The 576716-nt window shown below is 44.9% G+C and overlaps 1 protein-coding gene across 5 annotated transcripts; it reads right to left on the reverse strand.

Annotated features, from left to right (window-relative positions):
* Positions 1–20779: 20779 nt before the first annotated feature.
* Positions 20780–434324, reverse strand: DIAPH2 (diaphanous related formin 2). Of its 5 annotated transcripts, XM_048514789.1 has the most exons (28): positions 434055–434324; positions 415801–415833; positions 413662–413838; positions 411047–411151; positions 405536–405556; positions 384275–384414; positions 378561–378635; positions 378405–378474; positions 375241–375377; positions 373778–373886; positions 371633–371743; positions 365574–365692; positions 363713–363829; positions 362804–362922; positions 361432–361496; positions 356817–356921; positions 354872–355177; positions 353287–353401; positions 319542–319643; positions 316186–316280; positions 296456–296557; positions 283123–283362; positions 270604–270733; positions 238087–238211; positions 187016–187180; positions 159473–159608; positions 143452–143547; positions 20780–27157 (listed from the first exon to the last, which is right to left on the reverse strand). In XM_048514789.1, exons 1-28 carry the CDS (start codon positions 434163–434165, stop codon positions 27093–27095), a joined length of 3291 nt encoding a protein of 1096 aa, XP_048370746.1. In that variant the 5' UTR covers positions 434166–434324; the 3' UTR covers positions 20780–27092. The 5 variants fall into 5 exon arrangements, with proteins under 5 accessions (XP_048370746.1, XP_048370748.1, XP_048370747.1 ...); XM_048514791.1 differs by lacking the exon at positions 415801–415833; XM_048514790.1 differs by lacking the exon at positions 405536–405556.
* Between the last annotated feature and the right edge of the window lie 142392 nt (positions 434325–576716).

The following is a 576716-nucleotide window of genomic DNA, read 5'->3' on the forward strand; positions in this document are numbered from 1 at the left end:
CCAAAACGGTTTACAACTGCCTTCCATTCCCTCTCCATATCAGACACCTTGGTTCCTTCCGCACACGCAGAATAATGCGTTTTCAAACCACTTTCACAACTGTTTGCAAGTGGATTTTGCCATTCTGCACAGCTTCAAAGAGCACTGAAAGCAGTTTGAAAGTGCATTATTCTGCATGTGTGGAATGAGCCCTTGTGAGGTGAGGCTGAGAGAGTTCTGAGAAAACTGTGACTAGCCCAAGGCCATCCAGCAGGCTTCTTGTGGAGAAGCAGGAAAACAAGCCCAGTTAACCAGATAAGAGTCTAAAAACAAGCCTAGTTAACCAGATAAGAGTCTGTTGCTCATGTGGAGGAGTGGTGAGTGGGAGTTGCTCATGTGGAAGAGTGGGGAATAAAAGTTCTCCAGATTAGTGTCCACTGCTCTTAACCACTATACCATGCTGGCTCAGGTCTGGGATGGTTTAATAAAGGATGGGTAAATCAACAATTAGACAGACAAGACCCAAACAGTCTGCCTGCCCATGTAGTTATGTCGTTCCTGCTCTAAAGTGATGTGGAGCCAAATAGCAGATAACAGAACAGGGGGTTAGGACCTTTCTGCTTGTTCATTAATAATCATTTGCTTATTAAAAACAATGATTCTGCCTCTCAGCCAAATGCTTCTGAGGCAGTGACAGAACCAGTTATCATTAAAAACCATGGAACAATAGTATATTAAAATCCAAGTAAATAAACCTTCACATTCAAAGTCTATATAAACACAAATGTGGTAGTACATGAAGGCAAACCATATGTTCAGGCACTGTTACATGGATAAAATAGCTCCATGTGTAATGTCAGTGATGTACGCGAACTTGCGCCTACCGCAGGGAATACTCAGCCCATTCAGTACAGAGCTGATAGACTTTAAGCCATGTAGTGAATCAGCTCCTTTTGCGTAAATTATTGGGTCCCTTGTATATAAACTTTCATTCCCCCTTCTTATGCAATGGAAAAATTGAAAAGATAAGAGTGAAGCATGTGGAGTCATTAGTCATTTGTACCTGCCATATATATATATATTTATTTCATTTTTAAACCGCCCTCCCCCGAAGACTGACAACCATACTATTAAGAAGAAGAAGAAGAAGAAGAAGAAGAAGAAGAAGAAGAAGAAGAAGAAGAAGAAGAAGAAGAAGAAGAAGAAGAAGAAGAAGAAGAAGAAGAGTTGGATTTATATCCCCTCTTTCTCTCCTGTAAGAAGACTCAAAGGGGCTGACAATTTCCTTTCCCTTCCCCCCTCACAACAAACACCCTGTGAGGTAGGTGGGACTGAAAGAGCTCAGAAGAACTGTGACTAGCCCAAGGTCACCCAGCTGGTCTGTGTTGGAGTGTACAGCAGAGGCGTAGTTCCGAGGGATAAGGGTGGGGCAATGCACCGGGCACATGACCTGAAGGGATGTGGCGAGGCCGTTCTGGGGCAATCTGAGGCAGGACGGGGCATTCTGGGGGCAGAGGACGCACCAGTGCACCAGGCGCTTTCCCCCCTTGCTAAGCCTCTGGTGTATAGGCTAATCTGAATTTCCCAGATAAGCCTCCACAGCTCAAGCGGCAGAGCGGGGAATCAAACCAGGTTCCTCCAGATTAGAGTATACCTGCTCTTAACCACTACACCACTGCTGCTCCAGGCAAGACATTCTTGGCAAACATTTCCCATATCCAGGATAACTTGTTATGTCAGCTTTATCCATTGGGTCTGAATAGAAGGATCCTGCCGGAGTGTGGTCCACAGCATAGCTTGACTATTTGACCTACTTTTGCAGAACATACTGCAGACAACACTACATAAATGGGGGGGGGGGTGTCTTTTCAAAAGAAGCTGTTGATAACCCTTTATTTGTTTGGCTGCTCTCACTAATATTTCCTTGCATCTTTGTTTGTGGTAAAAGCATTTATGCAACGCTGTTACTAGCTGTATAGAAACTGTCTTATTAAGAGTTTTGGTGGCTCCTTGACTGTGATATGATGTGTTACACAGACTGTCACTCTTCAGCAAAATGCCTAGCACCTATATTAGGCTCTAAAATGCTGGTGTTTTTGAAGAAAACCCTGTTTTCAAATACTGTGCACAGATGACATGTTGGAAATTAGATTTGCTCCCTACTGTGTAGACTTCTGAGGCAGGGAATTTAGCCCAAACTGGTAGGACTCTGTTTAAAGAGCAATGAAAGCTTCCATGAATAGGGCCTTGTTTGGAAGACAAAATGGAATAGAACACAATAGGATAAGAACTGGAAGTCAGCCAATGAATCCTATAAAATCAAACTTTAGTCGTGAGACAGGTACAAAGAAGTCAGCTAGTCACCAATTTAAGTAGAAGAGAAGTAGCAGTCACCTTAGATGCAGAGAGATCACCAACCATTCTTTCCCTTCAGCATCTTTAAAAGGAAATGCTGTCTTCTGAATGGAAGCAACATTGTCAGCGAGTTAGTTCTGATCTTAAAGGACTGCAGCACTTTTTGAGGTTGTGAACTCTAATGAAAACACGTCTTCTTTTCGGTAGAAAGAAACCTGGTTATTTTTTCTGTGATCCCAGTTGCCCAGTTGCATTCATGTTCCATAATTCCAGTACATCATCAGACTGATAAAATAGATCATGTAGCGAGCTAACATTTGCCTTTCTGAGGAGCAAGCAAGGGAAGAGGAGGACTCTTGCTGGATAAGTCCATGTCAAGCCAACATGGCTCAGAATCTGTAAACCAGTAAACTAGGGAAACCGTTCATCAGATTATGTTAGCTTTCTGTGCTGTCTTATCTATTTTGCATTCTCCGCAGTATATGCAGAAGTAAATAGGACTCTGTCTCAAATCTCAAAGTGACAGGATGTGGCAGCTATTCAGGTGTAAGTATGGGCTATTTTTTCAAAGGCAAGCAATAGCCAAATGGCCCCAGGAAGGCTGGAGAAGTAGGAATCTCCATCTCTGGTTCCCCCTGCCTTCTCTGAGGAGCCTGTGGCACTGGGAATGGCTCCAAGTCTGGTTGATAGAAGTGAACTGAGTGTTCTATTCTTGAAACTTCCAAGTATGTAAGGGTTTTATTTGCATTGCTACTACAGCATCTGGGGAAAAGGGCCTTCAATCTTTCCCTCTCATTATTTTCCTAACCTGAAAGAGCCGTGGGGAGTTGTTGTTCACTCCACCAGGGAAACCTAACATGCAGTTTAACGTAAGTTTCCACAATGGGGGCAAGCAGTGGCCGCCCTGTGGCTATTTTAGGTCTGGAAAACCTTCACTCCCTGAGAACAGTGACCAGGGTGGAACTTTTACACCCTATCTGTTAACAAGAGTTAGGGTTGCACCCAGTGGTGGGATTCAGCAGGTTCGCACCACTTCAGCAGAACTGGTTGTTAAAGTGATGCTTGTAAACAACCAGTTGTTACATTATTTGAATTCCACCACCAGAAATGGTTGCTGAATGATTTGAATCCCACCACTGGTTGCACCCATGAAAAGTTCATGTGCCGCTAGGCCCTGAGCCATAAATCTCACTGGCTGACTTTAGATCCATCACTTTCACTCAGATTAACCTTACTCACATGGCTGTTGTAAAAACAGAAGAAGAAGAAGAAGAAGAAGAAGAAGAAGAAGAAGAAGAAGAAGAAGAAGAAGAAGAAGAAGAAGAAGAAGAAGAAGAAGAAGAAGAAGAAGAAGAAGAAGAAGAAGAAGAAGAAGAAGAAGAAGAAGAGTTTGGATTTATATCCCCCCTTTCTCTCTTGCAGGAGACTCAAAGGGGTTTACAATCTCCTTGCCCTTCCCCCCTCACAACAAACACCCTGTGAGGTAGGTGGGGCTGAGAGAGCTCCGAGAAGCTGCGACTAGCCCAAGGTCACCCAGCTGGCGTGTGTGGGAGTGTACAGGCTAATCTAAATTCCCCAGATAAACCTCCACAGCTCAGGCGGCAGAGCTGGGAATCAAACCCGGTTCCTCCAGATTAGATACACGAGCTCTTAACCTCCTATGCCACTGCTGCTCCTTCTGCGGACAAGAAGTGGGAAAGGCATGCTTCCTCCTTGGAAGAAGGACCAGATAAATATTTATTAGATAGTCTAATAGCTTAAGTGAGTTCCAGAACTAGTTCCAGTGTCTCACAATAATGATTTTTGCTGTGTTCACTACAGAAAAGAAGCAGCACCAGCAGTGGAAAGCAGACCACCACCCAGACCACCTGGAATGGATGAACAATCTAACAGAACATTCAACAATGGGAAAAATTGACATTTTTGATACATCGTAGACCCTCCACAGTGGATGAAAGAAAATGGAAAGCTTTTTTGGATTATTTAAAACAGTGACTCGGATAATGAGAGGCAATAAAGGAACGTAATCCCTAAGGAGAAGGATAAACTATTGAACCTGAATTTTAAAATTTGTGGAGCCTTAACAATTATGATTGGAATGATAATAGATGGAAGCAAACTTCATGTGTTATATCAGTTGCAATGATGGGTTTTAATTCTATGCAAAATAAAAAAAATGAAAAAGGATAAACGAAGAAAAGAAGCAGCAGGAGGTTTAGCCATGCTGGCAGCGCATCTGCTTACGCTGCATCAGCACCTTAAACCTTGCAGAGCTCTGCTTTCAGTCCACGCTCCTCTTACAATCAACACGTATTACATGTTGACAGGTAAGCTTGTCTTTTTTTTTAAATCCATTTATTTCATAATATTCAATACAGGAGACTATGTAATACAAAACATATAATGCAATATCTATCAGCTAAGATTTGATAATCTACACAAGGTAGATTCTTTAGCATTATTTCTATTCCAACAAGTAATGAAGACCAGACTTCTATAAACATATCTTGTTTCTCTTTTTAACCAGTGAAATAAAGGGTCAAAATAGCCAATTATGAGGACTCATGCTCATGGAGATGACTCTAATCCTCTAGAAATGATTTTGGGGAATTTGTGGAAAGGCAGTTTTACATTGCTAGACTCAGGCAGTGGCATAGTGCCAAGGGGACAGGGGGGGTGCACGATGCACCAGGCACGTGCCGGTATGGAGGTGTGGCAGGGCATTCCGGGGGCATTCCGGGGTGGGGCAGAGGTGGGCAGAGCAGGGGCGCAGGGCACATGCATGCTCCGGGCGCAGTTCCCCCTCACTCCAACCCTGGACTCAGGCCCCACGTTCTGCCCAGGTCAATGCGCATAATTCTTTTGTTGCCCTTTCTCAGTTCCTAACAGACAGAGAATTTCTATAGAAGTGGGCCAGCCACCATGTTTCATCACATGGAAAATTCTTAGCAAATTGGGACAACCTTGCTCTAATGAAGCTGTAGAAGGAAGCTTAGAGTTTCTAGAATTCTCACGTCCCCATATGTTCCAGTACTGAGGGGTATCCTCAGCAAGATTCACTACCTTTGCAAGATTCATTACCTTTGAGAATCACTACCTCTCTCCATATTGCCCTGTTAGGCCCCTCCGCTCCTCGGAGGAGGACCTATTAGTGATCCCTGGCCCCAAAATTATCAGGCTAGCCTCTACAAGGGCCAGGGCCTTCTCAGCCCTGGCCCCTACCAGGTGGAACAGGCTCCCAAGGAGATCAGGGCCCTGCGAGACGTGCAGTTTTCGCAGGGCCTGCAAGATGGACCTGTTCTGCCAGGCATTTGGCCAGCCTGGATAGGCACATCCACCATTCCATCTGGCCTCCCGTGGACGCAGAGATGGGGAGGGGAAGAAGTATGATGCCGTCTGCTTTAATTTTATGGTTCTGGTTTTATTATGTTGGGGGAGTGGAAAATCACCCCCACACACAAACCTAGACTGGCCTGGGCCTGATCCTTTACCCGGAAGTAAGCTCGGTTGCTGGCAATGGGGCTTGCTTCTGAGTAAACCCTCCTAGGGTCATGATTCACCCATTCAAAGCATCACACGATTGTTTCACCAAGCTTACTCCCGAGTAACATGCGCCTTTGTTAAATTGCCGGATTGGCCCTTTGCGATAAATGAGTGGGTTTTGGGTTGCAATTTGGCCACTCCCCCTAGGGGGAGGGCGGCTTACAAATTTAACAGACAAACAAACAAACAAACAAACAAACAAACAAACAAACAAACAAACAAACAAACAAATGCCTGCCTGCCTGCCTGCCTGCCTGCCACCAACAGAAAAGCCAAGCCAAGAAGCTGAAGAGGTTTTCATCATGCAGTTGGCTGGAAGCCTCTTAACTGGAGAAGTTTATCCTTCGGAGCAGTCTTTTTTTTTTCTCATGTGGAAGGGATTATGCCTCTTGTGATTTGGTGCTCCTTTAAGTGGCCCCAGCTCTATAAATAATGCTTTGAGAGAGGAACGATTTAGGTGCTGAGCACAAGGGCGATTGCAGGGAGCTTAGAAAGCACCTGAATTTTCGCAGAATCAATTAACTGCGACCTTTTTCCGTATGTCTCAACCACTCGTGTGCATGATTAATATTAGGAATATGATATCTTGGAAGAATGCCAGTTAAGCAAGGGACTACATATTTCAATTAATTCCAACAGCCATCTCACTTTGGCACATATTTAAACATGACTGCCAAGTGAGACAACCAATATATCTGCCAATAGGTGCCATAAAGACTTGACTTTAATAATCCAGTCGGATCTTCTTTAAAAATGACATCGTTTTAAAAAATATGGGTTCTACTGAGCCTAAATATAATTTTTATTATCATTGTCGCATCTTCGCCCTAATGTACATTATCTATACTTAGTATCAAAAGGCAACTGTGCACACACTTGCTGGTGGTGTGTCTGATTGAACATTGTGGGATTTACTTCTGATTGGACTGTCAAGCTTTTAATATGGGGGACAGCCTTTGCTCAAAGACAGAGCACACACCCATGCAGAAAATCCCAGGCTTAGTCCCTGGTGTAAGCCCTCTGACCAATCCTATAAAATATATATATTTCTCACAGCAGTATATTTTCCTTTAAAAATCATATTGGCAAAAGCCAGTTGCCAAAAGCACTCCTATGGGTGTAGGTAGCCGCATGATCACCTGACCACAGCCAAAAGGTCAAAACTACTTTAACAAAAGCTAAGATAATGAGTTACTCCAGCATAACTTGGAGGCCTCATTTGAGTCACGAGAATGCTTGATTACCACACCTTGCTATAGAAACTGTTAAAGACAAAGAAGATGGAAAGCTACATTAGCATCAGTTGCTGAATTTCACTATCTCTTCTAGCAACAGATGGTTCCTTCCTTGCATTTCCCCAACCTATAGATATGATCTCCTTACAAGAAGATCCCATCCTGAATCAATCAAGCCTCATTCAAATCTGAATACTGAAGGCAAAGACTGTAAGAGTTACTTTGCATAAAGCCATTCTGTGCTTCCTGATATAATCTAGGACCAATTGACTCCCATTGTCCCAAGGCGTAGAATAATAGAAGAGTCGCTAATTAGCTCACCCAGGAAGCCCAGCATGGGAAATTCCAGAGAATTTAGAAAAAGGAAACTTAAAACTCACTTGTTCCCGCCTCTTCCTGGGCAAAAGGGTATAAAAGCTCAGGTCACCCCAACACATGTGCTCTTGGCCACATGTTCCTCTCTTGGTCATGTTGGTCTTGAGACACAATATTGTCTTCACTGGGTCTCTGTGCTGGCGTGGATTCCCTGCCTTCTACTTCTACTCTTCTAAGAATCGTTAGGTAACGTATTACCCCACAAAAAAACCCCTCCCTCTCTATCTCCAATCTATATTTTTAACACCTTTCTATATCTCAGGAACTTGAATGTATGTGCCCTTGTGTCTTACTGTGTGTGTGTATTTTTAAACAAATTTATATAAAGCATTTAAATTCAATTTGGACTCTTGCTTCTCTGTGGAATATTCATTGCCAGAATTCATTCCCCGTATTATATAGTCTAAAAGATCTCCTCTCGGCCCCTCTCCTGATCTGCCAATGTGAGTGTTCATTCCCCTTTGCTACTTTTATGTGAGCTGTTACACTTTTTAGCAGCTGGTGGAGAATCCTATCCCAAAATCCCCTTCCCCTGTTAAGGCCGCAACACTGGTGTATATAGTCAGAAGAACTCACGTTAACCAGGATTGGGAAATAGCCATATCTGCCAAAGAGTCCTTGCCAGCCAGAGTAATTGGACTGAAATAGTTGGACCAATGGTCTGGCTTAGTATAAGACAGGTGCATATTCTGAAAGAGTGATTGTGGCACAGAGGGAGAGTAGATGTTTTACATGCAGAATGCCCTAGGCTCTGGACCCAGTAATTCCAGTGAAATGGACTTCAGATGGCAGAGCAAGGGATGATCACTTTTTACCCTGGATATTTTTTTTCCACATGAATAGACCGCAGATCCCCAAAATGGTGCCTGTGGGCACCATGAGGCCTGCCGACCCCTGTCCTGGTGCCCACTAAGTATTTTTCGAAAGTGGGTGGAGCCAGGCATGACTTTTGCCCAACAGAGCTTCTGATTGGCCATGCATATTTTAAAAAATCCTGTTAACAGAACTTCTACCTGCAATGTTGAAAAGTTACTATTAGCGTTAAACATACGCTCTCTCCCTGACATCTCCAATTCCTACTGCAGCCATTTTATGATGGCATCGTGACCCTGCGTCAGAATTTCAGAAGATGTCCATAAGCTCAAAAAGGTTGGGGACCCCATAATTAGACAATAATGAGTTGGACAGCCAGTGGTTGGATTCTTTTATGGGGTGGTTTCATATGTTCATAAAAGAATTACAGAATGAGCCAAGATGCTTTCTGAAAGTCAGTGATTTTCACTGCAAATAGGAAGCTGTCTTCCTCTAGTCTTCAAGCAGGAAGAAGCATCAGGGCTGTTTTTCAGTGTCAGCTCATTTCAGTGTAGCCACGGAACACATTTTTAGTGCCAGGACTTGTCATAAAAGCAGCAGTAATCAAGAAGTGTGCCTTTGGGCATATAGACAACACATTTTTTACAGTCGCTGAATAACCGTACCCATCTTGGTGATCCAAAGTAAGGATTAGTGCATCAGAAGCACGACTTCTTGCCAGATCTGAGCTTTGGCACTTCCCATCATGCTCCTCAAGAATATTCAGAAACACAGTAGCTTGATTTTGCAATAGTAAGATCTGTTGAGTGAACCCACCTGCCGGAAACACAGGTGGAAACAATAGGCAACATTAACTCCAATCTGTGAACAATCATAAAGGACCCTTCGGAGTTATGCAATACTAGCCAATGTACTTTTTATCATGGGATTTGCCACAGAAGGAAATACAACATTAATATATATTAATATATTAATATGGTAATATATATTTTAAAATAAGTATTTATTGTATTTTCTGCACAAACCTTTTAAAATGTTTTGAGGCAGAAAATAAAAAAATAATTCCTCCATGGAGTTCTGCATTGTTTTTACCTCCCTTTGGTTCCTAAAACATTTTATTGGCAGCCTCAAAATGCTTTAAATGAATGCCCTTTTGAAACAATTCTTTAGTTGAAGCATTTTCAAAATGGCTTCACTGGACTGTGTGGTCTCTTGTAAGGTTTCCCACACCTCTCTACTGTTCCCAGACTTCCTTCCTAGTACAATTTTCCCAGCTCACTCCTTGCCCCTTCCCTGTTTGTTTATAGCATTTCTGATTGTTTGTTAAATGGGGGGGGGGTTATCTTTGAAGGATCACGTATACACAGTATGGGGAATTGCAGCATGTTCTCAAAAAAAGAGCAAGGAGAGGTCACAAAATGGCAGTCAGGAATCGTTTCGAGGGTGTGAGTATGGACATACATCATGGTAAAGGGGGGATTGAAAACACTCTGCAAACATTTTACAAGTGTTTTACAAATGTTTTACAAACATTTTAGGGGATTTGTGTGAGCCCCTAGGGGGATGGCAGTGTATAAATTGAATTAATAATAATGATAATGATGATGATGATAATAATAATGATAATATAATAATATATAATATAATGTAATATAATAATAATATAATAATAATATAATATAATAATATAATAATAATAAAAGACCACCCTACTCAGCTCTGCACGCATTATTCGTCGATACATCACACAGTCCTAGATGCTTGGGAAGTGTCCGACGTGTGATGTAATACAAAATCCAGCATATTCATCTTGTTTGCTGTGTATAACTGTTTTGTATCAATAATAATAATAATAATAATAATAATAATAATAATAATAATAATAATAATAAATGGGATATATTTCAATGTTAAAATGCCTAAACTTATATTATCTTGCCCAACTGGTCAGCATTATTATCCCCTATGGAAGGGTGAAACTGAGAAAGGGTAGCTTGCCTAAAGAACTGTGGCAGAAATGAGATCTGAACCAGGAACTCCTCCAATTCATTCTTGCTGCCACAATACAAGGAACAGAACTGAAAGCGGTTGCTCTTACAAAGTGGTTGCTCTTAGCAATTACATGTGCCTAACATCTATGACTGAACCAAATGGTCAATGGACATCTTGTCCTGGTGCATCCCTGGTGCTTGTGCAGTGTCATTATTTAGTACCCTATACTTGCTCAGCAGAGGGGAAATGTATATCAAAAAAAGAACCAACATCAATGCGCAGAGGGCATAGAGTCCATAGCACCTCCACCACAATGCACCAGTCATGGAATGATATGACAACAATATTTGCATGAGAACCATAGATGGAAGTAGCCGATCAGTGCCTTCCAGTTGACAGGTAGACTGGAAGGATCTGGATTTTAGATGCAATAGTTCTAAGAAATCCAGAATCAGCAGTGTGAGTAAGCCATTATGATATTTGAAACAGCCTCTCTCCCTCCTTCCATCCTCTTTCCCATCCAACCCCCACTCAGGCATTGTAACTCCCAGCCTGGCTCCCGCCACATTCCTTATCCTCTCATCCATGCTCCTCTGCTCACTTGGAACCTTGCTTCATTCTCTGTGAGTTCTGTTCTTAGAGATACAGCAGAGTTGTCATCAGGCTAACATTACACCAGCAGATTGGTGCAGCTTAGGATGCCGACTAAGCCTCGGTTCGCCACAACACACCCTAACACCACCATCTCTGTTTTATCATGATGCTGGTGTGTCTTGGTACTGGAATATCTCCAGATACATTTAACACCAGTGTACCTTCAAGTAAGGTGACCATCAGGTTAAGTTTTCATCAGACAGTTATAAGGCCATGCTGTAAATGAGGCGGTTGTTTTTATATGAGGTTGGCCAATCCATTTCAACCAAATTTTCTGCTGAACAACAACAAAAGGGGGGGGGGGATGACAATATTTTCCCCCCAAGGCGTGGTTCATAGTTCACCATACTTGCTGATGTTCTAGTTCATAGAATTTGTCAGTTTTGTAAGTGGTTAGGAAATTAAGTTGGAAAGAGAGATGGAATAGTCCATCTCTAAAAAGGCCTGTTTTTATTTTGTATACATCAAACAGGTTCTTCACCCACAAAATGCTATGCTGGAATGAAGAGCTGTCTGGTAATCTGGAAGTTATAAAGCACTTTCTTATCAAAACTTTCCATGCCACAGTTATTAAAATATGTTGTCTTTGGTTCATATGCATGAGTTGATATTTTCTTATGTTTAAAAACAGAACCATAATTTATATCTAGGAGCAAAATGAGAGAGAAAATTAATAAAAGAACCAAAATATGCTGTTTAATGTCCCAATGTCTTTCAAGAAAAAACAAACACCCTTTTTGTTAGGGATAATATATGTTGGGAAGGGCTATGTAAGTAAATTTCTGTTTCTTTGAAGCAGATGATAAAAATAACAAATCCAAAACCTTAGGGAAAAAAAGTTAAAAGATGGTTTATATGCACTTTATGAGAGTTACTTGTGTTGAACCAGAATGTATTTATATTAACCATTATTAGGCAGATTCTACTTCAAATTCTCCCTGTACAGAGTTTGTAGTGTTTTGAAAAACAGAATCTTGCTATTGGAATACAGTGTGGAGCCAATATTACGTAGGGTTTAAAGTACTGAACTCTGACTGAATTCTCACACACCTCTTTGGTGGTTGGTTAGGTTCTCTGAGCTGAAACAACTTCACAGGGCTATCGTGAGGATAAATTTAGATAACCCCATGAATGGTGCTCCTTATAGGAAGGGCAAAATATATATATTCTGTAACAACAGTAGTTCTTTGTCACATGGCTGATACCAGCTCTGTAAAAAAATACACTAACTTTCATCATTTTCCATAATGAATGTTCAGAGATCAGTCATTCAAGGATTCACAGTTTATATGACCATAAGCCCATCTTGACAATAGATGCCGAATGTCCTTGATAGTGCTTTACATTTTTTTTAGTAACCATTTTGCTATGTTGATATGATAGAATCCAGCACATCAAATCAACAAGTCCCCACTGGAGAGCTCTACAAGAGGATGCATTTTCGGCTTGGGGTGATGTCTCTCTTTAAAAATTCTGATCCTTGCCAATTAAAAAAATCCAAGTCTCTCTTTGCTTCTCTCCAAATAAAGGTTAAAGTATCCCAGAGCATAAGTATCCTTTAATGAAGTAATTATGAAATTTGTATTATGTAATGAGGCAATATGTTCTAAGAATAAATATTTATGAAGCGACTCTGAGGACAGCCATTGTGTTTGATTAAACTTCCATATCCCATATGTTCACAGTGAAATATCAAAATAAGGAGACTGAGAGATGAAGAGATGAAGCTGTTGGTGCAACTTTCTACAAAATGCCTCAGGAGGATATTGTGCAGCTATTTTACTTATCTGTAAGCAAATTCATTTCTGATAACATTTCATTTACCAACAAGAGGTCAATGCCAGGTGTCATAGGTGCCACCAAAGACACGCTTGGTATGTCTTGAAAAGTCCAGGTTAAATATTGAGCACTTTCAGTTGAAGCATTCCCATGATAAATCTTCTGCTCTGACACTAATGAAGTAGCTTCTTGCACTAGTGAATGGAGATATAAAGTTTCTTGCAATGCCACTGTATTTTACATTGTGATACTAGATGAAATATCCTGTAGCTGAAGTTACCTGGGTGATGTTTCACCAAACAGATGTGCACACATTGGTGGTACAACTAGATAATTGTGAGCACTTTTGCTGCAGCCTAGAGGAGCTTGACCTGTAGAGCATTTTTCCCCTGCTTTTGATCATTTATATATTTGTGGTCTCCTTCGCATTAAGTGTACATACTCCTCAGGTTTGATTATTGGTTAAGCACACATTTTCCCCTTTTGGAACTCACCACACTCTCAGATCAGAAAATCCCTGTGGCTTTTGATACCTGTTAGTGCAACTTTTTCTCTCCCTTACAGGAAAAGTGAACAAGATCCATGTGCGTTAGGCTTTCTTTGGGTTCTCTTGCTCCTCCCCACCTTCCCTTGCCCACATCACAGTAGTTCTTTCCCACCATTTCAGAACAATCAGAAGGACTTCTTTTATTTTATTTTAATGCTGAAGGTCCATCACTGAAGCGATGGACCTTGTGTTAAACTGGCATGATCTAGCACAGGGGTAGGGAACCTGCGGCTCTCCAGATGTTCAGGAACTACAATTCCCATCAGCCTCTGTCAGCATGGCCAATTGGCCATGCTGGTAGGGGCTGATGGGAATTGTAGTTCCTGAACATCTGGAGAGCCGCAGGTTCCCTACCCCTGATCTAGCATTACTTCACTAGACCAAAGATGGCAGAGGGAGAAAAAAACCTCCCCAAATAGAGGTTGCATGGAAACAAAGAAGCACAAAATGGCCGACTGGCTCAGGAGTTTCCTTTTCTTTAAAGACAAATTTCTCCTGACTCATACATGCACAGAACTGGGGGAATGGGAGATCGTGTGTCTGAGACAACATCCCACCCTGCCTATTACTTTAATGTGGCAAGCAAGTTCCTGAGATTGGCTGACTGCCAGGGTGGCTAACTGTTGGCACACAGATTAGCAAATGCAAGAAAGCTGAACCAGGTCGACAGCTAGCCATGGGAGCATGCTCCATTGGTCAGGTCCCCCTCCATTAGCTACTCACCACTAGCTTCAGATGATTGCCACTAGCCAGCTCTGTGAATGCATCTGAGTAGTCGTTAAGAGCAGGTGTACTGTGATCTGGAGGAACTGGATTTGATTCTCCGCTTTGAGCTGATCTGGTGAACCAGATTAGCTTGTGCACTCCCACACATGGCAGCTGGGTGACCTTGGGCTAGTCACAGTTCTTCTGAGTTCTCTCAGCCCCACCCACCTCACAGGGTGTTTGTTGTGAAGGGGGAAGGGAAAGGAGTTTGTCAGCCCCTTTGAGTCTCCTATAGGAGAGAAAGGGGGGATATAAATCCAACTTTTCTTCTTTCTTCTTCTTCTTCTTCTTCTTCTTCTTCTTCTTCTTCTTCTTCTTCTTCTTCTTCTTCTTCTTCTTCTTCTTCTTCTTCTTCTTCTTCTTCTTCTTCTTCTTCTTCCCTCCACCCTCCCTGTCTCTGAGAAGCCTCTATGGGGCTGAATAGACTTATGTAACCCAATCTAATCTGGATGTTATCAGGGCATATACCACAGAGGCCAGAGCTTTTCTCCCTAGGAAAGGCCATGGCTGGCTCACCATCTGAAGCTTGTCAAAATCACCCCTTGCTGCCACTGGCACCTGGTTATCAAACAGGAAGCCTAGGTCCAGCAACACTGCCAAACTATGGACCTGTTCCTTTAGGGGGAGAGCAAGCTCATTCAGAACAGGGAATATATCATTTCTTGGGTCAAATCTTCCTTTCAACAGTACAACCTCATTTGTCAGGATTCATCCATTCCAAGCTGTGCCCCCTCCCAGCACCTATATTTCCAGAGCCTTTCTGGGATGAGCTGGAAAAGCAAGATATAGCTGAATGGCAGCATTTATATATTGGTGGCTACTCAGCCCAAATCTCTGGATAACTTCTCTCAGCAGCTTTATTTAGACATTGAAAAGCATGGGGGACAAGATAGCATCTTGCAAGACTCCATAGGCCAGAAACAAAGGTGCAGAGAAGCAATCCCTTTTGAGGTAGTACTGAAACCTTTGAGGTAGTACTGGAACCATCGCAGATCAGAACCCCTCTGTCCAAATCCTGAAAAATGGTTCCAGTATGATACAAAGATTAGCGATATCAAAAACTGCCACGATGTCCAGGAGAATTAACTGGGTCACACTCACTCTTCAATCTCCCAGAGTATCTTATCCACCAAGGCAACCAAATCAGCACCCTGGTACCATCCAAACCTGTCCCTGCTAATGTACAGTCCAAGTGAATATGAGGAATGTACAGGAATGGATATGAGAGGCTATGTCTGCAAAGTCTGACAAAAATAACGATAAAACCCTATAGGTTCCTGATTACCCAATGCAGATAAGATGTTGGTGTAAAAATATTGTTTCTTTGTTGTATTGCCACATTGGCAGAAGCACCAACCATATCAGCAGCAAAACCAGTTAGATCCATCAGGCTATTGGGAGCAGATCATCTTAATCAACCTCTGTGGAGTCTTGATATCCTTGCAGGACTAAATCCTAGTAGGTAGTGATCTGTCCATGACAAGTCTTCAGCCCCCCCCCCCCAAAAAAAAAAAAACCCCACAAAACTTTAGATTATCTTCTTTTTGCCCAGAGCAGAGTAACAGATCATGAGTGTAGCCTGTGTTTCGTGGTGCTGGTTACTACCTGAGAAAGGCCAATTGTTGTAATGGAGAGCAAGAAATTCTGAGCTGCTCCCTCAGCATGGGTGTAGAATTCCCCCAAAACAACCACCTCTGAGACCCTCCATCAGCTCAGGAAGGGTGAAGGTTGGGCAGCAGGATGGACTGTACATCAACAGAATCCCAAATCCTGTCTTTCACTCCCAACACTGGATACACTAAAAACCAGCAGAGTCCCAGCCAGGGCATTGAGTCTGATTAGACTATAGCAATACTTCCTCTCCACCTGTCAGGCTTAGGCTGATGCATCACTGAATACCCCAAGGGGCTGTGGGAGAGGTTACCTTGTCTCAGTAATATATGGTAGGTCAGCCCTCTGATCCAGAATTAAATCCTGGCCAGCTTCCTTTTTTGCATGTAACTGACCTAGCACTTGAAAGCAAAATATTATACAAATCTTTAGTATTGTCGTTGGGAGAAAGACGAGTTTGGATTTATACTCTGCTTTTCTCAACCATAAGGAGTGTCAAAGTGATTTACAAACTTCTTCCCTTCCTCTCCCCACAACAGACACCTTGTGAGGCAGGTGGGGCTGAGAGAGTTCTAAGAGAACCGTGACTAGTCAAAGGTCACCCAGCAGGCTTCATGTGTAGGAGTGGGAGAAACAAATCTGGTTCACTAGATTAGAGTCCATCACGCATGTGCAGGAGTGAGGAATCAAACCTGGTTCTCCAGATCAGAGTCTATTTGCTCTGCACCACACTGACAAGGTCAAGATTTTGGAGACAAGGTCAAGATTTAAGTGGGGGTCCAGAAGAAAAATAGCTGCCAATGCTGTTCTGCAAACATTTGTGCCAGAGTTTGTACCTATGTTGAGGAGCTGTACGTGAATAGGTTGAAGACGCCTCTGGATTCACCATCGTGTCTTCAGGTGATCGTTTGATTTTTGAAACAGTACATCACTGGTGTATGACCATGCCTTCCAATGATACAAAAACCAAGAGGCCCAATGTTTGGCTGGAAGCATTAACCATTCACTTGAGTGTTGCTTGCAACATGCTAATTAAAGTCCTCCTGTAAATTATAGATCAACTCCCGCGTCCCTAACAATAGGCTCCGTGCTTTCCAGCTTTCTCTGAGCCTTTCCACCAGCTCTCATTTTTTTCCCAGCAGGGGTTCTGTGTTTTGGCTTGTGGTATTGCTAAGATGGAAGAGGCAATAAATTACCCTTATTACCTTAATCATCACAAGATTGCTGAATAAGCTTCACTCCATCATACAGAAATCACATCCCAGGAGCTGCTGAAGCTTTTTAAGACCGGCTGGTGTTTCCAAGGAGCAAGGATATGAGTCAATCAATATAAAAAGGCATTACGATTGCACGGAGTATCATGTGCAACAGACTCCTTGCATATAGTTCAGGCTCTGATTGTATCTCTGGAGAGTTTACACATCTGATGTGAATTAATACAGTAATAGGATCCTTGGAGGCATTTTCATTGCAAATTGCAAATGCAAATCATGGCGACGGACCGTTTTTCTTCGACTTCTCTCACAAAACACATTTCTCGCATCAGGTTCTCACTCTCCATTTTGTTCCAGGGCTTGGAATTGTGCTCAAATGGGACAGCATTGTGAAGGCGAAAATATGCAGATTGCCTAATGACGGAAATTGGCCATTGTGATCAAATGCAACAGGAATTTGCAGTATGACCGGCAGCTCGTCCCAAGAACCATCTTTTTTGCCAGCCTCCTCTGAAATATGGAAGCAAACCAGTAATTAGAGAGGCTGCAATTTTCAACCTGACTGGCGGCTTTTACACGTTACATTAGCAATTCATTTTGGTGCATTATGCTCACCACAGGGTCCTGCTGTCAGTTACCAATTAGGCTCGTTATCGGTGGTAGCAGTACAACTTAGTTGGCCATGGCCCAAAATCACCCTTAATATATCACTTTGTCAGTAGTAAGGCACATAGGTCTCGCCTAAAGCGCCCTGCTGGGACAAAGATAATTTCAGCAAAAAAATGAAGGCATCAGATATTCCGTTGACATGGTTCCCGTTACAAATGATGTCCCTTTTGATCTTTGCCGTTCTCATTAGAAAATATAAACAAGGGAGGCGATTTTGCCACACGAACTACAGCATCTAACTATTCGTGTCATGTGCAATTTTAGATCCGCACATCAAGCCATGCTGACTTTGCCCTCTGTTCACCAGATGTACAAATTCACAGCAAGGGCATGTGCTTTCTTAGTACACATGAACAAATGGAACAGCCTAATAATGAATCAGACAATTGATCAAACTAAGCCGGTGTGCTTCAGAATGGCAGTGATCTCTAGAGTCTTGGGTGGAGATCTTTCTCACCACCTTTTACTTGAGCCCTGTAACTGGAAATGCTGGGGATTGAAGCTGGGACCTTCTTCATGTAAAACAGAGACTACCACTAAGCCATGACTGTGGCTCTGGTTCTATGGAATGGGCTGCTAAAGAAGATGCAGTAAACAAACACTCTCTAGGGCGGTTTCCGCATGACCAAAAAACAGCACCCTAGGGACGGAAAAAACACCGTCCCTGGGGCACTGTTCGCACAGCTGTTTGTCCATTTGCTGGCCCTCGAAACGGCGGGAAAACAGTGCTTTTGAAACTTGCTCAGGGAGCGATTTTTTTCCAAAAGCGCCGTCTTCAGTGCGAACTGCACTGGCATGAGGGCGCTGCTTTTGGCCCCTCTGGTGTGAGGAAAACACTTACTTTGCTTCCTGTGCAGCTCCGTACGGCTGGAAAGACATGCTCACGCTGCCCTCCGACTCCTGGGGGTCAGAGGGCAGCGAGGATGTGTCTTTCCAGTTGTACGGAGCTGCACAGGAAGCAAAGTGTTTTCCTCACACACTGGGCGGCTCTGTGCGAAGCCGCCCCTGTGGGCAGTGGCGGCATTGAGACTGCCCGCACGAGACCGTGCGAATGGTCCCGATGCTCCACCGGATTCATTTAAGACAGTGGGAGGCCGCTGCCTTTGGCTGTGCAGAAATGGCCAAGTATTTTTCAGGGCCATGCTAAACTACTTTCATGAAGCCTTTGTTAGACTTGTCTTGATGGTTAGCTATTTTTTTTATTAAGCATCTGGATTTTTTAAACCTTGCTTTTAAATTAACAAAGATGTGAAAATAACTAATTGGATTTTTAACTTTTATCTGCTTTTCTGTCAACTGCTTTGAACATGAGAGAACATTGGATATAACTCATAAATAAATCCACCAGAAAGGTCCCTTTTCACAGTCTTAGGTACAAACCCCACAAGAATGTGGTTCAACAGTGACATTTTTTTCAAATGTTCTCTGAATATTGAGAGATTTTGTGGTACAACAAAACCAAATGAAACATCTCACCACAACAAAGTTGTACTCTGGTTCTGAAATGTCTTCCTTCATGGACCGGTTTAATCCAGCAAAATTAGTCTTAACCCTTTCTACAACCCGTGCAAAGCTAACTCTGCAGGCTCTCTGCTTATGTACTAATGTCCTGACACCCCCCTGACGAGAAACAGATAAACAACTGGAGGTATTAAACATGTCAGCTTCCAGTTGAGGTTTATCAACTCCTAGAGATGAGTTGATTATCATCACAGGACAGTTCAAAGATGAAGAACATTATCAACCTTGGCAGTACCATTTCCAATGACAGCTCTTTGGCTTGAGAGACATCAAAGGGATACAAAAGGAAAGCCAGGCTTTTGAAATATTTTGCCACAAGGATACTTCACCAGCACACACTCAACTGTCAACAAAACTGAGCATCACTTTTACACGGGTGTGAAATATGGGGAGATGACTGCAGGCACATCAAACAACTTGAAAAGATTTCACGTGCGCTATCTTGTAGGTCTCCTGGCAAGATAAAGTGCCAGATTTCACAGCCGTTGAGGGAACAAGAAATAATATCAAGGCACTGATAATTAAAGGTTAGCTGATATGTGCATTAAAATGACTGATTAATGTAAAACTTCCTGGCTACGGTTATGGCACAGGACACATTCTTCTATGTGGTCATCTCAAGTTCTGCTATTTGGCCACCTGTTATGATTGTAAATATTGTGTAAGTGGACTGATGCCTGTTAAAGTTAATGCAGCAATAAGTAATATTTAGCATTTGTGATAATACCAGCAGCAGGCTAGGTGCAGTACAGAACACATACAATATCCTTTCCCCTTGAAGACTTGCGAGCCCTATTGCACCTGTCTCTATGGTTATTTATTTTGTTTTATTACATTTATATCCCGCCCTATCCCTGTAGGACTCAGGGCGGGTCACAACATGTGTATTTATATGTATTCAGCCCCAAGACTGACTTTATAGTGAGTTTGATCTAGTTGCTAACCTGTTGAGCTGGGCTGGGCAGGAAGAGAATCAATGGGAGCATAGTGTCTAGATTGAGGGACGAAATAGCACCACTCTATTTTGCATTGGTCAGACCTCGCCTGGAATACTGAGTCCAGTCCTGGGCACCACAATTCAAAGATAGTGACAAACTGGAACATGTCCAGAGGAGGGTGACCAAAATGGTTAAAGGCCCCGATTTCATGCCGTATGACTGTGGTGGCGAACCTTTGGCACTCCAGATGTTATGGACTACAATTCCCACCAGCCCTTGCCAGCATGGCCAATTGGCCATGCTGACAGGGGCTGATGGGAATTGTAGTCCATAACATCTGGAGTGCCAAAGGTTCGCCACCACTGCCGTATGGGGAGTGGCTTAGGGAGCTAGGTAGATTTAGTCTGGAGAAGAGAAGGTTGAAGGGTGGCATGATAGCTATGTTTAAATATTTGAGAGGATGCCATGTTGAAGATGGAACAAGCTTGTTTTCTGCTCCAGAGACTAGGACCAGGAGTAATGGGTACAAGAGATTCCACCTAAACATCAGGAAGAACCTCCTGACAGTAAGGGCTGTTCGACAGTGGAGTACGCTGCTTTGTAGGGTGGTGGAATCTCCTTCTTTGGAAATTTTAAAACAGAGGCTGGATGGCCATTTGTCAGGAGTGCTTTGATTGTGTGTTCCTGCACGAGAGGGGGTTGTACTCGATGGCTCTTGCGGTCTCCTCCAACTCTATGATTCTATGATCTCAAGATTAAAATAACTGAAATAAAAACAGAGACGGATTGTAATGTGCTCAATGACTGTATTATAACGTTACATTTTAAACTTTCATCACCAGGAACTGACAGTTTAAAAAGAATATAATTTCTCAGGTTTCTTTTAAAAAAAAAATCAGCCAGTACACAAGATATTTCCCCATACTATTGCAAATATATTTGACACTTCAGAGTAAAAAACCATAAACCCAGCCCCACCCTCCAAATAACAGAATTTTGTTGCACAGAGGTAACTTCAAAGTGATGCTGTTTAAGAGGTATTAAACAAACATACACAACTACACAGGATTGCCCCCAAAACTATTTTTTTTTTACAAAAGTTGCAATTAGTTGACAATGAAGCTCTGAAATCATCAAAATTGGTCTGTGTTAGAGCAAAAGAAAGGTTGGCATTATCAAGTAAGGTGTCCTACTGACTTAAATATCTGACCCTTGTAAATGTACTTTTGGGACAAGAATCTAAAGTGTTCAGATTAACCAGTGCTGCATTATAGGGTTACTCTGAACTGAAAACAATGGAACTTATATGTATACAATTTGTACTCTGTTGCATCTTAACATTTGGTGGGAGTTGAGGGCTACCATTAAAATTATGGAAAATATCTTGATTTGTTAAACAAACAGATTTCTGAAAAGTGATAGTGATATTTCAAAACTGAGTATTTACTATGATCCCAGAAACCTCAAGTATCTCTGAAGACTTAAAGTCAAAGAAATAATTGGTTGCCCCCAACTACAGGTCTTAAGAGGAAATAGGTCTGGGAGAGTACACTGTAAACTACTCTCAGCCACAAGCAAGCTTTGCCATGCATTTATGAGGATGAAATGTTAAATTTCACTCCTTTATTGGGTGTTCATGTGTGGACTGCTATTCTAAATGTTATCGATGTGCATAGGACAAGGAGATGGTTCTGAGTGAAGGAAATCTAACTGGGTGCCAACAGTAGTGCATAGCAGAATGACGTTCTCAAACAGCGAACAAAACAACTATGGAATGCATCTGACCATCCAGGGACTACATAGGGCAGGACTCGCCTGCTTTTCCTACTGAGCTTTGCAAAATTTTGTTTCTGGAGATGAACAGACCCTTATGTCCAGCAGAAGGGACCAAGCAGAAATCTCCAGTGGAAATGGAGGAATGATGCCCTGTGAAGTAAAAATCCATTCCACTGCAGGAGCTGCACAGTGGGATCAATGCCTATAAAAGGAGGCAACAACCAACTGGCCCCCATTTATATTTCCTCAGTTACTAACCTGCACTAAGAGAGCATTCTCTTCTTGACAGCAACAACGTGTTTAGGTTTCTGTGGATTCAGAACAAGCAAGACAAGCAGGAGAACTGGAGCTCTGAAGCTTTGTTCACAAGGACCTGCAGGAGAGTTACTGGAGAGGCAATGTAGCTATTTGTACCTTAGAGGATCTTTTACAAGAGAAAAAAAAGATATTCTGACACATGCGAGGTAAGGAGAAGTTTCTACAGCTTCCCTAAATAGTTAATATCATGGCGCGTCAATATTCTTACCATTTCACTTGAGCAAAGGTGCTTAGATTGAAGTGGAATGCAGAGGAATAGGAACCAGCATAGCTGGGTGGGATGTCTACAAAACTGTGAAAGGTAGTGATTGAAGATAATGGTGCTTGCTTTAACACACTGTATAGACACAGCTACAATTTCTTTCTTTTTTTAAGGTACTATACACATTTCCACTAAAACTGGCACGTTCCAAGTACACAGAACGAAACAGTTATGCATGTAACAAAATTTGCTATTTTTGTTCTCTTATATTGTTCAAGCCTAGAGCTCCACCCAGGACTGGTTTGGATTACTGTTTTTCCAGCAGTGTCTGCCATAAACGTGGCCATCCCTAACTGGGTTCTTGTACTGGCAAGTTTGTGAATTTGGAAACCACAGGTCATCGTGGCAGCAAATTCTGCTAGAAAATGTGCCCACAAAATAAGAGAAGTTGAGGCATCTGGTTCAAATGTCATGGATGCTCGTAAGAGGGCATATGGGGAGGAGATTTAGGAAGAATCCAACATCTAATAAAGCATCCTCTGAGCTGACCCCTAGTTGAACGGAGGTTTTAAGAACTAACGATAAACCCCGGTCAAATTAAAGATAAGATTTGTAATCAAAAAGACACTTCTGAAGTTCCTGAGTTTTTCATTGAGTTATGTTTTGTGGAGGGGAAGAGGAGAAGGGAATCTGCATTTAGCTAAATTGCACTCTGAGGTAGCCCATATTTTTTCTATATGTGGAAAGAAAGGCTAAACATTAAAGTTTACACAGTTATGTTATAACCTGGTAAATAGTGGTCAGTAGGAACAAGCAAGTTTTACACACTCTGATCAGCATAAAAAAGATATACCCCAAGCCTACCTACTTGAACACATTTTGGAGCTCTGCTTTTAGAAGTGGTTTGTTCAGAAATTCTTCATAGTGGTTCAATGTAAAAATAAGCAGCTTTGCACAAAAGAGCTTTACTTCTGGCAAGGTAAAATAAACTATATATAAGTTAATGGCTAAATTTAACATTTAAAATGTCATTTCTAGCAGGGGAAAGGAACTTGTAGGATCATAGCTGATTACGTATTACATGAAATGTACTGCACTTCCCTCTGAGCAAGCAGTAGAAATTGTGCCTTAAGTAATGACGAGCACCAAGCAATATCTTCCCGATGACCTCAACGCTGTTTGGAGGCATAGCTGTATGTATGCATCTTTGCATAACTATTTAATAACATAAATTTAGCTCCATTCTGTTCTTTTAAAGATTAAAAAAAACCCTGTTCTTAACACATGTAAGAAATGCAAATGACAAAATAACTAAGAATTATAGTCACATTACACTTTAAATTGTGAACGCTCATCGATGTTCTGTTACAATGGAAACGTATTTTCTGTGAAAAGATGTGTTAGATTCCTAAATGGTGTTTAAATGGTTTGCAAAAAGCTTCGGTGATTTTTTTGGCGTGTGAATACCTTGCGGCTTAATCCAGCAAGCCTTTGCTTTGAAGGGGCTTGAAGGATTGTTTCCTTTATTTACAAATATAATTTGATATGGGTTTTTTTTTCCGGCAACCCCCCCACCCCCAGTTATAAAATAAGGCAAGTGCAGTTCGGCAAAAGGTGCTATGATGTCCAGGCTACACATGAACTTGCTCACCTGGTAAACATGACAAGTGGTGGAATCATACTAGTACCCCAAAGTTTTTTGTTTATCGGCATTTTCAAAGAGAACACATAGCTGTCAAGTGATACAGTAACCCAACATAAAATTCAGAAAATACTCTTTTGACTTCATAAATACAAGCATTCTGTATTTACATATATCATCATCTATCATATTTTTTTTCTTTGAAAGACTATTTCTGCTTCCGTAGAGCACACGTCATTAAATTATATCAGTTTTTCAAAGTCAGACTGGGGTAGCAAAACTAAAAGATCACAAAACCATTAGAATTCTTTTCTGGATTTGATCTTTGCTGGAATCTGCTTCTGTAAAATTTCCACCCTCCAACCACCAGGCAGACTGCTCAAAAACATGTCAGGAAATGAAAAAAGGCTGTCGTTATAGTAATTAATATTATAGTTTTAAAAAATCTGTGATATATTTTGAGGTCATGTTCACAGATGCTTCAATAATTGCTTCAACATTTTGGCGTCTAAATTACTTACGTCACCTATGAGCATCAATCTATTGTTTCAAAATATTACACTTTAGAAAATATAGATTTTGTCCACCCAAATGAGTTTCATTTTGGCTTTGTGTTAACACATTTTTAACTCTAAACTCTTGAGTTAGAAAATGTTGTTCACCTTACACTTATTAATTCACCTAATACTTAACAATAAATTCTTACACAATGGGAGAAACTGAAGAACATTTTGTGAACTACAACTATTTGTATTTGTTATTAGAAAACAAAGACATCTTTTTTGCAATATGTAAACTAGTACTGGAAGTTTCTCCCTGTATTCAATTAAGAAAACAAAAGAATAGAACTTAAACCCAATCCCATTGCAGGATTTTTTTTCCATCATAGTTTTTCTGCTTAACGTGATTTTTCTGGGGAGGCACAGAAATATTTGTTATGAAACATACAACAATAGAAGCATATATAACCCCCTGAAAGAGGATGGCATGAGAATTTTGGTTCTTGAAGCCCACGGTGGTGGTTACCTAACTGCTCGCAGTGCAAGCTGAGATTGGATTCTTGACATTGTTTGTGACTTGCCTGAGTGTTGACCTCTTTCCCCTCTCTCCATAGAACCTCACAGTACAGTGCATTCCACACTCTCCACCAGTCACTTAGCATTCCACTAGTGTGGCTCCTGTAAACCACTGGTGGGAATATATTTGTTATAGGGCATTTATACATCTGAGATTCTGACTGTTAGCAGTAAGAACAGATATTTAATCCTGAGAAACAGCTATCTCCTTAACCCCAAAATATATTTCATACAGACTTTAGAAAAGCTGCAGCAGACTAGGTTAATCTTATCTGGGATGCAGCGTAATACTAGAAGCATGGGAGGGGCAATTTTTAGAGTCCACTAAAGATTATGTGACAACTATGACTAACTGCAGTCATCGGCCTTCTGGCCGATCCAGCAGTCACATGATCAAAATGGCAATTCTGTGTTGATTCTTTACAAAGTGTGTATGTGCGTGTGTACACGTACACACACAATTTCAGCCCGTACCTTGACCTGGGCTATCACAGCTTGTCTGAAATTGTTTTGAATATAAGGGAGTGTAAAAAAATGTTAAAATTCAGATTCAACTCTAATGAACCTGATTTGTTTTGATAAGTGTGGATATTCCCGAACCCCCATGTTGGGAATATCCTGGTTCCTGAAAAAAATGGGTCAATTAGATCCAAATTTGAATTTTACTGCCCATTTCCCCCTTCCGATCTCATCCCACTTACTTGATTGCAGGGCTGCAGTATTTGCCTCCGAGACCCGTGTGGAGCTTGGAAGCCATGGTGGTGGCTGGCGAAGCTTTGGAGTCCCAAGTGGAGCCCAGAGACAGTGGCAGCCTAGACAGAGCTGCATGCTGGGCTTGGCAGGACCTAACCTGGCTTACAGTTTTGTGTCACTTGCTGCCTCCGAGCCCCATATGGAGCCTGGAAATGGTGGTGGGGGAATTTTGCCCATGCCTGGACAGCTAGCAGGTAGGTAAGGAGGAGAAAGGGGATGCCCCAGTCTTTAAAAAAAATGGTGGTGGGGCATAAATTATGCCAGGATCTACTTTTTAGCTCCCTTTAAATTGCCACCATTTTTTGGGGGGGGAGACCCCCCTAAATACCACCCAGATATTTTTCAGTTTTTTTTCCAGTTTAGCTGTCCCAAACAAACCCCTCTATTTGAGTCCACCTTGATAATTAATTTCAACTAAGTTCATATTAGTATATTAGGTTTCCGAACCTTAGACAAAAGCAAAGGAATTTTAGAATTATCAAAATAGGACAGATAAGATTTCCCCCCCTCAAAATATCTGTATAAAGTTTATATAAGCGCTTAATTAGAAAATATATCTTTAAATATAGTTAAAAACATATTCTGCAAATGATATGGTTTCACTTTGGTACAATCCTATGTTCTCATTCTCTCTCTTTTTTTTTTTAAAAAAAATCTTTTTTTAGCAGTGATAAGCTATATATCTTTCTACCATTGAGGCTGTAGATTTGTGATAAAGTTTAACTGCAACCAAAATAGCTGAATCCATCATGCTTAAAACTTGAGATAAGATTCTAAGGAAATTGATGGGGACTATACAGTGCTTTCTCAAGCTTACAAAAAGGTCTCTCATGATGTGTGCTAAATCAGCTCATATCTGAATTCATTAATATGCAAATTTTTCCTATTTTTTTCCTTTCATGTCTAAATATGAGCTATAAATGGACTCTTGGTTGACCGATCTTTTGACGGTGCTCTTCTTCAGCACATACATATTCCGTTCACCTTAAATTTATACAAAGCATCTTCCCACACTTTGAGCAACAATCCAAGTTCCCCCGTGCAAACCCAACTGAAGTGAATGGGAATGGCACATGAGATCAATAGACTGCTGCCTCAGTTGCTAGCTTAGCAGCAGCCATAATACTAAAAAAGAGGATTTTTAACACTGATTGCAGTTCTTGAGAATTGCCGTAGTAAGTACAATAAGTGGATTTTTAAGGTAATAACTTTTGTAAGATACATATTTATTCTTCTCATCGTTGTTCCCTGGAATTCATTTAACTTTTATTTCTGGACACTGTTGCTCTTCATACATTGAAGCTCTTTCATAACACCTCTTTGGCATTGGGGAATTCATACTGCTGTGATAGATCCATTGTGGCGGGAACGTGACCTTTCCAATGTTATGCGTCTGTTATCTGGAATACAAAGGGAGGAGGGAGGAGGAAGGGGAAAAAGCAGAAAACAAAACAGAGTAAGATTCTAAAACATGAATATTGCGATGTCAAGGAGTTCTTAAGCAGTCCTGAAAATAATTTCACATGAATATATAAATAAATTACTAAGAGGCTGGATCAGAGAAGGTTCAGAATGCAGCTGCCAGGCAGAGTTCAAGAGTTCTGCAATCAGCAATAAATTACTTTCCTGATCAGAGAAGCCAGGGTGATAGAAGAATTGGAAGAATTTTGCAGCACTCTCCCCTTGGAAATAGCAGATGATAACTAAAATGCTGGGGAAAATGTTACTATATTAAAAAAAAATCCTCTAGGCCCAATAGCTTTGGGATGGAGGTAGGAATGTCACCATTTTGGTGACATAAAAATTCTCCAGCCATGACAGAGTGAAGTGGGGGAGATACAGACGAAACAGACACACACACCCACACACACACCCCACACACACATTTCCCCAATAGAAAGAGTAGATATAATCTTCAGTTTGATACTCTGTATCATCCGCTTCCCACATGTACCCTTCACAAGCAATGTTAACAGAAATTTAAGCATGAAAGATAATTTCACAGTAACCATTGTAATGAATAATCATCCAGGGCTCATAAACCCATCTAGAACTCACATACCTTCAGCGGAAACTTTTGAAAGGGGACAGACAGACAGGCAGACAGACAGACAGACAGACACAAAATTTGCTCCTCATCAAGAACATACTGAGTAAATTAAGCTGGTGTCCACTTTCCTTTTCCATAGTAGTATTTTCTCCCTAACTCCCAAATACTGAATCCCAAATCTTTTCTCACACAAGCTAAAAATCAGTGATTTTGCCAAGACAAGTCTTGCTGATCTGGATATGGCACACAAATATACTGGATATGGCATACATTGCCTATCCTATTGTCAAGGACAGATGAACACAAAAAGCCAGGAAAGCTCACAGTGGACTTACAGCTGCAACTGCTAATTACCATTAACAGTTTGTAGCTCTGTTGTCAGGAAAGAGAAGTTTATTTACTTAAAAATATTTATCTCCTACTTTCCTCAATGCTCAAGGTGGTTTACAAAAGACAAACATAGTTGACACATAAGGTGTTGGAAAAGGCCATCAAGTTGCAGCTAACTTATATTGACCCCATAGGGTTGTCAAAACAAGAGACAGTCAGAGATGGTTTATCATTGCCTGCCTTTGAGTAGTGACCCTGGCCTTCCCGCTTAGCTTCTGAGATCTGACAATCTCAAGTTAAAACTTCAACTCCTGCGAAAAGTATCACTACCAGTTGCCAATCAGAGGCATTCATTAGTTACTTTGGTCAAATTGCACCTTTAATGGAAGAGTGACCATGTGGGAGTTTTCCATACCATATCCAGAGGGCCATTCCAAAGTGCAGGCATGGCCACTGAAAATGAGCATGCAGCAGAAGTCTAGAAGGGATCTCTGAAATGGAGGGAACCACTAAAGGTTAGGTGCCTGATGACCTCAGATGGCACATGGAATCATAAGATGAAGGAAGTCATTAGATGAGAGTCAAAGGCCATACAAGACTTTAAAGGTTTGGATTATACTCAGAAATTAATAGTAACCAGTGAAACTGCTAAAGCCTAGGTAGAATATGACCATACCACAGACAACCTGTCAATTATCTTGCAATAGCATTCTGTACAGTTGAAGTTTCCATACAGTTTCCATGTATATGTATTTGCTTTTCTAAGAGCAACATTGGATCCAGTGCTTCTCCCACAGAAGTAGGCCATCCCACCATCAATTTATACTGGTGTTAATCCCATGCAATTGGTCTTCTCTACCAGAATAATCTCTGCCTTCTCTGGGTTCAGTTGCAGATTTTTCTCCCTCTATCACTTGACCATTGTCTCCAGACACTGGTTTAGCACCTATTCTTGCTCTTTCTGGTGGCTTGAATTGGAGATGTACATAGTTTGGGATCCTCTACATAATGGGTTTTAGTATTTATTAACTGGGTTGAAATCCCATGTAAATAGTTTGAAAGAATAATGTAGACACAAGACGATTTCTGTAGTCATCTAGAAAATGTAAAGACAGGATCCAGCTGGTAATCAGTTCTGACACCTATTTCATTTTGACTGCGATGAGGTAAAAATGTCTTGTATGAATAATGGCCCCTAACACAATGAATTGATTGATATAGATGAATAGGATCCTAGGAAGGGGATTAAGAAGGCTGAAGCATAACATTTCAGGAGTTTGTATAATGTGGGATAGAAATAGCCAGAGGATATTCTCAGTGGGATTATGCTGTTGACAGAATGCATAACCTGATTACTGAATTTTTAATTAACACCTGCAAGTCCTGCAGAGCTGTTAAAAATGAATATTCACTGTTGTGTAGATGGTTTAAATCACTGAAGAAATGGGAAAACATGGATCAGGGAGAGGCTCCCAGCTATGACTTTCCACAGAGGGAGGCCATCACAGTTTCTGAGAGAAACTCACACAGAATTTTGATTGAGACCTTTCCGGAAATTGATCAAACATGTAAACGGAATGTCCCCATTGAAATATGCATTAGACTTCTATTTTGTATGAATAAAAATGCAACAAGTTAAGAGTGCGTAAAACATGCATGGCCTGTGTTGCTAGTACTCATGCCCTGTGAACCATTTTTGCAAAAGATTTTGCATTGGGGAAGTGTTGAGGGACACATGGGAAGGAACCAAATATTCCTACATCTCTTGCTTTAGCTCTTGGGGATTTTACAAGGTATTAACTCTAGCATGGTCACATCCAAATATCTTTAGCAGGGCCAGATCTACATATTTTTGAAAGAGGTAAAAAAAACAAAATGATATTATGTTGGGTTTGGCATAGCAAGTTCCACCCAAACATTTACTGATTGGTTCCCCACCCTGGAACATGCACAATATATACCCCACTAAACACTCCCTTCTCACCGGACACAGTGTGTAACAGACTTCTCTCTGTGATACACCTCTGAAGATGCCAACCACAGATGTAGGCGAAACGTTAGGAACAAGATCCATCAGACCATGGCCACACTGCCCGGAAAACCCACCACAACAGGAAGAGTTAGATTTATACCTTTAGGGTGTTTTCAAAGTGGCTTACAATCACTTTCCCTTCCCTTCCCCTCCCCACATCAGACACCTTGTATGATAGGTGGAGACTGACAGAATTCTGAGAATTGTGACTGGCCCAAGGTCACCTAGCAGGCTTCATGTGTAGAAATGGGGAAACAAATCGAGTTCACCAGATTAGAGTCCACCGCTCATGTGGGGGAGTGTGAAATCACCCTGGTTCTGCTATTCTTAACCACTAAGCCACACTGACTCTAATATATATATATATATATATAATAGAAAACATTCCAGCTCATAAATGATTAAATGGGGGGGGGGGGGGCTGTGGCTAAATGGAAAAGTCTCTGCTTTGCATGTATATGGCCCAAGGTTAAATTCCCAACATCTCCAGTTAAAAGAAACAGCCAATAAGTGATATGCAGGACCTCCACCACAGACCCTGGAGAGCTGCTTGCCAGTCTGAGTAGACAATATTGACCAAAATAGATGGATGGTGTGATTCTGTGTGAGGCAGCTTCGTGTGTGATTATATGTATATATGCGACAGGAGGTTTGAGAACAAGAAAGGAGAAAACGTGTGTGTGTTTAACAAATCTGAAGTGTTGTATATTGCCTCTTTCCCTCCTAGAGCAAGATTTTGGGAGCTGAGGGTACAAAACAGACAAATGTCTCCAGGGCTCCAAAGTTCTCTTGATGTCATGGGTGATTTATGCTGTCTTGAGGGTGCTGTACCCTGGGAATACAGCACAAACACTTGCTGTCAGTGTGTAACGGCATATGAGTAGCTTAGAACAGACCTGCGTAGCATATCCAGTTTTATCCATTTCAGCCAAAGTATCTGTTCAAAGCAGCTAAGCAGAGGATTGGAAAGAAAAAAGCAAGTAAGCACACATGAAAAGAATGCCATTGGTTGTCCCCAGAGAGAGTAATGCTGCAGGAGGAGTGGCTTATGTAGCTACCGATGAGAGTTAAGAAGAAGAAGAAGAAGAAGAAGAAGAAGAAGAAGAAGAAGAAGAGTTTGGATTTATATCCCCCTTTCTCTCCTGTAGGAGACTCAAAGGGGCTTACAATCTCCTTGCCCTTCCCCCCTCACAACAAACACCCTGTGAGGTGGGTGGGGCTGAGAGAGCTCCGAAAAGCTGTGACTAGCCCAAGGTCACCCAGCTGGCGTGTGTGGGAATGCACAGGCTAATCTGAATTCCTCAGATAAGCCTCCACAACTCAAGCGGTAGAGCTGGGAATCAAACCCGGTTCCTCCAGATCAGAGGGCACCTGCTCTTAGCCACTGCTCTTAGCCACTATGCCACTGCTGCTCCTTCATAAACAATGAAGTTGTAAATAGTCACGTCCCCATATTTGGATCGGTAAAAAAAGAGAGAGAGACTTGGCAGGAGTATGGACTGATACAATATTAAAATGATGCATCTTCCCTTCCTCTTTACTATAACTGGCATATCTGTGTGGCATCCCACCACTAATCCTACACTTGCAGCCTTTAAGGCTTACCCTCCGACACGTTTGTTTTCCTGTCTGGTGCAAAGTATCAAGCAGAGCAGATAAAGAAGGGATGGGTAAAGACTGCACAGAGATACAGACTATTCTGCTAACAAAGGTAAAAGGTAAAGGTATAAGCACCAGGTCATTACTGACCATGGGGTGACTTCACATTACGGCGTTTACTAGGCAGATTTTGTTTTCGAGGCATTTTGCCAATGCTTCCCCTTACATTTTACCCCCAGTAATCTGGGAACTCATTTTACCATCTTTGGAAGGATGGAAGGTCAAGTTAACCTTGAGCCAGCTCCCTGAAACTGACTTCTGTCTGGATCGAACTCTAGTCATGAGCAGAGCTTTGGCTGCAGTACTGCAGCTTATTGTACGCCACATGGCTCTTCGATAACCAAAGGAAAGCATTAAAATGCCTACACAGAAACCCCAGAACTTATAAGCAGTAGACCAATGATATGAGTGGGGCCATTAGCACACTTTCCTTCTCTCTGTGTTGCATGTTTCTCAAGTGTTAGGGCAGGAACTTCTCACTCAAGATGCTGTGCATGGGCATAAAGGACCTAGTACTGTGAGAACATTCTGTATAGCAGGGGACCACATTGCACAAATAAGAGGAAATTACTGGATATAAGGCATTATCTGAGGCCCCTTCCGCACATGCAGAACAATCCACTTTCAATGCACTTTGCAGCTGGATTTTACTGTGCGGAATAGCAAAATCCACTTTCAAACAATTGTGAAATTGGATTGAAAGTGCATTATTCTTCATGTGCGGAAGGGGTCTGAGACTCACACTGAACATGACATGTGCAATAGACAAGGAGGATGCTGTGATGTTCCTCGGCCCTACATCCTCCTTGGGAAGTTACCTTTAGGTGGCTCAGAAGTAAACATTTTCTTATTTTCAGCACACATTTCTCTACGTATGTACTACCTAGATATGAAGTATTTTTAACAAAATAGCAAGCCATTTAAAATATAATGTCGAATTACAAGTTCAACAAGAAATAAACCTTTGCAAGAATTTCATTCCTTAAATAATGACAGCTGAAATATTCCAGAACATATGCAGGCAGATGTGGTCACTGAACATGCTACTGCTATAAATCAGGAATAAGTTCAAGCACATTCTCCTCTAAAAATAGAAGTTTTTCCCCCCAAAATGTCAGAAAAGAGTGCAGCACAGTAAACTGAATGCTGACTTTCATTTTAATTGTAAAAACCAATCTGAGCTCATTTTGATATTGTAATAAAATGTGCCAAGACAGAAATGCAATGAATATATTACATCCAATATGCAAATACAATGTAACTGCCTTCATTCATTTGCAAGTTCTGTCAGGGATGACTGTTGTTCTTGTAACAGCCAAAAGACATCAAGACCCTAGGGCGTATTTCTAGCTCAATGGATGACTGCAAGCAAAGATTTACTTCGTTTGTAATTGCTCCTCTGAGGGGGAGGGCGGGATACCACCTCTAGAATTCTCGGTCTTGGGCCATTTGGATGGTTGGAAGTTTTTAATCTGTAGAATTCAGGAGTCCAAATTCTGGCCTGGCCATAATTGAAACCACTTCTCCTCTACACTGCTGAAGAGTTTGCTTCCTTCCATTTCTTTTATAAAAAATTCATCTGCAACCATAGAAGCTCAGGGCATTTTCAGAAGTGACACATAACGGGACTTGAATTTTCCATGTCTGCAAATCCGATAAAGAATCACACTGACCAGAACTGGGCATCTCTCTCTCTCTCTCTCTCTCTGCTTTTAACCTTGCATTAACAACATTCAGAAGTACTGCCCTGGAATTAAATTGAGTTCTTGGGAGTTGCTTGTGGAAACACCCTTAATAGCAATTTGGGGCATCCTGAGAGAATCAGAAAATTTTTTAAGAGAAGGGAAAGAAGTGTGGGAATTTATACTGCTCCATTAGTTTCACAGTGACATATGCTTTGCAGAAAATCTGATTACACAGAAAGAAGTTCAGCTACCTTCAACCTCTTGGAACCTAGAAGATGGACATGCTATTTCTTTCACTGCATTATTTCTTGTGAGTTTTGGTAGCTTCATGCCCAATTGCTGTCTCCCTCCCCCAACCCCTGACAAATTCTACCAAAGAGAGCAAACAGTGAAAACATCAGTAACATGGAGGACAGCAGAACAGGCACAAAGAATATGGATTCCCATCTTGTCCCATCTGTATGTCTCTTCTTCCTTCTTCTTTCCCATGATCAGAATTTGAGAAGGTAGGGCAAAAGACACAGGAGTGCCTGGGCCTCAAATCTTGATGGCCCTTCCCATTGGTTGTGGGTTTTTCTATATGGAGTTTGTCTTTCATTAAATAGACTCCCTCATAGGCCTGTCTCTCCTTACTTAATCCATCTTGGACATGAGCTGTCCCTCTTCCAGTCACTAGTGATGCTTTGGTTAATCACAAACTGGCAGAGGGAAGAGAGGCACAGCTCATCTCTACTGCCCTATATGTTCTCCCTGAACAAGAGGTTTGCTTTCACCAAGGAGTTAAACCTGTTTCAGTACTGGGGGCTGCAGTTCGCATGATGGAGTGCTTCTTCTAGGCTCCCTCCAACTCCCTAAATTCCTTGTAGCTAGAAAGCTGAAATGCTAGGGGAAGCCGTTCTAGCCTTGTTGCTGACATGGTATTTTTCTGCACAGAAGGAACTTTTTTAATTCATCAAAAGACATACCATTATCTAACACACACACACACACCCCATACACACATTTGTAGTGGTACAGCCCAGATAAAGATTGAGCCACCATACTAAAAAGTTAGGCCTAATGGGGATGAGTGGGAAATTGCTGTGAAGTTCATACTAAGGAACCTCACTGACCCAGACCCAGAGAAAAAGCCCTGGATGGCAGGTCATGGCCTTGGGCCATGGTTTGCTTACCTCCAACCTACAAGAAAGACTTCCCATCTGGAATGAAGACGTGAGGGGAACGCAATCGTGGTTTTGTGTTGTTTTTGCCATCAAGTCACAGCTGACTTATGGCAACCTGTAGGGTTTTCAAGGCGAGAGAAGTTTGGAGGCGTTTTGCCATTGCCTGCCTCTGCATGGGCTGAGAGAGTTCTGAGAAAACTGTGACTGGTCCTCCTCATCTGAAGGAGTGGGGACTCAAGCCCAGAAGTCCAGATTAGAACCCTCCATTCTAAACCACTACACCGCACTGGCTCTCCAATAGTGCTTTACAATGTCACATTCCTTCAACAATGCATACAATTATATGCCCACGTATTTAGCTTTGACTTTATTTCCCACACTTCTGATGGAGAAACTGCTTCCAGTGCTTCCATAATAGAACAATATCTAAACTTTAAATTAAAAATAAAAAGGAGAGTAAATGTAAATGACCAAACAAAAGAAGCTGACGCTTCCTTAGCAATAAAAGACATTGCAAAAGCTCCACCTTATTAGAGTAATTTTACATGAAGCAGCAGACGATGGGGAGAAAACACCCTTGTAAAAGGCATTTGTATGGCCTGTACCCTTTGGGAGGCAATGAAAGCATTTGCATCAAATATTTATTTGTTCCTTCATTTAAAACTTTGCTCACTGGAAAAGCCTAATGAGATACGCATCTAGTTTTTATGAAAGACCCAGGGGACAATATTCATACAATTCCAGTGAACTTTTAGCACAATGTAAGCAATACTAAACCTACACACGGCAGGCAGGAGAGAATAAGCCCAACTGTCGTTCATTTTCTGCTTAAAGGCTTTATTAAAGAATTAACGTTGCTTAAAGAAAACCAAAAGAAGAAAAAGCATCACCAAGCATAGTGTATAGCAACTTCCTGTTTGTTAGCCCAAACTAGGCTCACCAGGTGGCCAACAGCAGCGGACAACCTCAGGCTTCCACTGATTCTTCCCCACTCTTGCAGTGAAAGTGATGATGTAACTTCAGGTTACCACATCTGCAATACTGTAGGACTTCCTCAATTTCTGTGATCTTCACTGTAGGTTATTTGGGGAATTCCTAGAGAAATGTGGGTGGGAGATCATCCAGCAGTGACATCACACTCCCCTCATGCCCCAGTTCCCAGATCTCTTGGGATTGTTATTGCAGGGCTGGCCACCATAGCCAAAAAGACTGGTCTATCTGAACAGAATCAATGCCAACTTATTTATTCATTCATTTATTAACATTAATACCCTGCTCTCCTCCACTACAGCAGGCTCAGAGTGGCTCACACCATAATCTCCCCCCCCCCATAAAATATTGCATAGTTTGGCCACAAGGTTTACTGTACAGTTGAAACATTTAACAGAAAATGGGTTGCCACAAAATAAAACCTTCCAAGTGCTATAAGAATTATAGATTTTTATGTAGGCAGCAACCCATAATGATGGTCCTTTCTTCACCAGTGAGGCCTATATAGAGTTGTCTTTCAAGATTGAAAGAATAGGCTCACATGGATCTGGCTGAGCTGCTTCTAAAGTACACTCCTCTTCTTTGGAGTTCTAGTGAAGGGGGAACTTTGCAGTGAGATGAAGCAGTGTTTCAGTTGCAACTCGCTGTGCACAGAAAGCTACAGAGTCTTTTGCTGGGGAATTACAGACTGTTCCAATTAGAGGCAAGATTGCTGGCACCAAGATAGAAACCATCTTAGAGGAAAATTCCAGCTAAAATCTCAATTCATTGTAATCTGACTGCTCCACAGGTGTCAGCCCCCCCCCCCCGCCCCCCATAGGTACTGGCCAAGGTCATCTCAAATGCCTGTTAATTAGCTCACATAGTTCATCTGTGAATCTGGTATGGGAGGGGGAGCTCTCTCCTCTCTAGAAAATTCCTTGGAGACAACCTTGTTATTGGTTGGGGGAGGTCAGGAGGTTATGGCTGGCAGTTACTATATAATATAGCCTATGATGGAAGAGAATATTCTTTTCTTACCCTTTCTACCCCACTGTTGCTGCCTGAAGATACTCTTTGGAACATCCTATTTTAGCTGGAGGAACCAGTATTGCTGCTGCTAGGAATTGTTGTTTTTCTGTGCATCAAGACACCACTAGACTATACAGGTTTGGTTTTAAAATGTTTCTTGAATTTCTTCAAAAAAGGGTTTTTTTGCTTCCTTTTGCATGAGTTATTGGGAGCCACTTCAACAACCCAGGCTAAGCTTGGTTATGCTACCTGACCAGCGTTACCTTGTCAGGTGGTAAGAACCTATGATGCAATACTCTCTCGGCAAGATGTAGTGGGGGAATTTTGCTCATGTCAAACATTTGACGAGCTTTATATCTGAGGGTCAAAGGGAATTTTTCATCTTGAGATGCATGTCATAATTTTCCTTTACTTGGACTATGCAGCAGAGCTTAATCTGTGGGCATCTTTTTGATGCACACCCGGTCTCTGCTTCTGGCAGTTACAAATGCACCATAAACATACCTTCTTGGAAAAGGGGATCAGGGCTGATGAGGAACAAATTTGGTATGAATTTAAATCAAGGCTGCATTCATATGCCACATTAACTTAAGCACTATGCATCAAACTGGTTTATCTATCAGATATAAGCACCAAATCCCGGTCTGTGTCAATTTGTGTCATTTGTCTGCCTCTTGCCCCATCTCCATCTTCTAGAGAAGAGGACATCTTTCTTATACTGCCATTTTGATTGTACTACTCAGTGAATTGTGGTTTGCGAATTGAGACACTGAAACAAGACACAATAGATACAAACTACGGTTAACAATCCAGCTACAGATCCTATTTGATCAATGATCAGACTATGAATTACCATAATGTCTGATGCAGCCAGTCAACGTTTTGCTTATTTTTAAATCAGGGATTCTATAACATTTGAAGCCAATGCAAGAACAGTTCAATTTCACAGCTTATATGTAAGTCTTTCTTTTTTTGTGCTGTATGGCTATTGATGTAGATAAATCAATTTTTAAAAGACTGTTTATATAGCACAGTGGTTCTCAACCTGTGGGTTGTGACCCCTTTGGGGCCCTTTCACAGGATTATCGCCTAAGACTCTTTGTATCAGTGTTCTCCATCTGTAAAATGGATTAAATGTTAGGGTTGGGGGGTCACCACAACATGAGGAACTGTATTAAAGGGTCACGGCATTAGGAAGGTTGAGAACCACTGATATAGCACTATTATGGCATGTCTTGTCCTTTGTAATCTTAGTTTTCATGCTTTCCCATTCAGAATGACAAATGGATACCTTTCTTGCCAAGCCAATCCACTTAGTGTGTGACTAAGAAGATAGTTTATTTCTAGTTCCCTAAGTTCTTGGCTTCATCAATAAGCAATTCAAAAACATTCTCAGTCATCCATTGGCAAATACATGATGATCATTTGCGATCAAGCTATGTATTACCAGAACTGAAAACAGTCACTGGTAGGAAACGGATTACTTTCCCTGCATGCAGAAACTGCTCTTTTTTTCCTGCTCAGATGATCTGTACAGCAAATTTTAAACTGCAGCTGACAGGTAAGTGTTTTCTCATCAAAAGTAACTCAGAAAAGTATCCATCTGGAGGCTTGTAAAGATGGTAGCAGCCAGAGACAGACTACTGGAAGTGCTTAAGTTTACATAGGAATTGTTGCAAATGTTGTCAGCACAAAACTTATCACTTGCTCAGGGGTTTTAAAAAAAGTTTTGCAGAATTTTCATCATCTGACAAGAGATTCAAACCACCTTTCAAAATACACGGGAGGTAAACTGAGAAATCTCTTTAGATCACTTCCGATAGCTGAAGAGTTTATGTACATCTCCCTGAGTTCCTTGGAGAAAGGACAGCATAAACATGTACTCAATAAACAAATATAGACGTTACCCGAATTGGTTGGGTTTGCCTCTTGGAGTAATGGGGGAATTAGCTTGAGGTAGACTGGCTACATGAGATGTAAATAGGAGATTTTCACCTGTGTATACAGAGATGCATTCCCCAAGAGAATCACTCACAAACCAGGATTGCAGTAAAAGAGGCTGAAGTTTTATTAAGGGGTCACAAATAACAAAATTACACAGAAGCACACAGATTTAAGAGGCTTAAGAAATAAAGGACTGAGCAATAGCGGTAATAGGTAAGGGAACTGGGAGGGTGATATTTACTGTTCAAGAAGTGAAGAGGCCTGAGGAGGGAGTGAAAGAAATAGCCAGCGTCTCTCACAGAAAGTGATGTCAGGCACTAGGAAGAAGTCACAGTGCAAAGAACTATGAATTTGGGGTTTCTATTTTTAAGGAAAAAATGACCCTCTGGCAATAATCAGAGGGGTGAATCCTTGGGACAATGCAAAGTTCCATTCCCCTACATCACAGGTGTCAAATTCGCGGCCCTCCAGATGTTCATGAACTACAATTCCCATCAGCCCTTGCCAGTATAGCCAATGTTCATGTTGGGAGGGACTGATGGGAATTGTAGTTCATGAACATCTGGAGGGCCACAAGTTTGACACCCCTGCCCTACATGGACAATGCTGTTGGAAATGATTGGATGAGATTAAATATGGGAGAGCCTAAAACTTGATCCTTTCGGGCAGGGCTAATGAGATTAAAAAAAAAGATACTAAGGAAGCTTGACAACCCTTAATAGTTAGACAGGAGGTTTCTAGGATTAAGTTAATGTTGGGGGGGAGGGGGAAGGCACAGGACAGTACAGAAGGCTCAGTGGTGAGATTAGGGTGTGAACATTTGCAAGTTCATCATAGGACCAGGTATGCTTTCTCTAGGCTAGGCTGTTGTTAATGAAAGAATACAGAAAAATAAAATCACACTGCAACATCCATATTTAACAATTAAAATGTTAAATGTTAAATGGCCTTCATGAATCCTCATTGCTTGCTACAGAAACTAGGCAACGGAATCTATTATATCTCTATACTGAGCAGCTATAAGGAAGGTCACCATACTCTTGTCTGATTGCCACTCTTTACTAAAACAGCTTAATAAACTGGGATCATGTTATCTGGTAAAAGAGATGGTGCGCAAGGACATCTGTAACTGATTCCACATAGTTCTGGCTACAGGGGCATAATCTAGCTGTAAGTATTGTTTCCTCGAATCTTTCATATGGTATTGCTGAGGGTAGCGCACTGAGTCTTGCTAACATGTCCGCCCTGAGTTGTTGTGGGTCAGCCAGGTGAGAGAGATAAGTCACCAGTGGTTGGCCACATCGTAACCTCCCCAGACTCACACAGTCGCTATGTCTAGCTTGATAGCTAAGTTCTTGAAATTCATTGTCGAACAATCTGCATTTCATAATGTCAAATGCAGATTTTTCAGCTAGGCAATATAGGGTGCCTAATGAGATTCCTATTTGTTTAATTTTGAATTAAATCCCTCTTAACCACCGTGATGATTGATAATTAGCTAGCATGGCTGCAATACAACTATTAGGTTCAAATCTGTAGTGCAGCCTTAGCCAAAACTTGAATGTTAACAACCACATTTTTTTTGTTCATAAAAGTCTTTGATTTTTTTCTAGACATAGAGCGGCATAGGGGGAGACATTTGGTATACCAATAAGTTTTTGAAGGAAAATTGATTGAAGTCTTTCAATAGGCCGATTGAAGGCATTTATCCAAATTTTTACAACATATAGTACTTGTGTGCTTAGTTTAACATTAAGGTCTGATGGAACATATTGGTTCCCTTTAGAATAAAAGAAACAAATAATTGCTGACACGCTACTTTTAGTGGAATGTATAACAATTTTTCTATAAGTAGTCCAACCAGCTTTAAATAAATGCCTAGGCATTTGGACTATTTAACTTGTTCAATGCTGTTTCCTCTTATCACCCATTTGTAAGGTCTCCAGGACTTTGAGAACATCACAGTTTTTGACTTCTCAAAATTCAGTAAATTTATTACACTCCCAATACTCCAGAAATTGGAGCAACGTGTCTTCCTGATGCTTAAATCCGCACTTACTAGTCAGAAATTAGTCCTGTCAGGGAGGACATGACTAAGGATGGCCATTTCCGCACGGCCTCCTTGCGGCCCCACGCCGCCAAGAGTGCGGGCGGCGTGGGGGCGCAAGCCCGTTCGCATGCAAGCATGCGAACGGGAGAAGCGGAGGCCGGCAGACGGCAGGCGGCTCCACACGGAGTCGCCTCTGCATCCGCCCCATTCCGCGGTGTCCTCCCTGCGCCGCCTGCGGGACGTCGCCAGCCCATACGCTGCCCTCCGACCCCTGGAGGTCGGAGGGACAGTGTGGCGGGGCTGCGACGCCCAGGCAGGAGGACACCGTGAATGGAGCGAAGACGGGAGACAAGCGTCTTCCTGGCCTTGATTCGCACCGCGCCGCAGGGAAGACGCTCCCTCCCCAACAACAACCCTTTAAAGGGTTGTTGTTTAGGGCGGCTTGACGCCGCCCTGGGGGGAGGGAAGAAGAGTCAGCAGCGGCGCCTGTGCGAACGGCGGCCTGGGGGCGCCTTTTTTGGCGCCCCCAGGCCGTCATAAATGGGCCGTTCGGAAACGGCTGATGTTGGTTAGATAAAGATGTTTTAAGGAGGTCTTCTTCTGTTAGTTAGGGAGCTGACCTAGATGGTCCCTCCCAATTCAGTAAAAACAACAGTGGCTGGTATCAAACAAATGTTGCAGTCAGCTACATCAACCTAACTTGGAAACTCTGGAATGTTTACTAATGGTGGCCACTGTTGAGAGCTGTGAGACAAATTCACTCCAAGATTGTAAAACCATCGATACAAGATTTGTTAGCCTACATTTCAATCATGCATTTCAGTACAGCTAGAGAAGACTTTATAATTATGTGGAGTTGTTAAATATACCTACCTATTACATTAGGTAACAAGTTTCCCCTCTGAAAAATGCTTCCCCTGGATCCATATTAAGGGTTTGAATCAGTTACGTACATATTCCCTCAGTTCTCTCTCTTAAAACCTGTCACTACGTGTATTTTATCATTGAGTCTCTCTTTTTCAAACTCTCACATTTCATTTTAGCTTTTGGGAATGGGCACTGAGCAGATGACAACAGACAAAGGAGGAGGCGGTGAAGAAGCTGGGTTTGAGGTTTTTTTCCGGAGAGCCTGAAAACCATCTGTGGGTAAACTAAGATCAGAAAGCATTCCAAGACAAGTAATCCATACTCCATTCCTTTGGACTAGCAACCACTTTTCTCATTATCTCCTCTGAACTTGCAGATCAATAGAACAGACCCCAGAATTGTATCTTGTTGATTTATTAAATTTCTAACAGACTGTGAGACTGAAAAGAGACTCCTGAATGCATTCACCTTGTGGTTTCAGGCACTGGCATCGTCTCTTTTTTGGCTAATTAGTATTTTAAACAGCAACTGTTTTTTTTTTCTTCAAAGTACAACAGTTTGAATAAGGTCTCCTAAAAATACACAATAAATCTGAATGTGACCTTTTAGAACTGACTTAAGGTGACATTTATTGGGATTAGTTTCCCTTGTAATCAGAACTTCAGAAAAAGATCAAGGGACACAGAATTCCAGCATGTTGTTTGGATGATAATCTATGGTGCACTGCCGTTGTAGAATATCAATCTTAATGAAGTCGCGGTAGGGGCTAGTGAAGCAAATTCAACTACTCTAAGCAAAATTGAGCAGGAAAAATGCCAGTGTACTGGATTAAATGTTATGTTAGTGACCTTTTGTGTTTATTTTATATTTCAAACATTTGGAATTGGGTTGGGGTAGAAATCTAAATATGTAAATAAATATCATTTCTCTGTTTCAGAGCACAACACTACTGACATTAATAGACCAGTAAAGATCTCCTGAGCAAAAGATACAACTGTTTGATAGTAAACAAAGTAACTATATGAAAATATGTGTGGTTTTAACAGGATCAAGAATTTATGGTTGGAGGAGGATTCTGAGACTATGCAGATGTCCTTCAGTCATTCATAGCCTGAAGAAGAAATTGTTACCCCTCTCCAGGATCAGGTCTGTCCACACTGTAAAAACCAAGTGGAGACTCTTGCTCACATTATACTTGACTGTCCGAGATATGTGGTATTAGGAATTTCTCTCCTGGGCGGGTCTTAGACAAATCTGAAAGAGACTCTGACAACTCTGTTGTGGAGCTTTTGTTAAATAACACAGAGGCCATGCTCTTGGAAAAAGTAGCAAAATTTATTTTACAAGTGACAGAATTTTCTAAGTAATGTCCAATGCTAGATACAGTTTATCTGTCTGTGTTTTGAATGTACGTTTGATTTGTACTTCAGAAATGACTGTAATGCTCTGGAGCCTATTTTAATTTTTTTTTTCATTTAGCCTTTATTTGGCATAAACGGCCTATTTTAATATGCCTAATAAAGGTTGTTGTAAAAAAAAAGAAATTGTTAATTACTCTAATGCCGTCCTAAAATCATAGATGTATATGGAATATACAAGTAACTCATTAAGAGTCTGGAAGTGCGTCAAGAATCTCCTTCCTTCACCACCACAGGCAATAAGGTAGAGTTCACTCACAAGGGAAGTCTTTCAGGAGGTCATGATACTTCTCATTAACAATACATCATTGTGAGACAGGTTAGGTTAAGAGAGTATGACTGATCCAAAGTCACTCAGAAAGCTTCTACGGTAAGTAGGCATACAATTTAATCGCTTGGGGATGGGAGATCCCCTCTCCCCGGCTCCCTTTGCTTACTGTTACTCCTGTCAGAACCTGTCAAAAAGACATGTGTAGATGAGCACTTTGGTAGTCGTAGCAATAAATAGAACTTCTGCACCATTGACTGTGTGTCTGTCTGTTGTTTCTGCATTGCCTTCTACAAGGTAGTCTACTCAGCGTAACCGCTGCTTCAACAACTCCTGCAGCTGGTAGGTGAAAAAAGATCACTTTCAGCACAACAGCATTACATCATTGCTGGGGAAAACCTGAAAGTGAGGTCACTCTACTCTAGGGATTGCCAGAATGTAAAAACACAGTGTTTCTGGTGATTCCTAGAGCAGAATGCCGTAATGGTACCCCCCTTCCCGTGTCCCTCTTCTCCAGACTTACCTTGGTTGCCCAGGCACAGTCAAAATTCAAACAAAAGAAATCTCTAAAGTGGTTTTCTCTTTAGATGATTTTTCATTATTCTACTGAGCATCTTTACTTTATAAGCAATTCCACTTACATAATTTACCCTGAAGAAGTCAAGGCTCCAACCAAGTTTATGATTTAAAAACATGATTAGGAAAAGAAGTTTCAAATTTGTATTTACAAATATTAAATAGAACTTTGCTTTCCTCCGAAACTCCACCATCTGAGACAAGGGCTTGTGAAATTATTGAAAGCTGTTCCATTTCTGTGACTGTAACTCACAATAAGTCTTCTTTTGAAACACTGCCACATGCTTACCTCAAGGGTTACAAGACAAATCAATCTCTTTTGTCCCTTCCTCCAAGGGCAATTGGCCTTTAAAACTGCACAGGGAAAGAGGCCTCTTTGCCAGCACAAGCAGAGCCATACACAGCTATTCATTCTGATTTTGAATTCCCAGCTGAAAATGTAATGCAGGAGATGAGGCAGAAAGGATGAGGAAAATGCTGCTGCTTCAGAACATAGAGCAATACTGGGAGTAAGGAGCGCAGTGAGGATAGTCGGACGTTACAATCCAGTCACATCATCTTTATTACTTTTTATTTCAATATCACAAGAGTACTCCTTTTTATATTCTGGTTATTTCATAATAACTTCATTGAACATAATGGCACAATGTTTCTTTTCTGAGTTTTCCTTCTGAATCTAAAAACAACCAGTTTTGAACAAGGGGATGCCCACATTTAGCAGTCTGTGATGTACATATCTTGATAACATGCGCCAGGGACATCCAGCTATGTTAAAATATATGTGCTGCATTTGCACCTGTGCAGTTGTAGTGTTCATTGGTTAGGGAAGGGCTCTCCAATCTTTTTGAGCCTGCAGGCGTCTTTGCAATTCTGACCCAGGGTGGTGGGCACAACTGGCGGCCACAGGAGTTGCAGCCAACCATAAAATATTAAGGAGTGAGATTATGTACAACTCTTATAGTAAGTCTTAACCATTTCAGGCAGAAGCTTTGTTTAACAGGATGTCTTTTAATGTGCACAGCCAATCAGAAGATGCCTAGAGTACAGGCTATGTAATATCCGTATATTATATTGCACAAAACAAATTATTAGCTCGAAGAGCCTGTTTAGACATTGGAGGAAGCTATGCATGCTTTCCTGTTCTCAGTATGTAGGTCAAACAAAGAGCCAAACAGGGGGAGCGAATCCACTGGTGGGAGCAGTGTGGGGTCGCACCAGCAAATTTGCCCTCCCCAGGCACTTGCCCTGGTAGAGGGGTGAAACTGCTGGCAAGCAGCTACTGGGGTAGGTCCACTAAGCCCAAAAGGGACTTCATGGCGGCAGGGAGACTTTTTTTTCGCATTTTAAACCTCCCAACACTGCCTAGAAGCCTCCTCAGAAGCTGTGGGCTGGCGTGGCCATGATGTCGTGGCTGGGTAATTGGCCCACTGTAGGGGCTTAAAGTCACTGATGACTCTTATCTTCTTAAGAATTTTGCCCTGATAAGCTTTTGAAGACTTCCACAAGAACTAAATCAAGAGCTAAATTAAACATTTACATTTCACCTTTCAATATGTTCAACTTCTCTCTCTTTGTGTTTTGAGGCAGTAGAAGAGTTAAGAAATACTGGTCCCTGATAGTGAACAACTGGATAAACAACTGTTTTATCCCCTGCCTTTCTTTTTAGCGACACAATAAAAACAACCCATATTACTAATGGGATGCATTTAAATATTTTCCTAATGTTTGCATGTCTGTGAATGAAGATTGAATATTCCATTAAACTACAACAAACCTTTACAAATAAACGTTGATGGAAAAAAAATTAGAAGACTATTTTTGAAAAAACAACCCAAGATCAAATCCCTTTGGAGCACAGTATTGAAACTGTTCCTCTAAACCTTTAATGTGAATTTGCTCGATGGGATTGTGTATACAGGTGTAGAGCAATTATTAGATTTGATATCTGAATGAATTCAGGTTCCCATTAGAGTTTCAATGCTTCAGTGACCCCATTATTTTTCTTCCAGTAGTCCCAGACCTGATCAACTTAATTATTCTGATCAGTGAAACATTTAGGACATGAATTTCTGATACGTTTGAATCCAAATGGGACAACCAAAAGTGCTCCATTAAAAAGTAACACAAAGGGGGAAGGCTTCTATAATGTGGCAGAGCTTGGAAACAGGTCCTGTCTAGGATAACACTTTGCATTATTTATTTATTTAATTACATTTATTACCCTGCTCTTCCCAGCCACAGGCCAATAGTTTTTATATTGTGCTACAGAGGAATATTCCCTGTTTAGGTTGAAATATGCAACCCGAGTGGAAGTCCAATATTATCCACATGGGACGGGGTGAGGGTGGGGTTCATCAAGACTACTGCTTACATAACTGCCAGAAAGAGCTATCAACCATTAAGCAACAACTGCAGTAGACAATCCCTGCAAGTGACTTAATGGGACCAATATTTTGGTATTTTCTTTCCTACTGGCTTTGGAAGTATAGTTAAAACGTTATATGGGCCAGAAAGGGCAAAGGAGGGATTTTGGGATGAGATGGAAGTGGGATGGAGATAGCATTAAGAGTCAAAGAAGGGTATCTGGTTTTTGTTGGATAGAACAAAGGGAGCAGAAGTTTGCTGGAGGACATTTTGGTTAGGAAGAGTTGTTTTTATACCCCACTTTTTCTCTAAAGGAGTCTCAAAGCAGCTTATAATCAACTTTCCCTTCCTCACAATGTACACCTAGGTGTGGCCGTGAAAATTGTGACTAGTCCAAGATCACCCAGCAGGCTTCATGTGAAGGAGTGAGAAGACAAACCTGATTCTCCAAATTAGAGTCCACAGCTCTTAATCACTACACCATGCATGAAGCACAATGGAAAGATTACAATTTCCCATCCTGATCCTCCAACCGTTTACTTTTTTATAAACGTATTCATTGAACGATTAATGTTCTTTTCTTCTTCTGCAATAAGCTTCCCTGAATCTACAGCAAGTCAAATGCATACCAAGGAACACAACCTTTAGAGCAATGAGGTTGGGGAAGACACAGGACAGCTATGATTACCCCCTCACCCCCAAACCAACCTCTCAACAAAGACACAAACTTTAGCAATGGACAGAGAATGAATTCACTGCTGACCCAACTTCTCACATAAGGCAAAAATAATATAATTTCAAAAAGGGAAACATCTGTATTAAGTAAAAGTTGAGTAACTTTCTTTAGATAACAATAACAATAACAAATGAAAATTCAACAATGGAGCCTCTTGTGGTTAAGAGCAGGTGCATTCTAATCTGGAAGAACCGGGTTTGAGTCCCCGCTCTGCCGCTTGAGCTGTGGAGGTTTATCTGGGGAATTCAGATTAGCCTGTGCACTCCCACACTGGGTGACCTTGGGCTATTCACAGCTTTTCGGAGCTCTCTCAGCCCCACCCACCTCACCGGGCATTTGTTGTGAGGGGGGGAAGGGCAAGAAGATTGTAAGCCCCTTTGAGTCTCCTACAGGAGAGAAAGGGGGATATAAATCCAAACTCCTCCTGCTCCTGCTCCTGCTCCTTCATCTTCTTCTTCTGGGACTGGGTACTGGTACAGGAACAGAGGGGTTTTCGTATTCATCATTATCACCCTCAAGCTGTTTTTAATCATGTAGAATGTTTCCAGGCTTTATTTTGTGATATATCAATCAATCATTGGCAGAATATCACAGAACAACACAAAATGTTTCTCACTCAGAGGCAATCTGGCTTTGGCAAAAGACTATGTCAAATTCTGTCCATTGTCCTAAGGGTTTATCTTAAAGGTCTTCCATTTCTTAATGTGTGAAATATTCAAGAACCACCAAAAGCATTTGGAGGGGAAACATATTCAGATTTGAACAATACACAGAAATTGTCAAACACAAGTATTTCCCCTTTCCTTGCAACATATCTCCCAGTTGTTACACTATGATAAACAGAAATGCACTTACTTGTAACTTGTTCATTGAGTGGTCTTCTGTACTGTCACACATGATTGTACATGTACAGGCCAGCTTTGGAGAGGAGTTCTCCAGCTTTCCAGAGCTTATAAGCTTCTGGAGTGCTCCTATTCCTTCTCTTTGGAGCCAATGTTTCTTGCTCAAACCAGCATGTGAGAGGAGGGGGGGACTACTCCTTCCTCAATCTTCCCTATGCTACAGCAAAAGAGAGACTAACTCCCGGTGCAGAGCAAAAAACACCAGGGATAGGAGGGAGGATGTGTGCCTGAAAAGAAGACCACTCAATGATCAACAGTTGGCTTATAGAACAACAGAAGTGCCACATCCATTTCTGATCAAAGTTCACTCAACTAGGGCTCAAGCTGTGACAAAAAGTGCAATCCTGTTTTCATCATTGCGGCTTCCATGCAGTCCCACATGGGAAAACAGCAAGATCACTTGCCATGAAGGAGAATATGGGCTGATCAGCAGAAAAGGTGACAACCTGAGTGGAGCCAATTCCAGGGGCAGAGGTGGAACCTCAAAGACTGCTATCAGAAGAAGCAGGTGACTCTGGAACTTGCAATGTTTACATGGGCATCCTGGGGCGAGGGTCCTGCTCTCAGAACTGGGGACTGTCACTGAGGGAAGGGGGACATTCAGCACTGGGGAGATGGTGTTGAGACATTCAGAGATGGAACTGATGGATTCAAGGATAATGCCAGGAGCAGCAGTGGCGTAGCAGTGGTGTAGGAGGTTAAGAGCTCGTGTATCTAATCTGGAGGAACCGGGTTTGATTCCCCGCTCTGCCGCCTGAGCTGTGGAGGCTTATCTGGGGAATCCAGATTAGCCTGTACACTCCCACACACGCCAGCTGGGTGACCTTGGGCTAGTCACAGCTTCTCGGAGCTCTCTCAGCCCCACCTACCTCACAGGGTGTTTGTTGTGAGGGGGGAAGGGCAAGGAGATTGTAAGCTCCTTTGAGTCTCCTGCAGGAGAGAAAGGGGGGATATAAATCCAAACTCCTCCTCCTCCTCCTCCTCCTCCTCCTCCTCCTCCTCCTCCTCCCCTTCCTCTTCCTCCCCTCCCTCCTCCTCCTCCTCCTCCTCCTTCTTCTTCTTCTTCTTCTTCTTCTTCTTCTTCTTCTTCTTCTTCTTCTTCTTCTTCTTCTTCTTCTTCTTCTTCTTCTTCTTCTTCTTCTTCTTCCTTGGAGTTGGAGTCATGAGCCTCAGAAAGAGACAGGAGATGAAGTCTGCCCACCAAGGTGTATGGAGCAGGGTGCTCCTCAGAATCAAACACCTTTGGATGCATGCCCCACTGCGGCCAAAACAACTAATGGTCCCAGTGACACCACGGACATAAGTTCATGGGGATGCTTCTCTTCTTTGATTTTTTTGAAGGCAGTTCCGACATGGCTCCTGGAGGGATGCTCTCAGACCATGCTTGACAGTTGGGTCTGAGGCTGACGATGAAGGCACTGTTCAGTCCTTTTCCTCAGAGGTGGCTGGTGCTTTTTGGAGTGTGTTTGTGGGACCCTAGAGCTTTCTCTCAAATGGCCTTTAAGTGAACAGCCCTTTTGTGCCTGGGTTTGGGGATGAACTGGAGACATTTTTCGCAAGCTATGGTACTATATGGCTCCCCCCAGGCAGAAGAGACAGGATGAGTGGTTGTCAGACTGTGCCATTTTGGTTCCGCAGTCTGCACATTTTTTGAAGAGAGCCTTTCTCTTATTGAGAGAAATAGAAGAAAAAAAGGACTCCACAAAACTTACAAGAATTATGAAGCTTGGAGAAGATGACATGTCTCCGTGGCAGCAAAAAGAAGATTGGGAGAGGAATGTTCCCCCCTCTCCTATCACATGCTAGTTTGGGTGGGAAATGCTGGCTCTGAAGGGGAAGAGGAGAAAAGCTAGAGAATGCCTCTCCATGGCTGGCCTGCATGTATGCAGCCCGACGTGGGACTGCACAGAAGGAATAATAATGAAAACTGTATATATCAATGGACAGAAACTCTATGGCCAGAAGCAATTTTAAAAAAGATATAGATGTGTTTCATTTCTTCTTAAAGTTTTTAATAAAAATGATATAAGAAGGAAATCCAACGACAGTGAACCTTTTGAGCATGGTTCATCTTTTCCCACTAATCCAGTTTTTCATGCACAGTGCAAGTTAAACCTGCTTTAAGTTTTACCAGTCCTCCAGTAAATGCAATTCCTGAATTACTCTCCATTAGCTATTAAACAAGGAACAAACAGATGGTTTCAGTTCAGAAAGCGGACATAAATGGGCTCCGAATCGTAAGTAAACAAGCAGCTATCAAGTTAATATCATCTTATCTGGACACATTTGTCCTTAAAAGAATAAATCTGACATCCGAGTGGCCCTCTTCCCCTTTGCCTCCTTCTGCTAATGAGACATAACGGCTGCTGAGACTGCAACAAATGTGTTTACGTCCAGTTAGATTGCCATCCTTTTACAACCCAATCAGATTCTCTGCATTCCTCTTTCTTCCTTTCTTTTTAAAAATAAGTCGCAGGAGACCAGCACCAGCTCATGCTTGAAGGCATTTTCTGACATCAGCTTTCACTTCACACTTCAGCTAAAAGTACCGGATTTGACAAAACACACAGAAAGCCACGAGAGAAGGCTTTTCACCCCTACCCAAAGCTGCATGACAGGAGTCAATACAGATTCCTTCAAAAGGCTGCAATAAGTGGGAGGGGGGGGGGTGGAGAGAAGAGAGGCTGCTAAATGAAAGTCCGGAAAGCTTTCCAGTTATTTCTTAAAATATTTTATTAAAGGTATGTGTAAAAATGCATTTGGCTCAGCAGGGTTCTCCCCCACCATTCCCATTCAAACTCAATCACTTTTAGCAGTTGGCAGTTTAAAGACCAGAAGTTAGTCGTCCATGCATAGATGTTCTATTCGTATCATTCAGAGTATACTGCAAGAGCAATGAATTCGAAGTTTGAGGATTGGGAGAGACAGCTCTTTCTTACAGAAGGGGGGAGGGAAGGAAGCTCTTTCATACAGAAGAGGGGAGATGCGCGCGCGCACACACACACACACACAGAGAGAGAGAGAGAGAGAGAGAGAGAGAGAGAGAGAGAGAGGAAGCAGCATGACACTCCTCTTGAGTTTCTCTACCATTTCACAGGAACTGGCTACAGCACTTTTCTTTCCAGCCCACAATTACTGACAGTCCCTGTCAAAAGCAAATAACTTTCTTCCTGCAGTAACCTCCCTCTTGTATTTTTAATGCCCCAGAAACAATTTCTGTCCATAGCAAAAAATAGTGGCAACTCTGCAATAGCCTGTAGTCCACATGCAACATGAAATATTTTAAATAATACAATAAAGGCAGCCTATTCATAATTATTATTTTTAGAATAAAATATCAACATTTTTTATTCATACCTCGGTTAACATTTGCAATACGACAGCTTGCAATATTTAAATGGAATTGAATATGCTATGAGAAAATGGAAGACTGGATCTTTTGTGTGCAAATGGCTGGCGTAAGAAACAGCCATTAATGCTTGCCCACTGACTTCTTCATCTAACATTTTAGAAGAGCTCCTGTCTGAGGTTTCCTAGTTGATCTTGTCACTTACCTGTGTGCCCCATCCCCATCTACTGAGAAGGTCTGGATATCATATACAGTTTGAGGTATAAATTATTTGTAACAGAAAGCCTGTACATGTCACAAAATGTGAATTTGCTCGTTGTTTTAAAGATTGGACAAAAGTAATTTGGAAAAACCAAACAAGCATTTCAGAGTCTGATGTGAAGGAACACAATCCTTGTGTTACTAGGATTCCTGTTTTGTAGTAGAACATGGAGTACTCCTATTCAGGGCCCATTCAGAAAGCTCTTTCAAATGACAATTCATTTCAGATTATTCCCTCTTGATTGTTAATAGTTGTGAATCTTGAACTGCTGAGACCACGATGTCCTCCAATGGAATTGTTTCATAGCCCTGAAGTGTTGAAGAGCATTCCATCTTTGTTTAGCATGGAATATCCATCCACTACACTTTGTGTATCCATCCACTACAGTGTGGTGTAGTGGTTAAGAGCTGTGGACTCTAATCTGGAGAACAGAGTTTGACTCCCCACTCCTCCATGTGAGTGGCATACTCTTATCTGGCAAACTGGATTTCTTTCCTCACTCTTACGCCATTCCCGCACGGCCACGCTGGGGGATGGGTCGACGTACATGACGCCGACCCAACCCCCCCGGGACCGTTCGCACGAACGGTCCTGGTAACGAAAGGGAAGACGGTGCTGTGGAGCGCCGTCGTCCGATCGACCTACCTTCTCTGTGACTGTCTGGCACGTCGCTGAGGCCAGGGGACACCCCCACCCCTGCAAATGGTCTGAAATTAGAATTTGCCAAGTGCTTAGCTTCCCAAAACCTGAGATTCAACTTCTTGTGATGTCATGGAAGAGACAGTGATGTCACATTCAACATCAGAACTAATGGTAATACTCCTTAATACACCACTTGGAATTACATTACATGGTATTTTTGAGTGTGTGCATTCCATGGCTTTGAGGACATAATGTTTTACAAAAAAACCCAAAATAGTATATAAAGATTGGATTCAAAACATGGCTTGCAAAGTAAAACTTGCAGTGTGGGGTTTCCCTAACTCTTCCCCCTACTGTGGTTCACTGATTTTGTTTTTAGCAGTGATCAGATCCTCAATGGGGAGGTGAAATAGTAAACAAGCACCTTTGTATCCAAGCCACTGAAATTAACTGTGTGTTATCTGCAACATGTGGTTTGGGCTCAATGTTTGGCCTTTTGACTTCATGCGCAGTATTTACCAGAACCAGGCATGCTGTGAAGTCACTGAAGAAGCCATCAAATGTGGACTAGCTGGCAGGTCTGGAATGCCAACTGGCCATCTTGAGAAAGAGTTCTCAAATTTGAGACTCAGTGCTAGAGCTTGAAATATGGCAAATCTATGTGCAAGCATCTGACACCACTAAAGAGGGCCTAAATAACAGGCTGACATATTCCGAAATTCCAGGCATTCTTTGTAGAAATGGCTGGCTGTAGCGGCATGCCAGCAGCCAGTATCTCCCCCTTCACTTTTCTTTTTGGAATGGAGCAGCATCTTGAAAGTCAGTTTGGCCTAGTGCAGGGGTAGGGAACCTGCGGCTCTCCAGATGTTCAGGAACTCCCCCCCCACCCCCCCCCCCCCCCCCCCTCCCCCCCCCCCACACCCCCCCCCCCCCCCCCCCCCCCCCCCCCCCCCCCCCCCCCCACCCCCCTCCCCCCCCCCCCCCCCCCCCTGCCCCCCCCCCCACCCTCCTCCCCCCCCCGCCCCCCCCCCCCCCCCCCCCCCTCCCCCCCCCCCACAACCCCCCCCCCCCCCCACCCCCCCCCCCCCCCACCCCCCCCCCCCCCCACCCCCCCCCCCCCCCACCCCCCCCCCCCCCCACCCCCCCCCCCCCCCACCCCCCCCCCCCCCCACCCCCCCCCCCCCCCACCCCCCCCCCCCCCCACCCCCCCCCCCCCCCACCCCCCCCCCCCCCCACCCCCCCCCCCCCCCACCCCCCCCCCCCCCCACCCCCCCCCCCCCCCACCCCCCCCCCCCCCCACCCCCCCCCCCCCCCACCCCCCCCCCCCCCCACCCCCCCCCCCCCCCACCCCCCCCCCCCCCCACCCCCCCCCCCCCCCACCCCCCCCCCCCCCCACCCCCCCCCCCCCCCACCCCCCCCCCCCCCCACCCCCCCCCCCCCCCACCCCCCCCCCCCCCCACCCCCCCCCCCCCCCACCCCCCCCCCCCCCCACCCCCCCCCCCCCCCACCCCCCCCCCCCCCCACCCCCCCCCCCCCCCACCCCCCCCCCCCCCCACCCCCCCCCCCCCCCACCCCCCCCCCCCCCCACCCCCCCCCCCCCCCACCCCCCCCCCCCCCCACCCCCCCCCCCCCCCACCCCCCCCCCCCCCCACCCCCCCCCCCCCCCACCCCCCCCCCCCCCCACCCCCCCCCCCCCCCACCCCCCCCCCCCCCCACCCCCCCCCCCCCCCACCCCCCCCCCCCCCCACCCCCCCCCCCCCCCACCCCCCCCCCCCCCCACCCCCCCCCCCCCCCACCCCCCCCCCCCCCCACCCCCCCCCCCCCCCACCCCCCCCCCCCCCCACCCCCCCCCCCCCCCACCCCCCCCCCCCCCCACCCCCCCCCCCCCCCACCCCCCCCCCCCCCCACCCCCCCCCCCCCCCACCCCCCCCCCCCCCCACCCCCCCCCCCCCCCACCCCCCCCCCCCCCCACCCCCCCCCCCCCCCACCCCCCCCCCCCCCCACCCCCCCCCCCCCCCACCCCCCCCCCCCCCCACCCCCCCCCCCCCCCACCCCCCCCCCCCCCCACCCCCCCCCCCCCCCACCCCCCCCCCCCCCCACCCCCCCCCCCCCCCACCCCCCCCCCCCCCCACCCCCCCCCCCCCCCACCCCCCCCCCCCCCCACCCCCCCCCCCCCCCACCCCCCCCCCCCCCCACCCCCCCCCCCCCCCACCCCCCCCCCCCCCCACCCCCCCCCCCCCCCACCCCCCCCCCCCCCCACCCCCCCCCCCCCCCACCCCCCCCCCCCCCCACCCCCCCCCCCCCCCACCCCCCCCCCCCCCCACCCCCCCCCCCCCCCACCCCCCCCCCCCCCCACCCCCCCCCCCCCCCACCCCCCCCCCCCCCCACCCCCCCCCCCCCCCACCCCCCCCCCCCCCCACCCCCCCCCCCCCCCACCCCCCCCCCCCCCCACCCCCCCCCCCCCCCACCCCCCCCCCCCCCCACCCCCCCCCCCCCCCACCCCCCCCCCCCCCCACCCCCCCCCCCCCCCACCCCCCCCCCCCCCCACCCCCCCCCCCCCCCACCCCCCCCCCCCCCCACCCCCCCCCCCCCCCACCCCCCCCCCCCCCCACCCCCCCCCCCCCCCACCCCCCCCCCCCCCCACCCCCCCCCCCCCCCACCCCCCCCCCCCCCCACCCCCCCCCCCCCCCACCCCCCCCCCCCCCCACCCCCCCCCCCCCCCACCCCCCCCCCCCCCCACCCCCCCCCCCCCCCACCCCCCCCCCCCCCCACCCCCCCCCCCCCCCACCCCCCCCCCCCCCCACCCCCCCCCCCCCCCACCCCCCCCCCCCCCCACCCCCCCCCCCCCCCACCCCCCCCCCCCCCCACCCCCCCCCCCCCCCACCCCCCCCCCCCCCCACCCCCCCCCCCCCCCACCCCCCCCCCCCCCCACCCCCCCCCCCCCCCACCCCCCCCCCCCCCCACCCCCCCCCCCCCCCACCCCCCCCCCCCCCCACCCCCCCCCCCCCCCACCCCCCCCCCCCCCCACCCCCCCCCCCCCCCACCCCCCCCCCCCCCCACCCCCCCCCCCCCCCACCCCCCCCCCCCCCCACCCCCCCCCCCCCCCACCCCCCCCCCCCCCCACCCCCCCCCCCCCCCACCCCCCCCCCCCCCCACCCCCCCCCCCCCCCACCCCCCCCCCCCCCCACCCCCCCCCCCCCCCACCCCCCCCCCCCCCCACCCCCCCCCCCCCCCACCCCCCCCCCCCCCCACCCCCCCCCCCCCCCACCCCCCCCCCCCCCCACCCCCCCCCCCCCCCACCCCCCCCCCCCCCCACCCCCCCCCCCCCCCACCCCCCCCCCCCCCCACCCCCCCCCCCCCCCACCCCCCCCCCCCCCCACCCCCCCCCCCCCCCACCCCCCCCCCCCCCCACCCCCCCCCCCCCCCACCCCCCCCCCCCCCCACCCCCCCCCCCCCCCACCCCCCCCCCCCCCCACCCCCCCCCCCCCCCACCCCCCCCCCCCCCCACCCCCCCCCCCCCCCACCCCCCCCCCCCCCCACCCCCCCCCCCCCCCACCCCCCCCCCCCCCCACCCCCCCCCCCCCCCACCCCCCCCCCCCCCCACCCCCCCCCCCCCCCACCCCCCCCCCCCCCCACCCCCCCCCCCCCCCACCCCCCCCCCCCCCCACCCCCCCCCCCCCCCACCCCCCCCCCCCCCCACCCCCCCCCCCCCCCACCCCCCCCCCCCCCCACCCCCCCCCCCCCCCACCCCCCCCCCCCCCCACCCCCCCCCCCCCCCACCCCCCCCCCCCCCCACCCCCCCCCCCCCCCACCCCCCCCCCCCCCCACCCCCCCCCCCCCCCACCCCCCCCCCCCCCCACCCCCCCCCCCCCCCACCCCCCCCCCCCCCCACCCCCCCCCCCCCCCACCCCCCCCCCCCCCCACCCCCCCCCCCCCCCACCCCCCCCCCCCCCCACCCCCCCCCCCCCCCACCCCCCCCCCCCCCCACCCCCCCCCCCCCCCACCCCCCCCCCCCCCCACCCCCCCCCCCCCCCACCCCCCCCCCCCCCCACCCCCCCCCCCCCCCACCCCCCCCCCCCCCCACCCCCCCCCCCCCCCACCCCCCCCCCCCCCCACCCCCCCCCCCCCCCACCCCCCCCCCCCCCCACCCCCCCCCCCCCCCACCCCCCCCCCCCCCCACCCCCCCCCCCCCCCACCCCCCCCCCCCCCCACCCCCCCCCCCCCCCACCCCCCCCCCCCCCCACCCCCCCCCCCCCCCACCCCCCCCCCCCCCCACCCCCCCCCCCCCCCACCCCCCCCCCCCCCCACCCCCCCCCCCCCCCACCCCCCCCCCCCCCCACCCCCCCCCCCCCCCACCCCCCCCCCCCCCCACCCCCCCCCCCCCCCACCCCCCCCCCCCCCCACCCCCCCCCCCCCCCACCCCCCCCCCCCCCCACCCCCCCCCCCCCCCACCCCCCCCCCCCCCCACCCCCCCCCCCCCCCACCCCCCCCCCCCCCCACCCCCCCCCCCCCCCACCCCCCCCCCCCCCCACCCCCCCCCCCCCCCACCCCCCCCCCCCCCCACCCCCCCCCCCCCCCACCCCCCCCCCCCCCCACCCCCCCCCCCCCCCACCCCCCCCCCCCCCCACCCCCCCCCCCCCCCACCCCCCCCCCCCCCCACCCCCCCCCCCCCCCACCCCCCCCCCCCCCCACCCCCCCCCCCCCCCACCCCCCCCCCCCCCCACCCCCCCCCCCCCCCACCCCCCCCCCCCCCCACCCCCCCCCCCCCCCACCCCCCCCCCCCCCCACCCCCCCCCCCCCCCACCCCCCCCCCCCCCCACCCCCCCCCCCCCCCACCCCCCCCCCCCCCCACCCCCCCCCCCCCCCACCCCCCCCCCCCCCCACCCCCCCCCCCCCCCACCCCCCCCCCCCCCCACCCCCCCCCCCCCCCACCCCCCCCCCCCCCCACCCCCCCCCCCCCCCACCCCCCCCCCCCCCCACCCCCCCCCCCCCCCACCCCCCCCCCCCCCCACCCCCCCCCCCCCCCACCCCCCCCCCCCCCCACCCCCCCCCCCCCCCACCCCCCCCCCCCCCCACCCCCCCCCCCCCCCACCCCCCCCCCCCCCCACCCCCCCCCCCCCCCACCCCCCCCCCCCCCCACCCCCCCCCCCCCCCACCCCCCCCCCCCCCCACCCCCCCCCCCCCCCACCCCCCCCCCCCCCCACCCCCCCCCCCCCCCACCCCCCCCCCCCCCCACCCCCCCCCCCCCCCACCCCCCCCCCCCCCCACCCCCCCCCCCCCCCACCCCCCCCCCCCCCCACCCCCCCCCCCCCCCACCCCCCCCCCCCCCCACCCCCCCCCCCCCCCACCCCCCCCCCCCCCCACCCCCCCCCCCCCCCACCCCCCCCCCCCCCCACCCCCCCCCCCCCCCACCCCCCCCCCCCCCCACCCCCCCCCCCCCCCACCCCCCCCCCCCCCCACCCCCCCCCCCCCCCACCCCCCCCCCCCCCCACCCCCCCCCCCCCCCACCCCCCCCCCCCCCCACCCCCCCCCCCCCCCACCCCCCCCCCCCCCCACCCCCCCCCCCCCCCACCCCCCCCCCCCCCCACCCCCCCCCCCCCCCACCCCCCCCCCCCCCCACCCCCCCCCCCCCCCACCCCCCCCCCCCCCCACCCCCCCCCCCCCCCACCCCCCCCCCCCCCCACCCCCCCCCCCCCCCACCCCCCCCCCCCCCCACCCCCCCCCCCCCCCACCCCCCCCCCCCCCCACCCCCCCCCCCCCCCACCCCCCCCCCCCCCCACCCCCCCCCCCCCCCACCCCCCCCCCCCCCCACCCCCCCCCCCCCCCACCCCCCCCCCCCCCCACCCCCCCCCCCCCCCACCCCCCCCCCCCCCCACCCCCCCCCCCCCCCACCCCCCCCCCCCCCCACCCCCCCCCCCCCCCACCCCCCCCCCCCCCCACCCCCCCCCCCCCCCACCCCCCCCCCCCCCCACCCCCCCCCCCCCCCACCCCCCCCCCCCCCCACCCCCCCCCCCCCCCACCCCCCCCCCCCCCCACCCCCCCCCCCCCCCACCCCCCCCCCCCCCCACCCCCCCCCCCCCCCACCCCCCCCCCCCCCCACCCCCCCCCCCCCCCACCCCCCCCCCCCCCCACCCCCCCCCCCCCCCACCCCCCCCCCCCCCCACCCCCCCCCCCCCCCACCCCCCCCCCCCCCCACCCCCCCCCCCCCCCACCCCCCCCCCCCCCCACCCCCCCCCCCCCCCACCCCCCCCCCCCCCCACCCCCCCCCCCCCCCACCCCCCCCCCCCCCCACCCCCCCCCCCCCCCACCCCCCCCCCCCCCCACCCCCCCCCCCCCCCACCCCCCCCCCCCCCCACCCCCCCCCCCCCCCACCCCCCCCCCCCCCCACCCCCCCCCCCCCCCACCCCCCCCCCCCCCCACCCCCCCCCCCCCCCACCCCCCCCCCCCCCCACCCCCCCCCCCCCCCACCCCCCCCCCCCCCCACCCCCCCCCCCCCCCACCCCCCCCCCCCCCCACCCCCCCCCCCCCCCACCCCCCCCCCCCCCCACCCCCCCCCCCCCCCACCCCCCCCCCCCCCCACCCCCCCCCCCCCCCACCCCCCCCCCCCCCCACCCCCCCCCCCCCCCACCCCCCCCCCCCCCCACCCCCCCCCCCCCCCACCCCCCCCCCCCCCCACCCCCCCCCCCCCCCACCCCCCCCCCCCCCCACCCCCCCCCCCCCCCACCCCCCCCCCCCCCCACCCCCCCCCCCCCCCACCCCCCCCCCCCCCCACCCCCCCCCCCCCCCACCCCCCCCCCCCCCCACCCCCCCCCCCCCCCACCCCCCCCCCCCCCCACCCCCCCCCCCCCCCACCCCCCCCCCCCCCCACCCCCCCCCCCCCCCACCCCCCCCCCCCCCCACCCCCCCCCCCCCCCACCCCCCCCCCCCCCCACCCCCCCCCCCCCCCACCCCCCCCCCCCCCCACCCCCCCCCCCCCCCACCCCCCCCCCCCCCCACCCCCCCCCCCCCCCACCCCCCCCCCCCCCCACCCCCCCCCCCCCCCACCCCCCCCCCCCCCCACCCCCCCCCCCCCCCACCCCCCCCCCCCCCCACCCCCCCCCCCCCCCACCCCCCCCCCCCCCCACCCCCCCCCCCCCCCACCCCCCCCCCCCCCCACCCCCCCCCCCCCCCACCCCCCCCCCCCCCCACCCCCCCCCCCCCCCACCCCCCCCCCCCCCCACCCCCCCCCCCCCCCACCCCCCCCCCCCCCCACCCCCCCCCCCCCCCACCCCCCCCCCCCCCCACCCCCCCCCCCCCCCACCCCCCCCCCCCCCCACCCCCCCCCCCCCCCACCCCCCCCCCCCCCCACCCCCCCCCCCCCCCACCCCCCCCCCCCCCCACCCCCCCCCCCCCCCACCCCCCCCCCCCCCCACCCCCCCCCCCCCCCACCCCCCCCCCCCCCCACCCCCCCCCCCCCCCACCCCCCCCCCCCCCCACCCCCCCCCCCCCCCACCCCCCCCCCCCCCCACCCCCCCCCCCCCCCACCCCCCCCCCCCCCCACCCCCCCCCCCCCCCACCCCCCCCCCCCCCCACCCCCCCCCCCCCCCACCCCCCCCCCCCCCCACCCCCCCCCCCCCCCACCCCCCCCCCCCCCCACCCCCCCCCCCCCCCACCCCCCCCCCCCCCCACCCCCCCCCCCCCCCACCCCCCCCCCCCCCCACCCCCCCCCCCCCCCACCCCCCCCCCCCCCCACCCCCCCCCCCCCCCACCCCCCCCCCCCCCCACCCCCCCCCCCCCCCACCCCCCCCCCCCCCCACCCCCCCCCCCCCCCACCCCCCCCCCCCCCCACCCCCCCCCCCCCCCACCCCCCCCCCCCCCCACCCCCCCCCCCCCCCACCCCCCCCCCCCCCCACCCCCCCCCCCCCCCACCCCCCCCCCCCCCCACCCCCCCCCCCCCCCACCCCCCCCCCCCCCCACCCCCCCCCCCCCCCACCCCCCCCCCCCCCCACCCCCCCCCCCCCCCACCCCCCCCCCCCCCCACCCCCCCCCCCCCCCACCCCCCCCCCCCCCCACCCCCCCCCCCCCCCACCCCCCCCCCCCCCCACCCCCCCCCCCCCCCACCCCCCCCCCCCCCCACCCCCCCCCCCCCCCACCCCCCCCCCCCCCCACCCCCCCCCCCCCCCACCCCCCCCCCCCCCCACCCCCCCCCCCCCCCACCCCCCCCCCCCCCCACCCCCCCCCCCCCCCACCCCCCCCCCCCCCCACCCCCCCCCCCCCCCACCCCCCCCCCCCCCCACCCCCCCCCCCCCCCACCCCCCCCCCCCCCCACCCCCCCCCCCCCCCACCCCCCCCCCCCCCCACCCCCCCCCCCCCCCACCCCCCCCCCCCCCCACCCCCCCCCCCCCCCACCCCCCCCCCCCCCCACCCCCCCCCCCCCCCACCCCCCCCCCCCCCCACCCCCCCCCCCCCCCACCCCCCCCCCCCCCCACCCCCCCCCCCCCCCACCCCCCCCCCCCCCCACCCCCCCCCCCCCCCACCCCCCCCCCCCCCCACCCCCCCCCCCCCCCACCCCCCCCCCCCCCCACCCCCCCCCCCCCCCACCCCCCCCCCCCCCCACCCCCCCCCCCCCCCACCCCCCCCCCCCCCCACCCCCCCCCCCCCCCACCCCCCCCCCCCCCCACCCCCCCCCCCCCCCACCCCCCCCCCCCCCCACCCCCCCCCCCCCCCACCCCCCCCCCCCCCCACCCCCCCCCCCCCCCACCCCCCCCCCCCCCCACCCCCCCCCCCCCCCACCCCCCCCCCCCCCCACCCCCCCCCCCCCCCACCCCCCCCCCCCCCCACCCCCCCCCCCCCCCACCCCCCCCCCCCCCCACCCCCCCCCCCCCCCACCCCCCCCCCCCCCCACCCCCCCCCCCCCCCACCCCCCCCCCCCCCCACCCCCCCCCCCCCCCACCCCCCCCCCCCCCCACCCCCCCCCCCCCCCACCCCCCCCCCCCCCCACCCCCCCCCCCCCCCACCCCCCCCCCCCCCCACCCCCCCCCCCCCCCACCCCCCCCCCCCCCCACCCCCCCCCCCCCCCACCCCCCCCCCCCCCCACCCCCCCCCCCCCCCACCCCCCCCCCCCCCCACCCCCCCCCCCCCCCACCCCCCCCCCCCCCCACCCCCCCCCCCCCCCACCCCCCCCCCCCCCCACCCCCCCCCCCCCCCACCCCCCCCCCCCCCCACCCCCCCCCCCCCCCACCCCCCCCCCCCCCCACCCCCCCCCCCCCCCACCCCCCCCCCCCCCCACCCCCCCCCCCCCCCACCCCCCCCCCCCCCCACCCCCCCCCCCCCCCACCCCCCCCCCCCCCCACCCCCCCCCCCCCCCACCCCCCCCCCCCCCCACCCCCCCCCCCCCCCACCCCCCCCCCCCCCCACCCCCCCCCCCCCCCACCCCCCCCCCCCCCCACCCCCCCCCCCCCCCACCCCCCCCCCCCCCCACCCCCCCCCCCCCCCACCCCCCCCCCCCCCCACCCCCCCCCCCCCCCACCCCCCCCCCCCCCCACCCCCCCCCCCCCCCACCCCCCCCCCCCCCCACCCCCCCCCCCCCCCACCCCCCCCCCCCCCCACCCCCCCCCCCCCCCACCCCCCCCCCCCCCCACCCCCCCCCCCCCCCACCCCCCCCCCCCCCCACCCCCCCCCCCCCCCACCCCCCCCCCCCCCCACCCCCCCCCCCCCCCACCCCCCCCCCCCCCCACCCCCCCCCCCCCCCACCCCCCCCCCCCCCCACCCCCCCCCCCCCCCACCCCCCCCCCCCCCCACCCCCCCCCCCCCCCACCCCCCCCCCCCCCCACCCCCCCCCCCCCCCACCCCCCCCCCCCCCCACCCCCCCCCCCCCCCACCCCCCCCCCCCCCCACCCCCCCCCCCCCCCACCCCCCCCCCCCCCCACCCCCCCCCCCCCCCACCCCCCCCCCCCCCCACCCCCCCCCCCCCCCACCCCCCCCCCCCCCCACCCCCCCCCCCCCCCACCCCCCCCCCCCCCCACCCCCCCCCCCCCCCACCCCCCCCCCCCCCCACCCCCCCCCCCCCCCACCCCCCCCCCCCCCCACCCCCCCCCCCCCCCACCCCCCCCCCCCCCCACCCCCCCCCCCCCCCACCCCCCCCCCCCCCCACCCCCCCCCCCCCCCACCCCCCCCCCCCCCCACCCCCCCCCCCCCCCACCCCCCCCCCCCCCCACCCCCCCCCCCCCCCACCCCCCCCCCCCCCCACCCCCCCCCCCCCCCACCCCCCCCCCCCCCCACCCCCCCCCCCCCCCACCCCCCCCCCCCCCCACCCCCCCCCCCCCCCACCCCCCCCCCCCCCCACCCCCCCCCCCCCCCACCCCCCCCCCCCCCCACCCCCCCCCCCCCCCACCCCCCCCCCCCCCCACCCCCCCCCCCCCCCACCCCCCCCCCCCCCCACCCCCCCCCCCCCCCACCCCCCCCCCCCCCCACCCCCCCCCCCCCCCACCCCCCCCCCCCCCCACCCCCCCCCCCCCCCACCCCCCCCCCCCCCCACCCCCCCCCCCCCCCACCCCCCCCCCCCCCCACCCCCCCCCCCCCCCACCCCCCCCCCCCCCCACCCCCCCCCCCCCCCACCCCCCCCCCCCCCCACCCCCCCCCCCCCCCACCCCCCCCCCCCCCCACCCCCCCCCCCCCCCACCCCCCCCCCCCCCCACCCCCCCCCCCCCCCACCCCCCCCCCCCCCCACCCCCCCCCCCCCCCACCCCCCCCCCCCCCCACCCCCCCCCCCCCCCACCCCCCCCCCCCCCCACCCCCCCCCCCCCCCACCCCCCCCCCCCCCCACCCCCCCCCCCCCCCACCCCCCCCCCCCCCCACCCCCCCCCCCCCCCACCCCCCCCCCCCCCCACCCCCCCCCCCCCCCACCCCCCCCCCCCCCCACCCCCCCCCCCCCCCACCCCCCCCCCCCCCCACCCCCCCCCCCCCCCACCCCCCCCCCCCCCCACCCCCCCCCCCCCCCACCCCCCCCCCCCCCCACCCCCCCCCCCCCCCACCCCCCCCCCCCCCCACCCCCCCCCCCCCCCACCCCCCCCCCCCCCCACCCCCCCCCCCCCCCACCCCCCCCCCCCCCCACCCCCCCCCCCCCCCACCCCCCCCCCCCCCCACCCCCCCCCCCCCCCACCCCCCCCCCCCCCCACCCCCCCCCCCCCCCACCCCCCCCCCCCCCCACCCCCCCCCCCCCCCACCCCCCCCCCCCCCCACCCCCCCCCCCCCCCACCCCCCCCCCCCCCCACCCCCCCCCCCCCCCACCCCCCCCCCCCCCCACCCCCCCCCCCCCCCACCCCCCCCCCCCCCCACCCCCCCCCCCCCCCACCCCCCCCCCCCCCCACCCCCCCCCCCCCCCACCCCCCCCCCCCCCCACCCCCCCCCCCCCCCACCCCCCCCCCCCCCCACCCCCCCCCCCCCCCACCCCCCCCCCCCCCCACCCCCCCCCCCCCCCACCCCCCCCCCCCCCCACCCCCCCCCCCCCCCACCCCCCCCCCCCCCCACCCCCCCCCCCCCCCACCCCCCCCCCCCCCCACCCCCCCCCCCCCCCACCCCCCCCCCCCCCCACCCCCCCCCCCCCCCACCCCCCCCCCCCCCCACCCCCCCCCCCCCCCACCCCCCCCCCCCCCCACCCCCCCCCCCCCCCACCCCCCCCCCCCCCCACCCCCCCCCCCCCCCACCCCCCCCCCCCCCCACCCCCCCCCCCCCCCACCCCCCCCCCCCCCCACCCCCCCCCCCCCCCACCCCCCCCCCCCCCCACCCCCCCCCCCCCCCACCCCCCCCCCCCCCCACCCCCCCCCCCCCCCACCCCCCCCCCCCCCCACCCCCCCCCCCCCCCACCCCCCCCCCCCCCCACCCCCCCCCCCCCCCACCCCCCCCCCCCCCCACCCCCCCCCCCCCCCACCCCCCCCCCCCCCCACCCCCCCCCCCCCCCACCCCCCCCCCCCCCCACCCCCCCCCCCCCCCACCCCCCCCCCCCCCCACCCCCCCCCCCCCCCACCCCCCCCCCCCCCCACCCCCCCCCCCCCCCACCCCCCCCCCCCCCCACCCCCCCCCCCCCCCACCCCCCCCCCCCCCCACCCCCCCCCCCCCCCACCCCCCCCCCCCCCCACCCCCCCCCCCCCCCACCCCCCCCCCCCCCCACCCCCCCCCCCCCCCACCCCCCCCCCCCCCCACCCCCCCCCCCCCCCACCCCCCCCCCCCCCCACCCCCCCCCCCCCCCACCCCCCCCCCCCCCCACCCCCCCCCCCCCCCACCCCCCCCCCCCCCCACCCCCCCCCCCCCCCACCCCCCCCCCCCCCCACCCCCCCCCCCCCCCACCCCCCCCCCCCCCCACCCCCCCCCCCCCCCACCCCCCCCCCCCCCCACCCCCCCCCCCCCCCACCCCCCCCCCCCCCCACCCCCCCCCCCCCCCACCCCCCCCCCCCCCCACCCCCCCCCCCCCCCACCCCCCCCCCCCCCCACCCCCCCCCCCCCCCACCCCCCCCCCCCCCCACCCCCCCCCCCCCCCACCCCCCCCCCCCCCCACCCCCCCCCCCCCCCACCCCCCCCCCCCCCCACCCCCCCCCCCCCCCACCCCCCCCCCCCCCCACCCCCCCCCCCCCCCACCCCCCCCCCCCCCCACCCCCCCCCCCCCCCACCCCCCCCCCCCCCCACCCCCCCCCCCCCCCACCCCCCCCCCCCCCCACCCCCCCCCCCCCCCACCCCCCCCCCCCCCCACCCCCCCCCCCCCCCACCCCCCCCCCCCCCCACCCCCCCCCCCCCCCACCCCCCCCCCCCCCCACCCCCCCCCCCCCCCACCCCCCCCCCCCCCCACCCCCCCCCCCCCCCACCCCCCCCCCCCCCCACCCCCCCCCCCCCCCACCCCCCCCCCCCCCCACCCCCCCCCCCCCCCACCCCCCCCCCCCCCCACCCCCCCCCCCCCCCACCCCCCCCCCCCCCCACCCCCCCCCCCCCCCACCCCCCCCCCCCCCCACCCCCCCCCCCCCCCACCCCCCCCCCCCCCCACCCCCCCCCCCCCCCACCCCCCCCCCCCCCCACCCCCCCCCCCCCCCACCCCCCCCCCCCCCCACCCCCCCCCCCCCCCACCCCCCCCCCCCCCCACCCCCCCCCCCCCCCACCCCCCCCCCCCCCCACCCCCCCCCCCCCCCACCCCCCCCCCCCCCCACCCCCCCCCCCCCCCACCCCCCCCCCCCCCCACCCCCCCCCCCCCCCACCCCCCCCCCCCCCCACCCCCCCCCCCCCCCACCCCCCCCCCCCCCCACCCCCCCCCCCCCCCACCCCCCCCCCCCCCCACCCCCCCCCCCCCCCACCCCCCCCCCCCCCCACCCCCCCCCCCCCCCACCCCCCCCCCCCCCCACCCCCCCCCCCCCCCACCCCCCCCCCCCCCCACCCCCCCCCCCCCCCACCCCCCCCCCCCCCCACCCCCCCCCCCCCCCACCCCCCCCCCCCCCCACCCCCCCCCCCCCCCACCCCCCCCCCCCCCCACCCCCCCCCCCCCCCACCCCCCCCCCCCCCCACCCCCCCCCCCCCCCACCCCCCCCCCCCCCCACCCCCCCCCCCCCCCACCCCCCCCCCCCCCCACCCCCCCCCCCCCCCACCCCCCCCCCCCCCCACCCCCCCCCCCCCCCACCCCCCCCCCCCCCCACCCCCCCCCCCCCCCACCCCCCCCCCCCCCCACCCCCCCCCCCCCCCACCCCCCCCCCCCCCCACCCCCCCCCCCCCCCACCCCCCCCCCCCCCCACCCCCCCCCCCCCCCACCCCCCCCCCCCCCCACCCCCCCCCCCCCCCACCCCCCCCCCCCCCCACCCCCCCCCCCCCCCACCCCCCCCCCCCCCCACCCCCCCCCCCCCCCACCCCCCCCCCCCCCCACCCCCCCCCCCCCCCACCCCCCCCCCCCCCCACCCCCCCCCCCCCCCACCCCCCCCCCCCCCCACCCCCCCCCCCCCCCACCCCCCCCCCCCCCCACCCCCCCCCCCCCCCACCCCCCCCCCCCCCCACCCCCCCCCCCCCCCACCCCCCCCCCCCCCCACCCCCCCCCCCCCCCACCCCCCCCCCCCCCCACCCCCCCCCCCCCCCACCCCCCCCCCCCCCCACCCCCCCCCCCCCCCACCCCCCCCCCCCCCCACCCCCCCCCCCCCCCACCCCCCCCCCCCCCCACCCCCCCCCCCCCCCACCCCCCCCCCCCCCCACCCCCCCCCCCCCCCACCCCCCCCCCCCCCCACCCCCCCCCCCCCCCACCCCCCCCCCCCCCCACCCCCCCCCCCCCCCACCCCCCCCCCCCCCCACCCCCCCCCCCCCCCACCCCCCCCCCCCCCCACCCCCCCCCCCCCCCACCCCCCCCCCCCCCCACCCCCCCCCCCCCCCACCCCCCCCCCCCCCCACCCCCCCCCCCCCCCACCCCCCCCCCCCCCCACCCCCCCCCCCCCCCACCCCCCCCCCCCCCCACCCCCCCCCCCCCCCACCCCCCCCCCCCCCCACCCCCCCCCCCCCCCACCCCCCCCCCCCCCCACCCCCCCCCCCCCCCACCCCCCCCCCCCCCCACCCCCCCCCCCCCCCACCCCCCCCCCCCCCCACCCCCCCCCCCCCCCACCCCCCCCCCCCCCCACCCCCCCCCCCCCCCACCCCCCCCCCCCCCCACCCCCCCCCCCCCCCACCCCCCCCCCCCCCCACCCCCCCCCCCCCCCACCCCCCCCCCCCCCCACCCCCCCCCCCCCCCACCCCCCCCCCCCCCCACCCCCCCCCCCCCCCACCCCCCCCCCCCCCCACCCCCCCCCCCCCCCACCCCCCCCCCCCCCCACCCCCCCCCCCCCCCACCCCCCCCCCCCCCCACCCCCCCCCCCCCCCACCCCCCCCCCCCCCCACCCCCCCCCCCCCCCACCCCCCCCCCCCCCCACCCCCCCCCCCCCCCACCCCCCCCCCCCCCCACCCCCCCCCCCCCCCACCCCCCCCCCCCCCCACCCCCCCCCCCCCCCACCCCCCCCCCCCCCCACCCCCCCCCCCCCCCACCCCCCCCCCCCCCCACCCCCCCCCCCCCCCACCCCCCCCCCCCCCCACCCCCCCCCCCCCCCACCCCCCCCCCCCCCCACCCCCCCCCCCCCCCACCCCCCCCCCCCCCCACCCCCCCCCCCCCCCACCCCCCCCCCCCCCCACCCCCCCCCCCCCCCACCCCCCCCCCCCCCCACCCCCCCCCCCCCCCACCCCCCCCCCCCCCCACCCCCCCCCCCCCCCACCCCCCCCCCCCCCCACCCCCCCCCCCCCCCACCCCCCCCCCCCCCCACCCCCCCCCCCCCCCACCCCCCCCCCCCCCCACCCCCCCCCCCCCCCACCCCCCCCCCCCCCCACCCCCCCCCCCCCCCACCCCCCCCCCCCCCCACCCCCCCCCCCCCCCACCCCCCCCCCCCCCCACCCCCCCCCCCCCCCACCCCCCCCCCCCCCCACCCCCCCCCCCCCCCACCCCCCCCCCCCCCCACCCCCCCCCCCCCCCACCCCCCCCCCCCCCCACCCCCCCCCCCCCCCACCCCCCCCCCCCCCCACCCCCCCCCCCCCCCACCCCCCCCCCCCCCCACCCCCCCCCCCCCCCACCCCCCCCCCCCCCCACCCCCCCCCCCCCCCACCCCCCCCCCCCCCCACCCCCCCCCCCCCCCACCCCCCCCCCCCCCCACCCCCCCCCCCCCCCACCCCCCCCCCCCCCCACCCCCCCCCCCCCCCACCCCCCCCCCCCCCCACCCCCCCCCCCCCCCACCCCCCCCCCCCCCCACCCCCCCCCCCCCCCACCCCCCCCCCCCCCCACCCCCCCCCCCCCCCACCCCCCCCCCCCCCCACCCCCCCCCCCCCCCACCCCCCCCCCCCCCCACCCCCCCCCCCCCCCACCCCCCCCCCCCCCCACCCCCCCCCCCCCCCACCCCCCCCCCCCCCCACCCCCCCCCCCCCCCACCCCCCCCCCCCCCCACCCCCCCCCCCCCCCACCCCCCCCCCCCCCCACCCCCCCCCCCCCCCACCCCCCCCCCCCCCCACCCCCCCCCCCCCCCACCCCCCCCCCCCCCCACCCCCCCCCCCCCCCACCCCCCCCCCCCCCCACCCCCCCCCCCCCCCACCCCCCCCCCCCCCCACCCCCCCCCCCCCCCACCCCCCCCCCCCCCCACCCCCCCCCCCCCCCACCCCCCCCCCCCCCCACCCCCCCCCCCCCCCACCCCCCCCCCCCCCCACCCCCCCCCCCCCCCACCCCCCCCCCCCCCCACCCCCCCCCCCCCCCACCCCCCCCCCCCCCCACCCCCCCCCCCCCCCACCCCCCCCCCCCCCCACCCCCCCCCCCCCCCACCCCCCCCCCCCCCCACCCCCCCCCCCCCCCACCCCCCCCCCCCCCCACCCCCCCCCCCCCCCACCCCCCCCCCCCCCCACCCCCCCCCCCCCCCACCCCCCCCCCCCCCCACCCCCCCCCCCCCCCACCCCCCCCCCCCCCCACCCCCCCCCCCCCCCACCCCCCCCCCCCCCCACCCCCCCCCCCCCCCACCCCCCCCCCCCCCCACCCCCCCCCCCCCCCACCCCCCCCCCCCCCCACCCCCCCCCCCCCCCACCCCCCCCCCCCCCCACCCCCCCCCCCCCCCACCCCCCCCCCCCCCCACCCCCCCCCCCCCCCACCCCCCCCCCCCCCCACCCCCCCCCCCCCCCACCCCCCCCCCCCCCCACCCCCCCCCCCCCCCACCCCCCCCCCCCCCCACCCCCCCCCCCCCCCACCCCCCCCCCCCCCCACCCCCCCCCCCCCCCACCCCCCCCCCCCCCCACCCCCCCCCCCCCCCACCCCCCCCCCCCCCCACCCCCCCCCCCCCCCACCCCCCCCCCCCCCCACCCCCCCCCCCCCCCACCCCCCCCCCCCCCCACCCCCCCCCCCCCCCACCCCCCCCCCCCCCCACCCCCCCCCCCCCCCACCCCCCCCCCCCCCCACCCCCCCCCCCCCCCACCCCCCCCCCCCCCCACCCCCCCCCCCCCCCACCCCCCCCCCCCCCCACCCCCCCCCCCCCCCACCCCCCCCCCCCCCCACCCCCCCCCCCCCCCACCCCCCCCCCCCCCCACCCCCCCCCCCCCCCACCCCCCCCCCCCCCCACCCCCCCCCCCCCCCACCCCCCCCCCCCCCCACCCCCCCCCCCCCCCACCCCCCCCCCCCCCCACCCCCCCCCCCCCCCACCCCCCCCCCCCCCCACCCCCCCCCCCCCCCACCCCCCCCCCCCCCCACCCCCCCCCCCCCCCACCCCCCCCCCCCCCCACCCCCCCCCCCCCCCACCCCCCCCCCCCCCCACCCCCCCCCCCCCCCACCCCCCCCCCCCCCCACCCCCCCCCCCCCCCACCCCCCCCCCCCCCCACCCCCCCCCCCCCCCACCCCCCCCCCCCCCCACCCCCCCCCCCCCCCACCCCCCCCCCCCCCCACCCCCCCCCCCCCCCACCCCCCCCCCCCCCCACCCCCCCCCCCCCCCACCCCCCCCCCCCCCCACCCCCCCCCCCCCCCACCCCCCCCCCCCCCCACCCCCCCCCCCCCCCACCCCCCCCCCCCCCCACCCCCCCCCCCCCCCACCCCCCCCCCCCCCCACCCCCCCCCCCCCCCACCCCCCCCCCCCCCCACCCCCCCCCCCCCCCACCCCCCCCCCCCCCCACCCCCCCCCCCCCCCACCCCCCCCCCCCCCCACCCCCCCCCCCCCCCACCCCCCCCCCCCCCCACCCCCCCCCCCCCCCACCCCCCCCCCCCCCCACCCCCCCCCCCCCCCACCCCCCCCCCCCCCCACCCCCCCCCCCCCCCACCCCCCCCCCCCCCCACCCCCCCCCCCCCCCACCCCCCCCCCCCCCCACCCCCCCCCCCCCCCACCCCCCCCCCCCCCCACCCCCCCCCCCCCCCACCCCCCCCCCCCCCCACCCCCCCCCCCCCCCACCCCCCCCCCCCCCCACCCCCCCCCCCCCCCACCCCCCCCCCCCCCCACCCCCCCCCCCCCCCACCCCCCCCCCCCCCCACCCCCCCCCCCCCCCACCCCCCCCCCCCCCCACCCCCCCCCCCCCCCACCCCCCCCCCCCCCCACCCCCCCCCCCCCCCACCCCCCCCCCCCCCCACCCCCCCCCCCCCCCACCCCCCCCCCCCCCCACCCCCCCCCCCCCCCACCCCCCCCCCCCCCCACCCCCCCCCCCCCCCACCCCCCCCCCCCCCCACCCCCCCCCCCCCCCACCCCCCCCCCCCCCCACCCCCCCCCCCCCCCACCCCCCCCCCCCCCCACCCCCCCCCCCCCCCACCCCCCCCCCCCCCCACCCCCCCCCCCCCCCACCCCCCCCCCCCCCCACCCCCCCCCCCCCCCACCCCCCCCCCCCCCCACCCCCCCCCCCCCCCACCCCCCCCCCCCCCCACCCCCCCCCCCCCCCACCCCCCCCCCCCCCCACCCCCCCCCCCCCCCACCCCCCCCCCCCCCCACCCCCCCCCCCCCCCACCCCCCCCCCCCCCCACCCCCCCCCCCCCCCACCCCCCCCCCCCCCCACCCCCCCCCCCCCCCACCCCCCCCCCCCCCCACCCCCCCCCCCCCCCACCCCCCCCCCCCCCCACCCCCCCCCCCCCCCACCCCCCCCCCCCCCCACCCCCCCCCCCCCCCACCCCCCCCCCCCCCCACCCCCCCCCCCCCCCACCCCCCCCCCCCCCCACCCCCCCCCCCCCCCACCCCCCCCCCCCCCCACCCCCCCCCCCCCCCACCCCCCCCCCCCCCCACCCCCCCCCCCCCCCACCCCCCCCCCCCCCCACCCCCCCCCCCCCCCACCCCCCCCCCCCCCCACCCCCCCCCCCCCCCACCCCCCCCCCCCCCCACCCCCCCCCCCCCCCACCCCCCCCCCCCCCCACCCCCCCCCCCCCCCACCCCCCCCCCCCCCCACCCCCCCCCCCCCCCACCCCCCCCCCCCCCCACCCCCCCCCCCCCCCACCCCCCCCCCCCCCCACCCCCCCCCCCCCCCACCCCCCCCCCCCCCCACCCCCCCCCCCCCCCACCCCCCCCCCCCCCCACCCCCCCCCCCCCCCACCCCCCCCCCCCCCCACCCCCCCCCCCCCCCACCCCCCCCCCCCCCCACCCCCCCCCCCCCCCACCCCCCCCCCCCCCCACCCCCCCCCCCCCCCACCCCCCCCCCCCCCCACCCCCCCCCCCCCCCACCCCCCCCCCCCCCCACCCCCCCCCCCCCCCACCCCCCCCCCCCCCCACCCCCCCCCCCCCCCACCCCCCCCCCCCCCCACCCCCCCCCCCCCCCACCCCCCCCCCCCCCCACCCCCCCCCCCCCCCACCCCCCCCCCCCCCCACCCCCCCCCCCCCCCACCCCCCCCCCCCCCCACCCCCCCCCCCCCCCACCCCCCCCCCCCCCCACCCCCCCCCCCCCCCACCCCCCCCCCCCCCCACCCCCCCCCCCCCCCACCCCCCCCCCCCCCCACCCCCCCCCCCCCCCACCCCCCCCCCCCCCCACCCCCCCCCCCCCCCACCCCCCCCCCCCCCCACCCCCCCCCCCCCCCACCCCCCCCCCCCCCCACCCCCCCCCCCCCCCACCCCCCCCCCCCCCCACCCCCCCCCCCCCCCACCCCCCCCCCCCCCCACCCCCCCCCCCCCCCACCCCCCCCCCCCCCCACCCCCCCCCCCCCCCACCCCCCCCCCCCCCCACCCCCCCCCCCCCCCACCCCCCCCCCCCCCCACCCCCCCCCCCCCCCACCCCCCCCCCCCCCCACCCCCCCCCCCCCCCACCCCCCCCCCCCCCCACCCCCCCCCCCCCCCACCCCCCCCCCCCCCCACCCCCCCCCCCCCCCACCCCCCCCCCCCCCCACCCCCCCCCCCCCCCACCCCCCCCCCCCCCCACCCCCCCCCCCCCCCACCCCCCCCCCCCCCCACCCCCCCCCCCCCCCACCCCCCCCCCCCCCCACCCCCCCCCCCCCCCACCCCCCCCCCCCCCCACCCCCCCCCCCCCCCACCCCCCCCCCCCCCCACCCCCCCCCCCCCCCACCCCCCCCCCCCCCCACCCCCCCCCCCCCCCACCCCCCCCCCCCCCCACCCCCCCCCCCCCCCACCCCCCCCCCCCCCCACCCCCCCCCCCCCCCACCCCCCCCCCCCCCCACCCCCCCCCCCCCCCACCCCCCCCCCCCCCCACCCCCCCCCCCCCCCACCCCCCCCCCCCCCCACCCCCCCCCCCCCCCACCCCCCCCCCCCCCCACCCCCCCCCCCCCCCACCCCCCCCCCCCCCCACCCCCCCCCCCCCCCACCCCCCCCCCCCCCCACCCCCCCCCCCCCCCACCCCCCCCCCCCCCCACCCCCCCCCCCCCCCACCCCCCCCCCCCCCCACCCCCCCCCCCCCCCACCCCCCCCCCCCCCCACCCCCCCCCCCCCCCACCCCCCCCCCCCCCCACCCCCCCCCCCCCCCACCCCCCCCCCCCCCCACCCCCCCCCCCCCCCACCCCCCCCCCCCCCCACCCCCCCCCCCCCCCACCCCCCCCCCCCCCCACCCCCCCCCCCCCCCACCCCCCCCCCCCCCCACCCCCCCCCCCCCCCACCCCCCCCCCCCCCCACCCCCCCCCCCCCCCACCCCCCCCCCCCCCCACCCCCCCCCCCCCCCACCCCCCCCCCCCCCCACCCCCCCCCCCCCCCACCCCCCCCCCCCCCCACCCCCCCCCCCCCCCACCCCCCCCCCCCCCCACCCCCCCCCCCCCCCACCCCCCCCCCCCCCCACCCCCCCCCCCCCCCACCCCCCCCCCCCCCCACCCCCCCCCCCCCCCACCCCCCCCCCCCCCCACCCCCCCCCCCCCCCACCCCCCCCCCCCCCCACCCCCCCCCCCCCCCACCCCCCCCCCCCCCCACCCCCCCCCCCCCCCACCCCCCCCCCCCCCCACCCCCCCCCCCCCCCACCCCCCCCCCCCCCCACCCCCCCCCCCCCCCACCCCCCCCCCCCCCCACCCCCCCCCCCCCCCACCCCCCCCCCCCCCCACCCCCCCCCCCCCCCACCCCCCCCCCCCCCCACCCCCCCCCCCCCCCACCCCCCCCCCCCCCCACCCCCCCCCCCCCCCACCCCCCCCCCCCCCCACCCCCCCCCCCCCCCACCCCCCCCCCCCCCCACCCCCCCCCCCCCCCACCCCCCCCCCCCCCCACCCCCCCCCCCCCCCACCCCCCCCCCCCCCCACCCCCCCCCCCCCCCACCCCCCCCCCCCCCCACCCCCCCCCCCCCCCACCCCCCCCCCCCCCCACCCCCCCCCCCCCCCACCCCCCCCCCCCCCCACCCCCCCCCCCCCCCACCCCCCCCCCCCCCCACCCCCCCCCCCCCCCACCCCCCCCCCCCCCCACCCCCCCCCCCCCCCACCCCCCCCCCCCCCCACCCCCCCCCCCCCCCACCCCCCCCCCCCCCCACCCCCCCCCCCCCCCACCCCCCCCCCCCCCCACCCCCCCCCCCCCCCACCCCCCCCCCCCCCCACCCCCCCCCCCCCCCACCCCCCCCCCCCCCCACCCCCCCCCCCCCCCACCCCCCCCCCCCCCCACCCCCCCCCCCCCCCACCCCCCCCCCCCCCCACCCCCCCCCCCCCCCACCCCCCCCCCCCCCCACCCCCCCCCCCCCCCACCCCCCCCCCCCCCCACCCCCCCCCCCCCCCACCCCCCCCCCCCCCCACCCCCCCCCCCCCCCACCCCCCCCCCCCCCCACCCCCCCCCCCCCCCACCCCCCCCCCCCCCCACCCCCCCCCCCCCCCACCCCCCCCCCCCCCCACCCCCCCCCCCCCCCACCCCCCCCCCCCCCCACCCCCCCCCCCCCCCACCCCCCCCCCCCCCCACCCCCCCCCCCCCCCACCCCCCCCCCCCCCCACCCCCCCCCCCCCCCACCCCCCCCCCCCCCCACCCCCCCCCCCCCCCACCCCCCCCCCCCCCCACCCCCCCCCCCCCCCACCCCCCCCCCCCCCCACCCCCCCCCCCCCCCACCCCCCCCCCCCCCCACCCCCCCCCCCCCCCACCCCCCCCCCCCCCCACCCCCCCCCCCCCCCACCCCCCCCCCCCCCCACCCCCCCCCCCCCCCACCCCCCCCCCCCCCCACCCCCCCCCCCCCCCACCCCCCCCCCCCCCCACCCCCCCCCCCCCCCACCCCCCCCCCCCCCCACCCCCCCCCCCCCCCACCCCCCCCCCCCCCCACCCCCCCCCCCCCCCACCCCCCCCCCCCCCCACCCCCCCCCCCCCCCACCCCCCCCCCCCCCCACCCCCCCCCCCCCCCACCCCCCCCCCCCCCCACCCCCCCCCCCCCCCACCCCCCCCCCCCCCCACCCCCCCCCCCCCCCACCCCCCCCCCCCCCCACCCCCCCCCCCCCCCACCCCCCCCCCCCCCCACCCCCCCCCCCCCCCACCCCCCCCCCCCCCCACCCCCCCCCCCCCCCACCCCCCCCCCCCCCCACCCCCCCCCCCCCCCACCCCCCCCCCCCCCCACCCCCCCCCCCCCCCACCCCCCCCCCCCCCCACCCCCCCCCCCCCCCACCCCCCCCCCCCCCCACCCCCCCCCCCCCCCACCCCCCCCCCCCCCCACCCCCCCCCCCCCCCACCCCCCCCCCCCCCCACCCCCCCCCCCCCCCACCCCCCCCCCCCCCCACCCCCCCCCCCCCCCACCCCCCCCCCCCCCCACCCCCCCCCCCCCCCACCCCCCCCCCCCCCCACCCCCCCCCCCCCCCACCCCCCCCCCCCCCCACCCCCCCCCCCCCCCACCCCCCCCCCCCCCCACCCCCCCCCCCCCCCACCCCCCCCCCCCCCCACCCCCCCCCCCCCCCACCCCCCCCCCCCCCCACCCCCCCCCCCCCCCACCCCCCCCCCCCCCCACCCCCCCCCCCCCCCACCCCCCCCCCCCCCCACCCCCCCCCCCCCCCACCCCCCCCCCCCCCCACCCCCCCCCCCCCCCACCCCCCCCCCCCCCCACCCCCCCCCCCCCCCACCCCCCCCCCCCCCCACCCCCCCCCCCCCCCACCCCCCCCCCCCCCCACCCCCCCCCCCCCCCACCCCCCCCCCCCCCCACCCCCCCCCCCCCCCACCCCCCCCCCCCCCCACCCCCCCCCCCCCCCACCCCCCCCCCCCCCCACCCCCCCCCCCCCCCACCCCCCCCCCCCCCCACCCCCCCCCCCCCCCACCCCCCCCCCCCCCCACCCCCCCCCCCCCCCACCCCCCCCCCCCCCCACCCCCCCCCCCCCCCACCCCCCCCCCCCCCCACCCCCCCCCCCCCCCACCCCCCCCCCCCCCCACCCCCCCCCCCCCCCACCCCCCCCCCCCCCCACCCCCCCCCCCCCCCACCCCCCCCCCCCCCCACCCCCCCCCCCCCCCACCCCCCCCCCCCCCCACCCCCCCCCCCCCCCACCCCCCCCCCCCCCCACCCCCCCCCCCCCCCACCCCCCCCCCCCCCCACCCCCCCCCCCCCCCACCCCCCCCCCCCCCCACCCCCCCCCCCCCCCACCCCCCCCCCCCCCCACCCCCCCCCCCCCCCACCCCCCCCCCCCCCCACCCCCCCCCCCCCCCACCCCCCCCCCCCCCCACCCCCCCCCCCCCCCACCCCCCCCCCCCCCCACCCCCCCCCCCCCCCACCCCCCCCCCCCCCCACCCCCCCCCCCCCCCACCCCCCCCCCCCCCCACCCCCCCCCCCCCCCACCCCCCCCCCCCCCCACCCCCCCCCCCCCCCACCCCCCCCCCCCCCCACCCCCCCCCCCCCCCACCCCCCCCCCCCCCCACCCCCCCCCCCCCCCACCCCCCCCCCCCCCCACCCCCCCCCCCCCCCACCCCCCCCCCCCCCCACCCCCCCCCCCCCCCACCCCCCCCCCCCCCCACCCCCCCCCCCCCCCACCCCCCCCCCCCCCCACCCCCCCCCCCCCCCACCCCCCCCCCCCCCCACCCCCCCCCCCCCCCACCCCCCCCCCCCCCCACCCCCCCCCCCCCCCACCCCCCCCCCCCCCCACCCCCCCCCCCCCCCACCCCCCCCCCCCCCCACCCCCCCCCCCCCCCACCCCCCCCCCCCCCCACCCCCCCCCCCCCCCACCCCCCCCCCCCCCCACCCCCCCCCCCCCCCACCCCCCCCCCCCCCCACCCCCCCCCCCCCCCACCCCCCCCCCCCCCCACCCCCCCCCCCCCCCACCCCCCCCCCCCCCCACCCCCCCCCCCCCCCACCCCCCCCCCCCCCCACCCCCCCCCCCCCCCACCCCCCCCCCCCCCCACCCCCCCCCCCCCCCACCCCCCCCCCCCCCCACCCCCCCCCCCCCCCACCCCCCCCCCCCCCCACCCCCCCCCCCCCCCACCCCCCCCCCCCCCCACCCCCCCCCCCCCCCACCCCCCCCCCCCCCCACCCCCCCCCCCCCCCACCCCCCCCCCCCCCCACCCCCCCCCCCCCCCACCCCCCCCCCCCCCCACCCCCCCCCCCCCCCACCCCCCCCCCCCCCCACCCCCCCCCCCCCCCACCCCCCCCCCCCCCCACCCCCCCCCCCCCCCACCCCCCCCCCCCCCCACCCCCCCCCCCCCCCACCCCCCCCCCCCCCCACCCCCCCCCCCCCCCACCCCCCCCCCCCCCCACCCCCCCCCCCCCCCACCCCCCCCCCCCCCCACCCCCCCCCCCCCCCACCCCCCCCCCCCCCCACCCCCCCCCCCCCCCACCCCCCCCCCCCCCCACCCCCCCCCCCCCCCACCCCCCCCCCCCCCCACCCCCCCCCCCCCCCACCCCCCCCCCCCCCCACCCCCCCCCCCCCCCACCCCCCCCCCCCCCCACCCCCCCCCCCCCCCACCCCCCCCCCCCCCCACCCCCCCCCCCCCCCACCCCCCCCCCCCCCCACCCCCCCCCCCCCCCACCCCCCCCCCCCCCCACCCCCCCCCCCCCCCACCCCCCCCCCCCCCCACCCCCCCCCCCCCCCACCCCCCCCCCCCCCCACCCCCCCCCCCCCCCACCCCCCCCCCCCCCCACCCCCCCCCCCCCCCACCCCCCCCCCCCCCCACCCCCCCCCCCCCCCACCCCCCCCCCCCCCCACCCCCCCCCCCCCCCACCCCCCCCCCCCCCCACCCCCCCCCCCCCCCACCCCCCCCCCCCCCCACCCCCCCCCCCCCCCACCCCCCCCCCCCCCCACCCCCCCCCCCCCCCACCCCCCCCCCCCCCCACCCCCCCCCCCCCCCACCCCCCCCCCCCCCCACCCCCCCCCCCCCCCACCCCCCCCCCCCCCCACCCCCCCCCCCCCCCACCCCCCCCCCCCCCCACCCCCCCCCCCCCCCACCCCCCCCCCCCCCCACCCCCCCCCCCCCCCACCCCCCCCCCCCCCCACCCCCCCCCCCCCCCACCCCCCCCCCCCCCCACCCCCCCCCCCCCCCACCCCCCCCCCCCCCCACCCCCCCCCCCCCCCACCCCCCCCCCCCCCCACCCCCCCCCCCCCCCACCCCCCCCCCCCCCCACCCCCCCCCCCCCCCACCCCCCCCCCCCCCCACCCCCCCCCCCCCCCACCCCCCCCCCCCCCCACCCCCCCCCCCCCCCACCCCCCCCCCCCCCCACCCCCCCCCCCCCCCACCCCCCCCCCCCCCCACCCCCCCCCCCCCCCACCCCCCCCCCCCCCCACCCCCCCCCCCCCCCACCCCCCCCCCCCCCCACCCCCCCCCCCCCCCACCCCCCCCCCCCCCCACCCCCCCCCCCCCCCACCCCCCCCCCCCCCCACCCCCCCCCCCCCCCACCCCCCCCCCCCCCCACCCCCCCCCCCCCCCACCCCCCCCCCCCCCCACCCCCCCCCCCCCCCACCCCCCCCCCCCCCCACCCCCCCCCCCCCCCACCCCCCCCCCCCCCCACCCCCCCCCCCCCCCACCCCCCCCCCCCCCCACCCCCCCCCCCCCCCACCCCCCCCCCCCCCCACCCCCCCCCCCCCCCACCCCCCCCCCCCCCCACCCCCCCCCCCCCCCACCCCCCCCCCCCCCCACCCCCCCCCCCCCCCACCCCCCCCCCCCCCCACCCCCCCCCCCCCCCACCCCCCCCCCCCCCCACCCCCCCCCCCCCCCACCCCCCCCCCCCCCCACCCCCCCCCCCCCCCACCCCCCCCCCCCCCCACCCCCCCCCCCCCCCACCCCCCCCCCCCCCCACCCCCCCCCCCCCCCACCCCCCCCCCCCCCCACCCCCCCCCCCCCCCACCCCCCCCCCCCCCCACCCCCCCCCCCCCCCACCCCCCCCCCCCCCCACCCCCCCCCCCCCCCACCCCCCCCCCCCCCCACCCCCCCCCCCCCCCACCCCCCCCCCCCCCCACCCCCCCCCCCCCCCACCCCCCCCCCCCCCCACCCCCCCCCCCCCCCACCCCCCCCCCCCCCCACCCCCCCCCCCCCCCACCCCCCCCCCCCCCCACCCCCCCCCCCCCCCACCCCCCCCCCCCCCCACCCCCCCCCCCCCCCACCCCCCCCCCCCCCCACCCCCCCCCCCCCCCACCCCCCCCCCCCCCCACCCCCCCCCCCCCCCACCCCCCCCCCCCCCCACCCCCCCCCCCCCCCACCCCCCCCCCCCCCCACCCCCCCCCCCCCCCACCCCCCCCCCCCCCCACCCCCCCCCCCCCCCACCCCCCCCCCCCCCCACCCCCCCCCCCCCCCACCCCCCCCCCCCCCCACCCCCCCCCCCCCCCACCCCCCCCCCCCCCCACCCCCCCCCCCCCCCACCCCCCCCCCCCCCCACCCCCCCCCCCCCCCACCCCCCCCCCCCCCCACCCCCCCCCCCCCCCACCCCCCCCCCCCCCCACCCCCCCCCCCCCCCACCCCCCCCCCCCCCCACCCCCCCCCCCCCCCACCCCCCCCCCCCCCCACCCCCCCCCCCCCCCACCCCCCCCCCCCCCCACCCCCCCCCCCCCCCACCCCCCCCCCCCCCCACCCCCCCCCCCCCCCACCCCCCCCCCCCCCCACCCCCCCCCCCCCCCACCCCCCCCCCCCCCCACCCCCCCCCCCCCCCACCCCCCCCCCCCCCCACCCCCCCCCCCCCCCACCCCCCCCCCCCCCCACCCCCCCCCCCCCCCACCCCCCCCCCCCCCCACCCCCCCCCCCCCCCACCCCCCCCCCCCCCCACCCCCCCCCCCCCCCACCCCCCCCCCCCCCCACCCCCCCCCCCCCCCACCCCCCCCCCCCCCCACCCCCCCCCCCCCCCACCCCCCCCCCCCCCCACCCCCCCCCCCCCCCACCCCCCCCCCCCCCCACCCCCCCCCCCCCCCACCCCCCCCCCCCCCCACCCCCCCCCCCCCCCACCCCCCCCCCCCCCCACCCCCCCCCCCCCCCACCCCCCCCCCCCCCCACCCCCCCCCCCCCCCACCCCCCCCCCCCCCCACCCCCCCCCCCCCCCACCCCCCCCCCCCCCCACCCCCCCCCCCCCCCACCCCCCCCCCCCCCCACCCCCCCCCCCCCCCACCCCCCCCCCCCCCCACCCCCCCCCCCCCCCACCCCCCCCCCCCCCCACCCCCCCCCCCCCCCACCCCCCCCCCCCCCCACCCCCCCCCCCCCCCACCCCCCCCCCCCCCCACCCCCCCCCCCCCCCACCCCCCCCCCCCCCCACCCCCCCCCCCCCCCACCCCCCCCCCCCCCCACCCCCCCCCCCCCCCACCCCCCCCCCCCCCCACCCCCCCCCCCCCCCACCCCCCCCCCCCCCCACCCCCCCCCCCCCCCACCCCCCCCCCCCCCCACCCCCCCCCCCCCCCACCCCCCCCCCCCCCCACCCCCCCCCCCCCCCACCCCCCCCCCCCCCCACCCCCCCCCCCCCCCACCCCCCCCCCCCCCCACCCCCCCCCCCCCCCACCCCCCCCCCCCCCCACCCCCCCCCCCCCCCACCCCCCCCCCCCCCCACCCCCCCCCCCCCCCACCCCCCCCCCCCCCCACCCCCCCCCCCCCCCACCCCCCCCCCCCCCCACCCCCCCCCCCCCCCACCCCCCCCCCCCCCCACCCCCCCCCCCCCCCACCCCCCCCCCCCCCCACCCCCCCCCCCCCCCACCCCCCCCCCCCCCCACCCCCCCCCCCCCCCACCCCCCCCCCCCCCCACCCCCCCCCCCCCCCACCCCCCCCCCCCCCCACCCCCCCCCCCCCCCACCCCCCCCCCCCCCCACCCCCCCCCCCCCCCACCCCCCCCCCCCCCCACCCCCCCCCCCCCCCACCCCCCCCCCCCCCCACCCCCCCCCCCCCCCACCCCCCCCCCCCCCCACCCCCCCCCCCCCCCACCCCCCCCCCCCCCCACCCCCCCCCCCCCCCACCCCCCCCCCCCCCCACCCCCCCCCCCCCCCACCCCCCCCCCCCCCCACCCCCCCCCCCCCCCACCCCCCCCCCCCCCCACCCCCCCCCCCCCCCACCCCCCCCCCCCCCCACCCCCCCCCCCCCCCACCCCCCCCCCCCCCCACCCCCCCCCCCCCCCACCCCCCCCCCCCCCCACCCCCCCCCCCCCCCACCCCCCCCCCCCCCCACCCCCCCCCCCCCCCACCCCCCCCCCCCCCCACCCCCCCCCCCCCCCACCCCCCCCCCCCCCCACCCCCCCCCCCCCCCACCCCCCCCCCCCCCCACCCCCCCCCCCCCCCACCCCCCCCCCCCCCCACCCCCCCCCCCCCCCACCCCCCCCCCCCCCCACCCCCCCCCCCCCCCACCCCCCCCCCCCCCCACCCCCCCCCCCCCCCACCCCCCCCCCCCCCCACCCCCCCCCCCCCCCACCCCCCCCCCCCCCCACCCCCCCCCCCCCCCACCCCCCCCCCCCCCCACCCCCCCCCCCCCCCACCCCCCCCCCCCCCCACCCCCCCCCCCCCCCACCCCCCCCCCCCCCCACCCCCCCCCCCCCCCACCCCCCCCCCCCCCCACCCCCCCCCCCCCCCACCCCCCCCCCCCCCCACCCCCCCCCCCCCCCACCCCCCCCCCCCCCCACCCCCCCCCCCCCCCACCCCCCCCCCCCCCCACCCCCCCCCCCCCCCACCCCCCCCCCCCCCCACCCCCCCCCCCCCCCACCCCCCCCCCCCCCCACCCCCCCCCCCCCCCACCCCCCCCCCCCCCCACCCCCCCCCCCCCCCACCCCCCCCCCCCCCCACCCCCCCCCCCCCCCACCCCCCCCCCCCCCCACCCCCCCCCCCCCCCACCCCCCCCCCCCCCCACCCCCCCCCCCCCCCACCCCCCCCCCCCCCCACCCCCCCCCCCCCCCACCCCCCCCCCCCCCCACCCCCCCCCCCCCCCACCCCCCCCCCCCCCCACCCCCCCCCCCCCCCACCCCCCCCCCCCCCCACCCCCCCCCCCCCCCACCCCCCCCCCCCCCCACCCCCCCCCCCCCCCACCCCCCCCCCCCCCCACCCCCCCCCCCCCCCACCCCCCCCCCCCCCCACCCCCCCCCCCCCCCACCCCCCCCCCCCCCCACCCCCCCCCCCCCCCACCCCCCCCCCCCCCCACCCCCCCCCCCCCCCACCCCCCCCCCCCCCCACCCCCCCCCCCCCCCACCCCCCCCCCCCCCCACCCCCCCCCCCCCCCACCCCCCCCCCCCCCCACCCCCCCCCCCCCCCACCCCCCCCCCCCCCCACCCCCCCCCCCCCCCACCCCCCCCCCCCCCCACCCCCCCCCCCCCCCACCCCCCCCCCCCCCCACCCCCCCCCCCCCCCACCCCCCCCCCCCCCCACCCCCCCCCCCCCCCACCCCCCCCCCCCCCCACCCCCCCCCCCCCCCACCCCCCCCCCCCCCCACCCCCCCCCCCCCCCACCCCCCCCCCCCCCCACCCCCCCCCCCCCCCACCCCCCCCCCCCCCCACCCCCCCCCCCCCCCACCCCCCCCCCCCCCCACCCCCCCCCCCCCCCACCCCCCCCCCCCCCCACCCCCCCCCCCCCCCACCCCCCCCCCCCCCCACCCCCCCCCCCCCCCACCCCCCCCCCCCCCCACCCCCCCCCCCCCCCACCCCCCCCCCCCCCCACCCCCCCCCCCCCCCACCCCCCCCCCCCCCCACCCCCCCCCCCCCCCACCCCCCCCCCCCCCCACCCCCCCCCCCCCCCACCCCCCCCCCCCCCCACCCCCCCCCCCCCCCACCCCCCCCCCCCCCCACCCCCCCCCCCCCCCACCCCCCCCCCCCCCCACCCCCCCCCCCCCCCACCCCCCCCCCCCCCCACCCCCCCCCCCCCCCACCCCCCCCCCCCCCCACCCCCCCCCCCCCCCACCCCCCCCCCCCCCCACCCCCCCCCCCCCCCACCCCCCCCCCCCCCCACCCCCCCCCCCCCCCACCCCCCCCCCCCCCCACCCCCCCCCCCCCCCACCCCCCCCCCCCCCCACCCCCCCCCCCCCCCACCCCCCCCCCCCCCCACCCCCCCCCCCCCCCACCCCCCCCCCCCCCCACCCCCCCCCCCCCCCACCCCCCCCCCCCCCCACCCCCCCCCCCCCCCACCCCCCCCCCCCCCCACCCCCCCCCCCCCCCACCCCCCCCCCCCCCCACCCCCCCCCCCCCCCACCCCCCCCCCCCCCCACCCCCCCCCCCCCCCACCCCCCCCCCCCCCCACCCCCCCCCCCCCCCACCCCCCCCCCCCCCCACCCCCCCCCCCCCCCACCCCCCCCCCCCCCCACCCCCCCCCCCCCCCACCCCCCCCCCCCCCCACCCCCCCCCCCCCCCACCCCCCCCCCCCCCCACCCCCCCCCCCCCCCACCCCCCCCCCCCCCCACCCCCCCCCCCCCCCACCCCCCCCCCCCCCCACCCCCCCCCCCCCCCACCCCCCCCCCCCCCCACCCCCCCCCCCCCCCACCCCCCCCCCCCCCCACCCCCCCCCCCCCCCACCCCCCCCCCCCCCCACCCCCCCCCCCCCCCACCCCCCCCCCCCCCCACCCCCCCCCCCCCCCACCCCCCCCCCCCCCCACCCCCCCCCCCCCCCACCCCCCCCCCCCCCCACCCCCCCCCCCCCCCACCCCCCCCCCCCCCCACCCCCCCCCCCCCCCACCCCCCCCCCCCCCCACCCCCCCCCCCCCCCACCCCCCCCCCCCCCCACCCCCCCCCCCCCCCACCCCCCCCCCCCCCCACCCCCCCCCCCCCCCACCCCCCCCCCCCCCCACCCCCCCCCCCCCCCACCCCCCCCCCCCCCCACCCCCCCCCCCCCCCACCCCCCCCCCCCCCCACCCCCCCCCCCCCCCACCCCCCCCCCCCCCCACCCCCCCCCCCCCCCACCCCCCCCCCCCCCCACCCCCCCCCCCCCCCACCCCCCCCCCCCCCCACCCCCCCCCCCCCCCACCCCCCCCCCCCCCCACCCCCCCCCCCCCCCACCCCCCCCCCCCCCCACCCCCCCCCCCCCCCACCCCCCCCCCCCCCCACCCCCCCCCCCCCCCACCCCCCCCCCCCCCCACCCCCCCCCCCCCCCACCCCCCCCCCCCCCCACCCCCCCCCCCCCCCACCCCCCCCCCCCCCCACCCCCCCCCCCCCCCACCCCCCCCCCCCCCCACCCCCCCCCCCCCCCACCCCCCCCCCCCCCCACCCCCCCCCCCCCCCACCCCCCCCCCCCCCCACCCCCCCCCCCCCCCACCCCCCCCCCCCCCCACCCCCCCCCCCCCCCACCCCCCCCCCCCCCCACCCCCCCCCCCCCCCACCCCCCCCCCCCCCCACCCCCCCCCCCCCCCACCCCCCCCCCCCCCCACCCCCCCCCCCCCCCACCCCCCCCCCCCCCCACCCCCCCCCCCCCCCACCCCCCCCCCCCCCCACCCCCCCCCCCCCCCACCCCCCCCCCCCCCCACCCCCCCCCCCCCCCACCCCCCCCCCCCCCCACCCCCCCCCCCCCCCACCCCCCCCCCCCCCCACCCCCCCCCCCCCCCACCCCCCCCCCCCCCCACCCCCCCCCCCCCCCACCCCCCCCCCCCCCCACCCCCCCCCCCCCCCACCCCCCCCCCCCCCCACCCCCCCCCCCCCCCACCCCCCCCCCCCCCCACCCCCCCCCCCCCCCACCCCCCCCCCCCCCCACCCCCCCCCCCCCCCACCCCCCCCCCCCCCCACCCCCCCCCCCCCCCACCCCCCCCCCCCCCCACCCCCCCCCCCCCCCACCCCCCCCCCCCCCCACCCCCCCCCCCCCCCACCCCCCCCCCCCCCCACCCCCCCCCCCCCCCACCCCCCCCCCCCCCCACCCCCCCCCCCCCCCACCCCCCCCCCCCCCCACCCCCCCCCCCCCCCACCCCCCCCCCCCCCCACCCCCCCCCCCCCCCACCCCCCCCCCCCCCCACCCCCCCCCCCCCCCACCCCCCCCCCCCCCCACCCCCCCCCCCCCCCACCCCCCCCCCCCCCCACCCCCCCCCCCCCCCACCCCCCCCCCCCCCCACCCCCCCCCCCCCCCACCCCCCCCCCCCCCCACCCCCCCCCCCCCCCACCCCCCCCCCCCCCCACCCCCCCCCCCCCCCACCCCCCCCCCCCCCCACCCCCCCCCCCCCCCACCCCCCCCCCCCCCCACCCCCCCCCCCCCCCACCCCCCCCCCCCCCCACCCCCCCCCCCCCCCACCCCCCCCCCCCCCCACCCCCCCCCCCCCCCACCCCCCCCCCCCCCCACCCCCCCCCCCCCCCACCCCCCCCCCCCCCCACCCCCCCCCCCCCCCACCCCCCCCCCCCCCCACCCCCCCCCCCCCCCACCCCCCCCCCCCCCCACCCCCCCCCCCCCCCACCCCCCCCCCCCCCCACCCCCCCCCCCCCCCACCCCCCCCCCCCCCCACCCCCCCCCCCCCCCACCCCCCCCCCCCCCCACCCCCCCCCCCCCCCACCCCCCCCCCCCCCCACCCCCCCCCCCCCCCACCCCCCCCCCCCCCCACCCCCCCCCCCCCCCACCCCCCCCCCCCCCCACCCCCCCCCCCCCCCACCCCCCCCCCCCCCCACCCCCCCCCCCCCCCACCCCCCCCCCCCCCCACCCCCCCCCCCCCCCACCCCCCCCCCCCCCCACCCCCCCCCCCCCCCACCCCCCCCCCCCCCCACCCCCCCCCCCCCCCACCCCCCCCCCCCCCCACCCCCCCCCCCCCCCACCCCCCCCCCCCCCCACCCCCCCCCCCCCCCACCCCCCCCCCCCCCCACCCCCCCCCCCCCCCACCCCCCCCCCCCCCCACCCCCCCCCCCCCCCACCCCCCCCCCCCCCCACCCCCCCCCCCCCCCACCCCCCCCCCCCCCCACCCCCCCCCCCCCCCACCCCCCCCCCCCCCCACCCCCCCCCCCCCCCACCCCCCCCCCCCCCCACCCCCCCCCCCCCCCACCCCCCCCCCCCCCCACCCCCCCCCCCCCCCACCCCCCCCCCCCCCCACCCCCCCCCCCCCCCACCCCCCCCCCCCCCCACCCCCCCCCCCCCCCACCCCCCCCCCCCCCCACCCCCCCCCCCCCCCACCCCCCCCCCCCCCCACCCCCCCCCCCCCCCACCCCCCCCCCCCCCCACCCCCCCCCCCCCCCACCCCCCCCCCCCCCCACCCCCCCCCCCCCCCACCCCCCCCCCCCCCCACCCCCCCCCCCCCCCACCCCCCCCCCCCCCCACCCCCCCCCCCCCCCACCCCCCCCCCCCCCCACCCCCCCCCCCCCCCACCCCCCCCCCCCCCCACCCCCCCCCCCCCCCACCCCCCCCCCCCCCCACCCCCCCCCCCCCCCACCCCCCCCCCCCCCCACCCCCCCCCCCCCCCACCCCCCCCCCCCCCCACCCCCCCCCCCCCCCACCCCCCCCCCCCCCCACCCCCCCCCCCCCCCACCCCCCCCCCCCCCCACCCCCCCCCCCCCCCACCCCCCCCCCCCCCCACCCCCCCCCCCCCCCACCCCCCCCCCCCCCCACCCCCCCCCCCCCCCACCCCCCCCCCCCCCCACCCCCCCCCCCCCCCACCCCCCCCCCCCCCCACCCCCCCCCCCCCCCACCCCCCCCCCCCCCCACCCCCCCCCCCCCCCACCCCCCCCCCCCCCCACCCCCCCCCCCCCCCACCCCCCCCCCCCCCCACCCCCCCCCCCCCCCACCCCCCCCCCCCCCCACCCCCCCCCCCCCCCACCCCCCCCCCCCCCCACCCCCCCCCCCCCCCACCCCCCCCCCCCCCCACCCCCCCCCCCCCCCACCCCCCCCCCCCCCCACCCCCCCCCCCCCCCACCCCCCCCCCCCCCCACCCCCCCCCCCCCCCACCCCCCCCCCCCCCCACCCCCCCCCCCCCCCACCCCCCCCCCCCCCCACCCCCCCCCCCCCCCACCCCCCCCCCCCCCCACCCCCCCCCCCCCCCACCCCCCCCCCCCCCCACCCCCCCCCCCCCCCACCCCCCCCCCCCCCCACCCCCCCCCCCCCCCACCCCCCCCCCCCCCCACCCCCCCCCCCCCCCACCCCCCCCCCCCCCCACCCCCCCCCCCCCCCACCCCCCCCCCCCCCCACCCCCCCCCCCCCCCACCCCCCCCCCCCCCCACCCCCCCCCCCCCCCACCCCCCCCCCCCCCCACCCCCCCCCCCCCCCACCCCCCCCCCCCCCCACCCCCCCCCCCCCCCACCCCCCCCCCCCCCCACCCCCCCCCCCCCCCACCCCCCCCCCCCCCCACCCCCCCCCCCCCCCACCCCCCCCCCCCCCCACCCCCCCCCCCCCCCACCCCCCCCCCCCCCCACCCCCCCCCCCCCCCACCCCCCCCCCCCCCCACCCCCCCCCCCCCCCACCCCCCCCCCCCCCCACCCCCCCCCCCCCCCACCCCCCCCCCCCCCCACCCCCCCCCCCCCCCACCCCCCCCCCCCCCCACCCCCCCCCCCCCCCACCCCCCCCCCCCCCCACCCCCCCCCCCCCCCACCCCCCCCCCCCCCCACCCCCCCCCCCCCCCACCCCCCCCCCCCCCCACCCCCCCCCCCCCCCACCCCCCCCCCCCCCCACCCCCCCCCCCCCCCACCCCCCCCCCCCCCCACCCCCCCCCCCCCCCACCCCCCCCCCCCCCCACCCCCCCCCCCCCCCACCCCCCCCCCCCCCCACCCCCCCCCCCCCCCACCCCCCCCCCCCCCCACCCCCCCCCCCCCCCACCCCCCCCCCCCCCCACCCCCCCCCCCCCCCACCCCCCCCCCCCCCCACCCCCCCCCCCCCCCACCCCCCCCCCCCCCCACCCCCCCCCCCCCCCACCCCCCCCCCCCCCCACCCCCCCCCCCCCCCACCCCCCCCCCCCCCCACCCCCCCCCCCCCCCACCCCCCCCCCCCCCCACCCCCCCCCCCCCCCACCCCCCCCCCCCCCCACCCCCCCCCCCCCCCACCCCCCCCCCCCCCCACCCCCCCCCCCCCCCACCCCCCCCCCCCCCCACCCCCCCCCCCCCCCACCCCCCCCCCCCCCCACCCCCCCCCCCCCCCACCCCCCCCCCCCCCCACCCCCCCCCCCCCCCACCCCCCCCCCCCCCCACCCCCCCCCCCCCCCACCCCCCCCCCCCCCCACCCCCCCCCCCCCCCACCCCCCCCCCCCCCCACCCCCCCCCCCCCCCACCCCCCCCCCCCCCCACCCCCCCCCCCCCCCACCCCCCCCCCCCCCCACCCCCCCCCCCCCCCACCCCCCCCCCCCCCCACCCCCCCCCCCCCCCACCCCCCCCCCCCCCCACCCCCCCCCCCCCCCACCCCCCCCCCCCCCCACCCCCCCCCCCCCCCACCCCCCCCCCCCCCCACCCCCCCCCCCCCCCACCCCCCCCCCCCCCCACCCCCCCCCCCCCCCACCCCCCCCCCCCCCCACCCCCCCCCCCCCCCACCCCCCCCCCCCCCCACCCCCCCCCCCCCCCACCCCCCCCCCCCCCCACCCCCCCCCCCCCCCACCCCCCCCCCCCCCCACCCCCCCCCCCCCCCACCCCCCCCCCCCCCCACCCCCCCCCCCCCCCACCCCCCCCCCCCCCCACCCCCCCCCCCCCCCACCCCCCCCCCCCCCCACCCCCCCCCCCCCCCACCCCCCCCCCCCCCCACCCCCCCCCCCCCCCACCCCCCCCCCCCCCCACCCCCCCCCCCCCCCACCCCCCCCCCCCCCCACCCCCCCCCCCCCCCACCCCCCCCCCCCCCCACCCCCCCCCCCCCCCACCCCCCCCCCCCCCCACCCCCCCCCCCCCCCACCCCCCCCCCCCCCCACCCCCCCCCCCCCCCACCCCCCCCCCCCCCCACCCCCCCCCCCCCCCACCCCCCCCCCCCCCCACCCCCCCCCCCCCCCACCCCCCCCCCCCCCCACCCCCCCCCCCCCCCACCCCCCCCCCCCCCCACCCCCCCCCCCCCCCACCCCCCCCCCCCCCCACCCCCCCCCCCCCCCACCCCCCCCCCCCCCCACCCCCCCCCCCCCCCACCCCCCCCCCCCCCCACCCCCCCCCCCCCCCACCCCCCCCCCCCCCCACCCCCCCCCCCCCCCACCCCCCCCCCCCCCCACCCCCCCCCCCCCCCACCCCCCCCCCCCCCCACCCCCCCCCCCCCCCACCCCCCCCCCCCCCCACCCCCCCCCCCCCCCACCCCCCCCCCCCCCCACCCCCCCCCCCCCCCACCCCCCCCCCCCCCCACCCCCCCCCCCCCCCACCCCCCCCCCCCCCCACCCCCCCCCCCCCCCACCCCCCCCCCCCCCCACCCCCCCCCCCCCCCACCCCCCCCCCCCCCCACCCCCCCCCCCCCCCACCCCCCCCCCCCCCCACCCCCCCCCCCCCCCACCCCCCCCCCCCCCCACCCCCCCCCCCCCCCACCCCCCCCCCCCCCCACCCCCCCCCCCCCCCACCCCCCCCCCCCCCCACCCCCCCCCCCCCCCACCCCCCCCCCCCCCCACCCCCCCCCCCCCCCACCCCCCCCCCCCCCCACCCCCCCCCCCCCCCACCCCCCCCCCCCCCCACCCCCCCCCCCCCCCACCCCCCCCCCCCCCCACCCCCCCCCCCCCCCACCCCCCCCCCCCCCCACCCCCCCCCCCCCCCACCCCCCCCCCCCCCCACCCCCCCCCCCCCCCACCCCCCCCCCCCCCCACCCCCCCCCCCCCCCACCCCCCCCCCCCCCCACCCCCCCCCCCCCCCACCCCCCCCCCCCCCCACCCCCCCCCCCCCCCACCCCCCCCCCCCCCCACCCCCCCCCCCCCCCACCCCCCCCCCCCCCCACCCCCCCCCCCCCCCACCCCCCCCCCCCCCCACCCCCCCCCCCCCCCACCCCCCCCCCCCCCCACCCCCCCCCCCCCCCACCCCCCCCCCCCCCCACCCCCCCCCCCCCCCACCCCCCCCCCCCCCCACCCCCCCCCCCCCCCACCCCCCCCCCCCCCCACCCCCCCCCCCCCCCACCCCCCCCCCCCCCCACCCCCCCCCCCCCCCACCCCCCCCCCCCCCCACCCCCCCCCCCCCCCACCCCCCCCCCCCCCCACCCCCCCCCCCCCCCACCCCCCCCCCCCCCCACCCCCCCCCCCCCCCACCCCCCCCCCCCCCCACCCCCCCCCCCCCCCACCCCCCCCCCCCCCCACCCCCCCCCCCCCCCACCCCCCCCCCCCCCCACCCCCCCCCCCCCCCACCCCCCCCCCCCCCCACCCCCCCCCCCCCCCACCCCCCCCCCCCCCCACCCCCCCCCCCCCCCACCCCCCCCCCCCCCCACCCCCCCCCCCCCCCACCCCCCCCCCCCCCCACCCCCCCCCCCCCCCACCCCCCCCCCCCCCCACCCCCCCCCCCCCCCACCCCCCCCCCCCCCCACCCCCCCCCCCCCCCACCCCCCCCCCCCCCCACCCCCCCCCCCCCCCACCCCCCCCCCCCCCCACCCCCCCCCCCCCCCACCCCCCCCCCCCCCCACCCCCCCCCCCCCCCACCCCCCCCCCCCCCCACCCCCCCCCCCCCCCACCCCCCCCCCCCCCCACCCCCCCCCCCCCCCACCCCCCCCCCCCCCCACCCCCCCCCCCCCCCACCCCCCCCCCCCCCCACCCCCCCCCCCCCCCACCCCCCCCCCCCCCCACCCCCCCCCCCCCCCACCCCCCCCCCCCCCCACCCCCCCCCCCCCCCACCCCCCCCCCCCCCCACCCCCCCCCCCCCCCACCCCCCCCCCCCCCCACCCCCCCCCCCCCCCACCCCCCCCCCCCCCCACCCCCCCCCCCCCCCACCCCCCCCCCCCCCCACCCCCCCCCCCCCCCACCCCCCCCCCCCCCCACCCCCCCCCCCCCCCACCCCCCCCCCCCCCCACCCCCCCCCCCCCCCACCCCCCCCCCCCCCCACCCCCCCCCCCCCCCACCCCCCCCCCCCCCCACCCCCCCCCCCCCCCACCCCCCCCCCCCCCCACCCCCCCCCCCCCCCACCCCCCCCCCCCCCCACCCCCCCCCCCCCCCACCCCCCCCCCCCCCCACCCCCCCCCCCCCCCACCCCCCCCCCCCCCCACCCCCCCCCCCCCCCACCCCCCCCCCCCCCCACCCCCCCCCCCCCCCACCCCCCCCCCCCCCCACCCCCCCCCCCCCCCACCCCCCCCCCCCCCCACCCCCCCCCCCCCCCACCCCCCCCCCCCCCCACCCCCCCCCCCCCCCACCCCCCCCCCCCCCCACCCCCCCCCCCCCCCACCCCCCCCCCCCCCCACCCCCCCCCCCCCCCACCCCCCCCCCCCCCCACCCCCCCCCCCCCCCACCCCCCCCCCCCCCCACCCCCCCCCCCCCCCACCCCCCCCCCCCCCCACCCCCCCCCCCCCCCACCCCCCCCCCCCCCCACCCCCCCCCCCCCCCACCCCCCCCCCCCCCCACCCCCCCCCCCCCCCACCCCCCCCCCCCCCCACCCCCCCCCCCCCCCACCCCCCCCCCCCCCCACCCCCCCCCCCCCCCACCCCCCCCCCCCCCCACCCCCCCCCCCCCCCACCCCCCCCCCCCCCCACCCCCCCCCCCCCCCACCCCCCCCCCCCCCCACCCCCCCCCCCCCCCACCCCCCCCCCCCCCCACCCCCCCCCCCCCCCACCCCCCCCCCCCCCCACCCCCCCCCCCCCCCACCCCCCCCCCCCCCCACCCCCCCCCCCCCCCACCCCCCCCCCCCCCCACCCCCCCCCCCCCCCACCCCCCCCCCCCCCCACCCCCCCCCCCCCCCACCCCCCCCCCCCCCCACCCCCCCCCCCCCCCACCCCCCCCCCCCCCCACCCCCCCCCCCCCCCACCCCCCCCCCCCCCCACCCCCCCCCCCCCCCACCCCCCCCCCCCCCCACCCCCCCCCCCCCCCACCCCCCCCCCCCCCCACCCCCCCCCCCCCCCACCCCCCCCCCCCCCCACCCCCCCCCCCCCCCACCCCCCCCCCCCCCCACCCCCCCCCCCCCCCACCCCCCCCCCCCCCCACCCCCCCCCCCCCCCACCCCCCCCCCCCCCCACCCCCCCCCCCCCCCACCCCCCCCCCCCCCCACCCCCCCCCCCCCCCACCCCCCCCCCCCCCCACCCCCCCCCCCCCCCACCCCCCCCCCCCCCCACCCCCCCCCCCCCCCACCCCCCCCCCCCCCCACCCCCCCCCCCCCCCACCCCCCCCCCCCCCCACCCCCCCCCCCCCCCACCCCCCCCCCCCCCCACCCCCCCCCCCCCCCACCCCCCCCCCCCCCCACCCCCCCCCCCCCCCACCCCCCCCCCCCCCCACCCCCCCCCCCCCCCACCCCCCCCCCCCCCCACCCCCCCCCCCCCCCACCCCCCCCCCCCCCCACCCCCCCCCCCCCCCACCCCCCCCCCCCCCCACCCCCCCCCCCCCCCACCCCCCCCCCCCCCCACCCCCCCCCCCCCCCACCCCCCCCCCCCCCCACCCCCCCCCCCCCCCACCCCCCCCCCCCCCCACCCCCCCCCCCCCCCACCCCCCCCCCCCCCCACCCCCCCCCCCCCCCACCCCCCCCCCCCCCCACCCCCCCCCCCCCCCACCCCCCCCCCCCCCCACCCCCCCCCCCCCCCACCCCCCCCCCCCCCCACCCCCCCCCCCCCCCACCCCCCCCCCCCCCCACCCCCCCCCCCCCCCACCCCCCCCCCCCCCCACCCCCCCCCCCCCCCACCCCCCCCCCCCCCCACCCCCCCCCCCCCCCACCCCCCCCCCCCCCCACCCCCCCCCCCCCCCACCCCCCCCCCCCCCCACCCCCCCCCCCCCCCACCCCCCCCCCCCCCCACCCCCCCCCCCCCCCACCCCCCCCCCCCCCCACCCCCCCCCCCCCCCACCCCCCCCCCCCCCCACCCCCCCCCCCCCCCACCCCCCCCCCCCCCCACCCCCCCCCCCCCCCACCCCCCCCCCCCCCCACCCCCCCCCCCCCCCACCCCCCCCCCCCCCCACCCCCCCCCCCCCCCACCCCCCCCCCCCCCCACCCCCCCCCCCCCCCACCCCCCCCCCCCCCCACCCCCCCCCCCCCCCACCCCCCCCCCCCCCCACCCCCCCCCCCCCCCACCCCCCCCCCCCCCCACCCCCCCCCCCCCCCACCCCCCCCCCCCCCCACCCCCCCCCCCCCCCACCCCCCCCCCCCCCCACCCCCCCCCCCCCCCACCCCCCCCCCCCCCCACCCCCCCCCCCCCCCACCCCCCCCCCCCCCCACCCCCCCCCCCCCCCACCCCCCCCCCCCCCCACCCCCCCCCCCCCCCACCCCCCCCCCCCCCCACCCCCCCCCCCCCCCACCCCCCCCCCCCCCCACCCCCCCCCCCCCCCACCCCCCCCCCCCCCCACCCCCCCCCCCCCCCACCCCCCCCCCCCCCCACCCCCCCCCCCCCCCACCCCCCCCCCCCCCCACCCCCCCCCCCCCCCACCCCCCCCCCCCCCCACCCCCCCCCCCCCCCACCCCCCCCCCCCCCCACCCCACCCCCCCCCCCCCACCCCCCTCCCCCCCCCCCCGCCCCCACCCCCACCCCCCCCCCCCCCCACCCCCCCCCCCCCCCACCCCCCCCCCCCCCCACCCCCCCCCCCCCCCCCCCCCCCCCCCCCCCACCCCCCCCCCCCCACACGCCCCCCCCCCCACACCCCCCCCCCCCCCCAACCCCCCCCCCCCCCCCCCCCCCCCCCCCCCACCCCCCCAGGCGGGGGGGGGGGGGATGCAAAATCCAGATTTTGCACCAGGCTCCATTTTCCCTAGCTATGCCCCTGCCCAGAGGAGAAGGTAGAAGGGACTGCTGGCTGCCAGCCGGTGGGGGTGGTGTAGGGCAGGGGAGTCTGCCATCCCTGGCCTCAGAGAATTGCTTTTATAAGCACTGAGGCTGGGGGCGGGGCTTGGGGAGGTGTGGCCACTCCCAAGGGGCGGGTGGAGGCGTGGCCCCCCAAACCCACCCCGTGAAAAATCTATACCTACATCCCTGCCCATAAACCAACACACTAAAGAATGCACTTTTAAAAACTATTTTCCCCCATTTGTATACTGGGCAGATGGATGGAGGAGGGGGATAGCTTCGGCAAATACACCAAGAATTTGCAATTATATTCACACTCGGATCCAACCGATCCCATAAATTAATGCTGAGCCAGCCAGGCAAAATGGGCAAGATTAAAACAGAGAGCCTTCCAGCCTTCAACCTCTTTCTCCTAAGAAAGACTGAAACATTTTTTTTTATTTTATTGATTTTTAAACCTCTATCACAGATGATGGATGAAGGACAGGGATGGGGAAAGCAGCGTGAGAACAGATATGCACAGATGCGATTCAAACCAAAAAAGCAAACAGGTTTTTTTTAATGTTAGAGGATGGTACTCACAATTTGCAGACAACTGCAGCCATGCATTCCTGACCACCCATCATATCCAGAGTATGACAGGCAAGTAAAAGCAATTGAAAATGACAACTACGAAGGTACAGATATATATATGTGAAATAAACCAGAAAAACTGTACTGAATACTAAAATCCTGCAATAAGCTTTTTTTTTTTTAAAAAAAGCATTATTGTGATGTCAGACCCCATATCCTACAAGTTACTGATCAACTAATGCAATGCATACCACAAGTGTGTCGAAACCAGAGGGCGAAAGCAACAAGCTGCACAGTAAAGTATCTATGGAGCATCTATCTACAGATGACAAGCTATGTCAGATCATCCCCTGTGATTGTGCCATAGCAGAGATAAACTGGCTGATAAATATTCACATGTGAAAAGGTATTCTAACTGTTGTATTCATGCAGTCTTTCCATCCCCCCTGCCAGCTCCCATGTCCTACTTCTGCAATTTTTACAGCTTCCACTAAAAATTTTTGTTTGAACATGTGTTCCATGCAACATAAGGCAATTATTTTATATGCAGCCTTCTCTTCAAGGATGCCAGAGATATCAGAATGTACATTCTGTTAGTAGTTGTCTACTACCAATCTCTTCATATTCTTATTAGTTGCTGTTTCAGCAAAATTTAACATTATGTATACAGTCTGAAATAGTTCATGTTGAAGTTTTAGTTTCACATTCATGTGCTCATTTGTAAGATATCTAATTTTTTTTTTATTTGGCAATACTACTTTCCAAAGATGGCCAGGGTCACTGGCTATAATATCACAGGTATATAATTTAGAATTTGATGAAGAATTCTATCCAAGAACTTGACTTGTTCAGAATTTTAAAAGTGGAAGGGAGTGGTCCTTATGAATCCTTGTGACATCCTTATATTCATACATGCCCCTGCCCCCGCCCCCCCCCCAATGCTTTCTATAATACACTTACGGTAAAGATCACATGGGCTTTTACAAATCCATTGTTTGGAAATCCACATCAGACACAGTGTCACCTGCTGACACTCACAGAGAGGGACGAAGATAAATCTAAATTTACTGATGCATACCTGTGCACATGAAGCATGCCACAATCCCATTATCTTGTCATTCTTGAAATCTGCTATAAGAATTCATGTTAATCCATCTAACTTTTCCCAGCATTTTACTGTGTCACCATTACCCCGACTGTACCTCACTCTTTTGAGAAAGGAACACTTATGAATTTTGGAGCTTCAGGAGTTTTAAAGGAGACCAAAGCAGAAACCACAATGGGAACACGGGTGGAGACCATAGCTGAGAAAAGACCATAGCTGAAAAGCCTAGAAAGACCATAGCTGAAAGCCCAGAAAGACCATAGCTGAAAGTCTACTTTGGCTGAATCAGATTGTCTAGAATATTAACCCACAATCAGAGGTGTACTGGAGGTAAATGGCGCCCAGAGAAAAATTGTCTCTGGACACCCCCAGGCTCCGCCCCCCTCACTGCTGCCGGGTGCCCTCGGGTGGGGGCAAGGGCTCTTGAAGATGATGAGGCAGCAGGATTTCCTGCTGCCTTGTTGTCTCTCTGTGACCTGGACCCTGCCCATGTCACCATCTAGGGTGCCTGACTCCCCCCTTGACTCCCCCCTGCCAGATGGGTTCCCAGCTGGCAGCCAGCAATCCCTTCTGACCTCCCCTCCAGGCAGGCCAGAAGAGACTGCAGTCCACGGCCTTGGATACCTGCTTTTATAAGCACTGAGGCCAGGGGTGGGGCTTGGAAAGCAGGAAGGGGTGGGGCTTGGGGAGCAGGACTTCCATGTGTCGATGACACATGGGTGGGGTCGAGGGTGTGTGGAAACGACGAGGCAGCAAGACTTCCTGGTCATGTGGGTGCCGATTTTGCGCCCCTCACGTGACCAGAAGAGTGGCGCCAGGGGACACAATACTTATCTCAATTGAGGTTTAGAAAGAGATTTCATACAGATATGAACACACAAACCCATAAATCTAGTAGAAATCTTGTCATATACTTCACGTTGGTGATGATAATTTTAAGTTTATTTTCCCTAAATCATGTTGGGTTTTGTTATTTATGGACAATATCAACAGTCAAAACATAGGCAGTTGCAATTGTGAATGGAATTTCCATTTATGGCACATTGTTCAAATCAAACCGGTAGATTTACTAAGCTTCTAAAATATTTTATCCTTATGAATATCCTGTTGGCTATATTTCAGTTTTATGTTCCCTGTTGTGGACAGTAACTGATCAAACTAAATGACCAGTCAGGAAAGAATGGAATAAGTAAAGCAAATGAAATGTGAGAAAAATACATAAAGCATATGTGAGAAAAATATATACAGCAGAGTATGGGAAAAAAATAAGAAGAAAAGGTAGGGAAAAAACCCAGACAATACAGAATATTCCCTAGTTTGAAATGAAACATGCAAACCTTTCTTTTAAAGGATGAGAGACGTTTCAGATGTGATACACCTAATTGGAATGATGACAAATAGACAATGCAGTTATTTAATTTAGAATGTTAGGTGCTGCTCAAAACATTACCAACATAGGAACCTTGGAAGAAGACCTCACAAGCTATATTGGACTGACAAGGCTTAAGAGGGGGAATTTCATTGGCAATGGGGTAGGGAAAAGAGTCAGCAGAGTAAAGAAAAGCAAATCAGTTCTTCAGGTAATGGTGAATATATGTAACCGTACAATGGTCTTTCATGCGATCATCACTGAATACAAATTTGAACCGGGGGGTGGGGGGTCACCTCTACATTAAAAAACGGTGTGTTACTATTCCTTATTTAATAGCTGAACAAAATGTGGCTAGTAACAGATGGAAGGGGCGAGGACTGCAATTTAGAAGTGCTAGCACCCTATTTAAACCTCATTCTAGGTAACTGAAAAAGAGAATGAAATTTCAATGGATGAACAATCACAGTGGGGGAAAAAGATTCCTTACTGCTTCACTACCTTGAGGAATAAATCTGTGCTTGGGAGCATGTTAATTTACACAAGGTTAAACATGTGTTAGTATTTCGAACTGACAAAAATTACCAGATTTAAAAACCGGTAGCTATCAAGAAGCATTAAACTCTCTCTTTCTCTCTCTCTGACTGCTACTTTTGCTATTACTTTTCCTCTAATGTCTTGCAATCCGGGAAATATAAATCTCACGGAGGTCAATGGGAACATAAAGGCTCGCAGGTGTCTTGAGGGTTGCGGAGTTAGTATGTATTAAGTTTCTTCAGCTTCAAAATGTATCTCGCTAGTTATAGCATAAACTCATTTGTCTGGATGCCTGGAAGGAATATACCAAATTTGGAGATAAATGAATACACTGTTTATAAAGGGCTGCAGGACATGGGCCCCTTCCGCACATACAGAATAATGTACTTTCAATGAACTTTGCAGCGGTGCGGAATAGCAAAATCCTCTTGCAAACAATTGTGAAAGAGCATTATTCTGCATGTGCAGAAGGGGCCATGGTGAAATAGAACTAAACATTTAGGAATTTGGCGGTTTAAACACTGCTTCCAACACAGTAAGAACATCACATAGTGCTATTCTGCTTATTACGTAGTGCTATTCTGTTTATTAAAACATATGGATCTGAGGCACATACCTGCTGTGTGTCATACAAAGCATCCCTCATTACCAAAGAAGACTCCCACAAAGTATGGGCAAGAACAGGGCAACCCCTGAATAAACGCATATATACATTAAATTGTGGGTGTTGCTGGATCAAGCTGTACAAATGTACCCAGACACACTGTGTCTCACAACTTTAGAGAAGAGGATGAAGAAAATGGTATACAACTCTCATTTAGCAATTTAATCAACCAATTAAAACAAAGCAGTTTTTATATTATCATCTTTTAGCATCACTGGGACTAAGATCTATCCTTTAGACCAGTCATTACAGGAGTCATCTTGGTCTTGAAGAGAATACACGCTCCTAGACTGTGAGAGGGATAATCGGGATTACTGATAAACAGCAATTTTGACTATAATAGGAATTTTTCTTCCTAGGCACTAGACTCCTCAAAGTTGATGCTGAGCAATATTTATGATTGTCTCACATTTACATTACACAGCACATATTCATATTTTCAAGTGGGAAATATGGTAAATAGAGTCGGTAAATAAAGCTTCAATTGATTCAGTTGGGAGTCTAATACATTATCCTGGATTTCCACATTTTCTAACTTCCCTTGATAGCTATGATTGGTCCTCCCTGGATTCCAAAGTAGCAACCCTGAATTACTTGTCATTACATACCCTTGCCCATCGTATAGATACATTTGTATACAGAATTTCAAAAATGTCAAATATCATGGTAAAAAAAAATCACAAAAATGTCAAACCTCATTCATATTTAATACAAATTAAAATTATAGAATCCATTACTCCTCTGACAGCTGTGACAAAACCTTAGCCTTAGGTACAGTTTATTTTCTCCATTTATAAGCAGAGAATGCATACATGCATATGTTAAACTACATTTCACATTCTGCCAAATATGATCTAATATGGTGGAAAGCTGATTTTTATGTATATATCAATATTAAGGGATGCTGAGCTGGCTTTTCCTGCCTCCAAATACAGCCGGCTACACTTCAGGTTTCCACTGGCAAATTATATTTGACATTTAATTTAAAAACTAAGTTACCCTAATCTAAAGCTCTAGTAGAACAACAGTGATAAAGCAGTGAAGCTGTCTATGAGACCAACATGATTTTTTTTTTAAGTTAGAGATAATTTTAGTTACAAGTAATTGAAAATGCAATTTAGAATTCATTACTTTGGATGGTTAATTACACCAGAACAGCCGTGGTTCCAAACGATGATGAAGCAATAAAATATAATAATTTTCTCTCTAAAATGTATTAAACAAATAACACCCAGGAAACAATGAAAATGGTTATATATGTATCTGAGCAAAAACCATTCACATAACTAGCTTTCTGTCCTGGCCATTACTGCCTGACTATGTGTGTTATTGTTTCCGTAAATAAAATATTTAGGTGAATCATGTATTTACTAGGCTATTTCATGTGCAACAAATGTTTCCTTATTTAACACTGTCATGGAATAAATTGTTGAGTCTTTACAGGGGTTGTGCATTTTGCCCATAAGACTTACCATTACATTAGTCACAAGCAAACAGTTCGACATCACTATCCACAGACCCTTAATTTTCTTCTGATTTTTCATGCCTCACTTACCTCGACTGCTTTGAAGATGTGCAACAGGGAAGGATGCAAACTCTGATTATGTTATCATTATTCCAACAGCACAAAATCTCCTGTCTAGATCACTTCCCACCAGAGGTAATGGCCACCCAGTACTTACAGCCAATTGATGTGACCTTATTATGCATCAAAATCAATGCAAATTAACTTCTCCCATATTTTTAAACATGTAGAATGAACTTATGAATTCTTAGCTTTGCTCAATCAAAGTTTTCAAAAAACGTTTCAACATGTTTCATGATCCAGTGTCAGAGTATCCGTAAGACAAGACCAAGAGAAGAGTCAACTAATTTTGAAGTTCATGCATTATAAATAAATTCCCTACCGTGTTCTGGTTCTAGTCCCTTTCAATCCCATATACCTTAAGAGGCGAAAGAAAGGAAAAGGCCACGGCCATGGCTTCAAATGGGGAGGGGGCATGAGTACATGGGGGTGGGAACAGGGTTTCCTTGAGACTCATAATTGGTAGTACTTCCACACAACTATGTAGTTTTGAAGAGACTGATATTTAGCAGAATAAACATTTTTTTAAAAACATGAAAATTAACTATGTGCTAAATTTAAACTCCAGTTCAGTCATTAAGAGCCAGATTTATTGCCTCGTGACAATTTCCTTGTGCAGTTGTTACCACAAGAAGGCATACCTATAAGTCTTGGAAGAAGTCATAAATCCGTGATTTGACTTGCCTTCAGGTACCTCAGATATCAATGTTTTCATAAACAAAAAGTAAACTGCTTATAATCAAGATTCAAAACTATGCCAGAAGAGCTGAAAGGTGGGAAAGATGGGGACCAATCAGTGCTTTACAGCGCGATACTAAGAACACCTTCAGGAGATAAGTTCTGTTGAATAGATCAGAGTAGGATTCAGTATAGGACTGCTAAGGAATGCTCTTTTAATGGGAGATTCGCAACTTACACATGCCTTCAAATTTCGTCTTGCAATCTATAAATCATCCCTTTATATTAGGAAGGTAGATGTATGCCTGCATTTGGTCACTGTGATCTGAAGGAAAGGCACTATGCTCCTGTGAACAGGACTCTAATTTGGTGAACCAGGTTCATTTCCCCACTCTTACACATGAAGACTGCTGGGTGACCTTGGGCAAGTCATAGTTCTCTCAGAACTCTCTCAGCCCCACCTACCTCACAAGATGTGGGGAAAGAAAGGGAAGGAGTTTGTAAGCCACTTTGAGACTCCTAACAAATGGGAAAAGCAAGGTTTAAATCCAAACTCATTTTCTTTTTCTGTGCAGAGTATTTGCAGTCTTAACATTCAGAGAAGTTATGATTCTTACCTCAGCTTTGTTCAGATGGTCCCAAAGACCTTATTTTTTTCTGCAGCAAAAAAAATAAGGATGCTTAAGACTTCCTGAATGTTATTGTTCCCTTTCTCTTCCATTATGTAGTGTACTTTATTTTTCTATTGTGAGACGTTTTAAAGTTTAAACCTGCCTGTATTATGCCTCTTCAACTTGACTACAGAGTGAACACAGGAATTTGACTGAGGTAACATACTGGTGCTTAAAAGCTATTTGGCACAAGCTCAGAAACATACATTCTTTCACATGTGCAAAGTGGCTTGGAATTAATGATTATAAAAAAGCTACCTGGCTGAGTGAAGGTGGCCTTTACTTACTCCTGAGGCAAATTTCCCAAAGCCATCCTGTAAACTATAAGAGGGGAAAGAAACTAAGGTTGTGGGACACAACACATGAGAATTTGGAGTTAACTGACTCAACACCAGTGGTCTTCTCAGGCAATCCAGACAAAACCTGCTTGAACATTTTCTCTTCAGTCTCTGCAATAAAAAAGCTGAAAATTTACTTGTTTAATAAATGAGAGCTAGAGAGTCAGAGCACCCCCATTCATTGCCCCCATAGGCCTCTGTAGGAATAGATGTGGAAAAGGCCCTGCAATTTAGCGCAGCTACTCTTTTTTGAACATTTTTTTTACCACATTAAACATTGGATATGTCAACAGTAACTTACATAGAAGGATGGGAGGGGAAAAAACAGATGATCAAACCTTAATTGTTTATATCTTCAAATTAGTTTTTAGCAATTAATGATTGGTTGGGGACCTTAATGCTGTGAAATGGTCTCTAAAATACTGGAGAAATTGTGGTGGCGTGTGATTAAACTAAAGCTGTCATACTTTGAAGAAGAGTTTGGATTTTCTCAATCTTAAGAAGTCTCAAAGCGGCATATCAACTCCTTCCCTTCCCACATCAGACACCTTCTGAGGTAGATGAAGCTGAGGGAGTTCTGAGAGAACTGTAACCAGTCCAAGGTCACCCAGCATTGAAGGATACAGACCTGCTTTGTGTACTTTTTTCTTTGGCCATTAAGCTGGGCGGAGTGCCCACAAAGACATGTGGGGTCACATGTCCCTGGGTGCATGCCATCATGTCACGTGGGGGGGGACAAAATCGCCCCCACACCTCTCCCCCCTTGGCCGGCCCTGACCCCGCCAGGCTTCTCCTTCAGCTGGTGGAGGCTGAAGGAGCTGCCTACTGGATTGCCACAGGGCACCCCTCAACCCCCCTGTCAAGCCTGGAGGAGGCCGCAGCCAAGCGCCTCTCGGCCCTGCGCTACCAGGCTGCCTGGGACTGTGGGGGGGGCATAGCTACCATGGGGAATGGGGGGCATAACTACCACAGGGGATGGGGGCACCATTTTGCCCTGGTGCCAGTTTCCCCTGCTACACCTCTGCCATCAAGTTGTAGCTGACTTATGGTGACTAAGAGTTTTCAAGGCAACAGACACAAGTGCTCTGAAGATGCCAGCCACAGATGCAGGCAAAACATCAGGAGAAAATGCTACTGGAACACAGCCATACAACCTGGAAAACCCAAAACATCCTAGTGAATCCAGCTGTGAAAGCCTTCAACAATCATTTTAATATTTATACATGTATTCCCTGCATATCGACAATATTTCCCACTGACTACTCTTTGAAGCTTCTTGTATATAGCCTTGTGAGCGATCTTGAGTGAAATGATTACTCAGGTCTTTCACAATGGGTCTAAAATGGATATAGTGAAAACTGGATGTAGTGGCTGCAAAGAATAATTTATTTACACTGGAACAAAACCACCAAATTTAGTTCCAAGCGCTATTCATTTTCTCTTTTTCTGTTACTGAAAAGTTAACATAGTGTAATACAAGCAGTTGAGCTCATAAAGTTTTAAAGGTTTATATCTACCAATATTATATGGATTGCTCACTTTGCAAACATAGCTTATTGCACAAAATGTGCTTTTATAGAAGCTTTCCACACAATGATGATTTACAGCAAAAGGGAAAGAGAAGCCTGGGTTATAAGCAACTGAAGTGGCGGGCTTTGAGCTGCTATCGCGTAGAGAACATTGGTGGACAATGATGTGGTAAACACACTTAGTTTTCTATCTCTGGAGCTTTAGGTTGAAATCTAGAGGATGTCTGGAATCTAGCTGTAAAAATCTCATAGGTTTTGAATTAGATGAAAAACCTACCTATATTGCTAAGTATAGAGCTACCAAATCCACTTCTCTTTTCTCATTCTCCTATTATTCATACCCAGCCACCAACATCCAAAGCACTTTGGCCTATTATATCAATATTATAAATGTACTGTTTTGAGTTTTTCTAAGCACACAATATGATTTACAATTAATATTTATTTCAACAACATTTGGAACAACATTTATTCCAACAACATTTAGGCTCCCATAGTGGGAGACCATGAGGTAATTTCAGCCCTTGCCCACTGCTGGCTACTAGGTGGGTGGATAGCGACTGGGGCAAACTGGGGGGTGGGTGGGTAAAGAATACAATCTTGGGGAGAAAAATTAAAAAGCAAAATAAGGCCTCATTTATTTGCAGAGTTCTGATCACAGAGTTCCTGGTGATTCCTATAGTTACTCTTGCCACTTCCAGGTAGCTATGGGAATCACCATGAACTGCATACTCAAAATTTTCTGTAAGTACATGAAACTTTCTTTTTCTTTTTTTATCCCAGAATGCTGCCCTACACAAACCTCCACCAGTTGCCAGGCAACCTTAGTTAAGCAGCATTCTTAAGGCCTCAAGTGAGCTTCCTGGCTAAACCAGGTTCCTTCAGCCAAAATTCAGCATGTCTACACATCCAAAATAGTGTGGCTATATATATTTCAAGATAAGGAAGATCAGGCATATTCTATCCAATATAAGGCAAAGGCATGGATTTCTACTCCTGGTGGATGGGAGCGAGAGCAGGAAGATAAGTGGAAAAGTGGTTCGCCTAAACAGAAGAGGGGCAAGATGGACTTGCACTGTGGCTCCTACATTGGTCCTCTCAGACTCCTCACAGGTAATGGTCCACCACTGGAAAGCCTGTGGCTGCTCCAGACTGCCAGCCCTGCCTCCTCTTCCCCCAGACATGGACTGCTGACTAAAAGTCTCCTGGAATGGCCTCTTTCCACCTGCTCCTGGCTCCAGGCCACAAATGTGACCCCCAAGTGAGTCCCAGATTGATGCTTAATTACAACAGGAATGTAATGGAAATATTAGTGGCCAAGCAAGCAGTCAGTGCAAAGCCCATAAAACATTAAAATAATCACTTTCTCAGAAATCTAACTGGATTTGAACATGCAAGATCAAAGCATTCTTTCAAAGACCTTGCAACTTCTAAATCGGGCCAGGCTAACACTTCACATTGTGATCATTTTAGGGGTTAGAATGACTTTTTAAGCATAGTCTACATAGTTTTTTTTCCCTAATGAGATTTGGATCTTGGCGGTGGGTGGGTTGATGCAGAGGAATTAAAGTCAATATGACACTGTTTATTGACCATAAGGATTATGGTGTGCTGAGAAAGAGAAGGCAGTCATTGAAAAATCTGGACTATGGATCTAATTTTGGTAGGTAGAGAACACTTCCGTTGGCAGAGTTTGTTTGCTAAACTTTAGGCAAGTTGGTTCTGGTGGGTTTTCCGGGCTGTGCGGCCGTGGTCTGGTGGATCTTATTCCTAACGTTTCGCCTGCATCTGTGGCTGGACACAGTGTGTAACAGACTTCCCTCTGTGATATACCTCTGAAAATGCCAGCCACAGACGCAGGCGAAACGCTAGGAACAAGATCCACCAGACCATGGCCACACAGCCTGGAAAATCCACCAGAACCAGTTGAATCTGGCCATGAAAGCCTTCAACAATACATTTAGGCAAGTTTTTCATTTAAAAAGTATTAAAAAATCAAGAGACAAAAAGGGCAGTATTTTACCACAGCGTCCCACCCCCACACACTCACACATTTGCCTGTTATTTTGTTTCAGCAAACAACAACAAAATTCTTAGGAATAACAGTATTTACAATGAACCGGGATAGCATCTTCAGAGACTTGTGGTTTTTCTCCCTTTATATTTTTTTGTGCAACCCCAGCTACACCTTGCACTGAGAAAGGAAAGAGAAAGCCAGTGACCAAAATGAGCCCAGGAAAGCTCCTGCCAAAAATTAAGTGCCTCTCTTTCTAAAGACAAACAGATTCTGATGCAAATTTGTGTGGCAACAACTCACCTCTTTTATCTGGCATCATTTCATTTCTTTCTTTCTTTTGATTAATGACATGGCACACGGTTGAGTTAGCCGTTGCAATTAAGAGGTCAGGCCACTGAATTCAGTACCTATTTTATCTATTTTCCCCCCTCATCTAGCACTTTAGCCTCTCAAGTTATTCATATCAGTAGGGGGCTGTGGGTGGACACCACCCTCCAGTCACAAATAAAGACAAGCTTCATTATCAAATATTGTTCAGAGTAAACAAACTCAATAGGTGCTCATATAATCCTGAGCATATATACTGCCTTTCAAACTCAATTATTGTTTTATCCTCCTTCCCCTTGGCTTTTTAGCTCCTAATTCCATTTTGAACAGTTTTTTTTTTAAGTTAAAAGCTTCTATAAAAAAAGGGAACCGCTTTTGTTCTTGCACAAAGACCGGCAAGGAAAAAAAAAAGTACTCCTGTGGACTGGGTCCGTTAAAAATCAGATTATTTCCACAGCATTCTCCTATTATTCACCTGCCAGTAAAATATGTAGTCTAATTGTCTCTGTTTGAATGCCTATTTTTATCTGACTGAGGGTATATGGTCATTTTTGTATTTTATTACTGAGATCTTAAGGATTCCCCCCCCCCCCCCCAGCATGTTTTTTCTTCTCTCAAAAACTGGGCCACATGCCTCTGAGGAGAAAGTAGTGCATTATTTCATTCCCACCTTTTCTTCTTTTTTGGCATCTCTGAGGCCTGCTATGCCCAGAAGTGCTTCTACTCAAGCTGGACCATCAAATCAATTATCACAGCAGTCTGCTTGCTAAATATGAATGGCAATGAATGACAACAGGCACAGCAAACTTTCAGCTTTGATTTGTCATTGGTAATGTAATTTTTGTCCTTTTTTTTCTTTTTTGTTTTATAGATGTGTCTCAGAGGCTAGTAATTTGGCCAAACTCTTCCCCCTGCTGTCTGCAGCTGCACTGTGTTAGATGCTGAGATAAAAAAGCTTCACCTTTCCAGAGCCAAAGTCACAGCAGAAAAATGGTACAGAGAACCATTATAGCTATGTGGGCACGTCCTGCTGACCTCCTCGCTGGATTGTTTTGGCCTCGAAGGAAACACTGCAGTACAGCTACAGAACTTATGGGCTCTATTTAGTATTCTTTACTCCTTTCTGTACTTGAGAAATCAATTGTTTTGCACTGGTCACATCACACAAAATCCCAGTTAAATGACATTTTTTTTTTAAAAAAGAGCTATTTGGTGTTGTAAACCAGTCCCCCCTCCCCCGCATATGGAATTGTTCTGGTTGATCAACTGCTTATCAAAACTGACTTCAATACAAATTTTTCATGGCTGGTCCCAATTTTGCAAGTAATCGTGGCTGCATCATAAAGGGGGTAACAAATCTGAACTTAGAAAAAGGATTTCGGAAGGGGGGCAAGGGAAGTGAATAAATGTTCTCAATACATTAAATGTTTTAGATAGTGTCATATTTATTTTAATTAAACTGGTTAATCAGGAGCAGTCCTAGAAAGGGGAAAAAAGCAATTAAACACTAATCCATCTAGAAAACAGTTTTGTAACATAAAGCCAAAGTCACAAGTCAGATCGATTGTATCAGGGTGGTCAGACAGACCAACATCAGCTTCTCGGCCCAGAACAAATTGGGTTTCGTGCAGGCAACTCTATTCTAGACGGTTGTCTAGTCCTCCGAATTCTAGCAAGCAAATATGCATGCACAAGGAAAAGTAAGCTTTATGCTGCTTTTCTTGATTTGAAGGGTGCCTTCGATTCAGAAGATAGGGAACTTCTATGGCACAAATTAAAATCCTTAAATATGGAAAAAATACTCTTAGCTTTAATCAAAGCGTTCCATACAAACACAACTTGTCAAGTAAGAACTCCAAGGAGCGGCATGTTAACAGAAGCAATTAAGGTCAATAGAGGGGTCAAGCAGGAATGCCCATTGGCACCCAGTCTATTTTGCCTATTTCTTCACGATCTCCCTGCAGCTTTAACTAAAACAGATGGCCATCCCCCACAACTGGGCTCCTCACACATCTCCACCCTGCTCTACGCTGATGTTGCTGTTCTTTTATTTATTTTTTATTTATTTATAATTGGTTTTATATACCGCCCCTCCCCCGAAGGGCTCTGGGCGGTGAACAACACAATAAAACAATAGTTACAATAAAACCCCCATTAAAACAACAATCAATAATATTATATTGGCATCCAATCATAAAAACAGAACTTCATAGATCCACCCTGGAAAATAAAACAGAGAAGCGGAGAACCCAGAATCTTCTCAAGTAGGCTTGAAACGCCTACTAAATTGCAGTGCAGACTACTGTCATGCAAATAGGTTGACTCTCAATTATGACAAGTCGAAAGATATGATTTTTGCAAAATCTAGGTGTAAATGTAGTTGGAAAGTGAACAATCATGTTTTAGAGCAAGTAAGCCAATTTAGATACTTAGGGCTCCTATTCCGCTACAATCTATCTTGGGCTCCCCATTGTAAACTAGTGGAGAACAAAGGTAAGAAGAATGCTGCAGCGATTCTCCGCTTTTTCTATTCTAAAGGGCATCAGTTTGTTTCCACTGCACTGAAAATTTTTAATGCTAAGATACTCCTCAGATATTATACGGAGCTCCAATATGGATCACCCAAATCAAGTCATCTTTCGAGTCTGTACAGTCATATTTCTTACGAAGAATTCTGGGGTCGCCAAGGTGTGTCTCATATGCCACCTTATCTAGAGAAACTGGGCAAAATAACATGGAACTGATGGCATGGACAAGAGCTTTCAGATACTGGACTAAAATTCATTTCAAGACTAGTCCTACCAGCATTTTATATCAACTTTTGTCAGAATCTGTGTCTATAAAATGGCTAGTAGACATAGACAAGAAGCTCAACAACATAGGTCTAACAACTGACCAGTTCCAAAACATGTCTGCCACCAGAATCTATAATGAAGTCAAATCTGCATTAATAGAATGAGAGAAACAGGGAATGATGCAGGAGGGGGGGGGGGAGTTGCTCTCCAACGTCTTTGGGAATTGACTGGTCAGATTATTGTGCCAATTATTTGTAAATCCTGAGCGATCCCAAACAACACAGAGCATACTCACTAGCTCATTTCAATGCTCTGCCTAATGCTATGACATTTGGCAGATGTAATAATATCCCCTATGAGAATAGGCTATGCCAGTGTAAAATGACTGTTGTTGAGACTGTCCAACATGTACTTTTAGAGTGTCCTATATATGATTTTCCACGCTCCATGTATATTCATCCCTTGATAGAGAGGTTAAATATTGACATGTCATCATCTGTTATGAACTTTCTACTTAATGGTTCTTGTGATCTTATTTGTGAAAATGTTGCGAGCTTTCTGAAGCATTACCTGGCTAAGCTTAATTATTATCTACAAAACAGTCATGGTTAATTTTTTTTTTTGTATATAGGGTCTGTATGTATATACTTAATGCACATTTTAATGTATTTTAACGGGTTCAGTTAATAGATAAATGTTCCTTTTTTTAATACTGTAATTTATAATGCCAATTAAGTATCTGTCTGTCTGTCTTTCTGTCTGTATCAGGGTGGTCAATTTCAACCTGAATGAGTGATGTCATGTTAAGGTGAAGATACACTGTGCCCAAAGTTACAAGGAAGTGAAATTGACATGAGGAGACTGCTTGAGGGGATTGACAAGGGACCGCTGCAGTAAAGTCCCATAATTACTACAAAATTGCTAATTTGGGATGAAATTGATAAAGCTGATACAATCACCCTGGCTTTGTGTCTTTGCCTTTACATGACATTACTAATGCAATATAATTTTTTAAAAATCATTTTGAAAGTGGAGGATGACGGGGAGAGGAAAATGGCTGAAGTGGAGGATGAGCATTGATAAGGGCCAAGTGTTTGCGGGGTGGAGAAATAAAGACTGTTCCTACATGATCACATGCTCAAGGGCTCAGAAACAGATCAGAAAAAAACATGATGGTGAAAAGTTATTGGGAAAACAATGGAGGAAAAATGAAGGGGCAATGTTTCTGGAAGAAAAAAAACGCAGAATTAAAAGGGAAAAATTTGTAGCATTTGGTGGCAAGATATGTTGTCAAAATTCGGCAGTAAAGATATTTAATGGGGTTTCTAGCCAGCTGTACTTAGTTGCATGAGTTTATGTATAATCATCATCTCTGAGATCTTGGTTAGTTATTATCTGTTGGGCTAGTAAGGAGATTCCCAGTTTCGAGGTCTGTGTAGTTCTTCTACCATGTACAATCCTTGAGAGAAGAATTACTTCAGACAAAGAAAATCCCTTGAAAAAGTCTTGATGTGAATCAGCTCAGGACAGTTCTATAGAAAAATTAAACCAAAGTAATCCATTGTCTCTGTCATCAGGTTTTGCTTTGAAAGCAGAATACATTATTAATTTTAGGTGGCTGCTTCAGTAAAATTTATAGGTTAACTTTATGAAGAGAAATGATGTATTCGTCTCATATGTTTTTCTCCCTGAAACTAGTTCTTCAAGGAATGGAAGAAATGACATTGCATGCGACGAGGATAGAAATTTTGCCGAAATACCTTGAGGAGAAGAAATCAGGCAATGCAAAAACGTTCCAGTTAGTTGCTACAAATTCAGAGAGGTACATTCTGAAAGGTCTGGAGTTAATTCAGTTCATCAAATTCTGTTTTATGATCTGCACCAAAATGCAGAATCCAATGACCACGCAAAGACAGATTATACTGCCTGTCCTACTGAAATAATTCCAGCTCTGCAGCTAGTAATTTCTTGCCATGAACATGGTTCAGAATTTTAAAAAACAATTTTTAGGTCCTTTGTTATGCTCTTGCTCTGCTTGTGAAATGTAGTATCATAGGGTTGAATGTAGCCTTGCTATGGGAAAGCAGTGAGACATCCCCTCCCCCCCTACTGTATTTAATGGAAATACTTTCCCTCTAGAAAGGCTTGTCTCCAGGTAAGATCTTTGGATCCCTTGGAATTATAGCTCATCTCATTACAGAGATCAATTTCCCTGGAGAGTGCACTCTATGGCACTGAGCCCCTCTGAGGTCCATGACCTCTACAGGCTCCATCCCCATATCTCTAGAAATTTTCTAATCATGATCTGGCTAGCCTCCATCCCCTGCTGGTGGCCACTGAGAACCTGGCAACCCTATCTCTCTCTGGCAGAGTATTCACATATGAAATCAATGAAAGGGTGGTTTCTATCCCATCCCAGCTGTTGGGTAAGTATACACATCATCAATACCCTTGATAGTTGTTTGGTTGGCTGAAGAGGAGGTTTCACATTCAAGCTACACAGGGAACTTACTTAACTTTTTTGCAATATGCTTCCCACTTCTGTTCCAGTACTCCTGATATTACAGCTTGTCAATCATGATCAGACATGTTTTGCCATTCCCATCTCTGCTTTCTAACATGTCATATTTGAGGATGTTAAATACAGGGAGCTCAGCAGATGTAGCTGCTTCACCAGCAGTCTCGAGAGAGACTCCTGGTCCCAGTGCTGCCACACCATGCCTCCTTCATCAAATCCTGAGCTACGCAACAGTGTTGTATAACTCAACTTACAAAGTAGCACTAACAGGTATCTTTATGGCACACAGTATTCTGCTGAAGTCAAAACACTGAGTTGATACAGCAAAAGTTACAGCAATCCTGAATAGTTATTGGTTGAAAAGCCGCTGAAAGCTTTGGGTCACAGGTCAAATGAATCCAGTGTTAAATATGAGGCCGTGACTCATTTGAAAAATATACTAACAAAGAACTAAGGTCCTTACATCAGAAATATCTCTTGGAATAAACATTAACTCTCTTTGTGAGTTGCTTAACAGATCACATAGCTACACTGTCTCCAAAGTGAAATGGGGAGTTCCAGAAATGGAGGGAGGGACAAAAATACTCAGTCACTGTTATGTATCAATGAGTTATGCCTGAGTTTTTGAAGATGACAGTCGCTGACAGCAAAAGGGGACATTCCTGGGCTGAAAAACTCCAGAAAGCCAACTATTGTCAGCTCTGTCCCCAGAAATGTCCCTGGAACTTCCCATTGGCACTGGTGTGGAATCCTGCAGTGGACGAGTGCTGATGAAGTGGTGGCGTGCATGTCCTTGCACTGCAGAGCTATGTGGCTTCTCCAACTTGTGTTAGTGTTCCACTCGACAGTGTAGGTGCCACTTACGCCATCTGGACTGGCAATGACGACAGCGGCAGCAGGGTCATGTCGGCTCCACAGCCCTTTGCCCTTCCCCCCGGACTGCACTGTAACTCACCTCAAATAGCCAGCCCTTATTAAAAATATAGGCAAAATAAGCAAATCTGTTAGTGCCTGACCTAAATTTTCCCATTTATTGTCCTGATTTTTTAAAAAAGATGCTTAATTACTTTATGTTGCTGCTGCAGCAGCAACGATAATAAAATTAAATAATAATAATAACAATAATTTATATTGTTCATACTATATAACATTAAAATTATTATGCAGCATTTTCCCCAAACTGATGACTTTCTGGCTGAAACAGGAGTGAGTCTTTCAGGAAGAAAACAGACCCCAAAAGTCCCCTTGATCTTGGCCCCCTTCTGGAGACAGCAGGTGTCACCTTGGCAAGGGAGCTTCTCCAGCCAGCGCAGTGACTGAAGAATTGAAATCTTGGTTCCAACTTCTGCTAATCAATCAACTGGCACTGGCTTGAAGGCAGCCTTTCCCCATAAACAACTGATTGATTTCCACTCGTTCTTTCTCAAGCCTGGAACAACACCATACATTTCGAAGCAGCTCATCCCTTTCTTCTTGAACAAAATAATATCCACAGATGGCCTGGATTAAAATAGCATCAAAAGAAGCTGTACTCATCTTAAAAAGTGCCATTTCCCCCCTTTCTTACAAAGGCAGTTTCTTAGACTGTCTTTCGTGTAATGCTCTTCTATAAAAACCCAATACGTTACATCGCAGGACTTATTTGTCACATAAGCTGCTAGCTTTACAAAAGCAAGGTTACATTTACATATTCTTGACTATGCTTCCAGAAGAGGTATAATTTGCATTAATTAAATTTGTTACGTGTGGGCACTGTTTTGCCTTGGATAATAAAACCACATGCTGAGATACAGGTTGCAGAAACATTTATAATCGCCCAACAGTTTTCCGTTCTGTACATGATGAACGCAAGTAAAACAGAAAGGGCCTTTTTAGAATACTTGTTTATTTCAGCTTAATTTCTCCTATACCAAGGGTAATAAGTTTTAAGATGTAGAACAACCACAGATGGAAAGAGAAACCAGTCTTATACCAATCTTCAGTTCCTGTTGACTGGACACATGTTGAACAACATTTGAAAAAAACAAACTTATCTTGCCAAGGAATAATGAAAACCAACAAGCTGGAGTTTTTAATGTCAAATCACTAGGCTTGGTGATTCACTATATCTGATTTATAAAAAAATAAATACCGAAAAAGCAGTATTGGTGGAGGCTGAAGGTGTAGGTCTAAAGGCGAAAGATTTTAAGTTTAATTTGTTCAACTGTTACTGTTAAGTTGTTATTTTCTTTGTTTCTGTGGTTTCAGTTCAGCTTTTTGGTTGTTTGAGTGTGTGGGGGGAGTGAGGTCTTAGGCCAAGCTCATGCAAGCCCACCTTTGGTTAAAGTTTACTTAAGGGGGGGACTGCAGTTTGTTGTTTTCCCTTTTTTCTGTTAGTTTGAATTTGTAAACATTCTGTATAACTGCCTCCAAATTTTAAATCCCCCCCCCTCCCAAGTGCTGCTGCTTTCGGTCTTGCTTTGCTTTCGTTAGAAGGCTTCAGCCTGCCTCTGCTGCTCTCCTGAGGGGGGCAGGGAGATACAGCTTCCCCCTCCATTTGAAACAGTGGGAGGTGTGAGGTAGGTTTGCTGTTATGCCCAGCTGGTTCCGTGCTGGAGATTTTATTTGGGAGAGGGCTCTGATTAGGGTCTTGCTCTGTACCAGGGGCACCAAATGTCCTGCAGGGCTGCTGGTGAATCTCCTGAAGGGAACCAGCCAACTTCAGTGAAGTTTATTTGGGAGAAGCAAATGCTATGGACACTTAACTGAATGAGAATCTGGTGCCCATAGAATGAGTCCCCAACCATCCAAAGTTGACTGGTTCCTTTCAAAATTGACTGGTTCCTACCCAGAACAAAACCCCTACCATAGCCCCCAATAAAATATCCAGCACAAAGTCAACTGGCTAACAGCAAGCCCCATTTAAGTCTATGGCGGGACATTTTCCCACCATAGACAGTTCTTGAAGAGCCTGGCACACTCTTTGATCTGATGAGACTCCATCGCAGCCAATGGGTCATTTCTGCGTGTGTGCAAGCAGGGTGCACATTTTTCAAGGTAGAGGCACCAAACTTTCAGAGTGGATTTAGAAGGCCCTCCTTGTAAAAACACCCAGGTTTGGTGAACTTTGCTTCAGGGGGTCAAAAGGGGTAGCCCCTCAAAGGGGTAGCCCCCATCTCCTATTAGCTATCATTGGAAACAATGGAAGATGGGGACATCCCTTTTGGGGTCCATAAAATTGGACCCCCATAACCGAATTCCATCAAACCTGGGTAGTATCATCCAGAAAGTCTCCTGAAGATACTCTGAAGGTTTGGTGCCACTAACTTAAAATGTGCCCCCTACAGGCTGAAAACCATAAAAACACCAAAATGCTTAAAAATTCAAATGGGCCTGGATTTTTTTTGGGGGGGGGGGGAAATCTGAATATATTCTGCTTTATTGAATCAGATATCTGGGTTTTTTGGCTTTAACAATTAAATTTTAAAGCCAAATAAAGCTGAATCTGAATTTTACCAATATTTTTTTTTAAGTATCGCTCAAGCTTACAAATCTCTGCTTGGAAAAAAATCACTGAACTCAGATAATTAGAACAGCGGCATGTAAGCTCTCAAAAATGCAAGTGGTGTTCATATTATATATTCTTCAAAAGATCTTTACAAATTCCATCTTCTTAGCACAAGAAAGCACACCGCTTTCAAAGTGTCCTATGTATTATTCCCCGCCACCTGAAATACGCATGAGAAAAGCAACAATGCAACATCAGATAAAGTTTACTGCCTTATGATTTTAAATAAATCATACCAATTTGCTAGAAAGGCACCAATTTCAAAGCTGCAGCGAGCAGTGATCACAACATAAGGGAAACAAGACCTCCAGTGGTATGAAACTGCATATATTAGCATTGTTAATGCTATTCAGAAAAAAAAGAAAAAGGTTATCACAAACGGGTAAAAAGAGCTTTGGAAAGTAATAGCATACAAACAAACAAATCAAAAATATCTAATTAATTATTTATTAAGAAATGCTGGAGCTCTGAAAAGAGAATACCAAAAAAAATCCCCAAAGAATGAATTTGTAGCCAGTGAATTAGAGGTACAGACAGTCATACAAGACAATGCTCACATAACCCTCTTGATGGCTTAACCATTGGGAACAGACAAGTTAGGTTTTGCCTCTCTCTAAGGTGACCAATGAGAGCTGACTGAATGTTGGTGAGTGGACAATTAATGAACAGAGATTAGGAGTTGGACACAGAGACTGTGGGAGGGCTTTTCTGCACAATTCATTTAAAACATTTTGAGGCAGGATATAAAACATTTTCTCCATGGAGTTTCACATTGTTGTTACCCCAAAACTTTTTAAAATGATTCTCTGGCTGAAATGTTTTGAAAATGGTGTCATTGGCACCATTTTCTGAGCTCACCCAGTTGCCCTTGACTGTTTATTTGAAGTATTTCTGTTTGTTCTCTTATTTTGGGGGTGCCAATCTTCGAAGCATCGGGTATTCGAGAAGTATAGAATGCAGCATGAGGTTGTGAAGCATTGAAGCATCAATTCAACGCAGAACTCAAAAAAAAGGGGGGGAGGGGAAATCATGTAATGGCGTCCAGGAATTGTTTTGAGGAGATAAGTGCAAACAAAAGGGGGGAAGATAGAGGATTGAAAACATTTTACAAATGTTTTACAAATGCTTTAGGAGATTTATGTGGAAAAGGCCAGAAAACAGTATGTCTGTGAACCTGAGGCGGTGATCACCTTAAAGCTAGCAGACTAAAAAGAATCAAGTTGTAACCCAAGATCCAAGGATAGATCTTCTGGGATAGAAGAACAGTTTAAAAGTTCAATGGAAGCAAGATGCTGCAACTTCTACCTTTCTTCAATGTTCAAACCATAAATAAAAGTTAACATAAACTCTGTGGACTGTGTATCTCAGGGAAAGAAACACACATACACACCAGGGAAGGTCTAAGTCTACATATGCTTAGGATATGAATAAATGGTGGCAGCATGTGAATGGAATAGTGTTTGAGCCCCAGCCCCAATAACTCTGTGAAGTGTTTGATGAAAGGATTGGGCTGGGCTACTACTGTGTCTGCTGAAGTGTCTGTGAGTGAGACAGAGGACCTGAGAGGGGAAAATGGGGCATGGGTTTCTAGAGATTTTAAAAGAAATTAGAAGGGTAGCAACTGACCTACTTGTAATCTGGAACGCGAGAGACAGAGGTAAGGAGGGTAATATGTGTTCTGTGAAGGGCCACCATACCACATTTACGAAACTGGGAGGATATTGTAACATTATGTACTCATGTACATCCTTCTGTATTTGCATTTACACCCTGTTTTTCTCCTCAATAGGGACCCAAAGCTGCTGAAGACAGTTTCCCCTCTTCCATGTTATCCTCACAGCCACAATCCTCTGAGGTATGTTAGGTTGAGAGAGTATGCCTGACCCAAAGTCACCAGGTGAGCTTCCAAGGCAGAATGGGAATTCAAACCTAATCCTTCTAGATCCTGGACTGATGTTCTAACCACTACATCATGTTGACTTATCTTCTGGAGGACGTATTCCATCCAATCTTGTTTGACCTGGTTTAACTGCGTTTAAGCACTACCAATGCAAACCATACCTTAATGAGGATTTCAAACCTGCTGAGTGGGGAATCTTGTGCCTCAAAATTCATTCTTTATTGTCCAAACTCTAAGAGAGATGGCCATGGTCAATCACTCTAAATGGAGAGAAACTGCAAAGCTGTACTCATTATCCTGTGAAACTCAGAAGCACACTAGGGGAAATAAAATGCTAATGCTGCTCTGAGTTGATCAACGCCACAAGCAAAAAATCTGCACAAGCACATCGCTTTCTGGCCATATGTTAAAAAATAAATGTTTCAGTGCTCTTTAAGTGTACAGGTGCAATCTGCAAATGTTTGGCCTTAATCACAGCTGACAAGGTCTTCCCCAAGTTCCCCTAGGCCCCTTGCTACAGTTTCTGCCACACTGCCCATACTTTCTCTAACCAGATTGCTGGCTTTTAATTTTGCTTGCTAGTCTTGGCTGAAGCATTGTTCTTTGCCACTGACATTACTACTGCTTGTTTGGTTCATGGACGTCCTGGCTATGTTAGCCTATTCAATGTCATACAAACACACTCACAGGTCTCAGTTTCGTATCAAGATGCTTGGAAACTGAGCAGTTAAAACACTGGCACAAATGCTGCTCCAGAATCTTCAACAGACGTACCCAGGAGCCAAACAGATGTTCAGGGTTGCTCCTACCTCCACCGCACCTGGTGGATAGCTGCCAGTGTGTGTATAGCAGGGGGAGGGAAAGGTAACGCTGAAAAGCCAGGACCTCCACCAGAAAGAGCTTGAGACTGTTCTTCATAGCTTCCAGCCTCTCAAAATGCCAAACAGGAAGACTTCCACAAGTTTCCACCAGAGCCTTCAGCAGCCCTCCAACCATCTCACCATTTTTACTCCTTGTGCAATTGTGCAGCAACTTTTAACAAAACAAAATAGCAAATATGGTGAGATGAACTGAAGAGCAGCAGGATGGAAACAACCTTTGAATCAGGAGTCTCTCGGCTACTGCCAAACAAAGAAAAACATCTGCTATGACACACAACCCCCATAATTAAAAACAACAACAAAACATGATGTAAACTGGTATAGGCAGCCAGTGGCTCCCCATCTCCGCATGTATCTTTCCAAACAAGTTGGGCAAATATTTTTGTCTCCAGTCACTGTCATGTATACTTCAGATAGCTTTAAACAAATCTTCACAGCTCCAGCAGTTTGGGACCTACACAGTTAAAAGACAAAAACAAAAACACCCCTCTACACATGAATTCTTTAATTAATCTCACTCTACTTTCAGACATTTTATAATTCAAGCTACTCAAGCAAACTTGGGCTTTCCTAAGTGCATGAGTCTTCATTTGGATAGAATCTTCGATCAGTAAATGGAAATCTGCTTGTGGTCCTGGTCCAAAGGAAATCCGACTTGCCTCAACCCAGTAGACCACTCTGTTAAGTGAGACCAGAGCCCTATGGGACCCGAAGCAGTTCCACAGGGCCTGCAAGACAGAGTTGTTCCACCAGACATATGGCTGAGCGAGCAACACAAATAATTTTTTAGCTTCCCTCTTTATTTTATTTTGCTTTACTTTAGCGTAGGCAGGCTGTTTTATCTGTTCTTACTGATTTAGATTAGATGGGCTAGATTTTTATCCATGCTGCAAACTCATTGTTGAATTTAAACTTTGTCACCATCTGAGAAACTGTAAAATAGTTTTTATGCTCATTAGGATCATTTTTAGGAATTGCATGTCCGAATTACCTTATGTGGATGCTATGTTGTTAACTGCCCCGAGCCCTCAAGGGGAGGGGCAGTATAGAAGCCAAATAATATAAACATAGAGACCCTTTCTTTAAGCACTGGATAAATACAAATACTGATGCACTTTGGTCACAAACAGAAGGCTTACATCATCTGTTCCATAAAACATGACCCTAGTTTCCTTCCAGGCGTCACCAAATAGGACAGGGAATAAACATTTTGGTCAGTGTCCCTTCTAAGATGTTTATTGATACTTGGAAACAAAACAGATTTGCTCACAATGAAAGAGTCTGTTCTAAACTGTGGAATTTTGAGACGTGATCGTGGACAAACAGGAAAGACAACCGACTATCTTCAAGATAGCTAGCACATTTAAACAAATAAAGAACAATTGCCCACACACTCACTTGCTATTTTTGATTTCTAAAGAGACCAAAACCAGTGAGGCTGGATTCACAGAAATGCTTTTAAGTTATTCTATTGATTATAAAACTTGTCAGTACTACGAAGACACTAACATGAGTTTATAGCTTATACTCAAAGCCTAGATACAGGCTTTGCAATCAAAATTAGAGACTAATAAATGTTGAATTATACTTAAATTGCTGCTCATAAAATTGTAATTCACAGATAGTCCACAATTCTTGAAAAATTAAAATACTTGAGAACCGAACTGCTGAGACATTAGAGCTTTAAAAAATTTGAATCTCACCTTGGGCCTGCTTTGTTTTTTTTGCTCTTGCCTGGGTGGGGTTACTGACAGCACTTACAGGCTGATCTAATGAACCTTTCAGCCCCAAAGACTTCATGCATCCCTTTGGTAAGGGAAGAACTGAGGTTCTACCCTGGGCATTGTCCCTCAAGCCCCAAGTGGCATGATGGACAGTGTCAAGGGCTCTAAAAGACACTGTAAACATCTCATGAAGGCCAATCCCTGAAGGGACACTGTCAAATTGATTTTTCTGCTAACATGGTCCCTTTGGAAGCATCTCAACACATCTTTAGATAAATACACAACAAGTTTAGCATATCCTTAGCTATTTAACATTATGTACATTTCTTCAAACTCTTAAGATGACAGTTGGAAACCTTGGCATATCATTGCCTAATAATATCTCAATGCAATACTTGTTGCTCAGTTTTAAAGTGTTTAATTTTTTTAAAGGACATTTCAGATTGTGTTTCTTTGATATGGTGCTAATATGAGCAAATCAAGATTTCAGCTTACAGCTTTCAACAGTGTTTGGAATAATTTTCCAACCAAAACTACTGCATGTAATAAAATGTATCAATATATGTATGTGTATGCATTTGGAAGCAGAACATCAGCTGCTAGCAAGCAAAGCAAAGCAAAGCAAAGCAAAGCAAAGCAAAGCAAAGCAAAGCAAAGCAAAGCAAAGCAAAGCAAAGCAAAGCAAAGCAAAAGCATAGCCTTTACTGGCATAAACAACAAAAAACAGAGTTAACAGTGGTGATATTAAAACACACAAAAGGATGTTAAACAAATATAAACTGTTACAAACTCTGAATTATTTCCATGAGAAAACTTGCTACCTCTTCACAAAAAAACAGAATCGGAATGATTCAACAAGAGAAATAATCTGAACAGATCTGTTAACTCAGGTTGAAAAAGAGGATATAAATTGAAGAGGAAGAGTTTGGATTTATATCCCACTTTCTATCCTGTAGGAGACTCAAAGGGGCTTACAATCTCCTTGCCCTTCCCCCCTCACAACAAACACGCTGTGAGGTAGGTGGGGCTGGGAGAGCTCCAAAAAACTGAGACTAGCCCAAGGTCACCCAGCTGGCGTGTCTGGGAGTGCACAGGCTAATCTGAATTCCGCAGATAAGCCTCCACAGCTCAGGCGGCAGAGTGGGGAATCAAACCCAGTTCCTCCAGATTGCACCTGCTCGTAACTACTTTGCCACTGTTGCTCCCTGACATGTTTGGATCTAATTTTGGCAAATGTAGTACAGTGCAGTAACTGGTGAGCCAGTGTTTCAACCTGATTGGCAGACAAACATTTTTACAGCAGGGGTCCCCCACCTTTTTGACCTTGGGAGAACCTTTGGAATTCTGACCCAAGAGGCACGATCACAAAATGGATGCCAGAGAAGGTGGAGCCAATCACAAAATGGCTACTACAGGAGGCACAACTACCCACAAAATGACAGGGGGTTAAGTTATACATGTTACTAGTTTAACAGGCTGCCTTTTCAGCTGTTTAACCAATCTGAAGCCCTGATGGGCAAAAGCCCCACCTAGCCCAACCCATTTTCCAACAGGATTTGGTGGACCCCATAAAGGTGTTGGCAGGTGTAATGGTGTTCATGCGCATTGTGATGAAGACCCCCTGATCAATAGTATCCTATCAAGAACTTCTAAATGACTATCTGTTTATCTGCCATGATTTGTTTTTATTCTGTGTCAACAGCTTGCTACTACTTGATGGTCTGACATACTCTGTTTGAGAAACATTATAAACATGCCAAGATTTTGGGGGTTGTAAGGATTCCACTAACAAACTGGAGACCAAATCATCTGCCCTAGCTTTAACTGACTGAAAGCAAAGGCCATTTCTGCACGGAGGCGGAAGCGGCTGGGTCGGCGTACTTGACGCCGACCCGACGACGCTGGGACCGTTCGCATGAACGGTCCCAGAAAGAGCCGGGATGACGGCAGCACAGAGCGCCGTCGCCCGGCCGATCCGGCATGTCCCCGGGCCTCCGACACGTCGCCGAGGCCTGAGGACACGCCCCCCCGGCGCACTCGGGAAACGGCGGCTTCACGCCGGTTGGGCGGCGCGAGGGCGGCGCGGCTGCAATGCAGCTGCGCCCCCTGTGCGAGCGGCAGCCTGGGGACGGCATTTTTGCCGTCCCCAGGCCGCCATATTCCGCCCGTACGGAAACGGCCAAAGTCTAAAGTATGGTGAGCTTGAAATCGGAGTGGGTACAAGGGTTTAATTGCAAACTGTACTGACTCCTTATACCATATACTCAGTTTAAGCAAACAAAGGGATCCCACCTATATTGGTCCACTGAAGTTCAGGTATGATCCATAATGGACTTTTTCATTGGCCAGTTTTCCTTTGCCTTTCTCAAGCAAATTGACTGTTGGATATGAGGGATGGACAGACTGGCTGGTGGGTCGAGACCAGGATGCATGTGAAGAAAAAAAAAGGTGTCATTTCCAGTGCTTCTCTATTAACTACGTGAGCAATGGGGGAGCTCTCCCATCACTAATCGTCCTCCTAAAAACAGATCCCTGCCTCTCTATCTGTGTAGTTTCTCTTTGACTCAAGGGCCTAAAAAACATTCCGCATTCTTGTAACTTCTATGTGAGAGTTGCACAGCACATAATTTTTTCCCCATTTCAGCTATGAATCTGAAGTCTGTTCAAAAAGAGACATCTTTTTATTCTCATAACATAAGAAAGTATAAGATGACATTTCCAATTTCCTTTTCTATGCCATTTGTTATTTTGTATACAGCTGAATCTCCTTACTCTTTCCTTTTAAATCAAATTCTGACTATTTAGAATTCCAGTTTCCCTAGTCTTCAGTGATTTGTGCCTCATCTGGGACACGATCCTTCCTACAATAATTAAAAAAAGGGTTAGTTGTGAGTGCTAAGATGTCTGTAGGTGCATCACAAATCTACACTGACCAAAACAAAACACAAATCTCACTATAACATCGTCATGTTCGTTATTCAGCTGAAGAGCTAATGCAATATCCTTAACCCTGGCTCCTCCAACAATGCACAACCTAATAAGATTTTGAAGAACTCTATGGGCAGCGAGAGCACACTGTGAATGAAAAATTGAAATAAAAGTATTAAGAACCTTATACTTTATATATGTTTCATATGTTATATAAGTATAGTTTTATAAATTTAGTGTAGAAATGATTTAAAGTTTAAACAGTTCTGTTTTAGATATAAAGGTTAGTAAAATGTAAGGTTGGAAACTGTTGTTTAGAGTAAGAATTTATGTTTAGAAATCGTTTTGTATAAGGAAAATAAGTATTTGTTCCAGCACTGAATGTAAATCTGTCTTGAACCTTTATAACCTTTCACTTTACTTTTAAAACTGTAAAGAAATAACATGACCCTGAGTTTGTCTTTGAAGCTGTTTGGAGGAATGACTTGTCAGCCTGCCAACAAGTGAAGGTAAGTAGATCTTACCAGGTGCCCAGAGAGCACCTGGCCTCTGTCATCACTCACCTGACCTGCAAATGAGGCACTACTCCCTCCCTTTGTTTATTGCTGGGGCTACCATTTTGGAAGTGACCGTCAGCAGGAACAGTTGTTCTTATGGAGAGCGAGCATGGTGCAGTGGTTAAGAGCAGGTGGACTCTAACCTGGAGAACCAGGTTTGCTTCCTCACTTTTTCACATGAGCTCTTATCTGATTAACTGGATTTGTTTCTCCTCTCTTGTTTCTTCACTCCTACATTCCTGCTGGGTGACCTTGGACTAGTCATACTTCTCTCAGAACTCTCAGCCCCACCTACCTCACAAGAGGAGAGGAAGGGAAGGAGTCTGTAAGCTGCTTTGAGATTCTTTACAGGAGAGAAAGGCAAGGTATAAATCCTCCTCCTCTTCTTATGCAGCTAGAGAAGTTGACCTACAGTACCCTTAGGTCCCTTCCGCACATGCAAAATAATGCATTTTCAAACCACTTTCACAACTGTTTGCAAGTGGATTTTGCTATTCCGCACAGCTTCAAAGAGCACTGAAAGCAGTTTGAAAGTGCATTTTTCTGCATGTGCGGAATGAGCCATAGAGTGTCAGACAGCTAATTTAAATATTAAAATCTCCACCCTGGGAGGGATTACCTCACCTTTTTGAGTTCATACGTTATGTGTAGAAATATGAAAGGGCTTAGCCTATGCTTATATGCAGAAGGTTGGCTCAGGATGAAGGTTGGCTCAGGGTGAAGTCATAAGCTGATGATGCAAAGAAGATTGACAGATGTTGAGCTGAGGATGCAAAGATGATTGACAGATGTATACAATAAGGGGCTTGGGATTCCAAGCTCGCTACTGCATGTTAAGGCTATTTTTGATGGTCTTTTTTTATTCCTGCTGCAGCTTTAATAAATTCATTTCTCACTTCTGAAGCCTCTGATTGATTTTTTTGAGTCTCTAGGGACACAAGCCTATTCTAATCTGCACATTGTGCTATCAGCATTGGGGACGCAGGGAAGAATAAGAACACCTTGCAGACAACTCTCATGCTAAGGGATCCCTTTCAATACCATCATATAAATAATATACATATACAATACACTGTCTCACAAAAAGATGCTAGTAGATTGTATATTCTTCCATCACAGAACTTAACATGCTGGATCTTCTTTGTTGTAGAATGCCTTGGTCCTAATGCTTACCTAGCCCTGCTTCCCCCATCCATCGAATGTTTGATGATAGTCATTCAATGAACTTGTATGCACTTTCATCAAAGTACCACTTTTACCAGACTGATCCATGGTGGGCTGGGGAAACCTTGCAGTGTCTCTACCCAGTGTCTCTACTTGGGATGCCTAGCAATGGCCATTGGCTCAGTGTACCCATAAGGACACACAGTAATTAAACTTGTCAAGATTTTCCCTCACCCACATCTGTCATGCAAAACATCTATCTCACAACCTTCCTAAAGGGAAGAGAGCACAATGACCCTGTTCTAGACAGTGTTCCTATTTCCAGCGCTGGACTATACATCCCTGCAAAGACAAAGGACATGTTAATGTGTTTGTCCTGAGTGTTCCTGCCCAGTGCTGTACTAACCCAATGCTTCTTCCTTTGACTAACCTCTCTAATGACTGCCTTATTTCCACTGTCATAGTTCTTTAGCTGTAATTTCATCAACCTTAGGAACTCCTGAACTTAGACTTTCAAGCTAGAGCCTCAACCCATTAGATCAATGACCCAACTATCTGTCTCTTGTCTTTTTCCAGAAAGGCAGGACTTCTCTTTGTCCTGGGAGATTAAAGGTCACTCTGCATAACCCTGAGGATCCTTTTTTTCCTATAAGAAGCCCCTCCTCCCAGTAGCCCTTGATAAATATCTCAGAACACCTCTCTACCTGTGATATTGTTCCATAACATGTTGTTTGTCTACCAGAGCTAACAGTTGGTTGCTCAGTCTCTTCATCGGACCATTCGGCTCTGAGATCTGGTGACTATAACCCTTACTCCCCAATTCCTTCTTTATTGTGGACCTATCCACTTAATACCACTATATCTTAGGACTGTGTGTGTTTTGATAATTGTGTGCTTGTTTACTCCCATCATCTCTTAATAAAATTATTAAATTTTATTTGCTATCCTGTGGAGTTTCCTGCAAAAGCTGACTTTTGTAGGTTTACTGTAAAACAGGCAACCAAGATCTCGAGCTTGCCTGGCCTTTTGCTAAGCCAAGAGTCTGCTCTCGCTAATTCCCCACTCTAAAAGGGAGAGACTCCTATCCCTTTGGTTAACACTATGATCAATAATGCACAAAATAATAGTTTTGACAAAGGCAGTGTGTAAAAATGAGTGATAATTCTCATATTTGTTCCTGACTATGTTCTAATGTTCAACCATACAATTTTCTTCACTGCTGAACCTCAACTGACTATACTGACATCTTTATTTGACACAGAGTGTACAAGAACAGAAAGACAGCAATTATTGATAGTAGCCCCACCATAACTGTGGAATTTTTCTAACCTTGACATGGAGACTCAGAATGTGAGTTTTTCCCTTAGAACCAGTGTTGGACAAATGGTCTATGGCTAGTAATGGTAGTTCTATATTATAATTTAATGTGATGTTTCTTTATTGCACTGGAGTGTGATGTAAGCTTGCTTATTTATTTACTCTATTTTACTTGACTGCATTTATCTGCCTCAAGTAGAACTAGAACTTTATTAACAAAATAAATATTTATTATGAGGCAGATGCAATGAGTTAGTGTGGACAGAAATGACCCAGCTTAAATATGAAACTGACTGGGGGTGGTTGTAAGGGTAAACCAAGTGAGAATTTACAAAATCCTATGCAAACTGGAAAATGTTGCAAAACTGATTAATGGAAATACAAACATGTTACAATTTTGTAACCCTGAACTTCAAGATAAATCTCTCCAAATGGTAAATAAGTATATCTATGCTTATGACTATGGATTAATTTTTGATAGTAGGAACTAATAACATTAGGTTTCCTAGAGATCAATTAAATAATTAAGCTACATTCAAGTCCAATACCACCTTAGAGACCATCAAAAAGTTGGAGGATAAGCTTTTGAGAATCAAAGCTCCCTTCATCAGATACGAGTTGAAATGGAGATCTCTGAGTCCTTATATCCTAGTCAGAAGGTGAGAGGGGTATTGCAAAGAAGGGATTCACGATGTAGAGGTACAATGAGCATGGAAATTAGCTTGATTTGAGCAGATGGAAAAGGCAGGGGGCAGAAAATTAGCATCTGTAAGTGAAATAAGGCCTTGACCAGGATAGCTCCAGGCTAACCTGGTCTTGTCAGAGCTCAGAAGCTACGCAGGGTCAGTTCTGGCAAATATTTTATGGGAGACCTCCAAGGAATATCAGAGTATTGACACAGAGGCAGACAAAGACAAACTACCTCTGGATGTCTCTTACCTTGAAAATCCTAAAAAGTTGCCATAAGTCAGCTATGACGTGGTGGCAAAAAAAGGTGAGATAAGAATCCTATGTCTTGTTCAGTCTTGGGAGGTCCATTGTTCTGAATCTGTAATCTCCTCTTGAAGCTTCTTGTTGGTCTCTAAGTTGCTACCATATTTAAATCTCACTGTTCCACTCCAGACCAACACAATTGCTCTGACACTAAATAATTTAGGTTACCATGTAGTACCATGTATACATACACTGCAAACAAGATGTACCGTGAGGACATTAAACATTATTGGTTATACAAAGTAGATAACTCCAGCTAAAAATAATCAACTCCATAAACATTTAAGATGGGTACAGAACAACCTAGTTCAGCTAGTATTTAAAAATACCCATACCTAAATAAAGGATTTGCAACCTGGTATTGGTTCACTATATTATACTGTTTGATTTCCCCTGTTCTAGAATGCTAATGGCTTATCAGTTACAATAGTATACACCTGATGCAATGGAACTTTACCCCAGGAAAATGATCCTTTAGAGTAAAGAACCTTCACAAATATTAAGTAGAATAAAATTAATGATTGATAAGAACCCTAACAAGATAGAGGTAGTACAAAAAGTTTCAATGATCCAATCCTGGTATTATAAATGCAGTCTTCGTATATTATTATATTACTATTGGAGCCACTGAAATTTGGGATAGCTTTTGTTTGCTATGTTCTTGCTTAGCAGAACAACTTCCAGAAACAAACTGTATAAAGTTTTGATAGCTTTCTCCCCCTCCAGTCTTCATAAGAAACGGAATTAATCTGTGCTGCAAATTGTAATGCAAAGTCTTTAGAAAATAATTCAAAATGTTCATAAGCAGTAGGATTAAGCGGCTGTTAACGGTTCTACATTTCCCCCCTTGCTATGGAATGTTAAATCTACTCTCACTTTTGAAAGTTATGTTACTTATCTTAGTAATACGCACTTTAGAGCTTTGCATTTTCAAGCCATGCCCATGAGTGTAGAAAGGAGGTAAGTAATAACCTGCCACAAAAACTTCTATCTTCCTCAGTGGGAGAGGTAAACTCAAAGATCTTTTATACAGCACAGTTGCATCTTAACGTCAAATTAAGAAATAATCTGCTGGCCTATTCTCATTTTTCCCTCTTGCACTTCTCAGATATTATAATATTTCATAGTAGACAAATGTGTGGAAACTATTAATGCAGTGATGGCCTCCTCCTAAGCATCTAGCCAAACCGGGGGAGACAAAGTTTACACATCCACACACATGCATTTTTATGCATAAAAATAGATGTGTATAATTTGTCTTGTTCCACATATATTCTTTTGGATCTTTTTTATGTTTTACAGAGGCTCATGGCTTAAACAAACTATACTCTGTCTCAGATAAAAATGTTAGTACAGTCAGTTGAGGTTCAGCGGTGGAGAAAATTGTATGCTTCCACATTAGAATATAGTTCTGAATGAATTTTTACATGCTGCCTTTGTCAAAACTATTTGTCAAAACTAGTATATTATTGAACATGGTACTTTGATACAAGAGCCTTTACAGTTCATTGAATGACTATCACCAAAACTTGCCTTTGGAAAAATGAAAGGCACTAGGACCTAGAGGGAGCATTCTACAACAAAGAAGGTCTGGAATGTTGAGTTCTGTGGCGGAGGAATATATAAGAAGCCACTCTTAATCAGTGATGTCCTTTCATAAGGGGAGAGGAAAGTATATATAAATGTCTGCCTAAGGAACATTTCAAAGGCTGATTTTGAACAGTAAAGACACCCCGTGCTACATCTGGGAGCGCAGCTGCCACAGCGCTCTTTACCCTGCTGTTGACTTTGCACTGCTCCCCAGCTCTCCTCCACTTGCACCGCAAGGTCTTCAGCAATGTCTTCTACGAATCTCCCCTCCCCGCTCGCCCCACTCACTTTCACCAATTTAGTTGACTCTGCACAAAACAGGCCCTCACCCCCAGTCTAAAATCCCAGCATGTGCAAGGAAATCGCCGCCCTCCTGTTCTCAGCACCTTCACATACCGCTTCTCTGAAGGTTTTGCAAGGTTTCTCCCTCCGTGTTTTTAATTCCACTGGGGGGGGGGGGGAGGCGCCTGTTCATTGAAGGGGTGGGCCAGAGCAGTGAGGAAGGAAAGATGGCCTCATTCTGTTGCCAAGGTTTCTCAGCACCAGAAGCCACCGGAGCAATGGAGGGGCATTTCAAAAGGTCCCCAACCTTTGCAGTTCAGGAAAGTCCCATAGCGAAACCACTGCTGCTGCAGTACCGGATGCCATGGGGAACTCCCCATTGCACCGGGGCATTCCCCCTGCCAACAATGGGGCACTTTTAGCATGCAAAATCAGCCAAATGTCTACTTGCTTTCAGGCGAATCAAGATTTAAAAATTAGGAACTAAGTGTGAGGTAAAAAAAAAGGAGTCTAAAACTTATCTAAAAGTTTAAAACTTATCTTAAAACGTGGAGGAGTTTAAAAGATAACGACCGCTCCACTCAGCTTCAGGAACCAACCAAGTGTGATGGAGAACACATGATTACCTTTATCTCACGAGATCCCCTTTAGCCACGTTTCTACCAGCTGCAAATATTACTGACGTAATGCTGAATGCTAACTATGTGACAGTGGAAGCCACACTGCAACTGTATTTAAAAATCAATTCCAAAGATCCTAGTTATGTTATTTACATAATGTTAACTATTCTCTCACAGAAAACGTCCTCAGAGAACTAGGACTCTGTAATCAGCCTGCTGCCAGAGAAGCTTCACAAACTATTATTTGTTTTGACAATTTGAGAGGTTTGGGAACTCTGAACACCACAGACTATGCTGAAACAATACAGAAATAAAGTCGCTATGTGCCTGAAGATATTCCCTTCACTTGTTATGATAGGTTACTGTATAACACTGCAGTCAAGGCCTGTTTTTTTATTTCTTAAAAAATCCCTTCACAAATGTCTTAAAACTGCAGTATGACTTATTCAAACTTCTGACATTTTATTTTATCACCATTCAAAACCATGTAATTGTCAACATTCATTTGTGAACTGACAATCTCCAATGAATTTTGTATCTGCTTTCAGGCATTTGTAAATTTTCTTACTTTGGGGTAGATGCAGATGAGCGCTGGCAACCACATCCTATGGCTGTGGTGGCGAACCTATGGCACTCCAGATGTTCATGGACTACAATTGGCCATGCTGACAGGGGCTGATGGGAATTGTAGTCATAGGTTTGCCACCACTGTCCTATGGCAATGTCAGCATTCACAGGTTTATCTCTATTTTCAGACATTCATCTAAAAATGGTCAATATGCATGTGCGAAAGTCAACTTTCAGTGGTTTCTGTACATTCATTATAGGAGATATACATTTTTTTCTAGATGCTTATACACATATGCTCATATAAATTAAGCACTTACAAATTAGCTGCTAATATATTTGCATAGATAAGAATAATCTCATTTAACTTTCTTGGAGTACTGTAAACATTTTTTACAAAAGTTTTATTCATACGTTATCTATGGGCATTTGCAGCACTGCCCTTTGTCAGGACCGCAACTCCCAACATGCACTAGTTCCTGTTTTTTCCAAAAAAGTGCGGAAAAGCAAACTGAAAAGCTACATCCCACCGGAGCTTCAGAACCAATGTGAGACCAGGAGCTGGGAGGAGGGGAAAAGCTGATTGGTTGTCTGTTTTTGTAAACAGTTTAAATACTGGAAATGAGGAAACAAATCCTCAGTTCCAGCCCCCTGCACCTAGGGCGACATATATCAATAAAGTTCTTCTTTCTTAAGCTGCTTTGTTTGAGTGTGTTCAGCCTTACAGCCCTTAGCCAAAAAAGTTATATAAATAATGATTTTGTACAAGGACATAGTCATTGTCTTTATTGAGTTCTGGTTTATTGCTACCTCAAAAACAAATACCAACCCTCATCCAAACCTATTGTTTTATACCATTTAACATCTGTTCTAGTACTGAGTGTTTTGGATTTTTTTGGGGGGGGGGGTTGTTTTATTTTTAATCAGGAGAATCTACTCAAAAAAGGTTCAGAGGATTTCAGGATAAAAGCATAAAATCTATCTTCAAAGAAAGCCAAATACCCAATTTCCAGATGCTAACAGGACATTGATAACTTGTGATTATATGTTTTCTGAAAGCAAATGTAGAACTGAAATATTAATTTCACATTGCCTCTCCTTACCAAGCCGAGATAGATGCGGACACAGCAATCTAGAGGCTTCTGAATGCTCATCTGTCATCAGTAATGGACTCTTACATTTGAACAATATGAAAATTGGTATAAAAGTAACATTAGCACTGCAATCAACGTACATTACTAGAAACTCACTCTTGGAATAGTTTAGACTTTAAATGGAGAAATAATACTTTTTAGACCATTTATGGATCACTTACAGAAAAAGATTTTTTTAAAAAAATGAAGCTGGGGTATAGTTGGGTGAGAAAGAGGTCTGGTTATGAAGAGCTGACTGAGAAACATTCCCGGAACTGTAAAATACATCAATTTTGAATCACAGGTAGACATCTTTCACTCCTTTCAGTGCTAACAGGATTATGCCAAAAACACCAGAAAAAATACAACAATCCAGGGTTATTTTCCCTGCCCCACTTGTGAATTCTCAGTCAATTCCTAGCAGAAGTGATATTTTACATTACACAAATGTGACTCTGGACTTTCAAAGTCTAATTTTCAGTGGTGAAAACAAATCTGAAATTATTGTTGGCCATAAGGAGGTGTTTAGAATTATATAATTATACTTTTAAAGGCAATTGGAAGTACTGTTACTATTTATCCGTTAAAAACAACAACTGAATAACAGGTTGTGATGGGTTTTCCGGGCTGTGTGACCGGTCACACAGCCCAGAAAACCCACCACAACCAGTTGAATCTGGCCATGAAAGCCTTCAACAATAAACTGAAAAACAGTTTCCCTTGAGATAATGGATGGGTTCAGATGAACTGGACAGGCAGCAAAGCAAGAGTATGATGATTTATTTATTGTTGGCATGCCACTGTTTGAATGCCCTGACATTTTACAGACAATTGTCAAATTGAAGCCATTCCTCCCACCCCCACTCCCAAATGACCAGGAGTAGCTTCAACGCCTCATCCAAAACTTTTGCTCTACGTTTAATATGTAAAAGTCAGTACATTTTGCTCAAGGTATGCACCACATGTGGCTGAGTTTACTGGGCTTTCTACTAAGTTGTGATGATAATTGCCTTTCAGAAAATCAGCAAGGATGTCTCCCCCTCCCCATTTTAGACTGTCAGTTTGTTACAAACAACTCATCAGTGTGTGTAGGCAGGAAGGCAGACTGGCAAACATGTTTGCAACCAAGTAAATTTTATTTTCTTACCCAAAGGGGGCTTGATTACTATTTTGCATACAAGGTCAAGGGGAAAGGGAAACTTTTATTGAGGTCATTCTATGCAAGCTTTACTTTCATTTAAGACTTTATGAAGTAGCAGAATCGGCATGTGGCTTGGGCAGCCTCTGCTGAAAAGCTCTGGGTTCATGTACTGTCAATATGTATAATATCTCAAAACGAAGTAGAAAATGTGTAGGGTTATTAAGATCAGTACAAGAAGATGAAGAATTAATAATTGACAGCAATTTACCATATATTATTGTAATTGTAAACTTTATATATTATGTTTTAATATTGTATTACTTCTGAGAAATTAATAAAACTTTAAAAAAACAAAACAATGAAAAGCTCTGGGTTGGTTCCAAAGGTGGCTTCCATTCACAAAACGATTATTTTTGATATTGCACTAGAATGCTGCCTAATAACTACCATATATGCCACACATAAGAGCAGTTAGATTTGAGCAGGGACATACCTACACTAAATAGCACCCAGGACAAGCAGTGAAACTATCCTCCTGTGGCATGGCTGCTGGTGTCCCCCTTCCATGGCCTTCCCCATCTCCACATTGTCTGGGCAGCTCTTATGTGTAGAACTGAGAGGTGTAGATATTGCCCTCCATCCTAATGGCTTGCACATAGAGGCAGCCCTCGGGACCACCTCTGCCTCTTCCTCCCACAGTCTGTTTGCGGGCAGTTGCCAGGAGAAGCCATGCAGGGGAGGAGAGAAGGCTGGCCATGTGGTGTTGATGGGCAAGAAATAGGGTTGGGGGTCTGGGTCTCTACCCGCTAGCTACCTCGCTTGCAGCCTCCATCTCCTGGCCCCCACCTAAATCAAAAGCCCTATCAGGGCAGGGGAAGATCTGATCTCCTTCTGGGGTGGGCCTGCTCAGAAGGGTTGGAAGCCTCAGCTCAACGGCTCTTTGGTGGACAAAGGTTGCAAAGCCACGGTGGCTTTAGAGGCTGAATGGGGGCCAGAGTCCTCGCCTTCACCCACTTCATACATGGCTCCCTTTTGCCTCCTGGTGGAGAGCCTTCTGGGGAGGGAAAGGGAGAGAGCTGGGGGGGGGGGAAGCAAAGTGTGCCTCTGTGTGGCCTAGGTGCCTTGGTAAAATGACTCCTCCCCCACCACCTGATACACCATTGGATTTGTGTCTATTAGTGCCTTAAAGACCAACCATTGGATTTGTGTTCATTAGCACGTTATATCTTAAGATATAAATTCTCTTTGTCAGACACAGTAAATAAATTCATGTGAATGCAGCTATGCAAATCTGGAGCAGAAGTGTCTGCTATCTTCCTTCCACTCATGGTTCTTTAAACCAACTCTATATTTCTTTGCTCCTGATTAAAACACCAGTATTTCTGTAGCAGTTCTTCAAAACTGAATGGTCTTGTGCACACAGAGCAATCTAGTACTGTATATACTGGCGTATAAGACTACTTTTGAACCCTGGGAAATCATCTGTAAAGTCTGGGGTCGTCTTATACGCCGGGTACTCTTATATGGCGAGTATATCCCAAACTCTATATTTTAACTGGAAAAGTGGGGGGGTCATCTTATACACCCAGTCGTCTTATACGCCGGTATATACGGTACCAAATAATTGCTATGGAATGGTGATTTCATTTCATTTATTACATCTGTAGGTCTCCCTTCCCCTGTCAAGCTCAGGGAGGCATCCAGTAGTCTACAAAATATAATAACAATATAAATGACAATAGAACAGGATATTAAAACCATACCAATTACCATCACAATAATGATAGAATATCATAAAACTCGATGGCGACTAACACGCAGTACTACAATGGCCCTTTCTGCATAAAACTCTTAAAACGTTTTGAGGTAGAAAATACGTTTCCTTCATGGAATTCTGAAGTCTTTTTACCTCCAAACGTCTTATTTCCAGTCTCAAAACGTTTTAAATGAATCCCCTTTTAAAACAATTCTCTGGCTGAAATGTTTTGAAAAAGTCTTCAATTGATTTCGTTTCCCATGCTTCTCTGTTTACCTGAACGTCCTCTTTGGTGCCAAAAAAAAAGAGAGAGGAAAATCACATAATGGCATATAGGAATCATTTCGAGGTGGTGAGTTCAGACATATATCATTGTAAAGGGACGGGGTGTGTGTGTTGAAAACGTTTTAGGAGATTGTGCGGAAAGGGCCATGATCTAGTTCCTATGGCTATAGATAGGAAAAAGATGGAAAGACAGAGGAGAGGAAGGCCACTAATGGTACCCTATCAGAGACTGCAAAATCTTTGGATATTGATACTATTGATCTTAACCAAAAGGCTGAGATACATGATTTTGGCTATTTAAATCACTCTGTTGTCAATCAAAGCTTCATTGTTAAACTATTGTTGGAAGACAAAAGGCCTACTATTTCTATAGCATCAAAAAAGGAGAGCTTTGTTGAATAAAGGTAATGTGAATAGCTACGTATTTGATTGTGTATGAGGTTATGTAACATAACGGTATTTTCTTACGTTCAATATTGGGATGATGTTGTATGCATATCCTTTTTTATACTGTGTACACTTATATTTGAATAGCTTTCCCCCCCTTTTTAAAAATGCTGATCAAAGTCCGTAACAGTAGGAGGTCCAAAGATCCTTCTGAATGTAGATGTGCTACACTATGATAGGTTGGGCATCAGATAGTATAATACATGCTAACAATAAAAATGTTTTGTGCAACCTTGAACTTCCAGCATATAGCAAAACTGAATGAATAAACGAGAACGTTGGGTACTCTGTGGGATGCGCTGTTTCTCACTTGTGCTGATGTTTCTCATCACTGAATGATATATGTGGCATAATATAATGCTCCTGGGTCTCACAGAATCATCATGTTAGCATTTGTATTTATGTTTCTAATAAAAGATGGTTGGCCTTGAGCCATTTACAGAAATGCCAGCTATGCAATACTTCCATTCCCTTTTAAGTATTATAATGCCACACAGTTTCTCTGAGTAAAATATTTGCAGGTTAAGGGACACCTCTTATGTTTGAAAGGAAAATGAATAAAACAAAACTGATTCACAACGTTCCAATATCCTCTTCAAAAATACCGCTTCCAGATGATAAATGTTAAGCTGGAAAACTAGTGTATCAAATGCACATATGCATATCAAGTTTGATTAGTCTAATAAACTTGAATGTTGTTAATTTGAAGAAAACTTCACTTTATTGTTGCTTTTTATGTAGCCAGATAAGTGGCTGTTTCACATCCTCTATAAATGATACATGATTTGAAAACTATTTTATGAATATGAAGTATGGTATGATATTTTCATTTTATATGAAACTCTCCATTTGACAGCCCCATAAAACACTGCATTGTAAGGGAGAAAGGGAAAGAAACAGAGAAAGTTTTCCAGGATTAGATGCTGGACCATAATGTTCGACAGAAGCTTAGAAACAATCGAGGTACACCAAGTAAACAAAATAAGAATGCAAATAACTGTTAGATAAATTGAAAGCTGAAGTACAATAGAATTTGTGAGGTTGTAATAACGTTGGTAGTTGGAAGATTTCTCACCTTAAAACCCAGCAACTCAAACCAAAAAGAGGAGATCCTGAAAGATTCACACATAGGCCCCTTCCGCACACGCAAAATAATGCATTTTCAAACCACTTTCACAACTGTTTGCAAGTGGATTTTGCCATTCCACACAGCTTCAAAGAGCACTGAAAGCAGTTTGAAAGTGCATTATTCTGCATGTGCGGAATGAGCCATAGACAGTGAACAAATATTTTTGCTACAGATTATTTTGTATGTGACCCAGAGGTACATTTCTTCAATGAAAAATGGAGGAAGCCCCCCACTATGGCTCTTTGTTCCTTCTAGTTCCCATGCCAAGCCAATAGAGGAAGATGATACGTGGAAAATCTGTATGTTTTGAAAGTGAACATGGGGAAATAATCCCTACCAGTTCTGAGAATCAAAAGGGTCACAGGGAGAGCTTGATGGCAGAGTTGCAAATAGCTATGGAAATTAGGGAACTTGTCTAATTTTTGTCAATCCAATAAAGAGGGCATGCTTTCTGGAACGTGCTACTCAAAAGTAAGCTCAGTAACAGCCCCATCCAAACCCAGAGGTGGAGGGACACTGCATCAATGCAGTGCTGCCACACTGCCTCCAAGAGAAAATTCCAGAGGCATGGGAACTAGGGAAGTCCTGAACCCAGTGGTGGGATCCAAAAATTTTAGTAACAGGTTCCCATGGTGGTGGGATTCAAACAGTGGTGTAGTGCCAATGGGGCTGGGCGGGGCATGACAGGGGCGTGGCCAGGCATTCCGGGGTGGGGTATTCCTGGGCAGGGCTGTGGCAAGGACGCAGCTGCTGCGCCAGTCCTTGGGCAGGAAACGAATGCACTCAGGTGCAGGCTGCCACGCATGCCAGTGCACCTCCTGCTAGACTGCTTCAAGTTCTGCGTGCTACTGCGTGCTACTGCGTGCTACTGCGTGCTACTGCTGAGACAAGGGGTGTAACTTAGGCAAAAATCATGTGGCAAAATCACCAATTAGTAACCCCCTCTCGGCACACACAAATAATTAGTAACCTACTCTCGGGAACCTGTGAGAACCTGCTGGATCCCACCTCTGCCTGAACCCCCACTGCCCAAAAGCCCTATAGGGCATAGAGGACTTATGCCACTAAAAGGGTTCACACATGCAAAGGGTGGCATAAGTCTGAAGGCTGGATTGCTGACCCTGGGTAGGAGCTGACTAATGTTGGTTTCACCCCCAGAAATGTCCTCGCTCCCCCCCTCCCACTGTCATCCGAGTACAGCCCTGGACTTTCAGGTTTTGCAGTGATAGGGTTGCACAACAAGGAGGGCAAACACACCAGTACAAGACTGCACCGCTCCCATAAGACCTTTTACCCCCTTTTTTTGGATGAGACTGTAAGTCTTATTCCCAAGAAATCTGCAAGAGTATAGCCCTGCAGCACCCTCAGTGCATAGTCTACTGTCATGTAAGTTAACAATTTTTCTTCCTTGTCAGGCCAATTTCTCTATGAAATAAAGAAAATGATGACAAGCAATGGTTCCAGCATGCAAGAGATGTCTGATCTTCTATCTAATTTATTTTGCCTATTTGTTACCTAATTGGGGGGGGGGGGGTTAAAAAGTAAGGGAAGATAGGCAGATTTTATAAAAATGGTGCTTGATTAATTGGAGGGGACATTTTAATCACTTGGAAGACCCTTGGTAGGTCTGATTAACAGGTTAAAATGTTGCAGCCAACATGGAGATATCCGGTTCAAAAAAAAAGTGTGTGTTTATGAAAAATCCTGGCTGACTATGATAATTTATCAATTCAGGATATTCTTCACATGAAGTTCAAGGATAAAGATGAATTCTGCTAAAACAAAATAATGAAGGGCCTTGTATTTCAGCAGAACCTGTAGTCATAAGCTTAGAAGTAAGAGTTGGTCTGTTTGCCCCAACTGGCAAGCTGAAGGACACAACTGAGAGGACAGAGATCAATGCCAACAAATTCAGACTGTAAGAATACAAGGCAACAAGCGCTATAGCTAGGGATTGGACAAGCTGATCAAGGATTTAATATTTCCCTAGGTCCAGACAAAGTTCTTCAGTATATGATAAGCCCAATATATACATCTCCACAATTTGTTTCCCATGTGACAAGCATAGGAATGCGGCACTACCTAAATGTTCCTGTGATTAAAAGGGTATGAAGAAAACCTTGTGTCAGCTGCCAGCTGGGTAAACTATTTCATCTGTATATAAGTTGGTCATGATCCATTGCAGGTCATAACATGCACCCACAAATCTCAGAAAGAATGTTTCAAATAATGACGAAAGTTTGCAGTACCATATGGGGAAAACGGATTCCAGAATGTCTACCTCAAATAGAAACAGTTGACTGTTTCAGAGAACAGAAACAAACAAATTATGAAACACCACAGAAACAAAACATGGAACACCAAGGTGTGATATGTTCATACTACTCTTTCATTTTCATAATTTGCTTTAACTACATTCTTTATTTATAGGAGTCATTGGAGCACATTTTATTAGTTTCTCCAAAATTTAACAATTTTAGACCAAACCTGTTTTTAGGGGATACCCTACTGGGCCACCCAAGCCTTCTTAATCTTAAATTGAACCATCTCCTGAATACAGAGAATCCTAAGCAAGTGGACATAGTGGCCAAATTCTTGCTCACTATTACGAAATAATTTCCTGGGTTCCTCTTTCTCTCTGAAGTATGCACTTTATGAAACAGGAGTACCTGTTTTATCTCGTTAAACTGTATTTGGATTATCTAGTTTTGTTATGTTTTTAATGCCTAATAAAGGTCTTTGAACTGAACTGAACTATATGCTTCTTGCAAATATTTCTATTTCTATTTCTTGGTAAATTTCTATTTCTATTTCTTGGTAAATTTACAAATTATGACTGATGAAGCTTAATCCTGATTTTGACATGGAGGCAATGTTAGAACAACACAGGAACATAGGAATAAGCATGCTGGGAGTTATTGAGAGCCCTGAATAATGCTTGGCAAAACAGACATGGAGACATCCTGGTAATTAATCTACACCAGGTGTCTGCAAACTGTGGCTCTCCAGATGTTCATGGACTACAATTCCCATCGGGGCAGGGGCTGATGGGATTTGTAGTCCATGAACATCTGGAAAGCCGAAGGTTGCAGACCCCTGATCTACACCTACTGAAATTTTTACTTTTGGTCGCAGCTGTTAGACATCTACTTGGTTTCATTCTTCTCTCTGTCGAACTCTTAACATCTTAGATTGTAGCATGCCACCTTAAAAATAACAAAAACTAATCTATAATGACAAGGAAACTGTCTTAATGTTATTAATCCTCTTTATAAGCTTCCAACTGTGTATTTTAATGCACTTCCAAATTTCATTCAGTCCCTTTAACTGACCAACTTTTCGTTCTCATTTAGTTGTTCTACATTTAATTCAACTGGATATGCATGTTTATGAGATTCATTAGTCCAAACAACAGATGGCCTTATCAGCTAAGAAACAAATACGTCTCTGTGTGTTCAAGGGTTACAAGGTATATAAAAAATATTCATGTACATCCCATTACAGTGAACCTGACTTCGTGCTGAGTGACCAAATAAGCCAAGAAGATCAGTAATAGTTTGGAATATTTTGGCTATTACCTCAGCACAGTTTAGTGAGATAACCACAGCATGTGTGCGAAAGCAGAAAGATGAACTATAGATGGATTTTTATAATGGAAGTTGGCAGATTACAAAGATATGTTGATACATGTGACTCAAGGACACAATAACAATTCTTCCTGTGAAATATGGTAAGGAATATGTAATTAACTGAGGGACTCCTAAGGACTTAGGGTGAGGAATATGAACTTCCTCTCTCCTAGTATTTCCTCTTTCTCTGACCTTCCGGGATTCAGAGATGAGGGCTGTCTGGAGGGCCTTCTCTGTGGCAGTCCAAGTACTTTGAAACACTCTCCCCCAGAGGCTTTCCAGGTGCTGACTTTGCAAGAAGTCACCCTCTGTGCAAGAAGTCACTCTGATATATGGGTGATCCCCCCGGGTGGTGTCTCCTCCCACACACTCTCTTTTAATATTGCCATACCAGCATTCTTTGGATTTAGCCCAATTTTTGAAATGTGTGTGGGAGTACTGTGGGGGGTGGCTGATTATGTATTTTAGGAGAGTTAGGATGGAAGATAGTGTTGGTTTTATTTATTAATTAATTTATTTTTTTCTATTTATAAACTGCCCCATCCCCAAGGGGCTCTGAAGTAGTTTTATGATGGTTTTAAGATTATTTTATTGCACCCCACCTAGGGACTTCAGTGATGGGTGGGATAAAAGTACACACACACACGTATATAAAATCTATTTTTTCGATGGGCCCAGATCCACAAGGACATTTTCTTTTAGCTTTCCAGTACAGCTGAAGGGAGGATCTGGCACTGAGTCAGAGTCAAAACTCTCTATTGTTTAGGTACTACAAGGTTAGTTACATATGCCATAGGAGAGACAGAGGACCCATTAGATTCACTGGCAATAAAGGCTGGAGACCTGGCTAAATCCAGTTGGTGCTCTATATCTGCCACACACTGTTTAACTTCTTCTTTGGCCTTTTCATGGCCCATTCTGAATAGAAGTTGCGAGGAGAGACCCAGAATTAGGATTTTGGTTACCACTACCTGCTTCCATGTAGACTGAAAGTCACCATTCATAATCAATTGGGCAAGGCCAAGAGGGAGAAAAATAACCTGAGCCAATAATTAAGTAAAGTCATCCATATGCTAGCCTGAGGCGTTTCCGGTCGCAAGGCAGCATTGGAGACACATTTTGGCATCTGGAAGGCAGAGATTAAGAATGGGCACCATATAGGAGTTGTGCAATTGTCTTGGCTTCAGTTTAAGTACTGCTGGTATATGTAGGCCATCTTTTGTCCTAAGGGATTAAGGAGGGTGGCAATTGAAATTTACGCACATTTCCAGCAACATAGTCCCATTGAGCCTTCCTGCTACCAGAGGAATGAAGGACAACCACAGATATTTAAAACAAGGGACCTGCTCAATCTTATGTGCAAAAGTGCCCCATGAGTGATATTAGGGCCTTTGATCAAATACCATGATTTTGGTTTTCTCATAACTAAGTTCCAATTTGTCCTCCTTACAATAAAATGCTAGTGTGTTCAGTGCTCTTGTAAGGCCCATAATTGTTCTTGAAAGGATTACTGCATCGTTTGCATAGAAAAGGACTGAAATATGTCTTTCAGCAACTTTTGTGCCGAGAAGGGTGCCTCCATGTACTGTTCAGAGAATAATCCTAAACATATCTATGCAGGAGTAAGTCCCATTTTATCCAATGGTCCTTACTTCCAGGAAGTTCGAAGTAATTGCAGATTCAGCCTCTTCCTTGACTGCAAGAAAATGATTAAATAATCTGTGGAAGAGGTAAAATGAATTTATTGAGATCTTTGGGCATAAGGAATTACTAAAATTACAGTCTGAATGCAACTATAAATAGCCTATGAGCAAATGGGCTTACTACATATAACTTTCTTGCCACCATAAATGTTAGACTTTATGGGGTTGTAGAAAAAAAAAATGTTTTAACTGAACAGAAATTACAGCCAATCTCCCTCAAAACTCAACAACTGATAAATACATGGTACCATACTAATACACATATAAAAATGATTCGTTTGCTTGGCTGACGGACTGATTGGTTTCCCACAATTTAATCTTTTTTAATATTAAGGAATAACTGTCTTTAACTCAAACAAGAGTTACGAAACAAGTTCAGAATAACAGAGCATTGATTATTTTAAGTTCATTTACCTGCCCTACAAGAACATGGCAAGAATTTGGTTCCTTTGAACCTCAAAGAATGTGACCATTTACTGGCATCCTATACATTAAAGTTGTGTGTATATGTAGAGGCCCAGCATACATACAACCAAACAGCTGTATATGCAAAATCCTAGCACTGCAGTGAACTGGAAAGCCCAAGCTTGACAGGACACCTCTGGAAGCACTGAAGTGTACACAGAGCTAAGGTAACATGGTAACATGAACATCCTCTAAGCACCAATATTTACTTAGAAATATGTTTCACTAAATTTAGTGGAATTTGCTCAGAAATACTTTCCATTTAATTCAGTGAACCTTACATCTAAGTGGCTTTGTACACACTTTTAAAAAAAATGAGACTATAACAATATTCTACTATTATTCTCGTGAGAAGAAAATTTAGAACTGATAGTGTCCTTTCATTTGAGTGACACTGGACATGGCTTTAATCTAAATCTATAAGCAGTCAGCTGAGCTGGAAACAGGCTCCTCGAGAAAATCAACTTCATCACACCATTCTTCAATTCTGGTGGATCTTATTCATATGATGCAAGCTAACTTGCCATGAGAACTTCCTTCCCCTGCCCCTTCCACTTTAGACTCAAATGTCCCCTTTGTGATGCTCACAGGGGACATGCGATCAGGAACAGAAAGCCGGGGTGGGGGAGAGAGTTGGAGGTCTGCCACAAGATGGGAGGGATGGGCAAATCCTTCCTCCCTTCTATCAGTGGAACCTCTCTGTGTTACCAAACCTGATATTTGGTTGCAACATTATAAAGTGAATTAAAGGATGGACATCCTCGACCAGAATAGCCACTTGACTCACAAGCTGTAGAGTCTAAAGCCCATATACCTCAAAGCTGAATCTTCTCTGCAGTAAGAAATGATGGCACGTAATACCACTGCAGCTGCAATATTTCTGAAGTAGGACACTCCTAAAAAGGGCACTAGCTATTAACGTTTCTAGAAATTTAATCCTATAGCAAAAGATTTAACAGCTTAGTGCAAAGTTTTTTTCTTCTCTCTTTTTTTCCTCAAAATCCTGATAGAACAGTTAGCTATGCAGGAGGAAGGGAAATCGCTTAAACTAATATCAGAGGGAATGCATTTCAGAACTGGTCTCCCTTTATAATCTCATAGACTGAGACAAGGATAAAATGTCCTGGATAATTGGTTAAAGAATGATGAATGCCATCCAAACTATGTCTCTTTAACAGTTTTGGTAATGACAAGACATTGGCAGGTTTGTAAGAGAACCAGGTATCTCCTTACACAAAACCTAATACTGAATTGCTGAACTACTCCCTTGTAAGAAAGGAGATCAAGATGTAGACATTACATTTAACCAACCCCCTGTATTTACATAAAGAGTAGGATGGGGAAAATGTTACTTTTTAAAAATGTCTAGTGCTAACGGGATTTGAAATGAATTTAGTTCCAATATGCAGCTGCCGAAAGAGTTAATACTTCAATCACATGCAATTCATTAAAATACATTGCCACAGTTAAACTCCAATGAATATTTAAGGATGCATTTTAATTTTTTTCACAGACTGCATAAGTAGAAATCTTCTCCACAATATTTAATTGCAATTCTTGCAATTATTTTTTCCTCCAAACGGAACTCTTGGTTGCATCTGCAAAATGAGATGCATCTTTTGAAAATGCACACTTTGTTTGCTAATTTAGTGATATGCAAATATATACCTGAAAAGAGGTTTATATACTAAGGCTATGCTTGACCAACCTTGTTGTTATGGATAAACAGAGCAATTCAATGTGAGTGACCTTCTTGAACTCGTTCTCCTTGAGGGAAGATACTTGAGTCTCCAGTAGACAGATGACCCTTTTATTGCTTTTCCCCATCAAAATGTAAAGGATAATATCAAAACATAGTGGATAAGGAGTTATATAGGTACCTGTTGCTCTGAGTAGCACCTGATCTTGAGGTATTGTAGATATCACATGTATAGAGAATGGAAAATAATTTTTAAGCCTATATCACAGTACTGTACTGAGACCTTGGATTAGGCAGGGTTGTCAGAGAAACGGGTATGTAGCATGTATGGCTAGCCTTATGCTCCTGGATTTTGACATGAATAGCATCAAGTAAAAAGTGATATTTATAATACATTATAGTAAAATCAGTATTGCAACCTTCCATATGAATTTTTCTATGGGATAAGAAGGAGGATTTGTGGAGAACATTTATGAAAATGCCAGATGACACAAACTGATTAGACAATAAAGAAAGTAAAGAAAATGCATTACCTTGTCTCAGCAATAACTTTCCTTTATACCTGGGAGCATTATGTTAACTGTGCATTTATAAAAAAGTATTTTTCCCCTAATACCATTTCCACAAATGCAGGTAGAATGGATGAAATATCGTCACAGAATAACCTGCTGAAGTAGATCGGTTGACATTCTATAATTTGGCAAATGCTGTATATGGAGTCATTTCCATTAAATCCTCTTCAGGGATGCATTTAAGGTTCCTTGCACTTCCACATGGACAAGAATTGAAACAGAAGGCTATCCACTCTAAACACCACAAAAGGCAACTAACATACCAGGACCAAACAGGGACAGGAATGCATCTTAATGTTTCTTATGTCTTACCAATTTACAGAATTTTACAATGTAATGCATTGTTTTACCAGGTAGGCCAGCTGAACTTTTCTCTTTGTTAAATTAAATCTTCAAGACATTATAATAGAGGACAAAATGTTTTCCCTCAGATTCATATACAGGTCCATGAGCCATCAAGATTGCCATATGTTGAAATCTATGCCACAAGGATATATAATGTCTCAAACCATGTCAAGTTGTAGACTATATATGAAACTTAATTCAACTTTCTGCATTGGAAGAAATTTTCCTGATGGATTATATCCAGCCTAGTCTACAAATATGCTCTCCCGGTCCTGCCTACATATTCAATTATTTGGTTGCTTAATTTCTGCCCTTCCTTCTGATCCAGAAGAACATCAAAGGCAGCTTATTTCTCTTTGTTCTCCTAGGCTTTGTACAGTTGCTATTGGCCTACCTATCCCTCATCTGTCTGGCTAGCTAGGCTATCAAGCTAATAGGACTTATGTTCAAGAACTGGGGTGCTACGATTCTGGCCCTAAACCTTGGGTGGAAGCAAACTGCCAGCTCCACCCCGAGAACCCCCCCCCCCACACACACACACTCTTGGACATCCCCCCCCCGATGACCTTGAACATTAATGTTCAAGTGTGTGGGGGGGTAGGGTGTTCCCAGAGTGGAGCTGACATTAGTTTGCTTCCACCCTGGGGTTAGGGACAGGAGCACAGTCTTTGAACATAAATCCTGAAAGCCCTATGGAACGTTTTTTCGCAGTGGGGTACTTTTTCTTTCTTTTTTGCATCTTTTGCTCCTTGTGCCACCAGAAAACCCTCTTCAATGTGGTGGGGTGGTGCTATAGTGCTGCTGCGTCCCACTGCCAAGGGCTTTGAGTGGAGCTGCCCATCATATAAGTCTAAGGTTCCCCACTGCAGACCATATTTGGATTGGGAAGACTGAACAGATTTATGAAGCAAGATATACACTTTTAAATTTTAAATATATATATATAGTTTTGCTATTTTGCAACCAGCAAAAAATTAGCAAAAGAATAATAAAAATGAGAATACACAATTCTCAGAGTTTAAGAACTTCAGCTGAGTCAATTTAATCATACAAATGGTTTCCAACAATGTACCATGAAATATGGGATGTTGATTTAGTTTTATTCAATTCTGAACCAAATACAATGGGAACACCCTGTGTTTTTTTTTTTTGTGCTCTGCAATTATTGGTAGATACCGCCACCATATGAAAATTTGTGATGGTGTAAATACAGCCCAAGATTTAACACCTGAGTCAAGACATACTCTGACTGAAATTGTTAAAATGTTTCCCTGAACAAACTCTTTCCACTCCCGAGCTTTGAACAATATACATTTCTTCCCCACTAAGTTGAAAAAATAATTGTCCTACCTTGCGTTCTTGGGGTCCGTTTCCTGCGATCCCTGAAGGCTGCCCCGGATTGCAGTGCCTCAAGAAGATTATCCATCACTCCTGTCTCATCACCCTCTGTGAATAGCAGAGGAAGTAAAATTAATCTCTTTGCAATTAAGGTTATAACTCAGGGAAAAAAATACAGAAAGCAAGAATAGGGTCACATTTACATAAAACCACTAAATTAAAGACATATATTTCAGTGTAATGAAAGCTGTCAGTTTTCATGCAATACCACTGAGTAATTTGCTTATGAGGTTCTATCACACAAAATTGATGCCAACCTCACGATCTGCTCGTCTAACTTTTAAGACCTTGTCTCGTGTATTATTGATGACATGCTCCATATGCAAATAAACAGGTGCTGAACAGCAACTGCCGTTTCACGTTTGAGGTCCTTATGAAAACTCCCTAAGCAAGAAGCTGGCAAGCGTCTTCAGCGGAATCAATGCATATAAAGCAATTTGATAGCACAGGCTGATCAGCATCACCATTAGTGTTAATGCCGCAAAAGAGCAACAGAAAACTCTCATGTGAATGAATTTCATATTTCAACTGAGAGGCAAATCCAGAAATGGGAATGTACATCAACTTGAGCAAATGGAAAGACACCTATAAATGGGAAGACTCTTGCACAGAGCAGAGCCTGCATGAACATTAAGGATTCATTATCTTTTGCCTTTGAAAAATAATATTATCATTGAAAACTTTATAAATATATATAAGTTTCCTGTGCAAACAGCAGGTCATTACCGACCCAGGGGCTGGTGCCATTTCACGACGTTTACTAAGCAGACTTTATTTACAGGGCAGTATGACATTGCCTTCCCCAGTCGTCTACACTTTACCTGCAGTAAGCTGGGTACTCATTTTACCAACATCGGAAAGATAGATGGCTGACTCAACCTTGAACCAGTTACCTGAAACCGACTTCTGTCAGGATTAAACTCCGGTTGTGAGCAGAGCTTGGACTGCAGTACTACAGCTAACCACTCTGCACCATGGGGCTCTCTTTGATACAACTAGCTTTCTCTTGTATCCCATTCTTTCCCTCTTGATTACCATTTTAAGTTTGGTCAGCCACACTTATGGTAAAGCTTGCCTGTTCAGATGGAGAATCTATGAGAGATTTATCACCAGCGTAACATTTCAGAAACCAACAAGCAGAAAATCTATTCACAATTCAAAGCAATGGAGGCTTAGCATTGTTGTTTTTTTAAAATACTCCCATCCCTGTGCACTATGGAAAGTTGGTGAAGTTGATTTATCTAATTGTTTGCCAGTTATGCATTCACATGATTCAACTTCATGTTTCAATTTGTTCTTTTAATAAGGGTTTGAAGCAGGGTGTGATAATGTAAGGATTACAGGACAAGAACAGTCATAAGTTAGTTGAAGACCAATGAGCCATGCAACTTATTTTATCCATATCCACACTACGGGCTAATGACACACCCTGTAAGCAAGTAAGACAAGGCTGAGTTTTATTCTGCTCACGTCAGTGGACTGTCTGTTGTCAAATATGTTGTCATAACAAAGAAAGGCTATACAGCTTAACATTTCCTTTAATATGGCAATGTGCTTTATTATTATGCTTCGAACATTGAACTCCACTTCATAGCACAATCACATACGCCAGTATTAAACATTAATATGAAGACTGCTCTATTATACACACTTTAGATCCACTGATTTCAATGGGAATTAAACATGCATGAAAATGGCAATATGCGCGCTTGCTAATATTTCAAATACAAAATGTGGAGTTGTTTAAAGGCACACATAATACACACCAGGGTTGTAATCAGAGAAAACAACAACAGGAGCAAAAATTAAAAATGTGCCCTGGGGAGGGGAGGGGTTTGTGGCTGGCTCCATTAACAGTCCCTCGCCGCCCCCTGCCTGCTGTTCCCACAAAAAAAAACTGTGATGCCTTTAAAATTAAACTTACATTCCTTTTAGACATCCAAGTGGTGCCAAAGCTGGGGGCAGAGACAAGGCCATGGAGGGAACACACCTTTCCTGGCCTTGTCTCCAGCGTCTTGCTGGCCTCGGCACTGCTCAGACAGCTAGAAGGAAAGTAAGCTGAATTTTAAAGCAACTGTTCACTTAGTTTCCTTTTAGCTGTCTGAGTGCTGCAGCACCGAGGCCATCAAGGGACTGGAGGTGGGGACGAGGTCAGGGAGGGTGTTGGAAGGCACAGCATGAGGCAACAGGCAGCAGTGCCCAATGCAGCTTTTTCCTCCAAGGGCGGGAGGGGGCGGGCCAAATGTGCACTCCCCACATGACATGTTCAAGTGGCACCTGGGGCACTGGCCTCCTCTGTCTGCCCTAGGTACACCATCGATACACACACATCTCCATTACCATGGCTGGATCCAGCAAGCTGTAAGTGCAGATTTGCTTACACATTTTCCTCCTCACTACATTCTCTGAATAACTGCTCCTGCCAACCAGGAGACTCTATGGTACTGCATGGCATGGGGTGCTGCAGAATACAGTGGGAGGAGGTTATTACCAAAACCCCTTCCTATGGGAGGGATCATTTGCCGAATTGGGAATGCTTTCTGTTTCTGAAAGGGCATCTTTGTACGCTAGCCTTACCTATTATTCACCCTTTATCATGTCGTATTACAACAATGTAATCACATTCCATGTCAGAAAGCCCCAACTTGAAACTGAAAGCCAACCTATTTTTTTTAGGAGGAGCAAGAAAATCACATACTTCTTGGGACAAAACAAACCATTTCAGGATGTAGGGGAGGTTTGCCTGAATATTCCGCCATACAAAGTTTCTCCCAGAACACGGAAAGCTGATACAGCACAGAGAATTCCAATCTAAAATCCTTAACTTGGATATTTTGGCTTCGCACAGGCAGGGATTTTATGACATGAGATTCAAATACATGCTCTCACACCTCAAACAGTATAGTCCTACTAGTGCAGTACCATCAGATGTTAGCAAAGCTGAAAATCAATGGAACTGTGAGAAATGTAAACACAAGCCAGCATTCTATGCCTCATTGCATGTAAAACAGAAGAAAGATAAATCCTAGCGGGTGCTCAGAGATTATGACTGTGTTTGAACTATTGCAAAACTAATACAAGGTAGACTTTGGATCAAAAAGGTGAACTCAGTTATGACTGTTTTATGTGAACAGGCAATGTTTCTGTCCACAGGACCACTGGCGGGCTATCTGCTAAAACTGAATAAATACCATCTTCTACTTCAAATCTTCATTCGCCAAGGAGCTGCAGACAATGCATTATAAAACTGAACAACGTGTTGGAACTTTGGGGGGGGGGGGAGAAATAATTGTTTCATAGGGTACAAACTTCACCTGACTCCCTCACAAATTTAGCACATCCAATCCCCACTGTGAGTTCTGCTTCCTTGCCAAACACCTATTTCTTTGAATATGACTTGATCTTCAATGTCTTCAGCATAATGCTGAAACCCAGCATGGCTAACTCCCAGGTTCTTTTTCAAATTAGATATATTGCTCCGAACAGCGAAGTCTGAAGTGGAGCAGACAGTTATACAAAACTCACAGAGGAGGGAGGCATTCTAACACAATTCTTATAATCAAGAATCACAGACAGTTTTGCGTGCAATGCTACTGTTTGCATCTTGCAATACCCCTCAAAGCGTAGCCTTCTGGCAGGCATTTATTTGTACTATTTTCAAGCCATCATTCTAAACTGCTCTTCGCTGCCACATATTTAAGCTCAGAATCAAATGCCTCGCACCTCAGGTGTATTTTCACTTTTGAGTATTATTGTGGATCATCACAGAAAACCATGTATTGATTATTACTTTACTATGATGTGCACGCACACGCTTGATAAGAGGTTCCATGCATCATTCTGCCAAACAAGGAGGATTTTATCACAGACCTTCATCAGATCAGAGCTGAAAATTCCAGAAGGTTAGCTGCATTCTCCTGTTGCAGCAAAAGCAGAAACCTCTGTGGACTATTGGCTGCTTGATCATGCACATGAAGTGAATCTTCCGGTATTTGAAAGGCTGTTCTACAATAAATTAGTTAGTCTTCAAGATGCCACATGACTCTTTTTTATTTCATGTGATCTGGAATATTCAAAATAGAGGTGATAGCACCTGGCATGGGATAGGATAATAAAATTACTGATGTATGAAGTGGTTATAAGGAACGCTGCGGCTACTTGATTATGCACATGAAGTGAACCTTCTGTAGTTGAAAGACTGTTCTACAATAAATTCGTCTTCAAGAGGCCACATGACTCTTTTTTATTTCATTTGATCTGGAATACGTATTCAAAATAGAGGTGGTAACACCTGGCATGATATAGGATAATAAAATTACTGATGCATGAAGTGGCTATAAGGAACGCTGCGGTAGATTACCTCTTAGTAAAGAGCTAACTGTGCTCACCAGATGTCAAAACATCTCCTTGAGTTTGGCCCCTGGCGCTTTGAGCAGAAAGAGTTGCTAGTCTGACCCACGGCATTCTTAGATCTTTATAATCCGTTCTCTGAATCTGCACTTGCAACTCACACTTCTCACAAATTGTAGCTGGGAATGGAATAATGCTGAAGTGCTCCATTCTATCTTTTTTAAAAAAATTACATGCAAATGTAATATTCATAAAAAGTGTACTTTTTATCCTATCAGTCCTCTGCAAAGTGATTTTCCATTTAATGCTTCAGATTTCTTTCAGTGTAATTTAGAAAGCAAAAGTCGGGGGGGGGGGAATGAACTGAAAGTTATATGCTGAAAGCACTTTGACAAACCAACCACGTCATCACTAAAACAGTCCCACTCTACTGCTTTAAGTGTTGTTGTCTTCAAGTGGCATTTCCAATCCGGCTATGCGCCATAGCCAGTTCAAAGATGCAAAGTTCTCTGCTCTAATACGTACCTGATGATACTTCACAGCAATCTGAGCCTGAACAGAACAAGCTGTTAATGGTGGCGATCAGGCATTGTGTTCACCAGTCACACCAGGAGTCCAAACCAACATGGATATTCGTATGAGATCTGACATTTAATCCGTCTCAGGAACAGTGTAAAGGGATTAAACCGGCTTCCCTTTTTACAGCCATAATTCACTGAAACAGTCAGCACTTGCATTATACAGCAGGTGTTTTGGAAGTATTTGTAAAAGCTGGGAATCAAACGACTTCACCATAGTTCATAAATTGCTAAATTAACCTTAAGGGATACCTTACACCGACACCAGCTCAATCGCAGTGATGAAGCAGTGGATGATGAAAGAAGTTCTAGGAACATTTCTACCAAAGAATTATTCTGTTTCAAGCTTTGATGATAACATGCCTTTTAACCCTCAGGAGGAAAAATGAACCTTAAGTTTCCATTCATCCTCAATAAGGAAAGAAGAGATGGGGAGAGAAATCCTAAATGGTTCTACTCCAAATCCTACTAGGTCTATTCAGTGTGACTTAGGCTCATTCTGCACATGCAGAATAATGCACTTTCAAACTGCTTTCAGTGCTCTTTGAAGCTGTGCGGAATAGCAAAATCCACTTGCAAACAGTTGTGAAAGTGGTTTGAAAACGCATGATTTTGCGTGTGCGGAAGGGGGCTTACTCTCAGCATAGAGTTCTTAGGATTGCACTGTAAGGTTCAACTCTTTGCCTAATTCAGGACTCCTGGCAGCAGGATGTGGCACCGCTTTGGTGCCATCTCACCACCTCCAAGAGGACTTTTTGGTGGTACAGGGAGGCAAACAACCAAAAAAGCCTCCCCATAGCCCCAAAGTCCTGCATTAGGCTCTATTGACCTATGCTACCCAAAAAGCCCAAGCCTCTGGTGCTGGCATTCCATTAGGCAAAGGCCGGGTGGAGGCTGACTAATGTTAGCTCCAGCCCTGGCCACACCCCCGTAATGCCCCCACTATGTTGCTGATACATCGCTCTATGCCACATTTGGCTGCTCGCTGGTGGATTTGCCTCTCTGCTGGGTTAAGCGCCCTGGGGAGGGCAAATCCACCAGCACAGCCCCAGACTGCCACCATAGGTAGGTTCCCCCCGCCCCCAGACTGGGGTCTTCGTTCCCCTCATAGGGCACACTCAAAGGTGAATACCTCTGGGTAAGTTCTAGCAGGGAGACTAATTTCTGAGTACAAAGGCACAAGACTGCAATATCAGAATGCATTTTCTTTTCTTTTATAAATCAGACATCCCCTGTCATTTGTCAGGAAAAAAAATCAGAGTAACAGAAAGAAGAAAGAGGGAGTAAGCATCAATTGTATGATTGATGATAGGGAAGAAAAATGGACGTCTTCAGGCTCTTTGGGTGGTTGGAGGAAGGATACTACCCCCCCCCTTGTATTCTACTACCAGTTCAAATAGTTGTCTGCAAATCCACTTGCTAACCCAGACCTTGTATTTTAGTCCACACCACACCTTTACAAACACTTCCCTGACAAATGCCATATCGGTAAATGTCAGCTACGCATCCGGAGCTAATATAAAGGCATTTTGATTCCCTTTGCAGTTAATACGGTAGGCATTATGATTGCTGTCTGACACAGTGATAAATGAAGAGACCTCGTCATTGAGTTATTCAGTCAGAAACAGCAGTAACTGTTACAATCTGACTATATAAAAAAGGTTATTTTACAAGTAACTGTTTTTATGTAGTTCCCAGCATTCTCACTGAAGTGTGTGTGTGTGTGGGGGGGGATAGAGCTCATATCTGTACAAAGGTCTTTGCTTAGAAAGAGGAAGCTGTTCTAAAGGTATATCAAAGTTTACTGGCTTAAATAACCTCTTGTCAAAATATCACCACCAAATGGCTAGGTTCAGATATTTTAGCATTACGTGAATGAACTTTGAGATCCTCAGGGATCCTAAGTTTATCTCATGTTTTTCTCTGGAACTGCACTAAAGACGTGCAAACAACAGTGGCATGGTATTAGGGTGTCTTCCTCCTCACTCCCTCTCTTTCTCTGCTCTTCAATGTTTGGCAAATTAAAGGGATTCACAGTTCCCTCCAGTCTCGCCTTTCGTCCAGCCTCTGTGTATTCAAACGTAGCCTCTCTGCCCATAAACTCAGAAAAGAGCGTTGCCTACAGGGAATTAACTGAGTAGGACATTCTGGAATTAAGTTGTATTTCTTCTTCCCAAAGTGGCTTTGCACCATTGCTTGTTTTGGGCCTCGGTGTTACACTGAATATGGACTGAAGTAATAGGCAGCTGAATGGCTGCATATTAATAAATTAATACTTAACACCAGTGTTGGGATTCAAATAATTTAACAACCGGTTCCAGTGGTGAAATTCAGATAATTTGGGAGAGAGGTCATTTGAAGCCCATAGCAGGTCAGTACCAACACTCCTTACAGCAATGCGGAGAGGAGATAACAAAGGGCTTCATTATATGTTGTTGTACGTTACAGGCTACAATAGATTTTCTCAGCAAGCACTCAGATTCCATGTGCAAACAGATATGGATTCTGGCCATCTGAAACCACCTTGGTTACAGTTTCAGAGCTTGTTTGACACATGCCAAATTCTGAAAAAAATAACCTTGAGAACCCAATTTACGGGTAAGTATAGGAACATCATTCTGCAAATGATATTAACTTTATAATTAAAGCAAAGCAAGCTGGGGTAATCTGAATAAGTAAGCGTATACTTGATCTCTGTTTGCAGACTAAGGCAAAGTCTTGCTCGTGTTCTAGGTAAGTGGACTAGTTACCATAACCTGATCTCAAAATCTGTGACCTTAATAAAATGAGAAGATAGCACCAACGTGAAAAAAACATTTTTTAAAGCACACACACACACAAACACCGCTTTCCTATTTTCAAAATAAAAACGTGTATGCAGTGGTCAAGGTCTTCTTGCACAGAAATACTTAATTATGCAACAGTATCATCCCAAGGGGATCACTCAAAGCAGACCTTTGCTCTCCTTATAAGCTTGTTTTTCATTAAGCTTAGAAAGCAAGAATTCATGTCAATTATGCAGAATACACATATGTCGATGCAGACTAGAAAAGGAAAGTTTGGAAACCAGAGAATTATAGAAGAATGAGAAATATTGTACAAAAGGCAACATGCTCTTTGATATGGGGTTCAGGGTCAGATTGCTGATCATGCTACGGAGATAATTCACTTGCATTACTCTGGGCAGAGAAGGAAGATTCTACTCTGAGGGCATGCTCCTTGTGCTAGAATTCTTTACTTAGACCATAGTTGTTTTCTCATGGTCATTATTAGAAAAACGATGGCTGAAAACCTCACATTGGTGCATACAGGGTTCGGTTTAAGGAGGAACTCCCTTTCATGTGCCATTTTATCTTGGGCACCAAAAGGGAAGTGGTGCACTGCTGCTATCTGAATTATTTATTTATTTATTTATTTATTTATTTATTTATTTATTTATTCCACTTATATACCGCCCTCCCCCGAGGGGCTCAGGGCGGTTTACAACTGATCTAAAGGTTATTATTTCCCTGAGAAATCATTGGGGAATGAAGGGTAAAAGCTCAGCCTTTCAATTCAGAATGCCTTCTTTTCATTTCAATGGTTGAAGGAACCCAAAGCAAGTCTCAGCTGAGGCAAATCTGTTTTCACATCCTGTTACAAATTGTGAGAGTTAGCCGAATTGTCTTCAAAACTAGAGACTTTTTTGCTTCACGTTCAGCACAAAAACAACACTGTCCAACATACCTAAGCAGAACAGGCAAATCATCTCAGCACCTGAATCCTTCTAGTATTACTTCTGATCTTTCTTCAAAGGCTATTTTTTTCCCTTCAAATATTTTTTGGGGAAAAGGCTGGATCTGGAACTCACACTGGGTTGAGGCCTGCTTTTCTGAACATAATTTCATTATATTTACAATGACACAAGAAAGGCAGTTCTCACCATGTACCCCTTGCACCTTTGGAATTATTGACAGAGAACAGGCTTCACTTTCATATCCATTAGCACGACACTCTTCTTTGAGACCACAGTACAACACAGAATGTGTGCTCTTTCATTGCTGGGTTTTAAGAATGATGTCCTTCATGTGATTGATGTGTGATCTTGATTTTTCTCAGATTTTGTGAGCTATTCTCTCTTAACTCAGCGAGAGCATAGTGCGGAAACAGCCAGATTAAAGAAGTCTTGGAAGCAGCAAGAGCCAGACTACTGTGATCATATTCAATGCTCTTTCTCTCTCATACACACAAACACCCACACACAGAGGAGCTGACTTTTTGTACCGTAGATAATATTCTGGCACAGAATGAGAAATCCATGCACAGATGGGACTGCTGTAGTCAAGCAAAGAGTGTTCATGGAGGTGCTTGAGAAATGGTCCGCTTACATAAATCCCAAAGGTTTCAGGACTAAACAAATTCCTGCCTTGTTAGATAATCGTTTCAATGCACAGGACTGGAAGCTAAGAGGAAACCAAAAGTGACACATATCTTGCTTTTTACACTTGTTTGGTATTAAATTAATTACTCTTTTGTACACTCAACCCCTCAGAGATTTCACATAGTATTTCAGAGAGGTAGCCAGATTGGTTTGCTGGCACCCGAACAGCAAGGTGGCTTTGTGAGAACTTAAAGTCCAACAAATTTATTGTGGCTGTTTCTTTACCGTTGAGCTCATTTGACCAAAGGTCTTAAGCATCTGAACATTACAGAGTAAGTCATAATACAATTAAATAATCACAAAATGATAACAATTATTTATAAAAGTAAATAAAATTAATCACTATAACTAAAACAATTCATATTATATAGGATCAAACAAGCTATCAAATGTCTTTCAAAACAATCACAATTGTCAGGTATTTCAGCACTGAGTGAATTATCTCTGGATCGGTGTCTGTCAGCAGGAAGGATACCACCCAAGGCTCTAAAGCAGGGGTGTCAAACTGTGGTCCTCCAGATGTTCATGAACTTTTTCCACAGATAAACACCCAATTCAGATTTCAGAATGGGATTCTGCTGTGTTCCAAACAGCACAATCCAGATCCCGGAAGTGCCTGGGGACAGCACCACTCACACACCACCTCCAGAGGGCTTTCAAGCAGTGCAGGGAGGTAGAAGAAATAAAAAGCCTCTCTGGCCACCCAAAAGCCCTCCATAGGGGAAAAGGAAGTTATGTCACCCAAAAGGGTGGTGTAAGTCTGACCTTTCCACCGCTGGTGTTCCTGGGGCGAAAGCCTGGTGGGAACCGACTAATGTCAGATCCACTCCAGGAATGCCCCTGGATGCCCTGGCCTACAAGTTAGACTGACACAACTCTGGAAGTGGTGGCTGAGGTAAATTGGGCACTGTGGATTTCTGCAGCGCCTGCCCGGCTCCCTGTATGGCCTTCTGTCTGGTGTAAATGCCGGGAGGGCAAACATGTCAGTAGGAGCCCACACCACCCGCTATAGCTATTCTGCATGCACCCCCCCCCCCAATATGGATTGGGCTTTTGGGCTTTTCCTGTGTTGCAGTATTTCCATACTAGGATTTTTTTTTTGTATACATCTGAGCAGGGTTTGAAATGAGTACACAATCCAGAACCTTAGGTAAGATTTTTCTAACATGGTATTCACTAAACAAGTTTTTTTCTTTCTGCTATTTATCTTATTCATCTGCTCGTCCTTAGACCTGTCTTTTAGCCCTTTTCCTCATTTTCATACTGTCATTAAATTATACAGCACTATGAATTTGTTCATCTTCAAGGCGCCATGAGACGCTGTTGTAATTTTGCTTAAAACTGTTTATTTCAAATAAAGGATAATCCTTTTCTATTTAATTTTAATACCACCAGTCCTTCTAGGAGTTCTTGAAGTAATCATCTAAATGTGATCTAAAATACCAGTTGTAGTTGTCCTAAGTGTGTTCCTATCTTTTAAAGAAAAGGGGATAAAATGTACTGTTTTTTTCTACATTTTTCTTCTACAGGAGAATGTAGAAGAAATCAGGAGTTAGGAAATGAGAACACAGAAATACTGTATCTGTGGATCAAATATTCTTCATCTACTGGTCTAAACAGAACTGATAACACATTCTTGCAGCATGTAACTCAGCATTTGAGGAATCTCTACTTGAGGATACATAGAATTGAATGAATGATTTAAAAAAAGAAAAGCAGGATTGGGAATTGCTAAACTGAAGATGGGGAACCATTACATGGCCAATAAAGATTTTAAGGTATAATATCAAATTGAATTCTTCAACAGAAACTAGAGTCAAAACTTCAGAGTATCTTTAATTAAAAGAAACCTCTGCACTTGGAAAGACACTCTCTTGAGGGGGTTCTCTCTGATATTGCTCATCAAAGTTATCCTTTTTATTAGCAAAACATCACAATAACAGCCAACAGAAGCAAGGCTTACTTTTCACTAGCTTGACTGCAAATCATTTTGCCTGTTAACATTATTTTTTTAAAAAATGAAGAACATCTCTGGAATTTATGCCTCAGCATACATTACCATTTTCTGCCTGTCACCATTGGTTAAGAGGTGAAAAGCGCTGCATGAATTGTGCTCTAGTGCACTGAACACAACTTCCTAATTGAGTACTGCAGACTGGAAGTTAAAAGCACAGCCTACTTCCCCCGCTGTTGTCATTCTAGAGACAACAAGAACAAGGCCTATCAAGACTCCAGAATGACTGATGGTTTGCAGTATTTTCCAGCAATATAAAGCAATGCTAAGAAAGTGCACCCTAAAACTATTGTAAGATGAGCTTCATTTGGGTTTCCAAATTGAGAAAAATACAGTCAACATGGCTAGTGTCAGTAAACTGTCCATTATGGTATTGGGAACTTGTGAACGTTTCCTCTTACACAAAGAATAGTTAGAACTTTAGTGTCAACTTGTGTGGAAATAAGAGGAGACAAACAAGAAGCAGGGGAACAAGGATATCTCTAGGACCCTCTCAGGTGAATTGTATCTCAAAGCTAAGCAAACAGAAACATGCTTTCACTGGAACGTCTGCATTAAAAAGCATTTGGAACAAACATCTTCTATGGTTCATGTAGTCAATAACTTTCTTACTAACCATCAAAAGAACATGCAAAAATAACAACCTATTCTTAACCTTGATTATTTCCTGGGAGCTTTATAAGGATGTATTCTTTTCAAAAACAAATTAAAACACATATACACACAGTCTTTTGGGTGAGGCATCAAAGGCTTAGATGCAAGTCCAGATCATATATTTACTGTTCTAAAGAATCACAGAAACTTAAAAAGACAGACAGGAAAGGAAAGGGAAAACAAAACAAAACAAAACTAGTTCGGCAGTCCCTGTCTCAAAGTAGGGCAACTCATCAACTTTTGCACAGAACATGAGGATGAAACCCTAAGCAGAGCTATCCAAAACCATTGAAGTGCTAAGAAATGCACTACGGACTACATACTGCAATGCACCAGAATAAAAAAGCAAGTACAGCAAGAGATGACTACAGAGAAATTATTCTAGAAAATGAAATGGACTGGAGGACAAAAAGTACTATTGTGCCTACTGCACTGCATATTACTATATCCCACATGTCCATCTTGAAGGCCAAAGACCTGGAGAAGATTAACATGCAAAGGAAAGGTAACTGGGATCATAGTCTGGACCACTTACTGTTTATTAATTGAATGACATATTTTACTCATATCTTATTGGATTCAAAATAACAGTTTTGTTTTTCCTGTACATATTTCCCCCCCTCAACCTTCCTTTGGCTTTGCTTGGGTCATCACTTGCCCGATACCACACATAACACTTCCGTTATCTCTTCGCATTATCACAAATATATTCAACCCCACCTCACTTCCTGCAACTGAGGGATTTCGTGCATTTAGTTGCCAATCACCAAGTACACAGTAACAAAAGGGAGAAAATTATCAAATAATGCCTATGCATGTATGAACTGCCCCATCATGACCTATGTGAATTAGACAATTGGTGAAGTCAATTGGATGACTACTTTGTCACAGATAGGGCTCTCAACACAGACTGTACCTCTTCACTGTACTAAAAGAGCACTTTCATTCAGCTTTGTACATCTGTAAGCAGACGCCAGCACCGGCATTCAGTTGTAACAGCAACTGGATTCTCTTTGCACTGGAATGTTGAACAGTTATGACAGCGTTATATCCATTGTGTGAAGTACTGTGGTGCAATTAGCAATAATGTAATTGTGCATATTAATAGATACAAGCTTATTAAATGACTTATGAATCAGCTATTGGGATGCTAATGTATTTTTAGAAGGGGAAAACCTTGACATCTCAGATAGCCGTCTACCCCCAGTAATGAACTCCACTCCATTATCTTCATCTGTGTTAAGGGAAAATGTTAATACACCTTTCAAAACAATTAATTCAGTACTAATTGTGACTGAGGCAGCTCATTCTTCGCTTTATCCTTGTCCTGGTAGTTAACAGGTGATTTTAATTGCCATGGTAATCAGATGTAATGAAGACTGAAAGTGTTGCTGATTAAATATTTGCATCAGAATTACTGCTGTGGATTTTTCTGTTCTTAAAAGGAAGCTTTGTCTTTAGTGCTTTATCTCGTATGTATGCCCAGGCATAGTCTATAAGGAAGTATTTAATTCGTTACTTATGGATATTGGGTTATTTTTTTTAAAAAATACATTCTATGGCCCTTTCTGCACAGCAAATCTAAAGCGGGTTGCAGGCGGTGCAAATGAACCCTCGCTGTTCACATGGCTGGCTGTCCTGTGGACAGGGAGTACGTTGACCGGGGGGGGGGGGGCACTTACACAAGGAGGCAAAGGTGGGTTTTTTAAAATTTACCATCTACCAATCCGAAGCTTCGCAGGCAGGCACGAATGAACTCCCACAGCCATAATATGCCCCTTTGTGCCTGCGTGGCTCTGCAGATGTGAGACGGCATATTAAAAAAAAAAAAAAAGGAACACACACTTGACTAAAGCGTCTCCTGTCTGGCCATTTGCTCAGCTGCGGCTGCAAGGCACATTAAAACAAAAACATCTATGTGTGAGTCTTGAAAAACCCGGGTTGGGAGGGGAAACACAGAGTGGGCTTGCATTGGGAGCAGGATCCGTGCAAAGTCCCCACTCCCACCTGGGTTTTATCTCATCCTTAACTAGTGTTTATTGCCCCCCCACAAAAAAAAAAGTCTGAGGACATGTACATGGGCCAAATGTAGACCAGCACAGGCAGCACAACTTCAGTTCAGGCTTATTATGATTTTTCATGGGCAGCCTTGTACAGTTAGATGACATGATACAATACACCTACATATTTACTGTGAGTCAAAACATTAGAGGCAATAACTTGACTTGACTTTCTGAAGGAGAACGCAACAACACATCAGCAATAAAACACAATGCCAGATGACAAAACCATATCCTCAGCTTTCTAAGATAATATATGTAACAATTCTGTAAGATAACTGAAATAGTAATGTATAGTAGCATGTGAAAGGTATACACACAATATGCATCTTCAGTAACAAAAGATGGAAACAAAAAAAGACTGAAATAAATAAATTATTCTGAAAAAACAGCTAATTCATCACTGTCAAAAATGCACCAGAATATCTGAAACGTTGCCTACGATGAACATCACAATCTAAAATGAAAATTTCATATCTGACAGAAGAGTGCTGTGATTTTGCCTATGCAATATTTATATGCGAGTAACCACAGCAAACTGTTTTTTATGTACATCTTGCAGGAAGAAAATATTTCATAGCGGGGTATTGTTCAAGTGCCCACTGCCTTCTGCTGGAGGGCTCAAGGAGGAGCACATCAGAAGAATGAGGGGCAGAAATGCCTTTAGAACTGAGGCGAGAGGAAACTAGCAGGAGGCCATGTTTTGCTGAAGGAGCCATGCTGGGTAACAAGGGCATGAGTGTGAACCCGCAGAATTTCACTCATGATTTAAGAAGCTTAAGCAATTCTCCAGTCAAATACTGGCATATGCTGCTCTGTACAACATTGTCTTCTGAATCCTGCCTCGCCTTTGTGATTTGCCACCGTTCTCTAAAAATAAGAAAGGTCACTGAGACGCGTACCGCTTTCACTTTCAGACTCTCCTCCTAATTGGTTCGAAGTTCTGAGCCGTACCGCTACCTCAATTCACCCTAATTATAAGGCTTGTTCTGGTACAAACTAATATACCTTGGCGTCTTACATAAGATTTGTCAAGAGAGAAATACTGTTATTTTTGCCAGAACTGAATCCTGTCATATTTGCTCACTGGGTAGAAAAGACAAGCTGCAGTCACATACTGAAAGGGGTTTTTCATTTTTAAAAAATGTGTCTTATGATCGTGAAGGACTAAGACTCTACCTAACAACAGAACTGGGATGATCATAGAAGGGAGAATAGCAAAGTGAAGGGTGAAGTAATCCCTCGTTCATCTCCCTTCTCATGATGGTGAATCCAACGTGATGGAGAATGGAAGAATGCATTCTTAACAACTCTTCCAGGACTTTTCAAAGCTCAGATGTTAGGGACTTAGTAATTCTTCCTTTCTCTCCTCATCGTGCTTTCTCTCAAAGAATGCCCTTATGCACAATATAGTGTCATTCCACCTAACCAGCAAATTCAAAATACACCTTTTTCTAATCATGTCCAAAGTGAGGCTCACAACTGCACCAAATTATGAAGCTTCTAAAAAGGCACAGTTGGGGGGGGAAAAAAATCTTTAGACACAGGCTCCAAACTTCAGAACAAAGAGTTTAACTGCAGCACCATTAGATTTGCAGAATCAAAATTGAAACAGTATGAACAATGCACTTAAAACATTCTCATCCAGGTAAAAGTCCTTTTAAAAATCATTTAACTATACCAAATGAGAATATCAACACAAAGTACCTCAAAAGGGTCGACATATAACAAATGACAGTGATAGGGGGAAATAAGAAGTATGGTGAAGATGCTGAAAATGACACCTCTGGTTCTTCACATTTAATGCCACAATTAAATTACTGCTGACTGATAGAAATCTCGAATTGGATGGATGGATCTTATAACCACCAATGCCTCTGAACAAATGCTGCCTTACCTTTATTCATGTCAATCAGTTGTTTCTTCTTCTGCTGACGCTCCAGTCTCTCACGTTCGGCTTTCTCTTTGGCCAGTTTGGCTCTCTTAATTTTCTCCTCCATCTCTCTTCTCTTGTTGTTTTCCTTCACTGCCTCCTGCATTAGGAATGTGGAACGCAGAGTTTTTTTCCATTAGATATGCACGGCAAATTGAAGAAACCTTGTTTGTATACAAACTTGGCTTGCGTTTTAGCAGCCTGGAGAAAAATTCATGTCACCTTTGAATGTGCCAGGTGTATAATGCTTTCTAACAAAAGGGAAAAAAATAACAACCCCAAAGGTAGACAACCCCCCCCCCAAAAAAACAGTCTCCTACTTCCTGATTGATTAAAATCATTCTCACACGTACAGACTACTACAGAACATACAAGTACTACAATTATCTTTAAGTCTATGTTAAAATATTAATAATTACACTTTCAGCAGGTGAACAAGCCCTATACTACATTGCTAAAGTTTCAAGTTTAAGAATAAACTATTGCAAATTAACTGAATATCAGTATTCATCTATGATGGCTTGCCCATGGAAGAGGTACAAATAATATGTGTGGGGGAGGGTATTTCCCCCCCCTCCCCCAGGCAATGTCATACATGCAGCCAACTGGGCATAGCCAATCCTTCACCTCCCTTCCTTGGGCCACCATTACAGGAGACAGAATTGAGTGGCCTTTCTGCATGGTTAACATAGGCCCCTTCTGCACAGGCCAATAAACATGGCTCTATGATGGTAAATATCCCATTTGGGGGGGGACTTCCCACATGTCCTGCCCCCAAAATGAGTGTGCCCCATGTTATTTCCCCCAAGCCATTTTTTTAAAAAATTGCTAAACAAGCGATCTTTAAAAAAAAAAATCCTGGGTTGGAGCTACTCCCGAGTGAACGGGCAGGTGGGAGATGCTTTATTTGCCTCCCTTCCACCGTGACTTCCATAGTCAGAGAGAAGCCACCCACCATTGCCTGGCCATAGCGGAGAATCCCATTTTCATTTTTTTTTAAAAAAAATGCAGCTTGCATCTGCATAGCTTCTCAGTTGCAGTCAGTCACATCATGGAACATAGGAAGGCTGCGGGGGTTCATTTGTGCATGACTGTGTAGCTATGGATGTGTGGGAAGGAATTTAAAAAGAGACATGTCTCCATGTAAAGAGGTGACAGCGACCCAGACTATTTCTGTGGGCTTTAATCGCTGCCTATACAGATGCATGTGAACGCGAAAACAGGAAAACGGGTTATTTTATCATGACTGCAACCCATTATACATTTGCTGTGCGGAAGGGGTCTGAAACTCAATAACCAAAAACCATGGCTTGTATCCAGAAGTTTAAAAAGTACCAATCCATATAAGAATTCTATAAAAAAAGAGATAACTGCAATTTTTAATATAACAGGAATATTGAAAGTTTTTCAAAATATGAGGTGCCCAATTAGCATTGGGCAAAAACGAAACAGAAATATTTGCTGTCCTTTCAGATAAAATGCTGTGATAACTGAATTTCTTTCCATTCATAATGTATTTAATTACCCAAACAAATTGAAAACACAGTTTTATTTTAGAGAAAAGGGCTTCATCATTTGGAAACCTAATTGGCAACCAGGACCAACTAATTGTCAACAACTTTCAAACACTTTTATGCCTGTCTCAGTCTCCCCACCCTCTCCACACAAATGTCGCATTGTAATATAACTTATGGAGTGTGCCAACTGTCAATTTGTTGCACAGTAACTTAATCTGAACACTATGGCTCATTCCGCACACGCAGAATAATGCACTTTCAAACTGCTTTCAATGCTCTTTGAAGCTGTACGGAACGGCAAAATCCACTTGCAAACAGCAGTGAAAGTGGTTTGAAAATGCATTATTTTGTGTGTGTGGAAGGGACCTATGATAATCAAGGAGGACAGAGAATGACCTACAGCCACCTGCCTTAAATGTTCGTCCACGTAGAAAAGCAACAGGCAGGAGAATCAGCTGAACCTGAATCAACCAAGAATACTGCATAAGACAGAACTGTCCACAAGGACATTTTAAGAAAGACAGGGGGGGCTGTAGTATAAGGAGCCCCAGTACTGCAGCTCAAGCTCTGTTCACGACCTGAGCTTGATCCCACAGGAAGTTGGTTTCAGGTAGCTGGTTCAAAGCTGACTTAGCCTTCCCTACTTCCAAGGCTAGTAAAATGAGTACCCAGTTTGCTGGGAATAAAGTATTAATGATTGGGGAAGGATGGTTCTTATAAAAATTATTTTCATGGTATGATTTTTCAAATGTTTCATAATATATCCTCATTTTTCCTTGACTGGGATTAAAACAAAGAAATAATCATCCTAACGGGATAACAGGGAGATTTAAATAAATTTCTCTTTCAGTTAACATACATGTGATAGTGTTAACAAATCTGACAAGTAATGTACACTGAAGCTGGTAAATAAGGCAGCAGGTATCTTTGATAGAACATTTCTGAAATGAGTAACCCATGGTAACACAGCAGGGTTCTAACTAGTAATTGTTACATGCTGAATACAAGTCTATAAATAAATAAAACAAACTTCTTGTCAAGTAAAAAACAACACACCCTTCCATACTACAGTTGGATAATTTACTACAAGGGAGGCTATTTGTTTTAGACAGACTGTTGATTTCTAGATTGCTTTATTGAAGGCTTAATGGATGGTCTTTAAAACAATGTGTTGTAATATGATGCAGCACTTCTTGTGGGACTTCTAAGAGCCACCCACACCACTGATATCATTCTCTGATAACAAGGCTAACCCTACTCAATTGAGACTTGGATTACTGCGCTACTTCCCCCTCTAAACTGTAATATGAGGAGTGATTCTAGCCTTAAAAACTATAGTTATTCTTCAGCTTTTAATTTTTTTTTACCCTAAGTAGGTATTAATAATTTATTCTCTCTCACACACATTAATGGACACACAGGTTGGGCATGGGGTATCCACTCTGTGTCCTAGGTATCAGACATAATATGACTTGCAAGCTCTCCAAAGTTCCCATTTTGCCCAATTTGGATTGTGACTGTGGTGTGCAGGGAGAAGAGTCAGTATATATTTGTGGGTTTCCCCAGTGGGCCGAATACCAAAGAATCTGGGAAGCGGGGGGGTGGGGGGGGGCTGAAGACTCTTCTCCACAGGTGCCACAGTCACAGTCTGAATCTGGTACTATTCCTGAGGGAACTGAGGGGAACCCACAAACTCATATGCCTGTTATTTATTTAGACTTTGATTTCTAGGTCGCCCTTCCCCTTAGTGGGTTCAGAGTGGCTTAAAACAATAAAATTAGCAAATTAAAATTTACAACAATACATAATAAAAGACGTCATAAAATCAATCCCTCACTAAAGTAAGGGAACTTAATGAAGCGGGGAGGACAAAAGGGAAAAGGGGAAAAGGGCAGGAAAGTCAAATAAGAGGGTTACAGAAAGGGAAGAGTAAAGAAGGAGGTGAAGGAGGGAAAGAGAAGCCAGCTGGGGTGGAATACTGTGTTTCCCGCAACTTCAGGCCTGGTGGAACAGCTCTGTCTTATACAGACTTCCACCCTGTGTTACACAGAACACATTGTGGAAAGCCTGGATCCAACCTGTGTTCTCTGTAATGTGTGAATCAGTTGCTTTGGGTGTCTCTCCTTACACTCAGCCTTCCTGAACTAGTTTAGTTTATTCTTCCACTAGGATTTTTCAAAAATTAACTGCAACTTTCAACTGAATACTGAAAATGGAGCAGGTAAATCAATTACAAGAAACAATCAATCCATATTCTAGCTCATATCCTCTCAATAATTGGCAGAGTGAATATTTAGAAGTACTCATACAAAGAAGCATATACCAGGCTGTTAGTTTAATCAGGTAATTCCACATTTAACGCACAATTAATACGGATCATTATTTACAGAGGTGTTGTTTCTGGAGACTAGACAATCAAGTCAGCGAAACATAATAATAAAAGGAGGGGGGAGAGAAACAAGGAAAACATTATAATTTGTAGCATCCAGAAACATGTTATAATAAAGTCAAGGAACAAATATGTCATATGGATGTAGACACAACTTGCTTACGATACTCATTAAGGAAATGTAGCCAATGCACCCAATGAGAGGTAGGCTGGTCAAGCGTCTGAACTCATTTGTCAATAAATACATCTTGAATTAGTTTCAGCAGTAGTCAGCATTGGAACGATTATCACCCTTTTTCATTAAGAGCTTATTCGTCTGACATTAATTGTTTGTCCATGCTGAAGTGAGAAGCTAGCAGGATGCACCTAGAATTCTGCTTTGTTAACAAGTGATGATTCAAAACTGTACCAATATGATTTCTACCTGACAGACTAATAAAATGGCACTCCTTCACGTGTTTTCAAATATTTCATGGCATCAAAGAGCTAAAACAAAACTGACCTTGCAATGCAGTAGGAAACAAAACATGAAGCCTTTATTCAATTCATAAATAGTGTGGATACACAACTCTCCTTGCGTGTGTTCACACGTGGGTAAGTAGGTAGAGGGGGTAAGCAACGAAGCCTTGACAAACTTTCTTTGGCTCTACACTCCAGAAATTTAGCAAGCAAACTCTTATTTCAGCAACCAGGGTTTCACATTTTACTGACCAAATTTTTCCATTCCAGGTTCCCCGATCCCAAACATACCCTTTGTGGGTGGATGAGGTTTCTCCCTTTTTCATGAGTGATAAGACTGACTGGATCTAACCTTTTGTACTGCCACTGATAACTGCTGAGAAATTCTTCAATAAAATCATTGTTGAAATACTAGATTCCATTATGAAACTTCTAGAGTTCATGGTGACAGGGGCATAGCTGAAAGAAATGGTGTCTGGGGTTCAACCTGGGTGCTGCCCACCTATTATGCCTCTGCCCTCACAACAGCACCCTGCCCCCGAACTCTCTGTGGAGTTCAGGGCAGGGGTGAAGTTGAATGCTAACTAGCAGGGCTGATCCCGCTCCCAAATGGTTGGGAGCGGAGGAAGACGGGCTTATGATGCCCCAAACTTCGTGTGGAGTTTGGAAAGGGTGCAGGCCCGTTTGATGCTGGCTTCAGCTCTCCTAGGTCCAGCCTGCAGTTTAAAGCTTGATCCAAGCCTTGCTGAGGCCAGGATCAAACTGAGCAAGTTGAGACAACTGTGCAAGGTGACAGGGCATCTGGGATTTTTTTTGAGCCCTGCCATTCGCACATAATCTTCAAGGGTAACTTCACATGCACCCCTTTCCAAGGAATGCTTGCACAATTCTGTCTCTTCTGCATGACTGAACTGGAAAATCTATCCATGTAGGAACACCTCCTTGTAGTGAAGCCTGGTTAGGAGACTCAATCACTGCAAGTACTTTTGATCCTTGCAAACCGCTGCAGAACAAGCAGCATAGTTGGCTGACATTTTAACAATTCAAGCTACTCTTACTCTGAGCTCTCAGAACTGATGTCAAGGCACTTTCTTTTTACCTCGCTACAACTATCCATCACAACGATCTTGTCATTTCACTTTTTTTTTGTACGAACCTTTCATTTCTTGTCATGAACACTTTCTGTCTTTGCAAATTTTCATCTTTCCAAACCGCTATAGGCTACTGCTATGTAGGAAAGCTCACTTTGAAGCAAAACGGAGCAGGGAGAGAAAATTCTGCAAGAAGGGTTGGCCATATCTGTTCATTTGTCAAAGAGGTTTTGGATTGTCTCAAACCACATAACTCAGAAAGGCTTATAGTTTTTTTTTTTTACTGCTGCTGCTGATCTGTCTATAGTAAGCCTGATATAACGGGGGCGGGGGGGGGGAGGGAAGACAGGCTGTCTCCTAAAAGAACGGAGAACAATAAAAATGAAAACTATGAACTAGGAAGTAAGACAATACAAATAATGTAAGCAATCTGACTGTTCAGATAAAATAAAACTTAGCACGCACATGTCAAACCATCTGCATCTCCTGCCTCCACACCTGTCTCTCAGAAGTGAGGCAATAGTAAATATAAATGTTAAGATGCCCTCAAGGACTTGGTCAATCTGTTCTGCAAGTCTGGGATTCCCCTTCCCCAATTAATTTGAAAGGTGTATGAGCTGAGCTTCTGCAATCTTGCTGGGAAAAAAAAGGCTTCAAAGACAAGCTTATAGGGGTTGAAGCAGGGTTTAGAATGTGCATATACACTCAACAAAAATGCTAACCTTTTCCTTAAAAAGAAATCCAGATACTGTATATACTCATGTATAAGCTGACCCACATATAAGTCGAGGCACCTAATTTTACCACAAAAAACTGGGAAAACCTATTGACTCCCATATAAGTCGAGGGTGGGAAATGCAGCAGCTACTGGTAAATTTCAAAAATAAAGATGGATACCAATAAAATTACATTAATTGAGGCATCAGTAGGTTAAATGTTTTTGAATATTTATTTCAAAGAAAAACAGTAAACTAGCTCTGTAAGTGGAAAAGAGGGTCAACAAGAACAATATGGTATCAACAATAACTTTAAAAGTACAAAACCCTTAGTTTTTTGTAAGGAAGGGTTTGAAACAATGGATCTTACAATAAAAACTGGAATGAACATGCCTGTTCACTGGGACTCAAAACCACCCTGCTTTTTAAAAGAATAGTTCATTATTTGTAGTGTACATATTTTTTAAAATTGTACATGGCAGTTTTTCCTGCAGCATTTCACTAAAAGCAAAATTGATTAAAGCATAGAAAATCTTTGGATAAACTTTCAGCTTTAAGTCACAAAGAGATACAACATGGGAAAATAATTTAAAAGCAGTTGTTAGGATACCTTTTTCAAGTATAAAATACACATGAAATAATAGAACACTGAAGTAGGCTACAACTGTATACAACCGTGTAGGTATGAAGAGGGATTAAAATGATTGAAAAGGAAACATGTTAGGGCTGGGGTGGACTGGAAGGAGGGAAACATTTGATGTCCAATGGAAATGACATTCTTATGAGGAAAGCAACAAGTACAGAGTACTATCTGCCAAAGTATTAGAAAGTTATTGAAATCAAAGGTACAAAAAAGCCACAAAAAAGTATTAAGGAGATCATGACAGAGGCTAGAAACAGAAACAAACACACGTAAGTATAAACTGGCTGAAATCTCCCAGCTTAGCTGAAGAATAGAGTGTTTCTTTAGACTGGGAAATGGGCAAATTATCTGTTACTGAAGGAGCCAGTTGAACAACAAATTCTGGTACTCCTCCCATGTTCCGATTAAGTTCACAGAGGTAGATCTCTTGCACGCAGCAGAGCTGTCTTAAAGCTTAGTTTCCCCAAGAAGGAAATCAAAAATTAATGAGTTTCTCACATGCAATACGTCTTGAGGTTTGACAAACAGATCTTTACACACCAACGTAGTTGCAAAGAGAATCTCGGAAGTAAATTATTAAAAATAAGAAGAAAGAGGTTGACTGTAATGTGCAAATTTCCTAGGATATTAAAGATGCAGTTGGTTACAAAGCGGTCATGCACTGATAATGACGACTGGATGAGATCCCAAAGGCCTTCCTTTAAATTTGCCTAACTACAGGGAGTGGCGGGGAGTAACCTGAAGTTGTGGGGGGGGGAAATATATATTTTCCGTTCCACCCCATTAGTAGGATGAGCTGTTGATTAACAGGAAGTTAATGTGCAACATACAGCAGAGCACGGATTTAAAATTTCTAACAAGTTTTTTCCACCTTCTTTGACAAGAGAGAGAAAAAAGAGCAACTCTTTTTTGCTCTCACTTTGTGTAACAGAATATTGAATGGAGTGCAGGACATATTGGACTGATTGACAAATTAAAATAATGTATTGTTCCGATGACAAGTAAGAGACAAACAAAATAAAAACAACAAAACCTCACAACCTGGTATCCAAAGCAGAAGGAAGTATGCTTTTAAGTAGGTGGGTGTGAAATAAGTGAAAGACAGTGCTTGTGCTTCATGGTGAAGGGGGGGGGGCAGCTTTGTGGCTTGTGCAGACACATCATGTTTGACATGGAACTTCTGAGAGATGTCATGAAGGATTACAATTCCTGGCAAGCCAAGCTATTGTGGGGGCAATGAGCTTCGCCAACTGACTTATCAGCATTATAGAAGTAACAATCTGGCAGAGTGATGTGGCAGAGGTCTCCAATCCATGAGCTAAATACAGGCTTAAAAAAAAGAATAAATACATATAATAAATAAATAAATTTATTGTTTTAGTTGTCAGCCATAATAAAATATAGAGATAATGCAGATTAAAATAAATAAGGGGTTAGCCATCCTATATATTCTAAAATTGATAAAAAACACAATAATTACAAAATTAACTAGTTAATACGAATATATACCTAATCTTTCTTTCTAATATTAACTGACAAGAAAATAAAAGAGGTGATAAGAAAAGTAGCAAAAAAAAAGACAGACAGCAAAAATTGAATTTGGTCCTTGTCCGAGCCCAGGTGGTTTGGGAACACTAAGCTCAACCTAGAAAGGACATCAACATATAGTGAACAATAAAACAGGTAGTGTACGAGATCCTCAACCTAATTAGTTCCACATGGGCACTCACGAGAACCTGGCAGGGTCTTACTGAACCTGCCCTGCAGATATTCAGGGGAAACCTAGCACTAGTAAAGGACTTCCTTATAATAGAATTAACCAGATCCATCAGGTATCTAGCACAGGATCTAGAACAGGATCTTAATTCTAGGATACCACAAAGAATATTTAGATTGTTGGATCAAAGTTATGTCATGTTCCATATCCTTCTCATAAACTTGTGCTCAGATTTTGCTGACATTCCAAGATTTTATTTCTTCTAATGGAGGCAGGTCATACCGGTACTACTGTGAAATGGGAGCCCTAAAGACAGTCCAATAGCTCCCAGCCTTATAGAACTGATAACACAGTTAGATAAGTTGACCAACTTTATATAATATTTCAACAATCTAAGATTCAAAGTAATTGAAGATAGCCCCACTTCAGTTCTTAAATGGGCAAAAGGGATACCCCGAGACAGTCCTAATTTTTTTCCTGATGAAATTTTTTTGAATAACTTCCAACTTATCAAGTGATTTCCTGTTCCAGCCCCAATTTTTTGCAGAGGGATGACTTTCCCCTGAAATGCTTTGAGCACTGGAGCTATAAGCTGGTTACTTTTAGAGTTAATAATAATAGTAATAGCACCCATTGTTTGGAATGTGGAATAAATGTTAGCCTTTGAATGGACCTGCTAAGACAGAGAAACTTAAAAAGTTGTTATATCTTCAAAGTTCACACCCTTCTTCTCCAAGTCATATAGCAGAACAGAACATGCGTTCCCAAGCTTTTTGAGCCTACAGGCTGAAAAAAAGGTGGTGAGCAACATCTTAAAATGGCTGCCACCAGAAGTGGAGTCAATCCAAAAGAATGGCTGCTGCCGGAAGTGGATCAATATCTCCCGCCTTGCTTTATGAAAAAAAAAAGATTGCAGAACAGGAATAAACACGAAGAAAGGGAAATCTTGGATGGGGAAGGGATAAAGACTTTGGATATTATTAACAAGAAACCAAGAAAAGCCAGAGGGTAGAATGAATCATACATTGATTAAAGAGAGACTTGGGTGCTATAACAGTATTCTATGGCAATATTGTAAGCCAAACAAAACCCTTTCATTTCAATGAGGGAAATCACAAACAATCCCTGCCTTTCAGTGGTCTTACCCACTTCCTGAAAAGCTTGCTTGGCTTCAGAAAAGTACTGGTGGACACCATGGCACCCATGGGTGTCATGCCAGAGAACTCTAGACTTCATTATTAACTCAAAAGGTGCCCAAGCAGAGTTCAAAAATATCTCAATCTGAAAAAAAACTATCACCATCTCAATACCCAATACTCATTGCAAACAATGTCATGAGTTAAATATATGTACCAACGACAGATAAAACATTATAAGTGCAGAATCAGACACAGGAATTTAGCTGTTTCTGTGTCAACATTTTGAAGGAATGGAACTTACAGCTAGTATAGGTTGCTGTTAACAAGTACTGTTTATTTAAAAGACCTGCAGCTTTAAATACTTTACAAGGAATACATGAGAAGTTTTGCCTGGTAGCATATATCAGTTCAGCAAGTTGTTGCCAAAATTCAAAACAAAATCACCCCTAATGTTCCATATGAGTCTGTTTAGGACATAAAATGGAAACCAGAGTAATTACTCTAATCCTCATGTGATGTGAAAACGAAACTTTTCTGGAGTGAAAGTTAAAGAGTCCCAAGAGAAAAGGGAACAGAAAATGCAATATTGATGTAAATTAATTACAACAATTTTTTTTTCAAAGCACCAGTGAATAATCAGGACACCAATGTTATTCATAAATCACATCTGAGGCATGTCTGGTATTTATAATTATTTGTTTTTAAATGATTCCAAAACTGATTTTCTCAAGAATGGAGACAATACCAGTTTTCACCATATGGCGCCCACTGGGAGAGAAGACATCACATTAAAATATTTGCAAAATGTTATCATATGGTGGCTTGGCCGCATTGAATGTGAATGCAACTATGAAGATTTGGGTGTTGACTATAATAGTACAACTTTTAGAAATTTCTACTCAGGCTCTTCTGCTGAAACTAATGGAAATGGTGCAGGTTAGTTACCCAACGCCCATTAATCCCAATGGAACCCCATACACATGAAATTCCTCTCTGTCCTGCAGCGTAATCTAGAGCTTTTAGGTAGGCAGGGACGGTGCTGCTTCAGTGCCACTTCACCTGTCTTTCCTACAATGCAGGAAGCCCGAAAAAGTTTTTTTTAAAAACTCCACTAAAGTTCCCCTTAGGGGAGAATAGAGATATGCCATGAAAATCATGGCATATCTCTGCCAGCTATTCCACCAGTGTACAGGGGCTGACTGGGTTCTGGAGGCTAAGGCTGGCCCTACCCTTGGAACCCTCCCAGAACACCCCCACTACATTGATGCTGCTGGGGTGAGCGTGGGAGCACCGATGCAAGGGCAGGTGCTGTGCCCAGCCATCACAGGGCACCATAGAAGCCAGGTGCCAGCGGATTTGCCCCTTTGCCAGGATGCCTTGGGAAGGGCATTTCCACCAGTGTAAGCCCACATCACCTCCAGAGGGGGATTCACTCCTGCCCCAATTGGGCTACCCAACCAATTTTGTATTGCTTTAAGAAATGCTGAAATATTAATCAGTTTAACTGCATTTGTGTATCAAATTGAACAGAATAATGAACTCCTAACCTCAAAGGAAAAAAAAAAGTTGACAACTGCAGCATTTCACATTCATGTGACAGTCTTTGAACAATCGGAGATGGCAAGCAGACTGAAGTCTTGTATTGTCTATTGTAAGTGCTCTTCATGAAGTTCTGGTATTCCTGACCAACCCAAACCCTTCTGGTTTTTTTGTGGCTAGCCAAATTAGTGTGGAATACCAGGAATCCCTTGCCAATATGAATGGATTCCTATCATACAACAACACAACTAATTCACTACACCAGCAGCAGTTCACTGAGTCTAATGACCTGTAAATTCCTGGGGGACATTACCTAATCTACAATACAATTGTGCCCTTTTTGTTATTTTTTAAAAATGTGAAAATACTACTTTCATACCTGTAAAAGGTGTATCACACTATGCTAATAGACGGATCATGCTGTCTTCCATGCCCACTTATCCTTTGGATGTTATTCATGTCAATTTAAAAGATGCTGCTATCCTTCAGAATCTTTTGTTGAGGACCGTCACTGAAAATTTTCTTAACACTGACTTCGACAACCAAGGCAAGCTTTACTAACAAGGGATTTGGGAAGCTTAAAAATACATTGGATTATTGGCTTTGTTGTGTTTTCGCCCCCACAAAGGAAATGTTTCTGATTTGATATTTCCAATGGGACACATTGATTAACCGAGTTTCACACCTTTAATCATTCTATTTTTGTCTTTGCCATCAATGCCTATCTTTCCTAGATTGGTAAACTTCATATCGAGTCACCTTCCTGCACATTTCAACCCTTTTGTTAGCAAAAACAAGCAAAAAAACCCCACATAGAATGGGTTAGACCAATCTCTAAGAAAGACTGACTATATAACTTAATGTGTTCATGCGTCAATCAAAACTGCCTGGCACTGCCTTAAAGTTAGCAGTCTATCTGAAATAAGTATCAGTATGAAAATGTCCCAAGCCAGAAAGATGGAAACACAAAAGCAAATGGATTCACAACGCTGTACACTCAAGCCACAAATGTAGACACACAGAGCTTAATGGGTGAACATCTGTGTTATTCTGCTTTGCCTTAAATATTCCCCTTCTATGTTTGTTCAATAAATGTCTCCTTGCTTATTAAAGGCTTTGTGTGGGAAGCAAGGAATAGTTCTCTTCTCTTTCATAAAGCCAACAACACCTACAGACCAGAGATGTCAGTAAAAAAATGAGGAAACTTGATTAGCACGGTTTCCCAACCATATGGCATACCCATGAGGAATTGGTATTTCAAAAAATACTTATATTAAAAGATCTCTCTCTGTCCCTGGTTATACAGCCATCTCCAATTTATACTCCTTCTCAAGATCATTTTGTTTAGCAAAACATTTCCAGAACACAGCTAAGCTCGCTTTGATAATCTTCTGCCACTGCCTATTCTTTATTTTTCCTTTGCTTACTTTCACTACACAGGGCAGTCCTTCCACACTGACTTATAAGCCTCTGTACTTTCAAATACAAATACAATACCTTTAATGGCATATAAGCCTCTGTACTTGACCAACTCTGAACGCCCTGTGTGTTGCAGAAGGATACTATAGGCATGAGCTAAGGTATACAATCAGACAATTCTGTATGGTACATAGTGCCTATTTAACTATGGTTGCCGAATACTGATACTATAGTTGTTATTGCAGCATTTCAAAAGCGAAGAGACCAGTCCCTTGGAAAGCCTGTGAGAATCATCTGAAGCAGCATGGAGATTAGAATAAAAGAACTGGGGGACCTGAAAGGGCTCATGGGGGGTTTATCCTCCCCACTATTTCTTCTTGCCCTTCCCTCCCTGAAAGCCATTATAGCTTCTCTCCTTTTTCTGCTTCCTTCCCATCACAAGCCAACCACTCCGTCCCATATCCAGCTTTTCCTCCATGTCTCTACCTGGCTGCCCTTCCCTAGGAAACACTGGTCAAGTTGCATAGGGACTGTTGCTGGATCCATTGCATGGTGGGAAATCTACAAAGGTTTGTGGGGGTACAATTCCCCCTGAATCTTCCTCTTCACACTATGTCCTCTTTCCCCCCTCTTGACACTTTCATATCCTTAACTTCTCTGCTGCCCTCTCTCTTTCCTACACAGGAACTGACCAACTTTTTAAAAATCAATGTATCAGTATTTTGTGATGCTGCATTACAATTCAAGCGATCATTCTGGACTTAGATTTTTTAAAAATCATTAAAAAGTTACTATTCCATTCTTCTATATCACAACCAGCCCGACTTCGTCCCTACGCAATAATTGTAAAGCGAATCCTCCATATGTTGACTGACTTGAGGTCAATGGCTGTTGACATAAAACAGCAGCTCAGTTTTAGAACACGTTTCATAGAAACACATCTGTCTGCCTTGCCAATGGATAAGCTAGCTATTTCTGCTTAAATGTTTACTATTGAACTTAAATGTTTACTACTGAACTCTTGGGTGCAAAGTGACTTTTTTTTTCTTTATCAGATTCTAACGAACCCCAGGATGACAAGTCTGGTCAACAAAAACAGAAATAACAATACGAAATTATCTGATTGGATGTGTCTCTGTCTCTCTCACACACACAATAGGGAAAGATGAAAGCCAAGTCACGGCAGAACAAAAAGACTAACTTCTCATATTACTGATTGGAAAGAAAGCCCTACTAGAGTAAATTTGGATATATGGACAGCCCTAATACATCTGCTGAAGATCTGAAGATCATGGTATTTCTGTGATCACTAGACACAGGCCTATCAGACCAAGTAGGAGGACAAACATATGTCCCACTGTGTGGGGTGTGCAGCCTCCTCTTTCACCCACTCAGAGTTTTCCACTTTTAAAAGCTGTTCTTAGGCCTCAGAATGGGTTACAGAAGAATACTCAGTGGCTGTGAGGTTACCCAGTGCTGCATGCAACTTCACAGCTGGCTTCCTCCTCAGCCGTAGCCACTGTGTCCTCTTTAAAGTCATTGTCCACGCTCTCTTCCTTCAGCCTAGCTCCCAATGTCTTTCTCTGGCCCTCCTTCCCAACAGCTGATTGGCCTCTTCTAATGGCATTTCCTGTACTTCCTTGCCTCCTTGCTCTACCCCTTTGTGCAACACCTCCTTGTTCTAGCTGGGCATCCTTTGTCCCAATGGCTTTTCCAATTTCAGCTCTTTCAGCAAGGGTGAGGCTGGGCTCTGTTTCATACTAGGTGGGCCTGTCCCTATTGAACAAAGCTCAGCTGCCTGAGGACCAAGCTCTTAGACTGGTGCCGCCTGCCTCGCTGATGGCTCCCAAAGCCTGACTGAGGTGTTCGACAAAACACCTTTTGATTTCATTGCTTCTGGCCAGCGAGGAACATGTTCACACCCACCAACCCACTTATATCTTTGGAGGCAACTACTGTACAATGCAGTACAATCTATATATCAGTGTTGGCGAACCTATGGCATGGGTGCCAGAGGTGGCACTCAGAGCCCTCTCTGTGGGCACTCATGCACAGAGTTCATCATGGGAGGTGTGTGGAAAACCACCCCCCCCCCACACACACACACATCTAGGCTGGCCTGGACACGATCCTTTACCTGGGAGTAAGCTCGGTTCCTGGCAATGGGGCTTGCTTCTAGTAAACCCTCCTAGGATTGTGATTCACCCATTTGAAGCGTTGCACGGTTGCTTCACCAAGCTTACTCCCGAGTAACGCGTGCCTTGGAGCCAACCGTTTTTTCTAAACTAAAACCTCAGTATTCAGGTTAAATTGCTGTGTTGGCACTTTGCGATAAATAAGTGGGTTGCAATTTGGTGCTGGACAGATCACCCCCAAATTTTCACATGACGTTCCTCCCTGTTGCGGGCAGATAATCGGACCTTCAAATCGCCTAAAGTCCATAAAGTCCATAAAGTCCATAAAACGTCTTTTTCCTGGTGCACCAGGCCATGGAGCTGGCTGTATTTGACTGTCACCCTTAGAACGTTCGTGCAGCATGTCTGTGGCCTGAGGGGTTGGTATGCCCTTAGGGCTTGGACAGATTTATGGAGGAGAAGTCAATTTATGGCTACCAATCTTGATCCTCTTTGATCTGAGATTGCAAATGCCTTAACAGTCCAGGTGCTCGGGAGCAACAGCCGCAGAAGGCCATTGCTTTCACATCCTACATGTGAACTCCCAAAGGCACCTGGTGGGCCACTGCGAGTAGCAGAGAGCTGGACTAGATGGACTCTGGTCTGATCCAGCTGGCTTGTTCTTATGTTCTTATGTTCTTAATGTTCGCGCAGATGGCCAGAGTTGAGCAGTGAAAACAGTAAATAGGTAATACTGTTAGGTAATACAAGTGGAAATGAAACACATACACACTTTGCCGTGTGAGACGTCAGGTGGGGTTCTCCCACCTCACACGCAGGTAACTTTCACTCTCTGTGCCTCACCCACTACTACCACACAACACACATACTCTCATATACATCCAGCTCATCCTCACACACCACACTCTGCCCTCCCTCACATCCAACCACCACTTCCCCACTTCCTCACCCATATTCGCCACAGCTCTCTTTTACTAAAAGCGAGCTGGAGTTTGCCTTTTTCTTCCAAGAAAATCCGCAGGGTAGGGGCAAACCAACACTACCGGCTCCGCTTCTTTTGAACATGGCCCTTTAAGAACCCAGGGAGCTGGCCTCGATCTGAGCGCCTCACCACCCTGCCTCTGCTGCCTGACTGGGATAGCCTGCTTGCCCCAATTCTGCCTTACCCAAGCCAGGTCTGTGTGTGTCAACCAGCCTCATGCGGGATTCGCAATCTGGACAGTTCCGCTGTGGAATGGAAAGGGTTACCTTATACAAAAAAAGAAGACAGCACCATATAACGATGTGCATTGAAAAGGGAAAAAGGGATCCCATTTGACCACCCCAAAAGGCTATGCTGGGGATCATTGGACCTGCATGGACATCTGTGTGGGTTGTGGACTGTGATGAGAAGGACAATTGCCACAGCAACCCGTGGCCGGGCCCACTAGTAATACATATAATATATTTTTGTCTGTCCTTTTTGTATAGGGTCTCACAAATATAAGCTATATTTTTGTCTGTCCTTTTTTGTATAGGGTCTCACAGTTAATTTCTGGTTTTCAGTTTGCTTATGCCTGTTGTATTTTTTTCTGGGTGCCTTAAGGAGTGCTCACAAACCACAAAGAGTTTGTTAAGAAAAAAATGAATGCAAAACAGATCAGGAATGCTCTGAGATGTATTTGATTTAGTGCAGTGGCATAAATGAAACCATTCTCTGAAGAACAGGATCCATTTTCAATGTATGTCTCCCCACCTGAGCCTGACTCAAGACACTGGCCCGGGGTAACAAAATCTGTGCAGGAAACATAATTAGCTGTTTGGTGCTTAGATGAGAAATGGATAAGAAAAACAACAATTTGAAGACAGGACTGCAAAGCAAAAAGAAGAAGAAAAGCAAGAAAACAAACAAGTCATGTTCAGAGAGGAGTGTGCCCTTTTCTAAAGAAGCCAGTCTGTCTGTCCTGAAAAAAAAGAAGCCAGTTTGATGGTAATCAATACTTGTAGTAGCTCACAAAGCAACCGAAAAAGGTCAAAGCCTCTACCATCTGCACAGCTTTCTTTCCAACGTCCTTTTTTCTTGATGCTACCAGATAATGTGATAATAACATATTTATAGAGATCATTTTGCTGGAAAATCGTATGTGAAGAGGACCTGCAAGACCCAAAGAGCTTTTTCTCGTTTTGAAGTCACCGTTAATGCTTTGATCGAAAGAACAGAAGTTAGCTTTTTTCTTCTAACATTGATTGTTCAGGATATATTGTTAAAAGCAACAAACTGTACGCTCTTTCATTCATCATAATAACTTTTGAAAACCTAGAACATTCCATTGGAAAGCAAGTCATATTTTTTGACGCACATTATTTTTAGCCAAGCGGGTGGCTGCTGCATACAGAGAATTATCTGTTTAGCTAAATTTTTACCTGTTCTAAAATCCCATACTTCATTAAAACTAACATTAAAACTAAGACCTAGTAGGGCTTTCTTATTTGTGAAATATGCATTAGGTGTGTGTGTGTACGTGTGTGTGGAAACAGAAAAGAGAAGTAAAACAGGCCTTTCTTCGAAACCTTGTTATCAAACCTTGCCGAAAATAGCAAGTGACAGAGATGAGCTTTTTCTTATTCAGAAAATAGCACTATAATTAAATATTGTTTCATGTTTAGTTAGAAAATTGACTTCTTACATCTATAAGAACATCTGTTTTGTCTTGCCCTGTACTGGTACCATAACTTGATTTCAAAGTAATTTTGTGTTTGCAGCTGGTGAGAAACAAGAAGGAAAAAATGGAGTATTTCCATTATTTGGAAAGCAGTGTCTTCCCACCGGCGCAGTGTGAAGCGCACCGGCATGAGGGCGCCGCTTTTAGGCACTGCTGGTTTGTTTTGTTTACCTACCTTTTCTCCCTGCGAAGCTTCGGAGGGTGGGAGGGACACGTCCACACTGCCCTCTGACCCCCGGGGATTGGAAGGCAGCGTGGGTGTATCCCTTCCTCTGTCCAGAGCTTTGCAGGGAGAAAAGGTAGGTAAACAAAACAAACCAGAGGCAGCTCCATGGTTTCTGGAGCCCGCAATGGCTTCTGGACCGCCCACACAGGACCGTGCAAGTGGTCCCGAGGTTCCACCGGCATAAATTATCCAAGTGGCCAGCTGCTTCTTCCACCTATGCGAAAACGGCCATAGTAGCATAGGCCACAGTTCCTAATAATAAAAAAACCCTCTTGAAAAAATCTGTTTAGCACAGTTTGCAGAAAGCCAGGAGAGGGAGAGCTCTTCTGACCTTCTCAGGCAGGCCATTCCATAATGTGGGGGCCATAATGGAGAAGACACGTGTATGGGAAGTTATTGATTTTGCCCAGTTCAAGTGCCGGCGAGCCCTATACAGCCATCAGTTCTCAGATTTCAGTGGAAGCATGGAGGACACATTTTACAGCCATTTTCTGCAATCCAGAACTTTTGGATACTCCATGTGCAACTGGAGCAGCAAAGCATTTACCTGAATGGCCTCCTGTCAGCTGCGACGAGGTGATCACCCTTATATCTGACCTAAAACAAGGGAAAGCGCCAGGCCCTGATGGCCTGCCACCTGAACTCTTTAGAAGATTCCCGGAGTTCTGGGCCCCTATTTTGGCTACCCTGTTTACCAAAATTAACAACAGTGGCTGTATCCCTAAGCATTGGACTGAAGCTATCATTGTACCTCTACATAAAAAAGGCGATCCATCAAATCCATCTAACTATCGCCCCATAAGCTTGCTTTCAGTGGCTAGTAAGCTTTACGCAAGGTACCTTATGATACGTCTCACTGCCTGGTCCTCTTCAGTGCTAGGCCCGGAACAGATAGGATATGCCACAGGTAAATCCACCCTTGACCATTGTCTGGTTTTAAACCATTTGGCGGAGAAGAAATATTGCCACCCCAAGGTTGGGAAACTCCTTGCGGCTTTCCTAGATTTGAAATGCGCGATTCTGACTCAATATCCCCAGGAATCAGCTGTGGGAAAAATTGACAGTGTTGGGAATAGAACAGAGATTGGCTTCGTTTCTTATTCGCCAGTTGTGGCCTCAACTACCCGTCAAGTTTCGTTGCAGATCGTGCAAGCGGCCTAACTTCACCCATAGTTTCTAACAAGGGAGTCAAGCAGGGTTGTATTCTTGCTCCTCTCCTGTTCAATCTTTATTTAAACCATGACCTTGCTCTCCTCATTTATCTCAGACCGAAAGTCACGCCGGACTCATTTGGGCATCAAAGACCCACATATGCACTTCTCTATGCAGATCACACTGTGTTAATTGTCTCGGTCCAAGGTGGGCTCCGTAAAGACTATTTTCAAGCCTTTTGGCGACGTACTGCACAAACAGTGCCCCTGTCGATTAACTATAATTAAATCCAAAGTGCTGATCTTTTCGAATTCAAAAAAAATCCCACGTGGCCAACGGTACATTGATTGAACAGGTCAATTCATACAGATATTTAGGAATCACCTTCCATCTTTCCTTAACCTGGACCTCTCATATCCACCAGACTCTCAATACAAGTAAAATCGCGTGTTGGCAATATCCAGATTTTTTTCACACCAGAGGCGGTCACTTTTCCTGCCTAATGGAAGTTTTTCAGTTAAAACTACTGCCACAATTACTTTACCGAGCTCCAATTCGGGGAGCAAAAACCGCTGAGAAATTAGAGAGTGTTCGGTCTTTGTTACTTCGTCGCTATTGGGCCTTCCAAACTCAGTCAATGCATCAAAGTTCTTTGTTTAGAAACCGGAGCCAGTTAATAATTTTTTTCCCCCAGGTTTGGCTCTCTTTGTTTAAATACTGGCTTCGCCTTCATTATAGAGCCCTCAGCAGTCTTCAACATATTTTCTGTTAAGCTTCACCACTTCCACTCCACCCGGCAATCAACTCAAAATTATCAAGCTAAATAAACAACATAGGTGTATCTTTCGAATCAACTCCTACCGATGGATCTAAAAGACAGGCTTTCGGAGTTTTTTTTGAAACAAACGCACTCTTATCATTGAAGGGCAAAAGCTTCTCACAGTTGGAGCTCTCGCAGAACTTCTGTTCTCCCACATTTTACGGCATTTTCACCACCATTGCCGGGTTTTTATATTAAATATATGAGTAACTTGACCAATCCAATATCTCCAAGAGATATTTTATGCTTGCTCGGCTAAATGTGTTACCGACTGCCCAAACAAGAGGCAGATATCATGGCATCCCACAGGAGAACAGGACTTGTTCCTGTGCAGCGGGCCCGTCCGAAACAACTGAACGCGTGTTCCTTCATTGCAAAGATTTGGCAGTCTATCGGTTGCTGTTGCTTGCGTCATCTTGAAGAAATTTTCAGTGAGATCGTAGACAAGGAAATAGTTTCAACAACTCAAGCTTAGTGACCATCATCCCCACACTACTGAATCAGTTGCCAGGTTTTTAACAAAGGCACTTGGATCAAGAGTGAAACCTTTGTGTAAATTTTAGTCAATTGGTTTTAACATAATCTGTATTTTACCACTCTTTTAATGCCATTAAAGGTTTTGTATTTGTATTTGTATTTGATTTTGCCCAGTTTTAGGTTGGTTTGCAGAAGAAGAAGAAGAAGAAGAAGAAGAAGAAGAAGAAGAAGAAGAAGAAGAAGAAGAAGAAGAAGAAGAAGAAGAAGAAGAAGAAGAAGAAGAAGATAATATTTGGATTTATATCCCCCCTTTCTCTCCTGTAGGAGACTCAAAGGGCTTACAATCTCCTTGCCCTTCCCCCCTCACAACAAACACCCTGTGAGGTGGGTGGGGCTGAGAGAGCTCCGAAAAGCTGTGACTAGCCCAAGGTCACTCAGCTGGCGTGTGTGGGAGGGCACAGGCTAATCTGAATTCCCCAGATAAGCCTCCACAACTCAAGCGGCAGAGCTGGGAATCAAACCTGGTTCCTCCAGATCAGAGTGCACCTGCTCTTAGCCACTGCTCTTAGCCACTGTGCCACTGCTGCTCCTGTTCTAATGATCCTGTTCTAATGAGCGAAGCTGTCATAGAAAAGTGTAGGGGAAAAGATGGCCTTGTTGATATGAGGGTCCAAGAACATGAAGGGTTTTGTATGTGATAGCTAATACCTATAAGTGAATCCAGCAATTGGGCAGCCAGCGAAGTGCCTGAATGTGTGTTCCGTCTAGCTCCAAACAATAGCTGAGTCATGACATTCTCAACCAGTTGGAATTTCTGAATTGACAATAGGGTGGGGGCAATTTACAGTGTGTTACAGCAGTCTAGTCTTGATGCTACTGCGGAACGGATCTAGGTGGCCAGATAAGCCACATCAAGGTAAGGCACCATTTTTGGGCTAGGTCGACATGCTTGCTTCCCAGGTAATGACACAGGGTCCAATATAAGTTCAAGACACTTAACTGAGACTGAAAGGGTCAGCTAAACTCTATCAAAAGTGGGAGCACAATGTCATTCAAGATCTCTGCCTTCCTAATCAGCATTATCTTTATCTTCCTAGGGTTAAGTTTCATTTTTTTCACTCTTAACCAATTTACCACAGCAGCTAAGAAGAAATTCAGGACTTCCCTTATATCAGTAGGGGATTTGGACAAGGCTGTATAGAGGGTTGTGAGTGTTAGGTACCATCCAGTCACAGCAATTTATGGTGGCATTCAGAGGTTGTTTGTCTTGCCTGTCTCCACTACTGATGATGTCTACCACAAAGGTATGAATAATATGGACTAAGGGCTTTACATAGATATTGAAAAGCATGGAGGGTAGAACTGAGACCTGATGACAGCTGGTCTCCAATAGCACCCCTTTAAATCAGATCCATGTGGAATGATTTGAACACATTCAGTGTACATCCCTGTACTTCTGCCTCCAAGTGCCTCAACTGTACCAAAGGCTGCAGATGTCCAATTAGATCAACAAAGAGGCATGACTTCTGTCAATACTCAGAAGGAAGTCATAAACTAGAGCTAGCATCTTGGCCCCATAGCTAGCTTAAAGCCAGAATGAAAAGGATGTAGAACAGATGAATTATCCATGTTGATGGTGGTGAGCAGCTTTGTTGACCTGCCGTGTTTTGTCCTACTTTCCCCCCACATCTTGTCTTTCAATTGTTTTCAATATTGCCTACCACTGGAACTCGTTTAGTCCTCATCAGGGATCTCCCACACCCTGGTTACTTTTCATCATATAATTTATGTACTTGGGGAGTCAATAGACCACACATAAAACTCCCTCCTTGTTTATGGGTGATCTGTTTTACAGTTTTGTGGATTAACACAAGCCACCCACTATAATACTGGATTGACTGTACTCATGATGGATGTGTCCCAGGATGTTAAATTGTCACAGTCAGCATGTAGTGGTACAGTGGTTAAGAGCAATGGATGCTAATCTGGAGAAATGTGTTTGATTCCCCACTCCCCCACATGAGTAGTGGACTCATCTGGTGAACTGGATGGGTGACCTTGGACTAGTCACAGTTCTCAGAACTCTCTCAGCCCTACCTACCTCTCTGTTATAAGGAGAGGAAGGGAAGGAGTTTATAAGGTGCTTTGAGACTCCTTTGTGTCTCCTTTGTGATACACCTCTGAAGATGCCAGCCACAGGCGCAGGCGAAACGTTAGGAACAAGATCCACCAGACCATGGCCACACAGCCCAGAAAACCCACCACAACCAGATGAATCCGGCAGTGAAAGCCTTCGACAATGTACAGTACAGAAATTAGTAAAAGAACAGTACACTACTCCCTGACAGCAGATTAGCACCCGCCCACTTTGAATGGGGCTCTCAGATCCTAAGCTAAAACTAATTACTACACCACAGCGGCCATTTTGGAACGTGAGTGATGCAAGTTGTGTGGAACCAAGTTGGCCAGTGGCTGCTGCCAGGCTTCACCTCAAAGGCCAAAACACCTCAAAGGCCAAAACAGCCCTTGAAAGAGTCCAGTCCACTCCTCCTTTATTGACAGAAAGTCTGATCTTGCCCAGAAATGGATAATTCTCACCAAAAATGGGTGACAATCTGATTCTATAATGCTCTTCCGCTTTAATTCATTCTATTATGTTTTAATTTTTTAAAAAGAAACTCAACCAAACATAAAAGTTTCACATCATCACTCTCATGGTGTTACTCTTCTAACAGATAAACACTTTAAACAGGTGCTAATGCTTAAGCACTTTTAGATCTGTGAAATGATACAGTTCTCACCTCTCAGTTCTTATGCATTTTATATTACCTGCCAGCAATAACACCTTCTAATTTCCTGATCTCCAAACTAATACATATACATACAGGAATTTTGTGAGTCTACCCCACACCTGATTTATAAGGTGATTAATTCACTATTTCTTCATCCCAGTTTTATATAATATCTGAAAGGTAAAACATAAATGATTGGGGGTTTATTCTCCAAGAGATTTCACATCTTACAGACAGGAATAATAAAACATTAAATATCTTGGATTTCATTAAATCTAGTGAAAGGTAAAATATAGTATAATCAGAACAGTTTCCCTTTGCAATATGGTTTTTGAAAAACACAAGGAAAATTTCAAGTTATGATATATGTTCTAAATTTCAGGCATCTTTGAGATCTTCAAGGCAAGAGACATTCAAAGGTGGTATACAATTGCCTGCTTCCATGTAAAAACCCTGGCATTCCTTGAAGATTTCCCATCCAAATACTAGCTAGGGCAAAACCTGTTTAGCTTCAGAGATCGGATAAGATCAAGCTACACTGGGGATATCTAAGTTAGGGCAATGAGACTACAGATGAGTATCAAATGTAGCTAGAATCATGTTAAAAACTGGACCCGAGTAAAGACAGGGGACCTGGTTCACTTCAGTACATCAAAACGTTTTTAAAAAAGGGTTGGAAATAGAAATGAACTATTCACAATGAAAACATCTATATCATATGTATGCTAACATGCACATGGAATATTATGACACTGGATAATCTAATTCACTTTACCAGAACGAATATATTTACACACAAAAAAGTAATATACATGCTTCCTCCACTGAATAGAGAAGTTTTAGCAACTAGACAAGTATAGTGGGAATCAAAGCTACATAGGCAAGATGTAGGCAAGACTTATTAGCTCAATCCTTCCTGATTCAAAAACCAAAAAAAGTTGCATTCCACACAGATTCAGCCTAACACTTTCATTCTTTAGAAGAATATTTTGAAGAGGTTCACTGTGGCTATTTCTACAAATCCAGCTCAAATATTCCCCATGTGTGAAAGAAAGTCTATAGTAACACTCACCCCTCCCCTCCCAAGTGTGAGGCAAAACGTTCCAGGGAGAGAACTGAAACCAAATGACAAATGGGACCTGTATTTTCTTTTACTCAGAAAAAGTGCACACAGATGCTAGTTTTATAGCTGAATTCGAGGGGAGGGGATTGGCTTGGGAAAGCAGCACAGGCTCACTCTGGCAGATTTGACCTCCCTGGGGGCCTTACTCCAGAGGAGAGGCAATGATGCCGATGACGGCTGCCACAGCCCCATGGAAGCAGTGCCCAGCATAACCGGGGTATGCTGGAGGTATTCCCAGGGTAGAGCCAACTTTAGTCAGCTTTCACCCCAGGTGTGCAACATGGACATACAATACCCTTTTGGTTTTTTGGGGAGGGAGTATTTTTTTAAAACTCCTTGCACTTCTGAAAAATCCTCTAGAGGCAGCAGGGCATCACCTCAGCATGTTGTCCCTGGCCCCCCAGGGCTCTAGATTGGGCTGTCGCAGAGCAGTCCTAGGGAGGTCGGCTCAGTGGGAATTACTCCAACTAATTACTCAATCTAGGTGATTGAGATGAATTCCCGGAACCATGTAACTGCAAGGGAGGGAGGGGGGGAGGGAAGGCATGCAAGGGAAGGAGAGGGACTGAGGGGTGGCATGCAAGGGAGGGGAAGGGGAAGGGGCCCAGCATCTGGACATGGCCCACCCACCCTAGTGGAAGGAGGGGTGGCATGCAAGTGAAGGGAGGGAGGGGACCCAGCATCTGGACATGCCCCACCCACCCTGGCAGAAGGAAGAGAGGGAGGGGAAGGGGTGGCATGCAAGGGAAGAGGATGGAGGGGAGGGAGTGAGGGGTGGCATGCAAGGGACGGGAGGGAGGAGGCCTGGCATCTGGACATAGCCACTCACCCTAGTGGAGGGAGGGGAAGGGGAGGGAGGGAGGGAGAGGTAGCATGCAAGGGGGGCAGGCATCTGGACATGTTCTTAGGATTTCCTGTTAATATAGGATTTTGCTGTTAACAAAGGAACATAGAATCAGGTACAAATGAATATTAGCAATATAGAATGATGATTTCATCTGATCTGTAGATACCCTATCTAGCAACTCAAAAGTCCAAGAATAATTTTTATCCAAATGTTCTAAGTACAGAGAACAAGTAGCTTTGAGTATATCTCATTTTAGTAACTTGATTTCAATTTATTTTTATGCCTTTGTATAAAGTCACAAAAACCAAGTATGACATTTCCGTACTGTGAATGTATTAGCAATTTCCTGTTAGAAAAGATCTGTATAATATTTTTAAAGCTGCTCTGTTTTAACCTTTTTTTTAAAAAAAAAAACACCTGCTGTAGTTAAGAATTTACAATAAAATAAATTGCAGGTAGTAAAGTTACTCTTCTGAGAACTGTTTGCAGCCTTGGCAGACAAACAGTTGATAGTTTCTCAACAGATTAAGACTTGCTGCTGGCGATATGGATCCACACACACCAAATTGTATGGCAAATGGCTGAGCAGTATTGATAATCCTAGGCAATTTGAATATTCCCTGAAGGCAAGCATCGTATTCTGGACCATATGCCTTTTTCTCACCCCCTTCCCCAGGATGCAGTTAATTACAACAACCTACAGGCTTCCACTGGGAGAGACATCAGCAAGAACCAAATTTGAGAGAGAGAACCTATCTGTCACAGATATTTTATACACATGAATCAATGAGCTGTGGAGAAACTAGCACATTTTTTAAAGTATCAGTATGCATGAGCAACATGAAAACAGGATATTTTTTGCAACACTCTTCTTGAATGCTGAACATCAGAACCATCTGTGTGCTGAGAGGCTTAAACAAAGTTCCTGTTTATATAGTTTATTTTATGCACTCTAATGGATATGACCATCCAGCTTTCATGAGATATATCCAGAATCATGGTATGGACTTCATGCACTGGTGAGTATATGAAGTCCATACATGAGTCACTTTACAAGTTAATCTGATTTAATAAACCATTCTACCCCCGAAGCACTCAGAGCGGTGTACGTCAAAGGAAACACAAACAATGATACCAGTGCACAGACATTTGCTTCAGTCAGGCTGATTTTTGTTACTGTTGTTGTTGTTGTTCTCCCCAACCATGGTTTGTTCCAACTTCCTCTTTGTTGGAATATCCTCCCTGTTTCTTATAAAGGCTGTTAGGTTACATGAATTCTTGTTGAAGTTTTGCCACTAGAAGGGCAGAAATATTAGCAACTGCCTAGTCACGTTGCTTCCTTTTTAGTTCTATCATCTTATACTTTTATAAAAAGCTACAACTGGACCATAGACAGGATCAACATGATTGTGGTGATGGAAAATGCTCTTGTGGTGATGGACACTGCAAACATTTGTGTAATGATCGAAATACTAACCAGGGCCACCCTGCTTAGCTTCAAATATCTGATGAAACTGGGTTAGTGTGTACTGTCCAAGTCACAGCATCACCTATATATAATTTCACCAAAGTGACCAGAATCACACGATAGAATAGAAATGATAATACATAATGCCAATAAAGGCTTTGGAATTGGAATAAACTCCCCTCCATAACAATCCACAACATCTTGCACACATTTCAACCATGCAGATATACATGAATATTTAAATCACACTGATAAAAACCACACATGGACATGCATGCTTTACCATGTAAAACTGAGTACATATATCAAACAGAATAAATGTATAAATTGACTCTTATTGAAATCAATAAACATACTGCAATCAAAGAACATAAATATTTTGTAAAAATAAATATAAAAATAAAAATAAAGATTTTGTCCAAAGACAAAATCGTAAATTCACGGTTCATAAAAAAAGTACCAATGGTTCATAATAACTGATAATTGTATAAATAACCAACATGAAATTATGATTAAGATGTACTGTGAAAATACAGAATATTAATCTATGTTCATCTACTTGGTGACCTTAAATTGTATCTCAATGAACAGTGCTTATCAGAGGTCAGCAATAGATTTGGTGATTCGGTAAAGACGAATCAGTAAAACCCCCGAAAAAAGCCCATTTGGCTTTTTCGGGTTTGATTCGGCCCGGAATACAAAACCAGGCAAACTCCCCACAGTTGAATTTGGATTTTATCTCCCCCCCCTTTTTTTTGCCCAAGCCTAGTCAGCTATATATACCATGTTTCTCTGAAAATAAGACAGTGTCTTATATTAATTTTTGCTCCCAAAGATGCACTATGTCTTATTTTCAGAGGATGTCTTATTTTTCCGCTCCACAGCTACATGCTCTGGTGTTCTGTTCGACGGGCATGCTTCCAAACAAAAACTTTGCTATGTCTTACTTTTGGGGGATGTTTTATATTTAGCACTTCAGCAAAACCTCTACTACGTCTTATTCTCAGGGGATGTCTTATTTTCGGAGAAAATCTGATGACATGACAGACCAACTTATGATGCCAAAGCTAATAAATATAATAATTTAGTTGTTTTTTTAATAGATAGTTGAAGGGGAAAGGTTTATCTCTACTCACCAAGAACAGTGTTCTGAAGGTGCTCAGATCTATAAAGAAGTCCTCAATGCACACAGCCTTGGAATCAAAACAAAAGTAGTCTCCCAAACTGTCATATAGTTTAATCATGTTGTTGTGCATGTTAGACAATTTTTCATATTGTTCCCTGGCACTCTTTGCAAAGCTGTAGTTGCATAGTTAAGGAAACTTGAATAAATGAGAAGCAAATCAGCATACAATAAAGTAAAATTGGTCTATCAATTCCAAGCAATTCATTAACATCCTAGAACACCCTTTTGAAGTTAATTGTCTGAGAAAGGTGCAATTCTCTTTAAACTTGTAATGACACTGGCCAATATGAACCTCTGGAAATGTATTATGTTTTATTCTCCACACAACTGTTGATGGTTGCTATGCAGCTTTCCTTGTCTTGTGTTCTTTAGGACTGATCTTGACTGAAGTGAGAGAGGGTAGACTACTTGTCTTTGGAATGTAGGTCCAAATGGTCATCTCTGAAAAAGGAAACCTGCACCTACAATGAAACAGACCAGCATTAATGTACATCAGAAGTTTCCAACCCTTTTGAGCCTACAGACACCTTTGGACATCTGACAAAATGGCTACGGTGGGAGGTGGAGCCATACACAGAGGAAGCCCAAGAGCAGGGGAGAAGAACCCTTTTTTTAAAAAAAATGACAAATGTGGGAGAGAACAAAGTCAACACTGTGTTGGCAGCTGCTACCAAAACATCATTTTAAGCTGCACAGCCAATAGACAATCAATTCTTCAATGGACAATCAGAACTAAAAAACATGCCAGACAAGATCCCTGTGGCTACCGTGATGCCTATGGGACCCCAATGTACAGATTAGTGATTATCAAAACATAGATTTTAGCTAGAATGATATGTTATGGTCTACATTGTGGTTCTAATCCATATAAGCTGCCCCAAGCCCAACTTTGGTTGGGGATGGCCAGAGCACAGATTTAATAAATAAGTGAGGCTGATTCCGCATGGGCCAAAAACAGCGGTGTGAAAACGGTGTGAAAACAGTATAAACCCTTTTACACTGTTTTAAACCCTTTTACACCATTTTCACATCGTTTTCACAATGTTGTTTTTGGCCCATGCGGAATCAGCCTAAGAAAGTAACTAACTAAGTAAGTAAATAAATATTTTTAAGATGTCAACGAGTTTTTAAATGGGTAGTTGTATTAATTTGTTATTAAAAAAAACACAAGAGTTTTGTGGTACCTTAAAGACAGATCAACTGTATCACAATAAGCACGTTATTTTTAACAAGCCACCAAACAATTCCTGTTGTTGTCATGAAGAGGCAAGTTTTTTTTAAAAAAAAATGTTAGGAACTCAGCAAGTAAAGAGACAAGGTGAGAATATCCTAATTCGGACCCAGCAGCACCTTAAAGCACAACAAGATTTTCAAATTACAAGTTTTCAAGAGTTCAAGTTCCCTTCATTGGATAAGGAAGAAGTTATTTAAATATGAGTAGGATGACCACCAGAAGAAATCCGTAACCTCCACAAAAGTAACATTCCTAAAACAAGACACAAAAGAACAGATCTTTCTAATTATCATGTAGGTGGACTGCAGATTCATACAACAGTCTTCATAATAATCAGTGGTCCCCTGATTTGTTTTTTCTAACTATGCAGCTGCAACTGAAATTGTTTGATTAACTGAACAAAGTTCATGCTTAAAATTATTTTAAAACAGGCATTAGCAAAAGTTACTAAATATTTTTCCAGCTTTTAGAAAATTCACTGTGAAACTTTAAAGTTAATTAGTCTATTGATATGAACAATCAAGGAGTAGTTTCTTTCAACAGTAATATCAGTGCTCCTTAAATAGCATGAGACTTGTCGAAGGGTTTCACGACTGGAATCGTGTTGTGTGGTTTCCGGGCTGTATGGCCGTGTTCTAGTAGCATTTTCTCCTGATGTTTTGCCTGCATCTGTGGCTGGAAGATTTTCTCCTAATGTTTTGCCTGCCTCTGTGGCCTCTGAAGATGCCACACAGCCCGGAAACCGCACAACATCCCAGCATGAGACTATTATCTACATCTGAGCTTTCTTGGTTCAGTTTAAGCAGGACATTTAACATGTTAAGCCACAAATGTCAGGTATGTTGCACGTTCAGACAGAAGTAGCCTGACTCAGACGTGACAGGCAAAGATCTTTACTGGGCCACAGAATTAGACTGGTCAAAATCAGTATAATACCACAGCAATCTCAGAGCACAAAGTGACAATTCACAAGTAAATCCAGCTGATTAAAATGACACTTCCAGATTTATATTTCTCTATTCCAGCTTCGGGGTGGGGGGGGGGGAAGGGGAAAGAAAGAATGCAACTGTAGATAAGCACTACAATGACACTGCAATAGTCCTATGCATGACCTGGAGTTCTTTCAATAGGTCAAGAGACAGAAATGGCACTTGTAATGAAATGCATCCTATGCATCCTATTAAGTTAGAATATGTTATGCACACATTCAAGGAGCAACTCTGTCAGCATGGCCAATTGGCCATGCTGGTAGGGGCTGATGGGAATTGTAGTTCCTGAACATCTGGAGAGCCGCAGGTTCCCTACCCCTGAACTAGGCAAAATCAACGATGAGAACAGAAGCAAACTGTGTCTGTTGCTTCAAAACATGCCATTTCTTCCAGTAATGTATTAGTTCAATAATAGTCATGTCTTCACTAAATTAAGCAAGGAATACCTAACATTGCCCACCAGTACCATTGTTCTATTACAGTAAGTGCAATGTACTGTACCTTTTTATTAATAAGTGGAATGGACTGGAAATCAACCAAAGATCTACTTGACCTTCATAACCGTTTAGTTACAAATTGCACAATTGTCTCTTGAAGTGGAAGGAAGCAATTCTATGCAGAAATTAAAGTTTTAGAACAATGTGAATGCAAATAAAGGTTAATATTTTATTACGGGTATAATTAAGTAATTCCATTCCCAATCCTTTGTTCCAAATTTAATAAAACCTTTGTTTAATTAAACAAAGTGACAAAAATGTAACTTAAGTTCTGTAACATGTATTGTAGCGTGTAATAGTGTTGGAGATGATTGAGGCGAAGGTCGTCCAGTTGCTGTTCACTGCACACCACTCTCTTTTCAACATCAGGAGGACATACATCTGAGCTCCTCCAGCTTGCTGCCAATAATCTCTGGAAAAGAAACCAAAGGCTTACGAAGAAGAGTTTGGATTTATACCCTGGTTTTTCTCAACCATAAGGAGTCTCAACATGGCTTACAAATTCCTGTTTCTTCCTCTCCTCACAACAGACATCTTGTGTAGTAGGTGAGGCTAAGAGAGTTCTGAGAGAACTGTGACTAGCCCAAGGTCACCCAGCAGGTGTCATGTGTAGGAGCAGGGAAACAATTCCAGTTTTCTAGGTAAAAGTCTGTTGTTTATCCAGAGGAAAGGGGAATCAAGTCCAGTTCTCCACCACTCTTCTCCACCACTCTTCTCCACTACACAGCACTGGCTCTCAGAAGACAATACATCTTTCTGCATGTCCACCATACATACGTCACATACATGCACAATGTATGCTGTCATATTACTTACTCTAATTTTTTAAAAAATAAACTTCACATTCTGTGACATGGATTTTACTTGGTTTTGGTGGGGTTTTTTGTTTTTGGCTTTTCAACTGAATCAGTTGTCCTTATGAATGTGGAGGCAACTCTTAAAATCAATGCTTAGGTAAAAGAAGTACACCAGTGAAACATGAATCTAAAGTGTTTTGCCTTTTTTTAAAGAACGGGTAAACTAAGGCCCATTGCACACGGGCCAGTGAAGTGCGGTTTTACGTTGGGATACCATTCATGGCGTAGCTCTACCGCTTTGCATGCTTCTGTGCTGGCAGTCCTTAAAATTGTTGGGTGCGGCTTGCAGAGGCACCTATGCACAGAGGTGCATCCCTGTTCTTTTAAAACTTACCTTCTCTTCCCTGTGCCACTCCACAGGGATGAGGGGACATGCCCCAGTAGCCCTGGCAACGCCTTGGGGGTCAGAGGGCAGGAGATGTGTCCCCTTGTCCCTGTGGAGCTGAGCAGGGAAGAGAAGGTAAGTTTTTTAAAAAAGACGTGCCTAAAAGTAGCGCCTCCCACCCGATGCTGTTCGCTCGGCACCGGGTGAACAACAGTATTTTTCAGTTTTCAAAATAACTGTGTTTTTCACTGTTTTTCAAAAACACCAGTTTGCGGGGAGAGGGGAAGAATGGTGCTGCCTCATTTCAAAGGCGGCAGCCATGCAAAGTTCTCCCCCCCCCCCAACTGGTGTTTTTACTGGGCCCGCAGCAGTGTTGTTGGCCCGTACGGAGTGGGCCTAAGAGTGTTTTTGTTCCTCACACATACATCTGGCCAAATGCACATGGCAAAAGGGAAGGTTTTTCTTTCCTTCTGCAGAAACAAAAATTCATTTACAGCAAATAATGATGCTGTCTCTTAACTGCTAGGACACAAGAAGTGAGACTTCCACTATCTGTCACCTGTCAAAGAACTTTCACTTCCAAATGCCACTTGCCTCTTGCATTAGTGTTTTCCCTGTAGAGGAACTGCAGGGGGTATTTTGCTTGCTCACTTTTTTTTTTCATCAGTCTTGCTTATGCCTTAAAGCTGTTGTGTGCTTATCTTGTTAAAGAACCAACAAGGAGGCAAACAAGTGAGAAAAATATTCAGAAAAGGGAAGAGGTGAAAAATAATTATGAGGGCTGAATTAAATGCACAAGAATAAACGATCCAAGCCACCTTTCAAAACAGGAGAAGACGGTTGGCAGAATCAATATTCACATAACATTGATTACCAGATTGGTTTAAAATAATTAGACTTCAAACAGATTGTTCACAAACACACACATCCATAATATTACTACTGCACTGCTCCATTACTCTAAATGTACCAGCCATTAATTTTAATGAGGTCGGACTGAATGTTTAATTTGTAAAGAAAGCAGTATCTGTAACAACCTGGGACTGCTTTATAGGTCGACTTCCTGTACAGATTAGCAGGAGAATACACATTGATATAGTTTGAATGATGGACAAATGGTTCATAAAGTTAGCATTATAGAAGGTTTAATATGGTTGCAAGTGATACAGCAAATATATTTACTTTTTTGCTTAATTCCTTCCCTGCCAAAGCAAAAAGAAAAAGAAAAAAGAAGTCAAGGACAAGACAGAACAGGAAAAGAAAGGAAACACACTGGAAGAATTGCTGCTATTCAGCCTTAATCAGCTTTATGATGTGATCAGGAAATAGCTAACTTATGTCTTTCCACTCGCACAAATTTGTATAATTGAGCCTGCAGAGTTGCCTCAGTCTAAGGCCAAATTATGTATGTATGTATCATATATGTATATATGTATAGTCCACTTTTTTCACAAGGACTCAAGGTGGACCATTCAGAGCGAATCAACACAATTACTGTGAGCTTTAGTTTTATGTTGTAAGCGAACTGAATTCACACAACAGGTAAGTAGTGAAATATGACATTTGTTTATCAAGGCAATAGGATTTCCATGACATGAGGAACCTTTGATCAGCTTAGCTGTGGAGCCTTATGGCCAGTGGAAGCCTGGCCATACTCTCCTAATATCCAGGGTAACTTAATAGAACTTGTTGTAGAATCAGAGCTGAATTTCAGGGTGCGTATGAAACTTCAGCTAGTTCAGAGGACACTGTGGCAAACATGCTTGTCAGGGGAGAAAAATACCTTATTTTAACTCCCTCAATTTCATGTGAGATCTTCTATGTGAGATCTGAGCTACTGATCAGCTTTCCAGATTTTATCTCTGGACAGATCAGCTATTTGCTTTCACCAACTCAGTTTGGGGATTTTACTATAATTCAGAAAGAGCTTTTCCATTCTAAACCCCTAGTCAGTATGTCCTTGCACTCAGGATGTGGTGCTGCCTAGATGTGCAGCTGAAAGAATATATATTAAAGGCCTGTATTTTAACAATGTATTTAATAATCCCTTGTATTTAACACAAAAACAAATAATTTGGTTGCAGAAAACCATCTCCCTGGACTGAGTACAGGGAAACTGGGCAAGGAAGTAATGATATAATCCTTAATTGCCCACATCTTGAGCTGGTCCCAAGTTCACTTATAATACCTTGCTCTGGACCCTGGTTCCAATTAACTACCTTGTGCGAAGGTACACTTTCCTATCCACAACAACTACTTTATTGAAGAACTCCAAGAAGTATACACTGAATTCTTGGGGAAGAGGGTTCTACAAATTTGCACAAGCTCCAGTTCCTTTTTTGGGACTGAGTAAAGTACTTCCTCCAGAATTAGTCTAAATGCAAAAGAAGTTGATTTGATGAGCAAGGAAAGTCACAGGGCCAGCAAACCTGACAAAAACGGTGAAAATCACAATGAACTCATGGCCTCTATTCCCACAGTTCATGGCAGAAGAGCTGAAGAGTGTTCACCAGAGAACTTTCAACTTACCTTTAACGATTGCAAAAGGTGTAAAAATACTACAATCACTTTAGGAAACCAGTGGAAGTCATTCTGATTCCTGTATTAACTGGTAAAAGAGAAGGCAAACAATCGATACTCTACAAAGCCTGTGTACAATGAAGGCATGAATAGTATACAGGGGAGGTAAGAGAGTATATCATTCCTAGTGGGCAGCCAACCATTGTCAGCCCAGAACAAAAAGGAGAAAAGACTAACCTGATGGAATAAATTGGCACCAACACTGAAACGACGAAGGAAGTGACAAATGAACAGTTTCTATAGAACAGCCAACATAACTAATTAAAAGAGGACGTTTGAAAGAATTCTGAACTATCATTTTCCTTTTAGGTACTTCATGATGTTCCACGGAAGCTGCTGGTTTTGAAATTCTCTCAGTGTGCAATGATCCCAATATGAATTAAACACATTTTGGAACAGCTGTAGGATAACATGGTGCTGTTATTAATCAAGGAAAGCATCATTCTACAATACACATCTCCAAAGGTTGTCTCCTGGCTTTGTGAAAACTATCATTTTATATCCACAGAAGCCCTGCAAATTTCCAGCAGTTGGCTTTTGTAGCTGGAGAGAACAATGAGGGAAGAAGCAAACGCAATGAAAAGAGCAGCTGGACACCATAATTTCTTCAACTGGAAACAGCACACATAAGGAAATATTTCTGTACGGAAATTCTGCTACAGCAACAATCTGAAACCGTCTCTTTATAGCCAACAATCAGCTACGTTTTTGTTTAATTTTCTTCATTTTTGCTTTGAATTTGACAGTAAACAGTGCTGCACAACCAAATGGTTATTAACCACTGCCTGTGGTGGAGAAATGTTGACACATTTTTGCGCATCAGCCTTCCTATGAAAGAAAAATCTCAAGCAGTTGCACGGCACAATGAACCAGTTGCTATTTATAAGTTTTTTTTAAAAAAAAACATTAAAATGAAGTAGCTGTGAAAAAAAGAACAGAGACGTGTTTTTCCCTCCTATAACATCACAGGTTTCTATCATAACAAAATGAAAAGTAAAGGCAGAATGTGAAAAGTAAAGGCAGCAAGGGGGAAAATGTCTACGGTTACATGGTAATGAAGAGACCTTCTCTAACTTGCTCTTTCATCAATAATCTTCAGCTAGAAGAAAATAAATCACGCCATTTCAGTTAGATTTTGCCTCACAGGAATCCCACACACGCCCTCACACACAGAGAGACCTTTTGAACGTTAAAAGTACTTCATATACATCATCTCATTAATATTTTCCCAAACATTTAATAGTTTTAAAATAATTGAATTTCTATATGAAGTACTACGATCACACACTTCCTGTTCACAATTCCTTTCAACAAAGTATTAATCCACACAGCTGAGCAAATAAGTGGTCCCTAATAGTTTGGATTTGGTATAATGGGTGCTCAAAGAGTTTGTCATTAGCACAGATTGTGATATAATAATATGACACAGATCCAGTGTGTGTTTGTGTGTGTATGGTGGATGGTTCTAGATTTATGACTGCTGTTCTTTGTATACTATGATAACCCTACAGTTTCTTGACACAATGCCTCAGTCAGTCCAACCATATAGGTCTTTACTCTGAAATCTTGTTTAATTCAGTTGGCCTTACATCTAAATCAGTACACCTGAGAATGCAGGCTAAATTGCATGAAGGAAGCATCTGTTGAAGTGCGATCTGTACATTTAAATTTAGATAAAACATATTTGCATATAAATGTGACAATGTGGAGCAAGGGGGAAAAAGGATCCTAAAGTACTAGGGAGAGGGGAATGTGGTAACCACATGGATTTAAAATGTTGTGTGTGTGTGCGTTTATATACACAGATAAAGACCCTACCCCTAACCCCCCCAATAAGAACCTTAGAATGACAAGTGTTCTTCAACTGAAAAGTTGATATTTTTTTTTAATTTCTCAAGGAAAGCTGCAAATGCTCAATGTCGGTTAAGGCACCAGATCTTCAAGGAACACTGTGCATATGAAGAATCTTACGGAATCAGTCAAGGCCTGGTGGAACATCTCGATCTTACAAGCCTTGCAAAATTAGAACAAGTCCTGAAGGGCCCGGGTCTCACCTGAAAAGAGAGTTCCACCAGGCATGGGATAGAACAGAAAAAGTTCGAGCTGAGGACAGACAGTAGCACTCTCTGGGGTGGGAAGAGGTGGTCCAACAGATTCAAGGGCCCCAGGCATTCAAGGGCTAACATCAAAATCTTGAACCTGGAAGCAACATAGCTGGTAGAGCACTGGTTGAATATGTGCCTTCTTTGAAGTCCCTATAAGGACCCTGGCCACCACATTCTGTACTAGTTGAAGTTTCCAGAGCAGTCTCAACAGCAGCCCTGTGCATAGCTTGTAGTCTAACCTGGAGGTGACTGTTGTGTGGATCATCATGGCTGTCAGGGTAAGATAGACCAATCCTCAGAGCTGGTGGAGATACAAGAATACCATTGTGGCTAAACTCATGACCTGTTGCTCTTGTGATAAGGAGACATCCAAAGTCACACCCATACTCGTGAGATGTTACTTTGAAACCAACAGACTTTACTTGGAAGGCATCTATTTGCACATATGGTTCATTGACTGCGTAAACACAGAAAACTCCATACCAAACAGACAAAATAACAAGCAAATTAACTAGCAAGTTCATGTAAACACTCCTAATATTAGAACTCAATGTCAAAATAGTGCCATCCTAAACTGGAGAGCTGCCAACAGGTTTAGTGAAGCTGGGAGAGACAATTTCATTTAGTTTCCATTTTGAAGAAGCCACAAAACATATAAGGGTGGGGGTGAAATAAAAGCTACATGATCAGGAAAATAATTTGATCCAGTCTGCTGCTTAGTAATTTTGCTATTTACAGTGCCAGTTACCAACACAACCTGAGGTCTTCTGTCAAAACAGAAGCTGCTCCGCTAACAGTTCAAAGGCTTACAGGACTATAAAGTACTGGCAGCTTGCTGCTAAGCCGGACGTTATACCAGTGGTACTCACAGAGGGCCACATTCCCAGTTGTTATCATCCAAAAGAGCCACATTTATTTCCACCACTGGCATGAGGTTTGCCTCTCAAGGGAGCTCACAGCTGCTTCAAGGAGGAGCCACCCACAAGTGCTGCTGGACATAGTCCTTGAGTGCTTTCCTGAAGAATAGGGCAGATGCCACATTAGCAAATAGTACTCAAAAGAGCTACAGAGGGCATATCAAACAATCACATGTGGCCCTGAGATGCGGAGTATCACAGAGTTACATTTAAAAAAAAATAAACATGGAAATTATTCCACAAAACATTAACATATATAACAGGTTTAAACAATGGGGTGTCAGCACCTTATGCATTTATCACATCAATAAAGTTTCTGGCTTCCCTGTTCGTGACAGGAACTCAGGGTCATGCAAGTGGTAATTCATACAAATGGCTACAGTTCAGTGATGGCGAACTGTCAAAGCAATTGAGACAACAAAACCTTCTTATGTCCCTTGGTGACCATCTCTGTTGGCTTTTACACATGCTTGTAGTCTTGATTTTCTTGAGAGTCAATCCATAAGCATTGGAATTGATTTGGGAGTTGGTCTTCTGCATGACTGTCATCCCTGTGCATTTTCAGTTATGGGGTCAGATTATTTCCTCTGCATGTGTCTTCAATAATTAGGATTTTATCCTCATCACAGTCATCACTGGTGGCATCATTAATGGCACCACAGAACCCCTCCCCATTTTTTTTAAAAAAGGTTATGAAATAGTGATGTATTGCTATATATACTACATAGCCTCAGCAGGCGCTCTGAATTCCCAGCTTTCATTTAAAACACACAAGGAAAAATAAGTCTCTAGCATTTTTGCTTACAAAGATATAAGGAAAAAGGCATATCTCTGCAAGGGAAGGAGAACTTACTTTTTTGTTTATGAAAGGTGGGAATTCAGAGAATCTTACATCTGTTGTTACAGTGTTCCAGCAATATATTGCTATTTTAGTGCCAATCAAAGAAAGAAAAAAAAGAAATCACTCAACGTCTGCTGTCTGTGTATGGGGGAGAAGGTATGGTTGACCATGATAGTCCAATCATTGAGCAATGGGATGGAGGTGGGTGGGACAAATAAAACTGACAGAAATATTACACGTGAGGCTTCCAGAAAAATATTGGAGTAAAAATGGTTTCAAAAGAACTGGACCCGGGGGGCGGGGGGAGGGGGGGGACTAAAAATTAAAGGCACAACATTGTGGGCAGAAATCAGGAGATAAACCAAAGCAATGTGGGGACAGAATCAACTAGAAGGGGACATCATGCAGAAAAAAACCTATATCCAGTAGTGAGAATGTGAAGTGTCTGGGGTTTTCTAGATCATGGGCAGTAATAATAATACAGATGGAGCTCTAGCTGGTCCATAATTACAGATATATGATCAGGCTCATCATTATTTTTTTAACGCTTGTCTTTTGAGTGATTCTGGTTCCATGGCAGCCAGACATAAAGCTGACCCACAGTAAATGTAGAAGGGGAGGGAACAAGCTGGAGGGAGGGAGCGCATAAGAGGAACCATTGTTCACCACTCTGGTATGCAACATGCCCCAGGTTCAAATCTTGGCAGATATAGATAATCATGTAGCAAATATTTTAAAAATGGTTTTGAAAAGGAGTAGAAAAAAATAATAAATACGTATGTGTGCCTGAAAACTCTGGAGAGTTGCTGTTTGTTACTGGAGACAATATTGATCTAGATTGATCAGAGGTCTAGTTTGGTATGGAGACAATATTGATCTAGATTGATCAGAGGTCTAGTTTGGTATGTGGCAGCTTCATACATTCAATTTCATGGTCCACTTTTAATGGCCTCACCTTATCTTTCTTAATTATAGTTGAGGGTCAGCTAGCATCACTGCTTACACCTGCAAAACAATGGTGGAACTATTCCAAAAATGCAAAAAAAAAATTTTTTTAAATATAACATCCTACAAGCACTACCGATGGCAGCTACAAATCAACACTCTCTCCTTACTGCACTCTGAAGTGCAGATAATATTTAATAACAACATTAGTAACAAAGTTAGATGCTGGTTGACACTGATCCACTCATTTGAAAAAAATCAAACACAAGCACTTTGTTTAAACTGTATACTTTCATCTTACCAATATCTAGGAGTAAAAAGAGCCTGCTAAATCCATTTGATCTAGCCAGTCCCACTGCTCATGTTTTTTTCCCCAACACATGTGATTTCAAAATATAATTACAAATAAAGAACTATTTTACGGGCAAAATTTACAAAGGCAAAAGGGTTTACGGACACTTCAGGTAGTCCAAATATAAAGACGTAAGACATATTCAGACATCATGACTGTGCCTATTAGAAACAAACAGAAGTTTGTCATAATACCTGAATATGGCCACAGTCACACCAGAGGCGTTCCTCCCATTGGGCAAAGTGGGCAGTTGCCCTGGGCGCAGCCCTGTGGGGGACACAGGTTTGTTTGTGGGATTTTTTGTATTTTCAGTGTTTTTCCATTTTTGGCCTGCAGAGGGCGCTGTGTTTAGGCTACCAGCACCAAAATTTCAGGGATGTTTTGGGAGACTCTCCTGATGCTATCACCCAGGTTTGGTGAGGTTTGGTTCAGGGAGTCTAAAGTTATGGACTCCCAAAGGGGGTGCCCCATCCCCCATTGTTTCCAATGGGAGCTAATAGGGAGATGAGGCTACACCCTTTGGAGGGTCGCGACATAACTTTGGACCCCCTGAACCAAACTCTCACCAAACCTTGGAGGTATCATCAATAGGAGAATCTTTTATTGATACCACCTTAGGTTTTAGGAGAGTTTATTCATGGGGTCCAAAGCTATGGACTCCCAAAGGGGGTGCCACATCATCCATTGTTTCCAATGGAAGCTAACAAAAGATGGGGGCTACACCTTTGAGGGTCCATAACTTTGAACCCCCTGAACCAAACTTCACCAAACCTGGGTGGTATCATTAGGAGAGTCTCCTAAAGATACCTTGAAAGTTTGGTGCTGCTAGCTTAACAATTGCACCCCTGCAAGCAAGCACCTCCCAAATTTCCCCAGATTTTCCTTTTAAATCCCCCCCCCCCTTGACATGGATTTAAAGGGAGAATCTGAGGTCCCCAGTTTAAACATTGCAAGTGATGCTGTTTTAGGGTGGGGGAGAATCAACCCCAAAATAGCATCACTTCCAATGTTGTTTAAACTGGGGACCCCAGATTCTCCCTTTAAGGAAGATTTAAAAGGAGAATCTGGACTCCCTTCTCTAATTCTAAACACCATTCACAAGAAAAATGATGCTGTTTAGTGGATCTCCAGCATCACTTGTTTAAACTAGGGAGCCCAGATTCTCCTTTGAAACATTGAAAGTGATGCTGTTTCCCCACAATTGGGGGGACTGGATACAACACCATAAAATGTTTTCATAGCAGTAATAAAACATTTCCTCTTTGGGAAAGCATTTTAAAAAATGTTTTCAAAAAATTATTTCTGCTGTGTGGCATGGCTTATTGCTGTGCTCAGATTTGTGAGTTGGGGCATGTTCTATAATGTGATCGTGACTTTGAAACAACCTGGTGTAAAAAATCATTGCTTGGTCACAGTGGGGGAGGGTGGCTGCCCATGGGGGGCGCCAAACTCCAGTTTGCCTAGATACGCCACTGGGCATAGCTACAAGGGGGGTGCGCATTGCATTGGGCATGCGCCTGGGGGGCATCAAACTCAGGTTTTGACCAGGGCTCCAGTTTGCCTAGTTACGCCACTGAGTCACACTCAGCATGGGAACTGAAGGTTCAAAATATCGTGGCTGATCTACAATCACAACAAACATAGTGTCAAAGCATACAGATTTCATGTGACGTTCTACAGCAGATCTTTTCACTAAAATACTAACTTATTCATCAAGAAAGTGCAAATTTGCAGTGTTGCGGATGATGCCAAACAGAAAAACAAGGCACTGAAGGGCAAACAAGTTTATGTTTTCTGATCCTCAGCCATGTTAGCATGGTTATGGAAAGTAATTTGTAAACATATCACATTCCAATGTTATAAAATAGCTCACGTTGCTCCTCTGCTACCTGTGCTCTGCTCAAGCCATTCCATCTCAATCTATCCTGCATCAGAAATGCATTGTGCAGCTAAAAAACTGCATCGAAGAAGGATAGCAAATACAATTATAATAAAGTTAGCTGAGAAAAACTATAAACTAGTGTCTGAAAAGGTGTTCAGTTAATCACAGTCTTAATTTGAAAGTTCAAATTTAAGAGCTGCCATAAACACACAAAAAAGGCTTAATCTCTACTTAGAATCTCATCGCAAAACGTCATGCCACCATGTACTGTCTCTTTGTCGAATAAGACAACTGTTGGTGCATCATCCTACTCATTACCACCTACAAGAGTTATATCAGCTCCCGTAGAGAGAAAAGCAATCACAAAGTATACAATGATGCAAAAAACACTTTTTGGGGTCCTCTCCTTGGATCACATATCATATAATTATTAACATTCTTCTTTAGCCACCGATTAATTCATATAAATGAGACACCACAATTAGGAGACGAAAAAGCAATCACAGAAATGATCGTGTGGGGAAAAATGAGTGACATCTGAAACACAAATAATGAAGGAGATGCGTTTCCTCATGAAGACCAAATAAAAGTTAATGCACTAACCTGTGCATATCAGTTTACCTCCTTTCCAACTGTTTTCTAAAATGGAGTTATGCTTCAGATTTCTGGGGGGTGCGGTATCTATAGCAACATAGATTGATGATGCAGAAAAAAAAACAGCAGAAATACACTGGTATGTAATACAACAACCTTTTATTGGGAAAAAAATGGCCAGCTATAATAAACTCTAATCATAGCAACAGCATGACCCATACTTCTAGCATATCATCCAAAAATTTTTTTAAACTTTGTAAACGGAGCAGCGTGGGGAAGGGAGGCTCTCCTATAAAGATGTGTGAGAAAATGCATTTTCAAGCATTTTGACACAGATCTGGTAAGTTCCGTAAAAGGCCATATTCTCACTAACCATTAACTAGACATTGTGTACTTATGTATAACTGTTTCTGCAGCAAGCAATTTGCACCCTCTTCTGACAAAGCTACATGTTCCACCAAGGTAGAACCGACATCTTATTTCATTTTATAAAATAATCCCTATAGTAACTTTCATCTTTTTCAGTTTTGCCTAGAAGTGCTCTGAGGAGACATTTATTTTAATAATTTTTATCCCAACTTTCCACTTTTAAAGTCAAGGGAGCGTTGTCATACTGAAAACAAAGTACGTAAGACAGCCATTTTTAAAGAGCTATGTGAACTAGCTCTTTTACTTATTAATGCTATGTATTAATATGCCAGAGAGCACATGATCCATAAATATGCTATCAAGATGGTGCTGATTTTAGAATACAATTTTAAATCTAGTGAAAAGGTGGAAATGTTTGTCTTAAACTGAGTTCATACTTCTAAAAAATGCCAGGGAATGCTCTTTACCCTAGTACTCTTTGTGGAGGATCAGCTATATCTGTTCCTATACTAGGAAGACTTGCCCTCTATACGATAATAGCCTTTGTTTTATATTACTGTAATATAATTTACTCAGTTCGGCCCACTAAGGTTGTTCAGAAGTTGCAATTTGTCCAGAATACAGCATTCAAATAGCCCCTCTAAGCATTCTGTAGTGCTGTGCAGAACTTCAAAAACACTGCATGGAACTGAACCGCCCGAGAAAGCTCCATGACAGGCGGGCCCTTATTTGCAAGGCATCAATTCGGTGGCTGTCCAGTCATGCACCTATGCACCCTATGTGGCTGTCCAGTCATGCACCTGTGCACCCTAACACTGATCCAGACTTTTTTTTTGATGTTTACCACCTTGAGTTCAACGAGGAAGCAAGGCAGCTGTTACATTTTAAATAAATAAATATACACCATTAGTTTCACGTGAACTTTTCTTAGTTTCCCATATCCTTCCAGCTAAATTTTAGGTGATTTGAATTGGTACCTAGGTGGATCGAGATGTAAGGGAACAATTCCAAGCTGGAGGAATAGTCGCAGAAGGCCATTGCTTTCACATCCTACACCTGAGCTCCCAAAGGCACCTGGTGGGCCACTGCGAGTAGCAGAGAGCTGGACTAGATGGACTCTGGTCTCATCCAGCTGGCTTGTTCTTATGTTCTTATGTTCTTATGAGGTAATTTGTATTCAGTACTATTTCTCATAAGGCAGGTGGCCTTTCCTGAGTGGGCCTAAACTATGAGGATGCTCAGGTTATAAACCATCACTTCCCATATTATTATTTTAAAGAGTGTTTTCAAAATGTACTTGTTTTGCTGAAAAAAAATAGTCGCTGTTTGCTAACGTGGGGTTCTATCTCTCTGTTATCTTCTGTTTTGTCATAACTTTGTATGTAATCTGAGAAGTTTTAGAGTTGAAAAGCAAGTCCTCTAAAAAACAACAACGTGTGGAAAGCCTAAATGGACAAAACATCATGAATATATCAGGCCACTGCAGGTGGCATATGCTGAAACTGGCCAATTGGTCACTATTGATACTGAAAAAGCGATCATCGTTGCTGGGGAAACAGCATGCCAAAAGTTACCACACAGCTGGGGAAAGACAGGCTGGTAACTTTTTACACTTATCTACAAGGCAGCAAGAACAGATGGCTTGGAGGAACCTTCTGGCATACTTTTTAATGTTTATGCTACTAATGAACCATTGTCATTGAATTGTCCTGAAGAGGTACTATCACATATAAATAGCTTCTTCTTAATTATATATGATGGCGTATCTAAATTCTATCAATTTTCAAGATGGCCTAGAAATTATAGCTTGTAATAGGGAAAATAAAAACCCAATGCATTTTTAATGCTATGGGGAGACATGCCCCTTCCTAAATATCATGGAACATCATTATAATGCTGCCGTTCTTAAGGCAGGATTTCTACCAGATGCTACATCAGGAACATTCGACTTTGGTAAATGTTAATCAGAAAGAAGATTGTGGTTTAGTGAGATAATTGGAAGATGAAACCATCACCGCCACATACTAGTGTACTTAGGGAATGTGTAGCTTTTTCACCAGATACCAAACTGGCATTGCTATACCAATTAATATGAGGTATGATTTTTTTGAAAACCAGGAATGTTTCCAGCAAAATGTGCAACAGAAATGCAGGCTGAATTATATGACTGAGAGAACAAAAAACACAACATTTTAATATAATCTAGCTGTGATTGAACATACATACACATCACATAGAAACCCTTTGTGATTCAGTTTTACAGTGCTTTAAAAAGAAAACATTTTTTTCTTTTTTTAACTGTGATTCACAAGTTTGCCAGGCTTTCAATGTACATAAACATTTCAAAGTTATTCCTAACAAAGATCAGTATTTGTTTATGTCAACAACACATGCTTTAAAAAAGAATACTTTGTAACCACCTTTGAGAAAAGCAATTTGTTCCATCAATTCTAGGTCTGAATGGTGTCTTTTATGATGGCTGACAATCAGCTCTCCGTTCAAAAGAAGGAGGAAAAGAAGGAAAGGAAAGAAGTGGTCCCAGCTATGTTGCACTTTTAAAAGGTTAATTATTTTAAATACATGTTCCTAGAGACTACGGGGTGGATCCCTGAGCAGAATTAATGACTGCCCAATGGCACTTCTATTGATGGATGATTGGAGGAAATTTTCACCCTTCCTCCCCCACACTGCAGACTCCTATCTGAGCTGTTGACTGACTCCTCAGGAGCAGAATTCAAGAGATTTACCAGGCTGCAAGAGGAGAAAGGAGAAGGGAAGTCCTTCACTCCTTTGATGGTACTTTGGATTCTTTGCTGTTATCCTAAAAGAAACATTCTCTTTCCCATGGCATGTGAATGCATCAATTAGAAATAAAGGAAGTACACTTTCTTCAGAGCTACAGTTTTATTAATAATGTATTTTACTAGGTTTGATCAACTGATGAATCTACTAAAATGCATATGATCAGATGATAAATTATGCATTTCAAACTGAGATCATCATCTCAAAAGTTCTTCCAACCGAAAAATGTAGCAACAAACCATGCGAAAGAAACAAAAAGGGCGGGCAAATATTCTCACTAGGAACTGCAGCCTTCCAACTAAGTCTTGAAACTGGTAACAGGTAGAAATTACATGTCTAATGTGAGCTACAATCATTCAATTCTTTAATGCAGATTGAAGAAAAAACTGTAAATCACTTATTTATTATCTTGCTAGAAATAGATACTGCAAGCCTGGATTTGAATAACTTAGAGACAGAACTCTTAAGATAACAAAAAGGCAGACATTTATTGAGTCTACAGTTGAATTACTATGTGGTATTATTTTATTAGTGTAACACAGAAGCTACTAATTGAAATCCTTAATAAATTAGCTTCAAGGCAAGACACTAGCCCTATTCTGGCAATAGTATGAACATATGCATAGGAAGGATGCTCTACACACAATTCATACCTGTAAGACTGCATGCTCGTTGTGTTCCATGCATGTATGCCCAGGGTTTTTGAAAAGTCAAGTGTCTTGCCTTGACACTGATTTAGTAGCGCCTGAAAAAGGCTAGAATCTATGTGCCAATGATCTGAACGTTTCTCATTTGTGCTATAGCGAGTGAAGAGGGATCTCCAATTTCTCCAGCGGCAATAGTCATCAGTTCATGATTTCAGTATGAAAGTGACTAAGGCGGCCCTACTTCAGATGATGAGCTAATGCATGCCCAAACCAGCTCTCTTGAACAACTGATAACTGGGTAAACTGGATGCCCCTATGGATGATAATCTTCCTGTTAGAGAACTTTTGTCAGAAGCATAATAATACTGTGTACATAATCGTGAAGATTTCAAAGGAAAATCAAACTGACCAGCTCTAGATGCATTGATGGTTACTATTTTTCATTAATGCAAATCAGTAATGAATATGGATTTTAGGGAACTGAGATAAAGAGATCAATGGCCAATATTAGTTTTCCTTTCCTCTTGTGGGGAGGGGGCAAGTATGAGATACATGAAACCAGGTTGGAAAGAAAACGTAGCACTGTGCTGCAATGTGTATTAAATACACCTAATTCCTACCTTGAAAACCAATTCAGCCATTACAAATATTTCATGCAATTTTACAATAGTAAAAACAACAACAACAACATATTTTGAGTCATATGCAAAATTATTAGGCCATTGTACCACCACTTCCCAAGGTGACTTCTGGTGGGTGTTTTAAGTTGTGAAAGGTTATACTGGAATTGGCCTGTCCTTTTTCACAATTGACATAGCAACAGAGCAGATTGCTATCTCATATTGAATTATCCATGCACACTATTCCGCCAGTGTACTTGGATCTTTCTGACAATCAGCCTACTTTTGGGTATTCATCCCATAGCTACTGGAGGGCAAAAAAAAAAAAAAAAAAAGATTTTCTGAGTTGGATAAGCGTTTTTCATCCAGGTACTTTGAAAACACAGATTTCTGTGTAATGCAGAAGAAAGGGCAATAAAAAGCATTTGGGTGTCTAGAAGAAAATCTATGTAATTTGCCCATTATCATGTTCTCTCTTTTTCTGTCTTTTCATATATAGTTGAACATCATTGTGAATATTACAGGGTGACAGAACAGAGAACTGGATATATTAGGCATACTTAATGCCACTCACCAGTAGCCGGGACAAGATCGAAAAGAACCCTGAAGAGTTTAAATATGTACAGTTAAACAATGAATTACATCTCCAATATTTGAAGTTTCAACGGTGGAACTATATGAAATAATTTAATTTAAGAGGCTGGTGACCTTTTTGCTTTACCGACTGAGATATAAAGAATAAAGATTGGTCGTGAAAACTTGGGTTTTGTTTATTTTAGAAATAATTTTTGATCACTGGAGGCTTTTTGCTGTTCCTCTAGAACAGTGAGGTGTAATATGGTAATCCAACACAGTTCAGAGAAGAAATAAAAATGAAGTACTGTTTAAACATTGTTTTCTGCAGAGTTCAGGCCCAATCCTGATAAGGAAACATTTTGTGTGATTCTTTCCTCTAGGTTTTTAAACAGACCCCGGTATACACACACGCACACTACATCAACCAAGTATTATGACAAAATAGAGTTACCCTTACCTGTATCTGTTGTTTATCAAGTGTCTTCTGTTCAGACACGCATGGAACTGCACAGGCCGGCCACACAGAATTGATTAGATGGCTTCCAAAAGATTCAGAATGCTTGTAGTGCTTTCCCTTCCTTCATCTCAAGCAGAGAGCGATACAGTTTCCAGTCCAGATGGTCACATGACACAGGCGGGGAGTTGCTCCAGCCTCAGTTCTCCCTTAAACGCCATTAACTTACACAGTTTCCGCAGGGCCTGTAAGATGGACCTGTTCCGCCAGCCTGGTTAAGAACATCGCTACTGTTCCATCTGGCCTCCTGTGGGCGCAAGGGTGGAGAGGGGGGAGGGATATGATGCCATCTAATGCGATATGGTTCCTGATTTTACTGAGTGATGTTATACTGAGTTTTAAAGCTGTAGTTTATATTATGGTTGTTCACCGCCCTGAGCCCTTCGTGAGAGGGCTGTCTATAAGCCCAATAAATAAATACATACAGCCCAGTAGGGAGAGCAGCAAGCCCATTTACCATGGAGGCAGGTGTGGGCTTGTCAACAAAACAATAGCTGTAAAACTGCCTTCCCAACAGGTGCATCTCTCCTGGAATCCACATTGATGAAGTAATGTTGGAGAGCGTGGAGTAGACCAGGCCACCACTTAGTAGGTATCCTGAAGATCAGCCCTGCCAAGGAAAGCAGCTAAAGCTGCTTGAGCTCCGGTGAAATGAGCCTCAACTTGAAATGGACAGTCTACTTTAGCACTGCCATATGCTAATCTAATCACAGAAACCACTGACCTAGAAATGGTCTGCAAAGAAGCAGTTTTCTCCTTTGTAGATCCTCTAAAGCAAACAAATTATGGTCTTGACTAAACGACCTGGCCCTGCTCAGCCCCATGAATATATATTTAAAGAACTTCAAAGAAAGGAAAAGGTGAAAGGAACATTACATTTCTTTTTCTCAGCTGAAGAATTTTCTTTTTGTATGCATACAATTTTGTCTTAAAAGAACAGTCGAAGTTAACCTTTGCCCCTGGCAAAATGTTGGAGGACGGCAACAAAGTGCCAGAGTTCATGGTCAACATTTATGAGAATCTCAAAGTTCAGTCCTCAACATTTCTCAGGTAGTACGGACAGGAAGGATTATTAGCTGAACACTTGCAGAGCCCCTACCAGCCAGCAGTGGCAAGAAGGCTGATTTCAATAGCTGAAAAAAGGCAAAGCAAAAATGCTGAGTACCAAGCCTGAATAGTTTCAAAGATCTGATTAGACTGGGCTATACTACGCCCCTTTCTCTTCCATATGTTAATAGTCCATAGATATGTAGTTTGCTTGAGATCTCTTAGTAAAAGTCTGCTTTAGATCCTAGTCCAATCGCTCGAATCACTCCACCATACAGACTGCAATATTACTTTTTCCTGTTTCCTCAGGATAACTAATTTATATTGCAACATTAAATAAATCTTTTTAAAATTAAAAAAAAAACCTAGCTCATTCATCTTTTGGAATTGTCCCTGTAGATCATCACAAGATGTATCTTAAAGTGTAGACTTTTCTTTTCTTTTTTCCTGGGCAAATCAATCAACAATTTCAAGCACCACCTGTTACAACGGATAAGCAGCTTGTTTGGTTACACCTTGTTCGAAATGATTAAAAAAAAATCTAGTTTCTGTGATATAGTACTAAACAAATGTGAAATTCAGGAAGCCCTTGAAATTCAAATTTTACTCACTTGTAATAGCGGCCACAATTAGTACTAATGACTATTCATATACAAATTGGAAGACAACACAAGGATTTGGCAGCATAAAACTCCAATAGAGAATACTGTAAGAACAACAAACCACTAGTATACCTTCCCTGAAGAGCAAGTGAAGTTTAAAAGGAAGAAACAAAGAAAAGAAAGAAAAAATTGATAGCAATGAAATCCAGGGAGTGCAAGCAAAGGGAAAATTTATTTAGGATCTGATGCTGCCCCTCACTCCCTCCCCTCCCCTCCCCTGCCCTCCCTCCCCTTGCATGACACCCTCTCCCATCCCCCTCCTCCACTAGGGTGGGTGAGCCATATCCAGATGCCGGGGCCCCTCCCTCCCCTCTCTTGCTTGCCACCCCTCCCTCCCTCTCCCACTCCCTTCCCTTGCATACCACCCCACCCTCTCCCTCTGCTAGGGTGGATGGGCCATGTCCAGATGCTGGCCCCCCTCCCCCTCCCTCCCCTCTCTTGCATGCCACCCCTGCACTCAGACACTGCACCCCTGCACAGGGAGAGCAAGGCAGAAGCTGAGTCAAGCTATATCTGAAAATCAGCCCAGCATCAATCCACTGGCAGGACTGGCCACACCCACATCCAAACTGGGGATGGGAGAGGAGCCATGGATAGCAGAAGCTATTCGGGGCTGTTCCCCTTAAAAAGAGTGCAACAATATATATATTACCTACTGTTTTCACATTAGTCAAACACAGCTATTTGAAAAAAAAATGACAAAAATTGCTTACTGAAAAAAAATTATGGAAATCTTGCAATGAACCCAAGCAATTTGGGAACAACACTTGTTTGATTCTTCATTCAACAGCGGTGTCTATCATGCCATAAACCTGGGGTCAACTACCTAAATTATTTCATCATATTCCTCTTCATGAGAGTCTATGTGATTTATCTTTTTCTTTTAAGAAGGAATTTAACGTTAAAACCAAGGGAATGACAGTTACAATAAGCATCAACAAAAAGGTTATCAGAAGCCTTTACCTGTTTGTAGTGTGAAAATGGAAAATGTAGCCTGGTTGTCCTCCCATGCCCTCCCATTTGTTTGGTTGCCTGTTAGTGTAACCGAGGGGTGGTGGGAAAAGCACAGAAAGGGCAAAGTCCACACTCTGTGGCTGACCTCTCTCATTTCATAATTCTTACATGAACCTGAGGCTTGATCCAAAGAGGTGGCCATGGAGAAGTAAGCAGGGCCTTGGCTATCTCTGAGAGGGCAGAGGATTGTGGGGTTCCTGAATCTGGGGGTAGAAGAAGAAGAAGAGTTTGGATTTATATCCCCCCTTTCTCTCCTGCAGGAGACTCAAAGGGGCTTACAATCTCCTTGCCCTTCCCCCCTCACAACAAACACCCTGTGAGGTGGGTGGGGCTGAGAGAGCTCCGTAGAGCTGTGACTAGCCCAAGGTCACCCAGCTGGCATGTGTGGGAGTGCACAGGCTAATCTGAGTTCCCCAGATAAGCCTCCACAGCTCAGGTGGCAGAGCGGGGAATCAAACCCAGTTCCTCCAGATCAGAGTGCACCTGCTCTTAGCCACTGCTCTTAGCCACTATGCCACTGCTGCTGTAGGCAATACAACAGACAGACTCAGTGTCTTTGGAGAGGGATGAGGGGGCACTAGCTGGGAGACAGGCAGTTGACAGGTCCTAGATGCTTTAACAGAGGACTTGGAGCTTTTCTGGTGCCCTAGGGTGGCAACCAAGCAGGAGCAGCTGGAGGACATGCCATGAGGTGTTATAACATCAAGCGGAGCCTGCCGCCCCTTCCTTCCGGTTTTTAAGGGAATGGTTAGCAGTTGCCATCTTTTATGTTGTCCTTAATAATGATGCATTTTAATGGGGTGGGGTTTATTTTATTAGAGCCTATTAACTGATATTTATTGAATTTCAATCTGATGTATGAGCTCTATATCATATTTTGTTCACTGCCCTGAGCACTCCGGGGGAGGGAGGTATATAAACCCAACCAGCCAACCGACCGACTGACCTCGACCCTTAAATTCCGACCCGAAATTCCGTAACCGATTTCTGTAAACCAACCAGCCAATCAATCAATTAATCAATAAATATACCCTCCATGTGCCATGAAACCTTTGGAGGGATTTTGGGCCAATCATTGTCTAACAAACCTTATAGAGTTGAGGACAACATTGAGGAAGGGATGACCACATATGTCATACTAAGCTTCTTGGAGGAAGGATGAAATAAAAATGTGATTGAAAGATAGACCAGTTTGTCATTTCCTGTAAATGGAATTCCCTCTCCCCAACCCCCATTATCTACTCTACAGCAGGCACAAACCTTATAGAGTTGAGGACAACATTGAGGAAGGGATGACCACATATGTCATCCTAAGCTTCTTGGAGGAAGGATGAAATAAAAATGTGATTGAAAGATAGACCAGTTTGTCATTTCCTGTAAATGGAATTCCCTCTCCCCAACCCCCATTATCTACTCTGGCAAGGCTAATAAACCTTTATGGAGTTGAAGACAGCATTGAGGAAGGATGACCACACATGTCATCCGTATTTCGGAGGTACACAAACCTATTCTACATATCTGCCTGTCACTCTGCAAACAACTCCCAACTCTGGCCGTCTACCTGACGGAATATATCTTTACTATGAACATTACCTTGGGTAGATATTTACATTATACATTTAACAACAAGATTCCTGCAGAGCAATTCCATTATGCACCACAGAACAAGTGATTCATATGAACTAGATTACCATGGGAATGATAATACTTGTCTGTTCAAGTAACCTTTAACTCAGACAAATGGGCAAGAAATGTTTTAAGCAGACTTTCTTGCACGATAAGATTGTGTGAAGCAATGTGAGGAATAAAGCCAGTCTTCCAGGCAATTCAGAATGAGTTGCTTTGTGTCAGATTAAAGGCCAATTTACATGACCAATATGAGCGATGATAGCTGTCTGTTTTGCTTTGTTTTTCCCCCTACCTTTACAGGAAGAACATCAAATACTATGTGACCACACATTTTTTTAGCACGACCACAAATTGCAACTTTGCATACCACGATTCAGCCTACTTCAGAAGATCAGCAGCATGTAATAATAAAATAACATAAATATATTGTGTGTATCAGATAGATGAGCTCTCCCAATATTAAGGTAGTATAAAATGGGCAGGACAAACACAATATTTTATGGGCCACTTATATGATGGTTGGCCCTTAGCAGAACTGGGACAGCTTCCAGCTAAAGAGTTTTGAAATACATTGCAACTGCAGTACGAAAAAAATTGGTGTTACTTCCTCAGCAATTTTCCTTTTGGCCATTGTAGGTGTTTTAGGAGAAAAACACAGGCGCACCCACGAGAAAAACCTCAAATGCCAACAACAAATTCTGTGGTAAGGGGCACTGGAAATATTAACTAACTTCCCAAACAGCCCATTAGGAGTTAAGAATATTATTAGCATACCTTTTTCAAGATAATTGTCTTTATTTTATTTTACTACAGAAATGCACTATCAGCACTTTAGAACAAAATGTTAAATTCAATAAAGCTGCTGAATGGGAAAAAAAGGATAATCTAAGAAGACAAATGGATTCACTTTAGAATGTTTCATTTAAAAGTTCCCTGCCACAATATAAAGACGTAGAACATCATCTCATTTAGTCAAAATCATTAAAAAATCTTTCATTAGTTTTACATCTTTTAACTAGAAACAAAAAGATGCACCTGTAAAGTAGTCATCGCTTAATTTAAATCAGCAAAAAAAAGACCTTAATTTGATTCAGCAACTTGGCTTCTTGGGGACAGTGGGATACACAAGCAGTTGGCTGCATTTTTATGAGACCCTAGAGTCCAGCAGGCTCTGAATTGCATTGTCTCTGACAATTTGCTTGTCCCTCTACTTCAGGGGTCCCCAAACTTTTTAAACAGGGGGCCAGTACACTGTCCCTCAGACTGTTGGAGGTCCGGACTAAAAAAAACTATGAACAAATTCCTATGCACAAATGATTGTAAAATGTTTGATTTCACCTTTCAGCCTCTCTGTCATGGTCTATTTTTAGAACAGTGACCAAAGTATGTCAAGTACAGGGCGGACTCCAAATATTGTTGGGGAGGCTGTGGAATACCTTCCCCTGTAAAAAAAAAAAAAGCAGAACTTTCCCAATGAAACATTCCATCTAACCCAGGATCAGGTATCTTCCTGGGTTCTTTCCTCCCTAGCAGCCAGCGAGCGATTCACCAGCCTGGCTGATGCCAATGGGAGTGAGGCGGAACAGAAAGCCTGAGAGCAACAACTGGAGTAGCTGAGAGGGAAGGGCGGAGCAGGCATTGCCACATGTAAGGTTTCCAACTCTGAGTCAGAAAATTCATGGAGATTTGGGGGTGCCATCATGTAATGCAATCAACAGCCGTTGGGGCTGGTTCCTCCTCTCCCTCGAGCCCCCACTGCACATGAATGGAGCCATCGCCGCCATGCCTGGCGGGCCGGATAAATGCCTTCAGGGGGCCACATTTGGCCCCCGGGCCGTAGTTTGGGGACCCCTGCTCTACTTTAAAGAGCAAAAACTATACCTCACATTCTACATGCAAATGTAGTTAATTAAATAACACTCTATATCATTCTGAGCCTCAAAAGTCAAGGAGGGAAGTTTCTGCTTCTTTCACAAATGGCACCAGTAGCTAACCCACTACTGACCTTTTGATTCCATGGATACCAACAAAAATTCAGAGAATGGCATACTTTGAACATTTCCTCCTCCACTAACTGAGGATGTATGAAAGCACTGAGTGGCACACTTGGAGGGGTTTCTTGAACAAATAAATGTTTTTCACATCTGTACATTGTTAGTAAAAACAAACTTGGATATTTCTGGATTCTAAAAATAATATAGCGAGATCTGATGTATCATGCTTGCTGAACTGATCCTGTACCAATAGTCCTCCTGAATGTACAACAATTACAAGATTTACTGCTTTTACATACTGCCCTTCTCAAAGGAGAGGAGATCAGATTTACTTTTACAACTATAAGATTTATTAGGCTGAGGAGTAGCAGGCTGACCAAGATTACTGACCAAGATTATTCAGCCTTACAAACCCCCTATTTTTATAGTTTAGAGTTTATTTACATATCTGGAAGAGAGATCTCAAAGTTAACAATTTCTTCTATTCCCAAGAGGGACTGAACCAGATCAAAGCAAGTTGCAACCGGTGAGTAGCATTTGTTTTTCTGAAGTCCTATATGGTAGCTTTATTTTTGAGACTTTTCAAAGAATGAAGATCTCTGTAAAATGAGCAAACACATTATTTCTATACTTATTTATTTACAGTGAAATCTTACAGAGTTTATAGTGAAATGTATCCTGGGAATTCTGAGGTTTCTTGAAGTTCTTTGTCAAGTAGTAAAAATAAGCTTCCATGAAAGACTGGTTGTCCACTACTTCCAATCTTCTATCACAAAGTGACATTGCAAGGGAATGTTAGGACTATATACTATCACCCTTAGAGCCCTAAAAAGATCTGGCCTGTGCCTTGTGTGAGCTGTTAATGTTTCCTAAAACAGCCTTCTTAATCCTCCATAGCAAGTACTAATAAATAAGTAGAATGAATGGCATATCTAACTGGGATAGATTCCTTTAAAGAAGTCAGTTTGCAGACCATTATTATATATCACTAGAAAGAGATGCACTAGGACAGCTAGACCTGACAGTTCTGTTCTCTACTATCTCATTTTTAAATTTACAATTAATTAGAATACACATGAATGGTCTCATTACAACAGTTTTGATAAGCACCATTCAGAAGACTTTATTTCTGAATGGAACACAAATAGTAAACTGGAATGTTATTGGGAAAGAGGAATAATTTAGTCCCAATTTGCCTGCTCTTAATCTATTCTCATTAAATGTGTATATATAAATCTCTGTCTTTTGTGCTGAGGAAAGGGGGCACTAAATAAAAGGTTTATTTTGCAGCTTTAGTAACTAAATAGGCACAGATTGTTCCTCATTCACTGCTGAACTGAGACAACAGTAGTTAAATACTTTCCATGTGTAATCCCATACCCCACAGTTGAGCCCACTAAACCATTTTACAATTTCTCTTATTCAAATACCTTCATTTTATTTTCTCCCGCACAGTTTTACACTGAAGCAAGAGAAACTCATGATTCTGTCCCTGAAGTACACACTCCCCCATGTGGTATATTGGAATAATCTTTTTTTAAAAAAACTGCAACAAAAATAGATGTAATTTAAGCACAGGTACAGCAATCTTTCAGTGGAATGTAGCGAAAGCACACGGAATATATTTCTAGCATGACCTGATTTAAGTCATTTTAATACTGCCTCAAATGTGCCTTGTATGGTGATAAATAATTTGCTCTGATGATTGTGAAAAGATTTCTATGCAATGGAATTTACAGCGCACAGAAATCCTTCTTAATTTACATGACATTCTATTTTAAGTTATTGCTACTCTTTGGTACGACAGAGAGAAAAAAATTAAAGTCAGAACACACTTATGCCTGGACATTTTGGAAACTTCCAAGTTACTAAGTTTCCTGAATGCCAAGATGATTTCCACTGCTGCTACCCCACCGTAATCTTATACCCAGTTTGTCATCATCTCTCACTTAAGTATATCCTCATTAAATTTATGCGTTCCATAATATTTGCTCTGGGGTTTGCATGCACAATTTTTAGATTCAATCTCATATTTTATTATTTCCTGTCCACATTTCAACTCTCCCTAGGCTGTCTATTATTGCTCTATCCACCTTACTGTTTACATTACCTACAAATTTATTATCTGTGAATTTAATTAAAGTTCTCTTTAGCTTTTCCTGCAGATCTCTAGTAAAGGTCTTAAATAAAGCTGGGCCCAACACAAATCCCTGAAGTACCCCACTAAACACCTTAGGGCAATAATATATTGCTATTCATTTACCCACCTTTCCTCATACATATATACCACTCCCTTTTCATGTCCAGCAACAAGTTTTCAGCCTTTGAGATAGTACTGAAGGGGGAGAGGGGAAAAAGTACAGCATACCAAATATTTTGCCTGAGCAGAGTTTAACAATAACCGCATATTGATCAAACACATCACATTTGGCAAAAGCAACATGGGTGGCACAGTAGGGAAAAAAATACATGCATGCATTTTAAGGGAAATGCCTCCCGTCCATATCCCTTATGTCACAGCTGAAAGGAGGGCTGTTCCAGACAAAACATGACGGGCATGAAGAAACTGTATGGAAAGCTACCTAGCAATTGTCCCTATGCTCCTGCACCTCTTTTAAATTACTTAAAAAATATCTAGGTCAGTCTAGAGTCTAACACATATGATGGAATTTTTAAATTTGCCAGCGTGGTTAGTGGTTAAAAGCAGTGGACTCTAATCTAGAGGACCGGGGTTGATTCCCCACTACTTCAACATGAGTGGCAGACACTAATCTGGTGAACTAGTTTTGTTTCCCTACTCCTACACATGAAGCCTGCTGGGTGACCTTGGGCTAGCCACAGTTCTCTCCAAACTCTCTCAGCCCATCTACCTCACAAGGTGTCTGTTGTAGAGTGAGGAAGAGAAAAAGTTTGGAAACCACTTTAAGACTGGTTGGGGGTGGGGGCGGGTTCTGGACTGTGTGGCCATGGTCTGGTGTATCTTATTCCTAACGTTTTGCCTGCATCTGTGGCTGGCATCTTCAGAGGGGTATCACAGAGGGAAGTCTGTTACACACTGTTAGACAACACACTTCGACAATACACTTTGAAACTCCTTACAGTTGAGAAAAGCAGGGTATAAATCCAAACCTTTCTAGTCTTCTAGCCACCAACCCAAACGAAGCCGACAAAATGTATGTTGCAGACTGATGGTGAATGTTTGCCTTCCCTTTCTGACATATATTTTTTTTCTTTGCAGTCCTAGCTGGTATCAGATTCAGGCACTACCAAGTTCCTTAGTGACTGGTAACGTGCATTAGGTTAACTGGATAACCAGGAGTATCTGCTGCAGGGAGACTTTCAGCCAGAACAGCAAAGTACAGCAGTATATTTGCATGAATATTTACAATACATGCATGTGAAGGGAGACAAAGCATTGATTTTGATTATCTTTTTTTCATTATTGGAATGACAGATTTAACAATAGGGACTGGTACATAGTTTTCCTGAAATACTAATAGCAATAAAAAGCTAGCAATGCAAAGACTTTGGTAATTACAGCCTCTCAGGTAAAGGATTCTAATTTTCAAAGATAACACTTAAGGACCTCTTGACACAAGATTAATTTCTTACAGGGCTAATTAATTGTGTATGGGGAATTTCACTGCAGCTCACTGTGTATAGCAAATATGTGCATAGTTATTTCACCATATCTACATGCATTAACAAGATCTAACCAACATTATGCATGCATTCCTTTTCCGAATAACCCCTTCCTAAGACTAAGCCCTTTTGAATACCCCATGATTCTGAATAGCTTAGTAAATCATCATATTCATCTGGAATTCAAGTACTGCATAAATAATAAAGACACAACTAGTTCCATGAACTAAATTTAATGCCCCCTCCCTCCTAAAAAAAACATCTTTCAGATAGCATTTTTCAATAGGATTGCTATTTTCCAGTTTAAAGTCCTCCCCTGTCTTCTCATGCGGCCATTTCAAGACGGGCCCGGCGGAAATGGCTAGGTCGGGCGCGCGATTGCGCCACCGCATCTGAATTCGAGGCTTGGGAGACCGTCGCGTGATCCTGGAAGCCAGCCGGGCAGCCGGGTGCCGCCAGGCTTGGCAGCGCCGCGCTCACGCTCCCTGGGGAAAGAAATTCTTTGGTTTTCCTCGACACGTCGCCGAGGCCTGGGGACATGCCCCCCTGGCCCTGCACACCTGCTCCAGCCGCGAAGCCAGGTCGGGGCTGTCCCCAGGCCTCGGCGACGCGCCGGAGGCCCAGGGACAAGGTAAGTGCCGGGTGGGGGAGGCGGCGTGAAGCTGCTGCCGTTCGCTCGGCAGCGGCTTCACGGCGGCGTATCCCCAAAAAGAGCGCTTCCCAGCGCTCTGGGAATACGCCGGCTTCGGGCTGGCCGAGAGGCGCAAGGGTGGCGCGGCTGCGCTGCAGCTACGCCCCCTGTGCGAATGGCGGCCTGGAGACGGCATTTTTACCATCTCCAGGCTGTCATTTCATGCCCGTGCGGAAACGGCCTATATAACGGACTTGTGCACTATGTTTGGTAGTGAAGTCACTTTTGATTAGATATATGTTCAAAAGAAGATAGTCATTTTCTCCACTTCTTTATCCCAGAAGGCCATGGCACAACCTGGAACACGCTACATCCACAACCCCTTGATCTTTTTTTAGTTCACAAGCCTTTATTGGCATAAAATAAACATACAAAATCAGCATACAAAATTTGCCCATTATTGCTCACAATTATAGACACTGGTACTAAAATACTAAATACTAAAATATATACATGGTCCTTCTGTAACTATAGGACATTCCTTCAGCTAAGTTAACTCACTTAAATGTCATCGGATACTGACAGAAGCTAGCAAAATTACTGCTGGCTATATGTGGTCATAATACATAGACATTGGTTGGTATTCATCTAGACTTACGTCTATTATTGTTAGCAGAAATTTTGCTACATTCTCACACACTGTGGGATCCATGTTGTTCAAAAGCATAGGTATCTTAAGAGCATCAGTTAGATTGTTATACAAAAATGGGATAAGTGCAGATTGTGACATTCTGATTTTTGCAAACCTTACACAATGAAAGAGGGTATGATCGAGTGTCTCCACCTGACCCATATTGCATGGACATAGCCTCCTCTGTTTATCAATTTGTTGATATCTGCCATAGAGCAGCATAGAAGGCATTAGATTGAATCTGGCCAGTGTTAAAGCTCTTCTTAATTTAGGGTTGGTGATCCACTGTAAATAATTGGCCATGTGTCCTTGTTCAATTGGAATAAGCAGGGTCAGGGGGGGAACACATTTTCCTCGCAGCTGTTATCATATCCCGATACTCTTGTTCTAATAGCTTAGTTTTCAAGCAGCTATATGCTTCTGATAGGGAAAGAGTGTCTATCTCGGTGGATGACGTACCATTAAAGATGATTTTTCCCTCAACTAGTTTCAGCCACCTAGAATTTGCATAGTCGGAAAGCATGAGGTGTAACAAACTGGAGTGATCCTGCAAATAGTGGATACGTAGCCAGTATCTGACAGTTCTCAGCCAGGCCATCGTGGCATATGATATTTGCCCGAGTTCTAAACATAGGGCTGCATATGAAGCACAATTTGGTAAGCCCATAATTTTGTGGAAGAAACGGACTGGGCTGTGTTTATATTTTTGTTTATAGCTCGATCCAAATAGGGTGCTCCATAGAGGAGCTGAGAGCCGCATTTAGCCCTGGACTCCTTCAATGCGGATGTTATATACTGGTGGCTCCACAGTGAAAAAGAAACGCTGAATTGCTAGGGCACTGTTGTTAGCTGCAGCGAGTGCTAATTTCCTATGTACTGCCCAATTAAGGTTGCTAGTAAGAGTTATGCCCAAATATTTGAACTGGTTAACTTGTTCTATGGGTCTGTTATTGATGGTCCATGTATGACTAGGGGGTCTTCTAGCGAAGACCATTATTTTGGTTTTTTCATAGTTAATTACCAGTTCGTTCCTCTTACAATATTCAGCACAGCAATTTAAGAGGAAAGTGAGCTCAGCTTTAGTGTGGGAAAGAAGAACGGTGTCGCCAGCATACAGTAACGCGGGCACGTGTTTAGTGCTTAGTTTGGGAACATGCCCATTGGCCTTCTGGAGGGTTGGCACTAGATCACTAAGGAATATATTGAACAAAGTGGGGGCCAATGTACAGCCTTGTTTGACCCCTCTGGTTGTAATGATATTTTCTGTGAGCGGTCCTTTTGTTGCGGCTCTTATTCTGCAGCTAGTGCAAGTGTGTAGCTGTTTTATAAGAAACAGTAGTCTGGGGTCCATGTGTAACGCCGTCAATTTTCTCCACAGTAGGGCTCTAGATATGGAGTCAAATGCCCCTTTTAAATCCAGGAAGGCTGCAAACAGTTTACGGTTATTATGAGTTATACTTTTATTAGCTAAGTGTGCTAAAACTGTTACATGATCCAGTGTTGATTTATTTTTAGTGAATCCAATTTGCTCCGGTCCTATTACTTCTGCTTGCTTGACCCAATCTTCCACTCTCCTAAGGAGTAGTTTTGCATATAGTTTGCCAATTACAGATAATAGGCTTATAGGATTTGAAGGATTTGAAGGATTTGTAATATCACCCTTTTTGTAGATTGGGACAACTATAGACGCCAGCCACATCTTTGGGATGCGGCCCGTGTTATTTACATGGGTAAATAAGGAAGCCAGAGTTGTAGCCCACCACTCGGGTGAGGATTTAAGTATTTCTGGTATTATTGCATCAGGACCTGGGGCCTTACCGCTTTTCAAACCACTGATTAGTTTACTCACTTCTTGAGGATTAACCTCAGGCCAATCTGGTAGCTCCTCTGGTATTGAGGTGGAATCAGGGTATTCAGTTAGGCTAGCATTGAACAGATTAGAAAAATAACTGAACCATCGGTCTAGTGAAATATGGGGCAACTGGATACTGCACGTTTGGGCCCTTCTATTTATGATCTGCCAGAATTGCTTAATGTTATTTGTTAAAGTGGCTTGATATAGTTGTTCCCACTGCTGTTCGAATTGATTTTTTCGTTTCCATTGTACCATAATTTGAAAATCCTTTTTCAGTTGGGTTATATTGCTGAGTAGCTTTTCCTCACCTGTGCTGCGGTAACTTCTATATAATGATCGTATTAAGTTGTTAAATTCAATACAGTAGCGATCAAACCGTTCTCTATGACCGTTTACAGCCTTAGATTTGAATTAGAGAGACGGCTTGAAGTTCCCCTGCTAAATTTGAAACTAGTTGTTCAAAGTGATGTATTCCACGTTCTGGTGTGTCAGCCTGTAATATATTCTCTTTTAATTTATTAAATGTAAAAGAGCTAAGTAGTGTTTCTGTAGCAGCTGCCACCTGAGGTGACCATGTTATTTTCTGATGCCTAAAGTTGGTGGGGTCCTCTGTATTAGTCTTTACCTCAAATGAAAAAAGTTACATTGAGTGGAAGATGATCACTTAGCAATAAGTCCCCAGCACGCTAAAAGATGTGACACACACTGGTGTAGATAGGGGATATTAAGATGTAATCGATCAGCTAGCACCGAGCAAGTTTACCAAGGTAAAGCTATCTGCATTCCTATAGCACTTGGAGGCCGTTTAACCATAATTTGTTAAATTTGATGGCAAATTTGATTAACTGAATTCCTGCCGCATTCACCCAGAGAGAGAGTCCTTTGAGGAGCGAAGAGCTGGGGTTAGAAGAAGCTGTACGAGATCATCCTCCTGATTCAAATGGGCCAAAGTGGTAGAAAGGTCCGTACCCACTCTGGCGTTAAAATCACCTACCAGGGTCACCTCCGTAGATGGTTGTTTATTTTCTAAATTTTCTACAAATGATGATATCCTACTCCATGTGTTGATTAAGGAGTCTCGTGTCAATCCAGCAGGTATATACAAGTTCACTATAATCATGTGAAGAGCTTCCCCCTCTACCAAAACAGCCTGTGCAAGAGGGGGGGGGATATGAGTCGAGAGGAGTTGCTTTGATGCTGTTGGCTGCAAATAGTGAAAGTCGACCCGAATAACGACCAAACTTGGATACTCTTGTAGCAGGAAGAGAGTATTGTTGGTAGCCATTTAAGGCAAGCTCTGAATTGGACCAAGTTTCTTGTAAGGCTATAAACGTAAATTTTTGTAGATAAGTGAGGAAATCACGATTATCGCATTTCTTGATCCATCCGGCTATATTCCACGAGATGAGGGAAATCACATCTCTTCTCTGACTTGGATTTGGAGATACTTCCCCCCATGCTGTGTTGGTCCCAGATTGGCTAAGAGATTTTGATAAGGGTTGGCGTCACTGAGATTGGTCTATGGTTGTAATTTCGTGGTCATTTTGGACCACACATCCATTACCTTGTAGCCTAATCGGGTCTGGCATGGAGGTATGTGTATCTGAAGCCATGGAAGAATAGTCAATTATAGTCTCTTTGGTGGGGCTTGGCTGAGTTGTACTATCCAAGAAGCTCTTAAATGAATGTATTTCAATCGGTACTTGAATGGAAATCCCAGATGATCTGTTATTATCTATAACCTGATCTGTCTTCTGAGACGTAGTAACCTCCTTTGACAGAGGGATGCTGATGTTTGGGTGGGCTTCTGTTGATTGAAGTGGGGTCATCCTCAGCTCTTTCAGTTCCTCGAACCAAGATTTCTTTGGAGTTTTTAGGAGAGTATCTTTATCCAGTACATTTGTGGACCTGAGGTCTACCTCCCAATGTAAGGGGGAGGTTTGATGATATACATTCTCAAGTGCTAGAGAGGTAGCCGCCTGGATAGGTGTTGGAGTAAGATCAATATTTGTTGGGGAACAGTGTGTTTCACCATGAGCTGCTGTGGGTGGCTTTGACACAGGCTCTGGCATTGTAATAGGGTGGTCTGTGTTCTTGGCGAGGTGCAGCCTCAAGGCCTTTGTAGTAGGGCTGGTTGAATAAGGGTTGCCTTTAGCCTGACTGGCAGTCCCCCCTTTACTTATGGGCACACAATTTGCTTCATTAGGAGAGTTATCTGGAGAACAGTAACTTTGAATTGCAGGATTATAGGCAAGTAAGGTTGGGCAAGAAGGGGAATTTCCAGAGCATAATGCATCCCCCAAGGCCTCTGGAACAGAATTGGGAGCAGAATTGAGGCGCAAAACATCCTCCACTTCCTCAAGGATATGTTGGTGGGAAAAGTGGATTTCATTCAGGGACATCTCAAGTTGCTTCCACTCAACCGCTAGTTCTTTGATTCCTTTGGTAAAAGCTTCTGAAGAGTGTCCAGTTTTGTTAGGGTTTCCAACAGCAGTCGCTTTGTTGAACTCCTTTGAATTTGCATTTCTCTTGTCAGGTGTAGCATGGGTGTCCTCAATGAGTCTGTGGATAGTAGTATTCCTAAAGAGACGCATAATTTTAATATCATACCTTCTGGAAAAAAAGTGGCGATGTTTCAACAATAGTGAAGGCATTTTAGATGTGCTAAAAGTTAGGGCAATTCTTTTATAGTAATCCACAGGGGGCAAGTATTCATATGAAGTCAACTGAATCTTGTATGGAGCACACTCTAACAACTGGCTCAAAGAGAACCAACCCCTTGATCTATTTAAATCTGCTATGGCTATTAATTCTGTTCTAAGAGTCTAACAACATGTAGACCCCATGACCTCAAAACAATCTTTTTCTTTCTCTTTCCTGTTTTCTTTTGTATTGAATATCCATCCTGATGTAAAGTTCTGAGGAATGCAAAAGCTTGCACACTAATAAAAGGCATTACAGATTTTTATTCCCAGATTTACTCCCTCAAGAAATACAGAGAAGAAAACAATTCCCGCATGACCGCAAATGGAAAACGTGCTGACCTTCCAGCTGTTGCTATAAGGCTCTGAAGACAGAACAGAATGCCCAAGCGAACAGAATTCAAAATTTCTGTTTTTTATGCTATACATTTTATTAATTTATATATATTTATTAAGTATTGCCTTTTTTGTGGAATTTAAAAAATAATAAAAGTGCAGTCCAATCTAGCCAGTTTGTCAGAGCTCAGAAAGAAGTAGGGTCAGCCAAGGTAGTACTTAGATGGTAGACCACCAAGCAGGACCAAGACTGTTTTTGCAGAGAAAGGAAATGTCAAACAACCTCTGTTCACCTCTTCCCTTGAAAATCCAATAGAGTTTCCTTTTTCAAAGTCCTATTGTTATCAACAGCCAGGTCTTTTCAACGTCCACTTTGTGCTTGATCTTCTCCAGAAACTGGCCGTGCAATTCTTTGTTGTGTCAGCTTTCAGTCTTTATTGTAATCACTTTTTTTTCTGTATACCTGTTTGGTTCAATGGACTTTCAGTAAATTTCTGTTCTTCACTTCAATCAATGCATGTTCTTGACTTTCATTCACATAATTGGCCAGTGTATGTTTCTCCTCCTCCACTGTTTGCTTTACTTGCAACAACCCTCTGATACCAGATTTCCAGGGCAAGTATAGTCTATTGGTATCACTATGTTGGTGCAAGCCACAGTGCACTGTCATAAGCTACTATCTAATGGATCCAAATCAGTCTGTGTCCAGTTTATGATTCTGGGGGTGTATCTGATTACGAGCATGCCCCAGGTGTTGATGGCCTTGATCATATTCCTTTCATTTAATTTGGATTTCAAAAAATTCCTGACCCTCTGAGTGTATTCGCTGCAGACAACAGTGTTCATTTGCCCATGCTTGATGTCATCCAGCTGCAAAATGCCCTAGTATTTATGTACAGGCTTCCTTCTGATTGCTCTTGATTAGTTGGCCGTCAGGAATTTCTGTGCCATCACTCTCAGTAATCTTGCCCTTCTTCATTGCAACAGTGGCATACTTTTCCAGGTCAAATACCACTGAAATGGCTGTGCTGAATATTCAGACTGTATTCACTAGTGATTGGATTCCTGTATCTGATTTCCCATAGAGCTTCAAATCATCCATGTACAGCAAATGTGAGATCTTTTTCTAAATCTGGCTGTTTGTTTCCAACTTTGTTTTCTTTACAATGACTGTTAGTGGGATCATGGTGATGATAAACAGGAAGGGCAATAGGGAAAATTCCTCGCTTGATGTTGACTGTTCTATAGTTTTCCTTTCTGATTGTCAGTTCAGTTCTCCACTGTCTCATCACTTCTTCAGTGAATGCTTGTATGCTTTTGCTGACACCAATTGTTTCCAAGCATTTCACGATCCAACAATGGGGCAGTAAGTCAAATGCCTTCTTGTAATCGATCCAGGCCATACACAAATTTGTTTTTCAATCCTTGCAGTTCTCCATTATCATTTTGTTTATTCGGAGTTGATTCTTTTGTACTCCTGCTCCTCCTTTTGTTCTCTTTTGGATCCATCGGCTGGATGTTATTGACTTCCATCTAGTTCATGATGTTATCCGCTATTATGCCACTGAGCAGTTTGAACATCGTAGGCAAGCATGTTATTGGCCTATAGTTTTCAGGAGTTGTCCTTTTGACTGGATCTCTCTGAATCAATTATGTGTTCCCAGTTGTTAGCCATTCATCAATTTCACCATTTTGCACGGTTTCACTGACCTGTTTGGCCACTGTCAGGTGTAAACTGGCCAGGTATTTGAGCCACAAGATATGTAGTTGATTGTGTCCAGATGACATCCAGTTTTTAACTTTGACTCAATTTTTTATCATATCAGTTGTTTTTTTTTCCAGTTCTTGCATCTTTTTTTGCCTACACCTTTCTCAGAATCTTTTATTGACTGCACTTTCTTCTTGTAAGCTTTCTGGCTTTCCCACAAATCTTTCCAAAATGGAAGTGCTGCATTTCTCTCTCTCTCTCTCTCTCTCTCTCTCTCTCTCTCTCTCTCTGTCTCTCTCTCTGGTTTTTTTTTCTTCCAATATTGTTATTTGTGTTGAGACTTTGGGAAAAATACCCTTGGACTGACTGAAATTGCAGATTTTGCCTGTACTAAATGATTCTGGCTTCATCTCTTTCATTTTTCCTTGCGGTGGCTGTTATTTGTTGTTTGTTGATCTCCAACACTTCTTTATTTTTTCTAGTATCTAGCCAGTACCTTCTACTTAGTCCCTTCATGATCTTGCCATTCTTTAATTTTTGTTCTTTCATATTTTTCAGGTTATTGTCATTGATCTTAGTTTTCTGATCTTCTATTCCAGTAGAATTACAAGTGCCAGGTCTTTTTTGCGCAAAGTTTTCAGTGCTGGCAGCCATTGCCTTTCCTCGGTTGATTGTGCATACGGGATGATCTTTTCCTTTTTGCCTTTCAGACAGTTCAACGGCTGTTTCCACGGTGACTTGCTCTCATGGTTTCACTATTGTTTTCTCTTCTGTATTGGCGTTTTCATCTGGCAGTTCCACTAGGGCATCTCCTGGTGTTTCTGGAGTATGCATTGTTCTTCTGGTGTTACACTTAATTTCTTTTAGCAATTTTTCTGAATTTCTCCCAGTTTTGCCATTGTGAACACATTACTTCATATGATGAACTGCCTTTGATCTGCCAGTCTTTGCTCAGTGAAATTCAAATCTGGATATTGCTTATACAGTGTGTACATTCACTTCAAGTATTCTCTTTTTTCTGGCTCTGAGTTGTATTAACAGGCCCTGATGTCATAGTTTTCTTGCACACTATACTTCTGTCCTTCTGATGATTGGTCTGCTTGTAGCCAACTTGTCAACACATGCCCAGGGACCTATTATCATTGTTGTTATTGAGAGCTAGCATGGTGTAGTAATTAAGAGCACTGGACTCTTATCGAAAGAACCAGGTTTGATTCTCTGCTCCTCCACAGCAAACTCTTTATCTGATGAACTGTATTTGTTTCCCTGTTCCTACACATGAAGCCTGCTGGGTATCCTTGGGCTAGTCACAGTTCTCTTAGAACTCTCCTAGCCCCACCTACCTCACAAGAATGAGAATGAAGAGAAAACTATAAGAAACAAAAAAATCCAAGTTTACTACATCTACATCTGTGTTAACATATGCTATGCTTTCAAACAAAGCAGTTTGATTTTTTTCTAAACTAGTGGAATACTGCTGTCCTCTCCCCACCCTGAAAAAGACACATACTTATATTTCCAAACATCTGCACAAATATACATATGCAATGTGTGTGGCTTTCCCCCTTCTCAAATCACAAGTCACTGCTTTCCTTCTTTAATAGATGTTTGAATTTCTTACAAGCATAGCCTATTCTTAAAATGATTTACAGAGCTGGTTATATATGAAATGTTTCTAGCAACTGACACATACACAGAGAGATTAAGTAGTAAGATTGATTAGACATAAATACATTCCTGCACATTGGTGTACTTCTATATGAAAAATGCTGAAGGGAGCTAGACTATATTTAACACAACAGGCATTATGTTGTATTAAACATATAACCCTATTTTAAGCATTGAGAATGAAGAGAAAACTATCAGAAACAAAAAAGAAAAAGATTTAAGTTTACTACATCTACATCTGTGTTAACATATGCTATGCTTTCAAACAAAGCAGTTTGATTTTTCCCCCTAAACTAGTGGAATACTGCTGTCCTCTCCCCACCCTGCAAAAGAGGCCACTTGAAGAGTACAGGTAGTGGTGTAGTAGTTCAGAGTGGTGGACTCTATTCTGGAGAACTGGATTTGTTTTTTTGTTTTTTCCATTCCTCTACATGAAGCCTGCAGGGTGACCTTGGGCTAGTCACAGTTCTGCCAGAACTCTCTCAGCATCACCAACCTCACAAGGTGTCTGTTGTGGGGAAAGGAAGGGGAGGAGTTTGTAAGCCACTTTTAGACTCCTTACAGTTGAGAAAAGTGGGGTATAAATCCAAACTTTTCTCTTCTTGTTGTTTTCACCAAACTTTAGATAATCTGAAACCTGGTTAGAGGTGTTTGTCGAATCTGGGAAAAGAATTGGTGTGAGGAAAGCCATCTCATCTTCCTCATCTCTCTATTTCTGAGACAGATAGGTACATACTTGTAGAGAAGGCTTGGAAATCCTTGCTTCTATTGTGCTCAAAGTGCTTAGTGATGCCCAGAGAACAAGAACAGGCAGAAACACTGATCAGTTAAGGTTGCACATTGGCCTAAACAACACGAGGCAAATAATGATTGATCGTCTTTAGGATTAGAGTACAGAAAAGATTGACTACTTCCCTGTGTACCTGCCTGTTAATTAAGATGTTCATTTGTGCCCCTGTTTGGTATTCTTCTGCAGTAAGTGAGACGAGCAATAACAAGACAATGGGCCTTTTTAATTGTGGTACTGTGATTACAGAATGCCGTACTTCATCTATTCAATTGGCACCAAGTTCCTCAAACTTTCAGCACAAGGAAAACACTTTATTCCTCCCCATGCATTTTGTGTATGTATGTGTGTGTGTGGGGTGGGGTGGGGGATGCTGGCGCTGATTTAAATATGCTACAATTGGGCAACTGTCAATGTATACTTACGTTTGTATTTTACATGGGTTGGGTCTTACCTTATTTCTGCTCACACAAGGAAGAATTTCCACTGATTTCCCCCTTCACTGCATTCCATATCGTATCCAAGGTTGCAACTCCCAGGAGCTGCCAAGGAAGGGAGATATTCCCTTGGGCTTAGGATCCAACTCAAAGTTGTTGCTTAAAAGCTGGAGTTCATAGGCTGGCTGAGAGTTCAGGACCCAAACTTTAGAACAATCCAGTTAAACAATTTAGACATTAAAATTGACCAGTATACAGAACTAATGATTCAGTTGGACTTTTTTTTTAAAAAAAAATCACGTATTTAAAAAAGCAACTGCTAACAGACCTACCAAGAAGACAATCTCTTATGATTTCAGTAGTTCCTTCCTGAATGTAAATGCTAGTTGTAGGCAGGTAAAACTGGCTTTATTTTTTTTAAAAAAAGGGGGGGGATTTATTTATTAATTCCTCCCCCCATTATGGTTAATGATCATTTTTGGATGATTGCCATGGAATGCTTTGAGCACCATAAATGGGAAAAGCAGAATACTTTTTAAAAAAGCAGAGCAAACATATTTCCATCCAAAAGGATCCTCAATGAGCCTTAAGAAGTTTAACGTAACATATCAACACATATTGGACCGACTCTGGAAGGAAACCCTAGTTCATCCACAAAGCTTATTTATGTCTGTGCAAAACTCAGATTAACTTTCTAGGGGAGTACAAAAGTACCAGTGGTAGAAACACATGCATTCATGTTACTCTCAGCTCACTGGGGGTACGGCAGGATTAAAAAACAAACAAATAGCAACAACTCCAAAATACGGCAGCACCAAGTAAATCTGCAAGAGCACTGATTAGCTTAAATCGCTCCACATGGTTTGTGTATTTGCTGGCCTCACAGCTAGAATGCTGCTGTGCCAAATGCTACACTTGTAGAGCGTGCTATCAACAAGCTTATCTTACCCACAAAAAGGAACTTACTTGGAAATGTTGGTCACACGTCTCTGGAAAGAGAGGGAGTGTGGACATATACATGCATAAAGTCATGAGCCCAAATGTTATCATGTCGTTCCTTCACAAAAGCTACATGGAAAAAAATTCACCTACCACTACAATACAGCTGCTAGGAACAGCGTACAAAATCGTAGGTTTCTCAGTTATTCAATAAAATGTGGGGCAAGTATATAGAGAATTCCTATGACTCACTAAAAGTGCACTTGATAAAAAGCCAGAGCTCAGATGTGGGAGGAAATGATATTCCCTACTGGATGATGTACTTAATCATATCTGACAAACCTTGTGTCTCTTAATTTAACTACACAATTACACCGTTTCCAGAGTTGCACTGGGGGATGAAACAAGGGGGCATAAACTCTGCAAGAAGCTCCACTCTCAGCTTCTCTCAGTATATCATGTTGTTAAATCCTGCCTAAAAGCATTTTTATTTCACTACTTGTCAAGCAGTCATGGAGAATGCAACTACACCTGTTTTGCCATTAACCTTTCACTTAAATCAATTCAGAAATTATTCTTCTCCATATATATAACAATTGGGCAATGGCAATTAAGAATACATTTCCTCCAATTAATCTCAGAGGGCGACCATTTTGGTCTGCAGTAGAACCGCTAGATACAAGTCCAGTAGCACCTTAAAGACCAACAAGATTTTCACGGCATGAGCTTTTGAAAGTCAAAGTTGTGTATGTATGTGTTAAAATAGTGGGTTTTTTTTAAAAATTGGGTATACTGAACCCGAAAAATATTCACAATCTCAATATTAGCAATCCCTATATTCTTGAGTCCAAATACCGTATTGCAGCCAGCGTGGTGTAGTGGTTAAGAGTGGCAGATTCTAATATGGTGAACCAGGTATGTTTCTCCTCAGCTGCTCATGAGGCCTGAGGTTCTCACTCAGAACTCTCTCAGCCACTTCGAGATTTTTCCCGAAAAAAGTGGGGTATAAATCAAAACTCTCCTCCAAAATCTTCTCATATTGGTATCCAAATGCAAGTCCGACCCCCCACCCCCACCCCCCGGCAATTTTCAATTTTTTCAGGTCTGCTATTCACAATGGGAAAATTTTCCTGGTGGCATTAAAAAACAAAAACAGGAAACAAAATTTCAATGGAACTGATGGTGTCTGTCTTTTAAATAACTCCCACATTTCAAATAGATTAGACCAAGGCATTCAATTCTATAGGCTCCTGAACACGATACCCCATCCATCCTCCATATATATATTTGTATATTTTTTTCAGCTACTTCGTTTTGTTTGTCTGTTGATTTTCTCTTGTGATGCCTAATAAAGGTTTCTGATCTGAATAGAGGGGACCCTCCAAGCTGCCTCCAAGGCAAAAGCCATACCTGATAAAAGTAATCACCAGTTGAACATCTCTCATAAAGAACCAACACAAAAAGATCCACAGAACTAATATAGAACTCAGTGATCCCAGTAGAAACACAAACCAATGTGCCAAACCAAACTGAACCAAACTCAAACCAGAGAATCTGCAGTGGAAACTGCTGTGTGGGGGGGGGTGTGTGGGGGGGGTGTGTGCTAACTTTTGAAAGCCATCAAAACCAACTGCAACGTGCAGAAGCCCAGTAGAATTCAGTGCACCCCTGGCAGTTTTAGCTCAGCAGTACAGATTCCCAGAAGAACCCAGTGACGCTATAGAAGTTCAAGCTTAACAGAAATAATGTCAAACTACAGAATAACAGCAGAACAAATCCAAGCAAGGGGGAAGGACACAAAGCAAGTATGACAAACACACACACACACACACACACACACACATACACACACACAAGCTATTGAAACTGAAAATCACACAGAAATAGACAGAAGCGGCCTGGAAAACCAATTGAAAATTCCGGGAGACACAGGGGGAAAAAAATAAAAGAAAGAAAAAGCGAAAAATGGAGTGGCGGGGATGACAGTTCCTAAAGCCTACAAATGCTGGCTCCTGATCTTCCCAGTTAATCTGGAATATTTCTGGGATTTTTCCGGAGCATTTTTTTCAGCATCTCAAAAAATTCTCAGATACATTGGGGATGCCAAACATATCCCCCCCCCCCAAAAAAAAAAATACTTATATGTGTATAGTTTCAGTTTGGGTTTACTCAAAGGTCCATCCTTTGTTAAAGCTCCCATCACAATACGTTATCAAGATTTCCTTAAGCTTGAAATTACTTCTCCCTTTATAATTACCCCTCTTTCTACATGTGTAGGTCAGCACACTCTAGTCTACAACATCCCGTATCGGTCAGCGTGGAACTTGTCTGTTCTAGTAACATACTTGTCAGTTTCAATTTGGACATATAGATCCTTGTATCCCATTATGTTATTCTGAACACAACATTGTTTATTTCCTCTCACTTTTTCCAGGTAACTGACAGGCCATCAACCAAATATGCTTTACTCTAACCACCAAAAGCAGTTACCTTATTTCCACTTCGCAACCTTTCAAGCTTTCCCCCTTTGCCTTCCTGTCCTTCCTCCTGCAATTCTGATTGGTCTTTTTTATATATATAAAAAGTTGAAAAACTAGAATGAAATTATACAACCAGATTAGATAAATAAATTGAGACATGTTGCCACATGTATCCGGATCATATCACATTATTTCTATTTTTTCTAACGTTCCATGTTTTTGTACTTTTATAACTATGACATTTTATGTTGCAAGGAGAAAAATCATATTTAGCAGGATTTTTGTTCCTGCATAATAAGTATATGCCCTGACCTGAATAGCCCCAGGCTACCCTGATCTCATCAAATTTCAAAAGCTAAGCAAGAATGACCCTGGTTAGAATTTGTGTGGGTAGCCTCTAAGGCGGTGGTGGCAAACTTATGGCACTCCAGATGTTCATGGACTGCAATTCCCATCAGCTCCTGCCAGCATGGCCAACTGACCATGCTGGCAGGGGCTGATGGGAATTGTAGTCCATGAACATCTGGAGTGCCATAGGTTCGCCACCACTGCTCTAAGGCATATCAGAGCAGTTGTGACATGGAGGCAGACAATGGCAAATCACCTCCAACATCTCTTGCACAAAAGAAAATAACTCTGTTGGTGTTTATGTGTATATTTATGTACACAATTGATGTGGGACAAATAAAACATAATTTTGAATACTATGGATATCAGACATATTAAAACAAAGACAAACATATTTTCAATTCAGCCTGTTAATGTCTGACATCTAGCTTTAAATATGTCACCATCACACTTTCATAACTGTTAGAGGAACACAATTCTCACATGGCATATTTATAATGCACAATGAAAGGTAATCTGTACTGTTTAGCATTGTCACTAATTATACAATATTTGTCCATTGAAAGGAACTACACATGCAGGTGCAAATTTCCACACATGTATTCTGAAATGCATAGAAAACTATGAGTTCACAAACAGTTTCCGTCTTTGTGGTCCTCCCAACTCGATCCAACAGCTATGACAGTGCTTAAAAAACATTTCAAACATCACATTGGATCCAAAGGAACCTACGATAAAAGTTCTTCCGTGATTGGTATGGCACCATTGCTAGATCAGCTAAAATCCAATCAATCTGCTCAGAAAAGTGATAATGGGCCTGTCACCCAGCAGCTAATCAGCACATCTCGAACGATTTAAAAAGGGCATCATGCATACAGCCCAGATGTTCTATGTGCTCTCCCTTGAATTAGGATGACATTCATGTGTGCTGAGGGGAAGACAAAATGTTTTAAGGTGTGCATTTCTACAGGAAGAAAAGGAATGGTAAGTTACTGGTGAATTACACAACTGATTCTTCCCGTCTGATATTTACCATCTTCCCTTCTTTCTCCGGAAAGATTCCACTGTTCTAATTTCATTCTCCAGCTTATCAGCGGGGAAGAAAACCACAACAACAACTATGAACTGTAGGGCATGGGGGAGCCCTCCTTATCCTGACTGACTAGTGGTGAAGGCTTCACTCCTGGAGGAGGGCTAAGTGCATCAGATCAGCAGGGCATCATTAACAGCCGACAAGGAGTGCTGACAGAATGTTAATGACATTAACACCCCATCAGCTATCAACATCTGGGATTTCCTCAAAGCTCATTATGGAGAAATAATTCACTTAAAGTGTGTTGAGATGCCATTTCTGCACAGCACATTTCCCACTGCAGTAAAGTCTGAACGAAATGAGGTTCCCAACACTGCATTATTATCAGCATTAAAATCTGAAACATATTCTAAATTACCGCCTTTCCAGAAATAAGCCAAAAGGAAGAAGAACTAACGATGGTCTCCTTTGAGGAAATGTCATTGTTAATATGGAAAGTCCTCAGTGGGATTAATAGAGAGAGGCACTTCCTACTATTTGACAGAAAAGACATGGTGGAACTACTACAATTCAAAAGTTCAGACTCAAAATCTATTACAATGAAAATGCACCAATTCTCTTTCTCTTTAGGCTCTTAATTTACAACAAGCTAAGATCATAAGGGATCGGGGAAGGGATGCAGGTGACAAACGACTGGAAGATTTTGCCTCCTCAACAAGTGCAGCTTAGTATCCAAGTCTATTGTACTGTACCTGGGCGGGGTACAATCACAAAATACCATAAAACAATCTTAAAACCATCATAAGCAGGGGAACAGACAGGGAGAAAAAGGTGAGCTCTGTTTTTTGTGGGGGTTATCCTGAAAGCTCAATCCTTATCTGGTGTGTGTGTTTTTGAGAGCTTGTATGTTTTTTGAGGGCTTGGGGAAGCTTTTGTCCATGTGCGAGGTTCCTTTGTATTTTGCTGAGTTCTTCTCCCCCCTTTGCCCCTGTTATCCATTGCCACTTAAAAGGCTCCTAAAGCACAAGAAGTGTTTGGGGGCAGGGATGAACTTTTATATTTCTTAATATTTCCTACAGAAGTTCTCCAAGTTTCTCCTCTCCTCTGTAAACACTAACTACTGTGAAGTATTTGGGACACAAATTGAAAACAAACACTGATCATGATTCTTCTCAACAACAAATCAGTTACAAGATTTATATATCAGGAATCATTCTGGCCCAGACCCCATATGGGCTCTGTGGTCATCTCCAACCTCTGATACTCTGTAATATCTACTATGAATGTGTTCTTATTTAAAACAGTGTTGCCCAGAGCAGCTCCAAACTAGTTAAAATATACACAATACATACAAAACAAACACACAATAAAAACAAGATACACTAGTTAACCATATATTAATAATAAAACCACATTCAAAATCCAGTTTCAGTCAAGCCACGGAGTAGCTCATATGCAGTCAATCAAATGGAGAAGGCCTTCAGATAAAGATCATTCTGCTGCTCTGTAGCTGAAAAAAATGACAGAGGAAAGAGAAAACCACGATTACCAACCATGGTGCTGGGGGGAGCAGATGAAATACAAGAGGGAGAAGTCAATCTGCCCAACAGGAGGAGGAATGTTACCCTCGCCCATAAGCTTGGCAGAGCATCTCTGTCTTACAAGCCCTGTGGAACTGGAAGAGGTTTCTTTGGCAATTCATAAATTAGCTTTTTATATATACTGCTATAAACACTCATAAGCACACGCATTAAACAACTGCCATCAGATTATATGAAGACAAACTGTGTGAAGTTCTACAAAGTCATATTATGATTTTTTAAAAAAAATGTAAAGAGAAAAGACCTTTATAGTCTAATATAGTTCCCTATCCCATGTGGACAAATAGTCACACTTTGGTAAGAATAATGAAGAATAACCAGCCATCTGTAACTTGCTGATACAAAACGCAGAGGGCTTTCATTTAAAAATGTGTTAATTACCTGAAGAAAAAGAGAAACAATATGAGGAGTCAAAGCCAAGTTCATGAGGCAATGAAATTGCTTTTCTTTTCTTTCTTTTTTTTCTAAATTATCAAAGCTAAGGTTTCTCAGTGTTCAATGCTTCCAGGCTTATTTTAGCAGAAGCCTTATTAAAGGAAAGGTTTGTTCAAGCATAAAAGCAGGACGAAATTGCCAAGATCCTGGTGGCAATTCATAATTAAGCTTCCACTCACAGAACAGGAGTGTACCTGCACAGTATATCCTAGGAACTGTTACAAAATTAAACAGGAAAATGGTGAGATGACCCAAATGTCAACGAAGATTCACTGAAGAGAAACATGACATCTTGGGGACCATTTTCTTTTTCTTGTGTTCTCATAACCTAAAGTGAGAATGAACTAGAACAGCTGTAGCAACTTGCTGCACTTATACCTAACTCCTGCCAACAACAATCGGTGGCTTAGTATTACAAGTAAGTTTCTTCAAGAAATCTGAGCATCATTTCCAACTATAGTACAGGAACCACCTGAACACTCCTTCTTAAAATGTGGAATCAAATCCCCTCAAACATATGAAAATCTTTCATGCAGGAAAAAGAAATAATATCAGGAAAGATGATTCTCTCTCTCTCTTTCTCTCTCTCTTTTGCAGGAGGGGAGATAAGGATGGGCACCTCCCCTCCAGACAGGTTTACCTTTCAGAGAATTAGGCCAAAGAGCACTTCAGGAGCCAGCAATTCCCAGTACAACCAAGTATGCAGTACTTGCTGACTCAAAATGATTAAATTCCTTATGTTAATGCTAAATGAATGCCACAGGCACTGAAGTTAAAAACAATGCTGCATAAAAATTAGATTAGTAACAGCCTCTAGTCCATGCAAACTACAATCACCACAAGTCTTCTGCATCTGAAATTAGAGGATGTTTAAGTAAAACAGTCCATAGGAGTAACGAGTTTCCTTGCCACACTCAAACCTGCCTGGAAGAAAACCCTCATATTTCCCCAAATCAAACTAGGTACTTCCATCACTGCTACCACAGCCACTACTATCTTCAAACCTCAGCAGACCAAACCTCCCAGTGACTGCGGAAGAGGAATGTCTATCGCCAGCAGAGAAGACACACTTCCTTTGATCTACTCAACAGACTGTTTAGCCAGGGACACTGCTGAGTGACATCACATGAAACGTATTGAAAACAAACCCAGCCTAAAGACTGGTCTGTACTGCTAACATCAGCTGAAATTGCTCACATCCACCATAGCTTACTTTGCCAGAGTTAGCCCAGTAAGCTGTACTGCAAGCCAGTGGCGAAGCCACCAGGGGATGGGGGGTGCACAACACACCGGGCGCACCAATTCTGGTCATGTGAGGGCGGAAAAATCCCCCCGTCCCCCTGCGGCGACCCCGCCCCCCACAGCACCCCCCACGGTGCACCCCCCCACTTATTTTAGGAATGGAACATCCCAGAGAAGAAGCCTGCCTCCATTGCCTGAGCCTGGTGGGAACTACATTTCCCAGGGGCTCCTGGGAAATGTAGTTCCCACCAGGCCCAGGCAATGCAGGCAGGCTTCTTCGGCCTGCTCCTTTCCTAAAAGTAAGTGGAATGGGGTGCCGTGGGGGGGTCCTGTGGGGGGGTGCGAAAAAGCCAGAATGTGCACGGGCGCACTCTGGCCTAGCTACGCCTCTGCTGCAGGCTTAAAGCAACCATTTGGGTAGTGCAAGTCCACCGAAGCCAATAGAGACTTCTTGGCTGCGGAGAGGCTTTTTTACTTTTCAGGTCTCCCCACAATGCAGGATGTCTCTTTGCGACTGGCAACCAGGCGCAGCCTTGGTGCATGAGTGGACACCCAGCTTTTCAATGGGGCTGTACATCTTCTAAGCTTCAATTTCGGTTACTGATGGTGTACTATTGCAATATGAAAGTTACATTATGCCTTTTCGTATTATGAACATATGTACCATCTATAACTATTGGGGTGGGGTGAACCTATGTGGAGCTAGCCAACTTCCCCTCTGATTAGAGACAGGAAGAGGAGTGGAAATCAACAACAGGTGTTAGGAGTAGCAGCAGTCAAGCTACAAGATGATGAGGGATGCTTGCACTTGTTGAAAATATTAGGCACCATGGAAACCTGGCACGTGAGGTTTGTTGAGCACGCCTTATGTACAATTTCAGAATAGCAGTATATTCCAGAGCAAAAATTATTAATCTTCTAGCATTTTCTTACTTTCTTTTATCTGATAATCTCAAGATATATTTAATTTGCTTTCTTTAAAACTTCATAATGTTTACAGACACATACAATCCATATGTAGGTAAAGGTGCAAGCACTGGGTCATTACTGACTGACGAGGTGTCATATCATGCCATCTACTAGGCAGACTGTGTTTGGTGGTTTGGTGGTTGCCTTCCATAGTTGTCGACACTTTACCCCCAGCAGCTGGTTACTCATTTTACTGACCTTGGAAAATGGACGGCTGAGTCAATTTTGAGTCAGCTACCTGAAACCAGGGATCAAACTCCAGCAATTAGCACAATTCTGACTGAAGTACTCTGCGTCACAAGGGTCCTGATCCATGCATACATATCATGGAAAAATAAAAGAAAGGTGTTACACTGAACACAGAAAATATATTGTAACGAAAATGAAATGAAAGCCATGCCATCAATGGAAATAACAGCAAAATAAAATATTTATTACCATTTCATACCATTCAAACAGATTTTCCAAACAGAGTGAACTCAATATAATGTGTCACTTGCAACTTCTGAATTCTTAAGAAACAATATATTTTGGACACACCTACCTTTGTTGTCAAATTGCCAAATTTGTTCCAGTGCTATGGTATGATCAAAGCTTTTATGTAAGTATAAACAAAGGAAGTTACCGTGTGCATTTTTAACAGTGAACCACAGCTGGCATTTATCTTTTGTGCCAGAGTTGAACAGAAATATAATGCTGTAAAGTTGGTTCATTAGCTGAGTTTTCAAGTCTGACTGACACTCAACAAGGTTCTAATTATGAAATCTGATAAGAAGGTAAACAGTGGTATAACAGCAGTAGTGTCTTACTTTACCATTTCTCTTCGCAACACAGATTTAGAACTGACAAATGAAACAGATGTCCAAACAGGTGGTCCTATCACGGTCGGTCATGAAGTAACCAAAAGAAGTCAATATTTTCAGTGTTCTCAGGCACAGACTCCTGCAACACAACTGTAAATCTCCCAAGTGCCTGAAACAAAATACTTGAAAAAATTGTTCAGTACGGCATGCAAAACAAACCAAATATACAACAAAAAGATGGGCATCACTGGCACTAATAAACCATATTAAAAAGTCACTTTCAACAACAATCCATAGAACATGCAGCATAAGATAAATGCACAGCTTCAAGAAACATTTCCAAATCCAATTGGGTTCATAGGATCTTACCTGATTAATGACATGTTCAGATATATTTATTGTACATGTTCTTTCAGAGAGGTTAATGTAGGAGGAAAAAAACTGTTTAGCTAATATTCGTAATATACTATAATATTCAAATATCATTTAGGAAGCAAAATATACATTGTGTAAAGATTACAAAAGGATATGTTATAGGTTTGTATTTCATTTGGTTTGTAGAGATCAACATGATTCCCTCATTAAACATTCAAATTCAAGAAATTCAGGTATTCTCAATGTCACTAGAAAATGTGCCTACAACCACACAAAAAAGTGTTTACATCATACCAAAAGCTTTGTGTTTTAACTAGCATCATCAGTCCACAACACACAAAGGATATAATCATCTTCTCAACAAATTTATCATGTGGATCTTCTGTTTTCGGGAATTTCTTGGTATCATTTTCCAAACGCTGTATCTGATGTTCCATGGAATCAAGATTGCTCTTAATACTTTGAGCCGAAACTGTGGAGAAAAACGATACCTGATGAAACCAAATTCAGATGTAGGGATGAAGAGCACTGTCAGAAATAATATTCTTGAAAGCAAGGAGAATAATTCCATTAAAATGGGCTCTCATTTTTTTCCGTGAATTACTGCTCATAAAAGTTCTACTCTTTATGAAATACGTGAAAATATATAAGATAATATACCAAATCATCATGTTTAATGTGGGAATGTCGCCATTTTATTCTGCCATTAGCTCAAATTAATCTATTTCTATTTAAATTTATTGTTAGAAATGCTAGTATTTCATTCCTTTAAATTTAATTTGTAGATTAAACAGAAACTGAGGTTCAAAGAGATTCTATCTTAATAATGCATATAGTTGAGTATATAAATGATTTAAAAAGAGACAGTATAAGAGATCAAATAAGTTTTTTACTGCAATAATCAGACCTGTATAAGCCTCTATCTATTGCAGATTCATCCCTGCCCATTTAATTCTGTTTTATAAATCAGGTCTGTACAAACTATTGATACGTTTTTCAAATTTAAGCAAAATCAAATGCAAACAATGTACAACCTGGGTTAGTACCATAATGTATCCTAGACAAGCCCATTCAAGAGCCAGGGGCCCAGCTGTGGAGATCCAAGCACCCCCCAAAAGTCTTCCTGATGTTGTGGGAAAGCTCAAAAAGTCACAAAGCCTTCCCACCATTGAGAAGCCTTTATGGGCCTCAATGGACTTACATTGCCCAAAAGGATGGCTTAAGTCTATAGTACTGACTGCTGGTGCAACATCAGCAAAAGATGGGAGGGAGCCAACTAAATCGGCTCTTCCTCTGGCCGTGCCCTCGGCCAGCCCCCATGCACCAACAGGGACCTTTGGACACTGGCACAGTGTCCTGTGCTGTGTTCCAGTGCCATACGGAGCACTGAGGTCAAACACCAGCAAAATTGCCCCTCTAGTAGGCTAAGTGTCTCGGGGAGGGCAAATCTGTCGGCGTGGCAACAGGCTTGCCCTATGATTGGATTTGATCACCCCATTTGGATGGGGCTTTTAATGTCATTCAACATTGAGTTAATTATTTTTCAGTATTTTTACTTTTGGATACTGAAGACTAAAAACACTTAATTGCTAATAAAAAAAGTCAAAGCATCTTCATATTATTGAGGGGGAGCTTGATTGTATGAGCAGAATGAGACATGGATAGAAAAACAGGAACAGTATTATAATAAACAAATAAACAAATAAAAAAGTTTCAAAAATACTAAGAAATCTTCAAAATCAAGAAAATACAGCCGTCTTAACTGAACAGTTTTAGATGTCAAAGTCTGACAGGACACCAAAACTTACACTGAGTTATAAAAGTTCTTTGACCAAATATTTATTTGATACAAAGCCAAATCATGAACATAACTGTCAAGGCATGTTAACTCAGTTAAAATGCCTCTTAACATTTGATGAACTAGAGAACTTAATTAAAATGAATGGGCTCTTCACCTTGGATAAGATAAAATGTTCTTTAACCAATGAAACAAATTGGTCACTACCTCATTAAATTAGGATATATTCTCAACCAATGAATTCCTGTACATCAGATGCATAGAAAGGTTGTTTTGGATCAAGAAGAGATGAATGAGATAAACCACTTCACACATAAGGATGGAATGAGAATCTGCATACTCCTGAAAAGGGAGCTCTGACTCTTGAAAGATTATACCTTTAAAATCTTATTGTTACAAAGATGTTACTGAACTAAAATCTAGTTCTCCTAATGTAGACCAATATGGCTACCCTATAAAAATGAAACCACACACCCCTTCATCCTGATCATATGAAAAATAAGGTTGTTATTGTCACACCCACCCTTTTTAAGTATATGGGATGTTCAAACATTTTCTCTATATATTATATTCAAGTTAGGTCTTTCTAAATAAGTTACTTCTCTTATTTTCCTTTTAGGCTGTGTTGCAATCTCACTGAGTTTTTTTCACAGTACACACACACACACAAAATACCACACCCAATTTTTTTTATTGTTATTACTATTGAGGTAATAAAGCCAGATTTAAAACAAAGGTTGTCAAAAATCAAAGTCAATACACACTTTCTTCCCCAGAGACTTTTCATTTATTAAAATGCTCTGGGCAGAGTTTTAACTTTTTGACTCGATATTTATTATATTTGCCAATGTTTTGAAATATGACCAGAAATGTCTTGGATAAGTGAATTGTGAAGACATTATGTCTCACCACAACATCTTCCAGAACTGCTGAAATTATCTTCCTTAATATCTACAGAAGTATTGTTTTAGTGAATAGTTCTGACATGAGCCATACACTGAGACCTTACTTCTTACTAGCCACAAACAAAATATGATAAAACACAGTAACAGTGAATATCTTGGCTAGCTTTTTTTTTTTTTTGGAAGGGGGAGGATTATAAGACAATTAACACATATTACCTTTGATAGTAAGGGGAAACAGAGGCAACCAAGAACATATTGATGCTTTGCTGAATACTAGTGTGAATATATGGTATTTAGATAGCACACATGCATACTATGCAAATAACTGGATGACTGTGCATGCCAGAACACACCATGATGATGATGAAAGACACGCTAAGGATTCCTGTCACACAATAATTTTCTCTTTATCCTGTCATATAAGCACAAATAATTCACAACTAGCTTTTAAACAGATTATTGTTTAGGGAGCAATTCATCCTTGTGAGTGTCTGGAATATGGGAAAGGTCATAAGCCTCATTTCTTTGCCTAGACAAGTAATTTGCTAGACTCTTAAGTGGTCTGACTGCACAAATAGCCTGCGGGGAGGGGTGGGAGGGTGGAGGCAAGACAAGAAAATGTATTCCTTCCCCAGATTATCTGTGCCACTATTTAATCATGCGCGAGTGCAAGGTTCCTGGGTACCTTCTGAAAAGTTGTTAGAGACAATACAAAGTGAGAATGCTACAACATGCTTTTCTGGGACTGAACTGGGAAATCCATAAAGGGACATGAACGCAACTGCAAAGAAACTGTGGGCAAGCAGAACTCTAAGAGTAGAGCAATTATGCAAAGCAGGGAAACAGGAGCGTCACTGTTTATTTCACTCGCAGGTATTATGGGGTGCCAGAGATACCGTCATTATTAGCACAGTAAAAGCTTTTTGATAGTAAAACCAAGGTCCCCCAATGATCCCCGTAAAAAATAATTTAATTCTATTGAAATGTGTGTGGACAACCACATTCAAGTCATCCCATGCACAGACCTTTTGGTGAGTGACAATGCTTTCACAGCCCTTTCCTCTATAGATTTAAACAGTGTATGGGAAGTACATGCTATACCAGTAACACTCACTCTACACACAGAGACACATGTGTAATTCCCATTAACCAAATGAATTACATGATCACAGTATGCTCTGGGGCCTGAAGATCTCCCAGAACTGAAACTGACCTTTAGATGACAGATATCAGTTCCCTATAGAGAAAATGTCTGCTTCAGAAGGCAGATTCTGTGGTCTCACACCCACATTAAACTTCCCTCTCTCCCAAATCCTGCCCTTCCTAGGCTCTACCTCCAAGTCTCCAGGAATTTCCTAACGCAGAGCTAGCAATGCTAACCCCACCCCAAAGATGTACACCCAATAATATATAACATTAGAATGCCTCAAAGTATCTGGCCTGTCTTTTCACACTGCTGGGAGGTTTGATTTATGGGCTAGTATTCAACAGTGGTATGCCCCACTTGAAAATTTCTCTGCATATGCACAACTTTTAACATAATTTTCATGGGCAAGGTATGTCACATTTTAAAATCAAAACAGGTTTATCTTGGGCCCACAGTAATGTGAACTTATTCTAATTTCTAAAGGGAAAGTGCTCAGAGGAGCCGCATGATGCTCCCACGCCACTTAATGAGTATCACCATGCAAGACTGTATTTAAATTGTTACACATATTATTCCAAGGCACATCTTTCATATAAAGGTCTGAATCAGGTTGAATACAAATTTTAAACCATTTCTGATTTTCTCTTCCAATCAAATTGTTGAAGGAAAAGAATAGTTGTAGGTAGGTAGGAAGGAAGGAAGGAAGGAAGGAAGGAAGGAAGGAAGGAAGGGAGGGAGGGAGGGGGGGAGGGAGGGGGGAGGATTTTTTTCCCTCAAGAAATCCCACAAATTAGAAGTACAATAGATTTTGAAGAGAAGAGGCAAAGTACCATTGATTAAATATGCTGAAAACACTACCAGACAGAAACAGGAGGAAGCGATTCTAGGAAGCTACTCAGAACTGGCCAGGAGGACACCTTGTTACTGAACATAACAGATGTTTACATCTTGAAGAGGCTTTCTTGAAAATTGTGTTCATGGACTTTTCAACCACTTCAAAATTAAAGCAACAGAAGAAGTTACTATTCTTTTAAAAACAGAATAATCACTAACATCCTAACAGTGTAAGTTTTCAGAATCACATTAATTGTGGGGGGATATATTTTAACCCTATCGACAAGACAACTCACATGGATCAAATAACCCTCAAAATGGGCTGATGAGGGCTGAGAATGCTCCAAAAAGAACCGAATGCTGAGAACAGTTAACATGTCAAAGGGAATGTGGGCAGTGGTGGGATTCAAAAATTTTAACAACAGGTTCCGATGGTGGTGGGATTCAAACAGTCGCGTAGTGCCAACGGAGCAGGGTGGGGCACAACATGGCAGGGGCGTGGTCTGGGCGTTCTGGGTGAAGGGATTTCCAGAGCAGGGTGGGCGGTACTGCAGCAGGGGCACTGGGCAAAATCTCCCCTCCCCATCCCCATGGCACCAGGGTAGAAAGATTTGCCAACAGAAACCAGGAACTGAGCAGACTCTGCCCTCCCCATCCCACCAGGGTAGAAAGATTTGCCAACAGAAACCAGGCACTGGCCAAACTCTGCCCTCCCATCCCCATCCCACCAGGGTAGAAATATTTGCCAGCAGAAACCAGGCACTGGCCAAACTCTGCCCTCCCATCCCCATGCCACCAGGGTAGAAATATTTGCCAGCAGAAACCAGGCACTGGCCAAACTCTGCCCTCCCATCCCCAGGGCACCAGGGTAGAAAGATTTGCCAGCAGAAACCAGGCACTGGCCAAACTCTGCCCTCCCACCCCCACGCCACCAGGGTAGAAAGATTTGCCAGCAGAAACCAGGCACTGGCCAAACTCTGCCCTCCCATCCCCAGGGCACCAGGGTAGAAAGATTTGCCAGCAGAAACCAGGCACTGGCCAAACTCTGCCCTCCCATCCCCAGGCCACCAGCGTAGGACGTTTAACAAAATGCAGTTACTTACTTTAATAGCCAGGAGGAACCAGCTCAATTATCTCCTGTTGTTCCTGCGGCTGACACACTCCTCTGGCAACTGAGGCTTTGTATGCCCCTCCTCCAAGGGATTTCATTGGATACTTCTTAAAACAAGAGCCTCACACCACTAACTCCCATGGAGGGGAGGGGGATTAATCATTAACAGACTTGCTGGGTCAGTTGAAGTTGAAGTTAATCATTAACCAGCAGTTTGCAGAACTGAGGAAGATTTATCAAAGGAGTTCAAGTTAATCTTTAACAACCGGTTCGCGGAACTGAAGAAAATTTAACAAGCGGTTCCATCCAACCGGCTGCATCCCACCTCTGAATGTGGGGGGAGAGACTGAGTGAGAAGGGGGAAATCCTGCTCAGGCTCCAGAAAACATCAGAAAGAGGAAGACATTTCCAAAGTGTTTTCCCCTTCTTCCATTCTTTCGCAAGGGCCACTCCCCATTGAAAATTTCAATTAACAACAAAGAACACATTTTCTTCCCATTCATCCCAACTTCTGCTGCCATCCTTTATTATCTCCCTTATCTCAAATGCCTCAATACCTTGTATGCTGCAAGGCAATCTTTAATGACAATAGCAACAACATCATTTAGAGCAGGAGCATGGTCTAATAAGGCTGTTTTGTTCAATTGTCTTGTCCTTAAAGCAAGATGGGGTCGTTTATGTACTGCTAAGGACAAGTCCCTCATGGAGCAAACTAAAACGTCACATGATGGTTGTTACATGTTTTTATGTGTTCACAGCTCCCAACCGCACAGCACCATTGTACTCCTCCCTGACTGGCACCAGGGTCATTAAATGAGGATAAAGTAGACACTATCCTTGGAAGCTAAGCATGGCCAGCCCTAGTTTGTACTTACACAGGAGACCACCAAGCATGTATACAGTCACTACCTAGTGGCAGACTATGGCAAACCATCCCTGAAGGTCTCTTGCCTTGAAAATTCTACATAGCGGCCGTGTCAACTTGATGGCACTTTATACACACATACAAGTAAATGCCATTCATAGCAGAGAAGCATAAAGCTAATATGTTGGAGATGGGGCAGGGGGGAATTAAGTGGAATTAAATTATATTAATGAAGCAAGTAATCTAAATTACCTCGTGGTTGAAAAACAAGATATGAAAACGACAAATATACATGTTGTTTTCAGTGTGATTGTTTTCAATTAATACCAAAATGTAGCATACAAGTGTTATAGTGGGTAAAGAATATTAAAATCGAACACAGAGAGATAGTTGTGTGTGGGAGAGTTGTGATAGCTGTGTGTGGGAGAGGGTCTTTTCTAGTCCCAGGCAACTGCACACAGTCCATTTTCTAGTGTCTTCATTATGGAAGAAGTAGATGCCAGTATACTCAGACACTGACTGATGGCTTGGATAAAACTAGTAAACCTTGCCCTTCCATTGACCAATAAGAAGGGGAGACATTTATACATTTTTAAAAAATCTAAAACATATTTATAAAGAAATCATCTAGTCTTGAAAGTTGTTCTGAAAATACTGCCACTGAAACCCTCCACCACCACTCCTTTTTTTAAAAGTCTTGACAAAATAACTACTATGATTGATTATAGCTACATTTTTCCAATTACCATTTAGGAACAGTTGATATTACCCAGTGTGAACACTCTAGATAGAATGCATCTCAAATTGTGAAAGTCATGATTATCATATAGAATTAAACCTGCAACTGATGTGTCAATGGGTCTTATGATTATATGAGACAAAGCAGAACCCATAAGATTTAAACATTATAAATAGTGCAACTGCTGTGAAAAAAGTTATTTCTCTTTCTCATCTGTATTATTATTCCTTCTGTGTAATGTCGAGGAAAGAGTTAGAATTGCCAAGTATATTTAATGAAAAACTCAATAAATATATGTTAGGAAATGTTCTAAGCAGTACAGACCATTATATTTAGTGCTAGGAAATTTGAGACCTACTATATGTGTGTGTGTGTGCGCGCACGCACGTGTGCACACAGAACACAACAAGTACTTAAGAATTTCTCAGAGTAAGCAAATCCCGGTTTCAACTGTTTTCTCTTAACAAAGGATAATTACAAATGTAGATAATGGATATATTCTACAGAGAAAAGACCAGTGCTGAATACAATGATCATTTGTCAGAAAAAAATATGTTACCTAATGTTCTAGTGTCATGGGAAACACTACCGGGGACCATCAGAAATGACACATTTTTCTTTACCACCTTTTTATGATGTCCGCTAATGCATTTTCAAAAGTATGTATTCATTTATTTATATTAAAACATTTATATTCTGCCTTTCCTCTTGGTTTGAAAAACTGCTAAAACAAAAAACAAAACAAAACAAATTAGGGGACCAATCACTGGTCAATGGCAGAATGCATGCTTTGAATGAAGAAGGCTACCATGGGATTGCACTATGGTCAATTCCCCACTGGCGGAAGCAACCTAGGATTGAACTGGGACCATTAAATTACAGTGCCTAGTTGATTTCAGAGTCACTCTCCATGGCAGCTGAGGTCTCGTGTTGGAACTGTGATCAGAGGGCGGGATCACCTCGGTGCCTCTTCTGCTCCTCGTTCCCTATTGGCTGTTGCTTTAGGGTGGGAACATGCATTCTTTTCTTTATGTTATGGCTACATGGCTATGTCGTCACAAAGCAGTGCTCTACGTAGCTAGAAACAGTGCACAAATGTGTGTCTTTTAGTTATATGGTTGTGACTTCGTATGCAAGAAGAAAAAAATAACAAAGGCGCGTTTCTGCCCCCTGTGAATTTCTCGTTCTTTGCATGCCCAAGATACTTAGCCATGATTGGCTGATGGCACGAATGGGAAAATCACAGCAGGTTATGATTCTCCATGATAGCAGGTTTGTCCTATGTTCGCCCTAGAACAACAGAAAAAGGTGTACCTCCCTGGTGGTTTTAAAAATATAATGGGAAGAAGGGGCAGAGCTGGAACAGACACGAGTTGGACACAGGAGCCATGGGGAGTTCCAGGAAAACTGCATGGGTTATCCTAGGTCGATTCCGCAAAATCGGCCTATGACTCTCTAGTGCAACCATGCCAACAGTCTGGTGCCAGATACTTATTTTTATGTGTGCCCTGAAAAGTAATGTAAAGCTCATATAATTTGATAGTTAGACTTTCAAACTTAACTTTATAAAGGTATATCCTCCTTTGTACCTTTTTTTAGGTATGAGAGGGTGTGTGTGTGTGTGTGTGTGTGTGTGAGAGAGAGAGAGAGAGAGAGAGAGAGATTGATTGATTGATTGATTGATTGATTGATTGATTGATTGATTAAGTAATTATGGCACAACAAATACAGTTAAGTGCTACCACTCTGCTATACAGTGTTTTTTTTAATTCAGCATGTATTAAAAAACAACAAACAATTTTAAAAAATAAAAAAGCAGAGCCACATAAACTGCTGAATTTGTCTTTGAATGACCGCTAATCTTTCAATAAGTTTACCTTTACAAAACAATCCACCTTTCAAAGGCAGGGAAAACTATGTGCCCAGTTTCACTGCCCTGTTCATTCACTTTGCCAGGAGGGACAGAACATATTTCCCCCCGAAGGTAAGAATGTTTCATAACCAATTCAGGCAGGGAAGCTTCAGGCATCATCAGAATTTAATGAGACATTCAATCTAAGAAATAAATTAACTGACATTGTGAGATCATGTTTAATGAAGCGGGGATGTGCAAAAGGTCTATACTGCAATAGCAGTATAATCTATGGAGAACAAAGGAGAAGCCTTATCAATTGTGAGGGACAGAATGGCTCTCTGAGGAACAGAGAATGGTGAATTTTAGAAGTTCATGGTTGAGTCCATGGCCAGCAGAAGAATCTTCTTCCACTTTTATTTTTCTTGACACAGCAAAAGCGTTCACAGATGTCAGTTGAAACTGCATGTGTCAGTCTGCCCTATCCCCACTTGAAGGTTTCCACCGAGAAGTACATTCAGCAAAATTTAAGCATCGCCTCCTACTGGTGGACTATGAGTGGTTGATGCTGTGAACTTCACAAATCCAAAAGCACACCGAGACTACCAAAGGCATTTGATAAATGTCACAAAGGCAAGATAATATGCCAAACCAAATAAATGGCATCTGATAGTAAACAAACAAATGGGGAGAAGACAACTGGATAACAAAATCTTTGGATACAGCAACACAAAATAGAACAAAGTCATGGCCAGCCCAATTTGGGGGGTGGGGTGGGATCAGCCCTTTAAGCCAATGTCAGGCTGCACCACCGTGTTTGCCCAACCCACCAGCGTAAGCGCCACTTATGCCAGTGGGGAGATCAAATTGGGAGGCAGCCAGGTGCCATAGAGCATGCTGGGAGAGCCTGTCCCCTGCAGAACTGAACTGGCCTAAAGTTGTGTGCCAGTGAGGCTGGGGCAGGCTGGAATGTTCCCACGGGTGGAGCCAACTTCAGTTGGCTTCCATTGGTTTTTTGAGTTAGGAATGCCTCCAGCACAGCCCGGACCTATACCATCCTATTGTGTGGCATAAATCCATTCAGTTCCAAGGAAGGATTTCAGGCAGCCCAGGAGTTTCTAAAGCTTGCTGCCTGCCTGTACTACCTGGAAACCCTTGTCAGGCAGCATGACAGTGGTGCTGTCCCAGCCGCCAGAGTCCTCTAGATTGGACTCTTAGTTCTCCTGAAATCAGTAGTGACACTTCCTGTTTATACTGTAATTTAACACATGGCCAAATCTGAATTAGAATTTTAGTACACAGATGTAATTTGGCCAGGATCTCTGCAAGGACTGCACTAATTAGTTGACCTTGAGCTCTCCCAGGCACAATTGTCTAGTATTTTCTTTTAAAGAATTCACAAGACTGCAATCACAATTGAGAAGCCCAGGCCTGAGATGAAGAAGAGCAATTGCCCCTGTGGGCACAGTAAACACTTTATATTGAGAGGAGTGCAAATGGTACATAAGTTCACATGGGAAGGGGAGGGAGGGGGGAGAGAAAGAGAGAATCCCTCAGATAAGTAGGGGCCATGTCAAGCTTCATAGGTAATAACCAATGCCTTCATCAGAGTCTAGAAAGAAAGAGCCAATCAGTGAAACTTCCCATGAAACGAGATGGTCAACTCATTGTAAAGCAAGTGTGTATCCTAACATAGCAAAGTTATGTTTCCCCCATTGCTCATCAATAATTTATTAAGGTCATGGAGCAGAAGAATAAAACATGTATTAGCTGAGTGGTTGTATTGCTTTAAAAGTGTTGTTAAAGAATCATGCTAAACAACAGGTTCCAGTATTTGTGGTGCCTCTTACACTAGCACAAACTCAAAGGTTTCCTCTGCATACCCAGAAAAAAATAATCTTTCAAAATCTTAGCCACAATCTCTCTTTTTAAACTGGGGAGAGTTTAAACATCTCAAAAACATGATGACTTTAGCATAATTTGAATCCACCTTATAAAAATTAATACGCTTACCACACTAAATACTTCAACAAGTTCTTTTAATAATTTAAAGCGTCAAGCAGCTTAGATGAAAGACAGAAGCTTTATTTATAACTGCATGTTTTACAATAGGTTCTTCTAAAAATTAAATACTTAACTAGGTTATTATGCAAAACTTGCAGCACTTTAAAAGAAACTATTGTTAGGTTAATCGGGCTATTTCCTAGCTAGATCAAGAAGGGAGACCCACATCACTCTGAATGTTTCTGTTTGTTTTTAAGGAAGGGAAATCAAAAAGGCTACTCAATGCTTACAAATGTTTACTTAAAGGAACCTGTTAATCCACATACCTAACATTTCATACACTGGGAATTTAAAACTTAGTTGCCTAGAAAGGAAGAGAACAGTTGAAATACATAGCAAAGTATCAAGACAATTTGAATATTAATTATATAAGTAATTCCATAACCGTAATCTAAAATGTGCTGAGCACACACCAGATCACTGAGTCGGGTGAACAATAAAGGCGACATGCACAGAGAAACAGAGCAGAAACACTGGTGAAATGGCCAAACGTCTTCCTCTCTCCTTTTAGGAGTATGTCCATAGCAAAACATAATTCACTCTAATGTTCTTTTCTTTGGAAGTGAAAGCAGTAAATGTTCTTGTATGAACAAACAATTCAATTGCTGAGTATTCAGATCTCTGCCAGGGTTGCTATGCCACGCAAGATACACAAGTGATTTACGTTAACTCTACTGCATATGATGTATCTAATTTCCTTGTATTGATGGGCTCACACAGACTGTTACAGGCACAGAACTGCAATGCTTTACTGGCATACCAGAATGATGGGAGTCACCACCATGGGGCAAGAAGGTGGCTCTTGATTTTAAGGCAGAACAACAGTTTTCAGATGCTCAGTCGGAGAGGATGGTCACAGATGCAGGCATTAAATTTAACATACCAGAAGGCATAATCCCTTGCACTCCGGAACACCATGCCAGCTTTGGCAAAAATCTGTTCCAGTTATTTAGAAAATATTGCAAGATTTTAATTAGAAATGGCAGCAAAGCAGTGCATTCATACCAATTCACAGACTGCTGTAAAGAAACTTTTAAACAACATATTTTTAAAATCATTATTGTTTGTAAATAACCTTTGGGATTCACATTTGTTCTCTTTGGAACGCTGACCACTTTAACAACCATTATGTTCTTGGCTGGATATGATCTTTTGCAGGTGGAAGAGAGGAGCAGATGTTATGATATCCAGTCAAGAAAATGCTTAGAAGTAAGCTTATAGCCATCACTTAAGCCATCACTTACAAGAGGCTTATTGCCATCACTTAAGCCCTCACATTTTAACTACTGGGCCTGGAACTTCCACTAGCTCTCCCATGAGAGCAAATGGAGGCAAGTTTGGCAGACTGAGAGAAAACCAGGCACCAGAAATTGGGTACGCTTAATCCTGAGTCACCCTGGCCTGGAAAGCCTCAAGCTTGCCTGATCATGTCAGATCTCAGAAGCTAAGCAGGGTCAGCCCCGGTTAGTATTTATATGGGCAACCTCCAAGGACCATCAGAACTGTGACCTGGAAGAAGGCAACAGTAAACCACTTCTAATTGTCTCTTGCCTTGAAAACCCTGCAGGGTCACCATAAGTCAGCTGTGATTTTATGGCAAAAAAAATTCCAACTTCTTGGAAGTACAGGCTGAAGCTGTAGAAATATTTCATGTAAGGTCCTTAAATAACAGCAGTATTGTTATGAAAATCAATTTGGTCTGTTCCTTTAATGAGTTGGGGATGAGGTGGATACATGCCGGTAATATGAAAGCCAGATAGAGAATCTCCACCTGTATATAGAGATCCATTCCGCAAGAGCATCAATCGAAACCGAGGTTTAATGAAATAAATTACAATTACAAAAGATTAAAAATAAAATAAAAATGCAAGCACATCAATTAAGAAATAAAGGATTGAGTGATAGCGGGAATAGGCTAGGGAATTGGGAGGGCGATAATTATATTCCAGAAGTGAAGAAGTCTAAAGACAGCTAGAGAAACAGTCAGTGCTTCCCACAAAGAACAATGTCAAGTGCAAAGAAGAAATCCAAATGCAAAGTGCTGTGGATTTTAGGCTCCAGTTATAGGAAAAATTGGCTCTCTAGCAATTATAAGAGGGATAGTTTCTTGGGACAATGCACAGTTCTATTCCCAGGAATGGCCAATGCTGTTGGAAATTATTTGATGAGATTAAATTTGGGAGAAGCTAAGACTATGAGTTTCGGGCAGTGTTGATGAAGTAAAAACAACAACAACAGAGGAAGCCTGAGGGCCCCTTAAGAGAGCCAGTGTGATGTAGTGGTTAAGAGCAGGTGAACTATAATCTGGAGAACCAGGTTTGATCCCCTGCTCTGCCACTTGAGCTGTGGAGGCTTATCTGGTGAACCAGATTAGCTTGTGCACTCCAACACATGCCAGCTGGGTGACCTTGGGCTAGTCACAGTTCTTCAGAGCTCTCTTAGCCCCACCCACCTCACAGGGTGTTTGTTGGGGGTGGGGAGAGAAAGGAAATTATAAGCCCCTTTGAGTCTTCTTACAGGAGAGAAAGGGGGGATATAAATACAAACTACTACTCCTCCCCATCTTCCTCCTCTTCTTCTTAAGAGTTGGACGGGAGGTTTCTGAGATTAAGTTAATGTTAGGAAAAAGGGTGCAGGTCAACAAAACAGGTTAGCTGATGAGATCAGGGTGTAGATATTTGCAAGTTCAGTGTAAAACTGAAGCCAGGTGTGCAATCCCAAGGTTAGGCTGTTTTAATCAAACTCAAGTAGATGTGGCCTCAGGAGGGGCACTGTCTGAAGTTCTTGATTTGAGAGGAGAAAGAACAATGTCATATGCCAGGTAGACCATCTTGATTTCAAACCCTTGAATCAAGATTGACATCTGCCTCACCCCATGCTCTGTTCCATGAGGATAGGCTATGAATGATATCAAGATTATGAATGGTAAGATACTGTAGCTGATCCTGGTAGATAATGTGTTCCCCAGTCTGATGATAGGGCCGTCTGGTATCAGCATTATCCTGTCATATTCTGTCAATAAAAAGCATCCTAAGTGCTGTGTGAAGTTGTGCCTATATTTACACAAAACAAATCAGGAAAGCTAACACAGTGGGTGATTTCTTAAAGTGAAAATGGTTGTACAAGAATGGTTTCACAGAAAAAGAGAAGTCAGCAAAATATGTTTGAATTACCTCCACAGAACACTTCTGTGAGCACCTTTCCTAGAACAAACCTTCAGAGAGATTAAGGTGAACAAGAATAGTAAAATGTTAATGAAATAAAATGTCTCCCTTGTAACTTTTAGCATTCTCAAGTCCACATGCAAGCGCATAACCAGGCCAAACCACTCAAGTGAAAAGTGCCCAGTGGGATGAGCTATGGTAGTAAAACAACATTGCTGATGAGTTAAACTTAACTGAAAACAAAAGGCCTTCCCTTCCTGACAAGACAAATGCACTTCTAATTTAGTTTAATAAAGTGAGAGACAGACTAATAATTAAAAAGGGGTTGACAATTTAATTCAACTGCATACTGAAGGCAATAGTACAGTACAAACGGACCGCACCATTTACAGCACATGAAATGGCATAGAAGAAGAGAAAAGAAAATGAGAACTGACATTGTTAATGTACGTCTAAAAACAGAATCCTGTTCACGAAGCCAGGAGTGAAGAGCTTCTCTAGGAAAGATTTTATTTCTGTAGATGAATAAATCTGGGAACTTTGGTACAAAGTTAAAAGCCAGCAGGGATCTCAAACCAGGGATACTATCGATAGGTCCCTTCTTCTTTGTCTGTGTGGTAGTATGCCAGAGGGACAGAGTATTGGCCTGTTCTCTGTTGAGCTTCAGTGCCATCACTGAAGATGGCAGAAAGTGGTGTTGCAGCTACCAGTATAGCAGAATTCAGGTAAAATAACAATTCAGGCTAACAGGATTCTGCCTGGTCTCTAAGGGAAGCCAATAGCCCCTGACACAAATGCCAAATAGCAGCACACTAGACCATGTTGTTCAGGATACTGGGAGTAAGCATCTGTTCAAGCAACTGAGGCCAGTTCTTGAGACCATGGCAGAGCAGTCCTGTTGGAACCAGGAACATGCTTGGAAGTGACAGCTTATGTCTCTTGTTGCCTTCCAGATCCATTCAGTTGCCAGCTGTGTCAGAGATGTGTCCCTGAGGCACAGGCAGGTCCACCATGGATGGACACGATCTCCGCGCGTCTGTACTCTGTTTCACATAAAAATAGTTCCATGTTGAAACACATGGTAAGGAAGGATGATCATGCACGTGTGGCATTATGCAAACATGTCTGTGCGGACAGCGTAATAGCAAAGTATGTGCTACAACTATTTTCCAGTTTCTCCAAACTGAGCACAACGAGGTGTTATGTGTCATCTTAATAGGCTAAGCTTTTGCACTCACCCTCATAAACTCAATGAAAATGTTAGAATTATACTTCATTAGTGTCTTTCAGGTTCTTGTGAAACACACACACACACCGAAATGCTACCACTCTCTAGAGGTTTATAGGGTATGACAAGGCTCACAGTACTTTTGGATTCCTTCCAAGGCAGCCTGAAAAACACAGCAAGTAGCAATGCATTTTTCCCCTTGAATAACCCAATCTGAAAAGAATTGAATTATCACAGTTTAATATTTTCAGCCAAGTGTCAAGCACAGAACCAAGGAGGGAAAAGGAGAAATCAAAGTTTCAGTTTTACTCACACTTAACAGAAGTGAACACACAACATAAGACACAGCACGTACAGTGAAAATTATTGTAATACGTGTAAGCTTATTGTCGATCGTCATGAAGACTATTTCCAGCCCTGCCTTTCCACCATTGGGTTAAGACTCTGTGAACATTTTGTCCAGCATTCCCTCAGTGGCTTCTCCTCCTTATATTTTAATTGCTGTCTCTGTGTTTCAATTTTGGTTTTAACTGGTTTCATGATGGTTTCATGAAATGTTCTGCATTTAATTGTTAGATGTCTTGGTAGCCTTATTGAGCAGAAAGGTGAGGGTATAAATTTTGTACACTAATAATGAATAAATTTCATGTGAAAAGTTAGCAGATACATATTTGCTGGCAGATACAGACATTTTTCCCTGTACTTCAGCAGTACAATACATTTTGGTAAAGCTAACTAAATAGACACTTGGACAAGAGAGAAGCACAATTTATCTATCCATAGCATCCCCATAGCAGTAATGACTCAGAGTGAGAGACATAACTGCCCTGGGCATAGACGTAGATGCAACAGGGACATTTTGCCCCAGGCAGCCCCCGTTGTGTCACGTGGAGGGGCAGAAAATCACACCCCACACTTCCGGGAAGGAGGAGGAGTGTGGTTGGGCCTGGGCATGACATGCGCACACCTCCCAGGACGAGGCCTGTGCTTGTCGGCCGGCCTGGTGGGCCATAGGCATGCTCTCTGTCTCTGTGGAGAGCATGTCCATGGCCCACCAGGCCAGCTAATGTCACACCCAAAACCAGCCAGGTTCCTTCTCCTTCCCCTCTTGCCCTGCCAGGCCACTAGTTAAGATAAGTGGGGTGTAGGGGGCGGGGCCCATGGGGGGCAGAAAATTCAAATACTACCCCAGGCTCCATTTTCCATTGCTATGCCACTGACCCTGGGGTATGAGGGGGCTCTTCCCCCAGGAACCATTCAAATTGGTCACTTGTGGGGGTGCATTTGGTCAGTCACCATCCTCCCGCCAAAGCAGCCTTTCGGCTACACATTGCCTCCAGTTACTGCCTGCTGTGCTGCACATTGCCTCCAGTTTCTGCCTCTCCACCCACCTCTCCCTTAAGCTTGGAGGCACAAGTGAGCCAGGATCTCAGCAAAAACGGTCAGGGCGGGGTGGAAGGAATAGTGCCAATCTGTTCCAGATCCTCCCAAAGCCCCTTTGCTGCACCCAGGCACCAGAGGAGGAGGCGGAGGAGAAAATGCTCCACCTGGAGTGTGCCAGCCCTGAGCAGGAAGGGGTGTGCCGGCTGTTTGAATACCCAGTGTGAAGGCTAACTGGGATGATGCATGTTGGGGGCTTTCAGGAGGGGGAGCAATGGTAATTCTCCCATCTAGGGTTGGCACTGAGGCACTGTGAAAACATACACAAGTATTTTCAAACTGGCTTGTTGTTTACCTATCCATTATAAGCACCATCTCAGATGGAAACACCTAAAATGGGGGGAGGGGGGGGGCTGAAGGGAGGGAAAGAAAAATATCTCTGAAACTCTGAACAGCAGAGGGTAGCTTTTCTGGCAGGCACTTCCTTGGGAAGGATGGGGGGCAAGCACACACTACCTGCCTCTTTCTTTGCTGTGTCAGCCTCTCCCCCCAATACAGTGGGCAGGTGTTCAGCCCACAAGAAGTTAAACTTTTTTCCTCAAAGCTCGAGTCTGCTTGCTGACTTGAGAGAAAGCGGGGTGGAGGGTGGGGATTGGAAGTCTAACTAGTTGTTTAGGCAGGCAAAAGCTGAACTCAGTAAATAAAAGAGGGAGAAGATTCCAGAGGGTAGAATGGCACAGGATCATCCCCAGCATCTTTACCTGCTCCCTCCATTGGTTCCATTATTGCTCATATTACTAGAGAGCACCTGCTTTGGATGCTTCACCATTCCATCATGCTTAGGAGACTCTGCTAAAGGTCTGAACTTTAAATCACTCTTTGTACCTGAATTAAAATTGGATGCGTTTTTAGAGGTTTATAAATCCTGTTGTGATCACGTTTCCTTGGAGGAGGTGGCAGGTGGCAGCAGGTGGGAACCATGGACCATCTGCTGAAGCACTCTCTTCCCCCTTTCTCTCTTTCCCCCTCTTGTCTCTTCCTCTTCCTTCCCCCCCCCCCTTTCTCTCTGGATGGAGGATACACTACTGAGTAGTAATGTGTGAGAACAAGATCTTGGGTTACAGGTGGTCAGTTAGTTAAACAGTTATGTGATGTAGCAATGAAAAAAAATGTGACCTTGGGGTGTATCAATAGGGGCATAACATCCAGATCACAAGAGGTCTGAGAGTTTGCCCCGGGCACCATTTTCTGTAGATACACCGCTGCTTGGAGTGATTTCTTCTTGCAGCCCTGCCTCATTTTCAGGGCCTGGATCAAATATTTTTTTTCAGGGCCTAGGGTCAAATAATGCCAAGAGGAGGTAAGAGGCAGAAAAAAGCAGCATGGAGAAAACACAGCCTTCCATCCGGCGCCGTTCTCTCGGCCCCAGGTAGAAGGCGGCATTTTCCAAATGTTGCAAGAAAACGCCGGTGAGGGGGCTATTCACCGTTGCTGCTGCTGCACTTCAGCAGCGGCAGCGGTGTGAACACCTCCCCTAGACCAGTGTTTTTACCGACCCCACAGAGCTCTAAGTGGCCCGTGTGGAGGGGGCCAAACATACCAGGTTGTAAGAAAAGATTCCATTTTTCAGTTTAAGACTCTTGAAGTCACAGTGTACGTGGCCTGACTAGGCTCACAAGAAAGCCATATGAAAGCGGGGGGGGGGGGGGTGCAACCAGTCAAATCCAGCCAGCAGAGATCCTTCCTCTCCTAACAGGAAGTTATTATCAAGAGTCACAAATTGTGTACTGCCTATATAGAATCCTACCCACTTCCTGTTTTGTGCAAAAATCATCATTATAGGCTTACAATGTGAATTCTTAAGAGGGATGTAGAACAGAAATTAATCTGTAATAATTTTAACACATTTCTAGTTATCAAATATTCATTGCAACTCCATTATGGTTACTGAACTCCAGGAATCCTTACGTCATATTGTTTATCAAACTCAGCTATGTAATAAGAGTTATTTATCATTCAAAAGTTCAGAGGAACACAGGAACACTCAGTCTGTGAAATCAACAAAATGTGTTGACATATTACTTCAATACAGAGTTTTCACTGGGCAAATTTCCATTTTCTTTTCTAGCTTCATTGTCATTGAAACCTATATTCATCTTAACGGGTACACAGCTTTTTAATGTTAGCTATAAGACAAAATAACAGTATTTGCATTTCACAGTAATCTATAATATTCAGATCAAACACCGTTTCCACAGTAAATATGATATTCAAGGAAATCTCTCAAGCAGCTCCGTTCAGTTTTCTAAAACTGCTTTCAAAAACTCCCCGAGATCGTAATGCTATTTTTAATAGTGCTGATTGTAGCTAATAAACAGCAATAGATTATTTACTTGTGCTATGTATTACCTGTAAAAATAAATGGGTTTAGAATGACATCTATGATAAAGAAAGCAGAAAGTTGTTCCATAGTCACTGAGTGGACAGGTGATATATGATGGGGCCTAGTTTTTTGATAGTATTTGGCCTAAAAGTCCAACCTATCACGGCGCTATCTTTATAGTCTGGTATTGTATTTGATAGTGTTGATAGTCTGGTATTATATTTTTCCTGTTTCTTCACAGCCAAGCCCCAGGAAGGTCCAAACGACAGAAATGCAGGGTAGAGGTTTAAAAATAATGCAAATAAATTCAACAGCTTTGATGCATTCGCAACATGGTTCCCCATTGATAACAACAACTAATCGCCGAGTGCCCAATCATGTGAAGCTGCTATCAAGGATCAGCTGCTTTCTTATCAGAATGGCAAAGAACATGGAAAGCTCCGATACGATAAGCTTTATCCACTTGAACTGATCCTGTGAATTAGCCTAGCGTTGCTCGAAAACATAAAAAATGACATAAGTGGCTGGTTTTCTCTCCCATTCATATCTACAGTAACAAACAAGACTTCTATCTATCAGAAATAGGCTGCATGTAGGCCTGCTGATGGCACCTCACAGTGTGACATATCCTGAATATTCATTTGATGGATGGGAGCACTGAGAGTTCCATGTGCCGAAGAATGATGTACAAATGAACGCCAGGCACTCTGTCACGTATTGCATTAAGGGCCCGTTTCCCCTTGCCTAAACTACCTGCCTTTGAGAGTACCTGACTTCCAGTCAAAGATTATTTTCAGTTCAGCTGGAACTAATCTCCTCAGCCCTGTCAAACGCTTAAAACGAACTTTCCAGAGCAAGCCTGCAGCTACTGGCTGTCGTAACGGTAATCACAGGCTGTTGCATCTAATTCACAATACTATGGAAAGCCACTAGTGGGAAGCGCAAATGCACACCACTGAATTCAAAAGCTGCAGCATTTTAATCCCAGGGTGCTAATTAACAGCTACTTAGGACAATGTCTGACATCAGTGCAACAAATAATTTCATCTGTCTGTCATTCCCCATCACATTAACATTCCAGTGCACATCACAGATGAAAACTGAAAACCAAAATTTTGTTGTTCATGAGAAGAGAGACCGCAACACTTTCAAACCATGAAAAAAAATGTGATATATTTGCTGTACAGGGAAACTTTGGGAAATATGTTAAATATTCATAGCTATATTGGGATGGATTATGCCACACTTGCTCTCACTTGCATTGTCTCCTTGAGAACAGAGACTCTCAATGTGAAGAAAATGTCTAAAAAGGTAACTTAATCCTAACTGGGGTACATCCAGCTAGTAATGAATTCTGAATTCAGCTAGAAATTGGTTCAAAAATACTCAGCGATACATTTTACAATTAATGGAAGCCTTATTTGAATTTCAAGAGACTACATTTCAAAGTTTTAGAAAAAAGATGCCTTAAAAATAAAAAAAATACATTCTGAAGAACACAAATTTCTGCCTATATCATATCTATTTAACACAGCTTCACTGCTCCAGGCAAGGCCATTCCCAATCCACAATATTTATACCCATTTTAGACTGGACATTTTGACTGCCACCTTAAGAGAGCCTAAAAGAGGAGGAGGGACAGGGAGTCAGCCAGCCAATCAGGGCCCCGGAAGGTCCAGACACACAGCCCATAGGCCTATGGGAGAGTGAGGGAGGGGGTTGAGGAGCCAGGTTTTCCAAATCTTTGCAGTTTTATTATCAATTCCTTTCCTAATGATCCCCAGCATAGAGTTTGCCTTTTTCACAGCTGCCATGCATTGAGTTGACATTCCCATGGAACTATCAACTAAGACGCCCAAATCCCTTTCCTGGTCTGTGACTGATAGCACTGACCCCTGTAGCGTGTATGTGAAGTTTGGATTTTTTGCCCCAATATGCATCACTTTACATTTTGCTACATTGAACTGCATTTGCCATTTCTTAGCCCACTCACCTAATTTATCAAGGTCCACTTGGAGCTCTTCGGAATCCTTTGCGGTTCTCACCACCCTACATAATTTGGTATCATCTGCAAACTTGGCCACCACGCTACCCACCCCTACTTCCAAGTCATCTATGAATAGGTTAAAGAGCACTGGTCCCAAAACGGATCCTTGGGGGACATCACTCCCTACATCTCTCAGCAAGACCTTGCCCAGGCTAGCTCAGGACATCAGGGCCAGCAGTCTACTGGAGGGGAACGTGGCAAGCTCCCCCCAAATATCTTCAAATCATTTTAATTATCTCAATCCATTTTTTTTTTCAAATATCAAGAAAGAAGTGATCTTTTTCCCCAATCTGGGTTGAAGACGTTTTTCCCAATCTGGGTTGCTGAGCGAACAAAAGCAGGCAGGAAACATTTCATTTCTCCTGCACAAACCTCTTACTTTCATTTTTGCCATTCGTGCCCACCATTTTGTGTGCTGCAGCAGAGGTTTCCCCTGCTTGTTTTCCACTCTGTGAGAACACAAAAAGTCAAAACTTTTTAAGGACCCTTAATTTCTGCTGTGCAGAAAGGACTACTGTCTGTTCTAATAGTCTGGGTTCCTCAAATTATTACAAGGTTCTTACTATTATTAACATCTTCATGGTGAGGAATAGAAATTTGTTGTTGTATTAAGAAGTGATGTTTCAACCTTTTTTTAAAATGTATGAATGATGAGATGCTTATAAAATACATACAATTAAATAAATCCATTTATGACATCTGTTTCCACTGCTTGGGTAGAACGTGGGGATGTTATCCTATTTCATAGAGATGTTTCAAAACACATTACACAGACCTGCAGACCTGAAGTGAAAGCACCAAGTGATGAAACAGTAAATAAGCTGTAGCAGCTGCATTCAGAATTTAACAGCTTCACAGCAAAATTAAGTGCCGGGAAGGGGTAACATCACTGCTGTATTCACGGGGCTTTAGGAACATAATACGATACCAGATGATAAAAAGAAAGAAGCCTTAGAGGCAATATTATTGCAACTATTTTAACCTGAAGATGTCAGAAATGCTTATCAATTCTATCCAGGTCCAAGCAGGATTAAGCTAATTCAACAATTTAGACAGATTTTAAATGTCCCAGAAACTAAAAACCATCAAAGGGCTACAAAAGCTACATTAAATAGATTGTGCATGGTTTCAATTTTAGCTTTTTTCTTTTTAATCCAGTACACTAAAAGTTGGAGGAAAGGGATTCTTAAATTGAACTATCGTAAAAGTCACCAAAATAAAGTAGCCACCATAAAAGCTATATTAACTTTTTGCATCTTTCTGACACAATATAATAAACAAATACAAAAATGTCTATTTGAATATGGCACTTCTTCAGATGATTTATGGAAGTGTGTAAATGTTGGACTTGTGGTAGGCTTCTCTAGAAAACTATTAGTTTGAAACATCTAGAAGAAATGGTTGTTGTGGGTTTTCCGGGCTGTGTGGCCGTGGTCTGGTAGATCTTGTTCCCAACGTTTCGCCTGCATCTGTGGCTGGCATCTTCAGAAGTATATCACAGAGAGAAGTCTGTTATACACTGTGTCATGCTGGAAGAAAGCTTTTCTCAAGTGTCCAAAGGGGTCTGTGTGTGTGTGTGTGTGCGCGCGTGCGCACGCGCGCTTAAATTTCATATAATCGATGGATTATGGAACTCAGCCAGGGGTGTAATGCCCATTGGGCAAAGTGGGCAGTTGCCCCAGTTGCCCAGGGCTCCCCCTTGTGGCAGGTGCCAAAAATGCAGGTTTGTTTGTGGGGTTTTTTGGAATTTTAGTGGGTTTTCCGTTTGTGGCCTGCAAGGGGTGCAATTTTTAGGCTAGCAGCACCAAAATTTCAGGGATGTTTCAGAAGACTCTCCTGATGCTCAAACCAAGGTTCAGTGAGGTTTGGTTCAGGGAGTCCAAAGTTATGGACTCCCAAAGGGAGTTTCAGGGTCGATAACTTTGGACCCCCTGAACCAAACTTCACCAAACCTGGGAGGTATCATCAGGAGAGACTCTTACTGATACCACCCAGGTTTTGTGAAGTTTGGTCCAGGGGGTCCAAAGCTATGGACTTCCAAGGGGGATGCCCCCATAACCTATTGTTTCCAATGGGTGCTAATAGAAGATGAGAACTACACCTTTGAGGGTCCATAACTTTGGACCCCCTGAACCAAACTTCACTAAACCTGGGTAGTATCATTAGGAGTTTGGTGCTTCTAGCTTAACAATTGCACCCCTGACAGCAGGCACCCCCCAAATTTCCCCAGATTTTCCTTTTAACCCTTCCCCTTTGGCATGGATTTAAAGGGAGAATCTGAGGTCCCCAGTTTAAACATTGAAAGTGATACTGTTTCAAGGTAGGGGAGAATCAACCCCAAAATAGCATCACTTTCAAAGTTGTTTAAATCCCACTAAGGTGGATTTAAAAGGAGAATCTGGGCTCCCTAGTTTAAACACCATTGAAAATGATGCTGTTTGGGGATGGATTCCAGCATGACTTGTTTAAATTGGGGAGCCCAGATTCTCCTTTTAAATCCACCTCAAAGGGAGAATCCTTTTAAATCCACCTCAAAGGGAGCATTTTGAAAATGTTTTCAAAAAAAATATTTCTGCTGTGTGGCATGGCCTGCTGCTGTGTTCAGATTTGTGCATTGGGGCATGTTCTACAATGTGATGGTGACTTTGAAACGACCGGGTGTAAAAAATCATTGCTTGGTCATGGTGTGGGAGGGTGGCTGCCCATGGGGGGGTGGGGTGCCAAACTCCAGTTTGCCTAGATCAGGGGTAGGGAACCTGTGGCTCTCCAGATGTTCAGGAACTACAATTCCCATCAGCCTCTGTCAGCATGGCCAATTGGCCATGCTGGTAGGGGCTGATGGGAATTGTAGTTCCTGAACATCTGGAGAGCTGCAGGTTCCCTACCCCTGGCCTAGATACACCAATGGGTGTAGCTACAAGGGGGCCGGGGGTGTGTGTTGCACCGGGCATGTGCCTGGAGGGGCATCAAACTCAGGTTTTTGCCCAGGACTCCAGTTTGCCTAGTTAAGCCACTGAACTCAGCAGATACACAATTCATATGGATGGTGTCCCTCAACATCTATTTAGACCAGTGGAAATTGTTATGTTTTAAACCCATAAGTTCCAGGTAGGAGTTCCAGATGCAAAAACAGAATGCTCAGTGAATAGTTGCACAATCTGTAGAACAACCTTGCATGGGAAGCCATGTCAAGCCCACTTGCAAAGCCAGGAGACAGCTTCCAAAAATCAAGAATATAAGTAATAAAAGAGATTTTAGTATTCTGATTACTCCCCTTTTCTTTGCTATTTTCTGTTTACAAGTTTGTTTGCTCCTTGTCCTCAGAAATGGTGGATTAGTGATCCACATAATGTGAGTTTTGAAACTTCAAATTTGGTTTCAGGTCTTGAATAGAAGTAAGTGCTGAGTACTCTTAGCTTTGATTCATCTGAATTGCAAGGTATGCTTAAGCACGATTAAGACTAGCAAGGAATCTACAGGAAAAACTCACTCCTGATTGTAAAGACATGGCTCAGCAATTGGTAAAACTGCATCTAGACAGGCCCTGAAACTTGTAGTACAATTCTAGGCACATCTGTTCAGAAGTAAGCACCACTATGTTCAGTGGAACTTACTCCCAGATAAAACTGCTTATGACTGCTGCCTGAAATGCACAGTTATAATTTAATGAGAAATATTTTCTGATTACAAAATATGATTTATATTTAAAGCTATCAAGCTGCCAAGCAATTAAAACGAAACACAGCTAGTGTTTATATGAAATCTGTATTGTTCTCTGGTCTTCTGTTTGTACAGCAAGCCAAATAACGCAGTGAACTGGAAAAATGAGCATACGTTAAATGGAATCCCATTCTAACAGCAAGCACAGTAATCAATTTTGTAACAAAACTGAGAAAAGCAAAACAAAGCCAATCTTATTCATAAATTCATAAATTAGGGAAGCAAATTGGTAAAATATATATTTAAAACTGACTGTGTATATAAACACAAAACTGGAAAGACCAGGTCTACCCACCCCCTACCCCAGCCTGAAAGGTGTTATCAATCACTTTATATAGAACTGAATGAATTAATTTAATTTATCTGTAAGGCAACTTCCTATCATTATAAAGGGATAATCTTTATTATCTATCCTTACCACATACAGATTTGTTGTAAATGTATTCATTCGGATATCAATGTTTTAGAATAATATAAATGAATAATCCAAATATGTAAATTGAATGTTAAAGTCTTGATTTAAGAAAAGTGTCACAACAAATACATAACAGAATGGTTTATCATGTGGGGAAATATACCAAGTATATGTCTGTCTGTTTATCTGCAGGAAATGTTTGTAATTTGTTTCCAATCTGTATTTGGAATGATGTCGGTATGGATTCAAATTTTGTTGTTGTAACTGTCTGTTGAAGTTTGTAATAAAAATGTTCTGAAACTCAAATAAAAAAGTAAAGGGAAAGATGAAAGATTTTACTGCTCTTGCCTAACCCCTAGCTACATTCTAAAGATATGGAGGAAAAGGGACAGGAAACCTGGTGACGGAAAAGGGAGGGAAGACTAGTAAACACCCAATATAAACCATCCATGGTTCTTCCTTTTCAGAGTTTATCCACACCATTAAAAATAAGTCTACCTCTTCCCAGTATTCCTTTTTCTAAATGCCCTTTTCACGATCTTATTTTTATCGTTGTTAATTTATTGCTTTAATTTCATAGTGTCATTCTTACCTTACAAAATAATAAAACCCAAAAGGAGTATGTATACATGTGGTGCATTTTCCAACACCAAGCTAAAAAGTAGTAGCCGTTAACACTCAGAAACGTCTGATTGTGAATAACAGACCTGAAAACCTCAACACTGTGACCAAGAAGTTGAAAACAACATAGGCAGATTTAATAGATTCCATTACCAAAGTTAACTTTTTTTCCAATTGTGGGGACAGATCAGAATGTGTATAAATTTATGTATTTAATTAAGAAAGATTAATTCAAATGAACCAAGGAAGTTAAGAATCAAAATGGAGTGTCTCTGTATAGTGACCAGCAGAAGCCTGCATGTTTAAAAGGTCAAAGGAATGTTACCAGCTTGCTAGAGGTATGCGGGCAAGCTTCTTAGTGAGAATGCAAGCAGGCTAGATAACATCTTTTGGGATCTTGTCTACGTGACAGTAGAAAGGTGCATTTTATGACATTGTGTTAGAACTAGCTAAATCAATGTGATTAGTTAAATAAGAGTTCTTCTATATAGTTAAATGAACATAGGAATAATGAAAATGATTCATATTCACATGTATTTGTATTTCACTATAATTCTATTGTTGTTAGAATCATTGTGTTAGAATTATGTTTTAACATTTCAAACTGGGGAATTGTTAAAATCATTTCAAACTGTTGGGAGAGGTTTTATGATCCAGAAGAATGTCAGAATGCTGCATAGCTTAAGCCTGCATTGCCTAAGGCATCTCTCTCTGAGAGCCAAACTCAGCAAACGGGTTTTTCTAGGAGGAGCAAGCTACTTTATGGCTGTAGTCCTTTGCATATGGACAGGGATGGCCATAAGCTCACAGCGTGCAGTTTGAATTACAGAAAGAATGTGTTTGACGTAGAAATATAGGCTGTCTTTATTTGTGACCAGAAGACAGATTCTGACCAATTAGATTTTTAAGGTATATGAATCATAATACGTAGAGTAAGGGGATGGACTGTGTGACGTTTTTGCATCTACAAAAATTCAGGTCTTCCTCTACTGCGCGTGCCTCCCTTGAGAGCACCATGGCCTCTCCCTTGAGAGAGGTCACCTCCTGTAACATTCTAAATTCCGTGCCTCCTTCGAGAGCCACCCAGGAGAAGGCAATCTCCTGTAACATTCTAAACATTGTATTGGGGTGCCTCTCCTTCGGGGGAAGGTCACCTTCTTGACTTATCTGTATTCTGTAACCTTCTAAATGCAGTGCCTCTCCCTCTGAAGGAGAGTTTATATTCTGTAACTGATCTAAATTCTGCTACGTAAACTGTCTGTTTGTTTTCTAATGTCAGATGCCTTTTTGCTTTTATTTCTAACTTTAAGTTTTTCTTAAAACTAATCTTGCTGTGTAGGACCAGAGAAGCGGCTCTGGCCCCACACAATATAATTACTGGATTACAATATAATTTCCAATACAATTACTGATTAATATGTAATCAGTGTTCTGTGCTTAATCTCCATGCTAAGAATTAAAGAGGCAATTCTATACTATCTTTCACTGAGTAAGGGAACAAGAGGCTACACTGGAAAAGGATACTGTGCCTCAATATTTTCTATCAGTATTGCTTGTTACAACTCAATAGTTATAGTCTGTTCTAAAAATGACAGTTCTAAGATAAGTATGCTTCTGTTGGTTTCAATATTACTGCAGAACACTCTTTCAATACTATACTATCATTTCTTCAATAATCTTATGCACCACGGTTCAGATAGTTGAAAAACCCCTCTTTAAATCTATTTTTGTGAGGCAGAGGGGAAGAGTTTCTCTCCAAAAATGGTGTAATCTACTTGTTGGCCAACCTAGACAGCTCTACGTTCCCCAAATTTAGAAAATCTGAACCCTCCATGTGTCCACATTTTGACTTCTACCAAACAAAGTTCCAATTGATGAAAAACTGTTACAAAGTTCCTGACTTTTTTTTGTTTGGATACAATAGTAACAAAAGAATATCAACAACTTATCAATATGTAACATTGTACTTTTCTTGTCTTAATATTTAATATATATTTGCCATTTAACAAGAAATCTCCTGCACACACACATACTGTTCCCCTATCCTACAAGGATTGTGCAGTTTCCATGAAATAATTGTTATTGTTTGTATTGCCCTGTTTTGCATGTTCAAGATGACTAGGAATGGATTTATTCAGTGAGACAGGAGAAATAATGAGAGACCCACTGAATTCTGATTAGCAAGCTTGCTAAAATGAGTCAACATTAAACGTTGTCAGTGTAAAACTAAATAGGACAATATCGTTCCACAACAGTTCAATTAGCACTTAAGGTTTGTGTATTTGTTTTGTTTCACTAATGCCAAATAACTATTTCTTTTTTTCAATGGAAATAAAACAAGATAGTGGAAAACTGAGCAAGTTAGTCAAAAAGTCCTTGGTTTGCAGTTACTTTAAGAAAATTCAGATGTTGAAGGCCCAGTAGTGTGTTTAGATGGCCTGCAATAAGGACTGCAACCAAGGATAGCCCCCTAATTTTAAAAAAAAGGCACTTCCTGCCATTTCAGGCTGCAAATTTGTTTGGAAGGATTGGAATAGGAGATTTCACAGTGGAGTAGGAAGAACTCCTGGCCGCTAGTAGGAATGGCTTATGTAACCAAGTCCCATCTTTTCCAGTGCCATGAAAGAAAGATAACTGGCCTTACAGTCAGCTACGCAATTAGTGATTTTTCACATACTCTTTTTAAAGCCAAAAATAAAAATAAAAACATGATACCCTGTGTGTGTATGTGTGCGAGTGTGTGATTGCCATTCAATCACAGCTCACGCATGGAAGCCCCACAGATTTTCAGAGGTGGTGACCTTGGTATACTTGTCTGGTCAAGGCTGAGGGTGTGTGACTGGCCAAAGGTCACCCAGCAAGTTTCCATGGCAGAGCAGGGATTTGAATAGAGGTTTCATAGATCCTAACCTAACAACTTAACCACTACACCACAGTGGTTCTGCACAATTTTAGTTAAGGTACACTTTAAAGAAGGATAAAAATAATGTCAAAATGGTTAAAAAAGGGGGGTTCTGCAATTTAAAAATGATGTGAATAATTCTCTCACCTTTATATCATCAATCTTATATACTTTGAAATTTTTCTCTGCATTTAATTAAGCAGAGAAATAAAAGCCCAATTGTGAAATTCTGCTCATATTTTTAAAACCATCTCTAGCACATGCACATCAACAAAATTAAATTAGCATTCAGGCTTTCGGGGGGGGGGGGAGCCTCGCCATATCCAGAATGAAAAGAAAATGGGAGCTGGGGAAAGAAAGAGAAGAGTTTGGATTTATACCCCACCTTTCTCTCCTGTAAAGAAACTCAAGGAAGCTTATAAACTCCTTTCCCTTCCTCTCCCCGCAACAGTCACCTTGGGAGGTAGGTAGCACTGAAAGAGTCCAGAGAGAACTGTGACCAGCCCAAGGTCACCCAGCAGGAATGTAGGAATGGGGAAATAAATCTGGTTCACCATATAAGAGTCAGCTGCTCATGTGGAGAAGTGGGGAATATTGTCATCCGTGAAGTCTTCATTGCTTGTAACACTTCTCTGGATTATGGCAGAAGTGTAACAACCGTGTGTGTCTACATCTACAGCAAAATGTGAGGATATAGCACTAGTTTTCTACTCAGATCAGATACTCTAAATTTCTCTCTCTCAAATTTCCATATCATTTTCTGGAGAGAGCTGAAATAATTATTAGTGCTGTTTACTTTTCACTTGCGTAAGCTTTTAGATATGAAACTAACTTCTTTCTTTAATAACATGCAAGATTTTGCTATGAATAAAAGCATATTATTGAAGATTCTAGGGAAATGTATTATTGAATCTCTAAATCCCCCTGACCTTTTCATATTAAAATCTAATTTCCATTCTGCTCATATGGGATAATTAAGCTCTTAAGTGTTATCTGAAATACATGAACCTCACGTGAACACTTCTGGCACTTTATACTCTTCTGAAAAGAGTATGATTGGTATTTTAGCACATTTATGTACAAGTATTGTTATAGTAATATCCATCAAAAGTGTCAACTTTCTCCACACTGGTATAGCTATACTCTGTCTCACCAAAAGATCATAGGAGATTTTGAAGTCATCCACCGCCACTTCCTGGGCCTTGTCTGTTGTTCTGCTTCGATCCTAATGCCCAACAACTCTCCCAAGACCCATCCAACCTCACTGAAAGCAAGGCATGTCCCATTAAATCCCTGGAATGAGTGATTCCTTCACTGAACTTGCAGAAGTTGTGGGTGCAGAGGAAAAGTGGCAGACAAATGGCGCCTGGGCCAAATGACCCCCCACCCAGCCCCCACCCAGGTACTCTAGTGGAAGGCTGGTGCCAGAGACATATTCCCAACAAAAGGCAAAGCGTGGTCAGAAATATTTTCTACAGTGGAAGCATGCTACTTCCACTGACCACATTTGGACCTTTTGGTGAAGCAAAGTATAATGCTGCCTAAATGGCACAACATAGTGAAGGCTAAGAATCAAACTGTGTTACAGGTATATCAAGAGGTTATATTAAGTTTGTAAATGCTGGAATTTCTCTTATCATCAGTGGGTTACACATATTGAGAGAACCACCATATTTGAGATGTGTTGCAATGGCAAGCTACCACATAAAATTACCATCTTGTGAGAAACTCTTAAAAATAGAGGACCATGCCTTTCTTCTCCGTAACATATTCAGGATTGCTCCGCTGACCTGTTCCCACCACTGCTCAACTGCGTGGTGGGAGAAAGATGGGGAGGAATGTGATTGTCAGCAGCACTGGCAACACAATGAAGTCACTTCCAGGGCACTCCAAAGTGATGTTATCACATCTCCAGGGATAGGCTAGCAATCAGGCAGAACCCTATGGTTAAATCAGAGTTTTGGCTGAATGTAAGGGCATCAACTGACAACACAATGGAATCATCTGCAGTTGCCCCAAAAGTAATGTCACTGTGGTGGTGGTGAAATCACTGTATCACCAGTGACATCCCCTCCAGATGGGGTGAGTCACCTGCTGGTTCCAGGCTTGGCTGTTAACCCTATCAACATTACATGCAGAATATAAAAAAAAGATGAAACCGATGAAAAGGGTATGCATTAGGCCTGTAACACTTACAGATTAGTATATAGAAAATGTAAGCCTTGAGTTTAGGCACTAAAATATGCAGCAATTTACACTGCTTATCAGTTAATGCTGTTTATAGAATATTTAACTAGCTTTTATCTTACAGAATGGAACAAATTTAACTGAAGCAAAACCCACTTCAGATTTATGCAAAATCTTGGGATTAGTAGGGAATTCAGATCCATTAATAAATCTTTTTTCCCTCCTACTGGTGCAATGGTTTTAATTAAACTTTACCAACTCTTTTGGTTTAATCCCTTGAGCTGACCTCTAACACACTAGAGGTTTTAAATCAAACTATAAAAAAATCCTCAAAGCTAAAACTTAAAGTGTTAGCCACAGGAGAAAACCAATGAAGGATTTATCAAACATGTCTGGTAAACTAGTAAGGCTTTGTAAAGAGAATTTTTAATAAGTAAAAAAATTAAAAGAAGGAGAAAACACAGACACTCTAAAATAGTAAGTAGGAAAAAATATGTCAACAAGGGTGTAACAAAACCAAGTTTATGCCACAGAATTCAACTGCCTTTTAAAATTTACTCTTACCTGCACAAACACACACCAGCATTTATAAATATTTTAATTTCTATTATAAATATAAAAGCAAGTTTGCACAGGAAGAATCAACATTTGGCAAATTATGTGCTGAATTCTAGTTCAGCTGGAATGAATGTGATCTGGTAACAACACTGAAGAGGCAATATGGCAGCATTAGCAGCTTAAACCCACTGCTCTACTGGTTAATGTTTTTAATTATAAGAGAACAGGTTATCTTCTGCACTGGACTATTTGATTTGTTTCAATAAACCGAACTACATCAAATTGCTGGTCAGAATGTTCATTTGGCAAAACATTGCAACTGTTGATATGAGAGACCATGAATCTCCTCCACACAAAGTATTAGATTGCAGAATCCCAGCACAGGGAAGAAAAAGCAGCCAAAAAACACCTGAGATCCGCACCCTCCAATAAAATTGGCCAAACAGTTATGTATTGATGATCAGTCAAAATAATATAATTAAATATTGACCCAAAAACTGATTTCTAACATTTTTATATACTAAAAATGCACAATAATAAAAAACTGCAAGAGTTAATTACACCAATGAGCAGAAACACCTCCCTTGAAGTTCATTTAAATCAGGGTGTCCAAACTACAGCTCTCCAGATGTTCATGGACTACAATTCCCATCACCCCCTGCCAGCATGGCCAATTGGCAGAGCTGATGGGAATCATAGTTTATGAACATCTGGAGGGATGTAAGTTGGAGATCCCTGACTTAAATGCTGTGTTATTACTACACTGAACTTCATAGTAAAACTTTTTTCCCCTTTTCCTTCAATCACCAAACATCTAGATCAGGGGGAAAAAGCATCCAAAACGATTATTAAGGTTTGCAGGTTTCATAATTTGAAATCATACACCCATAGCACTTTCCCTAAGTAAATGCAAATTATTGAAAAAGCCTTATCTGTTTGCATACCTTTGCTTGCACACTCCACATGTTCCAGTTCATCTGGGAATTTTAAGATGTCCCGATAATTCTCTTCGCAAATTTCAGCCAGAAAATGCAACAAGGTTGTTTTTTGATCAGATGATTTAGTATCTCTAATCTGCAAAGGCAAAGAAATTGAGATACATTATTTGTGATAGTGATAGTGATTATATTTCATCCTTTCGGAATACATTTTTCAATCCATATTTTTTAATCTGCCTCTGGAAATAAAACACCTTTCAAGGTATCTTAAAGTATAAAAAGTGGTTTCTAGATTTTTAAAATGCTTACAGTATATCGGTTACATTTTTATAAATAAGGGAGCATCCGTCCTGGTAAATTTCCACACCCAATGGTCCATGTAGGAATGTGAACATACCCGAGTCAAAAATAAATCAAAATTAAGCTATTTTGGGATGTCAAAAAAAATGACCAAAAGCACTCTCAAATTCCAGAAATAACAAAAAAAATCTTGGAATTTCAGGACATTCAGGTTACAGGAGCCAGGAGGAAGAGAGAATAAGTTTGTCCCCTCAAAAAGCTGTTTGGCAGCATCTCTCACCCTTTAAATTTAAAAGGTCAATTATTTTCTATGGGAAACAAGGCCATGAAAACAATGGCCCTTTAACCGTTAGAGACTGGAGGCAGGAACTAAGTAACAGCTGATAGGGTAGAACTGGCCTGGGAAACTAGGTCTACCACCCATAGGAAAGAATAGAGTCATTGTTGCCTCTGGGTGGCAATAAGGCCAAATCTACCCATAGGAAATAACATCAGCAAGTTCAGTTCTATCCTATCAGCATTTTGTGGCATTGGTCCCTTTACATTTCAAAGGGTCATTATTTTATATGGAGGTTGGTCTGGCCTCCAATTTCAGAGGTAAGACCTTCCAACAGAAAATAATTGGACTTTAACATAAAATGGATGGAAGATGCTATTGCTGCTTGCCATGATGCTCTCCTGACTGCAGATGTATCTTTGCCTTAGAAGTTTCACTTGCAAATAGTAGGTGGAATTGAAAAAGAGCCCACAGGCAGCCTGCCTTGGGATATTCTGCCCTAACATAATCCACTAACGCAAGGGGGGGGAGGGATCCTTTCAAAAATGGGGGGAGGGCAAATGGCTGACAGGGAGGAGCCATAGAAGATTCAGGAAAAAGAAGGCAGGGGAAAGGGAAGTGTAAAATGCAAAGCACATGCTGAGGGGAAAACCTTAAGGCGAGCTTTAAGAGCGTAAATGGCCACAGTTTCATTTATTTTTCATAAGAATTCTAGTAGATAAAATTCTGATAATGTAAACCCCCAGTTCTTTCCTCCTACGTATGGTGGCCCCTGTAAGGGAAGGAAGGAGGGATATAAATTTTGTAAATTAAACATGATACAAGAAGCCCTTATTGTCAAAATCTAGGTTTTTACAGCAGTAACGAATAACTGAAAGAAGGCAATACATGCAATAATAGTGTGCAGATGAATTCTGTGAAGTGCTATTGAGGTAACAGAAGAAGACTCAAGGAGCATTAAAGACAACACAAAACATTTAAAAAATGCTTTAAAAAGCTTCATCCAATGTTGTTTGGTTGTTCAGATGTTTAGTAAATGGGTCCTGCAAAGGAAATTACAAGTCAATGGACTTAATTCACAATTGCAATTTATCTGTTTCACGTGGAGTACTCTCGTTACCATTACTGACAGACCATAATCTAAACTTGCAGATACATAACCATGATTGGAGAATCCTGAGAGTCCACACTAAACAGGGTGGACAAACGGATCTGAAAAACACCATAATCCAGTGCTAGGGGTGGGAAAGGTAGATGGCGTGCAGCTGTTCAGTCCAGAAGCCTCATCCACTGAAACCAATGTACTATACATCCAATTCTGAAAGTGGTCTCCATGCAGATAGAAAAATCTACAGAACAGAACCATTTACACATTTCCAACTCTTTTCTACAGATCTGAAGAAAGATCCAGGTATGCAGAAAAATCACTGAAGGGTGGGGCGGACTCTTTACTTAGAAGACCGAGAAATTACAATACTAGATTATGAGATTTCAGTCACAACATTAAAGAAGAGAGGACTGGTCGCCCACCACTGTGTGAGCCAGACACACAGGGGAGGACAAAAAGAGTTCAAGGGAAGAATAGGAGCCACCCCCCCCCCCCCCCCTGTTGCTATGATCCAGGCTGACACCACCACTACTCCCACATAACTACCAGTGCTGCAGGCATGTGGGCAAAGGGGACTGTAGGCCACTGTTGCAGCCACTACTCCCATATAAGTCAGGTGGTCAGAGATGGCTGCACTGACAGTGAGTGGGCAGGGGAAGGAAACTTCTGAAGGAAAGATGGATACAGCAGTTCAAGCCGGTAAACAGCTAGCCTGCCAAGCAAGCAAATGTATGTTTGTGTATTGGGGTGGGGGGATTCCCTTAAGTCTCACAGTCCTCTCACTTGTAGCTTTCTAAAAGCAGTGACTAGATTTGACTGCAAAATGCAGGAGACAACGGGATCCGAGTCCCCTATAATTTCAGCATAGCTGTCGTCTCCTCAAGACCTGCAACATGGAGCCAGAGGTATCTCACAGGGTGTACTTCCCATTTGGGGTACCCATGAAGCCAAAGAAGCCTAGCCTATATGCCATGTGAATTGTAAGTGGTCCTTAGAATAAACCCCATAATCCTCCGCAACTGTAATATAATGTAATGTAATATAAAAATGGATCTCTAAAGTCAGAAAACTGAGAACCCTGCAACTAAATCTTACAATGGTTTTTCTTGAAGTTTTAGCAGGCAGCTACGCTGAGGCACTGTACCATGCATGAAACAGTTTGAGTGGCAGCTACCATTAAAGCTACCAGACTATATAACAGCTACTAGAAAGGATTGTAAGAGAATTAAGCTTCAGAGAGAATAAATCTCAAAACAGGAAGACACACATGCTTCAAACAAAACATTTTAAAGCAACAACATTCTATCAGGACCTAGGTACATGCTGGCAGTCTGCTGGAAATCAAGCAAATCTCCAAGGCTGAATTATTATCTGAATAAGAAAACATAATTTGTTTAGATGTTCTGTAAAAGAACACTGACAATATTAACAGGGGAAATAACATGAAGGAGATTTCTTTCCTCCCATTTTTTTCTACATACCACAAGCATTTAAGTAAGAATGTTATCAACGCCAGTTATTTTTTTCCATCACTAGAGAATCTATGAAGATGGTAAAAAAAGGAAGTTCATTAATCACTCTCACCATTAAAGTTACGCCCATGACATTCTAGTACTTTGGTAGATGAAACAAAAGCCCCTCAGTGGCTTCCTAATGGCGACAGACACTTGTTCTGAATACAATGGCATCCAAATAGGGTGCTATGCATTATTTGCTCAAGCTGTTGAGATATCTAAGTTATACTACTGGCATATATAACACACCACTGATTATCTCAATGGTACTCACCCCATGGCTCACAGAGAGCCACTGTCACCCCAAGGAGCCACATGATTACTTTGCACCTCTCCACCAAATATATGGATACAGTAATAAAATATATAACTGTTAACTTTTCTTTTTAACTATCAGAGTACCTTTGTGCAGGTATGTTCATCCTTCCTGTCATTGCTGAACCTAAGCCAGCCCTTGTGTATCTGTCGTCTCAGCATGAAAAACAGCAACTCAGGTGACAGAGTGTGACTGCCAAGATTCCCAAGGAACAGTAAGCTGGTTGTGGAGAAAGGGAAGTGAAGCCACCATCATCCCACTGTGGCCAGACAGCTCCTTTTTTGGGCTGCTGCTGTGCCGGTTTTGATAATGGTGGCTTTACTGTCTCTCCTCCGGGGCCAGATTGTTCTTCTCTGGGTAGCCAACTGAGTGCTGTGATGAGCTACAGAGAATGCTGGCAGTTGTTTGAGAGCACAGGTTATGGAATGAGGCACCTCACAGTGTATTTCTCCGCCACTCAAGATTGAAGCCTTCATTGACCACTAGCCCCACAGGGCAATAGCCTAACCCATTTCCTGAAACAGAGGGCAGCTATTACACTGAGGGAACAATGTTCATACAAACCACAGGAGGCGTGTCAAAGAGCTGTATGTGGTTCCTAAGCCATTGTAAGTATTATGGGATTACATTATTCAAATGAATGTATTTCCCCTGGAACAAACTAAAGGGGTTTGTGCAATGTATTGCTTCCAGGTCATTCTTATGCATAACACAATGAAAATTCTTGCAGTAAAACACTGAGTGGAGAAACACCATGTAAAATCCCTGTGCACAGAAACTTGCATGTCAAGCATGTTCATCAATTTCAGAGACACTCACACAGCACACAAGTCCAGAAACAAATAATGTGCCCTATCTCCAAATCATAACCAGCATTGATGTTAGTGCTAACTAATATTTTTGGCTTCAAAATCACCATTTCAAGATCCTGTACATTTGTCAATTTGTAAGGCATCACAATATTAACATAGTTGTCCTGGGAGCTAGGGTTAAAACCAATATAGTTACACTAGCATGATTAACACTTCCATTAGTGTAGATATGGTGCCTTACTATACAAAAGAAAGAGGGAAAGAAGTTAGACAGGGAACAGAGATGAAGTGTATGCACCTGGATATACTTTTGATCTAACCGCAGTTAGGTTACATCTGCATTGCTATAGATTTCATGATGAGACTCTAACGAATATCAAGCTGGTCGGTAGCATCAACTGAGAAGCTGTTCTTTTTCAACCAAACTTGATGGACTGCCTAATATTCATAACTGCTATTGCTGGCACGAGTCAGTAACTAAGATTAACAAAGCATGAGCCACAGAAATACTGCTAAACAATATCTAGTCAATTTAAAGACACAAAACTTTCAAAGCTACCAACAAAATGCTAATGTGCTTTCTGTTTTCATTCTAACTTTTTTCCTTCCTTTTGCTGTACCATATTTGTATAAATATTAACTGTTCAGTGAATCAACAATCATGAATGCTTCAGTGCATATATCAAAACTATTGCTCCAGCTTGCCAGTCTTGATACAGTACATGAATTCTAATGGCAGTCTCCTTTATTTAAACAAAATTAAGTTCTGTGCTCTCTGCCAAGGGTTGTTTACAAATCGCTGCTTTCTTCAACAACAACCACAAACCACAATATAACATCCAGAAAGAGAATGCATTTTGAAGAGTCTGCAATCAACATAAAGACATTAGTCTTGTAGTTAACACTTTAATACACACTTTCCTGACTGCACGTCTGCCTCCAGCACTGCACAATGGCCCTTCCCAGCCAGTAGTAGCATTATGAAGGTTCCTTTGATGTTAACACATAGCCTACCAGTCACTTCCATCTTCTCACAGCCTGCAAAGATAAATATGCCTCTTGTGTGGACATTTGCATGATATTTGGATCTTGCTGGATTCTGGCCCTCCCCACGACGAGATAGAACTCCATTGTTTGCTTCCTCTTCCCTGTGTGCAAGTGTTACAATCTAACTCCTAGAGCCATGGTGGCGAACCTTTGGCCAATTGGCCATGCTGGCAGGGGCTGATGGGAATTGTAGTCCATAACATCTGGAGTGCCAAAGGTTCGCCACCACTGTCCTAGAGCAATAAACTATACTCTATAAGGCTGTCGGAATCTAACACCTTAGGAAGGCAAGACAGCACCTGAAGACCCAGAGCTGGGAAACCTTTTTGAACTCCAAAGCCTGCACAATGTCATTTTGGCTGGCCCTATTCAAAGGATCTGAGTAGGTCAATATGGCTTCTTACAATTTTTTCCTACTTTTTATGTGAACCTGAGACTTTCTGTTTAGAATGTCATTCATATCGAACGGCAGCTGGCAGGCCGGTCATGGGATATTGTGGGAACGGGTGTTTATTTGGGGCTTCTTTTTTGCCACATCATCTCAACCTCCCCCCTCACCCAAAAAAGGACAAATGTAAATTGGTTAAAAGAGGAAGGGTTAAAATTTAGCTTGACCTTTGAATGTAAAGTATTAAAACAAGCCGAGGAATATGTCAATGGATTAAGAGCACAGCTCTTTATGAAGAAATGGACATGAGACTCCAACCAACTCCAGTCAGTCACAGACTCAGAATGCATGCAACACTTAAGAGTGACTGTGTCAGAGACTCGGATGGGTTGCTCCTGCAGAGGAGGAGGAGTGTTGCGTATTTAGACACTGATGAATAAACAAGATCACATACAGGGCCACACTCATGAAATTGCCTTCTACTGAACCAGACCACTGATCCAACAAGATCAGTGCTGTCTAATCAGACTGGCAGTGGCTCTCCAAGGTTTCAAACTGGTGCCTTTCACATCACCTACTGGCTGGTTCTTGACATAGTGGTTAAGAGCAGGTGGTTAAGTGGCGTAGTGGTTAAAAGCAGGTGTACTCTAATAATCTGGAGAAACCGCGTTTGATTCCCCACTCTGCCGCCTGAGCTGTGGAGGCTAATCTGGAGAATTCAGATTAGCCAGTATATTCCAACACACACCAGCTGGGTGACCTTGGGATAGTCACAGTTCTTCAGAACTCTCTCAACCCCACCTACCTCACAGGGTGTTTCAGGTGAGCGGGGAAGGGTAAGGAGTTTGCAAGCCCCTTTGAGTCTTCTATAGGAGAGAAAGGGGGGATATACTTCTTCTTTTAGCAGGAGACATCAGGAACTGAACCTGATATTTTCGGCATGCAAAATAGAGGCTCTTCCACTGAGCGGCATCCCATCCCCGATCACAGATCAAAGTGTGTGTGTATATATATAAATACACACACACACAAAATGACATTGGAAGCAATGCGCAAAAATGGAAAACTTAATCTGTATCCACAATAGAGGAATGGTCTGTGAAGATATTGGAATTGGCTGAAACTGCTAAACCAGAGGTGGCGAACCTTTGGCACTCCAGATGTTATGGACTACAATTCCCATCAGCCCCCGCCAGGATGGCCAATTGGCCATGCTGGAAGGGGCTGGTAGGAATTGTAGTCCATAACATCTGGAGTGCCAAAGGTTCGCCACCACGGTGCTAAACTAACAGATTAGAAAAAAGAATTATGGATAGCTAGAAACTCTTGCTGAACTTTTTGAATTTAACCGGGGGAGGGGGGGAGGATGAACTGATGATTTGTGGATTTGAGAATTAGGAGAATAAGAAAATGAACATAATAGAAAAATGAGTGATTTGTATTTAATTAGTAATAATTAAATAAGAACTAATTGAATTTTACTTTTATATCTGCAATTAGAGCAGAAGTGGTAAGTTTTCAATTGTGCTTATATCTGACGTGGAAAAAATCGGAAGCCGGCCTTTTCAGCTTTTTGGTAGAGTTTTTGTCTGTGTGTCTCTTTAGTTGCTGGTTGTTTATCTTTCAAAACTTTAATAACATTACTTAGACCCAAAATCAAGTCTGAATAAAATAAAGCAATCTTTTCTTCAAGTAAGTGCATTCAAAATCTACACTGTAATCAGAATAACTGAAAGGCAAGACAAGGTTTAAACACAGTGCTTTAACAACAAAGTGGTAAGCAGTCCATCCAAGAATTGCTCCAAGTCACCACTGATGGGAACTAATAAACTACAGTTAGCAAGGCTCCGCATAAAGTTAAACAAACTATAGATGAAAGCACATCTTAATTACAATTCCTTGCCTTTTCTCTTAAGCAACCACAGACATGCCAGTACCATGCAGCTGAGAATCCTGGAGGATTCTTCGAGCCACACAATAGTTTCATTTGACACTGAGATTGAGTGACTGTCCCCGCTCCTTTATCCCACTGACTATGAATTATGACTTTTTAATTGGCCTTTTTAAACAAAATATATGTGACCAATAGAACTGTGATTGCACAAAAGAAACACAGCTCTGATATACTTTAGCTCAGTTTCTCCTTTGAAAAAATGGAAAACTTGCTGTTCTCCAGATGACAACTGGAGCTCACTATAAACAAGATCCAGTGACTTCATGCAGTTACAACTCAAGAGAACAAAGAACAAAGGCTTAGATCCTCACACTGGCAGGCTGCTGTGTGTATGTACAACTTCAGCTCTCACAATAACCAGCAAGCATCTCTCTTCTTAAACCATTAGTAGATCTCCTACAGAAGACAGTGTTTGGTATTACAAACTTGTGTTTTCATTTGATTGACAAAGTTACAGGATATATAAAAAAGTACCGAGAGGAAAGAGACTTTGTTCTCTGTGTGTTTACTTTATCCTTCATCAGACAGTTTAATGCAGGTTGCTGAGTTCTCAAAAACAAAAATTAATTTTGGGAATTTGCTTTGAATGACATTGTTTTGAACTGTAGGACATATAGACCTAATATTGTCTGATTCAACTTGCTTGATGAAGTGCAAGACACACACCCCCACCCACACACACACACTACTTGCACAAAGGAAATATTTAAGTAAGAATAATCTGAAGTATGGCAATCTGGGATACCTTTCTGTGCAGATATAATTTAGGTCTATACAACCAGCAACCTATCAAGCCAAATGCATCCTAGAAGAAGAAGAAGAGTTGGTTTTTAATACCCTGCTTTTCCCTTACCTTTAAAGGGGTCTCAAAGTGGCTTACAATCATCTTTCCTTGCCCTCCCCACAACTTTGTGAGGTAGGTGAAGCTAAGAGAGTTCTGAGAGAACTCTGACTTGTCCAAAGTCACACAGCAAGTTTCATGTGGAAGGGTGCAGAAAACAAACTCTTAACCGCTACACCATGCTAATTCCTATACGTCAGGGGTCCCCAAACTACGGCCCGGGGGCCAAATGTGGCCCCCTGAAGGCATTTATCCGGCCCGCCAGGCATGGCGGCGATGGCTCCATTCATGTGCAGTGGGGGCTCGAGGGAGAGGAGGAACCGGCCCCAACGGCTGTTGATTGCAGTTACATGATGGCACCCCCAAATCTCCATGAATTTTCTGACCCAGAGTTGGAAACCTTCCACGTGGCAACGCCTGCTCCGCCCTTCCCTCTCGGCTACTCCATGTGTTGCTCTCAGGCTTTCTGTTCCGCCTCACTCCCATTGGGATCAGCCAGGCTGGCGAATCGCTCGCTGGCTGCTAGGGAGGAAAGAACCCAGGAAGATACCTGATCCTGGGTTAGATGGAATGTTTCATTGGGAAAGTTCTGCTTTTTTTTTTACAGGGGAAGGTATTCCACAGCCTCCCCAACAATATTTGGAGCCCACCCTGTACTTGACATACTTTGGTCACTGTTCTAAAAATAGACCATGACAGAAAGGCTGAAAGGTGAAATCAAACATTTTACAATCATTTGTGCATAGGAATTTGTTCATAGTTTTTTTTAGTCCGGCCCTCCAACAGTCTAAGGGACAGTGAACTGGCCCCCTGTTTGAAAAGTTTGGGGACCCCTGCTATACGTGAAGTAGAATTTACATTTGTTGTCTTCCTAGAGACTATAAGAACAGAGGGTGTCAACTACCTGGCGCTCCACAACACCAGGCTACAGGTGGTCAACAGTTGTACAGGCCTCTTTTAAGGATAAGAATGCTGAAAGTCAGCACAGAAGCTGCACTGAGTACATCACTGTTATGCACTGAGTGCATCACAGTTACGGTTCTGCATAAGTAGCTGAGTGGTTAGTTGGGAATTATCCCTTTAAAAAAGGAGAAGAAACACAGACAGATTTTGTAGTAGTAAGATAAAAAGGAAGATACAGATTACAATACTGTTTTCCAGTTTCATATTCTCATCCATATGTTCTTTCAGTAGGTACAGAGGAGGGTGGGACAGTGGTCCCTAGCCCTAACATCCTTATATTTATTTGGGATATTTCTATGCTGCCTCATCAGAGCCCTGAGATCTCCTGTAATTACAACCAATCTCCATACTATACAGAGATCAGTTTCCCTGGAGAAAATGGCTGCTTTGGAAACTGAAAGTATAAAAGCCCACCATGGTCTCTCCTCTCCACAAACTATGTCCTGCCCACGCTCCACCCCAAGTCTCCAGGAAGTTTCCAATTTGGCAATTCAATTCAGAATTCCGGATCAAAAGGTAGAGACAGAAAGACAAATGTCATGTGAACCCATGCAAAGACAGAGCTAGCGGGCACAATCCCACTCTCTTCTACGCATATTCAGCATCCATGCTGAGGAAGGGATAAAAAGGGATTTGTTTGGTTTTTGTTGTTCTTTTCCCCTTGTCAAACAAACATGTATTGTAATGCAAAGGTAGCCACAAATTTCAAACAGCTTGCTTTGGATCAGTTCCACCAAGCTGCATGGAGCTGCCCAAAAATGGAACAATCGGGGCACTGTGGGAAACAGTTGGGGTGAAGCAAAACAGCTAAAGCCTTAGGGCAAGTGCTCGTGTTTAACATTTCTTATTTCTTATTCCCGTGTTTTAGCATTATGAGATACTGAAGATCATTAGGAAAAGGAAAACCACAGCAAGAAGAATGCCTGTTATCCTTGTTTAATATTAATGAAGTTCCCTCCTTAGCATAATGGTGCCTTCATAGCTACAGGCAGGGGCCCTTTTTTTTCAACGACTGTGGCATGAGTTAAAGGAATATTAGATTTTGTAAATATAAAAGTAGCTAGTAACACAGATTTATATATTAACTCCCAACCCCACCTAGATCAAGACAAACGTTGTCATCCTAAAGAATGGGCGCATATACAGTGAGACTGTTCTCACCCTACTAATTTATCATAGTTCTACAGCTACAAATAATACTGTAATTGCTTCCCTCCCCTCATTAATTTGGAACCAGCACACAATTCCTTTCTCTTCCAATGTAAATAGATTCCAGAGAAGAACAACTACTCTGATTGGGCTAAAACCTGGTATCTTAGATGTAACATTAATGAGCGGTTTGGATTATTACAGCGTGTTGCTTATGTTCAAAAGTGTGTTTGAAAAGTGCAGTGAATGCTCTAGAAGCATATGACACTTGACTAAGCAGTCATGGATCTAAAATATAACTTGAAAGGGTTGCCCTATAAAAGCAGTGATTGATATTTATCTATATCTATGGATCGATATTCATTTGCAACATGTACAGAACCTTGTTGTAGTTCATTATGCTGACTAGTTTAAAAAAATAATTTTAACACAGAAAGGAAGTTTAATGTGGAAAATAGGAACAGACTGCTTTAGCTTAATTCTCCATCCTTGAAATTCAACATAGTGAACATTCTAAGCAAACTTAAACCAGGTTAATCCACCCTTGATTACATGTCTGGATATATTTTTTTAAAAAAGATTTAAATGGTGACCTTTTTATATACTGTGTACTCCCAAATGATATTTTAATCTATTCCTTCCTCCAAGATGAAGTATTAATGTCCTAAAAAAACCCACAATAACCTAAACATGTGAAGTTATTAAAACTGATCATATTTTCCGTGTCTTTCACAATGTCAAAAATGGTTATTTTGTTTTTGGCAGGGAAATAGCTAATACTGATCAGCCTTCTACCTTAATTGTACTATATATTTAGTATGTGATTATTCACCTGTACTACTAGGCATACTTCAAATGGATTTGACAAACCTTTTCCAATGCATAATACCACAATTAATAAATTGTATTGATTCATACAAAATCATGACATTTGCCTGCTATCTCTACCATTCCAGTCAACAAAGCCATATATATAGCCTGTGTACAAAGGTTGAACAAGGATATGCTGGCATTCATGTTTTTCCACAAGGGGCCAATTCACTTATCATTGTCCCATTCTTGCTTCCACACACAAATACACATCTCTGAGTAAGCAATATTAACATAAGAGCTAGGTTCCAACAAATGTCAGCTACTGGAGGAAGAAGAAGAGGAAGACAAAGAAGAAGAGTTGGTTTTTATACCTGCTTTTCTCAACCTTAAGCAGTCTCAAAGTGGATAAAAAATTTCTCCCTTCCCTCCAGGCACCTTGTGAGGTAGGTGGGGCTGAAAGAATTCTGAGAGAACAGAGACTGGCCCAAGGACACCCAGCAGGCTTCATGTGGAGGCATGAGGAAACAAACCCAGTTCACCAGATAATAGTCTACTGCTCTTACCTACTACACCATGTGTGATTCAAATTGTTGGCAATAAGTAAAGTTTCTGCAGCAGAAATTCATGAGGTCCTGTTTCACATTACACTAAGCAAGCAGGGGGCATTCAAAGAAAAATGAGGTAAATGGCAGGCAAACTGCTTGGATAGTGGGGTGCTGTGTGGTTTCCGGGAGGTATGGCCATGTTTTAGTAGCATTCTCTCCTGACGTTTCGCCTGCATCTGTGGCTGGCATCTTCAGAGGATCTGATGTTGGGAAAGCAAGTGGAGTATATTCCAGCCGTGAAAGCCTTCAACAATACACTGAACATCTCTGCTTGTTCTATCCAGGTTAACATCTACCTAAAAGCAACACTGAACAGACAGCAGATGCAGACGTAACACTAAAGGGCTTTTTTACAACACAAACCTACTTCGACCTACATCTAAAATGAGACCAGAAAGACATGCCATCTTCATATATTTTCACACAAGTTAGAATTACCTTGCAAAGAAAACTAATGTTAAAGCCCAGCGATTGGGCATTTCTCGAGCCTGAATTCATGTAGTTTCCAATCAGCAGGACGAGTTCCAGCATCTTGCTGAAGCTCTCACTCTTCTTCAGTTCTTCACAGGCTATTGTTACCGCCATGATGCCAGGCTTGATATTGTTTATGTGCTCCTCAAACGTAAGCTTGAAAAGGATGCCATTGAGGCGAGGCCGTAACATTTTCACCGAGCTCATCTGGAAAGTGAGGGGGGGAAAGGGAGAATGTGCTAAAATACTTTTCATGCAATGAAGAACAATATTAACCTCCTCCATACATTAAAATAAAGCATTTAAAATAGTATAAAATAGTGACACCCTGTTATTTCCACAAGGTGATTGCATGCGTCTTTTCAGTGGACAGGATCCAAAGTAATATGAAACCTATTCCACGCGTTCAAATGAGCTCTGCGTGCATGTTTCTTGAATCTCAGTGATCTGAGATATGTTACATCACTTGGGAAGCTAAGAAGACCTTTAAAAACAATGTAACATGCAACAAGGCCTGGTGTTCAAAGGGGAAATACACTTTAAAAAATACTCGCTAGTAACAATTGAAGCAGTAATCTGAATCCAGACCGCAATGTTTTAACCAATTCTCTTTGAAACATTTACAGTTCCACAGATAGCTACCAGGTTCTGACTTCACTGCTGTTCCTTGTGTATGTAACTCTCTCTTCGGAACCTACTCTTTTGAATTTTAGGCATCAAGTGAAGAAGGCCTGTCTTGTTTTCTCAAGTCTTTGGCAACAAGTAATACTATCAAAATACCGGTTGTTTCTTACTCTTGGTTTCAATATCTGCTATGCAACTAGTGCCATCCTGTTTGTTCATTTCTTTATTATCTGGCTTCTAAACAGCCCCTCCCCTATTAGGGTCAAAACAGTTTCCAACACAACATTCACAACACTTATCCCAAAATATTTCAAAATATTTACACTAGAACAATAACTACCCAACAACTCCAATAAATATTTCCTACTAAATTAAAACCATTTTACATGATTTCCAGAAGGAGACAGAATTCAAGTTCACCAACTAGTTAGCAGACTGAATGGAAGATCTGAAGGCAATCCATGGAAGATCAAATGAAAAGAAAAAAACCGATGGGATAACATAAGCTGAAATAGAAAGGGGATGTCAAAGATGGTAACAGTTGTTGCCTCAACCATATACCTGGTAGAATAGCTTTGTTTTACAGGCCCTGAGAAATTGCATCAGATTGCACAAGGCCCTGGTTTCACTCAACAGAGCATTCCACCAGGTCAAGGTCAGGACTGAAAATGATCTGGCAAGCTGGACTTTCTTTTGGACCAGGGACCACAAGCAAATTTTCATTTGCTGATTGAAGCCTCCTTCAGGGGATATAATGAAAGAGACAGTCCCATAAGTACGCTGGCCCCAGACTGTTTAGGGCGTTGCAAATTAGTACCAAAACCTTGAACTTGACCTGGTATTCCACCTGAAGCCAGGTAAGCTGGTGGAACATGGGTTGAACCTGTGCCTGCCACAAGGATCCAGTAAGGACTCTAACTGCTGCATTCTGGAATAGCTGGAGTTTCTGGAGTAAGCCCAAGGGTAGCCCTGTGTAAACTGAATTACAGTACTCTAGTCTACAAGTGACTGCCATGGATCACTGTGGATAAGTTGGTTTGGGACAGAAAGCGAGCCAGCTCGTCACCAGCCAAAGATAGTAGAATGCCATGCAAGTGGCATGATTCACCTGAGCCTCCATCATTAGGGAGGAATTAAGGAACCCATCTGAGCTCTTAACAGTTGGAGCCTCTAGAAGTTGCACCCTCTCAAGAGTTGGCAACTGACACTGCCCTACCTACCCTCTTCGGCTCAGCCTCAGAGCTCCGTCTTTGCTGAACTTCAGCCAGCTCTTGCATCCATTCCATTACAGCCCCCAAGCAATTGACCAGGATGTTCAGGGCAGCATCTGGATAATCATCCATTATCAAATACAACTGGGTGTCATTAGCATATTGATGACAACCCAGTCCAAACCCCCAGATCAGGCTGGCAAGGAGACATATATAGATATTTACTAGTATTGGTGAGAGAACTGCCCCTTGTAAGTTACCTCCTGCCAACTTGAGGTGGGTGAAGATTCTATCACTAATTGCAGTCTTCTGATTGCACTCTCAAAGGAATGAGCATAGTCACTGCAAGGCTGTCCTAGATATCCCAGCACCAACAAGGCAGATAGTCAGAATGTCATAACTGACCAAGTTGAATACTGTTGTTAAGTTCAGCAAGACTAGCAGTGCCACCAGCCCCATTGCAGGTGACATCAGAGATCATCTATGAAGGCAATCAGAGCCATCTCCACCCCATGACTAGTGTAGAAGCCAGATTGGAATGGGTCCAAGACTAATGTTTCCTCCAGATAAACCTGGAGTTGCTCAGCAACCACTCTCTCAATTATCTTGCCCAAGAAGGGTAGATTTGACACTGGGTGGTAATTAGCCAGATCAGAAGGATCTTGAGATGGTTATTTTAAGAGCAGTTTCACCATGACCTCCTTTAAGCTACTGAGAAAGATTAATAATTTCCCTCAGAGGAGCCTGTACTCATCCATGCTGGTATTTACCAGCCAGCATGGGCAAAGGTCCACAAGGAACATAGTGGCTTAGCTGGTCTCAGGATTCTGTCCACATTGTTCTGGGAAAGACAGCTGAACTGGTCCAATGAAAGACCCAAAGATGGTCCATGGGCCTCTAGTTTACTTATTATATCAAGACTTGCAGAAATGTCCTTGTGGAGAGACAAGACCTTATCTTCAAAAGAGCTCACAAAATTGTCCCAACTAAAAGCTAATTCCCTGTTAACTTGGGGCCTATCAATTAAAGTCGTCAATTTCCATATTATCCTAAATAATATTGCTTGAAGCAATTGTGCTTGCAGATGCAATGTTAGTTGCAAAATAATCTCTTTTTGTACTTTAGAATCATGGAGTTGGAAGAGACTGTTATGGATCACTGGGTCCAATCCCCTGCCATGCAGGAATACACCAACTTCCTCCAAACTAACTCTAGCCAGCTTAGTACCCATTATATCCTTCTCAACTCCAGGTTATACCACGGAGCTGATTTGGTATGGAAGAGCAGAGGGCATTAGGGCACGATCTCATCAATGGCTTCAAAGAGCCAGTCGTTCCGGTCCTCTACCAGCTCATCTAATAAGTCACTAGGAGGCATCAGGACCCACACAGCATTCTGGAAACCTACTGGATCCATAAGTCTCCATGGGAGAGCATAAATCAGCTCACTGCCTAAACAGGAGGGATGTGGCATGTTCAGATGGGTCCTCAGAGCCTGATGATCCAACCCTGGCTTTGATTGTTAATAAGTGGAGCTCCCTCTATCCCTGCCTCGAAAATTAAATCCACGGTGTGGCCTGCTTTATGCACTCTGAGTGACTCTGGTGTTTATTTTGGAGGGCATTTCTCAAAGCCACATCTTTTAAAACAGTGTATTTTTAACAGGGGTTTGCAGGGGTTATCTCTTTTTCTCCTTAAGGCTACTAGGAGCTGAGACTGCTGGAGGTGGGGCTTAACAGGGGTTAACAGAGGTTACTCTTTGTCCTGGGCTGCTAAAGGTGGGGCTCCTGAGGTGAGTCATTCAGTCTTTAGTTTAGTCTCTGGAACCAGCTTAGCGGCATGGCCGCTAATTTCTTTCTTTTTCTTTTTTTAAAACAAATAAATTAATCAATTCATAAGCACACTTCTCGAGTGCTAGTCGGCACAGATAGCCCCAAGGGGCACCGACTAAAAGTTTAATATCTAAATATCTAAACAAAAGCAGATATGAAGGCAGGAAGCCAGCAGGGGGATGGGGGCTTGCCAGTGTTTTGCACTGAGTGTCACATGTATGACTATCTGCCACTAGGCCAGAAGTCGTGGGTGTGCCCTCGCTGCAATGAGCTCCTGGCACTCAAGGAACGTGTCCGTTCTCTTGAAGCCAAGGTGGCAGACCTGGAGAAGCTGAGAGAGGCAGAGAGGGCAACAAACAAGGCTTTCAGGGACCTAGCAGCCGGGTCCCACTCCCAAGGTGACATCTCTTCAGATGTCATGGAGAATGAGAGTCTGGGTGACAGAGGGTGCCAGTCTGAGGTGGGGAAAGATGCTCCCTTAGATGGGATCCCTTCCTTAACTGGTGATCAGCTATCCTCTCGCACTAAGGATACCCCTCGGGAAGGTGGGGGGGGCTCCTTGTAGTGGGTGATTCGATCATCAGGAATATAGAGAGTTGGGTTTGTGACAGGCGTGATGACCGCATGGTGACTTGCCTGCCTGGTGCTTTGAAGGTTTTGATGTCACGCCACGCCTAGATAGGCTGTTAGACAGTGCTGGGGTGGAGTCAGCAGTTGTGGTCCACATTGGTACCAATGACATTGGGAAATGTAGCCGGGAGGTTCTGGAAGCTAAATTTAGGCTGCTAGGAAAAAGGTTAAAATCCAGGACCCCCAAGGTGGCATTCTCTGAAATGCTACCTGTTCCACGCGCCAGGGCTTGTTTTCAGGCAAGCCGGAGATACAGGGTCTCAATGCGTGGATGAGAAGGTGGTGCCAAGGCAGAGGGTTTCCAGATTTGTCAGGAACTGGGGAACCTTTTGGGATAAGGCAGGCCTGTACACAAAGGGACGGGCTTCAATCTTAACCAAAGAGGAACCAGGCTGCTGGCGCTCAAAATTAAAAAAGGTGGCAGAACAGCTTTTAAACTGATTCCTGGGGGAAAGCCGACAGGAGCTGAGGTGACTTCGGTTCGGAATACAGAGTCCATGGGGATGCAGACAGAGAAGGAGGTTTTTTTAAATCAACCACATACAAGTGAGGAACATAGCAATGTGATAAGTGATAGTGTCTACAAAAGGCTAGAGGGCAAAACACATAAATCCCAGGTTAGGGACAGAGACAGAGTATACAAGTGTCTCTATGCTAATAGTAGAAGCATCCGACCTAAAATGGGGGAGCTGGAGTACAGAGTTTTGAAGGAGGACATTGATATAGTGGGCATCACAGAGACATGGTGGAATGAGGAGAACCAGTGGGATGCTGTTATCCCAGGTTACAGGCTCTACAGGAAGGATAGGACAGGGCGTATTGGGGGTGGGGTGGCCCTCTACATCAAAGAGAGCAGAGTGTCACGCATAAAAATAGACACTGCAGGGGGAGCAGAATCCTCTACAGAAGCACTGTGGATATCAATACCAGGGGCGAAGCATAGTTTAACATTAGGAATATATTATCGTCCCCCTGACCAAAGCGCACAAGAGGATTCTGAGATGGAAAAAGAAATTAGAGAGGCCAACAAAAGCAAAAATGTCGTGGTAATGGGCGATTTTAATTATCCCCATATAAACTGGAAAAATGCATGTTCAGGTCATAGTAAGGAGAGAACATTCCTGGATATGCTAAATGACTGTGGCTTAGAGCAGATGGTTGTAGAACCAACCAGGGTAGATGTGATCCTAGATCTAATTCTATGTGGGACCCAGGACCTGGCGCGGGAAGTCAGTGTTGTTGAGCCGATAGGGAACAGCGACCACAATGCTGTCAGATTCAGTATCTCTGCATGCGAACAAGTGACAACTACTAATGTAGTTACATTCGCCTTCAAAAAGGGAAATTTCTCAAAGTTAGTGCGCAGGAATCTGAAAGGGAAAATCAAGAGAGTCAAAATGTCCAAGATGCTTGGAGGTTATTTAAAAACACAGTCTTAAAAGCTCAACTGGAATGTGTTCCACAGGTTAGGAAAGGCAGTTTCAGTCCAAAAGAAAGACACCATGGTTAAAACGGGACGTTGCGCAAATTACTACGAACAAAAGATGTCTTTTAGAAAATGGAACTCCAACTTAACTGATAAAGAATACCAGAGAGAACACAAATGGTGGCAAAAGAGAAGCAAGTTAGCTGTAAGGGAGGCAAAAAAGGATTATGAGGAACGCATGGCTGTGAACATCAAAACCAGCAACAAACAGTTCTTCAAGTACATCAAAAGCAGGAAGCCAGCAAGGGAAGCGGTAGGCCCGTTAGCAGATGACAAAGGAACAAAGGGTGTGCTAAAAGATGACAGGGAGATTGCAGAAAAGCTGAATGAATTCTTTGCATCTGTCTTCACCCAAGAGGAGGTGAGGAAAATTCCTGCACCTGAACCAAGCTTCTTAGGAGGCTTAATCCGAGGAACTAACGAAGATAGTGGTAGACAAGGAAGAAGTTCTGGCAGCCATTGATAAACTAAATGCTACCAAATCCCCTGGCCGAGAATTGCATTCACCCAAGAGTTCTTAAAGAGCTCAAGCATGAAATTGCTGATCTTCTCACTTTAATATGCAACTTATCCTGAAATCAGGTCTCCATCCCCTGAAAGACTGGAAGATGGCATTAGAATGTCACACCAATCTTTAAGAAAGCGATCTAGGGGGGACCCGGAAATTACAGGCCAGTCAAGTTTGACATCTGTTCCTGGTGTAAATTAGTAGAATCTGTCATTAAAGATAAAATTATAAAATGACATGGTACAAAAAAGCAAAACCAAATAGCTGAGAAAGAGAGTCAGCATGGTGGTTTCTTTGCAGAGGCAAATCCTGTCTTACAAACTTACTAGAAGTTCTTTCTTGAGGATGTAAAATAGGCATGTGGATAAGGGGGAACCGAAGTGGACATTGTCTACTTGGATTTCCAAAAGGCTTTTTTGACAAAGTTCCTCACTCAGGAGACTATTGATGAAAACTCAGCAATGAAGGAATAAGAGGGGAAGTCCCCTCCTCTATGGGATTAAAAACTGGGCTTGGAGAAACAGGAAGCTGCAAAGAGGGTGTAAATGGGAAATTCTCACAATGGAGAGATGTGGGGAGTGGTGTCCCCTAAGGATCCGTGGTATTGGGATCCAGCAAGCTCTTTAACCTCCATTCATAAAATGACCTGGAAGTAGGGGTGGGTAGCCGGTGCAATAAGCTTGCAGATGATACCAAATTATGGTAGGGTGGTGGAGAAGTCCACAAAGGATTATGCTAAGAGCTCCAAGGCTGACCTTGATAAATTAGGGTGAGTGGGCTAAGAAATGGCAAAATGCAGTTCAATGTAGCAAAATGCAAAGTGATGCAATATAGGGGCAAAAAATCCAAACTTCACATTAACACGCTTACAGGGGTCAGCGTGCTATCAGTCACAGACCAGGAAAGGGATTTGGGTGTCTCAATTCGATAAAGTTCCGGCTGGGAAATGTCAACTCAATGTATGGCAGCTGTGAAAAAAAAGGCAAACTCTATGCTGGGGATAATCAGGAAAGGAATTGATGGAATAAAACTGCAAAGATTGTCATGTCTCCTTTATATAAAGACAGTGGTGCTGCATTATTACACTTGGAGAGTATCTCATTGTGTTCAGTTCTGGTCACCACATCTGTGCAAAAAGCGATACATTGAAGAGATAGAAAAGTGCAGAGAAGGGCAACGAGGATGATTGAGGGACTGGAGCACCCTTCCTCTATGAGGGAAAGGCTGCAAGGCCAGCTTTGGGACTCTTTTAGTTTGGAGAGGAGACGCCTGAGGGGGGATATGATTGAAGTCTATAAAATTATGCATGGGGTAGAAAATGTTGACAGAGAGAAATTTTTCTCTCTTTCGCACAATACTAGAACCAGGGGGCATTCATTGAAAATGCTGGGGGGAAGAATTAGAACTAATAAAAGGAAACACTTCTTCACGCAACGTGTGATTGGTGTTTGGAATATGCTGCCACAGGAGGTGGTGATGGCCACTAACCTGGATAGCTTTAAAAGGGGCTTGGAGCAGATTTTATGGAGGAGAAGTCGAATTTATGGCTACCAATCTTGATCCTCTTTGATCTGAGATTGCAAAATGCTGCGCTTTAACAGTCCAGGGTGCTCGGGAGCAACAGCCGCGAGAAGGCCATTGCTTTCACATCCCAGCATGTGAACTCCCAGCAAGCGCAATTCCGGTGGGCCACTGCGAGTAGCAGAGAGCTGGACTAGATGGACTCTGGTCTGATCCAGCTGGCTTGTTCTTATGTTCTTATGTTCTTATGCATGGAACTTGAAACAAACTGTGGTTTTAGTAAGAGTTTGATCAATAGTGATTTCCACTTCATGTTAGATTGTGTTGTGCTCTGGCTTGCTTTGACATGTTACTCCATGGCGAGTAATTTTGATGCCACACATCATGAGGCAGCATTTAGGAAAAAAATAAGCTAATTTAAAAATATATATATGTTTATGACCTTGAGAACATTCATTTAAAAAAAGACTTCGTTTTTCATGCTATAAAGGAAGATTTAATAGTTCTTTTAGTGTTTTTGTCTTTGACAGTAAGAGAAACGGGGAGGGGACCTTATACATTTCATCATATATTATTTAAGCCATTTGCATACATCCCTGAGCAGTCAGGAGTATCATAGTTACTAGGTTTAAACAAACAATAGCAAAGCCAAATAAAATTAGTAAAAGCTTCTAGTCTCACAATAGCATTACAGCCAGACTAAGCCATGTAAATGCCTGACAGCATTTGATTGAAACCAGTTGTCAGATATGACCATTTGCTGCATTTCAAATGACTTCTATTTCTGATTTTCTGATTCATTGCATAAAGTGCTCTGGGACACTGACCATGATTGCATATTATGCAACAATGTATTTGTATTATGAGGTCACTGTCCACCAAAAGACTACCAAAGGAAATTACATTATTTTGAGTTGATCCTCCGCTATATTAAAAGGGAGGCGGGTAATGACAGCTTTTGAAAGCTGTTACAAGTACCTTATTTCCCTGTGGAGTTTCAGATAGATTTATGTTTTTACTACTTATAAGATTTCCTAATACTAATACTATTCCATGTCTCTCCCTACCTAGAATAAACACACACACACATATACCCCAGTTAGATGCAAGATTCAGAAAACCATTTCTCTCCTCCTGAGGTTTACTTTCTCATTCAACATAAAGTAAGAATTGTGTATTATTAGTCTGCTTAAAAAGGTACAAAATGCAACAGATTTCACAGCCAGGCTGTGAACATCTAAACTCCCTAAACCATACCCCAGTCCAAGAACAGTTTTGCGTAATTCAAAAGCTGGCTTCCTGGATTACAGGAATAAGCAACTCTAATCTATTATCTTCTCACAGAATTTGCATTCTTTGCCCAGTGGAACAAGCCCAGTAACAATAAAGCGGGATCTTGTTATGCTTACATTAATCTTAAACTCATTTGCTGTTTGGTGGAAATTTGTAGTAACTTTGGGTTAAGCAATGCCAAGGGTATCCACAACTTTCTTTCCCTCTCTTGACATGGATTGGTACTGGTATTTCAGTTTCTGGAACAATTATTTGGTGTAGGGAAGGAGCCACATTAAAGCAAACATTATCTGTTGGTAAAGCGAATGTACCTATGTGATGCACGCATGTCAATTCCTGACACGTACAGTCTGAGCAAAACAAAACGCAATAGCAATAACAGTAATAAAGATCTGGTCATACATTAATAAGAAGTGTGTAGACATGTGATTAGACCAGGAGCTGATCAGACGAAGTATTTCGATCACCAGCTCTAAGTATCATGATTCTTAGAAAACAATTTTGTCCCAAGAACCACAGGTCAGTCTCCCTCCCGTCTCCAATACTTGCAACAACACACAGTGGCAGCAAGTATATTATCTTTGCCATCCGTCATTAAATTTCATCTCCTTCACATTAGATGTGAAACTTCATCTTAACCTGGGGTATAACTCAAAAATGTGTGCTTCATTTGAATATATAATTCATCTTAATGCTTCATCTAAATGAAAATGTGATGCTCCAATTTTCATGCACAAATACGAATATTAAGCTAATTAGTCTGTTATAAGTAACCTAATTACAAAGTGTGACTTTTCTAAATGAATTTTAAACATCTAATTCTGACCTTTATTAGGGTTGATGAGTATATTGATTATCTAATTAAAACCTTATATTAATAATTAACTTACCTAATTTGTATATGCAAATAGGTGTACACAGCCTGAAAAGACAAACTTCAAATAGAAGGCAGTCTTTCAATCATTCTGTACTCATTCCTTAACCTGTGTATGAGGTTTCAAAAGTGAAAGCTCCCTTCGTCAGACACAAGTACTACTTGTATATGACGAAGAGAGCTTTGATTCTCAAAACTATGTATCCCGGAAATCTTTTTAGTCTTTAAGGAGCTACTGGAGTCAAATCTTGCTCTTCTACTGCAAACAAACACAGCTATCCTCTTGAAACTAGTTTGTTAACCTCTTCTTTCTAAGTTTCCAGACTGCTATAAAAACAAGAGTATTTTCAATCAGGCTGGTATTACCAGTTAACACTTAGATTGGGGGAAGGGGGGGGGGGGTTCCCATAAACTGTAATTTAAACAGACTGTTCAAAAACAGAAATTAACATTAACATAAACCTCTGCACAGAACTGAATTTACAATATTACTTACAGCTGCACGTGGGAACAGGCATACATTTGTATATACAGTCATGTGAATGAAACAAACATCTGATGTATGCTTTTGGAAGCTACAAAAGGCAGAACATTTCCAAAGCACACATACATAGTATTACAAATGTGCCTAGCCTTCAGAAAGGACTATCTATATACAGCTTTTTAAACCTCGAGGAGGGAGATCATAATTGCAGTGAAGAAAAAAAAAAGTGAGAAGGTTTAAGAGCCTTCTCCTACCCTCAAGCACCCTCTTTGATACTACCACTAGCCACCCTTTTAAGTATCAGGAATCTTATAGTAATATCTGTGACTGTAAGTCATAGTTAGGCTTTGGTGCGTTTTGTTCTCCAGAACAAAAAAAAATGAGAGCAGCAATTACTTAAACTAAGTTAATTCTTCCTTAAAGTGCAGAACATTGTGAGACAAAATAATCTGCCATGCTAAGATCAGTTTCTTATTTACTCCCCCCGCCCTTTTTTTTTAATACTAAAGTGAAAATACATTCCGGAAGGCTTAGCTCCAATGAATACATTTCAGATGTCTTCATATAAGCACTCAAACATTTATCTAAAGTAGATAGAAAAGGGTGTAAAAATGGCTTTTGATTGGAAACTTCATCACTTCTTGAAAAGGAGCATTAGAATGAAATGTAACACAAAGCAAACAGATTATATTATAGTACAAAAGGCGGAGAAGTCAAAATGGATACTGAAAATAAAAACCACAGCCCCAGGCAAAACACTGAGTTTATAATCGCTTCACACTGATGTCTGCACGCAATTGTCTACAAGCCAGGTAATCCTTATTCACTTGTGACAGACTCCTGATTTATGCAAGAATAATGCAACACAATCCATCCACCTTGTTTGACTTACAGATAAGTGGATACATAGCAAAAAACAAAAATAAAATAAAGAAGCCCTTGATCATTTCTCAAAACTTAGTGTTCATGCTTAGGAACCCCAGGGAGGCAAAATGTTGCCCCATCATTAAATATAGTTCACATGGCTGCTGGAGAGGACTATTATTTGGACTGAAGTATCAAAACAGTTAAGATATTATTTGGACAATCAACCATCTTATCAACTGCATAGGCTGATACTATACAGTCATGGCAAATAAAGTATTAAGTGTCTGAGATTTTACTTCTGGCAAACAAAACACGGCAGTTGTGAAACACCTAGATGATTCTAAGAGATCTAATAGAGGCATAAAGGACATTCGAGTTAACATATGGCTTCTCTGTTGCAGACAGAAGATGCTCTCATGACTCTACAGTAACCCGAAGGGAACATAAACATTCTACACAGAAAAAAAACAGAAGTTTCCCACCTGTGCCTGCACTCAGATCACATTAATTTGGTGTTTTTTTTAAAAAAAAAACTGAACATAAAGAAAAGTAGCTCTGGTTGTATGAGTGCTATTTTGCCTTCCTTCCTTTGTTGCATTAGATCAGGGGTCTTCAATCTGCGGCTCTGGAGCCGCATGCAGCTCTTTCAGCCTTATACTCCGCATGGCCTGGAGGATGGAGGGTAGCGTAGGCGTGTCCTTCCAGCCCTCCAGAGCAGAACTGGAAGGAAAGGTGAGTGGAGGGGCCAAACCGGAGGCGGCTCTATGTGTGAGGATGCCGCTTTTCACGTCCCCTTCACTCACCTCTCCTTCCAGCACTGTTCTGGAGGGCTGGAGGGACACGCCTACACTGCCCTCTGACCCCTGGAGGCCAGAGGGTAGGGTGAGCATGTCCCTCCAGAGCAGCAGCCATCCCCCCTCTGCCATCCCCGCAGCTGCAATCCCCCCTCTGCCCCATGGAGCAAGCAGCTGCCTGCTCCGTTGGACAGAGGGGGTTTCCCTGCCCGGCGCCGAGGTCTCCCGCAGTGTAAGAGGCGGCGGCACCAGGCAGGTCGCAGCCACCATCCCCCCTCTGCCCCACAGAGCAGGCAGCTGCCTGCTCCATCAGGCAGAGGGGGTTTCCCTGCCCAGCGCCTTCGACTCCCAGCGCTGGAAGGAAAGGTGAGTTGAGGGGCCGAACCAGAGGCGTCTCCATGCAGAGCTGCCTCTCCGGCTCGGTAGATCTTTGTGCCCATGGAAAACGGGTCCAAATGGCTCTTTGGGTGGTAAAGGTTGCCGAACCCTGCCTTAGATGTTTGTTGCTCACAGTCTAAATGAGGAGTAGTGTACATAATAAAACTAGTGCTAAATACCCTGCCCTTTCTCACAAATGAGGACCCAAAGCAGCTGGCATCATTCTCCTCGCCTCCATTTTATCCTCACATCGACACTGTAAAGTAGGCTGGGGTCCAAAGTCACCCAGCAAGTTATGATTGGGAATCTGAAGCAGGGTCTTCCAGATACTAGTCCAATATTTTTAACCATTACACTACACTGGCTCTTGAATATTCAGATCCCCCTCTCATTTGTCAGATTTGTCACAATTTTATCTAGCCCTCTCTTTAAGGAACTCAGAGCAGTATCCTTGAGGTCAGAACACTTGATCTTTAGGTACCATAGAGTATGAAAGAGAGCAACAGGCCAAAGTTATCCAGTGGCCTTCATGGCCAAGCAGGAACTTGAATCGAGTCATTCCCTAGTCATATCACACAGTCTAGCTACGGTTGGTAGTGATAGCCAGTATAATCTCATCAAAACCCTGTGATGTAGTTTAGACTGAGAAAGAATGACTTGCATCAAGTCACCCAGGGATTCTTACATCTAAAGAAGCATTTGAGCTCAGCTTTCTCTGAACCTAACCTAATCTCCACATCTGTCTGGTTCTAATGTAGATGTGCTGGTAATAAAACTCATATATTGAAACAGAACATACCACCACTCCAAATTGTTCCGGTTCACAAAGATCATAATATTCATTCTTCAACTCGGCTAAGGCACTGAGCTCCTTCTGTTCAGGGAGGTTTTTAACCAGATTCTAGTATAAGGAATTAAAGGGGAAAAAAAGGAATATTATATCAATTTGTCAATTTAGGTCTTAAGCAGAATAGTATTTAGCAAAATGCAGCAGGTCCATATGTATATAATACAACTTTAGCTAAAAATTATTATTTTAAAAAGTTTTTAAATGCATAGGCAAATACAGAAATATATAAGTAACTGTATACAAAAATATCAGAACAAAGTGTAATGGTTAAATACATTTAAATATACATTCACTCCTTCTGATGCTAAAACTGAAGAACAGGTTGCTCTGATAATTATTTTTGATATAATGATTGATGTTTTTGTAAGGATCTATGGTTACATACAAATAAATTCATTCATTGAATAACAGGCTGTCATACTGATATGAAAGCAAACTTGAATTGTCTATTTTCTTTTACCTAAATACTTAGCAATTTGCCAAACTTTGGTGATCTGTGTTTTAATATTTCAGTTTTCCATAATTTCTCATTTTTCACTATCAACGTTTTGGTTACCACAAGTAAATCTTGTGGGAAACTTTGGTTACCACAAGTAAATCTTGACATATTCATGATTAATATTTACAACACAATCCAGATGGGGGCTGAATCTGCGTGCAAAGGCGGCCCAGGGGTTTGCCAGTGCATCTATCCCCCTCTACTGGTGCAGGTGCCACTTTCAACAGTTTCCAGGCTGCTACAGAGCTGTGCTGGCATCCCAACTGGACACTGGCATGGGGAGGCAGTGGCGTAGGGCCAACAAGGCGGGGGCGTGGCACCGCAGTGGGTACATGGCCGGGCAGTGGAGAGGGCATTCTGGGGTATTCCAGGTGGCGCCACGACAGGGGCACAGGGCATGTGCGTGTCCCGGGCTCAGTTCCTGGGGGGAACAGATTGTTCCTGGATGCGGGCTCCACCCCAGGCTCCACCCCTGGGGGGGAACAGGTTGTTACTGGATGCAGCGTCAGCATTAGTCAGCTTTCACCCCGGTTTTGTGGGCAGTTGTACCATAGCCAAGGTCCTATGGAAGGCTCTCTGGCAGTGGGGAGGGGAAAAGGGTTGGCTTTTTCTGTCTCCCTGAATCGGCAAAGTGCTGTCTGGAGGTGGCGGTGCTGCAGCAGCACGGTTCTTGGCTACCTCAAGGTGAGAAGTATCTGACTATCAAAATTGCCTAAAGCTGTCCTTGTAACATAAGATTTATTTCTGTGTAAACACTGTCTCATAATTTTCTACCATCTCGCACTGCCGCCACATATAGAATAAGTCTGCAGAGACAAGACTACATTTCCAGCATTTGTGTTTATAGCCCTTACTTAACCTAAGAATAGCGAGATATGTCAAATCAGTTTATTGATAGTATTTGTTTCAAATTTGTACCAATGGTGTTTACTATTCCAGGGCAGAATATTAATATCGACCCTTTCACAGAGGTGGTAAGACCGTTAAATTGCAACTTTTCAAGATTATACTCTTTCCCCCCGATTTGGATTAATCAGACTAAAATAACACAGACCATTTCCTTGTGAAAATCTCTGAAAGATGTTATTCTTAGAAAATATCTTTGCATATCCACCTTTTAAGCCAGCAACATTCTTGCAACAAAAATGCATGCTTTTCTAAGTCTTATGAGATAAACAATGTGTTGCTGATACTAATACAACCAAGTACCAGTTAAGAGTAGTTAGTGCCCGTCTGCAGCTACAGCTTGTCTTCCTCAGATGTATACCTATTTTTTCCTCTATGACAAAGTAGTACCATACTTGAAATAATGTAAGGCCCTATTCACACATTACAAGATAGTATTCATAAATCTTCACATGTCCCTTTGGCTTTTGCTGTTAAGCATAATTTATCAGCCTTGGCCCTTCAAATGATGTTGGTACAAAGGAAGGAAAAAAACAAACATTTCAAAAATTAGTCTTGCAATACAATGGAAGAACTAAATACAATGGAGTCAGTTTGGGCCTTTAAAATGTCTGCAACAAAGATTTTAAGGTAAATCTTTGTCTGTAACAAAGATTTTAACAGGCTGCTGTGTCTGCATGTGTGTGCATGTGTTGTCAAGTCACAGCGACCCTGTGGTGACTCTGTAAGCTTTTCAAGGAAAGAGACATTCAGAGATGGTTTGCCATTGCCTGCATCTCCATGGCCTGAGAGAGTTCTGAGAGAATTGTGACTGACCCAAGGTCATCCAGCAGGCTTTATGTGGCGGAGCATGGAATCAGTTCTCCAGATTAGAGTCCACCACTCAATTTCAATTTCAATAAGCCTTTATTGGCATACAGAACATACAATATAAATACAGTTAAAATTACTAGGTAAAACTTCACACTGGATCATAAGTTCAGTTCGCAAACCTCAGCCAGAAACTTTGCCACTGCGAGACAACAGTCAAGGTCATTACAGTTTAAGAGCATATTTACTCTTCTTTATCAAGCTTCCGCTGTCAGGGTTTTCCTTAAGAGTCAATGATTTTGTAATAATAAGCTGGATCTTGGGATTCTGGTAAAAGTGGGCAGTGGAGTGAAGAGATGTACGCTAATGGAATCCAACTGCCCTGGGACTGCAGAGGGCAAAGCCTCTTATCATTCTGGTAGACCCTTGAGTCTTCCTCTATGGAAGCCGGGATGGCATAATGTTGAAAAATTCTAGCCAACATGTAGGCCTCCTATATATAGGGTTGGTAAGCCGCTGCAATATAGTAGGCTGGGTTTCTGGCACAATTGGAATCGCCCACGTTCATTACGGCGAGCAGGATTTGCTGGGCCAAGCTCTGCAGTTGTTGATAATCCATTGCTAGTAGCCGCCTTCTTGATGAGGGCGTAATGTCTCTGTAGTAAGTGAATTTAGGCATGTTCAGAGAGTCACTATCATAGCCCAATTCCCCAATCTTTGTTATAACTGTTGCGCACCATTTAGAGTGATGGAGTTCTCTCAAGGTGAGTTGCGTCAGTGAGTTGTCGGAGCTTTGATAATGAATATGCAGCCCAAAGTTTATGATGCTTAACCTGATAGTGGCCTCTACAGAGTATTGGCCAGATTCTAGACATAGAACTGCATATGGGACGTGTCCACCACTCTTAATTACTACACCATGCTGGCTCTTTAATAAGCCTGTACACACACTTCTACAGACCAGCAACATCTTCCATTTCCCTCTCACAGCCCAATAAGTTTAATTTAAATAAGACTTTTGAAACTCCTCAATTGTGGACGAGCTTTCTTAAAGAAATCTGCCAACTCTACTGGCCTCTACAAAAATCGATCTGGTCATTATTATATGCACATGTGAAATGTCTGTATATGAACTGAGGTTGTGTTTTGATACAGCAATTGTGATTGATTTGGTTAGATTGCCGATACGCTTTTTAAATGTAATGCTGTAAGCTCTGCAATTTCTGGATCAGCAGGATACAAAGGCTTGTTTATTTTCAAACTGAAAGGTTTGTTTATTTTTTAAAAAAAAACTGAGTAGAAAATGCTTGGGAGGCATGTGGATAGTCCAGCAAACACTGGCTCTCAATGGAGACAGCTCCTGCAAAGATTCCTACTTACCAAAAGGGCCATATTGTGTTCTTTTAGACAGCATGAAACTGGATCACAACCTCTGCAATATAATATAACTGATGTGTAAAAGATGGTCAAAAGAACTGTCATGCTAATTCAGAGCAAAAAGATTATCTAGCTAGCCCAACATTCTGCTTCTCACAGCAGCCAACCACGAGCCCCTGGTAAGTCCACAAGCAATGCAATAACACTCCCTTTGAGGTTGCCCCCAAGCAATTGACTATCACACTAACTTTATGTTCCCTAGTATAGACTCTGCATTCTTTTAAGCACTCTTAATAAAATGCCCTGAAAAGCCATGTTTTCCTAACCGTATGTCTTCAGCAGTTTTACAGATGATTGTTACACTAATCGGCTATCCCAGCATTCACTGGACTGACATCTCCAAAATCAACCTACGAAGTGTGAAATGGCCTTCAGAGCCGGGAGATAAACTCAAGGCAAATGTCAGTAGGAATACCGCCTGAATATCTTGGGGGCTACTTTATATTTGTGAGACACTTGTACATGCATGTCTCGCCTACAATTCAGAGAGGACGACAAAGTCTTCTAAAGCATGAAAGCCAGTTTAGTGTAACGGTAAAGAGTGGTGGACTCTAATCTGCAGAATGAATTTGATTCCCTGTTTCTCCACACGAAGCCTACTGGGTGACCTTGGGCTAGTCACAGATCTCTCAGAACTCTCCAAGCCCCACCTGCTTCACGGGGTGTCTACAGTGTGGTAAGGAAGGGAATGTGATTGTAAGACACTTTGATCCTCCTTAAGATAGTAAAAAGTAGGGTATAGAAACCTACAAAAATAAACAAACAAACAATTAAATGTTCCAATGCTTGGCAAGATTACACTTCACCATCACCAACCTCCCCAGGTAATGGCAAGTTATTTTATTACTATATACTGAAATACAAAATTACTTTGCTGCAAGAAAACAAAAACAGGCATGATTCCATCCATTGTTATCTCTACCCTGTTTTCAAATTCTCACCTCCACACCACTGTAAAGGCAGCTGTGGGATCAAACACACACACACACACACACACATTTTAAATGTACTTATATCTACTCATATCCATGGAGACTGAGCACAGTTAGCTTCTTCAGTACTATGCTGCAAAAGACTTGGGAGACATTCCGCAGTCTGTTTCCACAAGGAACTTCAATGGGGAAATTCTTTCAGCTTGCAGACTAGTTCTTAAAACTGCAGACAAGAGGGCAGAACTGCTGTAGCCCTTGGTTTAATAAGCAACCTTCATTATAAAGAATCAATGATGGTTGTTCCTAGGTCTAATTTGAATACATTCTGTACATGCACTCATTAACTCAACGCAACCACAGCATAACAGGTAGTACAGTTCAATATTTTGCATAAAATCACATTTCGGATGGCACCTTACTGATCCTGTTGTAGACGGGAAAGCCAAAGAAAGCATTTGTGACAGCACTGAAGCACACTTTGTATTCAATATTTCATGCCTCACAGCTCTAATTTTATGGTATGTCAGCACTGTGACGTTAAAAAAAACCCCTGCCTGTTAAAACAGAACTAAGACATTTGACTACTTTCCACATTTCTGCAATTATTCAATAGCATTCCACAAACTTTATTTTCTTTAAATGTTAATTGCACACTTAAAGGTTAGTTAAGTGAAGATATCGAACCATCTTGCCCTTTCTTGCATGCCAAAACATAACCTTTCTTTTTCTCTGAAAACATCTCATTAAGTCACTCAAGGCTTGGCCAAATTTGGGCTCTCAGTCATGAAACCCATTACACTGTATGCAGACTGGACCTTATAGACTAACGCACTATGTTGCCAATATGCTCATCATTAGGATATCCAATTAAAAGTGATGTATGCATAATAGACCAAGATGTATGCTAATAGTATGAGTGTCTGTTTATAATGTATGGTCACATAACAAAGCCCTGAGCAAAATGAAGTGAGTTTGATGTATGGTCTGCTCTTCAGCTGTAGGTCTGCCTGCTTACCCTTTTTTATTATAGTTGGGCTTGTTCTTGAGAAATAACGACAGATATAAAAGTAGTCACAGTTTTAATTTGATGACTGTTGTATACAATATGTTATTATATGGAAGGAGCCACGATAAAAATGGGAACAGCTAGGCCAAATTCCAGCTGAAGAACAGACCATAAATCACATTTACTTCTCAGTCAAAATTTTGGTTAAGATTCGACCCTGACTTGACTCTGTGCCAAACCAAGCACTACAGATGAGAGTAGGTCTGGTAGTCCAATAAAAGGAAAGGTGCCATACCAGGCGAGGGAGGGAGGAAGGGACTGAGCACCCAGAAGAGGAGAGAGAAGGCTGAGCAAGCCAATCCAGGGAAGGAAGAGGGTCAGAGTACCAGAACATTCTCTCCTTCCCAATTTGGAGGCTAGAGTGAGGGCCTCCTACTCATGCCCTTTCATCTGGGGAAACAACAGTGAGGGGAAACCTGTCCTCAGGAGAGGGAGTCTCACAATTCTATTATGCAACCAAATAGCAGCATGCTATCAAACATTCATCACAATATATGATATGTATTTCTCTTAAGTAGTAACTGCTTTTATATGTTCACAGACTGTCATTCTCAAGATGAAAGTACACAAATATATTTTTTCTTAAAAACTTATGTTTATGCTTATCACAATTCAAATTGCAAACAAAAAAAAAACAGCTTCTGCAGGCTTTCTAGTTTTATCAAATGATACATTTATCAGACTAGGCAAGGTCCCAGACCTCAATGACGAGAATTTCATTTCCATACTACTAATTTAAAACCCTTAGCAGTTCAACCATTTCTAAGGCAATTTCAGTTGTTGTGTTGTTGTTTTAATCAATGCTCTGAAGCAGTTCTACAAGCACTACCCTATTCTTCTTTAGATACACTGTCATGGAACATGAAATCAATTCATGGAACAACTACTTACTGAGAAAATCATCTCCCTAATTCCTTTGTAAGCATAGACCAAGAGAGGCTTCAGTGTAGCATGGAGAAAGACAACAAATCCATAGGCTTTTTGTTAAATAGCTTTTTGCAGACAGGTACTTTTTTTTTGCAAAAAAAAAATCTCAAATGTCTGTTAAATATAAGAGGGAAAAACATCAGGACCAAAGGTGTGGAATATAGACAAATAGTCCCAGGTCTTCATGACCAAACCAAATAATCACCAACTCTAAATAGAAGTTAGAATAATACACACATATGTATATGTGTGTGTGCACATGTATATAATTTTAAGTTTATACCCCACCTATATGCAAGATCTCTAGGTGACTACAATATTAAAACATCCCTATAAATAAAATAATCTCTTAAAAACACTATAACATACAACAGTTGAAATCCCAGTTCTAACCCTCACCCCCCACCCGCACCCAGCAACATTATAGAGCAAGCATCCAGGAAGATTAACCAAAGCCTGGGTGAAAAGGAAACTCTTAACCTGGCCCTAAACCCATAAAGGGTAGGCAGTTAGTGAACCTCTCAGGGGAGGTTATTCAAAAGCTTGGGGGCAATCACAGAGAAAGCCCTCCCACACATCCCTACCTCCATATCTCAGCAGGGGGTACCACAGGGACAGCCTCTCTCCGTGACCTCAGTGCCTGGATATGGGCACAGACATTCCTTTAAGAAGGCAGGGGCAAAGCCATTTAGGGATTTATATGTTAAGGTCAACACCTTGAATTGTGCCCAGAAGCTAACCGGGATCCAGTGCAGTTCCTTCAGGACTGAGGAGATGTGCCAGATGGACCAGCCAGATGGACCAGCAAGCAGCCTAACTGCTGCATGCTACAGCAGCTTCAGTCTCCAGATCGTCTTCAAAGGTAGCCCCTTGTACAGCACATTTCAGTAATCCATTCGGGAGGTTATCAGAGAATGTAACGTTTTGGCTAGATTCCCTTTGCCAAAAATGGGTGGAGCTGGTGAACCCAACAAAGCACTGTCACCACCTGAGCTTCACCACCCTGACAGTGATGAATCCAAAAGCACCCCCAGGTCTCACAACCAATACAATCCCATCCAAAACCAGGTGCCCCTGTATCTCATGGATTTGAGAACCCAGAGCACAAAGAATCTCTGTCTTATTTGGTTTAAGCTTCAGTTTACATTACAATATAAATATTCATATCCCCAGAGATTATCCTCTAGACATAACTGCAGTTGTCCTGTTCACCACCTGGTGTAGCATAGTTATTACAGTGGAACATTACATTTTTACATTTCATAAAATGTAAGCATAATCCTGCTAAAGTGGTGCTGGTGCTGCTAAATGGTGCTGGTGCTGCTAAAATGTAAGCATAATTAGCAGCATAATCCTCAGCAGACCTATACCCTTCCACCTTCCAAAGTCCATTGATGTACAAGATTATATTGTAGGACTGCAGAGATCAAAGTTCAAATCCCCACTCAACAATGAAATTCAGTGGGTGAGTGAGTCTCTCTAAACAAACTGGAGTCCAGGGACAAAACCTGAGTTTGGCGCCTCCCCCTCGGTATGGGAGGCTACCCTCCCCCACCGCAACCAAACAATGATTTTTTGCACCAGCTGACAAAACATCTCCCACCCCCAGCAAAACATACATGGCTCTCTCCTCACCAATACTCTTTCCTAATTTTGTCCTCACACCAACCCTATGAGGCAGGTTGTTAGCCTGAGAAACAGCTCCAAGCCAGTGCAAGTGGGCATTAAGTATGTAAATCTCTCACAAATCACCCCCAGCAAAACATTTACCAAACAAATGTCAGCATCATCTCTCACAAAACACCTCCAGTGGAATCCACCCCCAAACTTTCAATGGTGTTTAAACTAGGGAGTCCACATTCTTCTTTTAAATCCACCTTAAAGGGAGAATCTGGGGTCCCCAATTAAAACAACATTGAAAATGTTGAAAATCCACCCCCACCCTGAAACAGCATCACTTTCAATGTTTAAACTGGGGACCTCACATTCTCTCTTTAAATCCATGCCGGAGGGGGTGGATTTAAAAGGAGAATCTGGGGAAATTTGGAGTGTGCCTGCTATCAGGGGTGCAATGGTTAAGCTAGCAGCACCAACATTTCAGGGTATTTTTAGGAGATTCTCCTGATGATACCACCCAGGTTTGGTGAAGTTTGGTTCAGGGGGTCTAAAGTTATGAACCCTCAAAGGTGTAGCCCCATCTTCTATTAGCTCCCATTGGAAACAATGGAGATGGGGACACCCCCTTTGGGAGTCCATAACTTTGGACCCCCTGAACCAAACCTCACCTAACTTGGGTGGTATAATCAGGAGCATCTCCTGAAAAATCTCTGAAGTTTTGGTGCTGCTAGCCCAGGGGTAGGGAACCTGCGGCTCTCCAGATGTTCAGGAACTACAATTCCCATCAGCCCCTACCAGCATGCCAATTGGCCATGCTGATAGAGGCTGATGGGAATTGTAGTTCCTGAACATCTGGAGAGCCGCAGGTTCCCTACCCCTGTGCTAGCCTAAAAACTGCGCCCCCTGCAGGCCGAAAACTGAAAACACTAAAAATACAAAGAACACACAAACGAACCTGACATTTTTGCGCCCTCCACTAGGGGTGCCCGGGGACACGGGGTACCCCATGTGCCCTAGGCAAATACGCCATTGTCTCTCAGTCTCACTGAATTCACAAAGTTTTAATGAATACATTTGGATTGGTGGTGATCTGATTTTATTATTTACTCTAAGTCACTGAGGCTGGGTAGACTAGAAAATTAAACAAGAGAGAAAGTTTCTTGTTGTTTTGCCATCAAAGTTACAAGACACGTTCAAAGATGGTTTGCCATTGCCTGCCTCTGTGTAGCAACCTTGGACGTCATTGGTGGTCTCCCATGCAAATACTGACCAGGGTCAACCATGCTTAGCTTCTGAGAGCTGATGAGATTGGGCTAACATGGGCCATCCAGGTCAGGGCAGAGAGAAAGTACCTGTACATAAAAATGTTCAGTAATCCAGTAGGTTAAGAGCTTGTGTATCTAAGCTGGAGGAACCGGATTTGATTCCCAGCTCTGCCGCCTGAACTGTGGAGGCTTATCTGGGGAATTCAAATTAGACTGTACACGCCCACACATGCCAGCTGGGTGACCTTGGGCTAGTCACAGCTTCTCGGAGCTCTCTCAGCCCCACCTACCTCACAGGGTGTTTGTTGTGAGTGGGGAAGGGAAAGGAGATTGTAAGCCCCTTTGAGTCTCCTGCAGGAGAGAAAGGGGGGATATAAATCCAAACAACTCCTCCTCATCCTCCTCCTCTTCTTCTTCTTCTAACTCTTCTTTAGTTCGATTTAAATCAACAGTTGGACTGCTGCCAGTATTTACTGTCATGACTTTACAGTGGATAACTGCAATTTGTAAGGAAATCTAACATAAACTGTGAAGAAGGTACACGATCGCAGTTCTCACCAGAAATGAGAAAGTGCGCAAAAGAAAAGATATAAAAGGCAACAAAGGATAACAAATATGCAACGCGGTGTGATACCACACCAATATCTATTTACTGCTGATACCATTATTTCTGTTCTCACAATAGGGGGAAAACAATTTTCTTCAATACATTTCTAACATTACCAAGTGACTAAACTTTTTGCCTGGTTGCAGGACCAAGCAATCATCCACCACAGACGGGTAACATCAATATTTTCAAGCAGCAAAATAATTCTAAAATAGAGAAACCAAGTGAAGCAAATACAGGTCATTCTGGAAACTGCTGTGCTCCAGAGAGCCTGCTTCCTCTCTCAACTATTAAATAAACCATTAAGCAAAATCCCAAAGTTTGTTAATTTGGAATTATGGTGATATCTGTCTTTTCCTATGATGAATGTGTCTACAGCATTGCAGTTATAGAAAAACAATGACTAACTGTTGTATTGTGATAATAATTAAGGAATGAAGAATATATCGGGGGGGGGGGGGGTAATATTTTGTCCATATACAGATAAAAGAGGGGGACTTTAGTGTGCTGCTATGGCCTGTGACAATAGCAAGGAAAAAATGGCAACACAATGGCTATACCAGTAAAAAAAAATGGAAATCGTGTTCAGACTTTGTAGTAATTAACCCCAGAAGAATTACAAAAAGTGCCTGTTTAAAATGTATTGGATTTGATGCTGTAGATAATTGAACAAAATTAATAGGTCACTTTAACCCCAGACAGCAGCACAGGATGCAATGAATTGCAAAAAAAAAAAGTGGCAGGACATCACCTGACATCACGATCATGTGCTTGGTGTACAAAAGTACCCTCTCCAGTGGCGTACCTAGGCAAACTGGAGTACTGGGCAAAACCTGAGTTTGATGCCCCCCCATGGGCAGCCACCCTCCCCCACCATGACCAAACAATGTTTTTTTTTCCCCACCAGGTTGTTTCAAAGTCACCACCACATTATAGAACATGCCCCAACTCACAAATCTGAACACAGCAATGGGCCATGCCCACAGGAGAAATATTTTTGAAAACATTTTCAAAATGCTTTCAAAATGTTTTATTACTGCTATGAAAACATTTTATGGTGTTGTATCCAGTCCCCCCAATTGGGGGAAACAGCATCACTTTCAATGTTATTTAAACTGGGGACCCCAGATTCTCCCTTTAAGGTGGATTTAAAAGGAGAATCTGAGCTCCCTAGTTTAAACAAGTGATGCTGGAATCCCCCTCCCCCCCCAACAGCATCATTTTCAATGGCGTTTAAACTAGGGAGCCCAGATTCTCCTTTTAAATTCACCTTAAAGGGAGAATCTGGGGTCCCCAGTTTAAACAACATTGAAAGTGATGCTATTTTGGGGTGGATTCTCCCCCACCCTGAAACAGCATCACTTTCAATGATTAAACTGGGGACCTCAGATTCTCCCTTTAAATCCATGCCAAAGGGGGGAGGATTTAAAAGGAAAATCTGGGGAAATTTGGGGGGGTGCCTGCTGTCAGGGGTGCAATTGTTAAGCTAGTAGCACCAAACTTTCAGGGTATCTTTAGGAGACTCTTCTAATGATACCACCCATGTTTGGTGAAGTTTGGTTCAGGGGGTTCAAAGTTACAGACTCTCAGAGGTGTAGCCCCCATCTTCTATTAGTTCCCTTTGGAAACAATGAGGGATGGGGGCACCCCCTTTGGGAATCCATAGCTTTGGACCTCCTGGACCAAACTTCACAAAACCAGGGTGGTATCAGTAAGAGACTCTCCTGATGATACCTCCCAGGTTTGGTGAAGTTTTTTTCAGGGGGTCCAAAGTTATGGACCCTCAAAGGTGTAACCCCCATCTCTTATTAGCTCCCATTGGAAGCACCCCCTTTGGGAGTCCATAACTTTGGAATCCCTGAACCAAGCCTCACCAAACCTGGGTGATAGACTCAGGAGAGTCTACAGAAACATCCCTGAAATTTTGGTGCTGCTAGACTAAACACTGCGCCCCCTGCCGTCCACAAACGGAAAAAACACTGAAAATACAAAAAATCCCACAAACAAACCTGCATTTTTGGCGCCCACCACAAGGTGGCGCCCTGGGCAACTGCCCACTTTGCCCAATGGGAGGAACGCCTCTGACCTTCTCCCCCACTGAGTCACCTTACCTCACCACCACATTGATCCTCTAAAAGTGCATAATGTCCTCACTCTTTGCACATGCACAATAACAGCAGGACCTTCTGAAATGCAGCAAAAAAACTGAAGGCTTACAAATGTATAAAACAGACATGTGTCACCTCCAAGACTGCTCAGTAGATCTCCACCCACCCAATCCCCTGCCCTCAAAAGACAGCAGAGTGGGGGGGGGGGGAATGGGAGGAAAATGGCTTGCATAATTACGCCCTGGGGATTTCCCCCATGCCTTCTTTGTCTTTACCATAGAGATTTGGGTTACTCCTAGAATGTCACCTGGAAGGAATGTCGCATCTGCCCCAAACCGCACCCTCCCTAGGCAACACCTTCAAAATTTCCCAGCATTTGCTGAGGCAGTGCTAGCAACCCTATGTATCTCCTTTGCACCAGCAGATGAGGTAGTACCAATGTAACTGATTACAGCTCCAGTTACAAGATTGAGTTATGCTGATACGATTTAACACAAAGCAAAGTCCCTCCATAGCACATCACATTACATTCAATGCAATGATGAACTGTAAAAAAAGGAAGAAATTAAATACAGTATTTTACAACATGAAGCAGATTATAATCAATAGGGAGCAAGCTGAATGGACTCACTTGCCATGCATGGTATAGCACTATTTCTATTCAGACAAAAGCTATTGCAGGGGCCCTGCAAGCATGCATATTTATTTTATTTTATGTAATACCCCGCCCTCCCTGGCTGAAGCCGGGCTCAGGGCAGCTAACATACATATTTAATCACATTAAAACAATAAATGACAACACTCATCATAATTTCCCGATGGCGATTTATTCAGCTGACATTGCCCATAAAAACCTAAATTCCCACCCAAGGAGAGAGCACAGAATCTAATATACCACATGGCATCCATTATATTTCAGTTTGCAAGTGCTGTGAAACTGCTTAACATCACGCAGGACTCTGATGACTGCCGAGAGGGCATTCCACCATACAGGAGCCAGGGCTGAGCAGCTCTGGTGCTGATGGAAGCCAGTCATACATCCTTGGAGTTGGGGGTCACTAAGAGAGTGCTATTGGAGGGCAGTACAGGGAGATGTGGTCCCAGAGGTATGAAAATCCCAGACCGTTCAAGGCCTTAAAGAAGAAGAAGAGTTTTGGATTTATACCCCACCTTTCTTTCCAGTAAGGAGACTCAAGGTGGCTTACAAGCTCCTTTCCCTTCCTCTCCCCACAACAGACACCTTGTGAGGTAGATGGGGATGAGAGAGTTTCGAAGAACTGTGACTAGCCCAAGGTCACCCAGAAGAAATACAGGAGAGCAGAAACACATCAGGTTCACCAGATAAGCCTCTGCCACTCAGGTGGAGGAGTGGGGAATCAAATCCAGTTCTCCAGATTAGAATCCACCTGCTCTTAACCACTACCACATCCTTGAAGATGATCCAGAATTCATACCTAACAGTTCAGTGTGCAAACCAATGAAACAGATGTCACCATTTTGTATTGGCTCTTGTTATGTTTAAAATGGTTGCTGAGATGGGGGCAGGGGGTACTTCTCAATGGGTTCATACATTTATCTGGAACTAGGGATAAACAGTGTAGTTTGCCAAGTTTTCAGATGACACAAAATTATTTAGGATGTTTAAAAACAAGGATGACTGCGAAGACCTCAAGGAGGATCTCCACTAATTGGGCGAGGAAACAGCAAAGTGACAAATGAAATTTAATGCAGGCAAGTGCAAGGCGATGCACATTGGGACAAAAAAAAAATCTCCATTTCAAGTATAGGCTAATGGAGACTGAACTTGCTCAGGCAGAGAGGGGAAAAGCTCAATTAAAGTGCCAACCCAGGGTGATGCAATGGTGAAAAAGGCAAACTTATGTTAGGGATTATTCTTATAAATTGGCCAATATTATAATGCCCCTATATTGCTATAAGGAGCAGGCTTAATTGGAATACTGTGTATAGTCCTGGTCACCATGTCTCAAAAAGAACACTGAAGAACTGGAAAAAGTACAGAAGAAGGCAAACAAGATTATTAGAGGGTTGGAGCACTCTTCCTATAAGGAAAGGCTTAAGAGCCTGGAACTTTTCGCCTTAGAAAACAGCCGCCTAGAGCCCTTTGGGGATGAGGTGGCCTATAAAATCAAATGAATGAAATCAAATGAATGAAATCAAATGAATGAAATCAAATGAATGAATGAATGAATGAATGAATGAATGAATGAATGAATGAATGAATGAATGAATGAATGAATGAATGAATGAATGAATGGAGAAAGGATAGAGATGTATAAAATTGTACACAAAGTGAAGAGAGTTGAAAGACAGAACTTCTCTGTCTCATGAAACTGATGGGCAGTAGCTTCAGGACAGATGTAAGGATGTACCGTGTTTCACTGAAAATAAGACAGTGTCTTATATTAATTTTTGCTCCCAAAGATGTGCTATGTCTTATTTTCAGGGGATGTCTTATTTTTCCACTCCACAGCTGCATGCTCTGGTGTTCTGTTCGACGGGCATGCTTCCAAACAAAAACTTTGCTACATCTTACTTTTTGGGGATGTTTTATATGTTTCAGCAAAACCTCTACTACGTCTTATTCTCAGGGGATGTCTTATTTTCGGAGAAACAGGGTATTACTTTACAGAACAAGTCATTAGAAAGGCCAAAGGGATAGCTTCAAAAGGGGATTCGACAGGTTCATGGAGAATAGGCCTATTAGTGGCTATTAGGCACAGTGACTAAAGGGAACCTCCATGTTCAGAGGAAGTCAAACTCTGAATATCAATATCAGGGGAACACTTTGGGCACTCTGTCCTGTTGTTGGACCGCATGTTTGAGACAGAATGCTAGACTAGATGGACCACTGGTCTGATCCAGCAGGACTCTTATGTTCTTATGTGCGTTACCATTTTTTTAATAAGGAAAATATGACTTTGTTGTGTAAGCACCTTGGACTCTAAGAAGCTTTGTTCCCCACTTCATCTCTGAAAGCCACACCATTGTGAGATGGCTGATTCCTAAAAAATACCTATATGATTATTATTTTTTCTCTCTGAAGTGCTCCTGCACTGGTGTACAGAAAATATTGTGAGTTTGAAATAACTTTCTTTAACGTAACAGAAATTTGTAACTAAATTATGTGCAGCTGTTACCACATTTGTCTTCAGGATTCACCATTTACTTCTTCTGATCATTTCCCCCCCTTTTTAGAGCTATTCATGCAACATTTCTCCTCCTCATAGCCCAATCCAGATGTGGGGGGGAATGGGAATAGGGAGCGGTAGAGGGCTGAGCAAATGTGTTTGTCCTCTCCACCAGTGCAAGGGTCACTTCTGCCAGTGGAGCGGGCAAAGGCTCTGTGGTGAAACCCAAAAGTGAATGCCACTGCAGAGCAACACAGGTGTCCAACTGGATGCCGGGGTGGGGGAGCCAGGACATTCCCGGGGTTGGAGACAACTTTAGTCAGCTTTCACCTGGAGTTTACGACCAGGAATGCTGTGGCCAGGACTTAGGACCTTCACCACCTGAAAGGGTGGTGTAACTCCAGTAAGACCTATGGAAGGCTTCCAGGGTTATTTTTCATTCTTTTAGTCACCTCCTTGTGCCATCTGGAAGCCCTGTAGAGGCAGAAAGGTGGTTCAGCAGCAGCACTGTCCCCAGCCACAGGGTTGTTAGCCTTTAGGAAGACATTACAGAATAAAACAAGGATACCTATCAAGCAGCTATTCAGATTTTGTTTTAACTAGGTTCAACTGGTTTGCAAAAATAAGATAGCATTTGCCAAATCAGCAAGGGAAAGCTCAACAAGAGACCATAATCATACTATATAGTAATACTGACGAAAACAAAGAAGCATTGTTACATACATACACACCACTTTAAGGATTATGTTGTTGTATTTCTTGTCTATTTAACTAACTTAATGTCTAATATGGCTGTAGTACAAATACACCAAAGATATGAATTTGAAATTAACTATGATTTCTCATCAGTCCATGGCTACATACACTGGAAATTAAACCTATATTTTATGATATTCTATGTTTGCAATCCCAAAATAAGCTCTCAAACAGTAATGGAGAAGAATTCCATAGCTTTGATGGCCTTTCTCAGGCTTTCTAAGTTCTGCATTTTCAGACACTCCTAAAATAAGTATTGATGACAAAAATCATTACACTGCCTGCTGGTATACACATAAGGGTTTTCATGTTAACTCAGGATAAGTAATGCAAGTATGTTAATATCTCTGCATTGCTGATCTTTAGGAATTCTGCTCAGAGTAAATACAACCATTTGTGACGGGATGCAAACACAGATGTTCATTGACTAAGCAACTTTTGCTTATATTCAGCATCCATTCATTAAAAAAACCCTGCCAGTTAATTTAGATATCCTTAGCATAGTACTCCTGGATTGTATTAATACACACACAGGTTTCAAACTTCTGCTAATATAAGAAAATCTGAGGAAAAAAAATACCAAGATTTTGCATCTCAGTTCATTATACAGTTGCTTGTCATATTTATTTTAATTTTATTTTTCTACTTCACACACACAAGTTCACAGTCCTACAAAGAACAATAAAATATTGACAGAAGAAAAATCAAGTTTCCAGGCTAACAGAAGTATACTTTTCTTTCCTCAATGCCATCACCGCTTCCATTTTGTTGGCATTAGCATCTACCTCACAGCCTGGGAGCATTTTTTTCTGATTAACTCAAACATTTCTGGCAGGCCCCCTATGAGTTGCTACAGTTATAGGAGCCTCATGAGGAAGGGGAATTTGCAAACCAGAGGAGATGAGCAAGAGGAAGATGCAGAAGTCAACTGCTTGACATAATCAAATTATAGCTGTGAGAATATAGTGGCTAGCTTGATATAGACCACTGATGGCAAACCTTTTCGAGACCGAGTGCCCAAACTGCAACCCAAAACACACTTATTTATCGCAAAGTGCCAACATGGCAATTTAACCTGAATACTGAGGTTTTAGTTTAGAAAAAACTGTTGGCTCTGAAGCGTGCATTACTCAGGAGTAAGCTTGGTGGTAGTAAGTGGCTTTGTTTTGAAGCAACCATGCAACTCTTTGAACAGGTGACTCACGACCCTAGGAGGGGAGCAAGCCCCATTGCAAGCAACTGATCTTACTCTCAGGTAAAGGATCACGCTTTAGTTCCTCCCATGAAAATCAGTGGGGTTTAATAGCGCTTTCCCCCCCACATGATGCACTCTGTGCGCACGTGCCCACAGAGAGGGCTTTGAGTGCCACCTCTGGTACCCGTGCAATAAGTTTGCCACCACTGATATAGACAATTCTAGACAGTACCTTTAGCACAAGGGTACCAAGTCAATACTCCAATCAAAATGCTTTTAGGCACAATATTGTGAGGTCTCATGAAAGTATTTCCCAAACAAAAGAATCTTTGGTGACAACAATTTGTAACTTAATTATTTTTACTCTTCAGACTTTTGCACCTGGATGGCATAACCTCTTCATCTTCTCCTGAATTTGCTAAGTGCGGCAGCTTGGACACTCCTTTCGTCGTACCCCCTTCACATCCTTCTCCCTTCCGTAGTCTGGAGCATTCCAAAGGTCTCAGGGATGTCTCTGCTTGTTCCCTCAACCAATCCACAGGCTTGTCTCCACCTGAGATCTCCCCACCTCTCACCAAACCTGGGATAGTCATTTGGTTTGTTTCTCCTCACTCCTACTCTTACATGATATTAGGATTTGCCATCATTATTGCAACTGATGCTCAGCTATTGCATCTTCAAGTATTTCAAATGCGTGTTCTGAATCTGTGCTTTTCCCAGTCCTGTTTCTTTTCTTTTTTTTCTCTTTCTCTCTCTGTGTGGATCTCCTGTGGTTTACACCTGAATCTGCTTAAAGTCCCATTTGGCTCCCTGATCAAGCCTCAGTTGCTGGAATTCCAAATTATCTTAGTTTGTAATAGATCCAATGTCCACTTGGATCACCAGCTACCTGAAAGTCGCCTTCTCCAAAATATAGCCATGAAGAAAAAAAACAGGTAATAATGTTGTTCTCTTCAGTGACTGTTTCTCAACCTCGCCTTCCTTTGAGTTAACACTTCACGCAGCACATTGGGTATTAAACTATGTATGTGAATTATGAACTTTTCAACATACCATGTTATACCATAGAGAAATATTACTTTGACAATAGGCTGAGTCCCAGACAGAATGACAAACTATAAACAGACTAAATAAAGTAATAATATTAGTTTGGAATTAAAAAGGAGAAAGGTAAAAGAGGCAAACACGAACTGAGAAGGCCATAGGCACCATGATGTCACCACTCCTACAAAAGAGAAGATCCGACCTTGTACTTTCCATAATCAATGAAATTCTCCTGCTTGGCCAGTCTTTGCATAGAACTAACAGGTTTGGCCAGTCTTGCGTGAATGAGATTAAGTGTGAAATGCATACATGTTTTAATAAAGTTTGATTTCATTTAAAGGATTCTTGCCTGAGACTTCCTCTCTGTTCATTGCTGGATCAGGAACCTAGAAGCCCAGAGCCCTTCTCTAGAGTCTGATCAGCCCTGAAATATGGAGCCAAGGGGCCACAGGTAAAATCCTCTATTTTGGATGCAATCTGCAATTAGATAGGCAGCACTGGGAAGAAGGGCCTTCTCAGTCATGGCACCAAAACTTTAGAACTCCCTCCTCAGGGAGATTTGTCTGTCTCCCTCTATCTGTGTCTTCCACCAACAAGTGAACACTTTTCTGCTCCATTTGGCATTCCCTCAATTATAACCGTTATAGGCCCTCCCTCGGTGGTTTTAATGCTGTATATGTTTGTAAGTTTTATTAAAGCATTTTATATATTATTTCCAATAATTGGAAACAGGCCTTATCCACACAAATATATGTCAAAGGCACATGTGCCTTCCTGACCATACTAATCACCACCTTAGAGAGGAAAAGTTACTTATATAGCCATAATTTTTGCACTGCAACTTCTTAATTATTTTAACCACTTTAAGAAAAATAGTTCAAGATATGAAATAATCATGACAATAAAAATTTACTCTGAACTTTCAGTCCTACTCCCAAACTGATGTCCTTTTATTGCTACATCCACACAAAAGCACAGTCTACTTTATCACCACAGAGCAAAATCCCAGTTATCACTTTTGCGATGAAGTCTATAATTACATTACAAAAGAAAGGAGAGAAAATGGGCAGTACATCTGCTATTCTATAAATGTTATATGCCACTCTCAGCTTCCTAGAGGGGATGAAGTAAAAATTTAGATTAATGAAACAATATGAATATTTGAAATGAGAATAGCTATACAGGAGAAATTACCCCTCTCAGTCCTAAGGCATTTAAAATTGTCAAGCAACCGTCAAGCAACCCAATTTCAGAATCCACTTCCTTAAAAGTAGGTGTGGGATTTCATTATCCCATAGCACACTCACAATATATTCACGATGATGAAAATGTTGATTCCGACAGATGTCACACTAGCTTACCTGAATCAATGCTTCACTCAGTTTTTCTTCATCTACTTCTAATATGATATTTTTAATTTCCTCATAAGGCATGCGGAAAGATCCCAGGAAAATAGCTGAAATGAAACACAGCATCCTAATTTAAGACATCAGCACTGTCAAATGTAAAACATGTATTTCTTCAAAAATATGGTGAACATTTACAATGGAAGAATGTTTACTGTCCTGTGGAACATGCATTTGCCCGCACTAAACTTTAAGATACGGAGTCAACACTTTTTAGCTCAGAATTTATGTAAGCCAGGAAATGCAGATAAATAAGATTTAAATTAAGTGTGAGTTCTTACAATATTCATATATTTCCTTCTAAAGCCCAAGGCACTACTCCAATAAGCAGGAATCACACACCATTTAATAGTAATTATCTCAACTGGCTAAACTCTGTAATTTAATCATAACCAAACTTCTTTTTAAAAAAATCTTCCAAAACAATCAAAAATGTGGGATCCACCTTATGTTTCTTATGGGTTTCTGAACTTTCAAAACAATACATTTTAACACCATTTATTTACAAACAAAACAATCCACCTAGTCCAGCATTCTATGTCCAGATTAATGTGTCTACCAATAAGCAGCATCTGTGTCCTGTTTCTCTGGCCCTTTCCGCACGGGCCAAAGAGCGCTTCCCCACCGGCAGGAATTCTGCCGGTGGAGAGGTGGGGGCCGTTTGCACGAGAGCGTGCGAGCGGCCCCGCAGAGGCCGGCGCAGGAGAGGCGGCTCCCTTCCCCGTCCCTCTCCCACTCACCTCGTTGCCTTCGTCACCCTGCTGGCCTCCTTAGACCAGCCCACGCTGCCCTCCGACCTCCAGGGGTCGGAGGACAGCAAGGGAGGGTCTTAGGAGGCCAGATGGGCGACGACGGCGACGAGGTGAGTGGGAGAGGGACGGGGAAAACAGCGCATTCCCAGCGGTGCCATTCGCACCGCGCCGCTGGGAATGCGCTGTTTTTCCAAAAACCTCCCTCCGTTTTTGGAGGCGGCCTGACGCCGCCCTGCGGGAGGGGGAGAGGAGCCAGGTTGGCGCTGCTGCATTTTCGCAGTGCCGCCTGTGCGAACGGCTCCCTGGGGACGGCGTTTTTGCCATCCCCAGGGCGCAGTTTATGGCCCGTGCGGAAAGGGCGTTTGTGTGTGTGTGTGTGTTTTGGGGGGGGGGGGGTTGAAGCTATATTGGGAGAAATTCTGTCTTCTGAACATTGAGATTTAAATTTAACTAGACTTGCTAAGAGCTACTGATACCTAAATGGAAAATTCATGTTGAGAAAATGTATGCTTTCCTTCTTGCATTTGTGGACAAAGTAATATCACAATCCAAGGCAGGGAATCCTTCACTGGATGCGGTACAGGCTGCCGATAGTGTAAATGCCCTCTTCAAAACACTGCTGACGGAGGGACAAATCCGCCGACATCCAGCTGCTGTCGCACCCAGCCTCCAGACCCCTCTCAGCCCCCATAGGCTAGTGGAGCTGCCAGAAGAGATATGCTGCTATTTTCCTTGTGGTAACCTTTGATTTAACTGTGTATTCTTCTTCTTTATTTCAATGATCAAGTTGAGTGGATTGGTCAAACATCCCCACTTGTTGTGCACTACTGTCGTTGCAGTACCAAGGACATAGAGATGATTACTCATACATTACTCCATTGTGAATTTTACACTGTTGAGAGGAACCAACTAATTACATCCCTCCTATATTGCTTTAGACGCCTAAACCATAATCTGATACAAACTATTTGTTGACCAGAATTTTGCTTGAGGATAAGGAGCCTAATATTACATATGCTGCAGCAAAATATTGTCCTTCTGTTTGTAAAAAAATAGTCTTGCATTAAATAAGTGTGCAAGTTCCTCACTTTGACAAGGGTAAACATCAATTTGCATTTGTATTCCTTTTATCACTGCTCTCCTTCTAATTCTTTTGTTTTTATCATTGACTGTTTGATCTTTTTTACATCATTTTTATGTATTGTTTTCATACTGCTGGCCTAGGACCGTAATTAAAGTCCCCATTTGTTGAGATAAAGCAAATAAGAGTGTGCCCTGATGAGGGAGAAATTGTCTATAAGCCACTTTCAATAAGAATTACAAAAAGTTGACCATACCTTCCAAGTATCTCCTCTGTTTTATACCTTGTGAGGTAGGTGGGGCTGAGAGAGTTCTGAGAGAACCATGACTAGCCCAAGATCAGCCAGCAGGCTTTATGTGTAGGAATGGGGAAAACAAACCCAGTTCACTAGATTAGAGTCCACCACTCATGCCGAGGAGTGGGGAGTCAAACCTGGTTTTCCAGATTAAAGTCCGGTTCTCCTCACCACTACCCTGGTGTTTTCATTGGCAGAGTAGTGTAGTATAGCAATTAAGAGGTACCTCTCACTCTGATCCCCCCACTCCTCCATGTGAGCAGCAGAGTCTTATCTGGTAAACTAGATTGTTTCCCCACTCCTACGTTCCTGCTGGATGAGCTTAGGCTAGTCGCAGTTCTCTCAGAACTCTCTCAGCCCCACCTAGCTCACAAGGTGTCTGTTGTAGAGAGAGGAAAGGAAAGGAGTTTGTATGCTGCTTACAGCTGATAAAAGTGGGATATAAATCCAAGTTCCTCCTCCTTTTTTTCAATCAAACATTAAACTTTAATATGAGCCAGGTCTTTCCCACATATTATTGTGGATCCAGATATATCATCATCTTGCATGTTTAGTCACAAGCCTGTATTCAATCATACATTCTGAAGGCCTGAGGAACTTGAACTTGCTTCTTAGCAGACAGTGGCTCCTACTGGTCCCCCTTGCCCACTGCAGACCCCTCATTTGCTCTCTTTACTGGGAAGCCAGTGAGCAGCAAAAGGACAAACTCAGTAGAAATCTGTACCACCCTCCTAGGGAAAGTAAAGTGCCATTAAGTATTTGCAACTGCACAGTTAGATACAGAACACTGACTGTACTAGAATTCCATACCCACCCAGCCACCCCCTAGGAACATATGAAGCTGTCTTATACTGAGTCAGACCATTGGCACATCAAGGCAAGAATTGTTTACCCAGACTGGCAACAGCTCTTCAGTTACATCACCTGCTACCAGAATCCCTCTCCCCTCTATTATTAAAGCTGGATATAATGAGCTTCCACTTATCAAGCAGATGTTTTAATGAAGAGTCAATGCCAAATGAGTGCATACATCAGGAAAGCTTCCACAATAAGATGCCTTTCTCTATATGAATTTCTTCCTTATTACCAAATGCTTGACATCAGAAAAGTCCGCCAATGTGTCTAAAAGGCCAGAAAAGTTGTGCTCAGGCAAACATGCCAAATGGAAGAATGTATTACATACACAGATTCTGTGCAGTCTTCCCATCCAATATTCTTAACTCCTTCACCCTCTTCTTCGGCAAAGCTATTTTCTTTTCTTCTGTATCTTCTACTGCCTTTTTAACTGCAAAACAAGGATATTTGTGAGTGCCTTCAGATTTAGTAAAAGAAATGTCTTCCAATTACTGTTAAAACCCTTAAAATGTCAGCACTGGCGTACTTCCTAATGTTTTGCTTAAAAATTACCATCAAATAGCCAAGATCAAGGAACTACGTGCATGAAGAAATGTAGGATCATAAAAACAGATATAAACTTTTCTCTGCATTGAGCAGCCATGTTCACAACAAGATCAACTTATATCATGAATTGTTTTATATCATGTCAGTCTCAAATGTTTGAGGGGGTTGCGTAGCTCCTGTTGCCCTTCCTTCTCTGCCTTAACCATCACTGACTGTGTCTGAGGGAGCAAACGGGCTGCCACAATTTCTTCCTTCAGAACACTGGGGCCTCCTACTGGATGAATCAGTGCGATACTATTATTTTATTTATTCTCCACACACAGCAGTTAATTTAATATATAGCCTAGGGAAATGAAAAAGGTTCAGGTGTTAGGAAAGGTGAGCGGAATGCTTAGCAAAACAATCAAAAAAGAGATCTAAATTAAACCCGTTGGTAAGCAACCGAGATTTTGTTTTCATTTAAAACGGTGATCTATTTTGTGAGCTATAACGTATTTGTTTATCAAAGCTGGGGAGGAAAAGCTGATGCAACATGCTGTAAGAGATTGTTTTCCGTTGGAAGTATTATGTTATGTACTACTTGTGCAACTGAGAAGTAGATGCAGCCTAGCATTGTCTACACCTGTCAACTAATGTTTCCCACTGAAAGGATAATTTTATTACAACATCTGCTTGGTACCTGGAGAAGTAGAAAAGGCACTAGCCAAAGTGAGTCAAAAATGCCAGTTGTTCAGGTGATAAGGAAAGCCCACAAGAAGGCTGTAATGGTTCAGAGAATTAATTAAGAAAAACTTCACTATTAGCTCATCTCGAAATCTGGGAACACATGGGTGTTGAAAATTAACAGCTGCACAATACCTAATGTACTCTCACACCTGATCATTAACTCAATTATCGAGTACCATTAAACATTACCTTGGCAAAATTTAAGTATTTTAATGTTAAGGTAAACTGAGATTACAAAACAAATGACTGTACTCTTGGGCCAACCACATGCTAAGACGAAAAGTCTCCGGGATTTATAGCTGTTACCCAGAATCACGAGTTTCAGAACGTTCACTTCTCATCTCTGGATCATTATGAGACACACTGAAATTCCCTCTTCTACGCAGCAATGAAAGATACAGGGCTGCTCTATCAGCCTAGCTGCGTCTTCAGTGATGATGGAAGATGAAGCATGAGGGTAGAAGGTTGTCCACTACCACCAGGTCAACGGTAAGCCGAGGTAAACTATTGGAAATATTTTCAACTGCATACCAAAAATTCTCCCTCCAGAATTATATAAACTCCAAATTGAAACATTTGCATTTTCTCATCTCCCATTACAATTGTTTTGATTTAACTGACATTTAAGTGCTCTCAAAATTCTGTCACAGGAAATATGCTCAGTTTCTTTCTCTCTCTCTCTCAGCTAATTTGAAAGTCACACTTTTTTCTGCTTAACTACAAAGTCCCATGAGTGTGTACAACCCCCCGCCTTATCTGTGTGCATGTTAAAAAATTATTATATGTCACTTTCATGACAGGCATGAGTTACCCAGCTTTGTATCAGATAAGCAGCCCCATCCATGAGCCAGACGCCTGGCTGTGGCACCACAGCTGCCCCCAGTCGCTGCCCCCAAGGTGTCTTCCCAACAACATGGGAAGGCTTGCAAGGTGCAACAGCCTCCCTGCTGCCGAGAAGCCTCAATGGGCTGTAACTGACCTGTGCCAACCCAAAGACTGTCTTAAGTCCAGACTGCAATTCTCCGGCAGAATGCCAGCAAAGACCAGGAGGGAGCACACTAATGACAGTCCCTCCGGCCCACCCCTACTACACCGGTGGGGATGTGGGACACATGTTTCAGCACCTGGGGGCAACGACAGCAACATGCCGGTGGGACCATCCCTCTGCCCAGGTAAGTGCCCCGGGGGGCAAACCTCCAATGCGGCAGCACACCACTTCTCGAAACAGATTTGTCCCCTTCCTTTGGATGGGGCTCACAGTGATAAATTGTCATCTTCCATTTGAAGCACTATACTCTACTGAGCATGAGGGCTGCAATCTTAAACAGGTTTACAGGGCTGTAAACCCCAGTAACCTCAATGAAAATTACTTTTGAGTAGATGTGCTTGGTACTGCCCTGAAAGTGAACCAAATGTGTGACATCCCAGTAACTTCCAAACAATTTCAATGTGTTGGAACTCAAGTGAAATTTCTAGCTGCATTGTCCAGGTTTCCTCAGAATGGATCACTGTAGTATCTTGTCCACTAAGCTTAGGTTTGATTTTTAAAGGAAAGGGATAGAGATGCAGTGAAGGGAGTCAGCAAACCTGGATTTTTGGACTAAAAAAATAAATAAATTGTCAGATTGAGGTATGGAGATAAGTATTTCCATTTTAACCTTTTCCAGAAACTATTTTATAGAACAAGAAAACAATACAGAAAATGAGGCATATTGCAACTATTAAAATTTATCATTTTGCATCAGAATGTTCTGAAATATGACATAAAAATAATTATGCAGAAAATTCTTGGCACCCTATACCTTCCAATGGTGGTGAATCCATTTCTTCACCAGCAAGGCCGGAGCGAGGGGGAACTGTGCCCGGGGCACGCGTGCGCCCTGCACCCCTGCCACGCCTACGCCTGCCCCAGAACACCCCCACTGCGCCCCCGAACACCCCCGCCACGCCCTCGTACCAGCGCGTGCCCAGTGCATTGCACACACCCTTGTCCCCTTGGCGCTACACCACTGTCCACCAGTCCCTTTCAACACTGAATCCAAACTTTAATTTTGAACTTTTAAAAATCATGTTGATGACAATCAGGGTTAACCCTGTATTTATGTATATACAACATTCTTACGGTAGCTTTAGTGAAAGCTAAACTGTAAAAAAGGTTAGGATTAGGTTTTGTAGTAGCAATGATTAGCACGTTTTGCCATTATGAATATGAAACCCTGAAAGCGAGACACATCAGTTCGGCTCCTAACGTTCTGGACTGGCTACTGAAGCCAACTCAAGGTATGCCTTGGCCTTTGTTTTGATTGCATGTTCCCTGAGGCAAAGTTCCCAGATTACTCAGGATTGCCTGAAGGAGTGGCACAGCATACCAGAAGACTTGTCCCTGCTCACGAATCACAACTATGCCTATAAGGGATAGTTGAAATGGTCCCTCCATAGAGTATGGGAGAAGTCAGTCTGCTCACTGACCCTTGAATAGCACTCCTCTTGAAAAATCTTAAGTGGAAAGGGATGTTGTTATTTCCCTGTGCTTCTTACTTAAGAGGGATGGAGAGAAAAACAGTTGTAAAACTTCCAGTCCCAAGCCCAGGCAAAGACTGGATTTGAACTGGATGCTTGCAAGGCAAACAGCTTCCCCATGTAACTTTGCATGTGATCCATCTATCATTCATAGTATGCTTCAATTTTTGGGACATTGCTACATGTGTTCAATAACCATACTGGCATAGTATCCACAAACTAAACATACTTAGCTGCTTTGCCAGTTATGAAATAGTTTGAATGAGTTGCTGAATGCATGCAAAGTCAGATAAGGAAGCCCTTTCGTTTCACCACAATTACATTTACATCAAGCCCAACTAAGGGCATTAGTAGAGAATCACTTCCATAATGCTCTGCATTACCAAAGGAATATTTTAACAGAAGACATCCTCCAGCCCAAAAAAATCTGCCTTCAGCTGCAGAGAAAGGGCAGAGGCCCTGATGATACAGCTCAGAGGACACTGCACTATTGACACTATGGAGACAACTGTCTATATCGTTATAGGATGCATTTTTGGCTGATATTAAAATCTTCAGTCGTGGCAGATTGAGCCAGTGTTATTAGTGAACTACAATCAAAAAGATGCTATGAACTGCTGTTAGCAACCGCTTTGCTAACTTGGAAGTAAGCTGCCAAATTGGACAGCTGTGTGAGATAGACAGGGAGATGTGTGATTTTGTCAAACATTTGCTAATGTTTAACACAGATGGGGCACCCAGTCAGTGTGTAGTTTGATGCATTGATGGCAGATCAAGTTACCACGAACTAACTCTGTCGCTCTGTTAACTGTTAAATACTTGTTGATCTAGCACTGCCCCTAATAGACTCTTGTGTGGTGTTGTACAATAGCTACTAACAAAAAAGTCTATCATTACCATAAACAAAAGCTCATCAAGCACTGTTTCACGCAAGCAGCAAGATACTACTTGCCTACAGGCTTGTTTTACCCGTTTAATAACAAACACTCCTAAGGATCAAGGGAACATCTTTACTAACTGAATCCATATAGCATTCATATGCAACATTCAGACAGTGAATGATGAAAGCACACTGCAACCAGACACAGTCTGTGTATAACAAGAGACCAGCACTGCTCCATCCAGATTTCCCCATGATCATCAACTCTGAATCTTGTTCTTCTGACCTATCAAGAGTTTAATAAATAGCCAGGTTACTTTTGGGAGTAGTTGTTCCTGCATAAAATTTTAACCAAGCTTAATTAAAAAGTAGCCAGAATGAAAGAATTCTGGAGAACTGATGGCTTGTAAGGAAAATGAATAAAAATAGTCAGATTGATATTTGTTTTTCATTTTAAAAATCAGTTTGGGTGAGATGTTTTTTGTTTGTATTTGTTTTGTTTTGATTTTAATTAAGGAATAAAAAGCACTTTGGCATAAATTATTAGTCATGCTATATCTTCCAATGCTGTGCTTAAACGCCCCCCCCCCCCCGCCGCCTTCCCCAATCAGGTTACCAGGATACAAAGTCATCCATTCTCTTCTACAATCTTGGTCTTTCTCAGAGTAATGTACAATGAAATCAATGAGTGTAATTCAGATGCACACTTTAATGCCTAAATTATGATACTACTATTCTTTTTCCACGCTCAAAAGTAGAAAACTAGAATTTTAAAGTGGGGGAGGGGACGTATTGTTGGAAGCTTCACAGGTGGAATCAAAAAACCACCAGACCATGGCCACACACCCTGGGAACCCCACAACAGCTGGTGAGGAATCAGTTATTAGTGCGAGTCAAGCACAGTCATTAACTGTAGTTCCTTTCCACACACAAAAATTGTGATAGCCAAGTATGATCTCAGCCAGTGTTTCTTTCTTTTTCTTAAATAAATGAGAAAAAAAGCAAGCAAGCAGCTACTTAATTTTGGCTACAAGAACAGTAGGGATGTATTCTGAAGAGCTGCACTGTAACCACCTCCCCAAGGAAGAAACTGTTCATGACACACAGAATTCCTCCTGGACCATATCAGAATGGAGCTCTGTCTACTTTTGCTCAGAGCACAGGTAACATTTCAGGTAACTCATGGGAAACAGAAAATTTTTTTTGTTCCTATGGGTCAACCCCCCCCCCCCCAAAAAAAGTGGTCTCTGTGAAGTCATCACTCTGTGAAGTAAGCAGTGGAATAGGAAAACCAAGCACACAGACATAATAGCACAAGAACCAACATTCCAAATATTTTAAGGTTTGTTTTGTTGTTTTCAAACTATGAATTAAACTTTTTGACATCCCAAATAGCTACCACTAAATTATGTACAGTCAATCAAAAACCATAACAACCTTTAGAGTATTTGGATGAGGATAATAATTCTATGGAACACTATAGATAGGTGATTTAAATGCTATTCATTACAGGGGAAGGCAAGTATTGATCATGCTGAAACCTTGAAAGGGGAAAAAGTGAAATCTGCCAACACACAAAAGACTACAGGAAACACAGAAGCAATAATACACAGTGTGACCACTGAAGCAAGACAATTAAGTCTGACTGAACAACTGATAGTGTCTAAACTGGAAAACATTTGTTGGTACAAGGAAAGCCTTGGCAAAATTAGAAAGCTAGCAGTCCTTCAACAGCAGCAAGTAATTTATACTTCAGCACGTATATATAATATTTTTGTTTGTTTTTCTCACGTCCACATTCCATTAGAAATCACCAGAAACTTCTGAAATGGTATTGTCATCGTAAGCATTTGGCACTGATTGAACTTTTTCTAGTATTGCATATTTTCAACATTTAGAGTAATTCACATTTAATTTGAATATAGACAGTAATTTACAAAATATTTCCTCAGTCTTCTTACTTGAATCCAAGCCTATTAGGGCACCATTTTAAGTAAAGCTACTTTCTTCCCTTCACTGTTCAGCAAGCATAAGCAAGAGTCTTTGTTTACACCAAAATGGCCCCTTCTCTAATGGGATAACATCCATCAGCATATCTTCCAATATAATGAGGGTAAACAGTTTCCAAGAGCTTGGGGATAAACCCCTCCACCATACCACCACACCTCAGATTTCCCTCCAGTTAAAAATTGCTGTCACTATGTACCTTACTCAAAAGAAAGACCATTCAGGGTCTGCAGTGTTGTATCCCAAAACAATGTATACAAAGTGTTGCCAGGATCACTGAGCCTGCAAACAGCATGATTAGATTATAAACAAAAACTTCTATATGATTCCATGTCTCTTTTTGGGCAGTTACCGATGTAATAATACTCTGGCCATCTTGGTTCATAATTCTTAGTAGACCAGCTGTTGCCTTTTTTTTCCCTAACAGAATTACACCAAATCTTACATGTGCATTAACTTGACAAACAGGTCATTATGAAAAGGCTCAGGGACTTGGGATTGTTCAGTCTGGAGGAGATGAGGTTGAGGGGGGATATGATTGCTCTCTTTAAGTATATGTAGGGCTCTTTAAATATTTGAGGGGAGGGAAGTGTTTCTGTTGATAGCAAAGAACAGGACTCAAAGTGATGGCTATAAATTATAGGGAGAAAGATTCCACCTGGATGTTAGGGGAAAAATGTACAGCAAGAGTTGTGCATCAGTGCAATCAGCTGCCTCTGGAGGTGGTGAGCTCCCCCTCACTGGCAGTCATTAAGCAGAATGCCAGCAGGGGATGATGGGAACTGTAGTCCATAACATCTGGAGGGCCGCGAGTTTGACACCTGTGCCCTAAGCTGATCCTTCATTGAGCAGGAGATTGGACTAGATGGCCTGTATGGCCTCTCCCAACTCTATGATTCTATGAAATAAGTTATAGTGGAAAAGTTATGTTAGCTTTTTCGTAGTGTCAGCCCTCCAGTAAGAGACTCAACATCAAATACTGTCAGTCTTGCCTCCAAGGTGGTTAGTGGGGAGGTGAGCAGAATCTGAAGTTGTCAATACTGTCTATAGAAGCCGTCAACATTATCCATGTTCTCCATTATGCTGGAGGCAATACAATACAGGACAAATCTACAATCGCTTTTCATTTCAGACTTTAAAAGCACCTGCCAGCCACACCCACTCGCCCAATTAAGTCAACAGATGTGTGATCTAACCGCATACATATGATGCCACCTGGAAGGGATGCAAATTGCACATTTATCAGTTCCTACAGTGAAAATAAAGTGCCTCCGCTGCATTCCATTTTTCCCCCCTGTAATCATAAAAGCCAACAATCCTGGCAAGGTGTAAAAAGAAAGTACGAGGAAGAAAGTTTAGAACAACAACAAAAAAAGATACTTTAAAAAATATTTCTCGCAGATTCATTTCCAGACTGTGATATCAACTTAAATCAAAATTTACTGTATCAAAGCCTGCCGGATACAAACATTCCATTAAAAATGAGGAGAATAACTGATGTTAAGTTGCATCTGTTTGTCAGTACTGAGACTGCTTCTTACGAACAAAACCAAGAGCCTGCCAGATGACTCTGCTTCATCAGTAAGCCTGATGGAGACAGTTTCAGATTATTCATGTGTGCCCGAAGAAAAAAAAGCAGAACAGATATTGCTACAACCAACTGTTGCTTGATTGCAAAAGAGACAGAGAGAGAAGAGGAGTAAACAGAAGAAAATAACCATTACTCTTGGCTTTGAGTCAGCTTTTTTTTCTTTAATTATATTTGTACCCAAATGCATATCAAGGAGTTATAATGGTATTATGCCTAATAAAGGTTTTATGTATGTAGTATGTATATATCATACCAAGGATAAGGCAAGTAGCACTGCATAAACATGTGTTCATATGCTTACAAATCTTGAGAAACAAGAATTCTTCTCTCCAGCACCACTTTCAGCATTGAAGTAAATACCCAATTAATCAAGGACACTAAAAGGTAGAGCTGATTTGAAAAAAAAAAAAATACTTGCCAGGTGCTAAGAACGAAGCTGAACCTTCCTGGTTGTTCAAGTCCCCCGGAAATGGGAAGGCAAAAGGAACCCCTCAAAAGCATCTGCAAAGAAGCCCCTCTCTCTAAGCCCTGCTAAACTCTGTATTGTCAATGGGATCCGGGGCGATTTTATTTTCCTTATTCAGATAAATGGGTCACAGAATGTGTTGGAAATATGACTTGGAGGCGGAGAACAAAAATGTTTAAGTTGTACATACCTTGCATGTAAAAAAAAGAGAGAGTTATCTTTTGTTCCAACATAAAGACGGCATATAATTTATTTCGATCCACAGACCATCCTACTTAAAGATGTGGCCAAATACAGCACACAGATAAACCTCAAACAGAACTGGCAACAGATCTCTGTTTGAGGCGGACAAACACTGTGGCTGCTGCCTTCTGCTTCCCTTAATATGCACAACAGGGCTAAAATCTTCCTGATTCCCCAACTCTAAAACTCGAATTTAACATGACGTACAAAAGCAGGCTTCTCAGAAAGCTTGCATTCATTTCTTCTGGGAGTGTCTGTCATCATAACCTATACATACATGCAGGCATGCATATGTATATATCTGTATGTGAAATGTATTTTATTTAATCTGACCAAGTATTATTATGTAATGGTTTTTAGAAATTGGTTTTATGATTGATTGTATAAATGCTTTTTAAATATCTTATATTAGAAGCCAAGCCATACAATTAGATAGACAGACAGAAATACACAAACACATACACACACATATACAACTATACCTTATGAGCACCTTATGGGGTCTATATACTAAACCCTTAGAGGTTAGCAACTATCCACAATTAGTGAGAAAGATAAAATCATGATATGTGTCCCAAAAATAACTTTGCAAAGATCAACATACTTTTTTCCCATTGTATGTTTTCTAACTTTCAATACTATGTAGGGTTGAACCTTTATAAATTTAGCACCTCGGGTTTAATCCAACATGCTTTCAAAATTCAAATTTATCTAATGACTCTCATTACTATGAACCCTGCCCCACCTGGTTTTATACATGCCCAGGATAGCCTGTTTTGGTAGTCAAAGTGGGGAGGGGTCATTCCTTTTCCTCCAGCAGAAGAACAGATTGGATCCGATCCAGGACCTTCGATTCACTGAGAATATAATCCCAGACAACTAAGAATCCAGTTTCCTTTGACTGGCATTCCAAAGATCGATGTTGCAAAAGAAAAACTATGAACATATCAAAACAATTCACAATCCAAACAACTCCTTATTACTGAGATATGTCTTCAGCCAGAAGCACTAAATTCAGAATGCATATGAATAATTCTGGTTTTACCTTGGTTTTAAATTAGCATAGTACTAGAGCACCTGTGAATATTTTTATTCATTTTAATTAAACACACACTCCACACAGGATAAACATTAAAAGAGGAGAAAGATATTTTCATATAATTCTGTATTTTATCTGAAACTTCAAAGTGCAACAAATATTCCAGATCTCTCATGTTATTTTTGTGTATTTCTCTATTTTACCATATGTGCTAATGCAAAAATACATATTCATCAGCCGTTTATCCAGATAAGGAAATCAGCACAGCATATTCACTTGATGTTAAATCCGCATTTGCCCACACAAATCAGACAATATATATTGCAAACATCCAGCATGTAACAAGTTTCAGCATTCGAACAGAACTGAATTAGTTGCACACTACTAGATGAAGCCTTTGATGTATACCAATTTCAGGCTTTTTAAATTGCTACAGTGTGACAGCTGCCAACAAGACGTTCTCTTTAGATATATGAATGAAATGTATTGCTGATGTCATAACCATTAAAACTAATCATAGCCAGATAGAAGGGGGAAATAGGTGCATCGACAAACCAATGACATGGGATGCTTCCAGAACTGCCAACATTCCGGAACCCATTATATGTAATCATTAACTTGGGGTTGTTTTCACCCATCATGTCTCACATCTACATAAAAATATAAAAGCATCTGTGCTGGACCAGATTAATACTTCATTTAGTCCAGTCTCTTGTTTCATCCAGTGTCCAACCTGATATACATAGAAGCAGTGGTGAGATTCAAATAATTTAACAACTGGTTGTTTGCAAGCACCATTTTAACAACCGGTTCTGCTGAAGTGGTGCGAACCTGTTGAATCCCACCACTGCACAGAAGGCCAACTAGCAGGTACAGATATAAAGTATCTGAAAATTTGGAAGCCTTGGAAGGGGGGAGGGGCTTGCCTTATGAATACTGAGATTCTATTTAACCGCCTTGCCAACAGTCACCAATGGGTCTATCCTCCACACAATAATGATCTTAACTAACAGTGCAGTCCTAGGGGTGAGTAGTTGTGTCATGCGCAGCACAGCCACAGTCCAGCCATGCTGACTCCAAATCACAGCCAGCAAGCCAGCAGGGATGCTCCCCTAAACCCTGCGGAACTGTTCTATGCAACTCCATGAGCTGGGCCTATCTTTTTGCCAGGGCAAGTCTATGCTAACAAATGGGGGTGTGCCAAGACCAAAAGGGTTCAGGAAGCTGACTAAAGCCACCACCCCAGGCAATGTTTCCTTCAGTGCCAGGATGGGTTTCTGCAATGAAGAAGTGCTGGTGCATAAGGTAACATTCTAACCACTGGAACTGCACTGGCTCTCACTTTCAAAAGACACCCAGTTTAGTTCTTATCTCTGCTACTGTACTAATATTTTGCCAACCATCATAATTTGGTTATTTTTAGCAAAGATATATGTCCTGGTATGGCGGGCAGCCCAAGCGTCACTTTGATGCCACCACCTGGGACTTCGGCCATGCAGTCTGCCCCGAGGAAGCCTCTTCAAAAAAGTGCCCCCATCAATGCAGGGGTCATCTGGAGAAGTCAGTCATAGCAGAGAGGCACTGCCAAACTGCCCACCCTGCACTACTCAAAACAACAGCTGAAGGGGGGGAGACAATCAACCTCTCTTGGGTGGCAGGGATGGGCAGAAGAGGGTGCCAGCTGCCAACACAGAGTGGCAAGCCCTGGGTCACAAGGGAAGTGCTGCGGAGGAAGCATAAGTGCAGTGTCAGGCCCCAGGGAGAGAAGCAGCAGCCAGTGACAGCCCAGGCAGGTGCTGGACCTGCCAAGGGCTCATGGAATGCCAGCCAGGGAGGCTTGACACCAGCAAGGCCTCAGAATAGGGACAAGTAGGGTGGGTGGGGCCTTGGAAAGATATAGGAGAGGGCGGGGGCCAGCAAGGAGTGCACAGGAAGGCCGAAGAAGGAGGGTTAAGGGAGGTGTACCTATATTTAGGTGGGAAGGGCTAAGGTCAAGATGGAAGCCACGCCTGTACTTTCCATGGCTGGGGAACTGTGTGGATCATGAGGGAGAGGCAAATGGTGAGTCCTCCTCTTTCACTTCTGAGGCCAACCAAGGACAAGAGGCACTAGAAGGTCAAGCAGCTGAGCAGGTAGATGAGGGCAGCCTGAGTTGCAGGGACACCGTAGTATATTTTGCCAATGCTAGATACTGAACAGGTTTTTTTTTAATAAACTCTAGTAGGAGTTCCTGTCTTCTCTTCCTCCTCTGCCATACTGGAGAGAAAAATCAACAACCAGGGAAGGTGCACAAAAAATCTAAAACATTGTTACCTCTACCTTTATGATCCAGGAAAAAGTCCACTTAACTAAAGTCCACTTTGAAAACTTTGATTCAAAAGTTAGTATGGCAATTTACACAAGCTTCAAACAACATTTCATTTTGATACCGACTAAACAGGCTGATTGTAATTTTCACTAATAACTGCCACTTTGTTTTAAAGTGATTTTGTGGCAACAATACTCAGTGGCCACATTAATACAGTCACAGAAGACTCCTTGTAGTAGATACATACATATCAGCCAATAGGAGGAACAATAAATCACTCAATGATTAATCAAGCATCCAATATTTCACTAAAGATGATTAAAAACAGTTTCAGTTTAATGATTGGGGGAAAATTCCGACAACTACATGCAGCTATGATCGCAAGGGATAATGCAAAACCTATGAATAGTTTTCTTACGCTTAATCATTTGTTGAAGACTGAAGCATTTTTTATTAGACACAAATGCCATCATATTATTCCAAATTGTCCAATCAACACAATTTTTGACTGTGGAAAATGTCTGCAACTGTCTTTTATTCAGCCTTGCTGCCAGTTTTGGCCAGTAATTCCAAAATTAGCATTCTGACAGTGAACCTTCTCTCATATTCATGCAGAATGGGAACATAAAGTTAGGCTGATTAGTGGTATTATAGTTTACCAGAAGTTTCTATTATTGCCTGTGAATGTGGAAGAAAACAGTAACAAAAGACCACCCCATAAATATGAAAACGAATAAAGGTTATTAGCAAAAATAAACGTAAGCCCATCTATTCCACCAGGATTATCAGCTTTCAGCAATGTCTCAACATTATTAATTCTTTCAAATCCTAGAATCTATTATTTGCTCCCCACATTTAGAATATATAAACGGTTTGTGATTATTCATATAATCCCTCATATGAGCTTGCATACTATTCCCCAATCAAAACCCCTCAACTCTACTGCTTTCAGTTGTTCAACAAATGAATTCATTCTTAGCTACAGAATCTTGAAGAATCATTCTCATAAGTAAAGATATTTTTAAATTTATTTATTACTGGGTTTTATACACCGCCCTACCCCCAAAGGGCTCTGGGCGATGGACAACATAAAATTACACATGTACAGTTAAACCCTTATATTAAAATGCAGCGCTCAATATAATAACCAGCATCCGCATTAAACCCTCATTAAAACCCTCCCAAGAGGGGCGGAAAGAAAAGTGGATCCCATAGATGGTAAGGGACCCTGAGCACAGGAGGATGAAGGGGGCACTTATCAGCGGCTGGACACTCCAAAAGCCCGGTGGAACAACTCCGTCTTACAGGCCCTGCAGAACTCACCAAGATCCCGCAGGGCCCGGACAGCTGGAGGAAGAGTGTTCCACCAGGCAGGAGCCAGGGCTGTAAAGGCCCTGGCCTGAGTGGAGGCCAGCCGCATCGTCGAGGGGCCAGGAACCACCAGAAGATTGGCCTCTGCTGAGCGCAGAGGCCTAGTGGGGACATATGGGGTAATGCAGTCCCAAAGGTACCAGGGTCCCAGGCTGCGTAAGGCCTTGAAGATGATTCGGAACTCAACTGGGAGCCAATACAGGCAGTGCAGCACTGGTTGAATATGGTCACGGAAGGCGTCCCCCATGAGCAAGCGAACCAATGCATGTTGGACCAGTTGTAACTTCCAGATCAAATGCAAGGGTAGGCCCGTGTAGAGCGAGTTACAATAGTCCAACCTGGAGGTGACCGTTGCACAGATCACAGTGGCTAGGTCCACGTGGGAGAGGAAGGGAGCCAGCTGCCGGGCCTGACGAAGATGGAAAAACACAGTCCGGGTTGTAAGGGCCACCTGGGTCTCCATTGAAAGAGACGAATCCAGGTGGACCCCCAGGCTTCTAACGAATATCTGGGTTATGGCCAGTTCTGAGTTAGAAATAAATATTTACATCCATAGCCTCCCCATTTTAAGTTATTATATATTATAAAAAGGATAAAATAATAATTAGCAGGCACCTTTTTAAAAAACATGGAACAATAAAACCCTTCCCCTATAAAATAGGTTTGTTCAGTCAGCAAGCCAAATCACAGTTTGGAGCAACATGAAAAGCTGGGTGAAAGCATGCCACCTCCGCCCCTGTTATACTGGTCCAGCCTAACATCATTCTCAGCACAAACAATGGACCCAACCCAACAGAAGAATTCATCAAAGGAAGTGGTGCAGAAGATATTTCTCCAGCTTCCCTCCTCAAAGCCCTCCAAAGGTTTGTCCAGAAACTTCTCTCAGAGAACTTTGCAAGCCAAACTTGTCACAGGATGGGCCACTGCAGTGACAAGGGGGACTCCGGTAAAATCTCTTATCTGTCCCATCTTCATTCACGTAAGCATCAAGGAGAAGAGGGAGAAAGAGGCAATTTTACTAGGTTCCAAATCATTGCTGCAGAGGACTTTTTTGGAATGCATTTTGCTTGCAAGGCTCTTCTGATTCTCAGAGAAGAGCACCAGGACAAACAGCAGACTGCTGGGGGAAGGATTCGCTCTGCGAGCTTCTTCTGTTAATTTTCCACTGGATCCAACCTCAAAGTATGTTTTAATATTTAAACCAAGGTTTGAAGCTGGTTTGCAATGGCAGTTTGGAGAAAATCAGTTATGTCAGTTTAGGCATAACAAAAACAGAGCTAGGTTTTGTTTTTTACAGCAAGAATACATGCACAGTAATGTTACTAAAACCAAGCCCAAGGGAAGAAAAGGAACCGGGACATTACAACAACACTGCATACAGTTAAATAACGAGTGTTTGTTCCTGGAAACTGCAAAAAAAAAGTTCCGAAGCAAGGAAGCAAGAGAAATCAAACAATCAATACTCAGAATTCAGAGACCTTTATTAGGCATATGCAACAAAGGGACAGAATAGAAGAGTAAATCCAGTAAAAAACAGTAAAGGTAATGTGAGCAGAAGCCAAGGATACCTAGTTCAAAACACACAGTAAAATTTTGGCTACTGTTTCAGTTATTTCAACCTCAGGATTGTTGAGCACAAGAGTCATCTTTACGTTGATGGAAAGATCTGAGAATCAAACCGAGGTTAAGGCAGAGAAGTCAGGTCTAAAGCTGTTGTACTTCGGGCAGAAGAGCAAGATGTGATCACAGGAGTCAATAAAAGAAGGGCAGAAAGAGCAGTGTCTCTCATGCTGAGGGATGTTTGAGAATCGGCCTTGAAGTAGTGACGATGAAAAGGAATTGCATCTTGTTCTTAAAAATGCCCATCTGAGTTTATAATTAGGGAGTTGGTTCAGATAATAGGCAACAAACAATCAATATGAAAATATTGTATTCTGGGAGGATAGGCTGATCTTGTAGTGAACAGATGGGGGGGGGGGATTAGGTCCAGCCAACCATGGAGGCCTCCCAGTAACAAAGTGATTAATTACATTAAAACTATTAAACAAATCTTCCCTACCTCACCTTTCAAATTCAGCTTCCTTTCCTGTTCAAATTTAGACCCCTCCTTAAAACAAGCATCATTGTGTTCTGCTGCAGTATACAAGATGGAGAAGGGGTATCAAAATAGCATTAATTTCAGCCATCTTCTTACACGTTTTAACTGGTAACTGGCAAGGATCAAAAATCCTGTAAGCAAGATCCTGACATTGAATATGGCCAAGATTTTTTTAAAAATAAAGTTTCTAATTGTTGTGACAAGACATATGAACCAAAAATAGAGCAGCACATACAAAAAACATCAAGATGAACATACTGCTCTTGCTCAATGGAAGTTTTCTCAAAGTTAGCCATTGTTTTTAAATATTTTTAATGAATTGTGATTAAGCTGTTGTGACCTGCCCTGAATCCTGAGGGGATAGGGCAGGATATAAATCTGAATAAGTAAGTAAGCAAGTTATTATTATGGTAATCACCGTCCTCCATTTAAAAACAGATTTGTCTCCATACCGATACATCTTAGCATGTTAAACAGCCAGGTAAGTAAAAGTAAAAAAATTGATCAGACTACTTTGCTTGGTGATTGCATTGAATTAGTAACAGTGAACAGCAGACCTTTAAAACTGATGGAATATTCAGGCTTTCCAAAAAATAATCCTTATCCCTCTTCATGATGGATTTGGCCAAATAAATGATCAACAAATGCTGAGAATATTCAAGACAATGCTGCTCTCCTTTAAACCAACCTATGAGATGAAATCAGGGATAAGCTTATTTCTTTAAAAGTTGGTTGTACTACTTGCTTTGGAAGATCCATATTAAAAGGTAATTTGCATTGTATTAAAGATGGATAAATTACTCCCCACGCACACTTGCTGTGAAGCAGATCTAGGGTTGCCAGGCAACTAGAGGGAGACCTGAAGGGAGGGGCAGCTATCAGAAACAGAAGGCCAATTGGCCATGCCAATTGGCCATGCCAATTGGCCAATTGGCCATGCTGGCAGGGGCTGATGGGAATTGTAGTCCATGAACATCTGGAGTGCCATAGGTTCGCCACCATGGTTCTAGGAATTACCTGAAACTCTAGGTCACACCATTGGTCTTTTTCTCATCAGCTGCTGGAGTGCCAGAGAGCATATGACAACTTTAACTAGATCGCTGACAGCACTTCCAAGCAACCGAAGACAACAACTATTGAAATGAATGAATTCCTCTGAATGAGTTATCCAGTTTTATTGCTGACAATGGTTAATTATACAGTTCAGACTGAAATCCTAAGAACACTTTCCTGGGGACAAATCCCACTGAATTTCTGAGTAGATCTGCTTAGGAGTGCTTCTTAAATCTTTTATGTGAGTAATTAAGAAGAAAACAAAGATAATGTGAAAAAGAGGAAGATGTGCCCTTAGGTGGAAGAGAGACATCAGGAGAAGAGGACACATATCTCAAGAATGAAAAAGAGTAAGATATGATTTTGTATGGAAAAGAAATGTCAGGCGATATTACCCAACAAGTCCACCAGCTTCAGATGATAAAATGGACACAACTCAATATGGCAGATGTTGAGATGTTACTCTGCAAACAACTTGCTGTTGTGGTCATACGTTACAACTTGCTACTGAAATATATAATTGATTGTTGAGGCAACGGAATGAATGTTACCCAAGAAAAGGCTCTTTCTATACTTATTTGTGTAGCACAGGAGTTGGCAACCCGCGGCTCCGGAGCTGCATGCAGCTCTTTCGTCCTCGTGAAGGCTCCACAGTGGCAACGCCAACAACGGCAAGTTGCACTTGGGACACAACGAGCACGCCTCCATCCCCTCCTCCTTTTTCCTTCCTGCCTCCAGCATCCTTTCCTGCCCTTCCCAGGCACCAGACTTATTTGTGCTACACAAATAAGTATAGAAAGAGCCTTTTCTTGGGTAACATTCATTCTGTTGCCTCAACAATCAATTATTACTAAGTTCTAGATCCAGCATCTGTGTGAGAAAATAACAGATTTAAAAATAAATATTACCCTCTCATTCCTTTTTGTTTCTAGTTTGTGACATTAATGTTTTTACCTTCACATATTTACTCTTTGTATGTGTTTTGCTTATAAGTCAAGAAGCTTTTTTAAAGTCAAAAGTGCCTGAAACTGTTCTGGAAAAAAATGTTGTAGGTTATAGCTGAGCCTCAAGGAGTGCCCCACCCTCCTGTTGCTGGAAGTACACAAATTTATTGTTTATGGGGTGGTCCCCCAAATATGCCTCACCAGTGAGTGGAGGGATCAGTCAGGGTGGATGGGACATCCCACTGCTGCTTGACAGAAAGATAATGGTCTAAATAGTGGTTGGGTGGTGCAGTCTGTTCTTTCGCTTTCTGTCTTCATGAATCATACAGCTATAGCAAATTTATGTACAGCATAAATGCCACTCCACTTTATTCAAAATTGATCAAAATTTCACAAATCCCCATAAACATATTTTCCTGATTTGGATTTCAAGGGAAGAAAGGAGGAAGGTTTTTAAAAATGTTTGATCTTTTCTTAGGTCATCACTAACCTAACTTTCTTAGGTCATCACTAACCTAACTTTCTCCAGCAAATGAAGTTTCTTGGAATGAAAAAAGCTGAAGTGCTATTTTAAAATTCTCTAACAGTCCAAGTTCTGACTTTCTCTTCCTTAAACTCATGCAAAAATCATTCACTATAATATAGGAGGCCCATAGATCAAGACTACTTATACGAATGTATTCATATTTCATGCTAATTAGTCCCTGTACACGTAATCTCTTTCCCTAGTGTGTCCAGTACATGTGTCTCTGTCCTCGATTGCTCATTAAATTTGCCACAGTTCATTTGAGCACTGTATCACTGTGACTGTATTAGATGTTTTAGAATCCAGAGGCTATTGCTTCCTTTCTCCTGTGTATTTCTTACAAAATCTTTACAAGTACAGCTCTCGTTCCATTGCAGAAATAATGCATACAGTAGTCAATGTGCTCTCTAACTGTATAAACAAGGTTATAACAAAGGTAGACCAGTGTCCTTAGCACCTCAATTGTGCATGCAGATTGTATGCCCCGAATCTGACAAGTTCTGAGAAGTAGCAATCCTTATTCTGTTTAATGGAGACCTTGGAGACCAACAATGTTGAGAAAAATATAGTGCTCACTGTTACACTGAGGCTGTTCTTCAATTACCATAAATCTCAAACTCACTCATTCCTCATCACCTCTGAAACTACTTAATTTTAACATGGAGAATATTAAACAGAGGGTTTCTGTATTTGCTAAGATAACATTCCCACCTGGCCTGGATCACTCACAAATTAATTCCTTGTGGGCATCAGAAGGTGGTTACGATGAACTAACACTGGGCAGAGAAACCTCAAATGCATTAGATGAATTCATATAATAGCTGTGTTTTTGTTCTAATCCCTTTTGCCTTTCTCTTGTGCCAGATAAGGCAAATCCTGGAAGACTAGCCGTCAAAGACAGTGCATGGTATTCTTGACAATTAAGACAGCCCAAAAGTACACTTCCAAAAAACAGCTATAATAGCAACGATTCTGACACAGAACCACACCATTTGCTATATATAAGTAACTGTACCTACACAAATGCAACCATTGTTTTCTCTACTTCTGGTTAAGCAAAATCGTTTATGGATCAAGATTCTTTTGCAAGTTGCATCTGCAATATGACAGACACTTCTTTTGCACTGATCCTATGCCAATCTAGGAATGCAGACCAATTTCTGGTTGCTCCCAAGACTAGGTTTACAAAATATGCCAAGTATTATGGGGTCATGCATGTGAGTTTTGCAAATCATTATATAAACAGAAAGTTGTACACATTCCCAGTACAGCATGGAAGCAATTGCAGAAGTGACAGAAGTCATGCTACTATTTATTTATTTTACAAATGTATACCTCACCTTTCTTCCCTCATAAGGGCCACCAAGGCAGCAACAAATGAAAATATACACAATGGAATTGTGATTTAAAGCCATTAAAAACAACAAAACCCAAAACATTAAAATCAGAACTAAGATATACACAAAGACACAAAAATAACAAATAACATTGCTCAGGAAGGAGGGATTGCTGAGGGAATACCAAACAAAATTTAAAAAGTCTTCACCCACTGGCAGAAGATGGCAGCAGAAAGGGAAAGACAAACTTCCCTGGGAAGAGTTTCAGAGTTTTGGAGTCACATCAGAGAAGGCTGTCTCTTCGATTGCCACCCATCTAATTTCAGAAGGTGTGTGTGTGGGAAGGGGGGGGGGGTAATCAAAGCAGGGCCTCTGAATATGACCATTGTTGTCAAATGAGTTCATAAGGGAGTAGGCAGTCCTTCAGGTATGTTGTTCCCAAACCATATAAAGGGTTTTAAAGGTCAACATCAGCTTCTTGAATTGTGTCCAGAAACCAATCGGGGCCAGTATAGAAGGACCAAGACTCAAGTGATATGGACTCTGGAACCCACTCCAGTCAACATCCTAGTGGCAACATTCTGCAGCAATGGAAGTCTCTGAACACTTCTCATGGGCAGCCCTATGTAGACAGCATTGCAGTAATGTAATCTAGATGTAACTAGGAACTAAGAAAGACAAACATTATTCTAACTTGCAGAGAGCGGTTAACAGGTGTGCTAAAAATAGTACTTTGTTCCACAGTGATTTAAATTTCCCTTTTTCCTTCCACATTTTACAGGAAATTGCGAGCATTTGTTTTTACAGTGAGTATGTGTATATTTTCTCCCTGCCACCAAATGGGGGAGCACACCATTTGTTCTGAAGTCCTAGGATTCTGCAAAAGCTCACTGAACTCTTGTTAAAAGTTTGATGTTCTTGCAGAATGAATATGATTCTGCAGAGTCTTTCTAGAGTCCATTTCTCAGTCAAGCCTTCTAAGGAAATACTTCCAAAAGCTTCCTGTTAAAAACTTCCAGATAACACTTCGTAGACTTTAAATTAAAAGCAGCAATGCTTGTTTGTTTTTGTCAGCTCAGTTTAAAATATTATATGTGTAGAGCAAAGGAAATATATCTGTCCTTGGTCTTCTGACAGAGAATAATCTACACTCCTGAGGTGGCCTTTTTACTTTGAAAACTGGTCCGAATGCAATTGTCTGATGAACAAAAGGTGGACCAGAGCAGGCTCAATGTTTACAAGCGTCACCATTGCTGGAAGCATTGGTTTAGTCTGGCGTCAGTGGAATGCTACTCCTTATGGAGGCCTTTTGTATAGCGATGAATGAAATGGCTACTGATGCGCTCTCAATAAAAGACGACTTGCATGCCCTACAACAGAAGCAGGTGCTATTGAACGTCCAGTGTTTGCACAGTAGCTTCTCAGACAAAAAGTTCACACAAAAGGGAGAACACAGAAGCAATCCCAGAGAGGCCCACACAGTGACTCTCTTAAACAATAGCCCAGCTGCAGCAACGCAGCATGTATCATCCTTAAGGTTAATTTGCAATCTACAACGCTCTTTTAGCAAAACTAGTTTTGAAAGCTCTGTAAGACTGAACATTAAATATTCAGGGATCAATTATGTTGTTGGGTGAGTGTGTCACAGAACTGCTTGCTATTGGGACTGAACACAATTAAAACAGATACTATATCACAAGGAAAAAAACCGGATGGATTGTGATCCCATGCACGCTCGCTGAAGAGCAAATCCTGGTGAAATCAGCAGAATTTGGTTCTAAAGAAGGATGCACAAATATGACATGACAGAATCTAGCTGTCACTATTATAAAGCCCTTAATCATAATTAAACATCTCCATTACACTCTAGTCATATTAAATACTAGCACTAAAGTAAGAGAGGAGGGCTGGTCAGGGATCCTCTGACTCCTTCCCCCGCCCATGCCAGGAGTGCCCCTGCACATCAGCCTCCACCGAAGGTCCAGCCGGACTCACCTTAGGGTGTTGGCATTGTAGGTGAGTGTGGGGGTTAGTAAAGTGGGGGATTCTGGGCTACAGGGAGCACAGCTTGGCACCATTGGCATGTGGGGAAAATGGGGTCATTTGGAAGGGGGTGACTGGGGCTGTGTGTTGTTTCTGGAGGGCGGGAGAAGGGGTTGTATGGGGTGGGGAGGAAGTGGGAGGGTTGTCATCCAGGCAGCAAGGAGGGGACTTTGGCGGGAGGCTTGTGGAGGGCTCTGAGGCAATGGCAGCTTTCCACCCATTGGCCCAGAGCCCAAGTGTCCACTTGGGGCAGGTGGGATCGGGGCACCTTGAGCCAGACTCAGGGGCAGCGGTGGCTTTGTTTGGGAGGTGTTGGGTGGGGCATGAGCCAAGGGGAATACAGGATGCACAGAGCTTGCTCTAGTATGCTTCTTGCACAGCGATTGGCTAAGGGTTCACCATCAGATGTTCAAATCCTTAGCCAATTATAGGTTAAAATAATCATGCAACCTCAACTGACCTTTGGATAACCAAGATATCACACTATCAAACACATGAGGTAGTAATATTAAGTGTAGCCACAGTTTTAATGCATTAATATATTCATTTAAATAACCCCAGTTGGCATCAACAACAATTTTGGAATTGGGAGTGGGGGGAGGAATAGCTTATTGTCATGTCAAGTCAATAATTTATACACACACACAGTTTTTAATCTGGCACACCAAACTACAGCTAACTGGAAAATGAACAACCAAACTAAAGTCACAGAAAGGCAATTGGATCATCTTTCAGCTTCTCAACTGACACTTCCAATCTAGATATACATCTAGCTACATCTGCATCTTCTGGGATACCTTTCTGTTTTGCTTCAGTCCCCTATTCCCCAGTTGAAAATTAGTGTTTCACTTGTCTATTATCCACTATCCTCTAGTTGGCATTCAAACATATAATGGGGTGTGAGGAGAGATTAGGGGGGGGGGGGGTAAGCATCCAGGCTGGACACACTCAGAATGAGCTAACCAGAAGATCAAGAGAGCCACCTGCAGTTTGAAACCCAGAAGACTGCAAAAGAAGGTTATTTATTCGTTTGTCCTGATTAATCACCTTTAGGGACTGCTGATTCCCACACTCATGCCTGGATCACAGCAAGCGCATCACCCTCGTGATTAATGTCTATTTGACTCTTCAGAGAGAGCCTTGTTCACAGCTGTGCCCTCTTGTGGCGTGCATTTAAAACCAGAAGGAACGTTATATGTACGGGTAAGAGAAGAAAAGGCCCCAATGTTTCTTTTTTTTTTTCCCCCTGAGGTCAAGATACTTAAGGTTTATGTTCTTCAGAACTCTCCATCTGTAGAACAGTTTCCCCCATTAAATGTCAGGCATTCATTCTGAAGCCTCCAAATTTTTAAAGAAAGAAGCTTGTGTACAAATATTTCTGAATTCAAGCTAATAATAAAGTAATGGCATTTGTTTATTCCTATTCGTGCGCTCCTGAAAAACGACAGAACCTAAACAATTCATTTGCATTGGCTGTTCTCAGGTTTGCGGCCACAATATACAACCAGGTAAGCTTCTTTGTGGTCGCCTCCACAAAAATAGTGAATGGTCACTTGGACAATTAATCTATACATCTATAAATTCCCACTAAGGAATGTAGGGTGGAGTGCATAGGGCTTCGCATTTTTTATCCCTGCAATACTTTGTTTTTATTTATTTATTTTATTATTTTTACATCTTGGCCTTTCCAGCTGAGGCCAAGCTCAGGGCAGCTTACATAAAAGGTAAGAACATTAAAATTCAATAAAATGCAAGTTATTCCTAAAAAAATTTTAAATGCATAAGATGGGGACCTCATAGGAGTCCAAGGACTCCAAGCCTAATAGTTTATTTCATCCCCCATCCCAGTTTAATTTGATTCTATGTTCGGGGGGGGAGGGGGAGTGAAGAGGGAATGCACAGATGCACAGGATGGCGATTGGGAGACCAGCAAGATGGACAATTTGGACTAGTGGGTGGTTCTTGTCAGGTAGGTTATGCTGACAGTGCATGATCACCCCAACGACAGCCAGTATTCTTTACCACTAGAGGGAATTTGAACCTGGGCCTCCTTGGGGCAAGTTCAAATTGTACTCACACAAAATTGAGTGTCAAGCTAATAGTCCCCTTGAAAGGACAAGTCACCTGCTGGTCCACTTTGCAGAATAGTTTGCTCCCAAAGTTACAGCTCTGGCATCTGGCATATAAGGCAAAAAACATAAGCAAAATTTTGCCGTTGGAATTTTAACACACTGTTCTACAATATTTCATATACTGCACACAATATATAATGCACATGATGTACATCATACATAGATATTAAAGGTGTACTTTTCAGATTTTGAAAATAAATGAAAGCATAACTTGCACACAATGGTAAAAACATAAAGTCTTAATGAAATAGAGCCTTTGCTCCTTTAAAAAGTGGCAAAGGAACTGAGATTGTAGAATCACAGTTATTAAAGGCTATTAAGAACCAATTACTACCTTTACTGATCTACAGTACACACAATTAATTTCTTCAGAGCGCCACTATCATTCTTCATTGGCAAAATACACAATCTAAATTACAAGAGCCAGAAATTAACATGATCCTTTAGGGAGAAGGATTTAACTTGCTTTATAAACCTTGGTAATTGGACTGTGAGCATAACCGTAAAAATTCTAAGAAAGCTACTAAAGGAAACCAAGTCTGGTTTGCCAACAAATCACAGGTAACCCCAAATTCCATTTACTAAGAAATATATGTTACAAAGTTACCTTAGTGGCTCATCACTTTCCTATACACAGACATTTATAGTTAGCATTAGACAAATTCCAGCAACCAGACTAGCGGTAAAACAGTTCTATACCAGCAATCGGTGCCACAGAAATGAAAGCACAGATGTCTTTCCCGTTAGCCAGAGTAACATCCAAATATTATAAAATGTGCCATCCGCACACAGTTACAGTCCCAAACTTACAAATGTTCTAATATTAATTTTAAATACCCAACACATAACAATAATATAAATAAGCTTTTAACAATCCTGTGTTGGCATATTTCTTTAGAGGTCCAAATCACCACCATCATCATAAAAAAGACATTTATTGTGAGCAGATGGTATCACTTCTTTAAATTTTATTAATTAAATATTCTGAGCCAGTCTACAAGCTGAACAAAATACATTGCTTATCATGACAGCAAGCTTCTACCTAGAAAAAATATGGCACAGTTGTGTGGTGCTGGACACTGGGGCAGGCCTATTTGCATCCTAGTGAACCCTCAAGGGGGTGGGCACATCATTGTCCCCTTTCCCTCCTCCTGGCAACCCCCATTTCCTTTTCTCTCTCCTTGCCTCATTTTCTCCTTCTGAGCCAATCTTTTCTGCCCCCTATCCTCAACTATATTTTTTTAACTTGATCTATACCCAGCCTTTTTTCACAGTGGGGACCTTCTCCCTTCTTCCTTTTTATCCTCACAACTACCCAGTGAGGTAGGTTAGGCTGAAAGCCTGTGATGGGCACATCATCATCTACTGAGCATCTATGGGAGACCAGTGATTTAAGCTCTGGACTTCCAGCCTCTGATCTGAAGCTCTAATTATTACACCACTCTGGCATTCATAGGATGCCTGCTGCAGAGCAGTCAAAAGCAGCTAGGTCTAGTTGAGTCAAGCAAATTGGGTGGTATCAAGTCACCCCAAAGTTACTGTAAGGCCTACGGTTGCCAACCTCCAGATGGGACCTGGAGATTCCCCAACAATTAAAACTGAATTTCAGACAACAGAGATCTGTCTCCCTGGGGGGAAAAATGGCAGCTTTGAAGAGTGTACTGTATGGCATGAAATTTGGCTGAGGTCTCACCTCTCCATAGACCCTGCCTTCCTCAAAATCTACCACAAAATCTCCATGAATTTCCCAAACTGGAGCTAAAAACCCTAGGCTGCACTAGTCCCATAAATCCTACCTCAAAGGCCAAAACAGACCTGGAAAGGACCCTTGCCCTCCCTCTCCCCCTGCTTTTTTACTTATAGAAACCCAGCCTGGATTACTGTGGCTGCCTAATAGCAGCCACATAGAGAATTCACTGCTTTAAGGTTCTCCTTTTTTAAATCACTGTCAGCTTTTTAAACCCCTCAGATTTTGTTTGTTTTTAGATTTTGCTTTTTTTTCCCCCTGCAAACCTGTGACCCTTTTCAGGTTTGTAGAAAGATCTGACCTGTCAGTTCACAGCTCCATTAAACAGATTTAAATTCCCTCAGATTTGGCTGGCTTCACCATTAGTATACAGATTAAGTGCTAATTCAGATAGTTTATACAATGTTTCAACCAGTAATAAGTTGAAGTAAATAGGCACTCTATGGCTAAAATTTCAATCCTGGAAGAATAAATCAAATCTACAACAGAATGATCAAATGACAATGGTGCAGTGGATACTATTGGGCTGGGGTCTGAAAGTCCTGGGTTTGAGTTTTTGGGAACTTGCCGGGTGACCTTGGGACTGTCACACACTCTTAGTCTAACATATCTCAGAGGGATGTTGTCATGACAAAAATGGAGGAAAGGAGAACTATTTAGTAGGTTGCTTTGGAACTTCATTAGCAAGAAAGCTGGGGTATAAATGAAGCAAAAATAAAAATAATTTATTTAGTGTTATTGCATTACAATTTGAAAGCACCAAATAGTCATCTAGGATAATCTTCTTTGGAAAAGCAGAACCATGCATCACTTTACACAATGCAGGTGCCAGATGAGCCAAATTACATCAGGTCCTAAATGCTGGTAGGTGTAGGGAAGCAATATGTAACATAGTTGTATACAACGGAAAGCTTGGGGTGTGTGTGTGGGGGGGGGGGGACCTTCCCTGACAACTATAACATTTAGCTATCATTACCATACTCAAGTTACATTAGTTATATTGTTGGGTATCAGCAGCATGTTCCATGTTGGAATGATGTGGTTGAATAATCCCTCAAAATAATCCATCAAAATAAGCCCTCAAAAAAAAAAAATCAGCGACGACAATATCTGAAAGATTGTCTTCTCTCTCTCATAAATATGCCTATCAGCTGAGATTGCCAATGAACGCCATTCTCTAGTTGCACCTGCATTAAAAATAAGGAGGACAGCTACCCAAGACTGGTTTCTTTCTATGGCTGGGCCACATTTACGGTGTTTGCCCATCTTGGATCTTCTGTTCTGTTTATTTCATTCCCATTTGATTTTCCTGGGTTATTATGCTGATGTTGATCTTCTGCTTATAAACATTAAAGCATAAGAAGAGCCCTGATGGATCAGAGCAGAAGTCCATCGAATCCAGCATCCTGTTTCACACAGTGGCCAAACAGTTTCTGCTGGTACTAGTGCTGCTGGGCATTTTGTTCGGTTGCTTTATGTTATATTTTTGCACTTTCAATGCTTGCCTTATTTTTTTTAAAGAGGAATATAATTCCTTGAGTGACATTATACTGATAGAAAAGCAGCATTATTTAACAGACAGGCTGTTTCATATTTGTACTGCTGGCTGTTGTGAGTGAAGATACCAGCCATAGATGCTGGTGAAACTTTAGGAGCAAAAACGACCAGACCATGGCCACACAGTCTGGAAAACCCACAACAGCCAGTGTTTCAGATTAGGCATACACCTAAAAGAAGAGTTGGTTTTTATACCTAGCTTTTCTCTATCTTTAAGGAGTCTCAAAGCAGCTTACAATCACTTTTCCTTCCCCTTTCCACAACAAGTGTCTTGTAAGACAGATGGGGCTGAGAGAGTTCCAAGATAATTGTGACTAACCCAGGCTCACCCAGCAGGCTTCATGTGCAGGAGTGGGGAAACACATCCGGTTCATCAAAGTAGAGTCCATTGCTCATGTGAAAGACCGTGTTTCCCCCAAAATAAGGCAGGGTCTTATATTAATTTTTGCTCCAAAAGATGCATTAGGACTTATTTTCAGGGGATGTCTTTATTTTTTCAATGATTTTGTGCACTCCATGTGACCAGATCAGCTGCGCCGGGGAATCTGTAACTAGGGCTTATTTTTGGAGTAGGGCTTATATTTCAAGCATCCTCCAAAAATCCCTAAAAATCATGCTAGGGCTTATTTTCAGGGTAGGTCTTATTTTCGGTGAAACAGGGGAGTAGGGAATCAACCCCAGTTCTCCTGATTAGAGTCTGACACTCCTAACCACTACACCACACTGTCTCTGGAACCTATAATATTAACCTGCACTATGGGACCAGTTTTTAATTGTATAATGCAATTGCTCATTATCTCTTTCACTTTCTCTCACATACTGCCCCAAAAAGAAACCCATAGCATTGCCATTGTTGTAACCCAATTTATACTCCGCTCCAGGCCATCACCTAAAGACTACTGGTATAGTTCAACACTCGAATACCATGGATCCTGGCCACATCAGGGGGTTACTGATTTTATTTTACAAATTAACCACATATCTATAAACTGTGGACTTCAGCAACTCCATCCCAGAAAAATGAGACCAGACATGGACAATCTGACTTAAATAACAAAGTATTTTACCAAATAGGTGACATTGCCATGCTAACATTATCTGAAAGTTTGTCATGATTAAAAACATTCTTTCATACAAATCGTATCTTGCATTTAGCCAAACTGTTAGACAAGTTTCCAAAAGAAGACCTAGAATTTGGCTGCCTAGTTAATGCCAATCAACATGTTTCTAACAAAAAAAGTCTAATAAAATTATTAAACTCAAAGAAGAGTTTAAATACATCAAGAACTCTTTCAACACAGCACAATACTAGAGTGTGACATTTCACAGGGTCATTACTAAAAAGGATAAAGAATGTTTTATCCTGTAAAGTCATAATGCTGCTTTTATTAAATTCTACACAATTAAAATTAATAAGGTCAAATATAATTCAGGTCCACCTTTCCCCTTCAGAATTATCTAAAATAGCCCTTTTTATATATAAAAGTGGCAACTTGATATGTTTAAAAAAAACCCTCCCCCAGTATCTAAATTTGACAGAATTGGTTGATAAAATGTCATTTCATAGGGTCTGGAAAAGATGAATTCCTGTGTGACCAGTACACACAATTATATGAAACTGGCTTACACTGAATCAGTTATTTGTCAAGGTCAGCAATTATCTACCGTGACAGGCAGAAGCTTCAGAGTTCTTTCACTTTAGCCATTACCTGATTCTTCTGATGCCAGGAATTAAATCTTGGACCTTGACCATGCAAAGTAAATGCCCTACCATTAAGCCATAGACCCCTTCCCATTTCCCCCCAAGAAATAGAACAACAGGTAGAGGACAGACATGTTAATTAAATTAACCAGTGGTCATTCTCAAGTGTTTCCTTACTATGTGCTCTGCCCCCTTTTTTTTCCTAAGGCATCTTTCTTTCACTGGTCAAAGGACCATTTCCTAAAACACATACAAGGGTAACACTTTTCCTGTAATGTGTGAAGGAATCCTCAACTTTCTGGAAGGTGCACTGCAGCTTTTCACAAGTAATCTTCAGAAAATTAAAGAGAGCTAGAGAAGTTTAAACCATTGTGATATTAACAGGTCCATCCTTGCCTTCGTGCTTATAAGACACTAGTGGGGGGGGGGGGGTTGTCTTAATAATAATGCCAGCATATTACTTGAGGGCAAAATTAGGGACATTTAATCAACAAATATATCCTCGAAGACACTATATATTTCTGCAATATACACAGGGAATGTCATTATCTCATTATGTACATTTGATTAAATAAACATATTATATCTTCCACATGATGCCTTATCTTGAAAAGCATTTCATGCATTCCTAACTAACAAATATTTAATAGGAATTCTTTTTTTCCCAGTGTTCTTTAAAATGTCAATTTTTTCCCACTAGAAAAAGGTAAAAACATGTCCTTGTGACAAATCTAATCAGTCCAATTGTCATATACGATTAGGCTGGTGATTTTATAAATGATGCTCCTGCTTTCCCACCAGGTAATACAGAGTGTGTCTGGGATACAAAACATCTTCCTATGAATCAGAGAAGTTGCATCTGTAACAAGTGTTGTCATTCAACCTCCAGCCTTATCCATACATTTTGACAAACTCAAGAGTTACAATGAACTTCCCAAAATGTATATTAAGGGTGATAATTAAGAAGTCAATAGTTTTGGAGGAGCAGAATCAGCTTTTATGATATCAGGCTATACAATGAGGCTAGTAAAACAGAAATGCCTGAGTCTAATGACGCTTGCAAGATTTAACTTGCGCTAATGATTCCAAACATATTCAAGAAACTGACAAGCATTACTTAAGCTTTATTCAACAGCACCATATGATGACTGGCTATATAGCTTTGTCCCAAACATATCATTTATGTGCAAAAGACTACAGCAATTTTGAGTCATCTGTAGAATGGAAGGAAAGTACTGTACAAAGAAAATCAGAAATTCCACTGGATGTAACAAAGACCTTGGGCAGACCTACAGTGGCCCTTTCTTATTCATCATCCAGAAAAGTTAGGATCAGTGGTGACTGTGAAGTATCTCCATCATTTGAGAATATTTCAAATGCAGTTTGCCACAAAACTGAACAACATAAACCACCTTTGTACAGTCATACTTCAGAAGACATTTATATGGCAATCATCATGTAGAATGATCAAATGTTCAGCCACACAAGTTATCTGGCGTATTTGTAAGGAAAAGTAAAATGGCAAGGAGAGGAGAAGTAAGTTATTTCTTATTATTTTGCATGTTATTTGCATCTACATTCATAAGCGACAGTTGACAATTCTTGAATACATATTAACGGAATGATTAAAAATAAGCCACCTCAAAAACTCTGTTCCCACTTTGACAGCTCAGTTAAAAAAAAAAGACCAGATGCTTGTTCTTCAACTTCCCACTGGATTTAAATCTCAACATGTGCATGCATTTCATGCAAACTGCAGGCAGTTCTGCCAGCTTAAGACTGACTGCTAAGAAGATGAGAGAGCTCAGAAATCATGTGACAAAACAGTATGTTGTTTAACACTAGCACATTTCTCTTAGGCCCCTTCCACGCATGCAGAATAATGCACTTTCAATGCACTTCACAGCTGTGCAGAACAGCAAAATCCACTTTCAAACCATTTTGAAAGTGGATTGAAAGTCCATTATTCTGCATGTGTAGAAGGGGCCTCATACACACATACACTTCTTTTTCTGCGCTGATTTTAATGAAAAACCAAAGAGTTTCAGAAATTAACAACCAAAAACAAATTATCTTCCTCTCCTATTCCTCCCAACCTTTCAACTACAGAGTTAGAACAAGTGATGGAAAGTTGAATGTGTTTGCTCCAGAATATTTTATTGATAATAAAGCATTCTTTTGGATGCTCCATATAACAGAGTTTCATAAAGAAAACTGCAGAAGTTTACATTCTCCCTTGAGGGAAAAAAGCAAGATTTCTGACCTACTGTATGTAACAAAAAAGAAAGAAAACACCTCTAAAGGAACATCTGCTTCAACAAGATTTCAGACTTTTCGAGAGGCAATGTTACAACTAATGGTGCCTATCAATCATCACCTCGGCCTCACGAAGCTACACCTGCACCTTCAAAATAATCAAGGCCATGGAAGCTAGATCTGGTTCTCCAACACACTGACTGCCTTGGGGGTGAAAGGTGAGTCTTTTTGACATAATTTAGTTCGTGTTTTTTTTCCTGTTCCCCAGGCTATAAATGGGCCTCTACATTCATGTAGTAGCACCTTCATATAAGTCAGCTGGAAGCAACATAAAACTCTGACTGGCATGGAAACAGAACTACTCATTTCCTTTAAGACACCCATAACTCTTGGGGATGTAGTTCAGTTAAAACAACACTACAAGCAACAACAAAACATAGAAAACATCATCACTAATTGTTACTATGACGAAGTCTGTGTGCTTTTCTTCATTACAACAGAATAACATTTAATAACATCTCACCTTATACTCCCTGCCACGTCATGGCTGTGATCCTACAGTTTACATTGTTTTTCATCAGAAATTCAGATAAACAGAGATTAGATAGGTACATATGCCTGCCCAGGGAGGTTATATTACACACAAGTGACCTCTAGCCCACAAAAAGCACACATTGGACTAGAACTAGTTTTGGGGGGGGTTTTTTAATGCTAATTGTCTGCTGTTTATTTTTGTCACACCAAATGAACGTGACATTTTTCAGGCAATATCACAGGGGTAGGAATAATCATAATCTTTAACTCTCCAGCAATAATCGGTGTTGTGTAAAAAAAAAAAACGTTTCTAGATAAGCAGGGGTCTGTTTTTTATATACATTTGATGATTCTCATTTCCCTGTACGTAATCCACAGATATTGAACAGTCCATAAATAATGTTGAACTGGCAATGTACCCCAATTTAGAATGGTAAAAACAAGGTTATAGCCACTGGCGTAATGCCCATTGGGCAAGGTGGGCAGCTGCCCAGGGCATCACCTTGTGGGGGGCATCAAAATGCTGGGTTCGTTTTTGGGTATTTTAGTGGTTTTCCATTTTTGGCCTGCAGGGGGCGCAGTGTTTAGGCCAGCGGCACCAAAATTTCAGCATATCATCAGGAGACTGTCCTTATGCTACCCCCCACGTTTGGTGAGGTTTGGTTCAGGGAGTCCAAAGTTATGGACTCCCAAAGGGGGTGCCCCTATCCCCCATTGTTTCAAATGGAAGCTAATAGGAGATGGGGGCTACAGTTTTGAGGGTCCATAACTTTGGACTCCTTAAACCAAACCTCACCAAACTTGGGGAGTAGCATAAGGACAGTCTCCTGATGATAGGCTGAAACTTTGGTGCTGATATGTCTAAAAATGCACCCCCTTTAGGCACCAATGTCCTGGTGCAAAAAAAAAATTGGTCGTGGTGGAGTGGCCGCCCATGGGGGGGGGGGCATCCAACTCAGGTTTTGCCCAGGGCTAAAGTTTGCCCAGGGCTGCCTCGTTACGCCCCTGGTTATAGCAATAGTAAAAGCAGATGTGAACACCGAGGGAAATCCACGCAAGTTCCCCGTCACAGCTTGAGGCAACATCTGCAATGCATCGGCCATAATTAATATTCTACCATTAATGATATTAAGCAGTACTTTCACCACTATAGCTTTTTTTTTCCTTTTCACCCTTCACTGCTATTTTTTGAATTAAGCTAATTTTCTTTGTTGCTGCTATCAGTTTAATAGGCCTTGCTGGTGCTTAATTCTTCATGGTTCCTTACTGTCCAGCTGAATCAATTTGTTCTGTGTTACCTGTAATTTGTGTTCATCATGTGTTGCTTCATAAGTCAGCAAACAAATCAGATCCTCCAAACCTGACTTGGGTGAGATCTCTACTTGCAATGGGACAGTTTATATATATGATGTAAGAAGATGGAAAAGAGAGAGGAGCACCAGAAATGAAGATGGGAGACTAAAGTAAAACCTAAGTCTACAATAGAACTTGATATATTCTTATTATATTGCACAGATTACAAAACTGAATTTGACTAAAAAGGCAGTGTTGAAGCAGATCTGATAATACTTGATAGTTATTTGCCTTAGCAAAAGAGAGGAAATTTGTGTCCGATATACACCATGAGCACAATTATTATGCTGCCTTGCAATTTAACCAGAAAATATGCCTTGTATCAAAAGGCTGGAATAAGCAAAATTGAAACCATTGTAGTTTGCATCTTACAGTATTTAGTAAAGCCTATTAAAACCTACTTCTGGTGTCTGTTTAGTAACTGGGAAACCCAATTTTACATTAAAACAAAGAAACTTGAAGTTCAACCCTATACAGAATTACTTCAGTTTAAACCCACTGAAATCAATGGGGTTAAAAGGAAGTAACTCTGCACAGGATTGCACCAAAAAAAAACAACCCTATCGCAAAGGCATAACTCCAAAAATATGTAACTACCCAGAAATGATACAGAACACGGATTATTCTGTACTTTGAAATGAGATGTAACATTGCTCCTTTCCTTGAAAATGAATCCTTGCTTGAGTCCCCCTCCAAATCACACCATGCCCTTTACGCACAACCTATGCTTGCCTAGCTCTACACCTTCAGCCACCTGAAGGGCTACTGCTCTCAAACAACTCTGCCTTTTCTCTAGTACACCCTTTTATAACAGCTGCATGATGCCCTTTCCTTTCTTCATATGCACCCCCCAAAATCCAGCTCTTCCATGAGGCCTCAGGGTTAACCCCTCAGTTCCCTTCACTGGCTGAAACTATTGAGCACCTATAACTGAATCTGCACGCATTCCTCCTATCACCTTTGCCTCTGTTTTGCCTATCTTGCCGCTGCCAAAAGCCATCTTGCACGCTCCTCAAAGCAGCCACTCCTATTTAAAGTGTTTATATACATGGATGGTGAGATAGTATACACAACTGACACACACAAATAATTACCCTTCATCTGTGTGGCAAAAGTAAGTGCCAGTTTCGCAAGCAGATCCGGATTTTCAAATTTTCCTTCCTTAGCTTTCAACCAAAAACAGTTTTCTGAGATATCTGATGGCTCAATCTGAAATTAAAATGAAAGTTGGTTACATCTTAAAGACCTCGCTTTATGTTAAATTCTACCCACTTGACAGAGATTATGGATTTCAATAAAAGAATTAGCGTTATGTATTATTAAATTTGTATTCCTTAATTATGCCCAGGAAATTTCCACATCAGGAAACCCACAGAAAGTACTTCTTATTTTTCTCTTGTAAATAATTTGGAGGGAGAGGGGGCACATTAATCTGTTAAAATTATTCCTTTTCCTCAACAAAACATTAAACTGGAAGAAACCCTGTTCCAAAAGATTCTCATTACAATTCTTTGCCTTGTTTGCACTTCAGAATGTAGCTCAGTGCGCTGGATTTGTGTTGCTATATTGCACAGTAATTCCATGTGTAGATAAAATAAAGATCTATTCAGATGTATTTCCCCTCGTCATGTCCAATAAGGTAATAACAAATGGTGTTTATACATCAGAATTGTAATTCTGATAGAATGTTAAGTGTATTGTATTATGCTATGCATCCATAATGTACCTGAAACTCAGAAAGGATTGTCATCAGGTAACTTTCATTAGATGAAATTGCTATCCTGAACTTATATAAAATCATGAACAGAAAATGAGCTTCCTACTGCTCAGCTACCAGAGTAGAATGAATAGTTATAAACCTACCCATAAATGAGGACCTAAATCAGTGAAGTGAAGCTCTGAACAGCAAGCATATTCATACAAAGCTCACAAGAAAAGGTCCTTTATAATACCCAAAGAGGAAAATTTCTGCATTTTCTATTTCATAGAAACAAAACACAAGTGAAAAGGGATCTTCAATGAAATCAAAGTTGGTAAAACCACGAACACATGAACCTTCTTGAATACACAAACAGTTGCCTGCAATGTACTGGAAGAAAGTTGGCTTACTGAAATATGTACATTTAATTTCTTGTGCATACACTTATGGACATGATCCAATTGCATTGCTAGTCCCAATTCATATGTTTGCATCTATTGCAGATACAGCTCCAGGTACAACATAAGAAAGAGCCTGCTGGATCAGACCAGAGTCTATCTAGTCCAGCACTCTGCTACTCGCAGTGGCCCACCAGATGCCTTTGGGAGCTCACATGCAGGATGTGAAAGCAATGGCCCTCTGCTGATGCTGCTCCTGAGCACCTGGTCTGCTAAGGCATTTGCAATCTGAGATCAAGGAGGATCAAGATTGGTAGCCATAGATCGACTTCTGCTCCATAAATCTGTCCAAGCCATTTTTAAAGCTATTCAGGTTAGTGGCCATCACTACCTCCTCTGGCAGCATATTCCAGTTTAAAAAAGGTAGTTAAAAAAAAGATTAGTATGTTTAGCAAACATGGATAATTTACAATCCCCAATAAAATATCTCTGATTTTACTTCCAACATTTTCATATTCAAACCAAAATCCTTACTCCTCTTCTGTTCAGAATGGGAAAAAATGGGATTTAGCATTTTTATACCTTTGCCCAGTTAATCCTCTTCATAGATACTTCAGGGGTGTATTTTTTCTTCTGCTTCATTCCAAAAGGCAATGCTGGTGCAGCTATGGGTGGAGGAGGAATGCCACCAAAAAGAGGAGGCGGAGGAGGTGGTGGTTGACCTCCAACCAAAGGTGGTGGTGGTGGAGGAGGAGGTGGTGCTCCAGGCAAAGGAGGTGGAGGAGGTGGAGGAGCTGGAACTGGGAGTCCACCTCCAGGAAGAGGAGGTGGAGGAGGTGGTGGAGGTGGTATCCCTGCTGGAGCAGGTCCACTTGAAGATACAGGAGCCTGCAAAAGAAAGCCACATTAAAAAAATGTAAAGAAAAATGTTGGCCACACCAACAGAGATTCCCAGTAAGTTCTCATTTAAATGACAGTCTTAAGAACCTACACATCCATTTAAATAAGGAAAATCATTCAACTGTGTTCCATTACATATCGCTGAAGGATTTCACCAAGATTAAATCCATAATGAGAGAGAATAGCATGAAGGGGGGAAAATCCATGGTACGGACGGGCCTTATATCATGAGGAAAAATCCCATTTTCAAATCAGTATGAGTCATTTAACAGGAATGGGTTATATTTTTGGCACTGCATTACAGTGAGAAGCGGCTAGTGCCATATGTAACTTCTCTAAGAATTTCTTCACATTAAAATAGATCAAGAGAATTAATGAAGTGACATTTGAAAACAAGAAAAAGGGTCCATTAACAAAATACATTCCAGGGGTTTAAAATATTTTTATCTATGTGGTATTCATAGAACTGTTAAAAAAGGAACTCAATTGGCTGAAACCAAATTATCATCGTAAGGTTGCCATATTTAAATATTCACTACTGCAAAAAATCCATCTTCTAAATGATGTTAACTGTACGGGCTGGGAAATTAGGATAAAGACTGGGATCTTGGCTGTGTTTCTTAATAAGGCTCTCTTCTGCTGGCAAGATAATATGAGGGAAGCTCATCATCTGTATCTATATACACTTTCAGGAGAGATGTATGAAGACTTTTGGAGCCCTGGACAATGTACTTGCATGCCTTTTTTAAAACTAAAGGGTGGCCATTTTCAGTTACATTTAAACAATGCTACAGAAAAAAGACTTGATTCTGTAGTCCTCTCCTTTTTAACAGAGAATCACAGCCCATTTATAATTTTTTTTTTAAATATCCCATTTATTTCATGGCTAGAGCCCACTCACTTCATCAGATCAATAGGATCTAGTTCACAAAAATGTAGGCCACAATAAATTAGTCTTTAGAGAGTTATGACTCCTTTTTGTTTTGTTTTTGTTGCAATTAGCACCACAACCCCCTAGAATTCATGGCCAAGTGACAGCATCTCTTCTACATGCTATGTAACACTTTACTGGTTCCAAACAAATGCCAGCTAATACTGGTATTAATTCAGAATTGTTAACTGAGTCTTACTAGCCTTTTTAAAAACACTGAACCAAATGCAAACTGTTAATTTATTCTGTGTTAGAATGCTTAACGTAGCTGGATTTGAAGAAGAAGAGTTGGATTTATATCCCCCTTTTCTCTCCTATAGGAGACTCAAAGGGGCTTACAAACTCCTTTCCCTTCCCCCCTCCCTTCACAACAAACACCCTGTGAGGTAGGTGGGGCTGAGAGAGCTCCAAAGAACGGTGACTAGCCCAAGGTCACCCAGCTGGCGTGTGCAGGAGAGCACAGGCTAATCTGAATTCCCCAGATCAGCCTCCACAGTTCAAGCAGCAGAGCGGGGAATCAAACCCGGTTCCTTTAGATTAGAATGCACCTGCCCTTAACCACTACACCACTGCTGCTCCTTAGCACGATGTTAACACTTTTCCCTTTCATTCCAACAAAATTCTCTAATTTCAACCAGCCACCCATGCAAAACAAACAAACAGAACTAGTTGTGACAGTCCATTTTGTTACTTTACCCGGCTTTGTAGCTGCTGGATTTCAGTTTCAAGCTCTTTAATTCTCTCTTCTCGTTTCTGAAGCTCAGTTTGTGCCTCCTGTCGAGCTGTGAACTCTTCATCAAACTGCAATGATCGCCAACATAGAAACATTTATCCTTCCTTGTCCAAACTATATACCAACTTTCACAGGGGTGTTCTATAGATTAGGTAAAGTAATAGAACCCTATAAAGCCTCCTAAACTAGTCAAATCATGTTTTTCTTCACTTTTTCTTGGGCTATGAATATTAACAACTGTAACCACCTAGAATCAGATATAGTAGCATATTTGTAAATGTGCAGACATAGAAGATGTGACATTTTGGGATTCAATCAATCAATTTATGATGGTCTTGTGACCAGATAAAAACACACATTAAATTGCCAGTTAGTCATAGAGCATGCAAAATAAGTCATAAAACAGAGAGTTAAAGATATTAAATGCCAGACTGACCATTCTAGGACACATATTTTATGTCACCAACTCACACTAGTTATATTCTGGCCATAGCAGTCTCTCTTTCAACACTGGAAATTCACAGCTTAAGAAGGGTTTTTACTTGAGCCAGATGCACTACCCCCAGCCATTTTAGAAGGCAGATATAAGAGGATCCTCAGCTCGGAGAGACAGTGCCCATGCACGATAAGAGAAATAGAATCCCTCACATTCCAGCCACATCCCTGCACATCTTCCCCCGACCCAGCAACAGCCATGGTCGAGCAGCCAGGGCACCAGGAAGCCAGTCTTCTTGCCGGGCCTACCACCACTCTCCCCACCCTCCCACTTCCTCCTGTCCCCCACCATCCCCCCAAAACAAGATAGTTTGGTGGAGAAGTGGTGCCTTGCCTCCTGATGCTCCACTGCCCCAAAACCACCCTCCCAGGTTGCACAATCACTTTTGCCCCACCCCAAAAACCAATGCGGGCCCAGTGGAGAAGCAATGCCCACTGACCCTCCCTCCAAGCCTCCCACCCACCTCTCCATTCACCCAGCAAACCCTCCCCCTGCCCCAAAACACAACCCCTGCCTGGTGTAGAAGTAGGGCCCGGCCACCCTCCTGCCAGGCCTCCCCATTCTCCCAGCCACCCTTCCCCCACCCCAAAACCCAACCACTGCCCAGCAGAGAAGAGGTGGCAAGCCACTCTCCCACCAGGCCTCCCAATCACCTCCCCATTTAACAAGCAACCCTCCCACCACCCAAAAAACCAACCCTGGTCTGGTAGAGACAGCAGAACATTCTCTCAAGTCCACAAATATTCAATTTCTAACAGAAGTAATTTCTGTAGATTGTATTGCTTTTAGAAATGCTGTACGACCATTCAAAGTACCCTAGTTTGACAGCAACAACTGCCTGTAGCATATTAGCATTCCTGCAGAAAGAACAACAATTCCAGGAGAAATTAACTCCTGTAGCTTGTGAATTGTTAAAGTAAAGGCCTGTAGCCTGTGAATTGTTAAACAAATCTAAAGTGTTAAAGACAACTATATTTCCCCATAAGGAGGCATATCATAGATTATAGCCAATACATGTACTGTATCTTGCAATACTATTAATGGTAAAATAATCCATCAGCAAGTTTGTTTACCTAGCAGAACTTATGTCAAATGTATATATAGTGTACTCAAGATAAACCAGAGAGCAGTTCACTGCTGTTAGAATTGCACATGAACCTGTGAGTGTTATAAGTGGCAACATTTCCAGGAGAATGACAGATTACCATCCACATTTCAGTACAGTGCCTAGGCCTGTTCCAACTGTAACTTACTAACCATCAAATATATTGATTCCAACAAAATAACACCACAAAAAGATTTGCAGCTGTAACTTTTGCAGGAGAATACCTATGAGGGCTTAAATTGACAAAGCTAGGAAACCTACTTCAAAACTCAAAGGAACTACATATTGAACAAATAAAATTGGAACGCAATGATGCTTTCCACATATTTTTGTCACACAGAAAACAATTAACACAAAATATTCAGTGCAAGTATTTAAATACCAATTTCTGACATAATATATGCTGATCTACCAAAAAGTGTAGCAGACCAATAAAACAACCCAAGCAAAACCTGTTACACCCGGCTACAGGCGAAACAACACGTGACAAAGTTCTGAATAATTTATAAGGTGCTACGCAAGTGAATAAGTATATAATTTTTTAAAAATAACAGAAGCAAAACACAAAACACCAATAATTATGCAAGTAGCATATGACATACAAAAACTACCAGTAGTTGAGGATTAATATACACAAAAATATCATGTCCTCTGCATGGCAGTACAGTTCAAAATTGGGAGTATACAAATACAAACGTCCTCTTCATTAGTAGACATTCATTACAGATATGTAATTATGCACATGCAATTTCCAGCAAAAGGGCAGACTGAATGAACATCTACTGATGAAGTGGTTGGACCACGAAACGGGCTACATATCCAAAATTCCCGTCACATAGTATGTATGGTCCCTGTTGACTGCACAACAGCTTAGAGGATGTTTGTATCTGTCTTCATCTAGTTGCTGAATGTCATATGCTATTTCCATAATAATTGGTGTTTGGATTTTGCTTCTGTTATTTAAACTTTTTATACACACATTTACTTGCTTAGCACCTTATACAGAATTAAAAACTTTGTTGTGTGTTGTTTCGCTTGTAGCCGACTGTAGCAGGTTTTGTTTGGGTTGTATATGATGATGACACCATTCAGACACTGCCCTAGATGCTCTGGCCTGCTGTCTAGAAGCCATGGTGAAGTAGTTAAGAGACAGCCAATTGAAATTCAGTCCAGGTAAGATGGAAGTCCTTTAGCTGGGTTGAGGAGGGACAGAACGGAATGGGGGTGCCAGCTGCCAGCTTTGGACTGTGCACAATTTAATGCTGCACAAACCACGAAAAGCCTGCTTGTGTACCTTGATGCCTCCCTATCAATTGAGGCTCAGATGACACATGTTACTCACACAGCTTTTCATCATCTACGCTACATGAAGCAGCTGGTGCCTTACTTGTCCCAGACCAATCTAGCCACAGTAATCCATACAATGGTCACATTTTGATCGGATTACTGCAATTTGCTCAATGCAGGGTTACCTTTGGGCCTGATCTGGAAGTTCCAGCTGGTGCAAAATGCAGCTGTGAGGGTCCTTACATGGAGCCCACAGTGAGCTAATATCCAACCAGTGCTCTGCCAACTGAATTGGCTCCAGTTGGAGTACCAGGTCAGATTCAAGGTTTTGGTGTTAACTTTTAAAGCCCAAAAGGGGATGGGGCTCACATATCTAAGGGCCGCTTCTTCCAGTATGTCCCTCGAAGTTTGCTACATTCTGCAAACAAAATTCTGCTGGTGATCCCCGGCTCAAGAGAGATCTGGCTGGCTTCAACCAGGGCCAGGGCTTTTTCAGCCCTGACTCCTATTTAGTGGAATGCTCTGTCAGGGAAGATCAGGACCCTGTGGGAGTTAATGCAATTCCACAGGCCCTGTAAGACAGACCCGTTTTATCAGACATACCGTCGAGGCATACTGCTATCAGCCTCCCCTTCTACCAGACATACTGTCATCACCCCCCGTCCCCTTTCACCCTATCTCCTTTGTACTGCTCCCTTTTTGTTATTGGTAATCATCCCTGCTAGAGCCTCACTGAGTTTAAATATAATATACCGTATATACTCACGTATAAGCCAAGTTTTTCAGCACTGTTTAAAGGCTGACAAAAGCCTCCTCGGCTTATACGCGAGTCACCATTTTCTATCAATCACAAGGAGGCTGGGGGCGAGGCCAGGACAACTTCCCTGCCTCCAGAAAGCCGCTTGTTGCTGCCCTGGTGAAGGGGGAACCCCCAGGCACCCTGGCTGGGTGCCTGGCTGGGCTTTGTCAAACCTGGGGAGGCAGAGGGAGCTCCTTATTTGGGCAGTGACATCAGGGGGAGTCACTGCCGAAATAAGGAGCTCCCTCTGCCTGCCGGCTAGCTGGGCTTTGTCAAACCCAGCCAGCAGGCAGAGGGAGCTCCTTATTTGGGCAGTGACTCCCCCTGATGTCACTGCCCAAATAAGGAGCTCCCTCTGCCTCCCGGCTTCCCACCCTCGACTTATACCCAAGTCAATAAGTTTTCCCAGGTTTGGGCAGTAAAATTAGGTGCCTCGGCTTATACATGGGTCGGCTTATACACGAGTATATACGGTAGTTTAATAAAGACAGGGTCTATGTATAGACGTAGCAAAGTGCTTTGAGAACTGTAATGTTATTTTCATCTTGAATTTAAATTTATATTTTATGTTATTTTAATTTTAAATTAAAGGAAAGTATATAAGACTCATAAATAAAGAACATAGTAGATGGAATTTTATTTCTTACTTTACTTCATCCAGAGTAAATATTTACAAAATGTAAAAAACATTTTTTTCACAGTTCCTGAAGAAAAGAGCTATTGAATTTCCATGTAAATAAACAGGCATGGTGTATTATTGCGGACCTTTAGCATAAATCTTTGGAAAAACACACACTCACTGTTCTTAAATATTTTTTAAAAAATGACTAATGCCTGACCAAGAAGTAAAAGGGGGGAAAAGCCTATGCAAAGAATTAGCTTTGTGCTTACCTTTTTGGAAAATTCAGCTGCTTTTTGCTCACTTTCATCTACTTTTGCTTTGTCCACACAGCTATCTAAAAGGATTAAGAACAAACTTGAAATCCACATTGAAAGGCAAATATCTAATATATATGTTACATAAAGTTGAACAAAGCAAACGTTCCTCCTGAGTCAAAGCAAATATTGTAAAATGTTCCATATTTTAAAGTTTAACTAGGCTTCTACAACAACTAGTTTGAATTCTAGCTAGATGCTTTCTGGGTTAGAAGCATTTCTTTACTGTATTAATGTCTTGCTCAAAGGGGAATTTTTCATCCACCATTTTGTACAATTCAAATATTTAGCCAGTTATTTGTTACTAAAACTTTTTAGCCAGCGACTTGTTAGTAAAACTTTGCTGATCTTAGCAGTGATTTCTAAATAAATATCTATTTTATTTAAATATTTACACCCCACTTTTCTTCCTAATGAGGATCCAAAGAAGCTTACAAAATTATTCTCCCATCCTTCATTTTATCGTTAACAACAAATCTTTTGAGGTACATTAAGCTGAGAATAACTAGCCCATGATCACCCAGAGAATATCCATGGGAGGAGATCCAAACCTGGTTCTCCCTTATCCTGTTCAACATCCTTACAAGTATACTATAATGGCTCTCAGTAACAGCTTTGCTGTTTTCCACCTAGTTAAGCCTATTTCAATGGCACACTGATTTCAATGTGAGAGTCAAATGCTCCATTGTCTTTCAGTGAAATCAGTGAAACTTAGGCCCTTTCCGCACAGCGGAAAGGGCGCCCCTGCACCGGCAGGAATTCTGCCGATGGAGGGGGGGGGCCATTCGCACAGGAGCGTGCGAGAGGCCCCCGCAGAGGCCGAAGCGAGAGAGGCAGCTCCGCACGGAGCCGCCTCTTCCCCTTCCCTCTCCCACTCACCTCATCGCCTTTGTCGCCCTGCTGGCCTACTAAGACCCGCCCATGCTGCCCTCCGACCTCCAGGGGTCGGAGGACAGCGAGGGAGGGTCTTAGGAGGCCAGCAGGGCGACGAAGGTGACGAGGTGAGTGGGAGAGGGACGGGGAAAACAGCGTGTTCCCGGCGGTGCCATTCGCTGTCTTCCAAAAATCTCCCTCCAGGAGGGAGGTTTTTGGAGGCGGCCTGACGCCGCCCTGGAGGTGGAGGAGGGGGCCAGGTTGGCGCTGCTGCGTTTTGGCAGCGCCGCCTGTGCGAACGGCTCCCTGGGGACGGCGTTTTTGCCGTCCCCAGGGCGCCGTAAATGGCCCGTGCGGAAAGGGCCTCAGAATGACTTAATTTTGCCAGGACTGCAAACAGTTAAATGGTGAGAAACATCTACCTCATAGCTGTGTAGTAGTAAGTTGCACATACCAACAAGGTGAGTGAAGTCCACATCCAACCTTCCTCTGCACTTGAAATCGGGATCCATACCACTACAGTGCAAAACTATCTGTGAAACACATTCTTCGATTATCTTGTAATACTGCGGGCTGGTGGCAAAAACACAAGCACAATTCCCAATTATTTCATTGTAATAAATAAGAAAATCCATATAAAATTAACCATTTCAGCCTATTTCACGAGGGACACTAGGAATGGGTGGTTTCTTAACACTTGCACACAGAGAATCTCCCATCTTTCTCTTTCAGTGCATGTGCTCCAACAGCCAATTCATGAGAAACAGGCTGGGATTGTTATTGCGCTATTATAAATGTTGGGTTTTAATGTTAAATCTGTTTTTAGGTTATTGATATGGTTTTAGCTTGCTGTAAACCGCCCTGAGCCTGCGAATGGACAGGGTATAAATGCAATAAAATAAAAATACATACATCAATAAAATTTATGCATGCTTCCCAGAGCTCCACATAACTAGTTCTTTGTATGCAATACAAACTATACCCTATTTAGTTTCCCCTCCTCCCCAAATCTTCAGCAATTTTCCAGCATGGAACAATGTCCCAACCTGGAGTCAGGAACCTATGAGAAGATGTGCTGAAAATCAGAAGTACATTGGGTAATATGCTGCCATATTATTTCTTGCGGTGAGGAAATGCATTCAAAATGTATATTAATATTTAAAACTGACAGAAGTAGAATACATTTAAACATTCAGAAGCAGCACACAGCACAATCCACTACCCTTTAAGAAATTGCTACAAATCTTTTCCTTGACATTTTAACATTCCATGAACAGAAGTATTAATGATAAAAACTATCAAAATATATCTTTAAACCACTGCAATCATATTTGGTTGGCCTTTGAAGGCATAGCTGACTTACCGGACATAATAATCATTCCTGATCAGTAGAAAGTGTTGCAAAATGGATAAGAAATAATTTTCAGATGTGGTGTCTTTCAACATGTTATATAATAGGTGGTAGACTTCATTCACGTCAGTTCAAGGATGGTCAAGGAAATGGCAAAAAATATCAACAAGTTTCTGTAGGAATAAACCTCTCTGTATTTTTGAGGGCCAGAATCCAAATAACTTACTCTGCTTCTACAAGGCTACTTCAGACTTAAATATTTTTGGATTCCATGTTAGCTTAATGAAAACAAGCAAGGGACCTGCTAGGTCTCACAAGAGAGGGGAAATCATCTCCCATGCTGCCGTTTTCTTTCTTCACCTTTTGTTCTGTTCCCTCTGTCCAATACCCCAATTCTCCCGCTACAGTTTTCTCTCTCCTTCCAACCTTCTAAGTGGTTCACCCTTCACACATTTTCCTCTCCTCTCCCCCAATCCCTATTCCTTTCCATCATATTTTGAGAGCTTTTTAACGCTATTGTCCATTCATGCTCAGATTTTCATCCCATATGTTTATTTTTTTTAATTACAGACTTACAGAAAAGTCTTCCTTACTCATAGAAGATTCCATTGTGCAATTTTTTTTTCATTTTCAGGGTGGAACAAAGTTCTGAATTAGGGATGTGACAAGCAGGGGTCTCACATGATTCGCAGGGGAATCATCCTCCCTCTTGTGCTAATTCAGCCAGCTGGCCACTCACCACACCAATGGTGCCATGTCTGCCTGCTGGTTCATGTGACAGAAGCTTCTGTAGCAGTAGAGGGTGTTCCCTTTTCCCTCCACTACCTGAATCCAGGACTGATACTTCAACCTGGCCTGACTCTTATGATTCTACTGTTCCTCCCTCCCCAATTAAGACAGCAAAAGGGAGCTTGTCCTCCCCTTTTCAAAGAAGGCCACTGATATCTCATGATAGATGGTTGTGAGATGTTAAGACTCTTATTAAGACATTCAAGCTATTTTAATGTGCATTATTCAGTACTGAAGAATAAACAAAATTAGCAACCTCTCTTTCTTCAACACAGTCAGAACCCCTTCAGTGTAATCAAGCTAAACCGATCCCCACCCACCAATTTCTTCCTGTGTTGCTGGATATTTACAAGACTCCCCCAGAAGTGTCTGTGTAACAGTGTTGGGCTGTTTCCGCATGGGAAGAAAACAGCACCCTAGGGAAGGTAAAAACACCGTCCCTGTTCGCACAGATGCCGCTGCTGCAGCACTGCAGCACTGTACTCACCTCCCCCAAATGAGTGAGTTTTTTGGAAAGCAGGATCTTCCACCCGGTGCCAAGCGAACAGCACCAGGTGGAAGGCAACATTTTTCCCCGCACCACTTTTTTCCCACTCTTACCTCCTCTCAGCTGCTGTTGCTGTACAGAGGCCAGGGGACATGCCTCCTGGCCTCCGTCCCTGGAGGCATCACCATGGCCACAGGGGAGGTAAGAGCAGAAAAAAGCAGTGGCCCCGTGGAAAGGCAGCCCCTGGGGCACCATGGCCATTCATAGAACGATGTGCGAACGGCCCTGGGGGGTGCACTAACTGCAACTATGTCGGTGCACCCCTGCTTGCCCGCTTGTGCAGAAAAGGCCTCAGTGTTATGGAATGTTTCAAAAGACTAAAAATAATGGTATATAAATGTGAACATAAACAATGCTTTCTAAATCTTCCAAGTATTTTTAAAAAGTTCTCTATCTTTGTTACAATTTTAATTCAATTCACCTAACTTCTCTCACCTTGCATAAGCTTCCTAATCAATATATCTTGATCTCAAAACTATCCAGTGTACTGCTAATGTCAATATTTTCTGAAAATTTTGACATTTTTTAAAAGGATATTCCATTTCTACTTTGATATCATTGAGGCGATGGGCCAGTTCAATTAAGTCTTCGTCTTTGTTTTCATCGAACACTTTCAATTGAATATCAAGCTCTTCATTTTCCTTTTCTTTTAGGTCCTATTGTTTCAGGAAATAAATTTTATGTAAGGTAAATATTTCAGTTTATTTAGTAAAATTACTTTCATATCTTCTACCCATAGAGTAGAAACAATTATAACTGGTTCAAAATCACATAGCAATTTTTGAATAAATATATTACCATAACATAATGTTTCCATCCTCCATACACATATGACTGAGATACACTAGTTCACAATAAGATACTTACCAACTGTAATTTCTGGTATTTACACATAAAGCTGTATAGTCAAAGACATGATTTGACAAGAAAAAAGCAAGAGTATGTACTCTTTCCCTATGATAAATACAATGTTCCTAAGCTAAATAAAAGAATTTGATCTAATAAAACAATTATTTTAGAAAGCATCTAACAGACTCATGCAGTTACACCATTTTTTTTGTCACAAATGAGTTCATAACATTGACACCGCGATATATTCACACTGATATATTCAAGCACAACAGTCCCAAGTATGGCGTACTGAAAATACTATTTAAATTGTTGCTCTATTTTGCTCCCATGCTCACAATGGTATATTCCAATGTATGCCAGTTAAAGAATTAGGAATTTTGCTCATGCTTGCTTCACAGAAAATCATGCACTAAAACACTGTCTTAAAGTGTTATCTTCAGTTGCAGAGAAGCAACATACTGCATCTTTATTTTCATATTGTAGCACATTGCAACAGTAACACACCCCAAAACTGATCTTATCCCAATTTTTTTTCCTCTTTAAAATGACATTACATTGGTTCAAAGCACAGATCGTCTCACTAACAGATCACATTTAGAATGGGTTTGATGGCATTTTACATACTGAACTGCCCTTACTATAATATATGCATGTCTCAAACCATCATTTGGTAAATATTTGTTCTGCATGTATCCCACTATTGAAAATGCTGATCGTCTTCAGTGGACAGCACGGCAATCAGAAGGCACACAGCCAAGACTGTACACCTTTGTGAAATATTAATTCATAATAACCGGCATTTCTTATTAATATGGATTATTTATCTCCCCACCACACACTGGCAAATAAAGGAGCTGAAAACTTATTTATAGTTGTTCCATTGTTTAACATCCTGGCTAAGTATATGAAATAATGGTTAAAAAGGAATTAATATGTTCTAAGTGATTTTGACTATGTGGTACAGATATATTATCCCTCTTAAAGGCCAAAGACTACTTGTATTGTTAAGCATTTGCACTTCGCCTGGCAGTTGATTTTAACCAGGTTTTGTTTCTGATTACAAAACACCTGCAGAATTGCATTATGTATGTATTGCTTAAACATGCAATGTGTGAACTTTAAGCCTCGAATTTATATAGCACTGCTACATTTATATAGAACTGTTTGGCCCTACAGTAATGATTATCTGTAACACATAAAAAGCACATGCATCAATGTTGGTTTTGTAAAAAAAAAAAAATCTTTTATAGCATGCCACACTAGAGAGTGTTGGGATTAATATATCACCTTGAAGTCCTTTTACTATGTTCCCTTTTATCTTGTAGGTTTCAAAAGACATTCGATAATCACAAGTGAGGACATTCAAAGACGATTACAGAAGGAGAGGTAGGATGGCCTGGCGTGGTGTCTATAACAAAAATGTTAGCAATGTGGAGCCCACAGTTAGCCACATACAACAGAACTCACAGTAATGAGTAGTACTGGATTTGCATGTGCATATCAAGAATATAAAGCCCTTCAGTTATTTGCCCATGGAATAAAATTGTTTAAGTAACGTTTTATTTTCAAGAAAGAAAAAGACATGCAAAAATGTAAACAGGTAAGGCAGACTTGTCCTACACAACATAATTATACCTAAATCATCAAAACATTAACTTTGAATAGTACAAATAAACAGTATGAAACAAGTATCTTATGACATCAAAGATTATGCTTTTACAACTAGCAACAACAGAAATAGAAACCTGCCAAGGAAAATTCATTGAATTTGGGTATGAGGTTGATTCTGGTGAGCCTGGAAATCTGTATCAGGAACAGTAATAGCAGAAATATCAGGGAGAGGGGGGTCACACTAAAACACTAACCAAATCAAAAGGACTAAAAATCTGTAGTCATCACAGTTTTCCAGCTGGCTTGTTCTTATGTTCTTATTAGTTTGGAGAGGAGGAGGCTGAGGAGGGATATGATTGAAGTCTACAAAATTATGCATGGGGTAGAAAATGTTGACAGAGAGAAATTTTTCTCTCTTTCTCACAATACTATAACCAGGGGGCATACATTGAAAATGCTGGGGGGAAGAATTAGAACTAATAAAAGGAAACACTTCTTCACGCAACGTGTGATTGGTGTTCGGAATATGCTGCCACAGGAGGTGGTGATGGCCACTAACCTGGATAGCTTTAAAAGGGGCTTGGACAGATTTATGGAGGAGAAGTCGATTTATGGCTACCAATCTTGATCCTCCTTGATCTGAGATTGCAAATGCCTTAACAGACCAGGTGATCGGGAGCAACAGCCGCAGAAGGCCATTGCGTTCACATCCTACATGTGAGCTCCCAAAGGCACCTGGTGGGCCACTGCGAGTAGCAGAGAGCTGGACTAGATGGACTTTGGTCTGATCCAGCTGGCTTGTTCTTATGTTCTTATGTTCTTAAGATTAACTATGGTAACAAAGCATCCTCAGCTCCTTGCTTCAGATAAAGGTTTTACAGAATGTACCTTACCACAGTTACTACATTTAAGCAATCACACTAACCACACCTAGTTGAATGAAGCCATGGTTTAGCAAGATGTCTGAACTGGGCCTCACTTGAGAAGACAGGAACATAATTCTGCTAGTTCTACAAAAAGGTTCATCATTCCAATGATAGCTCCTATGGGTGGTTAGTTCTATATTTAGAAGCGCTGTATGTTTAGTAAACTATACTATGACTTTTAAATAAAAGGTTTACCTCAGCATCCATTACATCTTCAAGTTATACTCATTTGAAGTTATCTGAAGTCTATAGTTGTATAATAAAAGATTTAATTAAGGGTAAGCATCTTTCGGTCATGATGCTCCACTATAAGCCTGCCTATGCAATAGTTGTCCCCAACCACCGCTGTGTAATTGATCAGACCTACTCACTCCCTGTTTTATTAAATGAGTAAGCCAGTGATTATCTGCACTAACCTATCAACCTCCCCTTAACACTCCTGCATTCCTATATTAAAATGTGAATCCTTAAATGAACATTCAAATTAAAATTTAAATTATGCCAAAGGTTAGGAAATAATCTTGGCTATTAATTTGTTATCCTGATTGGATTTCATATTATCCAATAAAGATATGAAGTGAACACGAAGAGGAAGTAGTTGGAACACAGATCCAGCATACAATTTATCAAGGCTGTAGAATTTAAAGGAGGTCAGTTTATCCTGTCCTGTTGGGTTGTTGAAAACAATATAAAAATTTGCATCTTTCACTCAATGGCCATTTTGTAGGCAAAGACAGATTATGTACTTTGATGTATTTTAGTGAGAATTTTAGTACTGGAGTGAATGTATTGTCAGTCATGATTTTTTCCTATAATCTCTCTCTCTCTCTCTCTCTTTTTCTCTCTCTCATATAAACATGCCTGGGCTGGAAAAGTGCGCAAATGCATATTTTATCTCGTCTAAAAACAACATGTTTTGTTCCCACTCTGTTTTGCTGTGACTAGACTGAATGAAAAAGAAAATCCTTCTTATTGCCTGCTGGAGGATCACAAATCTCTTAAGGCAACACGGGGGTTCACCATTTTTGATACACAAACTGAGAGAGAGAAAAAACAGTTGACAAACAATGAAGTATTTTCACATCACACAATGGTGCGATCAAACTATTTTAGTCCATACAGCATCTTCAGATCAGAATAATAAGAGGAGCTCACTGACAATGCAGAGACTTGATGGAAATGTGGCAACTATACATATTAACCCTGAGGAAAAACAAGAAGCAGACACATTGCACCCCAAAGATATCATCTGTATGACCGAGCCTATAATGTTTTCAAGGGCAGGGCAGCTAGTTTTACCAGGCTAATTGACTACTGAGGTTAAACATCAGTGGCCAAAAAAAAATCTTATACCCTCAGTTTACAATCACCTCACAGAATCATTTTGCTTTCATGTTCAAGTCCGGCCTGATGTCTGCACAAACAACTCTTCAGGAGTGTCATACCAGTTAGATCAAAAAAATAATATATTTCCTAGTTTGAGAGTGAAATAATTCACCTGGGAATTGTGGCCATAATATTTTAACACACTAGAGCATCTAAGCAAAATGGGTGATAAAGTTTCAGATCTCCCAACTGCACCATATTACGGTTACTGCATTTACTTGATCAAATGCCAAGCGCTTAGTGTTGTGGGAGCGTGTTGCGAAAAATTATAACCACATGCTAAAATTCAAAAGGCTGATGCTGCAGTGAGAGCTTGCCTGTGATAAGTCAGTTTTGCTTTTGCTTTATACAGCTTTGGATGCTCCTCAATAGCCAAGCTAAAGTCATTGGAGAAGTGCATTTTCAGCAATTTGCTTATTTTTGTAGCACAACAGGGCTCAAGTTCAGTTTCCCTTTATAAAGTCGGGTATATTCATCTGAATACCTGTGGGTCTTTAAGAACCCACAATACACCTAAAAATAATTCTAATTGATATTACCTCAGACATAACGCACAGTCAGTGGGATCCAAGGTTTCTTAGCTGGGTAGCTTAAATAGTACCCTCTGTCTCATACAACAAAACATTTTGCGAAATCCTTAAAGCAGACTGGCAGTGAATCAGTGTTTATGAGGGCTGATCTGTTCCTAAAAAAAGACTGTATCACACTCCAAAATAATCTTCAGAAATATGTTGTAACGTTTCAGTTATTAAACTTTACCTTCTCCTGATATACTCATTTATAGCACTACTTGTGATTTACAGATGCCAGATAAACAGAACTACCCTAACCAGACTTAGACCCTTCTAAATCAATACTGTAGGAGAAACAGTGAAGAGACTAGAAGAATATAAATAGGTATCATTTTTTAAAAACAGAAACTAAGGGGGTTTTTTTGCATTTAAACAATACACACAAAAAACTATTACCACAATAAAGGTGTCTCTATCTACCACTGATGGGGAATGGGTTACCCATTCATGTCTACCAGATTCAAGCCTATTGCTCTGCTCTGCCCTAATAACCAGAATCAATCAAATCCCACTCTGTTGGGAATGCCATGGTGAAAGCTTCTACACCTGGCAAGGCCCCTTTCCCTCAAGCTGTGGGTCCTACACAGAAGGTAGAAAAGCAGTCAGGAGCCCTCCACATTTGTAGCTGGCGAGGGGAGAGGAGGCACCTGAGGATAACGTCAGTGTTCAGAAGCACAGCAATGTCCAGACACATCCAAGTTGCTCAGGTGGAGAGGCAGCAGTAGGGTGGAGATGTGAAGGAAAACACAATGATATGGTGGACAATGTGGAGAAATTTGTCCTCTGTGTGATGTCAGCTAATTGACCATTCTAAATAATCAACCACTGGGTAGCAAAGCTTTCACTGCATCTATAATCTCTGTAAAATGCTTTGACACATTATCTAATCATATCTGGTAGGTCATTTTAATGTGGGGAATTCAGAAGGAAAATCTAAGCTATAGGTGGGACTTTTTTTTAGGAGTTCTCCCGTATCTAGAACACTAAAAACCACTCTGGTTCAAACGAACAAATGCCATAAATCCTATACACTAGGGACTGTAATTAACAATTAGTGAAGAAATGCAAAAGAATTTCCCTTACGACACATCTGTAATGCTTTCAGTTTTGCTCTCGTTTCAGTTATTAAAGATTATTAAAAAATAAAATCAAACTTGGTTACAACATGCACAATTTGCCTAAGATTTATAATCAAAAACCCAAGCAATCCCGGCATTCAGCACATTAGCAGTTTCTGCATATAACTTACTGGCAATATTTTCTTTAGCCCACAGCGCAGGAATTCATTTCTCAAGTGTATCCTAAAATCAAGATCTTCAGGAGAAGTGACAAGGGCATTTATGAACTGCATGCAGGCTGCCTGTAATTAGAAATTATGGTAAAAGTAGCTTATTAGAATCAGCATTCTCAATGCACAGAAGCAATAAACATTGTGGGGGAAATCCTTCCTAAACTAGAAAATACACTAATCAACTAAATGGTTATTTTACACTGCCTATATCACCAATAATACAGTCCCCACTTGGTCCAACCTCTATGAAGCAAGAGATTTAAATGAGGAACATTTGTTGCTACTTGAGCAATAGAGAGCAGATTGGCTATGGTAAGGCTAATCACTAAAAGAGACCAAAACAAGCGCTAGAAAAAAAAAAACAGGCCTAGTAAAAGGTTTAACAACATTTGAAACCAGTTACTTGTCAATAACTTTTGGCAGGAAGGAATGAACGAGCATTGCTAAAAGCATATCTTTGCAAGTATCATTTTCTCACCATTTAAGTTTCAGTAATGGTGGAAGTCATACATGAAATGAGAATGTGCCTGAAGGGTGCAAGAAGCTTGGGTTGCCACAACCTGATGTCTCCCGATACTGTAAATGTCTGGGCCATGGCCATTGCATTTGCCTGAATTATTCATATTACATTACAACTTTGACATGCTGAACAAACGAAAGTACATGACCAATTTGAGCTAAATAGAAAGAAAAGTTGCCGTCTGATGTAATTGTATTTTCCAGAAGAAATTTTGGCTTAATTGTTAGTGTTAATACTAGCGAAGAGAGCATTTTTTTGTAAGAAACAAGCTAAATGAGCAGTTTGGACATTAGATCAAATCACCAAATGTCAGCATAAGCAGGTTCCTAGGATAGCATTTGATGGTATTTACCGCTCAGGAAATTTCTTAAATTTGTTTTTTGAGCTTCCCATGACATTTTCATTCATCATTTTTATTTGCCTGGAGATTTTAGTATCAGGTTGTAATAAAAGTAAGTTTTGTTTTAGATCCTCACTGTCTACAGAAAACAGACTTGGCAATTACAGTGTTCATAACACCGCTTGCATTTATCATAGAAAAGGGATGGCACTGCAGTATAACCTTGACCTTCTAAGGAACATAATCTTTCCTTTTGGTTCTTCTACTACTCAAAGTTTTCATATTGTCATGTCAGGATTACAGAAATGATTCCTGTCTTATGGTCTTAACCTTACAGGGCAAAAGTCATGAACTCAATCATTATCTCATTCACAAGGAGGTATTCCAAGAAGATTTGATCCTTGCCACAATTCAGAGCTAATACAGAATATGAGGAGGGGGGATGAACCTCACAGTAGAAGGAGTAGCTTCTGTCAGAGAATTTTTGTTTGCACTCTCCTAGGCTCCAAAAACAAGTTATTCAGCTGAAAAAAGAAAATTTCAGCACAACAACAAAATCTTGAACTAACCTATACCATAGATAAAGAAAATGACACCACCTTTCTTTAATGCACTTCAGTAGATGCATCATCAAGACCTGGGGGTTCTGATGCACACAAAATCAGTGTGGGGACACTATATACATATTTCTGTACTAATGCTATGGTAGATTTCAGTTACATTAAAAGTTGATTCACATGTGGCATAATCATTACATGAAAATAATCCCCAATTGAAAAAAAAAACTATTCCTAAGTACAAGGTCATGTGCAGATAATATGAGAAGATTTATTTTTTTCCCATGGTTATGTATACCACAAAGCCACGGAAATTATTATAGTGAGGAAATAATGGTCAATAAGTAGTAACATTCTAGCCATTTGAAAATCCTATTTATGTTCCTCAGAACTATTGGTCATTGAATGTCATTTCCCCCCAGATTTTTAACACAGTATTTATAGGACTGAAAGAAATGGCCTTAAGAGGTTTTGAGTGAATATTATTTTCAAATGCAGCAACACGTAGCCCAAGGAAGATACACTGTCCTATGTGAAAGAATTCTGGACAGTAGTCCTTTATTATGTTCTGGGACTATAGTCGTCAAATATTTTTCTCCAATTGCTTATTACAAATTGTAACAAAACCCTGCTTATTAAAAAGGAAAGTAACCAACATTTTAAGATGAAAACCTGAAGAAACTTACCTGTAACTGCAGAGCTTCATGATTTTCAAGCCCTTCCACAATGTTAGAGAAACGTTCTCCATTGTTTCTCTCAGCAGCTGTTGTTATAGCTCCTAAAATTTTATCCAGACTGGAACAGAAATGTTGAATGTTTAATGTTATATATATATAACTGAAGTTTCAGAATCTACATGATTATTCACAGTTGCAACATTCTGACTTAAAAACATATTTGTATCTCTTCTATGAACTTGGGGGGAGGGGGAAGAGGGCGTTTCTTGCCAGCTCTAAGTAATGAAGTTCTTGGGGGTGTTTGCACCAAAGACAGTAATTTTGTCCTTTTCTGTTTGATATTTTACATGTCTAGACGCAGACAACTGAAGAAGAAGAAGGAGAAGGAGGAGGAGGAGGAGGATTTATACCCCACCTTTCTCTCCTGTAAGGAGACTCAAGGTGGATTACAAGCTTCTTTCTCTTCCTCTCCCCACATTTATGAGGTAGGTGGAGCTGAGGGTCGAAGAATAGTGACTAGCCCAAGGTCACCCAGCAGGAATACAGGAGTGCGAAAACATATCTGGTTCACCATATAAGTCTCTGCCACTCATGTGCAGGAGTGGGAAATCAAACCCGGTTCTCCAGATTAGAATCCACCTGCCCTTAACCACTACACCACACTGCCTCTTTTACTATTCCTGACCTAGATAGCCCAGGCTAGCCTGATCTTATCAGGTCTCAGAAGTTAAGCAGTGCTGACCTCTGCCACTCAGACAAGCCTCTGCCACTCAGGTGCAGGAGTGGGGAATCAAACCCGGTTCTCCAGGTTACAGAAGCTAAGCAAGCACTGACGTTGGATAGTATTTGAATGGGAGACTTCCAAGGAATGTCAGGGGCATGATGTGGAGATAGGCAACAGCAAACCGCCACTGCACATCTCTTGCCTTGAAGCCCTATGGGGTCTCCATAAGTCAGAAGTGACTTAACGGCTACATATGTTTTACAAAATCTGACAGCAAGGATGCAAATAGGTGCAAAGGAAGTAGAGCAGATTGTAAGACTATATAAAACAGGCCAGTTCTGTAAAGAATTCCAACTTATGACCGAAGACTGCGTCTCCTGCTTCATATCTCAATATTCACAACTCCTTTTCAAAGTTCCCTTTTCCCAACAAACTTCTGTCATGAGATCCAATTTATGGCTATCCTGTGACAATTCTGCTCATTTTCTGCCTTTTATTTCTTTGCTCCGAGAAAAATGCAATGACAGTCTTTCCAATGTATCACAAGCAACAATTCACAATAAAATAAGAAAAGGAATGGGAGATGATAAAGCACCACAGAAAGGCAAGTGAAGTCTCTCTGGCACTGAAATGAAGGGAAGGAGGGGAAAGGAGTCGAGAGGTACACCCAGATGGAAAATTATTTCAGTTCTGTCTTTTCATGCTGACTGACTCAACATCTAAGAAACCTTTTTGCTGCATCACTTACATATTTTCCTCTCCAATGATACAAATGGCAGAAAGTATTTTTACAGTTTCAGTCATCATGTTTGGTTGCTTTGGATCAATTGCTCTGGCTAATAACAAAAGGCTTCTTTCATCTCCTAGGATTCTTTGCAGTCCATACTTTAAAACAAACAAACAAACATGATAAACTTGTCATGAGATATCTCCAATGAGAGTGTTCAAGACTGTAAAAAGTGCATTTCAGCACGCCAGTCTCAAATCATTACCAGTTTTAAAACAAAACAAGTTATAGGGGTTTTTTAGACAGCTTTAAATTTTAAAATGATGAAGTAGCTTCACAAATATGTACTAAAAATATCCTTCAGTCTATACTCAAATGAAGTGATTCATCTGTGAAACCACAACAAAATTATTTCCCATTACTGAACAGGAGACTTTTTTTTCAAAATGATGAACCTCATTGAAAAAGTTGGTGACTTAGTAATTAAAAGATATTAAAAAATTTTATTGGGTGATGACAACGTGCACATGAGCTCAGATTGAGGGCAGACCAAGTTCTGCCTGCATTAGGGGTGCAGGAGTCTCTTTCGGTAAAGCTAGGATCCTCCTCAGAAAATAATTTCATACAGGTTCCAGATTAGAAATCAGGCATTCACTCAAGAAGAAGAGTTTGGATTTATATCCCCCCTTTTTCTCCGGTAGGAGACTCAAAGGGGTTTACAATCTCCTTGCCCTTCCCTCCTCACAACAAACACACTGTGAGGTGGGTGGGGCTGAGAGAGCTCAAAAGAACTGTGACTAGCCCAAGGTCACCCATCTGATGCGTGTGGGAATGCACAGGCTAATCTGAATTCCCCAGATAAGCCTCCACAGCTCAGGCGGCAGAGCTGGGAATCAAACCCGGTTCCTCCAAATTAGAATGCACCTGCTCTTAACCACTACGCCACTCTTAACCACTATATTGTATAGTAGCTGTGGAATGACAGATAGCAGGCATGAGGCCAGAACCAATTAAGACTAGCAGTTAGAGAAACAAACCATGTGCCAATTATTTCCCTTTATCAAGAATCCACAAGTGGAGGAGGAATTAGACTTCAGAGAGAGATCTCCCTTGCAGCCTAAAGGACCCTGGACATTGTACTGCCTCAGTCAACAAAATCCTACAGGTTCCTTTGGCCTGTGAGCTCAACAGAGATGTCAGCCATAACCCAAGATATATGTTTAATTGGGCTTTACACCCACAGACTAGAAGACAAATCAACTCCTCAGCTCACACTGGTTCCATAGAAGTCAATCAACAGACCAGCTCAAGCACAAGGACTACAGACATTGTCTCAGATTGAGCTGGGTAATATGTGTAGGAAAAGGAAAATATTTGTTACATTGCTCCTCCCATTCTTTACATACCCATACTCAATTTATTTATTTTCTTGAATATTTAACTTATTTTCTTTATTTTCTTTCATGTGTTTTAACACTTTATAACTTTACTTCTTAGCTTACTAATGTTCAACTCAGAAGCCTTGAGATCTGTGATTTAAAGCCATATTTAATATTTTAGACAACACACAGCATTTTCATATTCGCAGACACAAGCTTGGGTCCACCACAGCATTTCCACAGACAGAAATTCATTCAGTGGATCAGAGCTATATGGTCTACAAATGAAGTTCAATAGAAACCTTGTTTGCTCAGTGTTGTCTTAGAACTCATGTTCACATTCCATGGTCTGGTTATTATAATTCCAGTTAAACTAGTTTACCCATCAGATCTAATATTCTAAAAGGTTCTATCAACACACTGAACAAGGGCTTGAGTCTACAACCAGCACTGGTGACCATTGAAACCTGCTGACTAATCTCTATTACAAGTTCTAGGTTTAAAAATGCTCATCAAGCAATTTGAAAAAAGAGGCTAAGCAGGACGATATTTTTGTTATTGAGCTTTGTTGAACATAAAGACTACCTGTTATGGCTCAGCCTGGTCTAGCAGGCTGCCTCTGGGAGCTCGCCCCCACGTGGATGCCACTTATGACGCGGCCTGGCGCTATCGTGGGACCGCGTCACTGCACATGCGTAGGCCAGGTCCTGAAGCTGCGTCCTTGTAAGGGCAATGGTGCAGCTTTCGTCTGGGAGCCCCCTCCAGCCCTTAATGGTGGGCAGCGCGCCAGCAGTGGCCGTGCCTTTTTGTTATTGATTTTTGTTGAACATAAAGACTACCTGTTATGGCTCAGCCTGGTCTAGCAAGCTGCCTCTGGGAGGAAGACTCAGATAGAGAGGAAGGGACAGTTTTGGTTCCAGATCCCCAAGCACCCCCTGTAAATGCAGAGCCTGACCAGTCATTAGTCTCTGCAGGACCAGGCTCCGGCAGAGCATGCAGTCAGGGATCCATTGACAGGTTCAAGCTCTGAGATTCCCCAGCCAGGGTCTAGCTCTGAGGCTCTTCAGCCTCTTCACAATGAGCCAGAAGGGACCCTGTCAGCTCTGTCATCTCCCCTGTCTCCAGAGCCCCAGGAGCAATGCAGGAGGAGACTGCATGCTAGGTTACAGCAAAGGAGACACAGTAGCAGGTTAGCAACCATGGGGCGAGCTGACTTGGATGCTAAGTCTTTACAGAAGCCAGACTAAAGTAACCCAGCTGCAAGAAGTTATTGTACTAGGGAATGGGAGGCTGGCTATAAAAGAGAAGTTGCAGCTATCTTGTGGCGACAATGTTGTGTTAAAATTTGCAGGCCTCTGTTCCTAGCCTTGTGTACTCATTAAATAGCTGCACTCGCTGAATAACTGGGTCCGGACTGTCTGTTGGTTCCTGAGGGCCTGTCTAGGACACAACCCAATTTCTTTATTTTTTTAAAAAATCAGCTACGTCCAATTTTGTTTTTTTAAAATGTTTCTTTCTTTGTAGGCAGTTTTCAGTAAGAGACTAAACTTCTTTTCAGACCTTCCAGAATACTGAAAATTAAAAAAAACATTTAAAAAACACATTTTATACACTTTCAATCAATGAAGTAATCTCAAAATTAATTGTCCATTATTCTTAATTTGTCTTTTCTAATAGAAGGAATAGACCACACAAAATAGGCTAAGTAGATCCAATTTATTGCAATAATTTCTTTAAAATATAGTCAGTAATAATTGTCGACTGAGCTCATCCAAAGCAAAAACCAAACGAAACTGAAAATCTTACCTTGTTATTCATAAATGCTTTGAGGCACTGTATAACCTTATACTGATTCTTCTTGTCAATAGTTTCTTGCCTTTTAAGGGAAAGAAATGTTAAACAAAGGCATTTAGTTAAATGTTATTTCTTCTCCACTCCTTTCTTTGAAATTTCAGTACTTACTGTCTCTTATCCAAAAGTTTCTCAAGAACATCCAACAGAAGCCCAAGTCCTTCATGTCCAAAATTGTTAACCCAGCTGTGGAATAACAGAAGGCATATTAAATACATATTTACACTTTTTCATAAACATTTGCGTAGACGAAATTAACACTCCAACAAAGCATTCTTGCCTATGTGGAATCATCATCAGTTCTGAAAGTTAGATGGAACACAGAATATCCTATTGTATCAAAGGCTAACCATGGTGGTGATGACTTACTTCCAGCCAATCGCCATGCACACATGGCTTGGGGGTGGGGCTTACACAGAACATGTAAAAAACAACACAAACAAAAACGGAATGTGGTGGTTATTCACTCTCTCCCTTGCCCTTCTGGAGGAATAATTACAGTCACTGTACCATATACAGCTACCTGAGAAGCAGGCGTAGGCATCAGCTGTTCCCCGTGGGAAGGCTGCAACTGATGGCAGTCGCAACTGTGAAGTAAACTGCTGTGTGGCGATACAGGTGTCTGGGAAGAGGAGCAGGCATTCGGGAAGTGTCTTTTAGTTGTTTTTCTGATACTATACAAAGCCCAAATACATTACCTCCATTCTTATAAATATCCTGCTCAAATCCTTTTAATCCACCAAACAGAAAAATTGACACACATTTAAGTTGTCAAAAGAGAACCTGGAGGACACCTACAACACTATGCAACTAAAGTGCTACTGTTTTTAGAATCACTGACATCCTTAAATACTTAAATACTACATATATATATATAAAAGCAGGGTGTTAAACACTCCAAGTATTTGATAATACTCCATGAAAGCCACAAGCACCTATAATTCCCATTCATCCGACAAACCACTCAGGGATCTTCATATTTTATTGTACAGCATTATTTTTACTGCAGACACTTCACTCCTCTCTTTGCTAAAACACCACAGACTTTGGTCTTTCATATTAGCAATGTGAATGAACAGAAACCCTCAAACAGAACTGGCAGCATACTGTGGCTTTTGATGGAGGAGGTGGGGAGGAGTGATATTCTGCATATTTGTTCTGGCTGGGTGTATACAGCACTCTATCACTAGATGGCTCTGCAGAGCCACTGAGGTCCAGGATGCCTTTTGAGATGCACTGCAGAACATACAGTGCATCTCAAAGGCCACTTAAAAGGAACAATATCTCCAGGCTGGCTCAGCCACAAAACTCCAGGAAGGGGGCCCAAGGGGTCCATACAAACCTGCCCACATTTTAAAAGTCTTTGTCTTATGATCTATAGCCATTGAACTGGGCAAGACTATAAAGAGCAGGGCCTTCTCTGTGTTGACGCTTCAAGTATTAAACACTCTCCACAAGAAAGTCTACATAGTGCTCTATCAGTATTTAACTGTTAAGTTTTAGGAGCTTCAAGTTCAAGTCTTCTTCAAGCTTTTATATTCTGTTTGATCCTATTAAGTACGTGAGAAAAGAGTCAGTGTTGTGGCTATGTGAATGTAATTTTATGACTCTGTAACACATGCTGGTAATTTGAAAAGATATGGTAGAAACTAGGATGTTGTGGGTTTTCCGGATTGGGAGGAAGAGCCATTTGCAATTGTTAAAAGTGTTAAAGATGCGGTATGCAAGTATGATTTGCATGTGTTAAGTGGAATTCTCCCAGTTTAGCATTTGTATACTACTGGAACACGACCATACAACTCGGAAAACCCAAAACATCCTAGTGATTCTGGCTGTGAAAGCCTTTAACAATATGTATGGTAGAAAGTTTAAATAAATAAGTAATCATTGGTCCTACTTATAAGCTCAAAACCACAGATTTTGACAGAAGATCCAATGAAGGATGCTGCATCACCTACTTGGTCTCACTGCCCAATGTCTACACAGGAACACTAAAGCATTAAAATATCTTAATTCAGCACAAAATTGTTTTATGAGCTCATTCGATTCTGTTAAGCTATCATCACTTTGGAACTACCAACCAGGATTAGTTATGTAGGTATGCAGAACCAGATGGAATCTGATTCCAAATGAACATACTGACTGACATTTGCTGCGGTTCATTTGAATTATTATTATGTTCTTGGAGAGGTAGAAGCCACCTTTTTGTCCATGAGCCCTTGAACATATTTGCCTATAACTTAGTCGCTGGCTGCATTCCAGTAACATGGGACATCACACATCATCATCGCTTGTGAATTCTAAGCACAAATGTGATAGTCAAATAGCCTATTCAATAGCCACAGTAAGCCATGAATCTTCCCATGCGCTGAAACTTAGATAAAGAAACTCTCAGGTATGGCAGAGAGTGTGTGGCATTTTGCAGATGAGATGCCACAACTAAACTTAGCAGTATTGGTCAGATGCTTTTTGAAACAAATGAATACTTTTTTTGTTTATATTGTCCTCTCCCCTTCCTTTACTTATCCATTCTTTTAAAGTATGTATATTGACTGAAATAGACATGAACACCGAAATGATACCACACAGTGGAGGGGTCAAGAGGAAGGTTTTATGCCTCATGGAAGGTTTTATGCATAATGGCACCCAAGGGAATGAGAATCCACTGTTTCCCTGATGGAGGGGCAGATCCACTTGTGCACGCCCACTGCAGCCCTCCATGGCAGTGGGATGCAGCATGGGATGCTGCACCAGTGTCCCTGCATCCCTGCCACTGGCATAGCAGCACCAGTGTGTGGCTGGGGAACACTAGTCTTCCTCTTGGCCATTGCCCCCCTTGAACCAGGGCCTGGGGCTTTGGACTTATACCATCTTTTCGGTGGCATAAGTTCATTAAGGCCTATGGGACTTTCCGGTGCAGGGAGAGACTTGTTTGCATGTTTACCCTCCCCACACCTCCAAGAAACCTTCTTGGAGTGACAGACTGGGATGACCATGGTGCTGCAGTCGAGTGCTCAGCCCACTGGATGGGGCTGTCCATGAGGTAAAATGACAGCAAGAAAAAAAATGGCCAAGAACTAATTGTAAGATTGCAGGAATATAAAGAAGCAGAAGCACAACCAACCGACCACCCTCTTCTTCAGTCCTTACCCTCATATATCCAAAGAGAAAAAAAGGAGACAAATACAATTCAAGTCACAATCAGAGCAGAAGATTGGTTTAGCTAATGTCTCCTTGGCTGAACCTGAACCCAAGTATACAAGAATACAAAAGGTAGTAGCAACGATGCTTCCCCAATACAGCTCAACAATGCAGAATTCAAATAGCTGTTAAAGGGAAGATTTGAAAGTCATCTGAACAAAGACAGCAGCTGAAACTATAGCAGTGACTGAGAGTACAAGAAGAGAAAGATAAGCCCAAGCATATCCATTTCACTCAAAAGACAATTAAGACTTGGATGACAACAAAAAAGGAAAACGGGAAACTTTTACACAAAGCAGATAATGCTTATTCATGAACTGAATGCAAGAGCAGTTAATGGAGAAGGTAGGGAAAACAATGAAGCAATGGTGCTGTCAGAACGACTCCATCAAGTTGGATCTCTCAAAACATGTCTCAGAGGACTCAGTTCACCTTCCTCTGTCTTTGTTTTGGATCAAATATGTCAAGGCCATCTTTATGCGACAATTTTACAAACCTTCTGTGGAAAAACGTACTGTCCTCTTTTCTCCCACACCACCACAAAATGTGCTAGATTTGACATATTTTCTCTGTATAAACCATGCTAACTGCACTATTATCAGCAGTATAGGTAAGGAAAACACTTTTCATGCAAGTATCAATCAGACATAAAAGCATGCAACACAAAGACAGAATCCCTGAACTGGATACAAACAGTGATGTAAAAAGCAGGGATAAACTGGGGATTCTTATTACAAAACCGCAAAAATGCTACCGAGCCAGGGAAAAAGCTCCAGTCAACATCATCTATGTATATAAAAATGTTTCCCATACATTATGACGCATAGCAGGCCCCTATAAATGTACAGATCATGCTGACTTTTTGTTAAGAACAGTAGAACCCTTTTTTAAGTAAATTTCTTGTAAATTTTAATTGTGAGACAATGTATGTCTATTTTGTATTGTTGTCATGCTGAATAAACATTTATTAAAACTTAAAAAAAAAAGAACAGTAGAAAATCAGCATGAAGAAAACCCAATTTTGCAACAATTGCTATTTTGATGGAGAACATGTGTAAGGCCATTATTGAACATATTTCAAGTAGTCAGGTATTAAGGAGCAAAAAGATAATGCCACACAACTATTGGGTAGCATACTGTATTATATTGCTAGAGAAAGTTTATGGGATGAGTTAATTTGGCCGTGTTCCATCTGTTTATCTTTACATCAAACTTTAATTCAAATGTCTATTAAAGAGTAAAATACTATCTGCAACTATACCCTTATTCCTGGTTTCCCTGGCTGTCTTTGAGTCCCAAACACTGCATACTGGGACGCCTGGAGCAATTTTGTTTTTGTTTTTTAAAAAAATTGCAGTCTGTCACTACAAAGAGACCCTTAAATCATGAGTGTTTGATCAACACAGCACTAAATGTCTCCTAGACTGATGCTGCTATTGATCCAGGTTGCCCCTAAACGGTCACTCTGCTGTCTTTCTGTTATGTGCATATGTGAAAAAGTCACCCTTCCCCTTCTCTCTGAAGGAGCTGTCCAGAGGTCTAGCTGAAGGAGCTGTCCAATTCAGCACTATGTATCTAGTATAGGTGTGAAATTCAAGTAGCAGACTTGCAGTCAGATTACAATCCTAGAGGTCTAGTCCCAAAATCCAGAGAACAGGTTTTTAGAAGGTTTATTAGCTGCATATATATTCCCAGAAGCATAGATACTTGAGAAGAATAGATACTTGAGAATAGATACTTGAGGTAGAATTATGCAGAATATGGGAAAAACAAAGAAAAATGCAGTGGTTACGTAGATATTCTTACAATGTATGAACGCCCCATGCCCTAGAGATTAGTTCAAGGCAATCCCTCCTCCCCCAGTTTGAAAGCCTACTAATGAGTTGATGCTGGACTCCCCTATTTATGGTTTTTCCCTCCAGTCTGGGAATTCTCTTTCTGGGCTAATCAGAAGTTGGGTGCTACTTCAAAATTTCATTCCAAGACAACTTTTGTGCAACCGCTTCATTCTGCACCAAAATTACTCCTACGTGCAAACTGAAGTATTGGGTGCAAGGGAGTGAAGTCCAGGAATACTTTATCAAGTAATTACAGGGTGGTCAAGTGGACACATGTAGCATGCTGATTCTCAAGGCTCTTCTAGAATGTAGCTTGGGCTTTTATTGCCAAATTCAAACAGATAAACTGGTGTTATTCTAAAATTATATTCATGTACCCCATTAGTAAAGGTACCCTCATTTGGTAAACCTCAATGTATTCTAATTTCCAAACAGGAAGAAAACATGTTGGAATTGATCAATCATTTCACCGCAGAGGTCATAAACATCCATCCAGATTTTTAACAAATTTTATGCAACTGCTCTAGTCCCAAGAACACCCACTCAAGCAAGCAGTTTTTGACTAGCAGTAACTGGGATCAGAATAAGAGCTGCAGTTTTTGACTGTGTAAAAGTACCTATTGTTTTGAAAAGCTTACTGTTTTACAGGATTGTATACCAGTTATATTCCAAGAGAACAGGAATAATGTATTTTCCTATGTGCAGCATTTTTCCTTGGAACAGATAACTCTGTAATACTACAAATTACAATGAAAATTTCCTTTGATAATAATTTCCCGAGCTCACCTGACTGGATTGCTTGTTAGAGACACTCTCAAAGACTCTAAGCAGTTGAGAAGCTTTTCCTCTGAGATACCTGACCGTAATTCATGGACATATTCTTGGGATGATAGAGTGCACTCATGTTTACTGTTTTTCAGTCCTCCCTTAATAGGAAAAAAAGAATATGTTATTTCTTAAAATGCAACAAAAGCACAAGAGACACTCATTTGATTAACACATTAAAATAAAAGTCAGATTTTTCTCCTTTTGTAGCCAATATTTCCTTCTTACTTACTTAGTTCTTGCAAGTATACTGTTACTTTATTTTAGGCTTATACCCTGCTCTATCCCAGTCGAAGGCCGGATTCAGGGCAACTCACATACAAACAGTATATAATACAACAAAATTCAGCCCAATAACAATTAAAATCCAATTCTTAACATGGAATTTAAACAGCTTTGGCATCAGTGAAATTTTCAAGTAAGTTTTCCAACAGGGAGGAGATCATGTAGTAGAAAAACCAACCAAGCTAAAAATTAACTCCCCCCCCCCCAAGAACCTACTCTGTTCACAAGGGAGGGGGGAGAGACCTAGAGCCAGTATCATCAAACATGTCTCTTGTCTATTTGTCTGAGAAAATGATGGCCACAATCCAACAGTTAAATGTGTTTAAGTACACCGACTTCAGTGACTGAGCTTAACTGCATATTGGCTTGTGGCCCAACATGTCAGTATCTTTAATCATTTACCAAAACAACACAATTTTACTCTCAAACTATCATTATGTTTACATATATCTCTGGAAATAACAGTAAGGTGCATGGAACACATATATTTGTATACATATACAAATATTGCATAACCACCTGTTCATTAACAAAGGCAACTGGCACTCACTATCTGCTGTAACAATAAGCTTTCTACTTTGAATCACAATCATAATTAAATTGGTATGTTATTTTTTAAAAATGTATCTTTACAAGTACTTCAAATCATGCTTACCTACTTTGATCAATATGCATCAGTCAAATTTACCTAGAAGATACTGGTTTCCTTTATACCCTCTGCCCAGCCCTTATCTTATGCCAATTATAATTTGCATGAGTGTGAAAGAAAATAAATGTCTCAGCTCGGAATTTCATAATGTAATAAGGGAGGTGTAAGCTGATCAAACTGTCACAGCTGCCCAAATGAGTATCAATTTGTTCAGAAGAACGCATCAATTGTCGGACAAGTAAAAATACTTATGGGGGTAGGGGAGGGGACTAATGAACTCTGGAGTACTGGATTTCTTCTTAAGCCACATATGATAATGCACTAAGACAGCAATGCCAGAATCTTCAAAAGTAATGCCTGTGAATTTTTAGTAACCCACATTACTATGAAAATGAGTAAAACCATAATTGATTTCAAACACATTTTTTCAAATTAGTTAATACTGGTCCCATGGGGAGGTCTAAATACAGTTGGAGGTACCACTTCATCACCTAGTGATTACAAAGAAAATGACGGAAGAGGAAAGAGCATACAATGCAAATGGACACTGAGTAGTCCATAACAGTGAGCAACCAATGTTAGTTGAAGCACCGTTGTAACCTACCCATGCATAAATGCATGTATTTGCTCCTTCTGACACTTTTATTGTGAGTTTCCTCAGTAAACCGGCATCCTCTACAATCTGGTTGTCTATTACAGGTACATCTCAACAACAAATCAGAAAAGTTCCAAGGTACTTGTTTTGTGTGTGGTAATATGAATACATATAACCTTTGTAATATTTTACATATTTATATAGTTATAGAGAGCCAGTGTGGTTTAGTGGTGAAGAGTAGTGGACTCTAATCTGGAGAACAGGGTTTGATTCCCCATTCCTTCACATGAGCGGCAGTGTCTTATCTGGTGAACCAGATTTGTTTCCTCACTCCTGCTGGTTGACTTTGGACTTTGGTTCTTTGGAACTCTCTCATCCCCACCTACCTCACAAGGTGTTTGTTGTGGGGAGAGGAAGGGAAAGGAGTTTGTAAGCCCCTTTCAGTCTCCTTACAGAAGAGATAAAGGGGGATATAAATCCAAATTCTTCTTATTATTGATCATAAGAGCAGAACGCTGCAAATACACTCAGCTAATAATGAAGCACAAAAATCATCAAGCAGTATGATTTGTGCTGAATAAGCAACATATTATCATGAAAATATAAAGGTACCATCAGGATTTTCTTTTGCTGCATCTCTCTGGATAGATACAATCTAACTTCTCTAAGATAATCAATGTAATCAATATAAGCCATTTATGTGCTTGGCCTCTATACCCTTTTAGGACCAATTAAGTTCCAGCACCTTAACATGTTAGCCTATACAGAACATGCAATGGCATATAAGACATTTAATATTTTAACAGTTACTCATTCCAAATTATATTGAGAAAACTTCTCTTGGCAAATGTCTAGCCAAGCTCAACTAACATAGTGATAGCTGCATAAAAAAATACATAATGATTAAAATACCCTTAATTTTCTGTGAAAAAAAATACTTTGCTTTAAAAAATTCACTGGCAGCAAAAAAAAAAAATTACCAATAGACAAATGTAATCAAAAATATATTAAAGCATCTGTTTTTCATGCCTATTCCTTAACGAGTTTGACTCAAATGAGACAAATAATCAAGATAATCATAGGCAAAATATGAAATCTGGAAGAGAGAGGATCATAAATTATCACAGTTCAAAAATGTGTCTACCAGCAACATAATTGGAAGGGTATGTTGAATTACACTGACTGCCTTCTTGATTAAAATACAGTCCACTGAAATATCTGAGAGCTGGAGAAATGGTAATAAGGATGGCATTAATGGGTTGTGAGTACTTCTCTCCTGGACACATAATTATTTGTTTATTTGAGTATCTATCCTTTTTGTTTCTATTACCAACAAATTAGCCATAAAGAACCAAAGTGCACACTGAAACCAAAAAAGCAGTGTACAAAACAGAGAGAAGCCATTCAAACCAGAAATAAAAAAGAGTAGCAGACATTAAAAACACAGTCACAACATCCCATTATCGTCACCACCTTTGAAAAACAACTGAACTGGCAAGGGATCAAAACAAACCTCCTTCAGGAGAGAAGTGCACCTCAGAAGACACCTTTTTAGTGCCACTACAGGCAAGGCCCTGTCTAAAGATGCCAGCCCACTGCATTTCGCACAACGGGTGCACTAAATGCAAGACTTTTCAAAAAATGATTTCATGAGTATACTCCCCAGCATTCCTTTCCAAAACACCTAGAGCAGTAAACTTGAAATGTGTGCTCAGTGCAAACGTCTTAATCAAAACAAGATACTTGGACTTAAATTTCATTTTTAATCTTCAAGCACTGGTATAAATTTATATCTTTTTGTACTACTTTACTGCCAATTTTATCCCTCTCCTATGATATATCTGTAGCAAAATTTCTCTCTTCACCTCTGCTCGGCACTGCTGAAGTAGCATCATCATTTAATAGGCAAGGTCAAAGTGAAAATGGAACATAAGGAGGTTCAAAATGAAGAAAAGAAGCGCATTTTGGAAAGCACTCAGACCTCCAAAACTTCTAAACTAAAAGAAGGTACAATGAATAAAAACTGCACAAAATGGCACACAGAGATGGAAAACCAGATATGCCAGATATGAAAAGAAATCAACCCCAGATCTCTTGATTAGAGTCCACCTGCTCTTAACTGCTAAACACAGAATAGTGTGGAGATGGGCCAGAATGTATAAAATTTGTATTTAATCAAGGAAGATTAATTCACATGAACCAAAGATTTAAAGAATCAAAATGGAAGCCTCTCTGTATACAGACCAGCAGGCCTGCATGTTACCAGCTTGCTAGCGAAGATGCAGGCAGGTACAAATAGATATCTTTAGGGTCTTGTAACTACAGGTTACTATATGACAGAAGCCATATAAATTTTATGACCTTGTTTTCTTGGTTAGGACCAGCAATGAGGGATAGCTAAATCAATGTGATTAATTAAATAAGGAAAAAGTGTTTTTCTATTTATGTTAAATGAACACAGAAATGATAATGAGTGATTCACATTTACTTGTATTTGATCATAATTCTATTGTCTTAGAATCGAAGGTATAATTGTTGTTAGAATCAATATTTGTTAATCATTTGAAGTTAAATCATTTCTAAATGGTAAAGGAAGTTTTATGATCCTAAAGTATGTTAGCCTGCATGCCCTAGAGGTATAGCTCTCTCTGGGAGCAAACCAAGAATAACAAGTTATTCTTGGATGCAGAGGCTAGCTTTATTGCTGCCCTTTGTATATGCACAGAGAGAGAGCACGCACTAACAGCATGCAGCGTTTGACGTAGAATAAGAGGCTGTCTTCATGTGACCAGGAGACAGATCTGATCCAATGGGGTTTGAACACACATGGTAGCACGTGAAAGAGGTATGGACTATGATGATTGTGTGACGTCTGTATTTTTGCGTCTATAAAAATTGGTCCCTTTGTATCAAGGGTGTGCCTCTTGCCCTTTAGAGGACACCCTGGTCAGATACTTATGCTGTCCAGTACACTTATCTTCTGATTCAAAATTGCTTCTTGGGTGTTTTTCTAATTTAGTCTTAAACTAATTCAGCTGTGTAGGACCAGAGACGCGGTCCTGGCCCCACAATAGTTTAATGAAACGCCATTTAAATTTGGACATTATTTCAACAAATTAATAAAAACCTTCCAAGTTTATAGGAAGATACTCTAAAAACACTGCAAAATCAGATTTACCTTAGAAATTTAGCTTATCCTACACTACTGCTGAATTGGCATATGTTTGGCAATTTCAAAAGTACAATCTTCTATAATTCTGCACATCTCATACTAGGCTATGCAAATGTTCATTTAGATCATTTATGCAAGTAAATTCTACCAAAAGACAGCCTGAATGCAGGAATGAGCTGGTTAAAATGTTCAGTGGTTTATAATGAGTCAACATCATCATAATTACTTTTCATCTTATTCAGTCAATGCTAGACTGCTTCATTTCTTTTCATTAAAGAACTGCCACCCTGAAAACATTTGCACTACTTTGCCTCAAGGAAATTATTTTTCAATTTGTTTCCCAAAAAAACTAATAGGTACACTTCTCTTTTAAACAGTCATAAACATCAACAGTTTAGGGAAATTCTGCTTTAGCACTGAGTTAATGTATATTTTAATGCATGGAGTACTTAGCATTTTTACAGGGGATTTCAACTGCTCAGAATGTTTCACATAAATTCTCAACAAACTTTACAGAAGCCTTATAAAGAGGATCCGATTTATTGTCCCTGTACTACACAGTGGTAGTGGAGAGATAATGGCTTACCTTAAAGGCATGTAGTAAGACCTGAAGTTAAGGGAAATCTGAAGTGGAGATTTCTTGGCTCAAAGCATACCCTTTTAGACACAGAATTATACCGGCTCTCATAAATATGCACTGCATAATTTAGCGAAAATATTACTATCTTCATACCATATGCATAATTTGATATCTGTTTCAGATTTTCCCCCTCTTGAAATAATATAGAATTTAAAAGTTAATGCAACAAAAATGTTATTGGAGAAGTAAACAGTTTGCTCTCTCATCCCTCTCACCCATCCAGCTTCACAAGGATTGGTGTGACGATAAATGAAAATTGAAACGCTTTGTGAAGAATTGCAAAATGTACTCTGTGAAGAGCTATAAAACTGAGTCATAGTAGTAATAAAATTTTGGCAAAACATTTTACAGGTAAGATCTCCAAAGAAGTTTTATGCACAGGGAAATGGAATAAGCATTACCAACTCTACTAAAAACTGTTTCTTCTAATCTGCATCGACAAACCAACCACTATGTTTTAATCAATTTAACTACCACTTTATCCTTATTAGGCATACTTAGGCCATGAATCTACTTTCTTGACTTATGCTGTACCCATCAATCCAAGATGTAACAGAAAACTAGTTTCTGTTTCAGGCATATCAGGTAGACACATCATCTCTGCAGCTTTAAAAAAAATTAAAACTTGGGGCACTCTCTCAAGAAACCCCAACAATTAGCCTCTATTAATTTGCTGAACTTTCCGCACTATGTAAGTTTTCTATTAAACTGTGTTCTCAATAAGCTTTTTTCTTTTTAAAGCTACAGCAGCAGTATCTGCTGAAACCTTCCAAAATGTGAAAATGCACATTACCCAGCTATTTATACCACACAGTACTTTTGGCCTAAGCTCTAAGGAGAGCTAAAGAGACAGAAAATATATTGAATGATGAAAAATAATGTTATTCCTTTCATGAAATCTGCTTCTACGTACAACTTGTTCATTTTTAACAAACATCTTAATGGGCTCAACTCCGTTGTATTGCTTTGTTTTTATCAAAAATTCTAAGCCCTTTTCAAGTCTTGACACCCATGTTACTTATTTTACTTTACATACTTTCAAAACAAAATTTTCACATTAACATCCTCATTTGCAACTTTTCTTCTGAATATTGCATTGTTCTACATCCAAAATTTATCCCATTGCTCATTAAAATACATTTGCAATATTGTCTATTCTAAAAGTCAACTTCAAATGTGAAGTACAAATAAAGTCCTTTAAAGTGGGTGGAAATATCTACTTTCATAAAGTTGCATAGTTTTTTTAAAGCCATTTCAAGTTTATAGATAGAAATGAATTTTCAATTACACCATAGCAAAATGCTTCACAACTGCATCAACTTTCCATACCTGTAATCTACCCCCAAAAAATATTTAAAAGCCACCAAAAATAAAAAGTGACCACGTTGCAGGCAATCAAGCTTCAAAACTAATTCTGAACTGCTCTTGAACAAGCTAAAAAATCCATATTTCTTATCTAGCTTTAACCCCATTCTTAATCTATGTCAGCTCTTTAAATTCAGAGAGAAAGCATGCTGTAGTGGTTAATTCAGGGACTCTATACTGGAGAACCGGGTTAGATTCCTTGCTCCTCCACATGAAACATGCTGATGACCTTGATCTAGTCACAGTTCTTCATAACTCTCTCAGCCCCACCTACCTCACAAGGTGTCTGTTGTGTGAAAAGGAAGGGAAAAGGAGTTTGTAATCCACCCCCACCACCCCACCCCCCACCCCCCCGGCTCTTTACAGGAGAGAAAGATGGAGTAATAAGTCCAAACTCTTCTTCATCATCAACAGAGAAACCTGGACTCATGATTTTCAACACTTAAAACATTTAGAACTGAAAATATATTAATTGTAGAAAACCACTGTCAAGTGTCATGGCTTTCCCAAAGAACACTGTAATTTTGGACAGAAAGTTACAAGACTCACTTCTACACAGCAATATAGTTTCCATGTTTCCACAGCTGCAAACCACAACAGTAAGCAGATTTTGAAGCTGGTTTGGATCTATAGTATAAACACACTGAATTATTCAAGTGTCAAATGGCAGATACCACAGGAAAAGTTCTTCCACAACATATACCAACTATGTAGTCAATAAAGCTTGACGACAACTCCTAGGTTTTTTCCAGTGAAAATTACCCTCTCTACTCTGTTTGGATTACTGTGAACTGCTTTATGCTCCGGCAAACAAACACAAAAGCTCTAATTTACCTTATTTTGTTTTGCTTTTATGTTGGTCACTTAGACCCATAAGGCTTTTAAATGTCTTTTGTTATGGATCACTTAGTTCCTCCAAATGGTGGCTTTCAATACAACAGCTATTAATGATAATGGTTTTTTAATGCCTTGGTGTTTGTCACATATTGTACATGCACTGTTACATTAGCAAACTGAAACGGATATCAAGTGCAAAGCAAGTTATTTGAAGGCTTTGGGGAAAAAAAATCCAAGGATTTGCAAATCTTAATATCTTCTGAGGAGGAAGGGTTATTAAATAATCAAGAATATACAACAATACATTCCTAAGCAAGGCCATACCCTTCTAAATCCATTGAAGTAAATGGGCTCAGGAGGTATTTTTTATTTATTTACGTCATTTATTTCCCATCTTTCTCCCCAATGTGGATACAAAGCAGCTTACATCATTCTTCTTTCCTCCATTTTATCCTCACAACAACCCAGTAAAGTAGGTTAGGCTAGAGTGTGTGATCTAGCCAGCGTCACTCAGAAAGCTTCCATAGCAGTGTAGGAATTCAAACCTAAGTCTCTCAGATCCTAGTCTTAGGATTGTACTACAAGTCAGGCTTCAGGGGTTTTTTTTGTTTTTTTGGTTTTTTTTAAATTCAGGCTATGAGAAAGTTGAATATCTGACTGATTAAATAAAAGATTAAATAAAAGAGTGACCTTGGGCCAGTCATACTCTCAGGCCTGACCCTGGCTAGTGTTTGGATGGGAGACCTTTATGGAATACCGTGGGTGTGATGTGGAAGCACGTAATGGCAAATGTATCTTGCTCTGAAAACCCTATGACAGTGGTGATGAACCTTTGGCACTCCAGATGTTATGGACTACCATTCCCTATGAGATAGCCATTAGTCAGCTGCGCCTTGATGGCAAAAAAGAAACCACAATAACACTTCGCAGTATTTCTGCCAAACAAAGTGACAGCACCAATCTCAACATGAGGAGTGTAAGCTTTAAAATTTTAGGACATAGCATCTGCCATGCACATTTTCCTTTGGAACATGCAAAGGACACAACATATAGGAAGATGAGTGCTTGACTCTATGGACTAAGTTAAGTACAACTTCATAGTTACTGTGGCATCAGGTGATATTTTGTTCAACAGTTTTGCATTGTTACCATGGGTCTTTCCTCCCAATAAAGTCATTTCCTTTCCTCTCATGCTGCTTTCCAAATAAAATCTTCTCTTTTTCCCTGAGAAAGAATCCGAAACACTAGGAGTCCCACCTAGGTCCAGACACTCAAGGCTCTTCAAAATTAGGGAAAGGGAGGAGCAAATAATTACTTTGGGCATCTAAGAGAGAAGCAACCTACTGAAAAGAGACTCTGATTCACCGCTTTGCCTTGAAGTAATAGAGAGTTATTATAGGTATGGGCTGTCTTCCCCAGCTAGATCTCTCTGGAATACCAAACCTTAATGACTGTAACCTGCAACCTAGGCTGCATCAAGCACGCAGAGAATGCACAAAAAATATGCATTCTCATCAAGTGGAGGATGGTGTTGTTGTTGTTGTTGTTGTTGTTGTTATTTATTTATTTATTTATTTATTTATTTATTTATTTAATTAATTTAGTATACTGCCCTATCCCTGAAGGGGATGAGCCACTGGGGCAACAAGCAGCATCAATAGTGAATGGCCACCCTTCCTTGGAGGTCGCAGAGCAACGAATACCCACAGTGTGATGGCTTATTTGAGGCATACAAGCATGCCATAGTACAGACTGGAAATCACGGCTATACACAATTAACTTTCTATACCAATTTATAACCGCAAGCCTTCGTTTTAACACTGCAGTGCATCAATATGATGAACTCATATGGCTCTGAAATAATTTCTCTCTTTTTTCTTTTCTGAAACAAAGGACACCAACTGAAGGAAGTTGAATTTGCAATTGTCAAAGCAGTGGTTTAAAAGTCTTGCTGTATGATTTAATGATTGTCTGCTGCTTCACTGTTCTTTTGTCTAGTTTCTAATACAGCATGAATGCATGTCTTGTTCGCAGTGCAACAAAACCATGAGATAGAGGTTTTGACAACAGTTTCATCTTCCTGTTGAGGTGGTGGCATTGCAGCAAAATAGCAGCTGAGCTACATAATTCAAGGGGGTATTCTGGTGTTCAAGTATCAGCAAATGAGCCTTCAAGGCTTGAACCCTTCAAGAATAAGAAAACATCTTCACCAAAGAAAATGAATTAGCTCTGTGGTCTGGTAAGTGGCAGGAAGTTGGTTTATCTCAGAAGACTTGTTATTATTAATAGGCAGCTCCTACAGCTTTATATGGTCTCTGACTGCATTTAATGAAGACAGGTCAGGAATTTTTCATGTTGCTTTTCACCCATAGCATCTCTAACAGGATTTGTATGTGTTTGGTAATTAATTATATCAAAAATCACACCAGGCTCTTTAATCCTTTTTATGTATCTTCAAGCAGTCAGACATGCTTCATCAAGGTATTCTGCCTCCAGCACCAGCATTGAGATAGTGACAATTTACATGGCAGTCAAATTAAGGCAGACACTTCTTGTTAAGGTCAAATTTAAGGAATTGCTTGCAGTATATCGATTTTGAGTCCATTACAATGACTACACCAAACAGGAAACCTTCCTTGAGACAGTAATCCGACTCTACCAACAGTGCCTAAAATAAGTGAGCAGCACAGTTGCTCTTTCTGCATGCTCCCATTCAAAATCTGCCTTAGCACTCTCAAGCAAATGTTGTGACTGCCTCCCCCCACACACACACACACCCATGAGTGATGTTCTTCCCCTTCATGTAGGCCAATTCACACGTTTAGACCAGTCTAAAAAAAGGAGTCACTGCAACATTGAAGGTGAATTTAGACTAACAGGGAGAAATGTCTGAGTTCATCTCTCATGAAACTACCTTTAAGGTAGAGAGATTCTGTACTATGGCATGCTTGATAAGGCATAAAATTATGTCCCAGTGCTTTAGTTTACATTTTAAACTCTGCATATTACCTGTATTTTGTTTCATATGCTCATTGGACATTATGTATCATCACTATCTTTGTTCACTGATCTTGGATTAAGTTGAGAGTTAGGTAGCAGAACAACTCCCCTGCACTCTGCTTCCTCCGCTAACTTGGAAACGGGAGAGCACACCGGTATCTCTATTATCCCAGACTGCAGGCTTCAGGAGGCGCACAATCCATCCGTTCCTAAAAGCAACCCTAGAAAACAGGTGATGTATAGCAGCAGCGACGCCATAGGCTGGATTGGCCGTTTGTCCCTGGGTGGAAGGGGGATGAGCAAGGATGATTTGGGGCAATTGGGCCCAGTACTGGCTATCAGTCAGCCAGCTCTCGAGCAGCTTCCTGCAGCCCACCCCAAAGGTAGATCCCTAATGGAATGGGGTGGGGCACAGAGATTGGGATGCTTATCCTAGAACACAGCACAGACTGAAAGTAGAAGGCCGAAGATGTGTCTGGCATACAGCAACTTCCCTTGACAAACATCCACCCCCCCCCCTCCCCATGAAGTCAGGTTTTATTTTCAGTGTGGCTACTCATTATTTGCTATGACTGCAGTGGGTCACTGGTCCAGAGGGCTGGGAAGGAGTTTTACCCACAGCTAATTGGCTGATTGGCCCTGGAGTTTTCGCCTTCCCCATAGCAAAGAATACATTTACTGTGTATGCTGGTATGAACTGTTAAAAAGAGCACAACCCTCACAACTGGCTGCTGACATTTAAGCATTAGCTGGGAAATATAATGCAGGCTGAGTGCCCTTCATGACCAAAAGGGGAGTTCCCTTAAAGGGCTCTGGGTGGAAGGCCACAGGATAGCTAACCCTGGGGCTAGCAAAACCTCTAGGACCGTGGTGGCGAACCATTTGGCACTCCAGATGTTATGGACTACAGTTCCCATCAGCCCCTGCCAGCATGGCCAATTGGAGGGAATGATGGGCATTGTAGTCCATAACATCTGGAGTGCCAAAGGTTTGCCACCACTGCTCTAGGAGGATAGTGGTGGCTAGGAACAGTGTTTAGGAATTGCATTAATTCCAACCCTAACTCCAGTCCTTTGCTCACCGTTACCGCAACACGCAGGTTGGGTAAAGGGTTGACAATAGTTGGACTGTCAACTGCACTCACTGTTCCCAGCCTATGCTACATCAAGACCTGAGGAACCTGTAATCAATTAAGTTGTGGCCTGATTCCTCCCAGCATAGTGTGTCTGTGTCATCCTTCTTTCTGACCCTGTATGCTGGTCTCCACTACAGACACAATTACACCTTCACTGTATATCCCATTTCAAACATTTGACTCACTAGTTCTACAGGGCTGGGAAGGAGTTTTACCCAGAGCTAATTGGCTAATTTATAGCACAAATGTGGTCACTGTGCCACACAATTTACTAGTAATTTGGTACCCGGGTACTAAAATACAAAATTCTGCACTACACAATTCTACACTGATTTATATAATAAAACTCAAGGGCAACAACTAGACTCAGATATAAAGAAAGTTTTCTTTCAATTTAATGCCCTCTATGCTCCTTAAAGGTAGATACCAACGTATAGATAGACAAAAGAGGCTATGCCCATGCAACTCGGGCCAAGTTGAGACACTGCAGCACACTTTGTTTCATTGTGCAAGATTCGCCAAGATCAGAATGACCAACCCCTCATTACTTCACTTCTATACAATCATTTAACCGATGCCCTTAGGATTCCCTTACTCTTAGAGAACCTTGACCCTCATCTTTGCGAAAGCGTAGCAAAATACCTCCTAAAGATTACAGATGTAACCCTAGATGGGTACTAAGAATTAGATTGCTAGCATCATAACAACAATAATGTTGGTTACACTAACCTTTGCTACTGATATACAGTGCCTACCTCTGCCAGTAACCTATAGGTTCACAGTCATCCAAAGTCAAACAAATTGTGGGTGACTTATAGAAAGATGTCGTAGTTCTACTATTGTTTGCCAGATGGTATAACAATTGAATGCAGTGGCAACCTACTTGTGTCAGACCAATTATCCATCCATCTCCCTGTTCCCTTTCCTTTACCTTTTACCTGATGCCACCCCAACAAACCCTGTGTCTTACAGTAAAACTTTTAATATTGTATGTTATTATGATATCTAGGCTCTGCCGATAAGCCTTCAGTCTGGTCTGCAAATAAGTATGTAGGAATGGCAGTTTTGATGAGTCCGTTTGGACTACACTATTGATAAGAGTCTGAACTACAAATATTACACACGGGACTATCACTATGTGTATATGTTTGACGTATTTATCTTTTTTATGGACAATTGTTTTATTGTAACATGGAATGCCAATAAAGGCCTGAATTGTAATTGTAGAGAAAGTTTTCAAGGTATCAGCACTTTACGCTGCATTATATCTTATTTCCTTGGAAATGGATGAAAAATATGAGATGTATATTTGAAAAAAATGTTTTCTATATCCAGTGATTTCTGGAGTTTGTTTGGTACTTATCACTATTAGTATTCAGCATCTAAATCCTTCTGGCAGCATTATCAAGAATTGCCAAAAGCTAAGAGAGGATTTCAGAGCTAGAATTTTTTTTCTCCCAAAAGGTATTTAAACACAGCCTTGTGAAATATTTAAATTAATTGAGAGGGTGGCATAAAGCAGTACCTGAAAAACACTTTCTCAAGTCACATATACACATACAACTTGTGAAGGAGCACCAGAAAGATACATTTAAAAAAAACCCTACAACAAAAACTTTACCATCTTTTTCCCCAATAACTGTTATACCTGTATATTTTCTATTTTCAAATGTGCAGTGGTAATTTAAGCATATCTTCCATTTCAATTCTTTTTAAACTGATCCCTGAATGATGGCTTTCAGAATCCATTTTCAAAGCTTTCACCTGCACATTCCAATTTCTAGTCCAAGTTCATAGTGGATAATTTTTAAACAGGATTACTGTCTCCCAATTTTCTTTCTGCTTGCAGCAGCCTATCAGCATTACTTTGCTCATCTTCCTTTGCTGTAGACATGCTAATTTGAAGTGCTAAAGCTTGGTCCTGTTTCTTTTAACACAATATTCAGACATGACAGTTGAATCACCTTTCATATTCCCCATTTTATTATTTAGTTGCTTATCTGTAATGAACTGTACAGAAATGCATATACCAGTACTCATTTCATATAATAAGGAGACTATTTATACCAAAGTGAAATAATCTCACTTTTTAACGTGTTACATACCAATATTTAAGTTCATAGCTTTAAAAGACCAGTTAAAGTAACTAGCAATTAAAAGATCACATTTGCAACACAAATACTCTGGTCTGCATTATAATATTTGTTATTAAAATGCAAAACCTGCAATTCAAGTTATTCAAGCACACTTCAGTCTTCATCTGCAGTATGTTATATTTATGATTATTTTTGGAACCTTCAGATACTTGTCAATATTTTTTAGAAGCAAAGGTGCAGTGATTATATAAAGCAACTTGCACTTTTCAGGGAAGAAATGTTTAATGCTTCTGAAATCCCCTACTGAAAGTCCCAGAGGGTAATTGTGTTGGTCTGTGGTAGAACAACTCAGTTCAAGCCCAGTAGCACCCTAACAGACCAATGAGATTTTCTAGGTATCAACCTTTGAGAGTCAAAGCTCTCTTACAATGGAAGCTCTGAAAAGCTCATATGCACAAAATATTGTTGGTCTTTATAATACTACTGGACTTCAATCTAGCTGCCCCACCACATAGGTAGCAGCAATTTCAAAAACATATTAATCCTATGAAGGACTAAAAAAAAATGAACTGCTTTAGGAAACACGGGGGAAGGGGGAGAGACGCAGCTGTCTACACAAACATGTATCCCTTCTTTACAGCATATGCTTTTGTTCAAGTTCCCTTGATTTCCATTCTTCCTAAAGGTACATGAGGAAATCCTCACCAGCAAGAACTTTCTCCTCCATTAATATTTAAAGTTCCAAACATCTTTGAGCAGGGTCTAAAACCACTGAATGTTGCATGTTTCAACCCTAAAGGCACTACTACTAAGTTGGTTGTTCCTTCCTGTGTGAGGGGCCCTTTCCACACAGGCCATTTACAGCAGCCCAGGGATGGCAAAAACACCGTCCCTCTGCAGCTGTTCACACAGGCAGTGCTGCTGCAACGCAGTAGTGCTGTCCTGTGCGGCCCCAAGCGGCATGAAGGTGCCGCATTCCACCTCCCTTCCCAAGGGAGGTTTTTGGAAAGCACCGCCTTTCCATCGGCGCAGTGCAAACTGCACCGCACCAAAGGCGCCGCTTTCCCATCCCCCCCCCACTCACCTCGTCCTCCAGCGTTGGTCTGGAGGGCTGCTGAGACCCGCCCATGCTGCCCTCTGACCCCTGGAGGTCAGAGGGCAACACTCCCGTGCGAACAGCCCCCTCCCCTCCACAGGCATAATTTCTGCGGATGGAGAGGCGCCCTTTCCGCTGTGTGGAAAGGGCCAAAGATTCGAGAAGATGAGTCCTGCCCAGAAATTGGCTAGTGTCCCACACATATAGCATGACCCCTCCCAGTCACCTTTCTGCTGTCTGAAGTCCCCCCAAGGATCAAGCGGGACCCAGTGGGGCATGGACAGAAGACATCTATTGCCACCCCTGATTTTCCCCCAATGCACCTGAAGCTGACCCAGGAATACCCAGCAGCCCACCATACCATCAACCCCAATCCACTCACCATGGACATCAGGGTGGTGATAAGCAATACAATCAGCCCCACCCCCACCGGGAGCAGACTGGAGTAGGGCAAGTCAGTAGGAGACAGTAACTGGCAGCCGACAGGACCTTCCACTACCTCATGGGGTCACATGGGGAGAGCCAGGACAGATCTTTCTGCCCATCCCAATCCTGGGTGCAGGCCTTGGGAAGGGAGGTGGGAGGAGGAGAGCCCATTCTGGGTACTGGACTGAGCAAGCTTAGTCCAACATCCAGCATTGTTCTCCCTACCTCCCTTCCCAAGGTCTGCAGGCCTGGGCAAGAGAGGTGGGGGAGGAGGGCCTGATTCTCAGTGCTGGACTGAGGGAGCACAGTCCAGTGCCCAGGATCATTCCCCCTACCTCCCTTCTCATGGTCTGCAGGCCTTGGGAAGGGAGGTGCGGGGAGGACAGCCCAATCCTGGGTGCTTGATTGAGCAGGGAGGTGGGGGAGGAGTAGTTCAGTTCAGTAGTTCAGTGTGTTCAGTTCAGCAAGCAGGAGTGTTCCCCCTCCCTTGCTTCCCAAGGCCTCACTGCTACACCCGCCACTAACAGCTGTTTAGTGCCCACTGTATTGTTTAGCGCAATGAGCTTTACTGCTAGTTCTAATATAAGAAGGGAAACAGAAGGTGACGTAGAAGATAAAGCAAAACAGCTTTACACAAGCTACAAAGTCACAAAACAGTTACTCCTCCCTTCTTTCCCCACCCTCCTTATATAAACACTTCCGATAATACTGCACAGGTCTCTAGTGAAACAATGTTAGTATTTATTATGTTATTTATTAAAACACTCATCTCCCAGCCTCCCTCATGATTCAAGGCAGCTTGCAATAATATTGAAAAACATTTTCAATTAAAAATAAAATCAAAATAGCAGATCCAAAATCTCTCCTAATGTTATGAATGCAAGAAGCATTATAAGAAATTTCTATAAGTCTTTCTTAATTGAAAGAGGTTTGGTAATAGATTTGATTGGGAATGATGCTGAATAAGTCATAAATCAATAAAACTGTTTGATTGTATAACTACGACACAAAAGTTGTGCAGTAATAAATCATGTTCTGATTTTTTGCACCAAATGAAAAATTAGGAAGAATATTTTATTCAACATAAAACTGAAACAGCAGAAATGCTTTTGACCATTCTGTAAATAAATGGTATGTCTGTTCTGCAATCACCTGCTTCAAGAGCAAACAATCTCAACTGTCAGAAGAGCATGGAGCCCATAATGGAGATTGTTCCTCTCTCCTTTCTGACTCTCAGGGCAGATGATCCCAAATGGATGTCGTCCAAGCCTCATTACAGATAGGCCGCACTATATTGAACACAGAGTAGCTGGTAGATTATAAATTTTATAAATTTGTATCCTGAACTGTCCTCTAAAAGAGTTTCTAAGTAAGATGAAGGGGGGGAAATAAGAATGTCTAGGACAGGGGTGTCCAACCCTGCCCTCCAGATATCTGTGGACTATGATTCCCATCAGCCACTGCCAGCACCAGACACTGGCAGAGGCTGATGGGAACCACAGTCCACAATGGAAATCACAGTCTACGAACATCTGGAGGGTCAGGGTTGGACACCCTGGTCTAGGGTACCATGATGCCAGCCATAGATGTGGGTTGAATGTTTGGAACAAAAACTACCAGACCATGACCACAGACTAGAAAACCCACAACAGTTAGTCAAGTCTGGCCATGACAGCCTGCGACTATACATAGATTAAATTTGGTTGGATTGTGTCTGGTATCTTTACAGTCTTGCTAGTGTTGCAGAGGAGGGAGCAGGAAAGCAAGAACTGGGAGCCGCCACACACCCTGCAGAAGCAAGAGCCAGGCAAACAGGCAGGCTATTGGGCTGGGGGCTGGCGGAGTGAGTGAGTGAGTGAGTGAGTGAGTGAGTGAGTGAGTGAGTGAGTGAGTGAGTGAGTGAGTGAGTGAGTGAGTGAGTGAGTGAGTGAGTGAGTGAGTGAGTGAGTGAGTGAGTGAGTGAGTGAGTGAGTGAGTGAGTGAGTGAGTGAGTGGATTTGACTCTTCCCGCTGTGAGTCTCCTAGGTACAATATCTATTACCATCACTCTTGAACAAGCAGTCAAAAGGATGAATCATTCATTAGTATGAAGCCTGCATATAATCACTGAATAATTCTCAACTGTTAAACTTGTCCAGGTAATAAGTTTCAGTTCTATTTTGTTCATTTTTTAAAGATCATATTAATCCCCAAAAAATGTACTGAATTCCAACAGAGATTAAATTACATACAAGTTAATAGCTTCTCTGCAAGAGTTCTATCACTTGGCTAATGAGTGGGATTCATGAAGACAATCATGTTTTATACATGCAAATTCTATGGTGTCTCCCTAAATTGGCAACAGGCAGCATAGAAGAAAATGGTTTTACAAGAACCACAGGAGAACAAGAAGCCAACTGCTAGCATTCCTATGTTTTAACATTTCTAGAGTTAAAATTCTGTAAGTTTTCTTTTTAATGCAAGAGACTAATAAAACAAAACCAAGTCTACACAAAGTCAAAATACAAATTCTGATTTTTAAAAACCCTTCAGTTGAAAGAGAAGAATTAAAGCACTTACAAATCCATTTATGCTTCACAACAACTCAGAGGCTAAGTTAAGGCTTCCACGTGGCTCGGCATTATATTTAAGAATTCTGCCATTTAAGACAGAGAGTTTGGATTTATACCCTGTTTTTCTCTACCTATTAAGGAGTCCCAAAGCAGCTTCCAAACTCTTCCTCTCCCAACAAAAGACACCTTGTGAGGTATGGGGCACTGAGAGAGTTCTGAGAGAACTGTGACTAGCTCAAGGTCACCCAGCTGGTTTCATATGTAGAAGTGGGGAAACAAATCTAGTTCACCAGACAAGAGTCCACTGCTCATGTGGAGGAGTAGGGAATCAAACCTGGTTCTCTAGCTAAACCATCAGGTACGATTTCAGCTCTAGGTAGCTACCCTTTCCCTTGTTTTTTACGGAATATTTTTCCCTAAGTGGCACTACTACTACTTCAGTTCTTTTGAATGGATATTCCATACCATTAATTTCGACATGCAAGCTATTGTAACAACTTTATATTACCCTGCACCCATGTTTCGTGTTGTACTTTGCCCTACCCCACCCCCACCCCCCACCCCCGCCAAAGAAGAGAACTGTGAAGAAAATAGTAAGTGTGGCAGAATGAAGGGGAAGCGGTAGGCAAGCATGGCACGAACCATACAGCCTAGGTACACAGTGGTGACAGCTTTAATTTCCAATCCACACAAGTTTTTGGACCACAAGAGACTATGTAATTAAGTGTTTCAGCTGTTTTCTTAAACAAAGATTTTTCGGTACACTTTCAAAAGTTTCCTTATATTTAGAATAAGTACATTTTTCTTACTTTTCCAACAATATACAACAGCACTCCTAAGATTAAAAAATCCCTTCACCATTAATAATCCATTGTGCAATGTAAGCTTCTTTTCAGCACTCAAGTTAATTTTGAGGTACGCTCTCTGTCTTTATTCATTGTTGGCCTTATTATACTGTTGGGTTAGGATGCCCTCAGTCCACTGTACAACACGGCCAGTGAGGTTTGTTGGTTTGAATTTTGCACTAGGACCCAGGAAACCCAAGTTCAAATTCACAATTGCCCATGCAGGTCACTCCGTGGCCTCCGGACAGTCACTGTTCCTCAGACCCCATCTTCAGGATTGGTCAAAAAAGATGCAGCACTGATTGACCTCACAGAGACCTTTGGTATCATAACTATATGATCCTTCTCACTCATCCAGCCAATGCAGAAACTGCGTACCACTCCTTAGCTTATCAATCTCATCTTTCATTGCTGGGGGACAGCTCTTTGAGACAGTGGTACTTGTGCTAGTAACATTCATAAGGATCTATTCTGACCCACTTCCTCTTTAACATACTAAGTTGATAGCAGGTGCTGCCTTGATCTTGAATGTGCCATGTCAATAGGAGAGCAGATGACACACAGCTCCATTCTTCCTTTTCATCTGGATCAGAGGAGATAGTGGATTTCCTGAATAAGCAGCTGGATGTTTTAAATAATAAAAAAGGTTACACTCTAGAAATACTACTGGCATGAAATTAATGGTGTTCTCCTTTGTGGCGCAACAAGCCCTTTGCTAAAGTATTCCATTTTCCACTGTGTTTGAATAGATGCCTTGCAGTTTCAAGAAGAAATCTGCAGAAGTATATCAACAAGAAACAATCAACCTGTCACCAATTAAGTGATCCAGCAGATCCAGGGGGAAGGGGGGGATTTGTTTCTAAAGGAAGGTTGAAGCTCAAATGTGAGTAAGCCTTCCAGACTGCTAAACTGAGACGTTTTGTGTAGTAAACTTTTGTTCACTTTTCACTGAAATCCCTCTCGGTAACACAATTCACTGCCATTTTACCTCTCAAACAAGCACTAGTGCCAACCAGTTCCAATATGCTGTACTTCTTCAAAATAGAAACTAATGACTCAGTACCACACAAGATTTAATTCAGGATCTCAAAGAGCAGCATCAAACTACAGGAAATTAAAATCTAGGCCAAAAGTACTGACATTTGAACTGAAGTTTTTAAATTCACTCTTACTCTGACAAGACTGTAGGGGCAGTCTCTAATTTTGACAACCAGATATGGACATCTGAAACAGTATATATCTCCTTGGAATTGCAAGACTGTCCACTTTCCTTTTTAAGTAACACTGGCAAAGACCAGGAGAGAGCTAACCAACATTGGCTCCTCTCATGGCCATGACCCCGGCCACACTATGCCAGTGACAGCAGGGTCCCTGGTACACTGGCAGGGTGTCCACTGACATGTCTCAGCACGGGGGGGGGGGGGGGCATTGCAGCCACATGTGAATGGAATTGCCCTCCCACTGGGGAAGTGTCCCAGGGAGGGTAAATCTGCTTGTGTGGCACAATGCACTCCCACAAATGGTTTCATTTCCCTCTTTGGATGGAGCTCTTAGTTATTTGTTGAAGGCACAAATGTGGTTTAACTTTTCTAGCCCTTGTTTTTAGCCTGTGGAAGAATGTGGTTTAACTTTTCTAGCCCTTGTTTTTAGCCTGTGGATCAAGAAAATAGAAAGATGAGGCTCAGAAACTTTAAACAAAAAGCCAGATGGCTACCAAGCTGAGTCTAAAAACTAGTGAATTTTTGGTTCCCAACAATATATGACACACACCCCACAACAGTACATCTATAACAATGACAAACAATTTATTTATTTATTTATTTATTTATTTATTGTTACAGCTTCTATACCGCCCCATCCCCGGAGGGCTCTGGGCGGTGTACAACAAAAAATATGAATAGACGAATTATAAAATCTTTAAAACAGCGATAACAATAGCAGTAAAAGTAATAATTCACTGGTGTTTAATAATAATCACATTATTTTCAAACTACTAAGCTTGCCTCCCTGACATCCCTAACTGAATCAGCCTTTTTGCCATTAAAAACTTTATCTAAGTTTAATAGAATAGAATTAAAAAAAACCTTGAGGGTTTTTTCCTTCATTTCATTGAGTTGTATCCAACAATACTCTTCTGTATGCAAAAAAAAAATCCCCTTACAATTCTGGTCATGCAAAGGCTATGTCAACTGTGGTGTGAGAAAAATGAGCAAAACCAGGTATGTTCTTCCATTTGCACATCAGCAGGCACAACAATTGCTAGAGGGGTTTATGCTTACAGCAGTGCACAATTTTTTACGTGAACTGATGAAAGCTTGCAGAACCCCCCTTAGCAGCGATTTTTCTTCTACTCATGGTTCCTTAGAGCTACTGGCAAAAATCCGCATGTTAGAATTACAGTAAAATAACCAATTTCATCAGATTAAAGACAAGCATGCAAAAGGCATTGCAATCACAGGCAACCTACAGATTTTCCCCTGCTGTTATATCATGCATCTACAAGATGTGACAGCTTACATCTATACTCACCTGAACTTTACTTCCAATAATCTGCATGCAGTGATCAACGGAGAGTAGTGATAGTATAAAAAAAAAAAACAAGCAAGAATTAGTAAGCTGAAGCATTTCACACAACTAGCTAAGTGTCTAGTAGTTAGTAACTATTAAAGATATTTAATATAAGACATAAAATGTTCATAAATGCTGTCGTCTCAGTTAGCTGTGGAAGCACAGATTTGGAATGACTTTTTAATTGTCTACATTTACAATATTTTAATGTGGAAAGATGAAGCCTTATTGGGTGGTGTTACACAAATACATCAACAAAACAAAAATCATTTATTGGGCAGGCACTTTTAACATCTGCTGCCAAAATTACATACTTTATATTTTGAGAACTGGAGTAGATTTCCTACGGCAGCAAAAGCCCGATGACCAACGTGCTTTCATTAAATTCAAGAAAATGCTGTGTTAAACGGCTGCCCAACATTTCTACCTTAAAAATTAAATGAATTTGAATGCTGTGTTAAATGTGCCTACAAAGGTAACATGTTTCAGTTCAGTTCTCTTATACCCTTATAATCCCACCTCTTTTCAAACTGGGAATTTGTTTTGAAACCAATTACAAGACTGAAAGGCATAGGTGGAGTGGGGTAGTGGTTACACTGTTGCTCTCCTTTGCATTGGCACCCAAAGATTCAGTGAGAGAGAAAAAATAAGCAACTTAAATCCACGGCACCACGTAGAAAAAACGAATGACAAAAGGAAATGGGTAGGGAACCAGAGCATTTCAGATAGGCAACCCAAACTGGATACACTGTAACTAAAAGAACTAGTTTTTACACCCTACTTTTATCTCCCTTTAGGAGTTTCAAAACATCTTACAATTGCCTTCCCTTCCCCTCCTCACACCTGGTGAGGTAAGCGGGGCTGAGAGAGTTCAGAGAAAACTGTGGCTAGCCCAAGATCACCCACCAGGCTTCTTATGGAAGAAAGAACCATCTGTTGGTGCCAGAACACTGGGTGAAAGAGTATGGCCGGTTACCATGCTCCTAGTCATCATGAAGGGTACTGATCATATGCAATTGAGGCACTGGTGGAGGGTCAGACAATACACAAAAAAGATGCAGTGGTATGGTCCAGGTTCTTCATGCCCCAATAGTTTGCTACATAATGCAGCAGCTTCTATGGGTGTTAGTGTTTTAGCACAGACCATAACTGGGAGCTCAAGTGCCAGATCTTCTGCCTACTGTCTCTGAAGAGCAGAGCACAGAATCAAGTTAATAATTAGACTCGACTCTTGCATAGGAAGACACTGTTACTTCTTAGAAGACAGCAGTTCTAATCTTGGAGTCTTAAGATATCTAGCCTACCTCAGGATATTAAATCTTCCATGTGAAGGAGCCCTGTTGCCAAAACCATGTAGGAAATTAACATACAAGCCAGCGTGCCCATGTTGATGCCTAATCCCCATGAAGCCCTGCTAATGCAATTTCCCTTTTGAAGGGAAAGAAATCATGTAAGCAGGACAACTTGTAACTTGGCACCAAAAAGAGCATCCCAGCTAGTAGCATATAATTTCCCACATTAAACTATGGTAATACAGCCAATACGTGCAGGCAATTCTGAAATGTATGGACTAGTCCAGTTATGTTATATGTTAAATTGTTCATAGAATATCTGTATTTTTATTTATGTTATATATTTACGTCAACTGCCCTGAGCCTATATAATTATATATAGATGGATAGTGCTGGAATACGGGAGAGAGATCTGCATTCTTGTTTTGTTGTAGATATTTTACTAAATTGGAGATTTGTAATATATATGGTCATTGACTGTCAATAAAGTCTACTACTACTCCTGCCCTGAGCCCTGATTACCAGGAAAGGGGCAGAGAAAAATCTAAATAAATAACAGGAATAAGTAAATATGACAGTGGATTAGCTGTGTAACTACATATAATGTAGAAAGAAAAAGAGGAAGAGGAAGGTAGCATGCTACATGTAAATGAATATCATTAAATGAGTGCCTTAAGAAAGGGGAAAAAGCATCCCATATTCTTTTTGAACTTCTCTCACTTCCACTGAGATTTCCTGCTACTGACTGGCATGTAAAGTAGCACCAGAAGCTTTGGAAATAGGCATTAAAGTAAGAACTCAAGTTAGTACAATATTTCCCATAGAGATTTGTGCCAACAGAACCAGTCCATGCTTCTTTGTCCCTTAGCTCACACAGAATTCAATTACTGACCCACAGGATAACATCACATCACATTTGCTAGACAGTGCTTTGCCGTTGCCTTCCTCAGTTGTCTCCACTTTACCCCGAGCAAGCTGGGTACTCATTTTACCAAACCTCAGAAGGATGGAAGGGTAAGTCAACCTTGACCCCATTACCAGAAACCAAATTCTGTTTAGAAGTTACATCTGTTGAAATCGACCAACACAAAATGGAACACCATTCAGTGGCTTTTGGTTTGAGAGCTCAACAACTAGCCATATGAAAATTATTTTTTTAAAATTAATTTACCCATGTGTATATTTATACTGTATCCTAACCTTCCTTTGATGCATATGGATTATCCTATTTTATACTAATGACCCTCTATGATAAACTATGTTAGTAGCATCAAGCAGGGTTCGTGGCCAGCAGTTCAAACCTAATTGGTTAACTGTACCATACCCAGCATTATATTATTTACTACACTACTACATTAGACCCTTGCCATTCTTAGATTTGTGAATCACGATTTCACACATCCACAGTCAGATCACATGATGTGGTTTCCGGTTTGTTTTTACTTCCTCGTGCCTCTATCAAATAATCACAGTGTGTATTTTTTCATTAAATTTGGTTCTGGGAGACGGCCCTACAGTATTCAGAGATTTTGCCATTTGTGGTGATCCTAGGAACAAAGGCTCTGTGAATGGTGAAGGTCTACTTTATTGAGTGGAATAAAGTGAAACAGTGTACTAGCAACAATGATAACTGATTACTACATTTATGAGTTTAAATCACAATTTAAAGGAATAAATTTCATTTCCAACCCAGCTGTCATATGAACTACAAAACATACCTCAACATTTTAATTAAAAGTTGTTTAAGTTTTCCTTTTCCCAAAACAATTGCTTTCCAGAAATGATTAAAGAGGAAAAGCTTTACATTACTCTAATCAATAATATTTCTAAACCCAGCAAAATATTAAACCAGTCTATAGTTCTAGACTTTGCTTTAATGCTGACACGCACTGCATTACAGTGAACTGGATAAAATGCATTAACTCTTTTTTTTAATGGGATGTGCAAGCAATCTGTGAGTCTAATAAAGTACAGTCAGTGCTCTATAGATCTGCTCATATAACAATTAAATGATTAGCAAATTTATCATGTTATTGCATGTAAAAGTAGTCATGTCAGTTTTAAGTATGATAATGTGCACTGTTTGCATGTTCTGAACTACTGCAGGCATTTAAGGTCTATTCTATGTAATCTCTCCCTCACTTCACATTTAAAAACAAATTAGGCAACCGCTAACATAATCTCATTTACTATTTGGTCTTAATATAACACATGATTATTCATGTACTGTTATCTGCATTTTGCACTCAGATGTTGTTATATAAAATGATTATGTTTCTGCCTTTAGATATTTTGAAAAATAGTTCTGAATATGCAAGCTTGTGTTTCCCAAAGCATTTTGCTATGAAGAATAACTTGGGTGCAAAAATTAAGGAAAGATTCATTGGAATTTCAAAGGAAAACACTCTGCATCGTGTAAGTCTACCAAAATTGGGTTAGTGGTAAATTTCACTTATCACTTGGAACATATTTCTGCCCTTGGATATCAAGACAAGTTAGAAAACATGCAGCAACTTTTCTGGGAGTGATACAACATGTAGTTTATGCTGACATTGAACAATAGTTTGAACATGACCGTCAAAGGTATTGATGGTCTAGAATGGCAATTATTTGATGAGCCCAGCAATAAATTTCTTTCAGCCTTATTACAGAGAAAATTCTCTAATAATGCTCAAAAATTCAGTTTCTACTGTCAGGATCTCATAGGGAGATTTCTATTCTAATGCAGTAACTAAATTTTTATTAACACTTTTTTATTTGTATTAACCTTAGATAAATAAGGGTTTTATCTACATTCCAGTTAAATGTACTATCGGATTATTTATTTATTTATTTATTTATTAAATTTAATATACCACCCTATCCCCGAAGGGCTCATTATGTGCTATTTTAATTGGTCTAACTATTTATCTATGTTGTATTTTAATGCTTCGAATGAGTATTTTTATTATATAGATTATTATAACTGGATGTTATTTATAGTGATTTCTTTGTTGTTCATTGTAAATGTTATATTCATCTCCGTGGATTTGCATTATGCCTATTAAAGGTTACAGTTACAGGTATTGAAGGTAAACTAGATAGGGTATTTTCTGTCATCACTAGAAATTGCTACACTGAAAAAAACCTAAAAGCATTTACATTTTTCACTAAAAAGGGAACACTTAAAGAAATTATGAGTGGATTTTTCTATAAAACCTAAACATAGCAATAAAGCTGAAATCTTTTTCTAAACACTTTGAAATAGTACCTATATCACTCACTTTTCAGTAAATGCATTTAAAAAGCAGAGAAGCCAGTATGCTATTATGTGCAAGGGATATTTAAATAACTCTCTAGAGTGGCTGACATACTCTGCCTAACTCTAAAGATTAAAATTTGGAAACCCTGATTATGCAGTCAAAGTACTGCTCAAGCCACCTGTTTCTCTGTGAGTGTGAGAAACAGAACTCAGTGCCAGAAATCCAGACAGCTACACCATTTGCTTAAGCTGCTGAAGTTGAGGTCTACAGGTATTTGTCATTTCATACTATTTCTGCAGCTCTGGCTCATTGGCCAGAATCCAAGGGTCCTTTTCCACCTGTGAAAGGGATTGTGCATGGGCCACACAGCTTCTCGCTAAGCTGCTACTGCTTACTGCAACAAAAGATTTTTGTGAAATAATCCTAAATTTTAGGAAGACCTTGTCAGGTAGAATGGGGATGAAAATATCTGTGAAGTCACAAGACAGCTTGAGAATCAAGATTTTCCTGTGATCCTAGCCTTTCATTTCAATGATACTGAGCCTAAGATATCGGATGGAATGGCTAATCGTTCGGATAACTTGTATGCCTTGTTTTAAGAGTGCCATCAGCGTCTCCAAGTTTGTGCCATTAACTGTGCTAGAGACACTGAAAAGCTCTGATTATTATTCCGGAGCAGAGGATTTAAGATACTTATTGGTTTACAGTAAAGACAGCGTCATGTTTCAGATTACCAAGCAGTTGTGTGATATGTAATACATTCTAATTAAGGTTTTTAGCCATCTTTGAAGGCATTTTAAAGGATTTTATGGAGGAAGCTTTGTGAAAACTCTAGGAAGGGCAAATTGAAGCAGAAGTCTGAAGATTCAAGTTGAAAACTGCAGATGATGCTAAGCATATTAGTTCAACCCATCCGGGAGGGGGGGGGTCCTACTTACAGATTTGGCAGTTGCAGAAATGTACTGGACAACCATCTCACGTTTTGTGGTCAAGTCCTTATTTCGTAAAGGAGCTTTCCGTTCCTCATTCAAGTTCATGTCTTCCTGTAAATAAATAGGCAAAACACTGCCGTGACTGGATTACTACTTCATAGTTTTAGTTAATCTTCATCACTACAAATGATCAGAGCTGCTCGGCATTTCAAGAGCAGGATGACTGGTTTACTCCAGAAAAGTTATTTTACTCGATTATCATAAACAATCAATGTATAAGACTGTCTCTAAAGCAAAAACACTTTTATTCAGTCAGGACACTTTCCACATATACCCTTACACAGAGATGAGCAATAGAAGCAGCACATAAGCTATATTATTCTCATGTCACAATGTACATGCAATAGAGCAATGGCTTAGTGGTACAGCATCTAAAAGGAATTCAGTAGACCTTCCATCTGGGACCATGGAGAACTGCTGCCTGGCAGACAATTACCAATTTTAACAGGTCTCTCAGTATAAGGTAGCTTTACATGATCACTTATTTGAATTCCAATCACATGGACTATGCAAGTAGGTTAACAGACCTGAAGCGACATTTTTGCCACTTAGAGGATCAAAAAGTCCCAGGTTAAAAGGAATTGCTAAGTATGAGGCTTTAGATTACTTTCCAGAAGTCTTAAGAGTTTCACAATGTCACTAATTAAGTTCCAGTCCTCATTCATTAGGCCAATAGTTTAAAATCAAAGATTTTAAGAACAACTTACAGAAGAGATTTCAGTAAAAGAAATCAGTTGCCAATGACATTGGCATTGGTAAGGAGTTTTAAAGCTCCTGGCAAACTCCTTCCCTTCCTCTCCCCACAATAGATACCTTGAGAGGTAAGTGGGGCTGAAAGAGTTCTGAGAAAACTGTGACTAGCCCAAGGCTGCTCAGCAGGCTTCATGTGGAGGCTTAGGGAAACAAACCTAGTATACCAGATTAGAGTCTGCCACTCACATGGAGGAATGGGGAATCAAACTCAGTTCTCCAGATTAGAGTCCACTGCTCTTAACCACAGCACCATGCTGGCTGTTGGGATATCGTGTATTTTAAAAAGATACCCCAAGTGGCTCTTGCAGCATATCTGATGGGATTTTTGAAAAAAAAATTAAGTCTGTATTTTCACATCAGTGAATCCAAAGATGACAGCCTCTCCACTGATCTCCTGCAGAAGGATGAGACACAGTTGGATATCATGATGGTCTGCTTTCTGGCAGTGAAGCTGCTGAGCAACTTTGAGCAACTGCTGTTTGTATGAGGATAAGATCAAGGCCTCTTTCACACCCTCAAACAGCCGGACTACTATCTGACTGCTTTCAAATACCTCTGCTGAGTTCACATCCTCCACAGCTTGCAACCCTGACCAGTAGATATCAAGATCAAAGCACTCTCTCTGCCCAACAGACTAAGTGATATCCAGTTCCATGGAACACGGCATGTGACCTAGACACCTCATCATACATACAACATATAATAGTTGGGGGAGGCCAGCATGCTAAAGAGTGCCATCCGTAGATCAATTGCTGCCCAAGCTGGTTGGTCTTAAATTCTAGATTCTTAAATTGTCATGTCTGGTGACCCTTCATCTTTCTGTGAGCCCTTTGTTCCCGTAAGAGAAGGATATGTACTGTTCTCTGGCTGAACATAATACAGTATGAAACCATGTATCACTGGAAAGGAATGTCTTCCTTGTCAGGTGGATCTGGGTTTTGGCCAATGAGAACTCAAACCCATCATGATCATAAACAAGTGCAATTTTTTACTACAATTATGAAAATCTATTCCAGGATACTTCAGGTGCTGCCTCCACTTATATGGACCTGCCCATAACTAACTTTGCATCTATGCTCTAAGACAGTCTTTGTCAGTCATGACTCCCAGATCAGGGTTCCCCAATGTAGATGCCATATCACCTACCAAATTTTTCAAAAAGTTAACAGGGCTTCTTGTTGGCCACCCTTCAGTTTTGTGGTTCCATTTCCTCTTCAGGGTTTCTTTCTTGATTTTCTTCTTTCTCTTTCTCTCTTCATCTTGTCATTTCTTTTTATTGATCTTCTGCCATTCTTTTGCAAAGTGTGACAGCTGTTGAGAGTTTTGAGTTGGCACTCACATTTTGAGTTGGAGCTCACCACCCTCTCCTAAAATTCCAAAGGGGCTCACAGGCACAAAAAGGTTGGGGAACCCTGCCCTAGATTGTATAAATCTCTGCTTCAAAGGAGCCGTCACATCCTTCCCTTCTAGCCTTTAGAAAATTGTGAACACAATTCTATTCTGAAGAGCATATGGAGTTCTAATGTCACAACATTGTGTCATTGCAATGTGGACTGCTGATTTTATGAGTGATTGCTGTTTTTGTTGTTCGTTTTATTTTTCATCAAACTGACTATTACATACCTCCTAATTCTCCATCTGACCAAATTCAGAGCTCTCATGCATCCCAGATTTATGCTCCCCGTTCACTAATCAACAACTGCAGCTACTCCAATGAGCAATTGTTTACTTTCAGCTAAGAAATAATAAGGAAATAACACAAAAGTCTCACTTTAAATAGTTTATACCCCTGTATCAAAAAAACTTACCATCATCTTTTCGAATAGGTCCATAACTTCTTTCTCTGACAAATTCATGCTACGTTCATCAAACAACGGCTGAGCTGCTGGCAATTCATTGATGGAGGCTGGTGTGTCAATGGGATGCTGAATGAGAAGTTTCTCCTTTTTGACACCCGATTTCCTAAAACTGGTTATTCTATCACGCTGAAGGGGGAAAAAACAGAATATTTTAAGAGTTAAGACATAAGGGAACACTCATATTCTCATTATACCACATGCCAATAACACACTAATCATGCAACAAAGGTAAGTAAGCCATTCCACCACAATTCTGAGACTGTACTGTACCATTCTTTATTTTGCCCACACACAGTATTTGCCCCATTTAAAACTGAAAATGTTCAATACTTAAATACAATCTACAAATCATACCTTAATTTAGATACAGCATTTAAAAAATAACATATATATAGGTCACCTTCACCTGTGAATGGATCTATGCCTATTCACCAGATTACCCAGATTCTGTGTTAAGATAATTTATATCTTAAACCAAGAAAAACACACAATTTTTTTTAAATTATGGAAATTAGGCAGATGTGTTTAATTTGCATACATCTATTGAAGCGTTAGCCATTAGAAGGAACCCAAGGAGACATTTAGATTTCATCAATTACTACCTGTGCCCTTTCAAGAATAATTTATTTTAAAAAAAACTTTAATAAAAATTGCCATTACAGATGGATTGAGGGTTCAGTTTGTCAATACAAAACTCCATACTTTAGTGATATGCTCACAAACTTCTCTGTGTCTGTGTGTACAGAGGTACAGACTGCTTCACCTACAGACTGTTCTCAAGGCTACAGACTGTCCACCCACAGATATCAACTAGATAGATCCAAAATGGCAGAGCCATAGATTAGATCATAGGTGTCAAACTCGCGGCCCTCCAGATGTTGTGGACTACAGTTCCCATCATGATGGCAGGAGATGATGGGAACTGTAGTCCATAACATCTGGAGGGCTGTGAGTTTGACACCTGTGGATTAGATGATGTTCCTCACGAGAGGAACCAGAACACTGAAAAATTCAAACCTGCCATTAACGACAGTCTCTGCATTGGTTCTTATTTTCATACAAACATTAGCATTTATACTGCACCCAAACATTCCTTTTGTAAGTTTAACAGGCATTAGTGGAAGACAATATTAAGGTCAGTAATGCAAGTATCATGATAGTTAATTCTGTATCTTTCAGTAATGCATGCATGCTTGCATATTAGTAGAAAAGAGCAGTCCACTCCTACTTCTCCAGAAAGCAGCCTGCATACCAAGGGTCTTGAGTAAAAAGGACTGCTGGATGCTCTACGAAAGGGCAAGAGAGAACATGAACTGCCTAGCAGGAACACAGTGCATCTGGTACAAGAGCAGCACGACCAACTAAAGAAGGTTTTACTGGAGCTCCACAATAATTGCTCCAAGCCCTACAAAGAGAGTTTAGAACTGGAAGTACGTTCAGATTTTTAAAATGAAATAGAATTTTTTTAACAGCCAATAAACCGAATACTCAAAAAATGGACTGTAACTTTAAAAGTTGTCCTTAGACACAAACGGTATCTTCGGAGAACGCAGGGCTAGTTTGTGGCAAAGTTTGGTGACACACCACAATAATAATCAGGGAGCTCATGGCCAAAATGCAGCACAGAAATTCCCCTGCAGATCCTTTCTCTCTCTGGTCTTCAGTTTAGCAGTCCAGAAATAACATGCCACCAAAGCATGAAGGGCTAGTATTCATTGGAGTTGGCCTGTGGTACACTTGCCAAAGAAAAAGCTAACCCCTTCGGCTCTCAAGCTCCTTCATGCCCACCTCATTACTAAAGAAAAGCAACTCTCCCTGGAGACATATCCAAGTGTCTGCAACAGTACTAGAGCTTTTCTTTAAAATAATGTCCTAACTTTCCACCTATGACTGTTTACTGAAGAAGACATGAGGAAGAGACGTCTTTTAAACAAGAAAAAAAAGGATATCAGCTTTTCTGGGATAGGAAGCGAAGAGCAGCCAATAGAACAGCTCACACCTTTCATGTTTCACTGCCCAGTTTCTTTATATGCAATACAAGCAGCATGCACTAGAGATAAATACAAACCCAGCACATGAGAATCTTACCACATCATCTGCCAAGGTTTTTATCTGAAGGTTCTATTCAAATCAAGAAAAGAAAAAGCACGTTACTCTGCACTTTTTAAAAAGTGCTTTTCTCATACAATTTAAAAGCTTCTCACAATTCTTTTCTCAGCAATGAAATAACCAACAGTCTTGCTTGACTTCGTACATTTAACGCCTCCAGAACATTTGCTTCTTGATCACCTTCACTTATAAGGCCCCTTAAGCACACACAAAATAATGCATTTTCAAACCACTTTCACAACTGTTTGCAAGTGGATTTTGCTATTCCGCACCGCTTCAAAGAAAACTGAAAACCGTTTGAAAGTGCATTATTCTGCATGTGCGGAATGAGCCTAAGATACCTTTAGAAAGCAGAGAGGTCTGAATAAGCCAAACAAAATGAGTAAGAGCTTAGACAGGAGAAAAAAAAATACAAACCAATCAGAGAACAAAGAATATATTAAATAAGCTATAATGTAAACTATCTCCAAAATTCAACACCCCCAACATCTGTTTTGTCAAAGAAATAGACTCTGAGTAAATAAACTGATTATCTGTTATCATAGTCTAAACAATGAAGAAAATTTCTAAACTATAATGAAACTCAAAATCCATTTTGAACTATTAGAAACAGGCCTACAGACAGTTCCTGTTAAAACTAAATGGGACATAATCCCACATTTTATTAAAATGTTAACAGGAGATGTTGGAGGAGGATGGGATTTGTGTCAAGGCCATGATGGTGGGAAGGGAGAATCATATAAGGGCTTCCCAATTCTAGTAAATCACATCATACTAGCAATTAGCCCCATGGGGAAACAGTTATCAACTTGCACAATGTCCCCAGCAGGATAAACAGAACTATCAATGTGAGCCAGTAACAGTAGAAAAACTGTTCAGGTGATAAGGTTTAAAAATAACAATGGTAATAATAATAATAATAATACTCTGTACTTCCACACTCCAGTTTGATCCAAAATTGGATCCCTTTTCCATTGCTACTACCTTTTTTGAGAGGCAAAGGTTTTCTGCCATCATTTCTACTTTGACCCTTCAATGCTTCAACTAAGGAACTTTCTGATTGTTTGGCTTGGCAGAGGTGATGGTGGAAGTGTGCCAGCCTTCATAGTCCAGCTGATACCAAAGTGATAACCAACCACTTGAGTTGACAAGATAAAGGCAGATTAACACTTGATGAGTAACCCTGTTTCCACTTACCTGCTATCTAACACACTGAATCCCTTTACAACATGATGAAGGATTGTATTTATGCGTGCATCCTATGTTTTATCACAGGTATAAAACAGGCGATTGTTGCTTAAGTGACTATCACATTATATTGATAGTAGAAACATTTGCCTTGAAAAGCCACTGTGGATTGAGAGGTGAAGTATTTCAAATTTAGCATATTCTATAAGAGGTACTACATCACCAAAGAACACTTACTTTGAGAATAGCTAATGTCTCTACCCACCTCTATGACATATGACAAATGTGTTGTATTTTTTAAATTTCTCTCAATTCCAAAAGCAATTTGTCATACAGAATAAAGAGTTACTCTTGGAGAAAAGGTACGGTAAAAATACTCTTAGGCACAGTTACTTGAATCCTAGCCAAACAAAAACAAAACAAAAAACTGAGTACTCCAATGTCCAATTCTCTCACTAACCTAGTTAATACATGTGTATGACAGGAACAGATAATGACTGACATATTGTAGAGCTATTGTCTCCTGTTCTACACTATACAGATCCTAAGCACACAATCTTAACAAAATTATACTTTTCATATGACACTTCCTTTCTGAATGAAGCCTAGTCTATTCTAAGCAGCTGCGCAACGACGGTCAGATTCTGGACAGAAGACCAGGACTCTAATTCCAAACGCTCAACATGGAGGTCCAAAAGGTTTTGCATTTGAAGTAGCAATCTACAGAACACAGTTAAATTTATGATTACTAACTGCACTACTGATTCTTAAGCTGCGATCTTAAGCACCTTCACCAGCAGGCCACATCCACTGAAGTTAGATTTACTTTTGAGTATGACCATTTAGGATTGGCCTAGCCATCAAAACAAACAAATAATATGCTTTGCACACCACTTTAAAGTATAAGTAAATTGATTATTCACTTTTAAGCCAACAGCAAACAAGAGGAAAAGCTATTACAATACAACTTGCATTTCCTCTCTTTCAACTATGACTGATTAACTTCTCAGGTGACAAGAGAACAAGTCTTTAGTGTTCAATCAATGTTGTCATGTGAAAGCATACATAATTCAAGCTGTAACCAGTCAATTATTGTAGCTAGCGTCCCAGAAGTATGACTTGAACTGAAGTTGAGCTCCATTAGCCGTCTGAACTCTAATCTTGCTCTAACTGCAATACAGATGCAGAACTTTGTCTGACATTCACTTTTAAAAGGCTGAAGGAAAACCACCGTAATACCTTTTAAACTCAAGTCTTCAGCCAACGGAATTTTTTTATATGCTCAAAAATCCCAATAAGCACATGGTCCATTTCTCCATGGAGCACACTTACCCCAAAAACAAAACAATTGACATTTTAATGGATATTACAACTATTTCAATACTGTTCAGTATAAGAAAAAATTCCCATCCATAACAACCCCCAAATCTCCCAGATTGTTCCTCATTTTGAAATAAAAGGGTGGAGGAGAGAAGAGCGCAGCCATGCACAATTTTTTTAAAAAAAATTCTCTACTAGCTTTTCAGTTTCAATTTTGAGGGGTACTTTTTACGTCTAACATATGTTGTATGCATAGAAGTAGCTTGCAACAAATACATCAAACATACAAAATGCTATAGCACTAATCAATAAACCACTGAACATCAACCCACACACAAGAGCGTTAAAAACAACTTTAATTATGTTAAATTTAATGGCTGTGGACTCTATCATGTGGAATTACCACAAACTGCCCACTAGGAGTCTCCACAGGACTAGCAACTGTGTAATGCACCAAGAAAACATGACAACACAAAGAGCAGGGCAGTATTTCTGAGCCAACCACACCCACATCTTTTAAGAAGAATGTCCTCATGCCAAGCCGCAAGAATATGTTTGTGGGAGGCACAACTGTATTCAAAGCACCAAAGATCATATTAGGTATAGCCACCATCCATGTCACTGGTAAGATCACAAACTGCCTAATTATATTGGTTGTTGTGGGTTTTCCAGGCTATGTGGCTGTGATCCACTAGTCTTTGCTCCTAACGTTCCACCTACATCTACGACTGGTATCTTCAGGAAAAATCTTCTGGCAAATGCCTTTGAAGATGCCAGACATAGATGTGGGCAAAATATTAGGAGCAAAAACTACCAGACCACCGCCACATAACCTGGAACACCCACAACAGCCAGTTGATTCCACCTGCAAAAGCCTTTGACAATACATCACTTCATTATATTTTCTTAATGCAACATAGTTTTGTAGCTAGTGTAAGGTGATGCTGGTGGGTGTTACTCCACCTGTACTAAACAATGTTAAATTACTCCTACATGTATGTTACATAAGCAACATATAGAGTAACTTAAGTCACCTTGACTGTTACCACAATCCCAGGAGAATAATCTTATCAGAGGCAAAAACTCTTTCATGGGGACAAAAAGATTATGAGCAATGATTCTACCATGGGAGGTATGAACACGTGACCTATTGTTGAAAAATCTGCTTCTCTATATAAATAAGATGGTCATCTCAAAATATACCTGTGTATTTTGTTAAATAAGTTAACAAAATAGCCTTTTGTTAAATATTCACAAACATTTACATCTTAGAAGAAAGGCAATTCATGGATGAACAGCCAAAATCTGGGCAATTTAAGCCGCTTTGAGATGTGTTACAGTTGAGAAAAGCAGGGAATAAAAACCAACTCTTCTTCTATTTTGAGTGTTTCTCCACATTAGGCTTGGTCAATACCCTGGAAATTCGGTAAAATTCGGATTCGTATTTATTCTGGCATAAAATTATCTAAAACAAATAGCATATTCGGATATACCCGAATATTCAGATATATCCGAAAAATTCAGGTCTGATTTTTTTGTAATGTTTGTATTTTTTACATTTTGGCCTGCAGATGGCACATTTTTAAAGCTAGCAGCACCAACATTTCAGGGTATCATCCAGACACTCTCCTGATGATGTCACCCATGTTTGGTGATGTTTGGTTCAAGGGGTCCAAAGTTATGGACCCCCAAAGTGGGTGCCCCATCCCCCATTGCTAACAGGACATAAGCTACCCCTTTGAGGGTCCATAACTTTGGACCTCCAAAACCAAACTTCACCAAACTTGGGTGGTATCATCAAGACAGTCTCCATATGAGACCCTGAAATTTTGGTGCCAGTTGCTTTACAAATACGCCCCTGACAGGTACCCCAAGACATTAGCCCAGATTCTCTGATCTGTAGTGTCTTAGCTCCATTGTTGCCAATGGGGAATTTCTGAGTGTGTAAGACGAATATGCCCAAATGCAACCAGATTCAGGCCAAATCCAGGATTCAGTACACCCAAATCTCCAAGCTTACTCCACATGCAAAATTTTAACATAAAAAAACAGGCCAGAATCCTGAATGTGTATGTGTGTATATGTACGTGTGTGTTTGGGGGTGGGGGGTAGGATGTATTCTAGCATAGAATGTACTACCTGCATTCTGAAGAAGATTAGTCCTAAATTACACTATATCTGTCTTCATTATGTAAATGAGTCCTAAGGTTAGTCCTGAGGGTATGGCTACCCTTTCAGGAAAAACTGACTATAAACAGATTGCTTCAATTTATTCGGCAACCAAAATGATCAAGCAGCACTTTTTCTATGAAGAAAAGCTAAAGCATCTGGGATTTTATAGTCGAGGGGAAAAATGGCTAAGAAGGAACATGACAGAGGTTTACACAATTATGTGTGGAGTGGAGAAAGCAGATAGTGTGTTTTTTTTCATAAAACTAAAACTTAGTGGTAACCAATGAGGTACATGTGCAATAGAGTCAGGACAGACCAAAATAAATATTTATTCTACAATTTAATTGTAGAATTCACTGCTACTGGACATAACAGCTTATAAGCATAGAGGAAGCGACAGCAGCAGCTACCATGCTCCACTAGTGACAATAGCTTAAAACCAGTTTAAAAATCTCTTACCTAATTAGCCAGTGACAAGAGCAATTTTATAAGATTTTTTTTCGCAGTTTAAAGCAGAGGTCTCCAACCTATGGTCCTCCAGATGATCATGGGCTATGATTCCCATCAGCTCTGGCAATTGGCCATGCTGCCTGGGGCAGATGGGAACCATAGTCCATGAACATCTGGAAGGCCATAAGTTGGAGACCCATGGTTTAAAACTTGTAACACTCCCAATAATGAAATCAGAACACAAAAATTGGATGAACTTCCTAGCACATAAAATATCTTTGATTTTGTGTTTCACATGTTTGCAGAGGTCAAATCCAACTTGCAAGATTCAAACTGACAGATGTCAATACAAACATCTGAGGAATTAAATGCAAATTACTATAAGAACATTTGAGTACAATTACAGGGAACCTCCACAGGTTGTGTTTTTAAAGGCATAATTAGAAAAAAAAATCCTGCTTGTTTTAAAAATGATTCGTAAATAATTCATTAAAGAGTAAAAAATTAGGGGTCAGCAAACAAAAGCAACCTCATTTAGCCATCTGAAATAAAATTATTCTGCAGTTTTTACGTCAAAATTTGATCTAACAACATGCCTAAATCATTATGCTTATTTCTACTTAGACAATAGTTTTACATTAAAAATTGTGGTATCCATATTAAAGTCAAGCTATGGCAGCACCAGTGTCAATATATCAATAAGTTTTTACATTAGAAACCTTAGACTGCATTCAGATGACTAAATGTGCCATTTTTTGTTCTATTTTATAGAGGCACAGGCAATCTTCTAATTAGTATATTCTCTCCTACCATATAACCAGGGCAGCAATGAATTTTTCCTCCTATTTGGAATAAACAAAGGCCCTTTCCGCATGGGCCAAAAACGACGGCCTGGGGGCGGTAAAAACGCCGCCCCCAGGAGCCGCCCCGTTCGCTGAGTGGCTGCTGCAGCGGCAGCAGCGCCCGACCTTACAAGCTTCCCCTTCCCCAGAGCGGCGTCAGGGCCGCCCTAAACCAACAACCCTTTAAAGGGAGGGTTGTTGTTGGGGGGAAAGCATCTTCCAGGCTGACCTTGGTGCAAACCCATCTACCCGCCCGGGGAACATCTGTCTCTCTAGCCCGTCCACTCACCTTGTCCCCGTAAAATTAAGCCTGCTGGCAGCGTCGAAGCCCCGCCCATGCCTTGTACTCCGACCCCTGGAATTCGGAGGGCAAGCGTGGAGTGAAAGGCTCGACGGCTCAATAGGCGACGAATTAAATGATGGGAGCGAACCAGGGAGAAGAGGCGACTCCACATGGAGCCGGCCTCTGCTGCGACACTTCGCATGCGTGCATGCTTGAGCGACCTTCGCCTCAATACCCGGTGAATTCGCCCGGCGATGGAGAATGTTTTGACATCGTCGCTTGAGCTTGGCCTAAGGTTTGTCGAGTACTTTAAACTGAATTAAGAACTAAAAAACCCAGCAGGATCCCATAGGCAAGAGAAGAAAACTGTTTACTTCATCCAAGTTAGCTCCTTCAAAATCAGCAAGCTGCTGATCTGTATATCTGCACACTAGGGGAAAGAGCACAAGGACTTATAAGGCTTGTTCCTGGACTAGAAAAAAAAAGTTTGCTCAGCTGTCTGAATGGAGCATAAATCTACAGCCAAATATCTAAAGTTATGCATCACACAGCAATTATAGTACTATATAATGAATCTGTATTCCTAGAACTTGCCTAATCTTACAACAGTTTGTCATCTTTCTCCCAAATCTGGCTAGGGCAGTATAATTAGCTTCAGCGTTATGAGATTATTGAGCTTCAGCCATCTGTGTTCACAGTGTAACATGCTCATGCCAACTTCACCCATTTCCTAATACTGCAAAAAGAGTTCAGAAGTTTGTGACTCATGTAGTCATAGGGCTGACTCACAAACATATAGCAATCTCTCCAGTTCTCAGTTAAATGGAAAAGTCGCAGACATTTTGCATATTTCAGTCAACTCACCATGAAGTAACTCCACTTGTGATTAACATGCCATATGCATTTGAAGTTAGCCAACTGACATTGTAAATTTTTCTCCATTGACTCTTCCAAAGCAGAGAGGATTTCTGCATCAACATTATTTATTCTGCTATCTATAGCAATGGACTATGTTGCTAGAATAGTGGAGTCAACATATGTTGCTGCAGCAATGAATTACCTAGTGATGGCCTGCTTTGCTAGAAAGAATCGGTGTTAGGAGGAACTATAAGTCTTTTAGTCCAATCTCCTACTCCATACACTGAGCAGACCCATCAGCAGACCCATCAGCAGGTACACTGCCGAAGGGTCCCTCAATGGTAAATATCTTCCAGCAAGCTACAAGAATCAACCCAGTATACAAGAAAGAGGGTCTTTAGGCAACATGATCTAGAGAAAAAAAATATGTGTCCAACTCACAATCTGGCATAGTTATTCTATCAGGGTCAGTAGCGTCTATTTTACTGACAGCAGCTCCCAAGGGTATCAAATAAAAATCTTTCACGTCACCTACTATCTGAACTTTTCAACTAGAGATAGGATGTATGTAATCTTGAACCTTCCGCATGCCAAGTGGGTGCTCTGAGCCATAGCCCGTTTTAAAAATAAAGTGTGAACTCCATTCATTTTGGCAGAGCTCAGACAATATCCATGACATAAAAGGTAATCAGCTCTATTGACTTTGTTAGGAACAAACATCTGCCTTAAGTTATTTGCCACAACAGCCCCACCATCAGCAGAAAGAAAGGGGCGAGAGGATCTTCTCTAAAGGAACTGGAAGAAGGAAAGAGAAATTTTGGAGGAAGCTACAAGAGGAGAAGGTTTTAACAGTCCCAGGTAGGGAAAGCCAACCGAGCCACACATATCTGTAACAAATATCTTCACATGCATACTAATTAAACCCCATTGTTTATGAGGTTCCCAGTAGTGGCTAAAACTGAATTCCTGATCATAGTGCCCAACCCTGCTAAGATTTTGCAAATGGTAACTAATGCCACCCACTATCCATTCTAAACATTCTGTTAAGTGCCTGTATCTTCAACCAAATCAAGGACCTGGTGTCACACCCAATCTAATACACTCATTTGCCAGAAATGAAACTCTGAAGGTTTGTTTTTCAAAAGGACAATATGGAATTGTCCCAACACATGATGTTTACAGGAACATAAAAAGTAGCAAGGTGTAGAACAATATAACGTTTTTTGAGGAACAAAACAAAGAGAAGAAAACAAGTCATGGAATTCAGAAGATCAGATCCTGATAGGATCACTAACAATCTGAGAATCTATGTGGTTGATTTCTGTTCTCTATGTTTTCAATTACAGATTATCCAAAGTGCCTTGACAATATGCCAGTACATAAATGCATTTGAAAACAGTTAACACAAATCATTTCACTGCTTCCAAACAGACTATGGCCAAGACTTCTTTAAACATTTATACTGGAGAAGGCCCCTACGCGCAATTCAACTTTCTGGTATTTAAGGTATGTACTGAAAAATGAAGTGCTGCATTTCCTGTGTTTAAATAGGATTATTTGGAATCTGAATTTCAAACATAGGCCTTTTGCTTACTTTTCTTTTACATCTGAAACTGATATCCCATTTGACAAGAAGATACCATTCAGAACAAATTAGATTACTAATGAAAATTATGAACAGAAAATGAAGAAAGCAACATGAATTAAAACAAAAACAGTAAAGATGGTGTTACCAAGTAACTTTTAAAATAGCTCAAACCGAAAGCAAGGCATTTATAGAAAACTATAAAGGAGATGGTAATTCTCCTTAGAAAACTATAAAAGAGATGGTAATTCTCCTTAGAAAACTATAAAGGAGATGGTAATTCTCCTTTAAAATCAGTTCTTCAAGTGAAGAAGAAACCAGACTCTTTGCACCATAACTTTGCTTTGTCAGAGTTGCCTTCCTCGGGTCTCGTGGGTGGCGGATTTTGCACCCCCCATGTGACCAGATGGCGTGCCCCCAGAGACATGGGTTACCCCATGTCCCTGGGCAGATACGCCACTGGTGGCTGCTGTTGAACAGAAGCAAGTAGCCAGGTTTGGTTGAGTCATGCAAGTCAGGTGGTGTCAAGTCACCCTGAGGTTGTTGTCAGGCCTAGGTTACCAATTTCTCCCATAATTACAACTGAGTTCCAGACAACAGAAATCTATCATCCTGGAGAAAATGACTGTTTTGTGGAATAGACTCTTTAGTATTATGTTTGGCTGAGGCCTCTTCCCTCCCAAAGTCTTCCTCCTCAGACTCCACCAAAAATCCCGAGGAATTTCCCAACCAGGAGCTGGCAATCCTAGTCAGGCATAGCCCCAATAAATCCTTCCTCAAGGAACAAAATAGTTCTGAAAAAGACATTGCCCTCTCCCGCTGCCTTTTCACTCACATGAACCCAGCCTGGAAAACTATGGTTGCCTAGCAACAGGCACTGAGAGAACCTGTTGCTTAAAGCTACAGGCACTCTTTTTATCCTTTTGGGGAGTTTTAAACCCCACAATGATGATGATATTGTTGTTGTTGTTTTAATTTCACCTTTTCCGGCAAATTGGGGACCCTTTTCAAGTTTGTAGAAAGATCAATCTTGCCTGTTCACAGCTCCAGTCACCAGATTTAAGTACCCCCAGATTTGGCCAACCTCATTAAGAGGGTGGGTGATATTGTTGATGCTGATCACTCTTGTCATGAACCCCATAAGATATAGAAATTATTTCAGATTATTGTAACATGTCATCACAGAAAATACATATTAAATACTCAAAGTTCTTGGTTTATGTTTGTTTCCCTTTTTTTGTATGACTTGGAAACATTAAATTTTACCACTAATACTAACAGAAACATTAAATAAAAATTCATTGCATATAGCAAATGTCATGTAATGTAATACATATATAACACAATACATAACACGAAGAGTCCATGTGTTTGTTTTTGAGGGCCTGGGAGGGCTTTTAATTGTGAGGGGGGGTTGGGGGGAGAGCATGTGCTTGCCTCCGGCTCCTGAGAGGTAGAACTTCTGGTGAGTCACCAACAGCAAGTCAGCTCTTTTGAACCCTCTGAGAGGAAGTGGCAGCAGAAGGCAGCAGAACAGAGAGCAAAAGGTGACCTCTGTTTTTTGGGGGCGTTAGCCTTAAAACTATATTTTTTAACTGTGTGTCGTTTGAGGGCCTGGAAGGGCTTCTGTTTGTGTGAAGGATTTTCTTTGTTTTTTGGGTGTGTACTTGTCCCAGGCTTCTGGTGAGTCACCAGCTCTATCTAACTTCCAGCCAGCTCTTTTGAGAACTCTCTGAGAGACAGTGGTGCATGTCCAGCGGCACGTGCAATTTTATCAGTAAGAACCAATATTTTGGAATAGAGTAGAGGATACACTTGTCTTATTTTCACAACTGCGTTGGCAGTATCAGTATGGAACCAGATTCGTGGGGGTGGGGAGGTGGATTGGCCTGCGTGACCATTTCCCTCATCTCTGGAGATCCCATAAGGGATTTGGGGTGTGTGCTGTTGGCACATGCAACGCTCAGGTTTGCTGAGTTTGAACATAGACTGTACCCTTCTAGGTTCATTTAGATGGTTAACTAGAATAAGGTTCCTATCTTAGAGATTTATTAAATTAGTTAGAATAGTCCATATTTCACAAAGGAAAAGGTAAACCAGTCTTCCAGCCAGCCTAGGTTATCAAGAGCAAAGTGTGGACATGAGATTTTTAGGGAATAACCAGAAACACATTATATTCATCATTATTTCTTTTGAAAACAGTGACACCAAGCACTTCAAGATGGAACAGTGTGGACAATGAACTCAATTACATAAAACATCACAGTTGGGAGGAGGGGGTTATTGTTAACATTTAAAATACCATTAATATAGCTAATTGGTAAATTAATATAAAAAGAATCTACTAAATAAATACAGAGTGCTCATAATGAATTCAGATGACGGAAAAAAGGATAAAAATATGACAGCCTTTCCAGTATTTTATTTTTAACTTCTTTCCTGTTCAGTACCTGAAGTAACAAACACTAATCACAAAGATAAGATGGGGAAGACTATGATCAGGACAGCAGCAATCGTTATTCCTAAGCAGGTTTTACAATCAAGGACGACGTTAGTTAATCAGAACTGAGGCACTGATGAGATGAGAGTCAGTTTTGCTAATTGAGTAGCATGTAACAGTTAATTATTTGAATGTGAATGTACTGGAAAACAGGTATCTCAGCTTTCAAGGGAAACAATGTGAACAGTCTACTGACGGTAAAGGTAGACCCTGGTGCAAGCACTGGCTCATTACTGACCTATGGGGTGATGTCACATTACAACACTCATTAGGCAGACCTTTTACAGGGTGGTTTGCCATTTCCTTCCCTAGTCTTTTACACTTTGTCCCTAACAACCTGAGTACTCATTTTACTGACCTTGGAAGGAAAGAAGGCTGAGCCAAATAGAAATTGTTCCATGCGAGCACCAAATGGTACTCGGCCCACATTTGCTGTGTACACAGACAAAGTACATGGTTTGGCAGTTTTGCACAAAGTACCCTGTAGGAACAATAGCTATTTAAGGTCAGAAGACAAGGGGAATCCACTGATCATTTATACTTCCATGCTCTCACAAACAGGGTACCAACAAGGGAGACACTGGCAGCCAGCAAAATGCAGCACCACGCTTTTTTCAAGCATACAGTATTGTACGGCAGCATCTAGAAGAAAGGAAATTATGAATCATCCTGGAAGCAAAGGAACGGCTGGCCACTCAATTGAACTCAATTTCAAAACTAGCTTAATAAACACCTGGGTATAGAAAGCCACTGTACATTACTTTTCAAACAAAGTTACACATAGTTAAATATATATATAAGGTTTCCTGTGGTGAATGGTGACCCACAGGTGGTTACTTTTAACTGCATCAATTGCTGGAAAAGGCAGCAATTCACAGTAAACCACAGTCAGGAAATCGGAGCATTCCTCATACAATGAAGTTTAAAACTTAAGTTGCACAATCTACAATTCAGTTCTTCCCCTCAATATGGTCACACAGAGATATTGCTGGGGCTGTTTTCAACTTGGTGTCATAAGAAAGTACCTGGAGGCACAAGATACTGTAATCACATCACACCATTTCCAGGCTAAGCTTGGGTGCTCTGCATCCTGTTATCAAACAGTGCCCCAAAATCGTTTGGAAATAGCGTCAACAACTGAAGACAATCCTAACCCATACTCTTAGTACACTTCTCTTGGACCAATTACACCAAGGACTGCCATCTCAGCCAGCCCCATGTTTACTCTGGACCAGTGGCGTATTTACCTAGGGGACATGGGGTACCCTATGTCCCCGGGCTGCTTCCCAGGAGGATGCAAAAATTTCAGGTTCGTTTGTGTGTTTTTTGTATTTTTAGTGTGTTTTTTTCAGTTTTATGCCTGCAGGGGGCACGGTTTTTAGGCTAGCATCACTACATTTTCAGGGTACCTTTAGGAGACTCTCCTGATGATACCACCCAGTTTTGGTGAAGTTTGGTTCAGGGGGTCCCAAAAGGGGACCCCATTGTTTCCAATGGGGGCTACACCTTTGAGGGTCCATAACTTTGGACCCCCTGAACCAAACTTCACCAAACCTGGGTAGTATCATCAGGAAAGCCTCCTAAATATACCCTGAAATTTTGGTGCTGCTAGTTTAACAATTGCACCCCTGACAGCAGGCACCTCCCATTCCCCATATTCTCCTTTTAAATCCACCCACCTTGGCATGGACTTAAAGGGAGAATATGAGGTCCACAGTTTAAACATTGAAAGTTCAGGGTGGGGGAGAATCCACCCCAAAACAGCATCACTTTCAATGTTGTTTTAACTGGGGACCCCAGATTCTCCCTTTAAGGTGGATTTAAAAGAAGAATCTGGGCTCCCTAGTTTAAACACCATTGAAAGTGATGCTGTTTGGGGGTGGATTCCACTGGAGATGTTTTGTGAGAGATGATGCTGACATTTGTTTGGTAAATGTCTTGCTGGGAGTGATTTGTGAGAAATTTACATGCTTAATACCCACTTGCACTGGCTTAGAGCAGTTCCTCACGCTAACAACCTACCTAATAGGGTTGGTGTGAGGACAAAATTAGGAAAGAGAGTTGGTGGGGAGAGAGACATGTATGTTTTGCTGGGGTGGGAGGTGTTTTGTGAGCTGGTGCAAAAAAATCATTGTTTGGTCGTGGTGGGGGAGAGTGGCCGTCTCTGCTCTGGACAGTGGGATTCTCTACAGAACAAGGCGTTCATTGATTTTAGTGGATCAGGCATGCTAGACCTGTCAAGCCTTTGAGAAACCTATTTGATACACCCTTCCCTGTAGGAAGCCCACTATGACAGGACTTCTTACCTTGTGTCTTCTGGTCCCTGGCCCCAAGGACGCTAGGATGACCTCAACCAGAGCCGAGGCTTTTTTGGCCCAGGCTCCAGCCTGGTGGAACTCTCTGTCAACTGATACCATGGACCTGTGGGACTTTAAGCAGTTCTGCAGAGCCTGCAAGACAGAGATGCTCCACTGGGCTTTTGGTTAATGGCACCTGCTGTCCTACCATCTATTAACTTGTTTACTGTGTATCCTCCTTCCTTACTTTGTTCTTCCCTGTCCTCAGATAACGCAGAAGAACTGCAAAGACAGGAAGACATACATTATAGTTTATTATAGGATGTTATTGTTTTCATTTGCTATCAGTAGATTTAATGCTTAGGTTTTAATTGACTTAAATTTTATACTATTTTATTGTACTATTTATGTTTTGAATCTTCGTAAGCAACCCTGAGCCCAACCCTGGTTGGGAATTGGGCAGGATATACATTCAATTAAATGAATAAATAATCTGCTATTCAGCATTAGGGCAAGGCACATGTACAAATGGCAGCATCATTCTTAATAGCAGCAACATGCATAATCACAATTTATGCAGAATCCAGAATAGAGTGTTACCTCTCACTGCTACCCTCTTGGTTTCAGATGTTTGACTGCAAAGCAGGGGCATGTGTCGTTATGTTTTGTAAAATGCCATACATACTTATGGTGATAAACAAAGAAATACAAACTGAGGAAAAAATGCAATATATGCACCAATCTTTCAGTCAAGTTCAAACTGTGCCACAGTACAAATGATGTATGTGGGTGGTGTCAGCTTCAGGCACACACAACACTCCAAGTCCTTTAGGTATTCAATACCTTCCATTTATTTATTTACCCCAATTATACTCCACTTTTTTTTCTCCCCAGTGAGGACCCAAAGAAGATTACAGCGTCCTCTTGTCTTCTACCTTATCCTCAGAACAACATGGGAGGTATCGTTTATTTAAAACATTTTAATGCCACTTTTCTATTCAATCAAGAGCTGCAAGGTGGCAAACATTTTTAAAATTAAAACATTGATGTAAAACCACAGTTTAAAATATAAAATAATTCAACTAAAAACTTGTACACAAAGAACAGTAGAAAGAAGGTCAGTAACTCTTATTGGGGGTATGCCAAACAAAACAAAAATGTCTTCACCTGCTGGCGAAAGACACCAATAAGAGTGGGAGAGACCAATCTCCCTGCAAGTTCCAAAATTATGAGGCCATGATAAAGAAGGCCCTTTCTTGATTAGCCTTCTGTCTAACTTCAGCCGATGAGGGCAACCAAAGCAGGGGCTCTGAGGATGACCAGACTATATAGGTGGGTTCACATGGAACAAGGTGTGTAGACTGAATGTGTACATCTAGCTCAAGGTCACTCAACAAGCTTCCATGGCTCAATAAGATTCAAACCTGCCTGTTGCAGATCCTAGATTGACACTTTAACCTCTACATCTTCATGGCAGAGCACATTCTTGACATGTAGATGTTCCTAAATTCAGTCCCTTATATCTACTTAATTTTATACCATCCTTCCAAAGAGGTCAGAATGGAAAACATGGTTATCTGCTCCTCCATATTTTTCCAGAAAAGCCTATGAAATTAATCCAATTGTGAACCAGAACCTTTCTAACCGCCCCTCACCCAGTCTGACACTCTAAACGCCACACTGTTTAGCAAAGGCTTAGGGAGAATACTGGACAACTACTACTCATGTTAGTAGACTTACTAGGTTAGTTGTACCCAGTAAGCAGAAAGCACTTCTAAGTGCTAATCCACAATAAACGCTATAACTAGGGCAGTGGTGGCGAACCTTTGGCACTCCAGATGTTATGGACTACAATTCCCATCAGCCCCACTATCAAGCATGGCCAAATTTGGCCCATGCTGGAAGGAATCAGTCTGATGGGAATTGCTACGAATCCTGTATCCTACGGAACTAGGAAATAGTACATTATCCAACACTATGGCTAAATATATATGTTAGTTAAGTTATGTGAGTTACTCGGAAGCCCCTTTTTTGAGGAGAAAGTGGTTTAGAAATATTTTAATTAAAAAAACCCTCCAAGTTAATCTGTCTGACCTCACACAATTTCTCCTCACTCTTAATGTCACTCAAAAACCTTCTGCACTCACTTGGGACAACAAAACTTTCTTCTTTTAATGCAGGGGTCTGCAACCCGTGGCTCTGGAGCCACATGCGGCTCTTTCAGCCTCATACTGTGGCTCCACATGGCCTGGAGGTCGGAGGGTAGCGTGGGCATGTCCCTCCAGCCCTCCAGAGCAGCACTGGAAGGAAAGGTGAGTTGAGGTGCCAAACCAGAGGCGGCTCCATGCATGAGGGCGCCGCTTTTCATGTCCCCTCCACTCACCTCTCCTTCCAGTGCTGCTCTGGAGGGCTGTAGGGACATGCCCACGCTACCCTCTGACCCCAGGAGGTCGGAGGATAGCATGGGCATGTCCCTCCAGAGCAGCTGCCATCCCCCCCTCTGCTATCCCCGCAGCCACCATCCCCACTCTGACACCCGCTGGGCGAGGCAGCTGCATAGCTACATCGAGACAGAGGGAGTTTCCCTGCCTGACGCCTCCGTCTCCCAGCTGGCTGGAAGGAGGAAAGGTGGAGTGGAGGGCGAACCCGGCTGACTCCGTGGAATCTTGGGGCTGTGGGAAAGCCAGGATCCAAATGGCTCTTTGGGTGGTAAAGGTTGCTGACTCCTGTTCTAATGGCTTTCGTCATACCACCTTTTTCCCCATGAAAGGTTCATTTGTCTTCAATAGCTCTATGCCTAGGTCTCAAAATGTCATCTGGCAGATATCACTTTTCTTGGCAATAAGTGAAGGCCAAAACTTGCTACTGCTAAACACTTGTCAGATGGCTGTTCAAGATCTAAGAGATAACTGGGCCTTTTGGGCAAAGTTGCCATAATATTTTACAGTGGAAGATCTCCTGTGCTTTAAATGTTCTGCTACACTTCTGGCATGAACTCAACATACAAAGTGTTCTCTCTTCTTTTTTTCACATCTCCAGAAAGAGAAACCTGTTGAGTGTCTACTTAGTATGCACCTGTCAACAGCACAGGTGCCCTGTAACAGAACCCTCCCTAAACTAGGTCCAACAACTCTCCCAAAAGTAATTCCCAGTAACTCTGACACTGAACTACCACCAACATGTTTCCCCTATTAGCACTACTCCTGTTTCTTCAACATTAATCCAACATGCATAAACACTACAGGCAAAGATTTTCTCACACAGATGGGCATTAATATTAAAAAAAACTGGATTCTACTTTCCAGAAAAGTGGGTATGTTGGTCCATTGCAAGACAAAGTCCCCTTATGTCCCCACTTGGCCTCTGTGTTCAGTAGAGGTCAATCTACTAGAGGGCCTGAGCCCCTCTACAGATCCCAACATACTCCTCAGGGTGGGCGGGCAGAATGGCACCTTCAAGAACTGGCCCGTCTGATAAGGAGTGCTTCACCACAGTCTGTGCGGCCCCTATGGGATCTTGAACAATTCGGTCTTATTCTGCTGGGCCTTTGGTGGGGGTGGATACCCACAGGAAAGATGCCGTCCCCTATATCGATTGTCCATCTCGATCTACCCTCATGTCATGATTTACGAGATTCGAAAGAAAGAAAGAAAGAAAGAAAGAAAGAAAGAAAGAAAGAAAGAAAGAAAGAAAGAAAGAAAGAAAGAAAGAAAGAAAGAAAGAAAACACAACTTTTCCCTATTCAAAAGCACCTGAAAAACTAAGAACTGCAAGATTATTGTTATTTAATTCAAACCCTGCCCACGGGCCTGTTCCAACCACAAGCACACAGCCAATACAAAGCTAGCAACTGCAATAAGATTTGTCAGTGGGAGCATCTTAAGAAGACGAACAAGTCACGCCGCCGAGACTGGTTCATTTCTGCGAGCTGCCATTCAAAACGCAGGAGCAAATGAAATAAATTGGCAGCCCCAACAAGATCTGTCAGATTAAAGGGGTGATCATTCATACCGCCGCCGAGTGTGTATGTATTACTAAGCACAGGAGCAGGGCCAATTAAAAAAAACAAGCTACAATAAAGAAACCGACAAATCTAAAGGTGTCACAACAACAAAACCACTGCTAGTCAGTTTCAATGCCTTGCTGGCCTACAGGAATGGAAACTGACCAGTTTTTAGTTTCTGACAGCAATGCAATGCAGAACAGAATTACTCCAGTCTAAGCCCACTGAAGCCTAAGACCGGAGTAACTCTATTCTGGATCGCACAATAAAGCAACACACACACACCCAGAAGTCAAGAGTTTGACAGAGTTACTGGACAGAGACGCCAGAGCAACAGACCAACCTGGCAACCGCCCTAAGTTGTGCCAGTCTGCCTAGCCTGCTCTAACAATAGCTAAATCTGTGCAAGTCTCAGGGCACGGGGGCACAGAGAGAGAAGCTGGCCACCACAGGAAGAGGCGTCCATCTGTCTCGAACAGCACCAATGACTGTTGGGTCTGCTTAATTCTTGCAAGCCCCATGCAGGAATCAATTCCTCTTGCAAAAGCCCCTTGCAAGAATTAAGCCTGCCGGGCACTAGGGCAGCAAAAGCTGACAACACCGCCCGGGCCTGTGACCTCCAATTGCAAGCGGGCTCTTCTCTCCCCCACCACCCTCCAGGGGGAATCCAGCTTTCCAGAGGCAGCACCCACCTTGCAACCACCCACCCATCCCCTCTTCCTGTCCTTCGCTCACCAGCTTGGGCTTGTTCTTATTCTCCTCCTCGGGCACGCGCCCGCTGCCGCCCCGCTTGGGATTCATCCTCCCCGGCTCCTCCTCGCCGCCACCGGCTCCCTGGTTCTCCATGCCGCCGTCTCGTCCTCTCAGGCCCCCATAGGTGCCGCGCAGGTTAAGGCGAAGGGCGGACGGGAGAGTCGCTCGGCCGCCTCGCCTCTCCCCTGTTTTGGGCGCCGCCTCTCCTGGCGGGCACAACCGGCGGGCGAGTTGGCCCTTCTACGCATGCTCCGCTCGCCCTCCTTCCGCGAAGGAGAGGGGGAGATGGACACGGATCAGCTTCTGCGCATGCGTCACCGAAGGGATGGGCAATAATTCTTGAAGCCGTAATAGGGTGGGGTTGCCCTTACTCTGGGTTTGGGAGAAAACCCGGAAGTAGCCGAAAGGCGCAAGCTTCATTTTTTTTTATTGAAGGCTGGCAGAAGGCAGCTACTTGCATGGGTGGGTCGCTGAGAAGTGGTGTAAGAAAGAAGAATCCATAGAAGGAACGGATTGGGAAAGGGGGAGATAATAGCTGTTAAGTGCAGCCCTGGAGACTCCGAGGATTTATTTGTGGTTATCTGCTGGAGCAGGGGTTCCCAACCTTTTTTCACACCTGCACCCCTTGACAATCCCTTTCCCTAAAACTGTGCCCCTATATTAGGAAACTCTTTTCTTTTCCTTTTTTGCATACCCCCAAACGCTCTGGTGTATACCCCTGGGATATATGTATCCCAAGTTGGAAATTACTGTCCAAGAGTGCCCAGGTTGCTGGGGGTAAAGGGTAACTAACTAAGGAAAACAATGGAAAACCATGTGTAAATATAGGCTGCTTTGGAAATGTTGCGATGTCATGAGTCGGTGCTTGCACAGTGGGACTATCTTTACCTTTTACCTAGAGCTTAAACAAGGGGAAATAATGTACATGCACCATGTGTATTATTCTGTATAAGTTCTGCCAGTCACTCTTAGAGCTCATTTCTTGCTACCAAATATGTATTGTCGAAGGCTTTCACAGATGGAGTCAACTGCTATTTTGGGTTGGTGTGTGGCTGTGGTCTGGTGGTTTTTGCTCCTAACGTTTTGCCTGCATCAATGTCTGGCATTTTCAGAGGCAAATGCAACTGAAAATGAACTCCATCCAGAATCGTGCAAATGTGCCTCACTCTCGATTGACATGACAGAGAAAAAAAACCTAGCTCTGTTTGGAATAACATTACGGATTTGTTACTTTAAAATGCCACAAGACTGTTTGCTGCCTTCAATGCATTTTTGTGGGAACTTGAATCAGCTGGTTGGACCACATTCATCTATAGGAGTATACATCCATCTTGCCCAGAAGTGTAAGTGACAGAGAGTCATACTGTTCCTCAACTGTCATAATATAATTCATAATACACCTGTTAACGTTGCATGTACTCACTAATGCCTGTAAGGCATGTACCTTGCTTTGCAATCTATTTGCTTTAATTCTAGACACACATTATCTGGTTGTGGATGAAAAGGTATTCTGCACAGACCTGTTGTTCTTTTTCATGTCGCATGGTGGGGTGTGGCAACAAAAACAGATTCCAGAGGGCAACACCTTGGTAACAGGAGCTGCAAAGTTCTCACAAACCATGTAATGTCTGCTCAAAGAGAAAGAAAGAAAAAACAATGGAAAAACAATGATTCTCCAGAGATGTTTGAAACCCAGAGGTGGGACAATGTGTGGCAGATCATTGCAAAGGAGACATTAGAAGCAAGTCTTGGAAAGATATGACCAAGATAACAACTGAAACTTCCCAACTTGCAAAAGTCGGGCAACCGCCAGGAGTTGGGGTTTGGAGACATGGAGAGTGATGATATGACACCATTTCCACTTTGCTCTAGGAATTGCCAGCAACTCTTGTAAAACCATAATGTTTCCAGGAATTTCTAGAGTGGACTGACATAACTTCTAGGTCTTCCCTGGAAGTGATATCACACCATCACCTGACGAAGATTTTTTTCCAGGAATGGCAGCAAGTAGTGGGATCCAAGAGTGACTGGCAAACCTGTACAGAAACCTCAGTGTTAGTGTATTGTGGGGTTAAGTTCCTACCCGTACCCATGACCCCTTTTTCCAGGGAACAGCTGCTCTAACCACAGCATTCTCATACTCCCATAGCGAAATTGGCATAGGTTGGCACAACAAAACACCCAAGACCCTTTGGCCAGGGTTAAAGGAACAGAGTTGTCAAATACACCACACCCCTGCTTATTAAGTCTTCAGTTTCTGCCCAATATGGGCCTAAGGAATACTTTTGTTCTGTGGCACTTTTGGGAGGGAGGGAGGGAGGGAGGGAGGGAGGGAGGGAGGGAGGAAGGAAGGAAGGAAGGAAGGAAGGAAGGAAGGAAGGAAGGAAGGAAGGAAGGAAGGAAGGAAGGAAGGAAGGAAGCTTTAATAGAGTCACTCTCACCCTTCACATCTCATAGCTCATTGGGAAAAGGCATCCATATAGCAAACAAGAAGGCTGAGTTTGATAACCCATAGGAGGGATATTGGCCAAAAGGCGAAGCTTGCCTTTTGACCAGCAATGGACTGAGCAGCAGCAAAACAGAAGACAAAAGCCAGGAAAGACCCCCCCCCCCAGTACATACTTAGGATCAGTTCTGCATTAGAGTTGCCAGCTCTGGATTGGGACCCCCCCCCCCCTCCTGGAGATTTGACTGGTAGAAACTGAGGGCAGAGTTTTGAGAGGGGAGAGACTTTGGCAGAGTATAATGCCATATACACAGTTTGCAGATGGTGCCTGGGCTTTTCTCCAGGTAAACTCATCTTTGCCTTCTGGAGATCAGTTGTAATAGCAGGAGATCTCCAGCCACCACTTGGAGGCTAAGCCAATGTCACAATGCACCAAATGCTTAAAAGGTATATCAACACCTGCAGGGGAAAATGGCACCCCCCTGCGTCCCACATTCCCCACACATCCCATACCTCCTCCCTCCGTGCCTTCCTTACCTCCCAAACACATTGGTCTATAATGGCAAGTCAGAATAGTGGTAAGCTCAGCTTATTTATTTTAAAGGGAGTACAGGGAGGTCAGGCGAGGCTGGGCCAATGGGTGCTCGGCTGTGGCCTCCGCCAGGCCTAGTGGGGCAGGGGCAGGCTGAGGGGTGCCCTGCGGCGGCCTTGCTAAACCGCTCCTTCAGCTGGCGGAGCCTTTACTGGCTGAAGGAGTGGCCTGGCGGAGCAGGGGCCAGCCGATGGAGGGAGGGATGTGGTGGTGATTTTCCGCCCCTCATGTGACTGAACGGGGGCCCGCCCGGGGCATTTGTCCCCAGCCCACCCCAGAAACTATGCCACTGAACACCTGTAAGTCTTTATCCAAAGTAGTTTTTAAAATGATTTAAACTTGTTTTCCATATTTTATAGTTAGTATATAAAGATACCTGCATCAAGAAAACTGTATAATTTCCCAATAAATGAAATAACTAAGGTATTCTCTAATTTTGTCTTATTTACAGATTCACAAACATATACAACAGATGCGTCTTACAACTCCTGGGCTTTCTGTCATAAAAAATTCAAGAACATTCATATATGTTCTCAATGTGTATAAAGTATGATTTAGGGCCAATGTGTATACCGTATGATTTTAGGGCAATATAACTTCCGGATAAATTATTATTTCGGTTCACCTTCAAGCCCGGTACCCAAAAATAATAACATAAGTTTCAAAACAGACCCGTTTCTTCCACTATATTACTATATAAATACTTTCCTCAAAATACTTACTCTATTTAGCTATAGAAAAATGTGTCAATATGCTATGTCATCAGAAGTTTCCCCAAGGTTTTCAGGGGAATGCTATCTAGGTGATTGAGATGCATTCCTAACTCAATGTAACTGCTTGCAACTATATATCAATGCTGCTATAGGATATATGTAATCAGCCTGCTTTACGTTACCATTGCCATCTGGGGCATTCTTTCCGTGATCTTTATTTTTTGGCTTCACATGCTCTATGTATAACTAGGCTTCCCCCTGACCCCCTGGTCTCATGAAATACGGTGTTGTTTACATTGTTCCATGGGGGCAGCATGCCAGGTGACTCTCTATCACTGTCACCAACCTTGGGGTGCCTCGGCTCTGCAAACTTTTTCTTTCAAATTTCTTGGGAAAACTGGACAGGGGACTGACAACAGGGATAAAGGGGATTGCAAAGACCAGATTTGCCAGAACTGGTTTTGCCAAGTTTTGGCCTCTGAGCTTATCAAGAAACACTGCTGATCAACAACACAGAGTCCATTTATTGGCATAAGGTTCAAGACCTAACAAAGGGGAGCTGAATATTTTTTCTGAAATAACAATAAACAAAATTAACTGCATTTATAAGCAAGCCATAAGAGAATGCTCTTGTGTTACAAATTATTACTTGGGGAGACTTAAAAATGTAGCTCAGTAAAGAAGAGTAAATTAGGGCATAGGTGTCTCCAAAGTTTTCACAGGCGACCACGCTCCCTTAAGAAGTCAATAATATTATAGTTAATATCAGTAAAAATTACAATCATAGCAATACGTAATGATATTATCCTGCTGAGAACCCACTACAGTCACTTGTGTCTTGCTTCATATGGGTCTTCAATGAGGAGCAAAAACTTGGTGCAGGATGAAATGATACAACAGGAAGGTACAGAGGTACAGCTAAAATAATTTATTATTCATACATGGTAATGTCTTATATATCCCATTACTTACAGATGTTAATTACTTCCGCTAAACCTCTGTAACTTCCTATGGCGTTTGCATATCTCATTTGATTCAGTATTCAGTTTTACCTTTTGAAAATCTGAGAACAGTCGGGAGCATCTCACATTCACTCTGAGTGACCTGATTTTCTCTGGTGCTGGATTATGTTTTTAACTGGCTTCTTTTTGTAACATTTTCCCTCCCATCGCCTGATAGATTCTAATTCATCAGCTCTGTAAGCTCTGACTCACAAAACTGTATGCTGGGTTAATTTTTGCTAGTCTTTAGGGTGCCCCAGGACTATTGTTTTATATCAGGTATAATAACTGAAAGTTGTGGACGTTTGTTGGGCTCATGTAAGAATAGGCCTGCTGGATCAGACTAGTGGTCCTTCTAGTCCAGCATCCTGTCTCACAGAGTGACCAACCAGTTGACCTGGAGGTCCAATAGAAAGGCATAAGAGCTAAAGCTCTCCCCTGATTTTTTCCCCATAGCACTAGGTTTCAGATGTTTACTGCCTTTTTATATGCAGAGATGTCATATAAAAATGCTTGCAAGATTATGTATTCTACTAAAGGTCCATAGAAGTGGTAGATAAGTGTTCTATAGATAGAAAATCAGAAGAGAAACTTGTCAAATTTAAATATTTTAGTTTCGTTGATTTTTCTGGCCCTAACTCCATTTAAAGTTGATGGGTTTTTAACAGTTTAATCCCAAATATACACCATAATAAATGCATGGTGTTAGAAAGGTAGGATTGGTTTTTAAGCTGCTAAACTTTCAGCCCAATCCTTTGGGGGGAGTGAATGGGCCGATGGAGGCAGCACAAGGCCATCCCAGCATGTTTGCCCCATCTGCCAGCGTAAGGGGCAACCCCACTGAAAAAGAGGGCACAGTGCCAGTTCGACTGCCCCACAACTCTGCAATGGTAAAAACTGAAAGTGGTTGTCACCATGGAGCTATGCTGGCATCCATGAACTCCCAGCTATGCTGGGGGGGGGGGGGTGACATCAATGAGATACAATGCCATAGAGTCCACCTCTCAAAGAGGTCATTTTCTCCAGATGAACAGATCTCTGTGGCCTGGAGATCTGTTGCAATAGCAGGAGATCTGCTACCACCTGGAGGTTGGCAACTCTACTCTGTTGTCTGGAGATCAGTTGTAATTCCAGGAGAACTCCAGGAAGATGGCAACCTTAATGCCCTCATAAGACCCTGTTCATATTTACCAAGGATAGGCCATATTTTACTGGTCACTGCCCCTTGTTTATCATTATTTGACCGTCAGCTACTTTGTTCAAAGGGTTTGGGCTGTCAAATGCATAATAAGCTTAGACTCCTCCTATGTGCCACAATAGTTACCACCACTGCTATCTATAGCTGTAAACTCTGGTTGCTAACACTCCTAATTACAATACTAGGTAATGGCACTGGCAGCATACCAGTCTTGTTACAACAGTCATAAAGCTGTAGTACTTAACGTTCATTTTTATTAACTATGCAGTGCATAAAATCAAGGGGCTTGCTTCTTTTCTTTTTTTTTACTATTCAGCAATCTACTAAAGGATGCCAGCTAATTCTGTTGATTAACAGAGTCCCCCTGAGTTTTTGCAGGGACAACAAACAACTCTGGCATCAATTTCTGTCCACTGCTCCTCAGAGCTAGCAATTAAGCACACCTCAAGCATCTCTGCCATAATATTCTAAGCCATCCGTCATAAACTCTTATCCAATTAGATTGTCACCAAGTGCTCCTGTTGCCCATTTTTATACAACTGTTACACTGATTTTTGAAAAAACAAAATTACCAGTTTTGTGTAGGAGATGGTGCCGATCCATGCCTATGTCTGCCCTCCCAGCAATCTAACCTGGCGCAAATGACTGATCTGGGAGGTGGACTGTATGGAATTATACACTACTGATGTCCCTCCCCTGCTCAAATTGCACTATCCTCAGGTTCCATCCCCAAAATCCCCAGGTACTTCTCCACCTGGAACTGGCAACCTTACTCATAATAGAAAACACATTTTGTTTCAGGACATTTCCATTCTATGAAATGAACTACCTCAAGCTTCCCAAAATTCTGCGGGTTTTCTCCCAGGGTTCCAACTCTTCCATATGTAAGACTAGGGTTCCCATCCACCTCAGCTATGGAGGGTGATCTCCCTCCTGCCCCTGCTGCTGCTTGAAGGGGCAATAAGGAGGAGATCAGGTGAGGAGGTTATCATAGAAATTAGCAAATTCCTCAAGCGGTGTTCACAATATGGTGTCTTTGGACATCATGGTGCCTGCCAACACATTTTTGGGCTCCCATCAACTGGATGGGGCCAGGTAGATCTGTTGTTAAGCATGGCTTCTGATTGGCCACCACAGATCTGACTGATGATGCAGTTTAAATAGTATTCGCCATCATACGATTTCACTCCTCTTAACCAACATCGTTTTAAAATATGTGTGACCCTGCCTCTTGTGGTATTTAGCTGGGCCCACCCCCTACAACAGCCATTTTGCAGTTCCATCCATCATCTTGTGTCAGAATTCCAAAGGTGCCAAAAGGCTTCAAAAAGATGGGAGCTCAACTTCCAGGTTTTAGCCAAAAATTACATTGACACAAAAGCAACATCTTTTTTCCCTCGTGCCCTGCCCTCCAGAGTCTCCTGGCAATTGTGGGCATGAACCTGGCAATTGTGGGCATGAACATGGCTAAGATTGGTGGGAAACATCAGTGACTTTCTTGGATTAAGCTTGGGAAGCCAACATTATTTTCACCAGAAACCATAACGCGTATGAGAAGGCCTGACAGAAAGTATCAAGGGATTAACACAAATCCACTCTCTATGGAGGTGTAAATGCCCACGGAATTTTAGAAAGCTAATTGCCTGTTTGTTGAAGCAGAATGTTAATGCATGGGCAGTATAATTTTTTGTTGACATGGAAACAACACAGTTGAATCCAAGGTTAGTAGCACTGCTCATTTCACACAATGAGGAAATCACTAAGCACTAATTGCTTCCTGCGATATAACCAGAATTTACAAGCTTACTGCTGTTCTGATTGTACTTCTCTGAGAACAGATCTTTGGATTTGAGAGCCGGTAAATAATTCTAGGACCTAGAAATGAACTCAAGAATATTAAGGAGACATTATGGGAGACTTAGTGGTAGAACATCTGATTCAGCGTGCAGAAAGCCACAGGCAGTTTCAATCTTCAGCATGTTAAAAGATCAGACAGTATGATAGCGGAGTCAGAAATGATTTATTCCATTTCTGATCTTGCTTTTAAATAAAGATGGAACTATGCTTTATTTCTGTATAAGTTAGGTAGGAACAAATTGTATTAGGTAGAAGGTAGGAATTGTAGCTATATTTTGTATTTGCGTCTGCATGGAACCTCCTTTGCTCAAGGCAGGAATCCACCCCTGCTCCACCTGGGCATGTCCCTTTCATTTGCAAAAACCCTGAATGGACGTTGACAAAAGGGACCCCAGAAGAAGCGCCTCCACCTGCCTAATCCCACTGGCAGGCAAATAAGGGTGCCATCGTGTTAGGTTTCGTTTCCGGACCCCAAACACCCAAAGGACTCTTTTGTGTTTTTCCCGCCTGTGCCTACATCATCGCCTCGTCCTGCTTCTGCCGCGAAATTTGAGAAGGCCAGGGACTGCCCTCTGGATTCTAATGGGTTCCTATGTATTTGTAGATGTATGATTGGTTCCCATGTATTTGTGAATAAATGATTGTAGGTTGTCCTGTACTCCACCGGACTCCCGGGCTGGAGAAAAGTGTATTTAAGTTGTAAAGCTGCCAGGCAGCGCAGTTGCCGTGATGTGGAGGTGCTGACACGTAGGTCAGCATTTCAATAAACTCATTTTTATTTTCACTATTCTCGCTGTGTTGGGTCCTGTTTCTGTTCCTCTGCGCTGCTGAGAGCTGGCAGATCTGGGAGAATAAAAGTTACTCAGGCAGCGTGGTAACAAGTAGGTGATGGGAAAGACCTCTCCGCTTGGACCCTGGAGGGCCACTGCTGTTCAGAGTAGACAAGGCTGACCTTAATGAGCTAATGGACTGATTCATTATAAGACAGTGTTTTCTTGGAAGTCTACCACAGTCAGTAGAACAGTTCCTGCCTTCCAAACCTGCTAAATTTTTAACTGATTATTTTAATTTAACCTGTACACCGCCCAGAGCTCTTTGGGGATGGGGCGGCATATTAAATATGACAAACAAATAAAAATAAATACATATAAAACTTCCAAAGAATAACCAAGGACGTTCACCACAAGCGGGATGCATTACGTAGGCTTGTCAGAATTACAACTGACATCCAGACTACAGAAGTCAGTTGCCCTGGAGAAAAAGGCTGCTTTGGAGAGTAGACTTTAGGGCATTCTACCCTGCTGAGATTCTCCTCCCCCTCCAAATCACAGTCTTCCCAGTCTTTGGTCCCTTCCGCACACGCAAAATAATGCATTTTCAAACCACTTTCACAACTGTTTGCAAGTGGATTTTGCTATTCTGCACAGCTTCAAAGAGCTCTGAAAGCAGTTTGAAAGTGAATTATTCTGCATGTGCGGGATGAGCCTTTACCTCCAAATCTCTAGGCATTTCCCAACTCAGACTAACACTAGTTTTCCTAGTGTATGACTGCAGATTCATAGCTGGAGTTTGTAATTTTCTCCCCCCCCCCCCCCCGCCCATACACACATACACACTAGGGTTTCCAGCCTCCAGGTGTGGGCTGGAGATCTCCTGAAATTACAACTGATCTCCAGACTATGTAAATCACTCATTTATTCATCATTGTTTCATTTCAAATATTTATTTCAAATATTTATTTCAAATATTTATTTTTCTTGAACAAAATGGCTGCTTTGGAAGGTGGATCACATGGCATTATGCCCTATCAAGTTCCCTCCCCACTCTAAGCCTCACATTCTTAGGCTCTACCCTCAAGTCTCCAGGCATTTCCAACCCCAGAGTTTGACAACCCCACATGCACAGGCCATGATTCTAAGCCTAAGCAGGTGACACATGAATCCCATCTATGAGTTCTGTCCCTCAGCTCCAGAAATTGCATCGTTCCTTAAAACTTTAAAATATTCATCACTTGTGCCAGAGAGTGTGAAGTATTTTCCCATCCCTGGCCTTCAGAGACATCAGAGATGCAGACATAAGAGCAGAATGTGGACAGTAGCAGATGAAAATGAAACAATCTTCAATTTCCCAGTTTGCTTTGTTCTTTTTTCTCTCTTTGACATTTTTCCCCTCTAAATTATCTATTGGTGTTTCAGACTTTGGGTTACCAGCTAACTAAATGTTGTCTTTGTAGATCTGCATTTCCTTGTATTGAAATGACATTTTCTAAGCCAGCAATAAAGTGCAGAAAGTTAGGATTTAGGAGCACATATGTGCAGCAGAAATGTTTGAGAAGAACATCTAGTTCTGCTTACTGAACTGCCTGTTCTTGATCACCTTTCAAAAACAAAAAAAGGGGGAACATATGGTCTATGCATGCATAGGGGAGGGGGGTACCCAGGGCTATGAAGCTCACTTTGTTATATTAAGAGACCAATATGTTCCAAAATAGAATTGGATAGAGCTGCTTCACAAAAGGAAGCTGTCCTGGAAGACAGAATATTCTTCTGGTGAGAAGCGCCATGAGCAAATCTGATGCAAACAACGTTTGCGGTCCTTCTCAATCAAACAGATACGTTATGGTTCATTGCCAAAAATCTAAATGTGGAAAAATGAATTAAGAAAATTGGTAACTATTTAAACATAATTTCCATTTTACAAATAATTGTAATTCTAGAGCATTCATCAGCAACTATATTTACCATGCAGAGGTGAGAGTGGATGGAATGGTGTTCTAGTGGGTTTCGTGGTGATGTCCTCTGTCCCTGGGACTGACTTTGGCAATTAGTAGGCCAGAAAGTACCCTTCAATGGAACAGATGGGCTTTGCCATTACCAGTGGTGTACCAATATAAAACACTCCCCACACCCAGCCCCCAGCTGAACTCCCTGACCTTTTGCTGTATCCCCAACTGAACTCCCCACCACCACCACTGCAGAAAGGAAAAATGACACAGGTGTGAGATCACCAGTCCAAACTGTATTTATTTATGTTCTTCATACAGTGAAATCACATGCAGATGAGCTGCAAGCAGTGCAAACTTCCATTGCAAACCTTCAGCAAATTGTGGACAGGACAGAGAATCCCAAACAGTATAAAATGGCAGGCGAGAGCAAGAACTAGTGTGTGTGTGTGTGTGGAGGGGGCGGGGGGGAAGGCAAGGAAATGAACTACTTTCCACCTTGGTGCCATTTTCTGAGTTCACTCAGTTTCCTTACCTGTTTATTTGAGTTCACTTACCTGTTTATGTGCAGCATTTCTCTGTTTGTTCTTTTGTTTTTGGGGTGCCAAACTTCAAAGCATCGAGTATACGAGGAGTTCAGAAGGCAGCATGAGGCTGTGAAGCATTGAAGCATCAATTTGACACAGAACTAAAAAAACAAAAAGGAGAAAATCTTGCAATAGCAGCCACGAAACATTGGGCAGAAAGGCATCATAGAAATGTTGCAAATAAATAAATATCCTGAATGAACCCCCATTGTATATACCTAATTGAAAGCAATCTCTTCTGCTCTCTAATGCCTGACTCCCACCAGTCCTGAGTATGGTAGTTCCCAAATTGTCATTTCCCCATTCACATTTATAGCAACTTCTGACCCACAAAGGTTGTCACATGTACCTAGGCCTCCCATTGATGCACTTGGTGGAGAATTACATATCACAGCCCTGAAGAACTGAAGACCTGAAAAAGTGACCTCCACATAGTGACACTCTAGGGCCCCTTCTGCGCGGGATAATACATCTGGGCTACAGACAGTAAAAAAAAACCAATTCGGGGTGGGGTAGGGGGATTTTGCACTGTCCCCCCCCCTAAAGCAAGGTTGCCCCATGTTAAGTCCCCCAAACCAGGTTTTTTGAGAATTGCACTATCTACGATTCTTTTGTTAAAACCTGGGTTGCAGGTGCTCATAAGTGAATGGCTGGTCAGGAGGTGCTTTAATCGGCTGTGATCTCCTTTTTTTCTCCTTTCCGCCTCACAGCTGCGTAGCCACGCAGGGTCACAGGAACATCTAGTGGCATCACAAGATGTCAGCATGGCTAGCCCGCGTAGCTATGTAGCAGAGGGAGGTAAATTTTAAAAAAAGACTTGCTTCTATGTGAAGGTGCAACAGCAACCCACATTGTTTCTGCAGGCTCCAGTCGCTGCCTGCACGAAGGCATGTGAACGGGAAAACAGGAGAGCAGGTTACTTTATCTCGACGGCAACCTGCTCTACTTGTGCTGTGCAGAAGGGGCCTAGGAGTTCCCCCTAGTCTGTGTGATAAAAATAACAGACAGTAAGGAAGGCAGCTTAGAACATTACCTGGAAATGTCACACGCACACGCACACCAGATCTCCTGGCATTTGTTCTGGTATCTACCCCCTATCTTTGATTTAAAAATACATGCATGCACTTGATTCACTGTATTATTTCTAACTAGTGAGGCACAGTGCTTACAAGAAAGAAAGAAAGAAAGAAAGAAAGAAAGAAAGAAAGAAAGAAAGAAAGAAAGAAAGAAAGAAAGAAAGAAAGAAAGAAAGAAAGAAAGAAAGAAAGAAAAACTGTGATCCTGTGATCCTGTTTCCCCAGAATCTCACTAAAGAAGAGCTTACACACATACACAAATCTCCATCTACAATACAGGGATAATAATGCCTGTGTTCAGAAATGGAAAGGCCCAGGAGAAAATGAGAAAATGCCACACTCCCATTTTTTCCCAAGAGCCTTTTTAGGTTTTTCTCATGGAAAAAAATGGGACATTTTGAAGAGCATTGAGAAAAGCCTCTTATGATTTTTTCCCCTATTTTGGAACTGAAATTCTTTTAAGGACAAGAAATTCTTTTAAAGGCAAGGCTTCACACACTCCAAATGTATATTATGAAAATGTTTATGTAAGACAATCAGCAATGTTAGATGGTTCTAACTATGGATGTATATAATTGCATAAATATGCCAGCAGTATAATGTGATATAACTAGGTTATAAATGGCACATTTTACGTTATTAAAGTAGTAAAATAAGTGTAGATTTGATAGCAAAGTAAGCATTGCATAGATTTCAGTCCAACCCCCCCCCCCCCCCAAAAAAAAGCAGATTCAAAATTTCTGGAAGTTGTTCGCCTCAACTTATATCACAGGGCTGTTGTGGAGGTTACAAGATAACGTGTGTGAAGCATTTTGATCACTCAAAGGGCTGTTCAAACGCTAAGTGTTATTAATTGCAGCAGTATTTTTTACGTGGAGCCCTGCTATGGGCAGAACACTTCTGCTGATCCCATAAAACCATGAAATATTCTAGCTAAAAGCCAGTCAAGAGCTCACAGCGACTTTGTGTCCAGGAGCTAAGCCAGTTTATCAGTCAAAGTACTGGCGCAGTGCCTGCCCAAGAGGGTAAGGGCAGGGCAGGTATTTAAGGCTCATGTTGTCCCTGAACTCGTCAAAGCCTTTCCCCCTTCTTGCCTTTTCCCATTGTTCAAAGCAGTCAGGCCAGTGGCAAAGCTAACCTTCTGACCTGGGCCCGTCAGGAGGCTAATCTCATCTCAGCTCGTCGGGTGGTGCTTGGTGCTTGTTGCTGAAGAGATATCAAGCCAGCGAGATTTAATTTGATTTTAGTCTCCTCACCTATATTCAGTGCCAGGGCCCAGCCCAGTAACCCTACTGCTAAGCAAGTGCATGAGGTGCCAAAATTCCTTGGGCGCCTGCTTCCTCGATAGACATGTTTTGGAGAGGGAACAGTCCCGTGCTTTTTTGAGGATGTAGATGTACAGAAGCAGCTTAGAAGATGATGGACTAGTTGCATTCCACAAGACATGGCCAAGAGCTTTCTGATCTCTATCAGCTGCCCAAGGCACAAACATGTTTGTGAAGGTGGAAACATAAAGAAGTGACAGACATTAAAAATCAAAAAAGAGTATCCTGTTTGATGCTTGATGAAAACTGGGCTGGACCTGAGCATATTTCCCTGATTACTGCATCGTGTGCCAACTCTGGGTTGGGAAATTCCTAGAGATTTGGGGGAAGGGGGTGTTGAAGCCTAGGGCATATGGGGCTTGGGAAAGGCTGACACCTACCCTGTTTCCCCGAATATAAGACATCCCCGAAAAATAAGACATAGTAGAGGTTTTGCTGAAGTGCGAAATATAAGGCATCCCCCGAAAGTAAGACATAGCAAAGTTTTTGTTGGGAAGCATGCCCAACGAACAGAACACAGAAAAATAAGACATCCCCTGAAAATAAGACATAGCACATCTTTGGGAGCAAAAATTAATATAAGACACTGTCTTATATTCGGGGAAACACGGTAAGTGGGGTTTAAAGCCAGAGAGTCTACCATCCAAAGCAGCCATTTGCTTCAGGGGAAATAACCTCAGTTGTGTGGAAATCAGTTCAAATTCTGGGAGGTTTCCAAGCCTCTTTGGGAGTCCGGCAACTTTACCATCATCATCATGGCCGCACTCGGGCCCAATCTGAAAGACTCCCATCAACTCCCCAGCCATAGGCAGATTCCCCATGGGCCAAAAACAGCGGTGTGAAAATGGTGTAAAAGGGTTTAAAACAGTGTAAAAGGGTTTACACCGTTTTCACACCGTTTTCACACCGCTGTTTTTGGCCCATGCGGAATCCGCCATAGTTTACATGATAAAGAATGTGCTATGGCAGTGGTTCCATACATGTACCCCAGGGGTACACACTAGAGTACATGTACACTTCAGGGGTACTCGCCAGAGCATTTTGGGAGATGCCAAAAATTATACAACGGGTTTGCTAATTTGGGAGTACAATTTTAGAGAAATGGGTTGACAAAGGGGTACACAAGTGAAAATAGGCTGGAAACCATTGAGCTGTGGGTTTGTGTTCTTTCTTCTTCTCATGTGTTTGTGCTGTTCCCCATTTCCAGGTTACTCTAACAGTAGTTTGCCATACTATCCGAATTAAGTAATTTACATGCAGAGTTAATTTTCAAAGCACAGTTTGTAAATATGGATTGGAGATTAGGGCTAAACAGTCCGTTCAAATTATGATTAAAATAATTTAGAAATATGGAGTTGGTATATAGAGGTGAGCAGGAAGGAGGGAGTCCACATTAGATCTTGTTTATATACCTCTAGACTGTGGTTTGGGAATTTTAAAAACAATCCTGTGATTTAAAAAATCCTCATGGGGAGATTTTTTTCCCCCAGGCAAAGGTGTATAGTTTGCAACTTGTTTAGAGACAAAAACCCTCAAGACATGGAAAAGCCACTGGCTGATTATCTGTTGCTAAGTTTGAGCATTTTATTCATAAAGCAGATAATTAAACAGCTGCGTATGGAAGAATTAATAAAATAGCAAGTGGCAACTCTGTTTAATTAGGAGTTTTCTAAATAAATCCCTGCTCTTACTTGGTGGATTATTATTGCTAGGTGAGATTAGTTAGAATTATAAACAAGACGGTAACCCAGTCAATTAACGTCAGCCGTGACTTTGCCTTTGAAAAGGTAGCAATCAGCCTTCTTCTACAAGGAAACTGAGGAGAATCAGGCAAATATTTGATGAATCTGACCTTTATAATTAAGCTGTGTCTCTTCCTGATCATTTTGCCCAGCAAGGCAGACAGGTTATGGCTGAAGCTGAGCTAGTGAAGGACAGGCTTTTCTATTGCTAAATAGAGCCAGCAAGCTGATTATGAGTCATCTTGGCTGGCCAGGGACTTTACTTGTTTAGCCAATGGGCACTTTGGTGGCAAGGTGCAAAACAATTTTTGGAAATAAAAGCTGTGTTTGTGTCCTAACAACTTTGTGTGTGTGTGTGATTTATTTCAAGGCCCGGGCTTTTTAAAACTGTGTAAACTTTCCAAAGCTTTGTAAGATGAAATGAAAACTATGATGCTTAATTAGTAACAAAACTCTTAAATGGGTTGTGAAATTAATTTTCATATAGAGCAGTGGGCCATGCATAGCAGAAGTGAATTTAGCCAGTAATATGGAGTTTGGACTAGATCTGCATGTGGTTATTAATGGTACACTCTCTAGCAGCTGTGAAAGCAATTTCCATTTTATAGTAGCAGTTCAGAAATCAAGTGCCTTGTAACATCATTTATTTATAAATAAATTTCTTATCTGTGCTTGAATATTAATTATCCCCTCCACCAAAGCTGCAAAAATCCCTTGTACGTATGGCAGTGGTTTATGGCAAATGAGCCATTTTGTTATGCCAATTATTTCTCCATCTGAATTCAGACATTACAAGCAGACTCCAATTTGTTTGTGACATGAACAAGGTTCATATAAGAGTATTTGGAATATTTTAAAAAGCCCTGTTGATTGAGACCAGTGGTCCATGTAATCTAGCATACTGTGATACACTGTGGCCAACCAGTTCCTCTGGAGATCCAGCAACACAGCATAGAGGTCAACGCCTTCTCCTGATATTGCTTCCTGGCGCTGGGACTCAGAGGTTGATCGCTTCTGAACATGGAAGCTCCCTTTTAGTCACCATGGCTAATGGCCACTGATAGACCTGTGAATCAGTCTAATAATTTTTAAGTTGTCTATGTCTGTGGTCATCACTACATTCTCTAGCGGTGAATTCCACCAGTGCCATCCACTATGCTGGCTGGCTGTGGCACCATGGCTGCGTCAGCTCACTGCTCCCATGGAGACTTCCTGGCAGCATGGGGAGGCTTGCAATGGGAAAAAAAGCCTCCCTGCCCCTAGGAAACCCCGTGGGGCTAAAAAGGCTGTCTGAGGGCTGTGGCACCACACTCCTGGCCCCATTCCCAGGCGGGAGATGACGACTGCCAGTTCCACCACCAGGAACATCTTGCCCCCCCCCCCCATGTTGTTTTCCAAGCAGCCAGGATTTCCAGGTTCTGTGGCAGTGGGACTGTGCCCTGGGAAGGGCAAATGCAAATGCATGAGGCTGTGCTGCTCCCAAGAGCACTTTTGGCTTCCCCCTTTGGATGGGGCTGTAAGTTACTCAGTGCCTAAAAAAGTAGTTCCTTTTGTCTGTCTGGCACCTACTGCCCATCAGCTTCATCGGATGGCCCTAGTATTTTGGGAGAGGGAGAAAAAGCTCTCCCTCTTTTGTCAACTTTGTCAACATGCATTATTTTATAAACCTCTACCATGCCTCCCCATCTTTCCTAAACTGAAAAATTCCAAACACCTCTGCCTTTCATAATAGGGAAGGTGCTCCAGCCCCTAATTATCTTGATTGCCCTCTTCTGTACTTTTGCTAGCTCCACAATGTCCTTTTTGAGATATGGTGACCAGAATCACGCACAGTATTCCAGATGAGAAGCACCATAGATCTATTCAGGGGCATTATAATATTGCCCATTTTATTTTCGATCCCTTTCCTAATAATCCCTAACATAGAGTTTGCTGTTTTCACTGCTGCAGCACATTGGGTTGACACTTTCACTGAGCTATCTACTACTGCCCTGAGATCTTTCTCAGTCTCAGCAAGTTCAGATCCTGTTAGCCTATATTTGAAATGGGGATTATGGCTCACTTTACACTTACCAACAATGAACTTCATTTACCACATCATCACCCATTCACCCACTTTGTGTCATTCAATCATACAATATACCCCCTTCCTCCTTCCCTCCTCTCTTCATATGCTGCACCAACTTTGAAGATTTTCTGGTTTAGGAGGACTTTTGGGGACATGGTGGTTGGGGAGGGACATGTGGGGCACCATCAGTGATGGCATAACATCATTTATGGGGGGAAAACAGAAATTGCATCAAGCCTCTCTAGGAATAATTGGAAACTTTATGGGAAAACCATAGAGAAATTCCTAGAGGAGTCCGACATCAGACTATCTGATTTTTAGAAATAAATGTGTGTATACATATATTCTTAAGCAGTACCACAAAAGATCATGAATCCCTTGCATCAAGAAGACTGCATTCAACATTGATGTACTTATTAGAAACAAGGTTACTAAACATTTTAAAATAAAGCGTTGACAGCTTATTTAGCTTTGCATTTTAAAGACCTTTCCCCAGAGATGATTCAAAGCCATTTCAGGTCTTTTTATTTTGAGGATCTAATGACCGGCATACAGGTACTTGATATGAAACTTAGCAAAAAGAACAAAGGAATGGAAAGCACCAATGGAAGCGAACATGTTTCCTGCTAAAGGGACTCTGAAATGAAAGTCTGTTGAACTTTGAAAGGGACAAAGCCAGCACCAGCTTGCTGCAAAAATATGCACGCTTAGAGCAATGCCTCTTCGTTTATAGACCTTTGTGTCCTTTCAGTGGAGACAATTCAACTCTGCAGTACAAGGAAATCATTAGTGCAATTTATAAGTGCCATTTTCAGAACCTTGAGATATCAGATCCTTTCAAGGGGGTTGTTTGGCAGTCTCAAAAGATACAGAGTGAAATTTAAAAAGGGAATAACAGAGCAACGCTGCTGCCATGACACAGCAACTTTTGAATAGCCTTTGGTGGTTGTTTGCTTCTAAAAAAAGACATTGTGTCCAGGACTGGGAGCGGTCTTGGAACTCCCGGCCTCACATACCCTCGGAGAGTGTGCCACAGCACACAGGGCCAGAGTCTATCAGGATGACTCAGGGCTGGATGATGAAGGCTGGCTGAGGGTGAAGGGAGGTGACAGACCAGGGGAAGCCAGAGGAGAGAGCTTCTCTCAGGGAGACAGGGAAGAGGACTTTCTTCAGCCAGCATAGCAGAGGCCAGGCTGAAGAATTGTGGGCAACAGAGCACAGCCAGATTCTACCCCCATCAGGAGAGCTATCACATAGACTACAATACCCTTTTCTAACAACCCCCCCCCCCCATGTGGTCAGTGGTGGTGTGGAAGAAGTAGTGTGCTTCTGCAATGGAAAATAATCCCTAATGTTGACTGCGGTTGGGGCAGCACTAGCCAGTGCCTGGAGGAATAACAGGTGCGTGGTCCTCTGCTCACTCTCCCAGTTTCATCGACCATGGCTCAGGGGAACAGAAACATTCGACTAGGCTGGAAAGGAAGGCGCTACGCCCAGTGGTGGGATTCAAATAATTTAACAACTGGTTGTTTACAAGCACCATTTTAACAACCTGTTTGGCCAGAAGTGGTGCGAACCTGCTGAATCCCACCACTGGCTGCGCCCTATGCCAGCTCTCCACTTGGCGTTTCCCTCGCTCCAGCAACAGTCAGTGTTCAAGGCAAGTTGTTCCCACAGCGCAGCACCGGAGAGCAGTGAGCAAGTGACTTAGTCACTCCCATGCCTCCCTGTCGGACAGTCTTCCCATCTCTCCACTGCCCCATCTGCTCGTGCCTCTCTCTGACTCTCTCTCCACCAACTTCCTCAAATCACAATGCTGCTACTTCACTGTCTACCTGAGGGACAGCAGAATGGAGGCAAGAACTGACTTGGGCAAAGTGTTCCATCCTGGCTGAAAGGGTATCACATCCAGACCGTGGGCATACTTACTCTGTAGTAAGCCTCTCACATGCCCATGCAACTGTTTGCCTACTGAGGTTGTAATCCGAAGCCTATGGATTTGGTCATAAACTGCACTGAACTTTGTTTGGGATGCTGCTTCCAAGCAAACAAGATGAAGGTCCAATTGTTAATCTGTTTGAGACACCCAGGGGCTCTGCATGCCCACTGGGGAATCTGCCAGCGTATCTTACTGCCTAATGAAGAGACACAGCAGCATGATTCTCTGCAGCCCAACCCTGGTGGAAGAGAGAACAGGAGAAGGGAAAGAAAGCAAAGAAAGGTTGCTCAGAGAAAACAGAACTATAAAGTTGACAGCAGGACCACTGTGGAGTATTTAACTACAAAAAAAGGTCCAGGAAGTAGGGGTGGATGAATGTACAATTCCACTTAGTTCTTTTGGTGGAAAAGGATATAGCACCTGCCCTCATACAGGAAAAAGGAGGATTTGGGAAAGGGCTTCAGGAAAAGCAGCATCTGGGGCTTGAAAAAGAGATAGGAAGGAAGGGAGGATAGGAAGGGAGACAAAATGAGGTCAGACAGGAGGAGGACCCAACGCAAGGTCCCAGGGTGAGCTCCGTTCCAGCTCAGGCAACCCAGGTGACTGATGAAGGGAAAAGCTTAAAAGGAGCCAGAGTATGAGACCTAGGAGGAATGGCCAAGCTTCTCCTTAATAATCGGGAAGTGTTCCATGTAGGGCAGAGCAGAAAGTCATTGCTTTCACATCCTGCACGTGAGCTCCAAAAAGGCACCTGGTGGGCCACTGCGAGTAGCAGAGTGCTGGACTAGATGGACTCTGGTCTGATCCAGCAGGCTAGTTCTTATGTTCTTATGTTCTAGAACAGGGTTCTGTTTCCACCTCTTTTGACCTTTCTGAGGCCAGTGATGACTCGGCTGAGCTGGCTGAGCCCACCAGCGAAATCTCCATGGGTCCCCATGGAGCGTGGAGTGGCCCACACATTGAATGCCTTCTGTGTGTACTTAATTCAGAACAATCTAATGATGTTTTCAGCCTAGCATACAGATGAAGGCTATAAAGCCTTAGTGCTTGCAATCTGGGGTACAGACTGGTGGACAGGTGTTCAGCCTTTGGGCATAATGGTTATAGTAGAAGGCATTTTGACTTTATTGAAAAACTATACATTGTGTGATTATCATGAATTTTGCCATTCTACCAGTGTTACATTGGTGTTTTCTGCAGGAATTGTATAAAAAGGTAGCCTTTAAACACTCAAGTACATTGTTTATTTATTTGGGAATGCTTTTTCATCTAAAGGCTAACAATCAATAATCCAATAATGCCTGATTTAACACAAGTATAACAATAAAAGAATGGGGGGCGGGGAGAGAATGAAAAGAGGAAGGGCCATAATACAATATGAAAAGAAGAAGCCCGTGCATTGCAGTTTATAGGTTCATCCCCCCCCCCAATTTCCAGTTGGTAAGAAGGGGAGAAGCAGCAGCCAGACCTTTCTTTTGGATGCCAAATATCTTGAATGCAGGACCTGGGGCCCAGGGCCTTACTTCCTTTAGCCACCAGCAATCCAACAATACGAGCATGCTTCTGCCGCTCCTGGGAGACATATGTTGTTTATTCTCCTGAATAAAGTTACTGCATGTTTCTTAAAAAGACCGTCAGCATCTTCCTGGATGGTTGCAGCATGGCATAATGGTAGAGTTGAGCCTAACAAGGGCGCTGGAGCAGAAATGGGCCTATGTAAACTGTGCCTCCGACATGGCTCCTCAGTCCTCACACCTTCCAACTTACTTGTTGTGGAAAGAACCAGCTCTGCCTTGCTGCTTTTCGAATCTTCTCCCGCTGTGGATTTGATTCCCTGATTTTCAACAGCTATGATCCTTTCTCTGGACATGGGAACTATTTTTTTTTGTTGGACTTGACCTCTGGCCCTGTTTTCTGCCTTGTTATTTAGTCAGATTCTGTCCCTGCCAGCCTTAGGCAATGCTAAGCTAGGCGGACCTATAGGAGCAGTATTTCTTCAGTGTGTGCCAGTGGTGTTCTGAGGGCTTTGTGGTCTGTGAAACTATTCATTAGAGCTTGGTCCGTCATCTAGCTGAAGGTGTGCATATGAGACAGACTGATAGGAGCACAATTTAAGTTTGGAACGGAAAGAGATAAAAAGACACCTCATGTAAGTTAGATGAAGGTATCTATGAAAGAAGATCATCCCTGCCCCGGCCCCCAGGTTCCTCCTTGCTTCGAGTTCTCTGAAGCTTGTATGATTGTAAATAAAGCAAATATTCCAAGATGTGCTGAGTCTTCCATACTCCATCAGCTGAGAAAACTACACAGATAGTTTTGCCAGTACACTTCCTATTGCTCGGGGAAGTGAGGAATGTGTTTCAATCCACATGAGAAAGGCACCCTGGTTCATGTGTCAACTTAAATAAGCAGTGGACACAGAGAAGTAACTTATTTGAAACTTTCTCTCCCCATCCCTCCATACAAACACTCCACGTGTGCCCTAAACCAAAATCCTCCCGGATAACATTCTTGCCTGATTTTTTTTCACTTTTAATTTTAATGCTCTTTAAACCACCTGAGGTACAGCTGATAGAGAGGACTACACCACAAGTATGCATAAATAGCCGAGTTATTTATCCATGGATCCTTGAGTGACCAAGCAATGCGAGGACAGATAAAAAATTTTTTTAAAAAAAAACCTTGCTAGTTTTGTGAAACAGCTGGCACAGCATCTCTGTTCCCAATTAAATTAAACTTGTTTAAAGGGAGGGGGAGTTGTGTTTATTCAGCTGCTTATGGATTAGTTTAAATTTTAGACTCCAAACAAACTTTACCATTTGTGCAAACACACCAGGCTAAGTAAGAACATACAGCTGGTTCTAATAATTAAATTTGGAATTTAATTGGCTCACTTAAAACAAATGCAACGGGCTGAACACCATTTCCCTGACATTTTGGGAAGAGGACCAAAGCAGCCTTGTCATTTCCTAGTCGTAGCACTTTCAAAATTAAGTGCTCAAACTCAAATTATGCTAATATAGCCACAATAAAACATGGGTTTTTTTTAAAAAAAACTTTACAACGAAAATGGTTAATGCAGTCTTTTTTACCAACAGCCGTTCTAAAGTAATATCTATTTCTTGGTTATTAACCATTAAGCATTTTATATTATGCGCAAAGCATACAACAACTAAAAATATTGTTGAGAAAAGTGGTGGGGAATTAAAACTAAAATGACTAAACTGAGGCTATTTCATGTTGGTGGCAGCATGAGAAGACAAGACTGACTGAACAAGTCAATAATACTAGAACAAGTTACAAACGGCAGGAAAAGAACACCCAATGTGAGACAGATTGACGCAATAAAGGAAACCATGGGTTTCAGTTTGTGAGACCTGAGTAAAGCTGTTAATGATCGGACATTTTGGAAGTTATTAATTCATAGGGTTGTCATAAGTCGGCAACAATTTGATGGCACATCTCATACACACGCACAAACACACACACACACACACAGGGAGTACCGTAATTACAGAGGAAAAAGAATTGGAGAAATGCGAAGGGAATCCACATTACGATGAGAAAGATCATTGATCTTCCTGGCTGAGCATTGTCTACCATGGATGCCAGCAGAATTATCAGCAGAGAATGGATCTGCCCAATACCCGTTATCAGGGGCCTACCGTCCAGGGGGACATATGGGGTCAAATGTCCCCAGGTGGCACCCATTTGGTTACGTGAAGGATGGAAAATTGCCCCCACACCCCTCCTCCTTCCCCCATACTCCAAGCCACCAGCCAGCCCCACTTGAAGGTGGGTGGGTGTGGAAGTGGCAGTTGGGCCACCTGCCAGCTCCAGCAGGAGAGGAAGGTAGCCGGGCCGAGCTAGCTCCCCTGATGGAGGTGCCTCCTGCTCCCTATGGCTGAAGCCCAGAACCTAGACAGTGGCGGCTGCCTTTTCCACCTGGTAGGGGCACCTTTGGGAAGGAGGAGTGCCAGGCAGGCAGGGAGGGGGTCCCCACGTCCGCACACATGGAGCAGCTGGCCAGAGGGCCAGCGGAAGGGAACTGCTGACCTCCCCATCACCCAGTTGGGAGAAGCCTGGCTGAGCTCCCCTGCTTCTGTGAAAAGGTGGGGAGGGTGGCCACCCATGGGGGCCCCTGGAAAACTTACTTCTTGTCCCAGGCTCCAATTTCTGGTGATACATCACTGCCTGTTTCCTAAGTCCCTTTAATAATGGAACACAGGGCACACACCGAGCACACACCCTACCACTCAGTCATGCTGGTGGGCCACTGCGAGTAGCAGAGTGCTGGACTAGAGGACTCTGATCTGATCCAGCAGGTTCTTTCTTAAGTTCTTATGCTCCCTCCCCATAACTAGCAACAACAAGGCTGACAAGTATTTTTTCTTCTTGTACTGCCTGGGGAAAAGAGGGCTGAGGAAATCTAGGATGTGGGTTTTCCAGGTTGTATGGTCATGTTCCAGTAGTATTTTCTCCTGACATTTCACCTGCAAACATCAGGAGAAAATAATACTACTGGAACACGGCCATACAACCTGGAAAATCCACAACATCCTAGGCCGTTTCCGCACGGCGGCGGAAACGGCTGGGTCGGCGCTTCTTGCGCCGACCCGAAGACGCTGGGACCGTCCGCACGGACGGTCCCGGGAAGAGGCGGGCAGCCGGCGCCGCGGAGCGCCGGTGCTCGCACGACCCGGCTTGTCCCTGGGCCTCCGGCGCGTCGCCGAGGCCTGGGGACACGCCCCCTGGCCCTGCGCGCCTGCTCGAGCGGCGCAGGGCAGGGGGGCGTGTCCCCAGGCCTCGGCGACGCGCCGGAGGCCCGGGGACAAGGTGAGTGCCGGGTGGGGGAGGCGGCATGAAGCCGCTGCCGTTCGCTCGGCAGCGGCTTCATGCCGGCGTTTCCCCAAAAAGAGCGCTGGGAAGCGCTCTGGGGAAACGCCGGCTTCAGGCCGGCCGGGCGGCGCGAGGGCGGCGCGGCTGCGTTGCAGCTGCGCCCCCCGTGCGAATGGCGGCCTGGAGACGGTGTTTTTACCGTCTCCAGGCCGCCATGATTTGCCCGTGCGGAAACGGCCCTAGTGATTCCGACTGTGAAAGCCTTCGACAATGCTGAGGAAATCTGCTTGAAATCAAGGCAGAGACTACTTTGATCCAAGAACTGCTTGGTTCCATCTGAGGTGTTTTTTTTTTAAGGATACTTTCCTAGATAAGATCTTTTATTCCTTAGTGAGGCATTAAGGTCAAGGTTTGTGTAGTTGGGGAAGATGGAAAGGATTTTTTTTCCTTCCTCCAATGCAAAACCAAATAATGAAAACTCTGACAAAAAGATGAGGTGCTGGGAGAAATATCTTCTTTTATTTAATCTCTCCCCACCCCCCAGGATTCAAATGTCAATCTCAATTTCCTGTGCTAGTAACTGTTAAATACATTTATTTTATTTATTGGATTTATACCCCATTCGTTCCTGGCCAGTCTCAGGGTGGCTTACAACATGAGGTAATATCAAGAACAATCTGTGTTTGATAATGTGACTGAACATTCTTCACACCCACATAAGCTGTTTCTGTGCTACAATGCTGAGATTTCATCCCAATAGCAAAGCTATTTTGCATGAAGACAAATAAAGACCCCTCCAATTATTCTAGATCCATGCCAACAAAAAATATCTGGAATTTCTTCTGGAGCATTAACTTACTGGTGCCAGTAGCAGGTTTTGTTATTAGGTACTGAATTGTTAAGAAACAGCAAAACATTCTTTGTTTGATCACTCCACAAGTTTTACATACCATTCAGTCTTTTGGCAGACGAAAAAGAACTTCGGCATACTTTTCCAATGACAGATGTAGTCAACCTTGATCTGATGTAGGATGTTTTGGTCTATTTCCTTCAGCGAAGAAAAATTGTTCAAAGGTATTGTAGTGTTTGACCAGGATGGGAATTTGGATCTTTGCTACATTCTTTACCACTAAATTTCTTTGCCAAAGTAAATCTGTTCTCTTCTTGACACAGCAAACTTAGTAGCATTCCTTCTCCATTCCCATTAATAGTTCTGATTACATCATGATTACCTAATACATATTTGATTGCCTTTTTATTCATGTCTCTTTGTGTTCTAGGGTTGTCAGCCTCCAGGTGGGACCTGGGGATCTCCCAGAATGACAACTTATCTCCAGGCAACAGAGATTTGTTCCCCTGGAGCCCAAGTTCCTCTTTAGCTTCATTGGGTGAAGGTAGTCAATTTTACAACCTCCAGGGGAAGAAACTGGCTGCGTTGTATGGTGGACTCTATGGCATTATACTCCATTGAGGTTGCTCCCTTCCCTAAATCATGCCTACCTCAGGCTCTAACCCCACATCTGTAAGGATTTCCCAATCTGGAGGTGGCAACCCATCTTGGTGAAGTGCCAGATCAATGCAGAATCTACAGGCACTGAAGCCTGATCATCAGAGAAGAGGCCCTGAATGGGAAGTTTTACCATTCATGCATGCCTAGGATCTGAAGGCTACATTAGATGTGCCTTGTAAAGTTAGATGGGATACCAGCCTTCAGGTGGGACCTGGGGATCTCCCAAGAATTACAGCTTATGCCCAGACTACAGAGATCAGTTGCCCTGGAGAAAATGGATACTTTGGAGGGTGGACTTTAGGACATTGTGGCCCACTGTTGTCCCATGCACACTCAAATGCACGTAGGATCTTGAACTTGTCCTCCCAAGCTCCACCCCTAAATCCCCAGGAGTTTCTCAACCTAGGCCTGGCAATCCTACATCCCCCTCCAACCCTTGCTGGTGGCTAGGGGGAGCCAAAAAAATCTAAGTCTTAGTTCTGTAGCAAATTATGCCCTGGGCAGAGAACCATTAGTTAAAGAGGGCAGGTGAATGGGTGGATGAATGGAGTAAGTATATTAAAGCATTTGTTTCCTTAAAATACCTATACACCACCTGTTCACTTCAGATTCAAAGTCAGATAAACAAGCAGCAAGTTGCAAAATTTAAAATGACCTAACAGTCAATAAGTTAAAATAACACAAAAGAATAAAACATCTTGAAAATAAAAACACAGACAGATATGTTTACCTGCCAGTGAAATAAAACCACTGAACATGTCTTACTGAATTCGGAAAGTGAAGGCATCCTCTGGTAAGCCCTTCCAAACAGACCTAGCAGATGGCACCAAAGGAGAAGCTATCTGAAGAATACCTTTGGCACTTAGGGTCAGACACCCTAGAATGCTAACATGGGCAAGAGGTTCATTCATGGCACATGTCTCCCACAGATCAGTCCTTAGATGGTGAAGGTTTAAAAAAAAATCCTCAAGGAATAGCATCACAGAAACAAATAACCACCAATGGCAAAAGTTCAAAGCTAGTTTTTTTTCTAGTTTAAATGAACATGTCAAAGTTGATGACATGGTCAAGGCTTAACCACCATGATTCACATGTGCCATGAAAATCATCCCCCACACCCCTCCTCCTTCCCCCCAGTTGAGATGACCTGGAGCAAAAAAAGTTGTTTGGTCATGGGGGGGAGGGCAGCTACCCGTATGGGTTTTTTTTACCTAGATACGCCTCTGACCCATGCACACCCAAATGCATATAGAGCAAATGCATATAGAGCATTTAGAGCAAATGCATATAGAGCAAATGCATCTAGAGCAAAAGTTCATAGCTAGTTTTTTTCTAGTTTAAATGAACATGTGAAAGTTGATGACATGGTCAAGGCTTAACCACCATGATTCACATGATTGCATATAGAGCAAATGCATATAGAGCATTTAGAGCAAATGCATATAGAGCAAATGCATATAGAGCAAATGCATCTAGAGCAAAAGTTCATAGCTAGTTTTTTTCTAGTTTAAATGAACATGTCAAAGTTGATGACATGGTCAAGGCTTAACCACCATGATTCACATGTGCCATGAAAATCATCCCCCACACCCCTCCTCCTTCCCCCCAGTTGAGATGACCTGGAGCAAAAAAAGTTGTTTGGTCATGGGGGGGAGGGCGGCTACCCGTATGGGTTTTTTTTACCTAGATACACCTCTGACCCATGCACACCCAAATGCATATAGAGTCTTGTACATGTACTCTGAAGAAGGGTACTAGATTTTTCACATACAAAGGGTATATGTGCATAAGTTCTGTCCAAATGTTGCATGTAAGTTATTGAAGATCATACTTGGATTCAGTGGATGACACCAAATGTTGTACTACATGTGTCTGTCTATTTTGAGCCAATATGGCTGAACTTGTAGATGACTGACAGCCTGTGTAAATGTGTGCTGCACATACAAACATTACTTTATGCAATGTGGAAACTGTATATCCACCAACAAACAGGGGATTCACTGAGTTAAAATGCCTTTGATGATCAGAACTTTCGAACAAAATATGTGTGTTTTTCTGCTCTTCTGTCACACTTTAAAAAAATCAAAAGATGCCTGCCCAAGGTAACCTTCTGATAAAGTTAAAAGATGATTTTCTTAAAAGGAAACTTTAAAAAGTAAATAATCCACAGGAAATGTTATGAATCATTGATTTCTAGAGATTATTCTTCTTACAAACCAGATTGATATCCTCCTTTTAATACAGAAAACTTTTTTAGAGTTACAGTAGCAACTTTTTATGAGAAGTTAATGTAAAGCTCTATGACTGTTTTCTCAGTTTTCAGTATTCAATTAGACTTGCTCCTAGATAAACAAGAAGGCTTAGCTTGATAAGGTGCAGGTAATTTGACCCACAGTATTGCCAGAAAAGGTCTGATTATGGAATTTATTTCATTTCATTTTAATTTAATTTATATCTCACCTTTTCCCAACCAGGTCAGGATGGCTTCCCACATAATACATGCAGTATAATATATAAGGAAAACGTACAATATAAAATAATAAATTACTGATTTAGCTTAAAAGATGGCCCTTTAAATTACAAATCGACAATAAATACACCAATCATATCCAATAGTGAGTTGGCTTATAACAAACATAACAAATGACCAACAATAACCCACTCATGAATGAACCTTCCCCCAAAACTTATTCCCACTGAAGTCTACTATGCCCCCTGAAGCACGGATAGAGTTGCCAAGCTCCAGGTGAGGCCTGGAGATCTCCCAGAATTACACCTGATCTCCAGAAAAAAATGACTGCTTTGGAGGACGGAATCTATGGGCATCTTGCAACATTGAGATCCCTTTCCTCCTAAAACACTATCCTCCCCTAGATTCTGCCCCCAAAATCTCCTGAATTTTCCAACCAGGAGTTGACAACTCTATTCCAGGAGAGCAAAGGGAATAGTGCGATGTGAGGATTTGCAGTGAGAATGGAAATGGGTGAAAAATCCCACTCCTTATTTGCTAGTGGAAATGCCCTTCCGCTAGTAGAAAAAGAGTTAATGGTATCCAGCCCAGTATTTTGAGATGGAAGGAAGAGACCCAGGACAACAATTATGTGGAGGTTCATTTGGCTTATGGAAATGTAAATGCAGTGTCCAGTACTCAATGGACTGGTCACTTTAATTCAGAATGGAAGCAGATCTGAGGCCCTTTGATTTGGCATTTTCTGCATGATGGGTTTTGAAAGACCTTTATGATCATCTAAATAAATGATAAATCCATGCACATTTCTTACCTCCCAAAGTAGTTGTATATTTCATGCTCATCAGATTTCTGAGTTTTCAGTGAATTAATCTTCAATTATTAATGACTGCAGAAAAGCAAAACATGAACCCTGAATGCTAATCACAACTTTCAATGTCATTTTCAAAAAAAAGATAGTTTCATGCTTCCTAGCCCGATAACCTATTTCATACTTTTTATCAAATAATTAAACTTTCTTATTCAAACAAAATAAAATTAGATATCCACTGAAATAGAAATATTAGTGACCAGAACCATACACAAACTCATAGATTCCACATCTAGCAGACATGTATAGAGAAAAATTTGCGAGGTTATATTATTTGATCTTTGGAATATTTGAAAGGTCTTTGGATATTTCAGACATCTTTTAATGCCTTGACTTAATTGCCTGAATGCTAGTGGCTGCTAACTATTGTTCATTGTCTCTGCAGGCCAGCCAGTAAGGTTGACTGAGGAGACAAAATTCCAGGGAAAAGTGAGCATCAAGACCCATGAAACAGAATTTGTTCTTTAATCAACTTCAAACAAAGGTCACATGACAATCGACTTAAAGCATTTTAAAGATGTGGAGAAAAAAATTCCTTATGATTTTGGAATCTGAAAGAAGACATATCAAAGGGATTGCTGGTCAGAGCATAGGGCTTTTCAGAGCTTGCACCTTCAGGATAGGGCAACTGGTAAGTGGAATGGAGAAAGCTCGAGGTTTGACGGATTCATTATTTTCTCGCTAAGATAGGAAGGACTGGGAAGAGAGAAACTCAGAGATAGAATGAAAACCTAGAACTGAATGAGAGGCAGCTTTGTTTGGAGGAAGTGGATGGCAGGACCCTGAAGGTTTCCTCACAAGTAAACATACATGCTCCAGCTCTCAGCTAAACTGCTGGAATTACACCTTGTTGGCAGGCAAGCCCTTGGCAAGATAGGAGGACCTGTTTCTGAACAGTGATCTACCAGACATAGACAGTTCAGACTAAGATGGATGCCAAATCTTAATTCTGGTCCTTGATTTCAAGAGAGGGGCTTCACCTGAACATGCTTTCCCCACTCCAATCAATATGCATAATAGCTAGCAACACCTTTCTAGCAGCTTTGACCGTTGCCATCTAGATAACAGAAAGCTCAGCCTTGGAAAAGACACACCTGTTCTCTAGCCACAAAGAGTATGCAAATACTACTGAGCTGTAAAACAATCAGCTTTTCAGAGTCCTTTTTATCCCAGCCGATCTAATCATGCCCTTCCTGTCAAACTACCAGCGAACCATCAAACCATCCTTTGAATTGGGACATCCTCAGTTGTAAATTCATCAACTCTACCTGAAATTTAATAAAGAACTGCACTATCCCTGGCTCTGACTCATTTGAACCATTGCTCGCTGTATTGTTCTCTCCCAGGAACAGGAACTCTGCTTTGTCCAGGAAGATTGCTACTCTTAGCATTGCTAGAGGGTCAGATTTCCCTGTATCTAGCCTGCCCAAACAAAGCCTCCTGGTCCAGTATATTTTGAACTGCCTTTGGTTTGGTTGCACTGTGTACCTGACATCACCTCTTTCTCTGCATCCAACGTCAGTATTGGATTCTGCCTTCTTGGACTTTCCTCTTCTAGATCTGGTAAATATCACCCTCCCCATAATGACCTCTGCTATTCCAAACCTATCTTAACCTCTGCCTAAATCCTAGGCATGTATGTGTGTATATGTATTTTTGCCAAAACTGTGTGTGTTCTTTATATTATTTTGTTATTTAATAAAATTGTTAAAACTTCTCAAATCTGGTTTCCTGCAGCTTTCTAAAGGGAAAAACCCCTGTATAAAGAAAGATCCCATAGCATAGCCCATCCTCTTGCAGTACAAGGTCTGTCCACACTAATTCCCAACCTAAAACAAGACAGACCCCTCTAATTTGGGCAACAAACAGACCTGAGATGGCAGAGATCAGTTTCCCTCATGGAAATGGCTGTTTTTGGAAGGTGGACTTTATGGCATTATATGCCGCTGAAGTTCCTCCCTTCCTTTGCCTTACCAAACTCTGTCTTTCCCATCCTGCACCCCCAGATCTCTAGTAATTTCCCAACCAGGAGTTTGCAACCTTTGGCTGAGCTGAGAGCAATCTCTACAGCTTGACTTCTTCAGGTTCATCTTCAAATACAGGTTGGGAAATGTTGGGAGTGAGTAAATGGAGACATCACCCCTGCTACTCTGCAGGGAAGGTCTGGTTCCCTAAATTAACTCACAGCCGACTGTAAACTAGGCTGAGACCAATCAGCTATCAACTGTTGTTGTTTCTTCCAACCTGGGAAAACTAGGATACAGTTTGAGAAGAAATTTGGAAGTTCCTACTTGGCTTCCTCCCCAGGTTGGAAGGGCAGCAGCAACAGTCACTCACAAGTCATGTGACTTCATTTGACAGGATTAGAGGGGGACCAGACTCATTAAGTGCCCATTTCCTCTATGTGTTTCCATGTTTCTCTGTGTCTTTATTGTTTTTGTGACGCCTTTCCCTTTTCTGAGCTGACATTCATATCTTTCTGTGCTCCTGTTTGTATGCAAAATGTCCCCATAAAGTCCTCATGTTCTCTCTGTGTCCGCTGTGTACTGTTGCCCTTTGCATGTGTCTCCCTCTGTGCCCATTATGCCAACAATATTTCTCTGTGTGTTTGTCTCAGCCCCATGATTTTTATGTCTTTAACGAATTTGGTGTGCTTTGTGTATGTGTGTGTGAGAGAGAGAACATGAGAGTGTGAGAGAGAAATGGAGAAGGGCTGCATGAAAGATTGTTATTTCTTTAGTTACTAAGAAATAAAAAGTTCTACTGAGGCAGCAGTGCTATACGGCATGATCTCTTGGAATTAAGTTCCAATGAAGACTGCACAATTTAACTTCATGAGAAATAAATATGGATGCTGTGTGTTCAGTGGGGCTTAGGCCCTTGTATGTGTGCCTAGGCGACTTAGCCCAAGCCTACTGCTTTTCATGATTTTAGTGAGATTCATCCCTACATATAACAGTGCATATGATTAGAGCTTCACAAAAGAGTCAGCCTGCATTTAAGAATGTTTATTAGAAAGTAAATTCCATTTAACTCGGTAGGATTTACTTCTGCATAAGTAAGTATAAAACCAGGTAGCTCATCCTATTTAATTCAGAGAAACATAGAGATATTGTTCTGTAAGAGATGGCATGAGAATGATGGTTGGAAAAGCGGACTAAAAGAAAGACAGATTTGCCATCCTCTGCAGTTATAAATTATGTGTGAAAAAGAATTGAATTACGTGTCATGGGAGAACTCAACCAAGCCTCTTTTAAGAACATGATGGAGTGGTTTATACATTTTATTTTCTTGAAATCCATAATAAGCTGGTACTCGGGAGTTGTACTTTTCAATGCTTCACTTGCTTTCAGTGTAATAACAGTTTGCTGCAAAATAATAGGGCAAAGATCCAGACAGGCAATCAGCATACAGTCTTATCCGGTTATCAAATTCTTCCAGTTCTTTTGCTTTAACAGTGTATCCTGTGTCCATTTTGATCCAGAGTCACATGTCACTTCCATGTGCATTTGGTGCTCGTGAACTTGCATTCATCCTCATTCATCTGAACATGAAGCATTTCCCAGGTTTCCAAGAGCCACCCACTAGCTTCACTTAAGTTTCTCAAACACTCACATATAAAATCAGTAGATAAAAATTTTCTTTCATGCCTTTCACCTTTTAAACACCTAAATGTAGAATTTAAGTGTTGGTCAGTGCTAGTTGGTTGGAGAGCCAGTATGGTTTAGTGGTTAAGAGCAGGTGAATTCCAATTTGGAGAATTGGGTTTATTATTATTATTATTATTTATTGAGCTTTTATACCGCCCCATCCCCGAAGGGCTCTGGGCGGTGCACAGCATAGAAGGCGACAATGTAAGCAGTTAAAACATTTAAAAGCAGCGAAAACATAAAAACATTTCTAATAAATGTAATAAGTTACAATAAGATAGGTGGCGTTCAGCAATCTACCATTTTAGTTCCCTCCCCTCCCCTGGGGGGGGGGGAATCCCATGTTCCAGTCTAAAAATTCCCTCCCCCTTCCAAGAGGGAGGAGTGGCGAGTCTAAGATGACATCTGACCCCGATATCAGGGCCAGAGGAGGGGGCACCATCAACGGCCGGTGTTCTCCTGGCTGCCCGGGCGGAACAGCTCCGCCTCTTACAGGCCCCAAGTGGAACTCACCGGTGGCCCGCGAGGGCCCGGACAGTTGGAGGGAGAGCTGCTCACTCAGGCCGGGGCCAGAGCCGTAAAGGCTCTGGCCCGTGTGGAGGCCAGCCGTATCACCGAGGGGCCAGGGACCACCAGTAGATTGGCCTCAACTGATCGAAGAGGCCGTGCCGGGACATATGGGGTGATGCGGTCTCGAAGATACGATGGTCCCAGGCCGCGTAAGGCCTTAAATGGTCCCAGGCCGCGTTTGATCCTCCACCCCACCTGAGTGGCAGAGGCAGTGGCATAGCACCCAGGGGAACAGGGGGCATCTTGCACTGGGAGTGTGCTGGTGTGGGGGTGGGGTGGAGTGGGGTGGAGCAGGGGCATGGCCATTTCGTTTGGCTAGGAAACAGGAAAAAGACAAGAGGTTTCCTAACTGGCTAGTAAAGGGGAGGTTTGGTAATATTGCAGGTGCGTGCTCCTGGCTTTGCAGGACAGATTCTGATTCAGGGGGAAAGCTATCTGTTTGAACATTTGCTTAACTTCTGAGGCCGAATATGGATATTTGCAAACAAACTGAAAAAATAGAAACAACAAAGAAATTCACTCCTCTCTTTGCATAAAGAATCAGACCCAATTAATGGTTGCACCTTGAACTGTCTGTGGCCTGTGTAAATGGACACAACAAAACAATCTGACAAAAACAACTTTACTCTAGGGATGTGCATAAATGACCAAACTAACAACAAAATAAATGGGAATCCTAAGACATAATTCAGTAACAATGGAACACGTAGCAATGTCGTACTCCTAGCCAATTGCTGTGCAGGACTCACTTCCAGCAAGCCTGGTGTGATGACTGGCTGGAAGTGAGTCCTGAGTAGTGATTGGCCATCCAAGTTGCTCAGGGACCACCAGCTCCAAAATGTCTCTCTGCCCTGTGAGCCGCCGCCACCGCCACCATGTCAACCACTTCCTGCTGTTGGGCCTCGGCAGCAGCAGCAACAGCCAGGAAATGACTGGCACCCCCCTGCTCCCCAGTACCACATGCAGGACCTTGCATCTCAAAGTCTGTGATCCTTGGGAAGCAAGGTGGGCAGGGGGAAGACAGCATAATCCTGCATGCCTTTTTACTGAATAAAATACATAATTGAATACAGTTCTTCTTGCCAATTTCAGCAATATACAGTTTTCCCTTTTTAAAATTTTTTAGATTATGTGTCTTCACAGACTCGACAGGAGAATCCATGCCAATTTCTCATACTGAGTCTGTGAAGCTTCAAAGACAGGTCATCGAAAATTTAAATGGAAAAACTATATATTGCTGAAATCGGCAAGAAGAATTGTGTTCAATGATGTACTTTATTCAGTAAAAAGACAGCAGCTGCAATGCCTGCAGTGCAAACATCTCAGGAGATCTTGACAAAATGGCGGGCACAATGGAGCAGGCAAGCAACAAATTACTGGTGGGGAATCAGTACTGATTTAAACCGATTCTGCCTTGCTGCTGCACCTGCCCCCAATGACTGACCGCCCATTTTATTGTTTAGCACAATGGGCTTTACTGCTAGTACTTGTATATATTCATATATGAATGATGCTGCTTATTTCTCTCTGCCTTGTCTTTAACTTTGATGTCGTTTGCCCTTAATTGCCTGTAACTATCTATCGGATCACTTTTGCCTATCTGTCTTTGAAATGATCCCTGGGGATTTCATTTGAGTTGGATGAAAAACAAGGTTTTAATATGTGTAATTTGGTATTAATGGTTACTTTCTCTATGTAAGCCACCCGGCCTAGCCAGGAAAAGGCAGGTTAGAAATTGAATAAATAAACAGCTGGTGCTGTTTCCCATGGAAACCTTCACAATATCAAAACAAACATATACGTGTAACAAGGGAAGCTTTGAAAATACAAGCAAATATGAAAATGAAACTCAGATGCATATCTGTATTGTATACACCCACTTTCATGCAACATCTTGCCGCAAATCTTAGTCTTCGTGCTTGACACACTATAAACAGGTTTGAAATATCCTTTGCTTACACCATGTACCATTTATCTGAGAAGGCAATAACGGAAAAATACCAAATAATCAAATGACCTATGGAGTACTCTCCTTCTTAGGACCATACAGGTGTGCCTGAAACATCCCAACCAGAAACTACCAATCTTTGATTTTTTCCCCCCAAAGTGGAAGATCCTAATTACAGATACTGTGTCTAGTTTGCCCATCAGGTAATCATTTTAATTCTAATGTGGAAATAATTTTTGGGTCTAGGATGTTTGTAAGCTTCACATTTCACAGTTGAAATCTCAACAACAGGTTAATCAGGAAGTTAGTACTTGGATCAGCACAGACCTTTCTCAGTCCTTGGCAATGGTTCCGAACAGCCAGGGGAGTGCTAGGCTACAAGGTTTAGGTCTTTATCTCTTTAGAGCTTAGAACTAAGGAGTAAAGCCCAATAGAAATCACAGGATAATAGCCTTTTAGTGAATTCTGAAGCAGTGTCACCTTTCTGTGTCTATTAAAGTCCATTCCACTGTCATCTGTTTCCCTGTGATCTGAAGGTTTGCCAGCTACCAGATTGGGCTTGCAGTTCTCCTAGAATTCCAAATGATCTTCCAACTACAGAAAGGGACTCCAAGACATCCCATCTGTGGTGAGCTGCTGCCTCCATTCCCCAAACTGCATCTTATCCAGGTATTGTCCTGAGGTCTCCAGGAATTTCCCAAACTGCAGTTGGCCATTGTAGGTGCAGAACCTCCAATCCTAAACATTTTTGCTCCTGTGAACAATGTTCTTGGAAAAGAGAATACTACAGTACTCCAAACAATATCTGGATTTTATCCTGTTGATACCTCAACTTCCCCTGTTGTATATCTCACTGTGTGGGCTCTAACTATGCCAGAATTATAGATGTTTTTGTTCTAAGTTTATGGTTTGGTCCACAGAAAAAATATTATTTAGAGATAATCAGAGGAAGATGGATGGAATTATTTAATTCTGAAACCACCTGATCAAACTTCAGGATTTCCTATATTTCTACTGGTTGTACTCTGTGGCTGAGTTTTGGCCGCTCACTTTGAAATCTGAATGGTCTTTAAATTGCTGCTTTTATTTACTTAAAATATCTGTACCTACCTTTTGAAGGGTGAAAAGGCAGTATTTTATTACCCAGTCTCATCAGATAGAACCTAAGCAGCTCCAAGGGAGCGGGGTGTGTGGCGAGGGCATTCCGGAGGCGTGGCAGGGGCATTCCAGGGCGGGATGGGGGCAGAGGACGCACCAGTGCACCAGCACTTTCCCCCCTTGCTACACCTCTGCTAAGCAGTGTTTATCCTTGGAAGGGAGACACCAAGGAAGACTGTGTAGTAGAAGGCAATGGCAAACCAGTTCTTCTTCTCACTTGCAAGCCCTTTGTAGGGATCACCTTAGGTCAGTTGTGGCTTGACAACACATTGACACCACATTCTTCTTCTTCTACATTATCAACTTTGTGTACTTCTTGAAGCAATAAAAAAGCTAAGCACTGTAATGAGAATCACATGGGTTGATGAGCCATCAGGATTCCATTAGACTTTATACAATTACTAACTTTGGCTTGCTCCTATGGATCTTCTCATTATGGTGAAGTGGAGCTGCTGAGGTATTAACCAGCTCTGAAACTCTGACTGCTAACTAAAACAAAACTTTTGAATGTGTGAGGCTAAGTTTATGATTGGGTGTCAAGCTTTTTTCCTTCACCTGGTCAACAGAGCAGCACTTTCTACATTCTGCACTTCAAACCCCAGGCCTCAGCTCCAGATAGTGACCTTATGGCTACCAATCTTGATCCTCTTTGATCTGAGATTGCAAATGCCTTAACAGACCAGGTGATCGGGAGCAACAGCCGCAGAAGGCCATTGCTTTCACATCCTGCACGTATGCTCCCAAAGGCACCTGGTGAGCCACTGTGAGTACCAGAGAGCTGGACTAGATGGACTCTGGTCTGATCCAGCTGACTTGTTCTTATGTTCCTATGTTCTTATGTTCTTAGGAACCCTGAGATGAACACACTTCCTGGGTGTAGATTTCGGTACCAATCTGGTATTCTTCAGTACCTTGGCTTGTCCCAGCAGGTATAGACAAAGAAGGGAAAACAAAATGTGATCTCCGTGAACTATGCAACATCAGTGGTCTGACAGTTGATATAGAATGTGCCACAGTCTATTTGCAACAGCCATTATTCTATTAGACCGGTTTTCACTGCTTTGACAAATATCATTGTTGAGAAATGCTATGCACCTTGACAATTAATCCAATCACAAACCTATCTGGAAGCACAGATGCTGAAAGCTGATGCTTCATTTATTTGCTGCTTTCCAGTTCTGCACATCAAATAACTGAGCTAATCAAGTTATTGCAAGTGTCTTGCATGGAGCCAATAGTGATTAATATGGCTTTGTGGGGGGGGGGCCCTCTTTGGAGGACTTGTACGGGAGGGGGGAACAAGTGACAACAGACGAGGCAACATAGTCAGTGGGCTGTTCTAAGCATGAGCTATTATGGTTGACAGAAAGCAGATAAAAATATGAAGTCGGCTTCAGTGATGGGTGGCACTCACTGTTTTTCTCAGTGTGTTTAAATCAGAGTTATTGTTGGTATCTTCGGCTCCTAGGTACTTAAGATCCCAAGCCTGAGAGCAGCTGTGGGGTGGGAGGCCATCAGTGAAAGTGTAGAGGGAGAACCTTCAAACTATAAAAATCATAGCATTTTATCAGTTCCATCATCTTAAATTTATGTGCTTCTCGATCTGTATTTGCATTCAACAACTTTACGAGTTGGCTTGGTTAAGCCCTGTCCTGGGCTCCGCTGTTTCCCCCTAAACATACTTTTTTTTGCCATATGGATATGCAAATGTTGAACCTTGTGCATGAAAAAGCAATCCCAAAGCAGAGAGCAACCAATTACATTTTAAGTAACTTGTAACTGTTATCTCCAGCCTCCTCGTTATGTAAAGTTTTATATCCTAGCCGAAATTCAAATTTCACACTAGACCAACTTCTTACTTGCGATTTTGCTGTTTATGTTAAACTGTTTCCACCAAACTAAAATGGTTCCACCACCAGCAGAAGCACCTCGGGACACAAGGGGTTCACAAGGTTATGAAAGAATCAAGAAAGTCCATATAAAAAGATATGGAGGTGTTCAACCAAAAGTTAGTGTTAGGTGTCCATCTGGATAACATGTAATAAAGTAACACTTTAAAAATAAAACTTCAAAGGGGTGTGAGAGTTGAGAAACAAGCATCATTGGGGAAAATACAGTTTCTAAGCAATTATGAGCTGATTATGAGCATATGGCAGTGAGAAGAACAAGAATTTCAAGCCATCTTTCATTCTCTAACACAAGAGTATAGACGGAACGAATGGTTAGAGCGCTTCATTATCATTTGTACAAGACTTTATATGCAAAATGCTCTGTAAGCTTCTCATTATACTTTCACAACACTGTGAAAAACGAAAGATTAACAGAGTGTGACTGCAGCTCAGTCTAGTTGGACCAATTGGCATGGAATGTCTGACCTTATTCCCTTTGGCAGGAAGGAAGCTCATGACCTCTGGATTGGCTACCCCAGTTATAAATATCAGGCGCTGGATCTTCTGTTCTTGTCTAGATAACAAACGTTTTCACAAAACATGTCTATGGAGACTGAACATATGGGGGGTGGGGTGGAGAGAGAGTGGCCCTGCAGTAGCAATAGGTGCATTGTGGGAAGGAGGCATGGCTTAGTGGTACAGTATGTATTTGGCACACAGAAAATCTCAGGTTCTGTCTCCAGCATCTCCTGTTAAAAAGACCAGGTTGGCATCAGAGAATAGGACTTGCAATAATGAGTTTAAATTACAGGCAGAAAGGTTCTGACTGGATATTGTGGGGGGGGGGGGGTTACAGTAAGAGTTGTGCAACAGTGGAATTAGCTACCTAGGGAGGTGGTGAGCTCACCTTCATTGGCAGTGCATAGCAGCGGCAGGACAAACACTTATCTGGGATACTCTAGATTGCATTGGAGGTTGGATTAGGTGGCCTATATGGCTACACCCAACTCTATGATTCTAGTATGTCATGTGAAAGACTCTTTTTCAGACTATGGAGAGCCATTGCTGGTCAGAGTAAACCAATGGTCTGATTCAATGTAAGGCACCTTCAGGTTCACATGTTGACTCAAAGGTTTGTAAAGGTCCTACAAGTATACAAATGTAGCCTTGTTGACTCCTCTCTGTGTGGTCAGGCAAAGAAAACACATTTCTTGATCTCAAGTAGGGAACCTTATGTACACACATTTATAAATGCATAGGACCTTTGCACACCATCAATTGAATGTATTGATGATGGTGATGGAGCTGCCACCATGATGCCCCTTTTAACTATTCAGTGTCTATGGGTATATTGTACGAACAGGGCTGACACAGTGGAATAAACTGATGGCTGTTCCATGGGCTCCCCACTTATTTCAAACCCAGCTATGGTCTGTCTTTAACACAAACACAATGATCTTTCCTTATTACAACAAACCCATCATGATCAGCAATGTTCCCTGTAAGCCATGTCACAGATACTGTATCAGTGCTGTGAGACTGGGTAGCTGCTGGTGGGAGTTCTCAGAGCTCTCGTTAACAGCTCTGTACCACTCAGTGGTAAGGAACTTTTATGCAGTTCCCTACCATGGTTAGAGGGACAGTTGATGATCAGTATTGACATAAATACCGATCATAGGGGCTAAGAATGAATCCTAGAGTTGAATGCAGGCCTTTCTAAATGCAGCAATTAGAGTGCTTATTATACACATGACTGACCAGCATTTAAAGGCTTCGAAATCGAGTCATACCTTGTTACAAACAATGATGTTCAGCATGCCATTTCTTTCTTTCTAGTTACATTCCTGCATGAAAAAATCTCTCTCTTGGAAGCCATTAACTCCTTAACCCAACACATTAATGGCTCCTCATCCCGGTAAATGGTTCCTCATCGCCTTGGAGAGGAGTGACAAGTGGAGTGTGACAGGGATCTGTCCAGGGACCTGTGTTGTTCAGCATCCTTATAAATGATTTGGATGAAGGAACAGAGGGGATGATACTAGATGATACTAAATTGGGAGGGGTATCAACTGTGGTACAAGATAGACTCAGGATACAGGATAAGAACATAAGAACATAAGAACAAGCCAGCTGGATCAGACCAGAGTCCATCTAGTCCAGCTCTCTGCTACTCGCAGTGGCCCACCAGGTGCCTTTGGGAGTTCACATGTAGGATGTGAAAGCAATGGCCTTCTGCGGCTGCTGTTGCTCCCCCGAAAGCACCTGGACTGTTATTGTTACTTTGCAATCTCAGATCAAAGAGGATCAAGATTGGCAGCCATAGATCTAATTCTCCTCCTCCATAAATCTGTCCAAGTTTCCCCTTTTAAAGCTATCCAGGTTAGTGGGCCACTCACCACCTCCTGTGGCAGCATATTCCAAACACCAATCACACGTTGCGGGAAGAAGTGTTTCCTTTTATTAGTCCTAATTCTTCCCCCCAGCATTTTCAATGAATGCCCCCCTGGTTCTAGTATTGTGAGAAAGAGAGAAAAATTTCTCTCTGGTCCAACATTTTCTACCCCATGCATAATTTTTATATGACTTTCAATCATATCCCCTCAGACGCCTCTCTCCCAAACTAAAAGAGTCCCAAACGCTGCAGCCTTTCCTCATAAGGGAAGGATGTCTCCCAGTCCCCTCAATCATCCCTCAAGCAGTCTGCCCTTCTCCTCGCACTTTTTTCTATCTCTTCAATATCCCTTTTTTTGATGATGTGGCGACTCAGAACTGAACACAGTACTCCAAGTGCGGTCAGCACTGCGGTAATGCTTTATATATAAGGGCATGACAATCTTTGCAGTTTATATTATCAATTCCTTTCCTAATTATCCCCAGCATAGAGTTTTGCCTTTTCACAGCTGCCATACATTGAGTTGACATTCCCATGGAACTATCAACTAAGACTTCTAAATCCCCTTTCCTGGTCTGTGACTGATAGCACTGACCCTCTGTAAGCGATGTATGTGAAGTTTGGATTTTTTTTGCCCCTATGTGCATCATCACTTTTGCATTTAGCTACATTGAACTCTGCATTTGCCATTTCTTAAAGGCCCACTTCACCTAATTTATCAAGGTCCGCTTGGAGCTCCCTTTCGCAATCCTTTTGTGGTTCTCACCACCCTACATAATTTGGTATCATCTGCAAACTTGGCCACCACGCTTACCCACCTACTTCCAGGTCATTTATGAATAGGTTAAAGAGCGCACTCTGGTCCCACATACGGATCCTTGGGGACAATTCACACTCCCCACATCTCTCCCATTGTGAGAATTTCCCATTTACACTCCACTCTTTTGCTTCCTGTTCCTCAACCAGTTTTTTTAATCCATAGGAGGACTTCCCCTCTTATTCCTTCCTTCATTGCTGAGTTTTTTCTCAATAGTCTCTGGTGAGGAACTTTGTCAAAAGCCTTTTTTTGGAAATCCAAGTAGACAATGTCCACTGGTTCCCCCTTATCCACATGCCTGTTTTTCACATCCTCAAAGCACAGAACTCTAGTAAGTTTGTAAGACAGGATTTGCTCTCTGCAAAAAGCCATGCTGACTTCTTTCTCAGCAGGTCTTGCTTTTCTGCATGTTTTATAATTTTTATCTTTAATGACAGATTCTACTTCAATTTACTTCAGGAACAGATGTCAAACTGAGCTGGCTCTGTAATTTCCCGGGTCCCCCCCTAGATCCTTTCTTAAAGATTGGTGTGACATTGGCCATCTTCCAGTCTTCAGGGATGGAGCCTGATTTCAAGGATAAGTTGCATATTAAAGTGAGAACATCAGCAATTTCATGCTTGAGCTCTTTAAGAACTCTTGGGTGAATGCAATCTGGGCCAGTGGATTTGGTAGCATTTAGTTTATCAATGGCTGCCAGAGCTTCTTCCTTGTCTACCACTATCTTCGTTAGTTCCTCGGATTCGCCTCCTAAGAAGCTTGGTTCAGGTGCAGGAATTTTCCTCACCTCCTCTTGGGTGAAGACAGATGCAAAGAATTCATTCAGCTTTTCTGCAATCTCCCTGTCATCTTTTAGCACACCCTTTGTTCCTTTGTCATCTAACGGGCCTACCGCTTCCCTTGCTGGCTTCCTGCTTTTGATGTACTTGAAAAACTGTTTGTTGCTGGTTTTGATGTTCTCAGCCATGCGTTCCTCATAATCCTTTTTTGCCTCCCTTACAGCTAACTTGCTTCTCTTTTGCCACCATTTGTGTTCTCTCTGGTATTCTTTATCAGTTAAGTTGGACTTCCATTTTCTAAAAGACATCTTTTTTTTCCTAATAATTTCCTCAACGTCCCTTGTTAACCATGGTGGCTTTCTTTTGGACTGGGCGCTGCCTTTCCTAACCTGTGGAACACATTCCAGCTGAGCTTTTAAGACTGTGTTTTTCAATAACCTCCAAGCATCTTGGACATTTTTGACTCTCTTGATTTTCCCTTTCAGCTTCCTGCGCACTATCCCCCTCATCTTTGAGAAATTTCCCTTTCTGAAGGCAAATGTAACTACATTAGTAGTTGTCACCTGTTCGCATGCAGAGATTCTGAATCTGACAGCATTGTGGTCGCTGTTCCCTATCGGCTCAACAACACTGACTTCCCGCACCAGGTCCTGGGTCCCACATAGAATTAGATCTAGGATCACATCTCCCCTGGTTGGTTCCACAACCATCTGCTCTAAGCCACAGTCATTTAGCATATCCAGGAATGTTTTCTCCTTACTATGACCTGAAGGATGATGTTGACAGGCTGGAAAACTGGGCTAAAAGTAATAAAATGACTTTCAACTGAGAAATTTAAAGTTCTGCATTGGATAGGAGAGACTTGTGTTGGAAAAGGATCTAGGTGTCTTAGTAGACCACGCACTGAACATGATTCAGCAGTGTTGATGCAGGAGCTTAAAAGGCAAGTGCAATTTTGGGCTGTATCAAAAGTATAGTGTCCAGATCACATGAAGTGATGATGACACTTTCCTTTGGTTAGACCTCACACAGAGTATAGTGCTCAGTTGTGGGCACCACAAATTAAGAAGGATGTAGACAAGCTGGAATGTGCCCAGAAGAGGGCAGTGAGGGTGGTGAGGGGTCTGGAGATCTAGTCAAATGAGGAAAGGCTGAAGGAGCTTGATATGTTTAGCCTGGAGAGGAGATGACTGACAGGTGATATGATAACCATTTTCAGGTACTTGAAGAGCTGTCATATAGAAGATATAGTGGAGTTGTTTTCTGTTTCCCCAAAAAATTGGACCAGAACCATCAAGAACCAGCTTCTGGACATGGAGTAGAGATCATTGGGGGGTGTGAATGGGAGAGGTAGTTGTTAATTTCCTGCATTGTGAGCGGGATGGACTAGATGATCCTGGAGCCTCCTTCTAACTCTGTGTTTCTATGATTCTATTTGCGCGTTGAAGGGACTAGGAACTCACAAATAATTCTAGCACTGCCCTATGTTCATTCATTGGCAGAACTGCATTTACAGGTAAGCTAAGGCCTAAACTCCAGAATATTTTAACATGCTGGGCCGGGTTCCTTGAAACCACTTCACTTTTTTGCTGCCACACAGCATGAGTGGGGAATGTTGCAGAGGTACAATTCAGTTCAGTAGCATAGTGTGGGCAAGGAAGGGCTTTTGCTTTCTCCCCTGCACTGTTTTTCTGAGATGAAACAGACCAAGGGGTGTTATCTGTCCCATTTTGGAGCTACTCATGCATGTGTGGTTCCAAAAGAGGCCTCTGTGGCAAATACTATTTAAATAAAGCAAATGCTCAGTAAAATTTGTATTTAGTTTGGTTCTGTATAAGGTTGCAAGTTCTAACCTGGTAACCAGCAGAGACCGCACGGCCACGCTGGGGGGTGCGTCAGCGTATACAACGCTGACACACACACACACACCGGGATCGTTCGCACGAATGGTCCCGGTAGGGGCAGGGAAGACGGCACAGCACTGCACCATCGCCCGAACGACGTACCTTCCCTGCGACCTTTCGGTGCATCACCAAGGCCAGGGGACACACCCCCCTGCCCTGCGCGACAGCTCTGGAGTCGCAGGGCAGGGGGGCATGTCCCTAGGCCTGGGCGACACGCCAGAAGGCTGCAGGGAAGGTAGTCATTCGGGAAAGGGGGGATGACGCCTCCAGCCGCTGCCATTCGCACGGCAGCGGCTGGAAGCCGCTGTTTCTAGAAAACCTCGCTAGGGGAGCGAGGTCGGGAAACAGCGGCTTTGCTGCAATGCAGCTGCACCCTCCATGCGAACTGCTGCCTAGGGACAGCGTTTTTGTCATCCCTAGGGCGCTGTTATTGGCCCGTGCGGAAAGGGCCAATGATGGCAGTCATCAGTGTCATTATAAAACTCTAAAACCATAGTTTTTGGCACAACCTCAAGTGGGCTGGTGGTTTTTTCCAGATTTTCCCCAGAAGTGATGTCAGTCCTCTCTAGGAATTGCCAAAACTGACTGATTTTACTATAGAATTCCCACCAATTCTGCATGATAGCATTTCCCTGTTTTCCTGAAAGTGACATTATGCTATCACCAAACTTCACCCCCACTCACCAACTGCTAGAGTACCAACAGGCAACACCCACTGGGGAAAGGAGATCCCCTGGGCAATCCTAGTCCCACATAAACTATAGTTAAAGGTTTCAGATTATTAGATGGTATCTAAATATATCAGGTCCACAAGGTGCCAACCTTAAAACATTTAAGCAATTAAAAATGTAGTTATAGCATAAAATTCAATTAAAAACACATAAACATAAGCAACACATAAACAACAACACTGGAAGGAATGCCATAAATTGTTATTAGGGTTCTGCCAGATTAAAAAAAAGGCTTCACTTGTTGGCTAAAGATATAGGAAGACAGACAAATCTCCTGGGGGAGAGAGTTCCACAGTTTTAAGTCCATGATAGAGTCCCTTTCTCTAGTCACCAGTCATCTAGCCTCTGATGGTGGTCATGGCATATCTTGGGGTGGGTGGTGGGTGGCAGAGATCACATACAGCCCAGGTGCCATTTTCAAGACTCATGTGGGGGGCATATTTGGCTGGTCCCTCTGGCTCTCCCCTCCTTAAGAGCAAGCAGGCTCCGCTGCTTCTTCTGCCCACCCACTCTTGCCACTTGCCTGTCATTCACTTGTCTCCTTGCTTGCAGGGCAGGAAACCTGCTGTCAAGCAGGTGGAGGCAGCTTGGGATGAGTCGGTAAGCACCAGTGGCATAGCTATAATGGGAACATCTGGGAACAAACACCCTGGGCACCCCTTGGTGAGTCATGTAGGGGGCGGAAAATCACCCCCTATACCCCTCCTCCTTTCACCGCCCTGGCATTGCCCTGTGGGGGGTGGGGCCTGGGTGCCATTTTGCCCCAGGCACCATTTCCCACCACCAACCATGCCGCTAGCAAGCGCAGTCACATCAGATGACCTACCAAAGTCCCTTCCTTGCAGCATCCCTCAACCTGGGCAGAAGAAGCAGCAGTGGCAGCCTCTCCAGGAGGGTTGCAAGCATCCAGAGAAACAAGGACACCTGCCCAGCACCCACCTGTCAGGCTCAGAGACAGCTCCTGAGGAACAGGCAGTGGGGGACTCACAAACCCTACCCTGCGGGAATTGGTGGGGGCTCTCTGGTGTCCCATCAAGGTGCTTTTGAGGGGTGAGGGGTCTGGGTGGGTGGGCCTTCCAACTGTGCTTTCTCACTCTTGGGGAGAGGGAAGTGCCTCATCTAGCCTTGAGTTTCCCATAACTTGCTCATACATGTGTTCCAATTACTCTGCATGGGTTGGGCTGGAACTTGTGGCCTGCTCTAAACTCATTCATTCCTCTTCCCAAAAAGTTCTGAGCTTTTAGTTCCGCTTGTACCATTCCTGCATTTTTGTCCTCTCCTGTACCTCAGCCTTGATTGTTCAAAGTCTTGTTTCCTTTTGAGTGGCTGGAATTTTTGGCAAGTCCCACCAAGCCATAAAGCTTCTTCCTCTGTTTCTCTTGCCAGCACAGCTGAGCAGGCCATCTAGCGAGAATAGTAATCTGCCCTTCGACCCACACAATGATTGCTTCCTGGCAAGTTTCAGCCGTGTCACTGAAAACTCCAAGACTGCCTGCCTTCACAGGCTGAGTTTTCATTATCAGCCGCTGTAGCTGTGCTTTGTAAATGGGCCAAAGTGTGAAGCTGTCAACTACATTCAGGTCGTTTATTTCCTGTATGAATGTAGTGGAGGAAAAACAGTCAGTACTTCCCTTCTGTCTTCAATTCCTGGCTTCTGTTGTTTGTAACAGTTCCTCAGCGACTTTCTAAAGCCGAGACAGGAAACCTCAATTCCTTTAGGTGGAGACGCCAGGGACTGGGGCCCAAAAGATATGCTTTAAGTTTTAACATTAGTATGTGAGGAGTAGCAGTGGCGTAGTGGCTAAGAGCAGTTGCACTCTGATCTGGAGGAACCAGGTTTGATTCCCAGCTCTGCCGCCTGAGCTGTGGAGGCTTCTCTGGGGAATTCAGACTAGCCTGTGCACTCCCACACACGCCAGCTGGGTCACCTTGGGCTAGTCACAGCTTCTCGGAGCTCTCTCAGCCCCACGCACCTCACAGCGTGTTTTTTGTGAGGGGGGAAGGGCAAGGAGATTGTAAGCCCCTTTGAGTCTCCTTACAGGAGAGAAAGGGGGGATATAAATCAAAACTCTTCTTCTTCTTCTTCTTCTTCTTCTTCTTCTTCTTCTTCTTCTTCTTCTTCTTCTTCTTCTTCTTCTTCTTCTTCTTCCCTGACTGTGTCTCAGACAGTCCCATGTCACCTGTGAGGGAACTCATTTCCCAAGCATAGAGAGCCCTCCTTCAGATCAGATAATGGCATAGGGGGAGAAGGAACTGCAGCCTTCCTCTGTGCCATTTTTCCCAGGTCAAAATGGTTCCATTTTTCCACTGTACTTACTGATTAATCTTAGGACTAATGAATCTTAGGCCTTTTCACAAGAAAACCATGTGCTCTGCTGTGAACCCTTCCTACTGGGAGCTCAATAGAGTATACATGCTTGTTCCATCAAAACAATATCAATAGCTTTGTCTACCTGCAAAAGGGCCAGCATCAGTATACCATGTGGTGGGGTAGCTGCCAGGGCCCAGAGGCATGTGAAACAGTGGAGGCATGTGAAACAGTGTCAAGAATGGAGCAGCCAGCCTACCAGAGGACCTGAAGATCTCCTGGAATGATAACTGATATGTAGACTACAGAGAAGGGTTTCCCTGAAGAACATGGTAGCTTTGGAGGGTAGCGTCTATGGCATTATGTCCTGCTGAGGTCCCTCCTCTCCCCAAATCTTGCCCTCCCCAGGCTACATCACCAAATCTCAAAGCATTTCTGAACCCAGCACTGGCAACCCAAGTCAAAAAGCAATCCTGGATTCAGCCAACTCAGATTGGAGTTGAGTCATAGGACAAGAGCTGCAAATGTGCTACTCAACCCCATCCCCGCTCTACCTGAGGCCAAGAGAAGACACTTTAGCCAAACTGGAGCCTGGTCCATGATGGTTGGGACCTGGGATCCTACATCTTGGACCCATTATGCATGGAGTGCTTTCCTCAGAGCTTTTCTCTCCACAATGAGGTCATAGTGAGGTCTCCTCACGTTTCTCTGTTTACATGTGAGGAGGCACCACACAGCCTGCTACGTGGCTTGTCTGTCCTCACGTCCGGGTTGCTCCTGATAGTTGCAAGATTGCTGGCTTCGTTTTTAAAGCCATTTAATTTTTTTTATTTTTGTGCTTTTCACAAAAACCGTTCATAGATCCCCTGCAGGGCAGAGCAGCAGCGTATAATCAGCCTTGGTTTGATGGACCCTGGTTACTCATGGTCTGTTTGAAATGACTTTCAGCTGGCTATATTCGATTTTCAAAACAGTTCCAGAGCAGAACACGCTTCAAGATCCCCTTGCCAACTTAACAAAGAAAGAACAGCTCCACTGCTTTCTCTTTTAGAGGCAAGTTTCAGCAGGATCCTGTGACTACTTCTATCAGAAGCCTCTTTGCATGTCGTAATACTGGCATCACCATTGGTCATCTTCCCACTCTCGGTCAGTACCTAGCTTTTTTTGCCAACTGGAATAACAACAAAGAAGTCACTACAGGAATTTTCCTATATTACAGCTGATGCAAAAGAAAGAAAGAAAGAAAGAAAGAAAGAAAGAAAGAAAGAAAGAAAGAAAGAAAGAAAGAAAGAAAGAAAGAAAAGAGAAAGACAGACAGACTGATCGACCGACCTCTGAAAGACAAATGGTTGACTATTGTCAGAGAGCAGGGACCATTTGTGATTACTGCCTCCTCTCCTGGAGGCTTCTGACTACCTGAAGATCCACTTGTGCTCCTTTGTGAATCATATCTATACATGGGAAAAATCATGGTATTCCATTGCTTATTGATAATGAAGACATCCCATGTGGATGGGCAGAATGATCAGTGAATTAGTTTCTACCTCTGGTATAATGACAATGCAGTTTATGGATATACCTGTACACATGAAACTGCCTTGTACCAGGTCAGTCAAAATCAATGTGTCTGCTTTGATGGGCAGCAGCCCTGTAAAGTCTCTGGTCTTTAATATCACCTTTTACCTGATCCTTTTAACAGGAGTTGCCAGGGGATCTTCTGTATGCCACTGAGCCATGATTCAACCCCATCTATAGGTATCCCATCTGCTTTCCGTGACTGTCTCTCCACAGCTCTTTGCACAGGTGAATGGACATTTTCTGCACAGTACAGAAGCCAGTGGGTATCCCTCCCTACCCATGTATAGAAGAAATCATGAGTAGTAGTTGACATGCAGGCTATCAGTTACTACTCAAGATCTCAGCAAATATCTCAGTAATTAGTATCTATTGACAATCTGTGGGATGTTAGACTGACTCAATTGACTCCATTATGCATAGAGTACTTACCTTAGGGCTCTTCAGTCCACAGTGGGATCATAGTGGGATTTCCTTACATTTCTCTGTTTACATGCGAGGAGGCACTCCATAGCCCCCCACTTCTGGGTTGCTTCCTGTTGTTGCAAGATTGCCCGCTTTGTTTTTAAAGCCCATTAATTTTTATATTTTTTTACAAAATAATTTTGTATTTGTATAGTCAGACTATTCCATTACAAGCATATATATCAATTTACATTAAAACCATACAATTTTTCCCCTTTTTCCCCTCCCCCCCCCCAAGGAGTTGATTTCTTCACAGTTCCTTAACTGAGCCGCAGCAGTTCCATTCTTTCCATTAATTTTTATATTGATACTTCTGTGTTATATCGATATTTTTTGTACTTTTCATAAACACTGGCTGTATAACCCACAGAAATGCCCACAAAGTGTGTGCGTGTGTGAGACCGAAAGGAGCAGAAACCCCAAAGAAAGGAAAAAACATTGGCTCTCACTAATTGTGGGGCTTTCAGAATCTGTGGCGCCATAACACAGAATGCACCTGCAAGGAAATCTCTGCCTGGAAGGAAATGTTCCCTCGCTTTGGGGCACAGCAGCAGCGTATAATCAGCTGACTCAGTCTTATATATATAGCTGCTTCTTTGCATAACAGCTACTTGGAATCATAGCAGCATTTCCTGAAAAAAGTGGCAAGTCGGGATGGGAGGAGTCATTAGTGCCAATTATGATTTGTGGCTCCACTGGCGGTTGCTCTACACCACAAGGATGTGTGAAAACGGAAGGAGCAGCAGCCCCCCCCTCCAAACAAAACAAAAAACAGGAAGCAAAACTGACATGACACCATGACAGGAGTGATTTAAAAGGAGACAGAGACAACCTACCAAGAACATGACAATTTTCTTCATGTATGAATCAGATAAATGCTAATACTGTGAACAGCTGGATAGCAGGATGCTTGATAATGAGGAAAGTCATTTTAATTTGATTTTAGTTTTGGTTTTTAATTGAACTTATTAGAGCTGCAGCAAAAAAAAATTAGCTCACAGCTGTTGACAAGAGGGAGAAAAAGAAAAGAAAAGAAGCAATAGGGGCTTTTATCCTGGAATTAATTAACATGCTCTCAAATCTAACAGGAGGGGGAGTTCACAGGTGAAGATGGATTATTCCTTCTGTATTTGGCACACAGCTGCATGTTACACAGCTGCTCAGAGACAGTGACAAACATCAGCAGGAAGGCTGCCGAGTTATCTTGTCCCCAAAGTAAAGAGCCTGATCTTGTAAGACCACTTCAGCAGTGACCCTCTTTGCATCCATTCATGAATATTTGTGTGGGCAGTGACACCATCTCCCACGATTTCACACCACCCAGTTCATTTGTATTATGAATTCCACAAAGCTCTGTGTCCAGAAGGTAATATTTAAAATATCCTCCTGGATTGCAGCCAAAGATCCCGCAGTCCAGCATCTTGATTCTCACTGTGGCCAGCCAGGTGCCTCTAAAAAGTTCATACACAAGGAAGGAAGCCAATGGCCCTCTCACTGTCACAAAGGTGTAATAGTGTTGATGTAATAATGTTAAGTCTGTGGTAGCAAAATAATAATATTTTTTAAAAATCCAGTGGCATCCCCACAACAGATATCTCGTGGCATCTGAACATGGTTGTTATATTCAGCCTTGGTAACTCATATCCGCTGCCAGATGAAAGGAAAAGAAAACTCTTTCTCTCTCTGTCTCAGGACTGACTATATAATGTTCCCCTACCATACTTGAATAATCTTTTCTTTGTCTACAGTATGTTCATTGTGATCTTTCAGGGAATATCATAATCAAAGTGGGCTTGGCACTTCTATGTGGATGGAAAGGGGCAGATTTTTGAATTTCTAGCCCTTATTGGCATTGTGTAAGTGACAATCAGGCTCCTGGTGTTCATGACTATCCTGGTCAAAGGACAGCCTTTATATTGCCTGCCAATCAAGGGGAGTGATGTTATCCTTTCCCTCTATGTCTGAAGAAGAGTCTGAGTTGCCTGAACATGAGCATTCCAGGGTGTCTCAAATCCTGAGTCTGCAATCTGTAACAGCTTAGTGCAGTGGTTCTCAACCTTCCTAATGCCACGACCCTTTAATACAGTTCCTCATGTTGTGGTGACCCCCAACCCTAACATTTATCCATTTTACAGATGGAGAACACTGATGCAGCGAGTCTTAGGTAACCCCTGTGAAAGGGTCGTTCGACCCCCAAAGGGGTCCCGACCCCGAGGTTGAGAACCACTGGCTTAGTGATTAAGTCCCAGCCCGAAGTTCTGGAATCACCAACACACTCACAGCCACATTGCTACAGTGACACAACTCAAGCATACACATTCTTCTTGCTGGCCAATGGTGTGCAAGCGTTCCCATATAATTATGTCAGGTATTATATATATTAATTATCAGTGTCTCACACCATTTCCTGTTTATACGGGAAACTTGGACTTGGAGCTGTGCTGCTGATAAGTATGCATTCCAAGAATACAATCACTACTAGATTTCCATCATGTACCTCAATCCATAATGCAGTCCATCTTCATTTTGCATCCTCACTGGTAACTTCTTGTCATCCTGCCCCATCATTCATTAGAACAATAGAGGAGACAGCGCGACAATCTTTCCTGGGCTGATGGAATGTCATTCACATCGAGCTACAGGGGCAATCGGAAGATCCTGCTTTGTCTGGTTTTATTCTGCATGGGTGATGGATTATCCTCATGACTGATGAATGCAAAGATACCCTGCGTCATCCTTCTTCTTCTTCCTTGTTTTGGCCCAGGAATTCATGAAATGTTTTTAAAGCACCTGGGCTGCAACATGCCACTAACAAAATACTGGTTTGCTTTCTATTCTTCGTTGCCTTTTTCCAGACCATTGTAAATTGTTGGGCCTGGATGGGAAAATGGTCTTGATTTTTTTTTTTGCTTCATTTTAATCACGTGTTAAGCATTGTAGCCCCTATTTGTGAAGGCCTTGAGGATGCATCCAGCTACAATTGCTGGATTTGACAAGACTGATTTGAGCCATGCACTTTCATTAATTCAGTAAGTACACAATGTTTGGGATCCGATATAATATTGCCTTAACCATTAAGAGCATGCAGAAAGGAGAGATGGATTAGGCCTGTGGTCCTGAGGCAGTACATGTGGGATAGTCTATCTGTTCAGTAGTGCATGACAGTGCCCTTCCATTAGAAGTATTATATCATACAACACACATCATATCAGGCCATGGTAGACTGACATGTCCACTGTTAGGGGAAAAAAAAGTTCCATGTAGGAATCACATATAGACCCAGCATGGTGTAGTGGTCAAGAGCGGTGGACTCTAATCTGGAGAACTAGGTTTGATTCCTCACTCCTCCCCATGAGCGGCAGACTTTGATCTGGTGAACCAGGTTTGTTTCCCCACTCCTTCACACGAAGCCTGCTGTGTGACCTTGAGCCAGTCACAGTTGTCTCAGAGCTTTCTCAGCCCCACCTACTTCACAGGGTATCTGTTGTGGCAAGAGGAAGGAAAGGTGATTGTAAGTTGCTTTGAGAAAAGCGGGGTATAAATTCAAACTGTTCTTCTTTTCTCTCTTCTTCTAGATGATCCCTCCCCCCAAAAAAATTGATTCCCCTGTAATGGACAAATCACACATGATGGCAGAATGGGAGTATAATCCTCGACTGGGTTTGACCACCAGTTTTCACCAGCTGTCACATGACTAAAACATGTTGAACTCAAACATAGAGGGTAGCTTAGTCCTCTATTTGTATTTATGAGGGGGGGAAAAACAATGGATCTATAGTAGGGTTGCCACCTTAGAATTTCCTGAAAATTGAGGAGTGGAGCTGCAGGAAAGTGGTGGTTTGTGGAGGGGAGGGACTTAAGCAGAGTATAATGTCATATCATCCACGTTCCAAAGTTGTCGTTTTCTCCAAAGGACCACCACAGCCCCATCCAACAGGCCAGGTGCCTGCCCATTGCTCCCAAGGAGGATTCCTGGTGCCATGGGGAGGCTTACAATTCTAAAAAGCCTCCTTGCCACTGAGAAGCCCCTACTGGTCTTAATGGACTTATGTCACTGAAAAGGTTGTATAAGTTCAAAGCCCCATCTGCTGATGCAACTGGGGCAATGGTCGGATGGAAGCTGACTATAATCAGCTCTACCCCCCAACTGCTCCCACTACACTGATGGCAGAGGTGGGGGTGGATGGATATTGGTGCAGCATCTAGTGCCATGTCCCACTACTGGGGAGGGCTGTGGCGGTTGTGCTCAGGTGAATTCACCTCTCCACCAAGGCCTCGCGTCACTTCCAATGGAGGCCATATGTCTATAATCTGGAGATCAGCTGTAACTCTGGGATGTGATTTAGCGTTGCTAACAGGGCTGAAGAAAAATATTCTGTCCTTTTTAACATAGGCTTAATGTGTGGAAATGGCAGGTGAAGTTTTCCATGGAATGGAGGTAAATAACATCACCTGGTAAATAACCTCCCAACAAGCCTCCTTTAAAGGGATGGGACATTTTCCTCAAGGTCTATTGACAACCCTGATGAAGTGGCGTAGCACCAATGGGACAGGGGGAGCACAACGCCCTGGTGGCGCTATGGTGAGCAAGTGGTGGAGCCGTGGTGGGGACATTCCGGGGCATTTAGGGGGCATTCTGAGGCAGATGAGGGGCAGGTGGCACTGCAGCAGGGGTGCAGGGCATGCTTATGCCCCGGGCGCAGTTCCCCCTCACTCTGCCCCTGCCCTGATCTGTTCTGTTCAACAGAAGGTCCAACAAGGACTGAACTGGGTTACCTGAAAGGGGTTCCTTTGTTACCTGAAAAGTTGCACATGTTCTAATAGCAGCTAGATTCAAATTAAACTATCCTGTCCTGCTCTGTAAATTGAAATAGTGGCTTGACTTATTAAGGCAAAAAAAAAAACATGTTTAGACAAAAGGCAAACAGTTACCCAAACACTTTGGTGAAGACCTAGGTACTGACATGCTGATCACCCCATTAATGAGAAATATAGTTACAGTACATGGGATAACAAGACAGGGGTGTAGCACATCAGCAACATAATTGCAAAACTGCTCGTTTTGATAGTCTCGTGAGAGCAATTACCAAGGCCAGCAAGGGATGCAGCTCCAAATACACAGCTGCAAAGAATGCTTCCCAGAGCCGAATTTTCTTTACACACATACATTGGTTGGGTTACTGGCTTTGGAGGAGTTGAGGCCTGGACAGATAGGAAACGCAAAGGCAAAACTGAAATGAAAAGGAGGGTAGCCATATAGATTATTGCAAGCCCCCCCCCCCCCCTTACATTTCCTGTCATGTTAGAAAGCTGTACTTGTCTTTTGGGTTTTTATCTCTGTAGTTATCTTGGTTATTCATCTCAGGTTTCAAAAAGGATGTTTACGATGCAGCAATTAATTGTGTAGAGAGGTAGGATATAAATATTTTAAACAAATAAATAAATCATTAGAAGAGGAGTCAACCGTCAAGGGAACCAAAGAGTATCTTTAAAGTTATTTAGGCAGTGCAGCTTCGCCTACCACCTCACGTTCCAGATAAGGTTGCCAACAGCCTGGAGGGAAAAAAAATCTTGCCCATTTAATGCAGGCATAATGGAATATTATTTACTAGCTTCTCAACACCCTGACACAGACTTTGTTAGAATCATAGCAGGTGTGCTTCTAAATATATCTTAAATCAACAAATATATGTTCCCAATAAAATCCAGGTTTTATACATCTAACCATGACTCAGCCCACATAAGCAGACACTCCTCTTGATTTAGACTGAACTATTCTGTTGTTGATTATCCAGCCTATACCCAGCAAGCAGGCAGAGGCGGCCTTTTGGGATGAGCTGCAAAGTAGCATGTAAAGTAATGCAAACAGATGGAGAACTCTGTGACATTTCTTCACACTCAGGCATGAGGCTCTAATTAATTCAGGGAGTTGAAACTTTTTCTCTCCTCACCCTGCATGTCCAGTGAAGTTTCTATTGTTAGTTCTGGAGCATGACCTCCATTCTTCCTCCTTCTCTAACTTGCCAGTTTTGCTCTATTTAGGCCTGCCAATTTTCCACCCCCAGCTCATGTTTCTTGCCATTATTCCTGTGGCCAATGGGAAAAAAAGATAGGAACCTCCATGACTACCACTATTTTACCATAGAGTTTCTGACCATTCCTAGAGAGGTGTTTCTTTGCTGTTTTCCTTGGAAATTACTTCATAGTACTTCTGATAATGCCCTTGCGTTTCTGTCCTCCCTTTAGGATTGCCAAAAACTGACTGGAGGGGAGGGATCCCCCACTTTGGGGCTACTCTCGGCGGCTTTCAGTTGGTTAGCAGCAAACTTAGGGCTCGTCCTCTCTTGCTTACAGTGCATCAAATCACTTCTGCTGCTCACTGGAACTGGCATCATCATGTTGCTAGCAATATGAGGATAGTCTAGTATTTGGGTGCAAATGATATGGTAAAAATGACTTCTCATAGTTTTTGCCCAAATACAAGATCAACAAGATCAGCTCCACAACACTGGTGACAGGATGACATCACTTCCATTGCACACCAGAAGTTATGTCAACATGTCAACAGAAACCTAATTTGCTGCTTGCTGTCGATGAGTCTCTACTGACCCACCGTATCCCATGTTTGCCAGAATTTGCCTGGAAACCCTACCTCCCCGGGACTCTTGCTGCTTGCCAGCCTAGGCAACACAGCACCGGTTTTTTACCCAATGCCTTGGGCTGCTGGTAGCACTGTTAGACTTCAGGTGACTCCCAGTGTGTCTCTTCTTGGCCTTCCTCCTAGGGTTGCCAGGACATGCCTGGCTACTGGTGGGAAGTTTGGGGTCAGGGACAAGAAGTGGCTATGATTTTCTATGTGCCAGTATGTCACTCCTGGCGAAAACCTGAAAGTGATACTAGGTAACTCAAGAACTACCAGAAACTCAATTGAAAAAACAATAGACTTTTCAACAATTCCTAGAACTTCCTAAGGTCAATTTCCCTAGAGCAGTATTGGACAGAAATGTTTGTCAGTGAAAAGTGTCCTGCCATAGCAGGAGGCATGTCAGCCCTTCTCTCTCCTTATTTGTGTGTCTATGAGCTTATGCTTATCTATTTCATTTAGTTGTATTAACTGTTTTGAATGCTCAAAACCTGATTATGCACATATTATGCCTGATTTAGTCATTCTTTTCAAAGAGCAGGAAAGGGGAGGGACCACCACTAAGCATGCCATCACTGAAGAGTGAAGTTGTGAAAATGTGGTGCTAGCATTCAACGGGAGTCATATGGAAACATCCTATGGAGTGCTGGAAGTAGGAATCCTTTCAGTACTCCGTCAGATTTGTTGGTGGCATTGGTTGGACAATTCCATCTAGGAACAGGGAGAGAAGGGAAGGTAGCAACACTGGACAGCGAAGAAGAGTTGGTTTTTATACCCCACTTTTCTGTACCTTTTAAGGATGAACAGCCTTTTAAAATTGCCTTCCCTTCCCCTCTCCACAACAGATTCCTTGTGAAGAAGGTGGGTTGACAGAGTTCAGACAGAACTGTGATTGACCCGAAGTCACTCAGCGGGGCTCATGTGGAGGAGTGGGGGAAAACAAGACTGGCTCACCTGATTAGAGTCTGCTGCTGACATGGAAGAGAGGGGAGTCAAACCTGGTTCTCCTGATAAGAAGAAAATCAAGAGTTTGGATTTATACCTTGCTTTTCTCAACTGTAAGGAGTCTCAAAGTGGTTTACAACCTCCTTCTCTTCCTGTCCCAATGACAGGCACCTTGTGAGGTAGGTGGGGCTGAGAGAATTCTGAGAGTACTGTGGCTCACTAGCCCAAGGTCACCCAGCAAACTTCATGGGAAGGAACAGGGAATCAAATCTGGTTTTTCAGATTAAAGTCCACCCCTCTTAACTGTTGCAGCACACTGGCAGAGACCCAGGATGGCTGCAGAGCACTTCAAATAGGGCTAATGAGTCCATTATCTCACTTATCTCACTGTTTGCTTTTTTTTTTGCTAGCACATCAAGTTCTTCCTAGGTACATTTTGCAATTAGGGGGGATTGGGACAAAAACAAGTTTGCTTACATCTGCTCTAAACCCTTCGACAGGCATGAAATGAGTCAACGTATCTTCTTCAAGGGGGGAATTTTGATGCTTACAGTTGCTAATGAGCAGGCTGCCAAGCAATAACCGTACTCGCCCACATGACTATTTCACACACTTTCCGTAAATGCATATAAAATAACCACTGTTTATTTAAATATGGATGAATCCAGCTATGTAAAATCAAAGGCCATGATGTAATTGCTCACCTTGAGAACCGGAGTAAACTGCAGAGATGATTGATGTAATTCCATATTAAGGCTGAAATCACATGTGCATTGTAAAGTGCAGGGAGCTTGAAACATGATTGTAAATCAGTCTTTCTGCCTTGCCATCAATCAGTTCAAAAATTCCAGTCCATTCAAAGCTGTCTACATTTTTTTCACATATCATATACCTGAGACAGGTTTAGACAATTATGATTTGGTGGAAAAAGTGGTCTCCCATAAAACCACCCAATGGGGCACCAATTCAGAAGAAGGGTTTGGATTTATCCCCTGTTTTTCTTAACCATAAGGAATCTCAAAGCATCTTATAAACTTCTTCCCTTTCTCTCCCCACAACAGACACCTTGTGAGGTAGGTGGGGTGAGAGAGTTCCAAACTGTGGAACTGTGACTAGCCCAAGGTCATCCAGCAGGAATGTAGGAGTGCAGAAATACATCTAGTGCACCAGATTAGCCTGGCAGATTAATGGAGGATAGATAGATCAGCCATAGTGACTACAAGATACCTTCATATACAGAGGCAGTAAACCTCTGTTACTTCATGCTAGGGGGGCAACATTGGAGAAAAACTTGGCCTCTATATCCTGCTTGTGGGTCTGCCAAGGGAACTAGTTGGCCACTATGTGAAAGAGGATGTTGTTGAACCATGGGGCCACTGGTCTAATCCAGCAGGGCTCTTCATATGTTCTAAACAAGAACATTTTGTTTAGCACTGCTTTTGTATTTCTTTCTTCTAGATATCAACCAAAAGAGGGTTGACAGTAAGCACTGGTAGCTCCCAGAGAAGAAAAGCCAGCCTAAGGAATGGCATCAATGCATCTCCTTCAATAATTGAATTGTTAAAAGAGAAATGAGTCGCTGGAAGGATAAGCAGAGGATCCCTTGAATCTAATGGAAGTTGATCCTTCTGCAGCTCCAAAAGTTAATTGTGAAGGCTTCCTAAAGCACTTTTAAATTAGTTTTATGGCTCATCTACCTTTTAGGTAGATAATAACTTACAAGGGATGGTTCAAAGCATTTCCTGAAGACGTGTGATGTGTTTACAGAAGGAACCACCTGTGCCTCCACTGAGACAGGGGTATCAGGTGGGCAGAGAGGGACTGTACTGAAAAACTACAGTCTTCAGCTGCTTGTGAGATAAAATTATGGATGGGGGGGAAATGGATGGAGGTTTTTTTTTTTCCTTCATCATCCAATGTTAACAGATGTTCTTGTAAAAATTTAATGTCATCCTCTTATATGTGATTGTGTAACTGTTTCATTTTCTTCCCTTCAGGTTGCAGTGCTGTTTGATGAGGACCAGGTGCTGAAATCACATGCTGAGATGAAATGCAGCTTCTCCTCCTGACACTTCCACCCCCATAGCTCTGGAATTTTTGTGCATAACCCTGGTTATGGCACTGCAATGATGTCACAGATGGCAAAAACCATCACCCATCACCCCATACTTTAAAAAAAATAAAAATAGAGTATAGTGTTCTATCAGTAGGTCTTCAACTGTCCAAAAAATCTTGGATACTAATTTATCAAGCTCTTTTTAGACTGAGTCAGGCCATTGGTCCATCTAACTCAGCATTACGTGCTCTAATTGGCAGAAGTCCTCTAGCTCTCAAGTGAAAGAAAGCAATTATGGCACCCCCTCCCCTTATATAGGTGTGTGTTTAGCCACTGCTGGCATGAAGGGAGATCAAACCATCTTGATGCTGTCTTCCCTGTAGTGCAGTATCAGGGGTAAGGCAAGGAAGACCATATAACTTACCACTAACCTGGATAGCTTTAAAAAGGGCTTGGACAGATTTATGGAGGAGAAGTCGATCTATGGCTACCAATCTTGATCCTCCTGAGATTGCAAATGCCTTAGCAGACCAGGTGCTCAGGAGCAGCAGCAGCAGCAAGCCATTGCTTTCACAACCTGCATGTGAGCTCCCAAAGGCACCTGGTGGGCCACTGCGAGTAGCAGAGTGCTGGACTAGATGGACTCTGGTCTGATCCAGCAGGCTAGTTCTTATGTTCTTATATAGGGACCAACATGGCACACCTGCCTCAAGTGTTATGCTGATTTGAGAAGGAGGAGCCTGAGTTGCGCACACATGAATGCTCAAGGCTCAGAGCCGTGTTGCCCTTATCCATAGGACCAGGAATGCACAAACAGAGGAGGCCAGATTTTTGCATCCCACCAATTGCCTACACTGTGACTGAGGCAAATGGAATTGGCCTGTGGGTGCTGCAGATTCCCCTTTTGATTGATATAAATAAATAAATTTTGACAGCCAGCCTGGTGTAGTGGTTAAGAGCAGGTGGATTCTAATCTGGAGAACCGCGTTTGATTCCCCACTCCTCCACATGAGTGGCAGAGGCTTATGTGGTGAACCAGATGTATTCCTGCACTCCTACATTCCTGCTGGGCTAGTAACAGTTCTTTGGAACTCTCTCAGCCCCACCTATCTCGCAAGGTGTCTGTTGTGGGGAGAAGAAAGGAAAGCAGCTTATAAACCACCTTGAGTCTCCTTACAGGAAAGAGGGATATAAATCCAAACTCCTCCTCCTCCTCCTCCTCTTCTTCATGGCCATAGACCATTACAAAAGGTCAGAATAGATAAAATACAAAGTTAAACATACTTCAAAATTTAGAAATATAAAATACAAATCATACACAAATTTCCAAAGGAATTTTACAATAAAACCCACTAGCACGCGGTAAATGGTGTTCAATTCATAAAGGTTTTATAATCTAGTTAGATTTTTTAGTGGCATATTTGGATCGTGATTTTCTGGCAGCTGGGAAGAAAAATGAAACTCTGTATGAAATAAATGAGTCTATATCAGATAACGGAAGCATCCATTTCTCAAGGTCAGAGCAAACATTTAGGCCCATTAATATTCCAGGAAAAAAAATGGCTCTGGGTTCTTTATAGAGAGGACAGTGTAATACATAATGCGGTGTGTAAATAAACAAATAAACTTGGCCCTTTTATTATCTCATGTGATGGCATTGGCTCTCCTTCTTTCCACATTCTCTGCAAAAGGTCTTTCTTAGCATCTGTTACCACAGTTCCTTTAACTAGATATGCTGAGGGTTGAATCTCTTGTTTACTGCATACCACACTAGTGAGCCATGGTCCTTCCTTGGTAAAAGTGCCACTGTACGTTTGTGCTTCTAGAATGGAAAATGGGACCTTTCTCTTTTTCAGCATGTGTACTCTGCACTCTTGGATAAGGTGGGACTCCTATTTGTTAAACCATGCTTATTACCATTCCAACTTTCCCCCCGAATAGCTGAATTTTTAGGCACAGGTACAGCACATGAAAAAGGCTTGCTTCTCTTTTGGCATTTTAATGTAATGAGTCAATTGTGATACTGTTGTAGATTTAATAGAAATACTAAGAGATTCTTCTTAATAAGCAGAATTGTGCAATGGCAAAAATAAAGATATGCAAAGACTGCTGAGTTTGCTTTTATAGAGAAAAGTTTACTAGCATAAAAGAGAGGTAGGTTACATGGAGATAAAACAAAAAATCCTATGGTTATAAAGTATACACTTAAGTATACATCTTGTCTATGTCTATCTGATCAGCCTCATGGCTAATGGCTTCTGGATTTTGCATCATTCTCTCTAAAGCAGAAGAGGAAGAACAACAAAGAAAGCAGTTAACTTTATAACCTCTGGTGTACGTGCTTGGTAACATGAAGGTAATGTCCATCTGCTGACCAATAGACTGGCCAACTGACCAGGTCATAAAACTATGACCTCAACACTTAGTTTACACACACAGTTAACCCTTTAGAAAACTGAATTGTGTGGCAGACATTTGCAAATGCGAACAGATACAAACTTGTGATTATTTCATTTTTGTTTTTAATTGGAAACCATTTCTATGAGGTTTCCTTTTCAGATGTTCTAATTAAAAGCACAGGACAACAGTCGCCCACAACTAATCAACTGCAAAAAAGAACAAACAAACCATCTCTTCCTGAATTATCCGATCATTTTCAAGAGATTTGCAAAACGTACTTCGGAAAAATGCTTCATGAAAGTCTCCTTTCCCTTTCACCTGAAAAGGCAAAAATGCCTTGTGAGCTAGCGTGCTGGCAAAGATTAAGAAGACCAGAGTCTGCTGTGGATCGGCTTTGCTCGCAGCAGTAGGCAATGTTGTAATCAGCAGGAATTACCCATATGGGGTTTAAAAATGGCATTGTGATAATTGAGTCTGCAAAGAGAGAAGAAAGGAGGGAGACTACAAAAGCCACAGCGGCTTAAAGTGAGCTGCTACGTCCCGGACTTATTGTGGGCCTTTTGGACAGTTGCATCTAAATTGAAAAGGCATCACCAGTTGGCGATAGCACCGCCTTGATGGATGCAACACTTTTTCAAGAGTCGTTCTTGCCTCACAAACAGGCGTCTCCCTTTTCATTGCTCTAGGAATCAATCTGTTCCATTAGGACTTCATCAATAATTACTGGAGAATAATTGCACTGCTTAATGCCACTAATTTGCAGAGTTTCAGAGCTTCCCAAACAATAACTCATTAATTCTGAAGGGCAATTAGACCCACTTCTCAGTTGAGACTATTTAAGCTTAGGTAGTTTTGAGTCTTTGTGAAAGTTTGGTCCAGGCAGTTAACGCTCAAGTCACGTGGCCAAGGATACCCTGGGCACTACTCTAATTTTTGCACAGATGCTAGTTATTAGGTATTTATTACAATTCGGTATCCCATGCATGAACCACTGGGCCTTGGAACAGTATTTTTTTTTAATATCTCTGTTCTTTGGAAGTACATGGATACAAGACAGACAGGGAAATGAATTGTGGTGTTGCAAATGTAAGAAGAGCCCTGCAGGATCAGATTGGTGGTTGTCTAGTCCAGTCTTCTGTCTCATAGAGTATCCAACTAGATATCACACAGGGCCAGCAAACATGACCAATAGACCAAGGCCTTCCTCCAGTGTTGTTTCCTAGCACTGGGTTTCAGGGGTTTACTGACTCTAGATGAGAAAATTCTCTTCAGTCACCATGACTACTAGCCGTTGATGGAACTCTCCTTCATAAATCTGTCCATTTCAAAGCCATCTATGCTGGTGGCCATCTCTACATCCTCTGGTGGTGACTTTGACAGTGATTCAGTTTGCATGATTCATGTGGATGGACACAACTTCACAAGGTCAGAGTTAGAGGCAGTAACAGGCAATTTTGCAGGTTTGGGAAATGGCAGGTTTTTGGTGGGGTCTTGCTATGGGCTCAGTAGTAGAAATACATAATGGCAACAGTTCATTCGTCTTCACTTGTAACACGGGTAGCACTGACCTTCTTGAGCAGCATAGTGCTAACATTTGCAGTTTTAAGAAAATATTGTGGGGAAAATTACATTGGGGCTCATTCAACAAGCAGTCTATATGTGGGAGAGTGACTGTGATATCACTGACAACATAAACTAATAGAATATCATGAGGTTAGTAAGCACCAGTTTCAGACACATTTGTTTGTATTTGCTTATACAGGGCCTGGAACAGATTCAGGTTCGGAGGTCCTAGCATGCACATTTATTATCTCATATGACACAGATAAATCGTGCACGCAGATTGTGGGTTGAAGCTGTGAAACAGGCTGCAAATAGAACAAAAAAAATATTCGAAAGCTGAGGGAGGGTGCAAAAAGTGTTCCTCGACTGGGGTGGCATTTGGTGTAAGCCAGCCCTGAATCTCTGTCCTTATTGCACTGTGCTGTTCTCTGCGCATCTCTGGCTTAATGTGCAAGGCTTTTTAAGTTACAGCTGCACCTGCAAAGTTGTGCTGCCTGGAACGGCTGGACTGATGCAATGCTGTAACTTGGGGTTTTTTTGCACAAGGGTGAAACACTGCAGGCCTGCTCCTACTCTGATTTTGCCTTGCCACGCAATCTGTGGCATCCAGTTTGCCAGCCATGTTCTGCACATCTAGACATAAGAATAAAGTTACCAGCTGTTCATTGAAGCTATAAGACTTTTTTGCCCGGGGATTAAATCCCATCCTTGCTATTTATTTGCCAGTCCAGCTGCTTCCCAGTTGAGTTTCGTATTTAGTTTGCAGCTGACTTGTACAATTTAGAGATAAAATCAAATAGTTTAGAGAACAAAGAAGTTACCTCCAGGCAATAGCAAAATTGCAGGGTTTTGTTTTGTTTTTAACCGAAATAAATCATGGTTTCTATTTTGATTTCAGTGTTGTGGAACTTTTTTTTCACCTGTAGGGAAATCACTTTTCTTTCCTCCTCTAATCTAGTGTCAATGACTCCAGTAATGCTGAATGCATTTTGCCACCAATGCACTAAAAGGCAGGACTGTTTTGATGCATCTGTTAGATAAGGCCAACATGGAAATAGTAGAGTCTCAAAGTGCTAATTAGAGACACTTAGGAAGGAATGAGTCCCCTTTTAAACTTCCAGACGCCTGGAGGCTGAATGCTCACTTGAGGTCCATCTTTCTTCTCTGTGCATCCCATGACAAAGTCAGGTTATGTTTTATTTATTTGTTTGTGTCAGGGAGATTGTATCTAGTGATTGAGATGTATTCCTAACTCAATGTAACTGCTACAATATATATGTAACCAGCCTGCTGTATGTTATCGCTGCTATTCTGGGACATTCTTTCCTTGATCTTTGCTTTATGGTTACACACACAATGTAGGTAACTAGGCTTTCCCCTGACACTTTAGTCCCATGGGAAACAGGGTTGTTTCCGCTGTCCTGTGGGGGTAGGATGCCAGGTAGCTTTATCTCTATCTATCGCTGACCTTGGGGTACCTCTGTTCCAAACTAACTCTTTCTCCCATTCCTTGGGGAAAAGGGAGGGAGGATCAATATTGTAATAAAACAGGTAGCAAAAGCCAGGTTTCCCAGAACTGGCTTTGCTAAGCTGAGTGTTTCATTGCCAATCAATAAATGCATCTGATCAACAATACAGAGCCTGTTTATTGCTCAAGGTTCAGGACCTGACAGCTTGCTCACAAATATTTATACTACCCCCTGCTCTTACCAGCATCTCCAGATGGCTTACGCAGATTAAAAACTATTAAAAAACCACAATGAAAACATCATAAATAAAATATAACAATTAAAGCAACAATTAAAATAACACTAAAATAACTCCCACTCCCCCACCGCCAGACCAGGAGCTGTAGAGGGGGTTTCCATGGAGGCTAATTAAATGTCTAGGGAAATCTCCTTGCCATGCGCCCAAACCCATGACGGGTAAGTACATGGTATATCTCTGAGGGGAGAGCATCCCAGAGCCTAGGTCAATCACAAAGCCCTACCCATAGGGTGTTCCTGCCCTATGAATCTTGGCAGTTTTAAATTTAAAATGCTTATCATCCTTTATTTTAAATATATACTTGATATCAGAATTTGATGAAACTGTATGTGAAGATTTTGTGTTTAAACAATTAACAAACAGACAAAAATCCCCAAATCCATTTGCCAAATATAGCACTTTTAGCAAAGGGCATCCTGCCATTTTTAGTGCAGACTGGATCTCAAGGATATTCAGTTCTGAGGGAAAAAAAACTTGGCAAAAACCTGGTCTGGGAGCCATCATGAGGGCAATAGTATGGGGAGACAGTAATAGCTACTGCCTTGCCTTCCAGTTTGGCCATTATGCAAGCTGTTGGTCTATTGGGGGAGAGCAAAAGAGGGTAGACTTCCCATGCTGTCGATTAAAAAAATCAGCAAGCCAGATGAAAAGCATGCAGAGTCACTACTACTGGTTTGTGTGGGAAGGGTCTCTAGACCCTTGCATTATTCATTGCAACATGGAAGCGGTACTCTTGAGGCATGCCTTTCTGACACATCAGTCAGTTTGAGAAATACTAGCATGCACAGACAGATCTCACTGGCTGGTTGCAACTATCCTGAGAACTTTCACTTGTGAAAGTGATAACTGGATTTCCTATTAAAAACAGGAGGGTGCCAAGAATGATATCCTGCTGCGACAGAGATCTCAGGCTTAATGAAAAGTTTAGCAAGCCAGTGTACAGCAGGACTTGAACAGCATCAATGGCCAGGAATTTAATTATTTATTTAGCCTCCATATTCTCTTCCTCCTTGCTGCTCCCCCCCCCATAGAGCAAATTCACTTACTGTTTGTTTTGTGTGCAACAAAGTAAGACACATTCACGGGGATTTCTCCAGCATCACTGATAGTGGTATGTTGGCATTCCATACCGCAGCAATGAAGAAAGGTGTACCTGCACATGACAACAGCTGTTGATGCAACACAAGCTAAGCAGGTACCCATACCAGCAAGGCCAAATGGTGGTTGAAGATCCTCACCCAATTCCAAGAAGAGTGTCTGTTCAAGTGTCCTGAGATTCGAGGGCAACAAGGGCAGCTGTGTCATTCTTTTAAAAAACTTAAAAATAAAAAGCTGCTTCGAGTCCACATTAGGAGTAAAGGCAGGGGATAACTATCTAAATGTATAGGTAAGCAAAGATGTCACAGAAAATGTCTTCATACATTAAAACAAATGAATACCTTGACAGAAGATGCTTGAATCACAGATATCAATTGAATGGTCTCAAGTTGTGCACCCAGTCCTTTTTGGGGAACTCAGCTTCATTCAGCATGTATTTGGGTTAAGTGATCCTAGCCAAACCTATGTTCCTAAAGGTCTTCATCCACCTGCAAAAACGAAGTTTGTACATTCCTTTACTAACATCGGTGGGGAGATGGTTGGGATTACATTAGTGTCTGCTTTTGCATCAGAAATAATAATCATGAACTAAAACTGTAAGAAATTCTCATCTCCAGGGAGTTAGCACTGATAACTCCATTTTATTTTCCTTAAAGGAAATATAACAGAGCATTTGCTTTCGAGCCATGCTAGCTGTCAGAAAAGTTGGAAGAACAAGGTTGCTTCCGAAGTGTTCCCATAGGGGATATCTCACAGACGCATTTTGACCTTTCTTGCTCAGAAAAATCAACTGGTTTATTTTCCGCAATAAGCTGTTTCTTTGCTTGCCTGGGTTGTTTTGTGATCTTTTGATAATATATTATTTTGCTTGTCCAAAGGTGAACAGTCTTTCCCGTGCTTCTCTGCTGAAGAACCACAAAGATGTATTTTCCCTCAGTGAACTTGTCCAGTCACTGGGAGTTGTGCCAAAGGCCCTTCGCCACAGGTTCATTCAATGGGCTAAAATGCTCAGTTCAATAAAATACTCCCATAGTGACTTGCAGTGCCTATTTCAAATGACAAAAAACAAAACAACTACTCTAATCTGGAGAATTGAGTTTGATTCCCCACTCCTCCACATGAGCAGCAGACTCTTTTCTGGTGAACCAAGGTTTGTTTCCCCAATGCTACAATCCTGCTGGGTGACCTTGGGCTAGTCCCAGTTCATTCAGAACTCTCTCAGCCTCACCTACCTCATGAGGTGTCTGTTGTGAGGAAAGGAAGGGAAAGCCACCTTTAGTCTTTTTACGGGAGAGAAAGGCAAGGTATATATCAAAACTCCTCCTCCTCCTCCTTCTCCTCCTCCTCCTCCTCCTCCTCCTACTACTACTACTACTACTACTACTACTACTACTATCACCACCACCAAGCTGTTGTTAAGAGCAGCATCAAAACAATTAAAAGCAGCACTGGATACAACACAAAAAGCACAAAAACAGCAAGACTCCACTGAAAAATAGCAAGAAAAAACTAAATCAGAATCAGTGAGATGAAGCCTTTCAAGGCAGTTGAAGAGATGATCAACCAAAGTTTTAAAAAAGTAAAACCATTTTTTTCTGGGTGACTCAAAGATTGCCTGTATAGATGAATCTCTGTGGGGAGGGAATACTAAAGTCTCTGACTGTAGCCAAGATGGTTTCAACCCTATCATTCACCTGTCTCTTTTTTTTGACAGTGGGGGTATGAAGAACTGGGCCTTTATAGATAATCTTAATAAAAAACAACAACTTTGGATTATGCCTCGCTTCTCAGCTTCGAAAAGCACTTGGCCAGCTGCTGCTGCTGGAAGGCAATGCAGGACTAGAAAAAATCTGGTCTGATGCAGCAAGGCAATTCTTATGTGCATAATTTCAAGTGGGCTCAAATGTTTTGGAAACACAGAACATTGGTGCAAGGTTACAATTTTACCTTTCTATTTTGCAGAGGCTCCCTTTTATACTTTCTTTGATTTGCAAAGGTATTTGCTACATTTCAAGGTCTTGTAACCAATTCTACCAACCACTGAGCAGGATACCAATAAGAAAAGAGAGAAAGAGCCAATGTATGCCAGATTGTTTGGATTTACATTTATTGATTAAAAACCTGCTTGGAACTAAAAGTGGTACTTGATGAATTTTCATTTAGTTGACAAATTTCTTTCCAAGGCTAATGATGAAAAATGCCTGTTATTAGGGAGAATGCTTTGTTTTCTAACAATCTGAACATGTTTGTTTGGATGGAGCGGTTGACTCTATCAGAAAAAAACGTGATCTAACGTATGATTTTTTAAAATCCAGCACTGCCATTAGGGTGTGATAGGTTGTCCTTTAGTACCAAGCAACAGTCACAGGAACTCTTAGAAGTACACTGTGAAAAATAGTTTAGCAGGGCAATCGTACGTGAAACGGCAGCTCTGCAGACAAGCCAAAGCACCTTCCAATCATGGATCATCCTGTAATTGTTTTGTGCATATGTGGGCTGCTGCTCATATTGGGGCCCAGCTGCAGAAAAGTAGTCATGGGGTTTCTTGCATGTATTTTACATAGCTACTGACAGTGCTTGCAGTCTGAAGACAAGCAGATGGTTCAGTAGGCGGTCAAGCAGGGACAGACAGGCTGTGAGCAGCTTAGCCTCAGCTGGAGCAATGAACTGTCAGATGGAGGAGTTAGCAGCTTTATAGGGCCAGGTTGAATTCCATTGGCTTTTTGTATCACCTGATTCCTAATGGATTGGGGGTAGAGTTATTAGACTATAGCCAGCCACAGTGGTGACCCTCTAACACAGCACAGATCAAGTTTCCTACATACAAGCTGCCATAGCTGGGCCAAACTGCACCCAGTGCACAGTCTATATTTTCCACCACCCCAAGCCCCCTGCAGCACCCCTTCCTCCCTTCCCCCCTTTCCATATTTACCTTAGTTCCGTTCCTTTTCCTAGAACTTTTTCAGGCTGAAAAAAGGCCTATTCACAGTTCGGGCTTAAAAACAGTCTATACTTCCCAGGAGACCTTGTGAGCATCAAGGACTCCTGAGAACTGAAGTTCCTCAGACTGTTTTAGCCTGTACTGTGGACAGGCCTTTTTTTTCAGCTCGAAAAAGTTCTAGGAAAAGGAAAGGAACTAAGCTAAGTGTGGGAAGGGGGGAAGGGGGCACAACAAGGGGGTGCCGCAGGGGGCACCATGAGGGATGGGGGGAAGGGGAAGGGGGCTGGGGTGATTTTCCACCCCCAGGCATGTGCCGGTTCATGGCACACCCCCATTCCCTTGTAGCTCCGCCACTGCTTGAATCTCTTTCTTTAGATGTTTCCTTTAGATTAATCTTCACCACAATCCAGAATCATCAATAAACATATCAATGACAATGTATAGTCGAATGCTTTCATAGCTTGATCACTTGGGTGTTGTGGGGTTTCTGGGCTGTATGGCTGTGTTCCAGTAGCATTTTCTCCTGACGTTTCACCTGCATCTGTGGCTGGCATCTTCAGAGGATATTGATGATGCAGTCTAAAATGAGCATATTAAGCAATACTCAATACAAGCAATAGGCAATGTTTAAAATATAAAATAAAATACCGGTTGTTAGCTACTGAACTCCAATTTTCTGCCTTATTGAGCATGGCAGAGCACAGAACCTTACTATCTTGAAGGTAGTTTCATTGGAGCTATCAACAAGGAGATGTAAAAGGGGTTTGTTCTGCCTGGGTGTTTAGACAAAATTGTAGAGGTGTACCCAGTTTGAATATCTTGATAGGAACTCCAATATAAAAGCACATGCTCAATGGTTTCTACTATTCCTGACTGACATGAACAGTAACACCTCTCCTTCTGACAGATAACTTACCAAAGGGCGGGGGTGGGGGTGGGGTGTAACCAAGCCAAACTGCAAAAAGTTCAGTGTCCTCCACCCCAAGCCCTCCTTTCTTTTTCTATAGGCAAAGAGAAAAACTGGAGATGAAGAACAATGTCAGTAGCAGAAGAATCCAGTCCTTCTTTCCCATCATGAAAGAAGCAAGATGGTGGCACCAAAGCTCAGATAGGACCTTTGTTCTATCATTCTTTGTTTCAAGTTGTGGTTGAGGGGACATAAATGGCATCCAAAAAAATGGTAAGCAAAGTGCCATCAAGGCTGATTTGCATTTGCCAAATACAATGTCTGCTTAACCTTGGTTGCCCAAAGTGCTTTGCCTCACTTGAGTTTTGATGGCAGACATCCATACAATAAATAGGCCACTGCAATCCTCTCCTCTGTCATTTTAGGCCCTTTGAAGAGTTTTAAAAAACAACCTTCAGTCTCTGGGGCAACACGAGTTTCTTTCAAGTCTAGCTCGAGCTGAGAAGATGTTCCAGTAATCAGAAAAGATTTAATCGTGCCTGGATTGAGCTTAACACTCCTCTCTAATTTCTAAGTTCCACTGCTGAGGCAATTAAAGTGAAGGCAACAAAGAGCCAAGCACCCCTCCATTGTGCCTAGACCTGGCTTTGCCAGGGAGTCTCTCTCCCTCCATCCTCTGAGTGCCTCTGCCAAGAAACCATCAAAGATAGGGCAGGAAAGAGCCAGGCATTGAGTCTGCAGAGAGTAAACACACTGACAATAGGTTTGGCACCCAATTTCTGGACAGGGATATTTTTAACCATGCCCCCTACACTATAAAAGAGCAGCAACAGCCGGTACAGCTATGGCAGGAAGACCTTGAGGGTAGGGTTAAGGTAAAAAGCTAAAGGTAGTTCCCGTGCAAACACTGCATCGTTACTGACTGATGGGGTGACATCGCATCATGACATTTACTAGGCATACTTTGTTGATGGGGTGGTTTGCTGCTGTCTTCCCTACACTTTACCCCCAGTAAACTGGATACTTATTTTAGCAACCTTGAAAGGATGGAGGCCTGAGTCAACCTTGAGCTGGCTACGTGAAACTGACTTCCGTCAGGCTTAGGTTGTGAGCAAGGCTTAAACTACAGTACTGCAGTTTACCACTCTGTGCCATGGGACTCCTACTGCTGGGGTAAGACCATCACAATGATTGGGCTACCGGGTTTATGTGTGTGTTGCTTCATCAATGCATATGCAAGAGATTCCATAAGCTGTTTTAACAGCCATACAGAGGGGATTAAAAATCTCTAAAATAAACAATTGACTTGGGGGGGGGGAGATTAAAATACTGCTCTTACAATGCTAAAAGGCATCCGTGCAGTGGCATAAAAACATCTCTGGCAGCAGCAGAGAAAGGCCATGCTTTCTTGTTGCTCTTGTTGGACATCTGCAGCTTTCGAAACAGCAGATCATACCATCTTGCTGAGGTGCTTGGAGGCATAAGTACATATCAGGGGATGCACGGTGAGCCTGTTCAAATCTTTCCTCACAGATCAGACACAAAGGGTTGCTGTGGGACTCCAGTTGTCATTAGTGTGGGATCTTTCCTGTGGAGTTCCACAGAGTCCAAACTTTTCTCCTATACTTTTCAATCTCTCTGTAAAGCCCTGAGGACTAATCATTCATAGCTTTGGGACTGAATGTCATCAATATGCAAATGATATTCAGCTCTATATATCCTTACCCAAATCTCCTGGTGATATGGTAGAAGTCCTGCATAACTGCCTGGCTGCTGTGGTAAACTGGCTAAGAGCGAACAAATTGAAACAAACCCTTGAAAAGACAGAGGGGAAAGGGAGATCATGAAGGACCTTCTGATAGAGTTCAGTTGACCTCTACTGACTCAGTTAAGAGTCTTGGGGTTATATGAAACCCAACAGTTACTACCGGAAAAGCAAGTTAATGCAGTTGCTAAAAGGCTTTTCTTCAAGCTTAACCTAGCCTGAAAGATAACCTCTTATCTTGATGCAACTGATGTGGTCACCTGAATCCATGCCACAGTAACATTGAGACTAGACTACAGTAATACATTGTACATTGTTCTCCCCTCAAAATCAATTCAGAAACTCCAGCTGGTGTGCAATGCTGCAGTTGGGCTATTATCAGGAGCTAGAGCAGTGGTTCTCAACCTGGGGGTCACAACCCCTTTGGGGGTCGAACGACCCTTTCACAAGGGTCACCTAAGACTCTCTGCATCAGTGTTCTCCATCTGTAAAATGGATAAATATTAGGGTTGGGGGCAGAGGTGGGATCCAGCAAGTTCTCACAGGTTCCCGAGAGTAGGTTACTAATTATTTGTGTGTGCGAGAGGGGGTTACTAATTGGTGATTTTGCCACGTGATTTTTGCCTTAGTTATGCCCCTCCTCTCAGCAGTAGCGCACAGAACTTGAAGCAGTCTAGCAGGAGGTGCACCGGTGTGCATGGCAGCCTGCGCCTGCGTGCATTCGTTTCCCGCCCAAGGACCGGCGCAGCGGCTGCGTCCTTGCCACAGCCCCGCCCAGGAATGCCCCACCCCCAGAATGCCTGGCCACGCCCCACGCCACCAACCTGCAAATGGGCAAAATCGACCACTGAATAGTTCACCTGAGGAGTTCAGAAAGGCTTCCACTTTCATTACTTTCAACAAACTATTCAAAACTGAATAATTTAAGACGGCTTTTCTATACAGGCAACAGAATTGCACTGTACTAAATGATTCACAAAGTTAGAAAAATTATTGAGGACTGTAGTCCATACTAATGTGCATAGGATCCTACTATGGATTGTTGCATCATTTATAGCTCCATCCAAAGAAGGGGCAAATGACCCTTTGAAACTGGCACAAGTTTGCGCTGGTGCATTTGCCTATCCTGCTGGCACATTTGGCAAATGCACCTGCAGAGTGGGCAACCTTGGAGGCAGGTAGGCACTGCAGAACTCTGCGGCACATGACCCAGAAGGGTGGCTAGCATTCTGCCCTGTGTTGGAACCAATTGGATGCTTGTGTGTGTGTGGGTGGGTGGGGTGTTCTCAGGGAAGGAGCTGATGAGAGTTGACTCTTACATGAGCTTTTGTGAGCGCTGAAATGGCGCCCTGGACTTTATGTCACCTGAAGGGTGGCATAAATCCATTCAGCCCCATGGAGGACTTTCAGCTGATCCAGGAAGTTTGTTGTCTTTCTTGCCTCCCTGCATTGGCCGAAAGCCCTCTGGAGGCAGCAGGGTGGCACAGTAGCAGAGCCATGTCACCCTACGTCAGACTTTGCATGGGGCTGCCGATGTGTCATGTTAACACAAACACTTTCCTTTAATTCTGTTTTCAGACTTCTGGTTGGTTCTGCAGCCCGAATCCTATTGTGCTGTTTACTGAATGTCCCATTGGTCAATTGCACTGAGTCCAAGTGTGAAATATTTAATATAGGGCCCTTTTTGCAATAGCTTTTTGTGAGTGCCCAAGCTACATAAATCCTTCCACTAAATTCTTCCTACTGGAGAACTCAAGATGGTGTTTTAAAAAAATAACGTATTTTAATCATAAACTGGAAACATGATGACTTATAACCCCATATATAACTAAGGCATGTGCTATGACCACACCAACCTTGGTAAATACACTATTTTCAGCACCCTTCAGAGAGAGACCTGAAGAGAAATAAAGTAAATAGTGATACCCAGTAAAAGGAAGAAAAGAAAATCTAAAGGATTTACTTACTTGAGAATGTGCAGGGCCTCTGGTAACTCTGCAGTTATGTGTTCTGCTGATGCAGATAGGTTGATGTTCTCTCGATTTAGTTTGGCCCTTCAATGGCATACTCAGCACTCTCAAGTCAAGCTCCAGGCTGACTCGGGTGTATAGAGATGCTCTCCTTCTAATTACTTACAATCATCTACCTTATAACTAACAACTTGAAAACCCTTTAATTTCATAGCATGGAGGAATTCTGTCAACAATTTCTCTCTATTTGGGGCTCACCGCATACCTGTAAAGAAACTAGAAATACTTTCAAGTCAAGCTTTAGGCTGACTGAGGAGTATACCCTTGGAGTTGATAACAGGAGCAACTTCATTAACTTCATGTCCTTTAACTGGAGCCATTCCCTCAACTTCAAGTCCTCCCTCCGGTCTTTGAATAGAAATGGCATCTTAAAGGGAAAAAAATAACATGGGTCATAGTTAGGGTTGCCAACTCCAGGCTGAGAAAGTCCTGGCTATTTGGGGAGAGTGGGGTGTGGGTACCGAAGGGACTTCAGAGGGTTATAATGCCTTACAGTCCACCTTTCAGAGCAGCCATTGTCTATAAGAGAACTGATCTCGGTTGTTGAAAGATTGCTAAGCCCCCACTGGAGACTAACAACCCTAGTTACAGTGTAGGGTTGCCAGCTCTGGGTTGAAAAAATACCTGGAGATTTTGGGGAAAGGGTAGAGCCTGAGTAGGGTGGGGCTTAAGAAGAGGAGAGACTTAATGTGGGTAATATCATGGAATCCACCTTATGAAAGAGCTATTTTCTCCAGGTGAACTGATATCTGTCATTGGACATCAATTGTAATAGTGGGACATCTCCAGCCACTGCCTGGATGTTGGCAAACCTATCACAGTAGTATTTTTCTTTGGTACAATGAGTGATTTTTAAGCCCTAGGTAGACTCCCAATTCTGTGCCCCCTTTTGGCCAGGAAACCATAGTTATGGGTAATCATGGTTAATAAATAAATGTGACATTCTGGCTACTGATCCTGGTTTGATGGTCCCTACTCACCATAAGTAGTGGAGTATTCTGTATTCAGACAGTAGCGTAGCACCAATGGGATGGGGGTGATGCCCCGGGTGCACACCTGTGCGGGGGTGTGGCTGGGGCATGGAGGGGGTGTGGAGGGGTGTTCCAGGAGTTTTCTGGGGTGGGGCAGGGCAGGGGCGGGCACAGGGTGTGCCTATGTATGGGCGCAGTTCCCCCTTGCTCCGCCCCTGCATTCAGACAATCATAGTTAATTTAATTAAAGCATGATTTCACATGATGCCTGGACCACAGTATATGGCAGTTCTATAGGGCCACAGATTTCCCATTTTCTAATCCACAGCTGACAGTATTCAATAGTGGAATGTGCTTTTAGATGCAAGCATCATACCTTTGGCCTTGGTAAAATATGCCCTCCTTTGGGCTTGGTAAAATATGCCCTCCCAGCACACATATAAGCATGATTACATTCCATAAAACAATCACATGAATCATTAATGAATACATAACTCATGTCATGTGAGTTTGCAAAAGCCCCGCCCCCCATGCTTTAAGACCTAGGCAAAACATAGTCAATTGTACCCTGAATCCATTGGGTGGGTCCCATTTTATTTCCTTTTGGGCTGTCAAGATGTAATAGCAGCACTCTGTCAGTCCTGATGCCTGAGCAGTGATCTTGTTTTTCATCTGCTGCCTTGACAATATGCTTAATTATTCCATATGGCAAATAAAGATTTTGTAATTTAGCATGGCTTTAAAAACTGTCAATAAAAATGAATCTTATGTGAGTTGCTTGTTAAAAGGTTGCTTTCTACAAGGAGTGAAAAACCACTAAGCAGTTGGTATCTGGGGGCAATTTCATGGGTCTACTGTTTGAGATCTGAAACAAGTGAATACTCCAGTTGAGTTTCCCTCTATTGTCTTTAAAAAGATGGACAAAGAACCTTTTCAAAATGTTAAATGCATGTGAAATACTGACTTCTTTGTCCCTGGTAGAATTTGCTTGTTTCTTGAAGCCAAATAAATACATGGGATGAGATGAAAAGCAAAAAGTGAAATATCTTTTTCTTCCCAAGCTGGACAAACCTCAGAAGTTGCCATCAATTAAAACACCATTCACATGGGACTTTGTTTTTATACACGACATTCGCTGCAAGAATAACTTATGCTCCAAAATGGAAAACTTCAGATGTACCTGAAATAGAAGAATGATGGGTGAATGTCCTGGAGTTGCCAGAGATTGCCAAACTCACTTCATTACTTAAAGAAAAGAGTTTAGTCAAATTTTTGGACAGGTAAAAAATGCTGACGGATTATTTGGGTAAAACAGAAAACAGTAAAATGATGATTAGTGATTTTGAAGGTTAGGAGATAGCTATTATAAATGTTTTAATTATCAGTAGCGGTTAGAATTTTAAGTAGGTGGGTAAAGAGCAAGTGGTATTAATTTTTGCCGTTTACACTCAATGCAGATGAAATCGGGAATCCTTATATTAAGTGTGCTTTTTATAGTTTGTGATCTTCTTTGCTTTTTAAAAACTGTTTTAAGTACTAATAAAATTTGAATACAAAAAAGAAAAAAACACCATTCGATAATTATTATTGTGTTTATATAAAATTTTCACACACATTAGACAGTATTTGCTGTCTAATGGAACAACTGAGTACAATTCCTACTTTTTAAAAAAAAATCTCACTGTTATCTGTCTCAGGGACTGGAGAAACAAAGCTCATTATAGCATCCAATTAAATATGAATCATACCATTCATTATTAGTGAGGAAGAGCCAGGAAGAGTTATATATCCTTTAAAACTTCTGAGATACAAATCTAATGAATTGTATTATTTATTTGTTTGTTTAAAGTATTTATATCCTGCCTCTCTAAAGCCATATTTAAGGCAGATTAAAAAATGCAATAAAACGCAATAAAACAGTAACAATAAAACCAAGAACGATATAACTAAATACAATACAATACAATCATACCATATCATTTGATATGATTTTATACAATACAGTACAATAAAATCATAGCATATTATTTAAAAAGCCGCTAAAATACACTTATAAAACCTAAAATGCTGTTTGATAAAATCTAGGTGTTAAAAGCTCTTTGAAATAAAAACATCTTCATTTGATGATGGAAGGAAAAGAAGAGAAGAAAAAGAGTTTGGATCTATATCCCCCTTTTCTCTCCTGTAGGAGACTCAAAGGGGTTTACAATTTCCTTGCCCTTCCCCCCTCACAACAAACACCCTGTGAGGTAGGTGGAGCTGAGAGAGCTCCAAAAAGCTGTGACTAGCCCAAGGTCACCCAGCTGGCCTGTGTGGGAGTGCACAGGCTAATCTGAATTCCCCAGATAAGCCTCCACAGCTCAGGCGGCAGAGCGGAGAATCACACCCAGTTCCTCCAGATTAGAATGCACCAGCTCTTAACCACTACGCCACTGGGCTTCTGTAGGAAGAGTGTTCCAAAGTGTAGGTGCCACCATTGAGAAGGCTGGGATGGAGATAATACCCTTCCCAGGAGGATCTTAGTATGTTTAATTACTCAGAAAATTAGACCAGAATGTGATAAAAATAATTTGCAAGAACTCCCATGCTCACTCTTCTTAGACCAGGTTCATATCAGTTGAGATAGGTAGGTGTCAGGGCTCTTGGCAGGGGTTATCATACTTGGATATTGGGTGAAGTCTACAGTCTGGCAGAGCAGTAGATCCACCTTCTATTGGAGACAGTGGAATGAACAGTTCCAATTATCTAGTTCCTGGTCTGCCTGATATTAGTAACCATTTTGCGATTATATATAGAACTAAAATATCCTTTAGCCTGATGTCATCACAAAAAGGCAGTTGAACAGATGATGTTTTAAACTTCCCAAGGGCTGCCTGATGTACTTTCATTACCTCCAAACTGTACTGAAATTATTTGCTACTTGTTGTTTGGAAGAGGCTTAAACCACATTTCTAATGTGTATAAAATGGCCCATTGAGTCCTTGTGACAGATGCTGTCTTTTGTACAGATGAAGCCATTTGTTTCAGGCTTCAAGTGTCCAAAACTATATTTAATACTTACAGGAAGTTTGTGTTTAAGTAAAAATATTCCTAGTTTGTTTGGTTTTGTTGTTGTTGTTAAGTTCATCATGGTGGTGCTGGTAGAAGTGAGTGATTTGTGTTGAGGATAACGCATTGAAGTGGTGTAGTGGTGAGTGCATCGGACCAAGAACTGCAGAATCTGGATTCATATCCTTGGTTGACCATGACATTTCTTGGGTAACCTCGTGCCAATTCCTATCTTGCAATCTAACCTAGCTCACAGAGTTACCGTGAGAATAAAAATGGTCACAGGGAGCGTGCTCATGATTCTGAGACCATATAGATAGGACAGATATTAAGATCAGAGAGATAGGACAGGGCAATTTAAACTTGTAATTGCAAAACTGAGCAATTTCTGCTGTGGTTTTGGATTGTGCTCTGCAAGATAGCAAAAATGATCTCTTTGGCTGATAGACTGGAAGCTACATTGATGGAATCAGAAGTGATTATACATGCTTTTAAAGTATACAATTTCCCTACCTCTTATACCCCACACACACCAAAATGGGAATTGCATGGATGAACACATTCAATTCCAGTATAGTAGCATACTAACATAGGTTCAGGCATCAAATTGTGAAACTTCTGGTTCTTGCTCCAAATCACCTATCAAGGAGTTCCACAAGGTGAATTATGGAGGACTTGTGGAGGAAAACAGTGGGGAAATGGCAGTTATCTTACAGTTTCTTTTCATCATTGTTTACCTCCACATAGAGTACTATAGTTGGTCCAAGGAGAACTGGGCAAAATCTTTGTTCCGGAATGAAGATGAGTGGGTGACTTAAGACAAATCACACACATTCCTTCTCTGTAATGTTGTTAAGAAGATAAAATGGAATAGCAAACATCTGTGATGTCTTGATAAGGATAAGGATTCTTGGCCCCATATAGCCCTGAGCAGTGGAAGGAGAATTTTTTAAAAAATCTGTCAGCTGATATCAGGCCTTTTTAGGACTGGTGAAATCTCTATGGTAAAATCTTTATGGTAAAATCATAGACTTTTCAGTGGTTCCTAGTGAGTACTTGTGTCATTTCCATATTTTCCCTGGAAGTGATGCCAGTGGAGTTGAAGTGTGTGTGTGGGGGGGCGGGGGAGTGCTAAGTGAAGAAAAAAAGAAACAAAGACAGAAAGATAAACAAAAAGACAAACAAAAAGAAAAAGACAGACAGAAAATCTGAATTAGAAACAAAAAAGAAAAAGGCAGAAAGAGAGAAAGTCTGAAAGAAAGAAAGAGTCTGAAGGAAAGACACAAAGAAAATAAGAGAAAGGCAGACAGTAAGGAGAAAAAAAGTCCAAAAGAAAGACAGAAAGGAAGACAGACAGAAAGAAAGACAAAAAGGCAAAAAGAAAGATAGATAGAAAGACAAAGTCAGAAAGAAAGGCAGGAAAAAAGTCAAAAAGTTAAAAAGAGAAAGAAAAGCTCCCCATCCCACTGATAGCGGAGCCAGGAGAGAATCCTGCTCCTGGAATATGTCTGAACTAAAAACGATTGGAAAACTTATTCTGTCTTGTATTTGTTTAGGTAGAAACTGATTTGTATTAGGTAGAAATAGGATTTGTAAGTTTCCCTGTATTTGTGCTTGTATGGAACCTCCTTGGCCCAGGGCAGAGAGCCATCTCTGCCCCACCCGGACTTATCCCATTCACGTGTAAAGTCTCCTGATGCACGCGGACAAAGGGAAAACTCAGCCGAAGCGCCTTGCCCTGCCTAATCTCGTCAGCAGGCAGATAAGGGGACTCACGTCATCGCTCTTTGCTTCCCTGACCCGGACACCTGGAGAAAACCTTTGTGTGTCCCCCGTCCAGTGAACCGTCATCGCCTCGCCCTGCTCTGGCGCGAAACTTGAGAAGAGGATGCCTATCGGACACTGATTGGTTCCTGCATGTTGCAAATGAATGATTGGTTGTTTTGAATGGTGGTGGGCTGTCTTTGATTCTCCCGGGCTCCCGACGGGAGAAAGTGTACTTAAGGTGTTGTAAGGCTGCTAGGCAGCGCAGAGTTGGTGCAGAAGGGAGGTGCTGACACTTAGGTCAGCATCTCAATAAATCACTTTTATTTATCCAAGCCTTGTCGGGTCTTGCTTGGGTTCCTGGGCGCTGCTGAGAGCGGGTTACCTCTGGGACGGAAAGTGTTATCCTGAGCAGCGCGGTAACACCACCTCCTTGCCCCTTCCTTTTGCTGTGTTATTTTCTGCAGTCTGGACACCCACTCTGCCCCTTCGTGGACACTCACCATTTCTTTTGCATACTTGCCTCCTCTGGTCCCCACTGCATGCAACCTCTCAGGGAAAGGAAGAGACAGGACTTCTCCCCATACCCACCAGCAGAAATCTCCCTTTACACACAGCTCCTCCTAACCCCCCCCACCTCAACCTCACCATCTGCTTGCAATTCACCTGACTTTGGTTGCCACTACCTCGTTATGAAGGGTATGGTGCTCAGAGATGGCCGTACCCATGGTGGGCTTCCAGGTTCATCATTCCCGCTGCCCCCCACGGCCTCAGCCAGACTGCAAGCACAGCCGAGAGACACTTCCAGATGCTGACATCGGGGGGGGGGGTGAACTGGCAAAGCCTCGGGTTTCATGGCCACATCAGTGCTTCAAAAATGTGGAAGAGCTGGACACAACAGTGCCTCTGAGCTATTTCAGAAAGCAAGTGGGGACATTTACATAGGAGGAGGCATGGCAGCTTGAGGAAGCAGGGTGCAGCCCAGGTGTCCCATCAGAGCCTCTGAGCCCACACAAGATGCATCTCTGCCTTCAAGGGACTGACCCTCCAGGGGGAATCAGGCAGCAGTGGTGCTCCAGGTGATGCCACTTCTGGGTTTTTCTGGGCAACCAAATGTCCTGAGCACCTAAGGCAAAGTGAGGGATAAAATAAAATAAATACTCTTATCAGCTACATGTTTTCTTATGCGATTGTTGGGTGGGAATACAGTTGTGCAGAAACTTCTGATATTCAGGCTGCAAATCACCGTCCAGCAATACTAGACCATTACCATTATTCTGAAAGAAATGAATTAGGTCGGCTACTTATGATTACTTTATATTTAAGAGAAACAGTTAATTAACCAGATGAGTTTCACTTTTGAAACACTATTTTGAGGTTCTAAACTGTAAATCAGTAATGGACAAATAACAATAGTGCAGATCGGCAGGGTTTTTTTTTTTAGATTTCTTGGCTTCAACCTCTCCTGGGAATCCATCTCAACCAGATTATTTGTTCTTTAATTTTAGAGTTTAATTTAGTCAACAAGTTAATCAGTCATCTTCATTAGGACTAGGTTTTCTCTAGAGCACCTCATTGTTAGGCTACTTGTTTAAATTAGGAAAAAATTCTGGAATTTGGCTGAAGAATCCTATCTCATACTGGCCAGCCAGTTTCTCTGGAAGGCCAGCATGGCATAGCCGTCAAGGCACTGATATTCAGAGGTTTATTCTCTGAATGTGGAGGTTCTCTTTAGTCACCATGGCTGAGAGTATTAGCTTAAACATGTATGAAATATGTATGAATGAACATGCAAACAAATGCTACAATGTGCTTCTGATGCACCGTGCTGAATGATCAAGCGCTTCTTCCATGTCAATAGAACCATTTCACATTAAATTCCCAGCTATACACAGTTCAATTAGAATGAAAGAAGTTCTGTTAGAATATTCAGAATCTTAAAGAAGTGGCTGGTTTGTGAATGGGGGAAAAATCAAGTAATGAACATTGAGTCGAGATGGTGCATATACGCTCTTCCGGGGCCCAGCTTGGATTTTCTGACACAAACTATTAATGAAATTTTGTCAAGCATCATTTGAAGGTCACCCTTGTCTATATAAGCTCCTGTATTTGCTATAATAACAAATGGAATAAGGCTGCTCTTGTTGCTGTTGCGTGGGTTTTCTCTGCACTAAAGCCAAGCAGCCAACATTAGCAAGGCACGAACCTCATGTGCATGAGCATATTATTCGAGTGTGGGTGGAATATTCAGTGCGCTGAAAAACTTAATTGCATTTTTCCTTTTTTTTTCATTTTAAAGATTTCAAGTTTCTAGATCTTTCGGCTCTGCAAATAAGCCTGAAAATGTGTGAGACATACATACTAGGAAGTGGGGGTAAGCAGGAACCGAAAGAACTATGGGGTGGGTTTCAACTGGCAGCATGAGTCCGCTCCAAGAATTGCCAAGAACTCCATGGTATTACCACAGAGTTTCCAACAATTCCTAGAGAAGCATGACATTACTGGTGGCCACCCCCTATATCTTTTCACACACATACACAATCCCCTGCTGGTTGTCAGGCTGGTAACCTTCGTGAAAGAAAGGAAGGGTTAATGTTGGAACCACACGCCAGTTTTTGAGACTCAGTGGAAAACAGACCTGCAAAGTGATCTAACACAGACAGTGATCCATAGGGAAGAATGTATAATTATGTAACAAAAAGAGAAAGACCAAAGTTGTAAAAGCAGGCAAAGGTGAAAAAAACTGTACATTGAGGGGAAGTGGACAAAAATAAAATCAGACTCTGACAGAAAACCAAAGAGAAGTCATCCAAGATTGTCCAGCAGCAATTATTTATTTTTTTAACCAAAATGGTGAGCACTTAAGCAACAAGGAAGGATACGAATTTGAATGGAAAAATGGGAAATTGTTGACAGATCAGACACATTAATGACTGTCTAAAGTAGACTGAAGGTGTATTAAAGGAAAATGGGAACTTGGAAAGCAAACAGACAAAGGAAAGCACTGAAATTCTGTTGTCCTACAATTTAGAAAGATATTCTATTGTACAACATTTCTATATGGTAAATTGTAACTGCATGTGTGCAAGTGGCTTATACACATATAGCACAGCTTTTTAAATGAAAAAGAAAGGACACCTTTCTTTTGGTGAACATCTTTCAAAGAGTTTATTAGACCATATTAAGTATAACAGCACACTTCTTTTTTTGTGTCTGTGGGTGTTGATTTAAAAATTGCACTGGAACATTGAGCATACTGTGTTCAAATACAGGGAACAGTGTATTTTAACATAACAAACTAATGTCCTGTCTGCCGTCCTCATCAAAGTGTAATTTTCTAAAATGTTCTATTTAATTTATAATTATGATTAAAAAGAGGGGTAACATCACAAAAAAGTGCAAGATAAGAAACCACGGTATTTTTTCATGGGCACCCACTTGTCACACTATGCAGAGAAGAGGAAAGGGTCTCGACCCTCTTGGGGGGGGGGGGCTCACCAGTGTAGTTCAAGAAGACCTCTTAAGGAGCTATCCTCCAAGATCGCCATAGGGCTGGTAGGTAGCTTTTTCCATGAACCACAATCTTGCCATCAAGACAAATAGTGGGGAGGCTCTGCCACTCAGACAGTGTCACATCTGTGGAAGTAATGGCATAAGGAGTGAAACCAGCGGCGATCATTAGAAGAAGGAAGTGATGGAGCCATAGATAAAACTGACTCTTCCTTTCTACGGTGCTAGATAATTAAAGAGGAAAGGCAGTCAAGGAGAGACAATTCTTGCCTCATGCCCCTCTGGAACAGCTAAAGCATCCTCAACTGTACAATAGGGTTGCCAGCTCTGGATTGGAAAATGCCAGGAGATTCTGGGGGTGGAGCCTGAGGAGGGTAGGGTTTGGCGAGGGACTTCTATGGGGACCACCTTCTAAAGCATCTGTTTTCTCCAGACCAACTGTCATCTGGAAATCAGTTTTAATAGCGAGAGGTCTCCAGCTACCACCTAGAGGCTGGCAACCCAACTGAAGAAGGAGCATCTGGAAAGCTGGAACAAGACTAAGAAAGAAATTAAGAAACAAGACTCAAAGAAATTAAAAACTCCAGTGTAAGCTAAGAGACATCAAAGAGCCTAATTTCCTTCTCTTGCAGCCCGATCCGGAGCTCATGGGTGGGTGGGACAGTGCCGCTTTGGCACCACTCTGCCCATTCCAAGGGGCTTTCCCACAGTGTGGGAAGGCCACAAATGTAACCCCCCTCCCCACAAAACAACCTTCACCTCAAAACGTTCATAATAGAGAATAGAAATTGGGAACACAAAATGGGGATGATATTAGTAGAGATATCATGTCAGTGTCCGTAGGGGATTGCATTGATTTACGGTATTTTATGTGATTGTGATAAGCCTATGGCAAACTAGTAGTCTGAATGGGCACTCTACCCCTAATTAACACAAAGAATCCTGGGAATTGTAGTTTAGTGAGGATTCTCAATTGGAAAGCCCTAGCTCAGGGGTCTGCAACATGCGACTCTCCAGATGTTCATGGACTACAATTCCTATCAGCCCCTGCCAGCATGGCCAATGAGCCATGGGATGTAGCCATGGGCTGATGGGAATTGTAGTCCATGGACATCTGGAGAGCCGCAGATTGCAGACCCCTGCCCTAGCTCACTCTTCTGGAATTATATAGCTCCCTGGAACAATGGAAAGATGATTGCACTAATTTCAGTCTACTCTGTAGTTTTGCTCATAGTTCAGTTTGGATCCGTTACTAAAAATCATGACTTCCTTAATGCAATATAAAATACTGTGGAAAAACAAAGTGTTCTCCAGACATACAGCATGGCCTTCAACATGAGTTTTATTGCAGCAAACAGTATTGAAAAATGGCTGCTCAACACTGGTGGAACAACCGCTCTTCTTTTTCATAATAGATATTTGGGAAATCAAGTGAAGTAATGCATGTGAAATAATCAAATTTTCTCAGCAGGCCCTGTTTTTTACCAGATTAACTTCCCTGAGTAATATTAAAAGCAATCACTCCAGTCTTCAATATGAAGGGAATAATTAGGAGTTCAACTGGGGTTTTTTTGGAACTAAACAGTTCGGTCCTAGGGTTAACAATATTGCTGGATATTTAATCTTATCTGAGGCAATCTCTGAGACAAAACAAGATAGAAATGCCAGTCACCCTATGAAATGGGGAATAATGTTGTCATGGGCTAATTAATTTCATATCCAAGAATGCTGCCAAAATCATTTGTTAAAAGGCTGAGTGGATAAATTGAGGGAAGAAATTTGTTCTGTGAACAAAATGTCATCAGTGTACAAAAGTAATTTAGATTCCCCAGACCCAAACTTTATTCCTTGACTCCTCATCATTCTAATACACAGCAAATATTAATAACTCTGATGCTAAAACAAATAAGAGAAACATGAAGCAGCTGTCTGGTTCTTGCGATCCAAGACAGAAATTAAAAAGTTTGGCTGTCTTCAACTCTCTGGCTCTTGTTAGGGAGGAAAACAGAGTTCTCCGTTTCCTTCTGTGATTCACTGTGAGAGTCAAGCTTCCCAGGAGAAATTAAGTATTGTGTACTGGGGGAAGTTACTTTGTTATATTCCTTCCATTTGTCTCTGTGGTGTAGAATTCCCACTGGGCATTCTGAGACCCAAACTGTAATGCCAAGGAGGTGGGGGAGTGGAGAGGAAATGGTGAACGGGAAAAGCTGATGATGTATGCTTTCCTTTTTTCTATCACTTCACATAAATAACATCTTAAACAGGGTTCTCTCTGCTCAGTGCACAGAAGTTTCAGAAAGGTAACAGTGTTGGTCTGCACTCAGAAGTGGTTCTCTGAAACCTGCACGGGGTTTCAATATGGGCAACCATACTGGGCTCATTCTGTACAAGAGTATTTCCTTATTATTTAAAAGACTGTTACCCTGAGCCTCAGCCAAAAACATCCGGGACAGTTTCTTCTAACTTGTGGTTTCTGTGAGCCAGAGCTTGGAATGCAATTTTCAAAAACGTTTTTTTTTAAATTCTTTTTACTTTTCACTTAATGTAACAACATGGCTGTGGGTCAAAACCAAAACATAGAACTTAGTCATACAACCAAACCATGATCTTATTCAAGTTTAATGATCAACTTTTCCCTTTTTCACAACTTGCCAACCCCAAGTCAATTTCTTTCCTCATGTAGGTGGCCCAGTAAGTTTCCAGGGGAACTCTTGGTGTGCTGGCTTTGAATGTTGGAGGTCCCAAGAGAACTCCCACCAAATAAACACTGCCCTTAAACAATACATTCTAAAAATTACAATTCAGAAGAAAAGTCCCCCTGCCTTACTCATTGCCATACCAGCATCTCAGTAACCTTAAACAAGGTGTTCAGCCTATAATTAAATTTGGAACTCACAACTGCTTCCTTGTTCTGCCTTCCACACCTTCAGTAGTCTTCTGCCTCTAGAGGCTCCATCCTTTCCTGGCTAATTCCATTTCTAAGTAGAGGTTACACTTCCGTATATAATCTATGTATCATATTGTTCTGGACTAATAGGTGACATCTCATGTTCTAGCTACAATGCTGAAATACAACAGAATCCATTTGAAGAGCATTTATGAATGAAGAGCCACCACTTATTTAAAAGCTTCAATGCATTTCTGAACAGAATTAACAACTTTCAAAACCCACTGATTTCAATGGACTAAGTCTGTTGGCTGTAAATTTAGGACTACATAGCCCTGTACCAGTCCTAGGCATAGCACATATGACTCAAGAAGGAGAGATGGGATTAACATGGACAGCAAAAACTGTTTCCTACCAAGCTATTGAAAAATTATACCTGTGAGATGCTGCAATTGTCCATAAAGATGGTGGTGACTTCTTTAATAAACAAATGGTACCTTTATTCAGGTCCTGATGCAGATGATCTAAGCTAGGCTGATCTCATTAGGGTCTAAGCACAGTCAGTCCTGGTTGATATTTGAATGGGAGATCACCAAGATAATCCAAGGTTGTTACATAGTCAGGCAATGACAAACCACCTCTGACTGTCTCTTGCCTTAAGAACCTAATGGGGTTGCTATAAATTGGATGTGATTTGATAATACTTTCCACCAGAACTACCTCCTTTAATTAAAAAGAGGAATACAAGTTCTATCAAAATAGCTAGATTCAAATCCAGTAGCATCTTAGAGATCTACCAGGCCCCTTCCGCACATGCAAAATAATGCGTTTTCAAACCACTTTCACAACTGTTTGCAAGTGGATTTTGCTATTCCGCACAGGTTCAAAGAGCACTGAAAGCAGTTTGAAAGTGCATTATTCTGCATGTGCGGAATGAGGCCCAGAGTCCTTATGGCAGTTCCTTTAGCCAGACTGTGCTGAGACATGCATAAAACCTGGCTGGAATTACTCCACATTTTAGTAATTGGGAACTAATATAAAACATGAAACAGACTGTTGAACATTATGATAGCCAACTTCAAGCCTGCAGACCATTGCCCCCCCCCCCCCCGTCGCATCTAACTTATTATGACCACTGGTGAGGTTTTCAAGCCAAGAGATGTTCAGAGGTGGTTTCCACTGCCTGCCTCTGTGTCATTCCTAGAAAGGCCTCCAGGGCATTTCTTGAATGTCTCCTAAGCAAATACTTGCCAGGTCAACTGTGCTTAGTTTCTGAGATCATGCTAGTCTGAGCTATCCAGGTAGGGCAAACCATCTCTTGCTCCCCTTCAAATGGAGAATGTTTTCTTTCCAATCAGTATGAATACAATTGTGGGTAACCTTTTGAGGGGTAACCCCAGCAGGATTAAAATTTGGTAGTACCACAAAGGACCAGATAAAATTATGTACGGCAGCAACCTCAAAGGTCAACTAATACTCTTAGGTTTATTTCAGGTTGGAAATTGGCATATAAAGGGAAGACAGGGCCCTTTTCTCCATACCTCTGATCCCAATCAGAACTGGGCCCTTGTGCTGTGTCTGACATGAGTTCCCCTACTCACAACTGAAATCTTGTTGCAGGTCCTCATGGTGATCAGATGGTACATGTAGCATGCAGTTTGGCCCTTGGTCTCTCCAATTTGCAGGACCGAACAGCCTAGCTATGATATTACTTGTATGCTCCCTCGACAAGTACAAATATGCAGTCAATGGTGGTGACGGGCCCCACAGCCCTCTTTAGATATAGTTGGGAAAGAGAATATGTATTCCCCATGGCTGTGGGACGAAACCAATAACACTTAACCAAGTCAAATGGATCTTAGCCAGTGATGGAAATTGTAGAGATGTGATGACATCAGACATAATATACAATGTAATTCAGTTCTACAATGAATTCAATTGTGCATTTCAACATACAAGAAAATCAGTGGAAAAGACATTAAAGCTTCCTTAATATCTGTCTGAAACTTAAAAGGGTTTATTCCCCCAAGCTCTTTATACTGTTCTACAGACATCAATTGCCCTTCTAATGTCCTCGTTTTTCTCTAAGAATGCACTGAAGATCGGTTATACTATCACTGGGTTTTCATAAACTCAGATTCACACAGCTACCCGGCATTGATTCAACTGTCAATCTCCTCTGACCCCAGTCATAATGAAATGAGCTATCGACCAGTGAAAACGTTTTGTCCTTCTCATTTCATTTTCTAAATGTTTTTGGCCCTACTCATTAGTATGGTAAGTTGCTTTTGTTATACATTTTTGTTCTTTTTGAAAGGGCTTCACTTTGATTATGATGCGAATTTGGCCAGTCTGATTACAGGGCTATTTTCAACTCTAAAATACTTAACCAAGATAGTTTTCAAGGAAAGTTTGCATGCTACTGAGAAGAGAGTCAGCAAAATTACCATAGAACGTGCTGCAGAACCATGTTTCCTTTGCTGACACCTAGTGGCTGACTGTGACAACTAAACAATTTTTCCGCAGCATCCTGAAAGAACAAATGGATAATGAAACGGAGCAGATCGTGCTTAAGAGAAACGGTCACTGCATCATCACAGCTTTCTCTGGGATGTAGCTCACACTTTCAGTGCTGTTTCATCGTGAAATACAAAAAGTATATATTTTGAGGAATGCCCTCAATTTGTGTTAATATGCAATGGAGCTAGGGAGATTCCTAAGGCAGGATGTAAGCTTTCAAAAAAATGTGCAGAAATAGCATTATGGGGCAGAATGATTTATGCCGCTGTAGTGAAGTGTCAGCTGTACCTTCTGTACAGTGTGTGTGTGTGTGTGTGTGTGTGTGTGTGTTGGGTGTATTGCATGCCGTCAAGTTGCTTCCAACACATGAATCAATGTCCTCCAAAATGTCCTATTGTCAACAGTCTTGCTCAGGTCTTGCAAAACGAGGACTGTGGCTGTATTTGTACACATCATGAAAAGGTAAACATTATTGTAAACCTTCATAGCTCACCTTTCATACTGAAAGAATAGGAACCTAAAACAGGTTACCAGGTAAATGCCAATATAAACACAAATACGAAAACAAAAAGCACTGTATTCTAAAGCAACTGAATGAAAATGTTGCCTGAGAGCATGCTACTTTGAACCACTTTCTAAACATCAGGAGGAAAGTAATATTCCTTATCTCCCCCAGGAGCCCATTCTAGAAAAATGGATCGGTGGCCAGAAAGCCTTGCAGATGGATACATTATCCCATGGGTCAGTACTGTAAGTGAAGAGCAGTGAAAGGTACACAGGTGACACATGAGTTTATACTAGGAGAGATCGTGCCTCACAAAGAGCAAGGGAAATATACAAAATACAATATAAATTTGAATCCAATGTAAATCTTGAACAGAGTCACACCCCTTTTCTTTGTGCATATCAATGTCCAAAGTACTGTGAATTACGGCACTTTCCAAATTAAGTAGGAAAAGCACATATGAACACTGTTATAGCTTGTGGAAGATATTGGATTTGGCTAGATGACACATGCACGTTAATTTAGCCCAGCTTTTTCAATAGAGTCAGTGGCACAGATAGCTACTGGGCAGTTATTGAGTGTCTTTGAAAGTTATGTCTTCTTAATAAGATGCTGAAGGGCATTAAGAAACATTAAGGTTGCAAAGTCAACCTCTCAAGTGCTACAAAATAGGGCAGCGAAACTTACCCATATAAGCTTAATTGGCCCCCTAATGCACATGCATTGTGGAAGAGTTTCATCATATAATTAAACACAATAGTTTTCTTAATCTTTAGGATGCCTGCCTCATTAAGAAGAGAGATTGGGCCGTGTTCGCTGAGGGGGTCATTATTCAACATTTTCCCCTTCATTCTCATGATTCCAGGGGTGGTTCCCATGTCTTATTACTGCATACCTTCCAAGCTTAAAGGTAAATACCAAACAATTAACTTCCTAGAGGGCAAATCTATTATTTTCACCACCATCTTCACAAAGCTCTTTATCCCTGTGAGTTAATTTTAGAGGGCATCCTGTTAATCATGTTGACTGGAACAAAGGGCTCATTCCCAGACAAATAGCTGCCCATTGTTATGAGAAGTGCTTGCAATTGCCTTCTTAGCATTTATATAACACTTTTGAATATTCAAAATACACATCTGAATCTGAAATCACAATCCATTCTGTTATTGTGCAATCTTGGGGTGGGGGGGTGGGGGGCGCTAAAGCCACATTGGAAGCACCAGAAGGGTTGTGCCAACATCCGTGTAACCAGCGACTTACCTTGGCGGATGGCTCCTGCAGTGCTCAAACTTGTGCGCATCTTCAAACCATGCCGTCAGAGTTCTTAGAGGGCAGATTAAAAACAAAACCCACGTCTTTGCCCCTATGGTCTCAATCAGGTTGAAAATGTTGTCCACTATGTCTTATATTGCTCTTTCTAGGTGCCCATCCAGCACAAATTGCTGAACCAATTGCTTGCAAATTTTTCCAGCTCTTGAAGAGGAATGCATTATCTTTTTATTGGGTGATGTTGTCCTGCTGGTAACGTTTAAAGTGGCTACTTTCTTCCATTTTAGCAATTAACATAAGGAAGAAATCAGTACTATTAATTCAGAAGGACTCCTAGCCAAATTGTATTGTCTGAATATTTATGGACTATTTTAAAGGGGTTTCTTTGATTTGTTGTATGTTTGTAATATGCTTGTATTAATTGTTTGTAATATGCAGTATAATGTAATTGTTTGATGATGTAGCCTCTGGCTACTTACAATACTTACAATAGTAAGTAAATGACTGGCTGACAGTACCTAAACCTGTAAGCTGGGCCCTGCAGTGACTGGCCACCAACACAAATTCCCATGCTGGTGTAGAGGGGGCACTTTTAGGCTGGGAACACCCCCTCCCAGCAATGCAGACTTACACCACCGAAAAGTGGCATAAATGGTTTTTTACCATGTGCTGTCCCAGGGCAGAAAGGAGTTTCTGCTTCTCCCCTGGCACTCAAGCTGCAATGACACAGTAGAAGCAACACCCATGGATGCCACATTATCACCTCCCCTTGCTTTGGATTGGGCCGCCTGTCAGCATGTTACACCAGCTCTCAGTCCAATGGCTGGACCAGACCAGCATATAGTTCCCATCACTGGCCAAGTTTCTGCTAGCCCCTGAACTGGACAGGAAAAGAATTGCTTAGGTTCAGCAAGGCTGAATAATAATTTGCCCTCCCACCAGAGGTTGAAAACTGTAGGAATTTTCAAGTGAAGGGAGAAATATGGAAATGTTGGGGCAATAAATGAACTATATACAGTGCTAACTTTCCTCTCAAACCTAAAACAATTTTGCTCCTTTGACCAAATAAAATGCACAATTTGTAACTTATATAACCATATAAATAGTATTAATTGAAACTTTTTTGGAACAGAAACATTTAGTTTTCTGCAAGGAAAATTGCAAGTGCCCCCAATGCTAAAATGAAAGAAAGCTCCAAACTATTGCACCTTATGCTATCTTAAACACATTTTACTCATTCTAAAAGGAAAACAAAACATTTTTCCAGTGCTTTCCCAAATGTCCCAATTTTTAATTGGGAAAATGTTGGGGGAAGTCCTCATAATTTTTTCATGCTATAGTGTTTGAGTGAGCTTGTCTTAAAAAGCAGACCACCCATTTCAAAGAAAACAATATTTCATAGTAGTTTTTTCAGTGCTCCCTGAAGTTTCCAAATCTCACTGTGAGGAAAACTGAAAAAAAAAAACTGGTAGAGAGAGTCATCATCAGCACATCTACATACAACATTTTAAAGCCACGTAATAGGCTGATTTAAATAGTGGAGAGATAATAGAAAGTTGCAGCCAACTGCTCCCTTGTTGAACATGATGAGGTACAAAATTAGACCACCTTAAATATAGTTTTGTTAGAACAATCTGAAAGGTGGAGGTAAATGTATTCATCAGGCTTGCCTGGAAAATTTGGTAAGACTGGAGTTATGTACAGAGACTGGGGTTGTGCACTATTTTTGTGGTTTTGTGTGTGTGTGTGTGTAGGTATTTTTCAGATAAAAAATCAGGAAATGTTCAGATAAAAATTTTTCAGATAAATTTTTTAGATAAAAAAATCTGGAAATGTTCCAAAAACACAAAAAATGCAGTGGTTCAATTTGCACCTCAGGAAGCAGATGGCTAAGTCTTTTTATCACTTATGTCTGTGGTACTGAAATCAGTCTATTATGTGACTTTGAAATTTTGTTGTATTTATGTATGTTGTATGTGCTGAGGACTTTGGCTGCATTTCAGTCTTGGCTGATATATGATTGTAACAAATAAATAAAGACTCTCACAGATAGATCGGCAATGTTCACTGGTCATATTTGGAACATGTTTGTCTAAAAAGGAATAGATGCTATCTGCCTCCACGAGAAGGCCCTTTCTAACTTGCCAGCATCAGTCTTAAAATGTGGTTGTCAGAACTGGATAGAATGAGAGTATTATTTTCCAAGTTTTTCATGAGACTCCTGCCATGATATTGATTCAGTGGATGGTTTTTCACCTGCTGGCTTTCTAAGATGGCTCCCCTGCCTTCCCCAGCTTTGGTCATTGGTGACATTTCGAAGCAGCATGACAGCTATGTCTTTCTTTTACTTTGTGTCTCTTCAGAGATGCAGCTAAGAGTAAGCTGCGGGATTTATTGACAAAGCAGAGGAAATGCTTTGTTTGCATGAGTTAATCTCCTTTCCTCTGATGCATTAATCTCCTTCAATAAAGATCATCCAATTTGGGTGCAGCACTTCAGGAGAGAAGTTTTTCAGAAACATGTTGCAGGGTTGATTGTTTGTGTCTAATGACTCGGAAGTACACTGATTCACAAGGGAAAGTTGAATAGATTAGCGAACAATGTTTTATTACAACGTTAGATGTGGCAATTTTCAATTCTCCGCAGTTTGAAAGTAACCCTGAAGAGGAGAGAAGTACCCCTCACCTTCATTGTTTCTGTCCATCACAATTCTCAAAAGACTGGATTGTTACAAATAATGTTCAGAAGGATGCCATCTACTTATGCTTTCTATGGGCTCTTCTTATTGAGGCAGCTCTGTCTGCAATAAATAGAAAACTTGTTAGGAATAAAGTCGATCCACATTTCTTGTTGCCATGAATTACTTCTAGCAATAAATTAAATTCCAATAAATACTAGTAAATATCAAATGACAGATCTTAGAGGGTGCACTCACTTGCATTGACTGGTTGCATTTATCTATTCTCAGTCAATACTATACAATCTCTCTCTCTCTCTCTGTGTGTGTGTGTGTGCGTGCGTGCGTGCGTGCGTGCGTGCTGTAAAGTCATGGCTGACATATGGCAACCCCATAGGGTTTTCAAGGCAAAAGATGTTCAGAGGTGGTTTACCATGGCCTGCCTCTGTGTGGGCTGAGAGAACTGTGACTGGCCCTAGGTCAGTGATAGCGAACCTTTTCGAGACCGACTGCCCAAACTGCAACCCAAAACCCACTTATTTATCGCAAAGGGCCAACACGGCAATTTAACCAGAATACTGAGGTTTTAGTTTAGAAAAAACGGTTGGCTCAGAGGCGTGCGTTACTCGGGAGTAAGCTTGGTGGTAGTTGTTGGCTTTGCCTTGAAGCAACCATGCAACTCTTTGAATGGGTGAATCACGACCCTAGGAGGGTTTACTCAGAAGCAAGCCGTATTGGCAGCAACTGAACTTGCTCCCAGGTAAAGGATCACACTTTAGTTCTTCGTATGAAAATCAGTGGGGTTTAACAGCACTTAACAGAGTTACCTACACTGCTTCCCCAAAACTAGGTTTTAGGTTTAATGCTAATAATCAAACCCAGTGGCCCAGGCCAGCCTAGATGTGTGTGGGGGGGTGGCGATCCCCCCCCCACAACTAACTTTGTTTGCACGTGCCCACAGAGAGGGCTCTGAGTGCCACCTCTGGCACCCGTGCCATAGGTTCGCCACCACTGCCCTAGGTCACCTAGCAGGCTTCATGTGGAGAAGTGGGGAATCAAACCCAGTTCTGCAGATTAGAGTCTGTTGCTCTTAACAACTGCACCATGCTGGCTACCTATACAAGCTCTGTTGCTATCAGTAGCAGGTCTCTTTGATGCAGTGTTGCCCAGCATAGGGTCTGATAGGATGATGTTCAGTTCTATACATGGTGGGCAGCAAGGAAGACAACACCTTGCATCCTCACTCAGCAAGGTGTGCCTACTCTGCCAAGGCTGCTAGCTAATTATCCATGCAGGGGTGTAATGGCTGAATAAGGCAAAGCGGTTTTGTATAAGCTCAAATCACTCGTTTGATTCTCGGTGCTTATCTCAGAAATCAGTCGCACTAACAAGGACTATGCAGTTGAATTTGTCTCATTTGGATGCGTCAGTTGTTTTAATGGTGTGATGTTGGAGGCCGGATAAGATGGTAATGCACACTTTCATTCTGTCCCCACTCTCTACCGCAGAAAGGATCAATATTATTGGATGCAACCCAGAGACATCTTCCTTCATCTTTTAATTTAAAAAATGTAATTAGATCCAGGGGGAGAGAAGGCAACATAGTGCAGCCTGATCTTGTCAGATCTCAAACAGGGTTAGTACTTGGAATGAAAACTTCCAAGGAAGACTCTGCAGGGGTAGGTGATGTCAAACTACCTCTGTTCTCATTTGCTGTGATGGCCTCTGGCTGGGGTTGCCATAAGTCAGCTGAGACTTGATGGCACTTCTTACACACAAACACACACACACGCAACTAGATCCAGATTACCACAGTAAACTGAGGTTGCAATAAGAACCCGGGTGTCTAACTTATTCTTCTGCATGGTATGGTGAACACCTTTCCATTTGTCAGGTCAAAGGGTGGCAATCCCAATTATACCCCATCTATAGAGTATCTTGTGTCTGAAATGAGAAATGATATTGAATGCACCACAGCTGCTGCATGTAGCTACATTGAATTGAGCAAAAAAGGAACAACTGTAACGAAAAATCCAAACCCTTAAAATAAGAAGTTGCAGGGAAATAATATATATTTATATACGTGTGTATTATCAAAAGTAAATACAAAATATCTCTGTCCACATACAACGCCAAGACAAATCAGAAATACACGGCCAACAAAATATCTCTGTGCACAAAAAAAAAATCAAAACAGATCAGAAATGCATAACCAGACGCATTTCGACTATGTCAGGGGTAGGGAACCTGCGGCTCTCCAGATGTTCAGGAACTACAATTCCCATCAGCCTCTGTCAGCATGGCCAATTGGCCATGCTGGTAGGGGCTGATGGGAATTGTAGTTCCTGAACATCTGGAGAGCCGCAGGTTCCCTACCCCTGGACTATGTCTTATTCAGTGGTCATCAAATATAAAACAATACACCACTATGAAACATTAGGATACAAGAAATACATACTGAGTGAACAGCCAGGGCTGCTCTGCATGGCAATATGCAAACCTAAATAAATGAAGATTTTTTAAAAATATTACCAGCTAAATATGTTTCTAAATTTTTTAAAAAGAATGGGAATCAATTGTCTGATCTAAGAAGCAATGTTGCAAATTGCCTCTCAAGGGGGAAAAAAAGCTTCTTACTATAGCACTTTAAAAATAAGTTAGAAATAAGTTTCTAACTTATTTTTAGGATTTATTTTCCCAGTAAGAAGGTATCCCCCCCCCAATGTAGAGGCAATTTGCAACATTTTCATTGCTTCTAGGATAAGGTAATTAAAAAAAATTATAGAAGCGTATTTAGCCGGTAATAATTTTAAACTTTTTTAAAAAAAACCTTCATTTGTTTAGGTTTGTATATTGCTATGCAACCAATGTGCTTTAGTGGTTAAGAGCACGTGGACTTTGATTTGGAGAACCGGGTTTGATTCCCCATTCCTCCACCTCAGCGGTGGACTCTGATCTGGTTAACCTCAGCGGTGGACTCTGATCCTTGCTCCTGCGCACAAAACCTGTTGGGTGACCTTGGCCTAGTCACAATTATCTGAGAACTCTCTCAGCCCTACATACTTCACAAAGGGAAAGGAAGTGAAAGGAGTTTGTAAGCTGCTTTGAGTCTCCTTGCAGGAGAAAAAGGGGGGTATAAATCCAAACTCTTTTCTTCTTCTTTGGCCACTTGCTTTCTTTTAGCCTAATAGAGTTCTTGTGAAGACAAACTGGAGGGCAGAAAGCCCTAACATCGGAGATCATTTATATTTTTGTTATGGCTTTGGAATCAGTTGGGTCAGAGGTGTAGCAAGGGGGAAAAATGCCTGGTACACTGGTGCGTTCTCCACCCCCGCCCCGCCCTGCCCTGCCCCGCCCTGCCCCACCCCACTCCCACAGGGGCATGCGCCCGGTGCATCTTGTGCCCCCCCACACCCTTGGAGCTACGCCTCTGAGTGGGGTACAAGGTACTGTGGCTAATATTATGCATAAATCATTGGAATTTGCATAGACTTCAAATGGAAGAAATTTCAATTGCATTTTTGAAAGCATTATTAACAACAAACCCTTAATGTCTCAGGAACTGAACATTATTTTCCTGTTTAATACATTAAAAAGTACAGAAACAGGGGCAAGTGGGATGTAAATCCAAACTCCTCCTCCTTCTCCTTCACTTCTTCTCCTTCTCCTTCAGCTGTGGCTCTTTGCTGGCTCATGCTCAGCTCTTCTACTTTCCCCCATAATGTTTACTTTCTGAAACACGTGGCATGCCATGGCATTGCAATGTTGTGTATTGCCCTGCCTCCTCCCAGATGTAGCTAATAATGTGTACAAATGCTTGACAGAGAAACTCATGATTTAGTAGTATTATTTCATAAATACAGAGCATATGGTTTGTGTGGAGAAAGGCCCAGGGTCTATTTGTGGCCTCTCCAGTTAAAGGATTTTTATGTAGCAGGTGTTGGAAAAGACCTTCCAACACCTGAGACACAGGAGTCTAGTTGCCAGTCAGGACAGACAGCACTGAGCCATATGGAGCCAAAGGTCTGACTTCCTCCAAAGCAGCTTCATATGTTCAGAAACAAAACATTATAGGCAGAAAAGGGGTAAGCGGATGCAGAAAATCAGCTTCTGGCATCATGTCTATTTCACCCTAAGTGGCTTGCTGGCAGAACACACAACTGTGGACACCCGTAAAAGTATGCCAAGCAAGCACAGTAAAAACTGCAGTCATTATAGAGAACATAGAAAGGTAGGTCAATAACCAGCTGATTGACATAGGGAGGCTGTAGCTAATCAGGTGTTCTCTCCAATGTTACATTTGCTATTATAATTAGAAGATGACAGATTAGGCTTTGAATGTGAAAAAAAACAGGTGCAACATGCGCAGTGGTGGCGAACCTTTGGCACTCCAGATGTTATGGACTACAATTCCCATCAGCCCCTGCCAGTATGGCTGGCCATGCTACTGGCAGGGAGCTGATCAAGTGCTCAATCCATAACTATATCGAATTGCTATAAGGATTCTGCTCAATGTCTCTATTGTTTTGCATTTCATTTTACTTTCCAGGAAGGCCAGCACCAATTCTCTCAGAGTAGAAAGCTGGCAGTCTTCGGAGGTCCAGCTATTCCATAATAGCAAGAGGGGATCTCCGAGTTTCTCCATGTTACACAATGGCCCCATTTATTTTCTAGCTAGGGAGAGCTGTATTAAAAGAACTTATTTATGGTTGCTGGATGCATGTATATGCTCACATCTGAATGCTTTGTTTACCTTTTGTATTCCTGGTGAACTGGCCAGGAGAAAGTGTGCCTTCTTTTTCCTGTACGGGCTTTAGAATATGCCTTGTTGAATTTTTATTTTTTTTTTAGCTCGGGGGTTTAGAGACTGTGCTATGATGAAGTGCTTCTGCATTGCATTTAATCACTGCCACTTGATATTATAAGGCCACAGAAGCTTAAATTAAAGGAAATATATTACATAGATCTTGATTTGAAGAACCTCATTAATCTGTGTTTGCATTTGATTAAACTAAACCGAAATCACTTAGGATAATTCACCCTCCCACGTGCAGGAGAAAGGAATAAAGGATATGAGATCCAAGTCTCCGCATTGTTAACTTGCGTATTGTGAATTAAGTTCAGGATAATGTGAGGATGTGTTTTAGATGGATGAGTAAGGTACATTAATTGATAGATTATCAGGACCAGAGACAGAGGGTGAAGAAGAGGGCAGAAGCATGAAGAGTGTGTAAGCATTAATGAAAACATAGTATCTTATCCCCAAATAGATTTTTTTAACCTTCCAATCTGTGTGAATAGTTTCCAGAGAGTAGCATGTTGGTCTGCAGTAGCAGAACGTGATTCGAATCCAGTGGCACCTAGAGACTGACAGGATTTCTGAGTTTAAGCTTTTAAGAGTCAAAGCTCCTTTTGTTACATTTGATGAAGGAAGCTTTGACTATTGAAAGCTTATAGCATAAAATGTTGTTGATCTCTATGGCACTGCTGGACTCAAATCTAGCTCATTTTTTATTGCCGCCCTGAGCCCCTTTGGGGAAGGGTGGGGTATAAATTTTAAAATAAATAAATACATAAGAAGAAGAAGAGTTTGGATTTATATCCCCCCTTTCTCTCCTATAGGAGACTCAGGCTGTTTCCGCACGGGTGGAATACAGCGACCCAGGGACGCTAAAAACAGCGTCCCTGGGGAGGGGTTTGCACGGCCGCCGCCGCATCGCAGCGGTGGTGGCCTCGCAACCCCCAAGCGATGCGAAGCCACTGTTTTCGAACCTTGCTCCCTGAGCAAGGTATTTCGGAAACAGCGGCTTCCAAACGCTGCAGGTGCCTATAAGATTGGGTGAGATGTTCAGTTCCCAAATGGAGGGAAGCTGTGTGCCTATAAAATTGGTCCCCCCTGATCCAAACTTAAACAAACTTGGAGATGCACCAGCAACTATGCTGAACATTTGTTACCTCTACCTCAAAACAAAACACCCCCCCCCAAGTCCCTTCAGAGCCTAGCAAAGACTTCCCAAAGATTGCAATATAGCTGAAAAAATTTCCTACTGTTTCAGGAATGGTGGGAAAATTTGTTTCAGCTTGATTCTCTTGTCCAAAATGGCTTGACTGCAGTGATTTGAGTGCATGCACATATACTTGGAAGGACAAGGAACTCTTAAATACATGTAAGTCAGGGTGGGCCCATTTCCACATATATTATCTACTTTGGGTTGGGAAGTGCTTCTGGATTCTCATCTTAATACGTCTGCTCCCTTAATTATCATTTAATGAATAGGTTAGCAGATCTGAATTTAACACAACAATATATGTTTGTAAATACATAACTGCTTCTATTAAATGTAATTTGTTTTTAATAAATAATGAGCAACATTAAAAAATTTGTGTATTGCAGTCTTTGGGGGGTCAAACAGCCGATAGGCTTTAGGACTTAGATGGGTTCCCCTGCCCCTGCCTTCCCACAGATTTATGGTCCAGGGTTCCACCAGTTTTTTTTCCTGATTTTTCTCAAGCCTGCTTTGTTTCCAAGTTTTGGGAAAGATTGCGGTAATGCCAGGATGGCTACTTTGTAAGTGGGGAAGTCCAGATTTCCCTACCCAGTTATTTTTCTTGACATTGACCCTGCAGTGGCCATTTCCTTCCTTTGCCACAGGGGGCACTAACCCCCCCCCCCAGCAATTAATAGTATTAATATAATGTTATATTACTATAATGAATATTACTATTCCCTTGCAATGATATTCCTTTGCAATGATATAAAGCAAAAGGCATATCTTTGGTTAAAAAAGGGACTAGAGACTTACTTTAAAAAATAAAGTTGGAGATTCAGATAACCAGTTGTATACTTTGTTATAATGTTATGTCGATGTAATGATATTCAGTTCCTGATTTTAAAAACGGAAGAAGCCCCAGTGACCCAGGGGAGGGAGAATAACTGCTGCTAGGGGACTGGGCCAGGAAACTGCAAGGAAACCTGCCACATGGACACCCTGCTGTGGCTACACAGTATCAGCAGCCTGTCCTTGTGTGGAAACCCAAGGTCTGAACTTAATCACTCTCCTCCAAACCTTCAAGCCCAAGGTCTGAACTTAATCACTCTCCTCCAAACCTTCATTTATATCCAAATATATCTAAAAAGTACGGAAGTCTCTAGTGTTTTCTTTTAACTTCTCTGGTTTTTCCCGATTCACAACTTGTCAAAAATTTTCAGGTTGATAGCGTTCAAAACTGAAATTCTGCCTTAGTGAATTTATGAACTACAGTTCATTTTTTGTGCTTAAAAAACCTCTCCCAATTCTTGACCTACTTGTACATACCACAAAGAGTGCCAATTAATGTCATATATGACACTGGGACTAACCTGAGCTTAAATCAAGTTTCAAATAGGTCATCCCACAGTAATGACTTCCCATCTTTCCCAACCTGGGATTAGTTTGAAATACTACCGTAGATTTTTTTTTCTTAATTTGTATCAGTGGTGTCTTGAACCAGCCTGCTACTGGGTCCCTACAGGTTAGTTAACCCAACCATATCTTCTCCCTATGAAAAGAAGAAAGTTCAAAGAAAGTTTCCAATGATCTGGGCTGACTTGCTCCATCCTTACATCACTATGAGTCTAAGATAACCTAACTGGAACACATGATATTTTTAGTACTTTCTGTATGGATGCTAAGAATACTGCTAGCAGTCAGCACTGAACATAGCAGCAGCTGCATTTCAGACAATGTTCTATATATGTGTGTGTAACTTCTAACTGTGGGTTCTGTGGGGCAGAACTTGGAAGGAGTTGCAACAACTAAATTTAAAACAAAACGGTTTACTTTTCTTAACAAATAACACTTATTAAACATTATCATTTAACATTTACACTTCACAGTCCTGTTGAGTTGCATTTCAAGTCCTTCTATTTACAGTCTTGTAATGCCAAGTCCAATTCTTCCTGCTGGTGGTTGGCTTATGAAGACTTCAGAGGCTTGGTGAACTGGATTCAAGATGATGAAGGTCCCCAAAAGAATTCCCATCAACTACATACACAGAAAGCTCTGAAACAATAAATTCTAACATTTATAATACAGCAAAAATAAACAACTCCCTTCCCACTAGTTCCCAACAACTTTGCAGTTATCTTAAACAAGGTGTTAAGAGCTTATAAAGAAATAAATCAAGGTCCCAGCCTGGTAGCCTTGCTTCCTCCAAGTTTTAGAGTTTTTGCAGCCTCCTGCTGCTTTGAGTCTCCACCCCTTTCTGGGTCAACCCATTCTGAACATAGGGGTTACATGTGCTGGAGGTGGGGATCACTGATTGTATTAAAGGGCCCTACCCTCCCAGATTCTTGATTTCCACATATTGGATGACCTGTGTTCATAGAATGAGTAAGATTAAATGTATGTATCCCAGTTGTGTGATGGTATGCATCTTTAGCCTGATGTGCATAAGCCACTATACACTGTACAATCTAGTTCATGGACAATAGTGGTACAGAGGAGGCAGGGCCAACTGGAAATTGTCATGATCATTTCCCCACATTTATAGATAGTAATACTGGGGTGTAAATGAGATACCAGTATTCCAACAGGATTCATCAGATTAAGGATCTGTACTGTTTAGAGTTCTGGATAAGAACTGTGAACGCCCACATTTGAATCTCCCCTTAGCCATGAATTTACTAGATGACCTTCGGCCACTTGCTTTCTTTGAGCCTCGCAGAGTCGTTGTGAAGATAAACTGGAGGACAGGAAGTCCTAACATAGGAGATAATTTATATTTTTGTTATGGCTTTGGGATCAGTGGTGTACAAGGGTACTGCGGCTATATTAGTATATGATGCATAAATCGTTGGAATTTGCATAGATTTCAAATGGAAGAAATTTCCATTGCATTTTTGAAATCATTATTAACAAAGGGTCACAGGAGCTGGAAGTTACTTTCTTGTTTAATACATCAAAAAGTAGAGAAACAGGGAAAGGAGACTTGACTTTTTACTGGTGGTAAAAAGGAATAGTGAAGGGGCGTGGGGGCGTGGGAGGGGGGAAGAGCAATTTACCAAACATATTATCAGGACATATGCTGCTCTTATACTGTTTGGAGGTTCCATACACAGGGGACCTTTAGGCTATCATGGGATTGGGAAGAGAGATAAACAAACCCTCCTTGCCCCATAGCACAATACACTTTGATGGCAGAGGTTGAGAGCTGCTGATGTTAATATGAGCATCCCCATGACTGTAGTAAAAGAGCTGTCATCTTTTGAGTTTCACAGAATTTCTCATCAATCAGTCTCCTGTGAAACAAAAAAGCTTGCATATTCCTATGCCAGCAAAGTTTGTTCAGCTGACAATTGTTTACTCGTGAGTTTGATGGTCCTGTTCCTATTAACAGACCATGAAACAGGGTATGCAGCTGCATAGACAAAGGAGATGTTTCTGTTTGCTTTGAAGACTCCCAAAGTGCGCAGAAACATAGCAGTTTGTAAACTAAAAAGGAAAATGGCCCAGCAGGGTCTGTATGTGCTTGTTGCCTTGAATCAGGCATGAAATGTGAAGGACGTCTTTGTGGAGTGGGAGGAACAGATGAGTGGATTAACTTTATCAAGCTCCTGTTTATAGTCCTGGAGGGAGGAAAATAGGTTTGGGGACTAGATCATGTGCCTTATGAGGACTGGTTAAAATGCTTTCAACTGTTTAGCCTAGGGGGGAAAAGTGAGTTAGGGAAGACACAATAAAAGTATGCATGTTGTGGCCAGAGTGTCTCCCTGTCCCATAATACTGGAACCCTGGATCATGCAATGAAGCTGAAGGGTGGGAGATTCAGGACAGACAAAAGGAAGTATTTGTTCACATAGTGTATAGTTAATCTGTGGAACCAGCTGCCACAAGGTATGGTCATGGCTGCCAATTTGGAAGGTTTTAAAAGGGGTGTGGATAAACTCTTGGATGACTGGGCTAATCATGGCTACTAATCATGAGGGATATGTACTCCCTTTGGTACAGTGATGGCGAACCTTTTCGAGACTGAGTGCCCAAATTGCAACCCAAAACCCACTTATTTATCGCATAGTGCCAACACGACAATTTAACCTGAATACTGAGGTTTTTGTTTAGAAAAAACAGTTGGCTCCGAGGCACATAAGCTTGGTGAAGCAATCGTTCGACGCTTCGAATGGGTGAATCACGACCCTAGGAGGGTTTACTCAGAAGCAAGCCCCATTGCCAGCAACCAGGTAAAGGATCGTGCCCAGGCCAGCCTAGGGGTGTGTGTGTGTGTGTGTGTGGGTGATTCCCCCCCTGATGAACTCTGAGCACGCGTGCCCACAGAAAGGGCTCTGAGTGCCACCTCTGGCACCCGTGCCATAGGTTCACCACCGCTGCTCTAGTACCAGAGGTAAAATGCCTGTTTAAATCAGTTGCAGGCAGAATATTACTCTTCCATGTTCCTGGTTGTGGGCTTCCTAGAGGTGGTTGATGATTGGCCATGGTTTGAACAGAATGCTGGGCTAAGTGGGCCTTTGATCCAGCATGGCTCTTCTTATGCTCTTATGCAAGCTGCTGTGAGGAACACCTCCCCTGACCTTGATTGTATCTCAGGATGCTATAAGCTTTTGAGAACACTAACATAATTGAACCTAAGTTTCCAAGAGTTAGTTTCTTCACCTTTTCTTATTAAGGTAGCCAACTCAGGCTTGAGAAATTCCTGGAGAGCTGGCGGGTCATCATGGCTGGAGAAGACAAAGTGTTGCAAAGAGAGGCAACTCAGTAGGGATCTGATGCCATAAACTCTGCCCTCCAAAGCTGCCATGTCCTCCAGAAGAACCTCCAGAAGAACTGTTCTGAAAGTCAGTTTGAATTCTGGGAGAATTTGAGGCTCCACTTTGAGATTAGCAATCCTATTTGCTCATAAGAATATCGAGCAAATATTGGTACAAGCAAAATCCCTACCCCATACCCAAGACCACTGTCCAAGGCTGATGACTATTATTGCTAAAGAACGTGTCTTGTTTACTGTGAGCTGCATCATAAGAACATAAGAAAGAGCCTGCTGGATCAGACCAGAATCCATCTAGTCCAGCACTCTGCTACTCGCAGTGGCCCACCAGGTGCCTTTGGGAGCTCACAGGCAGGATGTGAAAGCAATGGCCTGCTGCTGCTGCTGCTGCTGCTGCTGCTGCTGCTGCTGCTGCTGCGCACCTGGTCTGCTAAGGCATTTGCCACCTCAGATCAAGGAGGATCAAGATTGGTAGCCATCGATCAACTTCTCCTCCATAAATCTGTCCAAGCCCCTTTTAAAGCTATCCAGGTTAGTGGCCATCACCACCTCCTGTGGCACCAATCACACATTGCATGAAGAAATGTTTCCTTTTATTAGTGCTAATTCTTTCCCCCAACATTTTCAATGTATGCCCCCTGGTTTTAGTATTGTGAGAAAGAGAGAAAAATTTCTGTCAACATTTTCTACCCCTATCTGTCAATATTTTCTACCCCATGCATAATTTTATAGACTTCAATCATATTCCCCCTCAGACGTCTTTTTTCCAAACTAAAGAGTCCCAAACTCTGCAGCCTAGGTGGGATCAAGTTGTACAGTATGTATATGTTCATGTTAGAGTTTGCAGACAAGTGATGCTTAAATACTTGGGCCATTTCCGCACGGAGGCAGAAACGGCTAGGTCGGCGCATTGCGTGCCGACCCGATGACGCTGGGACCGTCCACATGGACGGTCCTGGAAACAGCCGGGCAGCCGGCGCCATGGAGTGCCGGCGCCCGGCCAACCTGGCATGTCCCCGGGCCTCCGGCGCGTCGCCGAGGCCTGGGGACACGCCCCCTGGCCCTGCGTGCCTGCTCCAGCGGCGCAGGGCAGGGGGGCATGTCCCCGGGCCTCGGCGACGTGCTGGAGGCCCGGGGACAAGGTAAGTGCTGGGTGGGGGAGGCGTCGTGAAGCCGCTGCCGTTCGCTTGGCAGCGGCTTCACGGCGGCGTTTCCCCAACAAGAGCGCTTCCAAGCGCTCTGGGGAAACGCCGGCTTCGGGCCGGGCGGGCGGCGCGAGGGCGGCGCAGCTGCGATACAGCTGTGCCCCCTGTGCGAATGGCGGCCTGGAGACGGCGTTTTTGCCGTCTCCAGGCCGCCATTAATTGCCCGTGCGGAAACGGCCTTGGATACAGACATTAGGAAGCTGGTATCCTGTTAATACAATTGGTGCCATAAACACATTTGTTGCCATGTTAAGTTTGAAATGGCACTAACTGGCATATGGATACACAACAGAGAACTAGTGATTTTCCTGGCTATTTTTTTAATATGGAATTTCTAGGTTCTCTTTTTCTTGCCAAGCATCTTTACAAAAGCCACAGTTAAGGCTGAATTCGCAAATGATCTGCATAGCCTTACAATAACTTTAATAAACATGAGGAGAAATGAATAGAGCCCATAATTGGGCTATAGAAACTCCATCCTTTGGTTAAGCTTTTTTATTAAGCAAATGCTGAACCTAATGTACTCCTGCAAAACATAGTTAATGAAGAAAGAAAGAGAGCATTTCTTTCACTCTTTGTAGCACATGTTGCTATGGTGTTTAATGACTGTTTCTGTATGCTTGAGTAAACAATATACCAGTACTGTAACGATGCTTTAAATGCACTCTGGAGGCAGCAGCAGCTGAAAGGTCTGGTCCTGGGATTCATCTGGGATCTTTGTGCTAACTAGGGGTGCTAGGTCTATAGCTATAGCAGAAAATCTCTCAATTGGGCTTTATATCCCAGTGCCACTTAAATCAGGGGAGATTAAGGGGTCCAAAATGATGTCTTTGTGCAAAATTGTTCCTCTGTGATTCACCCCAAATTGTTGAACTATCAAGTGTTGGTTGGATCATCGACTGTTACCTCAGCACAGTGATGTATAAACCCTCTGAAGCCCTGGCAAATTACAGTTCCTAAAGAGCTTTGTTCTAAGAACATCCACTTGGTTGGGGTCTAATGAATTGCACAAGACAAGTGGATTACAATTTACATTCAAAACTGGACTCCAGTTTTGGCACTGGAGATTATAGCTAAAATGTTAGCTGAAGTTGACCCTCATTTGACTCTTGTGGTGATAAAGTTTTTTGTCAATGGCATTTAATAATTACATCATTACTGAGGCTCAAGCTGCCTTCAGGAAAAATAATTCTACCCTGGATCTTTGCCTAATCCTTGCACATTTAGTGTAAAATATGCAAGGCCTCTACAACATAAATTATTTGTTGCATTTGTGGACTTCCAGACTGCTTTTGACTCCATTTCCAGAACTCTGCAGGAAGTTGAATGCAACTCTGAATGATAAAAGACTGTTACATATAATTATGGCCCTACGTTCCCAAAATCAGATGCAGATCAGCTGAGGTCCTTAAGACCAACTTTCTGACACAATACCAATGTTAAAAAGTGTCAGGCAAGGTGGCATCTCAGCTGCAACATTGTTTATAATGTATGTAAATAATCTTAATTCATCCTTGATGACTGCTGATGGAAAGCTTCCGAGACTCAGCAACAGGAAAACACCCACCCTCCTGTATGCTGATAATATGGCCATACTTTCTTGTTCCAGGTCAGGGCTCTGGTATCTTTTAAAGGATTTTTTAAATTACTGTTCTTCAAATGACTTAAAGAAATACTGGTCAAAAATATTGGTATTCAAAAGGAAATGTATACATCCAGGTGAACCCTTGATGGTCAAATGCTGGAAAAAGTAAAGAATTTTCAGTACTTGAGCTTAAATTTTCTCCACTTCCTATCTTGGTTCACACAAAAACAAGAAACTCCTGTGGATCTCCCCCCCCCCCCACCACATTTTACATTTTCATTCTACAATCGGGGTCATTATACGACTCCCACATCGAAAGTTTTCTGTATTAAGGTAGTGTTGCAACTGCTGTACTTCCGTCATGCTTGAATAGCTGAGGCTTCTCCAGAACTTGATACAGTTCAGGCAAAAGTCATCAGGGCAATCCTGAAAGTACCAAAATGTGTCTCAAATTCTGGAAACAGGAGAATGTCCTCTAACTAACAGGGGATGATCAGAATCCTTGAAACTCTGGATTAAGGTAAATGTCTTTTCATTGGGTCTGGTTTATTAGCCTATTTGATCCAGGATGATAAATGAGTCGCTGGGCAAAAGGGGCTGTATGCAAAGTTAGTTCACTTGAACTGTCCCTTTCCTTTCAATTTCAATTAGGCTATGATATGGCACTTAAACAATTAAACAAAACTGTGGAATATCACAGCAATGAATCTTTGAACCCACTCCCACACTATATTCTCTCCACCATTTTTTAAACATTAGTTATGCTATGTCTTTTTACTGTGCAGTAAACCAAAACAATTTAACACTCATACATTATCGCTTGCTTTTTATCAAAATCAGATTAACAGTTTTCCCATTAGAAACCTTTCAAGGTAGATATGCTGGGGTTCAGACTGTGTACTCATAATCTTCAGGAACCTAAAACTCTGTCGCACATTATTTTAAACTGTAATCACTATGCATGCAAGCAACATACAAAAATTTCTCCATTAATGATGAGGTTAAGTGTTAGTTCTGTGCAGTCTTGCATGAAATGCTTATTAGAGAATAAGAGCTCTCGTATTACCTTGGTGGTGGCAAAATTCTTAGCAGAGGTGTTTAAAAGTAATAGCCAGAGATTACTGGACACAAGTTATCCCTAACAGTCAGATGTTCATATTTAATCATTGTCTTATATTTAGCTTTGTAAGTTAACTTAATATATAATCTCTGTGTTTTGCATGGGTCTATTGACAACAATGAATTTATTTAATTTATTATTAAAACTATTTCCTATAATGTAAGTGCTGTATTTATAATTATGTATTTTGCATCTTTTCTTTATTTGCTTAGTGTTGGCAGAGTTTTTAAAAAATCAATCCCATACTTTTGAGCTTGTTTTTGATTACTTTTACTGCAACGGGATTTGCAAAAGGCAATAAGTGACTACAGGTCACTGATACAACAGTGAGACTTTCAACATACAAGTGGTAAGAGAAAAACAAGAGGCCGGCTGATCTGCTAAGGGAGAACATTCAATTAACCTTAAATGCTAGAGAATGCACCACAGTTCCACCTGTGGAATAAACTATTCATTCAGCTGTATTTACATTAACTAGATTCTTAACAGGCTTTCACATCTCCAACACTTATGACCAATCTGTCTGTGAGCATTAATAAATGGAATGGAATGGAATGAAAATGGCCTAATAAAGTCCAGTCTTTGCCCGGGTTGTGAAAACAGATCTAGTTCATCTCCTGAACTGAGTAGAACAGAGGGAGATGGTGTCAGATGGTGTTAGAGGGAGATGGTGTCAGAAAGAGACCAATCTCTAGTCAGCAGGAACATTTAAACTTCATGTGGGAGAAGAATTCTCATCCCTCATTTTGAGGTGTATTTACTTCAAAAGCTCTGAAGTGATTCTACAGGTTTGGAATGCATGGGGTGGGGGAAGGAGTTGGATGAATACTCCATTTCTTCTAGATTTCGTGTACCAGTCTATACATGAACTTTTGAGTGCAAGTCTATCCTGAGTCCAACTTCAATCAGGAAGGGTGGGATATAAATCTATATATATAAAAAGCGAACAGTGACTTTGTTACTCATGCCCTAACGGCGAAATGGCTGGACGGATCGCCCCCAAATTTTCACATGACGTCCCTCCCTGTTGCGGGCAGGTAATTGGACCTTCAAATCACTGAAAGTCCATACCTGAGCCAGGTAAAACGTCTTTTTCCTGGCACACCAGGCCATGAAGCTGGCTGTGTTTAACTGTCACCCTCAGAATGTTCGTGCAGCATGTCTGTGGCCTGAGGGGTTGGTATGCCCTTAGAATGTTCGCGCAGATGACCAGAGATGAGCAGTGAAAACAATAAATAAGTAATACTGTTAGGTAATACGAGTGGAAGTGAAACACATACACACTTTGCCGTGTGAGACGTCAGGTGGGGTTCCCCCCCTCACACGCAAGTAACTTTCACTCTTTGTGCCTCACCCACTGCTACCACACAATACACATACTTTCATACACATCCAGCTCATCTCCACACACCTCACTCTGCCCTCCCTCACATCCAACCACCACTTACCCACTTCCTCACCCATATCCGCCACAGCTCTCTTTTAGTAAAAGCGAGTTGGAGTTTGCCTTTTTCTTCTAAGAAAATCCGCGGGGTCGAGGCGAACCAACACTACTGGCTCCGCTTCTTTTGCACGTGACCCTTTACGAACCCAGGGAGCTGGCCTCGATTTGAGCACCTCACCACCCTGCCTCTGCTGCCTGACTGGTATAGCCTACTTGCCCCAGTTCTGCCTTACCCAAGCCAGGACTGTGCGTGTCAACCAGCCTCATGGACAGTGGGATTCGCACTCTGGACAGTTCTGTTGTGGAATGGAAAGGGTTACCATATACAAAAAAAGACACCACCATATAACAATGTGAATTGAAAAGGGAAAGAGGGATTCCATTTGACCACCTCAAAAGGCTATGCTGTGGATCATTGGACCTGCATGGACATCTGTGTGGGTTGCGGACCGTGATGAGAAGGACAATTGCCACAGCAACGCGTGGCCGGGCCATGCTAGTTTAATAAATAAATAAAGTCTGAGTCAATGTTGCATAACAACCAGAAATTCCACCTTATTTCAAAGAACTTAGAAATCTGTTAACAAATTGAAAGTTTATCAAACAACTAAATGCCATCTGAGCTATGCTATTAAGAACATCTCAACATTTGTATATGCTTCTTTCCTTCTCACTAAATATCTTACTCCGCTGAGTTTAATGAAACTCTAATGTTGTATAGTGGAACTTTGAAAGCCTCTAGTATGATAATCTCTAAGGTCAAACACCAGAGAGAAAGGGAGGGATCACCTCAGTCCCTTAAACTGGTTCAGTTACACATTTACTGTAATATGGGGGTGGGACAGTACTTCCCCTCAGAAGGTTATATATAGTAAAGCTGACCAGCAAGAAGATCAGAAGAAGCAAATATCAGAAGAATTAAGGAACATTATTCCCTCCAGGTTTTCAGGAGGTGGGAGATACTCCCTCCCCAAAGTGACACAAGCTTTAAATCATGGGTCAGCCTGCTGACACTCCTCAGATGAGGAGGAAGTAGAAAAAAATTAATCCCAGCCCAGAACTGATGACAAAAGAACATTCACAGGCTGAAGTTTTAACAAGGCAGTGGTCACAGTCAGAAGCTGTGACACGTGCCCTCAGCTCTCCAGCTCAGGACCTTAAACTGTGTCTGAGACCCACCAACCAGCAGCCTCATTTGTGTGGTCACTGGAGCTGCTAGAGTAACGAAGGAGGCATGTAAGATGTAAAATTCAGGAGAGATGAAGAAGTGCACAGCTGCTGGCTCAGAGATCAATTCCTGACAGCAGCATTGAGGCAGATGAATTACACCAGCCTGGGAATGTTGAAACAACCCAATTAAGTGCAGCTGGCTTGTCTGTCCCAGCAAGATCATTCCCTGTTTAAACTGTCAGTGAAGATGGCCTTGTGTGGAATCAATGTGTTGATAGGTGTGCCATCGTATATGTTGCATTCTGCAAACTGAACTCTTCTAGGCTGGACTCGACCACACCTTTTGGATTTGTCATCTTTTGTTTTGACGCTTGACTTAAGTCAGAGTTTAAGATAAGGAGCAGTAGTGGCATAGTGGTTAACAGCAGGTGTACTCTAGAGGAACCTGGTTTGATTCCCTGCTCTATTGCTTGAGCTGTGGAGGCTTATCTGGGGAATTCAGATTAGCCTGTACACTGCAAAACATGGCAGCTGGGTCACCTTGGGCTAGTCACAGTTCTTCTGAGCTCTCTCAGCCCCACCTACCTCACAGGGTGTTTGTTGTGAGGGGAGAAGGGAAATGAGTCTGTAAGCTCCTTTGAGCCTCCTATTGGAGAGAAAGGGGGAATATAAATCCAACTCTCTTCTTCTTCTTCTTCTTCTTCTTCTTCTTCTTCTTCTTCTTCTTCTTCTTCTTCTTCTTCTTCTTCTTCTTCTTCTTCTTCTTCTTCTTCTTCTTCTTCTTCTTCTTCTTCTTCTTCTTCTTCTTCTTCTTCTTCTTCTTCTGCTTCTTCTTCTTCTACTAAATGCATCCCTACTCTGGAAAAATATGATTCTAGAAGAGTGGATTCAGGAAGGGGAGGGGATTTCCCTCTTCAATCTAGCCTGGACTGCACTTTAAAGCTACCTCCTGTTTTAAAGGGATTTGACAGGATGTGCATTGGGTTGGTCAGGTGAATTCACTGCTATTTTAGCCAACAGCAGCCTGAAATTGAATCAGGAATTCAGGCCAAGCAGAGGCACTTTAAAACATTTTTTCAAAAAAAATCTAGTTCAGCTTTTGGGGGTTTCTATCTCCCTTTTGCTCTCAGCCATTAGTCTGTCGCCTATATTCGATGCAATCCAATTCCAGCTAAATGTCCCAGTTGCCTGGTGACAAGGACACTGAACCTGTTAGTGGCCCCCAGATCACTGCAGGTCTGACCTATTGATTTACTTCTTGGTTTGTTTATCACAGTATGAGCCATACCAAGACAACCCTCCCCCCAAATCCAGTTATTAGCTCACCAGAGAGGCTGGATGTGTTGAGCTGCAACTGCAGAACTTGTGTTGTTAACATTCTAAGGTTGGCAGGCAATGGGCAAATATTGCCATTGGTTGATACTTTATCAAGGAATGAATGGCTGGTTAGGCTGGGAAACGGAGGCAGTTGTCTTTCGCAGCCCTTGCCAGCCTTGTGTCTGTCACAGTGTTGAGCCAAGCTGGCTATTTGGAGATCCACTTTTGCTGTCTTTTGGTTGGGAAAGGTCAGAGGCTGGAAACTGGAGTTCTTTGACTCTCTCTGTGTGTGTGTGTGGGGGGGGGAGGCCTGTGGCTGAAGCAAACAACCACAACAATATTATGATGAATATTTGTCCACAATGAAAACTTCCTGGATGTAGAAAACTAATAGGAAGAAGTGTTCAACTTCAATATTCAAATGAAGAATCAAAAGACGAAAGAGAGAAAGACAGAATGAAAGAGAGAAAGGCAGAAATTTGTGTAGGAAGATTTTTCACATGGAAGTATTCCAACAAGCCTGTAGAAATATAGAAATGCAGGCTTGTAGAAATGCAGGCCATGAAAAACTTTCCCATGTTCTAAATGTATAAATAAAAGTTCTATTGAATATGCATAGATTCTGCTCCTCCTGACTGCAAAAGCTGTGTCTTATTTTGGGGCACTGCAGGAAGGGCTTCTACTCTTTGTGTACTCCCCCGGGATCCCCCCATTTCCTCTCCAAAATGGGGAAAAATTAACCCTAAGTTTTTCATTCTAGTTTTCCGAATGGCCTTTCTGTTACTGAAATAGAGAATCCCACGTGGCTGCACAAGAACAGAGACCAAGGCCTGTGTGCACCGCAGCTGTTATCTAAACTGGATCCAGAGAAAGAGAAATTAGCTTTAAAAGGTTTCCAGAAAGGCACAGTGTGAGACTTTGTTACCCCAGTATACTAAAGTGGATCTCAGTAGGGGTAACCCAAAATAAAGTTATGAAGAAAGAGTGTGAGACAATAAATGTAAACACAAACAAATAACTTGATTGTATACAATCAGGATTTATGCTCCTTTCTGATAAAATAAAAATGGCTAAGCTTCTAAATAGCTCTAGTGTTGAAATCTCTGAAGCTGTTGCTATGTTTTTGCTCTGTGTACTGCAAGTAGAGCAATAATGATCTTTTATTGTATTTGAAATTCTTGGCACTGGTTTTATGCCTAATAAAGGTTTCTTGGAACTTGGAACTTGGTATACAAAATATAACAAAAAATTAGAATTGTTAAGAACTTACCCTAAGCACCTGAGAACTGATTCTATAAGCAATGGTGCACCAACAAGAGGGTACACTTTATAAAAGGGAGAAGGGAGGAAATCAGGAAGCGTAAGGAAATGAAAATACAACCATAAGTCTAGGACTTGAGGTGTGGAGGAGCCTGGGGGTAGAAACAGCTGATGTCCAAGTGTTATTAAAGTCATGGCTGCTGTCACGGAGAGAGGGCACCTTGGTGGGTGCGGCTCTCTAAAGTCTGAGGCGCAGCACAGCTCAATTTTAAAGCTTTTATTCTGTCCCCGTGGTCCAACTCCTTTGGTTACGGGGCCCACAATTTACTAATCTGTTTCTAACACCTATCTCCTAGATACATCAGGGGCTTTCCACATGCAGGCATTAGCTAAGCGAGCATAAAATACTTTAATTAAAAATTAATTAACTCTATATGTGGCACAAGCATGCGTCAATATCCTGTGTTTCTGACCACCACAAGCCTAGTTCCCTGTTCTCTTCTCACTAGTTCCTCTTTTCCCATCTGTCTCATTTCTGTAGTTATAAGCAACTGTGACCTTCACACTCAAAAATTACATTTTTTCCATATCACAAGGAGCAGAGTGAGGAGCCAGCAAAACAAGGATCGGGACAAACAGCCTGTAGAGTACAACAGGCATTCTTAGAAGGAAACCAGAGTTCTGACCAACAGAGAACTGTATCAGAGATCTGAGAAACCATTTGCTGGGTCTGAGGGTCCTTTTATGGACAGAAGGACTGCAGGGTAGGTGGAAGTTTGACCATTCCAACTTTGGATTGGGACAAAATAAAAAGTTTAAACCTCACTGGCTGGTTTAAAGTTAATTGCTGTCAAACTTTGGCAGGAAAAATAAGAGGGGAATTGATGCCTGGACCAGGCTATTGTGAGCTAAGCCTAAATGGGCACAAAGGGCCTGGGTGAGGCAACATGCTTGTCATACTTTAATTAGGTTGAGGTTAGCTAGATCTCATGGACACAAAGGTCCAGCTGAGGCAACACAGTTCCTGAAACAGGATGGAGGATGAATTAATGCTTCAGTGCCCTTCTTAATTGAGTAAAAAAAGAAGAGGTAATTAACCTACAGTAGTCAGTTAATGAAACAACAGTATCGTTGGGCTGGGCAGACATCTGTAGGGTATGTCACACTGTTGGATGATGTCTCTAGTGTTGAGAAGTCTTTTGTTATTATGAATGATGTGCCACTGAGCTGGGGGAATTTGCACTGATTCTGCTTTCCTTGCAGCCATACCTTTTTTCTTCGTTCTGAAAATCTCCACTATTGTGGCTCAACCCAGGTGCCTTATGAGACTCTTCAAGTTTTAGAACCCCTGGCACTTAGTCTTTAAAAGGGGTGCCTATTAAAACAACTTAGTCCACAATAAGAGGGGAAACCTACTATCTTAGTGGACTCAGCTGCTGGAGGAGGCGGGGTCTTCACACAGCCTCCATCCAGTTAATAATAACAGTTCCTGCCAGCCAGCTTTACAGCACTACTCCATGCAAGGAGACATTCTTCTAAGCTCTCATACAGCCTTGACCCAGTTAATTTCCAACATTTCTGGTTATTTGCACAATTACTCAGTTTTGTTTTTTTTAAAATATTTAATTTATAGGCCCCCCTTCCGGATGTCGGTTCAGGACAGCTTTGAACAATAAAAATCCAATGAAATCCAGAAAATCTGCTCAAAACATGACACCATTAATATTGATGGGCTAATAATATCTACGTTTTATCCCATAAATTCAGTATATCATTCATCACAGAGGAAGGGAAAAGAAATAAGCATGGGGAAAAAAGGGGGGTACTTCCTTAAGAAAATCCTTCTTGTATAGATAGACTTACAGGAGGTGAAGCTAGAACAAACTGGAATCAACACGCCTGTTCCATTTCAAACATATAGATCCAAGAATTTTGTTAGTAACCTGCAGTTAACATTGGAGGTGGGGCAACATCCAATTGCCATACAGAAGATCCCAGTTTCAGTCTGAGGCATTTCTAACTGAAAGGGCCAGGGAGTAGGTGATGTTCAAGATCTCTGCCTAACATGCTGGAGAGCTGCTCTCAATCGACAGTGCTGACACTGATGAACTAAAGGTGTGATTCAGTATTCTGCAACTTCATGGTTGATGGTTCCACCATGCCTCCAAATAACTCACTGTATCCATCATACGTGGACAACTGGAAGTCATGCCCGGGTTTGTGAACTCAGAGTACTGATGTAACACTCACAATCTAGCCTGTAATGCAGCTCTAACAACCCGACTCCTACCCACCACCAAAAAGTCTACTAAACTATCAACCTTTGCTGCATTTGGGCAAATGGATTCCATTTTCCAAAGTGCTTCTTTGACTTGACAATAGCTTTTAGGCACTTAAATAACACCAGAATCACTTGAAACATTTGTCTCTTAATGAGTGGGATAAAACCACCTTAAAATAAATGGAAAATAAACTCATTTTGCAACGCCATGATTACACCTCATTAATTTCATGCTTTTCACTAAACAGCCTAACTGTTCCTTTTAATACACATAATTGGGGCAGAATACACAATGAACTGTTTCCTTAAGTGCGGCAATATTTTGTGAAGGATTTAGCAGCCTGTGTAATGCAAACAAGTAATAGGTTACTGTGCTCATAGTTGTACAGTATTAGCACAGTTTTGTTTATACGTGGGTTTTTATGAGCTTATTGTTTGCAATCAGCTAGAAATGCTAGTAAAGTCTTTTAAAAAACTTTTTAATGACCTTTAACCTAACAAAGAGCAAAAGAAAGGGCTGACCACTAAGTGTATATCCAAAATGTAATAGTGGGGTGCAGAATCAATCACTTGTGCAATAAGAGAAGTGTGAGTTCATAAGTGCATTTTGAAATCCTGTAAGAACTGATGTTGTCTGAGCATCTTTACTGATGGCTGGAATAACAACAACAATAATAATGGATTACAACACTAAGGCAGCTAAAAACTGGCGGGAACATTGTCCAGAGAACGTCACGGAAAATGAGAAGGTCAAGATCTTGTGGGATTCTTGAATTGAAATGGACAAAGTATTTATTTATTTATTTATATTTATTTATTATTAAATTTATACACCGCCCTCCCCCTAAGGGCTCAGGGCGGTTTACAACATGGAAAATAATAATACACTTTAAAATACAATATACAATCATAAAAATAGACAACGGCAGCAGCTCAGAAAAATGGATGGCATCCAATAATCAGAACTCCCTCTAAAAGGGAACAACAAAGCCCCAAATTGTTAAATTAAAAAGGGGAGAGGAGAGGAGGAGGGGGCATTTATTGGCACATAATACACTGGACATCACAGTGACTGAGGACAAGAAAGTGACCATCATTGACATAGCAATACCTGGTGACAGCAGGGTTGTTGAAAAAGAACATGAGAAGGTCACTAAATACCATGATTTGAAAATCAAGACTATGGCACAAAAATTGAGGTTGTCCCAGTGGTAATTGGCACCTTAGGCACCATTCCAAGAACACTAGGGTGGCACTTGAAACATCTTCTAATTGACAAAATCAACATCTGTCAGATTTAGAATCTGAGATCTGCACAAATACTACACCAATATATTACAATGTCCTAGGCCTCTGGGTGAGGCTTGAATTGTAACGAAAGGCCAGCAACTAGCTAAAGAGCTGGCAACAGCAATAATACTTAGCACTGATTCCGCATTTTAGAATGTTCAAAGTGTTTGACAACAAACCTGTGAGGTAGACAAGCATTATATTCCCTTCACTACATATAACATATGAGACAGAGAGCCAATAAACTGACAAAACTTAGGTGTTGGTCAAGAACTTTGGTTGAGGACTGTGGTATTGGTCTACCCTCGAGGGTGTTAAACTCCCTTCCTGGCATTGCTGTTGCAGGACTGGTAGTTCCAACTGCCTCTTGAAGGCCCTAAAAAGCTTGGTCTCAAAGTATGTGAAACAGTATCTCCCTCTATGTCAAGCCTGCCAGCTAAGATGTGAGGAAATGTGTTTTGAGACACCACAAATTACCTGTTTTCAGTTGACTCAGCAGTATCAGAAATGTCCCAAAATACTCCCAAAATTTATCTCCTGGATTTTCAGGCATATTATGGAGGTTTGGGGATGTCAGCAGCTGAATGAGAGAGACAGAGACAGAGAAATGGCCTAATTTTTGTATCACCCATAAGAAATTATGACTCCATTCTTGCATATGGGGTAAAGCTAGCCTCGGATGCCTGCTGTAGCTGATGAGCTGTTTGTAATGTCTCTGTCCCTTTACATTTTAGTGTCATTAATTTCTCTGAGAAGACCTGGCGTCTAATCCTACACAGCACTGAGACTTCTGTGGTATCCTAGCTTGTACTGACAGTATGAATAATCAAACAGGCTGGGTGTGCTTAAGATATAGATTCAAACTAGGCATCCATTTTTAAAAATCTGTTTTTGGCGATCTAGCATTTCTGGGTCCTCCGTGGTATGCTATTTGATCTTTTAATCATGTTGCAATTATGAGAAAGGCACAAGGCTTGCTGACAAATTTGTTTTAAACTCTAGGTGCTTTGAAAAAAATTCTTTCATGACTAAATCGGTAGAAACAGAAAAGGATAATTAGGTACTAGATGAAGCTTATGCAGACTGACCTAGAGAAGAAATCTGTCAGAAATCTAAGGATCTGTGTTCTGTCTTGCTCTAACTTGATCACTTTATCATGAAAGATATGCAGAAGTTATTTTGAGATGCTTTTAAAAAAAAGAAGAATCTTGGCAGCTCCTAAAGATTTGGGCAAAAGCATTTTTTGTACCACTTTCTCAACTTTCAAGACCTTAACAAAGATGCTTCCTAATTGGCTAAACTGCGATGCCTCACTCTTGACACCAATGATTATATCCAAACTATTCCTGCCTGCTTTATAGTGCTACCCCAAGCAAAGTTACATTCTTTTATGCTCATGGACTTGGTAGGGTGTAACACTGTTTTAGGATAATGCTAGTAGGAGGCTAGGCTTCATAGCAGGTATCCAAAGACCTCTTGTACACCGATAAGGGAGATTTTCTGCAAGCTGAAGCAGTCTCAGGTGCTTAGCAACCCCGGTGCCATGGGAGGGAGAGGAGAAGGCTACAGTGCAAGGATCCAGACAGGGGGAGAAAGCACTGCTAGGTTCGGGAAAAGGGTGAGAAAGAGGCATTTGGGAACAGGAAAAAGGAAAGAAAACAGTGTTTGAAGTGAGAAAGGAAGAGGAAGTGGTGGTTGAGGATTGGGCAAGGGAGAATAAACACTGGCTGCAAAGAAATTGGGATCTAGCAGGAGGGAAGTCTTGTAGGTGCTTTTTCATTTGTTTTCGACAGCTGTTTTGATTCCGTTTTTCATTGTTGGCTTTTCAGATTCATAGTTCCTATACATAAAAATACTGCATTAGTGTGCATCAGTGGTGTAGTTGCCACGGAGACATGTGCCCTGGGCGCATGCCAATTAGTCACATGGGGGGGCGCAAAATGTCCCTCATGTGACTATGCCACTGAGTCTGGTTGCAGGAAGCAGCGGAGCTGCGACTGAAGCGCTCCAGCTGCAGCTGCACCAGTTTCCACTCCAAGCCGAGGCTGGAGTGCCCCCCCTCAGAGCGGGAGGGGTGCTCCAGACTTCAGCTCCGGTGTTTTTTTCAATCTGAGAGAGCTCTTGGCTTAAAAAAAGAAAAGCGCTGAGTCTGGTGGCTGGAGTGCCCCAGAAGGAGGAGAGATCCAGCCTTGAGCCTCAGTGCTTTTTTAAAAAGCTGAGGCTAAAACAAAAGTGCTGAGGGATGGAGGCACGGAGGAGCTTTCTCCCAGCTGGGAGTCTGGCTAGACTGCAGCCCTGCCCCCAGCAGCTCCTCAGCCAGTCCCTGGGCTGGGGAGGGAAACAGGGTGGGGCTTTCCTCAACCAGGGAGTCTGGCTGGGCTGCTGCCAGGCCCAGAAGGAGGGAAGGCAGCACTCCGGGAGTAAGAGTTAAGTGGGGTGTGGTATGGGGTGTGTGGCATGGGGGCCAATGCGGGTGTGTGGAAAACTCAGAATCCGCCCCGGGCTCCATTTTCCCCAGCTATGCCTTTGGTGTGCATAAATATGATTTATTAGTGAAATAACATGGCAGTATATTTTTTAACAGAACAGTACAGTCCAAGAAAACAAAAAAACAGCATAAAAATAGATAATCACAGACTAGGTTTACTGAAGAGAGAAGTGGAAGCAAAATGAGTGGGGCCTAAAAAGTAGAGGTGAGAAATTTAAATGTCCCAACTTTGGTGCTGCCACAGCACAATCCAGATGGGGGGAGTGGGGCAGAACGGGCTATGGGGCAGTGTGGACCTGTACCAAAGCATTTGCCCACACCACTGGCATAACTGGCACCTACACCAGCAGGGAGGACAAATAGGGAGGTGGGTGGGCACTGCAGAGCTCCACGGTGCCCAACTTGGAAGAGGCTTCCGCCCCTAAAGCTGCGTTGGCATAAAGGGGGATACCAGCATGACTGGGGGCAGGCGAGGGGCATTCCTGGGATGGAGCCAACAGTAGTCATCTTCCACTGGGCTTTTGGCCTGGGAACATCCCTGCTGCAGTCTTCTGCAACATGAAAAATGTGGCATAAGTCATTTTTTTTTTTAAAAAAGAGTTTTCTGGGCAGCAGCGGGGGTTTCCCCCTGCTACTTGCTGTGCTGCCTAGAGCTCCACTAGAAGTGGCACAGCACTGCATCCTCTGTGCCAGATTAAGTCGCTGGAGAACTCCCCCCCCCATCTGGATTGGGCTGCCCATTGGAGTAACTTCTAAGTTTATGAATTAACCTGGGACTGAATAAGCTTAGTACTTTGTAATTCCATAAATGAAAGGAAGATTTCAAATTGTTCATTTTGGTGAACTGGTCCTTCTTCCAGTGAAAAACAATAAAAATATGAAATACGTAATTTACACATAGTGCAATGTTTCCATGACTTTTTCAGACTTTTGGGTTGGTAATTATTTTACTCTTAGTTGCCCTTGTTGCCAGCCCAAATCTTAATCTCTATCTGCTTTAAATGGGATCTGTTGCCGGTTTTAGTTTAACTTTGACTTAAAATTAAGCTTTTAGTTGATTTTAATTTAAATGTATTTTAAGAAGAGACGAAAAAGAGTTTGGATTTATATTTCCCCTTTTTTCTCCTTTAAGGAGACTCAAAGGGGCTTACAGTTTCCTTTTCCTTCCCCCCTCACAACAAACGCCCTGTGAGGTAGGTGGGGCTGAGAGAGCTCTGAAGAGCTGTGACTAGCCCAAGGTCACCCAGCTGGCATGTGTTGTAGTGCACAAGCTAATCTAGTTGACCAGATAAGCCTCCAGAACTCAAGTGGCAGAGCAGGGAATCAAACCCAGTTCTCCAGATTAGAGTTCACCTGCTCTTAACCACTATACCATGCTGATTCTTAATCACACTAGATTGGATTTTAACTACATTAGATTGGATTTTAACTATTATAACTATTTCAATTGTTTATTTAATCAAATTTTGTATGTTATTCACCAATGGAAGCTGCTCTGAGCACTTGTGGGGAGGGCAGCATATAAATAAATGAATGAATGAATGAATGAATGAATGAATGAATGTACAGTAACAAATTTCCTGATTTCTGACATTTACTCAAGCCAAACTAAGGAGCCAAATTCCACCAAAGGAATCTGCCAGAGGGTATAGACAGGCAACTACCTCCACATTTCTCAGATTCATTGTAGAGTGACACTATAACTGGATATGCGCTATTAGTGCGTACGGCATGCCTTTTCCATGGCATGCCCTTTCCACTGAATTCAAAGGTGATTAAAAAAGAACCCTACAAGCTTTGTTTGCACAGAACTGATTAATACATGTTCATCACCCAATGACAATGACATGATGTAAAATTATGTCTGATTGGGCCACAGCAGATACAGCAGCCAAAGGTACGATGTTCATATTGTTCGAAATCTCCTCAGAGGCAGTGCTTTTCATTGGAGTCAGTCCACCATGGCTGCGTGTCAGTCATAGTGTCTCATGACGGAACATAAGAAATCAAGGAAAGTACCAGCTATGGCCAGACAAGCCTTGAAGCAGCAGCCTTCCTGAACTCCTTGATGAAATATTGTGTGATTGGTACGTCCCAAGTGCTTTAACAAATAGAAGGTGTAATATAAATGTAATTAATTAAAATAATGTGCACCTCAGCCCACAGAGCTCCTGATGCTATCTGAAGAGGTATCCTGTGGTTTCTATTTCCGCCTTTCTCTCTCTCTCTCTTTGGTTTATGCCTGTAAAGAACTGTGGCACATTTTTTTGCCATAAATTTCAAATTTAATTGCCTTTTGCGGTAGTTATTTATGCCTCATATTTTATTCATTTTTCAAATGTCAGGTAGGACACCAGGGATGCCTGAAATCTTCCTCCAGAGTCCTAGGTGAGTCTAATTAGCATTCCTGGCACAAATGCAATGCTAACTAATTTGTTATTGAGCTTAATCAAGCTATCACATCTAATTTCATCTTCCTGCAAAAACTCATTTCAGGTGAAATTATTCCTCTGTGCTGCAGAAAGGGCAACGTTGGCATGAGCAGCCTCAACTTTGGCCCTTTTCATTTCCGCTGTTGGGCAAGACCCTAAACATACTCTTTTTCTCCTCTTGTTTCATTTCTATCTGTTGAGAGACTGCTCAAAAATGTCTGAATTGTTTTTGGGATATGTTATTCTTTTTATTAGAAATGTAATGCATATTAAGTACAAAGTTGATTTTATTATTTCAGGTTCAATTCTCCCCCTCCCATTATTTTAGACTACTGCATTTTAAAGGGATGTGGAGCAGCAGTGGCGTAGGAGGTTAAGAGCTCATGTATCTAATCTGGAGGAACCGGGCTTGATTCCCAGCTCTGCCGCCTGAGCTGTGGAGGCTTATCTGGGGAATTCAGATTAGCCTGTACACTCCCACACATGCCAGCTGGGTGACCTTGGGCTAGTCACAGCTTCTCGGAGCTCTCTCAGCCCCACCTACCTCACAGGGTGTTTGTTGTGAGGGGGGGGAAGGGCAAGGAGATTGTAAGCCCCTTTGAGTCTCCTGCAGGAGAGAAAGGGGGGATATAAATCCAAACTCCTCCTCCTCCTCCTCCTCCTCCTCCTCCTCCTCCTCCTCTTCTTCTTCTTCTTCTTCTTCTTCTTCTTCTTCTTCTTCTTCTTCTTCTTCTTCACAAAGCATTATACAAAATAACACATGGATGCAAAATTTGGTCATTTGGCCGTGACCATAATAATGCTACAAGCTGAGGATGCTCTTTGTGTGGATTTCTGTATTGTGGATTTCTGTACAAATTTGGTTTTTTCTTTTGTTTATTGTTCTTCCTTTTTCTTGTTCTTCTCTATTCTTTTTTGCTGGCCTAATGGCCGTAATAAAACTGACTGACTGACTGACATTTGGCCAATATCCTGTTTCAAAGTATGAGTCCCATTTTTACATGCTGTGAATTTCATACCAAACAGGTTCGGCTGCCGAAGGTGCTGTGGGGCTTCATGTTCATTGTTAAATACTGTAGTAATTGGGGGGAAAATGCATAAATGTTAAAATTAATGCTATGAAAAACATTTGCCACAACTGAACTTGGTAAACATTTGTGGAATAAGCAGGAATTTTTTAGGAAAATGAAATTGTAAGTTTCATTTTCTGTTATATCTTTTAAAAAAAATCCCTTGAGCTTACAAATTTTTATTGCCTGGGAAGTGTTAATAAGATGATCATGACTAGTCGACAATGACAGTGTGACACTTTTAGATCATACATGTTGTAATTAAACAGTTTTAAAATACATATTAAGAAATAAACTACAATCAACAAATACACCAGGACTAAACACGTTTTTTTTCTAGCTTTCCTCACAACAGAATCACCCAGAAGTTCATCAAAATTTGTTTGTCTAAGTTTGTCCCTTTCAATGCACAGATTGCTCAGTGCAGACAACCTCACTTTTTTTTAGTCATGATGGCCTTTATTGGCATTCCAAAATACAATAAATACAATAAAACAATAAATACAATAAAACAATTGTCCATAAAAGACAGATAGATACAGCAGCCATTCAGAGTCTTATCAATAGTTTAGTCCAAATGGACTCATCAAAAGTGCCATTCCTGGTTTGCTTTCATCAACAGTTCAACATCTTGCTGAATTTCTGGCTTAGATGATATCAAATTAACAAGAAAGAAAAACATTTGTACAATATTACTGTACACAGTAGCTCTTCTTGTGGCATCAAGTGCATCTAGTATAAGAATAAAGGATTTAATTCTAAACTTATCTCTGGAAGAACATTTATCAAAAGCATCAGGACTTCCGATCCCCAGGGATCCTCATGATTTTTCCATTTGGTCACTGCAAAAACACCAGCACATCACAGCTCATACCCCTAGACATATGTCTAACCAAAAAAAATCACGCCTCCCATGCTCCGTAGCACCACAGTGGTGTATTCCACAGGACAAAAGGGGGCATTTAGTCACATTTCCCCTTTCTTCTTTTGGTGGAAAAGAGTATAGTTCTATCTATCTCTCCTGTCTTTTGATACACAGATATATCAATAGTTTTACAGGAAAATATTAACCTTAAACATTAAATCAGCTTCAATGTTGTGCTTCTGCCTCTACCTTTCTGTATAATTGCTCAAAAATGTCACTAGAAAGTCTCCATATATTGTTTAGTCTCTTTTTATTGGAATCATTTCTCAAAGTTAATTCTAAAGGGGAGCTGATGACTTATGTAGTCTAGAATCTTTTTCCCATAAATGTTTTCCTTTTTTGCAAAACAAAATAATGATCTACAGGGAATGCAGAAATGAAAAATAGGTCACATTCACAGGTGGGAATGTCAAAAAGACAATTGTATAAAGCAGGGTATATTAGACAGAAAGCAATTTTCCACACACTCCCTTCAATATAGTTTTCAAAACACTATTATAAAATATAATAATATCAATGTTGGAGAATAGCAATATTTTATGTAGTTTTATTTACTTATGTGTTGACTTCATTGACTTCTCTTCCCATTAAACAGGCTCACAGCAGTTCACAAATATGTGTTTGTACACAAAGAAAAACTGCATATATTACAGCCAGTTTGATCTTATGCTGCCTTTCTTTATGCATAGATCTACTGAGGGAGAGAGCTAATGAATAAGCCGAAATAAGTGGGGTGAGGGACCAAAGTAAAAGAAAAATATGATGATGAAAATGAAGAAAAAAAAGAAAGGGAGGGAGGGAGAGGAGTGGAGAGGAGAGGAGAGGAGAGGAGAGGAGAGGAGAAGAGAAGCCAGCTGAATATAACACTGTTGCTGCCCTCCACCATTACCATCTTATAGGCTTTGCTAAACTGAGAAAAATTCCACAGGGCCCTGGTATCATTGGACATAGTATTCCACCAGGCCAATGTCAGACCAGGCTCTGGGTGTGTACAGCTGGACAGACTTCAAGTCAGGATCGACCAGTTGGTTGTCACTTGCAGAGTGAATTGATGTCTGGCAAATATATTGGGATAAGTGGTTTCACTGATACGATGGGCCCAGACCATTTAGAGCTGTAAAGGTTAATATCACATACAGCCAGATGTCATTAGCATACTGGTGATAACCCAGCCCAGATCTCCTAACCAACTGGACAAGAAGGTGCATATAGATGTTAAGTAACATCAGAGAGAGGACTGCCCCTTACAGAATCCCACACACCAAAGCATAGTGTAGTGACATTCTTTCTTCTAATCCTACCTTATTTCCCTGATCCTGATGGAACGAGCAAAATCACTGTAAGACTGTTTCACAAATCTAAGCAGCATCAAGGTGGTGAGGTTGTAATTGACTATGTTAAATGCTGTAGTTATATCCAGTTACACCAGCAGCCCTGACCCACCTTGACCAGTAGCCTTGGGAATTCTCCATGAGAGGTGTCGTATCACTGTCTCTTTCACTGCCCCTGGGATAATAAGAACTAAAGGATAGATTTATAGTATCAGGGCACCATCAATGGCTTTTGCCAATCATGGGCCCTTTCTGCACGGGCCATATACGGCGCCCTGGGGATGGCAAAAACACCATCCCCAGGGAGCCGTTCGCACAGGGGGAGCAGCTGCTTCGCAGCCGCACTGCCCGAGTGGTGCGAAGCCGCCGTTTTCCGACCTCGCTTCCCCAATGAGGTTTATGGAAAATGGCGGCTTGGAGCCACTGCCGTGCGAATGGCAGCGGCTCCAATGCGCCTTCCCTCCCCCCGTGTCTGGTCCACCTACCTGCTCTGCGGCCCTCCGGCGCGTCGCTGAGGCCTGGGGACACGGCCCCTCTGCCCTTCGATTCTGGAGTGGTTGTGCAGGGCAGGGGGGCATGTCCCCTGGCCTCAGCGACGTGCCAGAGGGCCGCAGAGCAGGTAGGTTGACCTGACGATGGCGCAGCGCAGCGCCGTCTTCCCGGGAGGTTCTGGGACCGTTCATGTGAACGGTCCCAGAGGGGTTGGGTCAGCGTCATGTATGCCGACCCAACCCTTACTGTGGCCGTGCGGAAGCGGCCATGGTGTGGAGTGTGTGATTGTTGTGTTTGGACATGTGCCTAGGGTTATGAGCAGTGATTTGCTGATGATTTTGGGGTGACCAAGTGGAAAAATCATGAGGATCCATGAGGATCTGTGCTTCTTAACCATGTTTTTTGCACCACTGCTGTGCCATGGAGCATGTGATGTGTGATTGTTGTGGTCAGACATGTGGCTAAGGGCTTGAGCTGTGATATGATGGTGATTTTGAGGTGACAATGCAAAAATATGAGGATACTTGAGGAACCGTGTTTTTCAAGCAGGTTTTTGCACCACTGCAGCGCCACAGAGTGTGGGATGCATGATTGTTTTGGTGCTGCCTATTTATTATTATTATTATTATTATTATTATTATTATTATTATTATTATTATTATTATTATTATTATTATTATTATTATTATTATTATTATTATTATTATTATTAATTATATTTATATAACCACCCTCCCCCGGAGGGCTCAGACATGATGGTCTAAGACATGATGTATACTTTCATGGTTGTTTAGTTTCATTCCAATCCAAAAATCATATGAATTCATAAGGATCTGTTTGGATTCTCGTTTTCCTTTTTCCTGCAAAAGCCACCTAGTGCATGACAAATAATGTAGGCACTTTTGACTGAGGTTACAAAAATGATTTTAGAACTGCCCATCTCTTTGTGGAGGATGAAAATAAGGTATACATTTCATTGATAATATCAAAATAGTTCACTGCATTGAGATAGCAGTTAACAGCTGAACAGCTTACCAGTGCATGGAATAAAGCACAGAATAAAAATGCAGACTAATAGTCAATCATTATAAGAAATTCTTACACATAGAATATTAATATGCAGTTTATAACAAGGTTGGAATCCTTCTGAGGCGAACTTCCTTCAGGACCTCCAGTTAATCTGAGATAGTGCCTTTTCTTCCTTATATGGAATACCCTAACTCTTTAGCTCCCCTAGTGGACTCAGGGTTGCACAAGGAAAATTACTGAAGGGTTGTTTAGAGACAATAGTGCATTATTACAGCATGTGTAATTAAGGCTTATGTGTCAACAATATTATACACCTTGACCAGAGGCCCTCTAGATTTTGAGGCCATAGGCTTCAGCCTGCCAAGGCAATAGATAAATCCAGCTCTGGTTATATGAATACCCCAAAGCAATACTTAAAAAACCCTACAGGGGTTGGTTGGTTTGCTTGATGTTTGTTTATGGAACTGGCTGCCGAGTAGCTAGCAGAGAGTACAGGTCTGTGGAGGTGGGATTGGGGGAAACGATGACTCTCATTAGATTGTGTAAGAACATGCTTGTGTGAAATACTGCTGGTTGTACTCTACTGAAATGTACTGTTTGACTATATGAAAAGTAAGAAGAAACATTGATTTATACCCTGCTTTTCTCTACCTTTGATGATTTTCACAACACCATTCAAAAAGCCAGGCACCCGGATGTGGTGTCATGGCTGCACTGCGCTACCGGATCCAAGGAGGCTTTCCAGCAATGTGTGGAGGTTCAAAACACACACACAAAAACCTTCCACTGCCAGAAAGCCCCAATTAGGCTTAATGGACAGTCCCAAGCCTTGGCTGCCAGCTTAACTGGGGCAATGGCCAGCTGGGAGTTGAATCCTTTGACCATGCCCTTGGACTGCCCCCATTATGCCGGCAGTGATGGGGGCACAGGGACATTGATACAGTATTCAGCACCACGTTCCACTGCCATGAAGGGCTGCAGCAGCTCCCGCTGGCAATTCACCCCTCCCCCAGGGCAAGTACCCCAAGCAGGGCAAATCTGCCAGCGCGGCTCCACACCGCTCCCAGTGGTGAATTCGCTGCCCCCCTTTGGATGGAGCCATCAGAGTGGCTTACAATTACCTTCCCTTCACCTCCCCGCAAGTTCTGAGAGAACTGTGAGTAGCTCAAAGTCATCCAGCAGACTTCATGTGGAGGAGTGGGAAAGCAAACCCACTTTGCCGCTGATGTGTAGGAGTGGGAATCAAACCTGATCTCCAGATCAGAATTCACCACTCTTCACCACTGTGCCACAAACTGCTCCTGAACAAATGATCAGAACTCGGTTCCTTGCTTTCAACTGGTGAACATCATGTGAACAGAACCTCATTTCAAGCTCCAGTGCCTTTTAAGAAGAGAATGACACTCAGGTGCAGTTTCTCTTATCTTTGGCTCTATGCCAAGAAAATATTAACTTGCGAATTTTGGGGGTGGGACATTTCTGGCTTAAGTTTGCAGCCCCCACAAGATGGTTTTTTCCCCTTTGTTCTTCATCTGTCCCGTTCCACCAGTCAAACCACTGAAGGTTAATGTAGGTGGGATGGAGGCCAAGGCCAGCTGGTGGTAGATCTGAGGCAACATTTCTTAAGACCAGGGCAAGTAAAAACTGGCAACTCCATATGTATGCTCTTCTGACTGCCTCTATTGCCATGCATCTACTGGACGTGATTGCCTGCATAATTGCTAGAACTTCATGAGAAGCCTTTCAATAATTCTATAATTAAACAAAACTTCTGTAATGAACTGTCTTCTCAAATCTGCAACTATTCTGCAATGCAGCAGCATGAGCAGAAACCCAACCTATCTTAGTGTAGTTCTGTTTGCATGAGACATTGCTCAGTACTGAGGATGTTTGTCCCTATAGTGATCAGAAACTGAGCGTGTAAGATTTCGTGAAAGTGGAAACACAACCGGAGTACAATGAGTGTACTTAAATGCAAGTGGCTACTGCAGAGTTTATACCTGATAGGCAAGAAAGTGGGGAGCCAGACTGTTGTTCTGAAAATAATATACGTTCCATTTCAATTCTAAGTCTATTTCAGTGATCCACAAACACGGGCAACTCAGCAGATCACTTTTGGAGCAACTAGAGCTACAGCATGTTTGTTCCTAATAGTGCTGATTGATCAACAGAACTTTTGGGGGTAATGGGTTAGTGCAGTGATTCCCAACCAGGGTTCCGTGGTACCCTGGGGTGCCGTGAGCATGTCCCAGGGGTACCGCGGCAATGCTACCAGCCCCCCTCACTTTTAAGGTGTCTTCTGCCGGTGCCAGCAAGGACATGGAGCTGGCCCAGGGGGCAGGACTTGCAGCAAGGTCAGCAGCCACTTCCTGCCCCACAGTGCTTCCCTTCACCCTGGGAGAAGGGGGTGGGTGGGTGGGGGAGGCAAGCAGGGGCACTGAGAGGGGAAGGTGGGGTGGGATGGCAGGGGTACCGTGAGATATGAAGAGTGAGGTCAAGGGTACCATGACGTCAAAAATGTTGGGAAACACTGGGTTAGTGCTATTGCTGAGCAGTATGCATTGCATACTGAAGATCCTAAGTTCCTGGCATCTTCAGCTATCAAATCCCAGAGAGAATGGGCTTTACCTTTCTTTTCTTGTAAACTCTGAAGCACTGTGCCCAAACTGAGTAGATAGTTCTGAGATGGTCCAATTTGCCCTAAGGCAAGTTCACATACTCCTGTTCAGAGCCCCTGGTTTTCAAACTGTGGTGGCTCCCTAATCCTGAGTATTTTACTTTCATTACACAATAAGCTTTCTTGAATCAGTTCCTAGTATGAGGTTGTTGTCTGGGTTTCAGTTTAGTGACCCTAAACCCACATATACAGCAAATAAACTAAAGACTCCTACATAATTGGCAGCTGAGACAATTGTACAACAGTAGGAACTTCCTGAACTGTCAACAGGAGTTTGCTCTACAAATCCTAGAAAAGCTCTGTTTTCTGATATTTCAAGTGCATGTTAATAAAAAAAACAAAACCCAAGTTGAGCAGAAGATAAGGGATTATAGAGGTGAAGGCTTTGCCATCCATCTCTGCTCTGCTGTGTGAAAAGCTTATTACGAGAGTGATGGGGCAGGGGAAGAAAGACACACAAACTGAACTTGCAGTAAATATTAAAAGTTGCTTTGAGTTCTCTGTCTCTTGTCATCTATGTAGTTAAAAATGTCCTATATATGTATGTATGTATGTATGTATGTATGTATGTATGTATGTATGTATGTGTGTGTGTGTGTGTGTGTGTGTGTGTGTGTGTGTGTGTGTGTGTATGTATGTGTGTGTGTATGAGTGTGTGTATGAGTGTGTGTGTGTATGTATGTATGTATGTATATATATGTGTGTGTGTGTGTATGTATATGTATGTGTATATATGTGTATATATTTATTTATTTATTTTATTTATATTTTAGATTTATAGGCCGCCTCTTCCCCGAAGGGCTCGAGGCGGCTCAACAACATGGCTGTTATTAACAGCAACTCAACAACATAACGTAAACATTAAAACTCCGGCAGCAATTACATATAATTAAAACAATCCAAGCCATTCAACCCGTATAAAACAGTTCAAACAGGCGCCCGTTCCTAAGGCTAAAAACAAGGGAAAAGAGGAAAGAAGAAAGGGAGGGAACAGGTGGGCCCAGATGGAGTCACAGCAGGCCCAACCGAGATGACAAAGATGGAAATTCGGCAGAGTTTCAGTGGGGGGCAGTAGAACAGCGGCCAGCCTCTCCAAAGGCCCGGTGGAATAATTCTGTCTTACAGGCCCTGCGGAACTCACCAAGATCCCGCAGGGCCCGGACTGATGGGGGTAAGGTATTCCACCAGGCTGGGGCCAGAGCCGTAAAGGCCCTGGCCCGGGTCGAGGCCAGCCGCATCGTCGCGGGGCTAGGGGTCGCCAGCAATTCTGCCACTGCCGAGCGCAGTGGCCTATGTGGGACATAAGGGGTGATGCGGTCCCGTAGATATGAGGGCCCCATGCCGCGTAAGGCCTTAAAGGTTATTACCAGCACCTTGAAGATGATCCGGAACTCCACTGGGAGCCAGTGCAGACGGCGTAGCACAGGGGTGATATGGTCTGAGCAATCACCACCTGTCAGTAGCCGTGCCGCTGCATTCTGGACCATCTTCAACTTCCGGATCAATCGCAAGGGAAGGCCCGCATAAAGCGAGTTACAGTAATCTAACCGCGAGGTGACTGTCGCATGGATCACAGTGGCCAGGTCAGTCTGGGAGAGATAGGGAGCCAACCGCCGTGCCTGGCGAAGATGAAAAAACGCAACCTGGGTAACATGGGCCACCTGGCTCTCCATTGACAAGGCAGAGTCCAGGCGGACCCCCAGGCTATGAGCCAAGGATGTCGGGGCCAAAATGACCCCCTCCAATATAGGTGGCTGGAATTCCCTCTCCCCCCGGCCCAGCCAGAGGACCTCTGTCTTTGTTGGATTAAGTTTTAGCCTACTCTGCCTCAACCAACCAGCGACTGACTCCAAACAATGCTGTAGAGCTGCAGGGGCAGAGGCAGCTCCCCTCTCCATCAACAGAATGAGCTGGGTGTCATCCGCATATTGGTGACAGACCAGCCCAAAGCTCCGCACCAGCTGAGCAAGGGGTCGCATGTAGATGTTAAATAAAAGCGGGGAAAGCAAGGCCCCCTGAGGAACCCCACAACTAAGTGGGGCTCTCTGGGAGGCCTCAACCCCGCACCATACCTGCTGACCCCGACCCTGGAGAAACGAGGCAATCCATTGGAGGACAATGCCCCGCACTCCAGAGGCTGCCAGGCGGTGGATCAAAAGGTCGTGATCGACCACATCAAACGCTGCTGTGAGATGAAGTAACACAAGCAGCGCCGATCCGCCTGTGGTCTAGCTGCATGCGGAGCATGTTCTGTGATGGCAATGAGGACGGTCTCCGTCCCATGCCCAGCACGGAAGCCGGACGGGAAGGGATCGAGCGCCGATGTCGTCCTCCAGGAAGCCCGGAAGCTGCTCCAACACCACTCTCTCAATTACCTTCCCCAAGAACGACAAGTTCAAACGGGGCGTAATTGGCCAGATCGCCAGGATCTAAAGTTGGTCTTTTTAAGAGTGGGCGGACCACTGCCTCCTTCAACCCACCCGGAAACACTCCTTGCTCAAGGGAGCAGTTGACTATATTCAACAGGTGAAGTGCGTAACTCCTCCCGGCAAGCTTTTATCAGCCAAGAGGGGCACGGATCCAGAGGACAGGTAGTAGGTCTAACAGCAGCTAGGACCCTGTCAACATCGGTCCTCGCAGAGTAGGGAAAACCGGTCCAGACTTGGACCCAAAGACGGCGAGAGAGCCTCGAAGTTCCTTTACTGTATCAATTGTGGCCGGAAGGTCAGTGAAGTGACGCCGACTTTATCTACAAAAAAGCTCTGAAATGCCTCACAGCCAATAGTCAATTGAGAATTTATAGACCCTCCACCAAGGAGGCGAGGGATCGAACAATCTGAAATAATTGTGCCGGGTGAGAGCTAGCAGATGCGAGGGAGGACCAGAAATGAGCATTCTTTGCCCTTCATATCGCCAACTCATAGGCCTTCATTAACGTCCTATAAGTTGTTTGCGCCACTTCGTCGCGAGACTTCCTCCACACTCGCTCTAGCCGTCTGAGTTCCCGTTTCATTTGGCGCAGCTCCTCGGTATACCAAGGAGCCCGTCGTGAATGGGGGCGCAGAGGGCGCCTGGGAGCAATTTCCTCGATGGCATCAGATAGTCTGGAGTTCCAGTCTGTCACCTGCTCATCGAGGGTGCCAGGAGGCTCAGGGTCCCGCAAAGCATTCAGGAACCTAGCCGGTTCCATAAGTCTTCGCGGGCGGACGTAAATAGGTCCGTCGCCTAGACAGGGTTGGCGCGGCGAGTCCACCCGAACCTTCAGGGCAAAATGGTCGGACCATGGCACTCTGTTAACAGAGGATACGACCATGTTGACTCCCGCCCCAAAAACCAGATCCAAAGTGTGACCAGCTTCATGGGTGGCGCCGGTGTTTAGAAGGGAGAGTCCCAGCGTCGCCATGGATGACACCAGGTCCACTGCTGCTGAACATGAGGCGGCGTCCACATGGACGTTGAAGTCCCCCAAGACAATATGTGTATATATATATATATATGTATGTATATGTATGTGTATATATGTGTATATATGTGTATATATGTATGTATGTGTGTATGTATGTATGTATGTATGTATGTATGTATGTATGTATGTATGTATACATACACACACACACACACTCTTTCGCATGGAATGGATAAGCAGTTTTAGGCCAGTTTTAGGGCTAGGTATAAATCAAATGAATGAATGAATGAATACAGAGTCTGATTATGCATGATTCCAGAACTTATCTATCTCTTTCTTATTTTATTTTAAGTGTGAGCATTCAGATAAAGATGAACAGTCCCCCCCGAAAAATATGTTATTGGTATTTTGGGGTTTTTTCCATCCCCCAAAAGGTGGCTGTTTAAAAGAGATCTGAAAAGCAGAACCCAAACCATGCCAAAATAATTTGGCGCAATTCAGGCTGCTTCAGATCCATCATTGATGCTGCCCAGCATACAGTTCTGTGTCTGCCTGCTGCCTTCAGCTTCACATGGAGTTGGGAGACAGCAGGGATTTTTTGGGATGCAGGTCTAATAGACCCAAAAATTTTCTAACAACCTAAAAAAACCAATATTGGAAATCAGCAAGTTTGGTTTTTTTCTAAAATTTCCAGGACTATTAAACACAATCCCAAAAGATACCAATTTTAAAAAATGGTCACCCTTTTCCCGTGAATTTACAGACTTCAGTGATAATATATGCATTTAACTTTTTGGCCATTCATACTGAATGGAGGAAACTAAATGACAAAGTTCATTCCATTTGTTGTCTAAAAGCATTCTCACACTTCTCCCTCTGCTAAAAGTATCAAATATGGAGTATGAAGTAGTTATCTCTAGCAAACAGAAAGCCATTTCTTTTCATGTGGGGGCCATTAATGGTTCATAAATGTCTGCATAATAATGCTACTGTTGACTTAACATTTGTGTTTATTTTTTACCATTCCCGTTTGCTACTTAAGTTGCTGTACAGTGCAAATTATTTGCTGTGCTGTAGAAAGGGAAAAAATATTAGCTTATCTCTGTACTTTCCACCACAATCTCTTTGCATATTTTTCATGGAGAAGTCCTAGCTTTTATGCCTTTCACAAACGATAGATTATTTCAGCATTAACTGGAAATAATATGCAAACTGTACATTTTCATTTGAACAGAGGTACAGGGTAAAATATGGTCATTCCAGACGTATTATAAGAACTGTTGATCATTCCAAAGTTAAACTGATGATCGTCAATTGCTGATGGTGCTGGCATCCATAGATATTTCGTATGCTGGTTTCTGAGCATGATCTGTGCCATGGAATAACAAGAACAAAAGGATTTTGCATTTGGAAATCTCTGAACGGAGTGCTGTTTTAAGATAAGACTAGAGTAAGAGATTCTGGGACTAGAACTGAGAACTTTATGGTCAGCCCTCCTGCTCAGCAGTGGCGTAGGAGGTTAAGAGCTCGTGTATCGAATCTGGAGGAACCGGGTTTGATTCCCAGCTCTGCCACCTGAACTGTGGAGGCTTATCTGGGGAATTCAGATTAGCCTGTACACTCCCACACACGCCAGCTGGGTGACCTTGGGCTAGTCACAGCTTCTCGGAGCTCTCTCAGCCCCACCTACCTCACAGGGTGTTTGTTGTGAGGGGGGAAGGGCAAGGAGATTGTAAGCCCCTTTGAGTCTCCTGCAAGAGAGAAAGGGGGGATATAAATCCAAACTCTTCTTCTTCTTCTTCTGATGGAAGGTCTCATGCCAGAAGCACTCATTGCCTACGCTGCTTCTTCAAAAAATTAAACACACACACATGTTAAAACATGCACACAAACACGCTGGTTTTGTTTGCATTACAACTTCACTTCCTGGAAAAACCTGGAATTTTCAGAAGCATTATTGTTTTCCCAGAAGAGGTGTCATGCAGCTAGAGTTGTCAATCTTCAGATGAGACCTGGAGACTTTCCACTATTACAATTGATCTCCAGATACCAGAGATCAGTTTGCCTGGAGAAAATGGCTGCTTTGGAGAGCAGACTCTATGGTATCACATCCCTGCTGAACTCCATCCCAAAATCTGCCCACCCCAGGTTCTGCCCCTAAATCTGTAGAACTTTCCCAGCTCAGAGCTGGCAACCCTACCTTGTAGTCATTGTTGCTGCAGGATGTTAAAATGATTATGAAGGTTTAATAACTAGTAATTAGATGTGCAAAACTTGTCCACTGTGAAAGGCCTCCTCCAAAAGTCTTGAAACAATTTTTTTACCTGTGAAAAAACTGAAAGATAAAATCTGTTCCGCTGCCTTTCCAAAAAAAAAAAATCATACCTTCTATTTGAGAGGGTAACTGGAGGCAGGGAAAGGACACTAAACACAAATCATATTCAGCTGCACCTTTAAATGGGCAATGACATCAACATAATATCTCCTCAGGATTCATGATTTTGTAGTTTTCCTGATCAGAAGCAGAAAACCTCAGTCCCAGCGTTCCTTGAAGGAATGTATACTCCTGAGCATGTTGGGAGTCTCATTTCTAGTTCATAAGACTGGTAACCTAAACTGTGTGTTGAACAAGTCATCTCTCACCACTGGTTATCCTTTTACCCTTTCAAAGATAAGGTATTTTTGTTTGGGAAGCAGGACTCGCTATGTCAAGAAATTAAACCCCAATTTAAGCCAGGCCCAGATTCAGATTTAAGTCCAAATTGCCTGAGGCTATTTGAACTGGGAAGCTGGTATGCTGAAAGAAACTGTTCTTTGAGGTGTTTTATAGAAAGAAGCTGGTCGAGGAATATGTTCGTTAAGAAAGAAACCCAAACCTGCCATTGTGTTATGAGTTGTGAGGTATTTAAATTAAGTATCCCATTTTATGACATCAATTTCCTGTGTGCATAACCTGCTGGATCAGACCTTTATGATTTTGATTATGGGAAATTTCATGAAAAGGTATGGTGGAAGGAAGCAGGCAGCATCCCCTGGGGTAAAGGGTTTCGGGGGGGGGGGGGGTTGAAACAAAATTGCTTGTCCTACATGTTGCTGATGTTGTAATACATAATGGAATTTTAATGATGCAGTAAAACCCTGGGATGGGAGATGAATAGCCAGGGACGTGATTGCTATTTAATAATGTTCTAAAGGTTGGAGGCCAGGTGGCAACACAGTATTTAATTATGTCAATTCCTGTAGTAAACAATGATTGTTAGTCACAATATTATTGCGCCCTGGAGTGCTTTAATCATATATTTTTTTAAAAAAATATTGCAGGCTGGGGGGCAGAGAGGGAACTGGCAAATAAAAACAAAGTAGACTCAGGTTCCATCCCTAATGGATGAGTCCATAAAATTAGGCATGATAACAAAGGTGTATGAGAGGTCAAGCAGTAGGATATGAGTCACACAAACTTATTTATCATCATTACTTTTATTGGCACAAAAGTTAAATACAAAACTTTAAAATCAACCTCACTAACACTGTTGTTCTCTTAATCTTACAGCTAAAGCAAGGAATTTAGCTACTTATTAGTAACAATTGGGTTAAAATCAGCTAATAAATAGATCAACATTCTCTCATCAGATGAAGTGCTATATGAATTTATTAAAAGATGAATTAAAGTTTTCCAAATGTTTACATAAAAGCAACAATGCACAAACACATGCTGAATTTCTATCTCCTTCAAGCAAAAAGGACTGAGTTTGTCTTCAAGTGGGATTTTGTTAAATCATCCCTGGAGGAGAGTGGAAGGTAATGTGTTCATTCTAGCTAATGAAAATACAGGTCGCTGTTGTGAGGGAATTAAATTATTAAGGTAAATTATTAAGGAAACTTAAGGCAAATTATTAAGGAAACTTATTGACTTGTGAGTGTCTAGATTGTTGGATCTAGGAAAGTGCCATAGTAACAACTATACAGTACTCCATTGATGAAGACAGTTGAAAATTTGACTGTTTACTGTGAAGCACATTTTGGATTTTTGTGGATGAATTATTGTCATTTTGAGTGATTCTACTGCTACATTCCTTTTGTATTACCCAGGGAACCACCACGAGAATCTCCTAGTTGGAGAACATACGCACATTGAGCCTTTTTCTGCTTGTTTCTGCTTATTACCGATTGTTACTGATTATTACCCATTACTGAAACCGATGATTACCGATGATTACCAATTAATGAAACCGATTATTATCGATTATTACCAATTACCAAATCCAATTATTATCAATTATTACCAATACCAAAACCAATTATTACCGATTTTTACCAATTACTGAAACCAATTATTACAGATTATTACCGATTACGGAAACCGATTATTACTGATTATTACCAGTTACCAGAACCGATTATTACCGATTACTGAAACCAATCATTACCAATTATTACCAATTACCAAATTTGATTATTACCGATTATTATCAATACAAAACCAATTATTACCGGTTTTTACCGATTACTGAAACCGTTTATTACTGATTATTATCGATACCAAAACTGATTATTATCAATTATGGAAGCTGATTATTTCCAATTATTACCGATCACAGATTACTTAAACTGATTATTACCGATACAAAAAACTATTATTACCAATTATTACCGAATACTGAAACTGATTATTACCGATTACTGAAACCAATTCTTGCCAATTATTACCAATACCAAAACCGATTGTTACCACTTATTACCGATTACTGAAAACGATGATTACTGATGATTACCACTTACCAAATCCGATTATTACCGATTATTACCAATACCAAATCCGATTATTAGCGATTACTACTGATACCAAATCCGATTATTACCGATTATTACCGATTATTACCGATTATTACCAATACCAAAACCAATTATTACTGATTTTTACCGATTACTGAAACCGATTATTACCGATTATTATGATACCAAAACTGATTATTACTAATTAGCGGGGACAACCCTGTTAATACAAGAGGTGGGTAAGGAGAGTCTACACCAGTGTATACAAAAGGTTGTGCTCCAAAGAAATGGGCTCAAAAACCAGAATTGAAGGAGAAAGCTTATAATTTTATTAAGGGATTTTTTAAAAAAACACCAAACGCAACGTTCTCTAGCTGGCAAACACACACATAGAATTTTAAAGATCCTAGGAAAATACAGAGATGAGTGATAACAAAAATAGATCATAGCATTTAGAGGATGATATTTACCATTCCAGAAGTGAAGAGGTTCAAGGAGAGTGAGAGAAAACCAGTTAGTGCTTTATACAGGGAGAAAATCTAAGTGTGATATGGACTTTGGGTCTAGTTACAGTAAAAACTGAATCTCTGACAATGATAAGAGCAGCAATCTTTCTAGAACAAAGCAAAATTACATTTCCAGGCATAGACAATGCCATGAAAAAGGATCGATTGGATTAAGACCTGGGAGTGTCCAACGCTTGATGAGTTTGGGGCTGTAAAAGCAAAGAAGGCTGATGACCCTTAATAACTGGACAAGGGGTTTAAGACTGAGTTAATGTTTGGGAGAAAAGGATACAGGATGACTAGCTGGTTTGCTGATGAAATCAAGGTGTGGGGTGTTTGCAAGGTCTTTGTGAGACTGGAGCCGGGTACACAATCTCAAAAGTGGGTTTTTGTGAACCAGATTTGAGCAACTGAGCCTTTCAGGGAAGGCACTGTCTGAACTTGTGCATAGTTAATTTGATATCATGTGTCAGGCAAACCCTCTTGACATCAAAGCCCTTGAATTAAAAATGCTGTCCATCTTACCCTTGCTCTTTTCCATAAGTCTGGGCTGTCTATGATATAAAGCAGCAACTATTAGGGCTTTCAGAAATGGCCCCTCTGTTTGGCTATGGGTTTGCATGGCAACAGCTTAGGGTAGCAATGCTAGTCCTTTTTACAATCAAAACTTTGCAGCACAACATCTTTTTTAAAGACATCTGATTTTGAAGGTGTATGAAATTTATGTCTCAGCATGAAACAGTGAAATGGGCCCATGAATCTGGTTGCAAAGAACATTCCCCTTTCTAAATATCAACATGTTTCTCAAAAGGTGTTCATGTGTTTGCAGTAGCTCTCAACCCACTGGCTTCTCCATCATCAGAGCAAAGTCATAAAGAAGTACATTTTCTGGACAGTGGTCCAGCCTTCTATACAAATAAACTTGGCTGTCTGGTGCACCACTGGGCAGAGTCTTGATAGACAGAGCAGAAGAAAGTCCAGAATGGATAATGAATGCACAGGGTCAGGGCATCAGAATAAATTGTTTCAGTTATGCACATTTCCTGCACATAACTGAGGTATGGTGATGCCAATTTTCTCTGGACTAAAGCACAGTGTGCAGAGTTCACAAAACATTTGGCATACACAAAAGCATTACCAGGCATGATGCCACGGATGTTGTTTATGACTTCTCAGACCTGCTGGGGACCTCTGGACAAAATCTGACAGCTACTTGGCATGACATTTACTTTGCCTAATAAGCTTCATTCTTAACCCTTCCATCATATTAAACCAAAATTAAAATGGCACTGCTGTATGCTGAACAGGACTGCCATATTGTCCCCAGCAGAGGTTATGTGGCTATCTGTTGTTAAACAGAAAAGTAACTTCTGTTCCTTTCACCATATCTCCATGCAGAGTCCACATCTTGGGATTAGCTGGGGAATGACAGATTACTACATGATTCTATCTAAATATAAAAGTCAGTTTCATGAATAAGCCAGGTAACTTGAATAATAAGGACAAGAAATATGATGTCCTATGTTTGTAGTTTGTAGTTTTTTGCTGTGTATGTGCCCAAATGGTTGCAGACTCAAATTCAGTGGCAGAACATGTGCTTTACATGCAGAACACTCCAGGTTCAGTTCTGTCTGGCACACTGAAGAATTGACTAGCCAAATATTGTCCACTGATTGGCCAATTGACTGCCCATTATTTGATTATGGTCAAATATTGTCAAATGCTCCATGAAGCCAAGAATGCCACTGTGTGGATGACAATGTACCTTATTAAATTTCATTATGATGTCATTTGTTAGCAAGGATCAGAGAGGCAGCTGTTCATTTCTGCAGCAGACAAAGGACCCTGGCAAACATTCTCTTGCGGGACACCTGCTGGAATTGCAGGCCTCACAAAACAGACTTCTCTTTTCAATCACTGCAGTGACATTGCTATATTTTGGTTTATAATTCTGTTCTTCATTTTTTGTTTAACTTGTAGGCTGACCAAAGTGTTTCAGGTCAAAAAAGATACATCGGTACTGAGGCCAGTTGCCAAAACAATTAACCAGCTTTTGTGAAACAGTGGAATTGAGTTTTTTTTAAATTAATATTTATAACTTAACGTTAGTTATGGTTTCTATGATTCACTAAATGGTTTATAAATATTAATTGTATTAAAAGGTTAATTCTGCTGTTTAATAAAAACAGTTAGCTATTTTTTTTGGGGGGGGGAGGTAGTCTCAGTATCAAAATGTTGATGATTGTCTTTTTTTGTCCTAAAGTTAAGGCTGTAAAATCCTTAACTATTATGTCTGACCCTAAATTTCATCTTCAGTTATGCCTAAGCAAAAGGATCTCAAGTAACAAGGTGAGGATAGAGATCTGTCCCATTTTATGAAAAGTGGCTGCCTAACAGAGTAAACAGAAGAGGGGGAGATTCAAGTCCACAGCCTGTCTGCCACGTTAGTTTGGTGATTCCTCAACCTTTCCTGAGTAATATGATTGTGGAGTGAATCACCTACTGGTTTACCCTGTTTAAGGCCTTGATAAGATAGAGCATTGGTCTGATGTTCTGTAAGGTAATTTCCTCCCACCCCTCATTCTCTGTCTCTGAGAAAAGAGCTTTTGTCTGATGATGCCCATGTCACAGTAAAGAACCTACTGTCAAGTGAGATTAAATGTGCTTTTGAAACAGATGTTAAATAGAATATAAGCACCTTTAACAACTGAATTCAGCAGTTCTTTTGTGAGAAAAAGTCAATCAATTAGAAACTTAGAAGAGCGGAGCACTGCTTTATGATTCAACCTGAGCACAATTTAGAAGACTTACAGTCCTATCCAAAGGGTTCTGTTGGCCAGGATTGGCACTGCACCCGTGCTGCCCTGCCACCGTGCTGTTGTGCCACCCCCAGGGTTTCAGGAAGGGCAGGGAGGCAGGGAAAAATAAAAATTCCCCCAACCCCAGAAAAGTTCTCCATGGCTCAAAACTGAGTTACATCACCGTGAAGCTCACAGCCATGGGTTAAGCCCTTCACGCACAACAGGCCTATGTGTTTAGGAAGCCATGAGTACCCTGAATGAATGGATCCTGTGTGAATGGATCCTGGTTTCCAATTTGTCCTAAAATCACACTAGGATGGCCTGAGCATAAGGAAAAATAAGGCAATAAAGTAGGGTTGGTTATTGGTACCTCTTCAATCAAGCTTCAATTTCTCAGAAGCTTTAAAGAGAAAAGGATCTGGATCCAAAGCAGGAGATGCAAAAGGTTAATTTTATAGATATATAAGAAATCCTCTCTTCTAAGGAGACTCAAAGGGGCTTACAAACTCCTCTCCCTTCCTCTCCTAACAACAGATACCTTGCAAGGTAGGTGAGGTTGACAGAGTTTTGAAGAACTGTGACTAGCCCAATGTCCCCCAGCTGGAATGTAGGAGTACGGAAGCAAATATGATTCACCAGATTAGAGTCCAACTACTGCATGGACTTTGGTAATTTGGAACAATTCCAAACACCACACTGTGATGAAAGATAAGTGCAGCAAGATGTCCCATTCAGGTGTATATACTTCAATCATAAAATTATGCACGGGGTAGAAAATGTTGACAGAGAGAATTTTTTCTCTCTTTCTCACAATACTAGAACCAGGGGGCATTCATTGAAAATGCTGGGGGGAAGAATAAGGACTAATAAAAGGAAACACTTCTTCACGCAATGTGTGATTGGTGTTTGGAATTCTGCCACAGGAGGTGGTGATGGCCACTAACCTAGATAGCTTTAAAAAGGGCTTGGATAGATTTATGGAGGAGAAGTCGATCTATGGCTACCAATCTTGATCCTCCTTGATCTCAGATTGCAAATGCCTTAGCAGACCAGGTGCTCAGGAGCAGCAGCAGCGGAAGGCCATTGCTTTCACATCCTGCATGTGAGCTCCCAAAGGCACCTGGTGGGCCACTGCGAGTAGCAGAGTGATGGACTAGATGGACTCTGGTCTGATCCAGCAGGCTAGTTCTTATGTTCTTATGTATAAAGCAAGATATAACAGGCAGATCAAAGGCACACTGATAAAAAGTTGGGAAGAGATTCTTGCTCCAGTTAGAAGAATGCAGGGGAGGAGGCATTTCTTTTTCCTTGGTTTGGGATTGGAATGTAGGTGAGCTGAGAGATATGGCCCTTGATTGGCTCAGGAGGAAGTGCCTGGGCACTGGGAATATTTCCAGATAAGGAAAGAGAGTGGTGGTTTATAGGTAGGGAAGAAGGGTACAATGTGGTCTTAATTACCTGATAGATCTGGAATATGCGACAGGATATCCAAAGTCTGAACAAGGAGCCCCTTAATAAGAAGTGTTAATACAATCTTTTACTCTTTCTAAGGCTTGAACACCAAGATGGCCAGATCCTTTAAACAAAACTACAATTGATTAATTACTGAGTACTTCTGATTAATTGGTTGAGGGCTGAGTAAAGAGAGACCAGTCTAATGGAAGTTGGAAGGTAACAGCTGGGTATTGTAAAATTGGGTTAAGACAAAATGCAATAAGTGTTATGGTGGGGAAGTTTTGACCTGTTACTATCACTACCTATGCCAATGCAATCATGTACATATAATATTTAATGATACTTTTTATAATGGCATTAAAGCTGATAGTGCAGTGAATTTAGCTTTAAAAAGGGCTTGGACAGATTTATGGAGGAGAAGTTGATCTATGGCTTCCAATCTTGATCTTCCTTGATCTCAGATTGCAAATGCCTTAGCAGACCAGGTGCTCGGGAACAGCAGCAGCAGAAGGCCATTGCTTTCACATCCTGCACATGAGCTCCCAAAGGCACCTGGTGGGCCACTAAGAGTAGCAGAGTGCTGGACTAGATGGACTCTGGTTTGACCCAGCAGGCTAGTTCTTATGTTCCTATGAATTTGCCTAGCTAATAGTATACAATTTCCCAGTTGTTGCATTGGTGGCCAGAACCACTCTTTGCTCCATTTCAGCTCACATTTATAGACTTGAATTATAGATTTATTAGAAATTCATGTCACCCATAAACCATTCTTTAACATAGTAATAAAGAAGTAAGTTCTATTGATTTCAATGAAACAAATACTGTGTGCCCCAAGATCTTTGGACCCATACGCAATTGGTTAATCACAGAACTGTTAGAGAAACTGTTAGCAATTCGGTGGCTGTAGGAAAGTTACAAAACTTACATTTAATTTGTTTAGCTAGATAGAAATGTTCTCATGCCCTGCCTCCCTTGACCATACAGTTTCTGCCATTTGTCATTCATATACAAACTGAATTGGAAAACAGGACATGAACAAGTTGGATCATGGTGGAGGAGCAATGGAGTACTGAGTCCTTTCCTGTCTCCTGTACTGCAATATTACAAGTCAATTGCTCTTCAAGGTTTGATGAGTAGTTTCATATTTACCTAAATTGACCCTAAGATACCTAGTGCCTGGGCATAAATGTCCTGAGGGCTGATGTCTGAGGTTTGGGCTAGCTAAAGAGGAAACTATCACTAAATCTGAGCAGAAATGTGTAGTTTCTACTTCCTGTATTGTAGAAATTGGTGGGATCATTCCAATATACTACACATTTTAGGAGTCTTGAGAAAGCCAATATGTCCCTATTGTCCTTTTTTATCTATAACAGGCACATGAGTTTCTGCAACTTCCCATGTCCCCTGGAGAGCACTGAGCA

Source organism: Sphaerodactylus townsendi, linkage group LG13, assembly GCF_021028975.2.
Source record: "Sphaerodactylus townsendi isolate TG3544 linkage group LG13, MPM_Stown_v2.3, whole genome shotgun sequence".
Classification (NCBI taxonomy): Eukaryota; Metazoa; Chordata; class Lepidosauria; order Squamata; family Sphaerodactylidae; genus Sphaerodactylus; species Sphaerodactylus townsendi.

Excerpts from the sequence above, each read along its gene's own strand:
- DIAPH2 (XM_048514789.1), bottom strand. The coding sequence starts at position 434,165 with ATGGAGAACCAGGGAGCCGGTGGCGGCGAGGAGGAGCCGGGGAGGATG. Across the intron at positions 356,922-361,431 it reads CAGCTGAATTTTCCAAAAAG|TTTGATGAAGAGTTCACAGC; the intron begins GTAAGCACAAAG and ends CGATCATTGCAG. Across the intron at positions 270,734-283,122 it reads ACATTAGTTTTCTTTGCAAG|ATTAGAGATACTAAATCATC; the intron begins GTAATTCTAACT and ends TTGCCTTTGCAG.